Genomic DNA, 490,653 nt, shown 5'->3' with positions numbered 1-490,653 from the left:
GGGAAGGAGGGCAGGCTATAGGTCTCTGGCCTGCACAGAGCCACCCAAATGAGGCTGCCATTTTATTTGACAAGGCAGCATAATGAAGTAATTTGGCCATGCACTAGCAAACCAAACACAGCCGCCATTTTGTCCCGTCAGGGGATAAAATGGCAGCCGCCAGACAAATTGCTTTGTTTTGCTGCTTTAATTAGGTCTGCAAAGGACTGGGCAGACCTTGTTAAGGCAGCAAAATAAAGCAGTTTGTCTCCAGGCTGGTGAGGAAGAGGGTGATTGGCTTGGTGGGGTGGGAATTAGGCTTAAGGCCTGAGGGGACTGAAAAGGCTGGGAAGCAGAACACAAGGTGTTAGATCGGCGGCAGGAAAGGAAAGTCCGAGGACTTACGAGGCTATTACACAAGGCATCTCTGGGAGTGGGGGGAGGCCTTGGGAGGGCCGGGCAAGGTGGCCCTATGCCTGTGCTTGTGCTAGGTCTCCAAGGGCCTCTCCCATCCCTGTTGCACCCTGGGCTCCACTTAACAACTCAGCAGTTGTTTAACAATTCATTGGAGAGAGCAAGGATGTGTGTGTTTGTGTGTTAGGTGAGATGATTCACCTAACAACCATTATTATTAAGACATGTGACCCTAATGGGCAGGTTCCATTACAATCATATCTCAAGGACTACCTGTAGTTTCAGAGAAACAGATTGGGATGAACTTCTAGAAAGTCTAGAATTAGAGTGAAGCATTATCCCATTGATTCTAACATTAAAACAGGTGTGCATTAATCTCACTCTAATTGGGTTGAAACCTATAAACACATACACACAAAGTTAGAATCTTCCGCATGTTCCATACAAATCTGAAAATAATAATGCACAGTGATGTTTTTTTGGTATTTTCACTTTTTCTGTGCTTCCCTTCGGTAACTATTTTCTCTACAGAATAGTTAACATGTAAATATGGGGTGCTTTGAGTCTCCACCAACCACACAGCCCCTGCCTTCTGTTTCATCACACCAAAAACATATGAAGAGGAAGGGTGGAGGAGGGCATTCTGACCTTTATGTGTCAGCTGTAACATTGAACAAAGACTCTATTATTTCCAGAAACTGTGTAATAATCATCAGGAGATCAGATGATCAGGTAAGGATGCTGATTAGATGCTTCTGAAAGGAAGGAAAAAGCAATCCTTTCCTTTTTTAAAAATTGCTATTATATTAATTGAAAAATTATAGAGCATCTAACCAAAAGATAGAACGGAATGAACCAGAAAATAGCAATAGACAAAGTAGAACAATCCCATGTGGGTGGATTTCTGTATGACTGTTTTCACACTACTAAGAATATGTATTAGATAATTACATAGAAAGGAGTATTCTTCTTTCTTAGGGTCCATTCAAGAATTTGAGTGTCAGGAGTTCTAGTTAATGATTTTTTTAAAATCGTATGCTCCCCTCCCCTCCCCAACTCGCTTGCCTGGGATGATAATAATAATAATAAAATAAGTAAATCATATGAATAAAAAACAAAGACAGAAAAATAATAGGGAAATAAATATTTAAATTTTTAGTCATACTAACCATATATTTTACGCTACCTCTTAAGAATTTGCAGCCCAGGAATGAAATCATTTGAATTCATCTCAGTGCCAACCCTAAAGAGGATCTGCAGACTAACTGGATATTTTTCTGGTTAGATATGCTATCTGAGGATCAAAAATCCAAAACAAAATTTCACTTTACTGGAATAGAACTTTGCCTTGGGACTTAGTTGAGTATAAAAATTATGTAAGGCAGATTGATGTCCTTGATCTCAGGAAAACAGAATGTCTCAGGAAAACACAATGCATTATGCAAGGCAACCATTTTGCCTCTTAAAGTTTCCCATTTACAGAAGGACTGAAAATATTGCCCATGGCCACTCATCTCCCAGAAAAGGTGAGCACCAGATGTGATCTGTGGACTTCGATCTCTGTTCACTGTGCACAATTCATCATGCACACTGGTTCCTGGATTTTGGCACAATAGAATCATAATATGAGTGGAAAAAAATCTATTCACAGATTTATATTTGGCACCATATTGATCACAAAAAAATGAACATAGAGACTTTCTGAAAATAACAGTGTTGGAAGAAATATCCATCTGGTTCAGTTCCAAGCATGGAGAAACACATTGGAAGCATGGAGGCTTATTGGAAAGATGGTTTATTGATGAAAAGGCCATATGGGTTTTGTTCTGACCCTCTCCTCCATCCAGTAACGAAAGCCGAGACAAGAGTAAAATGGAATGTCTTTTAATAACAAGACCAGACTCTCGGTGGCTGAAAGCCAAATAATCAAACAGATAAGGACTTTGGCAGCAAGTGCAACAAACCTTGGCAGCAATGCAAACAAAGTCTGGCAGCAATCCAGCCTGCCAAGTTTTTTATAATCTGGAGAGGAGCTTAATGACCATCAGCTGAGCGTAATTACCTCCTGTAATTAGGTAGTTGTTCTTGACGCCGAGTAGCACTTCGACGGCGTGCATCCCGGAACAACTCACTGTTGATTTCTGGATCACTCTCTCTTGTCTCCTCCCCACTGATCCAAGGCTCAGGCGCCAACTGATGGCCAACCAGTCTCTCTGCGCCTGCTCGAACCCTGTCCAGGATCCTTCACATCCTCCAGGGCCGACTCATAGGGCCCCTCGCTGTTGGAGTCTGGTGGCAGCTCCAACGGCTCCTCCCGGGCCACAACAGGTTTGAAGTCCTGGGCAGCTGATCACGTGGAGTTAAGGATGGTGGTTATTTATACCTTCTCTCGGCCTTGCCTTTGAGCTTCCTGTTCCTGTGCAAGAACTGTATTCTATTGGCTGTAGTCGGACTCCCACGGGGCCATGTGGGGTCATGTTTGTCTGAATCAAGTTTAGTACATCCAGGATTTTTGAGGCCAAACTGAGTTTAGCCATTGTGCAACCCAGGCTATCAATATTTTTAAATTCCACACAATGAGCCCTGGAACATCTTCTAATAAGACCACCAGTATACCATACTCAGCCTTACTGGGCAACTGTGCAGTATCATTTGTGAGTCACGATCAGGATTTGGGGTTTGGAGAGCTCTTTTCTGCTACTTCTTCAGTGAGGGAATTGCCTGAGGGGGAATGCCACCTCTCCCATGGAATTGGCAGAGAGGTATGACTGCTTGGGCCTTAGTGTCACAGAGCAAAAAACCACCTAGGAGAATCTTTGTCCACACACCAGGTAGGTGAAGGGAATTGCCTCAGCCTGATTCTGAATGGTGTGTGTGTGTGTGTGTGTCTGTATGCATCTACTTTTACAAGACAGGCAATACAAACATGCTGGACAAATTTCCCTCCCACCAGACAGAAATCAAAGGTTTTCAGAACTTGCTGTGCCAACCACTCCTAAATTCAATTCCTCCATGAATCTATTTAACTGATTACAGCATAAATGAGACAAGAAAGAAAACCTTACAATGAATTTCCATCCTCCCCCATAGTCCTTCCAGCTGTCTTCTGGGAATTGAAAAGAGTCTTTTAGTTCATCTCATAGTTCTTTCTTTCATGTCTTCTGGATGGCATTAGGCTTGGCTTGGTGGTAAGGCTGGTCAGTCAGGTTTTGGGAAGGTCTGCTCCACTCTGGTTGCTGTGATGACTTTCTAGTGGATGGCTGGATCTAAATCCAATTCTCTGGCTCAAATGAATGGAAAGCCTCCTCTGGAGGCAGCATCTGGGTCAGTGTGATCTGCTTCCACAGGTTGCAGAGTTGTCTGTGCAGGGCTGAAAGACATGAGATCAAGCCCCCCTCCCCCCTTTGTGGGTGATCCTCCCAAGCAGTCTTTGAACTCAACACTCAAAACCTCTTTAAAACCCTAGTTCCAAATGACCAAGGTCTGGAAAAACTCACCCACAGACTCAATGGCTCTGCTGCCAGCAAGGGAGGTTTACCCGGGTCAGGTTAGCTTGGAGTCCCATCTTTGGGTGCCAAATTGTTGGAAGAAATATCCATCTGGTTCAGTTCCAAGTGGGGAGAAAGACACTAGAAACATGGAGGCTGATTGGAAAGATGGTATATTGATGAACAGGACAGCATGGGTTTGAGGTCCTGGGCAGCTAACCACATGGAGTTGAGAATGAGGGTTATTTATATCTTCTCTTGGGCTTGCCCTTGAGCTTCCTGTTCCTGTGCAAGGACTGTATTATATTGGCTGTAGTCAGACTCCCATGGGGCCATGTGGGGTCATGTTTGTCTGAATCAAGTTTGATTGAAGCCTAGGGGTGGTGATTCAATGTCCCCAGGTGATTGTGCCCATGGTGTGAGCTCTGCTAACAGACAATCCTATTATGTCCTGGAGGGTCAGGTCTTAATCCCATCACCCTAGAGCTGAAGGTTTGAAGGTTTGAAGGTTTATTGGGATTTATATGCCGCCCTTTTCCCTGAGGGGACTCAGGGCGGCTTACAACCACAGGAGAGGGGGGGTGCAAGGTCAGAAACAAAACAATATGTGAACAAACAAAAAGATGATAAAACACAACTTTCATTCAACAATCAAACACTCGGGCGGGTAATTGGAAGCCTATCCCCAGGCCTGCTGGGAGAGCCAGATCTTGAGGGCTGCGCGGAAGGCCTGGATAGTGGCGAGGGTACGGATCTCCATGGGGAGCTCGTTCCACAGGGTCGGGGCAGCAACAGAAAAGGCTCTCCTCCGTGTGGTCGCCAGTCGGCATTGACTGGCAGATGGGATTCGGAGGAGGCCCAGTCTGTGCGATCTGATTGGTCGATTTAGGGAGGTAATCGGCAGAAGGCGGTCTCTCAAGTACCCAGATCCACTACCATGGAGTGCTTTAAAGATGGTCATCAATATCCTGAAGCGCACCCGGAGACCAACAGGCAGCCAGTGCAGCTCGCGGAGGACAGATGTAACATGGGCGAACCGTGGTGCGCCCACTATCACTCGCGCAGCTGCATTTTGGACTAGCTGTAGTCGCCGGATGCACTTCAAGGGCAACCCCATGTAGAGCCCATTGCAGTATTCCAGTCTAGAGATCACAAGGGCTCGAGTGACTGTTGTGAGAGCCCCCCGGTCTAGGTAGGGCCGCAACTGGCGGATCAGGCGAACCTGGGCAAATGCCCCCCTGGTCACAGCTGACAACTGGTGATCAAAAGTCAGCTGTGGATCCAGGAGGACTCCTAAGTTGCGGACCCTATCTGAGGGGTATAAATTTTGACCCCCCAGCCTAAGCGTTGGTGTATTAGCCAAATTATTGGGGGGGAAGCACAACAGCCACTCGGTCTTATCCGGGTTGAGTACCAGTTTGTTAGCACTCATCCAGTTCTTAACGGCCTCCAGGCCCTGGTTCATCACGTCCACCGCTTCATTGAGTTGGCACGGGGCGGACAGATACAATTGTGTATCGTCCGCATATTGATGGTATTTTATCCCGTGCCTCCGAATGATCTCACCCAGCGGTTTCATGTATATGTTAAATAGTAGGGGGGATAGGACCGAACCCTGAGGTACCCCACATGTTAGGGGCCTCAGGGACGATCTCTGCCCCCCGACCAACACCGACTGCGACCTGTCCGAGAGGTAGGAGGAGAACCACCGCAGAACCGTGCCTCCCACTCCCACCTCCCGCAGTCGTCGCAGAAGGATACCATGGTCGATGGTATCGAAAGCCGCTGAGAGGTCAAGGAGAACCAGGATGGACGCATAGCCTCCATCTCTGGCCCTCCAGAGATCATCGGTCAATGCGACCAAAGCGGTTTCTGTGCTGTAACCAGGTCTGAAGCCGGACTGGAAGGGGTCAAGATAGCTAGCTTCCTCCAAGGCCCGTTGGAGCTGAAAGGCCACCACCTTCTCAACAACCTTCCCGATAAAGGGAAGGTTGGAGACAGGACGAAAGTTGTTTAAGATGGCTGGATCTAACGATGGCTTCTTCAGGAGGGGTCTCACCACCGCCGTTTTAAGTGCGGCGGGGAAGTGCCCCTCCCGAAGGGAGGCAGTGACAACCGCCTGGATCCAGCCATGTGTCACCTCCCTGCTGTTAGCCACCAGCCAGGAGGGACACGGGTCCAGAATACAAGTGGAGGCACTTACAGCTCGGATGGCCTTGTCCACATCCCCAGAGGCAACTTTTGATCTTTTGTATTGTAAATAGGCTGGCCCAGTCCTTCTAAATGGGCACCAAATATCTGCTGGGGGCAGGGAGCTGGGGCTGAGTTTCTTTCTCCCTTAAGATTTCCATTTTTCTTTTAGGGAAAATATAATATTCTGCCTTTTTAAATATTTCTCAAAATATTTCATTCTTCTAGGAGGGGTGGCTTCCCTCAGCAGTTTAACAGTACTTGGTCTTATAAATTGATAATGAAATTACAGAATTGCTAACAAAAATAAGAATATCTGTATGTCAGATATTATTCTGGATTCATGGAAAGTAGCCAATATGACACAACTGGGATAGTGAGGCATGGGCTACCTCATGCTCCACTTACATTTGTTTAATGAATGCATTGGGGAGAGAAGGTGGCATCATTAATGAGGCATTTAACTTAAAGTTTATCTCGACTTTCAGCAGTAGTGGGCAGACTCCAATAAGGTAATAATTTGAGGACTACCTGTTCTGACCCCCCTCTGTACGGTGAGTCACACCGACACAAAATTACTGCTAGACAATTTATTCACAGTAAATTAACACACTGACAAGACTTTGGCAGCAACCCAGACTTCCACAGATAAGAAATACACACAAGAGCTTCTTCAGCTTTAGTATAATAGTTGAGTCCTGCAAAAAGCCTCCTCCCAAAGTCTCTTCTTATATACTCTCTTGGGAGGAGCCTGGCCCCAATTATCTTCTATATCTCCGTAGTAGCTGTCGGTGCTTATCTGCCTGTCTTTGCCTGGCATCCGGGACCAACTCCCTTTGGCTTTCACCACTGCTCCATGCCTTAGGCGCCTCCTGGTGGCCAACCAGCCTCTCTGGTCCCTGCTTGGAGTCTGAACCCTGTCCAGGGTCCTCCAAATCTTCCAGAGCCAACTCATAGGGTCCCTTGCTATCTGAATCTGTTTGCAGCTCCAACAGCTCCTGCTGGGCCACAACACTACCTATATACAGTGGTCTTGGTTTTTTATACACTTCCTTTACATCTGGCTCGGGTTAGATTCTCTTCTGAAATGGAATTTATGATTCTTGGATAAACAGTCATCTAGCTTGTATACTCCTCTTTTAAAAACAAAGGTTTTTTAAAAAAAACTCTGGTATTTTCTCCTTGGTTACTTGCCAATTTTATGTGATGTTTATGCATTGATTTTATTAATGCTATTTTGAATGATTGCCGGGTAGTTTTGAAAAGCTTGATTAAATAACAAGTACTGTTTCATAAATGATTCTTACAGTTCAGCCTGACAACTACTTTCTTAACTGACAGTCTTTAGGGCACCATAACCTAGCCTTCCACTAGAAAAGAAATTACCATCAATCAAGTAATTATCACTTTTTCCAAAATGCTTTTAAATGCAAACAGGCCTATTAAAGGAGATGGAACTATCATTTAATTAATAGCTCCTGCAGTTTTCACATCTGTTTCTTTGGATTTTTCTTTTTGAGCATCAGTTCTCAAAACAGCCCATTTACCTCAGGGTAAGAAGGGAGGCACAAAGAGCTAACAAATGTTTATTTTTATGTGGATGAAAAGGCAGCGGCTCTGCCACATGTTAAATGGCACCCTTGTTTAATTGTCTTAGCATATTTGTAGTCCATGCCACCAATTTTTTATACAGAATTCCTGCAATTTAAGGTAGTCATTATTCACGGGCTCTGATTGAAATAATCCATGCTGTTGAATGCTACAGACTTTTTTGTGAATAGTATTTAAAAGGACCTTGAACACAATATTTGTCATGTTAATTAAATGTCACTAGTTTTAGGAAGAAAATTAATAACTTTTGGTTTTTTTAAGAGCTGGTGTAGATCAGTGGTAGTCAACCTGGTCCCTACCGCCCACTAGTGGGCGTTCCAGCTTTCGTGGTGGGCGGTAGGGGTTTGCTGTAACTCTGCTTTGTAAATTTTATAAAGTAAAGTTACTTCCCTACTTTATAAATCATCATTACTGTGGAACCGGTGGGCGGTTAGAAAATTTTTACCAGTAACAGAGATACAAAAGTGGGCGGTAGGTATAAAAAGGTTGACTACCCCTAATGTAGATACAGCACCTGAGTCTATGTAGTTTGCTCCTAAATCCAGCTCTATAGTAAGGTGTTTAAATGTAATAGAAATCATAAATGATTGTTAAAAGAATGTGCCACACTAAGCCTCAAGTATGTATTTTTTAATCATTCTCAGCAAAAATGACGGAAAAATGGGTAAAACTTTTATTTGTTTTACTTACAAATGTGGGAATTTGTTCAAACAATATTTAGGTAACAAGCCAGAATCTTCTATCTTGATTTGTTGCATCTACTTGTATTTTGTCAGCAAATAATAGCCTTTTGTGAGTCTTTTCTTGATGCATGAACTATAACGTGAATCCAGGACAGGAAGCAGAGGAATGGGTCCATCTCCAACATCTCCTTCCCATCCTTCAATTCCAAATTTTGCATTGATCAGGAAAGTCTGAAGGTGATTTCTACATAATGGCACTTGAATATGATTGCCTCTGGACTATTAGGAAATTGCATTATCAGGGTGAAGTAAAACAATAAAATAACCATCTCTTTCTGTCTCATAGGCATTATAGTATCAGATTCAGATTCAGATTCAGATTTAATTTATTTGTATGCCGCCCTTCTCCGGGAGGGACTCAGGGCGGCGAACAACTCAAAAGGGGAAAGGGGATACAAACACAATACATATAATTAAAATACACAAGAGTCATACAGCCATACAAGTCGAGAGGGGAGGGGAACTCATCAACCCCAGGCCTGCCGGCACAGCCAGGTTTTGATGGCTTTCCGGAAGGCCTGGAGAGGGGTGAGGGTCCGAATCTCCGCGGGGAGTTCATTCCAAAGGGCCGGAGCTGCAACAGAGAAGGCCCTCCCCCGGGTAGTAGCCAGATGGCATTGGCTGGTAGACGGAACCCGGAGGAGGCCGACCCTGTGCGATCTAACGGGTCTTTGGGAGGTAATTGGCAGAAGGCGGTCTCTCAAGTACCCAGGTCCAATATCAAATCAAATTGACAACATGTGTGGTATGGTAGTGTCATGAACATAACACAAATTACTTATGTCCTGCCTCTTCTGTCACACTTCAATTTTGTTACTTGCCACCTGCCCCCCATCATGGATGTTTCCACTGTCACAATCACACTAAATAAATTGAAACACAATTTTCAGAAGACATGGTAACCTAGTATACTATAAATTTAAAAGATTGACCCTCAAATATCTTCACAAACCCATGTGTATTTTTTGAATGGAGATTGGGCTTCTGTTTTAGCTTGTCCGCTTCAGCCGATCCAGTTATCTGCTGTCTAACTGTGTACGCTACGCCAAGTTTCTCCTGATGATATCATCCTAAGGACAGAAGAGACATTGTATATTCATAAGGATCCTGTTTCTTGGGAAAAGGTCAGTGGAAGCAAAGTGCAAGATGGTAAGAACAAAGCAGTAGGTAAGTAAAGGCAGCATTAAAGCACAGGGATTAACAATGTACATATCAATTTGTCCTTAAGGAGATTCCTTATTATCATATTTCATACCTTGCCAACCTTTCATTGCCCAATTGATTTAAAAAAAAAATTCTGAGTGATTTGAGATCTTTGTCTGCAGAAGATGGATACAACGTGCACAAAGATTTATTCATTTCTTCTAAATTTGTGTCTAGTTCTTGGTCCATGAAATGTAGCACAGGAATTAAAAGATTAATTTTAAATATTCTAACCAAGGTGGTCTTCTTTCTTTAATTTTTTGAATAGTAGGCTTCCCTTCAGTAGCACAATCAGGTAATAGTATTTTATATTTATAATTGTTTTTCAACAAATACATTTAACTGAATTGACTCTTTTCAGAAATATATAACATAATTTACAAGGTAGTAAAAAGGCTAATGAATGAGACTCTTCAATGATCCATCTTGTCTCCCATGTTCTTTAACATTTGCATGAAATTTTAGAAGAGACATTCATAGAGATGAAATAAAGTTTCATCAGTGTATTGATGACATACTGCTTGACCTCCTGCTTCCATTGTTTAAACCCAGGAAAGTCATAGAAGCTGCCAATTAGTGCTGAAAAGTATGCCTGAGAGTGAACGCCATCTAATTAAGATGCAATATTATTGACCAGAGATTCCAGTAATGAAGATACTCAGTCACTTTTAAACTACAAAGCGTTTATCCCTAAAATTATTTAATGCTGCTTGGAGTGCTCATTTAGACATCATTAAAGCTATAGCTGAAAGAAACGATGTTATCTAGTAATGGAATGGATAGGCAATACTGTAAGATTGTGAAGCAAAAAGGCTGCTTCATAATGCATCATTACCAGTGGTGGGTTTCAAAAATTGTTGGAACCTACTCTGTGGGTGTGGCCTCCTTTGTGGGAGTGGCTTGCCACCCATGTGACTGGATGGGGGTGGCTTGCCACCCATGTGACCGGATATGAAATTATGAATTAGTACTTAGGTCAGTCCAAGTAGCTATTCAGAAACTCTGGCATTGAAGCATGCAAGTCTTAAAGCTGTCAAGTTACAAGATCCTTGCCAGTGGTGGGTTTCAAAAATTTTTGGGACCTCTTCTGTAGGTGTGGCCTGCTTTCCGGTCCACTGGTGGAACCTCTTCTAACTGGTTTGGTAGGTTTGACGAACCGGTTCTACCGAATAGGTGCAAACTGGTAGGAACCCACCTCTGATCATTACGCAACAAACTATTTGCATATTAGTAATGCTGACACATACTTTACAAATGTAGTGCGTGAATGAGCGCAGGATGCTGCCACTTTTTTTATGCAGGATTTCAATATTCTTTTCCGTTCTGAATAATTTTTTTAAAAAATGAAATTGGTTGAATGTTAGCTTTGGGCTTTGCAGACATGCACACAATACGATAAAGAGCAAACAAATCAGTAATCTTTTTATTTTGTATGACTCAGTGATGATGCCTTCATCTTATCATCAGCCCATGAATGACAAGAGTTAAGTCATTCTTAGTTGTTCCATTTTGATATTGAAGCTTTCTGCTTACACTGGTAGCGACCCATGTAGAGGCATCACCTGTGCTTCATTGACTGTTCTATTGGTGGAAACAAGCTGGCATCTGTTGACAACTCCAGTTGGTATCCAGTTGGCATTCCTCTTCTGCTTCCATGCTTTCTTTTTCAGAGGAAAGAGAATGGGGTACAACTGCCAGCTGCCACTCTAGCAGTAGCTCTCTGCAGCCTTCTCCACAGCTGACCAGTGGTTGAGGAGCAAGACAATAAGGAGAGGTTAGCTCTCCTTCCAATAACCTAGAACAACTTTGCCTGGCAAAGGGGGAGAACCTCACCTGATTTACTGTGCAACCTCCACAATCAAATTAATCAGCACTCCAGCAGGCTTTCAATTGATCCATAAAGTGACGGAGACTGTCCAATAAAGCAGAAGAGCTCTCTAACTTTATCCCAGTTTGTTAAACTCAGCAGTTGTTCATAAGGTTCAACAAACAGCTGTTAAGTGTGCTTGTACCAAGTTTAGTCCTCACACACTAAAATCGCACTTGCAATTACTCTACTGGGCAACTGATCATTGAGTTGAGGAGCTGCCCACTTTAGCAAATAGGTTGGGGTGGTATGAATAATTGCTGACAGGTGATTTTCCACTGGCCGAAAATGTTCAGAAAGGTGGAGGCAGCAAAGCCAGAGGGTTTAATCTGTGGCTTTGCTTAATACTCCGTACACCTCTGGAATCACAACATCAACAGAGCAAGGGCTATGGGGGCTGATATAAAATGATATACCAGTTCAAGGAAATTTGGATAATGAGGCATGGAGGCAGGCTCATTGAATGAAAACCTTTTTTAAAATGAGCATATTTGAAAATTGTAGTAATGGGGTTTAAAGCTAACTAATGCATTTTATCATCTTTCATGACAATGCCAATTAATCATAACCAAGCAAAAAGTATTTGAGACATAAAAGCAATAAAAACACCAATAATCCTGCTTTTCAGCTTATTAGTCTCATTACAAATTGATGTAACATTAGAAATGTATCGGGTTTCTATTGATTCTGCTATATTTGTTACTACAAAGTTATAGAAAACAAGTATGTTTGATATTGGAACAGAAATATCTATAAGTATAGGAAATTGCTTTCATTGGAAAATGAAACAATAAAGAACTTTGAAAACTCTAAAAATAAATACCTTCCTGATCACTATTATTTAGCTATATCAATACTGTTCCCCCCCCCAAAAAATCTTCATCTCTATAAATGTTCTGGGTTCTCTCTCTCTCTCTCTCTCTCTCTCTCTCTCCCTCCCTCCCTCCCTCCCTCCCTCCCTCCCTCCCTCCCTCCCATCAAGCTATTTAGTTCTCAGAAAGGTATATATTTAAAGTCACAACCTCTGGTATGCCCAAATATTTCTTTCTCCCTGGCTCAGCTGATAAGGAGAAGAACTCTGTGACTTAATGGTTAACATCTGCCTAAGACACAATACAGCACAGGTTCTAATCCCAGTAAGGGTATGGCTAGCTGATGAGAGCTAAATAGCTTGAAATAGATCTATACTAGTCTCCCTTTATTTATTCATCAGCACAAATACAACACAAATGTAACAAAGGCAACAGTAAAAATATTGGGTTTCTGTCTGGATAGTCTCTTATGACGAGCCAATGGACAGAGAATGGAAGCAGTGAACTTCCTCCCATATTTGGGCATACCAGGGGTTGTGACTTTAAATATATACCTTTCTCCCTGGATCAGCTGATAAGGAGAAGAACTCTGTGGCTTAATGGTTAACACATCTGCCTAAGATGCAATACAGCACAGGTTCTAATCCCAGTAAGGGTATGGCTAGCTGATGAGAGCTAAATAGCTTGAAATAGATCTATACTAGTCTCCCTTTATTTATTTATCAGCACAAATACAACACACACACACACACACACACACACACACACATGATCAAATGTTAAAACAGACACATTTATACATTGATATTATAAACAGCAAAATACAGTGACTTTCTGTGGTGACGTCATTGTGCTGGGGTTGAGGAATGGCAGTTCCCATAACCTGAAACCCAAATTTCTTCATTTGGGCTCACTTTTGAGCAGTGCGAAACCCAAAGGGATCAGCAGATTCAGGGGAAAACACTGAAGACACTGGGGTAGTAAGGCAACCCACTTAACTGACAATCTATCCTGTCATTTGGACAGGACTGGAATGATGGCGGCTGCATAAGAGGGAAGCATATAGAGAAAGCAGTTGAAATTGAGGCAGTTGTTATCATCGACAACCCAAGAAAGGAAGACAATTTGAAATTGGCGGAGCGGGTGAGCTGGAAAGAAAAAGGCTCTGCAGTGAAGACTGTTTTTACAGTCTGGATTGTTGCTGAAAAGCAGTGAGAGCAGAGGCGGGGAGCGGAAAGTGGCAGCATGAATAACAGGAGTGATTGTAGAGGAAACCCTATAGGAGAGTGAAGAGAAAGCAGGAAAAGCCAATGTTTACAATGGGATACATTGGCTGTTGAAAAGACCTGATAGGCACACAAAGGATCATACAAGAGTTGGACTGGTTGTTGTTTTTTTGTTCCAAAGAATAGCTGAACTTGGAACAGAATTTCAATCATGAATAGTGCATCTAGGTAATGAAGAGCTTATGTTTTTTGCTTGGGGGGGTTATAAATATATAGTACTTCTTTTCCTCAGGAGTTGGAACTGGACAGGGGACAGTAGAAGAAGCATTGTTTTGGAACTATTGGAAAAATCTCTTCTTCTGTCTCCTCTTTAGTTCTGTCTTTGCCCCCGGGTCATGCTGTGATTACTGGGTGTGATTGATAGAGTGAACAGTGATACTGAGAAGAGGGCGACATCTAGTGGATTACAAATTTCAGCCATAAAAGCAGAAGGCAAACACGGTGGATAAAGACATAACTGAACATTAATATTAACTGATAAGGGAAATCCGGCTACTATTGATATTATAAAATTCAAATTACTGAAAGAAAATCATAGAGAGGCTGATTAATAAAACTGAGTATCTGTATAACTGATATAACTAGGAGATATTTATTTGCATAAGATAGTGTGATATATAATAATTACGGATTAAAAATAGAATAATATATAAGATAGCCTAGATACTGAAATGATATTAAGAATGGTTAATTATTGTTAATTATTGATATGTATATAATCACTGATATTTGCGATAAAATAGAAGAAAGTAGAACTTGTATGCAACTGTAGGTGAGGATAAACAGAGGGATAAAGATGGCAACTAGTACTATTTTAACAAAGACAGGGAAAAAACAACATCCAACCCTGCATCAGTAGCGTTCTCACTCTCAAACCAAATATCTATGGAGGGTGTATTGAGGCTGGAGAAAGGCAGATTGGTGGCAGGAACAACAGGACCAGCATAAACAATGCAAAGTGTGCAATTGATGTTCCAGATGATAAAAGTGGCAATGACAAAACCAAAAAAGTGATAGCTACAAATCACGAAGAGACAAGGAACCATGAGGAAATTAAGAATGAAATGGGAGAATTGAGAGGAGATATCAAAAACATGGATGACAAAATTGGAAAGATACAGAACGCCATGACAATCAATGAACAGAAAATCCAGAACATAGAAACAAAAATAGAACATTTGGAAAAAATGGAGTTGAAATATACACAAGTTAATAAAGAGTTAGAAGAATCAATAACCTTCCTTGAAATGGAAACAGCTTCATATTATCTAAGATTCCAAAACATAGTTGAAGAAAAAGAGGAAGACCTGAAAGGAAAAATGACTGAAATTTTTGCCGAAATTTTACAGAGAAAGGAACAAGAGATGAGAGGAGACATTGATGAGGTTTACTGTGTACACACCAATTATGCCAGAAGACATAAACTACCAAAAGAAGTGCATGTAAAATTTGCCAAAAGATTTCCAAAAGAACAACTAGAGATGAAGTGTACAAAATACACAGATAAGGGACAATAACATACAAGGGAAAAGAGTTGATTACTCTTAAACAGATACCACAGAGAGTTAGGGAACAATGTAGGCAGTATCAATTTTAAATTAACCTGTTAAATTAAAACAGAATAATGTACAGATGGTTGGTACCAGAAGGGATATTGGTCTCTTGGCAAGAAAAATATATATAAAATAGATAACATAGAAAAAGAGCAAGAATTCTACAAAAAATACTTCACAAGGGAAGAAGAACAAGGAAGTAAAGAGGACCTAGAAAATAGAAGTCAAGAAGAAGATAAGGAAAGAAACAGGGAAGAAGAACAGAAGAAAAAAGTGAGAGAGCAGAAAGGGAAGACATGAGAGGGAAAAGTCAGATACAAACCAGAAGTAATAAAAAACACCCCATCTAATGATGGACCAGGAAACAACAATTATCTTGGTAAACTTGAATGGATTGAACGCACGAAAGAAAAGAGCACAGATGTTTAATAAACTGAGGAAACTGAAGGAAGACATAACCTGTATACAAGAAATGCACATTAAAAGGGAACATTAATTTACTGGAAAACACAAAATTAGGAAAACTATATACAGCACTGGCAGATAAAAAAAAGAGAGGGATAGCAACCTTGAAAAAATAAACTCCGAAGCAGTCTACTCCAATGAAGAAGGCAGGATTCTAATGATTGAATTAGAGACAACAGAAAAACTGATTTATAGTGATATATGCACCAAATCAGAAACAAGAGGAATTCTACAGAAAATTACACAATAAAATAAATGAATTAGAGTATGAAAATATTTGCTTAATTAGGGATTATAATGCAATAGTAGATAAAAAGATGGAGCATGAAGGTAAAAAAAAAATGAGAAAAAAACGTTACCTAAATCCTTTTTCGAGATGGCAATGGAATATAAACTACATGATATTTGGAGAGAAAGACAGAAAACAAGAAAGCAGTATACCTTCTATTCAAACCCCCACGTCTTGGTCAAGAATTGATATGGCCTGGACATAATCTGGACTACGTAACCATTGAGAGGAAATTGAAATTGAAACAAATGAGTGGGTGGATCATAACCCAATAAAATTAAAATGGAAAGGCCAAAAAAGAAGAAAAAGATGGATGATGAACCCAAATATCATAAAAGAAACAGAATACACTCAAATGCTAGAGAAAGAATTAAAATTATTTCTTAGATTGAACAAAAAAGAAGACACCACAATACAAAATCTCTGGATAGCAATAGCAATAGCAGTTAGACTTATATACCGCTTCATAGGGCTTTCAGCCCTCTCTAAGCGGTTTAAAGAGTCAGCATATTGCCCCCAACAACAATCCGGGTCCTCATTTTACCCACCTTGGAAGGATGGAAGGCTGAGTCAACCCTGAGCAGGTGAGATTTGAACAGCCGAACTGCAGAACTGCAGTCAGCTGAAGTAGCCTGCAGTGCTGCATTTAACCACTGTGCCATACATAAGAGGCTTCATGATCGCCTCCATAGCAAGAAAAATCAGAAAACAAAAAGAGGAACAAGAACGTATGCAAAGAGAATTTAGGGAAGCCGAAGCTGAATTACAGAAAGAACCAAAGAATAAAATTAAAAAAGAAAATAGAGAGATGATAAAACATAAGATTAACTTAATAACCCAAAAAGAATTAGCACAGGAAATTAAAGTGGCCAAACAAAATTACTTTGAACAAGCCAACAAACCTGGACGATGGCTGGCATACAGATTGAAAAATGAAAGAGAAAAAAGAATGATGTATCAACTAAAAGATGACAAGGGAAATGTTCAACACAAATTGGAAGAAAAGAAGCAAATTATTCAAAAACATTTCACAAAATTTTACATGCAAGATAGTATGGAGGAAACTAAGATAAAACAATATTTAAACCCAGAAAAGATAATTCCAATCTCAAAAGAACAAAGGGAGTTGATAAACAGGCCGATAATGACAGTGGAAGTAGAATTAAGAAGTAGTCCTGAAAAATTAGAAGAAGAATAAAACCCCAGGACCGGACAGAATCCCGGTGGAGTTATACAAATATAATCAAATAATATTGGAAGAACTAGGAGTGGAAATGTTTAACGAAGTTTTAGGAAAAGCCAAGGTGCCTGAAACATGGACGGAAGCAATAATATTGCTAATCCCTAAAGAAGAAGCTAATTTACAAGAAATTCAAAACTACAGACCAATTTCACTATCGAATTCCGATTATAAATTATTTGCAGCAATTATGGCAGGAAGAATTTAAAAAGTGCTAAATGAACGAATACATCCAGATCAAAATGGATTTTTACCTTACAGATACATTAAAAATAATGCAAGAGTCATCCTAGATATATTAGAATATTATTAGGCGCATCTGGAAATGCAATTGGTACTGGTTTTCCTTGATGCACAAAAAGCATTCAACAACATAATTTGGAAGTTTATAACAACTCAATTAGATAGGATGAAATTCGGAGAAAAATTTACAAAAGTGATAGAAAAACTATATAACACCCAGACAACCAAAGTTCTGATGAATGGAGAACTAACAGAGAAGATTGAAATAAAAAAGGGAATTAGACAGGGATGCCCCCTCTCTCCTTTGCTGTTTATACTAACTCTGGAAATATTGTTAAATGAAATTAGGAAGGACCAGGGAATAAAAGGTTTTAAGACTTAAAAATGAAGAATATAAGACCCAAGCTTACGCCGATGGTTTAGTGTTTTAGAGGATCCGTTAGAATCTAGTCCGAAATTAATTCAAAAATTAGAAGAATATAGGGAAGTGACAGGATTAAAAATTAATAAAAGCAAAACAAAAATGATAACTAAGAATATGACCAAAAAGCAAGAAGAGGGGTTAGTGGCTAAAATGCAAACAATTAAGAAAGTGAAATACTTGGGGATTTGGGTGTCGGCAAAGTGTTCTACAATTAAAGACAATAATTATAATAAACTAGTGATACAAATAAAGAAAGATTTAGAAAGTTTGAAAAATATTCAGCTATCACTAATGGGGCGTATAACCACAGTTAAAATGAATATTTTACCAAGAATTGCAAGCCATACCTATAAATCCTGATAAAACTTTCTTCCAGGAATTAAACAAATTTACATCTAGGTTCATCTGGCAAGGACGAAAAGTGAGAATTAAACTAAAGTCAATGCCAGGTAGCAAGGAGAGAGGAGGCTTAGCATTACCAGATTGGGAGTTATATGCACAAGCAGTAAAACTAACATGGTTGAAGGACTGGATGGAGTTAAAAAATAAAAGAATCTTGATCTTATAAAGGCATGATCTGCAATGGGATGGTAAAAACAAAACACACGAATACTTTCAAAAACATCTAATTAGAAACTGGCTATTGCAAAACTGGCTCAAAATAAAAAAAAAAACACTATGTGAAAATCCCGAATTGGCTATCCCCAACAGAAAGGATGACACACCCAAATTTTACAGATATCAATAAAGTGATAAGATACAGAGACTTAATTAATTGACAGGGAAATTTAAAAACAATCAAAGAATTGGCAGAACAAAACATGAATCTAAGCTAAACACACTAGATTCATATAGATCAAGTCATGTTTTTTTTAATAGCATGGCATTCCTCCAGATATCATAGACAATCTGGACTATAGAAACCTTTACAGGACAGTTATCTTTGGAGGTAGTTGGTCAAACAGAGGTCTTCAAGGGGGATGGGGAAACTTCCATCAGAGCCAAATCAGTAGCTGTCTTTCATCACCATAGGCTACTATTTGAAAATGTAGGACATTCTTGACTTTGCTCAAATGAAACCAGGTGCACTGGGCTGGTGCACACCTCCCCCCCAATTTCCCTTCCACCTGCTGGAAAAGAATGATTGGCAGGCAGAAAGACAGATGTACTATTATGCTGCTTAGAGCCACATTTCAAATAGATTAATGAAAGGCTTGCTTGTGTCAGAAATGGGTATGTAAACAGTACTCTGGATTCTGTCCCCACCTCAGGAAGCACTTTTACACAGCCAAATCAATATTATTTTCACTTTTAGTGTGGGATGCATAAATACATGTCAGTTGTTATGATTGGTACATATTCTTCCCCGTAATCAGAAGCAATATTTTTCTGAACACAAATCCTGGGGAAAAACAGCAGGACAGGATGCTCTCATTTCTATTTTTGTCTTTCCTAACAAGCATTTGATTCTAATCCAGCATGGCTCTTCTTACAAACTTCTTCACAAGTCATATTTAGAACCTGCATATAAACAATAAATTGTAGGAGAAATAGACATGCTATACATTTAAAAATAACTTCACTTGGTACAGGTCAAAAGATAATAATACAATATGGAATCAGTGTTCCTGATCTTGGTGTAACCAATAGATTATATCACTTACGTTGAAAAGCAGTTGACTCTTAAAATATCATCTGTATCACATCTAAAGAATTCTGCTGTTATTTCTTTTTGTGGAGTTCTTGAACAAAAGCAGGTCAAGAACAGCTCAGAATAAAAGAGGGTGTCTCAGCCTTCATTCTTTTCAAATCTAGAACCATATAAATCCAATAAACAAACAAACAACCACCTTTTCTAAGCCATTCCTCCAACTATAGGTCAAAACATTTCATCATATATCCCATGTAGCAAAAAACAAATTTGAGGAATAAGGAAGGAGCTGGGCTACCTCTCCTCCTCTTTGCATGGGGGGCTGGAGATCAAAAATGAAAAAAGGAATGACTAGAGGTTCAAACTACATGAGCCAAACTGATGGAACTTCCAATGGTCCTACTTTGGGGTATTTTTTAAGGATTCCAGTTTTGATTAGGGCAGCAATTTGGGTAAAATGACTATTTCTTTAATCTTTCTCCTCATGCTGATGTCTTAATCCAGCTCCAATTTTGATACCATCAAGTATTCAACGAGAAAGGCAAATTTATAGCATCTGCACATCCCATTCTTCAACAGGCACACAATCAGTTTGTATCACCTAAGACTGGGTCCCCAACTTTGGGGCTAGTGCTTGAATTATGAGGACACTTTGGGGGAATTATGACTGCTGGAATCAATGGACGCTTGACATTCTGCAAGATAGCTGTCGTTGCAATGTGTCCATTTGTAAAAGAGAAATACCAGATAAAGATAGAAGCCCTGAAAGCAAGGAAGGACACTCTGGATGGAGGACTGCAGATGTCAGTTATATTTTGTTTTGGCTTTTCTTCTCTACACAAGCTACCAAATAAAGAAGAATTTAACAAGCTAAGCATTCCCAATCAGATCTGTCAGTACCGCAGGTTGTATGATTAAACACAATTATTATAAGTCTGGAAAGGGAGAATGGTTGCAGATTTCTCCATACTAAATGTCTATGAAGAAGGAAATAAGAATAATGGAAAGAAGAGTTTAGTTTAGTTTGGGAATCACAAACAATGGGTCCCCCCTCCCTTATCTAGGAGAAAAAAATAACGGAAAAAGGAAAAGAAGGAGGTCTGGTATCTTTACTTTGGAAGACTTTAATGGTGCAAACACAATGAACTTGAATCTGTAAATATTCTTTTTAGTTATTTATGCCATTTTTTCTGCCACTGATACCTGTTGAATTAAGTTTATACTGTAGGAGAAATAAAATGAGGGTACTTTATGAATCGGCATCAGACTTCCTTTTGGCCATCATTATGAAGCTCCTTTGCTTGAAGTGGCTAGCCCACCCTGGGGCTTTTAAAAATATTTGATTTTATTGCACAGCAAAATGCTTTTCAAAAGCTTTGCTTTTATCCTCCAACTTAAAAAAAAAATCAAGCTCCATCATAGGTCTTTGAAGTGAGCTACCTGAATGAAGCTGGTGACCTCAGAGAGATGGTAGATAGACAGCAGAACAAGCTTGCCTTTCACCTGACCACCAGCCTCTTCTCTACAGCCTTTACCTGCCACCAATATAAGTCTGAGATGAAAGACATTCTGGGCAGCTGGCCTGACCCCATTGCCTTCACTATCCCCACTTGATTGCACAGTGCTCACTCAGAACAATTCAGCACTGTCAGTCCCACACAGGTGAATCCATGCCTTGGCACAGGACAAGAAATACCATGCATAGTCCAAGGCCTTTGTCATGGACTCTTGCCTCCTGGCAACTCAGGCCGATTATGTCTCACATATTTTTGTAGCACATAAAGAAAGAGAGCTGGGAACCTTGTGAAAGAAACGTATAATGCTAGAAGGGAAGGCATAGTGAGAGAGACCCCAAACTAGAGCTAACTTTACCTAATAGATGGATTTATTATATACAACTACAGCAAGCAGCACTTGCAACTTAAAAGGTCTACTTCATTAGATAAGATTGCAGCTATAGGAAGGAAACGATACATTTTCCCCTTTATCACAAGTAAAAATAGTTCCATTCCTATCTAGAGTCGAATAAGGAAAGATCCCCATTTTTGAGTTTACCAATCCCATATAGCAATTTTTTTTCTGTAATTTTAATAAAAATAAAATAATTTAAAATTTAAACTATTTTTTTAGCAGAAGTCTATTGAAGAATAGATAGGAGCTACACTTACTTTCTAAAATATATAATATATATAATATATCTTTCTATCTTTAAAAAAAAACAAACTCTGAAAGGTATTTGGTTTATGGTTTTATTATTTATAGGCCGCCCTTTTCCCTGAGGGGACTCAGGGCGGCTTACAATATATAGGGAGGGGAGTACAAGACAATAAGACATAAAACAATACATAAGCAAAAATAGTACACAACATTCATCATTCGGGTGGGGACGGATTACGATCTTTATCCCCAGGCCCGACGGGATAGCCAGGTCTTGAGGGCTGTGCGGAAGGTCTGGACGGTGGTGAGGGTACGAATCTCCACGGGGAGATCGTTCCAGAGGGTCGGAGCTACTACTGAAAAGGCTCTCCTCCATGTATTTGAATGGTAGAGGTTTCTTTCCATAATCTACTTCTTGGTAAGCTCGAAAAATGTGGAATACACAACATCACCACCAGATGGATTTGTATCTGGCTGACAATCTGTACTCATCAAGCAGTTCTTAATGGTATTACATCCACATGAAAAGAAATAAGAGACCACCTGCTGCCAATTACCTCCAATAGACCGATTAGATCCCACAGATTAGGCCTCCTCCGAATTCCATCCGCCGGCCAATGCCGACTGGCGACTACCCGGAGGAGAGCCTTCTCTGTGGCTGCTCCGACCCTCTGGAACGAGCTCCCCGTGGAGATTCGAACCCTCACCACCCTCCAGGCCTTCCGCAAAGCCCTTAAAACCTGGCTGTTCCGACAGGCCTGGGGCTAAAGAGCTTTTGCCCCCCCCCCTGAATGGTATGGTTGTTGTGTGCTTTTAAATTGTGTATTGTTCTGTTCGTCTTTTTTATCCCTTATCTGTACCCCCTTCCCTGACTTGGATTGTGAGCCGCCCTGAGTCCCCTTCGGGGAAAAGGGCGGCATATAAATGCAATAAATTCAATTCAATTCAATTCAATAAAGCAATGGGGTACCACAAGGCTCTGTCTTAGGCCCAGTACTCTTTAATATCTTCATAAATTACTTAGATGATTGAATAGAAGGGGAACTCATCAAATTTGCAGATGACACCAAATTGGCAGGAATAGCCAATACCCCAGAAGACAAGCTCAGGATCCAAAAAGATCTTGACCAGTGGTGGGTTGCTAACTGGTTTACTACCGGTTTGCTTGTGCTTGCACACACGCTTGCGTGCAATGCTTCTGCGCATGCACAGAAGCATCTGGGAGGGTGGGGGGAGCCTCCCACTGCTGCCACTACTAGTCTGGCTGAACTGGACCGAACCGGGAGCAACCCACCTCTGATCTTGACAAACTTGAACAATGGGCCCTATAGAACAAAATGAATTTGAATATGGAGTTTTAAATTTAGGCAGGAAAAATCAAAGGTAGCTGTAGCTCAAAAACAGTAACCGAGATGGGGACCTCGGAGTCCTTAGTGGATGATGAGTTGAATATGAGCCAACTGTGTGCAGCAGCAGCCAAAAAAGCTAATGCAATCCTTGGTTGTATAAACAGAGGCATAGAATCAAGATCACACAAAGTATTAGTACCACTTTATAAAACCCTTTATAAGACGTCAGTAAGACCACACCTGGAATACTGCAACCAATTTTGGTAACCATACTACAAAAAAGATGTTGAGACTTTGGAAAAAGTTCAGAGAAGAGCAACTGAGATGATCAAAGGCCTGGAGACTAAAACATATGAAGAACAGCTGCAGGAATTGCATATGTCTAGTCTAATGAAAAGAAGGACTAGGGATGACATGATAGCAGTGTTCCAGTATCTGGGGGTCAACCTATTTTCCAAAGAACCAGAGGGTAGGACAAAAAAAAAACAAGGGTTGGAAAATAATCAAAGACAGAAGCAATCTGGAATTAAGGAGAAACTTCCTAACAGTGGGGACAATTAACCAGTGGAACAGCTTGCCTTCAGAAATCGTGGACACTCCATCACTGGAGATTTTTAAGAAGATACTAGACAGTCACATCTGAAATGGGATAGGTTGTCCTGGTTGAGCAGGTGGCTGGACTAGAAGACTTCCAACTCTGTTCTGTTCTGTTCTTGGTACTACCTGTTCTTTGTTCTGGCATTTGCTCTGCCATGACAAATTTGATCCCAACAGGATTCATGGGGATTCACTTGTAAGCTCTGATCATGTATTTCCTTTCACATAACTCTGAGATCCCATGACAGGAAAGCTATGTGTAGGGGGTCCTCTCCTAACTTAAGGAAGTGAAGACTCTTGAAATGGAGAATTTCAAAAGGAACCTTTTATTAAGAAGAATGGAATCCCCGTAGGCAATGCAAGTAGAATTAAAGCAGTAGAGACCCCTCCCATTTGTTAGAATGCAGATTTTAGCCAATACACAAGTGTGAAGATGTTTCCTTTATCAACTGCCCTGAGAGCCGAATAAACATACATTCCCATGGCTATCTTCCGTTAGACATTAAAGTGAAATGTCCCAGATGGCCATCATAAACATTCCCCCAAAAGGTGATGGGATCTCAGGCATTTTGCGCCAGGAAACCAGTTGTAAAATATCAGTGGTCACAGGCATTACTAATAAATTGACTCCAAGGCCCCTCTCCTCCCAATTGAATGGCAGTATCACTTTTAGGGATCTGACACCATGACTGTTCTGTAGTTTCAGATATAATGTTTTCCCCCTCTGACAGCATCTTCTATATGTTTTTACATGCCCACATCCTAAAGATCTTTCAATCCATGCAGCACTTCTTGGGCATCACCACACACCTTTTCCAATCTGTGCAGTGCCTCTTGTGCATTCCTTACACCCTTGTGCACCCTTCCCAATGTTCCCATCAATCCTTGCCTCTCCTCTACCTCAGGAGGTTGCAATCCCATCTTGAAGCAAAATTCAAAGAACAACAAAATTTCAGCAGTGTAACACTCCCCACTCCCCACTCCCACTTTAGGCCCACCATCATCAATACTACAACCATAAACTTTCAGTAGCCAGAAATATCTTGGTCCATTTGAACTGTCAGCCATAACTCACTTCCATTCTAATTGTCTCCCATTTCCAGTTTTGGGTCCAAGAGTTCCTCTGATAATTTTAAGATTCTGATGCCAATTCCTGTGGGAACTTCTCTAATCCCAGTTCTTTTATCAGCGAGCAGGCACAAAGGATTTGTTAGAGACTCTATGAGGACATATGAACAACTTTGAAGAAGCCATGGCTGAATGGAAGCTGGAACACGTATTTAAAAATGTATTAACTTTGTCAAGATTAGTGGAAGCATTATTTATTTATTATTTATTAAATTTATATGCTACTCGTCTCACTATCAAGCGACTCTGGATAGGTAACTACGTCATAAATAACAGTATAAAACAATTATGCTGGGACAAAATGTAAAGAAGTTGATGGACAAACCTAATAAAATAAATAAATAAGTTCCTGGAATACCCTCAGAAGAGCTGTACAAAGTGGTGAGTGATTGTACATATAAGTTATATGACAAGCACCTAACACATTAATTAGAGGATGTTTGGAATATTTTGTGATTAAGCAACATGAATGTAAAGCAGCATGTTACTTATTCTCATGGCCTGAGAATGAATTCCTCTTCTATGTCAATAGTCAGATATGAGTTGAGTACCTGTTATACTTTCCCCGCTACAAAGAAACTATAAATAGCGTTCCTCAAGAGAAAGATGGCTTAACAGAATCACTTTCCTTGCACATTAAGTAGATTGTGATATTAAAATTACAACTTTTTCTTTTTAATCTTGTTTGGCTTTTTAAGTTCATAGGTGCCAGGAATGATAGGAACTGCCAGTCAATCCATATAGAGGGTTCCACCACAAATGCGCGCACAACAAAAGTGCGCCTGACTAAACCGTGGTGTCTAAAGCGCGGTGACAAAACCGCGCGACGAATAAGCGACTAATTAGCCCTAAAGCGCGACGACAAAAGCGCGCTGACAGAAGCGCGCTGTAAAGTAACCCTAAACCTAACCCTAAACCTAACCCTAAACCTAACCCTAAACCTAACCCTAACCCTAACCCTAAACCTAACCCTAAACCTAACCCTAAACCTAACCCTAAACCTAAACCTAACCCTAACCCTAACCCTAACCCTAACCCTAACCCTAACCCTAACCCTAACCCTAACCCTAACCCTAACCCTAACCCTACCCTACCCCTAACCCTAACCCTAACCCTAACCCTAACCCTAACCCTAACCCTAACCCTAACCCTAAACCTAAACCTAACCCTAAACCTAACCCTAAACCTAACTGTAAATCTTACCTTAAATGAAATCGTGCTTCTGTCGGTGCGCTGTTGTTGGCGCGGTGTTGTTGGCGCGCTTTTGAAATCGCGGTTTTAGTGCCGCGGTGTTGTTGGCGTGCTTATGACGTTCGCGCTTTTGACGGGTCACGCATATAGAGGGCACCTGGTTGAGGAAAACTGAATTGGTTTATCTATGTTTAGTATTAAATGCAGTTTTGGTTCTGTTAGAAATTATTATACCCCCCAGTTCTTATTTTGCTGCCATATTTTGTCTTGTCAAGAAAAGTTTTGTCCTCTTTTCACATAGAACGAAGAGCTTGCTGTTTTCACAAAACCTGCCAACGAGACATTCTGGCTGGGTATATTTGGGGCCCATGAGCAGATGATGGGACGGTGGGCAGTCCAGCACTTCCAAGGGAATATGCTGAGAATGCCTTTAACACAATGTGACAACTAATATTTGACTGAGCAATTTTAATTGCAAGAGCTGAATACATACAACTAATTGGGGAGATGAGATTTGGAGAGGCTTTCTACTACGTTTAACAGAAATGTTGCTTTCAAGAAGCTGTCTCACAGGATTCTCAAACCGCTTGGTTCCTGGGTCAAAAAACAGCCATCGGCAGAAAATGGGGAGAAAATGTGTTTCAGGATTTTGGAGGAAAAATTGTTTCAGAAACCCTGCGGGATTTGAAACTCTGAGTTCAAGTCTCTCCTTTAGCCCAAAGCTAGCAGGATGATCTTGGCCAATCTCTCTCTCTCTCAGTTCTAGGAAGCAGGTAAGAGCAAAGCACTTCCAAAATCTTGCCAAGAGAACTGCAGAAACTTGTCCAGGCAGTCATCGGGTGTCAAAAATGGACTTGGAAGCACAAAAAACAAAAAAGTATACAGTAATTGAATGTCGAGGAAGCTGCTTTAGATGGGCTACACAGACAGAAGCTTAAGGTGCTCTTCTTGTTAGAAAATAAAAGAAGAAATTCTAAAGACCCTTATTCTGTGTTTGAAACTAAGAGTTCTTTCCACATATTTAGATTCCCCAGGATATGTATGTCCCTCCTTCCCAGATTCCAATTCTCCATTTCAAATCCTGCAGAGTTTCTGAAGATTTGTGAAAATGCAGGCTGGCACACAGGATGTTTGCAAGAGGAGGAAAGGGAGGAGCAAGGCATAGCAACTTTACTCTACTAACTTCTTACGACTGTTCTGAATTTGATTTGGTCAAAATCCTAAACCACATAAATGATTTCAGTTTCTCTTGATCTGAATCTTGACCCAACTGGAATTGTCTGGCTAAACGTCATTTTAAAAAAAGTAAAACATATTCTTTGCTTCATTTATGAGCCTAATGGGCATCCTAGGATTAAACGGGTTTACATCCTCTAATTGTAGATTTAAAAAAGAAAGAAAAATATTCAAAAGAAGACATTCAGACACTGAATGTTGTGCTAACAGAAGGAAAGAAAAAAGTGTGGACAACTGAAATTTTACATTAGAATAGCCATGTTCTTAGTCATTCAAAAAAGACTCAAGGTGATGGCCAAGAAAACGTCAAGCTATTCAGAGAGGTGAAATATCAATTGAATTACAAATTGCTTTCCAAGCTCTGTGGACAAGATGAATTGTCAAAGTTAACAAAAGTCAAAACTTTAAGTGGATCACTTCAGGGAACTTAAAGTAAAATAAATTGATGCATGTTAGGTTTAAAAAAATGCTAAATTTAGCTGTATTTAGCTGGACTACTGCAACGTGCTCTACATGGGGCAGCCCTTGAAGAGCATTCGGCGACTTCAGCTTGTCCAGAATGCAGCCGCGCGAGCAATCGTGGGTGCACCTCGGTTCACCCACGTAACACCTATCCTCCGCGAGCTGCACTGACTGCCTATTGGTCTCCGGATACGCTTCAAGGCGCTAGTCGTCACTTATAAAGCCCTTCATGGTATTGGACCTGGGTACTTGAGAGACCGCCTGCTGCCAATTACCTCCACCAGACTGCTTCCAACATCTGTCAATCGGCTCGTCACAAGAGTCCATCACGACAGAAACCCAATATTTTTACTGTTGCATTTTGTTATATTTGTGTTTTTTATTTGTGCTGATAAATAAATAAAGGGAGACTAGTATAGAAGAATATATGGAAGCAGTTAGCTTCCTCCCATAATTGGGGCTTACCAGGGGTTGTGACACTAATATATACCTTCTTCCCTGGCTTCAGCTGATAAGGAGGAGACCTGTGGCTTGATGGCTAAGACGTTTGCCTAAGATGCAATACAGCACAGGTTCGAATCCCAGTAAGGGTGTGGCTAGCTGATGAGAGCTAAATAGCTTGAAATAGACCTATACTAGTCTCCCTTTATTTATTTATCAGCACAAATAAAAAACACAAATATAACAAAAGGCAACAGTAAAAATATTGAGTTTCTGTCGTGATGGACTCTTGTGACGAGCCGATTGACAGATGTTGGAAGCAGTTAGCTTCCTCCCATAATTGGGGCTTACCAGGGGTTGTGACACACACACACACACACACACACACACACACACACACACACACACACACACACACACACACACACACATATATATATATATATATATATATATATATATATATATATATATATATATATATATATAAAGATGGGACAATAGTAACAATAATTGGCTAAGAGCAGGAAAAGTGAAGAGAGAGACAGAGGGCCTAATTATGGCTGCGCAGCCTTAAGAACAAATGCATACAAAACCAGAATTCAGAAGACAGCAACAGACAACAAATGCCATCTCTGCAAAGAAACAGATGCAGCAGTAGTCTACTTAGTTAACTGCTGCCACAAGATGACACAGACTGACTACAAACAACAGCATGACAAAGCACCCCCTGGTTCTTTCCATTTTCAATCTATAACCACTGTGGGACGTTATCATCTAGCCCTCCCCCAGAAAAATGAAATATCCTAAGAAATATTGAAAAGGCAGAATATTTCTCTGGATATGAAAAGAAAGAAACATGTTTTAAAAGACAGAATAGTTCCCTGTAGCTTCCTGCCCATCCCCACTGTTAATGGGCCATTAAGACGGCCAAGCTAGTCCACTTTACATAATAAAGACTTCTCCACCAGCTACAGGAAAGCATGATAATATTGGCCCTTTACTCAACTGACCACATGGCATCTGAGAACTCAACCAAACCTGGATTCAAAACGCAGCCTAGACAGTTGCCCCTGCATGGCCCCATGGGAGTCTGACAACCAATCAGAATACATTTATTACACAGGAACAAGAAACAGAGAGGTGGGACTGAACAGGTTATAACAAGCCTAGCAGCCCCTCCCTCAGGCCTTCTCTTCTTCTCCACCAACATTGAAGCATGTGATCACCTTTTCTGTTCAGGACTCAAGCCATGTGGTCCTGTCCACCAATAAACCATCTTTCCAAGCAGCCTCCATGTCTCCAGTGTCTTTCTCCCCACTTGGAGCTGAACCCAGAAGGACATTTCTTTCATCACCACAGAGGTAGGAATGATAGTAAACCTATTTCTTCTTCTTCTTCTTCTTCTTCTTCTTCTCCTTCTCCTTCTCCTTCTCCTTCTCCTTCTCCTTCTCCTTCTCCTTCTCCTTCTCCTTCTCCTTCTCCTTCTCCTTCTCCTTCTCCTTCTCCTTCTCCTTCTCCTTCTCCTTCTCCTTCTCCTTCTCCTTCTCCTTCTCCTTCTCCTTCTTCTTCTTCTTCTTCTTCTTCTTCTAGGGAAAAACAGTCCAGATGACTTTTGAAAAAGCCCCTTCGAGTCAGTTATGATCTGGATGAGTGAGAATCTCCACAGACTTTCACTTCAACAATTCAGTCCATGAGCAATAGTATAACAGCAAAATTAAACTTTGCCAGTGGGTTGAAGCTTCTTCCCGTATACCCACATGTAGAATGCATTACATTTGGCTCTGCTTCCAGAATTAACAAAACAAATTATTTTAGTGTTTGGCAACCTTGCAAATGGCATCCTGAGCGAAAAAGTATGCTTAACCTACTAACCACTGAGGAATAAAATTATATTGCAATATATGACTTATAAATTCCTGATAGCCAAGATTAATTGTTGTTTTTTATTTTTGTACCTCCTTCCCTTCTTATTGTTAGCCGCCCTGAGTCCCCCGGGAGTAGGGCGGCATACAAGCCAAATAAATCTAATCTAAATCTAATCTAACTGTTCTGTTCCTGTTTGTTTGTACCGCTGATAGGTTTTCCTCCTCTTTATCAGTTGCTGTTGGAATCTTTCTAGTCTCCTGACTTACAAGCTCAAAAGCAGAATTAAAGCTCAAAAGCAAATCCTACTCTCTAGTTTGTAATATGCAGCTACTTATCTGGAAACTCCCATTGGCACTAGCTGGTTTAGCAGAATAACAGTGGTTTTACAATAGCTGCTGTCAGGCCTTTTTAGGATCTTTGGCCTGCCACACTCTCTATTATTTCATTATGCTGTTTCATTAGTGTAATAATTGGGAGGGGGAATAGAAAGGGGTAGAATTGTGGAATGTGTTGTCATTCCTTTCTAGAAGTCCAGGGTCATCTTTTGCCTCCACACTGCTACACCTGACCGGGAACCAGGTGGGTGGAGATGCCAGTGTGGCCAAAGAAGATTGGACCATGTGATGGATTTATGGGTGTGGGGATAAGATCATGAACTTTCAACTGGGTGGAATCCCAGGAAGCTTTTAGATTTGGGATTCCACAGGTTGTGCCAACATGTCTGTCTTATTAAATTGGAACTTTAAGGATAGCTCTGCCTTGGACTCTGATTTAATTCTGCATGATATTTGGAATGCTGACAGCTGCACTGTTTCTGGCAAGTTTCTGGGTTTAATTCTAGGGGATGATTGTTACCTATAATGTTCTTTCTGGCTTCAGCCCTTGTTACATCTGGAGCCAACTTTTCCAAGTAGAATTGGGGTCTCCTACATTGGTCTAGTTGGGAGAGAACACTGTAAGTGGCCACACTTCAAAGGATCCAGAAGTTTGGGATCCAGAGAATGACATTCTCAATGCAACCCTTGGAACAAGTTGAAACGAATAAGAAAGTTCCACTTCTTATTCTCACACATTAAAAAAAAGTTAATTCAAAAATACCAAATGGGTACATTTTGCTTTTTATTTTGGATGACATGTGTCCATCTGGACATCCTCCCAAACTTATATACATACCAACAATATTCCAAACATACTTTCCTCATGAGTAAATTTAAATTTTGCCTTCTAAGTAAAGCAAATTATATTTGTACATGTTGCAAGATTGAATTTAGTATGTATTTATGTTATATTTCGGTTCTACCACAAAACCGCGGACGACAAAATCGCGGACGACGAAAGCGCGTATGTGACGTCATCACAGCGCAACGAAAAAGATCGAAAAAGATCGAAAAATGTAAAAATAAAGCTAAAACCTTCCCCTAACCCCCCCAAACCTAACCCTAAACCTAACCCTAAACCTAACCCTTAACGTAACGAAAAACCTAACACTAACCCTTAACCTAACGCTAAACGTAACACTAACGCTCTAACCCTAACCCTTAACCTAACCCTAACCCTAACCCTTAACCTAACCCTTACCTTTATGTGAATCGGCTTGCTGTAATTTAATTTTTATTTCAATTTTTCGATCTTTTTTGTCGCGTTGTGATGACGTCACATACGCAATTTTGTCGACCGCGCTTTTGTGGAATGCGCTTTTGACGGGTCACGTATATTTCAATAACTAAGATTCCAAGTATGAAGCACTGTATATTCACAGAATATGTTCCTGTATGTACCCTTTGAATGTTTTGGCCTTGCTGAAAGATGATTATATCTTATGTCCATATTTTGGCACGGCCCCATTCTCTCCTCTGTTTCAAGGACAGCAGAGGGGGATTGCCATTGTGAACAGCTGGTCTATGTGTCATAGCTGATTAAAGTGGTATGCAGGAGCAAGAAAAGGAATGACACTTCACATATTGAGCCTTGCTGCCATGGGGCAGATGTGGAATCCAGCACATGTTCCCCAATTCTACAGTGCCTCTAATTAATCGCTTCAGTCAAAAAGTCATGGCAATCTCTCATCCAAATTGAGAAGCAAAAACCAAGGCAGAGACCTGGACAGGAAAGGAGATCTGAGCTGGCTTTTGTCTCTCACAACATGGAGCATTGTCTCTCCATCTGCCTGTGAGTTGTAGCACTCTTAGCTTTTTCAGGTCACTGGTTCTTCATCAGTCTGTCTGCCTTCGTAACCAGCTAAGAGGAGGCAATAATCCAGCATGTCATTGAAATTGCTTGACCAATCTGGAAACACACACACACACACACACACACAAACAAACACACACACACACACACACACACACACACACACAGAGAGAGAGAGAGAGAGAGAGAGAGAGAGAGAGAGAGAGAGAGAGAGAGAGAGAGAGAGAGAGAGAGAAATAAATGGAAAACCCTTCATAGCAATAATATAATGTAGTGCCATGCAATGCTGAATCCTCTTCAGGAACAAGCTCCTATTTTCCAGCGAGACTTTCAAATGATTTATAAAAGCTCATTGGAGTAACTTTTAATAGGTGTACGCAGTCTTGGAAGCTTTCCTAGACTTATTGGTGGCTTTCACCCTGGTATCCTTAATTGCCTAGAAAAACAGGGCCTTGGGTTACTGTTTTACAGAAATTCTGTTCCTAACCACCTTCAGATATGTCCAGAATTGGTGCTGTTGGAGAATTATTTGCCACCTAAACCTTTATCCACACAGTTTAGCTCTTAAACAAATCATATTAATTAAATCAGTTAGAGTGTTGATGTGGGATATCAGTATGTTGATGCTTCCCAGTTCAATTGCTTATTAATCATTTCCAAGAAAGTAAATGATGTTGTTGAATGTTGAATGTTGATTTTATTTATATGCCGCCCTTTTCCCCCCGAAGGGGACTCAGGGCAGCTCACAACTCAACCAGGGAAGGGGGATACAAACAGAAAATTAAAAACAACACAAAAACAATACATAATTTAAAATACACAACAGTCATACCAATTCGAGACGGGGGCAATAGTTCTTCAGCCCCAGGCCTATCTGAACAGCCAGGTTTTAAGGGCTTTGCGGAAGGCCTGGAGGGTGGTGAGGGTTCGAATCTCCACGGGGAGTTTGTTCCAGAGGGTCGGAGCAGCCACAGAGAAGGCTCTCCTCTGGGTAGTCGCCAGTCGACACTGGCCGGCGGATGGAATTCGGAGGAGGCCTAATCTGTGGGATCTAATCGGTCTAGTGGAGGTAATTGGCAGCAGGCGGTCTCTCAAGTACCCAGGTCCAATACCATGAAGGGCTTTATAAGTGACGACTAGCGCCTTGAAGCGTATCCGGAGACCAATAGGCAGCCAGTGCAGCTCGCGGAGGATAGGTGTTACGTGGGTGAACCGAGGTGCACCCACGATCGCTCGCGCGGCTGCATTCTGGACAAGCTGAAGTCGCCGAATGCTCTTCAAGGGCTGCCCCATGATGTCCTTGAATACTGCCTAAAATTAATAATGGATTGGATGAGGGAGAACTAGTTGAAATTAAATCTAGACAAAATGAAGATGTTTTTGGTAAAGAAGGAAGGGTATTTGAACAGTGGAGCAGTTTTGGATAGGGTTCCATCCTCTGAAAGGTTGGCAATCTATGAATTCTCCCTGAATTCATATTATTAAATTCATAAGGGGTAATTTTGGGGAATAACATTTTTCCACAATTCCGACTACTCTGCCTACTCTGTTAACAATTATCGTTGTCTTTGTTACATCTTGTCATCACCACAAGATGAGACTATTATTTAAAAGTATCTGAAGTGATGCAAAGTGCAGTAGCTAGACTGTTACCCTGTATAAAGTAAAGGAATTATGTGATGCCTAAATTAAAATATTTGTTTGCATTGATTTCAAAGCCCTAAAATTATTTAGAGTCTGATTATTTGCTTGTCTGTCCTGGTACAAATATGTCTGAATGCTAATGTACCTGTAGAAGAGGAACTTAGTAATATAGGTAGGGAAGCAGACAGGAAAAACTAAAAAGTTATCATGGCATCTTCAGTGAAGGATATTGAAAACAGGTTTGCAGAGAAATGCTCACAGGGAAGATGTACAGAATGCAAGAATGCCAGGATATCCTTTTTGTGGCTCTGGAAGGAAAATTGCAATGTTAAGGTGTTGCAGAATTAAGTTCTGTCTTAATCAGAAATCCTGACTTAGATCAGGATTTAGATCAGGGATAAGATCAGGATTTGGGACTAGAGATAAATTATATTACATTTACAGAATTGGCCCTTGGATGGCTATTGCATGGACATGGAGTAATAGCACAAGTTCAGAAGCATGCTAAATCAATCAGTGATAACAGTAATCTATGCACTACATTAACCTGCTCATTTTCAACAGATTTGTTGAACTTTTTAATTAAATAATTTTATTATTATTACTTTTTAATGGCAGAAGACATGAGACTGTTTTGTCAATGGAAAGATACAGGTTGATGGAAGAGCATAATTTAAAACTAGTTAAACTTAGTGAAATTTAGTGATAATAGGTATAGTTAAATGAAAAATTGATAATGATAATAATTTATTTATTTATTGTTAAAATTTATATGCCACCCAATCCCGAAGGACTCCGGGCGGCTTACAAAAGAGAAAGAAAAAAAAGAAAAGGAAAATAAAAAAAGGATAGTTTAAAAATTCACAAGACACACATTTGTTCTAATCGGGGCTGGACCTTAAGAATGAAGTCAACAGCCCCAGGCTGTATACAATGTGTAGTGTTATGATAAGCAATAATTGGATATGAATATTGAATGATACCCATGAAGGGAAGATTAGAAAACCTTTTGGATTATATATTAAGGTCAATAAAAAAAGAACTAAATTAGATAGTGTCAAGTTTTGACTATTAGGGGGGAAAATGTTATGACATAGGATATAGTCAAATAAAGAAGGGATAATGATAAATAATTTATATATAGGTATGGCTACATTGTAAGGAAACTGGATGTAAATTGTAAACAGTGTTTTGAAAAGGAGGATTGGAAAATTTTGTTACTAAATATTATGGATGTTTAGGTAGAATAGGACATAAGGACTCAGTGTTATTGGAGGATTTTAGAAATAGCAAATGAAATGCCAGTATGTGTTATGTATTAAATTTTGGTATATTTTATGATGAAGGACGTCTAAACAATGATAGTCAAATAAAACTGGAGGTATGATGATGGTAACATATATAAACACTGAAATTAAAATACTTAATATGAACTATACTTGGAAGAGATGCACGAAAGTCTTTTGTAACCAACTGATACACTTTCTACAGTATGTAAAGAAAGAAGATTCTGTGTGTCATGTTTGTTTTGATTTGTTGAACTTTTGAATACTTGACTTAAACACTGAGTCCTATTTAACAAAATGAAAATCAATGTAGATAAAATCTACACTTAGGCAAAAATAACCAACTGTACATGTCAGGTCCCTGTCAGAACGCTGCCACACTGAGGGGGATGGGGAGACTTTGTGGGTTGAATATTTTGCATGCTTTCACTTTTGCTGTAATTGCTCGGGACTTTGAGGGGGGCAGAATTAGGCATCTGCACAGACTCCCTCTCAACCAGTTCCAGCCTGGCATTCAAGGTTGTGGCTTTCTCAGGATGGCCTTTTCTCCCCCTCCCACCTCGGAATTTCCAAAATACTTTTGCAGCATTTTATTGGCTACTGATGGACAAGGGGTGGGGGGTTGAAGGGGAAAGTTAGCCTAATGCTTTGTACATGATTTTCAGACTCCACTTGACTTCTCTGTAATCACTATCTTAGTAAAAGTTCCTTTTGAAATGCAAACCGCTTCAAGAGTTTTACTTTCTTGAGAAGGTAGCTGAGGCAGGTTCTTACAGTACAGGTACAGACAAGGTCAAATTTAGCTTAATGCCAGTAACTGTGATCCTGGAATCCAAGTGGGCAATCACTTAAATGTGACCCAATAATGTGTGGCAGCGCAGCAGTCAAAAAAGCCAATGCAATCCTTGGTGCATTACTAGAGGGATAGAATCATAATCACATGAAGTAACAGTGCCACTTTACAAAGCCTTAGTATGGCCACACTTGGAATATTGTATCCAGTTTTGGTCACCACAATATAAAAAAGATGTTGAGAGTCTGAAAGAGTGCAGAGAAGAGCAACAAAAAGGACCAGGGGCTGGAGACTAAAATATATGAAGATAGGCAGAGCTACACATTGCAGTGGTATGGTAACTTTTCCGGTATCTCCGGGATAGCCGTCGAATTCAGATCATCTGGATGGTCCAATCCAGACCTAACCATCCCAAAGAGATGGTGGAAGGTAGGGGCAGATCCTGTGGTACCAGAGACACCCACAAAGTCTCTGGTGACTCGGGAAAAGCCCCCTTTGCCAGCAATCGCAAGTCAGCTCCTAGGCTGCTGAAACTGCTGACAGCTCCTATATGCAAGCGCAGGAGAGAAGCATGTCATTTTGGAGAGAGTTTTTAAATCTTTTTTTCTATTGGAGAGAAAACACCCTAAATCTGGAAATTTAATTTAAAATAAAGGCTGACTAGAGAGAAAGCAGTGGATTTAAGATGGCCAATTGAAGATTTTCTTTTTTTATTTCTGGAAGCCAGGCTGGACTTCAATTGCACTTGAATGTGGATTGGCTTATTGCACTTTTCCTATACTTTTACTTTTGGACTTTGTGGGGACACTGAATATATCTAAGCTCTAATTGTTCTAAAGATTCCTTTTTCCTCTTTTTTTTGCTTTCCTTTTTGTATTTTCTATTCTCTGTTTTTTTTTTAAGGCAGAGTGGAAAAAGACAAGGATTGAGAGTTGATACAATTAACACTGCCGTCTAGTGGACTTGAAACATTGTTACTAAGTTTTACTATCGGAATTGTTTAGAGAGAAGCTGTTCCCTTGAAGGCTATTTGGTTAAGAACTGATAGGGGCAGGAACACAGTTGTTTATACAGCTATTTCCTGTGGAAACTTTCAGTATCTGGAAACCTACTTTGGGATAAACAGAAGCTCTAAGGGAAAGCTCAGAGTGACCTTGGAAAGACTTTCATCTTAAAAAAAAAACCCTTTGAATCTTTTTTTCTCTCTTGTTTTGGTGGCAGTGCTTATACTCTCTTGTTGGGGAGGTGGTGATTTTTTCCTTGGCTCCTTGGCTCCTTTTTTTCTGAAGCTTTGAAGTATTGATTCCTGTTTTTTCTGCTCTCTTTTCTTTTTGGAGATATTGGGGACATATGGATGGCTTGTTTTAAACTTTAAGTGAATTGGACTGAATAATTTTTTCTTTCTTTTTTTAAGTAAGAGATCTTTTTTCCCCTCTCTCTTCTTTTTTCTTTTTTCAATTTATTCATAATTCTGTATTTTTATAGTTGGCACAATTTTTGTGACACTCCAGTGGTTATTCGGGACTTTTACACTACTTGATATTAATTCGACTAAAATATAAAAAGAAAAAACTTAAAAGATGAGTAGAAAGATAACACCTGTTAGTTCCACAACAATAACCCCTGCCTCCTCACCTGCAGGAGGACAAAGATCAATACAGATGATGCTTCAACAGGAAAAAGAGAAGGGAATAACCCTAGAGGCAATTATGCAAGGGATACAGAAATTACAAGCAGGAGCTGATAGCAATGATGAGAAGTTAGACACCATTGAAAAGAAGACTGAGAGTATAGAAAAAAGAATTGAGACAATAGAGCAACGAACAGAAAACATAGAACAAAAGACAGCTAAAATGGAAGGAAAAATAGAAAACATGCAACAATGGATGGTGAAATAAGAGGACAGAATGGAAAAAACCCAAAGAAAAGGTTGAACAAGAGAAGAAGACTGAGGAGTTTGACAGCAGATTGAGTGATGTGGAAAAAGAGAGCAGTGGAATATTAAGATGGGAGATGGATCGGTCCAAATTTTTCTTAAGATTTCAAAATATAGAAGAGGAGAGAACCTAGTACAAATAATATCTGAAATTTTGAAAAACGTATTAGAGATATCCCAAGAGAGGATGATGGATGGCATAGGTGAAGAGTTCCGAGTACACACAAGATATGCAATGAAAAATGCCCTTCCAAGGGAAGTCCACGTAACATTTACTAAGAAAGCAACTAAGCTACAAATATTACAGAAAATGAGAGAAAGAAAACTGGAATATAAAAGCAAGGAGATTGTAGTTCTGAAACAAATTCCAAGAAGAGTGAGAGAGAAGGGAATAGAATATCAATTTTTCACTAAGATCCTGCTCAAAAAAGGTGTTAATTATAGATGGCTCATACCGGAAAAGTTTAATATTTGCATGGCAAGGACAAAAATACAGAATAGATACAATTGATATGGCAGAAGCCTTCTACGCAGAACACTTCAAAGGAATGCCTGAGAAAACTGGAAAAGAAGAACTATTGGTACAACTACTGGAGGCACCCATAATTGAGTTTGAAAAAATAGTTTGAGTTTATTTATTTGAGTTTATTTCATTTGTATGCTGCCCTTTTCCCTAAGGGGACTCAGAAATAGAAGGTGCTGTAGGCGGAATTGATATAGAAGAAGGCGCAGTGGGTGGCGTAAACCCCAGAGAACAACGAGAACCCAGATCAACTAGAGCCATAAATCCTAGATATAAAATATAAACATGGAGGAAAAAATGGTCACAATTAATATAAACGGACTTAATTCAGCAATTAAAAGAAGGAAAATATTCCACAAATTAGAAAAGTTAAAACTTGACATAATCTGCCTACAAGAAGTGCATATTCAAAAGAGACATGAACATCTACTAGTACAACCAAAGCTTGGAAAAATGTTTACTACATTGGCGAATTGTAAGAAAAGAGGAGTGATCTTCTACATTAAAGATAAAATTCCAGCGAAACTAATTTATGCAGATGAAGAGGGAAGAATCTTGATGTTGGAAATTATGGATAATATCAAAAAAATACTCTTAATCGCAATTTATGCACCCAATGAAAAACAAGATGAATTTTACAAAAAACTCCACAAAAAAATTTCTGACTTGGACTATGTTGATATTTATATGATGGGAGATTTCAATGGCATTGTAAACCAGAACATGGTCTACAAAACACACAAAACAACAAAGTTAAATAGAGAATTGCTTCTGAAATCCTTTTTCAGGACGATAGATGAAACAAATTTAAAAGATATTTGGAGAGAAAGAAACCCTACAAAAGAACAATATACTTTTTATTCAAATAGACATTCATCATTTTCCAGAATTGATATGGAATGGGCCTCAACGGAACTCATTTGTAACGTACAAGAAGTCGAGATTGAAACAAGCACCTGGGAGGATCATAATCCAATCACAATCAAATGGAAAGGCCAAAGGACAAGATCTAGATGGACACTAAACAATACTATATTTAAAGAAAAAGACTTTGTACAGAAAATTGAAAAGAGACGGCTTTTTTCTTTAAAGAAAATAGAAAAGAAGATACATCAATGTAGAATCTTTGGGATACAATGAAGGCCGTTACTAGAGGTCTGATAATAGACTACACAAGGAAGAGAAATTTAAAGAAAAGACAAACACATAAAGGTTTAGAGAATGATTCTAAGATACTTGAAAAAGAGCTACAGAGATTTCCACAAAAAAAGATGTTAAAATAAAAATGGACACAATTAAACACAAAATGGATCTACTGGAAAAGGAAGAATTGGCACAAAAAATCAGAGGTGCTAAACAGAACTGCTTTGAAAATGCAAACAAGCCAGGCAGATGGTTGGCATATAAACTGAAAAAAGAGAGAAGCAAAGAAAATATTGCAGCTAAGAGATGAGCAAGGAGAAATTCAGTATGGAAATGCTGAGAAGAAAATTATACAAGACTATTATGCTAAGCTGTATGAACAAGAGAAAATAGAAGAGGGAGGAGTTAAAAATATTTACATGCTAATCTTCCCCAGATACCAGACCAAACTAGAATAACATTGGAAGATAAAATAACGATGATGGAGCTAATGGAAGCACTTAAAAAACAAAATAATGGAAAGGCCCGGGACCGGATGGATTACCAGTGGAATTCTACAAAACACTTGAGGAATCCTTGTATCTCCCACTCTTAGAAGTTATGAATGAAGTGATGTCTGAGAGTAGAATTCCTAAATCATGGTCAGAAGCATACATTGCGTTGCTACCCAAAGAGGAGACTGATTTAACACAAACTAAGAACTATAGACCAATTTCTTTATTACATTCAGATTATAAGTTATTTGCATCTATACTGGCAGAGAGACATAAAAAAAATACTTAAATAGTTTTATCCACTCTGATCAAAATGTTTTTTTTTTACCAAAGAGACAAATCAAAGACAATATGAGAATGATTTTGGATACTTTGGAGTATTATGAGGCCCATCCCGAAAAACAAATGGCTTTGATGTTTCTTGATGCACAGAAGGCTTTCGATAATGTGAATTGGCAATTTATGTTCCTACAATTGGAACAGATGAATTTTGGTAAGAAATTTATTCAAGCTATACAAATGGTATATCATTAAACAAACAGCAAAGATAATGGTAAATGGAGAACTGACAGACTCTATTGAAATAAAGAGAGATACAAGACAAGGCTGCCCACTATCACCGTTACTTTTCATCTTAACATTAGAAGTTTTAAACAGAAAGATTAGAGAAGAAGAAGAAATAAAAGGAAAGAGATTTTAAAAAGAAGAATACAAGCTACAAGAGTTTGCAGATGATTTGGTTTTTATTCTTGAGGACCCATCAGAGACAGCACCCAAATTGTTAGAAAGAATAGAGGAGTACGGAAAAGTACCAGGCTTGAAAATAAATAAAGATAAAACAAAGATTTTGACAAAGAACATACCATTAAGACAAGAGGAAGAATTGGTGGAAATCTTGCAGATTCAAGTCACAAACAAGGTTAAATATTTGGGGATATACCTAATAGCTAGATGCAGCACTTTTAAGGAGGACAATTATATTAGGCTGAAGCAGCAAATTTCAACTGACTTGATGAAATGGGAAAACCTATAAATAGGAAGAATTTCTACAATTAAAATGAACATTTTACCCAGAATCTTATATCTGTTCCAGACAATCCCAATCAGATTGGGCAAGGACTTTTTTGAAGATCTAAACAAAATAGTTTTGAAGTTTATCTGGCAGGGAGGAAAAGCAAGAATAAAACTCAAATTGCTACAAGATGCTAGAATAAGAGGACTATTGGGCTTACCTGACTGGGAGCTATATTACCAGGCAAGAAACTTGATGTGGATTAAGGAGTGGATAACACTAAGAAACTCTAGATTATTGAATGTAGAGGGTCATGATTTACTGTTGGGATGGCATGTTTTTTATGGTATAAGGGAACTAAAGCACATGGTTATTTTAGAAGACATTATATAAGGGAGGCTTTGCTATTAAATTGGGAGAAGGTTAAAAGGTTACATTACTTAAAAACTCCAGTCTGGATATCAACCATTGAAGCATTTTCATATCCAATAATATATAAAAAGGAGCAAACAGTTAGATATGTTGAAATATTGAATGCAGAGGGTGAACTCAAATCTATGCAAGAGTTGAAACAAGAAGGAATAGAAATGAATTGGTATTCATATGTGCAGATACACTCTAGATATAATGAAGATAGAAAATCAGAAGGTCTTTACAACAAAATGACTGAGCTAGATAAAATTTTAACAGATACTGATGAAAAAGTAATTAAAAAATTATATGGATATTTATTAGAGGTTAAACTACAAGAGGAACAAGTCAAAGAAACTATGATAGCTTGGGGGGGGAATTTTGGACATGGGATTAAGTTAGAGAAATGGCAGAAATTGTCGTCTCAAAATTATAAAATGACAATGTCAACTGCATATAAAGAAAATTTGTATAAGATGTTTTACAGGTGGCATCTACCCCTAACGAGAATTGCAAGAATGTTCAAGAATAAGTCGGAAAAGTGTTGGAAATGTCATCAGACACCGGGCTCATATTACCACATGTGGTGGACTTGTATTGAAGCCAAAAGATACTGGACTAAAATTCACATGTGGTTGGAGAAAATGATATATAAACACACAGACTTTAAACCAGAGATTTTTTTATTGGGAATTATACCAGAAACTCACAATAAAGACTTGAAATATCTGATTGTAAACGTTTTAACAGCAGCTAGAATTTTATTTGCAAAAAACTGGAAAAATGAGAAAATACCAAAACAGGAGGAAGTTATTTGAAAAATAATGGAATGTGCTGAAATGAGTAAATTGACATTTGAAATTAGAGAGCAAGAGGATGAACAATTCTATAAGATATGGGACTTGTTTTATCAGTGGCTAGATAAAATACCTGGAAATGAAAAATGTTTTATTCATGTTTCAATTGAAGGTGATAATACAAATAATACAGATAATACATTTGTTGTCAAACACCCGTCTTTGTGACATTTCTGTTGATTGAGAGGCATGAAAGAGAAGACCTTCTCCGACATGCCAGGCAAAAGCTGGTGCAGACAACTGAAAGAAGTCCCTGTTCACTTGCTCTACAATTCCAGGCAAAACAAATTATTTGCAGCACTCGAAATATGAGAGCCAAAGATAGAAGAGTAAGAAATGTTAGCATTAGACCAGCTGGTGGCACACAGAGGACATTATGGTCTAATTGTATAGGATACTATGCCTTGAATACTACTATATTTAGGCAAAATGGTGTTACCCCACTGCATGAAAGAAACATATAAGAGAATGACTGTGGATAGTGGGCCACACAAAGACCACTGATGAATGAATTTTAGAACATAGACGTTTGGCCACTGGTAGGCACTTTTCTCTGCAGAAGAGATGGCTATATCCCACATTGCTTGTTAGTTTCTGCAGTCTATGGAAAGCATGTTAGAAGGAGGCTTGCAGGACATACAAGCTTTATGGTGACCAAGAGTAGTGACAACAAATTTGAAGTGATATGAAATACTCATTTTATGGTTATCTATTTAGCATCTGGCTTTCCAGGATGCCCTTTTGGGAGAAAGACTCCAAATAGAAAGCATATCTCTGCAGCAAAATATTGCTCCATGAAGTCGTGCTGCAAAATCTTAGACTCTTTTTATGACAGTGCAAGAAGGCAACAGGTTTCCGAGGGAGATGCAGATGTGATGGAGAAGCCAGAGGTAAAAACCACAAGCCGTGGTCACTTGATATCTTGCTTAATGGAAAATGACATATTTTCACTAGTGGCTGCAGTATTGAGTGATGGAGTTGCTGGCTTCAATTGTGGTCACTAAGTGAGGACCACGTGTATATGGTGCCCATAGGCCGCATTCATTGATGGCATCACCTTCCACTAATGCAAAAGTTTCAGTTTTAGAATGGCTCGGAAGGAGGGGCAGCATTAGCATATCTAAGTTTAAGAGGTATTTGGGGTCTTAGCCAACCCGCTGCTGTAAAACACTTGTTTCTTTTCATTGCACCCTCCAGTATGTCTTTCTTGCTATTCTGTATGGTTCACCAACAAATGTGTGATAGACACATGCGCGCCAACAAAACCGTGACGGACAAATGAGCGCTGTCAAAATCACTAATTGATTTTCAACAATAGCGCGCTGACAAATGCGCGCTGACAAAATCGCGTCATCAACAAACTATAGACAGCCCAGTGAGCGTGACGGGCCTTTAACATAGTGGGACACGTATACATATGTTATAGCGTACGTTATAATGCAGTCAGCACACACCAGTTGAATAATACGTTTTAGTTATACTGAAGCCATAGATATTATTAAGTCACAGAAAGGAAAACAACAACTGCTGTATGAAGGATTCCGATATCGACGTGTGATCTTACGGACTATCTGCGTGCCGTATGTCATAATATTGACATCTAAATTAATTCAAATTATTTAGTGACATAATAAATTTTTACTGCTGAGTTTTTAAATGGTGTGTGGTCACATTGAACTAATTAGCTAATCAAGCAGTAACAGTAATTCGCTAATCAAACTCGCTAATCAAACAGTGACAGTAATTTTTTCGATTTTATTGTGCTTGTCATTGCGCTTTTGTCGTCACGATTTTATCGTCATGAATTTGTCGGCACGATTTTGACGTCGCGTTTTAATCGGCGCTATTTTGTCGGCGCGCATATGTCTATCGCGCATTTGTCAGCTCACGATTCTGTGTAGGCTGCATATTAATTTGGAGCAGGCAGTACTACTTCCAAGAGCAGTTAAATTATTATTTCTTATGCAAAGCTACAGGAAAATGACCAGGAGATGGAATCAACTTTGAGAAAATTATGGCAACATTCCAATTGAATATATTACTCATGAAAGGGAGAGGAGCAGTGATTACTGTATGTTCCCGTCTTTTCCTACTGTTTTACTTCAGGAAACAGTGAATATCTGATGGAGAAGCCTCCATCTTGTGGCCAACCTATAAACAGCAGCTCTGGCAATTATAGGTATTCTATATCTGAAGGAAGGTTTAGCAATTTATAAATACATACTGTAGCTATCAAATAATTGGTCCTGATGAGGCACAATTAGAGTTTGTTACTTAAGCCATTTCAATAGTTTCCTTCAAAAAATACAGTAAATAAAATTACAGTAAATTCTCTCAAAACTATTAACTTCTACAAAAAAAAAATTAGAAATGGGAAATGGGAATATAGCCAGTGGTGGGATTCAAACAATTTAACAACCAGTTCTCTGCCCTAATGACCGACTGCATAGGCGTGGCTGGGTGGTCATATGACTGGATTGGCATGGCCAACTCAACGTCACTCGTGTGCCTCTCCTCTCCACGCCTGGCCCTGCCTCACCCTTCCCTTCTCCTCCCAGCAACTCCTTGTCATGCCTGGCCTCTCCTCTTCTCGACTTAACACAACTGAGTCCAAAATTTATGTTGCTAAGTTAGAAATTTATGAAGTGAATTTTGCCCCATTTCACAACTTTTCTTTCTTTGTTAAGTGAATCACTGAAGTTGTTAAGTTAGCAACATGGCTGTCGAGTGAATCTGGTCAGAAGGTTGCAAAAGGGGATCACATGACCCTGGGAGACTACAGCTGTCATAAATGTGAGACAGTTGTCAACCATCTGAATTTTGATCACGTGACCATGGAGATGCTGCAATGGTTATAAGTCACATTTTTTCAGTGCCATTGTAACTCTGAATGAACTTTGTAAGTCAAGGATTACCTGTAAGAGCCGAGGTGGCGCAGTGGTTAAATGCAGCACTGCAGGCTACTGCTAGATCAACAGTTCAGCGGTTCAAATCTCACCGGCTCAGGGTTGACTCAGCCTTCCATCCTTCCGAGGTGGGTAAAATGAGGACCCAGATTGTTGGGGGCAATATGCTGACTCTCTGTAAACCGCTTAGAGAGGGCTGAAAGCCCTATGAAGCGGTATATAAGTCTACTGCTATTGCTATTGCTACAAAAGTACAAAAAGCTTCTTTGCTTGCAAAATGCTGCCCTAAATACCAATCATTAGATTAGAAATACCTGCAACCCAGCGTTACAAATCAGGCAGGGTACTAGAGCACCTTGAGCAATTAAAATAGTTAAATGATAACTATCAGCAGCCAACTTCTGCTCATAAAGCGAAACCCTTTAGCAGAAATGTCATTTAAGCTCTCCAGAAAGTGGGTGAACATACTTGGGCTACAAAATGCTGAGCTAAAGAGGCAAATTAACGAACTATATAGGGGACCCAGGTTCAAGTCTCTGCTAGGGGTGGGTTTCTCGCCCCGTTCCAACCGGTTCAGTTGGAACGGGGCTGGTGGCGTCCTCGTGCACACGCGCAGTGCACGCATGCGTACTAGCATCTGTGCGATGCTCCAGCTGCTCCTGGAGGATCGCGCAGGCGCTGTATGCATCCTGCACATGTGTGGAAGTGCAGAACTCGTCAAAACCGGGTAAGAAACACGGGCGGGCGGGTGGACCCTTCGGCGTTCCCGGAAGTTACTTACTTCCGGGTTTGCCGACCAACCAGTTCGCGGGGACCACCGCGAACCGCCTGAAACCCACCCCTGGTCTCTGCCCTCCTAAGCTTGTCAGGATCACAATAAAATTAGTACATGCCACAGATACCTAAATAAACTTCAAGCCTGGTGCCATGTTACTATGCCTTATTATCATGGGAGAAAACTAAAACGAATTGGAGGGAGGATCCACACCCCTACCTCCTTTAAAAAAAAAATCTTACTAAAAGTGAACAATCACGTGCCTTAGCCACTCCAAAGCAATGCAAGAGACTCCTATCCCAAAGGTGTTTTTTCAAGAGGCAACTGGACTTTCTGGAAACTAAGAAAAAAAGCACCGTTGGGACAACCATGACCTGGAGAATCCACATAGACAAGAGGTTCCTGTGCTCAGTGAACTGACAAAGCAAACTTTTCCATCAAGGAGGAGCAATCCTTAAATCCATTTGCACCACTTAAAGATACCAGTTGGTCTCACTCATCTCACAAGATATCCTAAGACAGTGATGGCAAACCTTTTTCTTATGGTTGCCAATTTACACCAATTCAATCTCTCCCCCCCCTGTGCATACACGCACAATCCTCCCACACATGTGTGCATAACCCCCGAGGCTTTGGGAGGATTTCCTGAAGTCTGGGGAGGGTGAAAATAGCCTCCCCCGGAAGCCACCCGGAAGCCAGAAACAGATTGTTCCTGTACTACTGGTTGGCCTGTTGAGGCCGTTTTCTGGCCTCCCCAGGCTTCAGGAAAGCCTCTTTAGGCTACGGAGGGTGAAAAATGCTCCCAGAGGGCTTCTGGAGGGTGTGCCAGTAAATATGGTTCCATGTGCCACCTGTGGCATGCGTGCCATAGGTTTGCCATCATGGTCCTAAGGAAATCATCCAGATTTAAGGAAAGATTGTGTTGGAGGGAAGAGGGAAAGATGCAACTTGAGAAAGATTTTTTTCCTAGGCAGCATTGTTTAACTTGATGAGGCAGGCAGCGGCAGCCTGAAAATATTACCTCAACGCTTTCCCATCAGTGTATGTGGAAAGACGTCCCGAATGCCTTTCTTTGGCAACAAACAAACAAAGAAGCCAAAGACTAGCTAGATCACGCCATTTAGAGAAGATTATGGATCCAGGGAAGAAAGAGGCCTGCAATCACCCCCTCTCACCCTGAATTGGGGAACAGAGGAGGCAAGCAGCGGCTGGGAGGGGATTTATAGCAATAGCAGTTAGACTTATATACCGCTTCATAGGGCTTTCAGCCCTCTCTAAGCGGTTTACAGAATCAGCATATTGCCCCCAACAACAATCCGGGTCCTCATTTTACCCACCTCGGAAGGATGGAAGGCTGAGTCAACCCTGAGCCGGTGGGATTTGAACAGCCGAACTGCAGAACTGCAATCAGCTGAAGTAGCCTGCAGTGCTGCATTTAACCACTGGGCCACCTCGGCTCTCAGCCAGGTTGGAAGTACACCCCAAAAGGACAGTGCCAGGAACCGCTAAAGCAGTGTAAAAAGCTTAAAACAACCCTTCACTTTTTACAGGGGTGGGTTCTAGCTGGCGTTACTGCCGGTTTGCTCGTGTGCAAGCTTTGGGGGTGTGTGCACATGCACAGTTCAATGGAAATTGTTCGGCTCATGCGCAGAACTAAAGAAAAAATATGATGGCGGTGACCAGAAAACCGTTTCGGGGGCATAGCCAGCATGGGTTGCTGCTGGTTCTGCGACCCAGGTCAGCATACCACTACCAGTTCGGCTGAATTGGGTCGAACTGGTAGGAACCCACCTCTGCCCTTTTAATAAAGGCAAGCCCTGGAATAAAACTACCAGCAAAGCGGGGGGGGGGGACTCCAGAGAAGCTGCTCAGGCTGTAGAAAGTCTAGGCGTGCTGCCAAGAACCATTAACATTGGTTAATGGTCTCAAAATTACAAAATGACAATGTCAACAGCATATGAAGAAAATTTGTATAAGATGTTGTACAGGTGGCACTTATCCCCCAATGAGAATAGCTAGAATGTTCAAGAATAAATCCAAAAAGTGTTGGAAACATCAGCAGATACCGGGTTCATATTACCATACGTGGTGGATTTGCATAGAAGCTAAAAGATATTAGTTTAGTTTAGTTAGTTTAGTTTATTAGTTTTGTATGCTGCCCACTCCCGAAGGACTCCGGGCGGCTTACAATAAAAAGGGAAGGGGGATAAATAAGACAATACAAAATTTAAAATACAACAACATTCACAATTAAAGTGGGGCTGGATACTTCAACAACCCCAGGCCTGCCGGAACAGCCAGGACTTAGTAGCTTTACGGAAGGCCGGGAGGGTAGTAAGGGTCCGGATCTCAACGGGGAGGTCGTTCCAGAGGGCCGGAGCTGCAACAGAGAAGGCCCTCCCCCGGGGGGTCACCAGCCCGCATTGGACTAAAACCCACACCTGGTTGGAAAAAATGATACAAAAACATATGGACTTTAAACCAGAGATCTTTTTATTGGGAACTATACCAGAAACATATAATAGAGAACTGAAATATTTGATTGTAAATGTGTTAACAGCAGCTAGAATTGTATTTGCTAAAAATCGGAAAAATGAGAGAATGCCAACGCAGGAGGAAGTTATTCATAAAATAATGGAATGTGCTGAAATGAGTAAATTGACATTTGAAATTAGAGAACAAGAAGATAAACAATTTTATAAGTCATGGGATTTATTTTATCAAAGGTTAGATAAAAAAAACATGGAAATGAAATATACAAGAGAATGTTATTAATACAAGAATAATAGAATGATACTGAACATAACACAAAGATATACAGGTAAAACTCAAAAAATTAGAATATCGTGCAAAAGTTCATTTATTTCAGTAATGCAACTTAAAAGGTGAAAGTAATATATGAGATAGACTCATTACATGCAAAGCAAGATAGTTCAAGCCATGATTTGTCATAATTGTGATGACTATGGCTTACGGCTCATGAAAACCCCAAATCCACAATATCGGAAAATTAGAATATTGTGAAAAGGTGCAATATTCTAGGCTCAAAGTGTCCCACTCTAAGCAGATGATTAAGCCATAACACCTGCAAAGGGTTCCTGAGCCTTTAAATGGTCTCTCAGTCTGGTTCAGTAGGAATCACAATCATGGGAAAGACTGCTGACCTGACAGTTGTGCAGAAAATCACCATTGACACCCTCCATAAGGAGGGAAAGCCTCAAAAGGTAATTGCAAAAGAAGTTGGATGTTCTCAAAGTTCTGTGTCAAAGCACATTAATAGAAAGTTATGTGGAAGGGAAAAGTGTGGAAGAAAAAGGTGCACAAGCAGCAGGGATGACTGCAGCCTGGAGAGGATTGTCAGGAAAAGGCCATTCAAAAGTGTTGGGGACTTTCCCAAGGAGTGGACTGAGGCTGGAGTCAGTGCATCAAGAGCCACCACACACAGACGGATCCTGGACATGGGCTTCAAATGTCATATTCCTCTTGTCAAGTCGTTACTGAACAACAAACAATGTCAGAAGTGTCTTACCTGGGCTAAAGAAAAACAGACCTGGTCTGTTGCTCAGTGGTCCAAAGTCCTCTTTTCTGATGAGAGCAACTTTTGCATCTCATTTGGAAACCAAAGACCCGGAGTATGGAGGAAGAATGGAGAGGCACATACTACAAGATGCTTGAAGTCCAGTGTGAAGTTTCCACAGTCTGTGTTGATTTGGGGAGCCATGTCATCTGCTGGTATTGGTCCACTGTGCTTCATTAAGTCCAGGGTCAACGCAGCCGTCTACCAGGAGATTTTGGAACACTTCATGCTTCCTTCCACAGACGAGCTTTATGGGGATACTGACTTCATTTTCCAGCAGGACTTGGCACTTGCCCACACTGCCAAAAGCACCAAAACCTGGTTCAATGACCGTGGGATTACTGTACTTGAGTTGCTTGGTCATTTTAAAAGGGGAATCGGGTTAATGTCAGGGTTCCAAGTAACACACCCAACAGAATCAAAACTCTGAGGCAGGCATATTCCTCAAAGTATAGATTTATTAGGAATATCATATTGGCACATCTGGGGAAAACCCAATTCTGAAAGCCATGTGTTTTTCCTATCCAAAGTAAATTCAAAGTTCTTCCCCCACCCTTCAATCCACATGTCTGTCACATTATCCAATCCGGTCACTGCCCAACTCCTGTTGGTCTCCATCCATGCCTCCCCAGCACCGGGCGAGATGTCCTTGGTTCCCATGGGAAAGAATATTATTATGGTTACAAAACCCTCATTATCTCTACCTCTCTGTTCCTGTTCCCACAGCTTGCCCAGCCACCACTTGGCAACCCTGAGGACACCAAGAAAAATATGACCCCAAGGCTGGCAGCATGTCTATCTTACATATTCCTCTCTGACTCATATGTAGGTTGAACTCTTCATTGTATATGTTTGATGCTTCCCTTTATGAATTATATTTGGGAGTCAGCTGAGTTCCCTGGTCTCTGGATACGCTTCAAGGTGCTAGTCGTCACTTATAAAGCCCTTCATGGTATTGGACCTGGGTACTTGAGAGACCACCTGCTGACAATTACCTCCCAAAGACCCATTAGATCACACAGATTAGGCCTTCTCCGGGTTCCGTCTACTAGCCAATGTCATCTGGCCACTACCCGGGGGAGGGCCTTCTCTGTGGCGGCTCCGGCCCTTTGGAATGAGCTCCCCGCAGAGATTTGGACCCTCACCTCTCTCCAGGCCTTCCGAAAAGCCGTTAAAACCTGGCTGTGTCGGCAGGCCTGGGGTCGATGAGTTCCCTTCCCCTCTCGAATCGTGTGGCTGTTGGTTGTTTTAAATGCCCTGTATTGTTTTTGTTGTAGTTTTTGTATTTCCCTTCCCCTCCTTTGGGTTTGTGCGCCGCCCTGAGTCCCGCTGGGAATAGGGCGGCATATAAATAAAATGAACCTCGAACCCTCCAAGGTAATTATAACTACCAGACCTGAGCTACCAAAGTTATGACACCACCAGTTGGTAGATTATTAAGGAAACTTCAACATTTTGATTCCCTTTGAGTGGTCATTTTAAATGGACTTCTGCTTTTGTGCACCTGCTTTTGAAATGTGTGAGAAAAGGCAGGGACATAAGAGTATTGTGGTACAACCCAGACTATCTTAAGCTTTTCTTACTTGTGGGCTTGGGATAAAATGAAAGCAGTGTAACTCAGAAGAAAAAAAGCGTCACCAGGGTATGTAGGGTGTTCTGACCCCCCTCCTCTGTCCAGGAACGAAAGCCAAAAAACAAACGTAAATAAGAATACTTTTAATCAGTCCAGACTCTCGTTGGCTGCAAGCCCAAAATAAACAAAGAGATAAGCACTCTGGCAGCAAGTCCTACAAACCTAGGCTAATGCAAACTAGCTCTCACAGCAAACCAATTCTCCAAGTTGGCTTCTCCTAATAGTGAACATTGACTTCTGCAAAAGGGCGTGGCACAAGCAGTCTCATTTATAATCAAAGAGATGATCTTAATAAGCATCAGCTGAGTGTAATCATCTCGTATAATTACGGAGTTGTTCTTGCCGCCGAGTAGCCCTTCTGATCCAAGGCTCCGGCGCCACCTGGTGACCAACCAGTCTCTCTTCGCCCTGCTCGGAGTTGGCACCCTGTCCCGAGTCCTCCACCTCCTCCAGGGCCGACTCATAAGACCCCTCGCTGTCGGAGTCTGGTGGCAGCTCCAACGGCTCCTGCCGGGCCACAACAGTAGGGTATGTGCTGTTTTAGGTGCATGATATTTCATTCTAGCTGAGAGGTCATATTACTTTGACTATGATCTAGACTGCAGTAATTTCAAATGAAGATTTATTACTGTAGCTCTGATCAGGGATGTGCAGTCAGGGGAGGCAGTGGAGTCAGGGCCTCACCAGTGTCATGATGAAAAGAAAAATTAAAAGGAAAAAGGCTAAGGTAGTTGCTGCCAGAGTCACAGTGGATGACTCTGCTTAGTGCTAACTGCAGGGGGAGGTGAGAGAACTACGTGCCTCCTTTGCATAAGGAATTTTTTGCCTTTTAACCTTTGCTTAGCGTTAAGCAAGGGTTAAAAGGCAAAAAATTCCTTATGCAAAGGAGACACGTGGTTCTCTCGCCTCCTGCTCTGGCAGCAGAAACTCTTGCCTAAGTTGCCTTTTTCTTTTTACATTTTTATCATGTCGGACAAGAGGAGAGTTGAAATCCTCTGACACAGCTGGAAAAGGTATGTGGGTCCGAGGGAGGGGGCAGGGGGGAGGAATTCAGAATTATTTGTAAGTAATTGTAATTTGTTTTTTTATAAGTAATTTGTGTGTGTGTGTGTGTGTGTGTGTGTGTGTGTGTGTGTTTTACTCGCTGCTGCTGGCGTGCGGGTTTATTTTTTATTTTTTAAAGCCATGCCGCTGTGCCTCGCCATAGAGCGGGACACGCCAGCTTCCGGCCATACAGCGGATCCTGTTGAATGGCCGGGGCAGTGGCATGCACTTTAAAGTGCCAGCACGCCTCCCAGCCATAAAGCAGAACATGTTTCGCACTATGGCGTGGCATGGCAGCATACACTTTAAAGTGCCGGTGTGCCTTCCAGCCATAAAGCAGGTCCTGCTGTATGGCCGGGGTGATGGCATGGACTTTAAAGTGCCGTCCGCCGGGCTCGGCGAATCCTGGAAGACGGGCGGGAGATGGCGCAGGCGTCCGGAGCCCCTTCTGTCACCGTCCCTGAGGAGCCACCGCTGCTGCCTCACTCCTCCTCGTCTTCACTGCATGTCACTGCTGAAGACATAGATAAACCTCCAAGTGGTCTCAACAAATCTCTAAAATAATGCAAATGACCAGTTGTCTGCAAGGGATACAAATCGTTCCATTTCCCACCATCCAGTCGGAGCTGAAGAAGCTTCTTGGATGAGAAATGAAACATCTTCAAACAAAAACAAGAAAGTCCAGTTGCCTCTTGAAAAAGCACCTTTGGGACAACCATGACCTGGATGACTGAGAATCTGCATAGACACAACTAAGTAACCAAACAAAAAATATTTGGAAAGCGCTTTCAACAAATGTAGGCATATGAAATATTCATCATCAGATAATTTGGGACAAGGGGCATAAGAGTGTTATATTACAGAGGTGGCATTCAGATAGTTCTGACCGGTTCTGGCAAACCAGTAGCAGAAATTTTGAGTAGGTCAGAATACCTCTGGCTGGCTTCACCCCCATCTATTCAATGTCTCCTGAGTCCCAGCTGATCAGCATCCCAGATGATCGGCTGGGTCTTCTTCTGTTTCCCTGCACAGGAGAACAGAGCTGGAAAGCAGGTTAGTGGGGTGGGGGAGGAATGGAGATTTTACAGTATCCTTCCCCCAGGAGTGGGGAGGAAAATGGGATTTTGCAGTATCCTTTCCCCAGGAGTGGGGAGGGGAGGGGGATTTCGCAGTATTCTTCCCCTGCCATGCCCACCAAGCCACGTCCACAGAATTGGTAGTAAAAAATTTTTGAATTCCACCATAGATTAAAAGACTATAGAGCACATAGAAAGCTCTTTTTACCCTGGAGAGTTCCAAAAAAATGTGTTATATAAATTGAAAAAATGGCCACAAAAATAGGGTGAGATAAGTACAAATTCTAGTCAAATGGATTGGCTAGACTGAAAAGTTACAAAATTGGATTAAGGGGACTGAGGTACATAATTTTGATATGGTCAGTTTTACATCACATTGTTGTAATGTGATGTAAAATGATTTCATGTATTTTGTTTTTTTATAGAGTATTTCTCAACAATAATATATTGTACAATCTCAGTTAATTCCTGTTACAAACTTGTAGATACTATATTTCTGTTCAGGTAGTGTTCAACTTACCACTATAATTGGGATCAGAATTTTCATTGCTAAATAAAGTAGTTGTTAAGTGAATTGTGTTCGAGTTTACATTTTTTGCCATGGTTGTTAAGTGAATCACTGCAGCGGTTAAGTGAATGGCATGGCCATTAAGTGAATCCAGTTTTCCCCATTGACTTTGCTTGTCAGAAGCAGCTGGGCAAGTCACAAATGGCAATCACACAACTCTAAGACGTTGCAACAATTGCAAATAAAGCCAGTTGCCAAATGCCCAAATTTTAATCATGTGATCAGGAGATATTGCCGCATAAGTTTAAGGATCAGTCATAAGTCATTTTTTCAGTGCTGTTCAGAGGTGGGTTCCTACCAGTTCGCACCTATTCGGTAGAACCGGTTCGTCAAATCTACCAAACCGGTTAGAAGAGGTTCCACCAGTGGACCTGGAAAGCAGGCCACACCTACAGAAGAGGTTCCAAAATGTTTTGAAACCCACCACTGGTCCTTGGATATGATTATTCTACACTATCATGCTCATATTTATAAAACTCAGGGCCTCTGTGAAAGGTAAGGATGACTACTGTGTTTGTGGTGCAATCAGAACATTGCGTGTGTTGAAGTTGTTTTAACGCAAACCAAAGATGCCTTTTAAAAACAAGTTTACATCATATTCTTATGCATGCCAGTGCTGTGTGTGAGGTAATTTAAGGTGGTTCTGACAAGTGTCGTCGGCATCTTCATATCCGGTCACATGGGCGGCAAGCCACTCCCATCTGGTCACATGGGTGGCAAGCCACTCCCACAAAGGAGGCCACACCCATAGAGTAGGTTCAAACAATTTTTGAAACCCACCACTGACCCAAACAATATGGATAACAGAAGTTATCTGTGAACTCATAAACCTGACATTATAATTGTTCACTAGCTTAATCATCTCCTTTCTGTCTTTGTTGGCTATTGGGAGTATTAACAATCAAGCCAGAGATCAACTTATGGGTTGTAACCTTCTGGAAAAAAATTGGTTTGCTAATTCTGGACATTGGGGACAATAGTATACAATAGAATTGTGTCTTTTTGCCTCTTGGCCACTAGAGGGAGAAAGCATTACACCTAATGACACTCTGCTGCTCCTATCTTTGAAATTTTGTGTCCCCAAGTGTGAACCAATACCTTTCTATCATCCTGTCATTACAGAGAACCCTTCATTGAGAGAGGTTATTCATTCATACCTCAAACCCCCTTTATTTATTTACTTACTTTGCATTGTTGTAAGGGCATACACCCTGAATGCATTATATGAGGATTTGCTTCCTCTGCTCTAAGCTTAAGATAATTGTAGAAAGCAGCTTCCCCTCACCATAAATACATTGAGTTAAAAACAGAAATCAAGAGATCAGGCTCTGCATAGATGAGATGCCACAAAATCTAGGATTTTGGAGGTTGAAATCTGTTTCATGAATTCCATGTGATATAAATGTACATTGTGCATATTAATTCTAAGGGAACCTCAGGTATAAGACAGATTTGTGATGGTCTTCTACTGACAGGACTACTAAAACAGCTTTGATTTAGAGATCTCACTTGACGCAAAGATAAATAAATCACCCTGTTTTTAATATATGCCATTTCTGCACATTTTCACCCAGAAACCCATTTCATCCCAAAAAAAATCCAATAAACCTTATCCTATTTCTGCACTAATTTGTATTTCTCAAATTTGAGTATTAATTTACATTTAAATACTTCAGTATGCTATTTTCTACCTATTTTCTCTTTAATTATGTTTCAAGTGTAGTTTCACTGAATATGCCTACTTTAGAAGACATTTAGAAAACTTTGGACCAAGAACTGCATCACAGAATTTGGAGAAGTATAAAATCCCTCAAGTTAGGTTATGCTAAATGCCAGGAAGAAAAAAATAATCAGGCAAACCAGAATTATTGAATTCCAATATGTAATTCTTATAGCATACTATGTTTAGGCTGGGGTTTTGAATGTTTGTGTTGAATGTTTATTTTATTTATATGCTGCCCTTTTCCCCCGAAGGGGACTCAGGGCGGCTCACAACTCAACCAAGGGAGAGGGATGCAGACAAAAATTAAAACGACACGCAACAATACATAATTTAAAAGACACAAGAGTCATACCATTCGAGAAGGGGGTAGAAGCTTTTTAGCCTCAGGCCTGTCGGAATAGCCAGGTTTTAAGGGCTTTGCGGAAGGTCTGGAGGGTGGTGAGGGTTCGAAACTCCACGGGGAGTTCGTTCCAGAGGGTCGGAGTGGCCACAGAGAAGGCGCTCCTCCAGGTAGTCACCAGTCGACACTGGCCGGCGGATGGAATTCGGAGGAGGCCTAGTCTGTGGGATCTAATCGGTCTAGTGGAGGTAATTGGAGGTAATTGGTAATTTTTTTAGGGTATAACATGTAATACAGTTTCCCCAAACTTTTCATGATTGAGAGGTGTTGGAATAGAAAGGGGACTATAAATCAAATCAATAAATACAACGCTAGAGTTGGAACAGAACTGTGCTTGAAATAGTGTTACGAGCGTGTTAAGAGAGAGAGAGAGAGGGAGGGAGGGAGGGAGGGAGGGAGGGAGGGAGGGAGAGAGAGAGAGAGAGAGAGAGAGAGAGAGAGAGAGAGAGAGAGAGAGAGAGTGAGAGTGAGTGAGTCATATTATACCAGTGCAATAAACTCAGGTTGTGCAGTCTTGGAGGAGATGCTTCACTTTAATGAAGGCTCAGGTGATATGTCCCCACTTCATGAAGCAATACATCCTCTTCCCACCAAAGAGCAAAGCAGCTGTGTGGCTTCACCTTGTTCAACTTTGATACCATACTTCCTCTAGCATTTTCAGAAAGCCAAAATAGGCATTTGTGCATCGTCCAGCAAGTAGACAGAAGCCTCCTCTGGGCAAGGCTGCCTGGCAGTGCAAAATGATTCTTCATCAAGGCAAATCATGTCAGTTTGTTCCAGATTAAGGAGCCACTTCCATAGATATGTAATGGATCATTTTAGTCCAAGGACATTCCAACCACAGTCAATAATGTTGGTTGACTCCTACGGTTCAAAACCTGAACTGCAGATGTGAATAAAAAGTATATTTCATAGTTTTAGTCCCACTACTCTGAAATTATGAAAGCTGATGTAAGCTTTGGGGGTTGCAACATTTAATTAGAAGTGTATAATCCCTGACAATTGCCCTTTCTTCATGAGTTTATATGGGCATGATAGTCTGGGAAACTAATTGTTGGGCAGAGGAACTTCATACCTGTCTATTCTTTTACCATGATACTTGCTGATTCTGAGACTCCTTCTGATTACAACAACAACACTAGCAGAACTGCAAAAAACTGCACTACTTGGAACTTGTTATATTTTAAGAAGGTACTTGGTTGATAGAATTTGAATTTGATAGAATTTGAAAGTTTATTTATAGGCCACCCTTTTCCCTGGGGGGACTCAGGGCGGCTTACAACTCATGGGGAAGGGGATACAAACAATGACACATAAGAACAATACATAATTAAAAAGAACACAACATTCATACCATTCGGGTGGGGGTGGGTTAAATCTTTAGCCCCAGGCCTGACGGGATAGCCAGATTTTAAGGGCTGTGCGGAAGGTCTGGAGGGTGGTGAGGGTACGAAGCTCCACGGGGAGATCATTCCAAAGGGTCGGAGCTACTACCGAGAAGGCTCTCCTCCATGTAGTTGCCAGTCGACACTGACTGGCAGATGGGATTCGGAGGAGGCCTAATCTGTGTGATCTAATTGGTCGCGAGGAGGTAATTGGCAGGAGGCGGTCTCTCAAGTATCCAGATCCACTACCATGGAGGGCCTTATGGGTGGCAAGTAGCACCTTGAAGCGCACCCAGAGATCAACAGGTAGCCAGCGCAGCTCGCGGAGGATAGGTGTAATGTGGGTGAACCGAGGTGCACCCACTATCGCTCGCGCGGCCGCATTCTGGACTAGCTGAAGTCGCCGGATGCTCTTCAAGGGCAGCCCCATGTAGAGCACGTTGCAGTACTCCAGCCTAGAGGTCACAAGGACGCAACCCATATCAACCATTAACAGCAGTCAATGGCATTTGAAATGTTCAGTTGACTGAGTTTAGAATAGAATAGAATAGAATTTTTTATTGGCCAAGTGTGATTGGACACACAAGGAATTTGTCTTTGGTGCAGATGCTCTCAGCGTACATAAAAAGACATGAAAAGATACATTTGTCAAGAATCATAAGGTACAACACTTAATGATAGTCATGGGATACAATAAGTAATCAGGAAACAATCAATATCAATATAAATTGTAAGGATAAAAGCAACAAAGTTACAGTCATGCAGTCATAAATGGGAGGAGATGGGTGATAGGAATGATGAGAGGACTAATAGTAATAGTAATGCAGCCTTAGTGAATGGTTTGACAGTGGTAAGAGAATTATTTGTTTACCAGAGTGATGGCGTTCGTGAAAAAACTGTTCTTGTATCTAGGTGTCTTGGTGTGCCGTGCTCTACAGTGTCATTTTGAGGGTAGGAGTTGAAACAATTTATGTCCAGGATGCGAGGAATCTGTAAATATTTTCATGGTCCTCTTTTTGACTCGTATAGTGTACAGGTCCTCAATGGAAGGCAGGTTGGCAGTAATTGTTTTTTCTGCAGTTCTGATTAAGAAATTGATGCAGGAGGGGTTGCACAGGTAAACCCACCAGTGGCTGGCCAGGTTAGGTGGTCTTAATAGAATGGACCTTATAAATTCATATTAGCTTGGCTTTTCATTCTAGTGCCCTGGAGTTCCAAAGTTGACTTTTAGCTGGAGTGAATTTTCTCTCCAACTTCCTCATAAGTATTAAAAATAGGGCTGAACAGTGTGGCAAGACCCTGTAAAGGAGGGGCACAGGAAGCCAGGCGTGGGTGAGAGATAGAACAAATGCTGACAGCTTAAGACATTATAGGAACTTCTCTTTTTTGTATTTTTCCTATGTATTTCTCTGTAACATTCCAAATGAACTTCCCCTTTTCGAAATGTCATGTTTGTCTCGTGTATGGAAATGCCTTGAGAATGCACAGTGTGGAACACGGCATAAAAGTAGCCTCCTGGGCAGAGCCCAGGCAGTTCAGATTTTGGTGTGTGAACACACTGAACTCGATGCATCAAATAAACCTGTTTCTCTCACCTTTGTGGTCTCAAGTCCTGGTCTTTCGTAAGTAGATTACAAACCTCAATCTGCTGCAACAAAATAATATTGGAAGAGTCTGAAGCTTTCAGATGATGAGAGACCAAGATCAAGAAGGCATAAAAGGAGACTATGAAAGCTCCATTGGATTGGAGTAATCTGAATTTATCCTACTCAGGGAACAGAAGGGGAACTTATCAAATTTGCAGATGACACCAAGATGGCAGGAAGAGCCAACACTCCAGAAGATAGGCTCAAGATCCAGAAGGATTTTAACAGACTTGAACACTGGACCCTACCTAACAAAATGAAATTTGGTGGTGAGAAAAGTAAGGTTCTACATTTAGGCAATAAAAACCAAATCTATGGTACATATTAGGTGAAACTTGGCTCAATGGCAGTAATTGCGAGGGGGACCTGGGAGTTCTAGTGGACAATCACTTAAATATAAGCTGGCAGTGAGCAGCACCCACCAGAAAAAGCCAATGAAATTCTAGGCTGTATTAACAGGGGAATAGAATCAAAATCATGTGAAGTGTTAGTACTACTTTATAATGCCTTGGTAAGGCCACACTTGGAATACTGCAACCAGTTTTGGTCACCACAATATAAGAAAGATATTGAAAAAAGCAAGAGAGATTATTAGGTGGCTGGGGGCTAAAACACATGAAGAATGGTTGCAGGAATTGGCTATGTCTAATCTAGTGAAAAGAAGGACTCGGGGTGACATGAGAGCAGTGTTCCATTATTTGAGGGGCTGCCACAGAAATAGGTCAATCTATTTTCCAAAGCAACAGAAGGCAAGACAAGAAGCAATGGATGGAAACTGATCAAGGAGAGAAGCAACGCAGAACTAAGGAGAAATTTCATGAGAATAATTAACCACAGGAATGGCTTGCCTTCAGAAGTTGTGGGTGCTCGAGATGTCCGGTTGTACTTCCCGCGACATTGGAAGCCTGGTCTGCGAACTCCACGGCCAGCTCCGACCTCTCCTTATCGGAGGGTCTAAATTTGGACCATAGCCACTCTGGAGGAATGGCAAAGCAAAGGGGGACCACCTAGCAGGTAGAGGGGATCTGCTCTCCCCTCCTTGACTAGGAAAGCCCCTTCAGCTGACAATAGGGAGCAGCGGCAGCAAACATGTGTAGGAAGTTATCACCCAGCCCTCTCCCAGAAAAATGAAATATCCTAGGAAATATTGAAGAGGCAGAATATTTCTCTGGATGTGAAAAGAAAGAAACATGTTTTAAAAGACAGAATAGCTGCCTGTAGCTTCCAGCCCATCCCCACTTTGTCAATGGGCCATTAAGAAGGCCAAGCTAGTCCACTTTACATAATAAAGGCTTCTCCACTTCAGCTCCAGGGGGATGGGATTAAAGCATGATAATATTGGCCCCAACTGACCACATGGCATCTGAGAACTCAACCAAACCTGGATTCAAAACACAGCCTAGAGAGTTGCCTCTGCATGGCCCCGTGGGAGTCTGACAACCAATCAGAATACATTCCTTATGCAGGAACAGGAAACAGAGAGGTGGGATTGAACAGGTTATAAAAAGCCTAGCAAGCCCCTCCCTCAGCCCTTCTCTTCTTCTCTACCAAGCATGTGATCACCTTTTCTGTTCAGGACTCAAGCCATGTGATCCTGTCCACCAATAAACCATCTTTCCAAGCAGCCTCCATGTCTCCAGTGTCTTTTTCCCCATTTGGAGCTGAACCCAGAAGGACATTTCTTTCATCACGTGGCTGCCATGAAGCTGAAGACAGCCTGAAAACCCAAGAGTGCAAGAGTAGAGAAAGTGAGTGGCTTGTGAACTGGGTAAGAGAATATTTTTTTATTGAAAAGTGACCCCAATAAATTCAAGGGGGAAGCATATTGGAAATATTGGCTAGCAGCAGAATAAGCACGTTAAAAAATCAGAATAGTTAAAAAGAGAATTTTTTAAAAGAAAACTAAGGAAAAGAAAATTGAACTCTCAAAGTGAAAAGATGGTACTGAAAAGGTATTTTAAAAAAATACTGGAATTCGATCTGGAGCTTGTTTTTTATTATTATAAACATTGCCCACCTACTGGATTTATAATTTAAAATAATTAAAATCAGACTATCAGCATTATGCAGAGAGGCAGTACCAAGTTGAAGTTGGAGCGCCATCTACTGCTAAAAGAAGAGCTGTGTAGCTTTGGAAGCTTTTGCATTGCTGGATTAAAGGTATTTACTTTAAAAGTACTGGAGACTTATACAATAAACAAGACCTTTAGCCAAGTGATTCTGAATATCGTTGAGCAAGTTAAAGTGATTGAAAGAGGCATCGACAAACCCCTTTCTTTTCTTAAATTGGATTGACTGTAAAATGGAAGCAAGTGGAGACAATGAAATGGAGCTGATGTAACAAGACAGTAAGGATTTTATAAAATAACAACACAAGGATATGAAGGAAATATTTGGTTGTATAGATGAAAAAATGGAAAATATAATAAAAGTAAAGAACAGGACAATGAGGAAAGAATGGAATCACTAGAAAGAGTGGAGGAGGCAGCAGAGTCAGGAAATCAACAACAAGAAGACAACAAGAAGAAGATACTAGTACAATGGATAGTGAATAAGGGATTAGAACAGAAGGAAAATATTCTAAAAGATGTAAAAAGGAAATGGGAGAAGCAGGAAGGCAGCTGGAGAGAAAAAAAGAGTTAGAACAGGTAGCCATAGAATTAGACACTGGGGGAAAAGGGGCGAAGGGAGAGGAAACTAGAAGGCATAGTTATAACACAGATTCAAAAGTAGATGAAATAAAAGAATTAAAAGTAACGTATGGGAGACAACCCCCCCCCCAAAAAAATAGAGATTAAAAATTTGGATGAGTGTGAAAGATGGGGGATAAAGGGAAAGAAAAGGAATGTAAGAATTTTAACAATGTGTATGAATATTAGAACTATTTAAGTTGGATATCTGCTTTGCATGTGGTGTAAGAGATAAAAAATCATTTTTGAATATATATTACTAAGGTAGTAATGTAATGTATATTATTATTAGAATTATATAAGTTGAAAAAAGTTTGTAAACTAAACAGAATTTGTATATGGGTATTATTAAATATGTATAAAAATGTGATTAACAGTGAAAAGCTAGGACTAAGTAATTTGAGATTAGACAAACGAAGAACATATTTCAATGAAACATAAGAATATTAATAGCAGAATCATAAGGATTGAAGGGTTGGAAAATATTAAATATGTAAAAATGTAATTAACAATGAATATACATTAAATGCTTGAAAGATTACAATTGATGTTAGAAGTGCATATTGAAATATTGAATCATGAAAAAAGGAAGGATCACGTCTTTGAATATTAGAATGATAGTGGAAGGGGGAAAAGAACTAAAACAGAGGTAGAAATAAGAGGGGAAAATAGTAAAAACAGATGTTAAGATGATACAACATGTGGTAGAACTATGAGAAGATTTAGATTTGAAGGATGATAGTAAAAGTTATGTGTTTGTAAAAATGAAAATGAAATGTAATCATTCATAATACTTTTATGTTTATTTGTATTGAACTGAATGACACCCAAGAATCAAACCAGAGGTGGGTTCCTACCAGTTCGCACCTATTCGGTAGAACCGGTTCATCAAATCTACCGAACCGGTTAGAAGAGGTTCCACCAGTGGACCCGGAAAGCAGGCCACACCTACAGAAGAGCTTCCAAATTTTTTTGAAACCCACCACTGGTCCTTGGATATGATTATTCTACACTATCATGCTCATATTTATAAAACTCAGTGGCTCTGTGAAAGGTAAGGATGACTACTGTGTTTGTGGTGCAATCAGAACATTGCATGTGTCGAAGCTGTTTTAACGCAAACCAAAGATGCCTTTTAAAAAACAAGTTTACATCATATTCTTATGCAGGCCAGTGCTGTGTGTGAGGTAATTTAAGGTGGTTCTGACAAGTGTCATCGGCATCTCCATATCCGGTCACATGGGTGGCAAGCCACTCCCATCCGGTCACATGGGTGTGGCAAGCCACTCCCATAAAAGAGGCCACACCCACAGAGTAGGTTCCAACAATTTTTGAAACCCACCACTGAATCAAACCATTCATGCAATATATATGGTGAACCTATGGCACGTGTGCCTGAAGTGGCATACGGAGCCATGTGTCCTGGCACGCACAGTGTCACCCGTTCCTCTTCCTGGTTTCTGGCGCTCATGCACTTTGTTCATGCAGCAGTGCCAGAAACCAGAAGACCTGGTCTTTTGTTTTCTAGCATGAGCAAGCGTGCTGGTCAATTGATCGGCGTGGGCGCATACATGGCAGTAAGACTTGGAAGACTTGCTGGCCGGCGTGCATGCGCATGACGGAAACCAGAAGTTCATTTTCTGGTGCACGCATCCCCCCCCTGGGCAGCTCCTCTTCCTGGTTGTGGCCCAGATGAGCGTGAAGTGCTCCCTTTTTGGCACTCGGTGCCAAAAAGGTTTGCCATCACTGGTATAGGGCCTCCTGTTTGAGCAGGGGATTGGACTAGAAGACTTCCAAGCTCGCTTCTCACTCTATTATTCTGTTCTGTTCTACTCAGGCTGGTTTCTAAATCTGGAGAAATACACAACTCTCATGTCTATCTTCATTGAAACCTTGGAAGACTATTCACATTCATGATTCTCCTTTGAGGGATCAAGCAGTTGTCTTTTAATCTGTGCAGGGGTCCCGTCTCTTCGTTCTCTTGGAATTACTGTATTGGAGAAGGTTTCCTGCCAAGACTTGCACACACAAGGTAGCAGTGCTTGGGGGAGTGTGCATAGCATTTCAAGCTGAGATTATTACTTCCTATTAAGTGTTTGGCATGAGCAAAGGAGAAGGAAAAGAAGGAGAAAATATTTCCAACCATGAGGCTAGAAGGTTTTGTGTATCATCCAGCATCTGAGTGAGATGCAGCATGTCCTACTTGGAAAAAAAATAATATTGAACCGAAAATACCAACATACCAGTACAGAATGTTCAGCTATTGTGCATGAAGAGAAGGGCTAAGGGAATTTATCTATAAATGTGCCAGGAGTGCCTGAATCAATTGGTTTCCAGCCCATTTGTTTGTATCTTGTCAGAACGTAGACATTAAAACACACCTTTGACAGGCTTCATACTATGTTCTTGCCCACACTAAAAATGTCCTACTCAGACAACAGTAATCTCTTCAAAACAGACTCCTTAAGTAAAGTGGAAGATGCTTCTAGATCTAACTAAATGAGAGGAATAAAAGACTGTTCTCCCAGGGATGAAATGTTCAAGAATAAATATTTCAGGCCAAGCTAGACCAGCACTTATCATTGGGGATAAATGGAATCCCCATTCTATTTCTGTTTCCAAGTTTCTGCATTTGAAATAAAGCCACATTTAACACATTACTGTGTTTTAAAGGGGAAATAATGTCTTATATCCCCCAAAGCCTTTATGTTTCTTGATGTCAAGAACTGTCATTTATCAAAGCAAATCAAGGACTTTAAACGAGGCGGTCAATATAATCCTAAGGAGTGTTTGTGAGTTATTATTCTAGAAAAACTTTGGTCCAGTATTGACTACTAATAATATCCATATGTCACAACAAGAACAAAAATGTTGCAAATCGTTATCACCAAATAACTAATCAAATAAATGACCAGTAATGTGAAGAATGTGAGCATAGAAGAGCTTGTCAGAACAATAAGGAGAATGAGATGCTTTGACAATTTTTAATCTAAGATGTTTTGCTACCGTACTTAAGTTAATAAATTCACAGAGCCAGTGAAGCTGAACTACAAAGTTTTGAGAAATGTTTAACTATGTCATTGTCATCATTATCTTTTTCAAGAACAAACTAAAAATAATCCTTGTCAGCATTCTTCCACCTTGCAAATCAAAGTTTTACTATGCAGGTGCACATGAAGGATATCCACAGGACAAGAATTATGAAATCAACTCTGATGCTGAATTCTCATAGAGTATAAGAATAATACATTCAAAATAATTGCTGCTATCTGCTGCCTATATCTATCTCAATGCAGAAGGAGCCAGACAATCATATTTTTAGGTGCAGAAGACGGAGGCAAATGGAGGAACATTGTGGTGTAGTGCTTAAAGTGTTGAATTAGGAGCCAGGAAACCCAGTGTCAGGCATGCCTCCTTCAATATTTGGAATTTGCTTTATTTATATGCCGCCCTTTTCCCTGAGGGGACTCAGGGCGGCTCACAATTCAAGGGAAGGGGAAAACAAACAAACAAATTACAGAACAAAGACCATATACTATTAAAAACGCAACAATCATACCATTCGGAGTGGGGCTGAGAGTCTTTAGCCCCAGGCCTGCCGGAACAGCCAGGTTTTAAGGGCTGTGCGGAAGGCCTGGAGGGTCGTGAGGGTACGAATCTCCACGGGGAGTTCGTTCCACAGGGTCGGAGCAGCCACAGAGAAGGCCCTCCTCCGGGTAGTCGCCAGTCGGCACTGGGCGGCTGATGGAATTTGGAGGAGGCCTAGTCTGTGGGATCTTATTGGTCTAGTGGAGGTAATTGGCAGCAGGCGGTCTCTCAAGTATCCAGATCCAATACCATGAAGGGCTTTGTAGGTGACATCCAAGAAATATCCAAGAAAGAAAAACCTCAACTCCATTTGAATAAAGTACTTTTACTAGATATGAAATGAAAGCAGCTAAAAGGAAAGCAAGATCTGAGCCAGAAAGGCACAAGCAAGTACATATCAAACGTTTACCCAGCACCTTCCCCCCAATTCCCGAACCCAGTGTCCAATCTAAGGTGTCATGTGGGGTGCATCTTCAAACAGCCTCATCAAGTTGGTATGCGAGACGGTTGGCCTTGACCAAGTCCAAACATCAGCCACCAGCATGCACAGAAGATGGTGAGAACAAGACTCATCCAGTACAATGTAATTCCCTTCCCCAATACCATGTCCCCACCCTCCCTGTTTCTATGGCAGCCAATAGTAAGCAAGCGTAGCCGAGGCTGACACCCAGGTTCCACCAGCTTTGGCCATGGGACCTCCCTAGGTAACTTTGGGCCAGTCACACTTTCTCAGCCCAACTATCTCACAGGATTGCACAGAAAACAGGGGAGAACACTGAACACCCCACTTGGTGCTTCTGAATGGGAAACAAATCCCGTTCACAATGAGTATCCTCTGAAGGAAGTTTTGTCATTACGGCAAATAGTATGATTCTATTATACTTAATTGGCCAAGGGTACCATGATTCAGTGATACTAATGGATGCTGGTTTTTTTCCATAGCTGTACAACAAATACTTTCAGGCATTGTAGGAATTCTGATGGTTCTTTTTCCAAGCTGTAAAAGCAAATCTGTGCAACCTGTATGCAGCAGATTTGCAATGAACAATAAAAGCAGTGACTTACAGTAAATAGGGAATAGAGAAAAAAAGGTAGATAGTTTGGCATTTCATAGGAGACATTATGTGACTACTATCCACAGCAATCCCAACTTTGAAAAGGAGGTGTATCTGGATCATGCAATGTTGTTCATTTTGTTATGCTGCACTCTGATTTTACAGTTGTTGAAAATCATTTTTTTCTCATTGTCATTATCACACTCAGTGCCTCATAACAACAAAGTGAAAACAGAATTTTAGAAATGTCTGAATTTTAGAAAAATAACTGAAATATCACATTGGCATAAGTATTCAGACCCTTCATTCAGTACTGTGTTGAAGAACCTTTAGCAGCAATTGCAGTTTTTTGGACTAAGATGCAACAAGATTTGCACACCTGGATTGGAGGATTTTCTGCCATTTTTCCTTGCAAATTCTGTCAATGCTTAGTCAGGTTAAATGGTGACCATCAGTGGAGAGCCATTTTCAGGTCCCTGGCTGGGTCACTCTAGGACAGTGATCCCCAACCCCCGGTCCGTGGACCGGTGCCGGGCCGTGGAGTACCTGGCACCGGGCCGCGCAGCGACCGGGGGCCATGATCGCTGCAGCGGCCGGGGGCCATGATCGCTGCAGCGGCCGGGGGCCATAGTTTCTTTCTGTATGCAAATTAGGGCTAACTGGCACAAGGGGTGTTACTGGACCGCTGGTAGCACTCTGACGTCACCAGCGGGCCCCCCCGCCCCCCTGTGTCCAGCGCCGCCCTTCTCATTCCTTTTCAGCGCTTCAGCGCTGGCCGATTCCTGAAAAAAACCTAAGAGCGCCTGCGCAGCTACGTAGGGCTAGCGTAGACAGCGCTAGTAGCGTAGCCTTGCACTTTATATTTATGTAATTGTATTTTATTTTGTAAGGCATGTTTAAATACAATAAAATAAAAGTTGTTTAATCAAAACAATCTGATATATAAACAATCAATGTGTCATCGCGAACAACGCCCCCCCACCCCTGCGCGCGCTCAGCGGGCCACGGTAAAATTATCAAAGGCTGACTGGTCCACGGCGATAAAAAGGTTGGGGACCACTGCTCTAGGACATTCACATAGTTGTCCCTAAGCCATTACTGTGTTATCTTGGTTATGTGCTTAGTTCAATCTTGGTTTCATCAGACCAGAGAATCTTGTTCCTCACAGTCTGAGAGTCCTTCGGGTGCTTTTTTTCAAACTCCAGGCAGGCTTTCATGTGTTTTGCACTGAGGAGAGTCTTCCGTTTAGCCACTCTGCCATAAAGCCCAGATCGGTGGAGGGCTGCAGTGATGATTGTCCTTCTGGAACTCTGTCCCATCTCCACATAGGATCTCTGGAGCATCAGAGTGACCATTGGGTTCTTGATCTTACTAAGGCCCTTCTCCCCCAGTTGCTCAGTTTGACCGGGCAGCCAACTCTCAGAAGAGTCCTGGTTGTGCTAAACTTCTTCCATTTGAGAATTACAGAGGCCACTATGCTCTTAGCTTAGCAGAGATTTTATTGTAAAATCCCCAGATCTGTGCCTTGCAATAATCCTGTCTCTGAGCTGTTCCTTTGAGCTCATGGCTTTTGCGCTGCTACAGTATGCATGGTTAGCTGTGAGGCCTTCTATATAGAGAGGTGTAGGACCTCTCTATAGAACATGATTTCCAAATCATGTCCAGTAAATTTAATTTACCATAAGTCGACTCCAATCAAAGTGTAGAAACATGTCAGCAATGATCAAGAGAAATGGGAGGCACCTGAGCTAAATTTCAACTGTTGTTGCAAAGGGTTTGAATACTTAAGCCAATGTGATATTTCAGTTATTTTTCTTTTTAATACATTTACAGACATTTCTAAACTTTTGTTTTCACTTTGTCATTATGGGGTGCTAAGTGTAGATTAATGAGAACAAAATGAATTTCAACAACTATAGAATCAGGCTGCAGTAAAAGAGGGAGGGAGAGAGATAGAGAGAGATAGAGAGATAGAGATAGAGATAGAGATAGAGAGAGAGAGAGAGAGAGAGAGAGAGAGAGAGAGAGAGAGAGAGATAGAGATAGATAGATAGATAGATAGATAGAGAGAGAGAGAGAGAGAGAGAGAGAGAGAGAGAGAGAGAGAGAGATGCTTGCAGTTTATTTATCACGTTTCTGAATTGCCCATTTCTGGGAAAGAACGAAGTTTCAAAAACAGAAGAAATAAGAGATGACTTACTTTCCAGCTGTTGGAATACAGAAGGTAGGTAAATTATATTCAAGACACTTTGGATTATGGTGATGATCTTCCCTCCAAATTGAATAGCTAAAGAGGGGTAGTCTTTGATCAGAGGCATCATTCCTTGTCTTTTGGATTCTGGCTGCTGCTTGCCCTGGTTACATATTGTCTGTATGATTGTTCCCTGGCCATAATTCAATCCAACTAATCTTTTAAAATGTCACTCCTTCCAAAAGTGCACCAGGGCAAGGCTCTTCAGAAAACCATGTTGTGCCTGGAGGGACAGCATGATAATTCAGCTCCTTTTTGAAAGTCTCCTTAGAATTAAAAACAAAGCCCTCACATAGAATGTATCAGGAAGCAAATGCTTATAGGATAATCAGGAATTTAGTGGTTATATGATTGCAGATGAGAGACAAGTACTTTCTACTCATCAACTCCAACTTCTTAGCCTCCGTACTTCTTGCAGAGGATTCATTGACTTATTTGTTTGTTTTCAGGAAACGTACCCCCTCCATAACAAAAAAAATTGCAACCCATGCGTTCGACCTCATTTCCCTTCCTAAACAATTATTTTCCATCTGGAACTAATAAGGATTTTAGAACCTTCTCCCTAGTTCCCCACAACCCTTTGTGAACTGAGTGGAAAAAAAGATTTTATTTATAATCATTTAGCTGCTTCTCTTTACATAATTGAAATCATTAACCTTTTTTCATTTAATGAAAAACATGGCTTTGGGGCTTTGGCACAGAAAAGACGCCACAAGGGCATTGGAGAGGAAAACTGGTTGCAAAAGCTGCCAATACTATGGCCTTCTAGAATCCACAGCAAACATGCTTGGGCTTCCTGCAGTCTGATTAGAATATAGCCACTGGGGGGAAAGGGCTGAAAACTACTAGAACTATGGCTGAGTTTTATGCTTTTTGGATGAAGAGGGGTTTGGTTTCCTTCCCCTGGGGGAAGCAAAATGTGGGGGATAGTTGTGCCATTTCATCTTGATGGAGAAGTCAGCCACTGCGACCACCCAGAGAATTCTGCCCGCCAGCCCTATTTCTCTGACTATATTTAGGGCATTATGAATACATAATAGCATTGAAAATGATTCATAGAGACACGAGGATGTCCAGCTTTATAACATCAAAGGCAGTCAGGGAAATAGGAAAGTTCACTCTGACAGCAAGGCAGGATCTGCAAGCTTCTTCCCCCTCCCTGCCTGTCTTTATGAATAGCCTCAGCAGAAACCAGAGAGTGTGGCCAGGAGTCTCAGCAGCAGCTCCACATGCTTTCATGTAGCAGAGGCTGGATCTGTGAAGAATTGAGAACATTTCATGTGACTCAGTAATAAGCATGTGCCAAATGTTCACCTAGAAATCTTTCCATGGCAGGGGATGTGCTTTCCCAGGGCAGAAAATGCACCACTATTCAGTATGCTTCTTTCCCTGTTAGGATGAAGACTATCAAAAACACCACTATTCAGTATATAGCTAATGCTTGCTGATTTATTTATTTTTTGCTGAGTTTTATGCCATTTGACTGATTTTGCAGGCTGGTTTAATTCACTTTCTAGTGCACCTGCTTTGCTTTGGTTTGATTCCCTTGATTAGATACCTGGCTGATTCCTCTTCATATCTTATGTGGAATATAGCTTGAGAGAGGGACAAGATTGACAGCTATCCCTCTTCCTTTCTCCCGTGTTCTCATTTTCCAGAGCCTTGAAAGTTTACTTATGAACTTTGATCAATTAAAATTCTGCTAAAATTCTTCAGTAGAGACTATCTTGTCTGCTTTCAGGTACAATAGGGCCAGCCCTCCTGGTTAATAAACAGGAAACATGTCTAGATGAACTAACTCTACTTTACAACTTTACAACTGGCAGATGACCTGAATGTGTTTTACTGTAAGTTTGAGAGAAAACTACTGCCACCTATCTCTACAATCCCCATCTCAGACACACCAAAAACAGCCAAGCCTCCTACAACTGATCTCCATCCCATTGGGCCCACCTTCTCTGGTGATTACAGACAATGAGGTGCAAGGTCCATTTCAGAGGCAAAAGCCAGGAAAAGGATCAGGCCCAGACAAGATAACTCGGTCTTGTACTGACCAACTGGCGGCCATCTTCACTGGTTCCACCACAAATCCGCGAAGCGCTTATCCGCGGAGACATAAGTGCGAAGACTAATTCGTGCCGTTCGAAGCGCTAAGGAAAAACGCGACCCTACCGCGATGACATAATCGCGGAGGGCAAATCCACGCATTCCCAAGCACTCAGTACCCTAAACCTAACCCTAAACCTAACCCTAACCCTAACCCTAACCCTAAAACAAACCCCTAAACCTAATCCTAACCCTTACCTTAATAGAAATCGGCTTTCTGCCACGGCGCCATTTTAAAGCGCCCTTCTGTTGCCGCGCTGTTGTTGCGGCGGTGATGATGCGTGGTGATGTCGCGGCTTTAGCGACGCGATTTTATCACCGCTATTTTGACGAGCGCGGTTTTGTCGTGCCACGATCTTCACTCCCATCTTTAATAAATTACTAGAGATGTGCTATGTTCCTGCTTGATTCAAATGCTTTACTACCATCCCAGTGCCGAAGAAACCCTCCATCAAGGAACTGAATGACTTCAGACCGGTTGCTATAACATCTGTAAGTTATGAAAACTTTTGAAAGGCTAGTGCTGGCCCACCTGAAAACTATTATGGATCCACTGTTAGACCTCTTGCAATTTGCCTACCGAGCAAATAGATTGGTAGTTGCTGCCATTAATATGACTCTGCACTGCATCCTACAACATCTTGAATTTCCAAAAATCTATTCAAGGGTCCTCTTTGTAGACTTCAGCTCAGCATTCAATACCATCATTCCAGATATTGCAGCAGATTGAGGTTTGTAATCTACTTACGAAAGACCAGGACTTGAGACCATGAAGGTGAGAGAAACAGGTTTATTGGATGCATCAAGTTCAGCGTGTTCACACACCAAAATCTGAACTGCCTGGGCTCTGCCCAGGATGCTACTTTTATGCCAAGTTCCACACTGTGCATTCTCAAGGCGTTTCCATACACGAGACAAGCATGACATTTCGAAAAGCAGAAGTTCATTTGGAATGTTACAGCGAAGTACATAGGAGAAATACAAAAAAGAGAAGTTCCTATAATGTCTTAAGCTGTCAGCAGTTTTACCTCTGTTCTATCTGACACCACGCCTGGCTTCCTGTGCCCCTCCTTTACAGGGTCTTGCCACACTGTTCAGCCCTATTTTTAATACTTATGAGGAAGTTGGAGAGAAAGTTCACTCCAGCTAAAAGTCAACTTTGGAACTCCAGAGCACTAGAATGAAAAGCCAAGCTAATATGAATTTATAAGGTCCATTCTATTAAGACCACCTAACCTGGCCAGCCACTGGTGGGTTTACCTGTGCACCCCCTCCTGCATCACTTCTAACTAAACTAAATCAGCTAGCTGTTCCTGACCACATTTGTAAGTGGTTCACAAGCTTTTTAACAGACAGAAAGCAGCAGGTGAAGGTAGGCAAAATCACATCAGATACCTGTACATATATCTTGGGGTCCCCAGGGCTGTATGCTCTCTCTCCACTTCTCTCTCTATACCAATGACTGCACCTCAAAAGATCCCTCTGTTAAAGTACTGAAGTTTACAGACGATTCAACAGTGATTGGTCTCATTGAAGACAATGATGAATCTGCATAGAGATGAGAGGTTGTGGTGTGACCAGAACAATCTTGAACTAAACACACTCAATACTGTAGTGTGATTTTCGGAGAAACCCTCTTATACTACAGCCTCTTACAATACTAGGCAACACAGTATCAACAGTATACTCAAGTATACTTCAAGTTTCTAGATTCTATAATATCTCAAGATTTAAAATGGACACCTAACAACAAAAAGGTCACCAAAAAAGCACAACAAAGAATGTTCTTTCTGCACTAACTCAAAAAGCTCAGACTGCCCAAGGAGCTGCTGATACAATTCTACAGAGGAATTATTGAGTCTGTCATTTGCACCTCCCTAACTGTCTGGTTTGGCTCTGCAACCAAACAAGACAGACACAGACTTCAACGGATAATTAAAACTGCAGAAAAAACAGTTGCTACCAACCTGATTTCTATTGAGGACCGGAATACTGCATGAGTCAAAAAGAGGGCTGTGAAAATATCTACAGACTCCTCACACCCTGGATATAAATTGTTTCAACTTCTATCCTCAAAATGATGCTATAGGGCATTGTACACCAGAACATTTAGACACAAGGACATATTTTTCCCACATGGCATCACTCTGCAAAACAGCTAATTCCCACAACACTGTCAAACTATTTAGTAAGGCTGTATTACTATTCTTCTTCTCATCTTTCCTATTACCTATCTCCTTTTCTACTTATGACTATAGGTTTATTGCTTGTATTTTTACGATTTATATTGTTTTATTTAGTTTCCTAGTAAGATTTATGTTGGTTGTTTATTTAGTATCCTATGACTATCACTGTTGTATCTTATGATTTATGATGAATGTATTTTTATGATGACTATGATCATGATTTATCATTTATAGCATTATGTACGCTGAGAGCTTATGAATCATAGAAAAATTCCTTGTGTGTCCAATCACACTTGACCAATAAAGAATTCTATTCTATTATTGTAAGGTTACATACATACAAAACCTTTCACATCTGAAACTACAAGTTTCCTGCTACTATCTTTAAACATCTGATTAATGAGGGCTTCCTAAGTTTCTTCTACTTAGTTGCTAAGCCCTTGTGGGCTCCTCCTCTTGTCTGATTGTTTCAAGTAGCATGTTTTTCCCTCATCCCCCAAGGTCATCCACACATTCCATTATTGTATTGTATTTGTATTTGGTTTATTTGTATGCCGCCCTTCTCCAGGAGGGACTCAGGGCGGCGAACAACTCAGGGGGGGGGGGAAAGGGAACATAAACAACAGTACACATAATTAAAATACACGAAAATCACACAGCCATACCAGTCGAGAGGGGAGGGGAACTCATCAACCCCAGGCCTGCTGGCACAGCCAGGTTTTGAAGGCTTTCCGGAAGGCCTGGAGAGAGGTGAGGGTCCGGATCTCCGCGGGGAGTTCATTCCAAAGGGCCAGAGCTGCTACAGAGAAGGCCCTCCCCCGGGTGGTAGCCAGATGGCATTGGCTGGTGGACGGAACCCGGAGGAGGCGGACCCTGTGAGATCTGACGGGTCTTTGGGAGGTAATTGGCAGCAGGCGGTCTCTCAAGTACCCAGGTCATTATATCAGAAATATTTGCAGCAAAGTTCAAACAGATAGGTTGATATACTTCAATACAAATCAAAGGAATGATTGTTGGGGATGAGGAAGATGCCAGTTTGTATATGTGATAAAAGTGATTGGGGGATTGAGATAGACATATAGAAGATTGACTTACTGGCCACTCCCACAAAACCAGTGCTATTAAGTCCAAATAAATTCATTATTGAAATATTGTCACACAATTGCTTAGAATGAGAGGATGAGCAATAAGAAATTGGAGCAAATCATAAAATCAAATAATTTAAGGATTGGAACTAATCTTAGGAGGTTATCTCTTCCAACCCCCTGGCCAGTGCAGGGAACCACTGATACAGAATCCCTGAGAAAAGGCCATTTATCCTTCGTTTGAATATCCTTAATGAAGAAGAGTCCAGCACATCCCAAGGCAGTTTGTTCCATTGCTGATAGTCCTTACCAAAAAAATAAAATTCCAATCAAAATTATTGTTATTTAAATTCATTCTTTGTGAGCTATCTCCTGAAACAACATTGAATAATTCTGCTCACATCTTCTGCATGAAAAGCCTTCAGACATTTCAAGACAGTTATTGTATTGCTCTCCAGTGTTCTCTTCTCTAGGCTAAATCCAACATCTCCAACTATTTCTCAGAAGTTTTTTTTCCTTCCAGGCCCCTTATTACCTTGGTTGCTCTCCTTTAGAGATGCTTTAGTTTATCAAAGTTCTTTCTAAAATGTAGTGCCCTGCCCTTAACCTATTAGTCTGGATGCTCCCTGATCTGTGCAGAAGGAAGACGAACTGTAATCTTGACACTGTATAGCCTAGGAATATGTTTGCCAAAAAATATTTCTTCAAAGAAGAGAATTGGATGGCCAGTGTTCTTTCTAAGCAGAGGCAAGTGTCTTACTCATAGACTGAGATCCTAAACTTCTAGGGTTCTTCTTAGTCCAGGTCTGGACTTACATGCAGGAGTATGGCCCAGACATAATCACTGAAGGGGTGAAGCGGCGGCATGTGACCATGGCATTAGAGGGGACCACAGATGATGGTCACCCTTCACAATGATGATGACGGAGAGCTATAAAACTTCAATTGCTTCATTGGGGGGGGAGTATGTTTTGAAGATGCCCTGGAGGTCCCTACCCCCTAAGCCACTGAGGCAAAGTCAAGTAGGGAGGTGGGAGCTGCAATAAAAGAACTGTTGCTAGAGAAAGACATAGAGAGCTACGTACCTAGCTGTCCTATTTGTGCTTCTGCCAAAAGGCAACAAGGGAAAACACCAGGACTCCCCCAGCCAGTAGCAAAGCCTAAAACCCCATGTAAAGATATTTCAATTGACTATAAGAGAAACACCCAAAAGTTCAGGAAATATGGTGATAGGGGTGATAACTGACTTATTTTCCTAACAAGTGCACTTTGTGCCCTGCCAAAAAATCCCCTCCACCTGTTCTTGGGCCAAATTGTTTGTGCAACACATTTACAAGCTGCACGGAGCCCCAGAAAGAATAATCTCAGATTGTGGAGTCCAATTCACCGGGGTTTTGGCAAGATTTTTAAAAAACTTTTGGAGACCACCCAGGGACTTAGCTGCTCTCATCATCTGGAAACTAATGGAGTCTGTGAACGTACAAATGAGGTCCTGAAGCAGTATCTCAGGTGTTACATTAATTATCAACAAGACAATTGGATGGAACTTCTTCTTTTCACTGAGGTTGCTTACAACAATTGAGTGCACAGTGCCACTCATTTCACCCACTTTAAAGTGGCCACTTGGCAGCACTTTGTATCTATTCCTGAATTGCCCAAAGCCAACCCATTACCACCTCTTTAAAGGAGTGGGTAATTCAACTATAAAATACCTGGCTGGTAGTAAGGAAAACGTTGGAGGAAGTGAGGGAACTGTATAAACAACAAGCCAACAAATAGTGCATGAAACCAAAAGACTTTAAAGTTGGCAATAAGATCTATTTGTCCACCAAATACTTGACATTTAGACAACCTTCGAAAATACTGGGTCCAAAGTAAATTGGTCCTTTTCCCATAAAAAGAGTTATTAACCCATAACTTAAATTACCAAAAACCCTTAGCCATGTGCATCCAGTATTTCATTGCAGCCTTCTAAAACCAGAAATCTCATCCTCCCTATGCTTAGAATCGCAATGACCTCCTGATAGAGTAGAGCAGAATTTTGAAGTGAAAGACATATTGGACCCTCACATACATCAAGGGAAAACCCAATATTTAGTAGCATGGAAAGACTTCCCTCCCTCAGAGACTGAATGGGTTGATTCCAAACTTATTAAAGTATCCAGACTGCTTGAAAAGTTCCATGGATGATATCCAGATAAGTCTCAATGACCACCCAAGTAATTGTGAATTTTATGTGTGTCTCTCCCTCCCTTTTTATTTCCTCTTCAGCACGGGTGTCAAACTTGCCGTGTTGTTAGGTAAGCTCCCCGTTGGGAGAGCGAGTGCATTCAGAGAAGAATTATGAGAGTATTGTTGGAGAACACACAAACCAGCATACAGAGACACTGCAGTTTAAATAGGCTTTTACTTTCGTGGAAATAAGAGATATCAGAGTCCATCAAACAGTCCAAGTCATACACAGTTAAGACAATCAGTCATCAATGTCTTTCAGTTAAGGGATAATCCAAATAACATAGTCCATAATCATACAAACAGCCCAGTACACAAAGTTTGCTAGCAGTTGCAAAACTTATAATAGCTCATGCTGATCACAATACAGCACTTCTAACAGCCAGCTTCCAGATCAGATCAGATCAGCATCTAACAGTGATTCTGGCTCCATCTTATGGCCAATTGAGGAAACAGCAACCAATCACATTTTACAGCATGATTTAAAGAAACAGGTACAGCATTGTTACATGATTTATATATTGCCAACCCAACTGCTAGATTATATTCCTAACATGTGTCACGTTGCTGTCACATGACATTTTGCTATGTTTTTCCCATATGTGGAGCTGGGTTGGGTGTGACTTGCATGTGATACCCGTTTGACATCCTTGCTCTATAGGACTAATGTCTCTGTCAAGAAGGACAGTATGTCAGGTCTGCCATCTTCAACTTTATTCAAGGCATGAATGAATTATTGTTTGCCCTTTACCTCATATATAGGCAGGGATGGTGTTATCTTTGTGACCTTTGGATGTGATATATCCATATTTGTTCTTTCTTGGAAAATTAGGAGTCCTAATTTTGTTTTGCTTGTAGTCAGTCTCCAAAAACCTTTAATTTTTTTCCTTCCTTTTATGAAAGAAATTATAATATGTTTGCTCAACTTCCCCTCTACATCAGGATCAGCAACTGTAGCTGATTAGACCAATCCTGTTTCTATTTGGGAGCTCTTGATTCTTAGAGATGTCTATAGTTGTGCTGCCTACCTAGGAAATTTTAAAGATAAGCACTGAGGATTATTTGATTATTACTATAATTGTTGCAGCAAGGTGCAAAAAATAGAAAGATTATGAAATATCCATATTGGAGGACTGGTTGTTGAACATAACAAGACTAGTAGAGTTGGCAACATTACCTTGTCTGAAGGAATTTATGATGGGACTTTAAAGAGAGAATGTAAAATACAAATGTATTTCTAGCTGCTTTCAATAAGTGTAAAAGCCACCTTTTACAATCCTTTTCATTTCCAACCTATTTATTAATTTTATTTATCATTTTTATTTTATTTTATGGTTTTTACTTTGTTCAAAATGTCTTCAGTAAAAATTATATTTAAAGACAAAGGAAAAGTTTGTGAAGGGAAGAGGATCCAAACATGGGACCCAGACTTATGTAGAGCTAGACTGATCAAAAATGGGCTGCCAGATAGGGTTGTGTATTATCAAAGGTGCCATTCAAGCACTCATCCTAATTCTAGAGAGTCTGTTGCGTATTTCCACCTTCCATTTGCATAGTCTCCCCCTTTTGGTATTGTGCTTCTACTGACCATTAATCATGACTAATGGTTTCTCTTGAAGTAGTTTTCTTCTGCCACTGAACATTAACTTTTCCCTGGTTGCTTGCTTAATCACTCCTTTAGTGAAAAAAGCTCTTTAATTATTCACCTTTTTTTTGCAGCCAGAAAAACCTACCATTTGATCTGACTCAAGGGTTATTTTTATTAACACAAGCCTGATATCACTCTTAATGCAATTTGATAGGTGAGAAAGGATCGTGATACTGAATGTTGTGCCATCCGTAGTGCCAGGAAATAGGGCAAGCAATGTAGAAATGTCATAACCAGAAATGAATTAGATGAAGTGATTTTGAGCTGCCTTCAATGCTATTTGTCAAAGTATTCCAGCATTATTCAGCCTTCCCCACGACTCTGGAAAAAACTAGCAATTGATTTAAGAGTTGCATTTTGTTGAAGAGGAAGAGCAGGAGTAGGAGAAAGGTATGGGAAGAAGGAAGGGAAAGGAGAAGAGGAAGGAGGAAAGTAGAGAAGGGAGGGAGGGAGGGAGAAAGGAAAGGGAAAGGAAAGGATGATGGAAGGGAGAAAAGAGGAAGGAGAGAGGGTAGGAAGGGAAAGAGGAAGAGCAGTAGCAAAGGAGAGGTAAGGGAAGAAGGAAGGGGAAGGAGAGGAGGAAGGAAGAAAGTAGAGAAGGGAGAGAGGGTGGAAAGAAAGAGGTAAGGAGAGGAGGATGGAAAGGAGAGAAAGAGGAGGAAAGAGTGTAGGAAGGGGAAGAGGAAGAGCAGGAGTAGGAGAAAGGTACAGGAAGAAGGAAGGGAAAGGAGAGGAGGAAGGAAGAAAGTAGAGAAGGGAGGGAGGGAGAAAAGAAAGGGGAAATAAGGTGGTGTTATAATAGGAGGAAGGGATGGTAAACAAAGCAACCCAAACTGTATATTATAACCTATTAAATGAAATAATAAATGTACAAGAATGATAAATGTTAAAATACCTGTAATCAAATGACATGCTGTATGCGATGATGGGTTTTTTCCCCTTTTTTTGTGTGTATTCTTTTTTTCCTTTCTTGTTTTTGTTATTTTTATTGTTGTGTGTATGTGTTGTTTATGTAATAAAAATTAAAAATTAAAAAAAGAGTTGCATTTTGTTTAATGAAATGACTTGGGAAAGCAGAAAAAACTTTTCATGAGGCTTATGTAAATAAAAATAATGTGGGTGCTTTAAGGAAAGGCATAAAGATGTCCTGGTGCCAGGTCAGAATCACCCTTCTGATTCATTTCTGAACTAACTAGGCTTAACTTCAGAGGTGGTATTCAGCAGGTTCTGACCAGTTCTGGAGAACCAGTAGTGGAAATTTTGAGTAGTTCAGAGAACTGGTAAATACCACCTCTGACTGCCCCCGCCCCCATCTATTCTCTGCCTCCAGAGTCCCAGCTGATTGGGAGGAAATAGAGATTTTGCAGTAAACTTCCCCTGGAGTGGGGAGGGAATGGGGATTTTACAGTAGCCAACCCCTGCCACGCCCACCAAGCCATACCCACCAAGCCATGCCACTCCCATAGAATTGGTAAAATTTGAATCCCACCACTCCTTAACTTATATAAGTTTCAAAGATGAGGAACCAGCTTCATGTCACTAGAAAGAAAGATGATATAATATTTCAACTCAAAATACTGTATATTGCAATTCAAATTGAAAAATGTCTGAGTGACATCTAAGAGTTGTTGGATTTTTGCAACAGAGATCTGGTGCCCAGGTTTTGGTCAAGCAAATGATTCTTCTATTCCAGAGTAGCCAGGAATTTCCAGGGCTTTTGGGCCAGAGGTGGGTTTCTCCCGGTTCAGCCTGGATCAGGCGAACTGGTAGTGGCAGCGGCAGGAGGCTCCGCCCACCTGCCTGAGAGTGCACAAGCGGACCGGTAGTAAAATAAATTGAAACCCACCACTGCTTTGGACCCATAAAAAGTCTTCAAAGGTCATTCTTTGAGAGGGTAGGAAGTGGAGCTTAGGCTTGTTACATCCAAAGCATGGCCTCTTCAATGCACTTTAACACTTTTGGTTTAGACACTGCCTGCATGGCTTGCTTTGGTTTTTTTAACAAAAGAATTACAGTATTGTATTTAATGTTTAATTTAAGGATCACAATTTCTATATCCCTTCCCACCTCTGTTCTCTTAACCAGAGGTGGGATTCAGCCGGTTCCGACTGGTTCAAGTGAACCAGTTGTTAAAATTTGGCAGTTTGGCTGGCCCTGCCCATCACCACTCTGCCTGCCCCACCTCTTACAGCCACTTCTTTTCTTGACTCGTCTGCTCTGGCCACTCGCTTGTCTTGCTCGCCAGCCTTTGCAGCTCACCTAGTCCCTAGACCATGTGGTGGCTGCAGTCCAGCTGCTCTCCAGTTCCCTCGCCCACTTTCCTGGCTCCCCAGCCATCGCATCTCATCTATGCCCTAGGCTGGACCATGTGGTGTCCGTGGCCCAGCTGCTCTCCAGCTTCCTCGCTCCCAAGCCTTCGGTACTCCCTATTTTTATGTAAGTAAGTTGCTGTTTTACATAATGTGATTCACCCCCGGGGGCGTTGCATGCATTCCCCCTGGGAAATCCACGCTCACTGCCCATGCTCACCTAGAACCCCTGGCCTCAAATACGTCCCACTGGGCCAAAGCAATTTATCTAGCCTGCAGCCTGCCATGCTCGGCCAAAGGGCCATGCAGGGAGGACCACCTTTTGGGTCCATCCCAGATTCTGTGTGGCCTCCGGCCAGGAAGCCCAACACAAAGCACCTGGTGCGGCACTCCAGGAACCTCTTTTGGAGAGCAGCTCATGGTGGGGCTGGAAATCTCTGCCGTAGAAGGTGATGCAAGGAGTAGTGCAGCCCTTGCCGGCTGGAGCAAGGTAATGGCACTGTTGCAGCAAGGTGGGGTGAGGTGATGCGAGTGCAGGTGGGCCAAAGTGGTTTGGGTTCTTCTTAACTGTAAGAAGTCCCATCCAGAAAGCACTGCAATGGAGAGAAGCAGCCCGGTTGAATCGCTGGCATCTCAGATCTTGCAGCCACTTCTTCCGGCCCTTGTTGGTGCTGGCCATGCCTCAGGCACTCAGGGAGATGCTCCATGTGCTCTCCAAAAGACACTGGCCTGACTTGGTTGCTTCTCTCTGCCACTGCTCTTGCTGGTGGCCTGCCATGTGGTGTGTATGCTCCTGCTACCGAACCAGTAGTGAAGATAATAGGATACCATTACTGAAATAAAGCCTTGAAAGTGTGAAGGAAAGGGTACTCTTGAATAAATGTAGAGTGGCTTTTTCTAACTGCTGCTTAATGATAGCCAGCTTCCCAAAATTATGGAAGGATTTCTTTGCACAATTTTCAGGAGGTCAATAAAGCTTCCAGAGTTTTCTGTTAGAGAAATTAGACACTTAGTTGTTCTGACCCCCCTCTTCCCACACCAACACACTCCGAGTCAAATATACTTTCCGGAATTTATTAATAGACAGACAGGTCCTTGGCAGCAAACTGGCACAGATTAGCCATGGCAGCAATCCAACACAAATAAGTCTTGGCAGCAATGCAGCCTGCCAAGCTCACAATTCTGTTCTCCAACATTAGTTCCTGCGTTGACTTCTGCAAGAGGGGCGTGTGCACAAGCAGTCCTTTTATAGTCTGGAGAGGAGCCTAATGACCACCAGCTGAGTGCAATTATTTCCTGTACTTGCGCAACTGTTCCTGACACCTATTAGCTCTTCGGTGCCGGGCATCCAGAAACAACTCACTGCTGGTGTCCAGATCACTCTCCCTTGTCTCCTCCCCACTGGTCCAAGGCTCAGGTGCCTCCTGGTGGCCAACCAGGCTCTCTGCGCCCTGCTCAGAGTCGGAACCCTGTCCAGGGTCCTCCACATCCTCCAGAGCCGACTCATAGGGCCCCTCGCTGTCGGAGTCTGGTGGCAGCTCCAACGGCTCCTGCTGGGCCACAACACTTAGTGAATCCCTCTTCTCACTTTTATAAGTTCCTACAACCTATATTGATGTGCATGAAGAAGCAGAGTATCATCACAGATTCTATAAAACAAAACCCAAAAGGAAGCATCTTCCTGAAAAGCAAAGGGGCCTTTCTGAGGAGCAATTATAACTACTGAATAGGAAATTTAGTTTATCACCACACAAACCAATAATATCTTTTAGTTCAATATATTTTTCCTGTTGTATCTGAAATGATTTTATCAAACTTACCTAACAATAATTTTTTTAAAAAAAACAACTCAATAAGCTACTACTCTAGCAGTAGCAAAAAACATGCACAGGACATCTCCTTTTCCTGCTTTGCAGGATAATGCAATAATGTATTGGAATTAAAATCCAATCCATATCTCACTCCAAGTCGGGAGAAAGATGAAGGAGAAATGAATTGGAGGCAGGCTGCAGTTACAAAGGAGGTATCCATTTATTTAGGAATCAGAAGTGAAGTGACACAAGAATTGGTTCTGGGACAAAACAGTCTGGTGAGTGGATGGATTTTTATGTGGTTCTAAGGCTTTGTGGTTTAGATGCCCAGGTTTGTTGTGAAATGTGCTTTAATCTGTGCTTGAGGGTGCCCTTTTAGTATTCTAATTATTGTTGCCTGACTCTCATTGTGGTTTGGAGGTCATGCCCTATCCTTGGAGCTGGGTGGGGAATGTAAATTTTAGGAGTCTTTTTTTTTTTTTTTGCTTTTAATCCGATCAGCTTCAGCCTTCTGTGAAGGCTGCAGCTGACAGCACTTTGTTTATGAATGCAACTGCGGCTTTCTGTGAATGGATATCCATTCATTGAGGCTGGCTGCTTGAATGGAATACCCCAGTTTTCTCAGTAAATACAAAAGTATCTCATTCATAAAACCTAACTGTTAAAGAAACTGTCTGGAGTGTTTTCCCTGGTAGTGAAGCAAATGCTTTTAACCTAGGGGAGCTTTCTATTGTGGGGAGACTCTCCCTACAGATTAAAATGGGAACAAGCAATGGGGTAACTCATTAATCTTAGCTGAGAATTCTGGGAGTTGAAGTCCACAAATCTTCAAATTGCCATGCTTGAGAAACAATGCATTAATCCATACTAATGAAATGCATTGAATCTGGTCATTTTGTCTGAACCAAAATATTTGCTATTCAAAGTGAGCATGGCTTCTCCCAATGTAAATCTATTTCTAAAGGGCACCAACAGTCTTGTTGGGATTCATATACATTCTAAGGTACTTGTTGTATTAAACTAAAATTATAAAATTGGGAAGAATGATGATCCCTCAAAAATTATCTTAAAGGAGATAAAATTTATTACATTCATATAATCAAATGTGATTCTCAGTGGCATATAAAATTGACCAAACAATAGAAACAAAAAAATCCAAATCATTAAATTAGTTAACAAGATAATAAAACAAAACATAGGAGAATGCACCCTGAAACTTACCAACAGTATAACCATTTTGTAGACTCCATATTTTCATAGGATTCCAGGCCCTTTGACAAAACTGGGTTTTAAAGATTTTTTTGCAAGGGGCTAATCTCATATTGTTGAGATGATATTCCACAGGGCAGGGCAGGGACCATGGGAGAAAAGACGTTTCTTCTGGATCTCACCAGACAAAGCTCCATCACTAATGGGACCCACAACCTGGTACTCCTGCCAGACTTGATGAGAGATAGATGTAACTATATACTTAGGGAGAAAAACTAAGATTGATTTCAAATAATAGAGTAGAGTAGAGTAGAGTAGAGTAGAGTAGAGTAGAGTAGAGTAGAGTAGAGTAGAGTAGAGTAGAGTAGAGTAGATAGAGTACAGTAGAGTAGATAGAGTACAGTAGAGTAGAGTAGAGTAGAGTAGAATAGAATAGAATAGAATAGAATAGAATAGAATAGAATAGAATAGAATAGAATTTTTTATTGGCCAAGTGTGATTGTACACACAAGGAATTTGTCTTTGGTGCATATGCTCTCAATGTACATAAAGAAAAATAAAATAGAATACATTCATCAAGAATCATAAGATACAACACTCAGTGATAGTCATAGGTTACTAATAAGTAATCAAATCATACTAGGAAACAAATAAAACAATATAAATTGTAAAGTTACAAGCAACATGGTTATAGTCACAAGTGGGAAGAAATAGGTACTAGGAAGGATGAGAAGAATAATAGTGATACAGTCCTAGTAAATAATTTGACAGTATTGTGGGAATTAGGTGTTTAGCAGAGTGATGGCATTCAGGAAAAAACTCTCCTTGTGTCATGTTGTTCTGCTGTGCAGTGCCCTATAGCATAGTTTTGAGGGTAGAAATTGAAACAATTTATGTCCAGGATGTGAGCGGTCTGTAGATATTTTCACAGCCCCCCTTTTGACCCGTGCAATATATAAGTCCTCAATGGAAGGCAGGTTGGTAGCAATTGTTTTTTCTGCAATTATAATTATCTGTTGAAGTCTGAGTCTGTCTCGTTGGTTGCAGAGCCAAACCAGACAGTTATAGAGGTGCAGATGACAGACTCAATAATTCCTCTGCAGAACAGAATCAGCAGCTCTTTGGGCAGTTTCAGCTTTCTGAGTTGGCAATTGGTTTCCCAGGGCAGAAAACATTACAACAATAGTCTTTTTTTCGCTAGATGCCTATGGTTTGTATTTGTATTTGTATTTATTTGTCTTGTATGCCGCCCACTCCCGGAGGACTCCGGGCGGCTCACAATAGACAAGGGAAGGGGGGGGACTAGACAAAGACAACACTTTAAAAACAAAACCGCAACATTCACAATTTCCGCTGGGCTGGATGTTTCACAGGCCCCCCGGCCTGCTGGAGCAGCCAGAACTTGGTGGCTTTGCGGAAAGCCGGGAGGGTCGTAAGGGTCCGGATCTCGACAGGGAGATCATTCCAGAGGGCTGGAGCTGCAACAGAGAAGGCTCTCCCCCGGGGGGTTGCCAGCCGACATTGGCTGGCAGATGGAATCCAGAGGAGACCTAACCTGTGAGATCTGATCAGTCTATGGGAGGTAATCGGCAGAAGGCGGTCTCTCAGGTACCCAGGTCCGATGCCATGTAGGGCTTTATAGGTAGCGACCAGCACCTTGAAGTGGATTCGGAGACTAATGGGTAGCCAGTGCAGTTCACGGAGGATAGGTGTGACGTGGGTGTACCTGGGTGCACCCACAATCGCTCGCGCAGCTGCGTTCTGGACTAACTGAAGTCTTCGAACACTGTTCAAGGGCAGCCCCATGTAGAGCGCATCCAGTCTTGAGGTCACAAGGGCGTGAGTGACTGTCTGAAGGGCCTCCCGATCCAGGTAGGGTCGCAATTGGTGCACCAGGCGAACCTGGGCAAAGGTCCCCCTGGTCACAGCCGACAAATGGTGTTCTAAAGTCAGCTGGGGATCCAGGAGGACTCCCAAATTGCGAACCCTCTCTGAGGGGTGTATAATTTCACCCCCCAGCCTGAGAGATGGATTAGTTGGCCATAGTTGGTTTTATGGATAGTCATGCTACATCCTACCAGTTTGGTCTAATGGTTAAGGCATCAGGCTGTGACTGTGAGTTTTAGTCCCATTTTAGGCATGCAAGCTGACTGGATGAATTTTGACCAGTCACTCTCTCTCAACCCACCTCACAGGGCTGTTGTTGTGGGGAAAATAAGAGAAGGAAGGAAAATTATGTATGCCTGCTGCCTTGAGATAATAAGGAAACAAAGGCAAGATATAAATAACAAACAAACAAACATGGCCAGTCAATCATGTTACTTTGATCTACAGCACCAGTTGTTATAGGGATCCTTCCAATTGCCTGAAGAGTTTCTACACCAGACTGTATTAGAAAATTCATTTGCTAGATTATGTTACTTCATGACTCCACCACTCCATGGTGATGGGAATCAAGGAGAACTGGGATATATATAACTCTGTCTAGGAAAAAATATAATGTAACATATTTTTCGGAGTATAAGATGCACCAAGGTTTTGAAGAGGCATTTTTTTTAAAAAGTAGGTAGGTAGATAGAGGGATAGAGAGGGAGAGAAAGAGAAAAATACAGTACGTAGGTAGGGAGAGAGAGAGACAGACAGTAGTTATGTCGGTAGGTAGATAAAGTGATAGAGAGAGAGAGAGAGAGAGAGAGTGTGTGTGTAGGTAGGTAGAGGGATAGAGAGAGAGAAATAGAAAGAGATAGAGATAGAGAGAAATATAGTAGATAGGTAGGGAGAGAGAGTAGGTAGGTTGGTAGGTAGAGAAAGGAAGAGAGAGAGAGAGAGAGAGTAGGTAGGTAGGGAGAGAGATTGTATAGGTAGGTAGGTAGATAGAGGGATAGAGGGAGAGAAATATATATAGAGAGAAATACAGTAGATAGGTAGGTGTTTCTGCTGGCACAGCACTTGATCAATGTAATTCTCATCAATCAGTTAAAGAGCTTTCCAAAAGGGGAAAAAAAGTTTTTGCACTCTGCAAACCTCCCCAAAACAGCCCATTTTTTCATGAAAATTGGCCATTTTTCCAAAAAAAGAGAGGCATGAATAGCCTGGGGGGGGGGCTTGCAGAGTGCTCCTGGGGGTGCCCCCCAAAAAACGAGCCAAAAACAGCCCATTTTCCATGAAAACTGGCCCTTTTTTGTCAAAACAATTGCATGCATAGCCTTATGAAGGCTTATAGAGTGCTGTTGGGGGCTGGGGGGCAAAAAATGACCCATTTTCACTCATTTCTGACCTCCCCAGCCCCCAGGAACTCTCTGAAGGCTATGCACGGTCATTTTGGTGAAGGGACAAGGCTTCAGGAGGCAAAAAATGCTGTATTTGGTGTATATGACGCACTCAGTTTTTCAGCCTCTTTTTTGAGGAAAAAAGATGTGTCTTCTATTCCGAAAAATACGGTATATATAATCTCCCAGTGAGAATGTAATCTAAATTTAAATTCTATGTGAAGAATGTGGTGACACTTCATAGAGCCACTGGATTCGAACAGATCAAAACTAATGCCTGAAGCTTAATTTCCATGTGATCCGACCAAAATTGACATGTCTCTAGACTAGAAAAGACTTTGGGCATTTTTTTAAGCAGAAAAAGCACAGAATTAAGACATAAAGATCATTTTATATTTTGGGGAAATAAGACTGCCTGAAGCTGTGACAAGATACAAACAAAAGAATAAATATATGTGAAGGCACTGAAGTCAAAGACAAGGTGACTAAGACTGAACATCAAAATATCCTTGGCAGTAAATAGATAAAAGAACAGGGCATAAGCTCAAAACCTTTAATTCTCTTCCTTTCCAATCCATTGGAGGATGGATAAAGATACCAAAACATCACAGGAGATACCAAAACATTGTATATAAAAAAAATCCAGCAACAGAAATTAACAAGCCATTTATTTCCATTAGCAAAGGCTCTAAGGCGCTGTATTCAGATCTATTTCTGGCACCTTTTTCCAATATCTGACTCTCCCTTGGGTACTATTGGAATTATATATTGAATTATAATATTGACTTTACCATTCCTTAAGCCCTGAGAGAAGAGAAAGACAGGTGTTACCTTAGGAATATTCCCCTATATGAGGTTTTTACATGACTTCTAAGCCCTCTCTTGAAATGGGGAATTTTCTGTTTTTACCTTGTATATCCTGTGTAATCTTAGGTTAGGTTAGGTTAGGTTAGGTTAGGTTTAATTTATTTGTATGCTGCCCTTTTCCCAGAAGGGACTCAGGGCGGCTCACAACTCAAAAAGGGAGGGGAAATACAAACAGAGTTACAAAAACATAAAAACATACATAGTTAAAAGCACAACAATCATACCATTCGAAGTGGGGCAGCAAGTCTTTAGCCCCAGGCCTGTCAGAACAGCCAGGTTTTAAGGGCTATGCGGAAGGCCTGGAGGGTGGTGAGGGTTCGAATCTCCATGGGGAGTTCGTTCCAGAGGGTCGGAGCAGCCACAGAGAAGGCTCTCCTCCGGGTAGTCGCCAGTCGACACTGGCCGGCTGATGGAATTCGGAGGAGGCCTAGTCTGTGGGATCTAATTTCTTGGTGGAAAGATTGGATAAAATCTACAGGGGGAAATTGGTTGATAAAGTTGATGGAAGTGGCTGAGATAGCAAAACTGACACACCTGATTAGGGGGGAAATTGTCTAATACTAACTGGAAACCTCAACGAATAGAAACAATGAAATTATGATATATGGGTTTGGTGATTAGTAATATTAATAGGTTATTAAAAGTGGATGTTATGTTGTAACCGTAGAGCATTAGTTGAATGTAAATTTAATTTATATTTCTGTAAAAGAAGTTGGAAAACATTGATTTTTGTATTTCTTTTTTCTTTCTTTTGCTGCATTTCTGTTGGCTCACTCATTCTTTTCTCTTCTCTGATTGTTAGTTCTTGTTCATTTTTCTATTGTAAGATTTAATGAAGTTATTTGTTTTAAAGAAAAAAGTGCTAGATGCAGCTTCTGGCTTATTCTGCAAACGGTCTTACTTATTCTGTAATAAAATGAATGTGGTAATGTCCTTTTGCGATGCTTTGCATGTGGGCCTGAGAATTCTACTTGGCAGACTAACTCAAGAAACATAACTGAAAAGTCCTCTTGGAAGAGGCTATGGAGGCTCAGCCTAAAGAGGCTACAAAACTAGATGTAGGCAGAGTGAAGGCATGTGAACCAAGATGTGACTGGCTAAGGTGCACAAGTCCCCACTTGGAACTGAACCAGATGGATATTTCTTCCAACAATTTGGCACCCCAGATGGGATGCCAAACTAACCTGACCAATGGACCTGGCGTGGGTAAGCCTCTCTGCTGACCCATTGAGTCTCTGGGTGGATTTTTCCTGGACCTTGGCCATTTGGATTAGGGTTTTAAAGGGGTTTTGAGTGTTGAGCTCAAAGGCTGTTCAGAAAGAAGATAAGTACCTCTAAATTTTAATTTTGTAGCCCAGAAATTTGTGTATGTCTGTGTGTGAATGAGAGGACCCTTCTCCCAATCACAGCTAGATATTGCTTCCTCTGTGTATTTCCCAACCTCAGAAAGATCTGTTCTATCAAAAGAGTCTGGATATCCTTGAGGGATTTGCCAGAGCACAGGACCTTCTGTGAGGGAAAGGAGAGAGTGTGAAAATGAAATGGAAAAGTGAAGGAGAGAATTGAACTTGGGAAAAGTTGGCTTTGGTCTGGCCATAATGGCTGTCATTTCTGCTGCTGTTCAGGAGGATTTATTTGGATCAATCAAGGAAACTGCTGTTTCCTTGCGATCGACAAAGGGTTCCTACTATCTTCACCACCCCTTCAGGGTGGCTTTGGTGCCATAGGGTCTCCTGGCAAATAGATATCGGCTGGGCTTTGCGGAACCCCACTAACTCACTTCCATCCCACTGTGATGCCAATTGGCAAGTCCAAAATTAGAGGATTATTTTTTTTAATAAAAAGTTTTTTATTTTATTTTTGTTACATAATAAAAAATTCTTTTGTGAACAGAGTATTGTCCAGATTCCCCCTTTAACATTTCCACAAACACATAATTCATTCTACATTATTTCCAATTTTAGCGGTGTTACTTTTCTTCTTATATTTTCCAATTTCTAATTTTTAACATATATAAACAATATTATTTTTTTCTTTTCTCTTTAGAAATAAATCAACATCATTTCTTTTCCATCTATTTTCTATTAGCAACATATCTCTTCAAATTCAATTTTTATATGGTCAGCATTTAGCATAATTACTTTACACATTTAGAAGTATTAGTATAGCTCACACACATCCCAATTAAAACATACTATTATCTTGTTTACAATATTTCATTCCATTCTACTAAATCATTATAATTCTACTAATCTCCTATTCCTAAATCTTATTTTCTCTTTTTCTTCTTTTTATATGTCTTGTATCTTTTCTGAATTTTTTTCTATTGCTTTTTGATAGATTGTTTGGATATTTCTCTTTCCCATCTCCCCTTATTTCTCTCTTTATTTTTGGCTAAATTCTTTTTCGAATACCATTTTCCTTTTTTCCTTTCTACTCACTTTGTGCCTCTATGAATCTCTCTAGTATTGCCCCATTGAACTTTGTTTTCCATTTCTTTTTCTACCTTGTTAAGTTCTTGCTTTTTTGTGTTACTTGTCTGTTCCCCTCCGGTTTCAACAATTTTTCTGGTTCCTTTTCTATCTCTTTGTTACCTTTTAATGTTGCTCATGCATTTTTTAGCATTCCTAATAATTCCTGAAACATCCCACCCTCCAGGATCAATTTTAATACGCTTTTAGTATTTTTTTATTTCACCACAGTTGATTTAGTCCTTCTTCTTATTTCCACTCTTTAATATCAGGTCCCAAAATAGTCCAGTTCTTTTCAAAAGTTCTTTATTTTCTTCCAGTGTAGACAAAGTGAAGCCAAATAAAAAAGATGGACCGCACCCTCCTTCAACTTCTTTGTTTCAAAATGGTCTTGTGTTTCTTCTCTCCAGTAAGTGGCTTTTGTTGTTTCTCCGTACGATCAGGTCACTAATTTGTTGAAAATTACCAAAGTCAAACCAAAAGCTCAAAATCAGAACTCAAATTGTCCTAATCTTCCCTTTGATAGTTTTAGGTTTTTCCAGTTTCAGTTTTATCAGCCAGATTCTCCTTGGGCTTGGTATTTTATCACCGATAGCTTATCCCTCCTTTCTTTCCACCTTCTGTGTTCTTTTCTTTTTTTTTTAATAGAATTTTTTTTTATTTTTGTTACATAGACAACATAATCACATAACAATAGAAAAAGAAAGGCAAAGAAGAAAAAAGAAAAAACAAACAAAAAAAAGAAAAAACAAAGCCCATCATCCCTTGCAGTATGTCATTTGATTACAGGTGTTTTAACTTTTATCATTCTTATACATTCATTGTTTCATTTAATAGATTATAATTTAGTATCGTTTCTTATTCCCCTGCCTGTAGCAATCCATCCCTACTACGTTTCCCCCCCATACACACACCCCGTATCTCTCTGTTATATATTTAATAGACACCACAATAAACTAGGATTAAAAAAAAAAGGAAAAAGCACAAAGAAAAGAAAAGAAAAGAAAAACCATCATCACATGCAGCATGTCGTTTGGTTACAAGTGTTTTAACATCTACATCTTCAAATAATATTTATCGTCTCAAATGTTTCATCTAGTATAACTAAAAGCCTCATTTTCATTCTACAATATATATTCAGGTGTATATATATATATGTATGTATGTATGTATGTATGTATGTATGTATGTATGTATGTGTATATATATATATATATATATATATATATATATATATATATATATATATATATATATATATATATATATATATATATATATATATATATATATATATATATATATATATATATATATATATATATATATATATATATATATATATATATATATATCCACCCTCTGTGTTCTGAGTGATGTTTAGCCACTAGCTTAGCTCCAGAAAATTTTCAAACACCAAAAGTTAGTTTTTCTTAATCTTACATCAGCCAATTTTCCTCTGGATTTAACACTCCATCTTTTCTTCCGCTCCTGCACAAGTCTTGTTCTAGATGCCCCGGCTCCAGAGTGGTAATTTGAAGATGGCTGCCATCTCTGCTGCCGATCTTTAAAGAGCTTTGAAATGGACATGCTGGGGAGTTTGCCTTGCTCCCTGAAGTTGCTCAAAACATCTCTCCTTGTGCCCCGTCCCATCAGGATGGTTCCTGTTAGATTGGCGCGAATCCAGCAGGTGAGAGTCGCTAGTGATTTCAGCACTTTTTATTTCCAGCAAAATGTGACTGTTCTCTGCTGGCTGGGCTGCCAGAGCTCGCCCTTTAAGGAGATCTAGGCAGACCACCCAGCCAATGACAGCAGTTTAAATTCCCCATGGTTGGGACAGGCAATCCACGGCGAGCATGAAAACTGATGTTGATTTCTTTTTTAAAAATATTTTTTTTATTTTTTATTTAAAACAAACACAACATCCTTCTTTATATGCTGTAGAAAGTGTATCAAGACTTTCGTGCATCTCTTCCACAGTCAACAAACATACTGTATATACTCAAGTATAAGCCTAGTTTTTCAGCCCACTTTTTGAGCTGAAAAAAGCCGCCTCGGCTTATACTCGAGTCAGTGAAAAATTTGCCTGAAATGGAGGAGAAAAAGGGGCGGGGCCATGCCGCTGGGTGACGCTCGTGAATGGCCCAGCGCCCCTGAGTTTCCCCTCCCTCTGTGTCAGTTTGCCGCGCAGCGTGCACCACACCATCCCCCCTCCTCACGTTCTAATGTAATGCAGGGCTATTTTACGATTCCCCTTCCTCCCCCTCCTGCCGCTCTGCAACGATGTCCCACCTCCTCCTTGTTATGGCAAGCAGCCACATAGCAATGTCCCACCTCCTCTGGTACAGTGATCCAATGATAGGAATCACTATGCCGTGTGTCATAGGAGGCGGGACATCATCATCACAGCGGGACATCAGCATCAAGAGGTGAGTGAAGTATTTCATTGAATACACCGGTATTGTGTGATAATAATTTGTTATGCAGAGCAAATTTTTACAATGGCTACTGTATATTTAATGGGCACAGGCAGGCTGTATATGTTATTCAATGGGCAATGGCACTATTGGTATCTATTTTTATTTTTGAAATTTATCGGTAGCTGCTGCATTTCCCACCCTAGGCTTATACTCGAGTCAATAACTTTTCCAGTTTTTTGTGGTAAAATTAGGTGCCTCGGCTTATATTCGGGTCGGCCTATACTCGAGTATATACGGTAATTCATATTAACTCAAGCATTTTAACTCAAATATTTATACATGTCACCATCATCATATCTCCATTTTCATTTGACTATAATTGTTTAAGCGTCCTTCATCATAAAATATACCAAAATTTAATACATAACCACCTACTGGCCTTTCAATTACTATTTCTAAAATCCTCTGCTAACACTAAATCCTTATGTCCTATTCTAGCTAAACATTCATAATATTTAATAACAAAGTTTTCTAACCCTCCTTTCCAAATCACTGTTTAAAATTTACATCGAGTTTCCTTATGTTATAGCCATATCTATATCTATATCTATATCTATATCATCTATATCATCTATATCTATATCTATATCTATATCTATATCTATATCTATATCTATATCTATATCTATATCTATATCTATATCTATATCTATATCTATATCTATATCTATATCTATATCTATATCTATATCTATATCTATATCTATATCTATATCTATATCATCTCTATCTCTATCTCTATCTCTATCTCTATCTCTATCTCTATCTCTATCTCTCTCTCTCTCTCTCTATCTATCTATCTATCTATCTATCTATCTATCTATCTATCTCTGTATCTGTATCTGTATCTGTATCTGTATCTGTATCTGTATCTGTATCTGTATCTGTATCTGTATCTGTATCTGTATCTGTATCTATCTATCTATCTATCTATCTATCTATCTATCTATCTCTGTATCTGTATCTGTATCTGTATCTGTATCTGTATCTGTATCTGTATCTGTATCTGTATCTGTATCTGTATCTGTATGTATCTATCTATCTATCTATCTATCTATCTATCTATCATCTATCTATCTATCTATCTATCTATCTCTGTATCTGTATCTGTATCTGTATCTGTATCTGTATCTGTATCTGTATCTGTATCTGTATCTGTATCTGTATGTATCTATCTATCTATCTATCTATCTATCTATCTATCTATCTATCTATCTATCTATCATCTATCTATCTATGTGTGTTTTCTGAGGTTTTCACGGGTGTTAGTATGTAGGTCTCTAGTTATTCAAGTTTTCTCCCGCGTAAAATTGGAGATGTTTTGGCGACATTTCGACGAAGTCTCATTCGTCACCTTCAGGCTTGGTGCTTCCAGGAGCAATGTGAGATCTCGGCTGTTTCTTCCTTTTAACTGCCAGTGGAGGTTTGAACTGATTGGGTGGGAGCTTGGCTGTGTCCTGATTGGGTGGAGGTGTGTCCTGATTGGGTGGAGGGGTAGAGGTGTGTTCTGATTGGTTGGGGGTTTGTGTTTCATGTAAGGATAGGAGGGGTTAAAAGAGGCTAATTGTGCATTTGCAGTCTGGCTTCTGGTCCTTGGTCGTGCCTCCTCATCAGTGTGGGTTTTTGTCTGCTTTCTTTGTGGATGTTTGGTGGTGATATCCTGTGTGGCTCTTGTGAGTGTGGGCCTGGTGTCATTCATCATGTTAGGGACTCGTTTATCAATAAGGGCAGACTTCCAAATGGCTGACAGGCGGGAGGTATCGTCCCGCCTGTTCATGCTGTGTGGGCATTTTTCTATCTCAATGGCTTCTCTGATTATTCTGTTGTTAAAATGTTCAGCCTTGGCGATAGTTCTAGTCTTATTAAAATCAATTTTATGATTTAAAGGTGTTGGACCAGGGAAGAAGTTGGTTCCTCTTTTCTGATTGCGCTTTTGTGTTCTTCAATTATCACCAGGAGGAAGTTCACTGCTTCCACTCTCTGTCCATCGGCTCGTCACAAGAGACCATCCAGACAAAAACCCAATATTTTTACTGTTGCCTTTGTTACATATATATATGTATATAACATATATATATATATATATATATATATATATATATATATATATATATATATATATATATATATATATATATATATATATATATATATATATATATATATATATATATATATATATATATATAACATATATATATATATATATATATATATATATATATATATATATATATATATAACATATATATAACATATATATAACATATATATATATATATATATATATATATATATATATATATATATAACATATATATAACATATATATATATATATATATATATATATATATATATATATATATATATATATATATATATATATATATATATATATATATATATATATATATATGTTGTTATTCTTATTCCTCCTTTATATGACTATATATGCCATATTATAACATTTTCCCCCTAATAATCAAAACTTTAACTGTATCTAACTTGGTTCTTTTTTTATTAACCTTTATATATAATCCAAAGGGATTTCTAACCTTCCTTACATGGATACCATTCAATATTCATATCCAATTATACTCATCATAACACTACACATTGTATACATTAGTAACATTATCAATTATTTATTTAAACTATATCTATTGTCAAAAAATTTCATTAAGTTTAACTAGTTTTAAATTATATTCTTCCATCTATCAACCTGTATCTTTCCAATAGCAAAACAGTCTCATAACTTGTGCCATTTGTGGTGCCAGTCCTCTAATCATCTCCTTGATCAACTTTGTATGGACTCCTCTTAGCAACTCCTTGCTTATAAGATCTCTCATGTAATCTTGATGCCCCTTCTTCTGTTTCCTTAGTCAGCTTATATTTGATTGTCAGTAGTGTTATCAATGCTATTGCTAATAAAATTTCTCTCTTTTTTTGAGGGAAAAGGGTACGTCTTATACACCGAAAAATACGGTACTTCATAATTAAGTTGGAAGTTGTAGTGTCGAAATTAATTTCAATTTGATTGTTCCTTTAAAAATAGTTTTTATTAGAAAAATTATATGAATTAAAAACCGCAATAAAATATAAAACAGCATAAAATTAAAAATATAAAAGAAAAAAATCAAGAAAGAAAATAAAGATGTTAGAAAAATAGGGATTTTTAATCTTTACAACAAAATGAACCTATTTTCTCTTTTTCCCCTTTAAAATATCACACATCTTTCCCCTTTTTTCATATTCAACTCTTTTTAGTTAACAAAAACAAAAATCACCCAGGTGATTTTTAATTATTTTCAGCAAAAAGTCCATGAGTGGTTTTATTTTACACCTGATGAAGCAAGTGTGTTTTATATTCTTTCTTTGCATTCTTTCTTTCTTTAATAGATGTTTGGACAGAATTAACTTGGTGTTGATGTACAGTATTGTTGTATAACATGATCTCTTGTCATCTTATGGATAGAGTGCATAAATATACATTGAACATTTATCTTTAAATATTTTGTATTGGTTTGTTGCACACATTTTGCTTCTAAACACACATTTTCCTCTTTTCATTCCATAGATTCTGTTAGAGCTTCAGCAGCCCCCTCCTTAATACTTTTTCCAAATTACTCTCCGTATCGAATGAATTCCTTCCTCTGTTGGTTCCAATAATATAACATCTAGGTCACCATTTCTCTCATTATTATTTCCATCTTTTGGGGGATTTCAGGTTTTTTCCTTGAATTCTTTATCTTCTCCAATCTTTCAAGTCCAGAAATAGTCTGGATTTTCCCAGGCTCTCCCTATCCTTTCCCAGAAAGAATAGAAATAATGCCCCTGGATGTTTCACAGACTTATCTTTAAGTAATCTGATTCCCTCTAAAAGTCCAGCTTACCAGTAGATGGTTATAAAAACAGTCGGATTTCTCTAGATAACACCAGGTTAGAGACATCTGGGAGAAGGTTTGGCTTTTAAGAGGAGCACTTGTTCCAAGAAACAAGTACAGACAGTATAATCTATGACTGTGTTGTTAAAAATGTATAACCAATCTTTTTGCTGGTGTCTGACACACAAGAGGGCTAACAATTAAAAGAAAATGCCAGGTCTGTTGTACATAAAGCTCCTCTCGTCCGGGACTTAATTTTAGACGAGAGGGCAGACCTGGCATGTATTACTGAAACCTGGCTGGGCCCAGAGGGAGGAGTCCCCCTTGTAGAGCTGTGCCCAGAAGGATTTCAGGTGCTACACCAGCCGAGAGCCCAGGGAAGGGGTGGGGGTGTGGCCGCTGTTATCCGGGATTCGTTAGTTCCTCGTAGGGTCCCTGCTCCGGAGATTGTCGGGTGTGAGTCTTTGCTGTTAAAGTTGGACCTCAAGGGTCAAGTGGGTCTGCTGTTAACGTACCTGCCTCCCAACAGCGTTGCAGCAGCCCTCCCCTCGCTCCTCGAGTCGGTAGCCGAGCTGGCAATTGAGTTCCCTAGGTTGATGGTCCTGGGGGACTTTAATTTGCCGTCGCTCGGTGAAAACTCTGATGGGGCGCAGGAGTTCATGGCTTCCATGACAGCCATGGGCTTGACCCAAGTAATTCGAGGCCCAACCCATTCGGCGGGACACATGCTTGACCTCGTATTTCTCTCGGAGCAGTGGATTTGTGATCTTGGTCTGAGGGGGAACGACATCATACCCCTGTCGTGGTCAGACCACTGCCTACTGAGGCTCGACTTCCGGAGACCAAACCCCCACTGTAGGGAGGAGGAACCGACCAGGTGGTTCTGCCCCAGGCGCCTTATGGAACCGTCAAGGTTCCAGACAGAGCTTGGGGTTATTCCTGACACTTTCGCCCACAGTCCGGTAGAGACTCTGGCTGCTGCGTGGCACTCGGCAGCATCGGAAGCTCTCGACCGGATTGCGCCACTGCGGCCCCTCCGAGGCGGCGGATCCCGGAGACCTCCTTGGTTCACCGAGGAACTCCGGGAGATGAAGCGCCGGAGGAGATGCCTAGAGCACCGTTGGAGGTCCGATAAGTCCGAATCGAACCGAGCAATGGTAACCACCTGCACCAAGGAATACACCAGGGCACTTAGGGCAGCAAAAAGATCCCACATAGCCACCTTGGTTGCGTCCGCTGAGTCTCGTCCAGCCGCCCTGTTTAGGATAACCCGCTCCCTATTGAATAAAAGGGAGGCGGGGGAACCCTTGCAGGGCAGAGCTGAAGATTATGCCCAATTCTTAGCGGACAAAATTGCTCGGTTTCGGTCGGACTTGGACTCCACCCCCGCAGTTCCAGCCGAGGCACAGGAGGATCAAGTAGAACAGCTCTGGGTTGAGTTTCAGGACGTTACCCCCGGGGATGTGGACAAGGCCATGAGGGCTGTAAGTACCTCCACCTGTGTACTGGATCCGTGTCCCTCATGGCTGGTTACTAACTGCAGTGAGGTGACACGAGGCTGGATCCAGGCGGTTGTAACCGCCTCTCTTCGGGAGGGGAACTTCCCCGCCGCACTGAAAGCGGCGGTGGTGAGACCCCTCCTGAAGAAACCATCTTTGGATCCAGCTGTTCTTAATAACGATCGTCCAGTCTCCAACCTTCCCTTCCTGGGGAAGGTTGTTGAGAAGGTGGTGGCCTTCCAGCTCCAACGGTCCTTGGAGGAAGCAAACTACCTAGACCCCTTCCAGTCAGGCTTCAGACCCGGTTACAGCACAGAAACCGCTTTGGTCGCATTGATCGATGATCTCTGTAGAGCCAGAGATGGAGGACACTCCTCCATCCTGGTCCTCCTTGACCTCTCAGCGGCTTTCGATACCATCGACCATGGTATCCTTCTGCGACGACTGCGGGAGGTGGGAGTGGGAGGCACCGTGCTGCGGTGGTTCTCCTCCTACCTCTCGGACAGGTCGCAGTCGGTGTTAGTGGGGGGGCAGAGATCGTCCCCTAGGCCCCTAACTTATGGGGTGCCTCAGGGCTCGGTCTTATCCCCCCTACTATTCAACATCTACATGAAACCGCTGGGAGAGATCATTCGCAGGCACGGGATTAGATACCATCAATATGCGGACGATACTCAATTGTATCTGTCCGCCCCGTGCCAACTCAATGAAGCGGTAGACGTGATGAACCGAGGCCTTGAAGCCGTTATGGACTGGATGAGGGTTAACAAGCTTGTGCTCAACCCAGAAAAGACCGAGTGGCTGTTGTGTTTTCCTCCCAAAGATTCGATCAATATTCCATCACTCAGGCTGGGGGGTCAAATTCTATACCCCTCAGAGAGGGTTCGCAACTTGGGAGTCCTCCTGGACCCACAGCTATCGTTTGACCACCACTTAACGGCAGTGACCAGGGGGGCATTCGCCCAGGTTCGCCTGGTGCGCCAGTTGCGACCCTACCTGAATCGGGAGGCTCTCACAACAGTCACCCGGGCCCTTGTGACCTCTAGGCTGGAATACTGCAATGTGCTCTACATGGGGCTGCCCTTGAAGAGCATCCGGCGACTTCAGCTAGTACAGAACGCGGCCGCGCGAGTGATTGTGGGTGCACCTCGGTACACCCGCATAACACCTATCCTCCGCGAGCTGCGCTGGCTACCTGTCGATCTCCGGATGCGCTTCAAGGTGCTATTAGTCACCCATAAAGCCCTACATGGCAGTGGATCTGGATACTTGAGAGACCGCCTTCTGCCAATTACATCCCTGCGACCAATAAGATCACATAGATTAGGCCTCCTCCGTATTCCATCGGCCAGCCAGTGTCGGCTGGCAACTACAAGGAGGAGGGCCTTCTCAGTAGTAGCCCCGACCCTTTGGAACGAGCTCCCCGTGGAGATTCGCACCCTCTCCACCGTCCAGGCCTTCCGCATAGCCCTTAAGAACTGGCTCGCCCGTCAGGCCTGGGGACAATGATAGTTACCCCTCCCGAATGATGAATGCATGTTGTTTACTATTTTATTATATGTCTCTATCTTAGCGTCTGTATTCCCCCTCCCCGATTTTATGTGAGCCGCCCTGAGTCCCCTCAGGGAAAAGGGCGGCCTACAAATATTAATAAAATCTCTAAATCTCTAAAACCTGAAGCCTCATAAAATAATTAGAATTGCTACTCAACTAGTCTCATTCAAGTCAAGTTCAGTTACTAGGGTGTTTTTGACAGTAGTAACAAACTCATTTGACTGTGCTTCCTTCGAGACGTGGCTTCAGTTTTGCAGTCTAACCATCTCCCATGAACATCTCCCATCCAAATGCTAACCAGGCCCAATCCTCCTTAGCTACCAAGCCCAGATAAGGTCATCAAAGAACTGGCACCTCTGGGATGTTAGCTAAAATAAATGGACATCTGACTGAAGAGGAGTCTTGACTCATTAAACTAAATGTGGAGAAAACAGGGACTGTGTGCATACAAAAGTTAGCTGATCTGGAAATTCTCAAGAGACAACACAGAAAAGGCAGCTTTCATTTAAATGGTCAGTGAACTACTAACATTAATAAAAATCAAAGGAATTTTTGGGCTTCTCTGTGAAACCACCAAGTTGCAAGCCTGGCCCTCAGTCGGTTGCCAAACAGAAGCTTTGTATAGGTCAGTTAATAGCAATAGCAATAGCAGTTAGACTTATATACCGCTTCATAGGGCTTTCAGCCCTCTCTAAGCGGTTTACAGAGTCAGCATATTGCCCCCAACAACAATCCGGGTCCTCATTTTACCCACCTCGGAAGGATGGAAGGCTGAGTCAACCCTGAGCCAGTGAGATTTGAACCGCCGAACTGCAGATAGCAGTCAGCTGAAGTGGCCTGCAGTACCGAGCCGAGGTGGCGCAGTGGTTAGGGTGCAGTACTGCAGGCCACTTCAGCTGACTGTTATCTGCAGTTCAGCGGTTCAAATCTCACCGGCTCAAGGTTGACTCAGCCTTCCATCCTTCCGAGGTGGGTGAAATGAGGACACAGATTGTTGTTGGGGGCAATATGCTGACTCTGTAAACTGCTTAGAGAGGGCTGAAAGCCCTATGAAGCGGTATATAAGTCTAACTGCTATTGCTATTGCTATTGCTATTGCTACTGCACTCTAACCACTGCGCCACCTCGGCTCTATTAACTGTTAAGTATGTACCTGACCCCCCTCCACAGGCTCAGTTGTGTGAAAGTCATGAAAACCCCCTCTCTCAAAACACCAGAATGAATGTGTGTGAACTGAATTCTTGGGCAGCCTCCATGCATTTCAATGACGCTGATGGTGCTGATGATATCGCCAGTGGTTCATGTCCCACCAATAGCAAATCTTCTTCCATCTGCCAGAACAGATGTGCCTCCACAATAAGCAAACGTTAAATATTATAATAGATATTAGCTATACACCGAGAAAGAGATGAGCTCCTCTTTATCTTTTTTTTGTATGCAAATATGTAGGAAGCTCATTAGCAAGGTGAGAAGCTAGAGCTTAATTAGAAAAGAAGGGGAGGCCGGGACAGTTTGATTTAGCCACGTCAGCAAACTAATGAGCTAATTGGCTTTTGGCAGCATCAAAGGCCTTTATTAATTGAGCACCCTGTACTCGTTCATTACAGTCTTTACACTGATCATTCCTACTGTGGCCTCAGAAACGTTAATCAAATGTTAATCATTCTATTTTCTATTCAGTAACACTGATATGTCATGATCACAACACAACATAATATAAAACATAACAACATAATATAATTGTCTTATACTATATTATTGACAATTCAGATAACAATAAATATTTGGGCTGATGTTCTATATTGTATGTATATATGTATTTGCACGAATGGCAAGATTTAAATAACACCCACTTGGAAATATTGACTCCAAATATCTAAATAGAACAGAAGAGAATTATTATGCTCAGTGACAAGTGCAAATAGCTAAACATTCATTGCTATACTTGGGACAAAACAAGAATATTTTTTTAAAAAAACAGCTTCTTCTGTTTACTCCATTCCCTGGCTTCAGAGGTGGGCTCCTACCAGTTCGCACCTATTCGGTAGAACCGATTCGTCAAATCTACCAAACCGGTTAGAAGAGGTTCCACCAGTGGACCCGTAAAGCAGGCCACACCTACAGAAGAGGTTCCAAAAAATTTTGAAACCCACCACTGGTCCTTGGATATGATTATTCTACACTATCATGCTCATATTTATAAAACTCAGTGCCTCTGACTACTGCGTTTGTGGTGCAATCAGAACATTGTGTGTGTTGAAGTTGTTTTAATGCAAACCAAAGATGCCTTTTAAAAGTTTACATCATATTCTTATGCATGCCAGTGCTGTGTGTGAGGTAATTTAAGATGGTTCTGACAAGTGTCGTCGGCATCTTCATATCTGGTCATATGGGTGCAAGCCATTCCCATCCAGTCACATGGGCAGCAAGCCACTCCCACAAAGGAGGCCACACCCACAGAGTAGGTTCAAACAATTTTTGAAACCCACCACTGCCTGGCTTCTACTTTCTATAAAGCTATCACTATTTCAAAATACCTTTGAACAATGCATGTATGAGTAATCAGAAAATGTTTCCTTGCTTGCAGGTTTTTCTATACAGAGAGAATAATAACTTCCTTGGCTACTCACTAAAAAAGTGAGTAGTGAGTATGTCTTAAGTGAGACATAAGACCAAAAAAGCTGGCTGAACAATTTACCTTATTTCTCAGGCTCCCTAAGAGACTTTATATAGTGATTAGGTTTATCTGAAACCAGATGATAGGTGTTCTGACCCAGCCTTAGTAGAAGCAAGAAACAGACTTCTTGTCATGAAAAACCCCTCTTTATTTACCTCTTGTGAATTAATTGCATCACTTACTGAAAAGTCTAGGGAATAGTCCTTCAAGGAGTTAACTGCAGTACAGACCTTATCTGTTCCTTGTGATAATTACAAGGCCACTGTGAGCTCCCAGCTGAAAGGCTCAGTTGTGGATTTCCATTTTTTTTGCTACTGGTCTGCTAGTGTGCTCACACATGCTTCTACGCATGCGCAGAAGTGTCCTGGCAGTGGGTGGAGCCTCCCACTGCCACCACTACCAGTTCGCCCAATCTGGGCTGAACCAGAAGCAACCCACCTCTGGAAAGGCTGCTAGTTAAGTTCTGGCAAGCAGTGTTTGTGGCACGAAACACAATGAGCAAAATCTTCAGAAATACGAACTGTTGTCTCCTACGACAACCATTCCCCTTTCCTTCTATTTATTCCCCAGCTAGGGAGGGGTCATTCAGCATCCACATGTGCTTTGCTTCCGGAGTCAACTCCTTGTCGTCTGTTGCTCACCTCTCCTAACTGCTCTGAGCATGTGTGCATCTGGAACAAGACACAGTTGTTCTTCCTACTCACTCATATCAGCCTCCAAAGGCAGCTGCCTCTCCACTGGCTGGGAAATGTCAGACGGCCCTGGCTCTATCTCTGCATCTGACACAGAGCATCTATCAGAGCCTTCCCCAGACTCCAGCATTGGCCCAAGTTCCTCCCCAAACTTCTCATTGTCCGAGTCTGCCACCAAGTCCACTGGCAGCTAGTGGACCACAACAATAGGCAGGGGGAATAAAAGAATCTGGGTTCCTAGCCAGGTTGTTCCCCTAGGTTGGCCTCTAATTATTAATATGGTCTCCCTTTGTGAATCCCTTTTTATGTGTTTGTTTCTTGGTTTGGCGGTGGGGAGTGAAAGAAGAGAAAAAATACAAAAAATAAAAAATAAGAATATTTATGAACAAAATCTTCAGAAATACGAACTGTTGTCTCCTACAACAACCATTCCCCTTTCCTTCTATTTATTCCCCAGCCAGGGAGGGGCCATTCAGCATCCACATGTGCTTTGCTTCCGGAGTTAACTCCTTGTCCTCTGTTGCTCACCAGTTGCTTCCAACTAGTCATTATTAATACAGCACATGTATATTCACATAATGGACTCTGCAATTAATTCATTTACATTCAAACCAGTCTTTGCAACTTTAAGAGAAAAATACACAGACAATTAAACAAATGGAATGGTACAGGTAGCCCTCAAGAGATCACCAGGCACTTAACAAACATTCAAAGTTACAAAAGACACCCAAAACTCTCTGTCAAAGTTACAATGACTGCAGTGCCCCTACAGACATTCGCCACTTACAACCAACCACAGAGATGCTGCAATGCTCCCCCCACCATCTCTCTCCCCTTATCCCCCTGAGGGACCCTGCAGGGCTTGGACTTTTTTCCCACATGCCCATGACACTTATCTTTTAAAGCCCTATGCATATCATGTTGGAGAAGAAGCGCTGACTACATGGGTCAGGCAGAGACAATCCAAACATAGCCACCATTTTGTCCTCTCTGCTTGTGGGCTGGGACAAAATAGCAGCTTTTAGAAAGACGGCTTCATTTTGCTGCTTCAATGAGGCCTGCATAGCACTGCAGAAGCTTCTGTATGCGGCAGAAAGCTTCTGTGGCGCTGTGACGATTCTGTTAAACCAACAATTTTTGGTGTGTTTTTTCCTGGGCCACGTGCAGCAGCAATCTGAATATGGTTGCCATTTTTTTTTCGGGAGGACAAAATGGCGGTTGCCTCCATAACCATGCCATGCATTTGTTCAAAAAAACAAAAAATCAATCCATTCCAGTGGTCTGGAAGGCCTCAGAGTTCTTAAAAAGATAAGTGAGGAGGAGGATGTTTGACCTGGTGAGGTGGGAATTAAGGGTAAAGCCTGTGGGAAATCCGATGGGAGTGGGGGAAAGCCTGTGGGTAGGAAATGGAGTGTTGTGTACTACAGTTTCCTCTCTGGTCCGTTTGGCTGGGGGGGGGTGTCCTTGTTTCTGATTGGTTACCTGTTTGACAGCTGGAGTATATAAAGAGCTGTCAAACAGGGCTCAGCTGTTGCCAGTTAGCTAAAACGTGCGAAATGTGAAGTGTCGTGTTTGGCAACCTGTTAGAAATAAACTGTTAGCTGACTTGAAGTCCTGGCTCGTCTCCGTTTGTCTGACCACGTTCTCTCAATTAGGACACGGAGCATAGGGCATCTTAGGGTGTGGGGAAGGAAAGTGAGCTTGGGCCTGTGCTAGGCCTCCAAGTGCCTTTCCCACCCCGGAGGCACCTGGGCTCCACTTAACAACCTGGGCATTTGTTTAACAATTCATTGGGGATAATAGGGATGGAGGGGGATCATTAGGTGAGATTCTTCACCTAATGATCTTGCAACATGAGACTGTAATTGGCAGTCTCTATTATAGTCTCAAGGATTGCCCCTATGTGAAGTCCATATGTCTGAATATTCCTTCAGCTGAGACTCCCAGTGATGGAATTATAACTGCGGGATCAGTAGTGAGGCCATCTGTATGTGAACTCTTTACTGTCTACAGGAATTGACCTTAGAACAGGCAGCCACTCACCATGATCTTTCCTCTCTCCATAGCCATGAAGTCTTATTCTCCTCTGCCTAGAACCTGAGAATTGAATGCCTCATTATTCAGGTTATTATTTTAACAAGATGTCTTGCTCTCTCTGAGGCAGCAAGAGCCCATCAATTTTCATAGAAAGCCATTAAAGTTCTTTCTCATTAGCCATAATTAAAAGGTCCTGCTTGTATTCCCAATAGATCACATTGCATGGTAGGATTGCTGGAAAGATATATCCTACTTGGCAGTTACGTGTGAAACTGGGGAGCAAGACAAGTAGAGGGTCACATAATGTTCTGAATCTTGATGCAGAAGGAAAGGGCTGACTTGCTTCTTTAGGAATATATTCTTCAGACTAGCCAACATTGCCAGTTCCAAATCCAGATCCCTCCTGATACCAGGAGTACCTAATGAGTATCCAGCCTTGCTTTGTAGCTTAGTTTTAAACCTTGTCTTAGAAAGGGTCTTCTCAAGTAAGGGAGCTATGAAGCTACAGCAGTGTTTGCCCTCTTTTACCATTCCCTAGATGCTGTGCTTTTGTGACGCAGGAAATGGCATAGAAACACTTGCCTTAAAGGAGAAGCTTGGAATGCATTATGGTGGAGAGTCATTGCTGGAAGAGCTCTGGAGGATGCTATAACTCTGTCTTGTGTGGAGCCTTTGGGACATTTGGTAATGCAGGAACATCTCAGGCAAAGATATTATTCACAGCTCTGTTTCCAATCAATAAGATCAGGCAGAATAGTCTTATACACCAACTGCACCTATTCCTGGACTGCTCTTGTGCATTGTTGTTTATACCAAGTGGATTAGAGCAATGCAATCTAGAATCAAAAGCTGTGGCTGGTTTAGAATACAACATAGAATCATAGGGCTGAAAGCAGTGGTGGGTTTCAAAAATTGTTCAAACCTACTCTGTGGGTGTGGCCTCCTTTATGGGAGTGGCTTGCCGCCCATGTGACTGGATGGGAGTGGCTTGCCGCCCATGTGACCGGATATGAAGATGCTGACGACACTTGTCAGAACCACCTTAAATTACCTCACACACAGCACTGGCATGCATAAGAATATGATGTAAACTTGTTTTTTAAAAGGCATCTTTGGTTTGCGTTAAAACAACTTCAACACACACAGCCTGACCTCAGCAAGCCACTCCCACAAAGGAGGCCACACCCACAGAGTAGGTTCGAACAATTTTTGAAACCCACCACTGATCCAGATGCAAATTACACTTTATCACATATTTGGAGCCGGTTTATTGGAACATTGAAGATGTAGTCACTCCATCGGCAGAAGCAGAGACAGCATTGATTGAATGTGGTGAAATTTTTAATTATGAAATTGATTTGAACGACTACAGAGGTGTTTTGGAAAATGTGATCAAACCTCCAAAGACTTACAAAATTCCTGACAGCATCAAAAAAGCTAGAGATATTGTCAGGACAATTGCTGTTAGTTCAGCAGAGGCGGAAAGGGGATTCTCAAAAATGAATCTCATATGTTCAGAGCAAAGAACCCTCCTAATTGTTCCAAACATTAGTAATCTGATGATGATAAGCATTGTTGGCATGCCTGTTGAGAGATGGGACCCAATTCCTGCAGTGAAAAAGTGGCTCAGGGCACACCACCACACGGCTGATGATACACGAGTAAAGACCAAGAAAAGTGCAACTGAGGAGTCTGGAAGCTTAAGAACAGTGGTGCAAAATTATAACAGAAACGAAAAAAGAAAGAAAAAGAAAAAAAACTAGCATGTGCATGGAATGATTGTGGTTGTATTTAAGTCTCACAGCCCAAGAATAGAAACTATCTTTAAACCTGTTTGTTCGGCTGGCTCTACTTTGATGCCTTCTGCCTGATGGTAGAAGTGCAAAGAGGCACTGACCAGGGTGTGAATCATCTCTGAGTATCTTCCTTACTCTGCTAAAGCAGCGAGATCTGGCGATGTCATCCAGTGGTGTCAGAGGGCAACCAATGGTTTCTTGTGCCGAACTTATCACTCTCTGTAGTGCCTTCCTGTCCACAGCTGTTAAACCAGCATACCATACTGTAATACAATATGTGAAGACACTTTCTATGGTGGACCGATAGAAAGAGGTCATCAGCCGTTGTTCCACCTGATTTTTTGGCAGGACTCTAAGGAAATGAAGTCTCTGTTGGGCCTTTCCAATCACTAAAGAAATGTTGTTTTTCCAGGTGAGATCTTGACTAATAAGCACTCCCAAGAATTTAAAAGAGGAAACCCTCTCCACACAGCCCCCCTCGATATACAGTGGCTCAGGTTCCTCTCTGTGTTTCTGGAAATCTAGCACCATCTCCTTTGTCTTACTAGTATTTAGATGTAAGTTGTTTCTTGAGCACCATGCAGATACCTTCTGGACTTCTTCCCTATATGCTGATTCGTCCCTTCTAGTTATGAGACCCAGCACTGTTGTGTTGTCTGCAAATTTTATTATGATGTTGGATGGATCAGAGGATATGCAGTCGTATGTATACAGCGAGTACAGGTATGGGCTGAGCAGCCAGCCCTGAGGGGAGCCTGTGCTGAGTTTCAGCATGGAAGATATAAAGGACTCAACCCTTACTGTATGTGGACGATCCGTCAGGAAGTCTTTGATCCTTTGTGATTTTGACTCAAACATTAACCACTGTCCTAGATATTGACGATGGAATGTTCTATCTGCCTGATCATTTCTAGACTTTCTTCAAGTGATGTATTGAAGAATTTGGCAATACAAAATTCAGTGTATTCTGTAAATAGAAATCTCACATATTTCTTCAGTCACTTATTCAGGAGTAAGTACCAATGAGCACTTATATAGAATTTTCTCAAAGCTTTTCTTATTATTTCACATCATATAATTACCTTATACAAATTGTCCTCAACTTACATTAGTTTATTTAGTAACTGTTCGAAGTTACAATGGAACTGAAAAAAGTAACATGACCATTTTTCATATTTACGACCATTGCAGCATCCTCATGGTTTCATGATCAACATTCAGATGCTTGGCAAGTGGATATTTATGATGGTTGCAGTGTCCCGGAGTCATGCAATCAACTTTTGGGAACTTCTGACAAGCAAAGTCAAAGGGGAATCCAGATTCACTTAACAACCATGTTACTAACTTAACAAACGCAAAGATTCAAGATAACAACTATGGCAAGAAAAGTCATAAAATGTGGCAAACTCATTTAACAAATGTTTCACTGAGCAACATTTATGATTGTGATAATAAATCAAGGACTACCTGTATTTACTGTATCAATACAGCTGTAAACTAAGCTATTTAAAACCACATGTGGAGAAGTTGAGCCTTAATGGCTGGCTAGATTATAAGAATTCCTAGATTATAATTTCTTCTTTCAAGTATTATAACCAACTTATTTTCCTGGTGGTGGATCTACTTAACATCACTAAAGAAACCATGTAAAGTGGTCTAAGCAGTCATGAAAGGCAGACATACTCATCAACATATGAAAATACTTTTTTATTGTGGTTGGAAACATGGAGACAATACCCTATCACAGTGTTTCTCAACCTTGGCGACTTTAAGTCCTGTGGACTTCAACTCCCAGAATTCTGGGAGTTGAAGTCCACAGGACTTAAAGTCGCTAAGGTTGAGAAACACTGCCCTATCAGGTCATTTCTTGCCAGATAAATATTGTCATTAAATTTCAATTGCATTGGATTATCTCCAAATCCAAGTTTGATATCAGATTATTGTACAAGATTCTGTGTTTGACACATACTTGGCTAAATAAGGCCAGGACTGACCGACAAAACTTCTTATAGGGCCTGATAGCTTGTTATGCTGGATGGCAAGAGAGAGAATGAAGAGGCCAGCTAGAATTCCCTGTTCTTTGACCATTCTCTTTGACAATTTTTATGGCAGTGTGTCCATGGATGGCAAAGGGAAGATGTCATAACCTGAATACTGATTGTTTGGGATGCAAATAATCACTCAGCAATTCTAAAAGTGAATAGGTTTGAAAGGTCACATTGCGTAAAGAAATCCATGTGCACTACATGAATGCAGAGTTGCTCATCAAGTTGACAGTGAAGGAAGTAAGACTGCCAGCTCAACTCAGCTCAGCAAAGTTTTAAAAACTTTACCTATTATACCAAGATGCAGATAAAACTACTTGCTTCAGAAACTCTCCATGTATGTCCTATTGAAATGTAAGTGCGTTGCAAAATATTATCTGGTCTCCCTGATTACTGTGCTCTCTTGCCCAGAAGAAATGTTGGCATTCAATATTACTACGTTCTTAAACCAAATCAAATCCAACTTTCCGTGAAAATGAAGGAGATGAAAGAAACTTCCAAGATGATTTAGTCGAATAAGATCCTAAAAAATATATAATTAATAATTGTGTATAAATTCTTACAATTGAAACCTGTAAATATATTATTAATGATAAAGATAGATTTGAAGTAAGAAAGAAAGTAAGAAAGTAGGGAGATGTATGGATCTACTGTCGATCTCACCCCATTCCTAAGAGGTCTTTAAGGGCACCAGCGGGCCTACCATCCCTGCCCTAATATTCCCTTGTATTCGTATTCATTTCATGTATTCATAATCATGTTTTTACTTAAATCTGTTATCTAATTCATGTTTGATGAATAAAATAAAAATAAAATAAACAATTTATCTACTTGGATTTGCTTCCCATACTTTTGCATTTGCTTCCCGTGTGATAGTTTTAAGGAAATGGATGATATCTGATTGTAACTTATGCATAAAACATGTATAACACTCCAACACACGTGAGCGTATTCCTTGTTTAGAATTTCTGAATACAAGACAATACTAAATGGACACAAGACAAAATATAAAATCAAATATTATTGGAAAGAATGATATGAAAACAGCAACAATACTAAAACAGATTAAGTTTAAGTTTTAAGTTTTATTTTATTTATATGCCGCCCTATTCCCTAAAAGGGACTCAGGGCGGCGAACAACTTAAACGGGAAAGGGAAACATACAAGTACAAAATAGACATTTAAAATGACCAACAACCACACCTGTCGAGAGGGGAAGGCAGCTCATCAATCCCAGGCCTGCCGACACAGCCAGGTTTTAATGGCTTTTCGGAAAGCAGAGAGAGAGGTGAGGGTCCGAATCTCCACGGGGAGTTCGTTCCAAAGGGCCGGAGTTGCAACAGAGAAGGCCCTTCCCCGGGTCATAGCCAGATGGCATTGACTGGTGGATGGAACCCGGAGGAGGCTGACCCTGCACAAATGCAATTCATTGTCAATGGAATTTAACTCATACAAGAGAAAAAAGCCTGATCATAAAACTATGTATTTGAGGGATGAGGGATGAAAACACCATTTTTGATTAGCTGATGATTGGAAGGTTATGTTCTGTTTGTTTATTATAGATCAGGGGTGTCAAACTTGTGTGGTCATGGCAGGGTCACATGATGTATTGCAACTCCCCCCCCTTCGCTAAACCGGGTGTGGCCAGTGCATAAAGCAGGCTGCGAGTTTGACAGCTCTGTTATAGATGATTACATGCATAAATAGAGGTTAGAGGAAATGAATATAAAGTATAATATAAGATATTATGTGGAATAAGCAAACTGAGTGAGCAGGCAAGCAAGCAGAAATAACAGAAATGTGGCAGTGGATTTCATTGGGTGAATTAAAGAAAAATCCTTAACAAATTTATATTCTAATTAGATACTAATCTGAGAATCTGTGAATAGCAATAGCAATAGCAGTTAGACTTATATACCACTTCATAGGGCTTTCAGCCCTCTCTAAGCGGTTTACAGAGTCAGCATATTGCCCCCAACAACAATCCGGGTCCTCATTTTACCCACCTCGGAAGGATGGAAGGCTGAGTCAACCCTGAGCCGGTGAGATTTGAACAGCCAAACTGCAGAACTGCAGTCAGCTGAAGTAGCCTGCAGTGCTGCATTTAACCACTGCGCCACCTGTGAAGGGACCTTCTTCTGCCTTCTTCCTTAGTATTTGATGCCCCACTTGCTAGCTATGGCCACCATGGTCTTCCACCATCCACATGGATGAGGAGCAGAGGTGGGTTCCTACCAGTTCGCACCTATTCGGTAGAACCAGTTCGTCAAATCTACCGAACCGGTTAGAAGAGGTTCCATCAGTGGACCCGGAAAGCAGGCCACACCTACAGAAGAGGTTCCAAATTTTTTTGAAACCCACCACTGATGAGGAGGACCAAACAGTGGAAGGAAAACAAGAATTGAGCTGGAGAGAACAAGTTAACGGTGGCTTTGCTAGCAGAAGGCAATACCAAAGAGCCAAAACCTTTCTCAAAGAAATGAAAATACAGACCAGATGAGTATTTTGAGGCATATATCTTCCAGATTGGAAGGGCTGTCACAGAGAAGAGGGGGTCGACTTATTTTCCAAAGCACCTGATGGCAGGACAAAAAGCAACAAGTGGAAGTTCATTGAAAGAGACACAACCTGGAACTAAGGAGAAATTCCCTGACAGTCAGGACACTTAATTAGTGGAACATCTTTCTTTTGGAAGTTGTGGGTGCTCAATCACTGGAGGTTTTCAAGTAGAGATTGGACATCCAGTTGTTTAGAATGATGCTTTAACAGGAAGTTAGACTAGAAAACCTGTGAAGTCCCTATGAATCTATGATTCTACATAAAGCTCCCCTTGCTTTGAGCAAGGGGAGTAATCTTCTGAGCCGCGAGAGCCGGGCGGTGGTGAACAGGCACTCAGGCGGCTTGGCGATACCCCTAGGTCAGTGAATGGCCCTGTGCCCAGATGGAAAGGGGGTTTGCGGGTGGCTGCTCATGAGCATGGTCGCTTCATGGCTGCTGTGCTGCACTGCTGCGACAGAACAACACAGCTGTTCGCCCCTGAGGCTGTGCCCATCTCTTTGGGAGCCCGCTTGCAAGAGAGGTTGGTTTCATCACTTTTGAATGCTGATGGTACTTTCACTCTAGTGGCAGCATGAGACGGAGTCTACAACACACACAAGTGGCTCAGGTTGTGCAGCTCATCCAGGATGGCACATCAATGTGAGCTGTGGCAAGAAGGTTTGCTGTGTCTATCAGGGTAGTGTTCAGAGCATGGAGGCGCGACCAGGAGACAGGCCAGTACATCAGGAGATGTGGAGGAGGTCGTAGGAGGGCAACAACCCAGCATCAGGACTGCTACCTCTGCCTTTGTGCAAGGATGGACAGGAAGAGCACTGCCAGAGCCCTGCAAAATGACCTCCAGCGAGCCACAAATGTGCATGTGTCAGAAACAGACTCCATGAGGGTGGTATGAGAGCCTGATGTCCACAGGTGGGGGTTGTGTAATGTGACCAGCTGTCCCGGTTTTGGCGGGACAGTCATGATTTCTAACAATTTGTCCCGTGTCCCGCTGCGTTTTAAAAAAGTCCCGATTTTCTGGTTTCATGTTGAAAGCGCAGTGGATTTGCTTAAGAAATCCTAACTGGGGCAAGACAAAAGACACTCTGTCTAACCTCTTTCTCTGTCTCAGTACTTTCATTGAAGATATTAAAATATTAAAGCAAGAAAACGGACCCCCCACCCCTTTTACTTACTTTTATAAGAAAAGATGACCCAGTACCATAGAGCTCCAGGAAATACTTTGAGTAGTAGTGACTGTTCCTACCTGGATTTCCCGAATGGGAGGGGCATGGAGGTTGGAGGTCAGCTCGTGTGGGAATTGGGGGATGCTTTAGTCCAGGTGTGGGAGGAGATCCCTCAGGAGACCATCCGCCACCTCATCAAGAGCATGCCCAGGCGTTGTAGGGAGGTCATACAGGCACATGGAGGCCACACACACTACTGAGCCTCATGTTGACTTGTTTTAAGGACATTACATCAAAGTTGGATCAGCCTCCACTTTAATTTTGAGTGTAACTCTAAATCCAGACCTCCATGGGTTGCTAGATTTGATAATTTTTGTGTGATTTTGTTGTCAGCACATTCAACTATGTAATGAACCAAGTATTTCATAAGAATATTTCATTCATTCAGATCTAGGATGTCTTATTTTTATGTTCCCTTTATTTTTCTTGAGCGGTGTGTGCGTGTGTGTGTGTGTGTGTGTGTGTGTGTGTGTGTGTGTTGAGGACATTTGCATTAGTGAAATATGATTTTTAACATTTCAAATGTCAGAACATGGACAGAGCATTCATCCCATCTGGGTTAAAAGCAGATTTATTCAGTGAAAGCCACAACCAGCTTGCCTGTTGATTGTGAAATAAAATCCCTTTTGCATCATAGCCATTCACAATGCAGAAAGATCAAATATCTACAGTATCTTGCTCACCTCTAGCCTTTTGCCAAATTCTATTGTTCTGTCTGACTATATGCATATATGCCCTCCCCCCTGCCATGCCTCCAGTTTCCTCAAATGGGGATGAAGCTTTGATCCGCCGCTGACAGCAGCTGCCTTCCCTCTATTTCTCCCTTCTGCCTGCAGACTAGCTCAGGCCCCACCTGAGACCTAACATTTGTCTCTTTGGAGAATAGATGAGTATTTATTAGAATTAAACAGCTGGGAGCGCAGTGATATTTAGACGAACATTAGAAGGGCTGCAGAAGGAGGAGATAATTCCGAGAGCTGGTTAAAAAAGCTGGCTGAGCTCGGTTTCCTCCGGGATTTTGCAGGTCTCCTGTGAGCAGCTGATACAGTTAATTCTGCACTTGAGCTGCAGGCTGGCCCACATTGATATTGCCATGTTATTTAGAATCGAAAGGTCAAGCTGGAAATTGAATAATCATTGACAAGGAATCCATCAGAGATGCTCCCACTGCAGTGAATAGCAGCTCAGGCTTTCCTGAAGGCTGATGTGCAAGCTGGGAGTCAGGAAGCTGGGGCTTATGGGGCTGCTGGTCCCATTTTCTCAACTACTCAAACCTTTACTCAAGTTACACATAGAGCAAAATATTCAGCAAGAGCAGCGAAGCATTGAATCAGAAGCAACAAACCTGCTAAATCTTGAACCTGATTCTTCAGATCAAAATTGTGACACTTGGGAGGAATGCTTGTGAGGAATACCAAGTAGGTCATTGGAGTGGGTCATTGGGCCTGCAATACGAACCTCATGACACAAAAAATATAAAATGAGCAGGACATTTTCTAGTTTTCTTTTACTTCATTGTAAACACTTAGTGACTTAATTCAGATTGGGAGTACTGTGTGCAAGGAGGGATTCCTATTCCTTTCCACCAGTTTTTCAACTAATTAAAAATTGCCCACGGTTTTAAAAAATCCTAGGAACCGGGAGACTGATTTGTAGTCCTGCCTTAGGCACAAACTCAACAGGGTGACTTGGGATAGTCACTCTCTATTGCCAAGAAAACTGGAGGGAGTTGGCCAAGTAATTGCCAGGAGTCAATACTGGCATGTGCCTACATACCCACTGCAGGAGTGGGTTTTTCCCCCCCAAATCAAATCAGCACAGAATGGTGTTCCCCCTCCTAGGTAGTGCTCCTAATCTGAATGAGGTGGGTGTATAGTTGCACAGCAATAAAAGAATACGGTATGGAAGCAGGTGTTTTAACATCCATATTCTCGAATAATATTTACCATCTCAGACTTTTCATCTAGTATAACTAAATACCCCACTTTCATTCTACAATATATATTCAGTTACCATTAGTATTATTTTTCCCCAGAAAGTATACTTATGTTCGTTATTATCCTTGTACTTCATACTTTCAAACAGCTGTAACCAAACGACATGCTGTATGTGATGATGTTTTTTTCTTTTGGTGTTTTTTTTCTCTTTTTGTGTGTTTTTTTTAATTATTGTTGTGTGTATTAAATATACTTATAACAGAGAGATACAAAGTGTGTGTGTGGGGGGGGGAAATATAGTTAGGATAGATTAGCACAGGTAAGGGAATAAGAAATGATACTAAATTATAACCTATTAAATGAAATAATAAATGTATAAGAATGATAAATGTTAAAACACCTGTAACCAAACGACATGCTTTATGTGATGATGGTTTTTTTTCTTTTTTGTGTTTTTTTTTCTTTTTTCTTTTTGTTTTTTCATTGTTGTGTGTATGTGTTGTCTATGTAATAAAAATAAAAAAAATTATTAAAAAAAAGTATAGGGTGTGGAAGGACATCAGTGTGAAGCCCATTTGTAAACATTTTCAGCTGTGAATAGAATAGAATAGAATTCTTTATTGGCCAAATGTGATTGGACACAGAAGAAATTTGTCTTTGGTGTATATGCTCTCAGTGTAGATAAAAGGAAAAAAAGAAAAAATGAGAGGAAAAAATACATTCATCAAGAATCATAAGATACAACACTTAGTGATAGTCCTAGGTTACTAATAAGCAATCAAATCATACTAGGAAACAAACAGAACAAAATAATTTGTAAAAATGCAAGCAACATGGTTATAGTCATAAGTGGGAGGAGATAGTTAATAGGAAGGATGAGAAGAATAATAGCAATACAGTCTTAGTAAATAGTCTGGCAGTATTGCGGGAATTAGTTGTTAAGCAGAGTGATGGCATTCGGGGGGGGGGACTGTCCTTGTGTCTTGTTGTTCTGGTATGCAGTGCCCTATAGTGTTTTTTTGAGGGTAAAAGTTGAATAATTTATATCCAGGATGTGAGGAGTCTGTAGATATTTTCACAGCCTCTTTGACTCGTGCAGTATACAGATCCTCAATGGAAGGAAGGTTGGTAGCAATTGTTTTTTTTTTCTGTAGTTCTTATTATCCATTGAAGTCTGTCTCTGTCTTGTTTGATTGCAGAGCCAAACCAGACAGTTATAGAGGTGCAGATGACAGACTCAATAATTCCTCTGTAGAACTGAATCAGCAGCTCTTTGGGCAGTTTCAGCTTTCTGAATTGGCGCAGAAAGAACATTCTTTGTTATGCTTTTTTGATGACATTTTTGATGTTAGATGTCCATTTCAAGTCTTGAGGTATGATAGAACCTAGAAACCTGAAGGTCTCTACTGTTGATAATTACACTCATAAAATCTCATCGTATGAGTAGCCTCCTTTGACTACTGATTCTTAAGGCTGAATTTCCAAGTGAAAAACTAAAGGCTTCCTCAGCCCACCATTATCTTCCCTTTCCAACCTTGTTTCAGATAAGACTCAAAATCATGAAGCCATCACAACCAAACAATGTCTCTCATCATTCTCCCCACATTTAATCTTTTATTTGCTTACAGGGACCCATGTTTAAATTCTGGATCTAACTTTTCTAAATTATTCCCCACTGCTCTAATCCCTGTTAATTAGCTCTAGATACAAGTATCATCATAGTGTGAATCCTTTGCTTTGTTGCTTATTTATTTATACCCCATTGGAATCCTGAAGAATTCTTGTAGGAAATACAATACTGTAAGCCATTAAAATATCCATGTTTGACATGGTTGTGATGTGTTACTATCAGTTGCCTCACTATGGAGAAACTAGACCCACTGAGTGGTCTTGAAATGCCCCAATGTAGAGAACTTTATAGCAGGGGTGTCAAACTGGCGGCCGGTGGCCTAGATGTGTCATGCGTAGGCCATCCCCATCCCAGCTCCATGAAGGAAAAAATGGCAATGTGACATTGTGAGTTTAACACCTGTGCTTTATAGTAATCCAAACTGGTGCAGTGAGTCACTGCAGCAAAGTTCTCTTGCCCCCAGGACCAAGACTCTTGTGGCCACAACCATTATTTCCTGTTTCAATAGGAAGTGCAAAGTACTCTGAATCCCCTGATCCTTCAGGGTGTGTTTTCTGTTCAAGAGATGCTATTTTCTCATCAGGAGATACAGATGTGAACCTCAATGGATACATAAAGTTCTATTTTAGCTTGTTCTCTCCCGACCAGATTCTTACAGCTTCTAGTTATTACAATAAGACTTCAAGATTATAACAGTGTGGCCCAGAGGAGCACTGTAAACCCCAAACTGTTGCACACTTTCTTCCAGTGGCTTAATTAGGATATTAAATAGTAGAGGAGAGAGGACTGACTTCTATGGCACAGCACAAGCAAGTTGCCACCAAACCAATCTCTTCATCCTCCCTTCACTGACTAGAATTGTCCATTAATGAAGAAGCAGGACCAGTGCAAAATAGTGTCTCCATTCCCCAGAGCCAGCAGCTGATCCAGAAAATTATCATGATTGATGATGTCAGAGACCTTTGGAAGATCTAAAAAGATCAGGAGAGATGCACTCCCCTATCAAGATCCTGATAACTCTCATCCATTACAATAATTAAAGCCATCCCATAGCAACTTGAATCTTCCATTTCCTCTAGGCTGAAATTACTGTGTGCAATAAAGCATAGTTTCCAACTAGAAAAGGAAGGTTGTAGACTGGGCAGTAGTTGGTCTCCGGATATGCTTCAAGGCACTAGTCATCACTTATAAAGCCCTTCATGGTATTGGACCTGGGTACTTGAGAGACCGCCTGCTGCCAATTACCTCCACTAGACCGATTAGATCCCACAGATTAGGCCTCCTCCGAATTCCATCCACCGGCCAGTGTCGACTGGCAACTACCCGGAGGAGAGCCTTCTCTGTGGCTGCTCCGACCCTCTGGAACGAACTCCCCGTGGAGATTCGAACCCTCACCACCCTCCAGGCCTTCCACAAATCCCTTAAAACCTGGCTGTTCCGACAGGCCTGGGGCTAAAGAATTGTTGCCCCCGTCTCGAATGGTATGACTGTCGTGTGTTTTAAATTATGTATTGTTTTGTGTCGTTTTAATTTTTTGTTTGTATCCCCCTTCCCTGGCTTGAGTTGTGAGCCGCCCTGAGTCCCCTTCGGGGGGAAAGGGCGGCATATAAATAAAATAAACATTCAAACATTCAACATTCATTGTCTAACACTTCTACATCCAGGGAGGGCTTCTGGAAAACCTTTGGAAACTTCCTCTCCTGCAATGAGGTATGAAGAATCTCTGGGATCCAAACTACTCTACCCCACCCCTGGCTACTTGAAGCAACCCGGAGGGGGAGGAACCTTTTCTCTTTCTCTCCATTCCAGTGCACAATAGCAATAGCAGTAGACTTATATACCGCTTCATAGGGCTTTCAGCCCTCTCTAAGCAGTTTACAGAGTCAGCATATTGCCCCCAACAACAATCTGGGTCCTCATTTTACCCACCTCGGAAGGATGGAAGGCTGAGTCAACCCTGAGCCGGTGAGATTTGAACAGCCGAACTGCTGATCTAGCAGTAGCCTGCAGTGCTGCATTTAACCACTGCGCCACCTTGGCCCTTGGCACAGAAAGCAACTGCATAGAAAATGATTCCTACTGTATTTTTCTATTTGGATTTTGATAGTTTTCATGAATTCTGAGCAAGGTTAGACTCCAAATGTGAATGCCGAGATTCTAGCATGAAAAGGTTCAGGAGAATGAAATAATGCAACTACCTGTACTTGTTGATCTCCTGCAGCTGCTGTTTACTCTGATTGCATCTTATAGCAGAACAAAAAGTAAGAAACCTATATACAGTATTTCCATCTGGAACTACAGTATAGTCCTGTCGGCCTCCCTGAGTTCCAAGGCTATTAATCTCTTTTGAAACCTTCAGGGCTAAGAGGTACAGTCTTCTCCTGTACTTAGGATTGAAGCAGTTGCTTGGAAAAGCAGCTACTGGTAGCTTTGTTAGTGACTGCCCTTGAAGTCAAATGAGGTGAAGCTGACTATTGTTTTAAGAATAGCATGTTTTTTTCCAGGATCCAAGCCAAAGTAAGCAGAGACAGTGAAATTTTCAAGAGACTGGTATTGGAACATGATCATTCTAGTTTGAAATTTGAGAAAATTAATTCCAATTCTTTGACTTTTGCGGCATAACAACATATTTTTATTTGACCCCCCCCCCATGAGGTCAATTTGCCCCCCTATGATTCTCAAACATCCAGGTCATCGGTTGCCCTCCTATGATTGCTAGCCTTTTACATGGAAAGAGAATGAAGGCTAATTCTTGTATTCCTGAAACTTTCCCCCAAAAAATTTAGCTGCATGTTTTAATATTTAAATAATTATTTAGCCATGTTATATAACTAGGGAAAATTGGAGGCATTTAAAAAAAACAGAAAAGTTTTTAATCAAGTGATCAAACCTCATTGATTGTCTGTCACCCAAACTTAAAATCCAGGGCCAGTGTGACTTTATGTGCTCAAAGGCATTCCTGCAGATAAATATTCCTAATGGTCCACCTGAAACACGTTTTCTAATGGGTGTCCGTTTTGCATATATCCATTCAAATATTCAACATCAGGTTTGAAATGCTCAGTTTGATGAAGAATCATTGTTCAGAGGAAGAAAACAAATGGGTGATGGTTTGCAATCCTTACTAAAAGAATCCCAATAATTTAGAGCCCTTTCCAAGAGGGCCAGCTCAGCCAGAACTAGAGGACACTCAAGACAAAAGGCAACTTAAATCATACCAACTCTAAAAACTTGGGATAAAGCTGTTTGTTTATTTATAAAAAAAATTGTCATAAAAATGTATATGTTGAAAAAAAAGCCTGAAAAATTAAAGGGAGAGAAACAAAAGAAAATATCTACAATTGACATATACAAGAAAATAAATAAATTAGACCTAGCAAATAGAAATACATGAACACAAGGCAATTTATGAGTTCAGGTATATACCTTTCAATGTGTTTATTTCCTGAAGAAGCAAAGTTTTCACTGAATTAATATTCTTTTTTTAATATATTTTTTTATTTTCAAAAGAAACACAACACATAAAATCTTCCTTCTTTACATACTGTAGAAAGTGTATCAGTTGGTTACAAAAGGCTTTCGTGGATCTCATCCACAGTCATCAAGCATAATTCATATTAACTCAAGTATTTTAACTCAAATATTTATACATGTCACCATCATCACACCTCCATTTTCATTTGACTATAATTGTTTAAACCCCAAATTGGCTATCACCAACAGAAAGAATGACAAATCCAAATTTTACAGATTGGAACAAAATCCTAAGATACGGAGATCTAATTGACAGACAGGGAAATTTAAAAACAATTGAAGATTTGGCAGATCAGAATATGAAAGTTGATTGGCTAACTTACCTCCAAATTAAAACTAAATACAATAAAGACACTAAAATATATGGTATTGAAACAGAACCACATGAATTGGATAAAATTATTCAAAGTCCGGACAGAAAAATGATAGGGAAAATATACAAATTCCTCTTGAAGGATTGTTAGAAGTTAAATGAAGAAACATAAAGTTGATTTATTTGATCAAGGTTAAGACAGTTGTGTTGTTATCTCTGGTAATACTTCCTGGACTTTTTGCTGACAAGAGGACTGAAATAACAACATTTAAGGATTCATTCATAGATAAGAGCTGGGACAAGGGAAGAGATCATTTGTTTTAAGAGAAGGCGATAAGTTGCTAAAATTGCTTATATTTGTAATGAAGGAGGAATTAATTTCTTTATATATACATTTTCTTTTCTTTTCTTTTCTTACTATATTCTTATTTTTTTCCTGTGCCTTCCATTTTGTTCTATTTTTCTTTTATTCTTTTTTCATTTGTATTAATTTTTATTTTTGTAAATGTAATTTTTAATAAAATCATTATTTAAAAAAAAAGAGACTATGTGGGTCTGGAGGAATAGACTCAGGCTGATTCTTAACTAGACCAAGTACTGTATTTATTTGGTCTCTTTCCCTGGACAGGATGGAACAACTTGCCACGGCCAACTCATCAACTAACTGCCGAACAGCTCACTACAGCCAATTTGCCATGGGACAATTAACAATTCAATGTAATTATTTTTTAAAAAAAATATTTCCTATCATCCAATTTCATTCTGACTCTCCTTATGCATCCTTTGAGACCTTTGATGGAAGGAGAGGCCAGGCAAGGCGCCCCTTGATGTGAGTGATGTCAAGTTGGCCATGCCCACCCAGTCACATGACCAACCAGCTATGCCCACCCAGTCACATGACCAACCAGTCACTCCCATTATCACAGGACCAAAAAGCCACACCCACCAAAAGAGCCACACCCACAGAACCAGTAGTAAAAAAAATTGAAATCCATCCCTCTATCTATCTATCTATCTATCTATCTATCTATCTATCTATCTATCTATCTATCTATCTATCTATCTATCTATCTATCAGTTGTGGCCAGCAGGAGCCATTGGAGCTGCAAACAGACTCTGCCAGCGAGGGGCCTTATGAGTTGGCTCTGGAAGAGGTGGAGGACCCTGGACAGGGTTCAGACTCTGAGCAGGGCACAGAGAGGCTGGTTGGCCACCAGGAGGCGCCTGAGGCATGGAGCAGCGGTGAAAGCTGAAGGGAGTGTGCTCCTGACATCATGCCTTGGATTAGTGATGAGGAGACAAGGGAGGTGGTCCTGGATGCCCGGCAACGCCGAGCAGATCAACGGAGAGAACAGCTACACAGTTACAAAAGATAATTGGACACAGGTGATTGTAATTAGGTTCCTCTCAAGATTGTATTTAAGGAGAGACTGGGAGGAGTCTGGTTTTGCAGGATTCAACTTCATTCTTAATGCTGGAGAAGCTGTTATCTGTCTCTGTCGAAGTCTGAGTTGCTGCCAAGGTTCTTATCTGTTTGTTGTGCTTGGCTTTCAGCCACTGAGGTTTTGGTTTCCTGCTAATAAAGTGCTGTGGCATTTCCAGATAAGGTTGTCTCGGCATTCATTACTGGACAGAGGAGGGGGTCAGAACATCTATCTATCTATCTATCTATCTATCTATCTATCTATCTATCTATCTATCTATCTATCATCTATCTATCATCTATCTATCTATCTATCTATCTATCTATCTATCTATCTATCATCTATCTAGCTATCTAGCTATCTAGCTATCTAGCTATCTAGCTATCTAGCTATCTAGCTATCTATCATCCATCTACTCTCTTATTATCTGTCTATCTTTATTAGATTAAAAAAAGTAAAGGCTTCCCCTACCAGTCATGTCTGACTTTAGGGGGTGTTTATTTTCAAGACACAGCCAAAGGGCCAAGGTTGTGTAAAGATGTTTCTATGGTCATGTGCCCTGCTTGAATATATGGTGAAGGTGTACTGAATGCTGTTATCTTCCCACTGAAGGGGTACCTATTTATCTACTTGTATTTGCATGCTTTCACATTGCTAGGGTGACAGGAGCTCACTCTGTCTGTTATATTAAGCATCCCTAAAACATTCAATAGCCATCTCATATTTCAAGATAAAATCAGCCAAAAGGATTTATGTTTAAACAAGGCCTAAATGTAGATTGCTGGCACACAAACCTCATTTTGAAAACCTGATAAGGAATATTCTATTTAAATCTCTCCCCTTCCCCGGCAAATCTGGCTAAAACCTTTGAAATAGAAATGGTTCTTCAGAAAACAACCATTGTTAAATTTATGACTGAATTGACTGAAAACTGTTCTTTTTGAGGGGGAAGTCAGTGGTCCTGGTAGGCCAAGGCAGGGCATTTCTGTGGAGGGAGATCCAGCAAAGTGCTAACAAAGCAAAGAGAATTGAAGGAAGCTTTAGTTCCAAATGAAGATCATTTTGACAGAATTCAATGTCCCAAAGCCTTTTGCATTCCCTTGAACTAGCATTCAGGCACCCAAATTGCCTTGCAAAGTAAATTTCATATTAACAAGCAGAGAATCAATTTTAAATAACCATTAAAGTAATACAATTTCAAGCTTCAGGCCATGGGGTTTGATACTCTCTTGGCAGGCCTTCTAGTCCACAAAACCCAAGGGACTCTTAAAACTGCAAGGCTAGAAGCAGAGAACAAATAACCTTTTCCTCTCCGCATCTTTTTCTATTAAGGCATAACAAGAGCCTCAAAATGTGAAACAGAAACATTCCTGTGCTGGGACAACATTGCAGATTGTGCTGAAGGAACATCTCCTCCTTTTTTATGCAAAAGAAGAACATGTGTTGGATTAAAAACAACTGCCAATTACAAGCCACTATGGAAAGGAGAGGGGAAAAATCTCTCAGTAAAGAGAAACAGCAAGAACCTGCCATATCAGGCTCATGAATACAGAGTTGGTTTGCACCATGAGCCATGTAATTTTGATCTAGACTCTGATCTGGATTTGATCCGCCACTCCCCCATCTCTGCCTGGCCTAATCACATGGCTCTTCATAGATTTCAAGGGGCTGAAATTAGGGGATGATGGGTTCTATTGCTCCACCACACAGAAGCCATCACTTGCAGATCACATCCTGCCAGTTCAGGACTGCATGGGTCATGGAAATGTCCTCTTCAAGAGCTCCATCTCTACTGAAAAGCAGCATTTCCAAGAGTGGGTTTTTAGGGATGATGATCAAGAGAGCTTCCCTCCCTTGTGATTTTCTTGATCAAGCATAGTTCATTGTCAGGTCAGAAACTTTTACAACCTTCATCAGTAATATCCATTTAGATTGTACGGAAATATGGCCTATATACAATGTTTGTTATTTTAACTGAAGTTGTAAAAGAGGGGGGCATCCTACTCTTCCTCCTTCTTTCTACCATAACAAGTATTGGCCTATTATGGTCCTGACTAAACAATACATTAATCTCTGGATTGTATTTTGGTAAGTCAATTTCCCCTCTTCTCCATTCCTTCCATTTTGAAAGTTCTATCTAGAAGCCTTTTTCCTCTTCCTTTTTAAACACATTTAATATACTTTCAAAATTACTACCGGTAAATCATAGCACACTGACTATCTAAGGCAGTGGTGGGTTGCAGGCGGTATGCCCCAGTATGGGCGTACCGGAGCCAGCCTGGATACCGGTACGGTATGGTGCTCTGGAGGGCCCACCCAACCGCCTGAGCTCCTTACCTGTGTTTAAAGGCTTCTGCGCTTCCACGCACGTGCATGGCACGTACAACGCCTGCGCAATGCTGCATGGAGCAGCTGGAGTATCACAGAGCTTTGTAGAGGTGCTAAGATGCATGCGCGTGAATGAGGACACCGCCGGGCCCGTTCCAACCGTACTGGTTGGAATGGGATTTGAAACCCACCACTGATCTAAGGGTAACTTTGTGGTCCTTTTGAATAAACGTTGTAATTAGCAATAGCAATAGCAGTTAGACTTATATACCGCTTCATAGGGCTTTCAGCCCTCTCTAAGCGGTTTACAGAGTCAGCATATCGCCCCCACAGTCTGGGTCCTCATTTCACCCACCTTGGAAGGATGGAAGGCTGAGTCAACCTTGAGCCGGTGAGATTAGAATCGCTGAACTGCAGATAACAGTCAGCTGAAGTGGCCTGCAGTACTGCACCCTAACCACTGCGCCACTTCGGCTAGTATAGCTAGTAAAGCTAGTATAATAGCATTTAGTTAGCATGTGTTATGTGCTCCTGGCTACTTTCCTTCGTAATCGGAGGCAAGCTCACCTGACCAATAACCAGCCAAGACACAGTGAAGGCTTTTGGTTTCGTTTATTGCAACAAATGGTGAGAGAAGCTTATCAAATCTTGGTTCTCTCTAGAGTTCCAACACAAAATATCCCCTTCTTTATACAACTTTATCCCAGCTGCCACATCCCTCCTCATTCCCCATTTGCTGAGAGACTATAAGGTTACAGTCCTTCCGACCACCTCCTACATATTTCCCGTTACATACTAAATCATACATCACATGTACATTAACATTAGGAGTTAATTCATGCAAGGTATGTCAGTTAATATTAATCAGCTATTAGGCATGTTCAGTCTTGACTTCTGGGGATAGATTATGGCTCCTTAGAACAATAGGTTCTTTCCTTTTTTTTCAGTTCAGTTCGCCTTTCTTGTGGTCCCATTCAGTTATCCTTCCCTGGCTAGCCATTCAGTTATCTTTCCTCTTGCATTATTGCATTTTTTGACAAAGTGACAAAATTAGTGGACCAGAGCAGGGGTGGGTTTCAACCGGTTCGCAGCAGTCCCTGCGAACCGGTTGGTCAGCGAACACGGAAGTAAGTAACTTCCGGGAATGGCAAAGGGCGCACCCGCCCGCCCGTGCTCCTTACCCGGTTTTGACGAGTTCTGTGCTTCCACACATGCGCAGGATGCATACAGCGCTTGCGCGATCCTCCAGGAGCAGCTGTAGCATCGCACAGACGCTAGTACGCATGCATGCACTGCACGCGTGCACGAGGACACCGCCGGCCCCGTTTCAACCAAACCGGTTGGAACGGGGCGAGAAACCCACCCCTGGACCAGAGGAATACTGCCAATATAATTCACTTGGACTTCAGTAAGGCATTTGATAAATTAGACAGTGACCTACTACTGTATAAAATAGAAAGATGTGGGTTAGGTAGCATCACCACCAGATGGATTCATAACTGGCTGACCAACCACACTCAACGTGTAGTCCTCAATGGAACTGCATATACTAGGGAAGTAGGCAGTGGAGTACCACAAGGTTTTAGGCCCAGCCAGTAGTCTTTAACATCTTAATCAATGACTTGGATGAGGGGATAGATGGGGAACTCATCAAATTTGCAGATGACACCAAGCTGGCAGGTATAGCCAACACCCCAGAAGATAGGCTTAAGATACAAAAGGATCTTGACAGACTTGAACATTGGGCGCTATTTAACAAAACGACATTCAATGGTGAAAAAAGTAAGGTTCTACATTTAGGCAAGAAAAACAAAATGCACAGGTATAGTATATGTGGTACCTTCAGGGGTGGTATACACTTAACTTCCCTACAGGTTTTCAAATGTGAGCACGCTTTTTCCAACACAGTTTGACTTCTGAAACATGAAGATATCCACGTGCTATACTTTCCTAGGCAATATTACAGGAATGGTTTGTCACTGTCTTCTACCAAGACATTTTATTCTTTCCAATTCAGTACCAATTTAAATGAAATCATGTAAAGTACCTTGGAACTCTGTCATTCAGCAAGGCAAAATTGTACAGAACGGGGCCAAATTTACTCCAGCAAGTCATGGGAGTTCTGAGACTTAACGTTTACATATCTTCAAATGGCCAAGGTTGTGAAACACTGCTGTAATGCTGTAAGGGACATAGTCAAAGAGAATGCAGGCAAAATTTACAGAATCAACACACAATCATCACAGAGAGAGATAATGAGAGCAATAGCCTAAATGAAGTAAAATTAGGAGTATAAAAAGAAAGAGGTACAGACTGTGAAACCATTTTTGTTAGCAAATAAATGCTTAGTTAACCTTGGGTATGATTTTGAATTCAGAAAGAAAACAGATTTTTGCTGGTCAAGTCAATGTTTTTGTAATAAGGGATATATTTATAAACCTTGATGACTCTTACGAAGGAAAAAAAGAATATAGCAAACAGAACACCAATAGATATATGTAGAAAAGGTTCTGAAACAGAAATGGCTTATAAATGATAAATAATGAGAACAGGAACATTGTATTTCAAGAAGCATTTTGAGCCGAGGTGGCGCATTGGTTAGGGTTCAGTACTGCAGGCCACTTCAGCTGACTGTTATCTGCAGTTCAGCGGTTCTAATCTCACCGGCTCAAGGTTGACTCAGCCTTCCATCCTTCCGAGGTGGGTGAAATGAGGACCCAGACTGTGGGGGTGATATGCTGACTCTGTAAACTGCTTAGAGAGGGCTGGAAGCCCTATGAAGCGGTATATAAGTCTAACTGCTATCTGAATTGAATTAAAATAAGTCTATGTTATTTTATGTAATATTGCTGTAAAATAGTGCTTAAAATAAACTGTACTGCTACAAAGGAACAATAAAGTAATGTTCATGGAAAGCAAAATGGAGCAAATGTGCTGAAGCTTATGCTATCTAAAGAAGCAGAAAAAACAGGATGCATGTACGTTATAAATTCTGCAAAACAATATAGAAGATTTGGTCAGATAGATTAGTCTGCTTGCTATTAGGAAAATAAAGCTTGCAGACTTAGCAATTAGATTGAATATCTGTCTTTGCAAGAAACAAATGGAGTTAAAGTGTGATTGTTGCTTAAACTCAAAAGTGAAAAGGCAACAGGGTTCACAGGGTTGAGTTCAAATAAGCCAGCTAGCCACACATTTTAGACATTTGTAGTCTCATGCCAATCAAAATGAAGCAGGAGGAAAACTCCTATGAAAACTACATTCAAGGACTGTCATTGAAAATATCTCTTAACCATAAGAAATGTAAGCTTATACTATACTTACAGAGAAAACAATGTATATTTATATAGTGAATATTTTAAATACAATGTCTTGTAGATATTAGCCACTACTTGGAATTGATTTTTTAGAGATAATACACATGCTAAAAGTTTCTAAGTCTTAATGAGGCAAAGGAGTCAACTATGCCAAAGGCAGTTGGGTCTCTAAATTAAGGAGGAAACTGAAACTAGTTAACGAGTAATGAGCAGCATAGGACAGTTGTGGGAAAGCTACTAAATATCGGAACTGTGAGCGTACCTGACAGCCAATGTGTTAGACCAGGTGTCAAACTCAATTTCATTGAGGGCTGCATCAGGATTGTGGTTGATCTCATGGGGGCTGGGTGGGTGTGGCCCAGGTGGGTGTGGTCAGCTTCCCTGCCTCCCTCCTTCTCATTCCCATCTCCCTCCCTCCTTCCTTCCTGTTTCCCTCCCTTCTTCCTTCCCCGCCTCCCTCTTTCTCATTCCCATCTCCCTCCTTCCTTCCTGTTTCACTCCCTTCCTCTTCCCTGCCTCCCTCCCTCTCATTCCCATCTCCCTCCTTCCTTCCTTCCTGTTTCACTCCTTTCCTCTTCCCCACCTCCCTCTTTCTCATTTTCATCTCCCTCCTTCCTTCCTGTTTTACTCCCTTCCTCTTTCCCTGCCTCCCTCTTTCTCATTCCCATCTCCCTCCTTCCTTCCTGTTTCACTCCCTTCCTCCTTCCCCGCCTCCCTCTTTCTCATTTCCATCTCCCTCCTTCCTTCCTTCCTGTTTCCCTCCCTTCCTCCTTCCCTGCCTCCCTCTTTCTCATTCCCATCTCCCTCCTTCCTTCCTGTTTCACTCCCTTCCTCCTTCCCCGCCTCCCTCTTTCTCATTTCCATCTCCCTCCTTCCTTCCTTCCTTCCTTCCTTCCTTCCTTCCTTCCTTCCTTCCTTCCTGTTTCACTCCCTTCCTCCTTCCCCGCCTCCCTCCTTCTCATTCCCATCTCCCTCCTTCCTTCCTTCCTGTTTCCCTCCCTTCCTCCTTCCCTGCCTCCCTCTTTCTCATTCCCATCTCCCTCCTTCCCTCCTTCCTGTTTCCCTCCCTTCCTCCTTCCCTGCCTCCCTCTTTCTCATTCCCATCTCCTTCCTTCCTTCCTTCCTTCCTTCCTACCTACCTTCCTTCCTTCCTTCCTTCTCATTCCCATTCCCACACACGTTCTCTCTCCCTTTTCGGCACTTGGTGCCAAGAAGGTTTGCCATCACTGTTCTACGGGACTGTGCTCATCACCTACTGGGGTGAGAAACAGCACATAGCAGCCCTGCCAACTGCAGAATCTGATGACTAAATATGCAAGATTTTGCATGGCCGAACAAACTATTACTATACTTCATAACAGAAGAACCAGTTCCAGCCACAATATTTGAAGACAACGTGGAATGTATAAGAACTGCAGACACAAAACAGTCCAGAACCCTAAGAGCTGAGGTGGCGCAGTGGTTAGAGTGCAGCACTGCAGGCTACTTCAGCTGACTGCAGTTCAGCAGTTCGGCAGTTCAAATCTCACTGGCTCAGGATTGACTCAGCCTTCCACCCTTCCGAGGTGGGTGAAATGAGGACCCGGATTGTTGGGGGCAGTATGCTGACTCTGTAAACCGCTTAGAGAGGGATGAAAGCCCTATGAAGCGGTATATAAGTCTAACTGCTATTGCTATTGCTATTGCTAAGATGTTAATGTGGACTGTATGAAGATCAGGCTGGGAAAGAGGACAGTAAAACTTGCATACTATGATGATATGGTGGCAGATACACAGTGAGAATCAGTGAGGCATGCCATTTGAGTGGGAAATGCCTGGAACGCAATAAAGCCCACCCAATCACCTCCCGCTGGCAGGCTGACTAATGGGGTGAGAGGAGAGACGGAGAAGCCAGAGGGGAGCCAAGCAGATAGTAGCCTTCCAAAAGAAGGGGGCTGAGGGAAAGTGCATGTGCTACGGCATGCTGCAGATGCCCCTCGCTCACCCCTTTACCTGGCTTCCCTACTCCCACCGTCTCCTCGGGGCTTGCTCACCAGTGGTGGGTTTCAAAAATTGTTCGAACCTACTCTGTGGGTGTGGCCTCCTTTGTGGGAGTGGCTTGCCACCCATGTGACCGGATGGGAGTGGCTTGCCACCCATGTGACCGGATATGAAGATGCCGACGACACTTGTCAGAACCACCTTAAATTACCTCACACACAGCACTGGCATGCATAAGAATATGATGTCAACTTGTTTTTTAAAAGGCATTTTTGGTTTGCGTTAAAACAACTTCAACACACGCAATGTTCTGATTGCACCACAAACGCAGTAGTCATCCTTACCTTTCACAGAGGCACTGAGTTTTATAAATATGAGCATGATAGTGTAGAATAATCATATCCAAGGACCAGTGGTGGGTTTCAAAAAAATTTGAAATTTTCTTCTGTAGGTGTGGCCTGCTTTCTGGGTCCACTGGTGGAACCTCTTCTAACCGGTTTGGTAGATTTGACGAACCGGTTCTACCGAATAGGTGCGAACTGGTAGGAACCCACCTCTGTTGCTCACTCACTCACACTCTCCCTCTCCAATCTAGCTTGACTCACATGGCAGCTCACTTTGCAAGCCCACTGTCAGTGAAGCTGGGCGGCCAGGGACTGCGAAGCTGCACTGCCCGCATTGCCCCTGAATGGGTGGATGCTCAGCTCCTAAGGGCCTCCAAACTCCTCAAAAAGTTCCATAAATGATACCCGGACAAACTTCATTGAACACTGATTAATTTTGCATTTGCCTTTGCTTCTCTCTCCCCTCCTACTTTTTCTTTCCTATATAGAACTAACGTTTATGAAAAGGGGAGCAGAAAGTCAGATCTGCCATTATCAGCTTTAAGCTTTGCTGGCATCCTGTCATACCTTGTTAGGGAGGAGAGGAAGGGGGCAATTGGCATGTAGCGAGTAGAGATGAGCAAGGGGAAGGGTGACAGGTTTGACGGAAACTAGAAGTGTGACAACTGACCTATTCCAATCTTCAAGGACACCAAGCAGGAAAGGAATGTGAACTGCACCAAGTGGCACCAAAGCTGTTTCCAAAACAGCTACATGGCATGCCATTGGACAGAGATGGACTGGTCAAGGGGGGAGGGCTGGGGAGAAATTTGTAACAATTTGCGCAGGGACCTCAAAACTAGCCTTTTTTTCCTGCAACCACCTATCCTTAGTAAAAGAACCTATCACTTCAACCTAGTGGAGTCAAGGGTCTTTCTTTCCTAGGGCAAGGGACAGGGGCACGCCTGAGAGCCCATGCAGAATAGTGCTGCGTCTTAGTCCCTTGTGATGCCCCTGACTTCCTTGGCTTAAACTGGAGAGTTTGCAGTGGTTCTATTAAGTTTAGGGACAAACCTTAATGTACATTCAGGAACTATGATGAAATAAATGTAACTAGAAACTTCCTGAGGAAAGTCAGAGATGGAGAAATGGGTTCACCGACAAAACCGCGAAGCCCTTTTCCGCGCCGACATAACCGCGGAGGGCAAATCCGCGCCGTCTGAAGCGCTAAGGAAAAAGGCGACCCTAGCGCGCTGACATAACCGCGGAGGGCAAATCCGCGCCTTCCGAAGCGCTCAGCAAAATGCTTTTACTAGCATTCAAAAGCTAACCCTAACCCTAACCCTAACCTAACCCAATGCTAACCCTAACCCTAACCCTAAACCTAACCCTAACCCTAACCTAACCCTAACCCTAACCCTAACCCTAACCCTAACCCTAAACCTAAACCTAACCCTTACCTTAACTTAAATCGGCTTTTGGTCGCCACGCTGTTATAAAGCGCCCTTCTGTCACCGCGCTGTTGTCGCCGCGGTGATGACGTCACAGTGATGATGTCACGGTTGTAGCGACGTGGTTTTGTCGGCACACTTTTGTCATGCGTGCTTTTGTCGGGTCACGGGAGAAATGGGACCAGGGAGTGCAGCTGGTCTCATAGCCTATCCTATGAAGTATGCTATATGCATGGATTTATTTCATGCTTCCTGGAAAAGAAAATTCCTGAGATGGAAGGATAGAAAAAAGAGAAGAAAGGAATGTTTGCATTTCTGTAAGCAAATGAGTTGTGTAAGGTATTTGCCAAGAAAATGTTAAGAGAAGCAACTAGTATGACAAAAACGAGAATCTGCATAGCAGCAGTCCAAACACCGAGGAAACTTATAAAGAACAGGCATGGAATGGACAAGCAGGTAATCCTCAACTTTTGACTGCAGTTGAGATTGGAACTTCTGTTGCTAAGTGATGCAGTCATTAAATGAATCACACCTGATTTTATCAGCTTTTTTGCCATAGTTGTTAAGCAAATCACTATTTTAACAATTAACACTGCCATTAAGTGAATCATGTGGTTGCTTAGCGAGTCCAGCTTCCTCAATTGACTTTGCTTGTCGGAAGGCCCCAGGGAAGGTCATAAATGGTGATTAATGGTAAATACATGTTAGTTGCCGACTGATCAAATTTTGATCACGAGGATGCTGCAACAGTCATAAATGGGGGATCAGTCAGAAGTCACTTTTCAGTGCCAGCATAATTCTGAATGGCAGTTAAAAGTATGGCTATAAGTTACCTCCCAGAGACCTATAAGATTGCACAGATTAGGCCTCCTCCGGATTCCATCTGCCGGTCAATGTCGGCTGGCGATTCCCCGGGGGAGGGCCTTCTCTGTAGCTGCTCCGGCCCTATGGAATGATCTCCCTGTTGAGATCCGGACCCTTACTACCCTTCCAGCCTTCCGCAAAGCAACCAAGACCTGGCTGTTCCGGCAGGCCTGGGGCTGTTGATTTTGTCCAGCCCCATCCTAAGTTGTGAATGTTGTGGATCTTTTAATGTTGTTTTGTTTTTTGTATGTTCTCCCCCTCCCTTTTTTACCTGTAAGCCGCCCTGAGTCTTCCGAGAGTGGGCGGCATACAAACCAAATAAATACAAATACAAATATAAATGGAAGACTAATTGTGGGCTTTTGTAAAAACCTTTATTTTACTTATAGAGAAGCCGTGGCATAAGTATTTTCTCCATCTACTTCCCCCATCTACTTTTCACTGATTCCCTCATCCCATTATTCCTCTGCTATCAAATATAACCAACATCCTGCACAATAATGGTATCCTATTGGTCTCCGGATACGCTTCAGGGTGCTAATTATTACTTATAAAGCCCTACATGGTATTGGACCTGGGTACTTGAGAGACCGCCTTCTGCCGATTACCTCCCACAGACCCATTCGATCCCACAGATTAGGCCTCCTCCGTATTCCATCTGCCAGCCAATGTCGGCTGGCGACCACTCGGAGGAGGGCCTTTTCTGTGGCTGCCCCAGCCCTTTGGAACGAGCTCCCCGTGGAGATTCGGACCCTCTCCACCTTTCAGGCCTTCTGGACGGACGTGAAGACCTGAAGAATTTGCTGTGTCTGTTGTGCTTTTACACTGTTTGTATTGTCTGATTGTCTTTGTCTTACTTTTGGTAATTCCCCCCCCCCCCCCACTTGGCTTTGTTCAGCCGCCCTTCGGGGAATAGGGCGGCCTACAAATTGAATAAAATCCAAATCCAAATCCAAATCTATTATCTTCACTATTGGTTTGGTAGCTGGAGCGCGCCTCCCCCACTCCAGAAAAGTAAATAAAGTAAAAGTTAACCTGGTTTTAAGAATTATATCATTAAGTAATTGATTAGGTGTGGCTGTTGGAAATATAAAAGAAGATTGGCTGACAAAGTACCACTTTGGCTATCACTCCATAAAACTCTACATAGAAAGGAGATGCTATTGGAATGTAATGGATGCCCTATCAGGATTTATTGATATTTAAAGAAGATGAACTGAAGAATTGTGATTGGTTTAATTATTGCAGAAATTTTGAAAGATTTAAAAAAGTTTTGTTTTCACAGAAGCTAAATCTGAATTTATGTTCTGCAGATGACCATCTGACTGCCAAAATATATAAAATGTTACTTAAATGAATCTGGAAGATGAATACGTTAAAGATTGCATGGTAAAATCAGTGAAAGTTTGAGTACAACATAACCCTAGATCCGTGATTGGGAACCTATAGCACACGTGCCACAGGAGGCACACAGAGCCATATTTGCTGACACATGAGCTGTCAGTCCTGGTGAGCATGTGCATGCCGACCAGTTAATTTTTGGCCTTCCAGGGGGCCGGGAATATTCTTTTCGCCCTCCCCAGGCTTCAGGAAAGCCTCTGGAGCCTGGGGAGGGTGAAACAGCCCAACAGGTCCAATGGGCCCAACGGAAACAGATCATTTCCAAACTTCCAGTTGACCCATTGGGCCTGTTGACCCATTGGAACCCACCTCTGGAGGGGGGGATTTTCACCCTCCCCAAGCTCCGGAGGTTTTCATGAAGCCTGGGGAGGGCAAAAAACGGGCCTAACGGGCCAACCAGAAGTTTGGAAACAATTTGTTTTGGCTTCTGTAGGGCCTCCGGAAGGGCAGAGAAGGCTGTTTTCACCATCCCCAGGCTTCAGGAAAGCCGCCGGAGTCTGGGGAGGGTGAAAATTCCCCCCTCCAGAGGTGGGTTCCTATCGGTTAGGACAGGTTCGGCCAAGTAGGTAGTAATTCGGCCTGCCATGCCCCCGAACTGGTTCTTTCGATGCCGTCGTAGGTTCCGCCATCTTCTTTTTTAGTCCTGTGCATGCGTGCATCAAGTGCACACACGTGCACAGTGCATCCCTGAGTGAACCAGCAGTAGCAGCAGCCGCAGCCAGAACCCACCCCTGCTCCCCGTGCAGTGGTGTGTGTCATGCACACATGTGCAGGGGGGGGTGTCTCATGCGCATGTGGGTGGGATGCATTGAATTATGGGTGTGGGTATACACGCACCCACCACAAAAAGGTTTCCTATCACTGCCCTAGATAAATGGCAGAATATACGGACTAATGTTTTAAAATTTACTTTGAATTATAGTTTGAATTTATTTTTAAAAAATGGTGTATCATTGGTATTTGTCCCCAGATTAGCAAAAATGTATAGAGGGATTTCTAACAAGTATTGGAAATGTATCCAAAATCCAGGTATATTTTATCATATGTGGTGGTCTTGTAAATATGTTAAATCACATTAGATAAACATAATAATGATAATACAGAAAATATTTAAGACACAAATGTTAATGAAACCCAAAGTTTTTCTTTTAGGTATTATAAAATAGGACCAGTTGAAAAGCAGTTTAGGGGGTTCCACCACAAAACCGCGTTCGACTAAAGCGCGCTCGACGAAACCGCGTAGCTGACGTCATCACAGCGCGACGAAAAAAGCACACTGCGAACGCTAAAGCTAAAATTAACCCCTAAACCTAAACCTAACCCCCCTAAACCTAATCCTAAACCTAATCCTAAACCTAACCCTAAACCTAACCCTAAACCTAACCCTTAACCTAACGCTAAACCTAACGCTAACCCTTAACCTAACCCTAACCCTAACCCTAACGCTTAACCTAACCCTAACCCTAACCCTTAACCTAACCCTAACCCTAACCCTAACCCTAACCCTTACCTTAACGTGAATCGGCTTGCTTTCAAAGCGCTATTTAAAGCGCCCTTTTTTCTCCGCGGTCGCTGTTGTTGCCCTGCTGATGACGTCAGCGACGCGGTTTAATCGGGCGCGCTTTAGTGGAGCGCGGTTTTGTCGTGCCATGGTTTAGGGTCCTGTTCCTTCACATGATATCTGTGAGAATTGTACTTGCTAAGCATTGGAAAGAAAAAGAAATGATGACATTTGAAGAGTGGATTTAAAAACTGACTGAATTACTGTTGCACAGATGGCGAGATTAACTGCCTTGATTAGAGACAATAGACTGGACACGTTTATAAGAGTTTGGAAGCCATTTGTGGACTTTCTACACGTTAAAATACAATAACAGATGTTTAACAAAGGGATTTGAAGATTAATGTAATGTTTCTGTTAACCTGTTGACTTTTTAAAAAAATTTCTCACATATATATTATGATTAGATATTGGGCTGATTTGATTATTAGAGATTATTGAATACTGAGACTTTCCCATTTGGAATATTTATTTAATACAGTAATTTTTATTAAATAATGATGGAAAAGCTTATAACTGTTTATAGACCCATTATGTAAGGGGAAGAGAATCCATCAGAGATTTTTTTTAATTACCATATTTTTCAGAGTATAAGACACACATTTCCCCCCCTAAAAGTGAGTGAAAATTTAGGTGCATTTTATATACTGAATATGGGCGGGTTTTGCCGCACAACCCTCCACACATCATGTTTTTGCCCTCCTTTGTCCCCAGAAGCACTCTGCAGTGTTCCACAAATCCTGTTTTTTTCCCAAGCCCTCCGCATGTCGCATTTTTGCCCTCCCAGGCCCACAGAAGCACTCTGTAGTGCTCCGCATGACCCATTTTCACCAGGCCTCAAGAAGCACTCTGCAGGACAAAAACAAGCATGTTTTTGGTGAAAACTGGTGTGTTTGGTGCGAAAATGGGCTGTGCAGAGCACTGCTGGGTGTTTCTAGAGGCCTGGAAGATTGAAACATGACGCATGGAGGGCTTGGGAGCCCCAAAACAAACCTGTTTATGGCAAAAATGGCCCATGCGATGCACTGCAGAGTGCATCTTCCGGGACCAGGGAGGGCGAAAACACGATGCGTGGAGGCCAACACCTATTTTTTTCTTGTTTTCCTCTTGTAAATTTAGGTGCATCTTATAGTCCGGTGAATCTTATAGTCCGAAAAATACGGTATATTCTTTTTAGCATCTAGCCATGGTGGATTCTTTATATTTAATGTTACTTTTATTTGAAAATTGGGTCATTTTTTCCCCCTTTTTACACATTCTTTGTTGTTATTACTGTTGGATGTATGTTTTTCTGTTTTTTGTTTTGTATTTTACTCTTGTTGATAAAACAAAATAAATATATAGAAAGAAAGGGTGTATGGAGGGTCGAAGAGGTACATTGGGTTTCTATTTTGGGGGGTATTATTGACAAGAGAAATGGCTGTGTTTATTGTTTAATGTTATATGGCCCCGGTTCTGTACAGTATATGTGTGACTGTACGAAAATGAAAATGGAAAATAAAACACATTTACACAGGGAAAAAAAAACAAAAAACCCCCAAAATAAATATATATTAAAAAAGAATTTTGGATGAAGACAAGTTTTTTTCTGTACAAGACATACACCAGTTTTTGCAACAAAAGAAACAATTTATTTGGAATATGCAGTAGCAATACAAATCAGGAGACTGTAAAACCTACATCTTGTTAGTATTATTATAAACAGAAAAGTTTCAACGGAGATCCAAAAGACACAGGCCTTATTTTTAAGGGAGCAGAAAACTTGATGTAAATCAAAGCAAAACAAATATTTCTTAATATTGAGAAATTATTGGAAACATAAGAAAAGACAGAGCAATTGAAAATACAGCAGGGTATCTTTGCAAGAAACAAAAGGCATCCTGATTAAGAACAAACAATGTGATACATTTTGATAATAACAATGGTAATTATATGTTAAAAGCTTTATGCAAACAAGATTGCACGGGAAAAATAAGGGGCCAATGCAAAGAGTGATGTGAAAACTTCATCATACCTTGCAAATAAAGAAAAAAACAGTGTTGCCATCCATTGTTTTACAGATTCAGTTTTTGAAATATTGAATCATATATCAAATTTCATGCCCTAAATGAGTCCCGTCCTATAAATCCCTCCTACCAGACTGAGCCTTGGATTTTTCCTTGCTGCAGGGAGAAGTTTTGACTGATTCCTGTTATATCACTTTTGAAAGCACTATCACTTTGACTCCCTGATTCTTTCTGAGAAGCAATGGCTATCAGTCAAAAAGATAACATTTTGAACAAATGAGAATTTGGATTAGACACTGCTTTCTCCATGCAGTGTGAATTGCACAGCAATATACTTTTACCAGTTTGAGATTTCTCTCTGGTAAGGTATAGTAAAAACAGGAAACACTAAGGTGGACTGGGATTATCTTAAATCTACAAATAATTGGATTCAGGGTACTGTAGATCCAAAGAGCATACAATTTGTCTTTTAGACATGAGCCCGGGTCTGTAAATCTACTGACTCAGCATAATCAGAGATTTTTTCCTTGTAGTTAGAAGATGTTTGTTAGTGTCTGTCTAAACAACAGAGTGCAGGTATATCCAACTCAAATCAGATTATTATTATTTGTTTGCCTATAAAGGGAAGGGAGCAAAGAGATCTCTGTACCTTTGCATTTTCCATTTTTAAAAATACAGTTCCCATATTTATTTGTAGTTTGTGTGTGTGTGTGTGTGTGTTGTGGGTTGGGTTTGGTATTCCTTTCCTGTGTGACCCTAAATCTGAAATTAGAAAGGATGCTTTTTCAGGATTAAATACTATCAAGACTGTTATTTTAAAAGCCTAAGAAAGAACTGGATGTACTACAGATGCAATTTGTCTATCCTCCCCTTTTCTTTGAAAATAAAAAAACGGGAAGTCTCCAAAACTTCAGCAAAATGGGGGCAGTTAGAAACTGTTTTTCCCCATAGATGAAAAAAAATATCCTAAAATCCAAAACAAACCACCAAAACCAATACAAACATTGTTTTCAACATTGTATACAGAATGTAATTTTGCCCTACAACGTCTCGTTGGAAGTAAGTACATGTTGAATAAAGAAGTAGAGACAGAAGAGTTTTTGTTGGTTTGAAAAAGCAACATGCATTTCCCCCAGCAAAATCTCTGAACTCTGAAACTTTCCAGGAACCTTCCTCTTCTACTTTCATAGTCTGAAAAATGAGGCTATAGAAGAATGCATCTTTGGCTCAGCAAATCAGGAATCACATTACATGTGATGATGTCATATCACGAGGTAGCTAATCAGATTTAACCCATTATGGCAGTGAGGACAAATAATGCTAATTATTTTGCTCTCATTCTAAACTGAGAGATAAGGGAGCATATCCTTGATGCTAATGATGCAATTAGTTACCCTAGCCCTTCGCCCTGATCATGGGGCACTCTTTAGTAATATTTACACAATTGTCTTAGCATTCCAAAATCCACCAAACTGGAGTTGTGATGTCAAAGTGCTTTTTGAACAGCAAGGGCAATGAAATTTCATACTTTCTTTCATAATTGATTTTAGTTATTGCTTTGTTCCCCACTATGATAATTTCTTCATTAATGATTCTTTTAACAAAGGTACTGATAATTGACAGAAATGAGAGAAAATAGCAAGAGTTGTACTAGCAAACCAGGCTCAATTGTGGACCAAAGTTGTCCTTGAATTAAGATTGACGAGCATCTCCCAGAAAGTCATTTAGATAAGTATTTAAGAAGACAGGATGAAATAGTACTTTTCATCTACTGTTTAATCTTAAAAATATAGTACCAATAAAGAGATCTGACTAGATAGTATTTTAAACATATGACTGCATTTATGAGCATTCCCTCATTAGGCAGGTGGTACAGCCTGTAAGTGATGATTGGTGGCACAAGGGGACACCCTTCGCCTAGTGATTTCCAATATGCTTGCCCACCACTCTTGTTCTCCTTTCTAAATACAGGCATGACTGGGGAGCAGCTGGCAGATCAGCAGCTTTGGTTAGTACCCCAAGTGAGTCCTGGAACTTACTTTTGCACAGAAAATCAGGACATGGGGAAGGGAGGGAAATTACAAGCACTAGAGCAGAACGCTGGTTCACATTATGTGGTGGTGGCAAGGAAGATCGGCTGTGGCAAAAAGAATTAGCACTTTCACTTCATAAAGAACATAATTGTTGCAGAGATCAGGCAACTGTGGATGAGTACCTCTCCCCTCATCTGCCATCTTGGCAAGTAGCAAAGAGTAACCCTACACCCTTCTGGCAACAGTAATCCTACACCCTACTAATTATAATTTCCTGTGTAGCAATAGCAATAGCACTTAGACTTATATACTGCCCATAGCATTTTACAGCACTCTCTGGACAGTTTACAAAGTCAGCATATTGCCTCCAACAATCTGAATCCTCCTTTTACCCATCTCAGAAGGATGGTAGGCTAAGTCAGCCTTGAGCTGGTCAGAATTGAACTCCTGGCAGTGGGCAGAATTAGCCTGCAATACGGTATTCTACTGTGCCACCACAGTAGGTTAAATCATCTTTGCTTAAAAGGGCACAAATATCGCATCTTGCACTGCTCATCACCCGATGGTAACCTGATGGGCAGTAGAAGCAATGCTCTACATCCTCATATTCCATGGAGAAAGTTGATGTGGACCTTCTCTAGCCTTCTCAAAACTGTTCAGGAAAACCAAGCAGCCAGACATCCCAGGTGGGAGTCCTCAGAAAGTTTAGTTCATCATTACTGTCAAACAAGCCAGGTGACAATGAAGGTTAGATAAATTTCAGGAAGTTGAGTAGTTCAAGTACCATGCTCATCACTCCAGGTCTTATTTTCAGCCTTCAGCCAGAGGCAGTTTTCCACCTACCAACTATGCTACATGAGATGTTGGCTATTCTGGTTGCAAATTCTAGGATCTCTAGTCCCAACACATCTTATTGGCATCAGACTAATAAACAAGAGTGTTGACTTTATATAAACTAAGCACATTTGAGGGAAAATAATATCTTTTTTTCTGTTTGCTAAAGAAGCTTTTCACATCACTTTAAAGGCAATAAAAGATTTAAGAAGGGAATTGGAAAATATGTTTTCAAGGCCATAGTTTGACAAAGAGAGAGAGAGAGAGAGGGAGAGAGAGAGGGAGGGAGGGAGAGATAAAAGTAAAAGAGATGAATCTAGTATCCTGCATAAGCCTTGTTGAAAAAACTGAAGCTGCACAGCAAAAGCCCTTGTACAGCTTCCATTTGTTTCAGGGAAGGCTTATGCTGGAGAACCTACCAGTGGATTGGGCCTAAAATAAAAGCCCCTTTTAAAATTTATGCAGAAGATAATGAAAATGTCACTTCTGGCATTCAAAGTTAGTAAACAAAGTATTAAGTGTACCTATTATGCTCACTATTCCAACCATTGTTAAAAGTTTTACAAAATGAATTACTGTCACTTCTTTTAAAACATTGTGTAACAGGAAATGAATGTGCACAACTCTACACTTGTCTACCATTCTTGAACTAATTCACAAATGCATTAAAAATGGAAACCAAAGGAGAGCAAATGTAGGTAACTTGGTGTTAAAAACTATACAGGTATGAAGCTCTTTTTTGCCACAGGACAGGATGGGGGCTGCCTGTCCTTTGATGCGTGCTATTAAGGGTAACTTTTTATTTTTATAAACACTATTAAATTCAGACTGCTTTTTTGGTTTTGTTTTTCCTTTATCTGAATATACAAGAACATTCATTATCAAATGTTCATTATCATCAATACTACAAAGAACGAGACACAAATTGCAAGAAACAATGGAAAATGTTAATAAAGCTGAAAGAATTGAACGTTTTAATTTTTTTAAAAACCTTTTTTAGGATTCTTTTTTTTTTTAAAGTTTCTGCACTTTTTTTTTATTTTTTTTTGTTTTGTTTTTGGTATCGAAGTTGGGTTTTTTCTGGGCAGAAAATAAAGAACCAAATCCATGAGAAGGTAGCTGACAGTTAAGCAAAAATATCAGTATTACATAATCAACATAAAAATAGTAAATCTGGATATGCAAAGAATTACTACCAGTGCATGTACCATTAAGAAGTTCAGTACCATACCATGACAGACCATAATAGAAAGATATATTGTTACAGGCAGATAAATGCAGTCCCATCTCTTTTTACCCCCCTCCCAGACAATTGTAGTCTGCTACGCAAATTGCAGTCCAGGTAATAGTTTGAAATGAGGTTAATAAATAACACTGCACAACACTGTCTATAAATGGAAGTTGAATAAAACTTCCATTTAGGAGACTACGTCCTATTTTCATTTATCACAGCAATGTAAGTGGTCTTTATGAAAGTTACCAATAGACACTTTAGATAAAGATCACACAATTAATGTAATTAATTGCAATTAACCTAATTACGCTTAATTACATTAAACAAATATTCAAGTCCCTGCACACACTGGCCTTCGTCAAGGATAACTCATCTTGGCTGCATGAATTCACATGGTCACGAGATGGCAGCAGAGAAACCCGAAGCTTCAATTCTTTGTTGTGGTCTGGATTTGTGTGGCCAAGATCTGATGCACCTAACATTTGGCAAAAGTATATTTCATCTGCACACTAGGTCAGTGTTTCTCAACCTTGGCAACTTGAAGATTCGCTGGCTGGGGAATTCTGGGACTTGAAGTCCAGACATCTTCAAGTTGCCAAGGTTGAGAAACACTGCACTAGATAATCCTATCTATTATTTTACCCTCATGTACTAAAATTAAGTATCACCTTTGATGTGGTCAACTGTATTTTGCATGTATTTCTTTGTCCATAAGACACTGCCCACCAAATGCCATCTCTATCTACTTCTGCAATCTCTTTCCTCATTTCCATCTCATTACAGACTGTGTTAGATGCTAAGCCTTTAACCTCTTAGCAAGTATTTGCTTCTTGTTTTTGCCTTTTTCTTTAAAATAATCCTAGTTTAAAAGCCATGCTAGGCCTGTGGGAGGTGGCTGCATTTTGCCTTGAGTTGTTTCATGTCCCTTCTGGGACCCTTTCTAATGTGCTTAGTAACTAGAAGAGCTCCTTATGGCTATTGCATTTGCTAAGGAAGTCCCAAAACCCATATGAAATCATTCTGGCAGAGTCATTTGAAGGGTGGACAGGTTGCTTTGAAAAGTGAGTTCTTTGCTCAAATCAACCATCACAATAAAATTATGAAATGTTTGTTTCTCCACTAAATCTACTGCTTTTGTACAGTGCCTCTAATTTACTTGGATTTAATTCTGCAGGTTAATAATGCAGGCTATTAAGGACCAAGAGAACCATGGATTTCTAATAAGAAGCATCAGGGTCTCAACATCCCCTCCAGACAAAATTGCTTATGTTGTTCACAAAATTATTTGTAATTTTAACTAATCTGGATTATTTATGAGTTTGAATTCACAATGATCCTAAATAGAAAACCCTTTTTCTATTGACAGGATGGAATAATAACAATTGGAGCCAAGAAAGCTTAGTGTGCTGTAACTACACTGCAATATCAGCATCGTCCTGGACAGAGAATGTACCGTTCTTAAACATGGGTGCCTGAAATTTTATATGTAATTACTAAGCCCAGATCACCTTAGGTTATTTAATGCCTTTCACAGTCAATCCACTGGGATGTTCCCCTGAACATGCTTTGCTGAAAGGAGATCAGTCCTCAGGTTCAAGACTAGGAGGCAACCCAATTCATCTTATTCTGGAGAAATGTGTTGGAGCACAGGCAACTGTTTAAGGTCACCATGCAAACATGTATTTTCCAATATTCATTTCCATTTATCTTCTCCCCATTTTATCCCACCCACCAATTTTACTGTTTTTTCTAGCAGGAAAAGTTTTGTTTAGAAGTAAAGCGTCAATCCATATATATTTTTTCACAATTGGGGCAACACCACGATTTTAGCAAGGATGTATAATCAAATTATAATATGTAAAGCCACAAAGGTCCAAATATTTACTAGTGCAATTTGAATGTTCTAGCAGCTTGGAACTAATTTCCCAGTGATTTCTTTCTCTGTGTAACAGATATTGGTAAATTAGGAGTGTAATGAAAGCTGCAATTTCTGCAGCTTTATTGTGAACATAACGCCCTCCCTTTCTGAATACCTAAGCTTTACCTAGGCACATGATGCTTGGATAAAGCTGAGAAATCAGAGGATTTAAGAATGAAGACCAGAGTGCCATGCACAGGTCTTTATTGCTCTCTTCTTACATTTTCAAATGAAAATGTAAAAGTCTTTTTTTTTGCATCAGTAAAATGTGATTTGTAGAACCCAAATTAGGAAAAGATAATTTACTACCCAGATTTACTGTACTTGCATCATGTTATACTAAGCAACTACGCCAGTGTTTCTCAACCTTGGCAACTTGAAGACGTCTGGACTTCAATTCCCAGAATTCCCCAGCTGGCTGGGGAATTCTGGGAGTTGAAGTCCAGACGTCTTCAAGTTGCCAAGGTTGAGAAACACTGAACTATGCATTTCCTTCATGAAGAACGATGCACACAGCCCTAATTACAGTTCCACTGAAAATGTGGAACAACCAAATTGAGAAGTGGTAAGGTTCAAATCTAGGGTGGATAGGAGACATGAAGGGATGGCAAAGAGTAGCTTTGCTAACAGTTTCCTATCTTGTAACCATATGGCATGTTATGGCCATATCGTGCAGCACCTGGATTGCATTTATCCAACCTGTAACAGGGATTGTCCTGGAAGGCAACTCACCAAAGTTTCAGGATCTTAAAGGAACAGATCATTGTCTCGTATGGAGGAGGTATGGTGCCCAAAAGCCAAGGGGAAGAGTTTAGATGGCTCCTAAAAAGAGGTAGTGAAAACACCAGAGAAATGGGAGGAGGCAATCAGATGCCTTGGTAGGCTGGAGGGATTGACACTGGGATAAAAAAAACAACCACAACAACAACAACAGCAACAACATAAAAAGTACAAATGCTTTCAGATGCTTTTTTTTCCCCTTCTGATTATTTTGCTGTGAGAGGACAGGCAATGGTGATGGTAAAAGGAAAGGTGGCTTCTACCCAGAAAAGAAAGGGAAGAGAGTATAAAGAAGTGTCCAGACTGGTTGAAAAAGCATCCCCACAGAGAGAAGAGAAGGATACTCCTGTTGGGTGGGCCAGTCAGCTCTGAATCCAGCCTGCTGGTATCAACAGGAGAAAAAAACTCTCCCCTCTCTACCCCCACCTCTGCCTGGGACAGGGTGGGAGCAGCCGGGGATACTGGATTGCTGGGAGATCAGTTGGAGGTATCAGAGTGAACGCTGCCAGGGCCTTCTGTGGGGGAAGTCACCGACGAAGGAGTTGTAGCATCTTGCCAACCTCCATTAGCCTAAGAGAGAGAAAGAAATCCATCAGTGGCCATCACAATGAGGTGTTCCACACTACAAGGTTTCTCCGGATATGCTTCAAGGTGCTAGTCGTAACTTATAAAGCCCTTCATGGTATTGGATCTGGGTACTTGAGAGACCGCCTGCTGCCAATTACCTCCCACAGACCCATTAGATCTCACAGGGTTGGCCTCCTCCGGGTGCCATCTACCAGCCAATGCCACCTGGCTATTACCCGGGAGAGGGCCTTCTCTGTGGTAGCTCCGGCCCTCTGGAATGAACTCCCCGCAGGGATTCGGACCCTCACCTCTCTCCAGGCCTTCCGAAAAGCTGTCAAAACCTGGCTTTGCCAGCAGGCCTGGGGGTGATGAGTTCCCTCCCCTCTCGACATGTATGGTTGTGTGACTGTTGTTTACTTTTATTATTTGTATTTTGTTTTTTTATGGTCCCCTTTTTCCCCCTTGAATTGTTCGCCGCCCTGAGTCCTCCCGGAGAAGGGCGGCATACAAATAATAAAATTCTATTCTATTCTATTCTATAGCAGCAGCAGGGAGGACCTCTTCTTCCACTCCCTTATTTGGACTTGCTGCTCAGGACCACCAGGTCAGTGCTGGCCTGCCACATTCATCTTCAGGTGACAGAAATCTAAAAGGTGTCAGTCTATTGTTACCACAGCATCAGCCATTGGTAGCGTATTACAGGCTGTTCTTTCATGTATCAGACATGGAATTAGCCGTGACCCGACAAATGCACGCATGACAACAGCACGCTGATGAAACCGCGGCGAAAAAAACTGCAACATCATAAACGCGCCCACAACAACGCACCAACAAAACCACGCCCACAAAAGCGTGATTTAAGTTAAGGTAAGGGTTAGGTTCAGGGTTAGGTTTAGGGTTAGGTTTAGGGTTGGGTTTAGAGTTAGGGTTACTAGGTTGTTATTACTTGTTTGTTAAAGGCACGCTTTCGTCGGCACGCTGTTGTCGCCACGCTTCTGCGCTCGTTCATCAGTGCGATTTCAAACTTGCGGTTTTCTCGCCGCGGTTTCATCGCCGCGCTTTTGTCAAGCGCACATTTGTCGGTGAACCAGAATTAGCAAGCAATATAAGACATTAAGAAACTACGACTCTCAGTCACTCTTATTTATACATAAAGCAACAGAGGTGTGCAGTACAGATTGCAAATGACAGATGGAAGCACAGTAGAATCACTATTATGGGGTTATAATGAAACTTACACAAGTGTATTATTGTTGCATTAATGTTATTTTCACCATAGCTGTTTTATTCAAAGTTTATATAACTCTGGTTCACAGTTACTGAAGTATTTTCTTCTTTTGTAGAAAAAAAATATTACCAGAATATTACTTCTTATGATTAATATAAAATCAAGGTAAGATAAGAGCTAGCAGTCTTGGTTTCAGCTATAATCCCCACCACTATACCCTGTAGAATATCATAAAGGATTCCAGCAGAGCTGTGATTTAAATTCATAGATTCTTCAGGATCCAAAAGTGATAATGTCGCTAAATAATTCCAACAAATGCAGAACTACAGAATTCTCTAACTCTTAAAAATTCTACCAGGGATGGAAATGATCTTATCATCAAGCAGTTTCTGCTCTTTTTTTGCAACATACTACATACATTAGATCTAGGATTGCCTTATTCTACTTGATAGTCCTTAGGTATTACAACAGTATTGTCATTTCTCAATCAGAATCATGGGTGCCTGAAAAAAGGAAATAATAACATGCAGCGACATGACTTATGCACCTCATCAATTATTGTAAATGTAGGCTAAGTTGCAGTTCTTTGCATGAGATCATGAAACACCATGTACTCATTTTGATGTCAATATGCCACTGTTCATGTCTTTTTCTAGGCTAAGTACATACAGCTCTTCCACTCTCTTTCATTCATACAACTTGTTTCCAAATACCCATCTCTAAAATGTTTGCCTACCTCCTTAAACTGTGGTATCTAAATTGTATACAGAACTTCAGGTCTCTCTCTGAGGGAAAACCACTTAAGATTAAGATTAAGATTTAGTTTATTTGTATGCCGCCCTTCTGTGGGAGGGACTCAGGGCGGCAAACAACTCAAAAGGGGAAAAAGGGGATACAAACACAATACACAAAAAATTATTAGGAGCCGAGGTGGCGCAGTGGTTAAATGCAGCACTCCAGGCTACTGCTAGATCAGCAGATCAGCAGTTCAGCGGTTCAAATCTCACCGGCTCAGGGTTGACTCAGCCTTCCATCCTTCCGAGGTGGGTAAAATGAGGACCCGGATTGTTGGGGGCAATATGCTGACTCTCTGTAAACCGCTTAGAGAGGGCTGAAAGCCCTATGAAGCGGTATATAAGTCTACTGCTATTGCTATTGCTACACGTAATTAAAATACACAAGAGTCATACAGCCATACAAGTCGAGAGGGAAGGGGAACTCATCAACCCCAGGCCTGCCGGCACAGCCAGGTTTTGACGGCTTTCCGGAAGGCCTGGAGAGAGGTGAGGGTCCAAATCTCCGCAGGGAGTTCATTCCAAAGGGCCGGAGCTGCTACAGAGAAGGCCCTCCCCCGGGTGGTAGCCAGATGGCATTGGCTGGTAGACGGAACCTGGAGGAGGCCGACCCTGTGCAATCTAATGGGTCTATGGGAGGTAATTGGCAGCAGGCGGTCTCTCAAGTACCCAGGTCCAATACCATGAAGGGCTTTATAAGTTACGACTAGCACTTTGAAGCGTATCCGGAGACCAATCGGTAGCCAGTGCAGCTCGCGGAGGATAGGTGTAACGTGGGTGTACCGAGGTGCACCCACAATTGCTCGCGCGGCTGCATTCTGGACGAGTTGTAGTCTCCAAATACTCTTCAAAGGCTGCCCCATGTAGAGTGCATTGCAGTAGTCCAGTCTTGAAGTCTTCATTATTACTTCCAATTAATGGTACTTGGAAATGTTAAACATGAATGGATTATTCAAAAATGTTTTTTGGATATATTGATAGGTGGGCTTTATCATTTGGGTTAGTATAAACTATTCAAAATGAATATAAATCCCCAAATACTTAATATTTTGTGTCAATTCTTATTTAAAAAATTAGTAAACATATTCGAACATCCATTACACTCTTCTGTATTTTTATATGGGATATGTATTTATTTTCCACCCAATGGCAATATTTCTAATGCTAACTTTTATTAACATCTTGATTTGGGTTAATAGCTTTTTCAGCATCACAAAAACCTACATTATTAGATTTGGCCGTTAAATTTTGAGAAAAAAAAGGACACAGTCACAATTAATACTTGTTATCAATATAGTATAGTATAGTATGGCCTTTATTGTCGTTGTACATCATGTATACAACAAAATTTGTTTTACCCTCACCGGTGCAATCTATGACAAAAAATACAAACAACATAAATAGTATAAAGAATAATCCCTATGCAAGTAATTAGGAAAAAGAAAAAACTAGTCATACATTTCTGCTTGTGCATGGAGTGATTGTGGTTGTGTTTAAGAGTCTGACACAGTGGTGGGATTCAGCCAGTTTGCACCTATCCGGGAGAACCGGTTGTTAACTTTCTAAGCAGTTTGGAGAACTGGTTGTTGGAAGAAATCTCCTTTTGTTTTTTCCCACTTTACAGGGCTAATCCTGTAAGGAAGGCAGGAAGGAAACATTCTGTTGCTGTTTCTAGCCTAATCTTTATTGTCCTGCTTACAGAAGATGCCTCTCCAGTTAACCCTTATTACATTGTAACAGCTAAGGCGAAGCGCCCATCGACTTGAGGAACGTTGAGTTGGCCACGCCCACACAGTCACATGACTACCGAACCCCCATCTACCTAGCTGGTCATTAGGGAAGAGAACTGGTTGTTAAATTATTTGAATCCCACCACTGGTCTGACAGTCCAGGGATAGAAACTAACAAAACCTATTTGTTCAGGTGGCTATGCTTCGATGTCTTCTGTCCGATTGCAGAAATGCAAAGAGACACTGACCAGGGTGTGAATCATCTCTGAGTATCTTCCTTATGCTAGTAAAGTAGTGAGACCTGGTGATGTCATCCAGTGGTGTTAAGAGGGCAACCAATGGTTTCTTGTGCCGAATTGATCACTCTCTGTAGTGCCTTCCTGTCTGCAGCAGTTAAACCAGCATACCGTACTATAATGCAGTAATGTGAGGACACTTTCTATCATGGACAATATCAATTGTGCATACCAATGTCAAATTGGTATGCAAAATTTAAAGACAGAACAAAGAAACAGAGATTTTATGTTTTCTAAATAATGAAAACCTGTCTGAATGTCTTAATCAAAAGTTCCATTTTTAGACTTTAGATTTTTCAACAAAAAGCAAGATTTTGGATGCATTGGATCCAGGGGTGGGTTTCAATTTTTTTTTTACTACCAGTTCAGTGGGCGTGGCTAGGTGGGGGGCATGGCCAACTTGATGTCACTCACTCTTATGCCCACTCAGTCACATGCTCCCCCACCTAGCCATGCCCACCAAACCGGTGAAATTTTTTGTTTTGCCGGCGGGGAGGCTGGCAAAGAAGCCACTGCGGCTACTTCTACTTCAGCACCAAAAGGTCTGTGCCCCCCCCTTACGGACTGTCACCGGAGGGCAGGAAACAAGCCGGTCTTGGGAGAGACCTTCCCACACCCTCCAAATAGCTCTTACGGGGTGGCGGGCTGCTTTGAACGCAAGCGGGTGGTTTGTGGTCAGGGCCTCCTTTGCTTGTTGAGGCGAATGCAGCCAGACACATGTCATAGCAGCACCTGCACCGCCTGCCTGGGTGAAGATAGCATGCAGGCGGGTGAATTTTTCTTTCCTCTCTCTCTCTCTTTCTTTTCGCCCACCTGCCTCCTGCTGCTTTTCCTCCCGCTTCTCCCCTGCATTGCCTGGCGACAAGGACTGAAGAAACGGGGGGGGGGGTTTAAACAGAGACAAGAGGATGCCCGGAGGGGTGCTCCCCTTCACCTGTCGCAGCGGGGGCTGCTTTATCACTCATCTCCTTCCCTCGCTCGGCTGCTACCACCGGGGTGCCACCAGGGCAAACGAGGGAAGAAGAGGGGCCGGAGAAAGAAAGGAGGCACATAATAAAGCAGCCCCCACCACCAAGGGCGAAGGGGAGTGCCTTCGCTCTTTGCTGTCACGCACCTTCTTTCCCAATATTGGCAGGATGCCTCTCCCCACTCCACTCCCTACTGGGCTGCTACACCCCACAAGAGGTTTTCTAGCCTGGGATCCCAGGAGAAGCTCACCTGCCTAGAGTTGCCAATCCTTTCGCCAGCCCAAGAAGAAGCTTCTGCTTTATAGGCACTACAGAGGTGCAAAACTTTCTGTCTGCTTTTCCTTCGATGGCGGTGGATCTGGAGCCCTTAGAATGCCGCCATGCCCAGATTCCCTCTCTGCCTGCAAAGCACTGCAAACAACCAGGCAGCAGCCCGAGTAAGGCGAGGGCACATGGGGCAAAGAGTGCTTTCTCCTTCTCTTCTCTGGTGCAAAAAAAAAAGGTCTCCCTACCAGATGCTCCCAGCATTGTCAGCCTCTCGATGAGCCGGTAACTCTGCGACCATCTAGGGACGATTACACAGGGAACATCGCCGGCTGTTGCTCTAAGTCCACTTTGTGGAAGGTAAAGCAGCTGATCACTGCGAGGACTCAACTGCAACCACTTCCAGCCCTGGCAGAAAAAAAACCTATCCACTCCCAGCTGGGAAGAAACAACAGCAAAGGCAACAAGGCGAGGAAGAACCGGTGCTCTGAGCTGGCTGTGGGTCTCAACGGCACGTGGGTTGCCCTGCCTGGCATCTCTCAAGCCCAGGGGGGCTGCTTAGAGCACGTGAGGGAAGCATGTCCTTGCTGCTGGCACTGGCCTCAGGAGTGTCCTTTGATGCATTGTTTCACTGCCACTGCCGGGATTGTTCCTCAGGGTGATCCCAGGGCAGCTTGGCAAAGTGGCTGCCCGCAGGATCTGAGGGAACTGGGTGAGATGGGACAGAATCTGATGCGCTCTTTCTGGCTGCCTGCCCACCAGCCTCAGTGGTACTTCCCTCTGCAACTGAAGAGAGAGAGAGAGTCCGGCTCGGTTGAGCTGCCTCTCCCTGAGCCAGAAGAAGCAGTTAAGGGGAGAGACTGCAACACTCCCCGGGGCAAGAGAGAAAATAAAGCTCCTTTTCTCAGGCGGTGTGGGGTGGAGTTTAAGGCTAACTCGGAAGGCCTGGTACTTGCTGCTTCTTGTAGCTTGGGGAGGCAGCTCAGCCAAGTCTCTCTCTCTCTTTCTCTCCTTCCTTGGAAGGATCTGACACAGGGGTGGGTTCCTGCCAGTTCTAACCTCTTCTATAGAAGAGGTTCCACAAATCTACAGTGCCATTTAGAACCGGTTCCAGCTCCCTCCCCCCACCCACCCACACATCATCAAGATGAAGAACGAGAGGAGGAATTCTAGAAGTTGAAGTCCACAAGTCTTAAAGCTATCAAGTTTGAACACCCCTGGGTTTTTTTTCTAAAGGGTTAGGGGTGCAAGGGTCTTGTAACTTGACAGCTTTAAGACTTGCGTGCTTCAATGCCAGAGTTCCTGAGCCAACATGGCTGGAGGAGGAATTCTGGGAGTTGAAGTCCACAAGTCTTAAAGCTGTAAAATTTGAACATCCCTGGGTTTTTTTTCCCTAAAGGGTTAGGGGTGCAAAGGTCTTGTAATTTGATAGCTTTAAGACTTGCATGCTTCAAATGCCGGAGTTTCTGAGCCAACATTTTGGTTGCTAAGCAAGAGCGTTGTGAAGTGAGTTTCACCACATTTTACAAGTTGACCATGCCCACCCAGTCACATGTCTGGCAAGCCACTCCCACTCAATCACATGGCTGGCAAGCCTCTCCCACCCAATCACATGGCCAGCAAGCCACTCCTACCCAGTCACATGGCTGGCAAGCCACTCCCACAAAGCAGGCCACACCTACAGAAGAGGTTCTAAATTTTTTTTAAACCTACCACTGATCTACCACGGGAGGGTGGGAGGAGCAGACTTCCTTGCCAGGCTTGAGTGGGGAGGCAGAACTGTTGCCCGAGGGCGAGAGCAATCCCTGGCCGCCTCTGGGTTAGGGTGGAGAACCGCCTTGAGGCTCCTTCTCTCAGTCTCCTTGCACTGGGAGCATCCTTCTCCGGGCAGGGGTGAAGAAGAAGAGCTGCCACCCTTCTCCTCCTGTGGCTCCTGCTCCCCTTCACCTCCCCACACTTTTTACCTGTCCCAGAGAGCTCAGGCTATGCCTCCCTTCACTCTGGCCACCTTCCTCACTGGCATCGTTTCTGAGCGAACTCTTCCGTCCTTGATTGTTATGAAGAAGCGGCGGTTCTGTTTGCGCCAAGCCCACTTCATTCTCTCTGAGAGCCACATTGCACCTTGTTTGCAAAGTGGCTCTCAAAGAGAACAAAGCGAGCATGGCACACCCAGAGCCACCACTTCTTTGCAACAGCAGAAGACCTCTTCTGCTTGGAGCTCCAAGCGGTGGGGAGGGGGCTACAATGCTGGCAGCTTCAGGGGGCTCCTTTCCTCAGTGGTTCATTTTCTTACCTCTAGGCGGCAACACTAGCTTTGTCATTAAAGGCTGCTCTGCACCTTTTGATCTTTCTTGGGCTAGGAGAAAGGTCCCTCTGTGAAGGGACAGAGCCTGCTGCTGAACTTGGAAGCTGAGAGGCTTCTTTCCACTCAGCTGCTGGCTCAGAAAAGACCTCCGGTCACTGCTGCTATCTTTGCGCATGCACAACTTTCTTCTCAGCGGCTCGAGGACCTTTTGGCGCCCTGCAGAGTCTTAGCCTCCGATCCTCCAGCACTCAAAGAGGCAGCGCAGTGGTTAGGGTGCAGTACTGCAGGCCACTTCAGCTGACTGTTATCTGCAGTTCAGCGGTTCAAATCTCACCGGCTCAAGGTTGACTCAGCCTTCCATCCTTCTGAGGTGGGTGAAATGAGGACCCAGACTGTGGGGGCGATGTGCTGACTCTGTAAACCGCTTAGAGAGGGCTGAAAGCCCTATGAAGCGGTATATAAGTCTAACTGCTATTGCTATTGCTATTCTTTGTCGGGTGGGTGAGCAAGCAGCGACCAGGGGCTGGTTCAGGGGCATAGCCAGCCTGCCGTCCCTACCAGTTCAGCCACCCAGGCCCAGTTACCACTACTGGCTCGCCTGAACCGGTGCGAACCAGTAGGAACCCACCTCTGTTTGGATCCCATTGCATTTGCATACCAAAGGAATGACTAAATACTTGTGCTGATATAAGTGCAACTGAGAATAATGAACACTTCATTAAAACATTTTTGTGGTACCCTAAAATTATTATATTCGAAAAGGAAATGAAATCAAGAGAACTATTGTAAATTAGCAGATGTATAAAAAGGGGGAAATCAGACCCTCTCTCCCCCAAAAATCTTGAAAGGAACCAGAGGCAAAATACTTATTTCTGTCCTATTGCCAAGCAGATTACATGAAGTTACCAGGAGTCATATTTTTTATAAGTTTTATGTCATCTTAAAACTGTAAAAATCCCTTCCGCATCTTAATTAACTTCATTTGTGAAAACTACAAGTCTCGGGAGAAAATCCTATTTGAAATCTCCCTCTGTTTTGTCCTATGTGAAATCTCCCTCTGCTTTGACAAGGAACCCCAACTGAACATTCTCAGAATCTTTTTCTAGACAATAATGAAGCTGTGTATTATTATCTGTTCCACATTTAATGAGAATGCAGTTCAAAATATCGCATGGAATATAATCAAGTAGTTTGTTATTGTCGAAGTATTTCACTCCCATTTGAATGTCCATTATCCAGTTGAAAAGCAGAATCAAAGTTAGTCTGGGTAAGGAGTATATTATACGTAATACCTCCAGGTTAGATTCTACTGATGTAAATGACCTGGATATGGGGATAGAACAGTGGTGGGATTCAAATAATTTAACAACCGGTTCTCTGTCCTAATGACCAGGGGGGTAGGTGGGGCTTAGTGGTCATGTGATCGTGTGGGCATGGCCTACTCAATATTACTTAGGTCGATGGGCACTTTGCCTTAGCTGTTATAATGTAATAAGGATTAACTGGAGAGGCAGTTTCTGTAGGTAGGGCAATAAAGATTAAGCTAGAAACAACATCAGAATGTTTCCTTCTTGCTTTCCTTATTGGATTAGCCCTGTAAAGCAGAAAAAAAAACAAAAGAAGATTTCTTCCAACAACCGATTCTCTGAACCTCTTAGAAAGTTAACAACCGGTTCTCCCTGATAGGTACGGACTGGCTGAATCCCACCACTGGGATAGAAGGGGTATTCATCAAATTTGCAGATGACACCAAGGTGGGGGAAATTGCTAACACTTTGGAAGATAGAGTCAAGATTCAGAAGGATCTTGATAGACTTGAGCATTGGGCGCAAGATGAAAGTGGTTAGAAAAGTAAGGTCCTACACTTAGGCATGGAGGAGCTCTGAAATGCTGACACTCAAAGAATTTAGCATTTTCTCCTCCAGAATCCACCTATTTTGCTAGCGTCCTTCTCTCCAGAAGTGAAAACACTAAAGGCCCTGAGTCTTAGAACCTTTCAGAATGCTAGCTTTGCACGTTCATCTCTGTAGAAGAAAACCCTAGCAAGGCCATCGTTTTCATGATGGTTCTGAAGGCCCCCTTCTCCACATTGCATGATAGAAGCAGGCTTCTGAACCACCATGAGAATGTGGCTGATGTGTAGGATGACAGAAAGGTAAGTGGACCCAGGCCTGGTGAGGAGAGGTTCCATGTGCTGGAGGCTGCTGGCCTCCCACAGACTCTCCCACCCACTGAGGCAACCCTGTGTAGTTGCTTGCTAACCAGCACGGTCCCTAAAAATCTGCAACGAGGAGAGCTTGGATGACCACAATGATTTATGACTATAATTCCAGGGTCAATTATAGTTATACGTCTAGGACTACCTATAGTTAGTGGAATCAGTTTGCCAGAGAGATGAGGGATTTCCTTTTTCTGGAAGTGTCCAAGTGAAAACTTTTAAAACTTGAGCCTGAGGTGAATTCAACTGAACTTTATTGCAGGAACAACACAGCAAGAACAGAAACACGAACAAACAACACAGCCCGCCTGACAGCTATTTATACTTGACAGCTGTCAGGTGGGTAGCCAATCGGAGGTGTGTATTTTTTCCGCCGGCCGGCAGGCGCGCCAAAGCCAATCAGATACCTCGGGCTCTGGCCACGCCTGCCGGCTGCGTCGGGAGGACGCAACAAAAACTAGATAGTTATCTATCTAGGATGCTTTAATCTGAACTCTGAATGTGATATGGGGTTGCACTCAATGGCCTAAATGGTCACACCAAACTTTATGCCTCTATAACATACAAAGATGAAATATTTCAAAATAAAGTTATATTTCAGGCAGTTGTCAAAGCCTGCTAATGACTACAGTAACCAATTCAGCTCCTACTCCAAAATATTTTTGTAACTAAAGTATTTTGCATCTCTGTCCTTAAATGGTTGCATAATTTTAATAGTTTAGTTATTAGTTAACTAGACTCATGGTTTATTATATGTAAACATGTGCAGTTTCCAGAGTCCCAATCTAGCAATGTAAAAATGAGATTCCCAGAAACAGTACATTAGGTGCACTGAGGGCTCAACATGTATTCCTTATCACATTATGTGGTAAGATATAATAAATAAGCAGCTCTGCAGCTTTTCATTAATTCAAAAACATAATTACATTATGAAAAAAGACTGCACAGATTAGATTGGTGTTTTTCAGGTCTTGCAGTTTAGATTTCAAAGTCAGTTATGCATATATTTTTTTACTGTATTTGCTGTGTGCAATGTTAGGTGCTGGCTTTATATGGAAATGTAGAACTTAAAATAACACTGATGCCGGGCACAGTTAATTATCCATATGCATAGAGCCAAGGTGGCGCAGTGGTTAAATGCAGCACTGCAGGCTACTTCAGCTGACTGCAGTTCAGCAGTTCGGCTGTTCAAATCCCACCAGGCTCAAGGTTGACTCAGCCTTCCATCCTTCCGAGGTGGGTAAAATGAGGACCCGGATTGTTGTTGGGGGCAATATGCTGACTCTGTAAACCGCTTAGAGAGGGCTGAAAGCCCTATGAAGCGGTATATAAGTCGAACTATTGCTAATTGCTACTTTGTTCACATTTAAAGTGAAGAATAGCGTAGAGTTGAAACAGTGATCTGTTTCAACAGCCTTACTCTTCTTTCCTATTCTTTGTTGAATCACCTAGAGCTGCAGAAGCTGTAATGGTGATACACTGAGATCTTAGGAAGCTACAAGTTGCACGTTTTAGAGTGAGTAATTTGGGAGGTTTTTTTTGTGGGGGGGGGGAAGGAGTTTAGAGGCTCTTAAAATAGTATATTATGTTCACCTGATCATAAGCTTAATGCATTTTTTTTAAAAAAAATACAGCAAGTCCCCAGGTTAAGATTGGCTCTGTTTAAGCATGACCCATAGTGAGGAACAGAGTTTACTGCAGCAAAATTTGAGTTAATTTTACAATGATTCAAGTTAAATAAACAATAGCTGAAGATCATTACACAATGCTACTTGTATTATATTGTCAATAATGCTGTTCTGGCTTACGTACAAGGTTGACTTAAGGACAGACCTTGGGAATGAAACTCATTTTAAACTGGGAACTACCTGTACTACAAATTACACTTCTGATGCATGATGGTTTGCCGAACTGGGATCTGCAAAAAATGGGTGATGGGCTATTGCTATAGATTCAATTTTACTGAAAGGGGATGTGCTCATGTGGGTCAATAACATCTCCCCACCATCTTCTCATGCATCACCCCTTCTGCCTCTTTCTTCTTAACCCAGTGCGCTTCCTTTTCAGAGCTAGCTGATGAACAAGTCTGCAATGCACCTTTTGATCTCTCTATATAAACACCATCACTCTCCCTTGATACATAAATAAGGATGCCACATGTTTAAATATAGTTGTCCTTATTATACCAATCTTAGAGCTGAAGGCCAAATAACATGTGATATAAATTACAGATTAAACAATCATAGTTAACCTTGCTGTTATTATTTTGGAGAAATAACCTGGAGCATGATCTCATTTTGATTTGAGGCATAATCCTAGATTACTGAAGAGGGCTCTTATTTAACCTCAAAGAAGTTCTATGTGGTAAATACCTTTTCAGAAGGTAAAAAACAGCAAGAAAGAAATAATTTTAAACTTCAACAGAAATGTCAGATACAAGAGCAAGTAAAATTCTATATTAGAGCCATTTTTCTCCAAAATACACCAAGTTCATTCTTCTTTAAAGGTACGACTAATATTTAATTTAATCTTAAATCATTATAAATTGCACATTACACATACTGTAGAGTACTTCTATTATTTCATACCAATATTTTTCAACTAAGTATTCATCTAATAAATTGCAAATCATTAACTGATGAATGCTTGAGTGCTAAAATCCCAAAGGAGAAGAAAGCCTGTTTAAAGTTTTCATTCCAAGAGTTCCACAGAAGCACCTTTTAAAATCTGTTCTTGGAAGCTGAAATATGCTGTATACAGTGCAAATAATTTTTGATGCTTAATTGCAATCCCTGAAAATATAAGAAATTGTGATCAAATGCCTCCTGCATCAACCCCATTCTAAATAAAGCACGTATTTTCAAGGATCCTCTGATCAGCTCAGCTGTCATGTGGCTGAAAATTAGCATGGGCAAAAACAAACAAATAAGTAAACAAAAGGCCATATACCAGTGTCAAGTTTTCTAAACAAATAAATCTCAAGAATTATTAGTATTTTGACTAACTGAAGTACATCAAGAAGGGTCAGATACTAACTTTTGCTGAGAATGATCAAGTTCTACACACTGAAATGAAATACCTGTTCACATTCTGATGAAAAGGACAAGGGTTCCTTCCAATGAACAGCTAATCTGTGAACTCAGAACGCAGCCGCGCGAGCGATAGTGGGTGTACCTAGGTACACCCATGTCACACCTATCCTCCGCGAGCTGCACTGGCTTCCCATTGGTCTCCGGACACGCTTCAAAGTGCTAGTCGTTACTTTTAAAGCCCTACATGGTATCGGACCTAGCTACTTGAGAGACCGCCTCCTGCCAATTACCTCCCTGAGGCCTATAAGATCGTACAGACTAGGCCTCCTCCGGATTCCGGTCAATGTCGGCTGGTGACTCCCCGGGGGAGGGCCTTCTCTGTTGCTGCTCCGGCCCTATGGAACGATCTCCCTGTGGAGATCCGGACCCTTACTACCCTTCCGGCCTTCCGCAAAGCGACCAAGACCTGGCTGTTCCGGCAGGCCTGGGGCTGTTGATTTTGTCCAGCCCCATCCTAAGTTGTGAATGTTGTGGATCTTTTAATCTTGTCTTGTTTTTGTATGCCCTTCCCTTTCCCTTTTTTTACTTGTAAGCCGCCCTGAGTCTCCTTGAGAGTGAACGGCATACAAATTAATAAAATAAAATAAATAAATGTTGTGCTCCGACCTCTGATGGAATTCTCCTCACGTGATCACATTGCTCTATACATTTGATGCAAACCAGAAATAAAACCCGGTTTGAAGTTTTGTTTTCCCCACTTGTAATATTTGTCAATATCTAAGTGGTTTCCAGAACTGCAAACCCCTGCTCTGCTCTCAGTCTTCAGGAGTGCACCTTTTTAATACAAGATTGAGGCAATCACTTCCAAGAGGTTGACTGAAGTTCGACTAACCCATTTGCCTGGATGTCTGGTGTTTCTGGGTCTGGTGGCTTACAGATTTACCAAGCCTAAGAAGGACCACTCTCATTCCCGGATGAGATCCCAGCAAACCATATTGCTGGGACTGCACATCTGCCCAGCTTGCTCTGCTCCCACATTATTTATAGGAAGGCAGGCAGCTCATTGTTTATCATCTCCTGGAAGATGCAGCCAGCTCATGCTCTTCCACATTCTGACCATGGCAAGAGGCAGCAGCAATTACTGAAGATTATCAGCCCAACAATGACAAGCTGCATAAAGAGAGACACTGAGCCAACGCTGCCGCCCGGAGACTGGCATATTCAAGTACACTCAGGACATTAATAGCAATTTACGTGCCATCACTGAGAAAACACCACAATGGCCCTGTTGGCAGCCTCTTATTTTGAAGCCTGTTATTTGTGGGAGTTACAAGCTATAATCACAACAGAAACTTTCAAAACCCTTATCTTCAATGACACACCAAATCTATTTCAGAACTGTAATTGCTATGTCACTGGAGAGTTTGCTGCTTAATGCACTCAAATGACATTTAGTGTTTGCAGGGTCATTATAAGAATCAGAAAATGTGGAGAAGAAAAGAGAGAGGGAGGGGGGAGGGAAGAGTCTTCTATTGTGCACTGAAATTATTTTTAGAAAGGGCTTTATTGCAGTTGCCCAATTAAACAGGAGGGATAGATATAATCTTTGTACAACATAGACATTCTTATTATTTAAGGCTTTACCCCCATCCCAGGGTTTCTGAAGAGATGCTCTGAGAATGAAGAACATGCCCTTCCCCATTGCTGGAGACATGCTCACCCCCCCCGCCCCGGTGCTTTTGAAGGGCACAGAAGTTTTAGGGAATAAGTGAACTTATATATATATATATATATTTACCAGGGGTTGTGACACTAAATATATACCTTCTTCCCTGACTTCAGCTGATAAGGAGGAGAACTTGTGGCTTAATGGCTAAGACGTTGGCCTAAGATGTAATATAGCACAGGTTCGAATCCCAGTAAGGGTATGGCTAGCTGATGAGAGCTAAATAGCTTGAAATAGATCTATACTAGTCTCCCTTTATTTATTTATCAGCACAAATATAACACAAAATGTGTAACAAAGGCAACAGTAAAAATATACTATATAGTGTCACAACCCCTGGTAAGCCCCAATTATGGGAGGAAGCTAACAGCTTCCATTATCTGTCAATCGGCTCGTCACAAGAGTCCATCACGACAGAAACCCTATATAATATATATATATATATATATATATATATATATATATATATATATATATATATATATATATATATATATATATATATATATATATATATATATATATATATATATATATATATATAAAGTACAGTAGCTCCAGTTAATAGCAATTAATTATTACATTGTTTGCTGGACCTCACATGCTATTGTTTTTGTCCTCATTCCCACAGGCAGTTTCAGAGGTGACATAACATTGTTCTTTCAAGGGCAATTTCCTAGAGGTGTTGTTCAGGGACTAATTCTGAGTAACTTCAAGCATTGCTGGATCTCTCTTTACAATAGCTCTCTCCTTACAATAGAAAACTTATGGAAGACGAATCTAGAATTCACATGGAGACTGCTACATGCTGTGGAATATGGATATAGAAATAGCAAGTAGACTTATATACTACTACACAGTGCTTTACAGCACTCTCTGAGTGGTTTATAATATCAGCATATTGCCACCAACAATCTGGATCCCCATTTTACCGATCTCGGAAGGGATGGAAGGCTGAGTCAGAACTGAACTCCTTGCAGTGGACAGAGTTAGCTTGCAATACTGCATTCTAACCACTGTGCCACGGTTCCTACTTAAGTTCCTATCAGTGGTGGGTTCCTGCCGGTTCTAACCAGTTTGGTAGAAGAGCTTCCAGAAATCTACCATACCGGTTAGAAGAGGTTTGTCACGGAGTGCCTGCCCCGTCCCCTCGCTTGCTTGCTCCACCTGTTCCATCACCGCTCACGGGCGGTAGCTTGTGCGATGCGGCCGGCCTCCTAAGACCTTCCCAAATTTGCCTAAGAGACGTGGCCACCAGTAAAGCATGGAGCATTCCAGGCCATCCCTGCTCGCAACTGGTTCCCCACCTCCTTTCCCGGCGAAGTTTTCCAAGGTGTAGTTTTCCTCCTATCCCTTGTGCTCAGCTCCCGCTGAGCTCCGATAAGGAGGAGAAGAGCCTTTGGGAGTGAGGAGGGAGGAGGAGGAGCTGCACGCAGGGGACCATGCCACCTGGGCAACCGGCAAAGCAGGAAGATTCTCAGGAGCGCTGAGAACCTTCCTGCCTTCGCTGGACTTTGCACCCTTCTCCATGCGACTGCAATAGATGTCCAGAAGCAGCTTTTGTGGCTAATGGGGTTTGGGCTTCCAGCCCGACAGCCCCCGCTGCTTCTGGATGTCTATTGCAGTCGCGAGGAGTGTGCAAAGTCCAGCAGAGGCAGGAAGGTTCTCGGCGCTCTGGAAAGCCGTGAAAGTGACTGGAGAACCTGCCTGCCTCCACTGGGCTTCGCGCTCTTCTCTGCACTTCCCGGCGAGCGAGCGAGGGAGGATCAGACTGCCTGATCCTTGCTTGTTTGCTCGCCCACTGGGCTGCTTCAGCACGGCTTTGGCTACCTCCATCCTTCTGCGCCCGGCAGCTGCAGCGACGTCATCAAGACGAAGTTTGGGAGAGCCGAGAACATTTCTGCCTCTGCTGGACTTTGTCTTGATGAAATTGAAAAATAAATAAATAAACATTAGGTTTACATTCCTTTCTTTAATTGGACTCTTTTGGAGTTTCATGTTAAAAATGTCTGCCTTGTTCACAAATGTAACTCTAGGCTCCAGCCAGGTCTGATTTAAAGCAGGGGTGTCTAACTTTGGAAACTTTAAGATGTATGGACTTCAACTCCCTGGAATGCTGGCTGGGAAATTCTAGGAGTTGAAGTCCACCAGTTTTAAAATGCCAAGGTTGGACACCCCTGGTTTAAAGTGAAAAAAAAAGGGGGTTAGAGCACAGCAGTGCTTTCAAAGACACTTCCCTATGTTATCTGTGCACAATTTGAAGAAAATCTTTTTCCCAAGGGACATTTATAGCCTCCTGAGAAGCTGCTTGAAGTTCACCACACAGGAGAGGGTAAGCATTTCTCTTGAGACAGAGCTTTTCCTCACAATGTGGTGGGACAATAATAAATGGAACAGGATTTTTTTTAGCACCGCATTTTGATGGGCAGCTGTTTTTTCAACCTCCTCCTCTTGTTGTGAAAGGGAAGAAGTCGCCTTGTTTTTAATTTTGGACCGAGACTAAAACTGTGTGGATCCTGATTGGAATATAGGTAGAGTCCTTGACTTATGACCATTTGTTTAATGACTGTTTGCTTGCACTGAAAAAAAGGGGGTGTATCATTTTTCACACTTATGACCATTGCAGAATCCTTGTGGTTATCTGATAAAATTCAGACACTTGGCAAGCGGCATGTATTTATGATGGTCATGTTGTCCTGGGGCAGGGGTGGGTTTCAACCGGTTCGCGGCGGTCCCTGCGAACCGGTTGGTCACCGAACCCGGAAGTAAGTAACTTCTGGGAACGGCGAAGGGCGCGCCCGCCTGCCCGCGGTCCTTACCCGGTTTTGACGAGTTCTGTGCTTCCACGCATGCGCAGGATGCATACAGCGCCTGCGCGATCGTCCAGGAGCAGCTGGAGCATCGCGCAGATGCTAGTACGCATGCGTGCACTGCGCGCGTGCACGAGGACGCCGCCGGCCCCGTTCCAACCGAAGCGGTTGGAACGGGGCGAGAAACCCACCCCTGTCCTAGGGTCATGTGAAGACATTTTGCAAGCAAAGTCAATGGGGAAGCCAGATTCACTTAGCAACTTTGGCTAGAAAGGTTGTAAAATGGGGCTAAACCAGGGGTCCTCAAATTATGGCCCGCGGGCCAGATACGGCTTGCCGAAGCCATTAATCTGGCCCGCATGGGACCATGAGGCTGCCCCGTTCACATTGCCCAACCTATACCCCCCCACCCTCTGGAGGTTGAGGCGGCCAAAAACAGGATGCACACAGAGGCCCCCGCCACTTCTAAGCCTGCTGCCTGGTCGCCTGCCTGCTCCTTGCATCCATCGCATAGGAGAGCTGCTGATTCTGCCTGCTTTTTTTTCCTTTATGCTTTTAATGTTTTTTAAAAATTTTATTTATTGTGTCTAGAATATTTTTAATGGTTTTATTTGCATGTACTTTGGGAGATTTGTGTGTTTCTGTAGTGAATTCACTACAGAAATAAACACAAAATCTCGCAAAACTGCCTTGCACCAACCTGGCCTGCCTATAGAAAAGCAGCCACTTTGAGACACATAAAATTTATAACATTTTTTTGCTTTTCTATGGGCAGGCCAGGTTGGTGCAAGGAAGCTTTGCCAGATTTTGTGTGTTTCTGTGTGATACCTGGTCGTTTAGGTAAGCCGCGTGAGCGATAATGGGTGTACCTAGATACACCCATGCTACACCTATCCTCCGTGAGCTGCACTGGCTCCCCATTGGTCTCCGGACACGCTTCAAGGTGCTAGTCGTTACTTTTAAAGCCCTACATGATTTAGGACCTGGTTACCTGAGAGACCGCCTCCTGCCATTTACCTCCCAAAGACCGATAAGATCACACAGATTGGGCCTCCTCCGGGTGCCATCGGCGGGTCAATATTGGCTGGCGACCCCCCGGGGGAGGGCCTTCTCTGTTGCTGCCCCAGCCCTATGGAATGATCTCCCCGTAGAGATCCGGACCCTCACTTCTCTTCCGGCCTTCTGTAAAGGTACTAAGACCTGCCTGTTCCGGCAGGCCTGGGGCTGTTGATCAGCATCCAGCCCCATTTTAAGTGGTATATATGTTGTGTAATTTTAAATAACTGTATTTCTATTTTTAATTTTTATATTCCCTTGTTGTCTGTAAGCCGCCCAGAGTCCCCCTGGGAGTGGGCGGCATACAAATGCTAATAATAAACTAATTGTGGTTCCTGGTTCTTTGAGCTTCCTGGCACTGTCCTTTATAATTTCCCACAATGCCTTGATGGTTTTTATTCCAGTGGCTTTGTCTTTCCTGTCCTTAGGGTTAGGGAAAAAAACTGGTTCATCTACAGTCTTTTGGGGGGAAATTGTTTTCCTGGCACTGTCATAGTTTGGGTGTGTGTGTATGTGTAATGTCCCGCAGTTATCTACACATTAATAATGATCAAGTACTAATAATATTTCCTTATACATTTTAGTGACCTTTCCTTACATAATTGGTGTTTTCTTTCATACTTTTAGATTTCTAATTTCTATTTCTGCTAGTTAGCAATTGATAAAACAAATCTCACGTGAAAAAAGTATTCGAAGCCTTCTTGATTTTAATTGTCAATTTATTCATTCCTCCACATTCTAATATTTATTCATTTTCATATCTTTGTTTTTCCACTGTTGTGCAAACACAATTCCAGCAGCTGTTAACATGTATCAAATTAAATATGTATTGTATTCCTTTTGAAATGCCCAACCAAATATTACTGGTTTTAAATCCATATTTTGCTTTACCATTGCTTCTAACCATGACACCACTAACTCTTGAATAGCTACTTGGTCTGTCCTAAGTACTGAACCTAATTCATATATTCCTGTTTTTTGAACTGAGGAATAAATTTCAGAAAAAGAAATTTGTATTGCTCTGTGAATCTACCTATGATATTCATTCTTGATGTAACTTCTTAGATGAAAAACTATATCTTTCCTGTTTGTTGGGGGACATCCTTCCTGAAAAGACTGTACATTGTTGGGTGAAAACAGAGGTCCCTTCTGTTACCTGTAGTATAGTCCTCAGCGTACAACCACAATCGAGTCCAATATTGTTTTAGTTCTTCTGCAGTTCGTATTATTTAACAGGATGAAGAGGCAACAGAGTATGACCGCTAGGACAGTCATCTTTCCTATGTAAGTAGCTGTTTTATTGCTTTGTATGCTTGTTTCATCCTTAATATAGTAGTGCAAGCAATTAAAGTCTTCCTTTCTATATCTCTTTGTGCAGGCCATTCATTGGAGCAAGGTGGTCAATAGTTGACTTCAACACACAAAAGGACAGTATTCTTCCTTTTCTATTATTTTGTGTGCTGGTTTCATCCTAATCCAGTGCATGCAATGAAAGAGTTCATTTCTGTGTCTCTTCTTTGTGCAGGCCATTCATTGGAGTCAGTGATATTGAAGACTGGCAAGGACAGTCATCTTCCTTCTGTAAGTAGCTCTTTTATTGTTTTGTGTACTTATTTTAATCTTATTTAAGAAGTAAGTACACAAAATAATAAATTTCCTTTTTTATATCTTTCTGTAGATCATCCATTGGGGCAAAGAATTCAGTGACATCGTCTTGGCCACTCCCACCTGATCACATCATTGCCAAGCCACTCCCAAATGGTCACATGGCTGGCAAACCACTCCCACCTGGTCACATGGCTGGCAAGCCACTCCCACCCGGTCACATGGCTGGCAAGCCACTCCCACAAAGCAGGCTACACCTATAGAAGAGGTTCCAAAAAATTTTGAAACCCTCCACTGGTTCCTACATAAACCTGTGTCATACCAAGATGAGAGAAATCTTCATTCCCAGGAACATGCTCTCTCTTCCATCCCTCTCCCATTCTAAATTTTGCACAGAAAGGATTACTTCAACTGTGCATCAATTCCTATCATCAAATTACACATAGGGGAGAGAGAGAGAAAGAGAGCACACACATTGAGAGCCATTTTTAAAACACTATGCTCAAAGCCCTCTTCACCAATTTCAATCACAGTTAGAAGAGTTGAACCTATCGATCCTAGCTCTAGCTCATCTTCAAATTTTACCCAGTTTTACTAAAAGAAAGAAAGAAAGAAAGAAAGAAAGAAAGAAAGAAAGAAAGAAAGGCGATCAGAAAACCCTTAAAGTAATTCATATTTTCTCAGGGTAGACCATGGAATAACTAAAGCCCCATTTTCATAAAAACTACTCCAGACAGGCACTGAATTTGACTTTGCAAACTCCAGATAGGAGTTCTCCATGTCTTAAATTGAATGTCCTAATATTTCTTAGGTCTGAACAGTGCATTAGAAAATGTACTAAACTATTAAAACTGTAATGACCAAAACTTACCTTGCTTCATCAGAGAAAAAACAGAACCACTCCTTCCCCTTAGAAATATATAGGCATGTTCCTGTGAACACCTATTTACTGATTAGTGATCCTAGCATGTGACATTTTGGAAGCACACAAATTACTATATATAAACCAATATAAATCCTAGTCCTCAATATCTGATTCTAGCTTGTACATATCTATTGCCTAGCAAAATAATAAAAAAAGCAGTTGGATGAAAGTTAAAAAATAATAAAATGTTTTAAATTTCTGTTAATTACTTTTTGTGAAGCCAGGCATTAAATCTTTCCCATCATTGGATCATTTATGCACAAAAAGTCCAATTTCAATACCTTGTATAGGATTTCTTAATCAGATGTTTCAGGCAATCTATCTGGCTTCTGCCCAATTTGCATAAGAATATATTCCAAATCTACCCCTGTCTGCTGCATTTGTGCAATTTATTAGGAAACAAAATCTTTTCTGTTAAAGTAAGCCAGTCTAGTATATTAGGCAAAAGTAGGACACCAAGTCTTTGTATCTTGCAAAGTCCAATTTAGATAAGTAGCCATTCATGCTTACAGATTCCTGACCTTCTGTTTGAGAAAAGCAAATACACTTGATATCATCTTTTTTTTAAAGTACCGTATATACTCGAGTATAGGCCGGCCCGAATATAAGCCGAGGCACCTAATTTTACCACAAAAAACTGGAAAAGTTATTGACTCGAGTATAAGCCTAGGGTGGGAAATGCAGCAGCTACCGGTAAATTTCAAAAATAAAAATAGATACCAATAATGTTTTTGAATATTTATTTCAAAGAAAAACAGTAAACTAGCTCTGGGACATCGTTATGTGGCTGCTTGCCATAACAAGGAGGAGGTGGGACATCGTTGCAGAGCGGCAGGAGGGGGAGGAAGGGGAATCGTAAGACAGCCCTGCATTACATTAGAACGTGAGGAGGGGGGATGGTGCGGTGTGCGCTGCGCGGCAAACTGACACAGAGGGAGGGGAAACTCACAGGGGCGCTGGGCCATTCACGAGCGTCACCCAGCGGCATGGCCCCGCCCCTTTTTCTCCTCCATTTCGGGCAAATTTTTCACTGACTCGAGTATAAGCCGAGGCGGCTTTTTTCAGCCCAAAAAGTGGGCTGAAAAACTTGGCTTATACTTGAGTATATACGGTAATGTTTAGTTTGACCCTAATTCCAGATCCAGTTCTAGGGACACAAAGGAATCTGATTAAGGTATTTGCTGTAAAATATGAAATGGAAAAACTGTCTTTGGATTATGTGGCTAAAATGAGACTAGCAAACTAAAACTAAATCAAAGGTGAGACTAAGGAATTTAAAGAGCCAACAGCTTACTGTCATTGTAGATTGAAGTGGGAATTGCCCCAAAGGTTTGCTCATCAAAGATGACAACTGGAACAAGTTTTCCAATATTAAATCTAATAGTTGACGAGAATAGTAAAATGTTTCATTGAAATGGTGTTTCCAATTAATAGGACAGTAGTAAAAATATTACAATGTACTTACTTTACAAAAAATTAGAAATTAAATTAATCAGCTTCCTAAGGGAGCATTCCCCTTTTCTCATTTACAGACAGAAGATAATGCCTCTTCTAAAATGGGGCACGCTGTCATAATTTTTGACTGTCACTGAATAAATAGTCTGAGGACTACCTGTATTCAAATTGATGCCAGTGACTCAATTTGCTATTGTGATAGCAAATTCCATGATTTAAAATACTGTGTAAGTAATTTTTTTAATCTGATTTAAATGTTTCATCAGGCAGTTTTACTATTTTTGGTACTGTACATAGAAATAAAGATTTTTTTTCTACTTGTTTAGGACCATGTATAATACAATACATCCACCTATGCTTTCCATTCCATTTTCCTTTTCATATTTGGTTATTTTACAGGTGATCCTCCTATGTACATGATACCCAGTGCTTTGTGTAATGTGTGGGTGGTTGATACTCCCTGCTTCTGCAAGTCATGCTGTCTGTCCTTCTGTCTGTCTAGCAGTCTAAGCTAGTCTCTCTCTCTCTCTCTCTCTCTCTCTCTCTCTCTCTCTCTCTCTCTCTCTCTCTCTCTCTCTCTCTCTCTCTCTCTCCCTCCCTCCCTCCCTCCCTCCCTCCCTCCCTCCCTCTCCTCCTCCCTTTGTCTGGGGATCAGTTCTTGGGGGGGGGATTAGGATTTATTTGTAGATAAGTATCGTATCTTATCATGATCCATCACTGATTCATTTACTCTTCAGCATTAAAGAGCCAGAATGGAAATGAATTCAACTAACAACAGAGGTTAATATAAAATGATTGGCTCTTTCATGTGGCATTTTCAAGCCTAGTTTTCTGCAATGGGTTTATATAAGCAGACATAATTGTCTGCACATGTTCAGTTGCATTTGCTTCAGATTACTTTGCTGTTCTGCCTGGTGACATCAGACATGGCGCTAATATGAGAGGCATAGGATACATGTGCTGTATAACTCAGATGCACCCAGTTTGGTATTGAAAAATAATTCAAATAGCACAATAGTTCAATCTGAGAATGATTGCACTTTCTGCGTTTCCATTTTACCAACCTGTGTTTTCCCCAATTCTTAATGAGTAGTTAGTCCGTCCGTCCGTCCATCCATCCATCCATCCATCCATCCATCCATCCATCCATCCATCCATCCATCCATCCATCCATCCATCCATCCATCCATCCATCCACCCACCCACCCACCCACCCACCCATCCATCCATCCATCCATCCATCCATTCTTTCCTTCTGTTTTGTTCTGGAACACTGATATAAATATTCATGAAATATTGCAATATATAACCATTAGAGGACATTCACTACATCACAGGATGTTGGAGTGATAGGGAACAAAGTGAGATGCCCATGAAGCCATATTCTGTCTGACATAAAAGGATGCCCCTATTTGGCATTTTTTAAATCCTGAGAACTTTGAAAATACTCTAAGAAAAGGGCTGCCGTGAGATTTGCATAGTATAAAATGGCTGCCATAATAGACGTAACTAATTCCAAAATATCATTTATCAGAAAACATTGGTGAGAGCTCCCCGTCATCTCCTCTAACTTGCTCATTAAGTTTATCCTCTAGCCTGCCTTTCTCAAGATACATTGCAGCTTACAATGTCTGTATTTTGCTGGGCAGATGAGCATCTTTTTTTTTTTTTTTTTTAAACACTATAGGGTTGCAATAACTTTTTCTACTCTAAAAATGCCTACTGGGCCTATGTGGGGCCCATAGCATTTCTGAAAATAAAGATAATGCTGAGGGCAGGCTGTCTGTTCTGCAGCATGATGTCTTCTCATTTTTTAATTAATGAAATTGTAGTCTCTTCCTCCCCACCTTACCTCTTCCCACTAGGCCACCTGAAGTACTTTTACTCCATCCATCTAACTTCTGGTATCAGAATAAGGCTAGGAGAAAAGCCCCTGTAGGGACAGAGGTATAGGCTGATTTGACAGATTGAAGGCTATGCCAGGCATGTTTACATGTCTCCCTCACTCACATAAAGTGAGAGGGGAAAATCTAATTTTAACATGATAAAAGCCCCTGGTTGAAGGGAGTATCTTCCTCACTTTAGGTATTTTTCTTCAGGCTTAATCTTATCTTCCAAAATAAACCAATCTGGAATGAAAGTGCTTGGCAAAGAAACAAGTGAGAAGAGGGCCTCATTAAATCTCCCTCCTCCCATTTTTATGTGAATAAGGCTGCTGTGTGGGCAGCCTGTGTGACTGTCCTGTTTGTGTAAAACTCCCCCATGAATATTCAGTGTGTAGAATAGCTCCGAGTCAACTATGCCAGTGTTTCTCAACCTTGGCAACTTGAAGATGTCTGGACTTCAACTCCCAGAATTCCCCAGCCAGCGAATGCTGGCTGGGGAATTCTGGGAGTTGAAGTCCGGACATCTTCAAGTTGCCAAGGTTGAGAAACACTGAACTATGCTATAATGCTATCTTCAGCAATACCCCACCACCACAGCAAAAGCAAACATTCTCATGACTGAACAGTTGTTTGGAAACCTGCACAGGTGGACCTCTAAACCTGAGTATTTAAATACCTGGATTTTTCTGCTTACAAATTTGTAGAGGGGAAAACAAATGAAGAACACAATGCAAGATGTAGTCTTGGCAAGCGGTTGTCTTACCCCTGATGCTTTTGTTTGAAATTGATAAAAGCTCATAGAGAATGCCCACACTCAGTAATGGCATGGTGTACAGTCCCATTGGCAAAAGACTTATTTAGCTCAGCAAAGCTTTGAGCATTAAAGGCAACAGAACTCTTGAATTTTCTGGAGAAGATGGTTAGGAAACATGTAAATCTATTTCCTCCCTCCCTCCTCCCAAAGCTGGCATTTGCGTTGACCAAGGCATGCATGAAAACAAAGAAACAAAGCACATTTTACCCTTCTACTAGTTTCAGGTCACCCCTTGAGTAGCGCTCCCTCTTTGACCTTTGAAATTGGTAGAAAGAAGTCCCAACATTGTGTGTGGCAGCTTCCTTTTCCAGGCTGCCTTCTTGTCCCAGTTTTCTGTCATCACTATTGAGATGGTGGATGATTGATTTGAGAAATGAAGTTGGATTGCTGTCCCAAATCTACATTCGGTTCTCCTTGTGACTGTCTGATCAATTTCACTCCGTAAGACACAGCTTGTCGCTATGAATTTTCATGCTAGTCACAAGCAGGCAGCACAACTCAGAACAAGTAGAAGATGTCTCCATTCCACTCCAGCTTTCTTTTTATTTTCTTAGTTTTTGCATTATAACAATAATTATTTTTAGGATTATCAACCTGCTTATTAATCGGGTAGTCATCTGTTTTGTTCGACAGTGATTGGAGTGGGAGAGAGAGAGCTATCCTATTTTTTGATGGCATGTTCAGCTGAATTGGGCCTCAGCCTTTGGCCATCTTGCTGGAGATGTCTGGCTCCTGCTTTGTGGTGATATACCCTACTGCCATTGTACTAGGTGTCACCTGTTTAGCAGCCCCTCTCAGCAGAACACAAGTGGCCGCAGGTGCCATGTGAATGCTGATTCTGTTTGACAGCTGTAGACGCCAGCTGCCTGAATAAGGCCTGCCCACTTGCCACTTTTTGCAGCTAGAATTCTGCCATTGGCGGGACCGATACAAAAGCAATAAACTAGGTGACCGTAAAGCTAAGATAAGTCCTACTAAGTGGCATTTGAGCCCTATGGCTTTGAAATAATTGGGAGCAAAAGAACAAAAAGGAAAAGGGAAAGTAGAAGAAGAAACAGAAAAGGAAGCCTATTTTTCTTACACTGATGCCCTGCGGACTATACATCTGACTTGCTGTGAGCCCGTCACTGTATCCTCCTGTCTGGCTGATAACATGGCGAAGGGTATCCACCTAAACAGACCAACAACAAAGAAAGAATTAGGAACATGTATATTAGAGAAGAAAGATTTCTTTGGAGGTTCATTATAATATGAGTATTAGTTCACAGATTTCCCTATGATCTCTTTAAAGAGTAAAAAGTGAAGCTGCCTTCCACCCATATCCCCATGTATAACAGTCTATTGTGCTGGATTTTAAAATGATGAAGGAAAAAAATATACAAAAGGAGCAGGAAGTTGTTGGGATTTCTTTGGCAGCCTTACCAATTATGCGGAGGGAAGAAACTTTTCCCTAATCTGTTAAGTGTATTATTTATTCATCAATCACATAATCCAAGATTTCTCAATGCCACCTGGGCGACTGAAGGTATAAGTGAACCTATGTGAGTTTCAGTGTTATGTGAATCCCTCTGCATCTGAGGCTCATCCTCTTATGAGTTATTGCTGTAGGCGCTTTGCACTTTCAGTCGAACAGTACGGTCTGCACTGATTTTAACGGCGCTGTCAAAGGATGGACATTTTTGGATAGATGGCAATATTATTAAGAACCCCAGTGAGATGTGATAGGGAATTCCAAATGAGATGAGGCACAGGTAGAATGAGATTCCAGAAACAAATGTGAATTACTCATGAGGCTATAATGGCAATACCTTTTCTGTTCTAACTACTGCCTCAATAGTAAATCATTTGTTTCTGACTAAATTTTTTAACCCCCTTGCTTATCATACTGGTTTCTAAGAAAGGATGGCAGGATTTGGTATGATATTGAAATAGGACTAAGGCCCTTCAGCAATGTACCAACATTTCCTTATTATTAAGCTAGGTAGGAGATAAAAATATGGAAGACTGAATAATAAACTCAATGTATAAATGTATGAGCTCTTCTCCCAGAAAATCCACTAAACAAATTGGCACTCATTCAAAATATTGATTTTCCTCCTATGAAGCCAGAGCCAAATGCATTCACAAAATGTAGGCAAATTCCTTATTTTTTTCCCCTGCTGTTTTTTTCCCTTTTGTTTCATTTGATGGTTGTTGAGTTCAATTCCTCTCTTAGGACAGTAATGGGGGAAGCCAATAGGATCCAAGCCCTTCCTTCTGACCCTGATGCATTCACTGGCAGTACATCCGATGGATCCCTACCTGTGACTGCACGTTGGCTCCAACCTGGGCCCCTTGGTAAGAATCCCCATTGAGTGACTGCACGCTCATGAACAAATCTCCAGAGTTTGACATGTTAAAAGAACTGGAAGAACCTGGAAAGGAAAGAGCGAGGCACCTGAATCATAGAAAGGAAGAGAAGCAACCACTTGCCTCTCAGCCAAGAAAGAAAGAATGGCATGCAAAGCAACCCCAAACAGAAAACAATATGGTCAGGTTAGTAGCACAGAGAAAAGTGCAAGCAAACATAATTTTTTTTTAAAAAAAAATAGAGAGGGTATAAGAGCTACAAATTTTACATTAAAAAAGACTTCCCTCCCTCTCTTCTTAATGGTTTTCAGCCGTAGCACGACAAAACCGCGCTCGACTAAGCCGCGCCCGATTAAACAGCGTCGCTGACGTCATCAACAGGGCGACAACAGCGAGCGCGGAGAAAGAAGGGCGCTTTAAATAGCGCTTTGAAAGCAAGCCGATTCAACTTAAGGTAAGGGTTAGGTTTAGGGTTAGCTTTAGGGTTAGGGTTAGCTTTAGGGTTAGGTTAAGGGTTAGGGTTAGGTTAAGGGTTAGGATTAGGTTAAGGGTTAGGTTTAGGGTTAGGTTAAGGGTTAGGTTTAGGGTTAGGTTTAGGATTAGGTTTAGGGGTGTTAGGTTTAGGTTTAGGGGTTAATTTTAGGTTTAGCGTTTACAGCGTGCTTCTGTCTCCGCGCTGTTGTCGCGCTGTTGATAACATCAGCTACACAGTTTCGTCGAGCGCAGTTTAGTCGAACGCGGTTTTGTAGTGGAACTGTTTTCAGCAGGAGATAGTCTTCCAGATCTTGATTTGTGGGGTAGTTCCAGTTTGGGGGTGGGATGACGAGTTTGTTATGGATAACATTCTAATAGCTTAACAAGCATTGATATTTTCTGCAATGATGTCTGGAAGACAGAATCTTATTATTCTAAAGTAACTTCCATAAATGTAAATGTATAGCTAATGAGTACAACATGCCATGCTTAGACGCTGTCATTTTCAGAAGGGGTGCTGGTGACAACCCATAATGAAGCTGTTATGGCCAGTTTGGCAGGGTAGTGAAATGTGGCATGAAAAACAGACTCAATAGTTGCATTCTGTATTGTCTATCCAGAGATCCCACACATCTACATCCAGAGAGGAGCATGTGTCATTTGTTGGGCGGAGGAGAAAATGGGGCATAAGACTTTGGTCATGCTCTCTTTACCCTTTCCAAGTTATGTCAAGTCATACTTGAATCTAATTACATGCAGATATTATCTTGATTATCAGTTGAGTCTGAAAAGACAATTCTAAGCACAAAACATTTTCAACTTTCTCCCGTATCTCCTCTCCCAAATATGCCTTAAAAGTGGCAAACTAACTGAAGTGCATGAGACAGGCTGGAAGGGTTTATTTTTTGAAACTCTCGTGCAACTCAGTATGTTAAGTATGAGAAAGCTCAACGTGCAAGGTTTAGTGCTAAACATGACATTAGGCTTGAAGGGAGAGACTTCAGGGCCCAGGTCAGCGCCACTGCATTACTGCAGTGCCAAGCGTTCAGTGCTTCCCCTTGAAAGATACACAGTTGCTTGGCTCTTTGCTAAACTGCTCAACAGCAATACGCAGGCAGATGCTCTGTGTAACATCTACTCTGCTTTAGCTCTGCAAAGCCCTTTACTTAATCTTTAGTTCTCAAAGCAAAGTGAGAAGACACGTTTGGAAAAGAGTACGCTTATTATTTCTCTGCTCTGGCAAGTCTGTGCAAAGTCCTTTGCCTCTCAGAGGAGAAATTCTAGAATACAACAATAGTCACTAAGAGTGAAAAGCTCTTGCAAGTCTAAGAGACTCCTGTTGCCTTCGCCAGGTTTTGGAATAAATCCTGAAACTGTTACAAAATAATTCAGGAAAAGCAATTGATTTGCAATGGATAATCCAAGAAATCTGCTGGCGATCACCTTGAGTCATTTTCAATATCTCTCATTCCCTGCTTTGCACTTCTTTTTAGAGTGCAATGATATCAATGTTTTGTCTTGTGTGACACTATCTTCTGAGCATAAAGAAGCTTTCCCAACTTTTAATTACTTAATTCTCACAGGAATGTCTTAGGAATAAAAGTACACTGCCCCCTCCAAACAGATGGCCTCAATAATTAATCTAGATTTTGAAGGTCATGCTGTACCATCATGAAGAGCTTGTAGGAACTCTATGTACCATCCTGTTTAAGTCTCTTGAGCAGAATAACTACTTTCTTCTTGCTGTGGTATTTGTGCATGAACATGCTTTTGTTTTTCATGATATATTCTTCATAACATTTATGCACATCTCTAACTGGAAAATATATTGTGTTGCTTCCCTCGTAGATACAGAATAGGTAAACTTGGCTATTATGTATATTGTGCTAATGCATAGCAGTAATTGTTGAGATTGCCCTTTGTGTCATCTGTGGTGCTGCCTCAGCATTTTTGGCAGTAATATAAAATTATAGAAGGGGGAAACATCGAGTATACAGGTAGTCCTCAACTTACAACCACAACTGAGCCCAAAATTTATGTTGCTACCATCTGTGAGAATGGGTTTTGTCTTATTTTATGACTTTTCTTGTCACATTTGTTAACTGAATCAGTGCAGTTGTTAAATTAGTAATAGCAATAGCAATAGCAGTTAGACTTATATACCGCTTCATAGGGCTTTCAGCCCTCTCTAAGCGGTTTATAGAGTCAGCATATTGCCCCCAACAATCCAGATCCTCCTTTTACCCACCTCGGAAGGATGGAAGGCTGAGTCAACCCTGAGCCGGTGAGATTTGAACAGCCGAACTGCAGAACTGCAATCAGCTGAAGTAGCCTGCAGTGCTGCATTTAACCACTGCGCCACCTCGGCTCTTAGTAACATTGTTGTTAAGTGAATCTGGTTTCCCCATTGACCTTGCTTGTCACAAAAGGTGATCGCATGATCCCACAATACTGCAACTGTCATATATATGAGTCAGTTGTCAAGCATTTGAATATAAATCATGTGACCATGGAGATGCTGCAATGGTCATAAATCACTTTTTTTCAGTACCGTTGTAACTTTGAATGATTACTAAATGAAGCGTTGTAAGTCGAGGGCTACTTGTAGTAATGATTATACCGCAAAGGGAAAAAAAAAGACGTTGATATACGGTAGTGATTAAAATAAACAGACCACTCTTCCCTCCTGCTGAAAAAGAAAAAGAAAATATAAGAAAAGAAAATGTAAGAAAAGAATGTAACTGAATATTGGGTTTGGTGAACAAAAATGGTTTCTGGGCACTCCATTGTTTTATTAATGCTGCATTTCTTATAACCTGCAAAATAATTCTGTGAGCAGCATCATGCAATAGGTTGTTATCAGACAAGATGATCGATCAATAGAATATTTATAGCTCAGGATTGAAATCAGGGGTCCTTGGTGCTCTCAAAGTTTGGTTGTTTTCCTGCAGATGTTTCATTACCCAAACTAGTCCTGATGATATTTCCTAGTTTAGGCAATAAAACATCTGCAAGAAAACATCGAGAGCACCAAGGACCCCCTCAAGACGATCATTTTTATAAAGAAGTACACCTGAAAAATATTCCAGAGATATTCTGATTATCTACCCAAAAGCACTATTTGCTATAGTCCAAATGTGTCTGATGCTTCTGCTGAACAGAGTCGAAACAAATTTCATCTGAAAAAATTCACTGTCCATTCTAATTATAAATTTTATCAAATTTGTCCACTAGCTTTCTTTCCACCATGTCAAACTTTTAACAGAACACTGAGAGCTTAGAGGGGAAAAGCAACAGAGACAACGCAAGACATTTTAGTATTTGAAGCCAAATCTCTTCCTATTGTTGGTATCACAATAATAAACAATTTCCTGAGTGGATCAGTTTGACTTTCAGCATCCATTACTATGCCTAAGAATTTGATGCAAAATTTCCATCTGATCTATTATGCTGGTCAATTTCTGGGTTAGATAGTATGTCCCCTTGGGAAGAATTTTATCGACGTCTGTGTTTTAGTCCCCAGTTTTTACTTTCCTCAGATTTTTATTGTATTGGAAGTTGTCTTTAACTTACATACTTCCAGAGTTGTTATGAGTTGGATAGCTTATAAATGTGTGTGAGAGATAAGATTTATAAAGCTCCCCAACTCAACTGTGTGACTTTGAGTAGCATAAAAAACAAACAATAAACCAAAAGACACCCCCCCCTTAAACTATATAACATTAAACATTGACAATATATAAATATAAAATACAAAGAGAACAAAACAACCAAAATGGACTCTCACTCAACTGTCCCTAGCGTCTGGGGAAGAACCAGGCCTTAATGCTTTATTTTTAGATAGAACTAGACATCAAAACTAGACATGGTCCCAGTAGTGGACTGTTTTTTGCATAGCAAAATAATAATAATAATAATAATAATAATAATAATAATAATAATAATAATAATAATAATAATGCAAAAAGCTGCACTGCTTGGATCTGCACGCATATTACGAAAATATGTTACGACGTCCTAGGCCCCTGGGTGGGGCCCGACTAGTAACCAATGCCAAATCCGGCGAAACAACTGGCCGCTGTGATACAATTGTATAATAATAATAATAATAATAATAATAATAATAATAATAATAATAATAAAAATAAAAAAACCTACAGAACCCCCCCCCCCCTCTTTGGGAAAAGGAATTAGTATCTGCACAAATTGGCAGGAAGAAGAGAGAACATTCTGAAAAGGACATTTCTGGGTTTTTTTTAATCATTAGAATATCTGAGAAAATGTCTTAGGCTGTTCCTAAGAGGACACTTTTGAATTCAATTGGAATTACTTTGAATAGAACATAGGGTTATTACATTCAGTTCTTCTACCTGCTTGAAACTTTAGAAATCAATACCCTGATTGTAAACCAATAAAATACATTAATAAATAGCATACTTGTATTTAAATAAGGGGTTAATGAAAGGAAGGCAGAGTGTAAAAGAACATTACAAAAGCTTCTTTACACTTAAGAGTAGTTTGATGGTGGAACCAATTACCCAGAGAGATAGTGGACTCTCCTTCACTGGATGTATTCACAGAGTGCCTAGTTAATCTGGGATGAACTGAGCAGGAAGTTAAATAGCCCATTTCACAGTGTTAGGTAGCTGATTCCAAGGTTTGATTCCATGAAATGTGTTGATGGTTACTCTTCCTTTATTATTTAGTTTGTAATGAAATAAATTCCACACTGCATTTACTTTGTCCCTCTTTTGTTATATCCCCAGACTAAAGAGCTTTTGCCCCCCTCCTCGAATGGTATGGTTGTTGTGTGTTTTAAATTGTGTATTGTTATGTTCGTCTTTTTATCCCCTGTCTGTACCCCCTTCCCTGACTGAATTGTGAGCCGCCCTGAGTCCCCTTCGGGGAAAAGGGCGGCATATAAATGTAATAAATCCAATCCAATCCAATCCAGACTCTCTCAATATCTGTACTAGTAACAGAAGTTACAGGGGTTAGAAACTATGTCAAGTGGTGAAAAAATATATGAAATTTAAAGAGGAAAAATCCAGTTCAATTCAGAAAAGGTTAAAATAAGGAGGCCTGGTTTTTGTCTATCTCATTTAAATGATTAAGAAATTATTAATCTTAATCATTAAGAAATTAACAGTTTTTAGTTTTTCAGCTGGTAAAAAAGAGGCTGTTTTAAGTCCACCTGCACTAGGTGAAAGAAGCAGTTTGCAAAGAGTGATTGCTTTACACTATGGGAGAGAAGAAGGAGAACAGAAGAGTTCCACAGCAGTAAGAAGAGTGTCAGTGCTGGTATTCATCAAAACTGGAGAAAAAAAGAAGCTGTAATAGAAATGAGAAAGAGGAAACCAAAGAGGCAGAATTAAAAGAACAGGAAAAAAAGAGGAATTAAAGAAATAATAGAAAGGAGAAGACTCTGGCTGGACAGTTTTACTTTGGCTAAGTAGGGTAGCAGAGGGGAATATGGCCAGTTGGAGATCACATGCCTGGTTTATGCTGTTAAATGATATGATTCAAAAGAAAATTGAGGATGCAAAACCTCCAAGAAAACCAACAATAGCTTTGTAAAATGAGCAACCAAGAAATGAAGCAACTGCCTCTTCCCCAGCTGTACATAATTCCTGGTCAGCTAAGGGTTATGTGGCATGGGCATTTATAAGAGTCAACCAAACTCAATCACTTGGTTATCAGGCTGATCCCTGAAATATAAGGAGCATTTTTAACTAACATACCAAAATGAACAAAAATATTGTCAAGAAACTCTCCTGTGTAATTAATTTTTTGGACAATTATTATTTTTATATTTGTTTTCCTTTGTCCATATTTGTCTTTGCCTTAATTGGCAGTAAGAATACTTGCAAACTGAGATTTTATTAGGAATTGAAGACTTTCTCAAAACTTGTATTAAAAAAACCCATCTGAATTTGAGAGGCTACACCCACTGTCAAAAAGAAACCTCGCTAGATGTGAGTAGACTTGACAAACACACAAAGACAACTCTTCCTTGAAAAATTAAATTCATATAAAATACGTAACATGCATTTTAAAGTTATTTCTAAATGGTGTCGGCTACCTCTGAAATGTATGTAAAATTAGCCATTAGGCGCCACAGATATTTAATAAGTTTAAATTTTGTAATTATTTTGCTAATATAATATTTGCAGGTATTAATGCGCATTATGTTTTAGGCATATTTCATAATCTATAACCTCTAAATATTAAGCATTTATCCAGCCAGTATCCAGTCAACTATATTCATCCATAGCTCTTAAAATGGCTGCATAATAATAATGGAAACTCATTCCTTATGTAATATATAAGACTAATACTGAAAAATCAGTAACTCCATTTGTAGCAGCAATTTCCTGAATGCCGTTTGTTTAAGGATATCTCTGTTCCAGGATTTTTTTATATCACCAAAAAATAAAAATGCAGATAATGTTTTTCATCCATAAAGATCATTTCTTTCTTCATACCTTTTGTTTAATTTTCTGCAGAATTTCCTATGATTACCCTCAACTATCAGATAAAATACTGTTTAAAAAAATGATCCCCAAATCTAACTTCTCCCTTTTTGTGTTGTTACTGTTTTTAAGAATCTGACTGCCTTTTTTATTCATCTCCTGCATTTGCTGATAATCCTCTGATTTTCCTGGATTCTCCTTCTAGCCTGAGGGTGAAACACTGCAGAGCACCTCCATAAAGTATACATTACAGCACTTTATTGCCGATTCTCTTGCTAAGCTTTTTTTCCCTACATGGCTTAACAAAGTTTAAATTATTTTGATCAAAAGTCATGAACAAATAGTGCTGTTGGTCCAGAACAGATTGAATTAATAATGCATTTTACTTAACTTCTAAATAACTTCTTAACTTCTAATTAAGTCAGCATAGTTATAAATAATTACAAGCAGGATACAATTTAATATACAACTTCTGCTTAAAATAATATAATGTCATTCATTTTGCATATCATGGATCTACACTGTAGACACCTGCTCTATTCATACTTTGTATGTTTCAGTGTAGATAAAATATCTTATTTGTGTACAGTAAAGCAATAGATAAAGCTGCTCCAAATTTTTATTGTATTCTAGATAACTATGAATTTAGGCAAAAGACAAAAATGTTTTCCATTCTTCAGCATGCAAGTGATCTTGTCCTTTCTTCAACATACTTTTTTTAATCAAGTCATGAAATGTGATCTTGTAAAATTTTATGATTTTGCCAAGGCAAAAGCCATTTTTAAAACAATACTATCCATAAGGCAGAACTAATAAAACCATTCATCTCTAATACAACACCAGTAAATTACAGATTTTAACCCACAAATTAGAGGAGGCACTTATAAGGCAAACCATATTTGTTTTTTAAAGTAACTAGAAAATTCTTGTAATTTGTCTAGTAGGAAGTTTTGAGATTTTTCCATTTTTGCCTTTTACAGCAGGTAAGTGCCAGAAACAATGCAGCTGACCATTTGTCAGTTGTCACCAGTGGCCATGCCAGGCACAACTCCCTTCTTACATAAGGTAACTGCAAAGTAAGACTACCAAACAAATGTGATGTACCAACTCGCAGAATGCAAATATGCTAGCAGAATTTCTAACTTTATTCCCATATCACAGAAGGTGGCATCAGTTTTCCAGAGAAAGGGAATCATAGTTAAATGCTCAGAAGGTGGACCCAAAACTGTTCTCCCTCATCAAAAATGAAGTGTGAACAAGGACTCAATCTGCAGTGGTACTTCTAAATTCTCACTTAGTGATTTGGATTGGATTGGATTTATTCAATTTGTATGCCGCCCTATTCCCGAGAGACTCAGGGCGGCTAACAATTGAAGAGGGGAGGGAGTACAAAATGAAGATAAAAAGACAAACACATTTTAAAAAAACAACAGCAGTCATACCCTCGAGTGGGGCTGAGAGATTCAGCAGCCCCAGGCCTGCCGGAACAGCCAGATCTTAATGGCTTTGTGGAAACCCGGAAGGGTGGTGAGGGTCCGGATCTCAACGGGGAGATCGTTCCAGAGGGCCGGAGCAGCCACAGAGAAGGTCCTCCCCCGGGGAGTTGCCAGCCGACACTGGCCGGCAGATGGGATTTGGAGGAGGCCTAGTCTGTGGGATCTAATTGGTCTATGGGAGGTAATAGGCAGGAGGCCAATTGTCATTCAGGAGGAAGATGGCAGATCACTGATTTTTATTTGGTATGGGTTTATTGTCTAGCCATACTGACTTGGGGAAAATGATACTATGGACAAAGTTTCTGGTAGGAAAAAGATACTAAAATTCAAGTTTTGTTCACTTCAGATTTTAAATAATTCACAGCAGCCCCAATGTTACGTTTTCCCAATTGCGTGTATGCTGTAGTTTTTCATCTTTTAATATACAAAGTCAAAATGTATGGATCAATTCTCAGGTTTGCAAAGTAGTGTCCCAAGAGTATCAAGAACCAGCAGATTATTGATTATCTGATAGGAAACAAAGTGACACAAAATAAATAAATCTGAATGATAAAACTTCCCCTCTATTTACATACCAAAGTTGGAATCAGGTAATTGCTAATATTTCTATCCTGACTTCTTTCACTTTATTTAAGATCATGCAATTTAATTTATTCCTTGAATAACTAAAATGAAAAAAGACACATTGGAAAGGTTGAGGAACTAGGACATGTTTAGAGGAGATCCACAGGTAATAAAATCAACAAACAACATTTAAAGGGTAAGGCCCATTCCAATAAACCACTAGATCGACTGACTGAAAACATCCTGAGCCACAGCAGCCACAAGTATGTATTCTAACATGTTTTCTTCATTAATGTGGTTTTCACAGAAGAAACTTCTGTTTTTCATGCCCCCCACCCCCAAATAAAAATTCTGTGTTACCTCATCTCTCCACTATTGAAACATATAGAATACACACAGCCAACATTTTTTCTAACACCATCAGAAACTCAGAATGTTACCTAGGCAAAAAAATCCTCAACACATTGCATTATAAGTATGTCGTGAGACTATATTGCCTTTAGAAACAAAAAACGGACAAGAACAAAATTGCCTAATGAAAGAGGAACTCAAAGTGAAAAAACAAGAAACATACATTTATACTAAAAGAAAATAAAACCCCACTGGAAAAAAAAAGAACAATAACAACCCAAAAGAAAAAAAAAACTAACCAGCTGAATTGGGAGTTGAGGGTGAGTTAGCTTGGCTTCCATGGGCTGACACATTTGTGGCAGTCACAGCTGTTTTAGCAGCATAAATATTGGCTTCCTCTTGAAATTTACCTATGTTCTTCTTGTACCGGATTCGTTTATTTCCAAACCAGTTTGATACCTAGAGTGAATTTGAAAAAAAGACAAAAAACAACACAAAAAGGTACCTATTAATAAGACATCAAAGTTATGACCAGGATGGGAGGCTAAAGGGCATGCGAAAGTGAATGGAAAGGTGGTTTTACATGATGCTTTTTAATAGTTAAAAAATGTTCTGCCTCTAAACTTACAAGACGTGGGCATAGCTCACCAAATGTCAAGTTTCCGTATATAAATAAAAACTACTTGGAATCTTTTCTGAAGCTTTTTTACATGGCATACTAAACTTCTAATCATAAATCTGGAAACTTCTCAAGAAGCAAGAGAGCTTTCAAGAACAATCGCCTATCCTAAGGCATCATTTTTCCTATAAATCAGCTCCAACATCACAAGTAAACTTGCACATTTTGCTACAGAGAGCAAAAGCAAGCAAGATGTATTTTGACTTTAAACCTGCTGTAAAATGTAGCTGTTTAAAAGGCAAAATCAAACGTATTTTACATATAGCATCACCGAACATAGAATTGCAGGTTTGGAAGGGACCTTGGAGGTCTTCTAGTCCAATCTCTTATACAAGCAGAGACCCTATGGGTGTCAAACTTGCTGCGCCACATTGCTGTCACATGTTTTTTTGCAGAGGGTGAGGTGTGTGTGGCCTGTCCGTGATGCCTCTGGCCCGCCAGTTTGATACCCCTGCCCTATACCATTCTTGACAAATGACTCTCCAATCTTTTCTTCAAATTTTGAAAGACAGTTCATACTTTTAACTTTTTACAGAGAAAAAAAAGGCAGAAAAAGTGATGTTAATGTACATTTTGTTAGAATGAATTACTAGATTCTACAGAAGAAACTTCTGTTTCTCATGCCCCCCCCCCAATAAACCTTCTGAGTTACCTCATCTCTCCAAATGCTAATTTGCAGAGATTCTTAGCTCAAATATGAAACATGTCAAGATGAGTGCCCCAGGTAGCATAAAACCCTTATTTGCATAGATATGATCAGCTTAACATATTTCATGTGCTGGAGGATAGGGGATGGAATTGTTTGTTGTTCTCAACATGAGCTCATATATTACAGAATGTGTTTACCCACGTGATTTTAGGAATTTGAAGAATCAATTAAATGAAACCTCACAATGATCCAGAAAGAGAATATCTCCTGCTCTACACGTTTTTGTTGTATCATATAAAGCTGGATCTGCAATTCAGTGTGACCATTCTCAAACTGTCACTTTCATGCTGAGTAAGAAGTTGCCTACTTGTAAAAAACAAACCCCACAATTAGTACAGGTAATGGAGATGTCATTGACAGATTAAGAAAAGTCCTCTTGATTGAAACTATGTACTTGATTCAAATTAAGCTCTTCTGTCTAATACTGTTATCTGTCTGGTAATTATTCCCTAGTTCTGTACCTCTGGCAATCCAGAGAGGCACTTCCGGTGGTATCCTTTGGAACCTATGCGAACCACTGATGTTTGTTAATATTACAGAGACTCATAGTTCTAAAGATTACACTCAAAGTCATAAGGGATATGGTATGTAATCACGAAGAAGAGATATTTTTGTAATTATACTTATAATTACCTCAATCGAAATCAGAAACTTCTGGGTTGTTTTTATTCTCTTTACTTACACACACACACACACACACACACACACACACACAAACTTCTTTCTTTCTTTCCTTCCTTCCCTCCTTACATTCTCTGCAAAACATTTAATAAAAATTATTTTAAAAAATCATATGGCAATGTCATTAACAATCTTATATGACTATCATAGTAATTAATTTGAAAAAAATGCCATGCTATGCTTTCCTCTGGAATCTACCTGGATGACTGAGAATCTTCCTCAACTGTGTATCTTCACTGGCCTATTTTCTGTGGAAGTTGAAAATTCCAGATAAGCCTCCTTCTCATCACCAGAAGTATTATGTCACTTCAAACCAGTCTATATGTTTGAATATGAATATGCTTACCGGAATGAGATGCTACCTGGGAATTTTGAAGGAAGCTGGTTCCTGTGGTATATAGTTGTTGATTTGACTTACTATACCAAGATTGCCCCCAATTTCCTTTTGTTCACATAGCATATAGAAAAACCTTGGTTGAGACACAATGTTGATGAACTTCTAAGAATTCTATTGCCAAAACTGGAGACGCATGAGCTACAGAATGCTGTCATGTTTCTATAGAAGTAGAGATTGCCTTTTTATGTTGTCACTGTCACACTCTGCAGTGCCAAACACGAGGATATTGCCATCTTATAGTAGAAAATAGAATGGCCTTAGGTTATTTATTGGCCCCACAAAGGGAAGCATGCAAATTATTGAATTCTTCTTCTTGTGTTTGGATTAATCAATATAACTGTATTGAGACTGCACTGATCTACAGGGACATTCTCTGGAAGAAGTGGCTAAAGGCCAAGCCCAAAGAGAGAGCCTAGAACATAGATTACTATCATGTATATTCATCTATATGGGCATGGATAAATGTGATTTTATTCATTAAATTTCTCTTCCTCCTAATAAGGATGCACACATGTGTTTATACAATGTGTGGATGTCCTTGCTTTGGAACTTGTTGTGCTTTTTGTAAATCTTGTCAAAGGTATAAAACATTCTCAGTTGATCATTATATCCCAGCTCGGCTGCATATTAATTATTGCGTCACTCCCCTCTACTCAGAGGTGGGTTCCTACCAGTTCGCACCTATTCGGTAGAACCGGTTCGTCAAATCTACCGAACCGGTTAGAAGAGTTTCCACCAGTGGACCCGGAAAGCAGGCCACACCTACAGAAGAGGTTCCAAAGTTTTTTGAAACCCACCACTGGTCCTTGGATATGATTATTCTACACTATCATGCTCATATTTATAAAACTCAGTGCCTCTGTGAAAGGTGAGGATGACTACCGCGTTTGTGGTCCAATCAGAACATTCCGTGTGTTGAAGTTGTTTTAACGCAAACCAAAGATGCCTTTTAAAAAACAAGTTTACATCATATTCTTATGCATGCCAGTGCTGTGTGTGAGGTAATTTAAGGTGGTTCTGACAAGTGTCGTTGGCATCTTCATATCCGGTCACATGGGCGGCAAGCCACTCCCATCCGGTCACATACGGGCGATCCGCTGCAGGGCAGGGCTGAGGACTACGTCCAATGTCTCGCAGACAAGGTTGCTCGGCTCCGGGCGGACCTGGACTCCAATCCTGCAGTACCAGCCGAGGCACTTAGGGATGATCTGGTAAGTCATCGCTGGACTGAGTTTCAGGCTGTTGCCCCTGAGGATGTGGACAAGGCCATGAGAGCTGTAGGTGCCTCCACATGTGTGCTGGACCCGTGCCCTTCCTGGCTGGTTGTAAACAGCAGGGAGGTGACGCGAGGCTGGATCCAGGCGGTTGTTACCGCCTCACTTCGGGAGGGGATCTTTCCCCCCGCTCTAAAGACGGCGGTGGTGAGACCCCTCCTGAAGAAACCATCCTTGGATCCAGCTGTTTTAAATAACTATCATCCAGTCTCCAACCTCCCCTTTGTGGGGAAGGTTGTTGAGAAGGTGGTGGCCTTTCAGCTCCAGCGGTCCTTGGAGGAAGCCAACTATCTCGATCTGTTCCAGTCTGGCTTCAGACCTGGCTGCAGCACAGAAACCGCTTTGGTCGCGTTGACCGATGATCTCTGGAGAGCCAGGGATAGAGGCCACGCCTCCATCCTAGTGCTCCTTGACCTCTCGGCGGCTTTCGATACCATCGACCATGGTATCCTTCTGTGACGACTGCGGGAGGTGGGGGTGGGAGGCACTGTTTTACAGTGGTTCTCCTCTTACCTCTCGGACAGGTCGCAGTCGGTGTTAGTTGGGGAGCAGAGATCGACCCCTAGGCCCCTAACGTGTGGGCCAAGGTGGCGCAGTGGTTAAATGCAGCACTGCAGGCTACTGCTAGATCAGCAGTTCAGCGGTTCAAATCCCACCGGCTCAGGGTTGACTCAGCCTTCCATCCTTCCGAGGTGGGTAAAATGAGGACCCAGATTGTTGGGGGCAATATGCTGACTCTCTGTAAACCGCTTAGAGAGGGCTGAAAGCCCTATGAAGCGGTATATAAGTCTACTGCTATTGCTATTGCTATTCGGTCCTGTCCCCCCTTCTTTTCAACATCTACATGAAACCGCTGGGTGAGATCATTCGACGGCACGGGATAAAGTACCATCAATATGCGGACGATACTCAATTGTATCTGTCCGCCCCGTGCCAACTCAACGAAGCGATGGATGTGATGAGCCAGGGGCTGGATGCTGTTAAAGACTGGATGGGGGTCAACAAGCTTGTGCTCAATCCAGAAAAGACCGAGTGGCTGTTGTGTTTCCCTCCCAAGAATTGGCCAAGTACTCCATCTCTCAGGCTGGGGGGTCAAACTATACGCCCCTCAGACAGGGTTCGCAACTTGGGAGTCCTCCTGGACCCACAGCTGACCTTCGAACATCATTTGTCAGCTGTGACCAGGGGGGCATTTGCCCAGGTTCGCCTGGTACACCAGTTGCGTCCCTACCTGAACTGGGAGGCCCTCACAACAGTCACTCGTGCCCTTGTGACCTCTAGGCTGGAATATTGCAATGTGCTCTACATGGGGCTGCCCTTGAAGAGCATTCGGCGACTCCAGCTAGTCCAGAACGCGGCCGCGCGAGCGATAGTGGGTGCACCTCGGTTCACCCACGTAACACCTATCCTCCGCGAGCTGCGCTGGCTACCTGTTGATCTCCGGGTGCGCTTCAAGGTGCTACTTATCACCTATAAAGCCCTTCATGGTAGTGGGCCTGGGTACTTGAGAGACCGCCTACTGCCAATTACCTCCACCAGACCGATTTGATTGCATCGATTAGGCCTCCTCCGAATCCCATCGTCTAGCCAGTGCAAACTGGCAACTACCCGGAGGAGGGCCTTCTCGGTGGCTGCTCCGTCCCTTTGGAACGAACTCCCCGTGGAGATTCGGACCCTCACCACCCTCCAATCCTTCCGCGCTGCTGTAAAGATCTGGCTGTCCCGGCTGGCCTGGGGCTAAGATTATAGCCCCACTCGAATGGTATGATTGTTGCATTTTTTTTTCTCTTTTAATATGTTGTATCGTTTATTGTTTGTTGTTTCCCCCTCCCTTTTGAATTGTGAGCCGCCCTGAGTCCCCTTAGGGAAAAGGGCGGCATACAAATAAAGGCAAACTAAACTAAACTAAACATGGGCGGCAAGCCACTCCCACAAAGGAGGCCACACCCACAGAATAGGTTCGAACAATTTTTGAAACCCACCACTGCCTCTACTACATTATTCACCTGTACATGGGAAGAAATGGGGGAATTTGGGCAACAAGTACTACTATCCTTACAGACATTTGCTGTGAGGGATTTTGAACTGCAAATAGAAGGCAGGCAAACTGAAGCTGCTTGAGAACCCTGGAGGAAAAGGAGGCAGGTAACATCTGTGACCAATTAGTCTGATTCCTAATTTAAGTGGGCATTTCCCCCATAACAATCTAAAGTCCTGTGTCATGTCAGTGATCTCTTTCCAGAAATTATCAGTATTAATGACATGAAAAAGATTTTAACAACTCATATAAAGCAAACTTTTTCAGGACTTTAGCAATGTAAGTTTTCCACCAGTCAGCAACGTTGCTGTATTCTGAAAAGAAGGATGGGGAAAAATTCCATTCACATGTTTTATTTAAAGTTGGGTCAAGTGAGATAATTTCATGGTTATGAAATGCAGGGAGGTCTAAATACCTTGGCTAGCATAACCTAAGAGACTGCTGCTATAGTATCTCACCATGATAGACTCAACAAAGGACAATAACATTGAAGAAAACTGGTAAGTTTTGTTATTTCAAATAACTTTTGAAAGAGGTTGATGCTCAACTATGTATCCTCAGTTTATGCTATTGTGGTACAAAAATACTGATACTACCGTCAAATGTGAGAAAAATTATCCTCAGAAACCAAAATATAAGATACAGGAGATCCCCAGGAGCATGAGGCTTCTTTAAAACTAAGATACTGTATGTATGTGTGTGTGTGTGTGTGTGTGTGTGTGTATTTATGTATGTATGTATGTATGTATGTAGGTGTATATACACACAGTATGTATGTATGTATGTATGTATGTATGTATGTATGTGTGTGCGCGCATGTGTTTGTGTGTGTTGCATTTGTGCTGATAAATAAATGAAGGGAGACAAGTATAGATCTATTTCAAGCTTACTGGGATACAAACCTGGGCTGTTTTTACATATTTTACATATTAGGCAGTTACATTAACCTCTAAGCCACAAGCTCTCCTCCCATATCGGTTCCACCACAAAACCGGGGTAGACTAAAGCACGCTCGACAAAAGCGCGTACGTGACGTCATCACAGCGCGACGAAAACAGCACGCTGTGAGCGGTAAACTTAAAATTAACACGTAAATCTAAACCTAACCCCCCCAAACCTAACCCTAAACCTAACCCTAAGCCTAACCCTTAACCTAACCCTAAACCTAACCCTAAACCTAATCCTTAACCTAATGCTAAACCTAACGCTAACTCTTAACCTAACCCTAAACCTAACCCTAACGCTTAACGTAACCCTAACCCTAACCCTAACCCTTAACCTAACCCTAACCGTAACCCTAAACCTAACCCTTACCTTTACGTGAATCGGCTTGCTTTAATTTTACTTTAATTTTAATTTAATTTATTTTTAATTTTATTTGTCGCGCTGCTGATGACGTCACGTACGCACTTTGATCGGGCGCGCTTTAGTGGACCGCGGTTTTGACGGGTTACACCCTTATCAGTTGAGCCAAGAAAATGATTGTTATGTCAAAGCACCTGGTATGCCCAAATATGGGAGGAGGTTTACTGCTTCCATTCTCTGGCTATCTTAGTGGTTAACACATCTGCCTAAAATGCAATACAGCACAGGTTCTAATCCCAGTAAGGGTATGGCTAGCTGATGAGAGCTAAATAGCTTGAAATAGATCTATACTAGTCTCCCTTTATTTATTTATCAGCACAAATGCAACATATATTTATACATATGTATGTATGTATGTATGTTTGTATGTATGTATGTATGTATGTATATGTATGTATATGTATGTATATGTATGTATATGTATGTATATATCTATATCTATCTATCTATCTATCTCTATCTATCTATCTATCTATCTATCTATCTATCTATCTATCTATCTATCTATCTATCTATCTATCTATCTATCTATCTATCTATCTATCTATCTATCTATCTATCTATCTATCTATCTATCTATCTATATAGTCACAACCCCTGGTATGCCCAAATATGGGAGGAAGTTTACTGCTTCCATTCTCTGTCCATCGGCTCGTCATAAGAGACCATCCAGACAGAAACCCAATATTTTTATTGTTGCCTTTGTTACATTTGTGTGTATTTGTGCTGATAAATAAAGTCTCCCTTTATTTATTTATCAGCACAAATACACACACCCACACACACACATACATATATACATATACATATATATATATATTGTTTTGAATAAAGCACATACAAAAAAGTGAGGTACGTACATGGAAATCTGTTTCATACTATAACTAGTGTGAACTATTCAAGTGTTCATATAGTATCCTGATTACAACAGGACCTGACATGAAATAATAAAAGAATGATATAATCTGATTGCTAAAACCATTAATAAGTTCATGTAAAGCTTAAGAAGAGATCCAGATCTGAACATCTGGAAAGATCAGAAAACAAATGTCAACTCCACTCATAATTCTATGGTGAGATCAGAGTTCCTGGAGCTGCTAACTTAATCCTGGGTTAATAAAAGCAACTGATCCCTTTGTTTTGGTATCTTAAAAAAAAGAATGAATTTGATGGAGGATTGAAGAATGTTACTTGTAAAACATAATTAGATTCAAATTACAGTTGGATCTAAGTGAAATGATTAACAAACCACATCAAGAGAAAAGAGGATGAGAAAGAAGAGCAGCAAGAAACACAAGAAGTATGTAATTCTATTGAAAGAAAGTTTGTTTCAATTATTTTCAAATATCATAAATACATGAGTACAGAAATATTTAAGTCTATGTTCTTCTATTAATTAGATTACAGCGACTTTGATACGTTTAAATCCTATAATTGTAAAGGAATCACCAAATAGTTAAGTCATGACACTACCTATAAACTTGGCTAATCTAAACCTTGTAAGGAAAAAAAAGGTTTAATCATAAAGGATTAGTTAAACTATCACATGAGCTGGAACATTTTTTTTTAAAAAAAATATGGCAGTGAAGCATCTCCACTGTATTTTGGTTTTTTTTATGGGTAATCTCTCATTTAAACAATTTTAGTTACATGCCAAAAAATCTCTTTAAAGTTTCTTTTCACAATTTAGGATGAGGCTATTAATTATTTAATAATATGGAATTCTATCTACTGGACCTTGTGTTCTCTTTGAATTGTTTGAAATCTTATACTTGTGCATAGATTCTGGCACAGTAATCTTTTTGTGTATATTCTCCTGCTAGATCTAACAAGGTTGTGAATGTTGAACTCAAGATCAACCCATTACATCTTTAATTTCCAAGTTCTTCCTCATGATAATGTCTGAGTATTGTAGTCCTCAACTTACAATCATTAATTTAATGACCATTCAGAGTTACAATGGCACTGAAAAGAGTGACATATGACCAGTTCTTACACTTATGATTGTTGCAGCATCTCCACAGTCACAGGAACAACCTATGAGTATTTAGCAACTAGCATGCGTTTATGATGGTTGCAGCATCCTAGAATCCTGGGACTGTCATTTCCTAGGGAGCTTCTGACAAGCAAAGTCAATGGGGAAAACCAGATTCATTGAACAACTGCATGATTAACTTAAAAACTGTAGTGATTCACATAACAACTATTACAAAAATTGTAAAATGGGGCATGATTCATTTAAAAACTGCCTTGCTTAGCTCAAGTGTGGTCATAAGTCAAGAACTACCTGTATTACATTATTTACATAACCAGAATCCCATATTTATTTTTTTGAAACAATTTTTGTTGCCTTTTTTGTCTGAGAGGGTTTTGGGAAATAATTGTGCTAATTAAGGAAGAAACTCACAGATGTTTGAAAAGGTATGCAGAGTCTTGATCCAAATGCATTTATCTTTTTATTGAAATCTCTTTAATGCAAGCCATTAGGATTTATAATAATATCTGGTTATCCATTTAGCTTCCACACAATTACTACAACAGTTTCTTTTTATATTAGGACTTCTTGCTGTAATCTGAATGCTGGAAACATACATAAAGCCCTCTCTTGTAATACACATGCCTGCCTATGAGTGTATAATAAATACAGGTTTGTGTAGAATAGCAATAGCAATAGCAATAGCAGTTAGACTTATATACCGCTTCATAGGGCTTTCAGCCCTCTCTAAGCGGTTTACAGTGTCAGCATATCGCCTCCAACAACAATCCGGGTCCTCATTTTACCCACCTCGGAAGGATGGAAGGCTGAGTCAACCCTGAGCCAGTGAGATTTGAACCGCCGAACTGCAGAACTGCAGTCAGCTGAAGTAGCCTGCAGTGCTGCATTTAACCACTGTGCCACTTCGGCTCATACTAGAATGCTAGTAAGTAAACTTTCCCCACTTTGCTAAAGAACAGTGCATGAATATGCTGTGTTTACCCAGCAGTATTGGGGGGGGGAAAAACCCTCAGGAAGGCAGAATACTACAGAAAAGGCCTTGTCCATTTTCATAATGTTTCAATTCTTTGCTAAGGCACCATCTATAGCAGTTAGACTTATATACCGCTTCATAGGGCTTTCAGCCCTCTCTAAGCGGTTTACAGAGTCAGCTTATCGCCCACACAATCCGGGTCCTCTCTTGATTCCTTACAATAAAAGTGTACAACTAATTAGTTTGTACACTTTGGCTAGTTTCACTACAACTAGTCAAACCAACCAAATTCTGCTGACAAGACCCTAATTTTAATATTATCTTTTATAGTCATAAATATATCTAGTATAATAATAAAAGATAATATCACAAACCTGCCTTCTGTAAGCTTCAAACCATAATAAAGCAGTAATTTAATCAGAACCAGGTTCTCTTGTTGGACTTCTCTCAAAAGATATGACTGTATCTCCAAGGAAACTGTACTGGAAAACAATTCTAGGCATAATCAGGGTGCCATGCAAAGCCTTATCAAAAATCTTAGCCTACAGCATTAAAAGGCAGAAATTTACCCTCTGACGGTCATTTGAAAGGTATTAACAAATCAGAACAGGTCATTTTTGGCAGGTTTTAGTTCTGCAGGCTTCCCATTTGTGTCTGCATTAGCAAATTATATGATATTGGTAAAATAATTATAGTTTTTGCTTTGTAAATCTTCTCAGCATTTTTCATATCAAAATAAAGGCTTTGTTGCAAAGTTGGCAAAGTTGTGAATAGCGTTGATTTCAACAAAAAACGATGAACCATTCTTCATAGCCACTAGGAATGGTGGGGCAAACAGAAATTCTCACCAGAATGTGAGTAACAGCTGAGCTGGCTAGAGTGGTGCATCATACAGATGTCTAGATCAGTGTTTCTCAACCTTGGCGACTTTAAGTCCTGTGGACTTCAACTCCCAGAATTCCCCAGCCAGCACAGCTGTGCTGGCTGGGGAATTCTGGGAGTTGAAGTCCACAGGACTCAAGGTTGAGAAACACTGGTCTAGATAGTCCGTCAAACTGACTTTAATAAGCATAAGAATTTGGAAAGTCTGCGCAAGCTCAGAAATAATTGTTATACACTGAACAGTAACTGGAGACAAAGTACTCTGTGTATTGTTTGGAATAATAGAAATTATTTTGATAATCTAGCTCTGCTCTCAATACCCAATTGCTATGTGGCCTTAATAGTAATTGAAATACACTGTTTTTCAGATTTCCTACCATCAGCAGAGAGGTTTGCCTTAAAATTCCTCAAACACTGCTAACAAATTTTATTGGACAAATGTTCAATTCACATGCATCTGATTAATCTAATGTTTCCTATGCAGAAAGAATATTATCCAAGGATACTCCTCTCCCGTATGTTGAAGGTGAAAATACTTAGTAGTTGCAAACAAATGTTGTAAAGAATCATAGAATCATAAGGCTGGAAGGGACCTCAGAGGTCCAATCCCCTACCCACGACAAGAGACTTTATATCATCCCAGGCGAAACCTTCGGTAATGGAGCACCCTGAACTTTGGAAGGAAAACTGTTCCATTGGTTAAATGTTCCGTCAAGGAATTTCTCCTAAGTTCCAGGTAGGATATCTCTTTAATGAGCTTCCACCCATTGTTTCCTCTCCTGCCCTCCTTATTACTGAATAAGTCAACCCCTTCCTCCCTGTATGATTTTTCCTGCAGTCCCCTTATCATTTTAGTTGCTCTACTTTGCATTTTGGTTTGTCTATCATTACTGTAACGCACTCTACATGGGGCTGCCCTTGAAGAGTGTTCGAAGACTTCAGTTAGTCCAGAATGCAGCCGCCCGAGCGATTGTGGGTGCACCTAGGTACACCCACGTCACACCTATCCTCCGCGAGCTGCACTGGCTGCCTATTGGTCTCCGGACATGCTTCAAGGTGCTAGTCGTTACTTTTAAAGCCCTACATGGTATCGGACCTGGGTACTTGAGAGACCGCCTCCTGCCAATTACCTCCCAAAGACCTATTAGATCCCACAGACTAGGCCTCCTCCAAATTCCATCTGCCGGCCAATGTCGGCTGGCAACTCCTCGGGGGAGGGCCTTCTCTGTGGCTGCTCCGGCCCTCTGGAACGATCTCCCCGTGGAGATCCGGTCCCTTACTACCCTCCTGGCCTTCCGCAAAGCAGTTAAGACCTGGCTGTTCCGGCAGGCCTGGGGCTGTTGAATCATCCAGCCCCATTCGTGGTATGGCTGTTGTAGAATTTTAAACTGTTGCTTTATTTTTATTTTTTGTGTCCCCTCCCTTTTTATTGTGAGCCGCCCTGAGTCTCTCGGGAATAGGGCGACATACAATACAAATTTGTATTTGTATTTATTTGTAATAAATACAAATACAAATAAATACAATACTTATCTTTAGGAATTCCAGTTAAGCTTCCAAGAAATCAAAGGACAGCACAAAATGCAGTTGGAAAATAATGGCCTTGATGCAAACAATATGATCTCAGTTTCCATTTTAATATTATACAATCTACTCATGAAAATAAAATATTTGCATAGTCGCTACATGAACATTATTTTTTTTACAAGTGAATGAAAACAGTCCTGTAAAACTCTATTTCCAAATAAAATCAAACTTCTAAAAACATCTAGTTTCATGTTTTTAAGCAAACTATCTATTTTTGTCCCTGTCCACTGTTTTCCCTAAGTACTTTGCCCAGGATTCATTAATGAATTCATGCAAGCACCTTCTTGTAGCCTTTCTGCCTTAAGGAATGGAAAGGTAGATGGAAGGATGGATGATGGCCACCCTATAGAAGAGCATCCAGGTTTCTTACCTGTGAGACTGTGATGCCACATTTCTTGGCTAGTTCCTCTTTGGCTTCCTCACTGGGATAAGGGTTGCTGAGATGAGAATAGAAATACTCATTGAGAATTTCTGTAGCCTGCTTGTTGAAATTTCTTCTCTTCCGCCTGGGCACAAAACATGAAGGATAATCAGTATCAGTGATTACAGAGCATTATTTTTAAAAGGTAAGTTCAGAGCCATGAGATTCCTTCTTAGCTCCTACAAACAGACCGATGATCAGATATGTCATCTTCTTTTCTGGCTTTTACTTTCTGGGGCAAACACTAACATACTTGGTATCTTCTTGCTACTTATACCACAAACCTCATTAGCTGTTTTCTGATACTTTTTTTTCCTGGTAAAGCACTTTTTGTTTGTCCTTTCGGAGAGCAAAAGATGATACCAATAGATTACTCTTCAGATATCTAATTCTGCTCCTTGCATAGAGTTAAAATATGGTTTGTAAAGTTGTAACCCACCCTGTTTTATTTTTCCTCAGTTAAATTGGTTGACTTATTATTTAATGAAAAACTATAGTTGAATTCAGACAAAATCAATTTCTTAAATAATAAAAATATTAGGTTTGGGCTAAATCGGTTCATTGGGCCACCTCCCTCCCACCATGTATCCATTCTCTCCTTTGCCATCTTGTATTAATGATTCCCCATGGCCCAGACTTCTTGCCTATCTTCCCCGCTGCTGGCCCCATGGCCCAGCTCGCTTGCCCGTCTTCCCCGCTGCTGGCCCCGTGGCCCAGCCCGCTTGCCTGTCTTCCCCGCTGCTGGCCCCATGGCCCAGCCCGCTTGCCTGTCTTCCCCGCTGCTGGCCCCATGGCCCAGCCCGCTTGCCTGCCTTCCCCGCTGCTGGCCCTATGGCCCAGCTCGCTTGCCTGCCTTCCCCGCTGCTGGCCTCATGGCCCAGCTCGCTTGCCTGCCTTCCCCATGGTGCCCGTGACCCAGCCTGCTTGCCTGCCTCCACGGTGGCCTCCTCGTTGCCTGCTGCTGGCAAACAATGGATGCTGCAGAGACAGGGCAATTTCCTATGTACCATTCCAAGCCCCTTCCCTCCCCCACCTCTTGGGCTGACAAAATAAAAGCGACTAAAGATCGCGACTGCCTGCTGAGCCTGCCTGGCACATGCTGGCAAAAGGAGGCTGGGGGGGGGGAGGAAGAGAAGAGCTGATGGAAATGACCCGTTTTCCACCTCCATTGGGCTGTTTGCGCCATGCTGGATCAGGATGTGGAGGTGGAGGGGAAAAGCAAAAAACCCACTCAGTCTGTACTCACCAGCATGACAGAGAATCTCTCTTCCAGCTCGCCGGTTTGGGCATTGGGAGCTTGAGGGGTAGTTTGTGTGCCCAGAAATCCGTCTGCTGCTGCTCCAAGCTCTGGCTGCAGAGGCCACCAGTGGGCTTGTTAAGGCATGAAATATGATCTGCCCCAGCCATAAGTTTTCCAGCCCGGGCTGCTTGGAGTGAAAAGCATGCAATATGCTGCTGCTAAGCTCCTGGGTTCCTTGCTGTCACTTGAACCCAGGAGCTTAGCAGCAGCATATTTCATGCCTTAACAAGTCTGCTGGTGGCCTCTGCAGCCAGAGCTGGGCTTGGAGCAGCAGCAGATGGACTTCTGGGCGCACAATCTACCCCTCAAACTCCCAATGCCTGAACCGGAGAGGTGGAAGAGAGATTCTCCATCGTGCTGGTGAGTATAGACTGAGTGGGCTTTTTGCTTCCCCCCACCCCCACCTCCCCATCCCGATCCAGCACAGCACAGACAGTCCAATGGAGATGGAAAACAGGGCATTTCCATCAGTCCTTCTTTCCCTGCCTCCAGCCTCCTTTTGCCCGTGACCCGTCAAATCCGCGCTCAACTAAACCGCGCCCGACTAAACAGCGTCGCTGACATCATCAACAGGGCGACAACAGCCAGCGCGGAGAAAGAAGGGCGCTTTAAATAGCGCTTTGAAAGCAAGCCGATTCAACTTAAGGTAAGGGTTAGGTTTAGGGTTAGGTTTAGGGTTAGGTTTAGGGTTAGGTTAAGGGTTAGGGTTAGGTTTAGGGTTAGGTTAAGGGTTAGGGTTAGGGTTAGGGTTAGGTTTAGGATTAGGTTTAGGGGGTTAGGTTTAGGGGTTAATTTTAGGTTTAGGGTTTACAGCGTGCTTCTGTCTCCGTGCTGTTGTCGCCCTGTTGATGACGTCAGCAACGCGGTTTAGTCGGACGCGGTTTAGTCGAGCGCGGTTTTGTGGTGGAACCCCTTTTGCCAGCATGTGCTTGGCAGGCAGTCCCAATCTTTAGATGGGTTTTTATTTTGTCAGCCCAAGAGAGGGGAGGGAAGGGGTTTGGAATGGTACATAGCAAATCACCCTGTCTCTGCAGCATTGGCCCGCCTACGCCACCCCACCTTGCGATGAGTGACGTTGAGTTGGCCCTGCCCACTCAGTCACATGATCCACCCAGCCACATCCACCCAACCAGTCACCAGGAACAACCAGTTCGGTTGTTAAATTACTTGAATCCCACCACTGATCAGAACTCTGGAACCAGGTCATAAGTAGATTTTTTTGGGGGGGGGGGGGGCAGGGTTTATCATAACTTCAAACAGTTGCTAAGTGATCAGTTGTAGGTCGAGGACTGTTGGTGATTTATTCCCTGAAAAACTGCAAAGTAAAGATTTCCTCAGCAGTTCTACTCCGAAAACTATCAGGTAAAGTTTATATGCTTCCAACCTGTTTGTGTTGGAGGCACTGTTTAAGATGCTTCCAGACTGAAAGGATTAACTGATGAGATTACAAATGCCCAGTTTATGCCCAGGTGTGTGTGTGTGTGCTCCTTTCACGTCCCCATAAAGTAACTGGAGTGAATGAGCTCGCCCTGCCATGCAGCAGAACTCGGTTCTTGAACGTAGTCTTGCTAATCTCCAACCCAGCATCCTAACTTGAGAGACCGCCTGCTGCCAATTACCTCCCATAGACCCGTTAGATCGCACAGGGTCGGCCTCCTCCGGGTTGCGTCTACCAGCCAATGCCATCTGGCTACCACCCGGGGGAGGGCCTTCTCTGTAGCAGCTCCGGCCCTTTGGAATGAACTCCCTGCGGAGATTTGGACCCTCACCTCTCTCCAGGCCTTCCGGAAAGCCGTCAAAACCTGGCTGTGCTGGCAGGCCTGGGGTTGATGAGTTCCCCTCCCCTCTCGACTTGTATGGCTGTATGACTCTTGTGTATTTTAATTACGTGTATTGTGTTTGTATCCCCTTTTCCCCTTTTGAGTTGTTCGCCACCCTGAGTCCCTCCCGGAGAAGGGCGGCATACAAATAAACTAAATCTTAATCTTAACTACATGAGCCATTACACTCTTTAGCTCATAGGTTGAAGAAAAAGGATGGTTAATTGTTGTTCTGTAGGATCTATTTATTCTATAGGCAGTTACAAGTCTTCATAGAGCCAAGGTGGCGCAGTGGTTAAATGCAGCACTGCAGGCTACTGCTAGATCAGCAGGTCAGCGGTTCAAATCTCACCGGCTCAGGGTTGACTCAGCCTTCCATCCTTCCGAGGTGGGTAAAATGAGGACCCAGATTGTTGGGGGCAATATGCTGACTCTCTGTAAACCGCTTAGAGAGGCCTGAAAGGCCTATGAAGCGGTATATAAGTCTACTGCTATTCATAGCTTATATAATAGCAATAGCAATAGCAGTTAGACTTATATACCGCTTCATAGGGCTTTCAGCCCTCTCTAAGCGGTTTACAGAGTCAGCATATTGCCCCCAACAACAATCCGGGTCCTCATTTTACCCACCTCGGAAGGATGGAAGGCTGAGTCAACCCTGAGCCGGTGAGATTTGAACAGCCGAACTGCAGAACTGCAGTCAGCTGAAGTAGCCTGCAGTGCTGCATTTAACCACTGCGCCACCTCGGCTGTTGATGTGTAATAAACTAGAAATTTTTGATGCTATTCTACCAAAGTACTAATCAAAATTATTGTTATTGTTCTAAATTAAATAAATAATTTTAAAATTAAAAGTCTCTAGCCCAAGCAAGTGTTTACTAGATCATTCCCCCCTCCCCTCCCCATTAATTATTTTGACGCTAACATGCAGTCTATGAGGACAGTCAGTTCTCTATCTTGGAAATGATTCCTAATTGTCATAGACAAAGAGGCAAGGATATAGGTCTGGTTTAAAGCTCACCGTGCATCAAGAAACCGAGAGCGCAGGATCATGACAGCTTCACATGTGCTCTGTTTGAGTTGCATCTGGATTGAGCTGAACTTGCGGTGGATGATGCTGACCATCCTCTCTATCTCTTTGGGGGAGATAGGCCGAGTCCTGCTCTGTTCCCGCAGCAGATTCATCACGTGGGTCGTGAACTCATTACATGCCTGAGACACAGGAGAAAGAGCATGAAGAACCCTTGGGACTATGAAATCATGCTAAGGCGGCATGTTGCAGCTCTAAGGATGCAGGGCACATTTCTTTGCTCCCTCAAACCTTTCTACTCTTCTGCCCCACAGTCTCAAACAATTATTAACATTGTACGATATTAAAGACGGGGACAGGTAAAGTGAGAGGGGAACGAGGGAAGAAAACAGATATAAACATTGAACTAATTGCATACATGAATGTATATTAAACACACATTCTGATTTATCCATAATAAGCTTCCATGGGATCTTCAAGGGAAAAAAATGCATACAGTGTACTCTAATATATAATTTAGACTTTTGTTTTTCCCCCCTTAAATCTCAGTTTTAAGACCCATTCAATTATTGTGTAGCCAAGGATGCAATTGAATGCATAACAAAAGTTAGAAGCATTGCAAAACATCTGTAAAGTTCAATTTAGTATTTAGTATTTTTTAGTATTTTATTAGGATTTATAGGCCGCCCTTTTCCCTAAGGGGACTCAGGGCGGCTTACAATCATTAGGGAGGGGGTGAAATTCAAAATAAACAATATGTGAGCAAAATAAAATAATAAAAACACAACTTGCATTCAACATTCAACACTCGGGTGGGGCAAATTAGAGGCTTATCCCCAGGCCTGTTGGGATAGCCAGGTCTTGAGGGCTGCGCGGAAGGCCTGGACGGTAGTGAGGGTGCGTATCTCGACGGGGAGGTCGTTCCACAGGGTCGGAGCTGCAACAGAAAAGGCTCTCCTCCATGTAGTCGCCAGTCGACATTGACTGGCGGATGGAATTCGGAGGAGGCCCAGTCTGTGCGATCTTATCGGTCGGAGGGAGGTAATCGGCAGAAGGCGGTCTCTCAAGTACTCAAAGTTTTATGCAAAGTTCTTCCACAAGTTTTAAATTGCATATCATCTTAGATCATAGGCTTTTTTTAAGTGACCTGTTGCTAAAACTTTGCTGTCAAATGTCAGTGGAAAAGCTTTTGGATGCATACCGAAGTCTCAGGGACTGCATATAGACTAGGGTCTGTTTACCCAAGCCCTGGACAATGTTTCAAATATTGGGACATACAAATATAAATCAGATTTGCATATCTATCTGATGTGTGGCTTTGTTTGTGCCTAGGTGAAAGACCACCTAAAACCCTCCTTTAGGCCTCATGAATTCTATGACAGAAGAAAGAGATGGGACATGTGCATCTGAATTTATTTCATTCTCATACGTTCTCTCTCTCTCTCTCTCCCTCCCTCCCTCCCTCCCTCCCTCCCTCTCTCTCTCTCTCTCACACACACACACACACACACACACACACCTTCCAGATATATGATGGAAACATACAGAACAAGGCCTCAATATTGTCATATAATAATCCTAAGTTTGAGTAACAAAACACAGTTGTTGAAGAAAACAGAATCTACATTCAGGGCAAAATTCAGGTGTCTGAAAATTTATAAAATTTATAAGCTCTATATTGTTGAATACAGTAACAAACAGCACAGCTTTTTCTGAACTGCATCATTTGAACTGGGGGAGAGGATGGAGGCTTGCCTATTGGAATGTTTCCCATGAACACAATAATGTCTCATATATTAAATAATTAGCATCTCAGCAGATGGGTTCAGCCTATATGATTTTACTTGTGTGCTATTTTTCTACATGCACTAAAATAGCATGTGGCTATTTCATGTATTCACCCTTCAGCTGAAGCAGCAGATGCAATGAAAACACTTGCCAAGTCCTTTGGTCAAAAAAAAATGCTCCTTCCATCCCTGAGCCAAAGGAGAACAGAGGATTGTGCTATAGATAAGGCCAAACTAACACTATCGCTTGGCCCGTGTAACAGAGGAAGAAATGTCACCAATACCTGTTCATACTTCTCCAGCTCTGTGTGGTAGATCTGCCGAATCTGTGAGAGTTTTGCTCTGTAGTCAGAATGTTCTACGGAATTGTCTGAGCCGGCACCCCCTGAGGCTGCTGCTGCCGCCGCCGCCGCTGCTGAGCCCCCTCCTTTCTCAGGGCCAGCTACCCCTTCTGCTAAGAGCATGTTGTCCAGCCGCATTAGCTGTGGGTCTGTGGGTTCCTCCTCCTGAGCTCCTCGAATGCTCAATACTGTGAAGGAAAAGGCACTGATTTAAGTCACAGAGCAATGACAACACTTTCCTGGCAATGACCACGCTTACCTCCAGCTCTGTTTTTGCAGACAGTCTTTTCAGGAGCGTTTTACAAATAAAGCAAGATACTTGTATATAAGTGCTCCCAGGGATGGGTTCCTGCCAGTTCTAACCTCTTCTATAGAAGAGGTTCCACAAATCTAAAGTGCTGTTTAGAACCGGTTCCAGCTCCCTCCCCCCACCCATCCGCCCATCATCAAGATGAAGAGTGAGAGGAGGAATTCTGGGAGTTGAAGTCCACAAGTCTTAAAGCTGTCAAGTTTGAACACCCCTGGGGTCTTTTTTTTCTAAAGGGTTAGGGGTGCAAGTGTCTTGTAACTTGGCAGCTTTAAGACTTGCGTGCTTCAAATGCCAGAGTTCCTGAGCCAACATTTTGGTTGCTAAGCAAGAACGTTGTTAAGTGAGTTTCACCACATTTTACAAGTTGGCCACACCCACCCAGTCACATGGCTGGCAAGCCACTCCCATCTGGTCACATGGCTGGCAAGCCACTCCCACCTGGTCACATGGCCAGCAAGCCACTCCCACAAAGCAGGCCACACCTACAGAAGAGGTTCTAAAAATTATTGAAACCACTGAGTGCTCCTCAACTTAAAACCATTCATTTAGTGACCAATCCAAGTTACAACAGTGCAGAAAAAAGTGGCATGACCAGACCTCACACTTACAACTGTTGCATTGTCCCCAGAGTCACATGATCAAAATTTGGGCCCTTTGCAACTGGCATGGATTTATTTATGTATTTGATTTCTAGAGCCTCCAAACTCAGCCAAGTGATTCTTGGGAGGCTTGTGATTCTAAAATTATAAATCAATTCAAACATTTAAAAACTACATCAACAAAATAAGTATAAACAGCAGCGGTGATTTTCAATTAATAGTAAAGCCAAGTAATGGGGTACTTAACAAATTCTGAGTACCTGGGTACCTAAAGAGTTTAAAGCTTTGAAAGAGGCCAATGGGATTGGGGCCATTGGAATATTCTCCAAGGGGAGAATATTCCATAAGGCATGGGCTACAGTTTCTTCTAGTTCTACAGCTGACACTCATTATCATGCCCAATTTACTGGATTGAGTTGGATGGATAGAAACACTTGGGAATAGACAGTTCCTTAGCATACTGGCAACCAGTGCAGCTCATGGAGCAGTGGTGTTACATGTGCTGTGTAGGCAATGTCATTTATTACATCTGCAGCCACATTTTGCACCTGTTGAAGGTTCCAAATATTTTGTCAAGGGCAGCCTTATGTAGAGTGTGTTAAATAATCTAAGTGGGAGGTTACAAGGTCATTGATGATGATGAGTAGGGCGTCCTGGTCCAGGAATGGGTGCAATTAGATGAGGATGGTTTTAATATTCTGAGATCTTGTGATTGCTATTTGCAACCTTTCCAGCTGGCTCCCAACAAGCAAAATGATTGCGGGGAAGCCAGATTCACTTAATGACCACACACTTCATTTAACAACTGCAATATTTCACTTAAAGACAATGGCAAAAAGGTCAGGCACAATTCGCTTAACAACTGCCTAGCTTAGTAACAGAAGGACCAGTCCCAACTGAGGTTGTAAATCAAGGACTACCTGTACACAAAAAGAACTCCAGAAAGGCTAAGTCAGTCCCCCAGTTGGAAATGTATTTGCATTGCTTTATCGTATAATTTTCTTTCTTACAGTGTCTGCTAATGAAAGCTGTGTGTCATGCCAGACAACTGCCTTAGTATTCATGAAACTCTCAATATATGTGGAAGGCATTAAAGTTAAGATTGCAATAGAATATTAAACTTTTATAGACCAAGGGCCTAGGCTTATTTATTTTGTTTTAATTGTTTTTAAAGGTTTTATGATGTATACTGCCCAGAATCTCCTGATGAGCTGGGTCGCTATAGAGTTCAAGTAAATAAAACAGCTTTAAAATATTGTTATACATATTTTTATAATAATTGCTTTAAAAATGAAATCTTTCAAACAACTTCGATTTCTGGTGGCTTCTTATGGAAGTGGTTGACATTGCCATTGCCTTCTTCTAGGATGACTTCTCAGTGCAGATTATAGCTCTGCTATTCCTGGAGGTTTCCCATCCAAGCACTAATAAGGCTGGTCCTTGTTAGCTTAGGTCAGTGATGGCGAACCATTTCGGCACCAAGTGCCCAAACCGGAACATGCACATGTGCTGGAGCACCAGAAACCCGAAGAACAGCTGGCCTGTGGGCATGTGTGCACTGGCCACTTGGTCTTCTGGTTTCCAGCATGCTGGTCTTTGCGCTCACCAAAGCGCCGTAAACCTGAAGACCAGGTGGCCAGTGCGTGCATGCATACTGGCCAAATTTTCTTTGGGTTTCCTGTACTCCAGGGCATGCAATGACCAGTTGGCCAGTGCGCAAGCGCACGCCAGAAACCAGAAGAGCAGCTGGCAATAGCATGCATGCCCACAGAGAGGGCTCTGCGTGCTGCCTCTGGCACATGTGCTATAGTTTTGCCATCATGGGCTTAGATCAAATGAGTTAGATACTACCGCCACAATTATAAGAGCCCATCCATGCCTTGCTAGATGGGACTTGTGGCCCATCTAGTTCAGCAGTCTGTTCTCAGAATGAGCAACCAATTGCGCAAGACAGCTTACTGGTTTCTGAGCAGATGGCCTTTAGAAGCAGTCAAACTACCATCAAGCCTTATGGCTGTTGATCACCATGACTTCCAATAATATTAGTCCACCTCTTTTTTTGAAGAGAGCGGAATTTGGTAGCAAATTCCAAGTTTTATTCTTTTATTTTAGCCAACCCGAGGAGGCTCCTTTGCAGGCAATAGTTCCCATGCATTTGCATTGCTCACAGGATGCAACACCCATGAAGATGGCAAAAGTGTCAAATTACACTGCTCCCGCTTATCTTTCTTGATTATAAAGAACAGGCATTATTCCTGATGGACAGGCACCAGGATAATTCAGAGGAGCAACCACACCTATAACCATTAAGAGCCGAGGTAGCGCAGTGGTTAAATGCAGCACTGCAGGCTACTTCAGCTGACTGCAGTTCTGCAGTTCGGCTGTTCAAATCTCACTGGCTCAGGGTTGACTCAGCCTTCCATCCTTCCAAGGTGGGTAAAATGAGGACCCGGATTGTTGTTGGGGGCAATATGCTGACTCTGTAAACCGCTTAGAGAGGGCTGAAAGCCCTATGAAGCGGTATATAAGTCTAACTGCTATTGCTATTTATTTTCCAAAGGCAATAATTGTCTAGAGCTCTATCTAACAAAGGGGATGAGGATACCCCCGCTCATGATTTGCAAACACAACTTTATATCCGAAAAAGTCACTGGAACTTGAATCCCAACAAATCGGTCGATTTCTGTAAAGTAAAACAATTTTAGGCAACTCTAAAAATGTAACAAGTGCAGGCTGATTAAGTGAAGTGATCTAAAATCACAATGGTTCCAAGGTGAAATAATCATCTTTTATTCCCCCTTACAATAATGAAATTCAGTGTTGAGAAAAGTAAGGTTTTACATTTAGACAAGAAAAATGAAATGTTCAGGTAGTAGGGTGCCTCAATAGTGGTAACGCAAGAGGGATCTAGGAGTTCTAGTGGACAACCACTTAAATATGAGCCAACAGTGTATTGCAGCCATCATAAAAGCCAATGCACTCCTAAGCTGCATTAAAAGAGGGATAGAACCAATGTCATGTGAAGTGTTAGTACTGCCTTGGTAAGACCACACTTGGAATATTGCATTCTGGTTTGATTGCCATAGTATAAAAAAGATGTTAAGACTCTAGAAAGAATGCAGAGAAAAGCAACAAAGATGATGTGGGGACTGGAGGCAAAAACATACAAAGAACAGTTGCAGCAATTTTATATGTCTAGTCTAATGCAAAGAACTGGGGTGACATGATAACAGTCTTCCAATATTTAGGAGCTGCCATAAAGAAGACAGGGTCGACCTATTCTCCAAAGCATCTGAAGCAGTGGTGGGATTCAGCCAGTTCTCACCACTTCGGGAGAACCGGTTGGTAACTTTCTAAGCAGTTTGGTGAACTGGTTGTTGGAAAAAATCATTAGGGCAGAGAACTGGTTGTTAAATTATTTGAATCCCACCACTGAAGCACTGAAGGCAGGGCAAGAAGCAATGGATGGAAACTAATCAAGGAGAGAATCAACCTCTAACTAAGGAGACATTTCCTGACAGTCAGAACAATCAATCAGTGGAATTGCTTGCCTCTAGAAGTTATGGGTACTCCATCACTGGAGATTTTTAAGAAGAGTCTGGACAATCATTTCTCTGAAATGGTAGAGGTCTCCTGCTTGAGCAAGGGATTGTACTAGAAGTCTTCCAAGGTATCTTTCAACTCTAGAGCCAAGGTGGCGCAGTGGTTAAATGCAGCACTGCAGGCTACTTCAGCTGACTGCAGTTCTGCAGTTCGGCTGTTCAAATCTCACCGGCTCAGGGTTGACTCAGCCTTCCATCCTTCCGAGGTGGGTAAAATGAGGACCCGGATTGTTGTTGGGGGCAATATGCTGACTCTGTAAACCGCTTAGAGAGGGCTGAAAGCCCTATGAAGCGGTATATACTGTATATACTCAAGTATAAGCCTAGTTTTTCAGCCCACTTTTTGGGCTGAAAAAAGCCGCCTCGGCTTATACTCGAGTCAGTGAAAAATTTGCCCGAAATGGAGGAGAAAAAGGGGCAGGGCCATGCCGCTGGGTGACACTCGTGAATGGCCCGGTGCCCCTGTGAGTTTCCCCTCCCTCTGTGTCAGTTTGCCGCGCAGCGCGCACCGCACCATCCCCCCTCCTCACGTTCTAATGTAATCCAGGGCTGTCTTACGATTCCCCATCCTCCCCCTCCTGCCGCTCTGCAACGATGTCCCACCTCCTCCTTGTTATGGCAAGCAGCCACATAGCGATGTCCCACCTCCTCTGGTACAGTGATCCAATGATAGGAATCACTGTGCTGTGTGTCATAGGAGGCGGGACATCGCTCCCGCGGCTGCACGGGACATCATCATCACAGCGGGACATCAGCATCATGAGGTGAGTGAAGTATTTCATTGAATACACCGCTAGTTTACTGTTTTTCTTTGAAATAAATATTCAAAAACATTATTGGTATCTATTTTTATTTTTGAAATTTACCGGTAGCTGCTGCATTTCCCACCCTAGGCTTATACTCGAGTCAATAACTTTTCCAGTTTTTTGTGGTAAAATTAGGTGCCTCGGCTTATATTCGGGTCGGCCTATACTCGAGTATATACGGTAAGTCTAACTGCTATTGCTATTGCTATTGCTAACTCTGTTATTCTGCTAATTGTTAGTCCATTGCATTCCAATGTTTTCTATGTAGCATTTTCTTGTTCTGTGAAGATATTCTTTGATAAATAGCAATTGCAAGTTTTGGGATAAACTGCACAATATTGACAGGTGAAAGTATGATTTCACTGTCCTTATGCTGTATTCAATTTGTACTCTTACTTTCTCTTTGAAAATTCAGTCTGTTTCATTACTTCCATTTGATTACAGATGAATAGCCTTTCTAAATCAACCTGTCAGTTTCTTTTCCCACAATAACAAGTAGAAGGAGGGGTTTCAATAACGAATCCTCTTTCATTTTTCCATTTAAAAAAATGTACTGTAAAGTATCACTAGTTTTTTTTAAAAAAAGAAAACACTAATGGGAGTAAATAAATAATTAAAGCATTCCCCACTCTGTTGAAATACAAAAGGGCATGGACTCACAACTCATACCGACTGGGAGCAATGAAATGGAACAGAAATTCAAAGAGGAGAGTTAATATTAGAAAATTGATGACTGGAATACAGACATTAAAAAGGTGGACATTACAGAAAGGGCCATAGTACAGGGCTAAGTTACTTGAGAGACTTTCTGTCTCCCATAACATCTGCCTGACTGATTTGATCCTTCAGGGTTTGAAGATAATCGAAGATTCCTTCAATTAAATATTGCCATCTATGGAGACCCTGGAAGTGCACCTTCTCTGTAGTAGCATCTGCCCTCTGGAGCGAGGTTGACCCCCACCATGCTGTTAGAATACCCTTAAACACTTGGCTCTTCACCCAGGTCTTCAGGGATGAACAAAATAAGACTCTTCTTCACTTGCCATCTCTTACCTTTATTTTTTTATGTTTTATTGATTTTATTGCCATTTCATTGTTTGACTGTTGTGAGCCACCCAAAGAGTTGGGCAGCATGCAAATTTAATAAATGATTATTATTATCATAATCATCAACTTCCCACAGATGAGGATGTTCTTGGATAATGTTATAGCAATATTTTAATTTCTATGCAAACTCTTTATATCCATCACTCTTGCAAGTATTTGTAGAAAACCATTCCTTTATTTTGCAATAAACTGAAGCAATAGCAATAGCAGTTAGACTTATATACCGCTTCATAGGGCTTTCAGCCCTCTCTAAGCGGTTTACAGAGTCAGCATATTGCCCCCAACAACAATCCGGGTCCTCATTTTACCCACCTCGGAAGGATGGAAGGCTGAGTCAACCCTGAGCCGGTGAGATTTGAACAGCCGAACTGCAGAACTGCAGTCAGCTGAAGTAGCCTGCAGTGCTGCATTTAACCACTGCGCCACCTCGGCGCAGTTAGCAATTAGAAGGACACTTCTAGAAGGGAAGATAGGACAGATTACTCTTATAGTTATTTTTTGTTTCTCTTTGGTAAGTAATCTGTAGATTATTTACCAAATTTGATATATAAAAATCATATCAACATTAGGAAGAGTACTTGACCAGAAGCATCTATCTACATGAAATCTTGCTGAATATTTTTTATAGAAAAATTTAAAAATACAGTCTAAATGCCTATCTATTCATGTTCGGGAAGAGCCGAGGTGGCGCAGTGGTTAGAGTGCAGTACTTCAGCCACTTCAGCTGACTGCTAAGCTGCAGTTCGGCGGTTCAAATCTCACCGGCTCAGGGTTGACTCAGCCTTCCATCCTTCCGAGGTGGGTAAAATGAGGACCCAGATTGTTGGGGGCAATATGCTGACTCTGTAAACCGCTTAGAGAGGGCTGAAAGCCCTATGAAGTGGTATATAAGTCTAACTGCTATTGCTATGTGGTTTGCTACAAAATAGATAACCTTGAAATTAATTTTGAATTCCTTCCTTTCTATCAGAGTTCCCCAACCTTTCTGGCTTTGCTGACCGGCGGGGGGCAGAAACGATGGTTCTGTGCAAGCAGCTGATAAGCATGCACACATGCGCGGAGCTCCATTTTCATACGTGGCAGGCATGCGTGCCCGCTGCTCACACGAATGAAGCATGTGCACGTGTGCTCTCCTGCTGCTTGCACAAGTGGGCGTGCGCCCACTTCTGCAGCCCACTTCCGAAGGGTTCACGGCTTTATATGGATTTAAATAATGCATTCTCCATAATGAGAAAAAGTATGTTTCCTTAGTGTCCATGCTACGGTTACAGAATGGATAGATGGAAAATTGTACTTGTAAGAAAGATTAATAAAATAAAACTTACGGCATTCTGAAAAATCTTCTTGTGACTTTATGTTAAGGATGTGAAGTGAAGAGTGGCACAGAACCAAAGTATTAATAGTGTGCCTTTCTTAATCCTCAGAACCTAACCAATTCTGATGTGATTTCTAGTGCTCAGATTCTTTTTCCATGTTAAGAGAAATTAAACCTGAATCCAAAGAAAAGTACAAACTTTATCTCATGTGTTGCATTCCAGGATGCTCTTTCTAGTAGTTCGTTGTTATTGTTGTTGTTATTGTTATTATTTTAACTGGGGATAGCTGCACATTAGTATGCAATAAAAACCAGAGGCCCACTTTGCAATGACACTTAAAAAGGATGACTTGAAAGGGAATGGTTGGAATGAGGGCAAGAGTAGCAAAAAGATTTCTGCAGAACTGTGACACACTTCTCCCTCCAGAAACACCTTTCTGTGCAGAACCATTAACATTCTGGGTTTCCCTACTCAGAAAAATGAAGCCAAGCTAGAAGCTGGTGGAAAAAAAAGACAAGAACAATTAAGCATGCAGAAAACCGGTAGGAAGCTTATCCTATGAACATATTCTTAGATCAGTGTTTCTCAACCTTGGCAACTTGAAGATGTCCGGACTTCAACTCCCAGAATTCCCCAGCCAGCATTTGCTGGCTGGGGAATTCTGGGAGTTGAAGTCCGGACATCTTCAAGTTGCCAAGGTTGAGAAACACTGTCTTAGATCAAAAAGGATCTCTGACCTGGTTGCTGGTTTGTTTTTATGATAGAAGTGATTTACACAAGCAAAAGTCAGCCCAAGAGCCAACACTGTCTTCTGAACAAAGCCTCCTTAAAATAATTGTGGTCCTGATGGTCCATCAGGAGCAAATTACAAGCAGGTCAAGGCCACAGTCAACTCAACAGTTCATCTAAAATTGAAGGGTTTTTGGGAGGAAGTAGCAAGAAAGCCTTAAGATCTGCCCAAGAAGCAAAACAAGACTGGGGCTATTATTATAGTGAACAGACCAGAGGTGGGTTCCTACCAGTTCGCACCTATTCGGTAGAACCAGTTCGTCAAATCTACCGAACCGGTTAGAAGAGGTTCCACCAATGGACCCGGAAAGCAGGCCACACCTACAGAAGAGGTTCCAAATTTTTTTGAAACCCACCACTGGTCCTTGCATATGATTATTCTACACTATCATGTTCATATTTATAAAACTCAGTGCCTCTGTGAAAGGTAAGGATGACTACTGCGTTTGTGGTGCAATCAGAACATTCCGTGTGTTGAAGTTCTTTTAACGCAAACCAAAGATGCCCTTTAAAAAACAAGTTTACATCATATTCTTATGCATGCCAGTGCTGTGTGTGAGGTACTTTAAGGTGGTTCTGACAAGTGTCGTCGGCATCTTCATATCCAGTCACATGGGTGGCAAGCCACTCCCACAAAGGAGGCCACACCCACACAGTAGGTTCAAACAATTTTTGAAACCCACCACTGGAACAGACATGTGTTTTGTTTGTTTTTAGCTCACCATGTTTAGTGAATCCAAATGTTGTAGCTTCTAACCAACAGTGTATGGTTTATAAATCAGTATGAACCAGTTACTATGGCTTGTTCAACAAACTACAGTTAAATGATTCAACATAATATGCTGGTGTGTAAAAACAAAACAAAACAAGTGTAAGCAGAATTCCCCAAAGACAAATACCTTGCGTACAAGAGAGAAAGAGTCAAAGACTTAGCCAACTAGTCAGGTAGGACAATCTTAGTTCTCAGAGTCAAATGTTCTGAGTCAGAGTCAGATTTAAGCTTCAACAGTTCTCATGCCAACCATGGGCATCCATCAGGAGTGAGTGTGTGTGTGTGTGTGTGTGTGTGTGTGTGTGTAACAGTGATGAAACTAAAGTAGGGCGTAAAGTGAGGTTTGGACATTAAGTGTGAAACCTACTGGGTCAGGCTGGACAGCCTCTTAGAGCCCCTTTTCTTCTATATTAAAAGCCACATAGACAGAGTTGGAGCTTGCAAAAGAACAGGAAGCAAGTGCCTAACCACAAGATGTCCCTATGTCAAAAGTCCAAGGTTCAATTAAAGTTCGTTAATGACACGTACTCCATAAGAAAAGGAGAAGTAAGACCCCATCTCCTTATAAGGCTTTCTCCTCAAGTAACCACTAAGAAATGAGTTAAGTGTTACGCTGCCTTTGAGAATGTATAAGAACATGTGCTTCGATAATGAAGGTTGTTCAGAACTTGCAATGCTAGCCATGGGCTAGCTTTCTGAACCTGGATGCCAAATAAACTTTTCCTGTATCCTGAGAAGTCTAAAGCCTGTCATTTTCTGCAACAAAACATTTGTGACAACTGACATATCGTACTTATATCAGACATTACACCCCTCTATGTAAGTTTGCCACTTGTTTGATAATGTCCCCACAAGCTGTTATTTCATAAGCACTGCTGTTTGCTGTGGATGCTGTTGATTCTAACAGTTCAGATATTCTAATGTAACATTTTTGCAATTGTAAGTTCACTTCAAAGAACTGAATTCCCTGGTCCTTTAAACAGATCAGTTACTTTTGATAGTAAGCATAGAAGAGATTTATTTGGAATGAAACACTTACATACTTCCAATTACCTCAAAATGAATATAAACAAGCTGCAAATCTTTGTAGCACTTCAGGTTTTTTGCACTTAAAAATCCCTCATAAAAAGCCAAAACTTTGATACGAGATGCAAAAATTTGAAATTACAAAATTGCAAGAATTGCACCCATAAGATTAACATACTACATATTGGTCCAGTTAACTAGATATTGGCAAAGTTATGACTAAACATAGCTGCTGAAATCTGGAGTCCTGCTCATATCCTATTTTGATTCTTTATGCCAGATTCACTATAATCTAATGTAAGCCACTGTGTGTATCATGATTTACAAAACAAGAAGTGTATTAGATCTCAGCAGCAAAGAAAACAAAATGTATCTTGGAAGATGCAGAAATTAAATAGAAACACCATGGTCAAATACAGGAAGATGGTTTTTAATGAGATCACAGCAGCTAGGAATCCAAGAACTATAAAACAAATTCTACCTACCAAAGGAGGCTTTAGACTCGCTTTGCTTAAGCAATATGCCACATGCCCTCATTTTGAATAGCAAACTGCTTTTAAAGTTGAAGTGAGTTTGAAAATGTTACAGAAACAGCATTCAATATGCCTCTTGTATAAGGTGTCTCAAATCATTCCTTCAATTCTGATTTAAAAAAAATAAATAAAATTGGAAAATTAAGTTGTATTCCAATCTTGAGTCTAGAAAAGCAATCCCTGCAATTAAGTAAACAGGATGCCCATCTTGTCAAATCATCTCTGCTTATACAAGCCTCCTTTTTTTAATCCAATTGCCATCATAACAAGGGTGGGTTCTTACGCGAACCAGTACCGGTTGGCTCACACACGTGCTTTGTGTGCGCGCCAGTCATGCATTGCTTGCGCATGCACAGTTTGCTTTCAATAGTTGTGTGCATGCACAAAGTTAATAAACAAGATGCCAGGAATGCCAATGGAGACCGGGAACAGGTTCGGAGGCATGGCCAGCCTGGGTCGCTGCCGGTTCTACGACCCAGGCCAGATTATCATTACCGGTTTGACTGAACTGGGTCGAACCTGGGAGCAGTCCACCTCTGTATCATAACCAAAGCCAAACAACATAAAATACATTTCAAGAGCCGAGGTGGCGCAGTGGTTAGGGTGCAGTACTGCAGGCCACTTCAGCTGACTGTTATCTGCAGTTCAGCGGTTCTAATCTCACCGGCTCAAGGTTGACTCAGCCTTCCATCCTTCCGAGGTGGGTGAAATGAGGACCCAGACTGTGGGGGCGATATGCTGACTCTGTAAACCGCTTAGAGAGGGCTGAAAGCCCTATGAAGCGGTATATAAGTCTAACTGCTATTGCTATTGCTATTTTTGCACTTCCATTTAACACATATTTCTTCTTTTATTTTCTAATCTGGATCCATTCCCCAAAAAGAAAAGCATGACAGTAGCCCAGGAGCTGTTTCAATCTTTTTATCCATGGAGCTGAAATGTTACTGAGCTAGTTCACAACATTATGATTACACTAGTGAGCCAGGAGATCCTTGCTTTGAAGGGTAAAGTGTGAGCATTCATTACTCACATCTCTTACTCTAACAAGGGATGAGAAGGTGTAAACCAGAAATTTACTTTCATTTTAACAGATTCTTGGCAAACCTGAACTAAGAATAGTGATTTAAAATACAATCAAATCAATCACTTTACAAACTAGCTAAAACACTGAGTTATTCTTATGAACTCTTTAGAAAAGTTGAGGTTTTTTTTATTTACCGGTAAATCCAAAATGCTATTTTACATTGTCAAATGTCTACTATATTGTCAAATATCTACTATAATTATAATAAATTCCCATTTATTCCTTTTCCCAGCCATATAGGGAGAGACACAATCATTGCCATTAGAAGTCTTTAGAAAAAGGGATGAGAAAACAGAAAACCAAGATATGCAAGACTAACAGGTGAATTGAACATGTTATTGATGTAATATAATAGAAATGTGAATTTAACACATGTGAATGATTGACAAGAACCACTTGCTGAGATGGGCGGCTATAGAAATCAAATAAACAAATAAAAATGTGTTCACACTTGATAATATATAAAGAAGGGGGAAATGGTGGAAGTTGTCTTAAAAATATATGAAATTGCCCATATCAACTATCAGTCTTAAGCCATAATTATATATGTTCAAGTGCTGGACTAATTTATTTCTGAAGAATATTTCAGATGGGGCAAACTAACTTCTCAATACAAATTCTAATCAATATATCTTTCAATCCTGTAATATAAACACTTAATAGACATAACTGAGTTTTCACCTACACATTTGCTGTACAGAGATGAATGTATAGTTGTTGCATTCACTGAGTAATGACTTATACTGAATCATTCAAAGAGAATCCCTCCCCAAGAACAGAGAAAACAAGTTGGTTAGTCTGAAAATCTACGTCTGACACAATTGTTAGTTTAACAATTTTCTCCATCTCTACTCCTCCCCTCTCTCTGGTTTTCATTCTAAAATCAGCCTGATCCATGATCCCAGGCAGCCTCTCCAGATACAGAATGCCAGCCTGGGAGATTTGGGGAAGACAGGGCATATTGCACTGGGAATGACAGTGGAGACAAGAGCTGGAATCTTCCCACTTTTGCACAGAGAAAATGCTATTATGACATGTTATTAGGTACGCATTCAGATGGAACAGTATTATGATAATCTAGTTTGTGTTAATATATAGTTTCATACATATAGCACACATTTTATAGAAACAAGAGGCAATTTAGCAAAGCCCAGAATTGCTGAACTAATAATTTGGAGAACGTTTCAGTTGCAATAGCTGGATTTGCAGCCAGTACACAGAGTTCATTTAGCAAAATAGCATGATCCTATTAAAAGTATACTTTTAACTCACTGCCCTTGAACTGATTCCTCTTCATGATCAGAATGTATGCACAGTAATAATTTCTTAGTCTAAATATAAGAAATGTAAAAACATGATTCCTTTTCCATTGGTTTTTATTACCTACTTTTTATTTGAAGGCGTTAAGCATTCAGAAGAAAATATTGTAAACGCACAAGTAAATTACATCTTGTGTCACTACATTTAAAAGTGAAGATAAGTAAATTCTGCTCAAAGAAGCCTTCAACTCTGAGACCAGAGGCCCTGATGGCCTCTGATGAATGTCCAGATTGACTCCAAGGACAATATGACAGATTGGTTTTAAAGAGTTTGGCAATGCACTCGATGTACGTCTGTTTCTTACAGCGAGAATACGTGGGGAGTATTGATTCTCTTTCTGAAAAGTCCACCTATACTATTCTAGTTCAATCAAAAAAAAAATGCCAGGGATTAATTTAGCGTAAATGAGACATTACAAAAAGCAGGTGTGCCAAGATGAGGTCATTCTTTTCACAAAGAACTTGGCACCCTAGCCTGAAAAAGCTACCATTCCATCTGCCCATCCCCCAATGCCCAAAGTACAGTGGCTTATCCTAAGCCGGGTTCTCCTGGATGTGTTGTGATGGCCATCTTCCAGAATGCCAAGCCACATGGGGCTACTTTGATTCTGGTCAATTATTATCTGAGATAGGCTCAAGGCAGTGATTTGTAACAGCGAGGTTCCTAGATGAGTAGCTGTTTTCTTCTATCCAAGCCACTTGTAACTTCTTCCATGTCTGCCCCCATATTGTCAACATGGATATAGTATCAGCAAGAGTCAGTCTGGCAGGTCACAACAAATAAGAGATTTAAAGCAATGACATCTTTTTATTCATTTTCATATTATTAGCAATACTGCTTAAAACAGTGTTTCTCAACCTTGGCCACTTGAAGATGTCCGGACTTCAACTCCCAGAATTCCCCAGCCAGCATTCGCGAATGCTGGCTGGGGAATTCTGGGAGTTGAAGTCCAGACATCTTCAAGTAGCCAAGGTTGAGAAACACTGGCTTAAACATTTTACTCTCTTTTAGTTTTATAGCAATAGCAATAGCAGTTAGACTTATATACCGCTTCATAGGGCTTTCAGCCCTCTCTAAGCGGTTTACAGAGTCAGCATATTGCCCCCAACAACAATCCGGGTCCTCATTTTACCCACCTCAGGAGGATGGAAGGCTGAGTCAACCCTGAGCCGGTGAGATTTGAACAGCCGACCTGCAGAACTGCAGTCAGCTGAAGTAGCCTGCAGTGCTGCATTTAACCACTGCGCCACCTCGGCTCTGTTTTGACTGTACGAACACATGCGCATACCAACCTCAATTCATTAGCCAATATTTTAGAAGTGCATTGGGGGAGAGGCAGGAAAGCATACACATTAAAGAATAAGAAAGAGTTTTTAAATGTTCTGTTCTAAAATATGTTAGCCATTTAAATATCCACTAGAGGGTACTCTTTCTTCACAAAGGAGTGCCACTCATCAAAGAACAAATAATTGTAATAATAGTTTGGGGAAAAAAAACTAAACAGAAAAAAGGACACACCTTGTTCTCATTTACAAAATAGGCATCTCTCCTCTTCTGAGATAAGTCACAAAAAGAGGCAGGTTTCCTTGATGAGTATGAACGGAGGTCCAAATTGGTTGACTCAGTCTGACCATTAACTAGGAATTATCACATGGGATCATTTCCTTAAGGCTCATTTACAGAGGCCATTCTGCAATTTGTAGAGTATAAACTATGTTTGGATTACATATAAAGAACTGAGTATAGGAGAACAGAGATTCTGAAACTGATTATCAAGAGTTATATAGGACTATCAGATATGATCAGCAAAAATCTGGATGAGTGGTCATCTAAGCTTTTGCAAGGTAGATCTAGTTATTCCAGATACCCTTTAATAACCTATTTCAAGGATCCTACTAACCCATATTTTAAAAACAATATGAATGAGATGGGTATGAATGGATGAAGGAGCAACATTCAATAATGAACATAATCCATGCAGATTCTGAATATGTACTGAGAGGTACAGTATGCATGAACCCAAACTGTCAGCCTCTGCTTTGCTGCTGCTTCGGCTGCCATTGAAACAGGGAGGGGGGGCATGGTATTTGGGAGGGGATTACTAATTGTGCTGGAGGAAGATTCTGGAGTTTCTGCTGCCTGTCTTACTGCGCATGCGGAGGAGGTTTTCCGCCAAGGCCAACGGCGCCGACATTCCATCTTGGTGATGCCTTTCGAAGTTATCTCGCACCTGACACTTGGGAGAATTATGATTGGACTGTAACTGGGATGCCAAGGGGTGGGGAATGGGTTATTCTATGTATCATTTGCTTTCGCGCCTAAATAATCAGTCTTCACTTTGCTACGCTTCTGATCATTTATAATTAGTAAAAGTACACTTGATTTCTATCAATGGAGTCTCGTGGTTTTCTTTCCTAATTATTCAATGGAGGAGTGCTGACACAAACTCCTTCATGTATCAAGAATATGGTTATTTTCTGGCTTGGAGTTAAGAATGGTGATGGACTCACTGTTTTTGTTTTAATATGATGCAATTTTCATGACAATGATTTCATGGACTCATATTTGGACTTCAGAGGCAATGGACCAAAGTTGCTTTTGGGCTTCATCCTCCAGGAGGCAGGCAACTATATTATTTCCAAAGTGTGTCCAGATAACTCACATAATTTATAACACTTAGGACAATTTGCCTCATTTGCATAGTTACATAATTGACATTTTTCAAATAACATAAAGGAATGCAAGTTACATAAAATGTCAATGATGTGATTATGCAAATGACATCAATTATGTAAATTTGGATTTAACAGACGTTTGGAATTAACCAACATCTTTTCCTCCAAAAAGTCTGTTAAATCAAGATTTCCCTATAATTTAATTCCTTTTCTCCTCCTGCTCTACTTCAGTTTTCTATGGTTCTTGTGACAATGACAGAAGGAAGAGAGGGAAATTTCTCACCTACTAATATTTGATTTCTGCGCTAGAAGAATTTGGATATTGTTGCAGACCTTATTACATTGCTAGGACAGGTCAATACTATGGCAAGAAAAATATTTTTTTTTTTCAGATTTGGAAATGGTCAGTTTTCCAGTGCAGCTAAGGAGATCTTTTATTTAAAACTGGCATCTAAAACCTTAGAATTCTGAACTGATAACAATTCATGGGATTCCATCTGCTAATGGAAATAGTTACTATTAGTAAAAGCTTTCTATGTTTTATATTCATCATAAGCCCTTTTTTTTGCAATTGCATTCTTTCCTCCTCTAAAAAAACCCCAAACACTAGCTGGAACTTCTTAATGCTATGAAATTCTACTAATTTAATTGGTATTATAATCCATCGTTTCAAAGATTCATCTTTTATTATCAATATTGAATGTTAAATCTTGCAAGATCATTACAGAAGTCAATTATGAAGGGCGAAATTCCAGGCAAAGAAACGAGATGAATTTCTACTTGCTGACATATTCAAGAGAAAATTCAGTCCTGACCCAGTGAACTAGAATCCCTGATAGGAAGTCATGGGCAAGTCTCCAGAATGGATGGAGTCAGATACTAAATGCAATAGCATTCTGCCTGCCAGCTGGCTCTTAGCACTGTGTTTTAAGCCAGGAGAATGAGCCAGCAATAGATAATGTCCACCTGTCCCAAGACAGACCAGAAGAAGTGAACAGAGGTCAGAAAAAGCTGCTGGGACAGAGTAATGGAGCACATACACATCAAAGTAATGCAGAAGTGCAAAGTACTTTGTGCACACATAAGCGTTCCAGAAAAGGTGACAGTTAATTAAGGATCACATCGTTTTATAGACTAATTTTCCATACTTTATGAATTTGGTGAACTTCTTTACCTGAAATGTTTTGCCACTACGATGCTAAGAGAAAATAAGAGAACCCAATGGATCCTCCTCCAGTGATAATAGTAACAATGCTGTTTCCCTCTCTCTAAGGCCAACTAAAGGAATAGTTAAAAACTACAGTACTCTAGTAACAGAATTAAAAACATAAAGACCAATATTAATGTAAATAAATATATGCAGAATAACCAAATTGGAAGGCCATCTTGGAGGTCTTCTAGTCCAACCCCCTGCTCAAGCAGGAGACCCTTATAACAGTGTTGGCTAATCTTTTCGGCACTTGGTGCACACACACACACACACACACATGCCGCAAACCGGAAGAACAGCTGCCCCGTGCACATGCACGCTCCAGGATGATGATCTTCCAGTTTTCACCAGCTGGTCTTCTCAGGCGCATGCGGGCCAGAAACCGGAAGACCAAGTAGCCGGTGCACATGCATGTGCCGGAAACCAGAGCTCCCACGTGGGTGAACACCAGCTAGCCAGCACGCCGGAACCCGGAAGAGCAATGGGCGATGGCTCGAGTGCCCAGAAAGATGGCTCTGTGTGTCACTTCCGGCACATGTGCCATAGGTTTGTCATCACGGCCCTATACCACTCTGGACAAAGGGCTCTTCTTTTCTTAAAAACCTCCAGTGTTAGAGTACTCACAACTGAAGGCAAGCTGTTCCACAGATTTATTATTATAACTATCAGCTCCTGCCCACCTAGCAGTTCAAAAGCATGGAAATGTGAATAGATAAATAGATATCACTTCGATGGGAAGATAACAGCATTCTATGCACTTCAGAGTATAGCCATGGTGGTCGTATCACCATGGAAATATCTTCGGACAATGCTGGCTCCTTTGGCTAATAAATAAAGATGGCACTGTTCCCTAGAGGGTTCACCAACAAAAGGGCGCCTGACAAAAGCCCGCCCGACAAAACCGCGGTGACAAAACTGCGAGTTCTAAACCGCGCCAACGAATGAGCACTGAAGCGCGCCAACAACAGCATGCCGACAGAAGCGCGCTCTAACCCTAACCCTAAACCTAACCCTAAACCTGACCCTGACCCTAACCCTTACCTTAAATCGCGCCCTTACCTTAACTTAAAACCCGCTTCTGTCGGCGCGCTGTTGTCGGCGCGTTGATGACATCGCGGTTTTAGTGCCGCGGTTTTGTCAGCGCGCTTTTGTCATGCGCGCATTTGTCGGGTCACGTCCCTAGAGTTAGGCCCAATTGGACAAGGGAAACCTTTATCTTTATATAATTATAATTAATGTACCTAGACCTGGGGCCCCTAGTTTAAATGTCCCGTCTTTTGGTTGTGCTTGCAACCATTGATTCTGACATCCTCCTCGACTGCTGAGATGGGTAATCATACAAATAAAATAAATAAACTGCACAAAAAGGGAAATAACGTGTCATTTCATATTGATCTTTCTTCCATATAGATTCTCACCATTTAGTGGCATTTTGTTAGTAAACAATGGCACAGCTGCTATGCGAGACTTTGACACAAATGCATAAGAGAGTCTTGAGTTTTTATTAGTTGATACGTTATCTACTTGAAAGGAAAATTCCACCAGCCTCTCAAATAATTCATCTCTAAAATGTGAGAAGAAAGGCATGGAATTAAAGTAATACATTAGTTAAGCATATATAGTCAAAATGCAGTAAATCAGATCTTATGCATGATTCATTGTTCTCTTGTCATTTCACCATCCTAACATGCAATTGGATTTCTTGTTGATATTATCAATATCTGAGATTGCATTTCTGCTCTCAACCTATATTAGTTGTTGAGTTCTATTAGTTTGCTATTATTTATTAATTAATGTCTCAGCACCAATGAATCGTGGGGTTGTAAACCAATGGAGGAGTTGAAAATTCTCTTACAGAGTTGTTGTTGTTTTGTCTCAGAATAACAGGTTTTATCTCTTGTATTGTAACCTGCTCCTTCACCCACCATTCCCTAGGTAAATTCATTTATAATTGCCATTATTCATGTATATGCCAAACATTTATCACAGTTGTAAAATTCTGGAAATTAATCTTCAAACATAAACATGTCAGCCTTTGGAAACAATTTTCATGTGGTCCAAATTTGGATAGTGATATTTTTTTTTTACCATAAAAATATTGAACGAGTATACTCAGAAGCAAAGGAAATAAACTTTTTTTTAAAAAAATTATTACTTTGATTTTGGAATTCTCAATGGCAAATTTCAGGAATGTTCAAAACCTCTTTTCCTCAGCAGGTTCCCCCTTCCCCATTTCTAGTTCCTAGAACTTGAAAAGAACAAAAGGAGGACATAAAGAGAGATTTTAGATGGAATTTTGCTATTCCTCCTCCCTTTTAGTCAAATGAAATCATTTGCACCCAAAGTAAACATATCTGAGCTCTAATTACAATCTATGCTGAGGGTTCTATTTTCAGCCTGCTTATATGGATTAATTCTCTTTTTATTTTTTCCCAGGGAGATATTTAAACAGGTAGCAGTTTTTCAAGTAAATGATTGCAAGTTATTGAAAATAATGTGCTATTTAGTTTCCGAGGAGATGATCCTGGCAGGCAGCTCAAGAAGCAGCACGGGAGCAGATGGGAGTGATTAGTCCGTGATTTTCAAAAGGGCTTCCCCCCTCCCCTACCTCCTCTGTGCTTAAAATGGGCTGGGGAAAACATTCCCCCCACCCCCGCCTCCCAGAGGAAGAGATGCTACTAAGGCAACTCTAAGAGAATCATCTGACTTTCCCAGTGGTCTTCCAGATGGAACAGGAATATATCATGGGAAAAGACAATTAGCCAAAGAACCTACAGGACTGTGTGGGAACTAAGACTTACTGTCAGAACTGTTTACCAACAACAAATACAGGCAGCTTCCCTGTTGTGTAAGAAAAGTAGTGTGAATATTCTTGTTCTTCTGGGAAAGCTAATGACTAATAATGCCCTATGTATATTTAGACCCTGCCTATGGCTTTAAAAAGCAGGTATTTGCTTATTTTAAATATTTATATTTAGGCATCCAATGGACTTCAACAGTGAAAAGAGAATTATGTCCACTGTCTCTGCTCTTGATAAATTGGCATAGGAGAGCTGATGTCACGATGGCACAACGTGCAATCTTGGTGCTCCGAGATCGCAATCAAATTTCTGCTGCTGGACGGTCCATTTGGACCTAAACCGTCCTGCAGAGACCGTGATTGAGAAAGGCACCTCCTGCTGATCTCAGGGACACCGCAAAGTTCCTGAAAGATCAAAGAATAGCCCTTTTTTTCCCGGTGACAGAAATGTAGCTAATGAAGCTGCTGAAGTTGGGACAGCTCCGGAACGGGAAGAAAGTGGAAAGAGAAAGTGTGTCAAATTGGTGAGGAAATTTTATTATTAGAGGAAGAGAATACCCAAGAAAAAAAATTAAGTTAAGATTGAAGACAGAAGACTGTAGGCAGCGAGATTGATCTGCATTGAATTTAGTGTGTTATCCAGTTTCTAATTTTTTTTCACAGATAGAACTTTTGCAGGGGCTCCCTATTTTTTAAACTGAATGGATTAATTCTTTCTTCTTCTTTTTTCACTTTTGCTTATACATATGGATTAAAATTCTCCTTTTTTTATAATGCTTGATTTGATTGATTGGATTGTTTTTTATCTCCATTTAAGGGTTTTTTAAGCTTGGAATATAAAAAAGATAATAAGAAGGATTATAAAGAGGGTTGTAACAACAGGAGGAACAGCAATTACACTGCCACTAGAGGCTGGACGCTGGATACATTGCTTTTTCTTTTTTTCTCTTTGATCACTTGCGATTCAAGGTTCTTTCAGTTTGTTTACTGACAGTGATAATAGGAAGAGCACAAGTTGTTTATACAGGTGCCTTTTGGAAATTATATCACTAGCTTTTGGAGGGAAGACAACATTTTGACTTGAAAGATAATAAATGAACCTGTTTGAAGTTTATTAAAATAGCCTTGAACCCTATAGTGGCAGTGTCTGCAAAATTGAAAGAATGGCTCAGCAGGAAAAAGAAACTGTAACATTGCAAATGATTAGGTTTGAAATTCAAAATCTATTAGTTGTGACAGAGAAAATTGAAAAGAGATTGGAGAATATGAAATACAAAACAGAAAAATTGGATGGAGAAACTGAGGATGATTACCAAATGAAGAAAGTGGAGGACAGAGTTCAAAAGATGGAAGGAAAAAATGAGCAAAGAGATAAGAAAACTGTGGATACTGACAACAAAGTGAGCGTGGTTGGTAATGGCAAGAGTGGAATATGGAAAGGGTAGATAGATGGATTGGAACTCTACCCCAGACTTCAAAGCACAGAAGAGAGAAAAATTGAGATAAGGAGAGAAATCATGACAGAAGCACTAGTGATAACTAAAGATAAGCTGATGGAAAGAACAGATGTTGGGTTTCAAGCTTTTATGAGATACGAAAGGAATAACATGTCACCAAGAGAAGTTTATACAAGATTTATTAAGAAAGTAACTAGAACATTAATGCTACAAATGGCAAGAGGTATAAGACCGTACCATTACTGGAAAGATATAGGTTGATGCAATGAAAATGTATAATAAAAAATTAAGCTAAATTTAGTTTACTAGTAGTATGTATAAAATGAAGCAACAATAGCTATAGTTAAATAATGATTAATAATGATAACAATACATATAGATATATTAGTTTGATTATGAAATTTTATATAAGCAACACATGGAGATTATGATGGGTTTAAAAGTTTTATCTAGAATATGTTATAAAGATGTATTGTGATTGGATGGTTTTAGGATGATTTAATGGAATGCTATTATATAATCCTATTCTAGATTTTGAATATTATATATAAAAGGACGTAAAAACAATTATAGCCAAATTAAGGTTGAGATATAATAATTGTGATATACATGAATATAGGTGAATGTAAAATATGCGATTTGATATGAAAAGCCGGTGGTGACTATGGAAGAGATGCATTGAAATGCTGTGACCAACTGACACACTTTCTACAATTTGAAATGGAAGATGTTTTTTTTATTGTTATGTTTGTCCTTGTTCAAAAAAAAAAATTTGTTTAAAAAAAAACAGTGAAAAGAGAATTATGTCCACTGTCTCTGCTCTTAATAAATTGGCATTGAGGGCGCAACAGTATATTAGATAAGCTCTGTAGAAACACAAGATTTCCTTTTTGCCAGCTCTCAGATCAAGTGGGAAAGCTGGCGTGTATCTGCATGATTCTATTTAGACCAGGGGTGTCAAACTTGATTGTATTGCAGACCACATCGGCATTATGGTTGTCCTCGGGGGCCGGGGAGGGGAACGTGGCCAGGATGGTCATGGCCAACTGGGTGTGGCCAGAGGGGCATGGGGTGGCCACCTTGACATCACTCATGTGGGCAGGAGACTCATCCCATAGTAGGTGAAGGGAGGCAATGCAAGGGGTGGAAAAGAGGCACAGGAGGCTGCAACCTACTTCACTTGATGCCTTTTCCCAGTTACATAGAGCCAAGGTGGCGCAGTGGTTAAATGCAGCACTGCAGGCTACTTCAGCTGACTGCAGTTCAGCAGTTCAAATCCCACCAGGCTCAAGGTTGACTCAGCCTTCCATCCTTCCGAGGTGGGTAAAATGAGGATCCGGATTGTTGTTGGGGGCAATATGCTGACTCTGTAAACCGCTTAGAGAGGGCTGAAAGCCCTATGAAGCGGTATATAAGTCTAACTATTGCTATTGCTATTGCTAAATAAATATGCTGCTTTCTGGCCAGGAAATACTTGCATTTTCATTAACTACTGTCCACAAGCTTGCTCAAGGCAATTCTTTCTCTGTATTACAACAGAAGCTACAGAGGTTTTGTAGAAACATTTCCTCTTGTTAGTAACACACAACTTGGTGGACCGAGCCTATAGCGGAGCATTTTAGTTAGTGAGCAGCATCCATTATCAAGAAAGAAGATGTGAGATTTTCTTTTAGGCTCAGTGACCATCACAGAAGCAACACAAATGAGCTGAGTTACCTGATACAACAGCCAAAACCAAGCAGGTGCTTGCTCTGATAACATTTTTTTTCAAATGCCCATTGCAAGTACTGTATTTTTTTCTTTTCCAGCATCATACAATCATAGTATGTTCGAGTTGGAAGAGATCTTGGAAATAATTGAATCCAAGTTCCTGTTTAATATAGAATATGCCATGCAAAACCCAATTACAGCCTCCCTCACAGATGGGCATCCAGCCCCCAGCCAAGAAGAAGTCACTACTTTTTGAAGCAGTCTGTTCCATTGTCAAACAGTTCTTATTTTTAGGATGTTTCTTCTATTGCTTAGCCAAAGTCTGATTTTTTTTTTTTTTTACAATTTCAACCCATTCCACATTTTTGTGCCTTGCAACTACACTTAGGAAAAATGCTGTCTCTATAAAAGATGTGCAGAGTTGAGAAATTGTTTCAAATTCTTCATCTGCAGCCCTTTAGAAAAAGCAACAGCCGGGTAGGAAAGAAAAGCTATTCAGAGGGAACATGTACAAGGAGAAAAGGAGAAAGGGTTTTCCCATGCTGATTCTCAAAATAGGAAAAGAGGAAACAATCCTTGGAAAGCAAATGATCCCAATTACCTCCAATAGACCGATTAGATCCCACAGATTAGGTCTCCTCCAAATTCCATCCGCCGGCCAATGCCGACTGGCGACTACCCAGAGGAGAGCCTTCTCTGTGGCGGCTCCGACCCTCTGGAACGAGCTCCCCGTGGAGATTCGAACCCTCACCACCCTCCAGGCCTTCCGCAAAGCCCTTAAAACCTGGCTGTTCCGACAGGCCTGGGGCTAAAGAGCTGTTGTCCCCCGCCTCGAATGGTATGACTCCTGTGTGTTTTTTTAAATTATGTATTATTATGTTCCGTCTTTTTTATTCTTGTCTGTACCCCCCTCCCCTGATTTGAATTGTGAGCCGCCCTGAGTCCCCCTTGGGGAAAAGGGTGGCATATAAATGTAATAAAATCAAATCAATCAAATCAAATATTGACCCATAATGATCCAATGTAAGCTGTTGACCCATCTAGACTTCCAAACTCTCAGGAACCAGAAAGCTAAAATTGTCAGGATCTTATCATCTTGTCAAATTCTTCTAAAGAAATAAATAATCCAAAGCCTTCTAATGTGAATGCTGTGCCGGTTGTCCTTTAAGTCAAGGGTTCCCAACCCCCAGGAAATGACCCACTACTTGAGACGTTTGGAACCAGGATGCAAAGCTGGTGGGTGGGTGTGTATGCATATCTCCACTCGCATGAGCAGTGGGTGAATGCATGTGCTCCATTTGCACAAGCGGTGAGTGTGGGTGCTTACACAAATGGAGATGTTGTGTGAACTAGGTCAGGTCAGGCATAAGCAGGTTCACTAAAATGAGAGGGACTCATTTTAGTCATTATTAACTTAAATCCTCTTGAATTTTTAAAGCCTTCTCTAAGGAGGACTAAATCTGGATTCAGTTCAAATGCTTTGAGGACTACTTTTTAGTAGAAAGATGGAATACAACTCATGCAAAAACAATCCCTATATAAATATTAAAAGGCTATGTGACAGCATTTGCACATTGTGTAGAAAAATGTGGATGTGTGTACTGAAATAGTTTATAGTGTCCAGAAAACTCTAGGAGTAATGACATTTTGTTCTTAAACATACACAATAGTAAGGAAATTGTATAAGTTCTCTGTAAATATCTGCTACTTTTCCGTGTTTTATGATCATAATAAATAACTTACTTACTGGTGTCATTTATCAACGATGTTGCAAGCATACACAAATAAGAGCTTCTAACACTTATAAAACCCCAGTCTAACCCAAATCACACAATTTCAACGATCGGCAGATTTTATTTAGATGAAATAACGGCAAATCCCCCAATCTGGTTTGGAGCTGGGGTGGACCATAATGGGAGACAAGATTTGAAGCTTTATTATCTCTGTTGTTATATTTTCAACATCTGTGTAATAATCCATTTAGGATTCAAAAGTTAAGTCTCCAAAGAAAAGCATTTGGTTTGATAAGAGAGAACTCCAGAGAGTAATTCAGTGGGAAACAGTCTTGTGCAAGTCCCATTGAAACAATTCAAGAACAATCGATTTTCTTGGACTGTCTCCATTCACAGTATCAATCTGTGCCAAATATCATTTTGCTGATTGTGCTAGGACAATCAGAACTGGAATGCCAAAATCTGGATGTGAACAAAGAGATACAAAGAACTCTAATCCCCTGCTACCATCTATTGTTCTCCAATTTTTTTATAGATAGGAAAGGCCAAGAGTTCTCAAACTTTGTCTGCCATGCCATTCTAACCATAACAAATGAACTGGCGTAACCCAGTGAATAAAAGGTCTTATAATAAAAGACTAGATCAGATCAGATCTCTAGTAGGACTCCTGTTGTTAGATGGGGTCCCTCTGTCAGCTGTCCAGGCAGAGCAGGAGCAAAGCAAAAACCACACAAAACTGAACCTCTGTTAGAACACATGCCTAAGGGTGGGGTTGTCGCCACCAGGGGTTGCCAACCTTTCGGACCTCAGGGACTACTAAATTCATAATCTTAAATCCCGCAGACCACTAATACGATTTTTTAAAACAAAGATAAATAGTATTTAGTGCAATATTAAAAATGCAAATATTTTTTCTGCGGGATTTTGGTGACCACTGCTTTAACAGACTTTGTGCTTGGAACAACACCTTCCACTCCTCCTCCAATCTGACCCAGAAACAAACTGCTGAATGTCATTTTGCAAACCTCCTTCTGAGCAGCTTTTCCATTTAAAGCAGGTTTCAATTTAAAGTTTGCAGCCTTAAGACGTGAACTTCAACTCCCAGGATTCCACAGCCAGGCATGCTCAGTTCTGATTTGTTTTTTGTTTGTCTCATTTGTTTTTCTCCTTTGCTGAATCTCCCAGCTGAAAAGTAAGTTTTCTCCCTTTCTTTCTCCCTCCCCTTTCCCCCTCCCTCTCGCTCTTTTATTTTTAAAGCTTTTTTCCCCTTGCCTGAACTGGCAAGGGGGAAAAACTTTTTTTGAAAAAGCTTCTGTTGAAGTTTGGGGGCATGGCCAGGCCACCATTACTACTGGTCCTATCTGGTATGCCAGATGTTTACTACCTCTTCTGGTGTACCGTACCATACCGTGAGGAACCCACCTCTGGCTGGTTCCTCTGAGAGCATCCCTGCCCCAATAGGATGCCACTCCCATTAACTGGCCAACCAGTCACTTGCTGCCTTCTTACTTGCTCCACAGCTGGAATAATATGTTCTTGAACCTTTGGATCTGCTCTCTTCCAGGACCTGCCATAAACGTCATTTAAAAATGAGACTTTGATCAAGATCAGAGCCGAGGTGGCGCAGTGGTTAGAGTGCAGCACTGCAGGCTACTTCAGCTGACTGCAGTTCAGCAGTTCGGCGGTTCAAATCTCACCGGCTCAAGGTTGACTCAGCCTTCCATCCTTCCGAGGTGGGTAAAATGAGGACCCGGATTGTTGTTGGGGGCAATATGCTGACTCTGTAAACCACTTAGAGAGGGCTGAAAGTCCTATGAAGCGGTATATAAGTCTAACTGCTATTGCTATTGCTACTTTATCTCAACTTCCATTTCTTGCAAACAGAGTTTTTGTTTTTTTATTGAAGCTTCTAGTTATACTAGAAGCTTCAGTAGCAGGATAGGAGTGGTAGAGTCTGCTGCCCAAGTGCTGTGTTCTACTTTTTGCAGGAGGATAATGCTTCACAGTAGGAAAATGGCCCACCTGAGCATGATGGCAGATCCACTTTTGGAAGAGGGAAAATGTGGCATTAGGCAAAGCACTTCAATCTGCCTGGGTTACCTTGGATGGTGCTCAGGAATGTGTTTAGGCAACTGTAGTAACTCTTTCTGTGCAAAGGCTGTTAAAGAAGAGCCCCAAGCCTGGTTCTGAACACATTCAGTCTTGCCATTGGCATTCAGGCATAGTGGAACCAACCACAATTCCCCTGGGGCATTGCAATTCATCATTTGGGAAAATTGGTGATAGCCCTAATCACCCTTAAAAACAAAAAAAAATGTAGATGCTCATTACAGGAGCACATCAAATTAGGATATCTAAGAGTAGTAACTGGAAAATGCATCAAAATACTATGAAGGAAGCAAAAGCTGGAACATTTCTAATTATTTTTTCAGAAATTAAAAGTCTTAAACAAATTAAAGAAAAATACCCTTTCCCCCAATGAGGTTGTAATTATTTTGTGGATTAAGTAAACCTGACTGTGCTTTTAAAAATAATTAAGTGCACTAATGTAGAATAAGTTCAATGCTGGTCAGTAGCCAATGGATTCCAAAAATACAATCTCAAGTGTCAACTCTATTTAGAATAAGGCCTCTAAAACACATCCCTGCACATGTACTGTTTGAACTGGGCTTCTGAGGGAAAAAAGGTTTAACAACAAATCTGACCTTGGACCTATATGTACCTGCATAGCAGAGGTGGGTTCCTGACGGTTCTAACCAGTTCGATAGAAGAGGTTCGTCAAATCTACCATACCGGTTAGAAGAGGTTCCACCGGTGGACCCAGAAGAAAGTTCTAGAATGCCTCCCCTGGCCCTGTCGCTCGCTCGCCCCACCCATCTCGTCGCAGCTCGCTCGCTCCCCCGCCCGTCCACACTAAACTAGTCCAGCCCATCGCTCACTGATTGGCTGGAGTCCAGCCAATCAGTGAGCGGGCTGGAGTCAACCTGCCCGCCTCTAACACCCATTTAAAAGCGCGGCGTCAATGGCCAACATTCCTCTTTTGAAAAGAGTCTTTCTCGTTCCCAAGCAGCTGTTGCATGGTGCTTGCTGATTGGGTCCTCCCTTTGCTTCGCCTTCCAGCAGCTAGCTGCTTCCCTCAGGTAAGCAATTAAGCGCAAGGGGAGATGGCAGCGGCGGGAGACTAGAATATTTTTAAATGGTTTTAAAGGATTTTTTATCATTTATAGAATATCTTTTTTTAAAAAATTCGTTTTAGGGAATTTTTATTTATTTATTATTTATAGAACATTTTTATTACAAGTAATGTTATTTCTTTTTGCAAATGTTTTATTTGTGATGCAATATGTTGCTTTTAAGTGTGCAGGTTGGTGCATGGTTTATGTGTCCCAAAGTGGCTGCTTTTCTATGGGCAGGTTGGTGCAAGGCAGCTTTGCCAGATTTTGTGTGTTTCTGTGTGATACCTGGTTGTTTAGGTAATTGTGAGGTGATTGCTGGTTCTGTGAGCTTCCTGGCATTTCCCACAATGCCTTGATGGTTTTTATTCCAGTGGCTTTGTCTTTCCTGTGCTTAGGGGAAAATATTGGTTTCGTCTGCAGTCTTTTGGGGGGGTTGTTGCTATTTTTTGATGTTTTCCTGGCACTGTCATAGTTTGTGTGTGTGGGTGTGTAATGTCCCACAGTTATCTACATTAATAATGATCAAGTACTAATAATATTTCCTTATACATTGTAGTGACCTTTCCTTACATAATTGGTGTTTTCTTTCATACTTTTAGATTTCTAATTTCTGTTTCTGCTAGTTAGCCATTGATAAAACAAATCTCACGTGAAAAAGTATTCGAAGCCTTCTTGATTTTAATTGTCAATTTATTCATTCCTGCACATTCTAATATTTATTCATTTTCATATCTTTGTTTTTCCACTGTTGTGCAAACACAATTCCAGCAGCTGTTAACATGTGGAGCAAGGTGGTCAGTGGGTGACTTCAACACACAAAAGGACAGTAATCTTCCTTTTCTATTATTTTGTGTGCTGGGTTCATCCTAATGCAGTGCATGCATTGAAAGAGTTCATTTCTGTGTCTCTTTTTTGTGCAGGCCATTCATTGGAGTCAGTGATATTGAAGACTGGCAAGGACAGTCATCTTCCTTCTGTAAGTAGCTCTTTTATTGTTTTGTGTACTTATTTTAATCTTATTTAAGTAGTAAGTACGCAAAATAATAAATTTCCTTTTTTATATCTTTTTGTAGCTCATCCATTGGGGCAAAGAATTCAGTGGCATCGTCTTGGCCACTCCCACCTGATCACATGACTGCCAAGCCACTCCCATATAGCCACATGGCTGGCAAGCCACTCCCACCTGGTCACATGGCTGGCAAGCCACTCTCACCCGGTCACATGGCTTGCAAGCCACTCCCACAAAGCAGGCTACACCTATAGAAGAGGTTCCAAAATTTTTTGAAACCCTCCAATGGTTCCTACATAAACCTGTGTCATACCAAGATGAGAGAAATCTTCATTCCCAGGAACATGCTTTCTCTTCCATCCTTCTCCCATTCTAAATTTTGCACAGAAAGGATTACTTCAACTGTGCATCAATTCCTATCATCAAATTACACATAGGGGAGAGAGAGAGAAAGAGAGCACACACATTGAGAGCCATTTTTAAAACACTGTGCTCAAAGCCCTCTTCACCAATTTCAATCACAGTTAGAAGAGTTGAACCTATCGATCCTAGCTCTAGCTCATCTTCAAATTTTACCCAGTTTTACTAAAAGAAAGAAAGAAAGAAAGAAAGAAAGAAAGAAAGAAAGAAAGAAAGAAAGAAAGAAGGATCATCCATTGGGGCAAAGAATTCTGTGGCATCGTCTTGGCCACTCCCACCTGGTCACATGACTGCCAAGCCACCCCCACCTGGTCACATGGCCAGAAAGCCACTCCCACCCCCGGTCACATGGCTGGCAAGCCACTCCCACAAAGCAGGCCACACCTACAGAAGAGGTTCCAAAAAATTTTGAAACCCACCACTGTTGCATAGTCTCTTTAGTATTTGCTCTGCTTCTGTTTAAATGACCAGACCTAAAGAAATCTAAGCATTCTATTGTGTACCTCTTTTTGAGGGGAGGGTAGAATGCATATTGTATACTACTTTCTTTTCAACTGGGGGTCCACTTTTATTTAACCTCTAGTCTACATTCTAAAATGGAAAGAAGACTGGAAAAGGTTGATATCTAAGAAGACCTGATGCTGACCAGAATATGGTCATGGTTGGTAATAGTTCTTTACTCCTTGTGTTTATGATGACAACCATATGTTGAGTGAAGCAGGCGGGCACCTAAAAAAAGAAGCTGTAACTCCTGCTGGGAGCCAAATAAAAAACAACCCTAGCAAACCATCTGGTCTTCATAAACATAAAATAAGATTAAAAGTACACAAGAGTCTTGTCCTTCCTCCAGGTGAAAGTGTGCTTGCCTCTCAGTAGGAAGGGAATTGCAGTAATGCACATGCAATTTGTGTTGTGTTATATTTTAAATAAACACAATTTCTGCAATAATCAATACCGCCTCTTGCTTCATTTAAGAGGCCTTGTTTGTGTGACTCTCTTAATTGGGTTAAAGTGAGGATTGCTTAAATGACCCAGTCAGGTATCCTGAAAATTGAGCCAAAGAAGGTTAGTTTTAATTTGAAACAGCTCCAAAATTATTTGAGGTTAAAATAACTGGTTCACCGACAAAAGGGCGAACGACAAAACCACGCCCGACTAAACCGCGGTGACAAAACCGCGTGATCTAAAGCGCTCCAACGAATAAGCGCTGAATCGCGCCAACAACAGCGCGGCGACAGAAGCGCGCTGTAAAACTAACCCTAAACCTAACCCTAAACCTAACCCTAAACGTAACCCTAACCCTAAACCTAACCCTAAATGTAACGCTAAACCTAACCCTAAATGTAACGCTAAACCTAACCCTAAACCTAACCCTAGACCTAACCCTAAACCTAACCCTAAACCTAACCCTTACCTTAACTTAAATCGCCCCTCTGTCGACTGAAATCGCCCTTCTGTCTCCGTGCTGTTGTCGGCGCGTTGATGACGTCGCGGTTTTAGCGATGTGGTTTAGTCGGCGCGGTTTTGTCGTTCGCCCTTTTGTCGGGTCACGAAAATAACTCAGTCAAGTCAACAAAACTGTTAACCTTCTGCCTCTGATTTGAAAATAGACATTAAATGGTAAGGGACCCTGCAAACTTTTCCCAGAGGTTGGATCTTCCTCCACATTGTTTCCTTTTTAATCTTTATATCGATTTGCACTTGTTAAAATGCATGGAAAAGAGTGGAATATCTACACAATGCTGTAGAGCCACTGATCATGAATTGCATCCTCATTTCTATCAATTTTCCTTCAACATGGAGAAAGAATCTTGTTTGCAGTGGCTGGGAGGATTAAAAAATTAAAAAATTGGCCGCTTCCTTTTGAATGGATTATTGGAAAATGTTTTTTTTCCAGCACATGGAGTAGAAGCAATTGACCTGGTCAGAAATAACACTGACATATTACCACCTTCTTCACTGAGCACTCATAAAAGTTCAGGATGAGTTATTATAATTGTTCTATTTAATTATTATATTTTATAATATATAATAATCATAATTCAGTTTGCCTCTAGGACAGTGTTTCTCAACCTTGGCAACTTGAAGATGTCCGGACTTCAACTCCCAGAATTCCCCAGACAGCTTTGCTGTCTGACAGCTGACAGCTTTGCTGTCTGGGGAATTCTGGGAGTTGAAGTCCGGACATCTTCAAGTTGCCAAGGTTGAGAAACACTGCTCTAGGAAGACCAAGGTGGTGAAAACTGCATTATCATATGATTGTCCATCAAGCACAATCCAAGATAGATCACGTTGGTTCAGTGATAACACAATGCAGATGCAGTACTTTCAGGTTATGTGCCGAAGTGTTGCTCTTGTACAATTTCCCTTTAAAAAAAATGGGCCAATGAAATTATTTTCATTCTTAATTTACAGATGTGGGAATTGAACCTAAGACTGATTTGCTTAGATGATTCCTACTAAGTCTATGGCTGACATGGCAACTAAATTTAAAACCTTCCAGTCCCATGAGACATTCATAATAGCCTATCCAAAATACAGCAGTATAGGTTGAACAAGCAAGATAGTGGATGAATCATAGAATCAGAGTGTTGGAAGGGATTCTGGAGGTCTTCTGAGCTGAAATGAATGAAAGAAGTGATACCTGACATTTGCCATCATAAATATTCCACTGTCATATATTCTCATCAATCCTGATTTTTTGTAACTATACTGAAAACCCAATACCAAAACTAAAATTATCCTTAATTCTTGATGGTCAAACAAAAATCAGAATGTATATAAAGATAAAGGTCCAGTTTTTCTGATTCTGATGGTACTCCTCTCCATTTCTTAGCTGAGGGAGCCACCGTTGTCCAAAGAACCTTTCCTTGTTCATACACCGAGGCACATAGAACACCGTTACCTTCCCACTGAAGTGGTACCTATTTATCTACTTACATTTGCATGCTGTCAGCCGTGGATTTTCCAGCATGGGTTTCTGCAGCATGCTTGCTATTGGCTGCCATAGAAATAGGGAGGGGGGATTGTGCATTTGGGATGGGGAAACAAGCTGGTGTGCAGCAGTCCCATGAGAACTGGAAGGGAGGTTTGTACTCATGAATTATGGTGCTGCTGAGTGGAGTTGTTTATACTCTGTCAAGGCCAACCAACCGAAGATACCAGATGGGAGAAATACCCAATGATGAGCTTTCTCGCAACATCATACTGGACGTTGATTGGACTCTTAGTGCTGGACCCTGGGGGGAGGGATTTGGGGTGATTTTCAATGTGTAACTTTCACGCGTTTTGAATCAGATCTTGCTTTGCTTCTGTTGCTTTCATTTCAAACTTAGTAAAAGTATCGTTTCCCTAATTCAATGGAGTTTGGGGGGTGGGTTCTTTCTTGACTTTTGAATCGAGTCAGGCCTGACACATGCTTTTGAACTGCTAGATGGGCAGGTGAGCTTAGGCAAGTAATGGGAGCTCACCCCATTGTGCAGCCCTCATGTCACGGACCTGGGCTGCTAGCTTTCCAGCTGTCAAGCTCAGCATCTTTAACAGCTGAACTGTTTGCACCCTCTTCTGAATGTACATATAAATTAAAAACAGAAAAAAAATCATATACAATTAAGGCAGAGAAAACCCATTCAATGGACTGCCACCTTTATCACCCAGAAAATTCTGGAAATGTGGTATGGACCAGGGGTGGGTTCCTGCCAGTTCTAACCTCTTCTATAGAAGAGGTTCCACGAATCTACAGTGCCGTTTAGAACCGGTTCCAGCTCCCTCCCCCCACCCGTCCGCACATCAAGATGAAGAGTGAGAGGAGGAATTCTGGGAGTTGAAGTCCACAAGTCTTAAAGCTGTCAAGTTTGAACACCCCTGGGTTTTTTTTTTCTAAAGGGTTAGGGGTGCAAGGGTCTTGTAACTTGACAGCTTTAAGACTTGCACACTTCAATGCCAGAGTTCCTGAGCCAACATGACTGGAGGAGGAATTCTGGGAGTTGAAGTCCACAAGTCTTAAAGCTGTCAAGTTTGAACACCCTTGGGGTTTTTTTCTAAAGGGTTAGGGGTGCAAAGGTCTTGTAACTTGACAGCTTTAAGACTTGTGTGCTTCAAAACGCCAGAGTTTCTGAGCCAACATTTTGGTTGCTAAGCAAGAGCGTTGTTAAGTGAGTTTCACCACATTTTACAAGTTGGCCACGCCCACCCAGTCACATGGCTGGCAATCCACTCCCACCCAGTCACATGGCTGGCAAGCCACTCCCACAAAGCAGGCCACACCTACAGAAGAGGTTCTAAAAAATTTGAAACCCACCACTGATATGGACATATTCAACGAACAAATAGTTTGCAGTCTGGTGTCAATGCATAATCAGCCAAGGCTAAGTTGCCTGGAATTTCAGGAAAAGTTAGTGATCATTCTTGTATGTTTGCAACAAAGAATGTTAACAACACCAATGTAATTAACATGTTTTGTTAAATCACAGTTATTGCTATCAGCATTCCAACCGAAATAATTATGTTCATAGTGAATGCATGTTGAAATAATACAATGCTAGTAGTATTCAATTACCTTGGTATTATTTAATCACATGTATGGGACTTTTGATTTAGCAAAAATTGGTTGTAAATTTGTCACTATACATAGTTTATCCTTAATAGCCTGGATAAATTGTATTGTAAATGTGTTTGAACTGACCTTCTGGGACTTTGTATGAAATCTTTCAAATTCACCAAAACTAAATCTCCCCAGTTATAATCTCCTTTTATCTCTTTTGAATCTGATGCTGAACAGGAATCAGTAGACAGAAACCACTCTCAATGCTAATCCCATTGTCTCAGCACAATTCTTTGTTAGGATTTTGGTCACTGGGCCGCAGGATGCAGAGTAGGAATAATCCATCTTAAACAAGTCCCTGAACAAATCACAGAGCAACTTAAATAAGTATGGTACTATATACTCAGTAAATTATACCACTAACCATTTTTGAACTTATTGACTAAAGCAGGGGTGTTAAACTTGATTTCATTGAAGGCCACATCAGGATTGTGTTTGACCGGGGGGGGGGAGGGGGAGCACGGCTAGGGTGGGTGTGGCCAGCCTAACATCACTCTTGTCGGGGGCACCTGTGGTGCAAAAAATACAGTAATAAACATAAAACAGCTTTCAGCATTTGGAGTTGTCTTTCAAGAACATATGTCTGCAAAATTATTGCTGCACAGATAAATATATCTTTCTCTGGCAGGAGAGAGTTAAGTGGAAAAAGATCTTGGCAACAGCGGAGGGGGGGGGGCTGAGGAGTTTCTACCCATCAAGCTTTATTGTGTTATTCCAACTAAGCAGAGACAAAAAGACAAATCTAAGCTCCCCACTTTCATTTATAATTGAACCTAGTCCAGAAGGATGGAGAAAGCACCATCTGTAAGGCAGAGCGGGCTAGCAGCCGGTGGAATGAAATATTCAAATTACTGTAGGCTACCTCGCATTTTAATGACAGGGTTACAAAAAACTGACTCGTAAGTGTGGCTGCACTAGAAGAAAAGAAAGTTGTGTTTTCTAATGCCTGAATTAAGTGAAGAAGAAAAAAAGCACTTTGAAGGAAAAGGACATGGATATATGATTTTGCAACTCATCCACGAAGGTTTACATAACTGAAGAATTGTTCCACTTAGTTCTTTTAATTGATCGATAATCCTGGGAAATGTTTTAAGCAAGAGGAGCGTGTGCATGATAGACAGAAAGACAGACACTTATTCCTTTAAAGGAAGAATATGCACTCTCATTTAAATGTTGTGCCTTAGTTGAATATGGAGAAGATTAAGTGTTTTTTGCACTCACTCTTATTTTACCATATCAGGATAAAAAAGACTTTTATATGGAGTAAGTCCCAGTGAAATAGGAGGGCATGCACTTCTGATTAAGGATTATACTATAAACCCTATAATAAAGGCTTGCCAATTGTGAATATAATATCATTTTATTTATTAATAATTTATAACATATAAAATAATGCTAGAAAATAAACCGAGGGGGGGGGGAGAAGAAATGTGACAGTTATCTATAGAGAAATATTCAGCTTACAATCCACCACTCCTATCCTGATACTGAAGCTCTGGACTCTGGAGGACATAAAAACTGGAGGTCTGTTCACTTTTCTTTTTGATCAAATGGCCAGGTGCGGCTTTCTTTGATACCTTTTGACTCTTGATATGAAAAATACTTCTCTACCTCAATCAAACTATCTTGTTTAAAACCTAAGAGGATGCTTGCCCCATTTCCCCCCTGTTATCTGTATTGCTATTGTTTTTGGATTTCACCAGAGTTCAATCTGAGTTCTACATTCCTGCTGTATTCTGACTCCATCCCCACTTCTGTTTCCATGCTTCTCAATGCAGCACTGTAGGCTACTTCAGCTGACTGCAGTTCTGGAGCTCGGCTATTCAAATCTCACCGGCTCAGAGTTGACTCAGCCTTCCATCCTTCCGAGGTGGGTAAAATGAGGACCCGGATTGTTGTTGGGGGCAATATGCTGACTCTGTAAACCGCTTAGAGAGGGCTGAAAGCCCTATGAAGCAGTATATAAGTCTAACTGCTATTGCTATTGCTATTTATTTTAGTAGCCGACAATGCAAAGCAACAGATATGTCTGCAGGGCACCCACAGGGAGAAACCTACGGGGCCCCAGCAAGGCTGGTTTCACCTCCCTGAATCCTTCTTGAGCTTCTCATGAGACAGTGGTAAACTATAAAAATACGTAAATTTGGATGATAAATTAAAAAGGAAGTGATTCCATTCATTATGAAATAGTAACAGTGAAAGGCATTATTTGGATTCAACAAACTTTCAATAAATGGAATAAAAATGTTTCATATTTTTCTGTGGCATAGATTTTATATTCTCTTGCAATGATAAGCAATTATTAATTATTATTTTCTCCTAAGGTAAATTTAGAAGTCACATTTGATATATATATATATATATATATATATATATATATATATATATATATATATATATATATATATATATATATATATATATCAAATGTGACTTCTAAATATATAGTTCCTCCTTTTTTGTTCTTTTTTTGTTTTGTTTTTGTAGTAATTTCTTTTAATTTTTTTACTTTTCCATAAATCTTGTACTCAAAAACTAATAATTTGATTTTTAAAAACAAAACAGTATTTGACCATCTTAGACTATATATCAGCAGGGTGTGAACCAATAAACTCTGGCATTGTCAAATGCAAATTATATGCGAAATACAGAAGGTAAAACAGCTAGCATTTCATGCCACATTGGTTAGGGCTCAGGGAGACTCGTGACAGCTACTTTTTTCTATCAAACAAGAATCAAAGCCTAAGGAAGTTTGGATGTGTAGCATGATTGAATGAAAATAGATTTTTTTAACGTACAAATAGCACAGTTACCAGAGACTTGGGAATAGTCTCAGAAAACAGGAGACCTGCAGAATGCCTGGTGTAATTCTAAAGCCTGCTTTTCCTTGCTTACTGCATGAGGCTTGGTTGCTGGAAGCTGCATTAATGATGTCAGTTGCAGAGAGGGAAAGCGGCTGTGAGCCACAAGCACCAGGAAATCACCTTCCGTTGGTCGCTGGAAGACACCATTAGGCAATGACCCTTACTTCATATGCTCTCTAATACTCTCCACTCAGCAAAGTTCAGGTCAATCCGCAGCATCCGGCAGAGCATAAACCTGGCTCTTTGGGGAGTGCCTCTAGCCTTCGATGTTGCTTTTTACCAGCTCTGGTTGTATACAGTCACTCAGTGCGGGAGTTTCATTAGCCCTGAGCCATGTCACAGTACAATGATATATTTAAGCAATAATGAACAGCAAGCCAGCAGTGCCTGTGTTTAAAAGAATGTTGCAAAAAGGGGAAATGCAATGAAGAAGAATCCTCTGGAAATACAGAGCCAGCTTTACATCCACCCCCCCTCCACCCGCCCGCCCGCGCTCCAGCCACAGGCTCCAATTTAAGTGGGTGAAACTAAAAGTGGATTCCCCTCGGCAATTGACACAAGAGACACATGTGGAAATTTAACACGTACTCCAAATAATGCTAGAATGATTCGCATCATCACATTCATTTATGATTACTTCCATAGGGTTGCTTATATATACATACATGTCTGTTGTGACTCAGCAGATGTCTGCTGTGAGTCTTTTCGGAATGCAATGATTAACGATGCAGTTGGGGCTCGTTAGTGGGGTTTTGGAGATGAAAGGACGGATACTGCCACGCCCTAGTCGCAGGAGTCAACGCCGTTCCTTCATACGTTCCTTCGTGTGTTCCTGGGTTCGTACAACATTGCTTGTTACACTTGGATAAGTGCTCTGGTGTTTCATGTAAACCTGATTCGTGGAGCCTTTGGAAAAAGTGCATTGTTTGTAAGAGTTTTTGTTTTGCATTCTTGTCGGAGACTTGTATTTATGTTATTTTTGGGCTCGAAGCCAGTTTGAACTGAAAACTGATAAAGAAAGACTTCCTTTTAAGTTGCCTGCCTGCGTTTGTTAAGAGCCGTGAAGTGGGGGACAGAACACATGTCCATCATGCAATTTTCTTTCCAGGTATGCAAAGGACACAGAAAAGGAGGAAGAAACAATAGGCTACAGTAATTGAAGGCATGAGTTAAGAAAAAGGAGCTAAAACTAATTTACATGTACCTCTTTTGTTATGCTTTGCCTTTACTTTATATCCTTGCAAACCATCCTTGCTTCCTCGATATCCATACACTCCATTCTCATGTTTTACTTATACCACATACTACTCTTAAGCAATCATCAACCAACCTTGAATTATATATTTTCATAAGCATTCCATAATTCAAGCTATTTAATATGTGCTTCTCTAATTAAACAATATTAAAAAAAAATCTCACATTCATACATTTCTCAGTAACTTGTAAAAATTTGATCTGCACATCTCTGCCCAGCATAAAGATGTAGTGCATTTTCTAAATTTTGTTCATTGTCACTTATTTTATCTTTTCAGTCGGAATTCTGCCACACATCCTCCATAACACCCTTACTCAAATAATGCCCTTATACTTTTTGTATTGTTAATTAATGGATCAAATCTATATGGTCACCCATCTCACAAATACTATTACCATTACTATCTCTTTTTTTGGATGGGGGAGCAATGATGATATGCTTCCAATCCTCAGATGGAGTATTCACATATGTTCAAAAATTTGCCATGTTGCTCTATATCCATACATTAACATTTCTCCAATTAAAACAATCTAGATTTGCAGTCTTATCATTGTCAACTTTTTCATAGCACTTATGACTTCCTTTTCATAATTATTACCTTGGACAATAACAAATGTTAGCATTCTTATCAATTACACCCTTTGAGATATCACTGTTATCTCCATAAAAATCTATAAATGATTCCTTTCAGCAATCCCTCATTGAAATTTCACTCCAAATAATTTCATCAATTTTATTTTAAACCTCACTCGTTCTGCTGCAGACTCCTTGTTTGCCTACCTTCATGTACTTCCAAAACTATTTTTAATTTCCATCAAAATCAGTTTGCATTTTTTGTCTCTTTCTGTCTCCTCTACATTCTCCTCTACATCTACATTCACTGGAGCCTAATATGCAATTATTACCAGTTTAGGAACTAGTATTTTCATATGCCCCAATAAAACCTATATGATCCCATTTCATATTTCTGATATACATTTTAGTCCTCTCATGCCGATTTAAACCTACACTGTATCCTGCACACCTTCATCAAAATCAGATTGTCTTTATTTATTATAGTTGGAAGGAAAGTTCAGATATTCCTAATCAAGTTATATATTTTAATTAATAAGCAGAAGCTGACACAACATCTACATGGCACAAAGTGAAATAAAACGTTTTTCTGCAAATTTTGAATACATACATACTATTCATGTGCAGTTGTTACAGATTCAAAATAAAAAATAATAATGAAAATGGCAAGTGCAAAAGTCTGGACACTTTTAAAATTAGTATTTTGTAATAACTTCTTTTGTCAGAAACAATGGCTTCCGAGTGTTTTATGAAGACAACTAGCAGTCTTTCTATTCTTGTCTTTAGAATTCCCCCCCCCCCCATTTTCTTACAGAACTCTTCTAGCTCAGGAATATTCTGACATGCCTTACATGTATATGGACTAATAAGTAGCATGTCAGTTGTAATGATTATTTTTGTTATGTTAGCTATTATTTTAGCAGGAAGTACTGTATATACCAGGGGTGGGTTTCAACCGGTTCGCGGCGGTCCCTGCGAACCGGTTGGTCGCCAAACCCGGAAGTAAGTAATTTCCGGGAACGGCGAAGGGCGTGCCCGCCCGCGGTCCTTACCCGGTTTGACGAGTTCTACGCTTCCACGCATGCGCAGGACGCATACAGTGCCTGCGCGATCGTCCAGGAGCAGCTGGAGCGTCGCGCAGACACTAGTACGCATGCGTGCACCGCGCACGTGCACGAGGACGCTGCCGGCCCCGTTCCAACCAAACCGGTTGGAACGGGGCGAGAAACCCACCCCTGGTATATACATACATCAGCTTTTCATTTATAGGATGCTTTTGTTCCTCATAGCATATATCAAATAATTGTTTGTTTAGAACTACTGTAGTTAGGTTAATGCAAAAATATTTTTCTATTAAAGTTTGATTTATAAAATAGGCTTCAGTTTCTCTCAGCATAAAAAAGCCCACTATCGATTTGCAAGCAATATGGTAATTGAAGCAGGCTTTTTTTAATTTTGTAGCTCGTGTTCCTACTTACACATTGGACTCGCTTTCTTTCCAGTATAATCCTTGAATTAGGAAAACATCTCTGTAGCATGATACAGTGGCAACAAAGGGCCTAGCGTAACAGGTCTGATTAAGTGGTATCCAGGAAATAGCTTTCTGGTATTCTGATTTGATGCTGTAGTTCACAATAGACAGTCTTTGGACTTACAGGATTTATTTGATTTTCCAAGGTCCATTGATTAGAGCCAGATGTAATATAGTAGTTTAAATGGACACAGAATTGCAGAGCTTGATGCTTCTGAACATGGGGCTCATATATATGCTCTATCTTTCACAAATTTTCTCCAATTTTCTTTCAGGTTTTCTGATTTTAGCTGCCCAATTTAAGAGAAAAAGACTTTATGCAGTGGTGGGATTCAGCCAGTTCGCACCTATCCAGGAGAAGCGGTTGTTAACTTTTTAAGCAGTTCGGAGAACCGGTTGTTGGAAAAAATCTTTTGTTTCTTTCCACTTTACAGGGCTAATCCTGTAAGGAAGGCAGGAAGGAAACATTCTGGTTTTATTTCTAGCCTAATCTTTTTTGCCCTGCTTACAGAAACTGCCTCTCCTGTTAACCCTTATTACATTGTAACTGCTAAGGCGAAGCGCCCATTGACGTGAGTGACGTTGAGTTGGTCACGGCCACCCAGTCACATGACCACCGAGCCACGCCTACCCAGCCGTTCCTTAGGGCAGAGAACTGGTTGTTAAATTATTTGAATCTCACCACTGGCTTTATGAGCCAGTAAATGTCAAGCCAGCCTCCCTCAGCAACCAAGAAAGAAACCACTTAACTCCATTTCGCAGAATTAAGAGTACTTTTACTGGTTTTGAAAAGATAGCAGCTAAGCAAAGCAAGACCTGAGGCAAAAGCGCGCGAAATCATAGATATCAATATGTGACCCAACCCTCTCCCCCTGGTAACCCCATCCCACTGGTTGGTGATGACAGTTGGCCTTGGCGGCTCCCATCACTATCTCCAGCATGGCAGGAGATGGTGAGAACAAAACTCCCTTTACACAATCTCTCCTGTAATTAAAACTTCCCTTCCCAAATACCAGGCCTCCCCCTCCCCGTTTCAATGGCAGCCGAAAGCAAGTAGCGAAACAGAGGCTGACAAATCCATGCTGAAATACCGCAATCACCTGGAGACCTAACAGAAGATCTTGATCTAACTTCTGCCAGGCTCTGCTCTAGCTCATGGCTTGAAGCACAAAAGCAGGTATAATTTTTCCTTAGGGTCAGGCTTATAATGATTATAAGAAAAATGATACATCATTTGTAAAACCCATGTGGGTCCCACATTGCTGGCAGCAAGCAGCCAAATTGAAGCATTGCACATGCCTGGAGCAGAAAATGAAAGTTGCCTGGTTGAACCCCAATCACTTCCAAGGAATAGAAATTTTGTGCTCTCACCACCCTATGCTGGTGTTAATTCTTGTGAGAGGTAATGTTCACTACCAAGAATAGTGCTTTGCTCACACATTCAACTAGGAACATTGCGCCAATCGTAATGGAGCCTTCTCTTCCACCAAGACTGCAGGCTGACAGTGCGCTTGGTGTGAGCCTCCAATTACATAGAAGCCTGGCTTGTTACTGTTCCCGGAGGGCATAATTAGATGAACTCAGCCTTTGTATAATCAGCCACTTTGCCACAGGGCCTACCTATTCAGGCTACAGCTGAGTTCATAGGCAGCATCTACTTCCTTCAAATTTTCTTTTCCTGCTGTCAGCTGACTACAGCACACATTTTTTTTTCATCCCTATTTCCTCTTCGGTCCTTCGAAACTCCATCAATGTCAGTTGCCAAAACCAAGTCTTCGCTCAAGACACATTCTTCCTTCATTCCATATGTCCCTCCGGTCATATAAGTTGCATCCGTTCCTGGGCTTGAATTACCAAACTCAAAAAAAATCCTGCTGTAATATATGTCGTCTTTCCTGCCAATCTGTCAGGCCATTTTATTTTAAAATGCGTGTAGAAAGGTCCGAGGTATGGCTTTTTCCTAAAGCAGGAAAAGATTTCTCCCATGTGAAAAATCACAAAAGGAATCAGCTTAGGAAAAGAACCAAGTATAATGAGCAAAACATAAGGTTCCTGATAAGTTGCCCTAAAAATGTAATCTCTCTCTCCAATTTAGATATATTTCCTCTGCCCCATACATCTTTGAAATCAAGAGTGCTACTGGAGTTGGGGAAATAACTGGGATAGGACTTTGAAGAAGTAACACTGCTTGCAGTTTGTAATGTTTCAGATTTTGAAAAGGTTTTTGAAGCATGCAAGAGCATGAATACAGCATATACATGTGGCTCATTAAAGCAACATTGCCATTTTCCAGGTATACAATCTTGCCACGCTCAGTCACATCTGCTGTAAGGGATGGAGGAAAAAAGACCCTTGCATTCCAAACCTGAGAGCACACACAGATGTAGGGCTATAAATTTACAAATGCAGCAACTCATTTCATCTCTATACTTGATCAGTTGGGTGGCACAGCTTGTCCAGTTCTGTCTATACTAAATATGGAACCAGCTTTTCAAATCCCCCTTCCCAAGAAGTATTCGTGACCCGTCAAAAGCGCGGACGGCAAAAGCGCGATCGACAAAATCGCGCCTTTGACGTCATCACAGCGCGATGAAAAAGATCGAAAAATTCAAATAAAAATTAATAAAAATTAAATTAAAGCAAGCCGATTCACATAAAGGTAAGGGTTAGGGTTAGGGTTAGGGTTAGGGTTAGGTTAAGGGTTAGGGTTAGCTTTAGAGCGTTAGCGTTAGCGTTAGGGTTAGGATAAGGGTTAGCGTTACGTTTTTCGTTACTTTAACGGTTAGGTTTAGGGTTAGGTTTAGGGTTAGGTTAAGAGTTAGGTTTAGGGTTAGGTTTAGGGTTAGGTTTGGGGGGGTTAGGGAAAGGTTTTAGCTTTATTTTTACATTTTTTCGATCTTTTTCGTCGCGCTGTGATGACGTCACAGCGCGCTTTTGTCGAGCGCGATTTTGTCCTACGCGCTTTTGTGGTGGAACCGAAGTATTTACCTTGGCATGCAAAACATGTGCTCAAACAATGGGGTACTGCCTTTTCTCTAATATAGATCTCCCCCCTTTCTTATTCTTTTTGGCTAATAGCTTTTGGGGATGCAGCTTTGTTGGAGATGGACAGGTTCACTGAGATGTACACTTACCAGTAATCTATTCTATAGCATTTTAATGTAGATTATATTCAATTAAGATGAACATGAGTGAGCTGTCCCAAATACTGGGAAGCCTCCAGTATTCTCTTGAATATGCAGGCCATAATAATCACATGGGCCCAGTTTGTTTCACAATGTGCCAAACAAGGAATAATGAATGGAAACTGATCAAGAAGAGATTCAAACTAGAAATAAAGAGATTTTCTGACAATCAATCAGTGGAACAGAAGTTGCCTTCGGAAGTTGTGGGAGCTTCATCACTGGAGGCTTTCAAGAAGAAATTGGACTGCCATTTGTCAGAAATGGTATAGGGTCTCCTGCTTGGGTTGGGGGGTTGGACTAGATGACCTACAAGGTTCCTTCCAACTCAGTTAAGAACTTTTGGGGAGTTCTTCAATGGATGCCAAATCTATAGTAAAATATATTGTTTAGGAGTCTAGAGTACACGCCAGTAGGAATGAGCTGAAAGACACCCAATTTCCTTTCCTAAAAGAACAGAGATTTTAGCCTTTGATTTTATAAACCCTAATTCATTTTGCATCAAGCATTAATCTTAAATAAATAACTATACTTATACATATGTAAATTTAACCTCAGGAATAATTAGAAGTGATAACGTGTATGTTATTTCTGCTAAATTTCTTATACTGTAACATATAAAAATAAATAATTAAGGTGTGGAATTTTTCCTATTCTCCCTTTTGGTGCAGATGGGAGGGAGTCTGGAGTTGATGGAGAGATTTATGCAATTATCTATCCTACATCATCTTATCAATTATCTAATCAGGACTGGGACCATCAATGTCTTTGCTCCACTGTATATGACTAGTTTTAATTGAATTTCCTCAATTTCTAATGGCCTCCACTGGCACAGCACACACCATTGTAACAGCAATACATGTTGAAACAAACCAGTCACTCTTTCTCTTGCTAAGCCATTAAATTAGAGCGTATTCAATTAATAACAGCTGAATATTCTGTCACATTTAGGAAGATGCATGGTAAGACAAGGGAGTTGTGATGTCTCTGACAGAAATGATAAAAGTTCTCTCCACACAGCCTGGCAGATACTTGGCTCCTGCTTCAGCTCCCTTTTCGTGTTCTCAAACATCAGTACAGACACAAGATCCAGGCTTGGCTTCAAAGCAGGATGGCTCTAAAGAGAACAAGAGAACTTGCCAAAGAATCTGAAGGCAGCTCCCCTCCAGGAACTGTCTGAATACTCTGGCTCCATTGCAGATTCACACATAGATACTCCACTAAGCAATAACGCAAGTGCAGATACAGCTGAAGGCCTCTTTTCCAATTAGCCATCTTGAGGGAATTAATGATTGCAAACTTTCTACGGCCACTAGTTAGAATCCAGGAGTAGTCTTGTTCAAATCTCACTGAAATCAAGGAAAGCTAGGTTTGAGCACATCTGACCATAAGTAAAGCCCTTAAATATTTCAGTGGGGTTTCAATAACGGAGAATATTTGTAGCTCGGGGTTGAAATGTGGGGTCCTTGGTGCTCTCTGAGCTTGCTTGTTTTCTTGCAGACGTTTCATTACCCAAACTGGGCAACTAACATCATCAGTGCTAGAAAGCAATCTATGCTGATCTAGATTAATTCCAAGGTTAATGTCAGACCAACGATCAAGTAAACAATACCCCAATCAAGAAACTGCCAAAGAAGTCAATAGCAAACAGCCCAACCAGAGAGTGTCTAAGACAGTGTTTCTCAACCTTGGCAACTTGAAGATGTCTGGACTTCAACTCTCAGAATTCCCCAGCCAGCATTCGCTGGCTGGGGAATTCTGGGAGTTGAAGTCCAGACATCTTCAAGTTACTAAGGTTGAGAAACACTGGTCTAAGACCATCCTCATCAACATTGACAGGCAAGCCACCAGAATATGAACCAACAGCAAACAACCCTCCTTTCTAGCACTGATAACGTTATCTAGTTTGGATAATGAAACATCTGCAAGAAAACAAGCAAGCTCAGAGAGCACCAAGGACCCCTCATTTCAGTGTGGTTTGCCAGGAGCCCCTTCTGGTAAACTGGGATGACATTGGACCTTGAACTTAATGTAAATGCCAGGGCACCACAGAGCAAATTGCAAAGTAACATTAAATGAGAACCCACACTGCTATCAGCTTCAAATCTAATGGTGAGCACAATGTTTCTTCAAAAGCCAGAAGCTTCTAAGCAATTCATATTTCGCCATTTGAAGATGGGGGAAAGGGAATGTGCAGAAGACCAGAGTTGTTCTTGGCAATAAAAACTGAATGCCTCTGAGCATGCAGTGGTTTATTTCCTGAGACAATTATTCCGTATCTGGAGTTAGAGACCAAGGGCTTCTGGCTCACTTGAACTTGTTCAGATTTTTTTTTAAAAAAACTTAATATATACACAAACACTTGACTCTGAGATGACAGAATCCTTACTCAAGGAACAAAACTTGTAATTTCAGTATTATTATTATTTTTAAAATGTACATTTAGTTTTCTATTTACAACTATCTAGAATTACAATGGCATTGGAATGGTGCTTTGTGGCCTATAAAGCACTTCTGGTAATTGCAAAATGTTGCATCAGCTTCCCTATAGTTACACAATCACGATCTGGCTACTTGGTTACCTAGTCACACTTACGAATGGTTGCCAAACATCTTCAATCATGTGGTCGCCATTAGTAGTCTTCTCTACTGCCTTCTCCAAAGTCAGTGGAGAAGCCAGCAGGGAAGGTTGTGTGCTGATGCAATGGGCTGGGAGGATTCCCTCTTAGTTCTGGGATCTGGCTGAAAAGAACTGCCGCTGAGGGCAGCTGAACTCTTCTGGCGGGGTGGAGAAATGGCTTAGTGGAGCTGAAGATTTGAGTTCCATTCCTATATCAGATCTGAGCTCCATTCTCACACTCTGCCAAGGAGTTCCCTTCCATTCAAATATCGGAAAGGCAGCGGGGTAAGGTAAAGAGCACAGTGCCTTAGATCAGTGGTCTCCAACCTTGGCAACTTTAAGACTTGTGGACTTCAACTCCCAGAGTTCCTCAGCCTGACTGAGGAATTCTGCGAGTTGAAGTCCACAGGTCTTAAAGTTGCCAAGGTTGGAGACCACTGCCTTAGATAGATAGGGAGACTTGGTGCAGGCCATTCACAAATGTTTCTTCACTTAGTGGCTGAAAAACATGCTTGGATTTTTGCAGGGAATATTTTCAGCCCCTGAATGGAGCCTTCCAAGGCCTTGTTTTCCCCTCCTCCCCATATACACCAAGGCAGCCCTACGCTCCTTACCTGGGACTCTGTCCACTAAACAATATGCAAGGTCACTTAATGATTGTAATCAGGAATGCTGGGGTTGTGGTCACTGAGCAAAGCAATCATATGGCAATTTGCTTAATGACTGCTTCACTCAGTGACTGAGTTTTTGGTCCCAATAGTGGCTCACAGGTCAAAGACTACCTGTACTGTAATTTAAGATATTTTATTGTCTTCTGTTTCACACACAGACAATTCACTGGTCCTAATAAAATCATTTTAATTGAACTTCTAGATGTAGTAGAGAAATTATCCATCACTGAATACAAATGTTTCTTCACTTAGTGGCTGAAAAACATGCTTGAATTTTTGCAGGGAATATTTTCAGCCCCTGAATGGAGCCTTCGAATTTATCTTGTTACAAAACAGACATTTAAGCTCCTTTGAGTTTTCCCTCCCATTTTATTGGGAAAGGATAATACGGGGATACTTTCAATGCTGTCGTTAATCTTTCCTTAATAACAGAAATAAAAATTATATAAGTGTTTGGAGGCATTTGCTATATCTATTTATGACAGCTGGGTATCAAAATCATAGAATCAGATGGATCATGGAGTCATCACATGATGTATCGGGACTTTTTTTCCTTTCGCTAAACCGGGAATAAGCGTGTCCAGTGTGTGACACATCTGGCCCACGGGCCATGAATTTGACAGACCTGATCTAGACCATCCTCTGCTTCCAATAAACAAGTTATCCCTCCCTCCATCATACACACACACACACACACACACACACACACACACACACACACACACACAGACTTTGCGGGGTGGGGGGAACACTGCTGGCTTGCACCCTCCTTAAGTAGTCGCAGGTATCAGAAATGAGGGAGATTTTGAGAAATTGAAAAATTTTAATACAGTAAGCATCCACTTTTATTAATCCTTCTTTAAATTTTGGATTTTTTTTCTGTGTTTCTCAGCATTTTAAAGAGTTAATCTTTTGGAGGAAAATAACAGAAATATAGCAGGCTTTCCATGAATTGTATGGAACACAGGCTGATAATCAATATTTGGTACACTAGGTTAAAAGGTGAAGTTGCTTTCTGCCCCTACTGTATATTTGATAACAGCCACAAAGCAAATCTTGAACTTTTACCTCCACACCAGGAAAGTGCTTTACCAATTTCATTTTTATACTTCAACTGTTATTAAAACCATAAGTGCAGGTTTCTGTAAAAATGGTGTCAAACTTCTCAGTAGGTCATCAACAGTACCTGTAGTCAGGCTATAAAAATCAAACACACTTTTACAATTGCTCATGAATGTGCGGCTCTGCCCTGAAATTATAGAAACCAACAACACAGGTCAAGCACCCAATTTTTAGAATTTTTTCAGAGAACAGTGAACCTGGGAAACTAAATGCTACAAAAATTGCATTTGAGAATGTGGGAGTGCTTAAAAAAAAAAGTCAACAAAGAGACAACTTTACACAAAATGTACCACATAACATTGCTTCCGGGATAAAGGCTGCCATCTTTTCTATACCTACCTGGAAGTGAGGTCTGTTGGATTTAGCAGGATGAAGGATTAGTTGTATATCAGTTTTTTTTTATTAAATCAAGATAAGAGCCTCGTTCGGGTTTTAAGCACTGAGAATAATATTATATCAGGCTAATGAATTTAAGTATTGTAATTCGGTGGAGGGAAATATAATTTAGTCATCTTTTGTACTGAATATCCACCTGCATGTGCCCACTGAGGTTTTCAGCACCTAGATCAGGGGTGGGTTTCAACCGGTTCGTGGCGGTCCCTGCGAACCGGTTGGTCGGCAAACCCGGAAGTAAGTAACTTCCGGGAACGGCAAAGGGCCCACCTGCCCGCCCGCGCTCCTTACCGGTCTTTGAAGGTTCTGCGCTTCCACACAGGCGCATGGCACATACAGCGCCTGCGCGATTCTCCACGAGCAGCTGGATGGCACATACAGCGCCTGCACAAATCTCCGCGAGCAGCTGGAGCATCGCGCAGGCGCTAAGACGCATGCGTGAACTGCGCACATGCACGAGGACGCCGCTGGCCCCATTCCAACTGAACCGGTTGGAACGGGATTAGCAACCCACCACTGACCTAGATGCTAAGAATCTGCAAGGAGAGAAAGTCACAAGCCTCATGTTGTAGGAGACACACCTAGTCAATCCTGCAGGCTTTAATATCTGGCACGGATAGCATTGCCCACGTCCAAAATCAAAAGTCAACCCACTTAATTCTTCCCAGCTTCTTAAAGTGCATCTGAATTTCGATTTTTCTTCCATTTAATGGATGCAAGATTGGATGTAAAAGACTTGGTTCACTGCCATTTCTATCATGATCTTGTTGAGTGGCCTTGGGCAAGTCCCTGCCTCTTCACCTCTGTTCATCATTAATGAAATGAGAGCAGCAATGACCCAGCAGTCAGCATGTCGGTGAGAATGAATGAAAAGAAAAGGAAATGCTGCCAGGGCTACAGTGGGGTATTGCTCTAAACAACCTTTATGCTGCACAGGTAAGCAGATCTGCTGCAAACTGTTTGCTTCCAATGCTTTCTCCTAGACCCCCAAGGCTTGGCTGAACAAGAGTTAAATCATGCTTGTCTGCAAGGCTAATACTGCTCTCTCTCTCTCTCTCTCTCTCTCTCCCTCCCTCCCTTCCTCCCTCCCCTCTTTTCTCCCTCCCTCCATTCCAGCTTCTTAGGCTGTTGATGCCCTTTTTTTCCCTTCCAAAGGTTGTTCCATTGAAGACCTTGTTTGAGGAAACATTTTAGTTGCTAAGAAACTAGTTTCTCTTTGTAGACTCCAAGCACAGAGACAAAGAAACGTCAAAGTAACATGTTATTTTGACAATAGCCCCAACATAATCAAATGATACTATATTTCTGAATCTTCCTTTTAATATTTGCTAATATGATTTAAATGGAACACGACACACACTTTATATAAGCATATAATCACTCCTATTATACATATATATGCATAATAGTGACAAACTGTGGGATAACATACTACACATGAAGACATACCATTTCTAACCTTCTCTCTCCTTTATACATTCAAACGGGAAGAAAATTCCGAAAAAAGAAACACAAAGTGAAGCTTTCACTCATTCAATGATTCAAAACATACATTTTGTCATTTGCCACTGATAAAGGGAGAGAATTATTTCATTTCATTTCATTTTAATTTATTTGTATGCCGCCCTTTTCCCTAAAGGGACTCAGGGCGGCTCACAACTCAAAAGGGAGGGAAAAACAAACAAAGTTACAAAAAAAACATAAGACCATACATAGTTAAAAAAAGCACAACAATCATACCATTCGAAGTGGGGCAGCGAGTCTTTAGCCCCAGGCCTGTCGGAACAGCCAAGTTTTAAGGGCTGTGCGGAAGGCCTGGAGGGTGGTGAGGGTACGAATTTTTAATTGTAAGATTTAAAGTGGAGAATCTGTAACCAAGTTCTATCCACTTTCATGGAATAAATAAGTGGGCTCTGTCAACTGTAAACTAGTGCAAAATTAAAATTTTAAAGTACAAAACAATTATGCAGGTTAAACAAAACAACTCATTTATTATGTTCTATCCTTGTTTAGGACTCAGAATTAAGCTAGAGGAATAAAAGGGTGGCCCATCTTCATGTCTTTTCAAGCGCAGCCTCTCTTCCAAAGGATCCTATGTATAAGATGAGCAATGCACATCGAACTGATCCGGAGGAGGAGGAGGAGGGGGGGGGGAGGATTTGAGCTACCTGAGCGATCAGTTCGGCGCAACTGTGCACTGTACAAGCAGCGCCCTGACTGGAGTGTGGGTGTGCCTGGCGACCAATTGGGATTCACAATCTCAAAGGATAAAAGCCTCCAAGCAGCCACATCGCCTCCAGGCACTTCACCACCATTCTGGGCTCTTCCCCCTCAGCTGGTGAGCCGCCCAGCAAGGAGAGGCTGGGTGAGGTGAGGAGTGGCTGGGAGGGGATGGGCGAGGCACGTGATTCACCAAACTCCACAAAAAAACAGCTACCGGTTCTACTGAACCGGAGCGAACTGGCTGAATCCCACCACTGGTGCTGTGAGTAAAACTTCATTACATGTAAAGCTTTGCTTTCCTGAGAAATCTCTGGTTAGCAAAAACAAGGCCTTCAAAGCACCAAGCTCTTTGGAGCAATGGGGCAGAAAGGCCATGCTGTTTTAGGAACACTAATGCAAGAGTCATGCCTCTTTTTCTTCTGTATACCCTGATGCACTATGGCACATCTGTCCCTCTGTTTTATTTACTCACCAACCAGAAAATATAAATACAATTCTTTTGTAACCAACTAGGCAGACGGGGAGGCAGGCAGGCAGATAGGTACTGTAGTTCTTTCCAGATAATAAAGCTGAAAAAGGGTTGTCGTGATTAATGCTTCTTGAGAAGCCACTCCAGTACTATTGCAGGGCAATAACTTAAGCAAGCAGCAGAGCAGAGATAGTAGCAACACATCCTGGACTGACTCTTGCAAACAGCTGTTTTTGCCCTAGGAAGGTCCCCGAGTCTTCTGCTGAAAGGGATAACTTTCACTTGTTCTGCATTCCTAAACTGTTTAATGTTCAGGTAAGCTATTTTCAACAAAGAGGACCTGAACATAACCAGGCACAGGACTTTCTGCTTTTAAAACTGTATATGCCTTAAGTTAACTAATTTTTCCAGTAAGGATTTAGTCCTTTCCAAATCACTATACTCACAAATCGGGTTGGGTGGGTGTAAGACAAATCGAGTTGGGTGGGTTTCTTGGCCCGTTCCAACCGGTTCGGTTGGAATAGGGCCGGCGGCGTCCTCGTGCACATGCGCAGTGCACGCATGCGTACTAGCGTCTGTGCAATGCTCCAGCTGCTCCTGGAGGATCGCGCAGGCGCTGTATCTCACTTTACATCTGCTTTACAAGAGCCAAGGTGGCGCAGTGGTTAAATGCAGCACTGCAGGCTACTGCTAGATCAGCAGGTCAGCGGTTCAAATCTCACCGGCTCAGGGTTGACTCAGCCTTCCATCCTTCCGAGGTGGGTAAAATGAGGACCCAGATTGTTGGGGGCAAGAGGCTGACTCTCTGTAAACCGCTTAGAGAGGCCTGAAAGGCCTATGAAGCGGTATATAAGTCCACTGCTATTGTATGCGTCCTGCGCATGCGTGGAAGCGCAGAACTCATCAAAACCGGGTAAGAAACGCGGGCGGGCGGGCGGGTGGACCCTTCGGCATTCCCGGAAGTTACTTACTTCTGGGTTCGCCGACCAACCGGTTCGTGGGGACCGCCGCGAACCTCCTGAAACCCACCCCTGGTGTAAGAGTAGAAAGAACACAATGGGCTGAAACCCAGCTCATCTGTAAAACCCAATGGGGAAATTACAGGGTAGGCTTATGTTACTGCCCTTAGGTTGGCTGCTCACATCTGCAGGTAACATCCCAGTTTATGATATAGTATATACCCTTCAACCAAACTCAGTGCCGGATTTAGATGAAAAGAGGCCCTAGGCTATTCCACTTATACATCATTACTGTGATATATCAATATATATCAATATATATAGCTGGCCTCCCGACGGAGGGCGGCTCTGCTCTGCGGCAAAGGCAGCGAGGCCAGCCGCCTCCCCTGCTGCGCTCAGCTGCCCGGCTCAGCCCCCTCGCCCTCACCTGCCTGGCCGCTGGTGGGCTCCGCGTCGACAGGGCGGCTACTGGGAGCGGGCGCGCCTCTCACCCGACCGCCGGTGCCGGGAACGTGGGTGGGCTCCCCAACTGCCGTGGCTCTGGAACGATCTTAACCAATACACTTTTATGTTTGTTTATTAGTCATATGTGTAGAATTTCTCCTTATTTTCGGTTCAGTGTTTTAGTGTTCACTGTTTTTAGAATAGTGTAATTTTAATTTTGCTAACAATTTGAATGTAGGCCCCTCTTGATCTTGAGGCCCTAGGCTGAAGCCTAGTTAGCCTATAGGAAAATCCGGCCCTGACCAAACTGTTCAGTTTGAAGTAGAATTAATGATGATCATGAAGTTATTCCAACTATCCCTTATATTTCCTCAACTTATCATGAAAATTTTCTCCTTTTAGCTAAGATTCATTTATACAACATTGTGAATTACACAAAACAATCATGCAAGCAGAAAGAAGCTTGGCACGAAAGTGGGAAGTCAAGAAACACTTCCCCTCCTGCAAAGTAGTAAATTTAACATTATAAATTTATTTCAGAACCAAGCGAAAAGTCATAAATACAGTCAATTGCTTTTGGAAAGGAAAATAAAAACAGAGAATGAATTATCTAACAATTAAAAGAAGAGCATAAGAGAGCATTCAAGTTTCCAAAACAGCTCATTTATAGTTATGCACTGGGAACGTTTTCAGGGGAAAACTTTGTTCTAGAAAAAGAATGACTTTGCAAAATTTCACAAAGATATAAAAATGAAGAATGGAAATGTTCACAGAAGAGCTGGCAATTCAAATTAACCAATCAGAATCCAAGGTTGACTAAGTGGTTTCTAAGTAATTCCTGAATGTCCCTTATAAAAGGACAAAATCTGTCTCTATTACTAGTAATGAAGATACCTACTAAAATTTTAGAGTTAGTTGAATTATAAAAAGGTGGGCACTTGATTTTGCACAGTCGCCATCTACATATTGCTGTCAATCACCTAGAGTTTCTTTGTTTAAAAAGTAGCCAACAAGTAAAATAAACTCAATTGCATTTCTATGCCCATATTAAGAACTCTCTATAAAGCAGACGTAAAGTGAGATTTGGACATTAAGTGTGAAACCTACTGGGTCAGGCTGGACAGCCTCTTAGAGCACCTTTACTTCTACATTAAAAGCCACATAGACAGAGTTGGAGCTTGCAAAAGAAACAGGAAGCCAGTGCCTAATCACAAGATGTCCCTATGTCAAAAGCCTATGTCAAAAGTCCAAGGTTCAATTAAAGTTCGTTAATGACATGTACTCCATAAACAAAAGGAGAAGTAAGACCCCATCTCCTTATAAGGCTTTCTCCTCAAGGTAACCACTAAGAAATGTGTTAAGTATTTCCGTGTTGCAATGCTTTTGAGAATGTATAAGAATGCGTGCTTCGATAATGAAGGTGGTTGAGAACTTGCAATGCTAGCCATGGACTAAGTTTCTGAACCTGGCTGCCAAATAAACTTTTCCTGTATCCTGAGAAGTCTAAAGCCTGTCATTTTCTGCAACATCTATGAATTCATTTAGATATAAATGTTTGAAGTTCCCTCTCAGTCAAATTCAACCCCTGTTGACTCTATAGACATGGCTGTTCTAGTATTTTTAAGCAACAACAGGAAAGTGATTCACTATTGGTTTCTTCTAGGTTTTTTTCTACATCTTCTCAGCCTAGCCTATTGTTTCTGGTAGTTTGCCATCCAACTTCTGTATTAAGCCTGTCTAGTTTTTTTACTGCAGCCAATGGTATCTATGACTGGCCACTTACCCAGGCTTCCTCTTTTCAGTTTTCTAACTGAAAACTGTTGCAGGCAAGCAAGGCAAGGATAAGGGCATCAGCATTTGAAAAGCATTTGGAGACTTCAGCTCGTCCAGAATGCAGCCGCACGAGCGATTGTGGGTGCACCTCGGTACACCCACGTTACACCTATCCTCCGCGAGCTGCACTGGTTACTGATTGGTCTCCGGATACGCTTCAAGGTGCTAGTCGTCACTTATAAAGCCCTTCATGGTATTGGACCTGGGTACTTGAGAGACCGCCTTCTGCCAATTACCTCCCAAAGACCCATTAGATCACACAGGGCTGGCCTCCTCCGGGTCCCGTCTACCAGCCAATGCCATCTGGCTACTACCCGGGGGAGGGCCTTCTCTGTGGCAGCTCCGGCCCTTTGGAACGAACTCCCCGCGGAGATTCGGACCCTCACCTCTCTCCAGGCCTTCCGAAAACCGTTAAAACCTGGCTGTGTCGGCAGGCCTGGGGTTGATGAGTTCCCTTCCCCTCTCGATTGTGTGTCTGTTGGTTATTTTAAATGCTTGTATTTGTAGTTCTTGTGTTTCTCTTCCCCTCTTGGGTTTGTGAGCCGCCCTGAGTCCTGCTGGAAATAGGGCGGCATATAAATAAAACGAAACCTGAAACCTGAAACCCATTTGGTAAAGGAAAGGGTAGATATATATTTATCTTGTTTTGATTTATATGACTTTCACAGATTTCTTTCCATAGTTCTGTTTTAATTCCTCCATTACTCTAGAATTTTTTTTAAAAAAAGTACTTATGGGGCTGGTGGTAAAGGTTAGAATCTTATGGCCTTTATTATAATAAATGCACAAGTGCTAATTCATTTGAAAGTGCAATTCAAAATATTTCTAACTACCTTGAGATAATTGGCTTTCTTCCGATGTCAAGCTGCCCATTTTTAAAAATCAACTAATACAGTTCCAGCAAGTGTTGAATTCATTCTGAAGAATAATATTGGTGACATTATATGAAAAAAAACTTTCTCTGCCACAGTGCCTTGTATGATGAATTTCATGCTCCAGGAGTTTAAGCCATCATCCCCTTTATCTTTAATTGTACTGAAATTTGGAGTCTTTGATTCTGTTCAACTACCACTGCTAGGCCTTCTTTTCTTCATACTGCTTTTAATGCAAAATTCTTTATAGTATTTTTTTCCATGAGAGGAAACTATGAAACCATTATGTCTATCTGTGTGTTTGTTTTTATATGTCATCAGTTGCTTTGAGTTATTTCTTTGGGGAAGAAAACAGAGAACCAACAGTTTCTATAAATAATATAAACTAAGAGCAATGCATGAATGCCTAGCAGCATAGATGAACCAGCTGCTAGCAGCAGTCTCCTACCCAGACTGGCTAACACAAAGAAAAACGGTGCTAATCATGAAAGTCCTCCCACAAGGGATGAGCACTAGTCAATAACTGCTTCCGCGTAATATGGACACTATCAGGCATCATTGCCACCAAGCTACAGGACCGTTTGAGTCAATACATGAACACAGCTCAGAAGGAGCTTCTTGGAACAACAGCAGAAGCTCAAAATACCAGTTGCTCATAAATTCAGCAGTCACCCAAAATTCAAGGTATAGACCAAGGTTGTCAAACTCGTGGTCCATAGGCCAGATGTATCACGCACTGGCCACACCCATGCCCAGTTTAGCAAAGGGGGGGAAAGTCCAAATATGACACGTGACGCCACGGTGATGATGTATGTTTGACAGCCCTGGTGTAGACAGACTGATCTGAGCACAGCTTGGGCTGACTGTGGAAAATCTACAATTCAATGGCACACATATGGAACTGTGAATGCCTGGCGCTATACCAAATCAACAGGACACTAAGGATCTTCAATAGCTTAGTGGGATTGTAGAAGACAACATTGGAAGTTACGTTAACTCAAGACTGCTCACATGGCCATAAAGTGTGGCAGGTATCAAGGTGATGCACTGTCTCCACTGCTGTTCTGCATAGTCTTGAACCCCTCAGCTGGAAGTTTAAGAGTGGAACTACCATTGGCCAACTCGTCTACATGGATGATATAAAGTTATATGCTAAGAGCAAATAAGACATTGACTTGCAGATCTACTTGACATGTATCTACAGTGAAGACATTGGGAATGTCATTAGGCCTGGAGAAATGTGGCTTAATTGCAGTCAAGAGAGGAAAGGTAGTTAAGATTGAGGAGGATCACATAGCAGACATATACACCACCTGCAAGTAACTTGATATTCCATAGTCGCATGGGATCCATGATGAAGAAACAACATCCAGGTACCACCAAGGGATAAGACAGGTGCTGAACAGCCAGCTCAATGACAACAAGATCCAGCCCATCAACCCATACAGGATCTAGTGAGTGTCAAAGTGAGCAGGCAGGATCTAGTGAGTGTCAAGGCCACATATGCAACTGTTGCTCATTGCAACACTATTGAGCTATCAAAAGAGGAGCAGGAGACTTCTGCATACTTAACCGTCCCACATGTATTCTATGATTCTTTTCATGAAATATCATGAATCATCTCCATATACAGATGCAGCACAAGTAAATCAAGTGATTGTTCCTGAAAAATAATTCAAAAACTCCAAGTCTTGCCAAATTTTGAAGCGTCATCATCATTGAGTATCTAAAATAACCAATCGACGAAAGAACTGTGCCTATAGGGGGCATTCAAGACTCCATTAAACACTTAACCTTGTGCCTTTAGTGATTTCTGGGTATGATCTGCATTCTTTATTTTCAAAAGAGATGTCAGGTGTATCTACCTTTTTGTGCAAAGGAGGCTTTGGCTATGTGGAAATTAGAAATTACCCGCCCCAAATGTCACTCTCTTAACTCTTTTATGTTTGTAAACCAATCAGAGCTTCTGCTCAGGGGTTGCTACCCCCCCACCCCAAATAAATATAGACAGGCTGGAGCTTTTCAAAAACATCATGGGGCCTTTTGTTCAAATGCAATGCAACTCACAGAAGACAGTAATGGGTTAGAGCACACTGTGTAACAGCCTCCTTTCCAACACTGGCCAAGCCCCAGTAGGGATCACCTTGATCACATTTGCAGCCACTTTAAATATTTACAATCCCAGTGTTACAATATGTCAGAAATGCTTTACCATCCTGCGGAGAATATAATATTCCATATTATTATGCTCATTGAAAATTTTAGTAGTGGCAATTGAAACAAATTGCTGTATCAGCTTAAAGGTATTTGAGAGTAACGTAGAATGCTACCTTTTTTTGGGGGGGGGGGAAAGAGGTCGTGGCTGTGACAATTCTGTCAATAACCACTAACAAAAATCTAGTTTGGGAATAGCTGGGATTCTCTGACTCTCAGGGTAATTGGGCTGACTGCAAGCTGCAGTGGAAGTAATGTAGCATGGCATACTAGTTAACGCAGTTGAGGCTGAAAAGAAAATAAATAGTAAACTATTCCACGAGGACACCTGGTTGCCACCCAAAGTGGCAAAAATAAAATATCATCATCAGATTCCTAAAATGATCTTTGCTTGCCAACCACTTTGGTTCAGCCGAACACATTGAAACAAATTCTAAATCGAAATAGCTTTGATGGATTCTAGCAATAGCAATAGCAGTTAGACTCATATACCGCTTCATAGGGCTTTCAGCCCTCTCTAAGCGGTTTACAGAGTCAGCATATCGCCCCCGCAGTCCGGGTCCTCATTTCACCCACCTCGGAAGGATGGAAGGCTGAGTCAACCTTGAGCCGGTGAGATTAGAACCGCTGAACTGCAGATAACAGTCAGCTGCACCCTAACCACTGCGCCACCTTTTCAAACCCTCAGAACTGCTGTTAGACATCTAATGCAGGACTTTGCATCACTGTATTAGTTTTGCATCACTGTATTAGTTCACAAAGCAGAGGGTATGTTTCTTTTAAAGGGAGCTTTTTATTTCAGAAATACACTACTCATAGAAAAAAGTAAAGCTTTCCCCTCTCCACTCGGTTCTAACTCTAGGGGGCAGTACTCATCTCCATTTCTTAGCCAAGGGAGCCAGCGTTATCAGAAGACTTTTCCCTTGGTCATGTGGCCAGCATGACTGCCAAAGGCACACGGAATACTGTTACCTCCACACTGAAGTGATACTTCAGTGCCGAGGTGGCGCAGTGGTTAAATGCAGCACTGCAGGCTACTTCAGCTGACTGCAGTTCTGCAGTTCGGCGGTTCTAATCTCACTGGCTCAAGGTTGACTCAGCCTTCCATCCTTCCGAGGTGGGTAAAATGAGGACCTGGATTGTTGGGGGCAATATGCTGACTCTGTAAACCGCTTAGAGAGGGCTGAAAGCCCTATCAAGCGGTATATAAGTCTAACTGCTATTGCTACTTATTTATCTACTCACATTTGCATGCTTTCAAATTGCTGCGCAGGAGCAAGTACAGGAGCCTACCCTGTCACATGGCACTTGGGTCTCAAACCCAGACTTTCAGCTTTCCAGCTCAAAAGCTCAGTGCCTTCAACCACTGAGCCTCTACGCACCCTTATCTTACTCATAGATTTTGATTTTTTTAAAATATCACATATTCAAGCCCAGCAATTGGTGCATAGTAGTTTGGACTATAGCTACTAGAAGCCACAGCTGGTATGGTGCGTGGCTTTATGCAAACTGTAAGTGCTCTATTTTCAAGAAAAGAGCCGAGGTGGCGCAGTGGTTAGAGTGCAGTACTGCAGGCCACTTCAGCTGACTGCTATCTGCAGTTCGGCGGTTCAAATCTCACCGGCTCAAGGATGACTCAGCCTTCCATCCTTCTGAGGTGGGTGAAATGAGGACCCAGACTGTGGGGACGATATGCTGACTCTGTAAACCGCTTAGAGAGGGCTGAAAGCCCTATGAAGTGGTATATAAGTCTAATTGCTATTGCTAAAAGATTGGGCAACCATTCATCTGGGATGATGACAGGTCTCGTGCCATGAGCAGGGGGTTGGACTAGAGGACCTTCAAGATTCCTTTGATTCTGTGAGTTTATATTTTGACTCCAGCAGTAGTTCTAGCACAGGAAGTTGCAGCTATAAGATAAGTTCTACTACTAGCCACTAGTGCTTTGAGTTGATCTGAATCAAGCTTCAGTATGTTCACTTTTTTTCTATAACACTGGATAAGTGCAGTAGTAAAAAAAAAAAAAAAACCATTCTGGGTTTCACTCTTTCCACAACTATTCCATGTCTAAATTAGTTCTACAGCCAGGTATAACACAATCCTTGCGGGGAATCCTCGAAGAACTGCATAGCAAACATATCAGGGCTCGATCTTTTCCAAGGCTTTGCCCAATTCTTTTTCAAAGCCAGGGGTGCAGAGCAATAGCAATAGCAGTTAGACTTATATACTGCTTCATAGGGCTTTCAGCCCTCTCTAAGCGGTTTACAGAGTCAGCATATCGCCCCCAACAACAATCCGGGTCCTCATTTTACCCACCTCGGAAGGATGGAAGGCTGAGTCAACCCTGAGCCGGTGAGATTTGAACAGCCGAACTGCAGAACTGCATCTGTTAGTTCTTGCCTTTGTTGCTGTATTTTATTCTGCCAAGAACAATGGCTGCCCTTGCTTGAACCTTCAGAAGCATGGGTTCTCTAGTTAGTTCCTATTACTGAGCGTTTCTTTATCTGAGGGACCCGAGGACAGATTTGAGAGGGAAAGAAAAAGTGACTGAAAGCAAATGAGGCTAAGATAAGTATGAGCACTGAGCGCAAGAAGAAGGTGTCAATTAAAAAAATGAAGGCCATTGCATTTGGTGCTTGACAGATAGGGTGAGCTGAGCTGACAGCCAGTGCATCAACCAAGCTTTGGTGGCTCCCTCATCTCTCATGGTCCCCTGAGCTGGAAACCTGTGACATTGGCTCAAGCAGAGACTCACATCATGTTTTATTTGGTGTTACAATAATTCCCTTGCAGTTACTTTTAATCATGGTAATTATAACAATTGGAAGTTTAAGAAGTCCAAGCTAAGCCTGAAGGCAAACTGTAATGAAGCAGGCTGGGTGCCTGGAGAGACAACACTTTGCTCTGCTGAGACTATCAAGGGGACCAAAAACTTGTAAGAGGGGTTGCCTGTTTCAGAAAATCCCTTCTCCGTGAGATAGTTAGTATTACCATCAGTAGATACCTCTTTTTCAGCTGCTGCTGAATGGAGCAAGTGTCAGGACTCTTCTCTTGCAAGCAATCTCACTCCTGGATTTTAAAGCTGATTACTATAAGTATAGTTCAGTGGTGGGTTTCAAAAATTGTTCGAACCTACTCTGTGGGTGTGGCCTCCTTTGTGGGAGTGGCTTGCCGCCCATGTGACTGGATGGGAGTGGCTTGCCACCCATGTGACCGGATATGAAGATGCCGACAACACTTGTTAGAACCACCTTAAATTACCTCACACACAGCACTGCCATGCGTAAGAATATGATGTAAACTTGTTTTTTAAAAGGCATCTTTGGTTTGCGTTAAAACAACTTCAACACACGCAATGTTCTGATTGCACCACAAACGCAGTAGTCATCCTTACTTTTCACAGAGGCACTGAGTTTTATAAATATGAGCATGATAGTGTAGAATAATCATATCAAAGGACCAGTGGTGGGTTTCAAAAATTTTTGGAACCTCTTCTGTAGGTGTGGCCTGCTTTCCGGGTCCACTGGTGGAACCTCTTCTAACCGGTTCGGTAAATTTGACGAACCGGTTCTACCGACTAGGTGCGAACTGGTAGGAACCCACCTCTGGTATAGTTAGATGCAACATAACTTTATACTGCAACATCACTATAGCACCAGGGCTATAACACAGGAATTCTCAAAACTATGGGTTGGGACCTTTATGGGGATTGGGAGCAACTTTAGGTGATAGCAATTTGAAAAAATAAAAATAAAAAACCTGACCAAGCACGCACAAAGGAGGAAAACTTTCAGAACCTGTTTGATGGTTTGCTTGAACAAGCCAATAATGGACAGCGATTATGCCAGCGATAAACTCTGTAGATTAAAATGTAATTACTAAATTAAACAATATATTTAATTTCTTCCCAACCTTACCCCAGTGAAATCATTAATTTCATTCAAATGGATCGTTCCTTTATGTTAGAAGTCATGGTGCCACAAAATTTGAGAACTTTAATGGAACAATACAGCCTTACATAAATCTGAAGAAGTAATTCTGAATCAAAGAAGACCTCTGATAAGTAAGTAAATGAATTTAAGTATCAATTGTACTCTTAAAATATGCCAGAGTGATTTTTAAAATATATTTATGAGAAGTGTTTTCTCGTGATACATCATGTGATGGCAACGTGATGCTGTGAGTTTGACACCCATGCTATAATAGATTATTCATTTTCTTTTTTTTCTTTTTTTAAAAACTTTTTATTTTGTTTATGCAAACATCACATCTTTGCAACACATTACACTTCTTTTATATATCTATTGTGATTCTTTTATACATATAAGTCTTATATAACTATAACTATATATATGCATTTATTTTATTTCATACATTTTTTCTTCATTCTATATATAATATTTTATATATTCTATGTGTAACAACCAATTAGTTTATTTAAATATATGAAAAACCTTTTCCCTAGGCTAATCGTAATCACTTGAAATAAAAGTAAGATTTTTGGTAAGATATTCATTTTTACAATAGCGATTCTTCCCATTAATAATATTTGTAGTTTCCTCCAATTTTCAAAATCTTTCTCAATTTTCTGAATCATTTTATCATAATTGTCTTCCTTAATTGTTGAGCATTTCCCTGCCAGCCAAATTCCTAAATATTTTACCTTTTCTACTATCTGCATTTCCAGGTTTTCCTCTAATTCTTGCTCTTGTTTTTTGGTGAAATTCTTTGTAATTTCTTTTGCTCTTGTTAATTTTAAGTCCTGCTACCCTATTGAATTCCTCTATTTTTTTTGATTAATCTAATTCCCAATTTTAATGGTTCCTCTTTTTTATTTTTAATCCCTTTATTTCTTGATTGTTTCTAATTTCTATTAATAGAACTTTCAGTGTTAATATAAATAATAAAAGTGATAATGGACATCCTTGCCTCATTCCTTTCCATATTTTAAATTCTTCTGTAGTATCATCATTTATTATTAGTTTTGCTGTCTGGGCCTTATATATTGATTCTATCATCTTTATAAAGTTTTCTCCAAATCTCATCATTTTTAACTGTGTGATAATGAACTGCCAATTTAAATTGTCAAAGGCCTTTTGGGTGTCTAAAAAGACCGGTGTATTCCCTGTATTCTCTTCATAGTATTCTAGTGTGTTTATAATTATCCTCATATTATTTTTTAACTGGTGTTTTGGTAAGAAGACGTTTTGACCTGTGTGAATGATTTCATTTAATATTTTTTAAATTCGCTCTGCCATTATTGATGTAAAGATTTTATAGTCTGCGTTTAGTAAAAAAATTGGTCTGTAGTTTTTTATTTGTTGATGGTCTGAATCTTCTTTGGGTATCAATGTTATATATTCTTCCCTCCATGATTATTCATTTTCAAGTTTTCATTTTAGGATGCCACTATACAAAGAGTCTTTTTATCCGGACTCGGGATAAAATTCCTCCTTCTATCTCCCATGGAGAGCTATTTTCAATCATGAGGCACACACTTCCAATAATCCAGATATCTTGTAGATATTTTATTTGTATCTTATCTTGAATTCTATGAAAACCAAACCGCAGTCTTTAAAAAGTATCTTACAAATGAAAATTTCCTGTGCATAAGTATATATGGTTCAAAATGTAGCAGCATGAACAATATCAGGCATTTCTAGTTATATTCATATGCCCTTGCTCTACATGAGTTGCATTAGCTGCCAATCAGCTTCTGAGTACAGCTCAAGGTGCTGGTTCTTACCTATAAATCTGTTCATGGCATAGGGTCTCTGTAAATGTAGGACTGCTTGTCTATAATAATTTCTGCCTGCCCAATATATTCAAGCTAAGTGGTGCCCTCCAGGTTCCCTCAATTATTTGTTGTCATCTCAGAACCACTGAATATAATCTTTCAGAATTCCTATGGCACATGAGAACTACCAGAGGACTAGAAAAGAGCTGATGTGGTTCCAATGTACAAAAAGGGGAAAAATGGACCCAGGAAACTACAGACCAATCAACCTGACATCAATACCCGAGAAGACCCAGGAAAAGATAATCAAGCAGTGCACTTGTGAGCATCTAGAAATTAACATGATAATTAATGGTTTACCAAAAACAGATCATTGCAGACAAATCTTATTGCCTTCTTCAACAAAATCACTAAATTAGTGAATAAGGGAAACACCATGGATATAGTTTACTTAGACTTCAGTAAGTCTATTTGACAAAGTAAACCACAACCTACTTCTTGATAGACAGTACCATCACCAGATGGATTCACAACTGGCCGATCAATCATACTCAGCAAATTCTCAATGAAACTATATCTACATGGAGAAAAGCATGCAGTGGAGTTACCTCAAGGATTGGTCTCTGGCCCACTACTCTTCACTATCTTCACAAATGATTTAGATCAGGGGTGTCAAACTTGATTTCATTAAGGGGCGCATCAGCGTTGTGTTCGACCTCAGACGGCCAGAGTAGGCGTGGCCAGGATGCGCGTGGCCAGTTCGACGTCACTTGTATCGGGGGCACCTGCGGTGGCCAAATGCTAAGGCAGGACTTCCCAGAGACCCTCCCTCATTCTCATTATAACCTTCCTTCCTTCGCTTCTTTTTCCTTCCCTCTTCCTTCTCCTTCCTTCTTCCTTCTCCTCTTTCCTTATTTTTCCTTCCTTGCTCTTCCCATCTCTCTTTCTTTTACTTTGTCATTCCTCTTTCCCTTTCCCTTTTCTTGTCCCTTCTTGCATGCTCAAATGCAAAAGGGGAAATATTTTTTTATTTTGTTTTGTTTTTATTTTGTTTGTAAAACAAACAAATGGCTGCATACGGTCCCACCAGGCCATTTTTTGGGGGGCTGGGATAGCCTCCTGCCAGTGAAAATGGAAATCGGGGAGGGGGGCAAGCGTGACCCTCCAGTGCTCCATTTTTGCTGGCAGAGACACTACAGGCTGGTCCCTTGCTGTTTCAAGGGCAGCCCCCTAGACCAGATCTAAGCACTCCATGGGCTTTGGCCCATGGGCCTTGAGGGGAATTCATCAGATTTGCAGATGTCATCAAGTTAGGGGATAGTTAACAATCTGAATATGTGAATAGTTAACACTTTAGAATATAGACTCCAGATTCAGAAAGACCTTGACAGATTTGAACACTAGCAATAGCAGTTAGACTTAGACTTATATACCGCTTCATAGAGCTTTCAGCCCTCTCTAAGCGGTTTACAGAGTCAGCATATCGCCCCCAACAACAATCCGGGTCCTCATTTTACCCACCTCGGAAGGATGGAAGGCTGAGTCAACCTTGAGCCTGGTGGGATTTGAACAGCCGAACTGCTGAACTGCAGTCAGCTGAAGTAGCCTGCAGTGCTGCCTTTAACCACTGCGCCACCTCGGCTCATACTAGGTCCTATCCAATAAAATGGAATTCAGCGGTAAGCAAAGTTAAGGTCCTACAATTAGGCAAGAAAAAACAAATTCAGTAGGTACCTGGCTCAACAGTAACAACTGTGTGAAATATCTAGGTGTCCTGGTATACCACCCCTTAAATATGAGGCAGCAGTGTGCTGCAACTGCCAAACCAATGCAATCCTACATTTTATCATCAGAGGAACAGTTTCAATGATTGTGAAGTGATCGTACCACTTTATACTGCACTGCTGAGACCACACTTGCAATATTGCATCCAATTCTGGCCATCAAGATGCAAAAAGGATGTTGAGAGCTTAGAAAGAGTAAAGAGAAGAGCAACGAAGATGATAAGAGGTCTGGAGGCTAAAACATATGAAGAACAGTTGCAGGAATTGGGTATGTCTAATCTAAGAAGGACTACAGGTAATATGATAACAGCAGGGGTGGGTTTCTCGCTCCGTTCCAACCGAACCGGTTGGAACGGGGCCGGCGGCGTCCTCATGCACGCGCGCGGTGCATGCATGCATACTAGCGTCTGTGCGATGCTCCAGCTGCTCCTGGAGGATCGTGCAGGCGCTGTATGCGTCCTGCGCATGCGTGGAAGCGCAGAACTCGTCAAAACCGGGTAAGGAGCGCGGGCAGGCGGGTGGGCCCTTCGCCGTTCCCGGAAGTTACTTACTTCTGGGTTCACCGACCAACCGGTTCGCAGGGACCGCCGCGAACCGGTTGAAACCCACCCCTGGATAACAGTCTTCCAGTACTTTAGAGGTTGTCACAGAGAAGAGGTGTTGATCTATTCTCCAAAATCACCCAAGAACAGGACAAGAAGTAACAGATGGCAATTTACCAAGGAGCGATCCAATCTAGAATTAAAGAGAACTTTCTTGACAGTGAGAACAATTAATCAATGGAATGGCTTGTCTCTGGAAACTGGATGCTCCATCACTGAAGGTTTTCAGGAAGAAACTGGACAGCATTTGTCTGAAATGGTATAGGATTTTCTATTGGCTGAGGGTTGGACTAGAAGAGCTCCAAGGTCCCTTCCAACCATATTATTCTATGTTCTATATTTTATCTTGTTAGACCAAGGAAACATAACTTCCCCACTGTCTAGAAGAACACCCTCTAGCCTTAAGGAAGAAAGGAAGTGTCCACTCTCCTGGGGTTCTGGAAGGACTTTAAGACTTGGCTTTGTTCCCAGGCCTGGGAATAATGCCTCTGAGGAGAAACAGTTGTGCTTTTTACAAATGTGATTGTCATCTTGTCTGGACCCTTAGGTTTTGTTATGTTTTTTTATCTTTTTAATTGTATATTTGTCAGACATCAAATAAATAGCGCTACGTTTATACTATGGACTGCCATGTGGAAATTTATAGTTTAGTAAGTCAGTTGGTCACCCATAAAAAGTACATAGCCCTCTTTGTCTTCTTACATCATTTGATCCTAGGCACAATCTCATTACTATTGATAAACATCTATAGTTCCAAACCTGGCTGCAGGATAGGCAGACAATGTGCAAACCTGTTCTGCTCTCAGTGTGTTAATGCTTGTGCGGTCCATGTCACTGCTGGAATGGCCTTAGGGGAAGACTTGATGGTCTCCCAAGCCATCAGCGTCTTTCTTGCTCTTCCCTGCTTCCCCTTTCCTTCCCCAGCTCACTGCTCTTATTAAAGCTATTAATTCAGAAAGCTAAATTAGTGTGTTTCATCTTCAAATTGCTAGGGAACACTTACAAAGAAAGCCAAGCCTAATAGAACAATCCTAATTCAATCACTATTTTTTTTCTTCTTCTTCCCTTTCCCTCTGATGTATCTCATCAACTATGAATTAATTTAACTTATGGTAAAACAGCTTCATAAACCATGGCTTACAAATAGCTTGTTTCCACTGATTCAGATTAAGATAAATCCCAATTTTTCAGGATCCAGACAACATTATTCTATGGGAAATTTGGCCAGAAGAACAGAGAAATTTGTGAATTATGAAGATAAAAGAGATAAATTCATTTCTTGTAACACTAATCTAAGTTGAACATGACGTCTGAATAAGCTAATCTTCTTCAGGGACATATAATTTGAGGCCTCTGTATTGGTATATATGTACACACAAATAGTGTGTGTGTGTGTGTATTGATCACAATAATGACTTGCTAAAACATATATATATGTTTTCGTAGATTTTCACGGGTGTAGGTATGCTGGTCTTGTTGTATTCGGGTCTTTTCCCGTGTAAGATTGAGAAAAAACACCAAGTCCAAAATAAAAGCCTCTCCCATCAGTGAAGAGATCCAGCAAAGAATCATCTCCAGAGAGAAATCATCCAGATGCCCCAAGCTCTATGGCCTCCCCAAGATACACAAAGAAGGAACACCACTCAGACCCATAGTCAGCTCCATAGGCTCACCTCTACAGAATCTTGCCAAATTCCTCGCCAAACAACTCCAACCCAACACAGAATCCATCACCTCACACGTACAAAACTCACTCCACTTCATAGAAACAATAAAGAAACAAAACCTACAACTCAGCGACCTTCTCGTGAGCTTCAATGTCATATCCCTCTTCACCCAAGGGCCTATAAAAGAAGCTTTGCCAGCTATCCACAACCCCCCTAAACACATCTGGACCTGACCAACCACTGCCTAACCAACACATACTTCATCCACAATGGACAAAGATACAAACAGATAGAAGGAGCACCCATGGGATCACCCCTCTCACCCCTCATTGCAAACTTATACATGGAACATTTTGAAACTAACGCCTTAGATAAATCTGAACACAAACCCAAACTCTGGCTTAGATATGTTGATGACACTTTCGTGATTTGGCCACAAGGGAAAGAATAACTGGACAACTTCCTCACACATCTCAACAGCTGACACCCCAAAATAAAATTCACTATGGAAATAGAAGCAAACAAGCAACTTCCCTTTCTGGATGTCCTAATCTACAAAAAACCCAATGGCTCCCTAGAACACACCATCTACCAGAAAAACACACACACCAACCACTACTTAAATGCACAATCCCATCACCACCTTGCACAGATCGACTCTGTAGCCAAACATCTCCAGAACCAAACGCCTAGCCGACAAAGACCACCTGAAAACTGAATTACACACTCTCACAAATGTATCGTCGTTGGAATCTCCAACAGATTCCAAAGAAAAACAATTACCAACCTAATCCAAAGGGAGACTCCTCCCAAGAACTGAGACACAGAACAGGACAACGGCATCACCCTCCTCCCTTACATTAAAGGGACCACAGATAAAATCAGCAAAATTCTCCACAAGCACAATATCAAGACAGCCTTCAGCACTGACCAAAAAATAGCCAACATCTTAAGAAACCCCAAAGACAAGATCCAGCTAGAAAACCAAGGAATCTACGAAATACCATGCAAAATCTGCCCTGCCACATACATTGGACAAACTAATAGGAGAATAAATGCACACATCGCAGAACACAAGAACACCGTCAGAAAAAAAGAAAAAAAACTTCCTCCCTTTTCCAACACCTTAAAGCAACAGGACATGAAATTGATTTGGAAGGAACCAAATTAATCTGCAAAATAGAACACTTCAACAAGAGAATAATTATGGAAGCCATCGAAATAGAGAAACACCCCCACAACATGAATAAATGTGATGATACCTCCCACCTACCAGACATCTGGAAACCAGCCTTAGTCAACAAACGAACCCCACCCACCACCCAGGTCGTTACAACACAAAACAACAACGGACACACAGCCAGCACCAATCAGCACCAATCTACCAATCATGATACAACTACATAGCCAATCAATCCACTTACTGAAACAAAGCCAGCACTCCACACACCTCCACCAAGATTTATAGAAAGACGGCAGCTCTGACCACGCTTTACTCACACAAACACGAAGCTGAAAACACCAGCCTGAAGATGGCGAGTGAGACCTAGCCGAAACGTTGCCAAGACAATCTCAATCTTACAGGGGAAAAGACCCAAAGACAACAAGACCAGCATACCTACACCCATGAAAATCTATGAAAACACACACACAGACACACACACAGTATGTATGTATGTATGTATGTATGTATGTATGTATGTATGAATGTATGTATGTATGTATGTATGTATGTATGTATGTATGTAATTTCAAGGCATTTGTAGAAGCAGCCCATCAACCTTATGATTTAGGTTCAGACAACAGACAGCTGTATGAAAGTGTTATTACATCAGCAGAATTGAAGCCATTGCATCAAAAGCAAGAACCTTTTCTGGCATTACTTAAAGATCCTTTTCTGTTCCTTTAAAGCTATTAATAAGTGTCTGGGCTGTTCTGCTTTGCTTTTCTCACTTCTCCGACTGCCGTCATTCCAGGGGGAGGCAAAGAGAGGGAATAAAGAATAGCTTCGCCACATAACTCCCTCATTGTTTCACAGAGAGAAACAATGTGATGTTACAGAAATCAGCTACTAACACTGTTTCTGCAGCTCATACACTCCTGCTTATGGTTCATACATATTCATTACAGATGCTCTCCAATCTATTTTGATGAGGCGATTACCCCTAGGAAACAGGAAAGAAAGTATGTTCTGGGCTGTATTTGCATATTTAGGTTAAATTACTCTAGATTGAATTAAGGACCAGCTCCTCTTATACTGAAGAATAAAATCACAGCCCACATGTATCACTTTAAACTAGGAATATCTATTAATACTAATACCAACCAAAGAATAGGTTAAGGGTTTATTAATGGACACCAAATTAGGCCTACCCTCCCCCCCCATTAAAAAGTAGGACACATTGCACCTCCCTCTGCTGACTGTCTTTATGAGCAAAATGCACATTACAACTTAGATGCACATTGTCTATTCTGACGTCTTCCTGATATGCACAGATGCTTTGTTTTCAGAGTCTTATTTTGTTTTTCCTTTGTGAACGAAGTGCTCCTCAGACAATATAATGTGGGCTAGTGAGCCCACAGTAAAAAAATGATAATAAAGGTTATCTACCTATCAATTTTGAGGAGACGGAATATGTAGATAATCACCCAAGGCATCACCATTTAGCAGATTCCTGTTTCCCTCCCCCATAGCGTACTGTACAAGGGGAATCAATGGAAATGAGAAGAGAACATGAAAATGAGCAGACGCCCACAGAATGTTTAATTTGTCAAATTAAATTGCATCTTTGCAGTAGAAATATAAGCTTAGTAACCTCTTGACATGCAGTAAATAAAAATATGATAGGTGAATGTGAGAAAATCAACTTAAAACAGGGGATTTATTATAGGTCAGTGTTTCTCAACCTAGGCAACTTGAAGATGTCCGGACTTCAACTCCCAGAATTCCCCAGCCAGCATTCGCTGGCTGGGGAATTCTGGGAGTTGAAGTCCGGACATCTTCAAGTTGCCAAGGTTGAGAAACACTGTTATAGGTCCTATTAAATATACTTTTGCCTAGATATGTGGTTTTCAGATGAGGAAATGAATTACTCAAGATTTCTGGCAATGGGTTCCACCACAAAACCGCGGTAGACTAAAGCGCGTGTGACTAAAGCGCAGTGATAAAACCGCACCGTCAAAACCGTGCGACAACAGCGCACCGACAACAGCGCGCTGACAGAAGCGCGCTGTAACATAACCCTAAAAATAACCCTAACCCTAACCCTAACCCTAACGCTAAACCTACCCTAAACCTACCCTAAACCTAACCCAAAACCTAACCCTAAACCTTACCTTAAGTTAAATCGCGCTTCTGTCGGCGCGCTGTTGTGGGCACGCTGTAGTGGGCGCGCTTTTGACATCGCGGTTTTAGTACCGCGGTGTTGTCGGCGTGCTTTAGTCTACCGCGGTTATGTCGTGCCACGCTGGCAATGCACTTCAGAACCAACAGGGCCTGGCCAATACCCCCTTTCTAACCTGCTGAAGAAGAAAAACTCTCTGTCTGGAGTTCTACCTGGTGGCCATTCTGTTTTGACATTTGAATTTCTGGTCAGCTGAGGCTGCAAGAGCAGGATCTCCCTCCCTCCGTCTTGTAAGGATGGGAAGCAGGCACAGGCCCACTGCAGCCATCCAGAGAGACAAAGAGCAACCTGCAGGGCCCCCTAGCCCAGTGCGCTTGTGTTCACTTCTGTGGCAGACTTCATAAGGCTCAGCTCTTTGACTGGCGTTGAGTTTATGTGAAAGTAATTAACAGTAATTAATCCTTAATTACAGTAATTAGCCAAGTCGCAGTAAATTAAACCACATCTGGAGCAGATGAGGGCTTCCGAATGGGAGCCTAACAGAGGCGACAATCGGGGAGATGCTGAATTCATCTGACAGCATCTGATTAAGTCTACCTGTTGCTGGCAGCTTCATTTGCATATTGTTTTTGTTTGCTTTTCTTAGTAACCCTTAGAACCCTGTTCCTATCCCCAATCTCTCTGGCTGGACTAGAAAGAGAAAATGAAATTGCTCTTTAGGGGCAACGGAAAGGACGATAAAAGCCATTAAAAAAATAAATGTAAATAAAGAATAGGACTGGGAAAATGTGTGCCCCCCTCTGCTCCAGAAGAGTGGAAAGGGATTAAAGAGGTTCGTGCTTGGGTGATGCTCTTCCCAACAACTTTTTCATCTGGAATGCAAGTTTGGCAGTTGTAGACATGCAGTTGCTTGCTGTAGTTTCAGACATGCATAGAAGACATCTTTAAAAAGCTGCTGGGGAAAAAAGGCTAACCTTTTGTATATTAAATCTCAAACTTTTCCGATTTATCAGAATGAATGAAAATGGAAAATTCTAAGAAACCTTGCATGATTTATTGTCCAGGATCAGCATTTATAAAACATATTTCTGGGTGTATGGGAATACATTTCTGATTGACACTGCAACCTTCATTTTCTTGGGGACTGATTTTGAGGAATGTGCCTTAGGGTAGCATTTTTGTAGCCCAGTCTTTCAACAGGATTTAATGCTTCTAACTATTCAGTAGATTTTGGCCTTAATGGTTAAAACTGGCGAAATAACAAACATTTTGATGATCACTGACAAATATTAATTATGAAAGGATATATTTCATCATTTCTGATACTAACATGATTTTATTGTATTTCTAAAATAGTGCCTGAAAAAGGAAATATTAGCAATCATTATTTCTTCCAACCGGGCCAGCCTTACACGTTTTTTAAAATTTATCCTAATCTTTTTCTGTATTCTGTTTTAAAAGACAACTACCTTAAAGCTATGTGTAATATAACTTTTCATGGTTTGTACAAGGACAACATTTAAAAGCAAATCCCAGAAGAGGTGGCTAACTTGCAGTACATGGCTTTTAATGGAAGGTGGACTTAAAGGAGCAACAATTCTGCATTTCAATGAAAGGAGTTCAATGTACTACAGATAATTGCATTTCCATAGAACATCTTTAGATATCTAAATACATTCATTCAGGGAAGGAAGGAATGAATGTATGCACATTTCATAGAAAGCAATGCCATATGGACAAATTGTTATGGACATTTTTGGATATATTATTTGAGGTCTTAACTGCATATATTGAGATCCATTCCTTCTTCAACCCATCATCCATTAAGCTGCAAAACTGAAGTAGTTCCTCCTGCATTTTTACTTTAAACAGATTCTTGTCTGGATCTTGGAGTGTAACTGTGATGCTCTGTTTCTGTAATTTGAGGAACATGATTGGGAAGATGGTGTTCAGAAGTAGGTGTATGGGCCTCCAGTGCAATGCAATCTCCATGACAAATCTCAATCCCTTATGCGGTTCATTCAGAGCTAATAGAAAGCAGCTGAAAAGCTGTTCGTATCACTTAAACTTAAGCATCACACTGACTGGATATTCATGCCTGCTACAATTTTTCCTGGCATTTGGGAAATGTAATTGGATTTAATTTAACTTAATTATTTAGAACATTTATGTGTTGCCTGATCCATTAATGGCTGTGGACAGCTTACAAAGATATAATTTTAAAAATCCATAAAAAATATTAGAAGTTCAAGAGATATACAACAGAAATTTACAATAACTGAATTTAAATTTTTTTGATTCTTTAAAAGGAAACACAATAATTTTGCAAAAATGAAGAGGTTCCTCTTTCAACTCCAATGATAGTTTATTCCAAAATATGGGTCTAACCATGGAGAAAATGGAAGTGATTGTGATGTCATATCAATAATTGTGGCAAGATCCATCACAGATACTCCTCTGAGGATCTACCTGTGCAGAAAAGATAGGAAAAAGTACTCATTAAATGGCTTGGATATAAGCCACATAAGTCTTTATACATCATTGTGATTATCTTAATGCAGGGGTTCTCAACCCCCAGGCCATGTCCTATTCGGAACCAGGCTGTGCAAGTGGTGGGAATTCACGCTCTCGCATGCGCAACTCCACTTGTACAAGTGCCAGGTACTTGCGCTTTTACAAAACCATCCTCCTTCTCCTCCCCCACCGGTCTGCCAAGCCAGAAAGGTTGGGGACCTCTGCATTAAGGTGAATTCAGAAGGCAATCAGCAACCGATGAAACTTGTTCAACAGAGGCTAGGACCTCAAGGAGACACTATTCATTGTTCATATTATCACATGCTGGCACAATTTCCAACCAACTCGAAATGCCACCCCAGGAAGGCTGCACTGCAATAGTTACCAGCACTCCAGTCTGTTTCATCTAGATAAAAAGCCTTGATTTATCAGTCAAAATTGAAAAAAAAAAGGCTCTCCTTGCTACAGATGTTATATGGCTGTCATTCATCAGTCTGGCTCTAGAAGGATTCTGAGATTGCAAACAGATACTTCAGGAGAAATATATCCTTAATATCTCCTCCCCTCCCCATTTTCTTGCCTGAAGATGGCTTCTTTATATTGATGTTTAATTGTTTAAATGATGATCTGGTTAATCAAATATGCAACCTTTAGTATAAACTCTATTTATTATGTATACAAAGTGCTCAGCTATAGAATCTCTTCTGCATAAAGCTTTAGATAGTAGTACTAGTTTTCAAAAGTGTGCTGCTAATATGGTAATATGCCTTTTGCCTTTTGCAAAAAAATCCATTTAGGAACTTTCCACTGGATATGCTGACATAGAAGAATCAGCTTTGTGATGAATTATCTTATATCATCTCAGCATTTTCTCATTCGCATCATATTTTGCCTTGCTTAAGGAAGTTAATTTTATTTTTTTTATTTCACTTGGACATTACATAATAGAAGGATTATTATTTTAATCAATTCAAAAGTAGAAAGGCTCATTTGAGAGTTTATGCTGAAAACAATAATGTAGATATCTACCAAACTATAACATCATCTTATTTCCACAGAGTAGTTGAATAAAAAGGCTAAACCTCACAAAAGAGAAGTCAAGGAAGGGCACCAGGCAAAGCCAATATTTTAATTCCATCCATTTTTCTACACAATATGGGCAGATGATCCAGCTACCTTGTGAAGTATGCAGGATTGAGCTTATCACTGTCCATATGCTAGCTCCATGTATGCAAGGAATAAATGTCTCACATAAAATATGGGATGAACAAAATGGTACATTTGAAGTGAATCAACTGTATTGTACATACTGTATATAACCCTATATGAGCGCTTGCTATGGAAACTGACAACTGATGTTAATTAGGAGTATGTTATGTGCAAAATAAATGTATTCATCTTAGATGCAACATGCTGATCAACAAAATTTGTTAATGAATTGCAAGATGCATTTAAATTAGTTAGCAACCTGATTTAGAAATACATGTACATGCAAATTAAATTAAGTAATTTTACATATTATCAATTTGTAAAGATACTTTTCACCTGATATTGCAAATCAATTTAAATATCAGTTTCATAAATATGCAACGTTGTATGATATGAAGTGTGATATGGTCAGTTTGGCAAAAGCACAATCCAGATTTAAGAAGTACTGAATATTAGTTTTAATTGGCTTAAGTTTTTATTGCTTCAAAGAAAACCCCAGCAATTTCACTTTAAAAGGAAAGTTATCTGCTAGCTTTATATAGAAAAGGAGGGGAAAAAGCATTGTCAGATGGAAGAAACTGGCATGTGGCTGTATGGTTTAGATCAGTGGTGGGATTCAGGCAGTTTGCACCTATTCGGGAGAACCGGTTGTTAACTTTCTAAGCAGTTTGGAGAACTGGCTGTTGGAAGAAATCTCATTTTGTTTTTTCCCCACTTTACAGGGCTAATCCTGTAAGGAAGGCAGGAAGGAAACATTCTGGTGTTGTTTCTAGCCTAATCTTTATTGCCCTGCTAACAGAAACTGCCTCTCTGGTTAATCCTTATTACATTGTAACAGCTAAGGCAAAGCGTCCATCAACCTGAGTGACGTTGAGTTGGCCATACCCACTCAGTCACATCACCATCGAGCCCCGCCTGCCCAGCGGGTCATTAGAGCAGAGAACTAGTTGTTAAATTATTTGAATCCCACCACTGGTTTACACCCTCCATGGACTCTACCTAATTAATACATGACCAAATATCTTCTTTGCTCCAATTTCTGGTTTATGCTGAATTTACACTATAGCTTTTAAATAGATCTATTAGTGGATTTTAATACACCGGCTTCCCTCCTCTCCTACTGAAGTAAAAAAAAAAACTTCAAAAATTATAATATGCATAATTAAAGATTTAACAGAGAATATTTTTTAATGTGCAGCATTGAAAAATGCTTGCTATACTTAAAAAAAAATCCTTCCCTTCTTAGATTATGGCAAAATAAGAAATACCAGATCCTAATCACAGGGAAAAAAATTGTTAGCAGAGGCTAGTAATAAGAACATTTGTTTCACTTACAAAAGTTTCTTGGCATTAATAAAAAAAACTTATTTTAAAGATTATTCGCCTGCTGGGCATGACCAGGTATAACCTTTATGGAAGCAAGAGAAGGCCCTGTCTCCTCACAGGCAAGCCCAATATGGTCAAACTACAGCATCCCCTTAGTTCTTTTGTTTAGTCACTGAATTTAAAAGGGAAGACTTAGAAAAAATAACAGGATGTGAAATAGTTAAAAAGGTTAAATATCTAGGAGTTTACATCTCAACCTCAAACGGGAAACTATATAAGTATAATTATGAGCTACTATGGCATAGTATACAGGCAGAGATGAAAAATTGGGAAAAACTACAATTATCTTTGTTGGGAAGGATAGAAGCAGTGAAAATGAATGTCTTGCCTAAGTTCTTATTTCTTTTTCAAATGATACCAATACTTTAAAAAGACGCAAATTTGCTTGAATGGCAGAAGGGTATTAACAAATTTGTATGGGCAGGGAAAAAGCCGAGAACAAAACTTAAAATAATGCAAGATGTACGTGAGAGAGGAGGCTTGAAAATGCCAAATTTAAACCTATACTACGAAGCAGTAGTTTTATCAATAATCAGTGACTGGATCAATTCAACAGAGGATAGAATACTTAACATCGAAGGGCATGATTTGATATACGGTTGGCATGCTTATCTGATATATGACAAAAAGGTGGATAAGAATTTTAAAAGTCATATTTTAAGGAATGCTCTATTGCGTGTCTGGAAAAAATATCAACATAAACTAAACGATAAGATACCTATGTGGGCAATTCCCAGACATGCAATAGAGAACATAAGTATAGCACAAAAATAGGATGTAACTACATATAGACAGCTTCTTACTATAGAAAGAGGTGTATTACAGCTAAAACCCTTGAATGTACTAAAAGAGGAAAAGGCAATTCAAACATGGTTTCAGTATGGACAGTTACAGGCCAGATGGAAAAAAGATCAGAAAATTGGTATTGCGCAAAATGAGGACAATCTACTAAAACAAATTAGGGATCAAAGTCAAATGCATATAAAAAGGTTATATAATGTATTAATAGAAATGGATTATGAAACAGAATTAGTTAAAGACTGTATGATAATGTGGGCACAAAATTTTGAAGAACCAATAATGCTGGATACCTGGGAAAAGATATGGGTAAGAAATGTAAAATTCACGCAAGCCCAAAATCTGAGAGAGAATTTTTATAAGATGTTTTATAGATGGCATTTATATCCTAAAAAACTGGCTTGCATGTATCCGAATTTACAACCTGCTGGAGATGTGATTGTGTTGATGCTACATATTATGATATATGGTGGACTTGTAAAAAGGTTAAAGCATTCTGGATAAAAATATGGTGGATTATGCAAAATATTTTTAAAAAGAGGATAAAGTTTACCCCTCAGTTATTCCTGTTAGGTATAACTACTGATTGTACTGTTATAGAGACTAACTTGATTTTGTACTTAATAACGGCAGCAAGACTGTTGGTGGCGCAATACTGGAAGAAGGAAGATTTGCCTACTATTCAAGAATGGACATTAAAAGTAACAAACTTAGCAGAGATGGCTAAAATATCAGCATATCTTAAGGATCATTCAGATGAGAAATATAAACTGGAGTGGAGAAGATGGATTGACTATATTCAAAATAAATACGGGACTAAGAAATTCCAGTTAGTTTATGACTGAAAAAGCGAGGAATGATATAATCTGTTTAGAGTTAGCCTAACAAAAGAGAAGTTAAAGCACAAATGAAAGATGATACTAACTTTCTTTTAGTTTATTTTAGAATATGTTTATTAAAGATTTATACCCTGTATTTGCTCTGGGAAGTCGGGGGGGAGGGGTTGGGGGGGTTGGGTTCAGGTGGGGAGGGTCAGGGGGAGGTAAATATTTGTAAAAGCTTTTTTAAAATTTTCAATAAAAAGGGTGTTCCATTAAATTATCAAGAAAAAAAGATAAAAGCAGAATGGTTTTTTAAAAATCTATAATTAAAATCATACCTTAAAAGAAAACTGAAGGGACATCATTTTTTTAAACAAAACAGTGGACTGAGTAAGTGAAATCTTGCCCATCCAGAGCAACTTCAAACATGATTTTGTCTGTTTTCCATATGAAGTATAACCCTATTTCCATACGACACAAAAGTTTCAGTTGAACACTTTGATCTACCATCGCCATGGAAGAAACAGTGTGATGCACATAATGGACTTGTAAGTCACATCGCAATGGAAAAATGTATATTAAATGTATAATCAAATACTTAAACCCCTTTACTAAAATTTAATTTAAAATTTAAAAGGATCTAAAATCTTTTGCTAATCACATCCCTACTTTTTTCTGATTTTTTTTAATGACTCTATGCCAGTTGCAACCCAAGAAAGCTGATACATATGACTAATTTGCATAGATTAACTATCCTGGCACTTCATGTTTAGCATTTTTTTTTTTCATATTGCTACTCCCACCCCCTTCTCTCACATCAATTGCAAAACCTTTTTCGCAACAGAAGAAAACATTTGTAGCTGGGGCTGAATTGTGGCGTTCTTGTGCTCCCTGAGCTTGGTTGATTGTTTGCAGCTCTTTCATTACCCAATTAGGCAGTGTGAGCGAGTGTGGGCTTTTCTGCCTGTTTATATGCAGGTACACATATAAAAAGGCAGCAAACTCTGCACTCACTCATACTGATGGTCCTTGGGCGTGACCCGTCAAAAGCGCGGAGGACAAAATCGCGCTCGACAAAATCGCGCCTTTGACGTCATCACAGCGCGACGAAAAAGATCGAAAAATTCAAATAAAAATTAATAAAAATTAAATTAAAGCAAGCCGATTCACATAAAGGTAAGGATTAGGTTTAGGGTTAGGGTTAGGGTTAGGTTAAGGGTTAGGGTTAGCTTTAGAGCGTTAGCGTTAGCGTTAGGGTTAGGTTAAGGGTTAGCGTTAGGTTTTTCGTTACTTTAACGGTTAGGTTTAGGGTTAGATTTAGGGTTAGGTTAAGAGTTAGGTTTAGGGTTAGGTTTAGGGTTAGGTTTGGGGGGGTTAGGGGAAGGTTTTAGCTTTATTTTTACATTTTTTCAAACTTTTTCATCGCGCTGTGATGACGTCACAGCGCGCTTTTGTCGAGCACGATTTTGTCCTACGCGCTTTTGTGGTGGAACCGTCCTTGGGTAGTGAAACATCTGCAAGCAAACAGCCAAACTCAAAAAGAACTAAGACCTCCATATATTCGTCAGTATATTGCTAGCCAAAAGATAGAAGAGGAAGTGTATCAGTCTGCCCAACTTCAGACAGATCACTGTCTTGCAAGCACTGCTAGTAAATGAGGCTCAAAGATATGCAACTGAAGATCAGGGAGTACAATAAAAAATGCTTACAGCAGCTTAAGCGTCTACCCATAACAGCAGAAGCACCTGATATTAATACACACTCAAGAGTCTCCCTTTTGCTCTCTTTCTCACTACATAACATCAACTGTTTTCAAGCTGAAGGCTCAAGCCCTCTCCTCATCTGCACAGTTCGAATTAATTATACACTTTAATTTCATGAATTATTAATTTGATTCTGACTCGGCAGCTTAGCATTATCCAGAGCTACAGACTATACAATTCCAGCTTCATTAAAATATCACCAGCTGCCTGGCAGACAGGCATTAAAATGGAGAAGGAAATAAAAGTTGGTTTCCTCTGTATCGCAATGGAATTTCTCCATTTGCATTCTAGTCTCTCAGAAGACCAACTTAGTTAAATAGACTGCATTTCTCAGAACATAATTCCCTTCCCTCTGAAGGTATATTTTTGCTTGTTCCATAATTTTAGTTCTATGCTTTTCACCTTCAGAACCTCTATGACACAGTTTCAAAATGTGAAGCTATTGACTCAAGAATCAAACCCACAGATTAAGACATGGGGATGGTTGAGGGTGAAGAATTTACTGACTGGTAGCATCCCCTTGTAACTTAATCCTTTATAAAACCAACTGAGGTGATGTGAAGGATACAAGTACACAGTTGATGACATGATCTCTAGCCAGGGACCTTGCAATCTAAGGATATAATGTTCTCCTTACAATGTGGATGGGAAAGCAAGCTATAAGCAGTTGATATTAATTTCATGCTTATCTTTTTTGCTGTTCCACTGATTTAAAAGGCCACCTTTACCCACTCTGCTCCAGTCACATACTATTCTTTTAACCTGGCAAGAATAAATAGTCCAGTTCACCTTAACTTTCCAAATAAACAATGGTGAAGTGTTGCTTCCCAGAAACTCTCGAACCATGTACATTATAGAAAGAAGATGCAGGAATTTAGACATACTATTTAAGCTACTTCAGAAATCTGAAGACCCCAAACCTGGCAAGATTTGAAAATTAATGGAATTAACTAAGGGAGATGTTCACTAAGTAATCAGCAGGTACATCAGACCTGAAATTCTATGAAGAAAAGTGGCAAGAGATGACATTGAAGGAGATTGAAGGAGTGGGGATTAAAAATGAGCATCCAAGTGGTAAAGGCATATATCCATTGATCACTGCATTAGGGATTAAGGCTTCACCGAGCAGTCAGAAGATTCTGTAGCAAAAAGTGGTTACAGAGGATGAGCATGAGCACAGTGGAAATATATGACCTCGGACAACAGAGCACAGTTCAGACAGAGGACAGACAGAATTCTGCTGAACCTTGGAACAAAACGTTTGCATGTATGTACAAATGGATACATATCTGACCTTTCATGTATGTTGGATGTTTATTATACTTGTATGCTGCCCTATTCCCGAGGGACTCAGGGCAGCTAACAAACAAGTGGGGAAGGGGGAAATGCAAAAAAACAAACTAGACAGAAACAAGATACACAAAACAGATTAAAAACAACACAACGGTCACAGCAATTCAAGTGGGGCTGGGAACTCATCAGCCCCAGGCCTGCCGGAATAGCCAGGTCTTGACGGCTTTGCGGAAAGCCAGAAGGGTGGTGAGGGTCCGAATCTCCACGGGGAGATCCTTCCAGAGGGCCGGAGCAGCCACAGAGAAGGCCCTCCCCCGAGGGGTCGACAGTCGACATTGGCTAGCTGATGGTATTCGGAGGAGGCCTAATCTGTGGGATCTAATTGGTCATGTAGTAAAGAGTGTGTCTTTTCTTTATCTCTTTGCTTCCTTCTATCTGATGATCATCCAGAATTTTGCAGCCTAGATATGGCAGTTTTAGTGTGTATACTGGTATAACTACTAGGCTTAGGAACTGATTAGATTCTTTATTATTTCTATTCCCCATACAACCATGAACTAATTCCATTGTTTTATCTCTGTGCGATGGTTGTTGAAATGATTTTCATCCTTGGACCTCTTCTGTGAAAGCTTCATGCCTGTTCTCCTGAGACAATCCAAAAATCTATCATATGAAGGTAAATTATTTCAGATCTGCTGCCAGCCCAGTTATGAAATTATTTAATTTATAGGCCAACTGATTCCCAAATGACTTTGGGCAGCTTACAAGGTTTCAAGGTTTATTAAACTTGTATGCCGCCCTATTCCCGGAGGGACTCAGGGCGGCTAACAAACCAAAAGGGAAGGGAATAATACAGACAAAAAAGCAAAAAACGAATAAACAAAATATGGAAACAATTTAAAAGCAGTCAACAGCCACACAATTCGAGTGGGGATGGGAACTCATCAGCCCCAGGCCTGTCGGAACAGCCAGGTTTTGACGGCTTTGCGGAAAGCCTGAAGGGTGGTGAGGGTCCGGATCTCCACGGGGAGGTCATTCCAGAGGGCCAGAGCAACCACAGAGAAGGCCCTCCTCCGGGTGGTCGACAATCGGCATTGGCCGGCAGATGGAATACAGAACAGTATGTTTCTGTTTTTCTTCTGTTCAATCATGTCCAATAGAGGAGTGTGGTGGCTCATGCGGTTTGAACACTGAGTTGACAATTTGAGGGCCTGTGTTTGAGATCCGAGTGCTGCTGTGTGACTGGGTGAGCTCCCATCATTTGCTCCAGCTCCTGCCAACCAGAAGTTTGAAAGCGTGCAAATGTGAGTAGATAAATCAGTACCACTTTGATGGGTACATTAATGGAGGCATTAACATTAACGTTCCCTGAACAATGGTGATGTCACTGGCTAATCCTTTCAACCCAGAAGCATCTTGTTATTTCCAATCTGAGTGTGATGTGATTCAGTCTGATTCTCGGAGACTGCCTGGACAGGTCCCTGCAATTTTCTTGAGGTGGCAGGGCTGAGTGAGATGGATTGGTCCTAGATTACCCAACTGGTTTTGTGCCCAAGGCAGGACTAGAACTCATGGTCTTCTAGTTCTAATCCAATGCCTTAACCGCTATACCAAATTGGCTCTGACAATATATACATATGTGTATGGAGGGTTGTAAATGAAGTTTTTTTGGGAGAATAGGAAACAGGTTACGGATTACTATGACCATTTGTATACCTGTTCTGCTTTCATTAATTCTCCTCATTTTCTCATGGTTTGCTACAACCTAGTTTAGTGCTGGTTACAGTCCTTTTCAGTCGTTCAGAAAACAAATGTGTGCAGGATAGATTGAAACTTCCAAACTATTCTCTATGCACACATATTTCAATCCCTGTCATAGTTGGAGAACATCTGGAATAAAACTGTACCCGTGTTCTACTAGAGACACCTGTACAATCATGATTTGTATTTGTTCAAAACCGAACACAAATATAATTTCCCTGTAGATCTTCCTTATCAGTAGAGAGAGATTAGGGAATAAAAGCAGTGGATTTCTTGCTTAACATATGAAAAATGCCTAATCCTAACCAGAAATTAAGTCTATATATTTTTTAAAAGCCAACTAATAGGATCTGCCAATGAAGGTTGTCAAATAATATTTGGGGGGGAAAAGGGCCAGTTTTTAGGAGTATTTTGTTTGTTTGTTCCTTGAAATAATTTGGCTGTTTTCTTCTTATGCCCATAGAGAGATGATCAGGGCACTGCTGAGAATACAGGCTTAAAAAAAATCACTGATTTGACTAAATGTAAGAAGTTATCTCATACACTGATATGCAGTTGAAATTTACTTACATAAAAAAGTACATAGTAATTTTCAATATAAGCATGCTGCACAAATGTATTTTCCCTGACATTTAATTCATTTATTCTGCATGTATACCAAACCTGAACCAACCAATTATCAAGTGTGAAACTTCTTGCTTGTAGGTTTCCATTTTTAAAATAGTCAATAATTAGTTCACTACTATCCTCTACTTAAACTCCATGAAATCAGGCATTAAGCACAAGGATATAACAAAGCTGTAAGAATCAACTACATGGAATTCCCCACAATTTTTCTGATAGCAAATTCTAAATGTTTTACTAAGTTGTTATCAAAGCTCAAAAGAGCAACTTAAAACTAATATCACAAGGCAAGTTGTTAAATGCAATACAGATCAAATAATGGATTGGGTGGTTCCTTTTGTTGTCTAAAAACCTGGGAAAGATGCATTTTGCGGCAATTCTGCAAATGTAGGTTGTTGTTGTTGTTTGTATAAGGTACAGCTCTAACAAAAGAGCTTCTAAAGTTTGGGCCATGCTAGTTCATTTTTCCTTGCTGACCAAATAAAATAGCAGTGCTTGGATGTTTAAATGAAGTATTTGTTAGTTGTAAAGCAGACAGACAGATTCTGGCTCAGTCTTTCAGAAGGTCACAGGTTCAAGTCCAGTGAATCCCCAGTGAACAGTCTGTGTTTCATAAATATGCATGGTTTTAAGATAATGGCTTTTAAGACAATACATGCTCCTGAGCTAATGCTTGATACAAATCTGAGTGGATGATCACTTCATATGATGAAGGCAAAATTTCACTAGGCAGATGAATATTTTCTAGTTTAGTTTAGTTTAGTTTAGTTTATTGGTCTTGTATGCCGCCCACTCCCGAAGGACTCCAGGCGGCTTACAATAAACAAGGGAAGGGGATAAATAAACAAAACAACACTTTAAAAAAACACAACATTCACAATTTCCGTGGGGCTGGATATTTCACAAGCCCCCAGGGCTGTTGGAGCAGCCAGGACTTGGTGGCTTTGCGGAAGGCCGGGAGGGTAGTAAGGGTCCGGATCTCCACGGGGAGGTCATTCCAAAGGGCCGGAGCTGCAACAGAGAAGGCTCTCCCCCGGGGAGTCGCCAGCCGACATTGGCTGGCAGATGGAATCTGGAGGAGACCTAACCTGTGAGATCTAATCGGTCTATGGGAGGTAATCGGCAGGAGGTGGTCTCTCAGGTACCCAGGTCCGATGCCATGTAGGGCTTTATAGGTGACGACCAGCACCTTGAAGCGGGTCCGGAGACTAATGGGTAGCCATTGCAGCTTGCGGAGGATAGGTGTGAGATGGGTATACCTGGGTGCACCCACAATTGCTCGCACGGCTGCTTTCTGGACTAACTGAAGTCTTCGAACACTCTTCAAGGGCAGCCCCATGTAGAGCGCATACATTGTTTTCTTCACCTACCTCTCTTTTCCTAAGTAAATAATTACGAATGCATCCATAGCACTTTTCCAGAACATGGTTTCTATATTTCACAACCATGATCCTTGAAGAAATATCCCATAAAAAAAATAATTTCCAAGGAACATTATTACAGGCAGTGCAAGAAACATGGGCCAAAAGAACATTTAAGAACCCGGAATTAAAAAATTGGTGATGTATATGTCCTCGGCAGTTGTCTGAAATAGCAGGGACCAAATCCTACCCCTGTACTAACTGAAACTAAAAGGCTTACAATAGCAATAACAATAGCAGTTAGACTTATATACCGCTTCATAGGGATTTCAGCCCTCTCTAAGCTGTTTACAGAGTCAGCATATTGCCCCCAACAATCCGGGTCCTCATTTTACCCACCTCGGAAGGATGGAAGGCTGAGTCAACCCTGAGCCGGTGAGATTTGAACCGCTGAACTGCTGATCTAGCAGTAGCCTGCAGTGCTGCATTTAACCACTGCGCCACCTCGGCTCGGCTCTTACAGAGTCAACATATTGCCCCCAACAACAATCCGGGTCCTCATTTTACCCACCTCGGAAGGATGGAAGGCTGAATCAACCTTGAGCCGGTGAGATTTGAACAGCCGAACTGCAGAACTGCAATCAGCTGAAGTAGCCTGCAGTGCTGCATTTAACCACTGCGCCACCTCGGCTCTATAAAATAAAGCAACGGCTAAGTTGAACTCCTGGACTCGGAGCCAGATGTCTATGTGGACCATTGTGGAGGCTGTATGGTGGTGTTCTGCTTTAATTTATCTACCACCAAAACAGCATTCTATCATCAGTATGATAGAACAAATACCATAAAGGCTTTACTAGCATATGGTACTGATTAAGCTGTGTAGACTTTAACTTCCCGAATTTCCCAGCCAACTTGTGGAATCTTGACCTGATCTCCTATAAACTTCCCTAGGCAGTTAGAACAAGTCTCTTTTTTTCTCAGCAGGACCCACAGTATATTACAGCCCCCAACCACGGGCTGCGGCCCACTCAGAACCCGGTACCTGCACACTTCTGCCAATGGAGTTGTGCACGCTTGCGCACATGCCTATCACTTGCACAGAACCATCCCCTCTCCCCACTGCTGGGCTGCCAAGCTGAAAAGATTGGGGACCACTGTCTTACAGTGTTGTTTTACGGATCAAATAGGTTGGCCTAATTTTTGCCAGCTCAAATCTTTGTAGAAAGATGGTTGTTTAGTTGGGTAAAATATAAATATATGTGCATGTATATAATGTAATGAAGTTGAGTTTCTGATTTTTTAATTTATCATTTTTGGTCCACTTCCCCAATTCCAAGACTCTGCGTAATAATGGCTTTATTCCTTTGCACTGAGAATTGCCCAATTAAGCAATGTCTGTATTTTTTGTGCTTTGTAAAATATTCTAACTAAATCTAATAAAATTTAGTAGTTTCCGATCTCAACTCTGCATCTATAGATATAATATAAATTCATCTAACAAAAATAGTCTCAGGATATGTATCTTTCAGGGAGTTTCCATATTGTTGATTATGGTTTCCTTTGGAAACTATCCAAGTTACAGTGCATGCCTTAGGGCAGTGGTTCCCAAACTTGGCAACTTTAAGACTTGTGGACTTCAACTCCCAGAATTCTCCAGCCAGCAGAGCAGAGTTGGCTGGAGAATTCTGAGAGTTGAAGTCCACAAGTCTTAAAGTTGCCAAGTTTGGCTGGAGAATTCTGGGAGTTGAAGTCCACAAGTCTTAAAGTTGCCAAGTTTGGCTGGAGAATTCTGGGAGTTGAAGTCCACAAGTCTTAAAGTTGCCAAGTTTGGCTGGAGAATTCTGGGAGTTGAAGTCCACAAGTCTTAAAGTTGCCAAGTTTGGCTGGAGAATTCTGGGAGTTGAAGTCCACAAGTCTTAAAGTTGCCAAGTTTGGCTGGAGAATTCTGGGAGTTGAAGTCCACAAGTCTTAAAGTTGCCAAGTTTGGCTGGAGAATTCTGGGAGTTGAAGTCCACAAGTCTTAAAGTTGCCAAGTTTGGCTGGAGAATTCTGGGAGTTGAAGTCCACAAGTCTTAAAGTTGCCAAGTTTGGCTGGAGAATTCTGGGAGTTGAAGTCCACAAGTCTTAAAGTTGCCAAGTTTGGGAACCACTGCCCTAAGGCACGCCATTCTTTCAAGATTCAATCCATTCTTGCCCTTCCACAGGGCCCTAACAATTTAGCTCTTTCCCTGGACATTGGGGTTAGATATCTTTTGTGGCTACAGACCCCCAAAACTTAATATTTAAATCATAACATTTCTTCAAGCTTTCATGGACCTCCTGTGATGACACTGCGGCCCCCAGGGGTCTGTGTACCACAAATTGAGAACCACTGTTCTAGATGAGTATATTGTGATGTATTTTTACTTCAGTGCTTTATTTTTATATGTTTTCAGGTTGTGAGTCAACCAGTATCACTCTTGTGAAATGGGCATCCATGTAATTCAAATAAACGAAGAAACAGACTAAAATAGTAATCGTAATATCTTTCAAAAGTAGTTTATACATGCTTTATGGCAGCATTTTTTTCTAAGCCCCACAGAGGGAATATTGTGGCTTTGGGAGGACAAAATGCAGGGCCCTCTGTTGTAAATATTGAGGTGAGGAGCTAAACAAACACCTGTAGGAAGTACATTGAAAGAATAATTTTACTTCTTATTTCTAAAAAATACTGCCAAAAGCACTGGATTCCAGCATTTCATCAATGTATTTGCACTTGTATACTGTGGCTCTTTAATTCTAGTTTAAAAATAGGACAAGCTGAATATATTGATAGACAGTAGAAATACACCAAAGGGAGGAGTAGAGGGAAAGAAGAAAGAGGGGCAGAGAGGGTGGGAGAGAGGATTGGCGGGAGGAGGAGAAGGAAGGGAGGGATTGTATTGGGAGAGAGGAGTGATTGAGGGGGAGGGGAAGTAGGAGTAGAGGGGAATGTTGGAAGGAAGAACGAAAGTTGGAGGGGGGTGAAAGAAAGGGTGTATGGTGGGTCAAAGTGGTATATAGGGTTTGTATTTTGGGGGGTATTGTCAACAAGAGGGAGGGCTGTGTTTATTGTTCAATGTTATATGCCCCGGTTATGCACAGTATATATGTGACTGCACGAAATGAAATGGAAATAAAACATATTTACACACACACACACACACACAAAAAAGAAAACAGTGTTCTTACACAGATGGAACTAGCTGTGAACTAAAATCCAATTTATGACCCAAAAATACAAAAATATTGCGTCTTTAATTATACTCATTAAAGACAATATTTATAAAAAAAAAGAAAGAAAGAATAATTTTACTTCTTATTTCTAAAAAATACTGCCAAAAGCACTGGATTCCAGCATTTCATCAATGTATTTAATAGTGACTTATTGTAGGGGGGCTCCACAGCCCATAAAAAAGTATAAGGGCTACAGGCATCCAATATGTCATTCTGCCTTATTTATATATTATATAACTAGTATTAATTGGTTTCAGTTTCACAGACCAATAAGAGATTATGAAGCAATTACAGTTATTTGAAATCTTCCAGGTCCTAGAAGCCATTTCTGCCTTATGTATAGAAATGCTTTTTTCAAAAATAAGGGGAAACTAACTTGGCCTTAGCTACTGCGTGGACAAAGTGATTAACAATGAAGCTGAACCAACCTGGGAGGATCACAGGGGTAGTATTATATGGGAGGATAAACAAAGAGGTTTTGCTGGAAATAAACCCAGCTGCCATATTAGCAAAAATCTCTCAGAAGATACTGGCCTTGATCACATGAGGCTGAATTACACCTAGCCTCTCTTTTCTTGCCAGGAGAAAGTGCTTGTGCTTGTTCATGAAATGGTCACTTCACATTCAGCTCAAAGAGTGTCTCAGATATATGCAGTAATAATAACAGCAGTAATGATAATAAATAACATGGTGCATTTTCCCCAGGGGCAACATTAATAGTACAACTGGAAATGTTCAATTTGATTATAATGCTTTATGAAAAGGTCATTGAAAGACTGCAAAGTTTACCTTAGGGATGTTGATTCTCCTTGCTCGATGAAAATGAAAAAAAGTCAAACCACTCTGTGCAGCACCCACATTTCTCTCACATTTTCTTGGGCCAACAGCAGGGAGTATTGTTTATTTAAGATATACAAGGAGGATGGATGATATCCAAGAATGCGTGCATCTCAGAGCTAGGAAGCATTTGTTCTTGAACGAATGATAAAACAATTTTAAAAGCACACATTTAATATATTTTATAGTCCACTCAGAAAAGCTGTGCTGGAACAATCGTTTCTGGTGAACAGCCAGAAACACTAGTGATGGGGATTTGACTCCCATTTCTTAGCTATCCCAGCTAGCACTCCATCTAAATGTACTTGTTTAAAGTACCTACGCATCTGGAACTAGTTGTTTGTACCTGAAACAAACATGGCACATTCCTTAACATGGAGTTGATTAGAGGACTTCAGAAGATTATTTTTGTTAAGACTGTAAAACCTGTGATATTTGGTGACTCTCATGCATTTATCATACCTATCAAGGAATGTGTTTCATAATTTCCAGTTTTTTATTCTCAAAGCTTTGAGTTAATTTCCAATTGTACTAGATTACATGTAAACATAGCAATAGCAGTTAGACTTATATACCGCTTCATAGGGCTTTCAGCCCTCTCTAAGCGGTTTACAGAGTCAGCATATTGCCCCCAACAATCCGGGTCCTCATTTCACCCACCTCGGAAGGATGGAAGGCTGAGTCAACCCTGAGCCGGTGAGATTTGAACCGCAGAACTGCAGATAGCAGTCAGCTGAATAATATAAACTTACTTTCACTTTTTCACTTTTTAAAACCATATTACTCTACCACAAAAAGTTTAGGCATTCTCATTTTTAACATGTTCCAGGAACAAACTGCTATCCTTCTCACTAGTTCAACTAGCAATCATCCTGAGTGGATGATTTTTGTAGCTCTCCAGAAAGTTGGGAGGCTGAGTGAAGGCCTTTGACAGGTCAGAATTTGCCCAATGCCCATTCTTGCTGTAGATGTAAAAATACAAACTGCAGTAAATCATTTGTCCGTGCAAAATAAAAAGAATTTTTATGACAAATATTGCCAGTCAAGCAATAACAGAAATATAAAAACCAAATCTTGAATAAAATCCTCCTGATATGCTATTTGGTTAAAAGCCGCTGAACAACTTCTTAAACGAATATGCCTCTTGCCTTCTTTGCCAATACATAGGACCAAAATCAACCTTTAAAGAATGGGATGAAAACATTTTAAACGTGTAAAGACAAGAGTTTCATAATGGCATCTACATCTGACACCTCCGCAAAATGTGTATGGGAATTATATTGGTTCTAAAGAACAGGGCTGGTGGGAAAATATATTGAAAGTGACGCAAAATACTTATTCAAATTGGATAGTGTCAGAAAAACTATAACAATTATATAAGCCATTTAGACATTTCTTTGTAACCAGCAAAGAAATGTTCCAGGTCCAAAATCCATGGATGGGCAGGTGTCTGTCTTCCAGTGTGTATTATTTCCTGCCTCATTACAGCTAAAACCTGTATAGTTTGCATGGTGTGCCTAATTTGGAGAATAGTTGCGTATGCATTTGTATTATTATTAATTAATTGGTATGTCATATTTTCAATATTCAAGTGGGCACAGAGAGCAAGAACTGGCATTCAGAGCTTTCAGTGGAGTAGCAGAGGAACTGTTTTGGTGGTGGATGGAAAGATGGCAGACAGAGAAACCTCCAGGGCTTTCTTTCCTTTGATTCTGTTCTGCAGTTCCATCTCTCTCTCTCTCTCTCTCTTTTTAAATTCAAGCTATATGTGACTGAAATGCCCAAACATACATCTCCTTTGTTGATTAATCATCCCTTGTGTGCCTTCAACTCTCTCTGAAATCAGCCAGGGAAACGGCATCTCAAAGAAAGGCCGGGCCAGAGTGTGTGCTTCTAGGTTGGGCTCCTGTGCTCACAGATCTGCTTAATTTGGCCTATCTCTCCCTAGTGATAAGGCTGCTAACAGCCTGTTATCAGGCAGTCAGTGAAAATGTGCTCCAGCCTGATTAGGTCTCAGTCTTTGCCAAGGTTATAAACAGCCGTTATCGTTTTCCCGAACAGAATAATCCGGACAGTATCAGCTCAGAAACATATGGGCCACACAGCGAAGATAGCCGCTGACGGACACTTCATTTTAATTGTAACGAGTGGATAGCAGCAGCCGGCAGACAACAGACACAACTGCCCAGTTGGCAGCTGTTCATTCTCTCTCACTCACTCACTCTCCCTCCCTCCTCCTTCTCTCTCCCTCTCTCTCTCACTCTCATTCCCTCCCTCCCCATTGGATGTTAAAATATACATATTTGCTCTACTTAATACATCTCTCATAGCAAAGCATACCCATCTCCCAGTAGAGAAAGACAGCCCACCACTTCCACATTTCACTTCATTAAAGCGGAGTATGAAATCTGCTACAACCCCCCAAACTGCACAAAAGAAAACAAATGCTTGTATTTTATTACTCTATTTTTCTTATTACGGTGTTAAAAATGCTCTTTCTTGTTCCTGAATTTCAAGGGAATTAGGTCATATGAAGAAATTCTACACTGCAAAACCCAAAACTACTTCTGGCATCAGATCTTGGAATTCTCTTCCCATTAATCCACAGAATTCTAACAGCAGCACCTGGATGAGCAAAGCGTATCACACCAATAATCTACAGATCTAATGGCCTGAGATAACCCCAGCAAGTCATTGCAGCCACACCCTACAATGGACAATGTTCATACCCTTAGACCAGATCTTGCAACAATAAGGCTTGTTGGAAAAGTTAATGGCCTCCAAACAGGATAATCAGCAAACAAAGCCAATCTTCTATTGACTCTTTCTACTATTTAGTTACTACTGGTAGATATGTCAGCATCTCAAACTATTTTACCTCAAGAATAGCTGAGATTGCTGTTTCAGATTGTGATGAAAGCCAAGTTCCAAATGGCACAATCCAGCCAGAAAACAAAACAAAGCACAACAGAGTTGGCAGGAACTTTCGAAGTCTTCTAGTCCAAGCCTCTGTATTGTATTGTATTGTATTGTATTGTATTGTATTGTATTGTATTGTATTGTATTGTATTGTATTGTATTGTATTGTATTGTATTGTATTGTATTGTATTGTATTGTATTATTTGTATGCTGCCCTTCTCCGGGAGGGACTCAGGGCGGCGAACAATTCAAGAGGGGAAAAAAGGGGGAACATAAAAGACAAAATACAAATGATAAAAGTAGACAACAGTCGCACAACCATACATGTCGAGAGGGGAGGGAACTCATCACCCCCAGGCCTGCCAGCAAAGCCAGGTTTTGATGGCTTTTCGGAAGGCCTGGAGAGAGGTGAGGGTCCGAATCCCTGCGGGGAGTTCATTCCAGAGGGCCTGAGCTGCCACAGAGAAGGCCCTCCCCCAGGTAATAGCCAGGTGGCATTGGCTGGTAGATGGCACCCGGAGGAGGACAACCCTGTGAGATCTAATGGGTCTGTGGGAGGTAATTGGCAGCAGGCGGTCTCTCAAGTACCTCAAGTACCTCTGCTCAAGCAAGAGACCCTAAACCACTGGTGTCAAACTCGCAGTATCACATTGCCGTCACATGACATATCACAACACTTTCCCCCTTTGTAGAGCTGGGATAGGCATGGCCTGCAAGTGATGTATCCGGCCCGCAGGCTGCCAGTTTGACACCCCTGTTCTATACCATTTCAGACAAGTGGCTGCCCAGTTTCTTCTTAAAAGCGTTCGTGATGGAGCTCACACAGCTTCTGAAGACAAGCCATTCCACTGGTTTATTGTTTTCACTGTTTGCAAATTTCTCCTTCCTTCTAGGTTGTTTCTCTCCTTGGTTAGTTTCTCTCCACTGTTTCTTGTTTTGCCTTCTGGTGTTTTGGAAAATAAGTTGACCCCCTCTTCTTTGTGGCAGTGTTAGGTTTGCCATCTTCGGCTTGGCACCTTGCTGGCATCCTTCCATCAAAAGCTGAGGGGGGGGGGCACAGGGGAACAAATGGGCAATAAACATATATGGGGATGTGAAGGGAAATACGGAGGGGGGATGAGAGATTCATGAAGACCAGAGAAGCACAGAACCAGTTTGTGCCAGTGCTAAAAGCCATGTACCCTGTGAATGGAATGTGGATTACCCCATATTTCAGTGTTTCTCAAAACATCTATGTGGATCTTCATTGGCTGAAGATGGGGGAAGGCTAGGATGAGTGGAACAATTTGTATCTTTTCACATGGGAAACTTTCTAGCCTGATGTTACTGCAATTGGCTTTCTTTAGTAAAATAACTTATCACTTCAACCAAATGGAGTCGAGGGTCTTTTTTTCCCTAAAGTACCTGGGTAGCCTCTCAAATATTGGAATGCTGCTATCATGTCACCCCAGTCCTTCTTTCCATATGACTAAACAAACCCAATTCCTGTAACTGTTTTTCATATGTTTTAATCTCCAGCCCACTAATCATCTAAATTACTTATGAAGATGTTGAAGAGTATTGGCCAAAAATAGAAACTTGGGGTACCCCATTGCTTACTTTCCTCCATGTAGATGTAGTTCCATTAGTACACATTGAAAGTGATTTGTCAGGCAGTTACAAATCCCTTTGGTGATGATGCTGTCTAACCAACATTTTTTTAGCTTAGCAAGAAATATGCTGTAGTCTATTTTGTCAAGTGCCTTATTGAAATTCAAGAAGACTATGTCTTCTGCATTTGCTGGTCCACTAATTTAGTCACTTTGTCAAAGAATGAAATAAGATTTGTGTGGCATGATCTGTTTTTAACAAACTTGTGTTATGTTCTGGTTATAACTTTATTTGCTTCTAGATCAGGGGTGGGTTTCTCACCCCGTTCCAACCAGTTCGGTTGGAATGGGGCTGGTGGCGTCCTCGTGCGTGCGTGCGGCGCGTGCATGCACGCGTGCAGCGCACGCATGCATACTAGCGTCTGTGCGATGCTCCAGCTGCTCCTGGAGGATCGTGCAGGCGCTGTATGCGTCCTGCGCATGCGTGGAAGCGCAGAACTCGTCAAAACCGGGTAAGGAGCGCAGGCGGGCGAGTGGGCCCTTCGTCGTTCCCGGAAGTTACTTACTTCCGGGTTCGCCGACCAACCAGTTCGCAGGGACCACCGCGAACCGGTTGAAACCCACCCCTGTTCTAGATGTTCACAGATCTTTTGCTTCATTATCTTTTGATTATCTTTTGCAGGATCTTCTCAGGTATTGATGTGTGGCTTATTGGTTTTCCCTTTTTGAAGATGGGAACTACATCAGCTCTTTTCCAGTTCTCTGGTAGTTCCCCAGTGCTCTAGGTTCTTTGAAAGATATGGTTCAATGGTTCTGAGATCACATCTGCCAGTTCCTTTAGAATTCTAGGATGCAATTCATCAGGTCCTGTTGATTTGTACTTGTTCAGAGTGGTGTTCTCTTACCATTTTCTTGCTTATTTTGATGTGCATTCCTAGTCTGTCTTTTAAGCTTATGTTTTGGGTAGGTTGGGATGTATTATCTTTTTGCTGAAGACAGATGCAAAGAATGAATTAGGTGGCTCTGCTTTCTCTCTATCTCTGTTACTTCCCTGCCATCTTCTCCCAACATTTCTACACGACTTCACTTCATTTTTAAAAACACTTTCACAAAACTGATAACTTGGTAAGAGGCTATAGTTTAGGATTGTTTATGTACCTGCTCTCATGCTTCATGAGTTAAGATTGCAAGTAGGGGTTGTGGAAATAAATCAAAAGTGCAAGTCTGTTCCAGAAGTTGGCAAAAGGAAGGAACAGGCATACATACAACCCACCTTCCAAAGTCATTGAAATCTATTGAGACCATCAAATCTACTGAGATCCCCAAATCTTATAACACTAGTGTTTTCACATAGGATCTCCTTGGTACAGTTATTAAAAAACTAACAAGCTCTTAGCAAGTTTCAAAATGATTTAATTTGTGCGCTTATATGTGTCTATCCATGCTATGAGCATTGTTGTGGCCTAGTAATGAAGATGGTTGCCTCCCACTCGGAAAGTTGAGTTCAATCCTAGCTAGTGGCAGAAGTTTGTCTCCTAGGGCTCAAAAAAATCTACAGTGAACTCTACATGGTGTCCCTAGGGAGTCTCTACATACAAATCCTAATAAAGTCAAAGTCAAGTGTCAGAAAGGGCATCCAGCCAGTAAAACACTCAGCTTCGTTCTGTTACCCCAACTCTACCCCAGTAATTGATTACAGGTTTGTAATAAAGAAGGATTATTATGCTATAATCCAAACTTTATGATGCCATTGTCTGAAGAAGTTGCTGACCAATAGCTTGTTTATTTTTTTAAGATTGAATGTTGCTCAACAAAATTCATCAAATGTTGCCAGTGAAGTTCATATGTTAACTTCACCCTCTAATATGGATTATGAATAAATAATTCCTTATTGAAGCAACTTGAATCCCCTAACTCTAACATGATATCTGGGATAGAGAGACTACCTTTATTATTTTTTAAACAAGAATATTTTAGTTGTTACTACTATTTCTGGCCAAAGAAAGAAGGAATTTTATGAAATAGGTGTTTTGTCTGTTTTCTGTGATCTGATATTTAAGGATCCAGTCCAGTGTCTATCTTATAGTTAATTTCTTGGAAAAGTTCTTATCATACAAAATGTATATTTGATCTTTTTCATGGAGCAGAATATGTGGTATTTTAAGGTATTTCAGATTCAAACCCAGCCATTGCCTACAAGTTTCTTGAAATCTTTGTGGCTCCTACCATTTTCTGGAAGTCCCTAGAACAATTTCCAGATTTTACGGAGTGCCCATGATGGCTTACCCTGTATAAACACTTATTGCTATATTCTTTACTTTTTTATTATTCCAGGATAAACTTTGAGAAAAATGCAGCTTTAGCTTCTTTCGTAAGTATACTTTCATTTACATAAGCAACATATATCCAGAAGCTTGTAATTTGAGGATTCTAATAAATGTAACACCAAGTTTTTAGCCAAGGTGGCGCAGTGGGTAGAGTGCAGTACTGCAGGCCACTTCAGCTGACTGCTAGTTCAGCAGTTCAAATCTCACCGGCTCAGGGTTGACTCAGCCTTCCATCCTTCTGAGGTGGGTAAAATGAGGACCTAGATTGTGGGGATGATATGCTGACTCTGTAAACCGCTTAGAGAGGGCTGAAAGCCCTATGAAGCGGTATATAAGTCTAACTGCTATTGCTATAACTGCTATTATACCTTCAATTAGGATTAAACAATAAATAAATAAATCCTGTATATTATAAGCAAATTGTGATGCTGTCATTTTAAATGGAAAAGTGGCCCTATGACCAAGCTATTTTAGTAAATGATCATAGATGAAGCAGAATAAAATAAGAGTGTCTCATTGTCTTGAGTATCTTCTTTTCTTCAACTTACTCTGATATGTCAGTGATTGTGCAAGTTGATGAAAAGTGATGGCACGTCAACAATAGAACAGTTAAGTTGTATAAACAGCTATATCACACATATTGTCAAGAACCTAGAGCTGTGGGTCTCCTTTTCAGTATGCTGATAGGAAGGCATCTGCTCTCTCTCTCACAATCCATAAAGTCTCCTCCCATTTGGTGCTGCCCAGATCTGCTAGTTATCTCTGTGGGAGCACCAGTTCAGCTGTAATGAAGGATGGTTCATTGAGGTGTAAAGCTTCATTTGCATTCCCTCACTGTCCCTTTCTATATCAAACTCTCCTACCCTCTTTCTCCAAAGGGGAGGTTTAGTTGAGAGATACTTAACCGCATTTGCATTCTTGAGACAAGCACTTTGGCATTAATTCATCTCTGCACAAAAGTCTCCTTTCATCTTTTCCCCTCTGTTCAAGAGACCCAGAATGAATTCTGCAAGAGTAGTGTGCTCTTTTAATGCTGCAGTGCTGTGCCATGCAGGATTACAAGGGATTGGGAGGTTTTCCTTTTCTTTATTCCCAGCATTCAGCAGCTCTGCCTTGTTTTGCTATTAAAAATACAGCAAGATAATGTTCTTAGGTCCATTAGCTACAGTAATGGTGCTGCCACTTCTGTCTCCAAATGCACCCTGCTCCTGCAGATGCAACCACAGTCAGACCCACTTGCTCTCCACCCTGCAGTGAGAGTGCTTGATAAAACAGCAACCTAATATCCATACAGCAAAGAGAGCTTAGAAACCTTGGGAAGATTTAGGCCTGGGCTCTGATTCACAAATGCTCTCACCATAATCTGTATTCTGATCTCAGCACCAGCAAGGCTGTGAGTAGAATAACCATTAACCAAGGTCTCATAAAAAATTCAGCCTTCTTGACTTCCCTGCATTTACTGCTGTTTCACAGACATAAACACTGAGAAAATATAGATAGCTAGAAAAGAATTTCCATTGTCCAATATTCTGCATTGAAACTGGAGGATTGTTGCCTTTTGTTAGGGCAGCCAATGCTTCTCTAAGCAATAGGGAGTTTTATTAGGCAGAATATCTGAGTACTTCATTTAAATCTTAGATGAACTTTCACATCTAGATCCACAAAGGGGAAACCCAAGAGAGTATAAAACTTGGAGTTCTCCTTAGTCCATTCTGCACAGCCAGTTAAGAAAGAACATGATTACTGTGAAGAATGCTGTTCAGGAGACACTTGGGATACTAACACAACCACCATTCTCACTGCAAGGTACACATTTGAATAATATTGTGTTTGCAATGACAACAGCAATTATTTGAAAATTGAAGCAAGGGATTAACATGAATGAAAGGTGAATAAAGGAAGGCTGTGCAATTTCTTTCGGAAAACGGTGACATTCAGAAATGAGGTAGGTTACAATTCATTAAGGTGATATCTTTCATAGATGTTACTGAAAATTAAGGGCATACTTGTGTGGAGGGGAAGTCTTCTCTATCTTCTAGTCAAGGCAACTGCTACTTTGAAATCCATGAAAAACTAACAACTCAGGCCTCACCTAATAATCCATTTAGTATGTGTGATTCATCAATCCAATAGACGGTGTGTGACTGTGTGTGTTGTGTGTCTGTGTGTGGGTTTTGCTTTAAAGATATGTTTATAGATGTTAGAGATAAGATATGCAAAGAATAGAATATTTGTTGTATTTTAGGACAAGATAAGTTACTAAAATTGTTTAAACTTATGATGAAGGGGAATATCACTTCTTTATTTCTTTATGTTTATTTTGGATTTTTTTCTTTTTTTAGTTTGTACTGGTTTTAACTTTTTAATTGTAAAGTTTTATAAAATTACTATTAAAAAGTAAATGTGTTTTGACACACTTCATAAACTGTCTTGCATTTCTAATCAAAATTGATCTCATAATGTTTTCCCTACTATTGAAAAACCTGAATTGGTTGATGATATTGATCAAATATATTCATGGTGGGTCTTTGCAAATGTACCCAACTGATAATTTAAGAATTCAGGTAATCCTTGACTTATACCCATTACTGTTGAAGGTCGAGGTGTACGGCTGAATGAAACGCATAATTATAACAACTTCCCCATCCCTGATTTCCCCAATGCATTTGTTAAACGAATCCACGGGTCATTAGGTAGAGCATGGGATAACACACGGGTGGGGGGGGACTGTTGGAGGTCTTATGCGGGCACAGGCACAAGGAAGGACTCCCAAAGCCTTCCTCCACCCTCTGCTTCCTGCCCCCTGGATCCCCCAAAGCCCTATGGGCTTCTTCCATATCCAGCCACGTAACAGTCATATACTTAGCTTTTGAAGATAATCAGAGCTTAGGAAGTTGAAGCAGGAAAGGCTGCTCCATTGCTGGGCCAGTTTTGTTTCCCTTGTGATCCTCTTCCCCAGCTCAAGCCATGCTAGTTTCATGCTAGTGTTGGGGGAGAAGACATGCTGCCAATTTTGCTCTATTCACAATCCTTTCCTTCCCAGCACTAGCTATGTTAGCTTTATGTACAATCAAGGAGAAGAAATGCTACCGCTTTCGTTCCCCTGGCAATCCTTTGTGCACTTGGCTGGCACTAGGGAGGAAAAGATTGCAAGGGGAGGAAATCTGGTTTCTTCTGTTTGATTGTGTGTAAAACTACTGCAATTGATGCTGGAGTAAAGGGGAGCAAAGGGGACAAGATTTCGTCTTCTCAATTGTGCCATGTGGCCAGTAATGGCCCAGCAAGGGAGTCGCCTTCCCTATCCTGACCATTTGAGCTTTGGGTATCTTTGAAAGATTGTATTGTATTGTATTGTATTGTATTGTATTGTATTGTATTGTATTGTATTGTATTGTATTTATTTGTCTTGTATGCCGCCCACTCCCAAAGGACTCCGGGCGGCTCACAATAGACAAGGGAAGGGGGAAGACTAGACAAAGACAACACTTTTAAAAACAAAACCGTAACATTCACAATTTTTGCGGGGCTGGATGTTTCACAGGCCCCCCAGCCAGGACTTGGTGGCTTTGCGGAAAGCCGGGAGGGTCGTAAGGGTTCGGATCTCGACAGGGAGATCATTCCAGAGGGCTGGAGCTGCAGCAGAGAAGGCTCTCCCCCGGGGGGTCGCCAGCCAACAAGATAAGAGAGTGAATGGCAGTCAGGGATAGGAAGGAGTGAGTGGAACCCAGGGCGGTGACAAAGCAGGCCCAGAGCCTCTGGGAAGCTGATAGAGCACAAAGGTGAATGAATGTACTGCAGAATCTCTGTGGTTGATTGTAAGGGTGAATGACTGTTCAAAGGATTGTAACTTTGAAATGGGTTCATATGTAGCTTTTGGGAGAGGGGTGCCCTCTCAGCGGTGGAAAAATGCCATGTGTTTTATTGTTATACATGTAACAACAGCACAATTTTTATATATTCAGTGTTTGAAAGATCCTACGATACCTACAGTAGACGTATTGAATGGGCTAATCATGGCCACTTAACAGCCCTTGTCAGAGAAAAATCATTGACAATTTTTTTTCTATAATAGGAAGTTTTTGCGGGAGATGAAGAAAAATTGAATTTTGACATAGGGATTTGATGATTGTTAAATGTTTAAAAGGGGGAGAAGAATTTTTTATTTCCCCTTTTCTGGGGAGGGGGAATGGACATTTTATTATAGTCTTAAACTAAGACTCAAATATAATAATTCTTTATACACTTGGAAGCAGTCAGAAGTCATTCTATGTCAAGTAATTTTATTACATTTTACACATAAAAAACCGACATAAACTAGTTTGAGATCTCTGCTATACTGTAGACCATTGGGTGCCAAACTCACCGCATCGCATTGCTGTCACATGACGTTTCACAACATTTTCCCCATATGTGGAGCTGGGGTGGACGTGGCCTACGCGTGACGCATCTGGTCCATGGGCCGCCAGTTTGACACCCCTGCTGTAGATGGTTCACCGACAAAAACGTGCTCAACTGAACCGCGCCCGACTAAACCGCGTCGCTGACATCATCAAAAGGGCGACAATAGCGCGGAGACAGAAGCACGCTGTAAACCCTAAACCTAAAATTAACCCCTAAACCTAAACCTAACCCCCCTAAATCTAATCCTAAACCTAACCCTAAACCTAACCCTTAACCTAAACCTAACCCTTAACCTAACCCTAAACCTAATCCTAACCCTTAACCTAACCCTAACCCTAACCCTAACCCTAACCCTAACCCTAACCCTAACCCTAACCCTAAACCTAACCCTAAACCTAACTGTTACCTTAAGTTGAATCGGCTTGCTTTCAAAGTGCTATTTAAAGCGCCCTTCTTTCTCCGCGCTGGCTGTTGTCACCCTGTTGATGACGTCAGCGACGCGGTTTAGTCGAGCGCAGTTTAGTCGAGTGCGGTTTTGACAGGTCACGGCTGTAGACCATTTCTTCCATGTAATTGTAATGAAGAATGAACATGAGGAAGCGACCAGTGGTTACAATACAAAGCTAATACTAAATCAAAGGAAGTGTCAGCCTCTGTTTTGCTATTTGCTTTCGGCTGCCATTGAAACAGGGAGGGGGGTGGCTGGTATTTGGGAAGAGAAATTTTAAGTACAGGGGGAGATTGTAAAAAGGGAGTTTTGTTCTCACCATCTACTGTGCATGCTGGAGATAGTGCTTGGTGTTGGTCAAGGCCAACTGTCCTGCATACAAACCTGATGATGCTCCTTGAAGATGAAACTCACTTGACACCTAAGGGATTTGCAGATTAGACAGCGGGATGGAGTTACCAGGGGGAGGAGGTTTGGTCACTTATTGATATGTATGATTTCGCGCGCTTTTGCCTCAGATCTTGCTTTGCTTACCTGCTATCTTTTCATAACCAGTAAAAGTACTCTTAATTCTGCGAAATGGAGTTAAGTGGTTTCTTTCTTGGTTGCTGAAGGAGGCCGGCTTGACAGGAAGCCTCATTCACCATACATACTGAAGCATTCTGAGCAAATTGCAATTTCCAGCTATTCCAATTATAATTAAAAATATCAAAAAAAAATCTAGGAGTAACAATAGGGTCACCCTATACTGCCCCATCAGAGCAACCAAGACTGTTTCCATGCCAAATCTGTGCATAAAACCAGATTGAAAGGGCTAATGGCAATCCATTTCATTTAATAGCTTCTTGCAGCATCACTACTTTCTCCAGCAGCTTGGCTAGATATGAAACATTAGATACTAACCAGTTGTTATCAAAATGATCAGTGCCTAGTGACTGCATCACTTTTGGGAAGCTGAGGACCAGAGCAGGAAGAAAATGATGCAACGTACGTGGAGTGGTGTCATTTCCCTCTTCTTCTGGTGCTCTTAACACGGCAAATATCTCTCCAACTTGTGAAGAGGCTGACGAAAAGAAACTCAGTTTGCAATTGGCAAGACAAGTGGATCACTGTCAGCAGTCAGTATAGGGCTGTGAAAACATTTACAGACCCCTCGCATCCTGGACATAAATTGTTTCAATTCCTATCCACAAAACATGCTATAGAGCACTGCACATCACAAGTACAGTTTTTTCCCCAAATGCCGTCACTCTGCTAAACAAATAATTCCCTCACCACAGTCAAACCATTCAATAAGACTGCATTACTATTAGTATTAGTCTTCTCATCATTCCTATAACCCATCTCCTCCCATTTATGACTGCATGACTGTAACTTTGTTGCTTGTATCCTTACGATTTATATTGATATTGATTGTTTCCTGACTGCTTATTTGTACCCTATGACTATCATTAAGTGTTGTACTTTTTGATTCTTGATGAATGTGTCTTGTCTTTTTATGAACACTGGGAGCATATGTGATTGTGTGTCCAATCACACTTGACCAATAAAGAATTCTATTCTATTCTATTTCAGCTGAATTATTCATCACCCCTTCCTCCGAGTTCAGCCTGCAAAGGTGGGGTGGACCTTGGCATTCAATGGCAAAAAGCAATTTTGTTACCCAACCAAAATTAATCCTAACCTTCTGTTCTCATAATAAATACAGCGTGAGGATAAGGTCACCGAGAAACAAAAGGCTTGGGATGATGGTAATAGAAATATTGGCTTGACTACCAAGATTAAGGCTTGTTGACTAATCAAATATGTGTCTAATGCAACTACTGTCAAGTATTTCTCAACCCACTGGTTTCTGTATGCTTATTGTGAAGAGCAATAAGCAAAATAAAGATAACAGTGGTAACTCCAGCTCAAGTTAAGAAAACATTATGATGAAAGAAAATCAGTTTGTCACTAGAAATGGCAAGATTATGTCCATCTAGCCTTAGTGTACAAGTACTATGAGTGAAGCATCTATTTACATTTTCACAGTATGCTTAGTTTCCATATGTAGCTCAAGCAAAAACCTACTGTATTTTTCAGAGTATAAGATGCATCAGAGTATAAGACGCACCAAGATCTTGAAGAGGTAAATTTTAAAAGAAAGTTTTTGCCCTCCCCGGCTCCCAGGAGCACTCTGCAGGTGACCCAAACCATCTGCATGCCCTGTTTTTTGTGGAAAATGGGGCATGCAGAGATTTGGGAGGCCTGCAAAGTGCTTCTGGGGGCCAGGGAGGGAAAAATGTGAAGCTTGGGGGCTTGATCTTCTTAAAGAGTAAGGCTTTTATCGATCTTAAATCCACTTTTCTCTACCCCTCCCACGGCAGGGCAGGACTAAATATCTCTCTCGGTGCTTTATTTCACCCCCCCTTCCCTTGGACTGGCGGTGACAGTGAGCCGCTTGGCCCAAGGAGGGCCTTTGGCTTGCTTCTTCTCTCAGCGAGGAGGGAAAGATATGTGGGGGCTGATGAATGGCTGCTGCTGTGCTTGACTGGGAATAACCCATTGGATGAGAAGGGGTGGGGGATCCCTTCCATTTGGATTAATAATTCCTCGTGGCGGCGGCTGAGCAGCAAAAGGGAAGCATAAAGGAAACAAGGCTGCCTCGTCACACACACAGACAAATCCACCTGGATCTGTCATGCAGCAAAGAGATATGGTAGCTGGGCTCAATAGCAGCAGTAGGAATAAGCACTGCATGGCAGATCTGAAGGGATTGGGGTGGGGGAGTGGAACAAGGGAAGAGAACCAATCTCCTCTGCACGAAGACTTTTCTCAGAACCCTAGATCTCCACTTTGTCTCTGGAAAAAGCTATTGCCGTCATTGGGATTTTGGCTAGTGAAAGAAGCGCAGGATGGAAAGGAAACTTTGGAATGCCGCAGATGCCAGGGAGAGTCCCGACCCGGTGTTCCTGCATTCCAAAGTCTCCTTTCCATCCCGCGTTTCTTCCATTAGCCCAAATCCCAATGATGCCAATGGCTTTTTCCGGATACAAAGTGGAGACCTAGGGTCCTGAGAAAAGCGCAGAGGAGAATGGTCTCTTCCCTTGCTCCACTCCCCCACCCCAATCCCTCTGGATCTGTCATGTAGCAAAGAGATACGGTAGCTGAACGCAATAGCAGCAATAGCAATAAGCACTGCATGACAGATCCGGGGGATTGTGAGGATTGCAGCGCCCACTTCACCAGCCCCTTCTCGGGCGGTTCCAGGCAGCAGAGAGTGCAATGACAGCGTTTTCAGATGGCAACGCTGGATCTCGGCTGCCTGGAACCATCTGAGAAGGGACAGGTGAAGCGGGCGCTGCGTGAGAGGTGTAAGACAAGGTGGCTCGCTGCTCGGCCTCCCCCTTCTCCAGACAACCCAGTTAGAGGGCGTTTCAGGCAGCAGGTGGTCGCCCGGTGCCTGAAACACTCTTTTTCCTCCCCAATTGCAAAAATGGGGCTTATATTCCTCCTGGCCAGATCCATCTCTCGGGCCAGGAGCAGAAACCGATGACTGGGTTGTCTGGAGAAGCTGGAGTCCGAGTAGTGAGCCGCCTTGTCCTACGCCTCACCTCCCCCTTCTCCAGACGACCCAGACAGCTACATTTGGAGTATAAGACGCACCCAGATTTTCACCCTCTCTTTGGGGAGAAAAAGGTGCATCTTATACTCCAAAAAATATGATAGTTTAAAACAAGCTGAAATTCATTCCACTGACTACTGTCACTTTTCTGTAACTTAACTGTTCTATATACAAGGTAACTAGGTTGGAGCTTATTTGGCTCAACTGGTTCCTAGCTCAGACTGGGTGTCACACAGAAATTAGCCACTCTTTTATACTGTTCTCACACTACTGTGCTGTGACAGCTGTTCTATGACTTTCAGTAATGTAATAATATTATTTTTGAGATCAGTTAAGGTATAAAATGTGTGTACCTTCCATCTTTAATATTAATAAGTCTTGTAACTGGTGGTTTCTTTTACTTCCAAATTCTTGAACACAACTAGAAAGGGCACTTATCCTGAAAAATCTAATAAATTTACAGTTTTATATACTTCCTTCAATTGTAAAAGTCTTGTTCAATAAACTTTAAAATGCCACTATAGAGCAATAACACAGACGGTATAAAGCCAGCCCAGGGAAAGCTGTGCAACTAGAAATTGTTCCCCTTTCTGCTAGAGCAATAAAGTTTTATATGTTTGAACTGACTGTAAAAAGGTTTGAATGTTGGCAACTGGGGAATAATTTGTCTTCTTTATAGTTATTATCATATTTCCCACAAGACCCTTTGGTCTGTGTCAATCCTTCTTGTATATGACACCTTTGTACTGTCAGCGAAAGCTAGAATACTTTACTTGTTTGTTGTTGATGTTGTTGTTTTTTTAATCCTATAGATCTTGTATCTGTATTCCTTCAGATTACGGCTAGCAGGAATAAATTATTTGTGACAAGTTTCAATTGAATGTTTCACCAAATGACACTGCATCTGAAATGATTTTCCTGGAGAAAAAAATTAATAAATGATTATATTAACTTGTCACTTGATCTAAATTTGATTCAGGGACATTATGATGCAGGAGACACTCATAAAAAGTAATTTTTCAAGAATATTCGCAGAGGTTGCAAGAGAAACAGCTACCGCACTGGGGCAGCAAACACAACCTTGGAGGCAGACCCATTGTGTTACCATCTCCTGAATTACAGCCTGAATTGGAAAAAAAATATAAATGAAATATCTTGGGAATGCTAAATATTAGGTTCATTTACACAAAGTCAACAGCTGAACTGAGTTAGTGATTATAGTTGCTGCCCAGAAGTTAACAAGTTAATTAAACTATTTCTATGTCAAGTAAACTTTTAAAAACTGTAACTAGATCATCAAGGTGATGAAAGAACATAACAAACATTTTGCCCCATTTAAGGAAATGGGAAATCTTTACATTGTATAAAATAAATCAGAGCTCGCGTCCTTATAGAAGATGCGATGTCACAGAATATGGGCTATGAATCCAATGGCCCTTTTTTTCATGGGCAAAGTTTCAGCTCATAAAATCTGTTTTATATTTGCCCTTGAGAAGAGCTGTTGGGAACACATTATAACATGCTAGTGTTCTTTGGAGTTTAGGAATAGTTTTTTCAGTATCTTGTCAGCCTGAAAAAAGCATCTTGTCCATTCAAAAATAACTTTTCAGTTTAGGAAATCCAATTGGCCTTTCTATTCTTTATAGTGTTGCTTATGTGCAGCAAGCACACAATCATAACTCATTATCAAAATAACCACTTTGAGAGCCCATACTATTGCCATCTGGCAAGGATAGCAATAACAACAGCACTTAGACTTTTATACCACTTTACAGTGCTTTACAGCCCTCTCTGAGTGGTTTACCAAGTCAGCATATTTCCCCCAACAACCTGGGTCCTCATTTTACCCATCTCCGAAGGATGGAAGCCTCAGTCAACCTTAAGCCTGGTGAGATCTGAACTGCCAAATTGCAGGCAGCCGGAAGTCAGCAGAAATAGCCTGCAGTACTACACTCTAACCACTGCACCACTGTGGCTCAAGATGGTTTTTTCCATGCTGATTCACAATTATCTGTTATAATTTAAAAAAAACAACTATTTCTGGAGGAAAATAACACAAATCCATATGCTTGTCTGGTAATCATGTAATCACATTTTAGGTGCTCAGCAACTGGCCCACATTTACAGCCATTTACAGCCTCCCATGGTTACATGTGTGACCCAACAAATGCGCACTACACAAATGCGTGCTGACAAAACCGCGGCAACAAAACCGTGCACCGACAAAAGCATGATTAGGTATTAGGGTTAGAGTTAGGGTTAGGGTTATAATGTTGTTTTCGCGTCCCAATATGTTGTTTGTTGATGGCGCACTTTTGTCGGCACGCTTTTGTGGGTGCGCTTTTGATGTCGCCGTTTTGTCGGCACACATTTGTCTAGCGTGCATTTGTCAGTGAACCGGTTACATGAATGTCATTTACAGAGTTTTTTTTTACTGAAACTGGTGTTCCAATTTTGAGTGCTAACACCCATTGTGGACAATGGATTCACTTAATGACTGTGGTGTTCCCTTTACAACTAGGCATTCATTTAATAACTGAAATAACAAAGGTTGTAAAATCAGCATGGACACTTGGTGATCCAGCTAACAATTGGCATGACTTACAACAATAATATTGGACTTAATTACAACTGTAAGTCTCTAATTACAAGTAATCCTTGACTTATGACCACAATCGAGCCCAAAATTTCTGTTGCTACGTAAGCAAAATAGTTGTTAAGTAAGTTTTGCCCCATTTTACAGCCTTTCTTGCCACAATTGTTAAATAAATCACTGCAGTTGTTAATTTAGTAACATGGTTAAGAGAATCTGGCTTCCCCGTTACTTTGGTTTTTCAGGACACTGCAGCTGTCCTGAAAAATACATTCCTGTTGCCAATCATTTGAATTTTGATCACTTGACTACGGGAATTGTGCAACGTCATAAGTGTGAAAAATGCCCATAAGTCACTTTTTTCAGTGCCATTGTGACTTTCAATGGTCACTAAATAAACAGTTGTAAGTCCTAGGACTACCTATATATAGTTTTGGTGTATCCTTTGTTTAATGCAACTATGGGAAACAATGTCCAAGTATTGAAAAATTCAACTTGCTCCTCTATCTGCTTGTTTTATCTGCCAGCTGAAATTGTTCTGAACTCATAAATACATGTCCCAGATCATTCAAAAAGGAGAAACCTTTAACATATAGAGAATATATGCCAATAAAAAGCTGCTAATCTTCAGATACTCCTTTTGAATTTCCAGACATTGGAACTATTGAACAACAGAGTTGAGTATGACAACACACCTATCCTTTCGCTATAAACTAGTTTTCTACCTCAGGTGTGCTGGAGATCATTGCTCCATCATCGGTGTTGAATAGTATAAATTCAGATGCCAGAATCATTGTTTGTCACTTTGAGCAGTGCAGCAAAGGATCTTGGACTGGCCTTGGCTGATGCATGATAGCAATATTTGATCCAAGGTGTTTGATAGCAAGTATCAGAGTCAAAAGAATATAAAAAAACTGGTTTAAATTTATTATGCCTATTCATTGCATTATTCAAAAGCAATTTTAATTTACAAAACATTTAATTATCTCTGCAGCTACAGCTTTCCCTGAATGATAACAATTATTCTTATTTTACAGATGGAAACTTATATTATTATGTAGACAGGGTCACTTGATGAATTATTGGCTGTACAGAAAGCTCAAGCTCAGGGTTTCAATATCCAAATCCCACCGTCTATCCAAGGCGTGCCCATGACTTTCATGATGAAAGCCTAAAATTATGGGTACAGTTCATCAGAAACATCTCATGCACAGACTTTCTTAAAACTAACAAGAGCGAGTGACCTGAAAAATATTTACCAATAGCAAATATTTACCAATAGCAGATCTTCTGAGTTGTGTTTGTGATTTCAGATTCCATAAGTATCAAAACACAATAAGCCAATGGTGTTTCAAAATCCAGCTGTCAGGCCTGCAGCCAGTTCCTTTTGGGATCTTTGGCCTGCTACACTAATATTCTATTCTACTATGCTGTTTCATTAGAGGGGAGGGGGAATAGTAAGGAGTAGAATGTTGTCAAAATAAAATTTCTTTCTAGAATCCAAGGTCATTCTTTGACTTTACACCTCTGCACCTGACCGGAACTGGATGGGTGGAACTGCCAGCATGGCAGTGGAAGATTGGGCCATGTGATGGACTTGTGGGTGTGGGGGCAGGATCCTGAACTTTCAACTGGGTGGGGAAAACCAGGAAGCTTTCAGATTCGGGTTTTCCCAGACGTGCCAACATGACTCTCTTAATAAATTGGAACTTTGAGCAATACTTTGCCTTGGACTCTGATTTAATTTTGGGTGTTATTTGGAACTTTGACATTAACCCGAATCTCCCTTAAAATACTTCACCATCTACCCCTGCAGGGGGTGCTGGGAGGGGTGCTGACTCCCATCACTGACCCGACCCAATTCAGCGTAAAATATCAGTGAAGATGAAGATAGAGCCCATGGGAATGGTAGCAGATAATGGGTTGCTTCTCTGTGAGGACACAATCTGCAAACATTCCAAAGTTGGGAAGCTGTGGAGGAGGAAACCTGGAGATTTATAGCATCTGGAGAAATGCTGTCTGAGCTGGAGGGGGTTGAAAAGGCTGTTTCAACATATAGCTGGAGAAGACAAAAGCAATCACCCAGTAGCCAGCCAGATGATTGGAGCCTCCCTGACCAACTTATGCAGCTGAACGTTAGTGAAATGAACCCTTGTGCTCAGGACCACCTAAATGGCCTATGGCTCACCCCACATTCTCCTTCCCTAGCAGGATCTCTGCAATGCACTGGAGTGGAGATTTTTACTCCTTCCACACAGTGACAAGTAAAATGACCCATTACCCTGCAGCTGAGCTGTAGACAGATCCCCATCAACATGGGGAAATCAATCCAGCCAGCAGAAAGGGGCTTGGGCAATATCTCCCCCTAGCCAACCACCAATGTTTGGGCTGCAGCCTGTGAATCAAGTACCACGGGGTGGGCTTCCTTCCCAGGTCATGGATGAGAGTTACCAGTGGCTGACTGCTTGGCCACCAACCCAGCCACTGATGTTTGGGCTGCAGCCTGTGAATCAAGCACCACTGGGATGGGCTTTCTTCCCAGGTCATGGATGGGAGAGGTGCCAGTGGGCACTTGCCTTCCCTTAGCAGATGGCACCATGTCAGATAACTGGGCAGGGGCCAACCCAGGGATTGACCCTCCCACCGATTCCAGTCCCACCTGGATTGCCCCAACAGGTTCTTACCCCACCTCCCGACAGAGAAATAATCTCAACAATGGCAGTAGGGATAAATGAGGGGGAAGCTGCAGGATGGATAGCGGAGCATCATGATGAGGTGGCTCCTAAGTTTAGAGATGCAACTGGGTTCCTTCCCTGGGGGGGGGGGCAATAAAATGCCACTGTTGCTGTCAACCTGGCCACAGAGCATCAGAATGCCTGGCTCCAGCCCCAATCACACAAACACGCGCACCAGGGGTGGGTTTCAGCAGGTACGCCTCAGTACAGGTGAACCGGTTGGTGAAATTTAGCGTACCTTCCCGTACCTGATCTTCCAGAGGTCCCATAGCTGAACGCTCCCTGCCCTGGCCTGCCCCCCACTCTCTCACTCCACTCACCCAGTCACCGCTCACTCTCCCTGCCCACCCACACCATGCTTTCCCTGCCCGCCCACTTCCTTTGCCCACCCAACCAGGGCTCCAAGGCTGCAGGAGGCCGGGGAGGTGGGGGTGAATGCTTCCCATCTGCCTGCCTCCTCAAGAAGCAACTGGATGGGCCCTGGGATGGTCAGCAGCCCATGCGCCACTGCCATGTGACTGCTCTGGGGGCATACCACCTGCCCGGCAGTGGCTGCAGCTGGCAACAGGACGCAAAGGAGAGGCCGTCCAGCAGAGTGTTCTGAGGTCAGTGGGTTGGCAGGGAGTTTGCATGGGGCTGGAGACGGCAGGGAGGCAGGACATCCAAGCCACCCTGGGTGCCTGCAATGGGACGCGGCAGCTTCTGGGTGGCTGCTCCTTTGTGCCCCTTTACCGGGAGCAGTTGGCTTTCTCCTGTCGATCTTTCCTCTCTGGGTGTTCCTTTTGGGACCTTTGGCCTGCCACACTAATATTCTATTCTACTATGCTGTTTCATTAGAGGGGAGGGGGAATAGTAAGGAGTAGAATGTGATGTTGTCAAAATAAAATTTCTTTCTAGAATCCAAGGTCATCCTTTAACTTTACACCTCTGCACCTGACCGGAACTGGATGGGTGGAACTGCTAGCATGGCAGTGGAAGATTGGGCCACGTGATGGACTTGTGAATGTGGGAGCAGGATCTTGAACTTTCAACTGGGTGGGGAAAACCGGGAAGCTTTCAGATTCAGGTTTTCCCAGATGTGCCAACACGACTCTCTTAATAAATTGGAACTTTGAGCAATACTTTGCCTCGGACTCTGATTTAATTTTGGATGTTATTTGGAACTCTGACACCAGCATTGTAAGGCAGGGTCTGTTATAATCATGTGACTGCCAATCAGAATACAGTTCTGGATAAGGATCCACAAAATGGGGGAAGGAAAGGGGTTCATTTACAATGATAAATTTCAATTTATAGCAAAATTATATTTGATAAGTTTAATTTTTAAAACAGTGGTTTAAAATACTTCTATAACATCCTTTTATATTTATGCAAATTCTTAAATCTAACATTAAATCTTCTAGTGTTTCCAGTGATACCATTGCATTTCCAATGCATTTTTGGTTACTAAACCACACTTCCTCTACTTATCATAAATGAAGTAATTCCAAGGTTCACTCACTCTAAAACATTTCCTCCACTCCATCATATTATTACCATATTGCTTAAAACTGTATTGCAAATGCTCTATAATAATTATTCTACTTGCTTTAAAATTCAAGGTTTTTTTTGTCTGCTTTCTTGTTATGGGTTTCCCTTTGGCAAAATGTGTATTTGGACAATATGTTCTAAAATAATCTTGCTTATATATGAAATGATGTAGTGAATGAATTGTTCGTCAACATGCATCAACATTAAACAATTGTTTCAAGTGTTCAAGATATATTGAACAATATTGCAATGGTAAAAGGATGCTCCCTTATTTCAGATGGCTCACTATTACTCAAGTTACTAGCCTCCCATCTACAAGTTAGACATGTATTAAAGAATTATCACATTAGTATAATTATCATAACACTATCCAGACTCTGTTTCAGAAAGTTAAAGTAAGAATTAAAAACATATCGCTCACATTTGAGCACAGCTGCAGGGTTATCAGTTAATCCATGGGGTGAACCTCTAGATCACTCAGCTAGTCTCTATCAAATAAAATACTGAAACAACAAAATTTATTCAAAGGAGACATTACTCAAGAAAGTCAGTCAACGTATACTTTAACTGAAGTATAGAAAACATAAAATCCAACAAACGGCAACTTTCCTAAAATTGCCAAATGCATGTGTGGGGAAGACTTTTGCAGGTTGAAGGCCAAAATAATTTTGAAATTAATTTGGGAGCTGCATTCCAACAAAGAGAGTGGCCAAAAAAATGCAGTAAGTGAAATTATCAAATGTCCTTTTTATCTCTTCAGACTTTTGTAGAAATCTCCATCCAGGGGTGGGTTGCTAATCCCGTTCCAACCGGTTCGGTTGGAATGGGGCCGGCGGCGTCCTCATGCACGCGCGCAGTTCACGCATGCGTCTTAGCGCCTGCGCGATGCTCCAGCTGCTCGCGAAGACTCGCGCAGGCGCTGTATGTGCCATGCACCTGCGTGGAAGCGCAGAAGCCTTCAAAGACCGGTAAGGACCGCGGGCGGGCGGGTGGGCCCTTCGCCGTTCCCGGAAGTTACTTACTTCCAGGTTCGCCGACCAACCGGTTCATGGGGACCGCCGCGAACCGGTTGAAACCCACCCGTCTCCATCCCAAAATCATTCTACCATACAACCAGCATAAATATCAGTTTCCAATCTCCAAAGTCTCTCCATGAAGAAACAATCTACCAACTACCACCTATCAACTTTAGTTGATTATAGAGTTTTATCATGACAAAGCAGAGACTCAGGAGCTATTCGAATCTATGCAAGGAGTCACACTGAACAACAAAGGCATTCAAGGAATACCCTGGTTGCACCCCCAAACAAAAGAAAACAAAGAGAACTCTCACTAACATCTCAGCCATTATGATAATATCACAGAGCTATAAAGGCCAATGAAGATCTAGACATCTGGGAAGGTCAGGAAGAGAGCAAGAACACTTAGAAGAGCCAGTACATATGCTGGTACATATAGGCAGAATACATACTAGTAACAAAGATGAGAGATGATTAAGTGCAAATTAAGAGATTGAGGTGATCAAGAATAAAGATCAGCCAAGTCACTTGGCTTTGTGGCCCAACTTAGAAGACTTACAGAATTAAGATTATATCCGTAGACTGAAATTTCACCCCTCTGATCTAGAGAGACCATAATTAGGCTCACAGATTGTGAGGCACTAATGTTCCTGACATGAACTGAAAAGTTCCTGCAATTTGCCAAACTTAGTATATACATTATTAAACTGATAGCAAGTGGGGTGGAATAAATTTGAAGTAAGGATTATGGGGAAGGGAACACTTGTATCTTCCATCACACAGCCATGTGTTAACAATATATCTCTGATCATGTTGCAAGACATAGATGAAAGGAGAGGGGACTAATATCTTTTCCACTTCTGAGACTGGAATTAGCAGGAGCAAGGAAAATCTTTAGTTCTGGTAGTCATCAACTTAAGATCATTTGCTTAATGACTATTTGAGGTTATGTCAGAAAAAAAAGCTAGTTACAACTCATCCTCAAAGTTACGACTATGGTCACGTGATCACATTTTGGGAGCTTGGCAATGAGGTTGCATTTCCTTCAACTGCAGCATCCTTCAGTCATGTGATTTCAAGTTTTGATGTTTTTTTATCATTTTTCCAGCAGAAAATAGCAAAAAACACTGAATGGATATGCTGGATTCGGTTCCACCACAAAACCGCGGTAGACTAAAGCGCGCTCGACGAAAGCGCGTATGTGACGTCATCACAGTGCGACGAAAACAGCACGCTGTGAGCGGTAAACTTAAAATTAACGCGAAAACCTTACCCTAACCCCCCCAAACCTAACCCTAAACCTAACCCTAAGCCTAACCCTTAACCTAACCCTAAACCTAACCCTAAACCTAACCCTAAACCTAACGCTAACCCTTAACCTAACCCTAAACCTAACCCTAACGCTTAATGTAACCCTAACCCTAACCCTAACCCTAAACCTTACCTTTATGTGAATCGGCTTGCTTTAAAAGCGCTTTTTAAAGCACCCTTTTTTCTCTGCGGTCGTATTTGTCGCGCTGCTGATGACGTCACGTACGCGCTTTAATCGGGCGCGCTTTAGTGGACCGCAGTTTTGACGTGCCACGGCTGGATTCATGTAATGACCACATGATTCAATTAAAAAACTGCAGTGACTTATTTTATCACTGTTGTAAAAAAGGTTAGAAACTTGAGTCCAATCACATGGGGCTTACCACTACAATGAGCTACAACTAAAATTCAACAATTCCATTGTTGTCATAAATCAAGATTACCTGTACCTATTTTGCTGATGAGCTTACAAATAGTTTTTGACTTAAAAAAATTCATTTAGCAACTATTTGAACTTACAAAGGTGATCAAACTGATTTGCGGCGAGTTCTCACACCTACTGTATAACTGTCACAGAGTCCAGTTGCCTCTTGAAAAAGCACCTGTATGACTGAGAATCTCCATAGACAAAGTAAACTGTGTTGACAAAACAGAGAGACTTGCTGTTCGCCTACCTTCCCACCTTTATCTAACTGCATGGGCCCCCTCACACATCTTTTTCTTTGTTGCTCATCAGCACACACACACGTGATGGGCAGCATCACAATTCTGAACATTTTGCAAGTAACGACAATAAAATGAGAGAACTGACGAAGGCATACAAAAGTTCAGTTCCACCAAGCATGCCAAGGGAATGAGAAGCACAGCAAGAGTTAAGTCCACCCTGTAATAAGAATTTCTGTTCTGGCGCGTTGTGAGAGCCCATTACCTCCCGCCACATTACCTCATTCATTTCTTATATGCGGATGGTTTATTTTCCCATGAGCACCCTGGCGCTCAGACATGACTAGTATAACATCCCCTCCCTCTGCTCTATTTCTCTATCCATCACATTTAACACCCTGACAGTAACAGTCTATAATGTTTCTATTCTACAAAACCGCTCTGTCAACTCCAGGCTTCCAGAGCAGCAACTGAGGAAAATAAATAACATCAACACTGTGGACGACAGCCTCACAGCTTGCTTTCTGCTGGGGGTTTTCCACACACACACACGCACATACCGACACACACAAACAGAACTACATGCATATTACCCTCCCCCCCACACACACATACACATGCACAAAACATAAAGGAGAAAAAAGAAAGAAAAATGTATGCATGGAAGGAGGAGCAAGATCTTAAAACACTTGCCAAAAGCAAAAAAAAATTGAGATCTCTTCGATGGCATACAAAAGAAAGCACATTGTTTTACCCCCCCTCCCTTCCTTCATAATCAAAGGCCTTGCAGTGAATTCAACATCCAACATCCTTGTGAAACATCCAGTCCCATGGAAATTGTGAATATTGTGTTGTCTTTGTCTATTTATCCCCCTTCCCTTGTCTTTTGTGAGCCGCCCGGAGTCCTTCAGGAGTGGGCGGCATACAAGACAAATAAATACAAATACAAATACAAATTTCTCCTTACATGTTTTTTAATTTAGTTTAGTTTCCTTTATTTGTATGCCGCCCTTTTCCCTGGGGGGACTCAGGGCGGCTCACAATTCAAAAAGGGGGGGGGGGGGAAGACAAACAGTAGACAATGCAACATGTTAAAAAAAAAGAGCACAACAGTCACACAGTTCGGGTGGGGCTACAATCTTAACCCCAGGCCAGCCGGGACAGCCAGATCTTTAAAGCGGCGCGGAAGGACTGGAGGGTGGTGAGGGTCCGAATCTCCACGGGGAGTTCGTTCCAAAGGGTCGGAGCAGCCACCGAGAAGACTCTCCTCCGGGTAGTTGCCAGTCTGCACTGGCTGGAAGATGGAATTCGGAGGAGGCCTAATCGATGCGATCGTATCGGTCTAGTGGAGGTAATTGGCAGTAGGCGGTCTCTCAAGTTTCCAAGTACTAAGGTGGTGACTCCTCAACCAAGTATCATTGTCACGCTTTCTGTTCAAATGTGAGAGTCCCTCTGCAGTGTCACTGCTGTATCCTCAGAGGGATGGGAGGGACCGATCTTACCCAAATGCAGTCTTTTTCCAGGATATGAGTCTGCTGCTGGGGCCTCTTTCAACCTCACCATCATCACTAATACCACCACCCTCTCCATGTCAGCAAATAGCTGCATTAATATGCATTCTCTTAAGTTCCCAAACTGGCAGAAAAAATGTGGCAGCATACCGTGAGCTGTCCCTGACCAAGCCCTATTCTGTTTTAATGACTAGGCTGGACACTGGTCTTGTTCTTATAGTTTTCATGCAGGACAATTCAAAAACAGCAATTGGTCGATTGTCCTGGCTTCATTTCCACTGCAACCCAGGGTCAATTCCTGCTGGTGAAAAGAACCTCCATTGTTGACTTTACTGTGGGCTTTGGCAGAGGGGACAGAGGTTTCAGCAAGCTATTGTGCTGCGTGTGTGATAGCCTATGTTTCTGACATGTTCTTCAGGCTATTGCTAATTTGGATCTAGCTCTGTTATAAGCATGTTGGTTTAAACACGTTCCTTGAGTTCTTTTGGAAGAGAACTTGTATCCCTCCCCCCATACCCCAGTTGGTAAGTTTCAAATATAGCTGGAAGCATGAGGGAATTATCTGAGGAACTTTGAGGCCACACTCATAGAATCAAAGAGATGGTAGGGTCCTTGGAAATCTTCTAGTCCAACCCCCAGCCTAAGGCAGGAGACCTGATATCATCCCAGACAAATGGTTGTCCAATCTTTTCTTGAAAACCTTCAGCAGAGGTGCACCCACAACTCCAGAAGGCAAGCTGTTCCACTGGTTAATTGTTATCACTGTCATGAAATTCCTTTATAGCTCCAAATTGGATCTGTTTTTAACAGTTTCCACCCATTGCTTCTTGTCCTACCCTCAAGAACTTTGGAGAATAAATCAACCCTCACCTCTTTGTGATGGCCCCTCATGTACCAGAAGACAGCTATCATGTCAACCCTAACTTTTCTCTTCATTAAGTTAGACATACCTAGTTCCCTTAACTGTTGCTCATATGATTTATCCTGCAGATTCCTTCAGTTCAGTTCACTTTGTATGCCGCCCTTTTCCCTGGGGGGACTCAGGGCGGCTCACAGTTCAAAAGGGGTGGGGGAAGGACAAACAATTTACAACATAAAAGCATTACATCATTTAAGAATTCAACAGTCATACAATTCAAGTAGGGGTTAGAATTTTTAACCCCAGGCCAGCCGGGATAGCCAGATTTTAAGTGCGGCACGGAAGGTCTGGAGGGTGGTGAGGGTCCGGATCTCCACGGGGAGTTCGTTCCAGAGGGTCGGAGCAGCCACCGAGAAGGCTCTCCTCCAAGTAGTTGCCAGTCTACACTGGCTGGCTGATGGAATTCGGAGGAGGCCTAATCTATGCGATCTTATCGGTCTAGTGGAGGTGATCCTTATCATCTTTGTTGCTCTTCTCTGCACTCTTTCTAGGGTCTCAGCATCTTTTTTGTATCATGGTGACCAGAAGTGAACACATTTTTTTCAAGCATGGCCACACTAGTGCAGTATAAAGCGGTACTATTAATTGTCATGATTTTATGCTACCCCTCTGATATTATCCTATCCCCTTGCCTAGATCATTTATGAAGATGTTGAAGAGTACTAGGCACAAAACAGAACCTCGAGGTAGCCTACTGCATGTGTCCCTCCAAATAGATGTAGTTCCATTGAGGATTACATGCCAGTATTGTAAGAAACTCCTTGCAAACAAAGTAATCACTTGGTTCATTTCTAGACACTCACAAATCTCTTGCTTGATTACCCTTTTCCTTTGGTTAATGATGTCAAGCTTATTGTAGTTTCATGGATCCACTTTCCCCCTTTTTTTGTACATTGGAACCATATCAGCTTTTTCCAGTCCTCTGGCAGTTCCCCTGTGCTCCAGAAGCTATGAAAGATTTTACTCAATGGTTCTCATCTCTCAGTTCCTTCAAAACACTGGGATGTAAACCATCTGACCCTGGGGATCTGAACTCATCTAAGAATGGATAGGTGTTTTCTTACCAATTTCTTACATATTTTGGCTTGCATTCCTAGTCTGCCTCCCAAGCACTATTTTTTTTCCTTTATGAAGGCAGAATGAATTAAGCAATTCTGCTTTATTCCTTTTTGCTATCTTCTCCTTATTGATCCTTTAGAGCAGTGTTTCTCAACCTTGGCAACTTGAAGATGTCCGGACTTCAACTCCCAGAATTCCCCAGCCAGCGAATGCTGGCTGGGGAATTCTGGGAGTTGAAGTCCGGACATCTTCAAGTTGCCAAGGTTGAGAAACACTGCTTTAGAGAGCCAATAAATTCCTTGATTTTTTTTTCTTCTTCCTTACATATTGAAAGAAACTTTTTTTTGTTATTTTTGGCAGGTCACCAGCCACGTTATTTTGGGGGACCTGGATTTAGTGCTCTCCTGTGTTCAGAAATAGACTGATAGATAACAGATAAGAGGAAAAGATTGGAAGGAGAGTTCCCTTTTGCTTCAGCCCATCTGTCAGATGGCTGAGGAGTAAAGTAAGAGAAAGCAAATGTTGCAAGAGAGCATCAGGGGATGCAATAAATTGCCATTGCTGGTAGCTCCCTATTCAGCCCATGTCCCATCCCCACCCCAGCTAATCTGTGAGCTCTTATTTGGATAAAAAGGAGAAGCTAGCAGAATTAGTTTTATTGTTTTTATACGGGGCTTTATATTCTGTAAGCTGCCTTGAGTCGCCACGTGCTAATAGGCGGATAAATAAATAAATAAATACTTCTCAATTTCACTCCAGGTCCACATCTCCCAAGCAATAAAGGAAACTGCAGTTGCTGGCATTTCATAGCTATTGCCAGCACCCTACAGCAGTAGCCCATGAAGTAAGCAAAATAGTATTGGGATAAGCCAAATGGTGTCCTTCTAAAATATTAAAAGCAGAAGAAAGTATAAGCACACAAACCCTCTCGTCAGCGGAAGTAGAGAAAGAACAGTGATGCATTAATCTGGGACAGAAGTATCAACCAACAAAATTCACTTCTCTTTTCTGACTTAATATCTTGTTAAAACAAAACAGGCCCAGTGCTCCAGCAGAGTCCTAACCCTATCTATGTACAGACACTACCTAATGCCAGGTCATATCATCTGCAGAATAGAATAGAATATACTTTATTTGTATGCCGCCCTTTTCCCTGAGGGGACTCAGGGCGGCTCACAATTCAGGGGGGGGGGGAGGACAAGACAAGTACACACATGAAGACAATACATCGTTAAAATGCACAACAGTCATACTATTCGGGTGGGGTTGAAGTCTTTAGCCCCAGGCCTGTCGGGACAGCCAGGTTTTAAGGGCTATGCGGAAGGTCTGGAGGGTGGTGAGAGTACGAATCTCCACGGGGAGTTCGTTCCATAGGGTCGGAGCAGCCACCGAGAAGGCTCTCCTCCGAGTAGTTGCCAGTCGACATTGACCGGCTGATGGAATTCGGAGGAGGCCTAATCTATGGGATCTTATGGGCCTAGTGGAGGTAATTGGCAGTAGGCGGTCTCTCAAGTACCCAGATCCAATATCATGAAGGGCTTTGTAGGTGACAAGTAGCACCTTGAAGCGCACCCGGAGATCAACAGGCAGCCAGTGCAGCTCGCGGAGGATAGGTGTTACGTGGCTGAAACGAGGTGCACCCACGATCGCTCGCGCGGCTGCATTCTGGACCAGCTGAAGCCGCCGAATACTCTTCAAGGGCAGCCCCATGTAGAGCACATTGCAGTACTCCAGCCTAGAAAATTGGGGGCATCTGCAGGATCCAGATGCCCCCAATTTTCTCCAGCAGCCCAAACCACCATAGCATGGATGGCAGTGCTTGGTGGGAAAGAGTGTATTGCTCATAGCAGCCTAAAGTAACCAACTAGAAAGAGGCAACTCCCGATCTAATTACCAACTTTATCAGTGAGACATAGCAGGTCACCTTTGCTGAAAGAAGAAACAATACTAAATACAGCTTTAAGATGCCTCTTCATGGGCTACAGATAAGTTAAAAGTGACAACATGAAGATATACCCCCTAAAAACTGTTAATGAGCCACTGTCATGCTGTTAGTGGGATGTGAGACCTAGTCCTAGCAAGTATAATCACAATTTGAGTCTCACTCACAGGTAGTGAAAAAAAGGAGAGCCATCAGTGTTTGCATTACATGTCTATCTCATTTTACTTGGATGAACAAGGACTTAAACAGCCTAACTGATTAAGCAAAGGGCTGAAAAAAATTATTTTTAAAAGCAGTAATGGAAAAAGTAAAGAAAAAAAGGGTTGATTGTTAAATGTTTTTCATACTTTGACATACATCTGGTCATACGTTTAACTTATACCCAGGAATTGATTCTAAATATATTATTTACATGGAATGATAGGCAAAGTCTGTTGATATTGAAGTTTTGTAGCCCCACATTTGTTTAAGTGTCAAACCTTGATAGATAACTCCTTAAAACCTGGTTACCTACGCCTTTTAAAATTCTCTTTTGCACACTGATTTTCTACATATTCATATACTTTTAATATATTATTTGAATCAGAGGGTATACTAATTTACTATCAAGAAAAGGAAATATGTTACAATTTATTAAAGTGCACTTTGACAAACTATTCATACAGCCACACACAAATAAAATAATGGTAAATGTGAACTGAAATCACTGGAACTTGCTATGCTATTCAGAACTAAACATATATTATATTCATTCAGATTAGATTTCTATTTGTTTGCTCGTTTGTTTATTACATTTACATAGCCTCCCATCACACAGAAAGCAACTCTGGATGATATATACAGCAATCCAATAAACAGTAGAAATATATAAAGTGGTCATTATCTAAAACCACTATGTAATAATTTTAAAAGCATTTAAAACTATAAAATCAGAACTAAACAGAAAGCCAAACGAATATCATCAATAAGGGATCTACCTCACTAGTTCACAAATCTCTTGGAGTCCCTACGTCTGCTGCCATAACCAGGTCTTAGGGGACCTTCAAAACCTCAGGAGTGATGAAGGAATCTCATCTCTAATAGGAGAAGACTGTACGATGTAGGTACTCCAGTCAAACAACATAGGGCCCATCAAATGAAGCTCTCTAGACTATGGAATACATAATATGCCCAGTCTACTGGTTCTGTTAGGATGGGCAGATAAGCCCATCAAGCCATGTGGGACTTTAAAAGGTCAACACCAGCACTTTGACTTGGACCTGGAAACAAACTGATAACCAATGCACTTCACGTAGCAGAGGTGTACTGTATGCTCCATAACTGCTCGTACTGCCGTATTTTGCACCAGCTGAAGCTTCTGGATACTTCTCAATGGCAGGTGCATTGCAATCATCCAACCAGGAGGTGACCAGGACATGAGTAACTGTGAGTGTGTCCCCTTGATCCAGGAACAAGTGCAACTGGCATAAATATAAAGCAAAGCTCCTCCCAGCCATGCCAGTCACCTATTCCTCAAGTAGGGGTTGTGGTCCAAGCCGACCCCCTGATTGCACACAGGATCTGTTTGAGGCAGAGTGCCATCTTGCTGCACAATTTTAGACCAGAGGGCCTCTAAGAGCCGAGGTGGCGCAGTGGTTAAATGCAGCACTGCAGGCTACTTCAGCTGACTGCAGTTCAGCAGTTCGGCTGTTCAAATCTCACCGGCTCAGGGTTGACTCAGCCTTCCATCCTTCCGAGGTGGGTAAAATGAGGACCCGGATTGTTGTTGGGGGCAATATGCTGACTCTGTAAACCGCTTAGAGAGGGCTGAAAGCCCTATGAAGCGGTATATAAGTCTAACTGCTATTGCTATTAAACCCAAAACTATTACTTGCCAAAGTCCTGTTGAAGACTGTTCTTCCCCATCCCAGATCCTCACAGTTTCCAGACCTCAAGATAGGATATCCACAGGATCACTTGCCAAGGGAATATATGTACAGCTGGGTATCATATCTCATTCCATGGTGACAGATGAGGTCAGCCATGGGTCTCATGTGAATATTAAATAGGAGAGGGAGAGTGTCAACTCTTCTGTCATCCCAAGAATGTGATGTCTTCTCCTCACTCGCTTTCAACTGGAATCAACCCCAGAGAAAGAAGGTGAACCACCACAACAGCATGCAGTTCCCCCCTAATTCTCTGAGTCGATCCAGAAGGATATCATGGTTGATGGCATTGAAATCCTCCAAGAGGTTAAGTAAAGACAAGGGTGGAAACACCACCACCATCCTGCCCAATTCAGAAAACTTTTTTTTAAGAAAATGTTCTATAAACAGAACTTGCATAAAACTAAACCTTTCACCACTACTGATATTTTTCTATCCTTCTATTTGTACCCAAAATTTATTAGCTGGACATCGTATGGAGTGAGGATATATACAGGACTTAGTACTACTGTTTTGTTATAGATGGAAACTGATTGCATAAGGGTTTGCCCTTGCTCCTTGTCAACATGGCCTGGACATTGGCAGCAAAAAGTAGCTGTGGCCTTCTATTAATACATCAATTGATATCACAGCATAGTTTGGGAAGGATACAATCAAAAGGGTTATCTAATGGTAGCTTAATTCTAATTGCTTTGGTACCATATGTCACTCTGCAATAACACTGCAAGCAGTGTGCAACTGAATACATATTTAATTCACATAATGGGTACAACAGTGGAAGTAATCAAGGCAGTTTGCCATAAGCCATAAAGAAACGCAACTTGTTTTCTATCAAGAAACATTCACCATTGGAGGAGAGGAGGGAAAAGAAAAGCATCCTCAGAAAGAGGGGAAAACACGTCACCACAAAAATATCCAGCAGTAAAATTGCTGGGACGTGAATAAAAATCAATGGGAGAATATCGTTGATATGTCTTTTCCCTTCTCAATATAATTAAAGGTAATGGAGTTATTGGCGGGATCCTAAAGATTTTCATATTTAAGAGAAGCCTAGAATGTTCCTTGTCTAGTCAGCCTGTTGGATCATCCAGGGCTCGAATTGCTTCAATCTTTGCACAACCCAGACAGTTCTTGGCAATGCAGGGTTTGGAGTGGCACTTGACGGAAAGCCAGTGGCTCCTCCCATTCATTTCTTTCTGCAATGAGATGATTAATATGAATGTGGAACATTCATCAATATCTTTGGACAGATCAACTGGCACTTCCATTAAAGTCCTATTAATGTGCAAGAGACACAGCTGTGGACATGTTGGTATTAAAAAAAAAGTTCTGAATGGAAACTAACGGGCCACTCTCTGGGCCTGGGGGGGAAAAAAAACAGAAACCATGGTCCTTCCGCTCATTAAGCCTTTCTCACCCAACACATTTTGATGTATATTTCATGAGGATAAACAAACATTCATTTTACTTTAGTGAGCTGGTTTGCTGCAGCGTATTATCAGTCTAGCCAGCAAATAGGGGACATTAATTTCAATTCTGGTGTTTAAACACTTTGGCGAGGCCAATCAGTCATTTCTGGCTTAGCCCTCCAAAGCCCTCAGAAGGAACTGAGGCTGCCCGCTCCCTCCTCTTGCCCCCATCAGCCTACTCTAACATGGGAAGAGGGATCTGCCTTTCCGACCAGAGGATTTGAGCAGGATATTAAATGGGATATGAAGTGGCAGAGAGGTGATCTACGCCAAAAAGAAGAAATGATAACCGGATAGACAAAATGGTCCCAATTTCAATTGCAATCAATTTTATTTTGGTTTATATAGCAAAAAATTTAAAACTCATGCAAGTTAATCACAAAACTGCGAAGGATTATAATGTGAAACCTCCATTAAACATAATCTTAAACATTATTCAGATGTCAGATTGGTTTGCAAATATGTACTATATTTATATCTACTTTTATACTATACTTTGATCATTGCATGATTCACCTTATACTTGCTTACAGACAAAGACTTAAAACCATGAAACCAACAATTAGATCAGTGAGGACTTGGACTGGGGAGGCAAAGCTAAAGCTACAGGCTTGCCTTGACTGCATTGATTGGAATGTTTTTGAAGATACTTCCGCAGACCTAGATGAACTCACAGATACTGTAACTTCATATTACAGAGAGCCGAGGTGGCGCAGTGGTTAAATGCAGCACCGCAGGCTACTTCAGCTGACTGCAGTTCAGCAGTTCGGCTGTTCAAATCTCACCGGCTCAAGGTTGACTCAGCCTTCCATCCTTCCGAGGTGGGTGAAATGAGGACCCGGATTGTTGGGGCAATATGCTGACTCTGTAAACCGCTTAGAGAGGGCTGAAAGCCCTATGAAGCGGTATATAAGTCTAGCTGCTATTGCTATTGCTATATGTCAGTTTTTGTGAAGACCTGTGTGCTGACCAGAAACGTGCAAATATATAGTAACAATAAACCTTGGTTCACAGCTAAACTTAAGCAGCTATGTCGTACCAAAGAGGAAGCCCACAGAAAAGGCGATAGAATGCTGTACAATCAAGCCAGAAACACATTAACAAGGGAGATCAGAGCAGCAAAAATAAACTACTTTGAAAAGCTAAGGAATCAGTCCTCAACAATGAGGTGAGGTGGCGCAATGGTTAAACGCAGCACTGCAGGCTATTTCAGCTGACTGCAGTTCTGCAGTTCGGCTGTTCAAATCTCACCGGCTCAGGGTTGACTCAGCCTTCCATCCTTCCGAGGTGGGTAAAATGAGGACCCGGATTGTTGTTGGGGGCGATATGCTGACTCTGTTAACCGCTTAGAGAGGGCTGAAAGCCTTATGAAGCGGTATATAAGTCTAACTGCTATTGCTATTGCTAAATGAACCAGCAAACATGTGGAAAACTCTTAAAACATCACCGGTTACAGCAAACTGCCTTCCTATGCTGAAGGAAATCAACAACTGGCAGATGACCGGAATGTGTTTTGCTGGAGATTAGAGAGAAAACTACTGCCACCTATCTCCACAATCCCCATCTCAGACACACCAACAACAGCCAAGCCTCCTACAACTGACCCCCCATCCCATTGGGCCCACCATCTCTGGTGATTACAGAAAATGAGGTGCAAGGTCCATTTCACAGGAGAAAGCCAGGACAAGTACCAGGCTCAGACGAGATAACTCCTTCTTGCTTAAAAGCTTGTGCTGACCAACTCTCCCCCATCTTCACCCAAATCTTTAATAAATCACTAGAGATTTGCTATGTTCCTTCTTGTTTCAAACACTCTACTATCATGCCAGTGCCGAAGAAACCCTCCATCAAGGAACTGAATGACTTCATATTGCAACTCTACAGCAGCAGTATATTTAAGTGAAGTTAATCTAATATATATACAAAGATTAAAACACAGAATAGAAGCAAAAACATCTGGAGAATGGTCTGACCTTGACTTTATTGTGAGAAGAGGACTGGGAAAATCTGAGAACATTTAATGGTCTTTCTTTTTCCTTCAAAGAGTTATAAAAGGAATTAATTTGCAAACAGCGAACTTTACTAAAATTGACTATTGGACTAAGGATTGGAAAGATCGAAAGAACCTAGTGGATTAACGTGGACTAATTTGGATTTGGACAACTTAAAAGAATGAAGGGAAAATAAGATTTTAAAACTTGGATAATTGGGAGATAAATATTTGGAGAACTATAAGATGAAAATTTTTAAATACTGAAATATTGGAACAAAAGAAATATACTTTTTTTAATTGGAATTAAATCACTATAAAATGGATCCATAAGCGACATTGGAAATATTGTTGATGTTAAAAAATCTATGTGAACTTATAAGAGATGGTAAAGAGACAAAGAGATTGTTTAAAGATATAGAAGTGAATGTAGAAGCTACTCAACAATTGGGGGGGACGGGACATGATATGCAAGAAATAGATGAGAAATTTTAAAAAGCAGGTGAAGGGAAAAATAGAAATGAAAAGCAAGAAGTCCACCAACGTATAACAGTACAGAGAGAAATTTCAATTTCAATTTCAATTTTAATAGATTTGTATGCCGCCCAATCCCGAAGGACTCCGGGCGGCTTAAATAAAAGCAGTTTAAAAATATTAAAAAATATTAAAACACAAGACAGAACGACTTAAAAACAAAAACACAACATGCACTCAGTTTTAATGGGGCTGAAGTTCAGTCAAGATCAACAGCCCCAGGCCTGCCGGAACAGCCAGGTCTTAACAGACTTACGGAAGTCCAGGAGAAATAAAATGAAGTTTTGGAGATGGGTGTTCAAATAACGCAACAAAATGATATAAGAGACACTCAGGAGGGAAAGATTAGTAGATACAAATAAGAGATATAAGAGAGAGAGATAAAAGGTTGACCAAAAAATCAATAAATGATGGAATTCCAGAAAGATTAAGAAATAATGCATAATGAGAAAGCATGTTAATAAAATGGTAAAATTCCATAATCCCAATAAGAGCAGATTAGTAGATGGTAATCTAAGATTAGGTAATGTAAGTGTATTATTAATATTAATAGTGTGTTAAAATATATTGTAATCCAGTGATGGATTGAATATTGTTAATAATTGGTGGTATTGGTAATCCCACACATTTGGAACATTGAAGCTATGGTGGAATAATGAGTGATTTTCATAATATTGAAGGACAATACCTAGGAAGGGATAACAAATATAAGGCACAAAGAAATGTTCTTTATGTTTAAATGAATTAATGGTGAAATGTAAAAGAAATAATGAAATGAGACAAATATGGTCAAAGTTGGAAGATAAGACTTCACATACTATTTGTATCATTATTGTTAATGTTGTCCAAAAATGATTTGACCCAGTAAATGTCAAATGTGCAATGTCCACAAATTATGTATGTTTATTGCTGGAAAATAATAAAAAACTACTATATGAAAAAAGGAACTGAATGACTTCAGACCAGTTGCTTTAACATCTGTGGTTGTGGAAACCTTTGAAAAGCTAGTGCTGGCCCATCTGAAAATCATCATGGATCCACTATTAGACCAATTACCTACCGAGCAAATAGATCGACAGAGCCGAGGTGGTGCAGTGGTTAGGGTGCAGTACTGCAGGCCACTTCAGCTGACTGTTATCTGCAGTTCAGTGGTTCAAATCTCACCGGCTCAAGGTTGACTCAGCCTTTCATCCTTCCAAGGTGGGTGAAATGAGGACCCAGACTGTGGGGGCGATATGCTGACTCTGTAAACTGCTTAGAGAGGGCTGAAAGCCCTATGAAGCGGTATATAAGTCTAACTGCTAACTGCTACATGATGCTGTTAATATGACTCTGCACTATATCCTACAACATCTTGAATTTCCAAAAATCTATTCAAGGGTCTTCTTTGTAGGCTTCAGCTCAGCATGCAATGCCATCATTCCAGATATTCTTCTAACTAAACTAAATTGCCTAGCTGTACCTGACCACACTTGGATCATAAATGGCTCATAAACTTCCTAACAGAGAGGAAGCAGAAGGTGAAGCTAGGCAAAAATCACATCAGATACCAGTACACTTAGCACAGCCCTGTCCCCAGGGGTATGTGCTCTCTCCACTTCTCTATATATACCAAGGACTGAATCTCAAAAGATCCCCCTGTTAAAGTACTGAAGTTTGTAGATGATACAACAGTGATTGGTCTCATTTGAGACAATGACAAATCTGTATACAGACGGGAGGTTGAACAACTAGCTTTCTGGCGCAACTGGAACAATCTGGAACTAAACACACTCAAAACCATAGAAATGGTGGCAAATTTTAGGAGAAACCCTCTTATACTACCACGTCTTACAATACTAGACAACACAGTATCAACAGGAGAGACTTTCAAGTTTCTAGTTCTATCATATCTGAAAACTTAAAATGGACACTTAACATCAAAAAGGTCATAAAAAAGCACAACAAAGAATGTTTTTCTGCGCCAACTCAAAAAGCTCTCCAAGGAACTGCTGATTCAGTTCTACAGAGGAATTATTGTGTCTGTCATCTGCACCTCTATAACTGTCTGGTTTGGCTCTGCAATCAAACAAGACAGACAGAGACTTCAATGGATAATTAGAACTGTAGAAAAAAAACAATTGCTACCAATCTGCCTTCCATTGAGGACCTGTACACGTCACGAGTCAAAAAGAGGGCTGAGAAAATATCTACAGACCCCTCACATTCTGGACGGGTAGAAGTTTCAACTTCTATCCTCAAAACAACACTACACTGCACACCAGAACAATTAGACACAAGGACAGTTTTCTCCTAAATACCATCACTTTCCTAAACAACTAATTCCCACAACACTGTCAAATTATTTACTAAGACTGTATTGCTATTCTTCTTCTCATCCTTCCTATTACCTACCTCCTCCCACTTATGACACTGAGAGCATATGCACCAAAGACAAATTCCTTGTGTGCCCAACCACACTTGGCCAATAAAGAATTCTGCTCTGCTCTCTTCTGTTCTATTCTAATGCAGGTGCAATCATAGTGACACTGCAATTGTACAACTTACAGAGAAGGGCCAAACACATTTGAAAAACTGAAAGGAATACATTCCAGCGCCCTAAGGAAGCCAGAATAAAATCAGGCATAAAATGTGCCCTCATTTACTTTTAATTTGCTGTGTTTGCAAAGATATATAGTACTGTATATGATAAAGACTGGAAAGCTTATATCTATCAAACGAAACCTAAAGTATTATAGACCTTAAGCTTAACCCACAATGAATCCTTTGCTATTCTCTGTCTTAAACTCTGTGCACCTGGAAATGTTCGGAGGTCTATAGATTATTATATTTTATATGACTAAAAGGGGATCCTTATGTGCTCACTATGCATCCATCCATGCTGAATTAGTTTCATAAAAAGACCAATAAATTCATTGGTTTCATAAAAAGACCAATTAATTCATTACTTTCATAAAAAGACCAGGCAAAATAATAGCAATCTTCGATCCAACATTGAGACAGATTCTTTTAAAGTATCACTGGTCACTGATGGCTCTTATGTTCATAATTTGGAGAAGGGGAAAGGGTGCCAGGAGTTCATATTTCACAAACATATCCCAAAGCTGCAAGGCTCACTTCATCAAAAGGTCAGTCATTTAATAGTAACAGTGCTTCCATCATCAAAACAACTCCCACCTCTTTCTATCAGCCTACCAAGATACATTGCCTCCAAGGAAAGCTTCTATTATTTCTGCATAGTATGTAGGAACTAGATGGCAAAAATTCAAAGTATTATACACTTGATTGCCTTACCAAATAATTGTGCATTCTGAAAATCTCCCGTAGAAAGAATTTTTTAGGGAAAGTAGTCCAGATGACTCAAGTGGAGGTAGAATTTAATTTCCTCAATGTGGAGCTTAATGAGATAAAAAGCACCAAAAATCAGAAAATAATTTTGCTTCTCTCAAAATGTCAAACAGTACTTTTCAGGTGTGCCTTAAAATTTAATTTTGGCACACTTCAGTATCAGCTTGGGAGTTCGAATAACAGTCTAGGAATTTTTGTTAGTCTTTCCAGAATTCTTGGACTCTCTGGATTTAATCAAACAAGCATCTCCAACTCTTACTTGAAATTTTACTTTTTGCCTCATGCAACTTAATCTCCTTGCCTATATTATTCCTTATGTCCCAAAGGTGCTTTTTCAAGAGGCAACTGGACTTTCCATTTTTTTCGTTGAAGACATTTTGCTTCTCATCCAAGAGGTTTCTTCAGCTCTGACTAGATGGTGGGGAATGGAAGGATTTATACTTCTTGCAGACAGCTGGTCATTTGCATTATTTTAGAGAGCCATTAAGGCCACCTGGAGGTTTATCTGTGTCATCAGGGTCACATTAGTGGTGCAAATGGGTGTGGAGCCTTCTTAAAACAGTTGAAAGGACTGTGTTGTAGACTGGAGATAGACAATGTCATATCCCTCTCCCGTTGTTGAGAGGGCTGATGCAATTTTGACATAGATGGCCTCTTTGACCCCTCTTTTAAACCAGCGGTCCTCTCTATCCAAAATGAGGACTCTGCTATCTTCAAAAGACTGGCCTTTGTAATTTAAATGCAGATGGACTGTTGAATCTAGTCCTGATGGGTTTGTTCCCCTATGTTGTGCATTTATGAAGTGGTTGTTTTGCATCCCCGAAATACAGATCTGCACATGGCTCACTGCACTGTACTGCATAGGCCATGTTGCTCAATTTGTGTCTGGATGTTTTATCCTTGGAGTGAGCAAGCTTCTGTCTTAGCCTACTCTTGGGCTTGAAGTATGCACGTTTGTTGTGTTGGCTGAAGATCCTCCTAAGCTTTTCCAATATTCCTGCAATGTATGGAATGTCAAAGTTGCTTTGTTTATTGTTCTCTTCGTTGTCTGTTATGGAGGAGCTCCTGCAGGGTCTTGTCTGAGATTTGATGAAGGCCCACTTGGGATAGCCACATGTTCTGAGGGCTTTCTTGATGTGTTTTAGTTCTTTTTCTTTCCCGTCTTTGCTGGTAGGCAGGCCTTCAGCTCAGTGGTGTAGGGTTTTGATGACTCCCATTTTGTGCTCCAGTGGGTGGTGAGAATTAAAATGTAAATATTGATCTGTTTGGGGGGGGGGGGGTTCTGTAAAATTTCTGTGAACGTTATTCCTTATGCATGGCATTATATAGGAATTCTGTCCATTTTTACTTTCTTCTGGCTCAAAATTAATTGATGAAAACTGATTTCTACTGCCTCTCCCCTACCCCTCACATTCCAGTTTTTAGCAAACAAGCATAATGATGCCTTGTACTTCCCCTAGAGTTTGTCCTGGATAAGGAGGTACCTCCTTTCAGTGATAATGATGATTTGGAGTTCATCATAAAGACGTATCTTGAACTTGGTTATGGTCACTCACACCCCATGTTGTATATGAGATTACGGGTAATCTGACAAAGCTGATAGTGACAAGAGGTTTTTATAGACCAATTTGTGGATCTTCATCCACAAATATGTGTCAGGCTCCTTGATTTTCTCTCTTTTGAAAAATAAACGGGCTTATCATTTCCTTTCTGCATTGCTCTATAGTTTATAGAAGGGGTGTCAAACCCCTGGTCCAGGCTGCAGCATGCCAGCAACTGGGCTGCACAAACAAGGAAAACCCCATCCGTGGGATGCAGGCAGCATGTGAAACTATGCCCCCACTGGTCCATGGAAAAACCCTTCTCCATAGAACTGGTCCCTGATGCTTAAAAGGTTGGGGACCCTGGTCTATAGGATTGTGCTGCTAAAATTCTACAGGAAATTATCAATTTACCATATATTTCTATGGGGATTAAAGCAAATTATTCTGTGGGGAAATTGGGATTAAAACATGGGGTTGCCTTAGATTAAACATACTTATTTCCCATTTATTCCAAGGTCCTCCAAAGTATTAAAAAGGGTGGAATGTTTAGCCCTGGTCTTTCCATGAAGATACCTGTCAGACCTACCCCAATCCCACCCCTTAAGAAAGAAAAGCCTTCTACTCCATTTGGTTTTTATACTAAGAGTATTGGATGCCAGCTCTGAAAGTACCTCGCTTGCTGGATACAAAAATAAGGTGTAGGTTTGCCCCCAACCCATTTCTCCCCCCACCCCCATGACTGATCCATTTCCAGCCATCTGGAGCTCATCAATATGTTTTGAGAACTCTGAGATGTTTGGGGGTAATCCACATATTTCTCAGGGTGCCTGGCCGTGGGATGCTGGTACACACAGGATCAGGTTGCTCTGGGCCTTTTCACCTGTCATTTCCCTTCCCAATTTCCTATCATGTATACACAAAGTTTTATTGCTCTTTCATCTTTCCCTCTTTCATCTCTCCCCGCCCCAAAAAAACTTCTTATTTTTATGGCAGGATGTGAGCCAGGTAGATCTGACAATACCACTGTAGCATTACTATATGCAATGGCACTCTGTGTTTCAGAAAGTACTTAAAAAGTGTGGGGGGGGTCGGGGGGGGTTTCAACCGGTTTGTGGCGGTCCCTGCGAACTGGTTGGTCGGCGAACCCGGAAGTAAGTAACTTCCGGGAACGGCGAAGGGCCCACCCGCCCGCCCGCGGTCCTTACCCAGTTTTGACGAGTTCTGCACTTCCACGCATGCGCAGGACGCATACAGCGCTTGCGCGATCCTCCAGGAGCAGCTGGAGCATCGCGCAGACGCTAGTACGCATGCGTACACCGCGCCCGTGCACGAGGATGCCGCCGGCCCCATTCCAACCGAACTGGTTGGAACGGGGCGAGAAACTCACCCCTGGTGGGGGTGGGGTTTCAGTGTCTGTATGTATCTGTGCATGTTTTGTGATTTAGGAGATGCATTATTGAGGACCAAGCTGTAGCCTTCCCCAAATGGCACCATGGCTTCTACCACCCTTCCTAAAGCTATGATGCAGTTCATAGCCCATCCTATCACCACCCATCATCATCCATCACCCATCATAAACAATGTTATTGAGTTAGCACTCCATTACAGGTAATTCTCAAATTACGACAGTTCACTTAGCAACTATTCAAAGTTACAACGTAAATACTCACCCACCCCAAGTACTTACGACCCAGTCCTGAAGTTACTAATGTTGTAGCACCACGGCAGTCGTTCAACCTTATGAACGACTGCAGAGGCGCTGTAACATTTGGCCTCCCTATTTCCCCATTTCCCACCGGTCTCCACAGGCACTGGGCCTGTGGAGACTCCCTTACCTTGCGAAGATCTAGCGAGCTGTCTTCTCTCTGTCGCAGTTTCTTTGCCTGCTTTGGTGCTTCATACCTTTGATGCATTCGCAGACAACAGAGGCCTAAAGTACTGTGAGATCATACGAGATCAATAACATGAGATCTCACACTACTTTAGGCCTCTATTCTCTGTGAATTGAGGCTTGGATGAGATCTGTGGCAAAAGGCTTTGCAAACAGAGGGAGGGCTTCAAACTGTCATGCCTTCCTTCCAGGTGTGATATTCACTTACCTTCCCTACTGTTTCTCAAATGTGAGCACGTGTTCATTCAGCCTTCCGCACTGCACTTTGCCTTAAAAGGGGGCCTAAATGGGATGCCATAGAGCCAGGGTGGGCGGGCGGAGTCACATGATTTCCGCTACCGGTTTGCGCAAACTGGTCTGAACCGGCAGAATACCACCTCTGCTTCCCTCCATTTGCCATGTCCTTGCCTGCAGGGAGATTGCATCCCTGTAGGCTTTGGTAATCTTTGAATAAGTTCTTGCCACCAAAAACAGAGCTTGGGAAGGACGCGACTATTGTCTTTGCAAAATGGCATTGCGCCAAAAATGTTTTCAGGGGCAAGGGCTTTTTGCTGATGACCAGGGCAGAGATGGGTTCCTACCAGTTCGCACCTATTCGGTAGAACCGGTTTGTCAAATCAACCGAACCAGTTAGAAGAGGTTCCACCAGTGGACCTGGAAAGCAGGCCACACCTACAGAAGAGGTTCCAAAAAATTTTGAAACCCACCACTGGACCAGGGGCTAGAGAGAGATCGCAAGCTGAGCAGGGCATGCTCTTCCCTCTCTCCCTCTGTTCTCATTGCTCTGCTTTTGGAGCACTGGGAGCAGACAAAGAAATTACGGCAGAAAGGAGACATCTCGCTAGATCTTCACAAGTGAGACCTGGCATGGCAGGATGGGGGAGGAGCAATTTTGGAGAGCATGGGGTATCTCAGTGGGTTGGGAGAATCCTTGGGTGGCCTGTTCCATCACTACTCCCCCCTCCCCCCAATGGCCTTTCCTACCCTGTGCACTTAACGATTTGCACATTCAGTTAGTGAATGTGTGGGTGAAAGCAGGGAGTTTTCACATTCACTTTATGTGATTAACTCCAATGAATTGTTGGGTTATAGCAATAGCAGTTAGACATATATACCGCTTCATAAGGCTTTCAGCCCTCTCTAAGCGGTTTACAGAGTCAGCATATCGCCCCCACAGTCTGGGTCCTCATTTCACCCACCTCGGAAGGATGGAAGGCTGAGTCAACCTTTGAGCCGGTGAGATTAGAACCGCTGTACTGCAGATAACAGTCAGCTGAAGTGGCCTGCAGTACTGGACCTTAACCACTGCGCCACCTCGGCTTAAGGGTTATGAATGTAATTGGCAAGTTCCATTACATTCATAACTTGAGGACTATTTGTACTTCATGGCACTGCAGTTCCCTCTTTATTCTAAAAGACCAAGTACAATTGTACCTTCTATAGTTCATAGATCAAAGTTACCATAATCTTCCGAACTCTGGGATAATACAAAGTTTTAATCCAACACACACAATAGGCAGCAGATTGTGGAAGGCTGTTCTAGTCCCATTGGGAGTCATCTGCTACTAAAACTATCATGTATACAACTTTTAACTGGGAGAAAGGCAAAATGTTTTCAACCAAGTAATGCTGGGATCCTTTTTTTACTTTTGTGAAAATTAAAGTTTAACCTGCCTATTGGCCTTGAACTTGCGGTTCTACCACAAAACCGTGGAGTACAAAATCGCGCTCAACGAAAGCGCGCATTTGATGTCATCACAGCGCGACGAAAACATCGCGCTGTGATCGAAAAATGTAAAAATAAAGCGAAAACCTTACCCTACCCCCCCAAACTTACCCTAACCCCCCCAAACTTACCCTAAACCTAACCCTTAACCTAACCCTAAATCTAACCCTAAACCTAACCGTTAACGTAACGCTAAACCTAACGCTAACCCTTAACCTAACGCTAAACGTAACGCTAACGCTCTAACCCTAACCCTAACGCTTAACCTAACCCTAACCCTAACCCTAACCCTAACCCTAACCCTAACCCTAACCCTTACCTTTATGTGAATCGGCTTGCTTTAATTTTAATTTTATTTAAATTTTTAATGTTTTTCGTCACGCTGTGATGACGTCACATGCGCGCTTTCGTCGATCGCGATTTTGTCCTCCGCGGTTTTGACGGGTCATGGAACTTGCAACCTCCTGTTAGCTACCCCACTGACTTTCTCCCTGCAAACTCCCACAAGCGAAGCAAATGGGAAAGCTGGGAACTTTTGAGGGAGGGAGGGAGGGAGGGAGGAAGTGGCAGGGAGAGGAAGTGGCAGGGAGAGATGGAGGAAGGAACAATGAGGGAGTGAGGGAAGAAAGGGTGGAGGGGTTGGAGGGAAGGAAGGAAGATGCTCCTTGCCACTTCCCACAAGGAAACTGAATGGAAAAGCTTGCATGAAGATGCTCTCACTTCCACTATTTTTTTTGATCACTCATGGTCATTCGGTTTCTCTATTTAGGTAAGAAATATTTCTAAAACGATGACCCAATAGGGCATGAATTATATAATAGATATTACAATTATATTAAACTGTCCCAGCTTTATTGTGAAAATCTTGGAACTTTACAAAACTTGAAAATATTCAGCCAATGAACAAGGCTATTTCTGATATTTAAAACAACACAAAAAAAAAACAGCAACAAAAAGAGACAACTTCATTTACAAACAGAAAGAACAATTCCATTGTACTGTCTCCATATTCAGACATATTCCTGGATAGAAAAAGTAAGTAAATAATAAATAGTATTCATTCATGTGGTATGCACGTATAAGTGATATTTGACATTCCACTTGAAGAATAAAGGCAAAGCAGAGATATGTGTTTATACTTTACTTATTAACCAATAAAACTAGGTCATTTAAGGTATAGAGAGAGGATAGAGAGCTTGGCTCAATGTAATTTAAAATGTAAACTGGGAAAACCTAGAAAGCAAACACCGTTGCTTAAGTCACAGCAAAGAAAAGAGAAGGAAATTTAGAACATACAACATAGATAACACAGCAACGTAAGGTTTCTTCTAGAACTGGTAGCAGTAGCAGCAGCAGACAAAATATAGTAGAAGGTGTTAATACTTCAGGAATCTCCTCAAGAAAAGAGCCTGCTGCAGGCTCTTTAGCTCTCGGCGCTGCCATTAAAGTTGGAGCCTAAATTATTGATCCCTTTCCTTGATCAGCATAACAGTCACGTCCCAGGAATCAAGATCTAAGTACACTGCGGGCCCCTGTGCTGCAGCCACTGAAATAATTAGGAGAAATTCTCATTAAAGGAGAGTGAAAGGTTTGGCGATGGAAGCAGAATCAGGGGTCTGGGTGGGTGTTTAATGTGCTCTAACAGAGTAGAGGAATGGCTCTGATCAAATCCCTCTGCAGAGCTCTGAAGTGGGGGCGGATGTCAGTTTATCAAAACCGAAAGTATAAACAGCATTCTTCCCTCCAGTGTGTGCCTGCGTGTGTGTATGTGTGTGTGTGTGTGTACGTGTACATGTAGAAATGCACACACTCAGCTAGACAAACAAAAAGCTATTGCTGATTTCAGACCTAAATATAGTCACACGGAGTAATAGAGACAAGGGGGGGAGGGGAGGGAGGAGAGGAAAAATGAATACAAATAACTAAAGAGAAAATTAATAATGGAAAATCCATCATGTACTCCTTTGAGCCTAATTTATTCATCCTGTAGAACTATGAAGGATCTGGGGAAAGAGAGGAAGAAAGCATAAAACATATGGACTTAAATCTAAAAGCACTTGGGAATTCAGACCTCACAAACCATAGCGTAACACAAAATGTCAGGAATATATGAAAATCTACATATAAAATATTATTTGCCAACTAATAGGGCCAGTCTTTTTTCAGTGATACAGGAAGAATTCATAAAATTGTTCCCCTCTGGGAAACATGCCTGGTATCTGAGAGGATGTTAAGAAAACAGTGCTCTATCCACACACACAAACACACACACACACCACTGGAAATGAGGGGAAGGGAGAGGAAGGGCACGAAAGCTGCAAGAAAATGGTAAAGGAAAAGGAGCAAAAAGCACATATAATATGAAACCCAGCAGCTATTAGAATTTAAAGCAAATTACACCTCATACATCTAATCAGAATGGTTTGAGACTATATTAACACAAACCCCATTTGTTTTCTTGTTCATTTATTCAGAGTGCAATCATATGCTGGTTCAGGGGCTATTTCAAGGTCTAGTTCAGGGGTGGGTTTCAACCGGTTCGCGGCGGTTCCTGCGAACCGGTTGGTCGCTGAACCCGGAAGTAAGTAACTTCCGGGAACGGCGAGGGACGCACCCGCCCGCGGTCCTTACCCGGTTTTGACGAGTTCTGCACTTCCACGCATACGCAGGACGCATACAGCGCCTGCACGATCGTCCAGGAGCAGCTGGAGCGTCGCGCAGACGCTAGTACGCATGCGTGCATCGCACGCGTGCACGAGGACGCCGCTGGCCCCGTTCCAACCAAACCAGTTGGAATGGGGTGAGAAACCCACCCCTGGTCTAGTTACTAGTATTACCAGTGGAAAGCAGATAAACCTTTTGGCTGTCCCATGTCCCTTCGACATTGCTTTGCTCCTGGTTTCCATGCCTGGGTGTTCTTGGGGTCAAAGGGAAAAACACAGCCAAAAGCCATGCGACTGGTGTGATTTAAAATCCTATTATTTATCAAGCAAGCCCAGTATGCAAATAGTCTCTGATGTTTCTGTATCTGAGATGCCACTTGGGAGAACAATCAAGCAATTTCTTTCTGGTGCTTTTCCTGCAGATTCAACTCTTAGGAGTTGCAACCAGCCAGGCAAAAAGTGAGGGTGGGGTAGGGCTATCCTTTCCCACACACAGGGGTCCCCCAATTCATTTTTTTTACTACCAATTCTGTGGGCATGGCTTGGCTGGAACCAGATTCACTTAATAACCGGGTTACTAATTTAACAACTGCAGTGATTCACTTAACAACTGTGGCAAGAAGGGTTGTAAAATGCGGCACAACTCACTTAACAAATGTTCCACTTAGCAACAGAAATTTTAGACTCAATTGTGGTCGAAAATTGAGGACTACCTATATGAATCTTAGACTTATCTGACACCCTAAAACTACTTCCTGAGCCATATGCATCCTGCTATATATAGGGTTCCCAATTTTTTAAGGCCAGAATTGAAGTCAGAAACTAAAACAAGCAGATTAGGGGGGAAAAAACATTTTTTTTTAAAAAAAAGCCTTTTGAATTATGTTGCTTGGTGAAGAGAGATACTATATGATCAGGACTGATCTGGGCCAACTCTGCCTTATATAAATCTCCCACACTTTGGCTCCCCTCACTGCAGTCATATTCCCACCACACCAGTGGCGGATTTCAAAATTTTTACTAGCTATTCTGTGGGTGTGGCCTGTTTTGTGGGCGTGGCTTGGTGGTCATGTGACCGGGTGGGCGTGGCCACCTTGTAAAATGTGATGAAACTCATTTAACAATACTCTTGCTTAGACTCAATTGTGATTATAAGTTCTTTTTCTCTTTCTTTCGTTCTTTCTTTTTTCCTTTCTCTCTCTCTCTCTCTTTCTTTCCTTCCTTCCTTTCTTTTTCTTCCTTCCTTCCTTTCTTCCTTTCTTTCTTCCTTCTGTCTCTCTCTCCCTCTTTATTTTTTCTTTCTTTCTTTTCTTTTCCCTCCTTCCTTCTTTCTTGTGTCTCTCTCTCCAACTTTTTCTTTCTCTTTTCTTCTTTATCTTTCTCTCTCTATCTTTCTATCTTTGTCTCTCTCTTTTCTTCTCTCTCTCCTTTCCTTCTTCCTTTCTCTTTCTTTCTCTCTTACTCTTTTTCTTTCTCTCTCTCTCTCTCTCCCCCTCTCTCTCTCACACACATCCCTTCCAGTTGGCGAAAATTTCTGTTTCGCCAGCTGGGAGGCTGGCAAATAAGCCTCATTATCCATTTAAAACAAACCCTATCACCCTACACACATTTAACTGGAGTGAGTGGGGTGGGGGTGATTTTCATGGAGGCAAAAGGGGGACTCAGCACTTGGCACAGAAGGCTTCACTCCCGAGATGCCCCCGTCTTCCTACCTATAGCCATAGGCATTGAAAGCCTGAAAACACGACCCCCACGTTTTCATGAGGGCAAGCAGCTCCACAAATTGCATCGGGGAATCAGACCAATGGGAAGCGATGACTGAAAAGGAGAGACGTTTCGCTTTTGGGGCTCCTGCTCCACTCGGCTCCTGGGAGGGCTTAGATGGTGGCGGCGGCAGCTCCTGGGGAGTGAAGTCGTGGTGGCCATTGTCACCCCTGAGCTGCCCGCCGAGTCTCTGAGGCACCTGTCGCTTGCAGGAGGAGGAGGAGGAGGGGCAGCATAAAGCAGTCCCACCTTAAACCGAAGCCTCTGAGTAACTGGGAAAGAAAGCCATGCTTGGAACTTGCCGAAAACTGCCGCTCGAAAAGTACAGCTTTCTTTCCCAGTTACTCAGAGGGTTTGGTTTAAAGTGACACTCCTTTACACTGCCCCTCCTCCTCTTCCTGCACTAGATTTCTTTTCTTCCAGAATGGCAGGGGGGGAAACCCGCCTTACTTCCAAGCTCCACCACAGCAGCCCTGCCAGAAGGGTGAGGGGGACTCCTGCTTGACAGAGGGGATTACTGGGTCTTGACTGCCTAGTGCAAGTAGTGTAGGTGTGTCGTTCTTCTCTCCCCCCCCCCCTCACACACATACACCATTTTCCTCATGTCTGCCACTGACAGCTCTCAAAGAAAAGGAAGTGTAAGGACTCTTACCTTGGGAAGGGGTTGGATTAGATTAGAGATTGAGATTTGTTTTATTTATATGCCGCCCTATTCCCGGCGGGACTCAGGGCGGCGAACAACTCAAGGGGGGGGAAGGGAACACAAAAATACAAGACAAGCATTTAAAATAGCCAACAGCCACATAAATCGAGAGGGAAGGGAGCTCATCAACCCCAGGCCTGCCGACACAGCCAGGTTTTAACAGCTTTTCGGAAGGCCTGGAGAGAGGTGAGGGTCCGAATCTCTGCGGGGAGTTCGTTCCAAAGGGCCGGAGCTGCCACAGAGAAGGCCCTCCCCCAGGTCGTAGCCAGATGGCATTGGCTGGTAGACGGAACTCGGAGGAGGCCAACCCTGTGTGATCTAATGGGTCTTTTGGAGGTAATTGGCAGCAGGCGGTCTCTCAAGTACCCAGGTCCAATACCATGAAGGGCTTTATAAGTGACAACTAGCACCTTGAAGCGTATCCGGAGACCAATGGGCAGCCAGTGCAGCTCGTGGAGGATAGGTGTAACGTGGGTGTACCGAGGTGCACCCACAATCGCTCGCGCGGCTGCATTCTGGACGAGTTGAAGTCTCCGAATACTCTTCAAGGGCTGCCCCATGTAGAGCACATTGCAGTAGTCCAGTCTTGAGGTCCTCCATGTTCCTTTGCATCTCTCTGTGTTCTCTGTCCCATTTAGTCACAAACAGCCCCATTCAATTTGAAGTTGGTCGCAAACTCTCACGCCGTGCGGGCTTCTTCCAACAGCTCAATCCTGTGTTCCTGTTCCTTCTTCAGCTGTTGGAAGAAGCTTGCGTGGCATGCGCTTCCTTCTCTTTGACAGCAGCCTAGTTTCCAATGGGGGGGGAGGGAGTCCCTACCAGAAGCTCAGTCTTCTCTTCCCCTGTAATGCATGGATTTCTTCCCCCCCCCCCCCCCAAACTGGAAACCAGGCTGCTGTCAAAGAGAAGGAAGTGCGCAAGGGCTTCTTCCAACAGCCGTAGAAGGAACAGGAGCGGAGGATTCGGCTGTTGGAAGAAGCCCACGAGGCGCGCGCTTCCTTCTCTTTGACAACAGCTTGGTTTCCAATAAGGGGGGGGGGAGAGAAATCCATGCGTTGGAGAGGGAGGAAAGGGCGTCCTAGCAGAAGTTTGGCCTTCTCTTCCCCTTTAACACATGGATTTGTGTTACACGCCACGTGGGCTTCTTCCAACAGCCGAATCCTCCGCTCAAGCAAAGGAAGTGGGTGGGCAGGGCAAGCAAGGTGTGGACAAGAGAGAGTGGCAAGTGGGGGGGAGGCAGGGGGCGAGTGGGGGGGGCAGGGAATGGACGCAAAATTCTTCCAACAAATACGTGTGTACCAGACCGGACTGGCTGAAACCCACCTCTGCACCACACAGATTCTAAAAGTGTAGCATGCCCCACTCAAAAAGAAATTTCTGAAAACTAAGGTCAAAAATAGAACTTTGGAGGTTCTACGAGGATCCTTTTTTTTTCTGGAGGAAATGAAACATGTTACTCGACACTATCAACTTGTAAGCAAAGGGGGGAGTTGCAATAGCATAGTCTTGTGTTGCTTTGCTTTCTCAGGACTTGGCCAACATGAATTTTCCTTTGAATCACAAAATTCTGCAGGAGAATCTCAAGATCATTCGTCCATCAAAGCACAAGTAGGTCATGTAACAAGACCATGAGCCCAAACTTCCAAGCGAATGGAATGGGATGGTGAAGAAATTCAAAGTTTTGAAATGGGCATGTCAAAATCTGGACCTTACCTTCAAAGAAATGAAGGTGTGCAAGACTTGAAACAAGTAGCTTATGGCAGAAAATTCTCAAATGTTACTAGGTTGAATTAAGTTGCCACGGCGGAATGGGACAAAATTCCTACACAGCAATGTGCTGACGAATTACAGATCACATGAAGTGTTTGGTTGGACTTATTGAAGATTTAAAAAAAACACGATGCTACAGGTACTGAATCTAAGGATTCAGTAGATTTTTACGATGGCCCAGTTGTGTTAGATAACTTTCTTTATGAACTTAATAAAATAAGCACCAAACTATAATCTTATTTATTCACTCAGGTTTTCTTTATATTTAAATATCCACATGAAGCTTTGAAAGGAAATCAGTGCAATGATTTGCAAAGATTCAGAAAATCCAAAAGGGGCAAATGCTTCTTTTCGTAGAACCATGACTCTTAAAATAGGCTACAACAAATAATGCTTGTGAGGAACTACTCCCCCCCCCCCAAAGACCTCAAAATAACTGTAGCATCTGCTATTTGTGCAAAGTTACAGGAATGCTGCTGGAGATAATGAATTGGGCATCTTGGAGCTGAGGTGGGTTTCAGAGGACACACTTGGTCTCATACCAAATGGTTACTCCTTGACTGTTTGTTGACCCAGCACATGGGTCTCAGCAGAGCAGTTGAAGCGAGCCAGAGATGCGCCCCAAATTCTGGAGGTGAATGGGCAAGAGCCATAATGCCATGCAGAGTGGCTGACACTGAACATCTTTGCACTGTTTGGCCTCAGTAATGCCAGGCCAGTTGTCATGTGCCAGCATGGCAGCAGCCAAGGCCCTCAGCTTGTTAGACTGAAAGAATGTGCCGTTTTAATTAATGATATGTAAATATCCTTGAATGGGCTGCATTTGCATATTAAGAGAGATTTGCGGAATCTGCGGAGTAATATATTTTAATTAAGGATTAATTAAAAATAATGGGAATTTCATTTTGCCTGGCAGAATCCGTTTAGATCTGAGCACACGTCTGCTCGGGAGTCTGGTCCGACTGTTCAACATCCCACATCCTGCAGCTGAGCCTACCCCTCCCATGTTTATATGGCACCACCCGGGTTTCCAACAACAAATCAGCACCAAGAGGTGGGGGGGACGACATCCCAAGCATCCTTTCTGCGTACCTCCTTGGTGTGGTTTTGGGCTGGTTTGGGTGGTTTTTTTAAAAAAAATCGTAAAGTAAGTAAATGGCTCTGAGACACGGAACACTAGTTGTGTTGGCAATTATGTTAATGGGATGCTATTAGGCTATGATTCTATATGAGCAATTGGGGAGAAGAAATGCCTTACTGAGAGAGAATGATACAACAGACGTCTGTCTTATTGATATAGCTCCAGTGGAGCTCTCTACATAATTACACTAGGCCACTTTCCACGGGCGGGGGAAGGCCTTCGACGTGCAGATACGCAGGCAGAACTCAGAATGAAAGTCAATTTCTATCCCCGACAATAATATGTCAACTGCATGGTCAGTTGTTAAAAAGAGGTATTTATGGCTATAGCCAGCTAGAAATCTAGTAAGCAAATGCCACAGGGCTGTAGTTAGTCCAGGCTCTTCCCAAGCTCCGAGACACTTCCTAGGAGACTGTGGAGGAGTCTGGAATCAATATTAATTTCCTGGTTAACATGCTTCATTATTCTCAGCATTAAAATATTTGTTCAATGTGGTTTATAACCACAAAAAGCAAACAATGTAATGTCACAAAACACATCATTAAAAAACATTTTAACATTCCTAAAAAATCTAATGAAAAGGACCGCACCAAAGAGCAAATGGAATGTCAGCTCATACCAGTAATAAAGCATATAAACAAAGCAGAAGAAAACAACAACAACATACAATTGAAAAAAATATAACTGGATTCTGCAGAAGCTAAATATGGTCAGACAAAAATGTATTCTGGGCCAAATTTAAAGAAAACCATTTCAAAGAAAATGCAAAACACATTCCCCTAGAGAAGAAACAGAGAAGGAACCTGGCTTACAATCTTACTATCCTCAGAACACAATAAATTGGTCGATCAATTCTGGAACGATCTCCCCATGGAGATCCGGACCCACACTACCCTCCCGGCCTTCCGCAAAGCCGTTAAGTCCTGGCTGCTCCAGCAGGCCGGGGGGCTTTCGAAATATTCAGCCCCTCGGAAATTGTGACTGTTGTACATTTTAATATGTTGTGTATTATCCCCCTCCCTTGTTTTATTGTAAGCCACCCGGAGTCCTTCGGGAGGGGTGGCATACAAGCTCAATAAATGAAATGAAATGAAATGAAATGATCAATTATGAAAGGAATCTAAGGACCCAGACAAAGTACAGCTTCAGGAACCTGATCTCAAACCTAGTCAAATCCCCAGTGTTAAATTTCTGGTTGCATTCAAGCCCTAATAGTCATTCTCAAAAATTGGTGAAAATATTATATGCTTAGGTGCATCTTCTCGATTACATTGATTTAAATTTCTAGGGCATCATTTTTAGAAAGCTAGGATATTTAATAATCATTTTAAATGTTTAATCCATGTCAATAATGTCTCTTAAATCCAATTTCAGATCCTGGCATAGTGAAATACATAAAATTCTTTTTTCTTTACCTTTTATTGTGTTCTTCATTTCTGGCCACAGGTATTAAGTAAATCACTGCAGTTGTTAAGTAAATCTGGATTCCCTATTGACTGGTTGTCAAAAGGTTTCAAATGGTGATCACATGACCCTGGAACATTGCAAGCATCATAAATACATACCAGTTACCAAGCATTCAAATTTTGATCACCTGACCATGGGGATGCTGCAGTGGTCAGAAATGGTCATAAGTGTGAAAAATGATCATAAGTCATTTTTTTCCCCAATCCTGTAGTAATTTTGAATGGTGATTAAACTAATAATTCTACTACTTGTAACTTCTGTAAGAGTCAGAAACATGTTGGGCAGTTTTCCAAAGGGAACATAGTTTCCATGGAAGTTTTGGTTCTTAATACAGCAGTACCGTCTGGTCCTACATTTTTAGTGAGTTTTGTTGATAAGACTAATTGAAAAGAAACTGGAATTCTGGACAGTTGTACTGTTGTTCAAGGTTTTTGCTTGTTAATTGTTAATACAGATCCCCTACTAAAGTGTTTGAAATTCTCAAATGTCTGTTTCAGCATTTACAATTCTATTCTGGAATTTATAGTACATTGTGTGCGTGATTATTAGGCAAGTAAGTATTTTGTCCATATCATTTTTATGCATATCTTCCACCTCCAAATGGAAAAAAAATGAATGATTAGTGGATATAAGCATATCAGGTAATGTGTATTTGTGTAATGAAGGAGGGTGTGGCCTAAGGAGATCAATACCCTATGTCAGTGATGACTAAACCTTTTGGCACCGAGTGCCAAAACGGAAACGCACAAAAACATTTTTGGCACCGAGTACCAAAATGGGTGCACCCGCATGTGCCGAAAACCAGGTGATCTGGTTTTCGGTGTGTGTATGCACACTGGTCACCTGATCTGCCAGTTTCTGCATGCACACGTAAAAACCAGCTGTCCGGTGCACATGTGCTGGCTCCGCCTTGCCTTTCTAGTCCTAGTCGGGGTGGCGGGATTGATGACCCGATCCCACAGCTTTGGACAGGGAGAGAATGTTGGGTGGGGAAAGCCACCTCCCACCGCTGGAAAGCCGGAGCCCCTTCCCGGCTTCGGAATAAGCCAGTGCAGCACTCCCTCTTCTGCCACTTCTTCCAAGGAAACATGACCGCTTCCCGGCTGGCATGCCTCTTATTGCTTACCATGACAGTTTCCTGGCCAGCACATTTCCATGCATGAGGAGCTGCACACTCCTCCAGCCCTCTTGGGTCAGCTTGCCTCCCCACTGGTGGCTTCTCCTCCTCCTGGCTGCTCCAGCATCCAAGCCAGAAGCGGCAACACAAAAGCCGCCACCGGAGGCAAGGGGGCATCGGTGGCAAGAATGAGCAGGCCAGGGCTTCCCTCCCGCCCTGCCTGAGTGGGAAATTGCAGCAGTGGCAATTGCAGGAGTGCCTTGCTGGCTCAGGCACCACAGAAGAGCCAGCCAGCCCCTGTACAGACCCCCCCCCCCTTCTGCCAAGGAAACATGACTGCTTCCCGGCTGACACACCTCTTACTGCTTCCCAGCCGGCATGCTGTCCCCGGCATTCCTCCTGCGCCATGACACCACATAATTGTAATCCAGTCCAATCCAGTCCTGTTGCAGCACTCTGCCAGCCAAAAATGGGCTGCGCAGAGGCCACAGGGCAGGGGTGCAATGCTACCGGTTCTGCCCGGTTCTCTGGAACCGATGGAATAAATGCTTCTGCTTCCCCGAACCGGTAGTAACAAATGCTTTTAAAGGCTAAAAAAAAAGGTGTGTGACACAGCTGATTGTCACAGCTGATGAACTTTTAAAAAACTTTTTAAAAAACATATTTTACTACCTATTCGCCCAACTGGTAGTAAAAAAATGCTTTAAAAGTTAAAAAAAAAAGAGTTTCCGACTATCAGCTGTGCTGGGGGATGTCGGTCTTTACTTTTTTAAAGCATGTTTTACTACCTATTAGTCCTTACCCTGACTCTGTGAGGTTCCTACTTGTTGCAGGGGCCATTTTGTGTGAAGTCCAGCTGCTTTTGCATTGTGTGAGAGTCAGTTGTGTAGCTTTTGTGTTGTTTGTGTGTGAAGTGTGAAAATTGTTTTTTGAGCTAACCCGGTCACATGACCATGACCACCAAGCACACTCACCCAGTCACATGACCACCAAGCCACGCCCACCACGCCATGCCCACAGAACCGGTAGGGAAAATTTTCACATTTCACAACTATCATGTGGAGGCGCCATGGGGCCTGTTTTTGGTGGGCAGAGTGCTGCTGCAGGCTGGGGAGGCCAAAAACAGGCCACACGAGGCCTCCATGGGGCCCATTTTTGACCAGCAGAGTAGTGCAGGAGGCCGTGAAGGCCCGTTTTGGCCAGCACAAACACTGTAGGCTGGTCCTTTGATATTTCCAGGCCAGCCCCACAGGCCAGATTTAAGCACCCTGTAGCCCGCATGCGGCCCGTGGGCCTTGAGTTCGACACCCCTGATCTAGGGTGTTGGCTACTCCTGCCAGCTTAGCATCATCTGCAAATTTGATAAGTTCCCCTTCTATTCCCTCATCTTTTTATGAAGATATTGAAGAGTATTGGGCCTTAACTTAACTAGAATTTAACAATAGTTCCAGGAGCCATGGTGGTGCAGTGGTTAGAATGCAGTATTGCAGACTAATTCTGCTGACTGCCAGGGATTCGATCATCACCGGCTCAAAGTTGACTCAGCCTTCCATCCTTCTGAGGTCAGTAAAATGAGGACCCCAGATTGTTGGAGGCAAAACGCTGACTCTGTAAATGGCTTAGAGAAGGCTGTGAAGCTCTCTGAAGCAGTATATAAGTCTAAGAGGTTTTGCTATTTCTGAAATATCCTAAATGAACTTTTTTTACCCCAAGGATAGAGCATGGCTTTTCATCAGATTCGCCGAGGTGGCGCAGTGGTTAAACGCAGCACTGCAGGCGACTTCAGCTGACTGCAGTTCTGCAGTTCGGCTGTTTAAATCTCACCGGCTCAGGTTGACTCAGCCTTCCATCCTTCCGAGGTGGGTAAAATGAGGACCCGGATTGTTGTTGGGGCAATATGCTGACTCTGTAAACCGCTTAGAGAAGGCTGAAAGCCCTATGAAGCGGTATATAAGTCTAACTGCTATTGCTATACTTGAGAGACCGCCTGCTGCCAATTACCTCCCAAAGACCCATTAGATTGCACAGGGTTGGCCTCCTCCGGGTTCCATCCACCAGCCAATGCCATCTGGCTACGACCCGGGGGAGGGCCTTCTCTGTTGCAGCTCCGGCCCTTTGGAACGAACTCCCCATGGAGATTCGGACCCTCACCTCTTTCCTGGCCTTCCGAAAAGTCTGGCTGTGTCGGCAGGCCTGGGGTTGATGAGCTCCCTTCCCCTCTCGACAGGTGTGGTTGTTGGTTATTTTAAATGCCTGTTTTGTATTTGTATGTTCCCTTTCCCGTTTGAATTGTTCGCCGCCCTGAGTCCCTATAGGGAATAGGGCGGCATATAAGTAAAATAAAACTTCAAACTTCAAACTATACTATATGTATAAATCATTTTGTGTGCGTTCTTCCACTTGAGGATTATCAGTGGTGGATTTCCATGAAGCCAACATTTTCTTATCCCAGACTAATGATGGTAGGGCAATGCCAATCATGAAATGTGATCCAGTAATTGAAAAGGAATTGTGTTGACTAGCAATTTTTGGATTATGCTTATCTCAAGCTCATTTAATTAATGGAGCCACTTATTCTGCTCCTCAAATCCCATTTTACACTTGCATAAAATTCCATTTAGATTTAATGGACACCCCAGTTTAACAGGCATCTTTTTCTCTCTTAAATTGATGGTTTGCTGAAACTGAAATTCACAAAATTGAAACTATAAAAGCAGCACTCCAAACAAAATTCCCCATATGTTTAAAAACCAAGGTGCTAATCAATTAAAAAGTCTAGGAAATTAAATATGAAAACCAAAAAAGCATAATGCTCTGACTTTAATGGCATTCAAGGCATTCACTATCAGTGAAAAGTGCTACTCCTACTCATGGCATCTCTCAGGGCACCCAGTGCAAGGTCTTCAAAGATTATCTCAGGGCATAGGAAGGGACACAAAGGAACATACTTTCAACTGTTGTGAAGGCTGGGCCCATGATAGGCTTTAGGGGTTAGTGTTGTGGCCTGGCAGGAGCTGTTAGAGCTGTCGCCAGACTCCGACAGCGAGGGGGCTTATGAGTCGGCCTTGGAGGAGGTGGAGGACCCTGGACAGGGTGTCGACTCCGAGCAGGGCGAGGAGAGACTGGTTGGCCACCAGGTGGCGGCGGAGCCTTGGATCAGAGGGAGTGTTCAGGGAAACACTTGTGAGTTGTTGCAGGATGCACCCCGTCGAAGGGTTACTCGACGGAAGGAACTGAGAACTTACAGGAGATGATTGCGAGCAGCTGTTGCTCATCGGGATGCTCTCCTGAGCATAAAGGGAAATGTTTGTGCCACGCCCTGGTTGCAGGAGTCAACGTTCATGTTCTCATTCGTGTTCACAAACCAAGAGAAACCAACTTGGATAAGTGGCTTGATGAAAGAAGCCTGTTTGCAGTGCTGTGTGAGTGTTTTAGGACTTTCTGCCAGAGCTATTATTTTGTTTATTTGGGCTTGCAGCCAACAAGAGCCTGGACTGATTAAAACATTCTTTTGTACATCTTTGTTGGCTTTCGTTCCTGGATGGTGAAGGGGGGGCGGTCAGAACAGGTTAGTATAGTACTTTAAAAAAGGGACGCGGTTGCTCAGTGGCTAAGATGCTGAGCTTGTCAATCAAAAGGTCAGCAGATCAGCGGTTTCCCTAGCGCTGCGCAATGGAATGAGCTCCAATTACTTGTCCCAGCTTCTGCCAACCTAGCAGTTCAAAAGCACGTAAAAATGTAAGTAGAAAAATAGGAACCACCGTTGGTGGGAAGGTAACAGTGCTCAGTGCACCTTTGGCATTTAGTCATGCTGACCACATGGCCACGAAGACGTCTTCGGACAGCGCTGGCTCTTCGGCTTTGAAACAGAGATAAGCACCACCACCTAGAGTCGGGAACAACTACCACATATGTGCAAGGGGAAGCCTTGCCTTTATCTTTATAGTACTTTAAACATGGACTGGAAATGATCTGGGAATAGTGAAAACCAGTTAAGGTTGGCCTTAATCTGGTCAATTGACCAGTTAATCTGGTCAATTCTCTTACATTAGCATTTTATAATAGCTGAAGTTTCAGGACTGTTTTCAAGGTTACTCCCACCAGGACATTTGTTGCCATAGACAGACCATCTCTATACAATAAGGATCTTTCCTAGCTAACATCTTTGTGACCCTGATCCTGGTTGTATGTACCATGTGTCTGGGTTCAAGAACCAAGAATGACACATGCCGTTACTTCTGAGTAGTTTCTTTCTTTCTTTCTTTCTTTTTATTATAAATTTTATTTTTTATTTTCAAAACAAACACAACACATAAAATCTTCCTTCTTTACGTACTGTAGAAAGTGTATCAGTTGGTTACAAAAGGCTTTCATGCATCTCTTCCACAGTCATCAAGCATAATTCATATTAGCTCAAGTATTTTAACTCAGATATATTTACACATATTACCATCATCATACCTCTATTATCATTTGACTATAATTGTTTAAACATCCTTCATCATAAAATATACCAAGATTTTAATACATAACCACATACTGGCATTTCATTTAATATTTCTGAAATCCTCCAATAACACTGAATCCTTATGTCTTATTCTAGCTAAACATCCATAATATTTAATAACAAACATTTCTAATCCTCCTTTCCAAATCACGGTTTGCAATTTCATCCAGTTTCCTTATATTGTACCCATACATATATATAGGTTATCATCATTATCCCTCCTTTATTTAACTATATCCTGCATCATAACATTTTCCCCCTAATAATCAAAACTTAACTGTATCTAACTTAGTTCTTTTTTATTAACCTTTGTATATAATCCAAAAGGATTTCTAATCTTCCTTTCATGGGTACCATTCAATATTCATATCCAATTATTACTTGTCATAACACTATGCATTGTATACATTATTATCATTATCAATTATTTATTTAACTATATCTATTATCACTAAATTTCACTAAGTTTAACTAGTTTTAAGTTGTATTCTTCCATCTATCAACCTGTAGCTTTCCAATAACAAAACAATATGTTGTGGACCAGCAGGAGCCGTTGGAGCTCCGACCAGACTCCGACAGTGAGAGGCCCTATGAGTCGGCTCTGGAGGATGTGGAGGACCCTGGACAGGGTGCCGACTCTGAGCAGGGTGCAGAGAGGCTGGTTGGCTACCAGGAGGCACCTGAGCCTTGGACCAGTGGGGAGGAGACAAGGGAGTGTGATCCTGAAGTCCTGCATTGGAGCAGTGGAGAGGAGCCAAGGGAGTTGTTCCTGGATGCCCGGCAATGCCAGGCAGATCGACTTAGAGAGCAGCTATGCAGTTACCAAAGATAATTGGACCCAGGTGATTGTAATTAGGCTCCTCTCAAGATAGTATTTAAAGAGAGACTGGGAGGAGCCTGGTTTTGCAGGATTCAACGTCATTCCTAACACTGAAGAAGCTGTTATCTGTCGAAGTCTGAGTTGCTGCCAAGGTTCTTATCTGTTTGTTATGCTTGGCTTTCAGCCACCGAGGTTTTGGTTTCTTGCTAATAAAGTGCTGTGACATTCCAGTTAAGCTTGTCTCGGCATTCGTTACTGGACGGAGGAGGGGATCGGAACACAATCTTATATCTTCTGCCATGGTATTTTAACTCAGATATTTATACATGTTACCCTTATACCTCTATTTTTATTTGACTATAATTGTTTAAACGTCCATCATAAAATATACCAAGATTTAATACATAACCACATACTGGCATTTCATTTAATATTTCTAAAACAATCTCATATCTTCTGCCATTTGTGGTACCAATCCTCTAATCATCTTCTTGATCAACTTTGTATAGACTTCTCTTAGCAACTCCTTGCTTATAAGATGTCTCATATAATCTTGATGCCCTCTTTGTTTCCTTATTCAGATTGTCTTTGATTGTCAGTTGTGTTATCAATACTTTTGCCAATGGAATTTCTTTCTTTAAGTCCATAGATTCTTTAATTTTATCTTCTTCTATATCTTGACCTTTGGAATAGATTTCTTCTCCATTTAATTCCTCTTTCGGTATTCCATTCTTTCCATTTTCAGGAACAAACCAATTACCATAGATATCAGCAGGTTTAGTCTCTATATTCATTTTCCACTTCGTTTTTTTGAGTTTCAATCACCCCATTTTGCAGTTGATGAACATTTTTAATTTTTTCATTATATTTTCTTGTTATGTGCTCTAGGAATTCCAGTTTTTTGTCTATTATATTTGATAATTTCTGAAAATATATTTTGCAAAGTTAAGACCTCTATTTTTTCTTGATGCTGTGTAATTTTAACAAATACAGCTGCTCTAGCTTGGAAGATTAATAAAATTAAAGAGTAGATTCACAAAGAATGTCATTTTCACTTTCTCTGCTTGAAAATATACTTCAAAGGGACATCTGTGCGCTCTTATCAATGTAGCCAAACAGTAAAACCTTGTGACGCTAAGTCAAAGCAATCCGTACAAGAAAGAAAAAACGTTCCGTTTTGAATATACAGAACTCCGATCAACAAAACCTCCCAGCCTCCGGAGTAAGACACTGTTAAAGAGTTTCTTTTTGTATCTTTTTTTTGTATTTCAAATTAGAAAAAGAGGTCCAATCTTTAAATGAATTAGAAAAATACCCACAGCAATAAAAGAGGAAAATTTTAGTCTGTAAATTACAGAGAATCACAAGGTGAAGATAGAAGAAGAAAATTTAATCCATCCGTTTCAAAAGGTTTGCATAGATTCGATCAGCGAAAATAACATTTAAAAAGTAAGATAACCACTGTCCAAAACCATTCCAAATTTAATTCTGCTGCTTGATTCTTCTATTCTTCAATTTAAATTGATTTTTGAGTTTTTATAGGCAGTCTCTCTTTTAAAACAATAAAAATTCCTCCCCAGCTGGATACAACTTTCTTTTTCCATATCCTTCCATTTTGGAGCCGCCCCGACTTTGTCAGCCTTGGCTGGATTTTTTGTCGCTGGCTTGAAGAACTTCTCTTGCTTTTTTCAGGGATTTTGCAGTATCCCCGAGATCAGCAAGTCATATTCTTCCTGTTCACCGTCTCTTCGGGATGGTTTAGGTCCGTTTGGACTACCCAGTGGCAAAAGTGTTGGCTGTGGTCTCAGAGCATTGAGACTGCACAACCATATCGTCGCGACATTGGCTCCTCCTCCTTTGTAGTTTCTTTATTGTTGTTCACTTACAGAGGGAATCTTGCCAGACTAAATCAACTATCAACTGCATGACTATATAGATATATTCTGCTAGGGACGGGTTGGCTCAGCCCTCTTCCTGTCAACCATACATTCCAGGTTCTGCTGCCTCTTTGCCTTCTGGAAAGTAGCCCAGTAATGGTATCCTATTTTCTTCATTACCAATTTGGTAGTGGGAGCGTGCACGTGCGCAGAGGGTTCGTGATGATGTCTGGGTGGATGGGTGGAGTCTCACATCACCGTCACTGCCAGTTCGCCCGAAATAGTGCGAACCGGCAGAATACCATCTCTGAAGTAGCCCTTCTCTCCTGGGACTTCAGACTACATTCCACCACATCATGTCCCAAATGTTAGGATTTAGCATATGCAAAATCAATGAAAGATATTTATGTCACAGAGGACATAGGTGCTTTTAATTATTAAGATAAATCTAGAACAACAAAATACTGCAAATTTGATTCTTTTGGACACTGGAATACCATTCATAACAGTCATACTTTTCTGGTTCCACCACAAAACCGCGGTAGACTAAAGCGCGCTCGACGAAAGCGCGTACGTGACGTCATCACAGCGTGACGAAAACAGCACGCTGTGAGCGGTAAATTTAAAATTATCGCGTAAATCTAAACCTAACCCCCCCAAACCTAACCCTAAACCTAACCCTAAGCCTAAACCTTAACCTAACCCTAAACCTAAACCTAAACCTAACCCTTAACCTAACGCTAAACCTAACGCTAACCCTTAACCTAACCCTAACGCTTAACGTAACCCTAAACCTAAACCTAACCCTAACCCTAACCCTTAACCTAACCCTAACCCTAACCCTAACCCTAACCCTAACCCTTACCTTTATGTGAATCGGCTTGCTTTAATTTTATTTTAATTTAATTTATTTTAAATTTTATTTGTCGCGCTGCTGATGACGTCACGTAATCGGGCGCGCTTTAGTGGACCGCGGTTTTGACGGGTCACAACTTTTCTTCCTCCGCCTCAACTGAACAGATTAACTATTCAAAAAGAGACTTGCTCAGATTACATTTAATTTTTAGCCCTTATCCAGGCAATTATAATGGCCAGACAGCAGAGATTCAGAATGTTGACTGCCCTCATTGGATTTGATGTAAAGAGATAAAGTCATATGTCATTAGCAGACACTGATGTATGCTGTATTACTCTAAATCTCTGAATTCAACAGCTACATGTAGATTTAAAATATATAAAGGATAAAATGAGTACTTGAAGAACCCTATAATGTAAACACTGTACAGTTGAACTAATGCCATTTCATGTAGTATTTAAGTATTGACAGTTTCAGTATCAAAAACAAAAAACAAAAAACAGGCCTAAGGCTTATTTGAAAAAGATTTTAAAAATCCATTTTATTTTATCAGCCCAGGAATGGAATACTGGCCACAGATCTTTTCCCCCTTGAACTGATTTCACTACGGCCTTGTTTAATGATGCAGGAATATATAACCTGACCCTATTGGAGATCCCTGTCTTCCTCGACATAATAAGCCATGAAGAGCAAGGGTCAAGTGAACAGGTGGTTAGTTGAACTCAAACAGGGACCTTTGACTGAATGTCAAAACTAGAGGGACTGTGTGTTGACAAATATAATTATCTACTCTTTAATTGTCTAGCTAACATATCAAAGCAAGTTATCATAAGCTGAGTGGGATTTCATGCTAAGCTAGATCTCCAAAAGTTCCCAGCCACTTGAAAAAGCTCTGTTTGAGACCCCGAGAGGAGACAAGATTGCTTCTTTTATTGCCATATAATAAGTTTGATTATAAGCCGAAAGTATGAATAGTGGAAGAGGATTTCCAGTAGTATTGTATTAACTTTTGGGTCATCTTCCTGTTCTACAAGATGATTTATTAGTATATTTATTTATATTTTGTATTTCTGGACCACCTATCTCCCTCTAAGAGATCAAATTATCAAGGATTTGAGGGAGGTTTTTACCATACTAGCCAGAAAAACCCCCAGATCTAGGATCTCTTGGGATCCTCTAACTTCTGCAGATAGATCGTCCTAATGAATAATTGCCATACATCAAAATCTCAAGAGAAAGTAGTCTGATCATGATATGGGAGCAGATGCAAAATCCCCCCACCCCAGCTTCAGATTATGTCCTGCCAATATGTTGAGCTGTTAACAATTTAGGGGGGGGGGGGAGCATGATTGTCAGATTCCATGAAGTCCTGAGCTACTTCAACAGCCTAAAATCCACAGAAACATTCTTTTTTATTTATTTTTTATTTATTATTATTATTATTTTTTATTACACAATGGGAAAGGGAGAAAATGGAAAAAGGGGGGGGGAGGGGAAACCCATCTTCACATACAATATGTCGTTTGATCACAGATGCATCCCTACTAAGTTTATACATCCCGTATCTCTCTGTTGTATATTTAATGAGCACCACAATAAGCTAGGGTTTAAGAAACAAAAACAAAAACAAAATAAAACAAGAAAAAAAAGGGTGGGGGGAGGGGGGGAGGCCAAAAAGGACAAAAAAAAGTCCAAAAAGGGGGGGAAAAAAGGAAAAAAGAAAAAAGAAAAAGGAAAACCATCATCATATGCAGCATGTCGTTTGGTTACGGTTGTTTTAACATCTACATCTTCAAATAATATTTCCCACCATTTGAGACTACCACACTTAATTCAGAAAACACTGGAAAACACCTACCCTATGTCCAGTTTAAAGTGGACTTAACCCAGCTAAAAAAAAACCCAAATCAAATGTCTACATAAGCCAGTTTAACGCCAAGTTGGAAGATGGCTTTAAGCAAATTATTGCATTTGCCTCAGTTTTCTATGGGTAAAACCTTAGCATTAATTTGACCCAGTTGATTCAAAGGGGACGCTGACTTCAGAAGGGTCTGGAATGTTTGAAATAGAATCTTCATTAAAATTAATGTGTCAGCCAGGAATAAGAACAACATGGATCAATAATCATCTTAGTCCCCTTATTTGTAAAAAGAAAAAAGAAAGTAAATTGCTTAAAGAGAGATAAAACACATGGTTATGGAAAGTCCTATAAATTGCAATAAAGTGGTTTTATCTGACAAACATCTGACAAGTTTCTAAGTTGTTTGATTTACATCTAGGTAAGTAGTTAAATACTTAAGGAAGAAAAACTTTGATTTTTCATACTATGACTTTTCACCATCCAATTAATCTGATCATTGGTTTATTACTATCAACAGGTAATAACTACAGACATTTCTCTTGGGAGCTTTTATCCATTTCCCCAGACAGATTTAAAAGAAGGAAAAGAAAAAAAAAATACATAAGATAATTGAAAATCGTTGTAGAAAAAGGAATTTTATCACAACAGACAGAATGGAAATCTCTTAGAATAATTTCTTATAAACGTTTCTCTTGCATTTCTTTCTTACTATCTCTGGGGAATATTTTTAAAACTATATATGAAAAAATAAAATGGAAAATTAAACATATAATATAAAAAAATCCATATTTCTAACTAATTCTGCAGTCAGAAAACCTGACAAAATTGTGTTTTTATAGGATCAAACCACTTTATAACTTGATGGATAATGTGTTTTCTTCCCATTTGCAGCATTATTTTTTTTAATCACAAAAGCATGCAATTTCCATTTCCATTATCCTCAAATAAATCTCCAGATTGCTGCTTTATATCTCCAAATAATCTAGAAACCCAACAAGTCTTCCAAACAAATTTAATAACTGAAATAACTTTATACAAAAGGAATCAGTATAAAGCAAAACCATACAATATTAATTGATGTTGTATTTTTAACATTACATCTCCCACAATTAGTTTCTTTCTGAAAAGATTCGTAATGCCGAACAGACATGAAATGATGAAATAATAACTTTTGTTCAGTCAATTATCATTTTAAATCTATAGCTATATAATATATAGGTGTCCAAAAGTTAATTAATTGGCATTTATCCACTGACTCTGTGTTCTTGAGCATTTAATTTGCATATTCTAGCAAATATAAAAAGCTAATTATAAACTTGTTATTTTGTACATGAAAAGCATGTTAAGTCATCTGATACTGGAATAGATCTGAAGTACCTACGGTTGTTAATTCACATCTAAGCATGAAAAATATGTTGTAAATGAAATACTGAAAAAATACTTATGTTGTGAATTCTGTAAATATAAAAAAATTCTTCATCTGAATAAAATAACAGAGAGAGAGAGAGACAGAGAGAGACAGAGACAGAGAGAGATTTTCATACTTCCCATGGTAGTTGCATCCTGACATTTTCTAATTTATATGGTATTAAATATACAATTTCTGTGAAGGAAAACATCCACAAAATGAGTCATCCATTAACCCAAGAAAAAAGATACACCTTGGGGTATAAACTGAAATCTGGAAAATAAAAATCTCTTGTTTTAGCTGAAAAGTGAAACTTTCAGAATAACAAACAAGGGGGAGAATTTTCCAAGATTATTTTTCAAAGCAGTGCATGACTGAAAATATGCTTTAGGAATTATGTAGACTGTATAGGACATATGTGGAAATATTTTTTCAGCTTTTCACCTGAAAAATACAGTTTAAGAGAAGCTCATCTATACAAATCAATAGCTAGTTTAAATTTAAATATTTAAATTCAATTTAATAATCATTGAAATTGTCTGAAGAGAAAAGAGAAAAGTTTTAGTGATCCTTTAAACGTATCACTCAAGTCTAGATCAATCCATATTATCCCTAAAAAGATGTCACAATAACAATTTTATTAATCTGGTTTAGATTGTTCAGTACATGCCACCATAATACCTGCAACTAGAACACCTGTAGACTTCTTATATGTATATGGTATATTAATAGCAATAGCAATAGCAATAGCAGTAGACTTATATACCGCTTCATAGGCCTTTCAGGCCTCTCTAAGCGGTTTACAGAGAGTCAGCATATTGCCCCCAACAATCTGGGTCCTCATTTTACCCACCTCGGAAGGATGGAAGGCTGAGTCAACCCTGAGCCGGTGAGATTTGAACCGCTGAACTGCTGATCTAGCAGTAGCCTGCAGTGCTGCATTTAACCACTGCGCCACCTTAAATTATTATTCTGTGGTTAAATGGACATGTTAAAAGTTCTAAGCATAAATTCAGCAATAAAGAAGAGATAGAACAACCGTGCTTGACATTTTTCATTTGGACAAAACAACATTTAGACAAAATCCCATTAATCTCTCGAATGTTTGGAAAATAATTTTAACACCCCCCCCCCAAAGAAAACTGTAACGCGCTCTACATGGGGCTGCCCTTAAAGAGTGTTCGAAGACTTCAGTTAGTCCAGAATGCAGCCGCGCGAGCGATTGTGGGTGCACCTAGGTACACCCACATCACACCTATCCTCCGCGAGCTGCACTGGCTACCCATTAGTCTCTGGACCCGCTTCAAGTTGCTGGTCGTTAGCTATAAAGCCCTACATGGCATCGGACCTGGGTACCTGAGAGACCGCCTCCTGCCGATTACCTCCCTTAGACCGATTAGATCTCACAGGTTAGGTCTCCTCCGGATTCCATCTGCCAGCCAATGTCGGCTGGCGACTCCCCGGGGGAGAGCCTTCTCTGTTGCAGCTCCAGCCCTCTGGAATGACCTCCCCGTGGAGATCCGGACCCTTACTACCCTCCCGGCCTTCCGCAAAGCCACCAAGTCCTGGCTATTCCAGCAGGCTGGGGGCTTGTGAAACATCCAGCCCCACGGAAATTGTGAATGTTACGTTTTGAAAGTGTTGTCTTTGTCTATTTATCCCCCTTCCCTTGTCTATTGTGAGCCGCCCGGAGTCCTTCGGGAGTGGGCGGCATACAAGACAAATGAAATGAAATGAAATGAAAAACTGGGTGGGCGGGGGAGTGCCAATGAAATGTAAGAAATGACTTCTCTGCATTAGATGAAACAATTATAGCAATATCTACCCCAACATTTATTTGATTTTGCTTTAAGGCTAAGAGGCAACTCAAGAGTGTAAGAACATAGAGAACTAAGAGCTGTGCTAGAGACAAATTTGGAATCAGAATACAAATGTTTAACAGACATTATTAAAACAGACTTATAGAATGTGGTTGCATGGAATTCATGAAAGAAGATAACACCAGAAAACAATGAAGTCATAGTTACTAAAAGAAAAGAACGGGGGGTGGGGGTGGGGGTGGGGGGGCTGCAAAGATGCTAAGTTACCTAATATGCTCAGGAGATTTGCTTAACTTATTCTATACATTTTATAATAGATTATGTACAATTCAGTGTGCATCAAAACTGTGATTTATTAATATAAATTAAAAAAAAAACAAATTAAGCCTTGGTGGTCATAAGAAAAATTATTCTTATTTATACCGGGCAATACTACAATTAGGTTAACTAAAGACCATGAGAGGTGATCCCATCATGCTGCAGGAAGCTGCTACAGAGGTCATTAGGTCCTGATGGGAGAGTGACATACAAAAGTTTTTAATACTCTTAAAAATTGCCATTGAAGAATAGAATCCATTAACAGTATACTTGAATGACTGCCTGGAAAGTAAGTGCAATGTCTTATGTCTTTATTATTTGGGAGCATTCCAAGCATTATAGTTGCCATATCAGTATCTTTATAGTGGCTCTTCTTTTACTCCAATAATATTCCCCCATTTCAGATCCAAAGAAAGTTTTGCTTTTTGTTGATTCACTTCTCTCATGGTTCCAACCCTCTCTCCATCTCATCTTCAACGATCGGCAAATGCGTATATCCTATCAGCAGCACCAAAATCACTGGGGAGATTTTTGTAGGTGTTTTTTTGTTTTTTTTAATAAGCAAAGAGATTCTTTGACTATTTATTTTGTAATTGGTGTTTTAAGAGGAGAGAAGGCTTCAGCAGAGGAAAGCTGCACTTGCATTTGGCAGTTGAGGCGAGAGGAAGCCACAATGCCTAGGTATTAATTAGATGTTGCGTTTCAGCAAATAAGATAGTAGTGCTGAGAACAATGCTCAGCATTTAAATCACTGTTTAGAAGAGGCTCACCACAAAAACCACCACTTAGTCCCAGAAGGCATTGCCATGGAAAAATCATCCTTTTATCTTAGTCAGTAATCTACATCTTCAGGTAAGAGTTTTTGGGTCCTCTTGCCAGTGTTCAAACTATGGTGGGGTTTTTTTTTATGGGAAGAGGCAATAGCCGTGATTCACCCCAAAAGTACAAAGAACAATCCTGTTTATAAGATGTTTGCCTTTAATAGACTAATAGGCAGGATGGAACACAAAATATCATCTATATTCAGTTCTTCATCCCTGTGCTTGTATTAGGTTCCATGTCAGGCATAAGAGGAGGAATACTTTTTTGTTTTTAGTTGGGCAAAAATTTATTTCTTACAGTGGTTATGACAAATGTAACATTGCATCTTCTTTTTTAAGACTTGTGTTTTTATTTTCCATTTTTCATTTTCATACAGTCACATATATACTGTTGCATAGCCGGGGCCATACAACATTAAACAATAATCACAGCAATTCCTCTTGTCACCAATACCCCCCAAAATAGAAACCCAATATACCTCTTCCACTCTCCATACACCTCTTTCTTCCGCTCCCCTCCAACTTTCTATCTTCCCTCCATCATTCCCCTCTACCCTACTTCCCCTCCCCCTCTACCACTCCTCTCTCCCGAGCCACTCCCTCCCTTCCTTCTCACCCTCCCTCCCATCCTCTCTCCCGCCCTCTCTACCCATCTTTCTTCTATCCCACTCCTCAAGAGGAGGAATACTTTTGACAAGCTAGGGAAATTTTTGTATTTTGACTAACAGACAAAGAAGTTCAGTCATTTAAGTAAACAGTTTTGAAGGAAGGGATGCATCCTGACAGGTACCAATTTGGCTGGAAGAAATTATTTTCTGATTTTCACTAATCAATTTGTTAATTTGTCAATTTTAATAGATTTGTATGCCGCCCAATCCCGAAGGACTCCGGGCGGCTTACATAAAAACAGTTTAGAGATATTAAAAAAGATTAAAACACAAGATAGAAATGAATTAAAAGCAAGACACAACATGCACTCGATTTTAATGGGGCTGAAGTTCAGTCAAGATCAACAGCCCCAGGCCTGCCGGAACAGCCAGGTCTTAACAGACTTACGGAAGGCCAAGAGAGTGGGAAGGGTCCGATTCTCAGGGGGTAGATCGTTCCAAAGGGCCGGGGCAGCTACAGAGAAGGCTCTCTCCTGAGGAGCCGCCAGACGACACTGCGTAGCCGACGGTACTTGGAGAAGGCCCGCCCTGTGCGATCTTATAATATGAAATGGCATATTGCTGCATTATTAAAATGCAGGGGGAAAAGTTAATTGTCCACTGTCTTATTAGGAAAACAGGTATAACACTAAGACAACCTATAGGGAAAGTAAGATACCAGACAGATATGTTAGCAGAAGACAACTAGGGAAGAGTCCTTAAACATTAATAATGTAAGGGACCAGTAAGTATATTTATCCCCCAAATAAGGTTAGAAGAAATTATGCCATAACTTATCAAATCAATCTAGTTTTATCATTCCCACTATGTAAGTCTGTGGATTAACTTATTTTTTCAGGAAAATAATCCCCACAGCCTTGAATGCCTATGTAAGTGGATCATTAATTGTAAAATAGAAAACAATACTGAAGACAAAGACAACAAGATGCGTTCATCATTCAGTAAACAATTCCTGATGCACTTAGCTTAACCGTATCAGTGGAATTTATTCAGCTGTTGGTTAGTCATATTCAGCATCTCCTTTTGATAAGAGGAGTTGTATCTCCCAACCCGATCATAGCCAGAAACAATTCCCAAGATTGCGCTGCCATTTTTCAATCTGTTCTGATTATGAGAATCGCTGCCGGTGATATCTGTGATCATTTCGATAACATGTTTGATTTTTGTTCATGTGAAAGCATGTTTCTGATAGCAGTTCAGTTAGGGCTAAGGTTAGGGCTGGGACTCAAAAATGACTTGATGGAATATAATCAATAGATAAATTCATGCAACCTCAAGGAATTGAGGCAAATTCTAAGGAATATTTACTTTTTTATTTTATCATTTGAGAATTTGCAGTTCTCAGCTGAAAAGTAGGAAACAACATTAAAATGCAAACTATCCATTTTGTAAGTAAGTTTGTAAGTTTAATAACATTTGTATGCCGCCCAATCCCGTAGGACTCCAGCGTAAATCAAAAAAAAAAGAAAGGAAAAAAAGAAAAGATAGATTTAAAAAACATAGATTATAAATCTATTTACAGACAAAGCCAAATGTGCCTATGTCCTGTTCAGATCCAGGAGGTCTAAACATATTCATAAGCATTCTGAATGACAGATATTAGTGAATCTCCTAGTGAATATCCTGAAATGCAGAATGTCTAAGCATGCCAGTGAGAGTGCCCTGGATAGTAGAATTGTGAGGTGTTATGTCTATCTCTTTCTCCAGATAATCCCCGAGTTACGACAGTTCATTTAGCAACCATTTGAAATTACGACCTAGCCCCTTTCCAAGTATTTATGACCCAGTCCTGAAATTACAAATATGGCAGCACCAGGGCTGTCATTCACACTTACGAACAACGGCAGAGGCGCTGCAATATTCACCCTGCCTATTCCCCCACTCCATCAGAACCTATGTTGCAATGATGTAGTCTGCCTTCGGTTCCTTTGCCTGCTTCGGTGCATTTGCAGAAAACAGAGGCCTAAAGTAGTGAGAGATCACGTGAGATCAGCGAAATCTTGTGATACTGATCTCGTGTGATCTCACACTACAGTACTTTAGGCATGTATTCTCTACAAACCAAGGCCAAGATCTGGGACAAAACAGAGGGAAGGCGAGTTCTAAACCACATTGACGAATGAGCGCTGAAGCCCGCCGACAACAGCGCGCCGACAGAAGCGCGCTCTAACCCTAACCCTAACCCTAACCCTAACCCTTACCTTAACTTAAATCATTCTTCTTTCGGCACGCTGTTGTCGGCGCATTGATGACGTCGCGGTTTTAGCACTGCGGTTTTGTCGGCGCGCTTTTGTCAGGTCATGGAGCAGCTGCTCTGCGGTATATCTGTCATATCTGTTTGGTGTGCCAGACCACCACATGGCCTGTTCCTCAATCCTAGCAATAGGTGTGCAGGAGTGAACAGAAAACGGAGCCCAGATGCCCAGAGGATGCAGGCAGCCTTCCTGGCTACTTGGGGCTGGCGGTGTTGTGGTACCACCTCCAGGACCACTTCAGGCGGCAATACAACCTTTTTCTCCCTTCCTCAGCCAGAGACTGGAAGCTTCTTTTCTGCACCTATGGGAGGCTGCTTCAAAGAGCCCCCATAGACACTCAAATGAAACTTCTAGACTTGGCATGGAAAAGCATTTGCAAAGGAAGCTTTGGGAGGGTTCAAAAGGAGGTTTTGAGAGTGAAACCACGTTCCTTCAAGTCCCCCATTGGCGTGCAAACACAAACTGGATGCTTCTGGTGGCTATGACCTCATGTGACTTCATGCACCCATTTGCTTTTGCAGAGAATGGGTATCTGAGCTGCCTGAAGTCCTGCAAGATCAGGGCACCCAGAAGATTCCAGTTTGTGCTCTCCAGAAGTGCCAGGCAGCCTTGGTGAGTCAGAGAAGCCAAGCAGGTTCCACTCATCCTACTCTCCCTCTGCTCTCACCGCTCACTGGGAGCAAGCAAAGAAGCAGAGTGGCTGGAGAGGAGATAGCTCGCTAGATCCTTGAAAGTAAATGAGTATCCACAGGTCTGCCTGTGGAGACCCGGTGTAGTAGGATGGGGGAGAGAAGTAATTGCATGAAATATCTGTGGATAGGGGGAAGCCTTGGGTGGTCTGTTCCATCACTAGCCACCCCTGGTCTTCTCCACCCTGAGATACCTCATGTCACTTAATAACCTCCACATTTGATTAGTGAATGCATGGGCAAAAGCAGGGAATGATCGCAGTCAAGTCACTGTCAAGTGATAAGAATTGTCAGGTTATGAATGTAATTGGCAGGCTCCATTACATTCGTAATTCAAGGGCTACCTGTACATCAAAAACAAATATTCTTGACCTTGCTTAAGCCCAGCATAGACAGATATTGAGGGGAAAATCCACAGCCGACCAGATTCTTCTACAGGGAACTGTTGTGGGCTGGCAGGAGCCGTTAGAGCTGTCGCCAGACTACGACAGCGAGGGGGCTTATGAGTCGGCCTTGGAGGAGGTGGAGGACCCTGGACAGGGTGTTGACTCCGAGCAGGGCGAGGAGAGACTGGTTGGCCACCAGGTGGCGGCGGAGCCTTGGATCAGAGGGAGTGTTCAGGGAAACACTTGTGAGTTGTTGCAGGATGCACCCCGTCAAAGGGTTACTCGACGGAAGGAACAACTGAGGGCTTACAGGAGATGATTGCAAGCAGCTGTTGCTCATTGGGATCATCTCCTGAGTATAAAGGGAACTGTTTGTGCCACGCCCTGGTTGCAGGAATCAACATTCACGTTCTCGTTCTCGTTCACAAATCGAGAGAAGCCAACTTGGATAAGTGGCTTGATAAGAGAAGCCTGCTTGCATTGCTGTGTAAGTTATAGGACTTTTGCCAGAGCAATTGTCTTTGTTTCTTTTGGGCTCGCAGCCAGTACGTCTGTTTGGCTTTCATTCCTGAACGGAGAAGGAGGGGTCAGAACAGGGAACTATACAGGTCTATTAATATAAGCTGGACTAGGGACTTATCTCCATAGATTTGTTTGAACCAGTATTTTAACAGCAATGTCTCAGATGGGCCTTAACAGAGATGTATCCAAGTTTGACTCTTAGAAAGGAATTTGTGACTGAGTAAATAATTCAAAGTAGGGATCTCAGAAAGGTGTTCCTAGTGAAATGATAGCTGTATACAGACTGTGTGTGCACTGTATATTATACACTGTACATTATACAGCAAAAGACTTCGAACTCTAACTCTGAAATGTTTAATTGGTGGAAACGCACCATTGATTTCGATATAGCATATATATCCAATTGTATTAAAAGTTTTTTGTGCATAGACCATAAGGTTTGAAGACTGAAGTTTCCAGAAGGAAGACAACTGAAAAGAGATACCTATTTATTTATACCTGTTTATACCTGTTAATTTGGATGTTTTTGTTTGTCCAAATACAACAAAAAACAATATACTATTTAATAAATGCGGCCAACATGATTTTTGCAGACTTGAGTTCTATCATTTCAGTCTGCCAATATGATATGAAGCACATGGAGGCTTCATCACAGCCTTGTTTGGGATGCAGAAAGGATGGCAACATTAACAGTGTAAAATGGTATGGAGATTGAGTTACAAACTAAAAATGGGGATTATGTTCCAGTAAGAACTTGTACAATCTCATTAACATAGAAAGTAAATAATGTGGGGGGCAATATGCACCCCTACTTGACTCTCTTGCAGATTGGAATACTGTAGGCATACTCAAGTTTTTATGCTGTTCATGCATTTGAATTGTGGCATTTCCATGCAGCATCATTATGGGCTGTAGAAGGCATTAATCAATAGAAGACGCTGCAAATTTTCACCATAATCTCCAAAAGGGATTGATTCAACTTTGTCTTCAGATCTATGAAAGCGACATAGTATCTCATGGTAGATGTCTTACTTGTCTTACTTTGAAGACAAATTATATAAGGTGGTGCACAGTTCTGCTATTGAAAAGCTTGATTTAAATTTGGCTTGTTCCATGGCTAAGGTTCTTTCTTGGTGCTCCTGGCCAGTTAGTTTATAATACAAATGTTTCACATATAATTTACTAATTATACATATCTGGCGGAATTAGCAAGCGTGTTCTACCCCCTTAGAACTACACAGAGTTACTTCATTATTTGGGAATCAACATTATCACTATGGAAAGATAGGGCAGCCAAAATAGGCCAATAATTCATTTAATTTTAACATTTCTGGAGAAAATTGTCTTCTTAGCTGGGCAAATTCAATATTTTTGACTTTGAGAATTGGAGCCAGTCAGATAGAACTAGAAGTGTTGGGTATACATCTGAATACCTAACTATTATTTGAAACAGCACCATAATGGGCATCCAAGCTCCCACTGTATTGAGTTAATCCTGATATTGAGTTATCCACTCCATTTGGGCAAAACAAGGCACCATAATACAGTACTGCATTGGTCTGATCTTGAGCCAACTGGATCAGTCTGCTTATATAGCTAGTTGGCTCACCTGCTTTTTCCTTGTCAGAAGGACTTTGTAGTAATATTTTAAGGACCGAAATGTTTTCTGAGCATGAAGATTATTGGTGCCCTTCATGGCTTTATGCATAGCAATCATTAAGGCCTTGGCATGAATATATTCCTTGTGAAGCAAAGATCTGGACATTTCATTTTGTACTTTAGGATACAACAGTATGATTCTATATATTTTTACTCAAAAATAAGTACATTCCAACGGGATTTATGTTCTACTAGATCAGTGATGGCGAACCTATGACACGCGTGTCAGTGCTGACACGCGTAGCCATTTGGGGTGACACGCACAGGATTTCATGCGATTCATCCTTGGCTCCTGCACGGCCGCCGAGGATGAAAGAATCTGTGCTGGAGGAACGGGGGGGCGGGACGTGTGATCTCCCCCGCCCACACTCACTTACTGTATCGCCGCCGCCCCTTTCTGAGCGCAGGGGCTGCTGGTAAGGCGTGCGTGCCATGCGCACACACGTCATCAGCGCGGCGAGGGAGGACCCGCAGGAGAGGAGCGCGGGAACAGTGCGCGCCTCTCTCCAGTCAGGCCGGCACAGAGAGTCTACTCCTGGGACTGTCGGTTACGACCGCACCACAGCAGGGAACAGCGGGGTGCCAACGGGAACTGTGAGCGCCATTAGCAGCAACTATAAATTGCGCAAAATTATGTTTTTGTCGAAGTGACACACAACGCGAGTTATGCTCGATTTTTTGCCGATTTTTGACACACCACGCCAAAAAGGTTGCCCATCACTGTACTAGATGAAGACTGGACACTTTGCATTTAGCAGAATATATAGTAATCTGCATATTTACAGAACAAGGCATACAATTCTCAAAGAATTAGAATGAAGCCAGATAATACACCAAAGCAGAAAATATAAAAACATGCAAAGCTGATTTTAGTGCTTTTTTTAAAAAAAAGGAAAACTGATCTATATGCATCAAATAACATGTTTCATTAGTAGAAATCTGAACTTTTGATCAGTGCTTTAAAGTGAGCTCTGTTACAGGTTTACTAAGTGTTTTTGGACAAGCTCACATCTTAGCCTTATCCTAAATCCACTTTCTCAGAAATGACAATTAAGGAGGTCTGCCAAAAAAAAGAATGGGTGTTAATTTGATCTCCACCAATTTGTAGTTGTTTGCTGCCAGGTTCAGAGCAGCCCCAACATACTGCTAGAGGCTCTTTGGTTTTAATAGTAGGCCCCTTGCTCTGCTTTCTCCTCAGGGAGATCGTTTTTCAGACCATACATTGGCTGCCCAGATACTGTTGCTGCAAAACATAGGGAAAAAGTGACCTTATAGCTATTTTCCGCAGATAAAATGACAGATTGAAGACCAGTAAAAAATAAGATGAAAAACTGAGCGGATCTGTACAAGTAGTTCCAAGTATGATAATTTTAACTAAAACCTGTGTTCTATGCTGATCTTTGCATAGCACCACCAAAATATCCCACTCTTATCTGAAGGAATTTATTTTCAGGCAGGAGAGCAATAAGCAAGATATACTAAAAAGTTATGAGAGCAAAATTTTGAGAGACGCCATAATTGCACGGCCTTGGAGATGATGCAGAAATTGTACCAGCAATCAAGTCTTGACAATGTTTGGACCCAAAATCAACAGGAAATGAACTCCATATATCCCACATAAAATACTATAAGAAAAGGGAGGTTAGGTTTAAATTTCTAGCATTGCCTGCACATTTCCTCCAATGTCAGTTTCTGTACTGCCCAGACTTCAATGCACACGCTAGCGCTGAATCACAGGAAAGTAGCCACACAAGTGATCAAACGTAGCCATGCATGCAGAACATTTTGCACAGACCTTGATCATGAAAGAATAGAACAGCAGCAAGAACATCCTATGATTGGAGTAAATGTTGTCAGAAGTGATTGTTTTAATCGTGCTGTGTCAGGAAGCAGGAAGCCTGACAGTCTTGACATAATAGAGACTAGAGGCATTTTTTTTTTAATGATGCAAGAGCTCCAAAAGAAGGAATGAAGCAAGTTTATAATCTAGAAACCAGGTGGCAATGAAAACTGAAATTCTTTGAGGATAAGAAAAGCTGCAGCAATTGCAAAACAAAGGGAAGCTCATATTAAAGATGCAAATAAATGCAGGCCCAAAAATGGCCCATAGGAGTTAGGAGGAGAATAGCAATAGCAATAGCAGTTAGACTTATATACCGCTTCATAGGGCTTTCAGCCCTCTCTAAGCGGTTTAGAGAGTCAGCATATCGTCCCCACAGTCTGGGTCCTCATTTCACCCACCTTGGAAGGATGGAAGGCTGAGTCAACCTTGAGCCGGTGAGATTAGAACCGCTGAACTGCAGATAACAGTCAGCTGAAGTGGCCTGCAGTACTGCACCCTAACCACTGCGCCACCTCGGCTCTTTTTATGACCACGCTGACCCCATGGTTCAGAGACCCAGAGAGTGAGGGGGATGTGAAGAGAGCCCCACCTTGGGGAACAATTTCCCTCCCTTCCCCCACCGAGGTTTGGGGTGCACCTACAGTAATATCTTTTTTTTTAAAGGCCTTGAATACAGAATTCTTCCAAAGAGCATATGAATTATTAGCACAGTGCCATATTTTTCATAATTTTATAGCCATTTGTTGCTATAAGTCAGTGTGTCTAGCTCTGCCTGGCCAAAAAGTGGGGAAGAGTAGTTATCATACATCTCCTCTAGAAGCCTAGGCAGGGCAAAAATAATTACTCCAATTGCTCTCTTGTCTTGAAACAAAAAGCCTCTCCCATTTGTGGCAATAGAAAATAAGAGTTCCCCACTCAGGAACCCCATACCTTGGCTCTGCTTTGTTCTGTAGAATCCCATTTCCAATTGGCTTTCCGTGGGGAGCAGCCAATACGGTCACCCTTCATAATTTATCACAGCTACAGCCCTTTCTGCTCTGCACCCATCTTTTCCAAGAAAATCACCTCTGTGGGTCTAACTGTAATTAGCTGTCTAGCTTTTAACCATTGAAAAGGTTAAGCTAATTACTATCCTTGAATTATTAATTTAACAACGTAGATATTTGCATGGAAGTCTTGGGGATCCTGAAAGAAGTGGGCATTTTTACCTTTAGTTCCTATCGGAAATTAACGCAGCAGAATCTTAAATGACTTTAAAAAAGAACCTAGTAAAAGACCCATCCGTGTTGTGTAAAATCCAGATATAAAAGATATATTGACACTGATTTCATTTGAGCACTGTCAGCTTCAGTTGCCTGTGGGGGATCTCATAATGCTGAAGGAAGAGGCACAGCACTTCTGCCCTGAAAGGAAACTGTCACCTGATTTAGGACACAAACAGGAAGGAAAATAGATTTTTAGCTATATGGTCTGGAGCAGTGGTCAATCAGTGAGTAAGGCAGCAGCAGCAATTGATGCAAAGAAAGCTGGAAAGCTTTCTTAAAGAAGAGTTTTGTTTATTTTTTTAATTAGAATATACAATTCTGTCTACTGTGACATTGATTTTAAGAGCATGGAGCAGGGTCACTTCTGTTGTTAGGTGGGCACGGCAGAGGGGAAAGAAACTATTCAAGGCTTGTCAGAATAACAAAGAAAAATTAAATAGAGAAGAGGAATCTCTTTGGTAGGAAAAATCTGTACATTTTATTCCATTTTTTTCTCTTTTTTTACCATAAAATCTAGGTTTAAAAAAGTCACTTGAAAACACTTCAGTAAGAATGAAAATGCTATGGCTCCGCAGTGTATTTGGATTCAAACCTGCAAAGCATGTTTGAAGTGTGAAAGAGCATGAATGTATTGCCAGAATATAACTCCTTAAAACAGCCTCTTCTTTTCTTAGTATCATGTTGCAGCTGCTTTAAAATGCTACAATCCTGTGCTGCATTCATACTCCTGCACGTTCTGAATCACCTTTTGGATATTAAATCCTTGGATTTTGTAAATCCTTGTTTTCCCTAAGAAGTACATTTAAAGTGCTGCAGTACTGCAATTTGTGGAATAAGCAGCATTTAGTGATACTCAGAGGTGGGTTCCTACCAGTTCGCACCTATTCGGTAGAACCGGTTCGTCAAATCTACCGAACCGGTTAGAAGAGGCTCCACCAATGGACCCAGAAAGCAGGCCACACCTACAGAAGAGGTTCCAAAAATTTTTGAAACCCACCACTGGTCCTTGGATATGATTATTCTACACTATCATGCTCATATTTATAAAACTCGGTGCCTCTGTGAAAGGTAAGGATGACTACTGCGTTTGTGGTGCAATCACAACATTGCGTGTGTTGAAGTTGTTTTAACACAAACCAAAGATGCCTTTTAAAAAAGAAGTTTACATCATATTCTTATGCATGCCAGTGCTGTGTGTGAGGTAATTTAAGGTGGTTCGTACAAGTGTCGCCGGCATCTTCATATCCGGTCACATGGGCGGCAAGCCACTCCCATCCGGTCACATGGGTGGCAAGCCACTCCCACAAAGGTGGCCACACCCACAGAGTAGGTTTGAACAATTTTTGAAACCCACCACTGGTGACACTGACACGTAAGGTGGTATGTCATGATTTTTGAATTTTATACTATTGTCAGATAACTTTCCTAGGACACTTATGGTTACATTAAGTTTACTTGGAGCATTATCCGGCTCGTACGAGTAACTACGAGATGATCATTCATCCTATATAAGTATATAATTAGGATTAATATTTTCTTGTGATAAATATTATGGAGAAACCTAATCCAAATCAATGACCTAATAACTGAAATCACACTGTTCTGAGGAAGACAGTTTCAAAAGCTGCTGACAAATCATATTTGATAATACTTGCCAGTTGTCAAGCTGTTAAATATTTAATAGTATTTGACAGCCAAATTGTAATATCTTGTATCTATAGCATCTTGTAGTAGCTGATAGACAGTGTATACTATTTCATATTTGGAAACTGTCAAAATTAATGTAGTCAACAGGATTCTAACTGAGACAGGTATGAATTTGAAAAATTTACTAATTTAATTGGTACAATTAAAATATAAATTGAATTTAATATATTTCCAGATTTGCTTCAACTTTTATATTCAATCATTTTTGGAGGAGTGTATTGTATTATTGAGAGCCAGTTTGGTGTAGTGGTCATAAGGCAGAGGTGGGTTCCTACCAGTTCGCACCAGTTCGGTAGAACCGGTTCGTCAAATCTACCGAACTGGTTAGAAGAGGTTCCATCAGTGGACCCAGAAAGCAGGCCACACCTACAGAAGAGGTTCCAAAAAATTTTGAAACCTACCACTGACACACACACACACACACACACACACACACACACACACAGAGAGAGAGAGACTCACACAGAGAAAGAGAAAGAGAAAGAAAGGAAGAAAGGAAGAAAGAAAGAAAAAAAGAAAAAGTGAGAGAGAGATGAAAGAAAAGGAAGAAAGGAAGAAAGGAAGAAAGAAAAAAAGAAAAAGTGAAAGAGAGATGAAAGAAAAAAAGGAAAAAGGGACAGAGAGAGAGAGAGAGAGAGAGAGAGAGAGAGAGAGAGAGAGAGAGAGAGAGAGAGAGAGAGAACACATGGCCAGCAAGCCACTCCCACCAGGTCACATGGCCGGCAAGCCACTCCCACAAAGGAGGCCACACCCACAGAGTAGGTTCAAAAAATTTTTGAAAGCCACCACTGTCATAAGGCATCAGGCTAGTAATCCAGAAACTGAATTTTATCCTGCTTTAGGCACAAAGTTAGCTGGGTGACCTTCGGCCAGTCACAGTTTCTCAGCCATAGGAAAGAGGCAATGACAAACCATTTCTGAAAAGCCTTGCTAAAAGAAAACTCCATGGACTTATCCAGGTAGCCTCCGAGATCCGGACATGATTGAATGGAAGGAAAAAAGGCTGTATTATGCATTAAAAATTTGACTAGAAAAATGGAGCATCCGATCCTGATATCTGATTTTAAAAAAGTATTTATAAGCAAGGTTTCCAACTCACGCAGTAAGGTATATTATAATTGAATTATCAATAAACACAATTTATCATCACTTTACAATGCAGAACTAAAAGTTATTATGATACACTTAACTTCCAAAAATATATACGGTATCTATGAAGCAAGACAAGTTTCAATGTCAGACATATGTTGAAAAATAGAGTCAAAATGTAATTTATTGCAGCCAACATTAAAATACGTTGCAAACTTACTATGGTCTAGTCAGATAAAATCAATCAATTTATATTAAATGGCAGGTGTTCTAACATTGGTACAACTAGTTTGGATTTCTCACCTGCCATGTTTGATTTTCAGCTTGCATCGTATGGAATTTACAGTAACTTTCTCTTTTCTCTTGGAAAATACTTTTATAGGATGGAATGCTAAATGTTGAATACTAGAGGAACTAGAAGAAACTAAGAATATAATTAAAGAAGAACCATTTAATTTGCATAATAGAACGAAGAATCTCAACACTGGACATACTAAAAAATATTTTTGAATGGTAGACCCAGAAGTTAATTTTAAGAGCATCTGTCTTGATTGATAGACTTTTTAAAGGTTATGGACAAGGAATAAGTTTTATTAAGTAAGACTGAGATTGATTTGAAAGTGAATTTAAAAATCATACACTACAAGAATGATATGGAAAAGGATACTGTCATCATAGGGGGACAAGTACTTAATCAAGTGGAAGGACTATCCCTTGTCAGAGGCATCTTGGGTAAAGAGTAGAAATATCCAGGCTGATCACCTTATAGAAAGATTCCATGAAAAAAAATCCAAACAAGCCTGGCGGGAGGACGTATCCTTGAATCTTATACTTGTACTCAAATTGTTTTTGCTTTGCACATGTTATTTTTGGAAGGGAGCCAAATGTCAACTCTCAGTGTTGTCATGGGGACAGAATGAGGGGGAGTGCATTCCACGCATATTGTCGGCTGGAGTCGGATCTCAGATTACTGCAGCTGGTTTAGGAGGGTGCATCTATAGGGTAATGTGATTTATGACACAGACTGAGGGGAGGGAAGGAACAGGGGTAAAGTTCAGAAGTAAAGCAAACAAAGGCTTGACTGCAAACAGATATTGCCTAATGGCGCTCCTAATAAATCACTGGTTTTGTATTAAAAACTTGACTCAATACTTATGAATCAATTAGGGCATCTTTAGGAAATCTGACAAGAGGCCTGTTAAAGCTTTGAAGAATTTGGGGAGAATAGACAAAGAAGAAATGAAAAGAAATGTGAGTTCTAAGACCTAGTTTGAAAGGATATTAAAGATTAAGATTTTTAGAAATAAAAGGAAGCAATATAAACTGCTTTATTTAATCAGGGTTAAAATAGATATGTTATCTTTGATAAGTCTTAATGGATTTTTGCTGATCATGACTGAAATGATTATTTCCTTTCTTTTTATTTATTCTTACTTTTTCTTTCTTTCCTACTTCTTCCCTATTGTCTTTTTTCTATAATTTCTATTTTTTATTTTTATTCTATTATTATTTTTAGCTTGTGTTAGTTTTTTATTGTTGTAAGTGTAATTTTTAATAAAATCCTGCTTGACAAAACTGCAGGGATTGTTCTAGGTAGTCTCCAGGAATCAACATTGAATTGATGTGCAATGCGCAGAATTCATTATGTGGATCCAGTAAGAGAGCTACAACCCTGAGGCTGTCATAACTTTGTTTTATAAATCTGGAAGTACAGTTCTACATGTGATTATTAAAGAATAAATTTTAATAACTCAGTGGGATATTTCAATCTGTCACCAAATTAATAGCAAACACAATTCCAGCAGATAAATTCCAATAATAAACTGATGTACTGTCTTTCTCATATTCAATCTTTCTCCTTCTTATTTTTTATTTCAAATTATATTTCTCCAACGTGTTGTTTTATCTGGGATTGCCTTGATTTCCTGGAGAAAGTCTGACAACCATTGTCAGGAAGGGCAGACCAAGTCACTCAGGCTCAACGGTGCTAGCAACCACAGCTGAATTCCAAAGAAGCAGGCTTCCAAATCTACAAATATACTTCTGTATTTAGGTGCAATACCAGCCAAGCAATAAATATCAGTTGGAGGCAACCATGGGGTTTCTGCATCTGTTGCTTTGTTGTTTCTGAACTTTCCTCTTCAAAGGAAAGTTCCATCTTATTATGAATTAGTTCTGACTACTTCCCTAACTCTCATCTATTGAGTCTGCTCAAGCCATAACATATAATTCTGATTTTTTTTCTTTTTTCCCCTCCTACTGGAATAAGAGGAAAGGAAAGTTGTAAATCATTTTTTTTGTATGTATGTATGTAACAAGGATTGTTGATTCAGTGCTTACACACTAAAATTCAACAAATGTGTATGCAACTTCTGAATTTGAAGTGCATAGGGAGCAGGGGTGGGTTTCAACCGGTTCGCGGCGGTCCCCGCGAACCGGTTGGTCGGCGAACCCGGAAGTAAGTAACTTCCGGGAACAGCGAAGGGCCCACCCGCCCGCCCGTGTTCCTTACTCGGTTTTGACGAGTTCTGCGCTGCCACGCATGCGCAGGACGCATACAGTGCCTGCGCGATCCTCCAGGAGCAGCTGGAGCATCGCACAGACGCCAGTACGCATGCGTGTGCTGCGCGCTTGCACAAGGACGCCGCCGGCACGAGGACGCCGCCGGTTCGGTTGGAACGCGGCGAGAAACCCACCCCTGGTAGGGAGCTAGGAATTATTCAGAATAATTGCATGGGGAATAAGGAGTATTTTGCATATTCTCCAAGATACATCTCAGAACAGTACTGATATATGTACTGTTTTTTGTTTCCTAGATTTGTATCCTGGCTTTTCTCCAGAAGTAGAGGTGACCCATACAGCCACCTTCTTCCATTTTTCCCACAAATTTCACATTATGAGATAGATTGGACTGAGTCACTCAAAAAGTCACCCACAACTGAAGCTGCCTGTTGAGTAACATATCATCTCAGGCCAGGGCAGGGGGGGAAGCTCCTTTGTGGAGTATGCATAATCTTGGGGGGGAAATAATTACTGTGCCTTAAAGAAACTGACTGGGTCCTCACAGTTTTGATTGACTTGATTTTATGTCATTTTTATGCATGCATTTTAACTGTTGCATATTAAAACCTTAATGTTAACTTTAATTAAACATTTTAATTGTTGTGTTTATATGAGTGCCAGTTGATCTAACGGTTAAGGCACCAGGCTTGAAACTAGAGATCGTGACTTCAAGTCCTGTCTTGACTGGGTTATTTTGAGCCAGTCATACTCTCTCTGCCCACAATGTCAGACTGGCATGACAAAGTGGGTCAGTTAATTCATGTCACAACCAAATGGATCAGCACTCATTTGATCTGAAAAAAAGCAGACCCTGCCGCTGTAGAAAAATGATAATTGTTTAAATATTTTAAAATATATTGGGTGATAAATAGATAGATACATAAAGTTTTGATAATTTGTTTGCTTAAGAAATTTTTATGACTGCCCGACTCAAACAACTGTAACTCCCAGCAGCCTACAATCAACAAACGCGCTCTACATGGGGCTGTAATGCGCTCTACATGGGGCTGCCCTTGAAGAGTGTTCGAAGACTTCAGTTAGTCCAGAACGCAGCTGCGCGAGCGATTGTGGGTGCACCCAGGTACACCCATGTCACACCTATCCTCCACGAGCTGCACTGGCTACCCATTAGTCTCCAGACCCGCTTCAAAGTGCTGGTCGTCACCTATAAAGCCCTACATGGCATCGGACCTGGGTACCTGACAGACCGCCTCCTGCTGATTACCTCCCATAGACCGATCAGATCTCACAGGTTAAGTCTCCTCCGGATTCCATCTGCCAGCCAATGTCGGCTGGCGACTCCCCGGGGGAGAGCCTTCTCTGTTGCAGCCCCAGCCCTCTGGAATGATCTCCCCGTGGAGATCCGGACTCTTACTACCCTCCCGGCCTTCCGCAAAGCCACCAAGTCCTGGCTGCTCCGGCAGGCCGGGGGGCTTGTGAAATATCCAGCCCCACGGAAACTGTGAATGTTGCGTATTTTAAAGTGTTGTTTTGTTTATTTATCCCCTTCCCTTGTTTATTGTAAGCCGCCCGGAGTCCTTCGGGAGTGGGCGGCATACAAGACCAATAAACTCAAACTCAAACAAATGGAACCAAGTTTTCAGATCCTTTTCAAAAGCCAACCTGGTCAGGGCCAACTGTATATCAAGAGAAATAATGTGGGAAAGAAGAAGGGAAGGCAGTGGTGTGTGCAAACATCTGGGAAATGTTGATCTTTTCCCGAAATTGCTCATATCTAATTCAAAAAAATTGAGATTTATCTATCCTTAACTGCTTGTCATCAGAATTATCTGAGAATGGCTGACTCTTTCACCTGAATTTTACATGGGTGCCAACTGCTCTCTCTTCAGTGTTTCATGCTGTTTTCCTCTCATTAAAGCAGTCCCACAGGCAGTGACGGATTTTCCTATAGGCTAACTAGGCTTCAGCCTAGGGCCTCAAGATCAAGAGGGGCCTACATTCAAATTGTTAGCAAAATTAAAATTACACTATTCTAAAAACAGTGAACACTAAAACACTGAACCGAAAATAAGGAGAAATTCTACGCATATGACTAATAAACAAACATAAAAATGTATTGGTTAAGATCGTTCCAGCGCCGCGGCAGTTGGGGAGCCCGCCCACGTTCCCGGCACCAGCAGTCGGGCGAGAGGCACAGCCGCTCCCAGTAGCCGCCCCGTAGACGCGGAGCCCACCAGCGGCCAGGCAGGTGAGGGCGAGGGGGCCGAGCCGGGCAGCTGAGCGCAGCAGGGGAGGCGGCTGGCCTCGCTGCCTTTGCCGCAGAGCAGAGCCGCCCTCCGTCGGGAGGCCAGATATATATATATTGATATATATTGATATATATCACAGTAATGATGTATTTTATTGTCTCTCGTGTAATTTACAAACTTAAAAATGGGAGGTGAAAGGGCCTCATAAGTGGAATAGCCTAGGGCCTCTTTTCATCTAAATCCGGCCCTGCCCACAGACCTAGCAGTCTTGCATTGCAGCAGCAGGCATTAGCAACAGCTATCAGTTAGGTGCCACGAGTCTCAGACTCAGGGTAGCAGCCTACTCAGCCTCTGTGGTTCCAACCACCCTGGCCTCAAAGTAAGGATGTGCAGAGGCACGAGGTGGAGGAGGGACAAGGGAAGCTGGCTAACTCCATTCCCCAAGAGCCATGGTAGCAATCTCAATCTGACATTGGACCAGCTCCTTCTTTCCAGAGCTTAGAGCCCCCTCCCTTTCCCCTCTTTCTTTCCCAACCCATCTCCACCCCAAGTTTCCCTCGCTTTCTCTTTCCTTTCCCAGGCTGGGTTTAATTTGACACCTTGAGCCTCAGTAACGAGGTGAGGAGCAGAGCAGCCACAGTGGATTTCATTAGGCTCAGCATTGCAGGCCCCACTCTCTGTGCGTTAATGACATCGGAGGATAGGGAAACGAGACAGCCACTGCGCTAGATGAAATAAACATGAGGGCTGTCAGCAGTGACAGCTGAAGCAAAGGGGACAAAAATAAGTCAGGTAGAGACCTTTCCCATCCTACACAATGCAAAGCAACACCTTGCAAAGGCCCTTTACTACAATCCTCTTTTCTTGGGAGAAAAGGAGTGGGGGAGATGGGCGGAGGAGATGAAGGAAAGGAAAGGCTATTAAATTAGCAGCATTTTACCATACAAATTACATTTATCAGTTTAAATGTCAGCAGGAACCAGGCCCGCTCTCCTCCCTTAGAGAAACGTTGTGAAGGAACAGGAGTTCCTTTTGCAAATCATTGAGAAGCTACTTCCAGAGTTAACTTCACAAATCCAGAACTGTGGTCCATCTCATGATAGGAAAGAGCAAAGAAAACATTTTTCCTTCTCCCCAGGCCAGCCATAGCAAATGAACTGTAAGAGAGGAGGGCTACAGCAAGGAAGATAAAAGGATGCTCCATTTCCTCCCCTGGACTCTTCTTTGAAGGAAAGAAATCCGAACTTGGGCCTTTTGCAGAGAGTATATGTGTAACTATGGTTGGGGGAGGTGGATAAAGGCATGCCGGTGAAGAAACTCTTCATCTATGTAGCATAAAGCCATTTGAACAACTTCTCAAGCAGTGATATAATCAGTCCAAAGACAGAAAGATACAGTATGCAGATGAACAAGGTGGATAACCTTCTAATTCTGTATGCCTTTTTAATTTAGTGTGAGTCTAATTGGCATTCCTTTTTATGACTGGCAATCGCATTTCAAAATCTTGAGTTTTTTCCAGGCCTGCTAAATTGCTGTTTTCAGTTGAAGATGTCAAGAATTAAGGCTGTGATTTTTATGTGCACAAAAAAGGGAGGGAGAGAGAGAGAAAGAGAGAGAGAGAGGAGGGAGAGAGGGAGGGAGGGAGGGAGGTCAACCACTGAGTATTTAAGGTACATGTTTATTTATTTGTACTGTAAGCTGCCCACAACCTGAATGGCTCAAGGCAGCTAACAGGCAGTGGAGGAGGCTCTGGATGGCAAGGCTCTGTTTCTGAAATAGCCTTTTAGGTACTGTTTAAATAGATCTATCTCTGACAAAACCCTAGAATTATGACAGGTGGAATGTGGGGATTCCTCTTCCCCCCCCAGAAGTAACCCATTTGGGAACCCAGATTTTGATAGAAAGGTGGCAGTCTTAAGTGAAGCCATTATATAAACTGAGCAGAATTCGCCAACCCACAACTCCTCCTCCATGTTTAAAACTATTCCTCACCCATGAAAAGTAGGAAATGTATTAGGCCTGCCAAAGAGTACAGTTTTAATCAGGGGCTTTTCTCAGATAAGAAACCTAAGTTTTGAGAATGTAAACATTAGGCTGCTTAAGCAATCCTGTCAAATGAAAGTGTTTTTAAGCAGTCTTTCATAAACCAGCCTAATCATTACTAGAAGCAAGGTGCCTAAAAATAGCAAAGGCATTTTTGAAAAATCAGACATCCTGTCATGGCAAAATTCAGAGACCTTCTGAGTGTTTTTTTCTACAGAAAACCATTGTTGCAGCTTGTAGTCTCTCCCTCTACCCAAAAAAAGGAAGGAGAGGCTGTACTGATACTGTCTTCCTATCACGATTGACAGTGGTGGGTTTCAAATTTTTTTAGAACCTCTTCTGTAGGTGTGGCCTGCTGCCACGGCTCCTTCACTTAATAACCAAGAAAGAAACCACTCAACTCCATGTTTCAGAATTAAGTGTACTTTTACTGATTATAAACGATGAGAAGCGAAGCAAAGCTGGATCTGAGCAAAAGAGCGCGAAAGCAATAGATATCAATACATGATTGTATTGACCCTTGGTACCCCAGTCCACAGTCCAATCATATATCACCACAACTGTCAGGTGGGAAACATCTTCAAACATCATCATCAGGTTGGAATGTTGGACAGTTGGCTTTGGTGGGAAATTCCCCTCCTTCCACATGTGCAAACGAATGGTGAGAACAACTCCCAATTAACAGTCCTCCTGTACAGATTATTTCCCCCACCCAAATACCATGCCCTCCCTCCCCGTTTCAATGGCAGCCGAAAAGCAAGCAGCAAAACAGAGGCTGACACCTGCTTTGTGGGAGTGGCTTGCCAGCCATGTGACCGAGTGGGAGTGGCTTGGCAGTCATGTGACTGGGTGGGCATGGCCAACTTATAAAATGTGGTGAAACTCACTTAACAACGCTCTTGCTTAGCAACCAAAATGTTGGTTCAGAAACTCTGGCATTTGAAGCACGCAAGTCTTAAAGCTGTCAAGTTACAAGACCCTTGCACCCCTAACCCTTTAGGGGGAAAAAAACCAGGAGTGTTCAAACTTGACAGCTTTAAGATTTGTAGACTTCAACTCCCAGAATTCCTCCTCCAGTCATGTTGGCTCAGGAATTCTGGCATTGAAGTGTGCAAGTCTTAAAGCTGTCAAGTTACAAGACCCTTGCACCCCTAACCTTTTAGAAAAAAAACCCCAGGGATGTTCAAACTTGACAGCTTTAAGACTTTTAAGGTTCAGATAGGACTCTTAGAGGCGGGCGGGGCGATTGGTGAGCCAGCCAATCAGTGAGCGAGGGGCAAGCGTGGTGCGGACGGGCGGGGCGAGGGAGCTGGAACCGGTTCTAAACGGCACAGTAGATTTGTGGAACCTTATAGAAGAGGTTAGAACTGGCAGGAACCCACCCCTGCGATTGGCCCAAATAGGACTGCTAAATCATCGACTAGAACAGGGCAGACAATAATGTTTCAACTACTTAAAGCAGACCTAGTCAATCTGAAAGACAAATACTATCTGCCTAACTAAGAGGAACCACATTTTTTTAATTTTTCCATATGAAAATATATAACTATGGACCAAGGACAGAAAAGGGTGAATTTTGAGAAGCAGAAACTGTCTTGCAGGAATTACAGAATGATGCTGGGGTATGAATTGTTGCAAGAGAAAAGGAGAAAGATATTTGTAGTTGGCAGGTATTTTCAAATGCAGTGATAATATGCATAGTTTAAAAAAAAGTTCCCCTAATTCTTTTTTGCTATTTAGTGTGAAAACCTACATAGCAAAGACTATGAAACCTGATGGTGTGGTAACCTGGTTAGAACTAGGGCCTGTTTTATATTACAAAAATAAATGCAGGTCTCATCAGCAAAATGCTCAGTTTGGCCATTAAGCAGGGGAAGAGATTCATAACCCCAATGTCAACTGTCCAGTTGGTGAATCCAGAAAAAGAAAATCCTGGGACATTATTTTACCAAGAGTATAAACTTTACTGAATAAACCATATTGGCACGGAAGAAGTGAAACCAGCTCTGGCTTTCCCGCACAAAGCAAGCATAGTTAATTCCTTCTTTCCCTATGGGCCATCCACAATCCATTATGTCCACCAATCACTTCTGCTCATTTTGTTATGGGAACCAGCCAACCACGCTGGGACATCTGCTCAGTGTGTCCTTGAGATGGAAGCAATGTCTCACGAGAGCCAATGGATACTTGGATGCCACTCCCCCCATCCTTGCATTCCATTCCACCCCCTCCTTTTTATTGTCGAGCTGTGAGCAAAGGAAAATGTAGGTGGAAATGTGAGTCAGTCTTGACACACAATCTAGACTGGAGCTGCAAGCCATTCCTAGTTTGTCTGTGGAGGTGCATTGGTTAGAATGCAATATTACAGGCTAATTCTGCCAACTGCCAATAGTTCGATCCTAATCAGTTCAAGATTGACTCAGGCTTCCATTCTTCCAAAGTTGGTAAAATGACGATTGTTAGGGACAATACATGGACTCTGTAAACCGCTTAGAGGGGGCTATAAAGCACTGAGAAGCAGCATATAAGCCTAAGTGCAAGTGCTATTTTTACGTAGCTTTGATTGAGTTTTTAGGATTCCAGCAAAAAGTGGCAAAGAAATTTCTTTGTGTATGTGAAAGTAAATTAAAAAGTGTCTTTGGAAGTTCCAAATTTCAGTATGACACTGAAATATGCAAGCATACATACAGAAGAAAAGTAGCAGAGATAAATGAATGCTGACTATCGATCTATAAACACTGTATCTTGCTGGACATTAAACAATCTGGGAGATCCACAACAGTATCAGATCCATTAGGTTCAGCAAGGAAGAGTTGAAAACCCAAAATGCAAGCTATATAGAATCTCAAATTATCTTTGCTTAATCCCATTTGGTTTCTTAAAACCTTCACATACCTCATGTTTTTCACTTTATTTTTCATATTATGTGAAACATGGGTAGATATATGTGAAAAAAATCAAATGAAATGTGTATAAAATGCAGTAACCATTAGAAACAGTTAATTAAGCACCTATTCAAATCCACTAAAAGGAATTCGATTATAGAGTTTAAAGATGGCCTCGTCACTTCTGCTCAGCTCAGATTCCAGAGAAAAAAAGGAGCGGGTTGATTTAATAACATTTTCCAATGGTTATTTTTTTACACAGTAGTTTATTTTCTAAGTATTAAGATGCACTGGAATTTATTGTTAGATCTCAGGATCCCAATTCAGGGAGAAAACTTTCTTCTCTGACATCTCCTGTCCTAAACTCTTGTTAGTCTGGTTTGCATCCGAAAATAACAATTGAACATACTCTCATTTCCATACTAAATTGGAATAACACTTAGCAGCGCCCTATTATAGTGTACAGAGAATGGCTGCAATAGGTCATATAACAAAGCTGTTATCCTAGCTGTTGGTCTCATCATCATATTTCAACTATAGCATGATAAAGTTGGTGGGTGGGTAATCCTTGTGGAAAACACCATTTCATCAAGTTAAATCTAGAATAGAATAGGGATGGATGCAGTGGTGGGTTTCAAAAATTGTTCGAACCTCCTTTGTGGGTGTGGCCTCCTTTGTGGGAGTGGCTTGCCGCCCATGTGACCGGATATGAAGATGCCGACGACACTTGTCAGAACCACCTTAAATTACCTCACACACAGCACTGGCCTGCATAAGAATATGATGTCAACTTGTTTTTTAAAAGGCATCTTTGGTTTGCGTTAAAACAACTTCAACACACACAATGTTCTAATTGCACCACAAACGCAGTAGTCATCCTTACCTTTCACAGAGGCACTGAGTTTTATAAATATGAGCATGATAGTGTAGAATAATCATATCCAAGGACCAGTGGTGGATTTCAAAAAAATTTGGAACCTCTTCTGTAGGTGTGGCCTGCTTTCCGGGTCCACTGGTGGAACCTCTTCTATCCGGTTCGGTAGATTTGACGAACCAGTTCTACCGAATAGGTGCGAACTGGTAGGAACCCATCTCTGGCTGGATGGGACTTGAAGGTCTTCTAGTACAGCCTCCTGCTCAAGCAGGAGACCCTATACCAGTGATGGCAAATCTTTTTGGCACTGAGTGTTGAAAAGGGAACATGCGGGCGGCACAGAGTGCCACAAAGGGAGCACTCGCACATGCGTGATACATAGGGCCTCCATTAATATGGCTATAGTCAAAACACAGTTCTGATACCAGCTATCTCATTGTCTAGCTTTTGTTGACCCCAATAGCATTCAGAGTCTGTTATAGAATGGTTTGGAATGTTGAGTCAGGAGAAAACTCCCTGGATAGGGTGTTTCTCGTTAATGTTTCTCCATATCTTTTCCATCTGGATTATGATCCAGAAAATATTTTAGGGCTAAAGCATGCTTAAATATTGCATAGTGATGCTAAACAGAAACCTCAGAATACTGGGCCTACTACTTCTTTCTGTTTTTCTCCTTGTTCTAGGTGAAGATTGCTAATTGTTCAGCTAATGGTTCAAAAGAAAAGCACTGAAATGTTGTCTTAAATGCTGGTTTTGTCTCTTGCTCACATCACTCCACCATCCACAGAGATAATAGCTTCAGAGTGGATGAGGAAAGTTTGTATCAGGCACAGAACAGAGAATAAACCTAGTATATCCTCTTCTAGAGCATCAGAGCCAATTGTCTGAGCTGCACAAGGGTTAGGAAACAATTGCTCAAGATCTGTCCCTCTTGCTCCTCTATTATTTCTTTTTGCGGGATCTTCTTTTTTATATTTAATCATCAGGGATAAAACATCACTGATATGCAATTTAACAGAACTGACCCTAGCAACTACTGACCCAAGGAAAAGGTTGCTTATTAAATCCTGTTGGGACCAATGATATCATTCAGTCACCATAAGAAAACCACATCAGAAAGGAAGGAGAGAGGGAGAAAGAGAAACTTGCATCTCTGTGGCAATATATATATATATATATATATATATATATATATATATATATATATATATATATATATATATATATATATATATATATATATATATATATATATATATATATATATATATATATATATATATATATATATATATATATATATATATATATATATATATATATATATATATATATATATATATATATATATATATATATATATATATATATATATATATATATATATATATATATATATATATATATTTAACCAGAACAGTTTTCTATATCTGCTGTACTTACTGGTGTTTTTAATAATTTCTGGATTTGTATTTCCAATCGCAGTAGATCAGGCCACAGCCGCTTCAGAGCAAAGCACATAACCCATTCAATATTCTAGCTCTGATAAACTGCATCCAGAGAAGACAGGAAAAAACCCTGCAGTCCATGAGATACAGATGTTTTCCTCTAAGGCATGATTTTATTTCTACTTCTTCCCTTTTTTTCCAATTTCTAGTGCATTTCCAGCAGTAGAATCTTCCCTTGTTCCTACATGGTCTCTCTTAAAACATAATAAAAAGTAAACTAGTGATAAACCAAACATTTCTTCTATAGTATGTACAACAGCATTTTTCTTTTTGTCATATATTATTGGAACTTTAACAGATTAATAGAGATGGAAGGGACCTTGTAGATCATCTAGTCCAAACCCCTACTCAAGCAGGAGACCCTACACCAGTGATGGCAAATCTTTTTTGGCTCACGTGCCAAAAGCGGGGGGAGCGCGGGGGGGGGTCACGCACGGGCATGCCACACCCATAATGCTATGTATGCGACCCAGCGTGCATGCATGTGCTTCCCCCGTGTGCATGCACACGTGACCAGCGCTCCCCCTGCTTTTGGCATCCTTTTTCTGCCCTCCCCAGATTACAGAGGCTTTCTAGGAGCCTGAGGAGGTTGAAGGTTTAAGGTTTTAATGGAGTTGTATGCCGCCCAATCCCGAAGGACTCCGGGCGGCTTACCTAAAAACAATTTAAAAATATTAAAAGAATTTAAAATACAAGACAAAACGAATTAAAAGAACACAACATGCACTCAGTCTTAGTGGGGCTGAAGCTCAATCCAAGATCAGCAGCCCCAGGCCTGCCGGAACAGCCAGGTCTTAACAGACTTTCAGAAGGCCGAGAGAGTGGGGAGGATCCGGATCTCAGGGGGTAGATCGTTCCATAGGGCCAGGTCAGCTACAGAGAAGGCTCTCCCCCGAGGAGCCACCAGACGACATTGTGTAGTCAATGGCACCCGGAGAAGGCCCACCCTGTGAGCTCTTATTGGACGCTGGGAGGTATGTGGCAGGAGGCGGTCACGGAGATATCCAGGTCCTAGGCCATGTAGGGCTTTAAAGGTGATAACCAGCACCTTGAAGCAGGGGAGGGCGAAAATAGCCTCCCCCGCCCTCCGGAGGCCCTCTGGAGGCTTCAGGAGCTTCCCTGAAGCCTCCAGAGCGTGAAAAACTGTCCCTACAGGGCAATGCCTCGTGTGCCCTAACAAATGGCTCTGCGTGCCATAGGTTCATCATCAGTCTCATCTCTTCTTGAAAGCCTCCAGTATGAAGCCTACCATAACTTCTGAAGACAAGCTGTTTCATTGGTTGGTTGTTCTCACTGTCAGAAAAGTGCTCCTTATTGCTAGGTTGAATCTCTCCTTGATAAATTTCCATTCATTATTCCTTGTCTGGCCTTGGAAAATAGCTTGACCCACTCCTCTCTGTGGCAGCCCCTCAAATATTGGAATACTGCTATCATGTCTCCCCTGGTCCTTCTCTTCACTAGACTGGCCATGCCCAGTTCCTGTAACCGTTCTTTATATTTTTAGTCTCTAGTCCCCTAATCATCCTGGTTGTTCTTCTCTGAATTTTTCTACACCCTCAACACCTTTTTCATAGTGTGGTGACCAAAACTGGATGCAGTATTTTAGGTGTGGTCTTACTAAGGCTTTATAGAATGGTATTAGTACCACACTTAATCTTGATTGTATCTCTCTGTTAATTTAGGATTGCATTGACTTTTTTGGCTGCCGCCACACAAGACTACCTCATGTTTAACTGGTTGAGACTCCAAGATCCCTTTCACAGTTACTGCTATTAAGCCTGGTTTCACACAGTCTATATGGGTACTTTTGGTTTTTCTTGCCTAAGAGTTAAGACTTCGCTTTTCTCTACATTGAATTTCATTTTAGATAGGGCCCAGTGTTCAAGTCTGCCAAGATCCATCTGGATCTTGAGCCTATCATCTAGTGTGTTGGGTATTCCTCTCAGCTTAACATCATCCGCAAATTTGGTAAATTCCCCTCCCATTCCTTCATCTAAGTTGTTTATGAAGATATTGAAGAGTAGTGGGCCTAAGACAGAACCTTCCTTCCTTCCATATAGACGTAGACCCATTAACAACTACTTGTTGACTAAGGTTTGTTATCCAGTTACGGATCCATCTGGTGGTGATGCTATCTATCCCACTTTTTTCTAGCTACCAAGAAGTAGGTTGTGGTCTACTTTGTTGAATACCTTGCTGAAGTCCAAGTATATAATGTCTACAGTATTTCGCTGGTCTAGTAATTTAGTCACTATGTTGAAGAATGAAATAAGATTGGTTTGGTGTGATCTGTTTAACAAGCTAGCTGGCTACTAGTTATTACTTTACTCATTTCTAGATGTTGGCAGATCTGTTTTTTCATTATCTTTTCCAGTATCTTCCCAGGTACTGATGTTAGACTAATTGATCTGTAGTTTCCTGGGTCTGTTCCCCCCCACCATTTTTTTTCCTTTAACACCAAGAATTCCTACATCCAGATCTACATGCGATCCTATCTTGGTAGTAGCAAAATATACAGAAAGCATCAATTGGAAAGGTCTAACATATACACAAAGTCATAAACTATATTGTCACAATTTGAAAGGAGCACATCAAGAACAAAAATATATTTCTTCTTTTGAGAACCATAAAAGTCTAAATTTTGCCTAAATTCGTTTTTATGTAGTTTAACCACAATTCTTTCATTAACATTATTGTTGAATAATGTTGACCTCTGTGGTTAGAAGCACATACTACCAGATGAGGTATGTCATTCCTTGAGAAAGATAGTTTGGCCACATTATCCTTCACATCATCATTAGTATTACTATTAGACAAGCTGTCCTTTGGATGGATTTGGAAGCTACAGTTAGCGCAAAATATAGCACCGAGGTCACTGATTGAGGTGTTGTTCTGCAGACATGTTATACCATGTCCGATGGTGTACTCTGGCTGCTAGTATGCTACCAAGCTGGATTTAAGAGGCTGGGATTAATTTACAAAGCTGAGGTTTCTGATATGTTTCTGTGATTGAATTTCATTCCATTCCACTGAGACCAAGTATAAATTCACTTTTTTAATACATTAAAATTCATGCATGCTTTTTAAAGCATCCCCCCTACTATGTCCCTATTTTTCCCATTGCACTCTCTAATAAATAAAACTTAATTCAAGAATTCCAAACTTAAAAATATAATTGAAATCCGCATCCTGTTCTGATAACTGCATTCTGTTCTGAGAAACCTTGCCGTCAGCAAATTCACATTTAATAAACTTTAAACTTTATTTTAAAAATGAGATTAACAGATTAAGTCATTTTTCAATTTATTAAATAATAAAGAACAGTAAAGGATCTACTGTATTTTAGAATAACTGGCATTAGAAAGCTGTTCTGATATACAGCAATTCTAATACCTTCTTTAATTCAGCAGGAAATTTTTATGGTACATTATGATCTGCTGATTCCATTTCTCTAGCCAACGTCAAATTATGCCAATTGCACCACTTTAAAAAAAATTAAATCATCTTTTGGTGGCCATAAACCTGCTAGGCTTGCCTGTTTCTGCAATGGGCACAAAACATTCATAGATTTTATTAGCTATATTCATATTTGCATTCACTGGCACTTTTTTCTGCTTGATTCTCTTCTAAACATCAGGCTTATGAGACATATATGAGACTTTAATTGATGCTGCTGTTCTGCTTTTACACTCATTTTTACAGTTTCCCCATATTTTTAACAGTAATTGTATAAATTGCAGATTTGTTTCCACCTAGCAAGCAACAAACAGCACAGCTTGTCCAGCTCCTTATTTTTTTCTTTGAAGATCATCACAATAATCAATACTCTTTACAGATCTCTTCCTTTCTAACAAAAACTTGAGGGTCATCTTGATTCCAAGGGGGATCAGGCCATACAATTCTGAAAAGAAAAAACAACCTTGAGGATACCTGGATTTGGGGACTGCACAAGGCAAAATAATATAGGAAAATGTCCTATGGATGCCCAGTTTTGTATTGTGGCACGACATAACCGTGAACGTCAAAAGTGCAGCGCTAAAACCGCGGCGCTAAAACCGCGATGTCAAAAGCGCGCCCACAACAGCCCGCCCACAACAGCCCGCCCACAACAGCCCGCCGACAGAAGCGCGATTTAACTTAAGGTAAGGTTTAGGGTTAGGGTTAGGGTTAGGGTAGGGTTAAAGTAGGTTTAGGGTAGGTTTAGCGTTAGGTTTAGGGTTATTTTTAGGGTTATGTTACAGCGCGCTTCTGTCGGCGCGCTGTTGTCGGCGCACTGTTGTCGCACGGTTTTGACGGTGCGGTTTTGTCACCGCGCTTTAGTCTACCGCGGTTTTGTGGTGGAACCGTTTTGTATATAGTCAACTTATATATGTTGAGGGTTTATTGTATTAGTTCTTGAAGTATGAATAAATTCACAAGACAAACAAGTGTTCTCCATTCTTCCATATAGGACTACTTAAAAGCATATGGAAAATGCACAATATTCTCAAAGAAAGTCTGTCCTTTCAGACAATTTTCAAAAAAGCTTAAAACATTTTCTTTAAAAGTCAGAGTCTTCCATTAGCAACACAAATGTACAATGTTTAGTGTCTCCAAGCACATTCAGAGGCAGATGTCATATATGCATACTATTGTGACCTAAGCAGATGGCTGAGCAGATTCAGCTCCTATTCATCCAGCTGCAACCTTTTTTGTTTGTATAACTGCCCTTACTGGCTTCCTTTCATAAGGTCCAACAAGTAATCCTTTTACTGTATTTTACAACTCTAGTTCTAGTTGCTGGTCTACAGCAATTCATATTCAGTTATGAGAACTAGAAACATATCAAGATAAAGTAAATGTTCTCAGGGGATTGAGAATATTTCTGGTGTGGCTACCAGATTCTACTATTCTAAATTAGATTAAGTGGTTAATATTGTTCATTTTATTTGTATTTCAAAAAAAAAAAACCTCTTTCAGTCACTGCCAGCCTCTTTCAGTCCCTAACAAAAAATTAACACAGCTAATATATCAGAGGGACAGCAATCTCTACTAAATCAGATTTTCCCACTCTTACATTTTCTAATATCTATGCTGAAAGCAAAACTCTGCTCCCTATTACCAATTCATGTGGTAAAATCAGTTAATACACAAAGCATACATTTTGGGTGACGGAATCCAACTTGTACCAAGGATGCCTTTGTAATCACTAGATCTGCATTAAAGTGAATTGATTGAGCCAATTTGGCCCTGAACATTTTTTTAAAAAATGAAGAACTAATTCTTAGAGGGAGAGAATTCAATAAATCTTTCCCTTAATCTTGCAAAATAAGTAATGCATTTCTTGTGGAATCCAATTTGGCACATAAGGATGTTAGCATACCCACAGATACTTCCCTTGACATCTGTCACCATCAAGTGTTTTTCCCCCATTAAATATCTGTTTACATTTTTTAAAATGGAAGCTGGTGTGCCTACACAGCAAAGGCAGTTTTCTGTATCACTTTTATTTCCAAATGCCTCTAACTCCACCATAAATTTATTATTTATTTATTTATTTCCCTTTATTTGTATGCCGCCCTTTTCCCTGGGGGGACTCAGGGCGGCTCACAGTTCAAAAGGGGGGGGGAGGACAAACAGTTATCCAACATGAAGACAATACAACATATTAAAAAGAAAACACAACAGTCACACAATTCGGGTGGGGTTAGAATCTTAACCCCAGGCCAGCCGGGACAGCCAGATCTTTAAAGCGGAGCGGAAGGACTGGAGGGTGGTGAGGGTCCAAATCTCCACGGGGAGTTCGTTCCAGAGGGTCGGAGCAGCCACCGAGAAGGCTCTCCTCCGGGTAGTGGCCAGTCTACACTGGCTGGATGATGGAATTCGGAGGAGGCCTAATCGATGCGATTGTATCGGTCTAGTGGAGGTAATTGGCAGTAGGCGGTCTCTCAAGTATCATCTTAGAATGCAGCCCAAGGATTTCAAACTATGCCTAGCTCTTCAGAAACCTTCCTGGATTGAGAAGCCCTTCTTACAGTCACATCACCTTGGTCACCTCACAGATGGACGATTGCAATGAGCTCTACACAAGATGCTCTTAAAACCTTTATGAGGTACAGCTGGCACAGAATGCAGTGGCAAAAGCAGTGGTGCATGGCCCACCCTATGTCTTTGCAACACCACTGCTCTGTGAGCAGCACTGGATAAAAGTGGGCTTTTGCATACAATTTAAGATATCAGTGGTCACCTTGAAAGGTCTATGTAGCATAGTATCTTAGGGACTGTCCCAGTGGTGGATTCCTACTACCGGTTCACTGAGAGGGTGTTTTGCATGCACGCTGATGGCTTCGCTCGCTCACTCGCTCGCACACCGTGCATTGCTGTACATGCGCAGTTGACTGAAAACTGTTTTGTACATGCGCAGAAACATGCCGGTGATGGAAGAAGAGACTGAGGAACTGGTTCGGAGGTATTGTAGGACTGGGTCACTGCCAGTTCCAGCAACCCAGGCCGCCATACCACTACCGTTTCAGCCAAACCAGGCCGAACTGGTAGGAACCCACCACAGGACTGCCTGCCTGTAGCATAGATATTTGAGGGACTGCCCGCCTCTTCTGGTTATTGCCTACCCAATAAAATCTAGCAGGGTTGGCTCTCGGCTTGTCCTGCCAATTAGGCAATGCTGATTAGGAGGACCTGGGAGACAGTCCTATCACAGCAGCTCTGTCAAGCCAGCCTCCTTCAGCAACCAAGAAAGAATCCACTTAACTCCATTTTGCAGAATTAAGAGTACTTTTACTGGTTATGAAAAGATAGCAGCTAAGCAAAGCAAGGTTTGAAGCAAAAGCGTGCGAAATCATACATATCAATATTTGTCCAATCCCCTCCCCCCGGTAACTCCCATCCCATTGTCCAATCTGCAAGTCCCTCAGGTGTCATGTGGGTTGCATCTCCAAGAAGCATCATCAGGTTGGTATGCAGGACGGTTGGCCTTGACCAACTCCAAACATCAGCCATCAGCATGCGCAGAAGATGGTGAGAACAAAACTGCCTCTTAACAATCTCTCCTGTACCAAACATACCCCCCCCCCCAAATACCCTGCCCACCTCCACGTTTCAATGGCAGCCGAAAGCGAATAGCAAAACAGAGACTGACAATCTCTATCACAGCACCTGCCCTCTGGAACAGCATCACCCCACAATTTCACAATTTAAGTTGCTGTCTTCATGAATTACTTTTCTCAAATACCTTCCCAAAGTAGCCACTATTTCCCTGTTTATAATCCTTGACAGATTTGTGAGGAGGGGACACAAGGAGCCCCATTTTAGCCCAGTCTTTAACAGCATTTTCTCAAAATCATTTATTCAGCCTGCTACAGTTACTAGTGATTTCTTTTTTGCTGTTAAGATAAAATCCTTATTGTTTTACGAAACAATGTTTAGGTTAGGCAATTTTAGATTTATATTGTACCTTGAACAAATCTTAACATGACAATTTAAAAACAACGACAGAAAGATAAAAACTTCACAGTCTTAGACTGTAAAAAATAACCAGTTTCTACCAAACCTTATCTTCAACAAGGAAATGTTTTGAAAACTACTTTGATATCAATCTTTTTTTTAAAAAAAGTATACAACCACTTTTCTAGAAAATATGCTTAAATCAGCTTTCAATTTCAAACAAATATATGACAATAAAAAGAACAAAAGTACAGTGCAGTAAAACCATAAAAAAGTCTAAAGAAATTATAGATAGACTAAATGGCAACAAAAGCATAGAGATAATTAAGAATTGTTTATAGGTCTGCTGGAAAAAGTGTGTGTGCGCCAGTGGTGGGCTTCAAAATTGTTTGAACCTACTCTGTGGGTGTGGCCTCCTTTGTAGGAGTGCCTTGCCACCCATGTGACCAGATGGGAGTGGCTTGCCGCCCATGTGAACGGATGGGAGTGGCTTGCCGCCCATGTGACCGGATATGAAGATGCCGACGACACTTGTCAGAACCATCTTAAATTACCTCACACACAGCACTGGCATGCATAAGAATATGATGTAAACTTGTTTTTTAAAGGGCATCTTTGGTTTGCGTTAAAACAACTTCAACACACGCAATGTTCTGATTGCACCACAAACGCAGTAGTCATCCTTACCTTTCACAGAGGCACTGAGTTTTATAAATAGGAGCATGATAGTGTAGAATAATCATATCCAAGGACCAGTGGTGGGTTTCAAAAATTTTTGGAACCTCTTTTGTAGGTGTGGCCTGCTTTCCGGGTCCACTGGTGGAACCTCTTCTAACCGGTTCGGTAGATTTGACAAACTGGTTCTACCGAATAGGTGCGAACTGGTAGGAACCCACCTCTGGTGTGCGCGTGCAAAGCTAAGAAATGGTGGATCCAGCCTGATCTCCCTAACATAGCTAGTATAACTCTTGAGTGAAAAAATCTGTCACAATGTTTTCCCCTTCACAGTACTTCAGACAGGGGCAGCTAAAGTTAGGTCTTGTAGGGGAAGGATGCACTTCTTGAAATATGCTGCAATTTATGTAGTAACAACCAGTTGGTCAACTGACATCAGTAATTTAATCACAAACTACAGTTATTCATGTGTAAATTAAAAATAATAATAATAAGGGCACATAGGATAAAGTAATACAGTTATTAGAAAATGCCAGAATGACCTTGCCCTCTGGTGTGCATTTTAAAAATGTCTATGGGTTCATTTTGGGGGCTTTGCTTACCTATTCATGTATCAGAGCTATGCAGATCGGATCCTGTTTAGACCATCAGGAACTATCCATTCATCAGCAGTCAAAAATATGTTTTTTTATTTATTAAATTTATATGCCTTAAATATTCTAATTTGAGTCTGGAGGAAGGCTGTACTGGGAAGGAGAGTAAGGAACTAAAGAAGATAGAACAATTGGCTCACAATTTTTTTCCAATTATGAATTATGGCAAGTCCAGTAGTTTGAACCAGTCAACCCAGTTAAAAAAAGGCTACATTTTCTTGACTGGGCTATCAGTCTGACCCGAAGCTTCTCTTCTACAAATGTCTTTGAAATTAATTTGGCTGTAAATAGAGGCTGCTGAGCATCTCCCCAGATAATTATAAGGTAATGCCATCTTATAGCATTAGGTCCTACACACCAAGGAAGAAATCAAGGCACAGTGCCTCCTGCTTCTTCCATCAGGATCCTTAGTACAAAAGCTTGCTTTTCAAGAGGCAGTTTGGTGCAGTCCAAGCCCTCCTATGTAAGGATTTTCAGAGCATCATCGCTCACCCTGCAAACGGGGGACGAAAGAGAGGGAGAGAGAGAGCGAGTCTATTTGAAAGCACATTCTAACCAGACTTAATAAGTTAATGCAGAAATCTTCCCATTGAGGCTGTCTATTGGAGACACTAGTCTCCCCTGAATCAAGAACTGCTATGTTGTAATATAATAGATGTAAATTAAAACAGAAAATCTATCATGCCTCTAATGTTGTCTGATAGCTGAGAGTCTGGATCCGTAAAAGGAGAGGCATAGCAAGAAAGGGTGATATATGGCAAAGCTGGATGGAGGGTGAAAAGCGTGGCGAGACAAGCGGGAGAATGCCGCAGCCTGCTCTCGCTCCTCGGACCCAAGGGCAAGAGAGGAATAAATGTTGATTAGTGTTGATTTTGTCCGACACGTGCTTGCCGAGTGACAGTTGGACTAAGCAGCTCTGATAGAGAACCATTAATCTTGGTCTGGTTTAAGTAGAGTATATTAATTTGTGTCATTTTTACTAAGTCGTACAGAGAAAGGCTCTTACTGCTTTGCATTTGACTGCTTTGGTGGTTTAGCCTCCTTTCTCTCTCCCCATTTCACCCTTCCTTTTTTTCTCCCACCCCCACAAAAAAAAAAAAAAAACCCCAGATCCTGCATAGGCGGCAGCAGTAACACCACCACCATATTCAAATGACACAGCAGGAGGCCAGGAGACCTAGAGCTCCTCACTTGGATTAAGAAAATAAACTCCCAGGGTGTTGGCATAGCAACAGCATTTCAGATGAACTGCTATATAGGCAATGATTAATAAATTAACATTTTTATCCTGTTCTTTTCTTCCTCCTCCTCCTCTCCCTGGAATCATAGAAAACATTTGTTTAGAAGAGGGCAGGGAAGAAGGAAAAATTAAGAGAAACGGGTGCTGTTTGACCTATCTGGAGGGGCTTCCGTTTGATACTGCTGAAAAAACACATCTAGCAAAATTCCACTTTTCAAACTCTGTTGTTGAATTTTAACTGGTGCGTACTGTTGGTTACCCACTTACCAAGATTGGATGCTGCAGGATCAAAGGCTCTCTCCCACTAAAGTATTCTAAAAACTAATGGCACAATATGACTGCTTCTTATCCTCAGCCAAATCTAGGATAAATGTAAACGGTGATGGTGCTAGAGGTAGGAACCCAGGATAATTGCCAGTAATTTCTGAGCCATTTTTTAAGTATGCCTGCCTGCCTGCCTGCCTGCCTGCCTGCCTGCCTGCCTGCCTGCCTGCCTCTCTCTCTCTCTCTCTCTCTCTCTCTCTCTCTCTCTCTCTCTCTCTCTCTCTCTCTGTGTGTGTGTGTGTGTATGTGTGTATGTGTGTATGTGTGTGTGTATTTATTTATTTATTTATTTATTTATTTATTTATTTATTTATTTATTTATTTATTTATTTATTTATTTATTTAGTGTCACAACCCCTGGTATGCCCAAATATGGGAGGAGGCATACTGCTTCCTTTCTCTGTCTATCGGCTCATCACAAGAGACCATCCAGACGGAAAGCCAATATTTTTACTGTTGCCTTTGTTACATTTGTGTTGTATTTGTGCTGATAAATAAATAAAGGGAGACTAGTATAGATCTATTTCAAGCTATTTAGCTTTCATCAGCTAGCCATACTCTTTCTGGGATTTGAAACTGTACTGTATTATATTAACACAACTGCCTAATATGTAACACAGTACAGGTTCAAATCCCAGTAAGGGTATGGCTAGCTGATGAGAGCTAAATAGCTTGAAATAGATCTATAGTAGTCTCCCTTTACTTATTTATCAGCACAAATACAACATATGTGTGTATGCATGCATGCATGTATGTATGTATATATATGTATGTGTGTGTATATATGTATGTATGTATGTATATGTATGTGTGTGTATATATGTATGTATGTATGTATATGTATATATATATTTATCAGCACAAATACAACGTATGTATGTATGTATGTATGTATGTATGTATGTATGTATGTATGTATGTATGTATGTATGTATTTGCCAAGAGAATCTCAATCTTACATGGGAAAAGACCCGAATACAACAAGATCATATATAAATATATGGTCTTGTTGTATTATAAATAACACATAACATGTAGTTTAGATCACAGCCTCAGATTTGTTAACCTTATAGTTAATGCAAGTAAAAAAAAATGTCTCTGACATTGATGGTCTTGCAAATCTTAACTGTATCCTTATTTAAGCTGCTTCTTTTAAAAAAATGAATCAGATAGTATTATAAAATAAAGAATATAAAGTGTTCCTTTTTACTTTTATATATAAAATATATATATATTGTATTTTTACTAATAATGCAGGAGCTTGTAAATTTAAAAATAATTTGGTCTTTTGATTGGAAAACAATGACTATAATTATAAAGAAAGAAATGGTGCAGCTTAACAAAACAAGAGGCATAGCTGTGTATTCACAAGTATTAGTTGGAGTGGGAAGAGAAAATGAAGACTAGGGTGGACAGGTAAAAACCAAAAAAGTAACCTTCCATAGCTTAATTTATAAAGAATTTGGGAAATGTGTACCATGAGATTTAAAACACCTTTTCTGCACTATACAACATGTAGCAGAAATACATGAAGAATCTTTCTTCACATCAAAGGATTTGCACAGCCATATTCATCAGAGATGTTTCAAGAAGGAAAGGAAATCAGAATTTCATTTTTTCTTGAAGGCTGCCTTAAACTATCCAAATATTCTCACAGCATAGACCAGCAGAAAAGTATTCTCCTTTTTGACACCTTCTTATGAAACAGCTACAAAACAGTATTCTTGGGGGGGGTTATTCTACCAGGAAGTTAATGCCATATTCAAAAGTATTAGAAACTGTCACATCTGGACCACAGACACTGCTTCCCAAGAGTCTATATCCAAACGTAGGCCATCTGCAAACAAGGTCAAAGTAGACTCACTACCCTATCCTGAACAAAAACCATAATAATCTTATAAAATTCTCAATATAACAGAATAACAGAGTTGGAAGGGACCTTGGAAGTCTTCTAGTCCAACTCCCTGCTTAGGCAGGAAACCCTACACCATTTCAGACAAATAGTTATCCAATATCTTCTTAAAAACTTCCAGTGTTGGAGCATTCACAACTTCTGTATCTCTTGTAAGATACTTTGCAATTCATATGTCATTTGCCTTTCAAATAGTGAAGCAGGCTAAATTAATACTTAATTTCTTATTTTTCTACATAAGCCAACTCCAGCCATGTGCTCACCAGATGTAGTTGGGCTTACAAATCCCAGGATTTCCAGCCAATTATAGTACCAATGCATCTGGACTCTACTGATCACAGAAGGCTGAATTCCTTGGTAATTCTCGAATGGATCAAGATAGGAAAAGCAATGCCAAAATACAGATGTTATAGGATCCTTATTCTTTTAAAAGTATGTTTGGTAACCTGTTCTGTCCCCCTTTCTCCGCTCGTTAACAGACGACAGGCAGACAAACATAAAAGGAACTCACTTTATCAGTTCTCGGCTCAGACTGGCTGCGAGCCCAAAAATAAACATAAATAAAGTCTCTCACGAGATAACAGAATACCAAACAAAACTCTTACAAAGCAATGTACTTCTCCAAGTGTCTCCTTGAATCAGGGTTACAGAAAGCAAATCACTTCTCCAAGTGTCTTTCAAATAAACCACGACCGATGATCAATGAACGTTGAATGAACGTTGAATGAACGTTGAATGAATGTTGACTCCTGCAACCAGGGCATGGCACCATCCGTCCTTTTATCACCAGAAGATGCCCCAGCTACATTGTTAAGCTTGCATCCCAAAAAGACTCACAGGAGACTTCTGCTGAGTCACAACAGTAACCACTACAAAAAAGATGCTGAGACCCTGGAAAGAGTGCAGAGAAGAGCCACAAGGATGATTAGAGGTCTGGAGAGTAAAACGTATGAAGAACAGTTGCAGGAATTGGGTATGTCTAGTCTAGTGAAAAGAAGGACTAAGGGTGACATGATAGCAGTACAGATAGTCCTTGACTTATGACCACAGTTGAGACCAAAATTTCTGTTGTTAAATAATACATTTGTTAAGTGAGTTTTGCCCCATTTTATGACCTTTCTTCCCAGTTGTTAACTGAATCACTGCAGAATCACTGCAGTTGATAAGTTAGTAACTGTCAGGGTTCCAAATAGCATGCAAGAGCAGCCTGCCAGTAACCCAGTTGCTAAGTGAATCTGCTTCCCTATTTACTTTGCTTGTGAGAAGGTTGAAAAAGGGGATACCAATAGCAATAGCACTTAGACTTATATACTGCTTCATAGTGCTTTAAAAGCATCTCTAAGTGGTTTACAGAGTTTCCCCCAACAATCTGGATCCTCATTTTAGCGATCTCAGAAAGATGAAAGGCTAAATCAACCTTGAGTCTGTCAGGATCGAACTGCTGGCAGTGGGTGGAGTTAGCCTGTAATACTGTATTCTAACTCCTGCATGACCACAACTCTAGGTGACCATGGGCCACAGCAAAGGTCATAAATGTGAGCCAGCTGCCAAGCATTTGAATTTTGATCACATGATCATGGAGTTGCTGCAAAGGTCATAACTATGAAAAATGGTCATGTCATATTTTGCAGTGCTGTTGTGACTTCAGATGGTCACTAAATGAACTGTTAAGTCAAGGACTACCTATATTCCAACAATGATGTCCGGTGAGGTTTATGGTTGGTGAGGCACTGACACAGTGGTGGGTTTCAAATTTTTTTAGCCTTGTGGACTTCAACTCCCAGAATTCCACAGCCAGGCATGCTCAGTTCCGATTTAAAGCGACAGCATTTGTTCTTCTCCTTTGCGAAAAAGTTTCCTTCATTCTTTTTCTTCTCCCTCTCCCTCCTCCCTCCCTCTTTCCCTCCCTTCCCCTCTCTCAAACAGACACATGCACACAGAGAAGTTGGATTGGACTATCTCTCCTACCCCATCCCTCTCTCTCAAACAAACAGAAACACAGAAGTTGGATTGAAGCCGATCCGAGCCTTTGATTGCAGGCGAAGCCACGTTGCCTTTTCAAACTTGTAATCAGTGAAGCTGGGCTTATATAGTTTTACCCGTGTGTGTGTGTGTGTGTGTATGTGTGTGTGTGTGTGTGTGTGTTTGAAAAGGCAATGTGGCTCTGCCTGCAATCCAACTACACTTGGGGAGGGATCTACACTTGAGGATGAAGTTTGAATTCCTCCCCCTCCCTCCGACCCACAAGTACCTTTTCCAGCTGTTTCAGAAAGGATTTCAACTCTGCTCTTGCCTGTCATCATGAAAAGAAAAAAAATGTAAAAGGAAAAAGGCAAGAGCTGAGGTCAGGCTGAGCGAGTTGTCAGAGCCACTGTGGATGACTTTGCTTAACTGTTTAAAAAAAACCTCTAAAAAGTGCCCTCTACAGGAGGAGGCAGGAGAACAACGTGCCTCACCTACGTCAAGAATTTTTCAGCTTTTAACCCTTGCTTAACTCTGCTCGAGTGATCATAAAACGCCTAAAGTCAGACTAGATGAGGCATGTTGTTCTCCTGCCTCCTCCTTTTACATTTTTTTTCTTTTCATGATGACAGTGGTGAGGCTCTGCCTCCCCTGCCTCTCCTGATTGCACGTCCCTGTATTCCAATATTTGAGAGGCTGCAACAAAGAAGAGGAGGCCAACCTATTCACCAAAGCATAAGGCAGGTCATGAAGAAATTGATGGAAACTAATGATGACTCCCCCAGACACTTCCCTAGATACCTCTCCAAATGTCAGCTCATGAACCAGTTCTGGGCATGTCAGGAGGGAAGTTGGTCAATGGCTCCAAGCAGTTGTCTGAGAGTGATTTGACTGAAGCACAGCTGCAGCAGGACAGCCCTGAGACTTAAGATGGAGAAAACATGCAGCTGCAACTGATCAACAATGAGGAAGAGGAATGTCTTTTTCACCTGATCCAAGAACAGGGCAGAGAAAAGGCAGGAGCAACTAAGGTCAGCTTACTTATTACTTGTGAGGAGGCAGCTGCACTCCTCTTGTTGAGCTGCACCAGAAGCTGGCTATTTAGCACAGGAGACAGATGGAGACAACATGTTTGTTGTGTGTTCTTGCCTTGAACTTTGGATTGTGCCTTTTCAGGTGTTGGCCTTTGCCTGTAGACTGGCCTTTGTCTTGGAACTTCAAAAGATTTGAAACAAAAAATAGAAACATCAATTGTTGAAGTATAATTAATGTAGTAGCTCTTCATTTTTGTCTATGAAGGCGAAACAGGCAAAATATTACAGCTGAAAATTAGAGAACCTGTCACAGTTGTAGTAAACAAAGAACAATGTGTTTTGGGTTGTATAATGTATAAGGTCTACAGATGCAGAATGCAGTAATTAAAAAAATAATAACTGAAAACAATGGGAGCAACACCTAAAAACATATTTTGCGACATGGGAATAGGGCCTAATCAATCTCACTTTCAGAATCTGAATTATTCAAAATAGCTTACTGGCAGGTTCTATTTTTCATCCATTATCATTTTTATGAACTTCAAAAACTTGCCTTATTCACCTTTGCATATTCTTGCTTATATTCCGATTTGGTGTATTTCTTCCACCTCTTAGCATGTGGAATTTTAAATGTAAATATTAGAAAATTTCATTAAATATTGTTTGGTTTTTATATTTTTTTCCCCTTGGTTTTTCTTAGTTTCAACTGCCATTTTTATCTTCTGCCAATATCCACAAGATGTAGTGAGGCCAAGAGGCATTCTTGGAAATAAAAATTGTGCTAGAACTAACTTTTTTCTATCATGCCCGCTTCCCATTTAATTTAATTTAATTTAATTTAATTTGATTTTTAAAAGTCCTTTTAAAAAGTAGAGTTTGGACAGATTGACCAGCACCAAAGCCAATGTCAGGGGATACGTTTGAGTGCATAGGCACTGCACTGAGGATTCAAATACTATAAAGTTGGTAGCACTAGTAATAAAGGCTTAGCCATTATGAAAGCACATGCCAAGCTTCTTCAGAGTGTAAGTTAGGATAAAATAAACATTCTGTACTGATCTGTTTGCCCCCTTTTCCAAGCACCACCCTTGCCCTCCAGATGCATTTTTCTCCTTGAAAAACGTGGGCTTTTCTCCGTTTTACGAAACAGTGATGACTTTATAACTTGAACAACCCTTATTTATATACATCCTAGTAGAGAAAAACAAAGACGATTTTGTATGATATGCTCAGATATACAAGACTGAAGAATCAAGAATGAATGTGGACATCAAACATGAACAATCAAAAATATATCTTTACTTTGACACAAATAAGTGGTATTATAGTATTTACAAAAACACAAGCAGCTTGAGCAAATGTTGATTATCCATCAAGCTGCATTTCTGCACAAATAATTTCCATTACTTAATGGCATCTCAATAATACGACTATAGAAATGGATTGCAGCGAATAGAACAGAAGGGAAGCACTAAAAATATGCAGAGAAATGGGAAAGGAATGAAGAACATAAAATACAAATGGTGATAGAGGCTCAAATAATGGCGGAGGTATAGAAACAGAGGAAAGTGAAACAGAGGAAACTAGGAAGAAAGTGGGGGTTGGCAATCATTCATCCATTTACTTCAACTTTACAGCTATTCTTTAATTAGAGCTAGCCAATTTTCCTTAGAGGCAGAAAGATAATTTTATATCCATTGACTTGCCTCTTCAAATTCCAAGAAGCAATAAATAGATCCTAGTATAGTCAAATTCGAATGCACCCCTAGAATTGAAAGGGTTTTTTTTACTGGCAATTCCACATATATCTGAGTACAGCATGACATTAAAACTACTTAATAATATTTCAATATCCTGCCACCAATGAGACTGCTAAATTGGTTAATAATACTAGTAAAATAGTATAAAGCCAATATTTAGTAAATAGTCTCAGGAAGAAAAGATCAAAAAGTTTCTAGGAACTTTAATGCAATGCAAAGGAAAATCAATAGCAAAAAGTATACTAAACAATCTTTCATCAGCCTGAATTTTAAGATTGTCAATTGATCTGCCTTTTACCTAGCTATTATTGCAAATTGCAACCTACATTTTCTTTCAAAGCACTCATATCAATAAAAAAGTACACGTGATTGCAATATTTCTTTTTATTTTCTTTTTAATTTTTTTACTTCTTAAATAATGAAGTACAAAATTAAGGAAAACAATAATATGGAACAAAAAAATAACTAATAGTTTTTTTTAAGTAGAGAGATAAAATTTTCCATCCTTCCACCTGTGCTCCTAATGATTAGCCACAGTTAAAAATTTTCTGCTTTACACTGAACATGATGATCGTTGTTGGTTTTTCTCTATGTCCAAGAAATCATATTCCAAATGTCTAAATCTCCCTTGCTATGTGATGTGTTGTACATCAGGGAGCCATTCCTATTTGAGCATGGTTATGCTTCTACCCGCGGAGGGTTCCACCACAAAACCGCGTTCGACTAAAGCGCGCTCGACGAAACCGCGTAGCTGACATCATCACAGGGCGACAACAGCGCGGAGACAGAAGCACGCTGTAAACACTAAACCTAAAATTAACCCCTAAACCTAAACCTAACCCCCCTAAACCTAATCCTAAACCTAACCCTTAACCTAACCCTAAACCTAACCCTTAATCTAACCCTAAATCTAATCCTAACCCTTAACCTAACCCTAAACCTAACCCTTAATCTAACCCTAAATCTAATCCTAACCCTTAACCTAACCCTAAACCTAACCCTAACCCTTAACCTAACCCAAAACCTAACCCTAAACCTAACCCTAAACCTAACCCTAAACCTAACCCTAAACCTAACCCTAAACCTTACCTTAACTTGAATCGGCTTGCTTTCAAAGCGCTATTTAAAGCGCCCTTCTTTCTCCGCGCTCGCTGTTGTCGCCCTGTTGATGACGTCAGCGACGCGGTTTAATTGGGCGTGCTTTAGTCGAGCGCGGTTTTGTCGTCCCACGCCCGCGGAGATCCAGACCCTTCCCACTCTCTCGGCCTTCCAAAAAGCCACCAAAACCTGGCTGTTCCGGCAGGCCTGGGGCTGTTGACCCATGAATGAGGTCCAGCCCCTATCTAAGTCAAGTGTAAGGTGTGTTCCTTTTAAACCTGTTCTCGTCCTTCCCCTTATTTTTTATTTTTTTGTTTTATTCTTGTATTTGTAAGCCCTGGAGTCCTACGGGATTGGGCGGCATATAAATTTATTAAATTACAAATTACAAATTATTATTATGGAAATAGACTGTCAGTTTTGCTATTGCAGAATATTCTCTACTTTGGGTCAACTGTTCTGATATTTTTCGCATAGTTTCTTTTTTCAGAAATTGTGCCACATTTGTTGTTGTTGCTTTCAGAAACAGAGAATGCCACTCAAATTTTTGTGACATGCCTGTGCAGGGGCCATGATAATCTTCTCCATATCTTTCCAATTTTAATATACGTGCTGCCAAAGCAACATTTGATCTTCACTTATGATAACATTAGGTCTGACATGTCAAACACAAGGGCTGCCAGCCAGATCTGGCCCATAATTTGGTGGTTCCACCACAAAACCGCGTTCGACTAAAGGGCGCTCGACAAAACCGCGTAGCTGACGTCATCACAGCGTGACAACAGTGTGGAGAAAAAAGCACACTGTAAACGCTAAACCTAAAATTAACACCTAAACCTAAACCTAACCCCCCTAAACCTAAACCTAATCCTAAACCTAACCCTAAACCTAACCCTAACCCTAACCCTAACCCTAACCCTAACCCTAACCCTAACCCTAACCCTTACCTTAACTTGAATCGGCTTGCTTTCAAAGCGCTATTTAAAGCACCCTTCTTTCTCCGCGCTCGCTGTTGTCGTCCTGCTGATGATGTCAGCGACGCGGTTTAATTGGGTGCGCTTTAGTCGAGCGCGGTTTTGTCGTGCCACGAATTTGGTTAGATCTGGACCCGGTAACAGCAAAGGAGAGACCTGCGGTGCCTCAGCCTGACCCAGGTCGACTGGGCACTGATCTACAACTTGGTGGCGGCCATCCAGGCCAGAATTCAGTCAGCCTTAGATCCATGGGGCCGCCCTGTAGCCAGCAAGGGGTCACGCCAATCCGTTCCTGGAAGGAACGGGGGAATGAGAAGCAAGGGAGGGAGGGAAAGAGAAATGATGGGTGGGTGGGTGGGTGGGTGGGTGGGTGGGTGGAAGGAAGGAAGGAAGGAAGGAAGGAAGGAAGGAAGGAAGGAAGGAAGGAAGGAAGGAAGGAAGGAGAGAGACCAACTTGGTTGGAGATGCCCCAGTGCACTTTGTTCTGCATCAATCCTGGATCCACTGAGACTTGGGCTCAAAAGAGAAAGCTATTTTGTGTTCTATTTAGTCACAGGCAGGGCTTTGTTGGCAATCCAATTGTGAGCTCTTAGGAAAGTATCCCCTCCTTGTGTGTTGCAAACAGCTATTTCCAGTGGGGGGGGGGGGAAGGACGAAGCAGAATGGGGAAAAATATTTTCCTTTGCTAAATTTCCAGTCTGAATTAGACCATGCAGGGTGAGCCCTTTTAAGGATTATGTATTAATAGAAAAGCAAATAACTTACCTCTGTTCCTAAACGCTAAAGCTGTTGCACATAAAAAAAACCAGAAGAGCTCTAATCAACTACCACAGCCACCATCTTGACAGTTTTGTTGTACTGTTGTCTGTGGATGCCCCCACTAAATGCAAGCATGGGATAAGCTATGCCTGGTTTGCTCTCAGTCTTTTAAGTGGCCACAAACTACTAGTAAAATTGGCATTTGATTACTAGGCAAGGAGGCATTGAGAAATGTTTGCCCTTTTGCATTTGAGCATCCAAGAAAGGACAGGAAAGGAGGAAAGGAAAGAGGAAAGAAAAAGAAGGAAAGAGGAGAAGAGGGCAAGGAAGGAAAAAGAAGGAAGGAGGGGAAGGAAGAAGAAAGGAAGGAGAATAAAGAGGGAAGGTAAAAGAAGAAAAGGAAGAAGGAAGAAAAGAAGGAAGGAAGGAAGGAACGGAGGGAAGGAGGGAGGAAGGGAGGGAGGGAGAAAGGAAGGAAATATTGCCACCATGTGGGGGTCCTCCACATGGCCTGAGAGGGACTGCGAGGCTCCTCTGATGGACAAGGGTTTGGCGCTCACCCTAGTCTCACCTTCATCCTCTGGACAATGGATCACCCCAGTGCCCCCGGGGCCCCCACAGACACCCCCCACAATGAGCAATGTTGAGTTGGCCATGCCTATCCTGGCCACACCCATCCCAAGGTTGACTCAGCCTTCCATCCTTCCGAGGTGGGTAAAATGAGGACCCAGATTGTTGGGGGCGATATGCTGACTCTGTAAACCGCTTAGAGAGGGCTGAAAGCCCTATGAAGCGGTATATAAGTCTAACTGCTATTGCTATTGCTATTACTGACTTCCCAAAATCCAGATGCTGAAAGCACTTTTCCAGGTTTATTTAAAAACTGCATGGCTTCATTGTTTACGTCTAGGTAAAGGTAAAGATTTCCTCTTCCAGGTGTGTCCAACTCTAGATGGCAGTGCAAATCTCCATTTCTTAGCTGAAGGAGTTACCATCGTCTGAAGACATTTCCGTAGTCATGTGGCCAGCATGACTATACACCGAGGCTCAAGGAACGCTGTTATCATCCCACCAAAGGGGTACCTATTTATGCACTCGCATTTGCATGCTTTCAAACTGCTACATGGGCAGAAGCTGGGCCAGTAACTTTCCAGCTGACCAACTCAGTGTCTTTAACCACGGAGTGATTGAGTCCCCTACTTCTAGGTAGGAATGAAGTATTGCACAGTAGAAAGATGTGTAGGTCCCAATACTAATATTTTGTAAAATATTCCAGCTGATCTCCACATCTTCAATATAAATGAATAAAAACAATTAATTTCACATCTTTAAATGTTTTAGTGAATCTTTTCTTACTTTCTTTTTTATGTTAAATTATATCAACCACATTTCTGTTGTGCAATTTTGATACTTTTTTGTTTTATTCTGTTATGTATGGCTGCTACCTTGCAGCTAGGTGTCTATTATTTTCAAACAGATTTAAAAATGACATTAGAAACTTTGTAAAATCTATACCATACAGATACAAAAGAAATATTATGGTAATAGAAAGTATTGAGAAATTACACCGAACAACTGAGTAAATTTAAGTAAATTTTCTCTTCTATGGGTAAATTTTATTTCCCATACCAATACACAGATTTGGAATAAGAATGCCATAAATAGATATTAAATCTTTCCATCACATAAAAGCGCAAATAACACATTTCTTCCAAATTCAAACGTGATGCAGAATCAATAGCACAAAAATCAATTGTTTCCATTCTACAAAGCGTCATGCTGAGTTACAATTAAGCAAAATATGTAATGGTGAAACTATAAATTATGGGGGTTTTAACTTATTTTAACTATAAAACTGTACTTTCCCCTCTTTTTTTTCTCTCCCCCGTTTCAACTAAATGAATGCAAGGACAAATGATTCCTTTGCCTTTAGCTTTAAGATATGGGCTTCTGAAATCTTTGTCAAAGCATTTAGTAAAACAAGATTTAAGATGTCCAATTAATTTTTTTCTCCAACAGGCAGCCAAATGTAGATGCAGAAGGTTAAAAGCTAAGTGGTTTAATTAATATTAAATTTATTTGATACTTTACTACTGAAAGCATTGAAAAAATGAAAAAGCAATACTTTTTAGGGTCATTATTGTCTACTTTGACCTTTGATCCATGGAATAAAATCACACAGTTCTAAAGGTTCTTCTGCTTTACTGTACTTGTTCAATTCTGGGGTAGGGGTGTGTGGAGATATTTTGATATTAAAGTGGGGCACTGCCTATATTTTCTGGAATGCACTTCCAGAAGGTACAAAATTAGCAACCAGTTGCAATACTTCTGGTATTCTTCTGATGTCTTCTCAAAACACAGTTGGGTCTTTTTCAAGAAGTTCTTGAAATCTCCTGCATATTTTTCTTGTAAGTTTTCCTTACATTATATATGTGATGAATCCATGTCAGTTTTGCAGATTCTGGTTCACATTGGACACCTCAATATCATGCTGGTATGATGTCAGAAAACACAGTTGCAAGCAACACATCTATAGCACCAGTTATTTTTTCTGTTTGAACACATACACAATTTATAGCAACCGAACCCTAATGGTTTTTTCAAACATCAAGAAAATATTCTTTGATTCAACACAAACACTTAGCTTTGCAACAGCAAAAACAAAGTATGAGGAAACAGGGGAAGACAAATACAGATTGCAAAGAAAAAAAGGAAAGAATAGATTAAACATATTCCTTAAAAAACACAGGAGTTGCAATCCTAAAAACGTTTAGCAATGCTAAAACCTAGACTTAGCAATATTGTATCTAAATTTAATGCCATTTTTTCCTTTAAGTATTAAATCCCAAATCCCACTTCAACCCTGAATGCACGTGCCAATGTTCTTGATTTCCTGAACTCAGGGTTTCTTTCACTGCTTTCTCCATTTACTAGGAATGGCAAAGGTGGAAGTCCTAGTCAGATAATCCAGAGGTAGGAAATCTTAGCATGAATTGTGGTAATAAAAATATGCATAAACAAAGCATTCCAGTAGCTATTAAAATCTTTTTTTTAAAAAGATCATACATTGGAGCTAAATAGATCTTCATCCAAGATATCAATGCTTAAAGTAATCAAAGAAGTAGCCTATCTTGTTGGAGAGGAAATTCAGTCTTGGCATCATGTGAAATTCCTATTCCTTGACCCTGCCTAAAAATAGGACAGGATATCCAAAATTTATTCATTTACTTATTTATTTATTTATTTAATATATTTATATGCCGCCCAATCCTGAAGGACTCCGGGCGGCTTACAAAAAATATAAAAACACATAACAATAAAAGAAAACAGTTTAAAAACAGCAAATACCCTTATACATTCATTCTAATCTAGGCTGGATCTCAACAGTGAGGTCAACAGCCCCAGGTCTGCCGGAACAGCCAAGTTTTTACGGCTTTCCTGAAGGCCATGAGAGTGGGTATGGTCCGGATCTCCGGGGGTAGCTGGTTCCAGAGAGTCGGAGCAGCCACAGAGAAGGCTCTCCTCCGAGGGCCCGCCAGCCAACACTGTTTGGCTGACGGCATCTGAAGGAGGTCCAATCTATGGGATCTTACTGGCCGCTGGGAGGTATGTGGCAGCAGGTGGTCTCGAAGGTACCCTTGCCCTAAGCCATGTAGGGCTTTAAAGGTGATAACCAACACCTTGAATTGAGTCCGGAGACCAAATGGTAGCCAGTGCAGCTCACGGAGGACAGGTGTAACATGGGTGTATCTCAGCACACCCAATATCGCTCGCGCGGCTGCATTCTGAACTAAAATGTAAGAATTAATCACAAAAAAGGTCACAAGAAGGGGATGTGGAAAACTCATTGCAACTTCCCTGTTCCACCCAAATGTGCTTCTCCGCTGCCATTGGCTTGAAGACTTGCTCCCTTCTTTCCCAATGGTCAGAGTAAAGATCTAACCTGATTAATTGGCTATCTGGGTATCACCAGGAAGTTCTGCAGGTGGTGTCAAGAGTGGATGAAGGCTCCTTCTGGCCCATGAATATCATGAAGCAGTCTAGATTATATCTAAAACTGTTAGGAATGTATGTGGAAAAGGGAAAATGCATACCCTGTTTCCCCCAAAATAAGACCTCCCCAGATGATAAGCCCAATCGGGCTTTTGAGTGCATGAGCTAAAATAAGCCCTCCCCCAAAACTAAGCACTTCCTGAAAATATTGCAACACAGCAGCAGCCATGAGGAGACCATGTTCGCCCCCTCCTGCACCTTAAAAATAATAAGACCTCCCCGGAAATAAGACCAAGTGCTTATTTCAAAGGTCAAAAGAAAATAAGACCATGTTTATTTTTGGGGAAACACAGTATTATAATTTATGTGAAAGAAAATTCTACTGAAATAAATGTTTTCGATATGCATGCATGTACACACACACACCACAGATTTCTCTTCCCCACATCCCTGTCCAAACAGTTTCTGTTAATCCATTTTCAGCAAATGTTTATCTGAGGCCATATCCAACCAGATTTGTTAAGCCCCCTCCTAACAACTTGTTGTCACAGTCCATTACCAAATTACATATAGTTATATATTCCACTAATTAGGCTTCTAAAATATCATTAACATGTCTCTTGATCATTAGCATAACGTATGAGGCGTCCTCGTTAGGCACGACTCAAGTTTGTTAACGTGATAATGAAAAGGCACAGGGCTGGCATTATGGGAACTGAGCTGATAGGAGGCAGGGAACATCAAAAGCAATAAAGCTAAACAAAAATAGGGGAGGGGGGCAGGATAATTCTTCAGAATGAAAAGTAGAATTCAGCAATCTTTGAATTAGGGCCATGTTCCAGTTTGAAGAAGCAGAAGTTAAGGGATAATGCATAAGTATGTGAACCAGAGCACAGCTCTTCTTCTGTCAAAAGGATAGCTAGTTTTATAGAGCTCACAAGAACCATTGAAATGAATGAAACTATGCATTTCCCGCATAGTCACTATATTGAGGGGAGGGGGGAACAGGGGGACAAAATCTATAACCAACAAACAAAATATTTCTAGATTCTAGTAGGTGGAGAGTAACAGAAAAGGGGAAAGAACTATTGTTTTTTCTCAACCTTCAAGAAATCATAAAATCACAGAGGTGTGGATATCTCCTGGATTCCCTATTGAGGTGTAAACAGATCCCTCCCCTCCTTTTTTGGTTTGTTACCAGTGATGGGTTTCAAAAATTGTTGGAACTTACTCTGTGGGTGTGGCCTCCTTTGTGGGAGTGGCTTGCCACCCATGTGACCGGATGGGAGTGGATTGCTGCCCATGTGACCGGATGGGAGTGGTTTGTGGCCCATGTGACCAGATATGAAATTATGAATTAGTACTTAGGTCGGTCCAAGTAGCTATTCAGAAGTTAGTGGTTAGAAGCAATCATAAAGCAAGATATGGAATTAAAACCAGAAATATTTTGTTGGCTATTTGAAAGGGAGTATAATATATATTTAATTTTACACATGTTAGCAGCTGCTGGAATTGTGCACAACAGTGGAAAAACAGAGATATGTAAATGAATAAATATTACAATGTGCAGGAATAAATAAATTGACAATTAAAATCAAGAAGGCTTTGAATACTTTTTCACGTGGGATTGGTTTTAGCAATTGCCAACTAACAGAAACAGAAATTAGAAATCCAAAAGTATGAAAGAAAACATCCATTATGTAAGGAAAGGTCCCTAAAATGTATAAGGAAATATTACTAGATCATTATTAATGCGTAGATAACTGTGGGACATTAAACACCCACCAGTGATGGGTTTCAAAAAAAATTGGAACCTCTTCTGTAGGTGTGGCCTGCTTTCTGGGTCTACTGATGGAACCTCTTCTAACTGGTTCAGTAGATTTGACGAACCGGTTCTACTGAATAGGCGCGAACTGGTAGGAACCCACCTCTGTTTGTTACTGACCAGTCCATCAAGTCAAGCCCTTCCCCATGGCAGCCATGCCCATACAGGATGGTTTAAGTCCTCTGTTTAGTATAGGATAATGGGTGCTGAAGAGGATGAGCAACTATAGTTATTGTAGAAGTGAGAAGAATTAAATGAACATACATGAGACTTTTTTTTAAAAAAAAAAAGGAAAACCAAAGTCAAAGGGCCGGATTCCTTATACATAACAAGGAATCACAAACTCTCCTCCCTCACTTCCCCAAAAAAATTTAAATGAATTATTTTCCCTTTACAAAACAGACAAGGGAAAGAAACCTGTGTCAAAGACAATGGAGGATTTCACATAGGGATACTGTGTAAGCCATAGAGTTTTCATTTCATTAACTATTGGATGGGATATGGCAAAGGCAGCAGTTAATCAAAAGAGGCATATCAGGTGCAAGGTGGTTTCAAATTTCACCTAGGACAGAGCCGAGGTGGCGCAGTGGTTAAATGCAGCACTGCAGGCTACTTCAGCTGACTGCAGTTCTGCAGTTCGGCTGTTCAAATCTCACCGGCTCAAGGTTGACTCAGCCTTCCATCCTTCCGAGGTGGGTGAAATGAGAACCCGGATTGTTGTCGGGGGCAATATGCTGACTCTGTAAACCGCTTAGAGAGGGCTGAAAGCCCTATGAAGCGGTATATAAGTCCAACTGCTATTGCTACTGCTATTCTCAAAGGCTACAGGGAAGAACAATAATTTACCTTTATTTTTGCATCTGTATCAACTAGCTCATTTATTTATTTAATCATGCATTTATTAATAGCATTTTTAACCCTCAGAATCAACCACAGACTTCAAGAGTTGCTTTCTATCTGCCATATTGAGCTGTAACTAAATGTAGATTTGGTCACGTGAGCATTAACTCCTTTTTCCTTCTTCCCAACCCAGAAGAATGTCGGAAAGGGATTATGAAAAGGGGCTTGGAGACTCAGGTTCTGCACATGGCAGAGGAAAGTTTCCAAAAATAGAAGAAAATAGATTCAAATTTGCTAAAGGACAGAAATCAACAAAACACAGAGATTAAAAATGGGTCAAATCCATCTGAAGGCTAGTGGTCATCACTTCTGGTCCCATCTTCTGGCCATCAATACAAAAAGTAAGGTGAGACTATGGAAAGTATGCAGAGAAGAGCAACAAGGATGATAGATGATAAAGGGTCTGGAGGCTACATTGTATGATGAATAGTTGAAGGACCTAGGTATGACTAGTCCAAGTAAGAGAAGGACTAGGAGTGATAGGATAACTGTCTTCCAGTACTTGAGGGGTTGTCACAGAGAAGAGGTGATCATCTTATTTTCAAAGCACAAGAAGGCAGGAAAAGAAATAATGGGTGGAAGCTTGTTAAAAAGAGATCCAGTTTTGAACCAATGAAAAATTTCCTGACAGAATAATTAATCAATGGAATAGCTTGCCTCTCGGAGTTGTGGGGGTACTCCATCACTGGAGGTTTTCAAAGATAGATTGGGATGGTATAAGGCTCTGCCTTAAGCAGGACATTGGACTAAAAGATCTCTGAGGTCCTTTCCAGCCCTATGATTCTTATGTTCTATACCAGGAGTATCAAACTTGTTTTCATTGAGGACTGCATCAGGGTGGTGTTTGACCTTGTGGGGAGGGGAGACAGGGTAGGCGTGGCTAAGGTGGACATAGCCAGTTCAACCTCACTCATGTTGGGAGTCATATGTGGTGGGGAGTGCCCCTTGGCTTCCCCTCCAGGAGGACCACCGTGTATCCTCCACGGATGGGAGGTTGAAGGGGCGAACGCAGGTGAAGAGCACTGGGGTTTTTGGCAGCGCAAGAGAAAGACTCCAAAGTCAGTGGAGGTGGTGTATGGCGGGTGTGCCTTGTTCTGACTTTCCCCGGGTGCAAAATGCTCTAAAAAATAAAGTTTTAATTTTGGGGTTTTTTTCTCTAAAGGGTTAGGAGTGCAAGGGTCTTGTAATTTGACAGCTTTAAGACTTGTGTGCTTCAAATGCCAGAGTTTCTGAGCAAACATTTTGGTTGCTAAGTAAGAGCATTGTTAAGTGAGTTTCACCACATTTTATAAGTTGGTCATGCCTACCCGATCACATGACCACCAGGCCACTCCCATCCGGTCACATGACTGCCAAACCACTCTCATCTGGTCACATGCTCACCGAGCCACTCCCACAAAACAGGCCACACCTACAGAATAGATTCTAAAACATTTTGAAACCCACCACTGACCGTGAGGCCAACTGGAAACATAAAGGACCGACCCATGGTGCGTTTGCCAGCAAAAACGGAGTTCCAATTTTGTTGGCAGAGGGCTATCGAAACAAACTAAAAACAAAGCAAAAGGAGAAATATTTTCCCATTTGCATTTAAGCATGCAAGAAGGGACAGGAAAGGAGAAAGGGAAATAGCAAAGGCAAAGAAAAAGAAGGGAAGATGGGAAGAGAGCAAGGAAGGAAAAATAAGAAAAGAGGGGAAGAAAGAAGAAAGGAGAAGGAAGGAAGGAAGGAAGGAAGGAAGGAAGGAAGGAAGGAAGGAAGGAAGGAAGGAAGGATTATAATGAGAGTGAGTGAGGGTCTCACTCACTGGGGGGGGCTGGCCACCACAGCCCCCCCAGACATGATTGATGTTAACCTCGTCATGTCCACATGGCCACACACACACACACACACACACACACACGGCCCTCTGAGGTCAAACACAACCCTGATGCAGCCCTCAATGAAATTGAGTTTGACACCCCTGGCCTAAAGGCATATGATATATAACCACGTCCCAACAAAGAATTTTGGCCAAGCAATATGGATGATTTGGGTAGGATTGTAACCTGAGATTGTCTTATTTTATGGAAACTAAAATAAAAGCCACAAGGAGCAAGGGAGGAAGGAATGGACAAGGGAACAATGTATTGCCTCCAAGAGTATTAAACTCGTTCATTCTCTGTCTTGTCCAAATAGGCTTTCAATAGGAAACAGATGTGATGGCTGATTAACAAACATAGGATATAAAACGCATTTTCCCCAATTGAACACTGCAGAGACACTATTTCTAGTTCAGGCTATGGTGTGAAATCCCCAAAACCAAATTTTGTGGAGTACTAGCAGCCAGGGTTAAGTTAGGTTAGGTTATAATCAAGGTACCTGCCATTCCAAGAGTTTGTCCCCATATCCATACTCTGCCATCCCACAAGGTGCCTGGAGATTGCTTACCTTTATGCAGGAGGACTTCATTTCAGTGCTGAAAACACACACATCACAATGACCAGTGACTGTACCAGACTCTTTAAATGAACCCCTCCATGACACCAAAGCACAGCAGCGGGAGTGGGGGATGTAATATAAAACCATCAAAACACCAGGAACAGAGAAGAAAGGGAACCATTGTTGTGAGTTGTCAGCTCTGTTATGTTTCTTGCAGAGAGATTTCAAAGCAGGAGGGAAAGGTAAGGCTGAAGAGAGAAAAATTTGATATAAAACTATTCAGCCTAATTCCACAGTGCTGGTTCTAGAAGCCTTCCCCCAATTAATTCATACTTGGTTCTTTTCTGATATAAATGCTATCAACTTTGGAGTCTTCTATAATACAAAAATATTTTTTCTACAAAATTTCAGCAAGTTCAATGTTGTGTGAGGATAACACAGTAAAATAAAAGCAACTGACGAGTAAAAGTTCTGGGGAATGCATCATTTGTGCTTTTAGAAGCCAGATTTTTCTCGTTTATGAGCAATTATCTTAAAGTTACATAGGTTTTACAAAAATAACTTGTACTACACTTTTTCTTTTAATAAATTCCGACTTTCCAAAAACTTGCGAAGGAGAATATGAACAACGTATGGTAGGCATGAGAAAATAATTTGAATTTCCAGAATAGCTGGTGTATGAGTTTTCAGCATTTTTCTGCAACTGATCCTAATAGGAAGGTGCAAGCCAATAACTTCTAACAATATAAAGAGTTAATCATAAACAAAAGGCACAGAAAAAATGAAATCATATTTTCAAGTTTTGTAAAGACTGAATGTAGGAGAATGGAAATACCTGTATTTGGAAATACTACAGCAAAATAAAATAAAGCACAGAAATTGAGTTTTGGCAATACAAGAGAAAGAGAAGGAAAGACCCCCCAAATTTTATTGCTAGAGAAGTTTCAAAATAAAAACACACACAATTCCAGCAGTGATAGGCAGACTGCAGCTCTGAAAGTAACACCATCATCCTTTCTTTTTTTAATCCAAATGGCCCTGTTCCTATCCAGATAAAAACTGGAGCAATGCAGCACTAAAACAGTTCATGGGCCAAGTCCTTGGATAATACTCTAATGAATCCAGGAACATCCAGGCTGTCAAATAGCCTCAGAAGAAACAGTTCTATCATGAAGACTGTAATCAGAAAAAGTTCAGCATCACCAATAGTATGCCACAGGGTAATTTATGAATCTAAGCTGAATTCTCATTCTACTGTAGCATCTGCAATCATAAATGAAAGTAGCCAGATCATAATAACAGATCTCCTGACAAGAATCCTTCTAAAGGGAGATGCAAAGGCTTGAAGGTAAGGCTTTCCACATAATAATCAAGCATTCTTAACCATATTATCCATACTTTAAATTTGCAATGTTATTCCAATTGGCCAAACGTTCCCAAGACTGTTCGGAAATCCCTATTTTCAAATAAGAAAATGGGCTTTGACTGAAGGCGACTTTTATCTGAAGCTTAGCTTTGCCACTTAAAGTTATGAATTTCCAATTCACACAATACTCAAAGCTCTTGATTTGTTTCACTGTACTAAGATAAACTGCCCTGGTTTCCCACAACAAAGTAAGCTGTAAAATGCCTATTCAGCAGTTTGAGTGCCCTTTAGATGTTAACTTCCAGAATCCCTCGGCCAGCAGAACCATTGTTCAGAATGATGGAAGTTGAAGTACACACACTGAAAGAGCACCAAGCCTGGAAAAAACTGCCACTGGTCATTATTTACATGGCTAGATCATTTCATACATAGAAAACCATAGGAAAACAATACAATATATCCTATCACAACATGTGAATTCTATTATAATGGAAAATACATTGAATGTACTATATCTTATGGTAAAAATCAGACCTCCTCCACCTAGTTGTATATATGTGGGAGGGTACGTGTATGAGTACAGAAAAAATATTCAGCTAGTATCTCCTTCTCATCTAGACAAAATATTAAAATAGTACCCTTGGGGATACTTGGAGAACCACAGCTTACTTCTTGATAAGATAGAACAATGTGGCATAGACAGTACCATCATCAGGTGGATTCGCAATTGGCTGACCAATTGACCAGTCTGTCTGTAGTGCTCAATGGAACTACATCCACATGGAAGGAAGCATGGAGTGGGGCACTGCAAAGTTCTGTCTTGGGCCCAGTGCGCTTCAACATCTTCATAAATAACTTAAATGAGAGAATAGAAGGAGAACACATCAAATTTGCAGATGATTCTAAGCTGGGGGCATTGCCAATGGACAGACTCAAGCATAGACTGGAAGATAAGATTCGAAATTCAGAAGGAACTTGACAGATTTGAGCACTGCTCTATCCAACAAAATGCAGTTCGGTGATGAGAAAAGTAAGGTCGTGTACTTAGGCAACAAAAACTAAATGCACAAGTATAGAATAGGTGATACCTGGTGTAATAGTAGTAACTGTGAGATGGATCTAGGTGTCCTAGTGGACCATCACTTAAGTATGAGCCAGTTGTATGCTGCAGTAAGCAAACAGCCAATGCAGTCCTAAGCTATATTAACAAGTGATAGTACTGTTCTATACTGCACTAGTGAGGTCACACTTGGAACACTGTGTCCAGTCTGGTCTTTATAATAAAAAAAAAAGATGCTGAGGCCCTAGTTTGAGTACAGAAGAGCAACTAATATGATTAGAGGTCTGAAGACTTAACTGTACAATGAATAATTAAGAGAACAAGGAATGTTTAGCCTAATGAAGAGAAGGGTTAAGGATTACATGACAGCTGTCTACTAGTACTTCAGGGGCAGTCACAGGGAGGAGATGGTGGACTTATTTTCCAAAGCCCCTGAGAGTAGAACAAAAAGCATTGGGTTGAAGCTGGTAAAAGAGAGGTCCAGTCTGGAACTAAGAAGACATTTCCTGACAGCTTGATTGAACAGCTTGCCTCCTGGAGTTCTGGGTGCTCCATCACTGGATGTCTTCAAAGAAAAGATTGAACAGCCATTTGTCCAGGATGAAATAAGATATCTTGCCTTGGGTAGTGGGGGTTGTACTAGAAGTCCTCCAAGATCCGTTCCAGACCTACGATTCTATGAGATTTGCAACCACAAGGTAGCATCATTACATATTAGATCTGTAGATCTTGTGTTTTTCCTTGTAGCATTATCTGATCCTGTTTGTATGACAGCCACTCCTAACTAGATCTCTTCAAATGTTTTGGGTGTATAAGTCACACAGTTTCTAGTCTGAAGGATGCCATGCTGAGGCAAGCTGTTTCTGTGAAAAAGATTCCCATGAAGAAACAGACAACAGGAGGACCTCCATATATTTTCTTAAACCAGAAAGACCAAACATCTTCAAATATATTTATAATTGTGGAGCTGAACCCATTTTATTATTAAATCCATGTGATGGGAAAATGTAGCCATCTGTTCAGACATGTAAGTGGGTTCAACTGCAGCCACCTTTGGGAAGAAGGAGGACAGCTGTTAACTATGTACAACACTGTAAAAATGATCAAAGGGACCACCTAAAAACTTCAATGGGAACTTACTAGAGCAAAATAGGGAGAGGGACATTTAGCTAAGATCTCAGCCAGATTATTGCAGTAATGCAATCATTGAGGGTAACATCTTAGACTAGTCCAGAATGCAGCCGCGCGAGCGATATTGGGTGCACCTAGGTACACCCATGTTACACCTATCCTCCGCGAGCTGCACTGGTTACCCATTGGTCTCCGGACGCAATTCAAGGTGCTGGTTATTATCTTTAAAGCCCTTCATGGCTTAGGACCAGCATACCTGTGAGACCGCCTCCTGCCACACTCCTCCCAACGGCCAGTAAGATCCCACAGGGTGGGCCTCCTCCGGATGCGGTCAGCCAGACAATGTCGACTGGCGGCTCCCCGGAGGAGAGCCTTCTCTGTGGCTGCCCCGACCCTTTGGAACAAACTACCCCCAGAAATCCGGACCTCGCCCACTCTCATGGCCTTCAGAAAAGCTCTCAAGACTTGGCTATTCCGACAGGCCTGGGGCTGTTGACCTCATTGCTGAGGTCCAGCCCCGACTGAAGTGATTGTATTGGTGTTGTTTTTTAACTTGTTTGTTAAAAAACCAGTCAAGAGTGGTACAATTGGAGCAACAGTTCAAATAGCCTGCATCACCCTTCCAAAATGTGTGGGACAGTATGCTTTGATCTTCCTTCTATGGTAGGATAAGGGCTTGGGATTTTAACTGTGCATTAATAAACTCAATTTTAAAGATTACAATAATGCTTTCATGCGTTCCCTCAAAAATTATTTTGGAGCATGGAATCAGGTTGCTTTATGCTGCAGTAAAGCTGTTCTATTTGAAAGACTAGTCACTAATAATTCCTGTTTGTGCTGTGCTTATGCATATACAAGAGGGAGTTAGTAAACAGGAGCTGAACACAAGTGAGGCAGCCAAGCACTGCATCTTGAAAAATGAAACAGCTTGCTTTTGTCTGTCTTGCCAGGAGTAGAACCATGTGCCTGCTTTTAAACTCCACGTTGATTGAAAAGAAGGCTTTTATTAGAAGTATTCACCTTATTTTACATCAATCATAGTCCCTGACTTAGAGTTCTCTGGTTCTTAATGTCTTTTTCCTTGATCTGGCTCTGAAGTATTTTTTGTAGAATGCAGGTAGCAAAGGAAGTCAGACAAAAGTTTCCCAGTAACCCAGAGAAAGAAACCTGACACTCTTCAAATGTTGATAAACTACAATTCCCAGCATACCTCATGACTATTTAGGTGGACCCCATTACTGCAATTACTTTCTCTTTATTTAGAAATAATTATAGCCTTTTAGGATTTCAGAAACATGCAACATAAATGACTGCCATGCCAGCACATGTTCCTCATTGAAAACAAATCTGAAATTATTATAATGACTCCTTGTACTTCATTATATATTTTTATTTTGTTACTAAAAATGAGCAGGTTAATAACCAAATAAATCCTTTAACTACGCAGGGTATGAGAAAATCAATATTCCAATATTTGTTTGAAGACTTTTCACTTCTCCTTCAAGAAACCTCTTCAGTTCGTTTCAGCTTCTCAGAGGAGAAGTGAAACGTCTTCGAGCAAATATTGGGATATTGATTTTCTCTTATCTGATGTAGTCAAGGATTTATTTGGTTATTAAATCCAGTTGCCTTTTGAAAAAGCATCTTTGGGACAACAACGACTGAGAAGCTCTACAGACATAAAATCAATATATTGTTACTATTTTGCACAACTAATATAGATTCGATATTCTCAAAGGATTGAAAAACAGTCAAAAAGAAACAGGCTTAAATCAAAGATGGACAGACTAAAATAGAAGAATCACAAAACAAAACACTTGAGAAAAGGAAGCAGTAAATTCCTGAATCTTAGAAACCTTTAGATTATAATCTTTTTTCATATAATGTTAAGTTGCCATACCAATTTACTAAAAAAATAAGATATTTTGCCCTGACCCGTAGGGCACACAATTGAAATTTGTAACTGATACTAAACTTTCAATATACAGAAAATACATGGATAAAATACGGTAAATACCTCTCACAAGTACAGTAGCAAACAAGCTTTCAGAATGTCTCTTAAGATCCTTTGGCGGAGAGATCCCAATGCACTAAATGCTCCAAAGGACTAAGACAAGCTGAAGCCTAATATGCCTTCAATCGCATCTAAGCTGTCATGAGGAAACCTGAGAATTCTGCAGAGGACAGCAAATGAAAGTGAATGATGGCAAAGCACGGAATGGTCTGGCCTGCAGTTATGTTCAGTAGCTTGTGTAAAGTTTCAAACAATGGAACAGCCTTCAGGCATAATTTATCCCCAGCTTGAGTTTTGCTTCCTAGGAAATGGAGGTTTCCTAACTTGTGAAACCCTTCCCACTGGAAGGAGGAGCCAAACTGAGGTGATAAAGACACATGCAATATCATGCTTGCTTGAGTTTAATCAGCTAGAGCTTAGACTAATTCTAGTTTATTGTAGGATGTGAACACCTTCATTATCTTGGGGCAAGGACCTGGCATTCCTAGTGCATAAACCAGTACTGATGAGAAAAACAAAAATACAGCACTCCTGCTAATCAAGGTTGTAAATACTACTCTAAACAAGTACAGGCCAACTCATAGTTCATCTCTTCTCTTCAGCACATTTCAGAATGCAGTAAAGGTAGCTTTTTAGTACTGATGAGGCGTGGCACGACAAAACCGCGAAGCCCTTATCCGCACAGACATAAGCACGTCGCTAAAGCTGCGATGTCATCACTGCATGTCATCACCGCCGCAACAACAGCGTGGCAACAGAAGGGCGCTTTAAAACGGCGCCACGGCAGAAAGCAGATTTCAATTAAGGTAAGGGTTAGGATTAGGTTTAGGGGTTTGTTTTAGGGTTAGGTTTAGGGTTAGGTTTAGGGTACTGAGTGCTTGGGAATGCACGGATTTGCCCTCCGCGATTATGTCATCACGGTAGGGTCGCGTTTTTCCTTAGTGCTTCGAACGGCGCGAATTAGTCTTCGCACTTATGTCTCCGCGGATAAGGGCTTCGCGGATTTGTGGTGGAACCCTGATGAGGCATATCCCCCATCCCATAACCCACATTGAGACATAGTGAATATTGTGTCTTAATTCTAAGGGAGGGACACTGCATATGCTGAAGTTACTTCAGGAGGTAAGAGATATTGTCATGTTAGTATGAAAAATAAAGCATGAAAAGGAAGATAAGATTTCTTTAAGGTGACAAAAATCTAGCCCGACCATTGGAGGGGATACGAGACTAAAGTTAAAATTAAGAGAACTGAGATTGTCACTACTGTTTTTGCCTTTAGAACTTTTTAAATTGCTTTATGGTTTCAGGGACATTAATATGCATGCCTACTATTCATGCTTCATTTATTGTAACATGCTCTGTGAGCTATGTATATCAACGTTTTCACCTATTGCGCCCCAGCACTAAAACATTTGAAGATTTATTCTAATCAGTAAATATTAGACCAATAATAATGTCAGAAAGAGAAACCATAAATGTCCATAACAAGCCCTGGAAAATGAAAAAAACTATCCATTAATTACAGTAATTGAATTACTAATAATTTTTATGAGGTATTGGGAATATTTTGAATGAAGTATATTATTTTATATGTTTATTCAGTACATTAGTGACCATCTATTTTTCATCAACATTGGATTCAACAGCAGCACAAGGAGAAATAGTCCTGAATTCAGGAATCTCTTCTAGCCACAAAATCAAATTTCACATTGCTTCCTCTAAACATTTGAGAGTATTGCAAGCTTAGTTCTGGGTCCTACTGGAAATCCAGAACAAGCAAGCAAAAACTTGACACCTTGAAAGGCCAAACTCCAACTAGCTTCTTTTACCAAAGCAGCTAACCTATACATGCCATCCTGGGAACTCATAATGGTTCCACTCGCAGAACTTCATTAACTTTTTATACACTCAGCTACTCATTTATAATCATTAGTAGACAAGAGGCGACAATTACTTGAGCACTGAGCAAAGGAGGAACCATTTACAGGAGAAGGGCGAGAGCACAGCCCTCACCACAGAACCACAATGGCTCCTTCGTTATCTATTGAAATATTTCTTTAAAAGGCCCTGGAAACGTGGATTTGATGCCCAGGAAGAGGTGTTTATGAATTGATATTATATGCCGAAAAATATTTGGTGAGCACTAATTAATTCCAGGCAAGCAGCATGGCAAAAAATACCGCTGAGTCCAAAAACTGGGCATTGCACTCAAGGAACACTCTTAATGAGTAGATATAAAAAAAATGATTTGGTGATTCATTATGCATCTAATTATTGTTTTTTAAAAAAAGTGAAACAAAGCCACTAATGAAAATATATCAATGAAGATATTCCCTCAAGATCTTTTAAGAAGGAAAAGACAGATACACAGAGAGAAATGGTGAGAGAGCTGCCAAATAAATTATGCATCATTATTATTTTCCTACTTAGTATTGCATACACAGTTCTATGAAAAAGTAGTCATCACCTTTTCTACATTCTGAATTTTTGCTCTTTGCCACAATATTAAGGCATAACAAATAACAACATTTGATGCTTTTTATTTACTTTCTAAACAAAGTAATTTAATATGTGGTATGCCCGTGTGAAAAATAAAATTATTAATTCAGTAACATTTGATCATTTCCTACCGTGAGTTACTTATTTCAGATCCTGTCACAACTTTGAGATGGAACTTGACCATTCCAAAGCTCTGAATGTATTCTCCTTTATCTGTCCCTTGTTCAGGAGACTAACGTGTATGGTGGGATCACTGTTTTGCTGTACTACACCTGCTCTTTAGTGGGAACACAGATGGCCTAATTTTTCGATGTAGAATACTTAACTACACAACAGAATACATGGTCCTTTCAATGACGTCATCCTGCATAGCATATAGTTTCCAAAGAACAGCACCATCACTTCCATATTTGGATGGCACAAGAAACCTATTGTAGAATCCCATTTTGATTTCTCCCAGGTGTATCAACAGCATTAGAGCAGCTAAAATTTCATTTTCAAATCATAAGGCATTCCCCCAGAAATCTGGAAAATCATTTGTGTGATTTTTTGCCAAAATGAGACAAGTAACATAGTCTTCACAGTGAGCAATAGCTTCCATCTTGCTACTATCTTGTTTTATCTTTTTGTGATCATGGAGTCATGAATACTGACTTTAGTTAAAACAAGAGGGGGTGCAGATCCATAGATATTCTGGGATTCTTTGTAACTACCTAGATGATTTAATACTACACCCACAGAATTTTACAGAACAGACACAGTTGTAAAAATAAGACTATTATCCCAAATCTTTTTCATTTCAAGGCTGGCTGTTTCTGATCATTGGGATCCCTGCAGCTTTAGAAAAGGTTTTGTAAACCTTTGCAGATTAGTGGTCATCACTTTTTGCACATTATAAAATGTGACTCTAGAATGTGTGGTATGGTAAAAAAACGACAATGATGAGGAATGTTGAGATATAGAGCACAGCTGATCTCCAAATCTTCTCTGATGGTGTAAGGAAGTTTTCATACTAACCTGAGTTATGCCTTTAACTGAATTGAGTGAATTAAGAACCATATTTTTTTCCAGGCTGGTGCTTTGTTAATGAAATGAAATAAGCATCACACAAAACTCCAGTAATATTCACTGGCAATGATATAAAAAAAAAACCCTTTTAAAACTTTAAAACAGGGGTAAAATCTCAAAAAACTCTATTTGCTTAGAATTCCTTATAACATTTTTTTCCCCATAACATTTTAAAAATATACTTCTTGAACACTACTATAGTGGAAAAAATACTGTAGCTGAAGGGATACTAGCTGAGAAAAACTGCCACTCTAATGCTTCAGACCCATTTATTTTTCTTCAAGAGCTTTACACAACTTCACTTTTGTTCAGACTTGAACAATTGCTCTGAAGAAGGGAGCACTTTTAAGATGTGGCACCTGCCAACTAATCAGTGATGTGTACAGCTACTAGAAATGTGTAAAATGTGTTTATTTTGGAGATCCTGTAGTTGGGAAGCAAATACAGCAGATTAAAATTGGTCCATATAATTTCATAGCAATTTCCAATATTAGTTGTGTGTGTGTATGTATGTGTGTGTGTGTGTGTGTGTGTGTGTGTGTGTGTGTATATATATATGTGTGTGTGTGTGTGTGTGTGTGCATGAGTGTGTGTGTGTATGCGCATGCGCACACACACATTTTGAAGATGACAGGAATGTTTAATAATTCTCATGACTCCTCAAAACCGTGCTCGACTAAACTGCGCCTGATTAAACTGCGTCGCTGATGTCATAAACAGGGCGACAACAGCCAGCGCGGAGAAAGAAGGACGCTTTAAATAGCGCTTTGAAAGCAAGCCGATTCAACTTAAGGTAAGGGTTAGGTTTAGGGTTAGCTTTAGGGTTAGGTTAAGGGTTAGGGTTAGGTTTAGGGTTAGGTTAAGGGTTAGGATTAGGTTTAGGGTTAGGTTAAGGGTTAGGATTAGGTTTAGGGTTAGGTTTAGGGTTAGGTTTAGGGTTAGGTTTAGGGTTAGGTTTAGGGTTAGGTTAAGGGTTAGGTTTAGGATTAGGTTTAGGGGGTTAGGTTTAGGGGTTAATTTTAGGTTTAGGGTTTACAGCGTGCTTCTGTCTCCGCGCTGTTGTCGCCCTGTTGATGACGTCAGCGGCACGGTTTAGTCGGGCGCGGTTTTGTGGTGGAACCAATAATTCTTACTACATTTTAACCAGTTGCTTGATCACAAAATCCAGATAGCTAAAGAGAATGGAAAAAAGATTTTTCATAATTATGACTTATGAATATTCACAATCTCCATAAATCACACCCAGAAATGTCTTTATACACTTAGGACAAACACTTTTTTTCTAGTTTTTACAGTCAACAATTGATACCGGTTACTTACAATCACAATTAGGAGCAGAATTTCCATTGGTAATCATGTGGGTGGTAAGTGACTCCGGCTTCCCCCCCATTGACTTTGCTTGTCAGAAATCACCTGTGAAGGTCTCAAATAGTGATCACATGACCCTGGGACTCTGCAACCATCCTAAATATACATTGGTTGCCAATTGGTTGAATTTTGAGCACATGACTCTGGGGATGCTAGGACAGTCAGAAACGCAAGGACTTTTTTCAATGCTATTGTGACTTCTCATAGTCGTTAAACAAATGGTTGTAAGTCAATGACTACCTGTAATTATTTCACCACCAATATTAATAGGAGAATACTGATTTTTCCTAAAGCCTAAACATTTTTATATATTGGGTCCATTCAAATGTAATTGTTTGCTGCTAAGTATGCAAGCTTGAAGTTTATACATTTTCTTTTCCCCTTTACTTTTCCTCTTTCCCCCAAAGGATTGATAATAGTTACAATTATTCATAGCAACCTAATAATGATAGATTTTACAGTTATAGACAAACAGTTACAAACTAAAAGAAGCATTCATTTTAAAGCAGTCAAAAAATGATAAGTAAAATAGACATAAAATGTAAATCAGCCTAAGGGAAAACAAATTATCAAGAATGGTAGATAATTAAACATCTAAAAGCAATGGCAACCACAGCAAATTTAGCAGCCTTACTAGAGATACTGCGGATCTATCAGATAAGACAAATAATAATCTCCTTTTCTGATCTTGTACGTCTGGGTGTTAAGAAAACCATTATTAGTTCACTGTCATATAAAGGGAAAATTGCAACAGGAGATGTGAGACTGATTGCATTTCCTGCAACAGGTACGGACAAAGTCATTCTTGCAGAGAAATGTTTTGCAACTCTTCCTTCTAACAGGGAAATGGCAAAATGTTACATTAGATTAAGATAAAAATTCTCCTACAGAGTAGACAAAACATGTCTACTAAGTATCAAACAAGTCTACTCCATATACACACACAAGAGATTGAGAACAGACTTCTGATTCACAAAAGAAAGGATTTCGGATTGATTATTACGTAGTTTATATTATACAGACACAATAAAGCTGAATCCTGTAATATCCTTTTTTTGCATTTACTGGAAATAAGGAGTGAAGGAATAAACATGAACATTCAAGATACAGTATCTGGCTAGCCATGTAAATAAGCCAAAGTATAGCTTGTCATTAAGTCGCTACCCTGGCAGCGTATGCATTTCAAGGACAACATATTTTCAGAATAAGCCATCCTTTGCTACAATTGAAAACTATACCGTGTAAAACATAAAAAACAAAGATGCACAAGAATCACCAACTTGCTTATCAGCATAACCTTATCACTATGTCAGCTGAACACTTCATGAAGAGTGAAGACAGGCGTAACATAAAACGAGAGTTCCTACTGAATCCCTCTGCTACAATGTAAGCCCAGCTTCTTTCCAGTTTCATAACCAAAATGATTGGCAAGCATATAAGCATACTGAATTCTAATTCAACAAAGACATTTGCTCCTTGCTTTAGGCTGTTTTATTTTGCTAAATTTTGCATTACATTTTACATTACATTATATCTTGCCTCTCTTCCTCTTGCAGCCGCGTGTCCTCCAACTGGCATGGACGGCAACTACAGCCTCGACATATGTAGCCAGTGCTTCTGTTAGTACGCCGAGGACTTCGGCTTCATTAAGGTGAGAGGAGGGTGGTTGTGTAGGCCCCAGCCCAGGGGTGGGTTTCTCGCCCCGTTCCAAGCGGTTCGGGGCCGGCGGCGTCCTCGTGCACGCGCGCAGTGCACGCATGCGTACTAGCGTCTGTGCGATGCTCCAGCTGCTCCTGGAGGATCGCTGTATGCATCCTGCGCATGTGTGGAAGCGCAGAACTCGTCAAAACCGGGTAAGAAACGCGGGCGGGCGGGTGGACCCTTCGGCGTTCCCGGAAGTTACTTACTTCCGGGTTCACCAACCAACCGGTTCGCGGGGACCGCCGCAAACCGCCTGAAACCCACCCCTGACCCAGCCATGCATTTTTGGTTGCCCGCAGCCAACAAAGCTAATACAATCCTGGGTTGTATAAAGAGGCATAGAATCAAGATCACACGAAGATCATGAAGTATTATAAAACCCTAGTAAGAGCACACCTGGAATTCTGCAACCAATTTTGGTCACCATACTATAAAAAAGATGTTGAGACTGGAAAAAGTTCAGAGAAGAGCAACTAAGATGATCAAAGGCCTGGAGACTAAAACATATGAAGAACGGCTTCAGGATTTGGGTTTGGCTAGTCTAAAGAAAAGAAGAATTAGGGGCGACATGATAGCCGTATTCCAGTATTTGAGGGGCTGCCAAAAAAAGGGGTTCAAATTATTCTCACCAGAGAGCAGGACAAGAAACAATGGTTGGAAACTAATCAAGGAGAGAAGCAACCTGGAATTAAAGAGAAACGTCCTAACAGCGAGGACCATTAACCAATGGAACAGCTTGTCTCTAGAAATTGTGGATACTCCATCACTGGAGGTTTTCAAAAAGACTCTAGACCAGGGCTGTCAAACTCAATGGCCAGTTTAGCAAAGGGGGGGGGGGAATCCCGATATGTCACGTGATACTTTTGTGACATGATTTTGACACCCCTGGTCTAGACAGTCACTTATCTGAAATGTTATAGGTTCTCCTGCTTGAATAGGGGGCTGAACTAGAAGACCTCCAAGGTCCCTTCCAGCTCATTCTATTCCATTCCACTCCATTCATAAGATATCTCACACGATTTTGTCCAGAGCTATTAGCAGTTGTTAATGTCTTAGATTAGATTTAGATTTTTAGATTTTAATTTTATTTGTATGCCGCCCTTTTCCCCGAAGGGACTCAGGGCGGCTCACAACTCAAAGGGAGGGGAAAAAAAAAACAAAGTTACAAAAAACATAGAAGTCATACATAGTTAAAAAAACACAACAATCATACCATTCGAAGTGGGGCAGCGAGTCTTTAGCCCCAGGCCTGTCGGAACAGCCAGGTTTTAAGGGCTATGCGGAAGGCCTGGAGGGTGGTGAGGGTACGAATCTCCATGGGGAGTTCGTTCCAGAGGGTCGGAGCAGCCACCGAGAAGGCTCTCCCGTTCCACTCCATTCATAAGATATCTCACACGATTTTGTCCAGAGGTATTAGCAGTTGTTAATGTCTTCTCTTTTGATGCACTTAATATACACGTTATCTACAGTAGTAATGGAGAAGCTCCCTTTGTCGCAATTCAGGAGTTGATAAGTATTTGAGAAAAAACTTTTTCAACATGTTCAGTGCTGAACCTGCATGTATTATAATCTACAATTTGGTTTCATCGACCTAGCAATATAAATGAAAAGCTAGAAAACCATTATTAGTTCACTTTGTTCACGCGCTCTACATGGGGCTGCCCCTGAAGAGTGTTCGAAGACTACAATTGGTCCAGAATGCAGCCGCGCAAGCGATATGGGGTGTATCTAGATACACCCATGTTACACCTATCCTCCGCGAGCTGCACTGGCTCCCCATTGGTCTCCGGATGCGCTTCAAGGTGCTAGTCGTTACTTTTAAAGCCCTACATGGTTTAGGACCTGGCTACCTGAGAGACCGCCTCCTGCCATTTACCTCCCAACGACCAACAAAATCGCACAGGTTGGGCCTCCTCCGGGTGCCGTCAGCCGGACAATGCCGGCTGGCGGCCCCCCGGGGGAGGGCCTTCTCTGTTGTTGCGCCGGCCCTGTGGAACGATCTACCCGTAGAGATCCGGACCCTTACCACTCTCCCGGCCTTCCATAAAGCCATCAAGACCTGGCTGTTCCGGCAGGCCTGGGGCTGTTGATTGATATCCAGCCCCTCTTGGACAGAATGGATGATGTGGACTTTTAATTGTATTTTTTATTTTTAAATTTTAAATGTTTCTTTTGTCTTGTTGTGAGCCGCCCAGAGTCCCAATGGGAGTGGGCGGCATACAAATTTTATTAAACTTGAAACTCAAAACTAGATGAGAATCCAATATCTCCTGAACACATAGCTAGAAATGAGAGAGATGTGCAGATAAAGAGCAAGTACAGGTAATCTTCAACTATCAACAGTTCATTTAGTGATCGTTCAAAGTTACAACGGCACTGAATAAAGTTACTTATGACCATCTTTCACAGTTACAACTTTTGAAGCATCTCCATGATCATATGATCAAAATTCAGATGCTTGGCAAATTGACTCATATTTATGACCATTGCTGTGTCTCAAGATCAACTTTTGTGACCTTTTGGCAAGTAAAGTCAATGGGGTTGTTAAGATTCACTTAACAGCCAGGTTACTAACTTATCAACTGGAGTGATTCACTTAAATAACTGTGGCAAGCAAGGTCATAAGATGGGACAAAACTCACTTAACAAATGTCTCACTTAAGAACAGAAATTTTGGGCTCAATTGTGGTTGTACGTTGAGGACTACCTGTAAATAAAACATTTTGAAGACGCAAAATACTCATCAACCAGAGGTTGCAGTTCTTGGTGGTGTGCTTATATTCATTCATAGCAATTGATGAAAACGTTTATCAAGCTTAACTGGGTAACACTAAGATTTTCTGCAAGTGTGCCTAAAGAAAGCTTCAGATGCATGGTTGAAAGTTGAAAGATGTACAGTATATTTATCTCTAATATTCAAAGCTAAAAATAACTTTTTAGCTGGAACCCCCATTCCTATACACTGGATACATACTATCAAGCCACATAATTACAAATTCCAATCCTATCAATAGTCTGATACCCCTTTTTTTTTGGAAAGGCACCTTGATCATTATCTGCTTTTTACCACAGCTTGAAATTTATAGTCATGTTCGAAAGCCGGGATTCCTTGTCGCCTCCCAGAACTTCTGGCCCACCTGACATTTTACATTAATATATGTAATGTTTTTAAACTTAGGAAGCTGACATGCTGAAAACAAAATCCCAGTGTCTTATTATCTTTATTTACAATATTTTCTCTGACTCTTTAAACTGTCTTTAAATATAAGAATGATGGGAAGCTATATGCCAAATGGTTTGAAAATATGTCCTCCTGCCTCGTCCCACCCTCCCCAAAAAAGAACAAAAATAAGCAGATTGTTGCATTCTTTACCAAGGGTTAAATCAACCAACTATCATTCTAACATATGTCCTTCGTGACTGCCATTTTGTGGATGGCACACTCTTACCAAGCTGCCATTCCTATAAAATTCCAATGTTTTAAAATGAAATGCATATCTTGTAACTGGTTATTGAGTATAAACAAAACAACCAAAATATAATTAAAACTATCTCATGAACAGACTGAACAGAAAGAGGGGAGAGGTATCAATAAGACCGTTGGACCTGGATATCTGAGAGACCGTCTCCTGCTACACACACCCCAATGTCCGATAAGAACCCACAGGTTAGGCCTCCTCCGGGTGCCGTCGACCGGATAATGCCGGCTGGCGACCACTCGGGGGAGAGCCTTTTCTGTAGCTGCTCCGGCTCTGTGGAATGAGCTACCAGCAGAGATCCGGACCCCCTCCACTCTCGTGGCCTTCCAAAAAGCCACCAAAACCTGGCTGTTCCGACAGGCCCGGGGTTGCTGATTTTTATACCAGTTCCAACCCCCAGCTAAACCAAATGTATGTTGTGTTTTTAAACTGTTTTTGTTTCTTTCCCCTATGTGTTATTTTTATTTTATTTTCGTATTTGTAAGCTGCCCGGAGTCCTCCAGGATTGGGTGGCATATAAGCTCATTAAATTGCAAATTGCGAAGGCCATATTTTTATTGCAAATAAGAAGAAAAGTGGCTTTTGGCTTTTTAAGATATCAGCATGGAAGAGACTTTTTAACTTTTTGTAGAAACTAAAGTCCATAAAAGAGTACAAACTAAATAAACAAACAAATTTCAATTAAAAAATGTTTATTAATTGTGATCATCACACCGAAAAGGTAAATAAACAAGTAATTAAACTGTGGCTTTTATCTGGATGCTGCGTGGTTTTTCAAGGGCCAAAGCTTACGATACAGAAAAGGTATCAAACACAAACAGCAAGGTAACAAGTGTGAACCTGCAAAAATTGCCAACCCCACAACTATCTCCTAAATAAATCATGATTCTCTTAAATCACTTAACATAAAAAGGAAGATTGTGAATCTGTAATTATTCAGGGATTCCTTTCCTCAGTTCACAAAGCCTTTCTTTAACCTCAAATAGATGCATGCAGAAGCAAGTTGTAGTTTGTGTCCCTCCAAAATAAATATGTGTTATTTATTTTATTCATTCGATTATTTATGTTTTGCGCTCTGTCACTAGTCTGGGTGATTCCTCATAAATCAATCAACATGGTAACCAAAAGGGCTCCTATGTGGGCTTCAGTTTTTCTTTCAAAATTAACAAGTCCTTTCCATTTTATGGTTTTTTTAAAAACTAGCAATAGCAATAGCAACAGCAGTTAGACTTATATACCGCTTCATAGGGCTTTCAGCCCTCTCTAAGTGGTTTACAGAGTCAGCATATCGCCCCCAACAACAATCCAGGTCCTCATTTTACCCACCTCGGAAGGATGGAAGGCTGAGTCAACCCTGAGCCGGTGAGATTTGAACAGCCGAACTGCAGAACTGCAGTCGGCTGAAGTAGCCTGCAGTGCTGCATTTAACCACTGCGCCACCTCGGCTCTCTGAAGGTCATCTTACCTCCATTCCAAATGAAAATGGAGACTATAATATTTTGTCATGTTTTCCAATGCCCTTTTCCCTCTGGTCCTCAGCAGGAGTATTTTTAACCACCAGTCAGCTGTGCCCAGCCTGCCAACCATTGGTGGTGCTGGATTCCTGCCTTGCAAGGAGAGATGGGGACAAGGTGTGAGAAGGCAGAAAAAGAGCTGAGCCACTCCATGTGCTGGTTGGAGGTGAACTTTCAGTGAACTCTCTGTTGGGAAGGAAGAAGAGGGTGAAACTCACCAGGCATAGCTCTCAGCAAGGAGAGGGCAGGGAGGGAGGGGGGGAGGGAGCGGGAGGTCCTCATCCTCTTCAGCACAATTGCCTTTACAAGCAACACGACATCAGAGGGGTAGGCAAACTGCCTTCCCAGGGGGCACATTCAGTAACAGAGGATGCCAACACAGCTCTTTTCTCAAACAAATCCTTCAGCAGCAGAACTAGAGGCCCGTCTGATGGATTTGTAATCTGCGGGAAGGAACCAAGTAAGAAATTCCTTTTATTTTGAAAGTCGCCATGGAATTTGTAAAGAAAAAAAGAACTTTGGGGCGAGCACAATTGTGAACCATTCCCTAGAAATTCATACAAAAAGAATACCAAAGAAGTTGGTATAGAGATTTCTTTTTTTAAAAAAAAGAGAGAGAGAGAAGGGAATGCTTTGCAAGCATCACGCTTCTCCAAACTCCATGCATCCAATCTGCAGAAAGGAAAATTAGAGCTTTTCATTAAATGACCCTATGGAAACAGCAGAAGTTACCTAATTTAGATGAGGAGTAATAAGGATTTTTCACACTTATTTTTAGCCAACTTTCCCCACCATAAGTACCCTCAAATATAATGTATCAGTGTCTATCAGTAATTCAGCTTCCAGAATTACTGATAGACACAGTGATTGCAGAATTTTAAAAGTTGATGCACATATACCCAGATTTTCCATCATCATCAGATGGACATATCAATCTTGATCTTCTTGGTCTTCAAGAAGGAAATCAGACAATTCTACAGCAAGGATTCTCTATTTTCATATTCACTTCCACAGCAAACTTTACAGAGATCAACATCTGCAACCCATGCAGGAATCCCAATCCAAAATCTATCTTGTCACATGTATTAGACTAACAGGTCCACAAACATTACGCAGCTATGAAATCTCAGGCCACACATGACAAGGCAGTTTAGCATGCCTGTTGATTCCTTTCAGCTCATAAAACATTTAAGATCCTCAAATCTACACCCAAGATTTCTGTTACAAAAACAATCAAACCATATGTACTGTTCAGCTGGGTAACAGAAAGAAAATGAAATCCTTTTAGAATATAGTTAACTATTCTTAAAATAGGATTGGTGCTTCATGTGGTTAATCTGGTGGACATATCCCATGGAAATTAATCTTGTTTCCATTGTATCACCCAGATCAACATGCTTTTCCTGGGCAGAATCATGGCAAGCCCTACTTTTTAGCTAGTCCAGTATTTTCTATCAGTGTTATCTAAGCTTGTAGAGACTGCAGTGAAATAATTAGAATTATTGTGGCTGAACATTATGCAGAAAAGGAAATAATACATAAATGTTTCTTCGTATGATTTTTATTTGAATTGGTGCCTCTAACACTCCATGGCACTGGCATCATCCCTGGACTGGCCCTTCTATTTCCTTGTCTCTTGGCTCAAAGCCCAACAATCCTCTTACCGTCAATGGGCATACAGATGTATTCTATTTGCAAAGCCAACAATAAAAACTGAAAGGATCTCAAATTTCAGAATTGCTGAGACTAGTATGTAACAGCTTAATGACATTAAAAAGGACAAGGCCCACAAATCTATAACTGCTCCTCTTTTTCTGAAGAGCCTCCAGCAGATTTACAATATGGACCTGGCTCTTACTTAACCTCAAATAGCTTGCCACATTAGCCCCTAAGAAGTACCCTTCACCCCAGAAATATATCTTTAAATCAGAGGGGGACCTATCCAGAAGGAGATTCAATGGTCATACAAAGCTCTCTATTCCTTCTGGAGGGCTCCTGGAATGATCTGGTAATTCTTACATATGCTCAGAAAAATAAGGAATTTCATTTTTAAAGCAACTCAAAGATTTTTATAAGGCTTCAAATGGAGAGAAAGAAAAAAGGTCTTTGTTTAAGAACCAGACATTAGCTTATTTTTTCATCAATATCTGTTCCTCTTTGCTAACACACACACCAGGGGTGGGTTTCAACCGGTTCGCGGAGGTCCCTGCGAACCGGTTGGTCGGCGAACCCAGAAGTAACTAACTTCCGGGAACGGCGAAGGGCCCGCTCGCCCGCCCGCGGTCCTTACCCTGTTTTGACGAGTTCTGCGCTTCCACGCATGCGCAGGACGCATACAGCGCCTGCGTGATCCTCCAGGAGCAGCTGGAGCGTTGCACAGACGCTAGTACGCATGTGTGCACTGCGCGTGTGCACGAGGACGCCGCCGGCCCCGTTCCAACTGAACCGGTTGGAACGGGGCGAGAAACACACCCCTGACACACACACACACACACACACACAATCATAAACTCACCGACATACCGACCTCTACACAATGTATCCAGATAAAGTTTCTACTTCAAAGTAGGTTTATTCCATCTGATATTTTATAAGGTCTTCTAATTATAATGTAGGGGGTTTGATTCCTAAAATTCTCCCTCTCCCCCTCCCCCATCTCTCCTTGTCCAGGCAATGGCCAGGAGGTCAACAATAACTTGAAAGCACACAAAACATTGCTTTTGAAAAGGAAAGAGGTTGGGGAATGCACAAACACAAAACATTTGTGAAGAAGTTAGAAAAGAGGAGAAAACCTATTTTGAGAAAGACAAAATGTTCTCTGGCTCAGGTTACCTGATAAAAGTATGGGAAGTATGCAAATATATGTTAAGTTTCACAACTTAATCAAAACTACTTGAGCAAAGGGTATTGCAATTCTATGTGTGTCTTCAGCAGCTCTCATCATTATTCCGTTTAAGAATTCTCATCCATGAATTCAACCTTGAACTACTGTGAAGGTGCCTTCACAGTAAAACTCTTTGGTCAACAGGAGAATTCCTTTGCGATTTCTCCAAAGCAAGTCTCAAAGAAGAATCCCACGTCCCTTTTCCATCACAGACTGATTTATATCTCTACAATTTGAGGCTTTCAAGGGAAGTCTGAAAAGCAGAAATACTACATGGCCACTTTCTTGTTTCTCACTTACGTATAAAAATGAGAAACAGAATTTAGCGGCAAAGTTACATTTGTTCAAGAAACAGGAGGAGGAAAACAAGGAACAATCAAACCAGAAAGAAACAAAGCTGGGAAAAAAACAAGTTGCAAAGACAGAAATATCTACACCTGAAAATAAAGCTTGCAAGTTCCTGGATAAATGGGGTTTTTTTTTAAACAACTGTAAAAAAAAACAGAAGAAAATTGAGATTCCGCCCGATAAAAGTTCAAAAGCGTAACTCTATGAAATACTATTTAAACCAGTGTTTCTCAACCTTGGCAACTTGAAGATGTCCGGACTTCAACTCCCAGAATTCCCCAGCCAGCATTCGCTGGCTGGGGAATTCTGGGAGTTGAAGTCCGGACATCTTCAAGTTGCCAAGGTTGAGAAACACTGATTTAAACCATTATCTAGGCTGCTATAGCTTATTTCCCTTTCCAATGAGAGGTTCTCTAGCTCGTTTTCTGCAGCCAGATTTCCTTTGTCTTTATATGTTTCTCTCAATTTACCTTCATCACAATTCACAGGAGGAGAAGGCACATAGGGGGCAGCAAGCAAAGCTGTATAATTCTTAATTCTCTGGAATCTCCCATTTCTAAAAGAATTTGGCAAAACTTGCCTTATAGGATTCAATATAAAAGAAAGGACGTCTCCCGCACTTGTAATCCCATTTCCTTTTATTCTAAATTGCTAAACTGACTTTTTCTTTCAGGGAGGAAAAACTGATTCCTGCACAACAAGAATTGCAAGAGTGTTTGGGGAACTGGCAGCAGGATCTGATCATATCATTCAGAGAATGACCTCTAGAAGAAGAAGAAAAAATCAAAGAATTGCAGAGGTAGTTCTTTTACATATACTCGCTCTACCAGAGACAACAACAATGCTGAAAATATATCCAAGTTGTTTATTAACACTCCAAATTCAGAACTGAAATCTGATTTTACTGTGGAATACTAAGAGCCACGGTGGTGCAGTGGTTAGAATACAGTACTGCAGGCTACTTCTGCTGACTACTGGCTTCCAGCAGTTCGGCACTTCGATTCTTCCTAGGCTGAAGGTTGACTCAGCCTTCCATCCTTCCAAGGTCAGTAAAATGAGGAGCCAGATTGTTGGGGGCAATATGCTGACTCTGTAAACCGCTTAGAGAGGGCTGTAAAGCACTATGAAGTGATATACGTCTAAGTGCTATTGCTATTCTTAAACACTATATATAATCAACAAAAAATATAGTATCTGTTATTTACTATCTTTCCTACCCAGGAGATTACTTGTTCTCAAATTAAAATAGTTGAAATTCGTTAAAATATTGTAGGAAGGGTCCCCTCCCCAGAATAAAATATTGCACAGGATAAGAAAAGAAACAGATTATATAATATTTCCCCTAAAGAAAAAGAGGAGAAAAATCTTAACAATGGCAGAAAGTAGCCCCAGACATTCCTCCACTAAAACAGCCTGCAGGCAAAGCTTAAGGAAATGAAGTTTCATTCATAAAACAACTAGATATAGGGCTAAAATTGATTACGCAATCTAAGTGCTATAGCTGTCTTGATTATTTCCATGAATTGTAGGTTTGTAGAAATAGATTAAAGAGCCCCTTACAGAAATCTGGAGTAGATTAGGAGCAAGCAAGAACACCTCTCTCTCCCTCCCTCTCTCCCTCTCCCTCTCCCTCCCTCCCTCCCTCTCTCTCTCTCTCTCTCTCTCTCCCTCCCTTCCTCCCTCCCTATACACACACACACACACACACCAAGAGAGTGATTCACAAACTGTCATGATACACAAACTGCCTTGATGTTTTTTATGTTATTTCATATTACTATTACCATTAAATACCTGGTTCAAAATACAAAAAATAAACAGCATATTGTACATTTAGAATAAGGGAAAAAAATATTTTAGGTATCAAATCTACTGAACACCCTGTTTGCAACTTAGTTCCAACTGATAAACCTACAAAACAGTAACAAGCACCTCTACTTGTGATGAAAACTACAGAAATCAAGAAGGAAAAGGGCAAGCAAGTAAATCTGTCCACAGACTAAATATTCTTCCTGCGATTTTATGTCAAACAAAAAAGGAGAGCTTATAGTGTCCAATTGTCCAAAGCTCTAAAACTCCGTTCTTCCCATCGTGACCTCCAAACTAAGAAGAGGAAGAGATTGGGGGCGGGGGGGGCACTTCATTGCCTTGTGTGCAAAGATTAAGGTGCTCCAGATGTGCAAATGTTAGAGAATGGACCAAATAGGCAGAAAGCAAATTCCAGCCACCTCGGGAAATATTGAGCAACATATAAATGCAGGCTCTGCAAATAGCATGAGATTGTGGGAAGGAGGGGGGAAAGCTTTGGCAGATATATCCACCCTTAATCCTCCCAGGATACCTCAAGAGGGACATTTGCTCAAGAATGCAAAGCACATACACACGCAGAAAGAATGGGCTGGAAATTAGTGGAGCCAAATATCAATTCACAGCCGTATAGAGCATCCCATCCAATAGAAAAAAGAGGCTGCAGTCATTTGCTAGCAAATCATCCCATTCAGAATAACAGAATGGATTCCAGCATCTCTTTTTCCCTTGCTTTTAAATCCATTATTGAGATTCACTGAGTCCCAATAAAAGCTAAAGTAATTCCAATCAAATGCAGGCCAGAAGGAAATTACTTCTCATATATGCCCCGAACCCTAAAATGGTCATCAGTATGGCAATTGATTGTACCAATAATACACATTTTTCCATCAGTCCTGTGGCTGCTAATTAGCAAAATGTCATGTTGCCATAGACTCACTGAGGTTCTATCATATTCTGCCCAAAACTGCTCTTCATTTCAATTGGGTTTGTCAAGGTTTCCCATTCTGCTGTTACGAATAATTTTGAAGCCTATGCCATTTGTGATGGCCAAACCACCTTACTTCGTGACACGGCTATCCTTCAATGCTTCTTCTATGCTTGGCTTGCAAATGGCAACCAAGTGGAAACTGCTGAGAACTCCATTATTCCCAGGCCAGCTGTTTCACTTAACTTCTTAATCTACATGAGCAGACAACTCAACATGACACACTCAGACACATGTGCTCATAATTAAAAGGAGAAACAAACCCTTGAACTTGGTTTTTGTATGGTTTTCTACAACAAACCCTGGGGTTGGGGGGTGGTCCAGGAGCATTCTTCGAAACTGCCATAATCATGGTATTGATCTAGCTTTAATTGTGTTCAGCATGGTTCATTCTTCTGTTTCTCCGTGTGATTGCTCACTCATGAGACTAGGAACAGGATATTCACATGGAGAGGCAAATAAATGTGAGAACTGGGTATTGGTGTGTAATTCTTCTTGTCGTCTGTTCCCTTGGCAGTATCTGATTAGGGTCATATTTTAAAATCTGACTAATAATATAAAAGGCAGACCGTCTAACCAGGCCTTTTTCTTCACTGTGATTTTGTATCCAGTCTCGAACTGAATGCCTTACGGAGTTAAATAATTCGAGACAGCAGGGCAGTATAAAGTATAAATTACAGAAAGCAATGGAGTAAAGAGATTGTATGTTGAATAAATTAAAGCTTTCAGTTGCGAGAGCAGTAATGAGTGAGGAAGAATTAGGAGCCATGGAGGCAGTAGGACAATGGAGTCATTTTAAACTCTGGTGGGAAACTGAGAGCACCTTCGGTGTTGAACTGAATTTACAGTCTCAAACCAATAAAATTTTGGTGTTTATTTTCTGAGTTATTAGTTATTAACATTTAAACAGTATTATTAAAATGTGTTGACAAGCTTTTGCCCTGCCCCTGATTTTACATCTCAGTCCCATCCTTTTCAAGTCCAAAAAAACAAAACAATCAATAAAAAAAATAATGATAGGATCTTAAGCAACAGGTTAAAGGACTTAAAAAGCTTTTGTGACTATGCGGGGGCCCTTAACATTTGTAGGAGGGGTACTGCTACAATGACTGTGAAAATCCTACCAAATTGGTCGTATCATAAATGTGGACAGGATGGAAATTGTTTACCTTTTATTCATGGTTTAGAGGAGTTTAATTTTTAAAAAAAACTGTCCAATCAATTTTGCAACGGATATGAGTGCTCTTTCTTTCTCTCCTCAAAATGGTGAGGAATAATGTCATTGTTTTTCAATAGTCATGGCTGGAGAAGACTCTTTGCCCTACAAGCAAAAGGAAGGCTTGGGGGATTGGCGGAATGCAAGTTGCTCTTTATTGAGCAAACCAATATGCAAGGAGGCAAATGCTATGGCAATGCAGAGAAAGAAATTGTCAGGTTCCAACCAAGATATGGGACACATGTCTTAACATGTAGAGATTGGGCTTGCTCTTTAGTTGTCGCATGCTGATTTATTGAAGACACTTTGAAATGAGGGGGGAGGATTGCTACCCTCTCTGAAGACAAGCTCAACGTGCAAAGGGATCTTGATAGGTTTGAATTGTGGGTTAGCAAAATGCAGTTCAGCAGTCGGGGTTTTGCATTTAGGAAAAATTAGTGCATAGATACAAGTCTATAAGTAGTCTAAGAGCCGAGGTGGTGCAGTGGTTAGGGTGCAGTACTGCAGGCCACTTCAGCTGACTGTTATCTGCAGTTCAGCGGTTCTAATCTCATCGGCTCAAGGTTGACTCAGCCTTCCATCCTTCCGAGGTGGGTGAAATGAGGACCCAGATTGTTGGGGGCAATATGCTGACTCTGTAAACCGTTTAGAGAGGGCTGAAAGCCCTATGAAGCGGTATATAAGTCTAACTGCTATTGCTATTACTATTCCCAGCAGTCCTGCTTGTGAGAATGGACCACAGATTAAGCATAAGTCACTTGTGTGTTACAACTGCCAAAATAACTAATGCAGTCTAGCTGATATTAGGCCCAACCTGGCCCCTACCAAATTACAGCATATGAATGTGTCAAGTCATTTCTGCCTTTCGGCTGAAATTAAATAAAATCCAGCTCTTCTACCAAATCCTATGCCACAGAGGGAACATTCAAAAGAGGAGAGACGAGCAGAAAGCAGAAAGAAATACAGATACCGGTAGTTAGTAAACTGTAAGTGACCTTGGCTGATCCATAAAAGCTAAGCAGGGTGGGATTTTGTTTTGTACTTGGATAGGAAGACACCAGGAAATCCCTGGGCTGTGAAATGGTCTAGGAAGTCACAAAGCATTCAGGAAAATGGAAAAATTGTACTTATACTCTTGCCAATGAAATAATAGTCCAAGTAGTCAGCAGGAGTCAAACATGGTTCAAGTGAGACTTTATAATGACTTCTTTGACTCACAGAGGCCATGAATCATCATCACAGGATGCGTTTGTGTGTGCGATGGCAGTACTATCTTAAAAACACCTTCTATTGATTGCAAATTCCCATTTCTGTCTCTATACATTTAATAATCACTTAGCAGCTAGCATGCATTAAGGGAATGGTTCTACCACCACCAGCATCCATGCCTAGGCGGATGTGATGCCAATCTTGTCTAAGATATAAGAGGTGTGTGGGTGGGAATAGCTATTGTTCAAATGGAAGATTCATCACATTGAAATAGTTACAATACAGGAAAAGAGTCAGTCTCACACATTTCTTTTAAGGAATCAAGGAATGGGAGAAGGCAAGGCTTAGCCAAGGTAAGGATTCTGTATCTCTTGCTGTTCATTTCAAGTTTGCTCAGCATCACTATCAGATACAGGTCTGTAAAAATGAGGGTAATTCTCTTTCAAAGTCTTCTCTTTGGCATTTCAGAGTCAATGGCTAAAGCAGAATGGCTGGATGTTTCTGAACAAAAAAACAAGCATATGATCGTTTCAATCACTTTGCCTGTGATTGCAGGCTTGCCTGCCTATCCCTTCTTCCATCTCAAGTTCAGCTCCAAATAAAGTAGATTTATTTTTCCGAAGGAGAAAAGGGAGAGGGATCCTGATCTGAGGAAATCATTGGTATGTTCTGCCAATGATTTCCTTGGACCAGAGTTTCTCTTCCTTTTCTCCTTGGGAAAAGTAAATCTACTTACTTTATTTGGAGCTGAACTTTTTTTTTTTTTTTGCCATTGATTCAAACAAAACAAGAAAAGAAGGAATGTTGCAGTTTATGGTCAGAGCAGTCCCAAAACATGTATTTACTGTCCCAGGATCAGTAACAGTTAAGCTGTTTTATTAGCACCTCACTCTAAAGTAAACAAATGAATAAAAAATAAAGAACAAATAATGTACTGCATGACACCAAACATCTGTCTGCTCTGAGTATCGGTATCTATGCTAGAGACGTCTTTGTAACAAGACGATGTAGGTAATGCTAAAGTTCTTCTCTCAATGAATAATAAGTCGAGGAACACTTTTTCAACTACCCAAGCTGTTTCAAAGCTACATTTTCATAATACAAATTTAAATCTCAGTCATACTACCAGAGTGCATATGAATATTATTCTAGAGATTATGCGGAAGCTAAATTGTCAATTTGATCATTAGTGGCTGCTGTTGTCATTCACTAACACAGATTAAAACTTTAGTTTACTGCTTTTCCCATTTAAAAACACCTCTCACAAAAAAGCAGTCTCTAGTTCAGTCAATTTTCCAGTAACAACCCTTTTTAAATCACCTTTCATCCATTCGTATTCCAACATAATATAGAATATACACAATAAATTACAAAAAAACTAACACAATTCAATAAAACACTTTGCAATCTAATAACCTCTAGACAGATGAGGGGATGAAATCAATTAAAATGTCTGTACAAATGGATACAATTTAAAATAGCATCTAAAATATTGAAATGTAGACGGGCTTTCTTCTTCAGAAACCATTGTTGAAAAAACCTACTTTTGAAGAATGCTGGAAAATCCAGTTGGAGCAAAACTAACTCTAAATTAAATCCTGGGTATCAATTCTTTATTTTTATTTTCCAGCTTCATTTAAGATGTTGGTTTTAACCTTTAAAACTTAAATCCCAGCTACCTATGGGACGACTTCACTCCTTATGAATCAATCAAGTTATTAGACTTTGTATGGCAAGCTACTGTTATTTACAGCACTGGATAATTGCTTAATGTATATTTCACACTTTGTGATGTTACTGTTTCATATATTTAAAAAATGTTATTCTTGCAGGATGATTTTTTTTTTAAAATGTACATTTAAGGCAACTAAATTGTTTTTGGAATACAAAATGAAATATTCAAAAACATTCACAGGAAAGAATGAAAGATGCCATGCAATAAATCTAACAATCTATCACCAGCCTATTTTCTCTCTATGGTAGTCCTCAACGTACGACCAATGATATCAAAATTTCTGTTGCTAAACGAGACAATTAAGTGAGTAGTACCCCATTTTATGACCCCTTTTGCCACAGTTGTTAAATGAATTGCTGAAGTTAGGAAGGAAGGAAGGAGAGAAGAAAGAGAAGAAAGGGGGGTAGGAAGGAGGGAGAGAAGGAGGGAGGGAAGGAAGGAGGGAAGGAAGGAGGGAAGGAAGGAGAGAAGGAGGGAAGGAAGGAGGGAAGGAAGGAGAGAAGGAGAGAAGAAAGGAGGGAAGGAAAGAGGGAATGTAGAAGGAAGGGGGAAGGAAGGAGGAAAGGAAGGGGGAAAGGAAGGAGAGAAGGAGAGAAGAAAGGAGGGAAGGAAGGAAGGAGGGAAGGAGAGGAGAGAAGAAAGGAGGGAGGAAAGGGGGAAGGGGGGAAGGAAGGAAGGAGGGAAGGAAGGAGAGTAGGAGAGAAGAAACGAGGGAAGGAAAGAGGGAGGGAGGGAAGAAGAAGTAGGACCGTTGTAAGATAAGATGGATCTATGGGATGGTAAGAAAGCAATTTTCAAGTATATTGTCAACTATAGGGAAAAAAATTGTTATAAATACATATTATTAATAACAGTTATGAGATCATATATTTGTGAATGTGTATAGGAAATTGATAAAATAAAAAATTGTTTAAAAAAAAAGAATTGCTGAAGTTAAATGGATCATGTGGTTGTTAAGTGAATGTGGCTTCCCTCATTGTGAAAGATTCCTGGGAAAGTTACAAATGGTGATCACATGACCCCGGGACCGTGCAACCCTCATAAATACATGCCAGTTGCCCAAGTGTCTGAATTTTGATGATGTGCCCCCCCCCCCCCCCCCCCGGGGAGGCTACAACAGTTGTAAGTGAAAACTGGTGAAAAGATACTTTTTTTCAATGCTGTTGTAACTTCAAGCTGTCACTAAACAAATGGTTGTAAGTCAAGGACTACCTACATTCCAAAGGAAAGGCCGCTGTTGAAAGAGTGATGCCTTTTAATCCCCAATATTTCTAATTTGGGGGACATCAAACTCTCCTTTTAAAGCATTCTGATCCTGCAAGCAAGAACATCTACAGCTTTTTCCTTCTCACAAACTGTACAACTTATCATGCTTTCCATAACAACTCCTGTGTAATTGTGAAATCTATTACATTTATCTTACTCAATAGTAAAATATGAACCAATCAATTAATCAATCATAACTTTCTCTTTGCCCATGAAGTGCATGCCGAATCTAGACAAATAATATAGAGATGCAATATAATTCCCCTTGTGATACATCAATATTAAATCTTGTCTTTTATCATTTTTTGAAAAAAACCAAACATGTTAAGATTTCATACAACTCACAGCGTTATACATCAATGATTCATGACAACCAAGCTTATATAAAAAGTATCCATAACTCCTTTAAAATAAATTGAAATGACAGCAGGTAAGGGAAAATTTTGGCCAGTAAAGACAATCTGCTCTCTAAAAACTTTATAGACACTTTGAGTTTATTCTAGCAATGTTTAACACCATGAAATATTAGTTGCACTGTCACAAGGAATGGTGGTATAATTTTCGGCATACTCTAGAGTCATCTAAAAATAGTAATAGAGTGAATACCAATTCGGTATATTGGAACGCCAGGGTTGAAAAGAGATACAGAAAAAAATACTAGCTGAAAACCATATTAACAAAGTGATACTATCATCTGTTGTGATGAAAATAATAATATTTTTACGTGCTGGTTGCAGTATTCCCCAGTATTGGCCTATGTATTTATTCCTATTCTATCTTAAAAAAAATCAAATCTATTTCTTACACTCCCTGGGCAATTTAAATTGAACATCATAAATCTTAGCCAGAAATATTCTAATAGCACAGACATATTACATGAAGAAAATAAAATGGTGTGCTAAAAATAAATTTGCTAAAACTAAACAGGTTGGAAATGGCCAGGTGCTTATCACATAATTTTTGCTCGTGGCCAAAATACTGAAAGAAGATACATTTCCTATTACTATATGTAACTGGGTAGAAAGTATTTGTAAATAATGTATCTGCCTGAAATACTCCTGGGACCTGTAGTGCACCCCACAATCCCAGTTCCCCAGACCAGTCAAAAGTGCTCAGGAATATAGTCAATCCTACCTTAGAGTTCACCATTTTGAAAATCATGATTATGTCTGCATGTTAGCATACATATTGGTTGCAAAGGCAGAAGACAACGAAGTACACGAATAGGAATAGTAAGAAAAAAAACATGCATATATAAATAGGCGTTTGCTTTTGTATGTGCAGTCCCTCAGATTATCCCGTGACACATGGGTGGGCAATTCATAAACTTCCCATTAACATTTTTGTAGAGACAGGATTTTAATAATTGTTTATTACAATTCCCTCTCCCAAACTTCGTGTCTCCATATTTCAACAAGTAATACTTCTGAATGATAAAATAAGCAGAAAAACGTCACAAACCAACTGCTTTTTTTTTTTAACCAAAAGAGCTACCAAACTTTATATTTGTTTGCAGAATCAAAGGGTTCCATCTTTTGTCAGGTCATATAGAAGTTACAATATGAAAATAACATGCACAACTAGTTACGTTGCTCTTGGCAATAAAAGTTTCAGACTGATCCCTCAGTTCTCAATATTCACTCGGTGGTTAATAATGCAGCGGAATGAACCAGTGTTAGGATAATGCAAGTTTTCTCATCTCTCCCCAACTATTAAGCCTCAGAGAGAAGAGGAAGAAACTTAATGAAGTCACATTCTCACCAACCATCTGCTACAACTTTGAACCATGACAATTTCCATTCAGGACACAAATCAATTAAAGATTGTGACAAAGAAGAGATTTTTTTTTTTTAAAAAAAAAGAGTCCCGAAAAATGAATTATACTGGAGCTTAAAACCACAAACCCCAAAGTAGGTTTGTTCAGAAAAGATAGGAAAGACTAATAGTAAAACAAAATGCAATCTGGTAAGGATCAGCTGTTGTTGTTCCTAGACTTACATATTTATTCAAGCTGCATTACATCCCATTAAGAGACACTGTAGGGACCCCTTTACATTATATTATAGAAGACACATAATGAATGGCTCCTCAAGAAGGTCAGGCTTCAGCTCTGCAACCTTAAGGACTTCAGAGGCTTGAATGCCAATGTTAGGTGCTTTGTCTAGGTTACTAGCTGCACAAATAAGATTTAACAAAGGATTTCCTTAGTCATCGTATACAGATTGCTGGAGTCAAATAATCCTATTTCATTCAGCTTTTCAGAGGATGCAGAAAACACACACAGAGAGAATTTCAGAGGCACAGGAATTCAGTTTTCCAAAATGCGCTCTTTTCTTTTATGCATCACTTTTCAATGTATATCAAGTGAGTTTACAATCATATTTGTTGTCACTTTCATTCATGCCAGACCTTTCCCTTATTTGATTGAGATCTGAGTTACTGACTGTTGCATCCTTGTTGAAAAATGCGAAGAAAAGGGGAAAGGACAAGAGACAACACTCCACAACTGAGCATCTGACCCAAGAGCTGAAACTCAGCAACAGTTCACATTCTTGCTTTTTCCTCTGAGCTAAGGCAGAAGACAAATCTCTCTTTTCCATGAAGAAAAACATTTGGAATTTGAAATAAATAAGTACTGGATGTCACTGAACATTGTTCACTGAGCATCTGCTGTTTAAGATCACCCTTGATTGATGACAGCTATTTTTAATTGTTGCTTTTAAAATTTAAATGCCCCCCTGAGACATGTTATAAGTGTATTAGCGCATGGCAGGAGGCCTGCGAGGTGGGAAACACAGAAGGGGTATTTTCATGTCATTAACACTTGAATCCAAGAAATACAATGTAAAATAAAATAACCCTGAGAAATAATAGTCAAAAGGGCTAATCCCCAATAGATGTTTGTATGTTTGCCTTGACAAAGGTTTTTTTTCTGATCTTGGTATATGCCAAAATGAAACATTTGTAATTATTCGTGCATTTTTCAATGACTTTATAAAGCATTATAAAAGAAGAAAAATATTTCTGTTTGAGTAGATTATAAATTACAATCATGTAGCCACTTCTGGACTCTTAAATTAATGTAAATTGTAGAAAAGGTGTTAAGAGAAAAATGACACGAGAAATATTCCCCTCTTTGTTTTTCCTCTTACACATAGCACAACATCACAGAAATCACATTCTATTTGCACCATTTAAAAATATGCTTATTTTAACAGTTGCAATAGCAAAGGCGAAAATCTGTTCCTTTTCATTGAGATATATATATTTTGGAATGAAATAGGTATTGCAGAGATATGCTTTAAAAGGAGGGTAAAAGATGCAAGGAAATAAAATTAAATTTTTCCTTACCTGTTTTTTCTTTAATTTCACACAAAACATTAAAAAGTGCAGGTTTCATTCTGTGACAGTTCAGAGCATGTTTTCTGCAAGGAAATCAGAAGGGTTAGCTTTGAAGTGAGCCACAGAAATGTGAATAGCTTTAAAAATAGATTACAGGGGATTCCTTATGCAAAAAAAGTATTAAAGGTTATAGCTCAGTGAAAATTGTGCCCAAGTGAAAAACAGCAATTCAATTTTTTTTTACTGAATAGGATATCAGTTTGGTGATTGTAAATGCTACCAAATAGGCACCGCTATTCCAGCAGCATCCATAAACTATACTTGCTGGCTAGGCTATTAACTGATCAATGCCAGCAGCATGTAGAAGTCTTTTCAGTGTTTAATGATGATCTTATTCAACCACGTAGGGAACTTTTGTATCTTCCTCTTCCTTTTTTCCTACTCTATTCATCCATGTCTTACAATTCTTTGTGTTGAAGCAGCTCTACTGGAAAGGTTTGAAAGCTCTTTAAGGAAACCTGAAGTACAAAATAGCTATTTTTAAATACAATAGTCTCAGAATGCAGAGCTGTACTGCCAAAAAGAGAGAGAAATATCTAATAAGGCAGGTTGGAAGTGGAGAAAACAATTACTTTCATGTTCCTCATAACTTACTGGCTTCCTTAAAGGAGTAAAAACCATACAGTAATATCAAGATATTAATCAGGATAACAAATCATCCCCATCACCACTACCATCATGTTGCTATTCTAATATGCAAAAAGAGAGAATTTATATGGGTCATTTCCTGCCCCACTTCCTTCTGCCAAAATGGGCCAGTTGTTGTTTGTTTATTAGGTTGATTAGTTTCATGTCCCAGCAGATGCCCATCGAAGGAAAGAAACAATCCAACATTGCTGTAACAATTACTATTTCTTTGACAAGTAATCTCTTCTGAAGATATGCTGCTATAATATGCAAGAAGTCTAATCTCATTGGGCATCAAAGAATGGGTTTGAGAATCAAAATTACATGTCATCAGAACATGAACATTTTGGTGCCTCGGGCAGGAAAACTGAAGAACCTTCTCATTCCACTGATTAACATGGATTGCAATCCATTAGGCAGGATTCTTTCACCAGCAGCCCATCATTTCTAAGTGCAAGAGAGTATCCCACTGGTGAGTAGTACACAATGTGTTGGAACTGCTTTCTTTCCATTCCTAACAGTACCCCAAATCCATGACTCTGTGTCTCGCAACTGGCACACTAGCACACAGTATATTTTGATTTCCCAAATATCAGAATTATTAAAAAAAAAATAGTGCAAGTAAAACGAAAGTTTGCTAGCACATACTTTAAAAAATATCTTTGACATTTCCAATCAAAGCAGAAAAATAATGAAATATGCATTTCCTTTTAAAAAACCTTGGTCTGCTTTTTAAAAGTCTGTAAGCAGAGCTGCGTACACAGGTATGTAGAGTAACAGGCGACCAGAAGCATATGGTTGGTATTGATTTTCAATTAGATTAGCACATTTAATAGTGTCTATACACACTAAGTATTTAAACCAAACGTCAACTCTTGCAACTTTTAGAAACATCTTTCCTCTGCTTTGTTTTATAGCAATATTGGGAAGCATCATTCAGCAGAAGCTATTGTTCATCAAGTCCAAGGGTTCTAACAAAACAAGGTTATGAACCCTGCACTTCTTGGCCCGGTAATGCTTTAAAACGATGCTATGTGCCTTATAGTAACAAGATTCAGTAACAAGAGCTACTGAAATCTATGGAACTTGCTTGTAATCGCTTAAAGAATTCCACTGTTAGTTAGTGCTATGTATCAATACCCATCTCAGTGAATATTATGTGTTACAAACCACGTTAAGATATGCAATTTACCATTGACACGAAGTCTAACAGTCTATCCCAGGTAATTGAGTAAAGGATTAGACATGTACAAATAAAATGCTAACAGCTTTTCCTAGGTAATATTATTCTATTAAGTATTGTCCTTTATTTTCCAATTTTATTTCCCCTTTATTTTCCAATTATATTTGTTGAAATTGATTTTTATTCATTTTAACTTTAGATAAAGATTTGCAGAAATGTTCTTCTACGAACATATAGTTATATACACTGATGTGTGTTTTAAAAGCTCCATTTTTAAAATGCACAGAGGCACTAAAAGTGTAACACTATAGTACCAACACTGAAGTTTTACAAAATAATTCTAAAGGTTTTTTTTTTAAAGCCTGCTTCTTTTCCCCAACATTCAGTTTGAAGAGAAACAAATTAACATGGTGACTTGTGAAAACAATTGCAATGCTAAAAATAAAAGTATTGTGCAAATTGGCAAATGCTTCAATCTGCACATTAGTAACAGGCACATACAACGTGCCTTAGATTATGACCTGCTGTTTCATATAAATTCATGTGGTTTCATATGTGGAAACACATCCCGGAATGGGAAACTAGCAACATTTACAGGCTGCATTCTACTATCTTCTAGGCTTCTTAGAAGACTCAACTCCTTATGGTAGAAATATATATTTATCCTTTCGAGTATCAAACACAGAAAAAAACTGAGTTACCAATGCAACATCAATACTTGCTATCACAAGAGGAGAGGAGATTATTCTGTTTGTACAAAGGGGCCACCAAAGGGAACAAGTATTAAATGATATTAAGCTCACTGATTTTCAATGGGATTAAGTGTGATTAAGTTTTTTTAGACTGTACCTAAAGAGCTATGGGGAACAGCTTTCAACCATGGCCTTCAAAAGGTTTTACTTTTTTGCTGTTTCAAAAACAGGGGGGGGGGAAACACCAGCCTTTTTTATAGCCAGTCTATTTGCATTTTTCTTTTAAACAGTAAAAATCACTCAAAATATTTTTGGAATAATGTCTGCTACGATAATCTATTTGCCTCCTCTGTTAGATAGCAGATGCAGTTTGGATATTTATACCCAAAGTTCAATCTCTCAAATATTACATATTAAATATGACATGATTTAACTTCTTTTTCAGATCAAATACAAATTAAATTGGCTATTTAAGACTTTCAGCTCATGAACTACTACAAACAAAAGCACATGGGAAGCTGCAGCTCCCAACTCAAACAAACCATCCAGTCAAGTTAGCTGTTTAGCCTTGTCTAACTTAACTAAAGTCAGTCACAAGAATAACATCCATTCCTTGGAGCCTCTTTTTTCTCTGAAGACCTAGTAAAAACGTAATTTTAGGCTATTACGGCTGTCCAGTGAAAATCTGATATTTCTTCGGGGTTACTTTGTTTCCCGAAGGCTAACTGAGAGCACAGAAAGGCCAAGTATTTGTCTGGATCAGATCCTCGAGTTAAATACGTGTAAGTATCACCTTCGTCGTCGTCATCACCCAAGGACTCACCTGGCCTGCGCTTCATCCAAACTCTGATCGGTGATGGTCATGATCTGCTGTAAAATGTCCCCGATGTCTTGTTTTCGTCCCCCCTCGGTTTCAGTGCCGGCAGCTCCGTCCGGCATATGTTGGGACAGGCCCGGGTGGCCAGCCATCCCCACTCCGGCGTGGGAATGCATCAACCTGGGCTGATCATCCATCCCCAAGACTAGGCGCGGACGGGTCTCCCCTTCTTTTTCCCCCCTTCTCGAGCTTTTTCGGGAGCGCGCTTCTTGGAAGAGAGGAATCAACTGCTTGGACTCGCCTTCCTTCCTTGCCTTTTTCTTCTTTGGGTTTTCAAAAAAAAAAAGAATAATATGATCCCTTAACGAACCTCAAGGGAGGGAGGGGAGGAGGGGAGGAAGCAACACTCTCGGAATTCTTGCGAGGAGGCTGTCGGCTCCAGCAGGCAAGGAAGCGGCGCACTGGAGCAGGATCAAGACGAGAAAGCCGGATCGGGCTCGCTTTTTGCTCTTTCTTTTTCTCCCCGTCCCAGCCAGGTTCTCGCTTTTCGCTGTGGAGGTGGCCAACGGAGCAAGCGCTGGAGGCGGCCGGCGGGTCGGCTAAGCTACCTCTTAATCCTTCCTCGGGCCAAAAAAAACCCGCCTCGATCGGAAAGGCGAAGGAAAGAGCCGAGCAAACTTTCCCTGCCCGCCCGCCCCGCTCGGGAGCCAGATGCTCTCTCCGAAAAAAGAGCTTGGCGCTGCGCGGAGCTGACGGCGAAAGGCACAGCCCGACGCCTCGGCCAAGGTAGGGAGGAGTCTCCCCCGCCTCAGTTCGGCGTCTCGGCGAACTCTGGAGAGCCCTTTTCCCAGCCTCCCTGCTTTGTTTCAGGCTCAAGCTCAGGACTCCTGAAACTGACACAGAAAAGGCACAGCCAGGAAGGAAGGAGGGAGGGAGGGAGAGGAGGCGAGCAGATGGGTGGTGCTGATGAGAGAGTCGAGAGGGCGGCTCGCCCTCCTGATTGGCCGCCGCTCGCCGCCGATAACTCCTCCCCGCTTTCGCCATCACCGAGCCCCCTCCCCCCCCCGCGGGCGGCTGCCTGTCAGTCACCGGGTTCAGAGGTGCGCGGCGCTGGAAACTCCAGGCCTTAAAGAGGCAAGCTGGAGTTAGAAGGGAAAAGGGGCTCTCCTGCCTTCGACTTAGTGGGGCAAGCAGCTGCCGGTTGATGGTAGTGCGTGCAGAAGAGGCCGTCTTCGGTCAAACTGTTGTTTCTCACTCCAACCCGGGAGTCTCTTATATAAAAGAAATGCAACTGACTCATATTGAGCTTGGTAGTTGCTGTTGTAAGGAGCAGACTTAAATAGAGCAGGCAGATCCCGTGTACAATAATAAACTTACAGTTAGTCATCAGTATTATTTTGGCTGGGACAATCATTTGTTATTTCTTTTTTGTTAAAACAAAACGAAATTAAACTGGGAGCCACCCAGCCTTCCCGATCTGCTGCAGACCAGCCAGAGATCCACGGGTAGATCAGATTTCATTCCTGCCCAACCTTCCAATCATATAGGCAGCCCAAGTAATTCGGGGGTGGGGGGATAGTAAAATATCCTATCCAGGCCACCCAATTCTGACTGCACACATTTTAATTATCAGAGGCACAATATTAATGAGAAATAATATAAAGCCATTTGGAGATTAGAAGAGATAATAAAGATAACCAGCCTGGGTAGTGTAACACTCAAAAGTGGCATTAGAGCAGTGTTTCTCAACCTTGGCAACTTGAAGATGTCCGGACTTCAACTCCCAGAATTCCCCAGCCAGCTGGCTGGGGAATTCTGGGAGTTGAAGTCCGGACATCTTCAAGTTGCCAAGGTTGAGAAACACTGCACTAGAGAATAGTGCTCAGGTGTTTCTGTGCACAACCTTCAGAGAGCTTCTGTAGCTTTGGGATCCTGCCCCCCCTCCCAATAGTTGCTGTTAACTGGGAAAAGGATACTTTCTGGGGTTCTCTTGACTTCTGGTGATTGCCTGAACCCCTGCAGTTCTCTTGGCAAGATCTCTCATGTGGCTTGGCATTGCCTGCTTCCTAGGGAGGAGAAAGTGACTGGCCCTGGGTCACTCAGCTGGCTACATGCCCAGAGTAAGAGTTCTTCCAGTTTCTAATCTAGTGATTTAACCACTACATCAAACTGGCTTTTTTTTTCTAATGAGTTAAAATTCCATTTATTATAGATTTCTTTCATTAAGATATTTATTATAAATTGTGGTAATTTTCAGCATGTATGATGCTGAAATTAGTACAGATGAGATATGAGGTTTATGACTAATTGATCATTCAACTTTGCAATTAAGTCAATGGTTTGTGATGGAGAAAATGAGCCTTTATATTCATTTTATATTTATTTATTCAACTTATATGTCTGACCAATCAATGGGTGGCTTACAATTCAAAAATGTATTAGTTAAAATATTAAAAAAACATTTAAAGCAATAAAAGCATAAAAACACTAAAACATTAAATCAAATATACAAATTAAATACACTGTTGTTTACTGATGGTTATTTTGTATTGCTGTTTTGTGAGCTGTCAGCCACCCAAAGTTGTATTTGGTGAGATGAGTAGCCATATAAATTAAATAAATAAAATAAAGGAGGAAGTTCTAACTATTTCAAGCTCCTGGAGAAAAAAGAGAGACAAATACTGAATTAATATTATTTTGCCCGCTCCATGGGCTATTTCTAGATCCTGCCAGACACAGTCACTCCCTGCCAGCACTAGTTGAGATAGTGATATTATCAGTTGCTCTCTGATGCTTCATCTTGTATCTCATCTCCATGCCAGGGACCTATCAATAGGGCTATTTTTTAAAAAAATATTGGTTTAGCGCTTCTTCAGAAGAGCACATATCCATAGATCCATATTCAGAAATAATGAATGAATTAAATATTACATACAGTCACTATGCATTCCGTTGAGAATAAGCCTAGTTGAATTTAGTGGATGTATAAACCTGCAGTGGATCCAAGAACATCCAAGAAATGTGTATATAGATTATTATAGTTTTGATTCCAAAGTGATTATTAGGGATAAGAGAGGTCTCTGTTGGGATTATCCAGAGCTTTTCAGTCAAAAAGTCGTTTTCAAAGATTTGCACATTCTGGGAAAAACGTGTTCCAGATGTAGTTCAAAACAATTTAGGTGGTTAGTATAATCAATACTGCCTAGATTTTAAAAAAATGGGCATTAGTATACCAGCATGTTCCCTCCCTTAATTTCCCCCTTCCCACCATATTGCTGATTAAACCTGCAAAATGGTGGGATATAATAATTTATTATTATAATTCAATTAAACGATTGTTGCATTTGCCTTTAAAAATGAGTCATAATAACTACAGCAATTGATATTTCCTAAAGAAATGTGTATTGTGGCAATACAGTATTTATTTACTGAGAGCAGTAAGCATGGCTGAGCACAGAATTTGTTTCAAGTAAAATCTGCACAGCAACAACTGTGTGCAACTGTTGTGCAATTTCCACTGTACGGTAGGCCATGTTTTATTGTGATGACAGGCAAAATACAATTGATAATAAATCGGATTGCCCAAATGCTATTACTATTCTCATACGACTACAAGCAATGTGAAGGTACAGGGATACTGCACTTTCCACACTTCCCTGTTTGCAACCTTTTAAGATAAACAACCAACCTGTCCTCTATCATAGGTATACAGACTAGTAGTTCGTCCGTCCCTTCATCTGACTAATGTCTTTAGTTAATAATGTACACACACACCCCAAAAGCACTATTTCAGGTGGATTAATTCTCTCTGCTCCAGATCTTCCCTTAGTGCCCTAATTTTTCCTCACCATTATATAAAACTTTCCATGCAGAAGGAAGATAAGAGAACTGGCAACTCTGTCTAATGGGGTGGTAGGAGGTGGACAATATTAATTCTGCTTTATTTTCTCTTAAATGTGTTCTTTGTTTTGAAGCAGAGGTAAAGAATAAGAAAATAACAGGGTTACAAGAGTCTTTGGAGATCTTCTAGTCCAACAGTGCTATCTTATCACTCCTAGACTTTCTTTTCATTAGACTAGACATACCCAATTCCTGCAACCATTCTTTGTGTGTTTTTTTGAAGTCCTTTGTTGCTCTTTTCTGCACTTTTTCCAGAGTCTCTACATCTTTTGGTGACCAAAACTGGATGCAGTATTCTAAGTGTGATCTTACTAAGGTTTTATAAAGCGGTTGTCAAGTCTGTCCCAACTTAGTTATTTAAGAAAAATAGACCCTCAACTCCATTTCCTTGAAGTGAAAAGTTCTTTTATTAAAGTCAAGTGGTAACAGCGGAAAGTAAAGCCGGATCTGAGTATTTCCCACGCAAAGGTTGCACTTGTCCCCCGCCTTGACCAGCCCAACAGTATTCATTTTTGATGTTTTGAGAACAGCGTTGAGGTTTGGCACCTGTTGAGGTAGTTTTGCATTCTGTTCTCAGGCTGTATGTCTTTGGTGGCCAGTTTATTCTGGTCTGATACCTCTAGTTCTCATCAGCTTGTGTCTCTCCCCCTTGTCTTCCCCATGCCCAATCTTTATTTCCCCAATTTCCTCCCCACTCCCTTGCATTTTATGACAGGATGCCAGCAAAGTGAAGAAGCTGAAGCCCTTGAAGAGTATTCGGAGACTTCAACTCGTCCAGAATGCAGCCGCGCGAGCGATTGTGGGTGCACCTCAGTACACGCACGTTACACCTATCCTCCGCGAGCTGCACTGGTTACCGATCAGTCTCCAGATACGCTTCAAGGTGCTAGTCGTAACTTATAAAGCCCTTCATGGTATTGGATCTGGGTACTTGAGAGACCGCCTGCTGCCAATTACCTCCCACAGACCCATTAGATCTCACAGGGTTGGCTTCCTCCAGGTGCCATCTACCAGCCAATGCCATCTGGCTATTACCCGGGGGAAGGCCTTCTCTGTGGCAGCTCCGGCCCTCTGGAATGAATTCCCCGCAGGGATTCGGACCCTCACCTCTCTCCAGGCCTTCCGAAAAGCCGTCAAAACCTGGCTTTGCCGGCAGGCCTGGGGGTGATGAGTTCCCTCCCCTCTCGACATGTATGGTTGTGCAACTGTTGCCTATTTTTATTATTTGTATTTCGTTTTTATGTTCCCCTTTTCCCCCTTTTGAATTGTTCGCCGCCCTGAGTCCTCCCGGAGAAGGGCGGCATACAAATAATAAAATTCTATTCTATTCTATTCTATTCTAGATGCCAGGCCTGACAGCAGTACTAATACTTTACATGATCTTGATTCTATTCCCTCTGTTAATGGAATATAGGATTGCATTGTCTCTTTTGACTGTTGCCACATACTGCTGGCTCATATTAAAGTGATTGTCCACTCGGATTCCAAGGTCCCTCTTGCAGTTACTGCTGTGGAGCCAGGTTTCACCTAATCGGTACCTGTACATTTGATTGTTCTTGCCTAAGTGTAGAACCTTACTTTCCACTCCACTGAATTTCATTTAGTTAGATCAGGTCCAGTGTTCAAGTGGCACTTTGGACCCCAGGACATTTGCTGTAAAGGTTCAGTGCAACACTCAGAGTTTACAACATTGTTACCAATTGTCATTTTTAACGTGACAGAAAAGAATAATTAAGTCTTATTCTCACCTGCTGTATTTTGGAGTCCAGTCCTGACACCTGTTAAACAGCCAAGTGTGATTCTTAGCCTAGAAAAAGTTACATACCCCTGTTTCAAAATATTGTTGAGTCAGTGGAAATGGGGGAAAGTACATGGTCAAGTGTTCACTTTTATTCTTATAAGTCAATGTTGGAAAGAATAACTCCCCAAACCTGAACAGAACAGGACTGAATTTGGCGTGATAGGACAGGGGTATCGAACTCAATTTCATTGAGGGCTGCATGAGCATTAAGGTTGCCCTCAAACAGCCACTTGCATGTAAGACTATGAGGACTCAAAGCAGCCAGGAGGGCCTTCTCCCCAAGCCCAGGTATGATTGGCAGATTGCAAGCTGAGATGTTAGCTGAGATGTTCAATCAGTTAGCAACTCAGTTTTATTATCATATATAGGAGTAGACCACATATCTTTGTTTTGACATGTCCACCCTCTTCAATTTTCCCCAAGCCACTGTCAAACCCAGTGAAATCTTTTGTATTTCCCTTTGTTGGGGCATAAACCCCCTCTTCAGTTTTCCCTATGCCACTGTCAAATGTAGTGAGATCTTTTATCTGCTTTTTATTTCCTTTTGTTGGAACACATCCCCCCTTTTCAATTTTCCCTATACCACTGTCATACCCAATGAAGTTTTTTGTCTGCTTTTTATTTTTCACTGTTTCTACCCCTTCATTATCCCCCCTTCTTCCTTCATTTCTTCTTTCACTTCCTACTTCTCCTCAATATCTAACTTCAAAATTCTATTTAGACTTGATTTTAATGATTTATGCATATTTTTTATAATTTCACGTAGTTCTTCAAATTCCCACCTTTCCATAATGTCCGGTCCCAAAATTACCATTAGTTATACAGTTCTTTTTTAAAAGAGTTTTTATTTTTAGACAAACATAAACAGACAAAACAAAACAGAAACATAAAACCATCTTCCATTGTGAACAGTGTGTCAATTGATTACAAGGTTTTTGTGCGTTCTTTCTGTAGTCATCACTTATCATTTATATAAAATCACGTATTATCAAATCAAATATATTTATATATCTTATCGTTATTATGTTTTATTTGTTTATCACTATTATATCTTCATTTTAAACGAGATATAGTAGATATTGGGTTCATTTATATTATAACAATTCATAACATTATCCTAAATGTCTTCAATAATAAAATCTTTTTATATTATATTCTATATTATTCTATTATTTTTATATTTACAACATTTTCTGATATCTTTCATTTCCATGTTTTTTTATCTAACCACTGATAGAATAAGTCTCATATCCTATAAAATTGTTTATCTCCTTGTTCTCTAATTTCAAATGTCAATTTACTCATTTCAGCACATTCCATTATTTTGTGAATAACATCCTCCTGTGTTGGTATTTTCTCATTTTTCCAATTTTTGGCAAATACAATTCTATAACAATTCTATAATGCTGTTAACACATTTACAATCAAATATTTCAGTTCTCTATTGTATGTTTCTGGTATAATTCCCATTAAAAAAATATCTGGTTTAAAGTCTATATGTTTTTGTATCATTTTTTCTGCCAATTGTTGATTTTAGTCCAATATCTTTTAGCTTCTGTGCAAATCCACCACATATGGTAATGACATTTCCAACACTTTTCTGATTTATTCTTGAACATTCTTGCTATTCTCATTGGGGATAAATGCCACCTGTAAAACATCTTATACAAATTTTCTTTATATGCTGTTGACATTGTCATTTTATAATTTTGAGAGGGTTACAGTTCTTATTTCTGAGTTCTGGTCCACCTTAAATTTAGCTAATTCAGCTGATGTGGAAAGGAAGAGAGGTGAGAGCCATCTTGATCCTTTGTTCTCCCTTTGGCAAAAAGGAAAAAAAGACTTCGTATTTTCCCATCTCTTGATTTTTATTTCCCCCCCCTCTTGTTACCTTAATGTCCAGTTCCGAAATTAGAGTTAGTTATACAGTTCTTATTTCAGAGTTCTGGTCCATCTTAAATTTAGCTAATTCAGCTAATGTGAAGAGGAAGAGAAGCGGGAGCCATCTTGATCCTTTGTTCTCCCTTCAGAAAAAAAAACACCTTTGTATTTTTCCAGTTTTTGATTTTTTTTTTCTTCTTGTTACCTTCCACCTCTCGTTGGTTATAGTTGCTTAAAATATTTTAATTGGAATGAACTCAAACACAGCAAGTCTCCAGTATGTTTCTCTTTGCCTTCTGCTTTTTCCAAATTCTGATTTATGACAATTGGTTAATTAAAACTTCCTGCTCAGAGTTTCACATTTCATTCACAGCATAGGCAAAATTAGGTTATCAGTGAGCAAATAGTGCTTTTTTTCTTGATTTTTTCCCCCTTGTTACATTCCACCTCTCATTAATTGGAGTTGCTTAAGATATGTTAGTTAGAAGAAACTCAAATGAAGCAAATCTCCTCGGTATGTTTTGGTTTCCATTTCACCCTCCTAATCTCTTTTAAAGGCACAATCTTTTCAAATCCAAATTTAGAGTTTGTGTTGAATGGGTTTATCACTTCTCTGCTTTCTCCTTTCTGTCTCCAAGTTGTTTAAGCAAATGGCTTTTTTTGGGCTAGTGATTTAACTCTCCATTTTTCCCCTTCTTTCTTTCTTTCTTTCTTTCTTTCTTTCTTTCTTTCTTTCTTTCTTTCTTTCTTTCTTCCATCCTTCCTTCCTTCCTTCCTTCCTTCCTTCCTTCCTTTCTGCCAAAATCCCGATCTGTCCATCAATATTATTCATACTCTCAAGGTTCTTTGCCTTTTCCAAATTCTGATTTATGACTGTTGGTTAATTAGATCTTCTTACCAGGCTTTTCATCCTGTCTCCTGCACACTACTGCTCAGTTGCTTTGCCCTGAAGTCAGTTTCTTGTGCAGCCATGTTGCCATGCTGCCTCCCCGACGCTGATTCAGAGAACAAATCTCTGACCTACGAGGAACCAGTTGCACTCCCTCTGAGTCTGATGAGACGTTGCCCCTTCTTCACACACACCCCACACAGGGAGGTTCTGATCCAAAAAGGATCTCGCCATTGGTTTGTCAGACAGTTCATGTGGGGCTCTTCAGAGCTCACACCTCCCTTGTCTGTCTAGCTGAAAAACTTCCAGTCGAATCCAACTTCTGCCTTGACAGATCTCTGGACAGCAAGAGGAGGAGGCAGGGAGCAAGGGGCAAGCACCCAGCCTGGCTCTTGAGCTCCCAAGGCACCAGACCCCACAGATTTTTCCCTGGGCAGGTTGCTCATGGTGGGTGTGGGACGGCAAAGTGTATGGCTCAGAGGGAGGCCCACTCCCTCTCCATGTGAGGGGACCTGGCTTTATAAGCAAAGCATCCTCAATAATAGAATGGGAGACCACCAGGAGAGGCCAGGAGGAGGGGGCAAGGGGATGGTGAAAGGGCAGCAGGTCTGCTGGTGACCGTGCTAAGGCAGGACTTCCTTCAGACCCTCCCTCCCTCTCATTCCATTATCCCTTTCTTCCTCCCTCCCTCCCTCCACACCCAGGAAGGGATGAGGGGAGGGGGAGAGGGTGGCAGTGCTTCTAGTGGCCATGGCTTTCCCATATGTGGTGGGGCCTCCAGGTGAATGGTAAGCTCTTGCAGGCTGCAGGGCCAATGTGCAAGGCCAGGCTGGCAAGCGGCCCATGGAGGTGGGGAGATGCTGATGGTGAGCATGGCACTGCTCTACTGCACTCTGATCTACAACAGCTTTATGGTGGGCCAGAATGCAGTCAGCCTTAGGTTTGGCTTGCAGGGCTGCCCTGGAGACAGCAAGGAGCCAGCCTCTGCTGCCTTGGTCCCAGTCCATCCCAGCACAGACAGGAAGTCCCCCCTGGATGCGCACATGGGAGTGAGTGCGTGCAGAGGGGGCCTGACATCCCCAGTGACCATCTTGTCCCACAGGCTGACCACATTCCGAGTGCTTCCCTTTCACCCAGGACACCAGCCCCCATGCTCTTGCTGCCTCCTGTGTGCGCACCCAGGGGGACTGCCTGGCTATGGTGGGGTGGGATGGGGGTGAGGTGGCTGGGGCTTGCCCCTTGCACCCAAAGGGAGTGCCCAGCCAGGGTGAGGTGGGCTGGGGCCAAGGCAGTGGGCTTGTTGTCTCCCTTGTTGTCTCCAGGGCAGCCCTGAAGGCCAGATCTGACCACATTGTGGGCTGATGCTCACTTCCTACATTCTTAGCCCACCTCCAGCTTTTGAAAGCCTCAAGAGATGAAGCTCCCACAACTTCCAAAAGCAAGCTGTTCCATTGGTTGATAGAACAATGTTCTCAATGTCAGAAAATTTCTCCTTATTTCTAGGTTGAATCTCCTTGATCAGTTTCCATCAATTATTCCTGTCTGGCCTTTGAGTGGTCAAGCTATTTTTTTTAAAAAAAAATAGCTTGACCACTTCTTCTCTGTGGCAACCCCTCAAATATTGGAACATGTTATCATGTCTCCCCTGGTCCTTCTCTTCACTAGAACTGGTCATCGTATGTTTTAGCCTCCAGTTCCCTAATCATCCTGATTACTCTTCTCTGCATTTTTTCTAAAGTCACAACTTCTTTTTTATAGTGTGGTGACCAAAACTGGATTCAGTATTCTAGGTGTGGTCTTACTAAGGCTTTATAAAGTGGTATTAGTATCTCACTTGATTTTGATTGTATCCCTCTGTTAATGCAATTTAGGATTGTATTGGCTTTTTTGGCTGCTGCCACACACTGGTTGTCTACTAAGACTCCAAGATCCCTCTAAGAGTTACTGCTATTAAGCCTGGTTTCACTTAGTCTATATGTTTACTTTTGGTTTTTCTTGCCTAAAGTGTAGGACTTTATTTTTCTCTACATCAAATTTCATTTTGTTGGATAAGGCTCTGAAGATCCATCTGGATCTTGTGCCTATCATCTAGGATTTTGGCTATTCTTGCCAGCTTAGTATCATCTATTCCAGGGGTGGGTTTCTCGCCCCGTTCCAACCGTTTCAGTTGGAACAGGGCCGGCGGCGTCCTCGTGCATGCGCGTGGTGCACGCATGCGTACTAACGTCTGTGCGATGCTCCAGCTGCTCCTGGACGACCGCGCAGGCGCTGTATGCGTCCTGCGCATGCGTGGAAGCGCAGAACTCGTCAAAACCAGGTAAGGACCGCGGGCGGGCGGGCGCGCCCTTCGCCATTCCCGGAAGTTAATTACTTCTGGGTTCGGCGACCAACCGGTTCACAGGGACTGCCGCGAACCGGTTGAAACCCACCCCTGATCTATTCCCTCATCTAAGTCATTTATGAAGATATTGAAGAGTATTGACCCTAAGATGGAACCTTGTGGTATCCCACTGCTTACTTCCCCCCATGTGGATGTAGACACATTAAGGACTACTCATTGAATACAGTTTGTCAGCCAGTTATTAATCCATCTGGTGGTGATGCTATCTATCCCAAGTTCTTGGAAGTTAAGTCTATTTGAAATGAGATTGCAAGTACTGCGTGAAATTATATATATAATTCAGTTATCTTCTGATGAGTAATGTGATTTTGTACAGTATCCTTTGTATTCTGGGATTTTAACACAATGAATGTAACATCTAGCTTCATCTCTATTTCCATATAGGTCCCAAGTTTATTCTTAGAAACAGAAATAATGGTCATTTGGGTACGGTTTACTTATTCAGAACAGTGAAAAAAGATAAAGGTAATCAAATCTGGTTCAGCATCCTGGGCAGAGAGGGGAGCTGGATGAGATGATGAGGAACAATCTTGCCAATTTACACTCTGATAAATGGATGTTTTGTGATTAGCCTTGCAATGACAACCATTTTGTGAAGATTTCCATCCCATATCCTCAAAATTCCCAATGTGTCCATTGCTTAAGTTGTCTATTTATTTACATCAGTGCAACTTCATATTGTTCTTGAGTAAAAACGTATCAGTATGACGTAAATAACAATTAGCTACTTTAGATTTTTTTTAACAGCACATGGTTTTTGTTCTTATATAGCTTCTTCTGTGATCTCAACTAGTATAAGTCAAACGTTTGCTTACTTTCTCCCTATTGGATCCATGCTCTTTTCTCTGGAATGTTGATATTCCTCCCTGTCATTTGGTGTCTGCAAAGAGCAGGAGAGGAATTCTTTCACCAGATTTCCCCTGTCAGACCATACATTGTTCTGTATTCCAAACTCTCAACCTTGGCTGGTAGCCAATTTAAACCCTTCCTATAAGTCTGGGTGAAATTATTTGCATGAGTTGTCCGGATAGCAATAAAAAATAAATTTTCCTGTCCCATATCTAGACACAAATACAGCTCAGAGAATGATATGTTAATTATCATTCTACAGGTAGTCCTCAAGCTATAACAATTCATTCAGCAACTGTTGAAAATTACAAGGGTGCTGAACAAGGGGGATTTATGACAGGTCCTTATAGTTCTGGCCATCATAATGTACCTAAGGTCATGTGATTGCAATTTCTTATGTTTCCAGCTAGCTTCTCACAAGTAAAGTCAATGGAGAAACCAGCAGGAAGTCAAAAATTGCAATCAGATGAGATGACCTCACGTAATGATATGTTGGGTACTCACTTAATAATGGCAACTTGGATTGCCAAAAATGCCATCATGTCACATCACACTTTACAATAGTAGCCATGAACCATAAGTCATTATTCCAAGTCCATCCTTTGTGGGGAGGGGAGTCAATGCTGTTTCCTCTACTTCCATTTCAATTAATATAATTGTAATATAAATTTACATATTTACATGATATTCTGTATCAGGGAATTAATTCCAAAGCATAATCTATTTGGGTACTTTAAACATATCTGAAGCCTTCACAAATCAAAATTTGAAAAATTTTGGCACTAAGATGAGACATTGCCAGTGATTAAGGCCCAGAGGATTTATGGAAATCCTTCACCTTTTTGGAAATCCTTCACCTGGTTGCTTTTGTAGACTGGCATAATGGGCTGTAAGAGTAACTTTGAGAAAGAGCTTCAACTAAAACAATGGTCAGATTAAATAAATTTGACTCTTGAGGCAGAAATCTAATTTGAGCAATCATTTCAGAAATAACCCTTTCTTGCAAGATTGATATTATCCCTTTGAGGTAGTCCAGACTAGGAAACCAAAGTTATGAATGCTAATACGACTTTTATTATAAGGTTATAGTAACAGAATCTTGTGAATGTGCCTCCCTCCTCCCTCTCCTAAGATGTCATGCCCCCATTGGAGCCTGAATCTGCGGGGGAGGGGGAGACAAGCTGAAACCTGAGCCAACAGAGATTGGGGGCATGGCTTCACTGTCTTCAGAAGAAAATGGGGAAGGCCAGGGCCTTTCAGGATTAGGACAGCTTGTAGACAGGGAGGAACAGGGGCAGGATGAACATGAAAGACAGAGTTCAGGTGAGGAGCAAGGACCACCCCCTCCTGATCCAAGAGCTCGGAGAGTGGAGAGAAGGCATAAACAGTGCAGACTGAGCAGGCTACTCTGGAGAAGAGTGCCCCACCCATCCTTACAAGGTACACCTGGGGAATGAGACTTAAGGAGACGCTGTGAGGAGGGAGATTTGTCAGGAACAAACATTGAGTTCCTGAAGTGTTGAGTGCCAACGTTTGAACTTTCCAAGAGTCCTTGTATTCTTTCTGGCATTCTGGACTAATTACCTGGATCTTTTGCTTCCTGAACGCCTTGATTTGCCCTGCTGGATTTATTGCTGTGGACTAATCGCAGCCAGAGGCTTCTTGACATTTATGTGGGGGTTTATTATTACTTTGCTCTGGGACTTGCCAGAAACATGGGAGTGTTTGGGGAAATTCGGAGCAATAAAAGGGAGGTTTGAACTACCAGCTGTTTGTGTTATCTCTGTGCCATCACATAGGGAGGTTCAAATCTCAGACAGTTTTTCAAATTACATTTCTGTCTTAGACTCAGATTTATTTTATCTGACCATTGTCTTGATTGCAGCCCTTCTTCCTGTTCCTCAAGGTTACTCCTACATCCTATTACAGCTAATCATGGCAATATGGCTTCTGTGAGTACAACTGTGTCAAATGCCCACAGGACAGTTTCTTTTTTGTGGAATTAGTGTTAATTATTTTGTGTGTTCCAAAACTGAGAGACATAATGCATCCACCCCCATCTAATTTTGATTCTGTAAATCTTGGATAAATTAGTGTCCACGTGAGGTCTGAAGTTAGCAGCCTGATGGGGAAAGGAGCAGCCTCATGAATTATGGGTTTTGTTTAATTTTTGAAGGGAACTCAAGAAGAATCCCTGCTTCCACATGTAACTAGGGTCCATTATGATTTTACTAGACAACATCTCTGTATTGCTGTGCAGATTTTCTGAAATCAGAAAAACGTGATGGGATAGTGGGGTGATATAAACTGCAGAATCCATTAGATTTAACTCATTTTCCTGAAAAAGCTAGAAACCTATAATCACAAGTCAAATCCCAATACCCACAATCTTATTGGCAGGTTGGTAGAAACCATGTTGATTAATTTATTAGAGTTAGCAGAATTTGTAAAACACTAGAGAAAAGTAGGAGCACCACTAGGTACTTTCCTACAGTGACAATTTTTTTTAAAGTTATGGTAATGGCAGTAACTCAGATTAGAAGCCAGAGTGATTCTTAAGTGCCTGTGTAAGATTTCTGGAAAGCAATTTAAAGAAGCAAAATGCCAGCCACTATAAAAGTTGCACAATGTTTCCTATTGGGCATATGCAAAGAATTAATATTAATTTCCCTTTACCAAACCTGGAAAGAGTATGGAGTAAAAGGAGTTTCTTCTTAAGTACAAGAAAGAAAAGTTCCTGTGGGCTTCACATTTTCCCCACCAGAATCTAAGGATGGAATTTATTATTTGGACTCAATATAGGCCATGTTAACTGTTGAGGAATAGTTAAGAGAAATTCATACAAAATAGCCACTTCTCTAAATATACACTCATGGAGACTGTATCTGCACAGTGTGCTAAGAATATGGGCAACCATGGAAGGAAACACAGAGGCAGGATTCAATAAAGCATTTCTAATGGATTACCATCCAGACCAGAGGTGGGTTCCTACCAGTTCGCACCTATTCGGTAGAACCGGTTCGTCAAATCTACCAAACCGGTTAGAAGAGGTTCCACCAGTGGACCCGGAAAGCAGGCCACACCTACAGAAGAGGTTCCAACAATTTTTGAAACCCACCACTGATCCAGACGGTGTTTGAACATCTCGATACAGAAGAATTCATCATGTCATGTGAAAGTCTGTTCCACTGGCTGAGAACTCCTTTTACAAAGTTCTTTTCTGATATCTAACTTGGACCTCCTCTACAATAATTTTAATCGGTTTGGTTTTGGCCTTGCCTTCTAAGGAAATAGAAAGAAAATCCACTTTCTCTTCTGTGTGATTTTTGATAAAGCTTTTTGGTGCATCTTCAGCTCTTTAGCTGCTTGTCAATTTAAAGAGTGCATTAATCATTATATGTACCAATGGTTTGTTATAGATTAATTATAGTCTGTCATAAAATATATACTATGCTAAACTAATAACTAACTTATTATTAAGCAGCCATTTATCTTTTAGGGAAAAGGGCTGTGAAGAAGGAATGGCCACAAAGACTACTCATGTTTTTCACTCCCTGGAAATATTAAAAAGCTTTGTTATGAAACAAAAATGCAGCTTTCCCCCACCCTTCACCAACAGTTCTAACCCAACTGTACTTTTAAAATGGATGTTTGTGAAGAAAAACAAAGCAATCAAGAAATTCTGCTTTGTGCAAATATTGGGACAGTGATCATCATGGAGGAGAACTGACAAACCCATGTTTTTCTCTCCAAGGGCTTTGGAGGGTGAATGCTCTAAGCATAGTGAATCACAGAATCACAGATTTGTTTGTGTGTTTTACTTTCTTGTATCCAGTATCTGTATACAGCTATATTATCAAAAGTCAAGGTAGCATACAAACAAAATAAATTAAAGCAAGATTCAGAGTTCCCAAGTGAATAAATTAAAATCCTTAGAATCTGGTCACCTGTCTGCCTCTGCGAAGGATTCCCTAGGAAAAATATACATAATAAATACAAGAATGAATACATACAGGTAGTCCTCAATTTACGACCGCAATTGAGCCCAGAATTTATGTTGCTAAGTGAGAAATTTGCTAAGTGAGTTTTGTCCCATTTTACAACTTTTCTTGCCACAGTTGTTAAGTGAATCACTGCAGTTATTAAATTAGCTACACGATGGTTAAGTGAATTTGGCTTCCCCATTGACTTTGGGGAACACATGGGACACTGCAACCGTCATAAATGGGAGTCAGTTGTCAAGCATCCAAATGTAAATCACGTGACCATGGGGATGCTGCAATGGTCATAAATGTGAAAAATGGTCATAAGTCACTTTCTTCAGGGCCATCGCAACTTCAAGCAGTCACTAAATGAAGTGTTGTAAGTCAAGGATGGGCTTAGTTTATTTTACAAATACGACAGGTACTAAATAGATTTGTATGGAAGGAGAGACAAAAATAGAGATTCCAATCAAATCTTTGTTTTCTATACATTAAAGTAATTAGGCATAAACAGTATATATACAGCCATCCTCAACTGTCCAGTAAATAAACAAACAAACAAATGCAGAAATTATCTCCAAACTATAGCGGTACAGAAGCTGTTTTCTTGCAATTTAAAAAAAAGCAGCAATTTATTTCCTTTTTTAAATTCATCAATTTAAATTTTTTTATTGACCAGTATTAAGACTCAACTTTAATTACTACACAACCATTTCCCAAGTTTTTACAAAGCACATTTAAATAAATTCAGAAATTTTCTAGTGTTCTTAAAATTTCGATACCTGTTCTGATATTCATCTTTGAACATAGGATTTACAATTCTGGAGCTTTACAGGAAACTATCCTCGGTGGCTGTCAAGCTGGCCAATACCTGAGGAGTTTCTGAGCCTGCCTATAGGTCCTGCTCCCACACTCCAGTAAACTGGGTTATAAATGAACAACAACAACAACAACAACAACAACAAAAATCCTTTTCGAGCCCCTTATAAAAAGAAAAAGGAAGGTGTGATGATTGTTTCAAAAGCAAATGGAAAGTTTCCAAAGAGATATAAAATAGTAATGACGGAAGATTTTAATTATCCCACCATCTTCTCTGCTTGGTGTGCACCTTTCAGGAAATTTACAAGTTGTCTTATTGATAACAATTTATTCAGAGAGTATATGAAGATACAAGATGACTGCTATCCTTAATACTACAAGTTGGGAAGACTTAATTGAGGAAATTTGTTTTTCAGGAAACTCACTCTGCAGTGTTGGAGTTCTTGAATTTAAGAGAAATTAAACATGAGTGTGGAAAACATGGATATTGAGTTTCAGAAATTAGAGCTTTAATAAATGCAGAGCAACAATAAATGGGTTTTCACAGCAGTCTTAAGCTAATGAGAGAAGGAGATCTAGAATGCATGGTGGTTCTTCAAAAATGAGATATCAACCTCTAATTGCAAACTGCAATGGGGAAAAAATGAAAGAGAGAAAAAAGTGAACAAAAGGCTTACGGAAGAATTGAAAATAAACAAAAGAACACACTGAAGAAAAAATACAAGTAACCAGAAACTGATAGAGAGTTAGGATGATTAAAAACTCAGAATAATTTGAAAGTTGGAAAGGATGTTAAAAAGTTTAAATAGCTTCCTTAACTTACTTTTATCATGACAAACCGATAATACAGAAGCTTTTCTCGGCAATTTATTGGAGATGAGAATGAAGAAAGTTCACTTGTAAATAATACATGCACAGGGAAATTGAGCTCTGTGAGAAATATGTTACACCTATAAAGCTATGGGGAAAGAAACATTTATTGCAGTGTGTATGTATGCATGTACAGTATTTACAGGGCTCATAAGCCACCCCAGTCAGAATAGATTTTCAGCAATATACAATTCCTCCTCCATAAGTCAGGATAAAAACAAGATTGCTGTATCTACTGAAGTGACAGGTAACATTACATTGTGTTGTTTTGCCCAGGTGCAGAAAGTTGGAGATGTGGTGAGATATCCAGTGGTGGGTTGCAAATATTTTTACTACTGGTTCGGGCTCGCTCCCACGTGCCTTCATAGTATAGGGTTTACTGCTTGAGCAGACAGTTGGACAAGAAGACAGACACAGATACAGAGTAACAGAGTTGGAAAGGACCTCAAAGATCATCTAGTCCAACCCTCCACCCAAGCAGACCCTATACCATTTCTGACAGATGGCAGTCCAGTCTCTTCTTGAAAGCTTCCAGTAATGAAGCTCCTATAACCTCTGAAGGCAAACTGTTCCATTGGTTGATTGCTCTCACTGTCAGAAAATTTCTCCTTATTTCTAGGTTGAATCACTCCTTGTTCAGTTTCCATCCATTATTCCTTGTCTGGCCTTTAGGTGCTTTGGAAAATAGCTTGATCCCCTTCCTCTCTGTTGCAGCCCCTCAAATATTGGAACACTGCTGTCATGTCTCCACTGGTCCTTCTCTTCACTAGACTAGCCATGCCCAGTTACTGCAATTGGTCATCGTATGTTTTAGCCTCCAGTCCTCTAATTATCTTGGTTGCTCTTCTCTGTACTCTTTCTGGAGTCTCAACTTCTTTTTTATAGTCTAGTGACCAAAACTGGATTCAATATTCTAGGTGTGGTCTATAAAGCTAAGGCTTTATAGAGTGGTGTTAGTACCTCACTGGGATCTTGATTGTATCCCTCTGTTAATGCAATTTAGGATTGCATTGGCTTTTTGGGCTGCTACCACATACTGTTGACTCATATTTAATTGTTTGCCCACTAAAACTCCAAGATCCCTCTCACAGTTACTGTTATTAAGCCTAATTTCACCCAGTCTATATGTGTACTTTTGATTTTTCTTGCCTAACTGTAAGACTTTACTTTTCTCTACATTGAAAATAATTTTGTTAGATAGGGCCCAGTGTTCAAGTCTGTCAAGTAGATCCATCTGGATCTTGAGTCTATCATGTAGGGTGTTAGCTATTCCTGCCAGCTTAGTATTATCCACAAATTTGGTAAATTCCCCTTCTATTCACTTATCTAAGGGATTTATGAAGGTATTGAAGAGTACTGGGCCTAAGATAGAACCTTGTGGTATTCCACTGCTTACTTCCCTCCATGTAGATGTAGTACCATTAAGGACTACAGATAATCCCTGGGTTACGAGAATTCCCTTAGTGAACATTTGAAGTTACATGATAAGTGCCTCTAGTGTTTGTGAACAAGGTCCAAAGCAGCACCACAGCAGATGTTTGCCCTTACAAACAGCCACAGAGGGTCTGGAACATTTGTTCTGCACATTGTCTGCTGAAATAGAGTTTCTAAGGAGTGAATCCACCCCTCAGAGGCCCTGTTCAGGTGTCCAGAGGCGTCTCCCGGCCCATTGCAGGCCAAAATGGAGCTTCTGGAGGTTGGATCCAGCCCCTGAAGATTTCATTTCAGCCTACAATAAGCCAGTGGTGGGCCAAACGGAGCATTGGATGGCTGGATCCGGCCCCCAGCAGCTGGGATCTGACCCCAGAGTCACCATTTTGGCCTGCAATGGGCCAGGGGAGCTCGCAGAGGGCTGAACAGAGCCCTGGAGGGCTGGATTTTCTTCTCAGAAGATCCATTTCAGATGGGCAAGGCCAGCAGAAGCCCAAACAGAACTGCAGAGGTGCGCACAAGGCTGGAGAAGAAACTGCTTGCTAGAATTTCACCAGATAAGTGACCTGGCGTGGCAGGTTGTGTGGGGAAAGCATATATGGGAGCATGAGGTATTTCAGTGGGTTGGGAAGGCATTTGATGGTCTTAGGCAGGTGGCCTGTTCCATCAGTGGGTCCTCCATGACCTTCTCCAGCCTGAAATACCTCATGCATGCTTAACAAACCTCACATTCGATTAGTGAATTCTTGTGCAAAAGGCAGGAGTGATCCCGTTCAAGATATGAGCTTCATTCCCATCTATCCTCAGGTTGCGAATGAAATGGACAGACTCCATTACATTCGTGACCCGAGGACTACCTGTACTCATTGAGTATGGTTTGTCAGCTACTTACAAATTAATCTGGTGGTGATGCTATCTATCCAACTTTTTTCTAGCTTACCAAGAAGTAGGCTGTGGTCTACTTTGTTGAATGCCTTGCTGAATTCTAAGTATATTATATCCACAGTATTTTGGTGGTCTACTTATTTGGTCACTATGTTAAAGAATGAAATAAGATTGGTTTGGCATGATCTGTTTTTAACAAACCCATACTGACTTCTAGTTATTACTTTATTCGTTTCTAGATGTTGGTGGATCTGTTTTTTATTATATTTTCCAGTATCTTCCTGGGTATTGATGTTAGACTGATTGGTCTGTGGTTTCCTGGGTCTATTTTTTCCCCTTTTTTGAAGATGGGAACCACATCACCTTTTTTCCAGTCCTCTGATAGTTTCCCGGCGCTCTAGAATTTTTGAAAGATGTAGCACGGTGGTTCTGATATGACTTGTCCTTTTTGTCTTTCAATTTGTCAGAGAGATCTTTGTGCAGCCATGCTGGTTTCTTCTTGGATTTCTTGTTTTTCTCTTTCAGACCCCTCCAAGGTCCTTTCCAAATCTGTTATTCTGTTAATAAAAGGAAACAGAGGAGAACTCTTCAAATATGACAACACCAATAACATCACATATTTTACTGGGAAACCAGCTTTTCCTTGTTTGGAAAAAATGCAGAGGGAGGAAACTGCACATATAAAATTTATATTTACATATATAAAATTCCTGTATCGTAAAAGCTGCCATTAGTAGGAACAATTTGTTGGTGGGCTAAAAAGGTATCTGAAATGTTCCATATCTAATCTTTAATGTTCTGTATCTTTTGTTATAGATACAAGGGATGCGGTGGGCTCAGAGGCTAGGATGCTGAGCTTGTCAATCGAAAGGTCAGCAGTTCAGCGGTTTGAATCTCTAGTGCCACATAATGGGGCGAGCTCCTGTTACTTGTCCCATCTTCTGCCAATGTAGCAGTTCAAAAGCACATAAAGATGCAAGTAGAAAAATAGGGACCATCTTTGGTGGGAAGGTAATAGTGTTCCGTGTGCCTTCGGTGTTGAGTCATGACATCCACATGACCATGGAGATGTCTTTGGACAGCACTGGTTCTTCAGCTTTGAAACATAGATGAGCATCACCCCCTAGAGTCAGGAACGACTAGCACATATGTGCGAGGGGAACCTTTACCTTTTATCTTTTGTCACAGATAAAAGCTAAAAACTCTTACAGAATTCAAAATACTCTATCAACCTAATTATAGCGATTTATCCAAAATTCAAAAATAAATTTCAGTACCAAGAGAATATGTAACTTAACAAAAGAAATACAAATATCAAAACATTAGTTTTCAGTGCAAAAAGCTTATTCATTCCTAAAACTGTTTTGGCATTTGAGGAATTGGTTCCACCACAAAACCGCGGTAGACTAAAGCGCGCTCGACAAAAGCGCGTACCTGACGTCATCACAGCGCGACGAAAACATCACGCTGTGAGCGGTAAAGTTAAAATTAATGCGAAAACCTTACCCTAACCCCCCAAACCTAACCCTAAACCTAACCCTAAACGCTAACCCTTAACCTAACCCTAACCCTAACCCTAACGCTTAACGTAACCCTAAACCTAACCCTAACCCTTAACCTAACCCTAACCCTAACCCCAAACCTAACCCTTACCTTTACGTGAATCGGCTTGCTTTAAAAGCGCTTTTTAAAGCGCCCTTTTTTCTCCACGGTCGTATTTGTCACGCGGCTGATGACGTCAGGTACGCGCTTTAATCGGGCGCGCTTTAGTGGACCGCGGTTTTGTCGTGCCACGGAGGAATTATGGCAAATAAGTGTCATAAAAATAATTAAAACATAGCTCCAAAGGTAATGCTTTTAGAATAATTTTAACAGTGATAAATTATGTCCCTTTCACTATATAGGGTATGGGGTGGGGGTGGGGGGTTGCTTCATAAGTGAAAGTGCAACATATCCACGGAAACACAATGGCTTTGGATGAGCTGTGGGAAGCACTGTGTTTGCTTCACTTCCCTCAGTGGCATCATCTTATAGCCAGAAGTATGTACCATAACGTCAACATGTCTGCCAACTTTTTATTTCTGTGCCAAAGATATTTTCTATGTTTACATTAAATTCTTTACAACAGCTCATGGCACAATAAAAGCAACAATAGAGTGAGGAAGGCAATACTAAAATGGTTCCACCACAAAACCGCGGTAGACAAAAGCGCGCTCGACGAAAGCGCGTACGTGACGTCATCACAGCGGGACGAAAACATCGCTCTGTGAGCGGTAAATTTAAAATTAAAGCGAAAACCTTACCCTAACCCCCCCAAATCTAACCCTAAACCTAACCCTAAACCTAACCCTTAACCTAACCCTAAACCTAACCCTTAACCTAACCCTAAACCTAACCCTAAACCTAACCCTTAACCTAACGCTAACCCTTAACGTAATGCTAAACCTAACCCTAACGCTTAACGTAACCCTAAACCTAACCCTAACCCTTAACCTAACCCTAACCCTAAACCTAACCCTTACCTTTATGTGAATCGGCTTGCTTTAATTTAATTTTAATTTCAATTTAATTTATTTTTAATTTTTTTCATCGCGCTGCTGATGACGTCAGGTACGCGCTTTCGTCGAGCGCGCTTTTGTCTACCGCGGTTTTGACGGGTCACGTACTAAAATAGCATCACAACATGAAACAAAAATACAGCGAAGATAAAGGCCTTTGTATAGTGACAGCAAGATATAAATATAGGAGCTAGACAAGCCTTTTTGGGGAAGAAAATTCTACCAGTGGAGGAGCATGACTGGCTGAAGGAGTTCTAGGAGGAGTTCTAGGAGTTCTATTGGTTCTAATACCTAATAACTACATATTTTTAACAATGCAAGAGATGGTGTAAGGTTGCAATAGAAGAAAACAGGAGCAGAACTGAAGAAGCTGCATTTTAACAGGCTTTCTGAGAAATAATTCTATTTTAACAGAGTTCTAATTTTGACCTATAAATTACATGGTCAAACAGCTAGCAGGGCCTGTTAAGTCACTCTTTGATTTAGATTAATAACTGCATTAATAAGTCTTAGCTTTCTTATACATTAGCTTTTTTATACATGAGAGAGAAGGAAGTATCTGCTTTATTTAGCAGTGACCAAAAGGAAAAGCTATGGCAAAAAGCCTCTAGTCTAGAAGGAAGGCACACCATGAGCTACAAATACAGGTTGGCCAGGTCTCAGGTTTTGAAATCAGGCATTTAAGGATCACAAGGTGAAGTAGTAGATGGTTTTATTTGGTTTAAAATTCTGCCCCTAAAACAGCTAATTCACCCCACGATGGACACCATTTTGTGTCAAATTCAGATCATCTACTTCGGAAGTGTTAGCATTGAGCCTTTTAGGTGGAAAGTCATTCGTCTGATGGATGTACAAATTGCGGACAACATAATTTAACCATATGTACCATCAAAAAGGAGGCTGCAGAATCTAGAGCATGAGTAGGTGATAAATGCGAGGCAAAAGATATCAGATAAACCCAAGGATCAAACAGATCAAGGATCAAACTTGGATTAAGTACCCTTTCCTCAGATTTTCAAAGTTTTATGTTTTTATTGTTAGCCGCCTTGAGTGCCTAATGGACAAATATAAATCAAATCAGTAAAATAATTGCCGGAAAACATAGGGGACTCAATGTTTTATCATAGTTTTTTTCTGATTCAATTTTGTTGCTGCCAGGTGCCTAGAGGTTGTTTTTCAAAGAAACATTTGTGTATTGGTTAGTGTCATTGTGAGATGACCGTCTGGTATCAAACCCTCTGTTTTTGCACTTCCTGCTTGATTTCAAGGACAGATGGCTCCCTTCAACTACCCATCTGCAAAGCCCATTCATCAAGCTTTTAAGTGTGAAGGGCACTGAGCATCAAAAACAATTTTCCCTAAGCTCTGGGATCTCTTGCTGCATATACAGGGACAGAAAGGCATTTTCACAGTTCTCTGATTGGTCAGATTATCTGCCTTTGAAATATAGAGCATTGAAAGCACTCCAATAAGATGTTTTAGAACTGTTCCATGTACATGACGTGAAATGGACATAACTAGTGAGTTAGTAAAGGAACACTTGCAATAGAACTTCAGTGGGAAGACAAGAAATATGAGTTCAAGGAGAGCCTAAAAGATGAAAAGTGAGAAGAATAATGATGAAAATTGCAACACCAAGCCAGTTATCACAATTGCTATAAAAGATTTTACATGTAATTTAGAATTTATCCCAATAGGATTTATAGATATCAAACAGATCATCGTCTAAAAACTTTGTATTAAATAATGTATGTCTCACTTGCAAAGCTCACAAAAATCAAATACAATATCAGTATGTAATGGGTGTTGTTTTAACAAATAGAAACGTTTCATCAGATGAAATGGTCCCCTTGTTCAAGTACATCACAAATAGCAATTGATAGAGTCCATTTTGTCATGTCATTCAGTTGCTACCAATGGGAACCCAAAAGGCGATTCATTCATTTCCAAGCAAAATTACCTGGCTTAATATGATGTTGATATATTTGCCTATTTGTGTTGAAAACTTTATGAGCATTTTGAGCTGATGCCAAATTTTATTAGTGGATGTGGTACTTTACTGTATATTTACATTTTCCACTTGCAGCAATATCTAAACAAAACACTGAAATGGAGAAAAAGGGATTTTCTATCATAATAGGAGACACAAATATTTTCTACTGCTTTCACAAGTTAATGTTCTTTGTAATCTAAATATCATAATTCTGAAGGAGGTAGTATTACTTTGAATTTCACTGTTCTATATGGCCCACTGCTTCAAATTCTTCCTCTTGCAATCAGATTGAGCCCCTGAAAGAAGCACCTCTTCTTCTGCTTCCATTCACTGAATTATATGTATAATTGGCTACTGATCACATTGGATTCATGAAAAGGCACATTACTCTTTGAAAAAATGTGGCTATTTACATAGTCCTGCCCCATAGTCTTCAGAAACCATCACAGTCAATGTTAGGGGAAAGCTATGATTTCATTTCATTTCATTCATTTATTATATTTATATGCTGCCCTTTCCCCCCGAAGGGGACTCAGGGCGGCTAACAAATCAGGGAAGGGGGGGGGGGGTACAGACAAAAAATAAAAAATAAACGATACATAACAATAATTTAAAAACACACAACAGTCATACCATTCAAGACAGGGGCAACAGCTCTTTAGCCCCAGGCCTGTCGGAACAGCCAGGTTTTAACGGCTTTGCGGAAGGCCTGGAGGGTGGTGAGGGTTCGAATCTCCACGGGGAGTTCGTTCCAAAGGGTCGGAGCAGCCACAGAGAAGGCTCTCCTCCGGGTAGTCGCCAGTCGACACTGGCCGGCGGGTGGAATTCGGAGGAGGCCCAATCTGTGGGATCTAATCGGTCTAGCGGAGGTGATTGGCAGCAGGCGATCAAAACCTTTCAGAGAAGTTTCCCTCAAAATTCCTTGATGGACATGTTTAGGTTCCCTTGGACTTGCCCTATTAAGCCATAGGAATTATTCCCGCACTTCCCAAATCACTTTTCTTCCATCTTTATATGTTTTGCTTGGATTCATCCCTTATCTGCTTGTACCATCAAAATGTAATTCTTATAGGGGAAAAATAAATATCATAGTAAACATCTGGGATGGAATCAAGTCATGTTGCAAGTGTTGCTATTCTGCCTGATAAATCAGCATTTTATTCCTTTTCTTACCCAAAGGGGAAAGAAGCAAAGCCTTTAGGGGGAAAAAAAGATGCTATAGTGCTAGATTCAATCCTATGCAGCATCATGGAGAAAGTGAAATCAGTTGGGTGGTGTAACTTTAAAAGTCAGAGAAGAGCAGAGTGAAGCCGCAGCCCTTGCAGTCAATAGCAATTTCCACACACGGATCGATAGCCTGTGATGGCTGCATAGCTGGCTGCAAAGATCATTCCACATACATTCTGAAAGGAGAGGCTGGGGAAGAAGAGGGAGTCAGTTCAATGATTACAGGATTCAAAGGGCTTCATTCTTGCTGGCTTGCTTTAAGAAGAAGAAGCCAATCTTTATAAAGGCAATTTGCAAGTGTCATCATCATGAGGTCAGTTTCCCTGCAGAGGGAGGTCAGAAGAACAATTTGGAAAAGCAGTGAATGGCATCTCCATTGTAATAGTTACTCTAATGATCTAAAATTTCTGGATCAGCTTTAGAAAAATAATAATCATTTGAATATAAAAAATGGTTCATTATGACTGATTCCAGAGAAATATGCAAAGACCTAATCAAATTCACCAAATAGTTAAATATATAATGTGTGTGTTTGTGTGTGTGTGTGTGTGTGTGTATGTGTGTGTGTGTGTGTGTGTGTGTGTGTGTGTGTGTGTGTTGTATTCGTGCTGATAAATAAATAAAGGGAGACTAGTATAGATCTATTTCAAGCTATTTAGCTCTCATCAGCTAGCCATACCCTTACTGGGATTAGAACCTGTGCTGTATTACATCTTAGGCAGATGTGTTAACCACTAAGCCACAGGGTTCTCCTCCTTATCAGCTGAGCCAGGGAAATAGGTATGTATTTAGAGTCACAACCCCTGGTATGCCCAAATATGGGAGGAAGTCTACTGCTTCCATTCTCTGTTTATTGGCTTGTCACAAGAGACCAACACAAATGTAACAAAGGCAACAGTAAAAATATTGGGTTTCTGTCTGGATGGTCTCTTGTGACGAGCCGATAGACAGAGAATGGAAGCAGTAGACTTCATCCCATATTTGGGCATACCAGGGGTTGTGACTCTAAATACATACATACATACATGCATACATACATACACACACACACACACACACACACACAAACACACACACACACACCTATCTATAACTATCTGCAAGGAGACCTTGTCTTCCATTCCTATCTACCAAAGTTGCATGTTCTTTTGGCTACCATTAAAACCAGTGGGGGGATTCAAATAATTTAACAACCAGCTCTGCCCCAATGACCTGCTGGCTCCCCTGGATGTTCCAATGCAGATAGAATGTGAATGCAGAGGAGGAAACAGACGTTGGCTGCTCCCAACCACAGAAAAGGAGAGTGGCCACCCTGCTCCCTTCTCTGCCCCACTTCTTGCCCCTTCCATCTCCCCAATAAAGAGACTGTTATGACGGCCTCCCTCAGCAAGAAAGAAACCACTAAACTCCATTTTGCAGAATTAAGAGTACTTTTACTGGTTATGTAAAGATAGCAGCTAAGCAAAGCAAGGTCTGAGGCAAAAGCGCGCGGAATCATACATATTAATATTTGTCCAACCCCCTCCCCCCGGTAACCCCCATCCCATTGTCCAATCTGCAAATCCCTCTGGTGTCATGTGGGTTTCATTTCCAATGAGCATCATCAGGTTGGTATGCAGGACGGTTGGCCTTGACCAACTCTAAACACCAGCCATCAGCATGCGCAGTAGATGGTGAGAACAAAACTCCCTTTTAACAATCTCTCCTGTACCAAATCTTCCCCTCCCAAATACCAGACCCCCCCCTCCCCATTTCAATGGCAGCCAAAAGCACATAGTGAAGCAGAGGTTGACAGAGACGCTCCTGGGCCACCCCTGTTCCATTGCCAAATCACCTCCCCAGACCATGTGTTTTTGCTCAATGCTTCCGTGACATGCCCTATCCCAGCTGCGTCCCCTTGGCGAACGCCCAATGAGGGTGCAAAGTCCTCAACTTGCAACCAGTCTAAAGTCCTCGACCTACAACTGTATGCAAGTCCTCGACTTATGAATGATAGCCCAGCAACCAAAGGCTCATGCCTATTGGTTAAGTTGCACAGGGCTGGAAGGGAGCTTTTTGCTGTGTCCCTATTGGCTGCTCTGCTTGACAGCTCACTTATAAATAGCTGTCAAGCAGAGCGGGGTGCTGAAGTTGTTACCTTGCTGTTTCTTGTTGTGTTGTTCTAATAAAGTTGTTGTAAGTATTGCAACAAGTCCGACGCCTCTTTTTCCGCCCAGTCTTCAATACTGGTGATGAAGGTGGGATCTCGAGATGCTTAACAACTTCTACAAGGACTGTTTCATGGGACGTTTTACTCTCTAAGCTCCAGAATCACTATGGCCCAACTCCCTCCTGCATTGCCTGACACTACTACTTCAGGCGATGCGTGCAGCAAGAAGGGGAATCCGTCAGCCAATTCCTCGCTTCCTTGCGGACCGCAGCCATCCAATGTGAGTTTCCAGATTTGGATGACTCGCTGTTAGAACAATTCATCCGTGGGGTACGGGACATTCACTTGAAACATTGACTGCTGGCATGATCTGAAGTAACATTACAAGCAGCCGTGGATGAAGCAAGAGCAGCTGAAATGTGTGACAGGTCCATGGCTGAAATCCAACAGTGCCAGCAGTTCTCCTCTCTGCCCCCCAAAACATTCCTAATTGATGACCTCACTCCACTAGAAGAGGCCCCCGAGGATGACAACCAGGTGGACTGCCTGAAAACACAACAGACCAAGCGGCCCACAGTTCCAGGCAAAGCCACCTCAGGAGGTGGCCTGGGCTGCTGCAGAGCCCACTCCTACATGGCTTGGCCCTTCAAAAATGCTACGTGCCAGCAATGCAACAAAAATGGGCACTTGGCCCATTTCTGCAGGCCCAATCTGCTCTCACCCAACCAGCCACCATTCCATCCCCCCTGCTCACCCAGAGCATTGGTTTTTCACACTGCGGGAAGACTGATTTAGCATCGGGAAGCCCCAGCGCCACCAAGCCACTTCCATTATCAGCACCTCATCTCGCTTGGCGGATGGCCGGAAGATCCACATCTCCCTGCGCATTGAGTAGGCTCCATGCAGCATGGAGGTGGACTCTGGCTCCTCCAGGTCCATCCTTTCATGGAACGCCCTCACTCGCCTGATCCCGACCATCACCAGAGCTCACCTGAAGGAGCCCACCACAGCCTTACATGACTATCAGGGACGCTCAATCCCAACCCTAGGCTGCCTCCATGTGTTTGTTGATTATGCTAATTTCCACAGACACCTACTGGTGATCGTGGTGGCCAAACCCCTGCCTGCTCTCCTAGGGTTGGACTGGTTTCCTCACCTCGGTCTCTCCCTAACTGGGATTCATGCTAACTATCCTGCTGCTGCCTCCATTGAAGACATCATTAAGGGGTTTGCTGATGTCTTTGATGGCTCCCTAGGTAAATACAGGGGCTCCCCAATTAGCTTGAATCTAGATCCCCAGGTCACCTCCATCCGGCTAAAGGCTTGCAGGGTGTCCTTTGCCTTGAGGCCAAAGGTTGATGCTGAGCTGGACAAGCTCCTGGTGCAAGGGGTCTTGGAACCCATCAACCATTCAAAATGGGAGACTCCAATAGTCATTCCCATTAAGGCTGATGGATCCATCAGAATTTGCACCGACTATAAGTTGACTATCAACAAGGGCTTCCAGACAAACCCACATCCAGTTCCGGTTGTGCAGCACTTGCTCCACTCTTTGGGGCAGGGCACTCATGGCTGTCAAATCCATGTTGATGTCAGCGGCTATCCTTGTCCAGTACAATGACGGGTTACTGTTAACATTAGCATGTGACACCTTGCCCTATGGAGTGGGGGCTGTCGTTAGCCATGTCTTTCCAAATGGCTCAGAGGCCCCCATTGCCTTTTATTCCTGGACTCTGTCCGCAATGGAGAGAAACTACAGTCAGATAGACAAGGAGGCTCTGGCTGCAGTTTCTGAGATCAAAAGGTTCCACAAATATATCTATGGGCGCCATTTCACTTTAATCACTGACCATAAGCCACTCCTTGGGCTTCTGGCCAGTGACTGTCCCACCCCACCCCCATTCTGTCACCATGCATGTCACAATGGAGAGAATTTTTGGTTGCCTATAACTATACCTTACAATACCGCCCTGGGAAGCAGCTAGGGCATGCAGATGCCTTGAGCCGCTGCCCCCTCTCTACCATTGATAAAGACTCTGCCCCAGCTCTCTCTATCTGTTCCATAGAGGACATCATGACTCCTGACTTCCGCCTTTGATGTCGCCCACCTCTCAAGGACTGATCCAATAACCTCCCAAGTTTTTAACTGGGTGCATAGGGGGTGGCCCTTGGGCAAACTGCCCGAAGAGTTCAAGCCCTTTAAACTACACCAGCTGGAACCAGACCAGGTGCTTTCTCTCAGACATTGTGGAAGCCTAGAGCCAGGCCTGAAAGGCAATCAAGCCTTGCCATCCCTCCCCCAAGGCAGCCCGCCTTACTTTCCAACCCACGGGTCTCACACTGCAGCTGCCCACAAAGGTAATTCGTACAGCAACCTGCACCTGGAGTGTTGCCTCAGCCTAGGATGGAGTAAAAAAGCCCTGATCTTTATACTGGAGGAGGGTAAGGGAAGGTTTTTTGCCACAGGAGCATTTCTTGGGCACACCTTTCATCGCCTGTCTCCACCCGTTTGTGGCAGAGCAACTTCTCCCTCTCTGGGCATTAGCCAAGGGGAAGCAGCAGGAGTAGGGCATTGTGGGGAAGCCTTGTGCAAAAATGCATGAGCCAGGAGGGTGAGTTGGTGATGGAGGGATGGTGAGGCTGCTTTTGGGCCCAGCTCTCACACAGCCCTCTCTGGGGAGCAAAGCCTTAGATGACCTGAAGGACTTGAGGGGCTCCAGAGTTTCCATCTCTGCCAGCCCGAGCGTCCTGCCCTTCAGACCCCAACAGAGCCAGCGCTTGGGAGCGGTGCTCCTGTCTGGAAGGCGGCTGGATGTCTCTGGTCTGCCTGCTTGCAACTCATCACACTGCAGCAGACTCAGCCCCAGTATGGTGCTCTCACTGTGGGAACAGCTGGGCCTGCACTGTGTGGTCTGGATGAATAGCGATAGTTGGCAGGCAGGCAGGTAGGTGTGGAGTGAGAGACGGTGAGCCTGGGCTGCATGGTCCAGGCAAGCAGAGATTGCAGGCAAGCGGGTGCAGAGTGGGAGCAGCTGGGCCTGGGTCGTGGGCACCACATGGTCCAGACAAGCGGCGAAAGCAGGGAAGTAAGGGGGGCATCACATGATCCCTGTACTCAGGGCAATTTACCCCAAATTAGGAGGTCGATGGCAGGTAAACAGGCAAGGAGAAGGAGCAACTGGGTCAGGGCAAGTAGTGATGGCAGACAAGTGGGTAAGGAGTGGGAGTAGCTGGGCCTGGGCCATGTGGTCTGGGCGAGCGGTGATGGCAGTCAAGTGGGCGAGGAGCAGGAGCGGTTGAGGAACCAGAGAGGAGCTAGAAAGCAGCTGGCATGACTCTAGGTGAGCAAGGTGAGATAACGAGCAGTGGGGAGTGGTGGGGTGGGGCCAGCCAGTGGTGCAATCAGCTGGTTCTCCAAATTGTGCAAAAAGATAACAACCGGTTTGCCCAAATTGGTGTGAATTGGCTGAATTCCACCTCTGACCAAAATCACAAATCAGTGGTATAGAAAAATCCACCATATGCCTGGATAATTCCCACTGTTTCAGGGCATTAGGCTAGACCAGAAAGTTGAAAATCCATGCCAGAAGAAGACAGTGGTAAACCACATCGGTATTACTATTGCCAAGAAAACTATATAGACATGAATTGAACTTGACTTGAAAGAGATTTGATTTTACTGAGGAATATTATTTACCAGCAAAAAGAAGATTTTTCTATGCCATTACTAGTCTGTTCTTTCAGAAAGGAACTGCACTGAATTGAAACCAGAATATTGGCAAAGTCATATCTCATCAACTTTCCTTCATATTTTTCAGGTATGCTGTGCCTTAAATACAGCAGGCATAGTCAAAAGAAGTCAGGGGAAATGGTGAATTATGCTGCTTGGAAGAAACAGTCTGGGCAGCATTACATCTCCCACACACTGCAGATGAAGTCAGGTTTTGGACATATAGTTGATATTCTTCCTGTCTCCCCGTGAGTCACTTCATATGTTTCTCCATAATGCAGCTGTGAAGAACAGCCAAGCCTGGCTCCCGAGGAAGTATTTTCAATCCATGATTAATTACATTCATCCTATCCTATACCAGCCTAGATAAACACAAATGTACACAATTCCTACACATGCATACAGGCCCTATATACTAGCAGTCTGCCCTTTTCCTTCTGCCTTTACTTTTTTGTCGAAAGAAATGAAAGGGAGCAACTCTTTGAAGTCCGTTGATCATTTCCAGCAATACACTTTCCACTGTTTCCACATCCTTCCCATGGAAAGTGTGTCTCTGCGTGTGGGGTGCAGAGTAGAAAAGCAATTTGTTTCCATTTAAATTCATTTTGAGAGAAAAGGAGAAGGGAATAAAGTAATCAAGATTATTCACTACTGACATGGTTCCTAGAGACCAGAAATAGGACATGATATTACTGGCCAGGAAATTGAAATTTAAAGTAAACTATACTGTAGAGCAACTGCTATAGCTGAAGATCTGCAGCCTGGAAGAAAGTCAAACTGCTTAGTCTCAGCACAAGACTGAGAATGGGGCCCATGTTCCCCAGGGTCACATATTGAAATGAGTCCCCCCACCCCCCTTTAGCAGCTGTGAGCATCTTGACCTACATTCAGAAAAGCCATAATGCCAGCATTTCTGAGCTGGGCTGCTCCCGGTGATTCTCAAGTATACCTGCTGAATAAATGTCTGTGTCTCACAGGCTAGAAGATCTGGGTGTCTGTTCAACTGACACTCACAACACAGTTAGTATAGCTGAGCTCCTAAAAAGAGCCCATGATAATGTTTGCAAGCTGATGTCTTCCCATTTAAGCCAAGAGGAATACGTTCTTGGAGAAAACATGCACTGTGTTAGAGCTACTTATCCTTGCTCACAGTATGTGTGGTTGGGAAGAAATCTTTTCACACGTATCCCTTGCCTTCTTTAAGCTTTGCCCTGCACAATGTCAATGAAAAAACAATGAATACAGTGTGCTTCTCTATGGATTACCACAGTGATTAGTTTTCTGGGCTGCACATGGAAGGGACTCTTTCCTTTCTGTTATGATTGCCAATGAACTAGGAATAAACTGTCCCAGCACTAAGGCAGCAGGTAGTTGCCAAGATTGTATTGTGTAAAAGCAAGAAATTTGGCTGTTGACTCTGTTACTTCTCAGCAGAGCCATAATGCCTTTGAATAAAAGTCAGCAGCAGCATTTTCTTCACCATGCATGCTTGAGCGGAATTGCCTACTTGTGTTTTCCAAAGCCCAAATTAAAGAACCAGGCCATAGCAGGATCAATTCATGTGTGTGAGACTGAAGGATGCAAACCGGTGGTTTCCCCTGCAGCTTCTCTCTGTGGTCTCTGCTGAGCTGAGGGAAGCGGAGAAGCAGAAAACAGCAAGAAAAGGAGGTGGGGTAGCAACCCAAACAATACAGTAGCTGTGGCAGCAACCTTGGAGGTAAACTTTTAAAATTGCTTCCCTGTAGAGCTGCTCCATCTTCTTTGTTAAAATGCAAGGGTAGATTGGTCCTGGTGCTCCTCCACCAGCTGCAGATGCAGGCAGCATAGAATCAGGTTCACCCACAAAACCGTGCTCGACTAAACCGCGCCCGACTAAACCGCGTCGCTGACGTCATCAACAGGGCGACAACAGCGCGGAGACAGAAGCACACTGCAAACCCTAAACCTAAAATTAACCCCTAAACCTAAACCTAACCCCCCCTAAACCTAACCCTAAACCTAACCCTAAACCTAACCCTAAACCTAACCCTTAACCTAGCCCTAAACCTAGCCCTAAACCTAACCCTTAACCTAACCCTTAACCTAATCCTAACCCTTAACCTAACCCTAACCCTAACCCTAACCCTAACCCTAACCCTAACCCTAACCCTAACCCTAACCCTAACCCTTAACCTAACCCTAAACCTAACCCTTAACCTAACCCTAAACCTAACCCTAAACCTAATCCTAACCCTTAACCTAACCCTAAACCTAACCCTAACCCTTAACCTAACCCTAAACCTAACCCTAACCCTTAACCTAACCCTAACCCTAACCCTAACCCTTAACCTAACCCTAAAGCTAACCCTAAACCTAACCCTAAACCTAACCCTTACCTTAAGTTGAATCGGCTTGCTTTCAAAGCGCTATTTAAAGCGCCCTTCTTTCTCCGCACTGGCTGTTGTCGCCCTGTTGATGATGTCAGCGATGCGGTTTAATTGGGCGCGGTTTAGTCGAGCACAGTTTTGACGGGTCACGATAGAATCATAGGGCTGGAAGGGACCTTGGAAGTCTAGTCCAATCTAGTCCAATCCTCTGCAACGCTGTACCATCCTGGACAAATGGCTGTCCAATGTTTTCTAGAAAATCTCCACATATGCAGCTCCCAGAACTCCAGGACGCAAGCTGTTCCATGGATTGATTAATTCTCACTATCAGGATATTTCTCCTTAGTACTAAGTTGGATCTCTCTTTAATGATCCTGGTGGCTTCTTCTGATCCATCTCTGTTTGCTGGTTCTACCTAAGCAATAACTGAGCATCAGAACAGTGGAAATCCAACCATTGTTATACTTTTTTTTAATCCTTAAAAATGATGAGTGTCAGCCTCTGCTTTGCTGCTGCTTCAGCTGCCATTGAAACGGGGAGGGGGGCATGGTATTTGGGAGGGGAAGCATTGTGCGCTGGAGGAAGATTCTAGACGCTGGCCTGGCCATCTTACTGCGCATGTGGAGGAAGGGAGTTTCCCACCAAGGTTAACTGTCCAGCATTCCATCCTGGTGATGTTTTTTGAAGATATCTCCCACCTGACTGTTGGGTGAATTATAATTGGACTATGGACTGGGGTGCCAAGGGGAGGGGATTGAATTATACATGATATTCTTTGCTTTCGCGCCTAATTAACCAGATTCAGCTTAGCTTCGCAACTGTTCATTTGTAATTAGTAAAAGTACACTTAATTTCAAACAAATGGAGATGAGTGGTTTCTTTCCTGATTATTAAATGAAGTCGCACCTGACAGATGAGTATTCATCATTGGATTATGTCAAGATTTAAGATATACACAGAAACAACCAAAACAGCAACTCTATAGATGGACATAATCAGATGGCATATATACAAATCAAGAAGAGAAGGCTGCTGAGAATACAGTGGACAGTCAAGAAATAAACCAATGGATCATCAAACAAAGCAATCCAGAGTCTTGCTTGAGGCACAAATGGCCAGGCTCAAATTATCTCAGAAACATTATGCAAAGACCCAGCTCTGTGGAGAAGCTCATGCTAAAAGGAGTGAAAGAAAATAGAAGTGGATAACCAGCAACCAAGTGAATGGACTCAGTTACAGTGTGTCAAGCCGGCCTCCCCCAGCAACCAAGAAAGAAACCACTTAACTCCATTTCGCAGAATTAAGAGTACTTTTGCTGGTTATGAAAAGATAGCAGCTAAGCAAAGCAAGATCTGAGGCAAAAGCGTGCAAAATCATACATTTCAATATGTGACTGACTAACCCCCCTCCCCCTGGTAACCCTGTCCCTAACCCTAACCAAGCAGAAGAAATAAATAAAGGGAAGCTCCTGAAGCCTCCAGAGGCCCTCTGGGGAGGGCAGGGAGGCTGTTTTTGCCCGTGACCTGTCAAAACCGCGCTCGACTAAACCGTGCCCGATTAAACTGCGTCGCTGATGTCATCAACAGGGTGACAACAGCCAGTGCGGAGAAAGAAGGGTGCTTTAAATAGCACTTTGAAAGCAAGCTGATTCAACTTAAGGTAAGGGTTAGGTTTAGGGTTAGGTTTAGGGTTAGGTTTAGGGTTAGGTTAAGGGTTAGGATTAGGTTTAGGGTTAAGTTAAGGGTTAGGTTTAGGGTTAGGTTTAGGGTTAGGTTAAGGGTTAGGTTTAGGGTTAGGTTTAGGATTAGGTTTAGGGGGGTTAGGGTTAGGTTTAGGGGTTAATTTTAGGTTTAGGGTTTACAGCGTGCTTCTGTCTCCGCGCTGTTGTCGCCCTGTTGATGACGTCAGCAACGCGGTTTAGTCGGGCGCGGTTTAGTCAGGTGTGGTTTTTGGATTTTTGCCCTCCCCAGGCTCCTAGAAAGCCTTGGAGCCTGGTGAGGGCGAAAAAAGCATGCCAAAAGCGGGGGGGGGGGGGGTGGAGGGGGGGAGCGCTGTTCGCACATAGCATCTTCTTGGATTTCTTGGTTTTTGTTCCTTTTCAATCGTATTGAGCTGAATTAAGCTTTTATAATCACATTTTTCAGAGTGTCCCAAGCCGCTTGAGTTGTTTTCCCCTTTAAAATTCTCATCCATGAAATCCTTCCCAAGCTCGCTCTAAGTTTGTTTAAATCATCTCCATTAAGATGTAAGACACTGGTTTTATTATGCTCTATTGCTTGTGTTTGCATTATATTGAATTCCAATATGATGTCACACTCGCCCAAAGTTTCAACTCCCTCTATCACTTCTTCTCTATTAGTAAGAAGTAGGTCCAATATAGTTTTTCCTCTAGTTCCCTCATCTACCTTTTAGATGACAAAGTGGTCAGTTAGGTTGGTCAGGGACCTGTTCAATCTCCCACTTGCTGCAGATTCTTTGATAGAGTGATCAGCAAAATGCTGTGGACATAGTATATTTAGACTTCAGTAAGGCATGCGACAAAGTAGACAACAATCTACTTCTTGGTAAACTACAAAAATGTGGGATATACAACATCATCACCGGTTGGCTGACAAAGAATACTCCATGTTTAATCCTTAATGGTACTACATGTACATTAAGGGAAGTAAGCAGTGGGGTACCACAAGGCCCAATACTCTTCAAATGTTCATAAATGACTTAAAGAAAAGAATAGATGGGATTACAACTTCTCGTGAAAAAAAAGTAAGCTAAGTTGGAAGGTATGATTGATCTCTGTGTTGTTTTTTTTAGTCCCTCAAATCTCGTGGTTTCCCTGCATGTTTCTTCTGTTTGCTATGCAGCTTTTTTCATTTCTCCAGTGAAAGAAGAACATCTTGAGCTGTGGGGAGAAACACAAGAGAGCTGGAGAATAGTATTGTTTAGAAGCTCCTCTTGCAATTTGGAAAAGGAGTGTTTTTGGCAAGCAAGGGGATTAAGGTGGTGGTGTGTCAAGCTCTCCAGCTCCATGGTGGTGCAATTTGTGAGGCTGGGGCTTGGTGGGGAAGGGAAGATGCCAGCACAGTGCTTCACTGGCTGGCTGGACAAGGGTTCCGACACCAAAAGCTGTGCAAGAGGTGAGCCTGGAGAGTTGAGGGCTCTCAGGCGTGGCATCAAAATAGCATGTGGTAGCATTTCTACAGTTGTTCATAAATGCAAATGACTGCTATGATACATAACTTGGGAACATGGTCATAAGTACATAACAAAAGAACTGAGGTAATTCCCATCTTCAAAAAAGGAAAAAAAAAATAGATCCAGGAAACTACAGACCTATCAGCATGATCTCAATATCAGGGAAGATTCTGGAAAAGACAATCAAGCAACGAATCAACAAACAGCTAGAAGCAAACAAAGTAATAACCAAAAGCAAACATGGGTTTGTCAAAAACAGATCATGCCAGACTAATCTTATTGCATTCTTTGACAAAATGACAAAATTAGTGGACCAGAGGAATGCTGTCGATACAATTTACTTGGACTTCAGTAAGGCATTTGATAAAGTAGACCATAACCTACTACTAGATAATATAGAAAAATGTGGGATAGACAGCATCAACCACCAGATGGATTTATAACTTGCTGACCAACCACACTCAACGTGTAGTCCTCAAAGGAACTCCATCTACATGGAGGGAAGTATGCAATGGGGTACCCCAAGGCTCTGTTTCAGGCACAGTACTCTTCAACATCTTCATCAATGATTTGGACGAGGGGATAGATGGAGAATTCATCAAATTTGCAGATGACACACTCCGGAAGATAGGCTTAAGATACAGAAGGATCTTGACAGACTTGAACATTGGACGGTATCTAACAAAATGAAATTCAATGGTGAAAAAAGTAAGGTTCTATATTTAGGCAAAGAAAACAAAATGTACACGTACAGTATACAGTATTTGGTACCTTGCTCAATAGTAGTAACTGTGAGAGGGATCTTGGAGTCTTAGTGGACAACCATTTAAATATGAGTCAGCAGTATGTAGCAGCTGTCAAAAAAGTCAACACAGTTCTAGGCTGAATAAACAGAGGGATAAAATCAAGATCACGTGAAGTGTTATTACCACTTGATAATGCCTTGGTAAGACCACACATGAAATACTGCATTCAGTTTTGGTCACCACGATGTAAAAAAGATGTGGAGACTCTAGAAGAGCAGAGAAGAGCAAAAAAGATGATTAGGGGACTGGAGGCTAAAACATATGAAGAACGGTTGCAGGAACTGGGTATATCTAGTTTAATCAAAAGAAGGACCAGGGGTAACATGATAGCAGTGTTCCAATATCTCAGGGGCTGCCACAAAGAAGAGGGAGTCAAGCTATTCTCTGAAGCACTTGAGGGCAGGACAGGAAGCAATAGGTGGAAACTAATCAAGGAGAGAAGCAATCTAGAACTAAGGAGAAATTTCCTGACAATTAGAACAATTAATCAGTGGAACAACTTGCCTCCAGAAGTTGTGAATGTTCCAACACTGGTAGTTTTTAAGAAGATATTGGATAACTATTTGTCTGAAGTGGTGTAGGGTTTCCTGTCTAAGCAGGGGGTTGGACTAGAAGACCTCCAAGGTCCCTTCCAACTCTGTTATTCTGTTATGTTCTGTTACTTTTGGTGGGAGTGTCGTAACTTTGAACATTTGCTAAGTGAATGTTTGTAACTCAAGGATTACTTGTACTCTTCAACATCTTCATAAATGATTTAGATAAGGGAATAGAAGGGGAAACCATCAAATTTTCAGATGACACCAAACTGGCAGGTATAGCCATCTGCTCATAAGATAGGCTTGAAATTCAGATGGATCTCATCACACTTGAACACTGGCAATGTGTTCTAGCAAAATGAAATTCATTGTAGACAAAACTTAGGTTTTACGCTTAGGCAAGACAAATCAAATGTACAGGTACATATTAGATTTTGCAAGATCACATAGAACTAGAAATGAGAAGCACAAATTGAGCAAACTTTGGACATATTAAAGTGGAAATGAAGCATGTAAATGGAAGTTTTAGGAAAAAAAATGAGTTCAGAATGATAGGAAGATAGCAATGGGCTAAGCAAAATAATGCAGGGCATAGAATTGTTTTGCAAAAAAAAATATCTTTATTGACTGCCAATGCCTATTCTAAGCAACAAAAATTCAGACAGTCGTCTTGGACATTACAATATGCACAACATTGGAATCAAAGTGACTGTATAATAAGAGAAAATGGAGAAGTGCAATCCAGTTGGCCAGGATCTTTCCAGGTGCATATTGCAAAACAGACCATAAATCATAGGTATTATGTACATAGTGGTTAAATTTATAAAATAAAGTAGGTACACCAGCAGATTTTAATCTAGAAGACACAGCTGAAAGTAAGATCATTTCATTCATAGCCATGTTTGTTTCTTAATCTTGCCTATCTTAAAGAACTGACAATATAGTGACAGAAACATTTGCAGATGGAGAATATTCAATAATTAATTTCACATGAAAGAGAGATACAACAGGCAACAGACCAGCTGCTGAATAGGAAAGTATCAATTATCCCCATTAAACTGTTTAAATCTACAAGAACAGAAGCAGTTAAACTTTTAACAGCTCGCTCTATATATGTATATTCCAGGTTCTAATGATTGTGTCTTAAGTTTATTATTGCCTTTTTCTGTAGATTTAATCTGAGTTCAAGAATAGAAGATGGAAAATATATTAGAGAAGGAAAGAAACATATTAAATCTACACAAGAAGGCAGTGATAAACATAGACACACTCATTAGAACAATATAGAATCATAGAGCTGGATGAGTCCTTGGAGGTCTTTTAGTCTAGCACTTTAGTCAGGGCAGGAGTACTGGAAGTGCTGGGATCATTTTGAATAATGAATCAACCAGAGAAAAAAGAATTAAAAAACCACTTTCTTCAAACTGACTTCTGAGCCATTGCATGGATGCATTTCAGTAAATACAGAAAAATGTTGGAACAATATTTGGGTCTTATCTAGCTCTGTCATGGGCAAAATAAATCTTGAGTCAAGTCCTACTTTATTCATTTTCATCTGTGGTGGAGAAGCACAGTGGAAAGGACTGTATTTCTGGTTGTTCTGTAGTCACCATCAGGGGCAATGAATGATATTCTCAATAGGAGCAGTAATGGTTGCTTGGATGGCTGAACTGGACTATACTCAAGTGAGAACTGCTACAAAACTTTGTGGCCTGGCAAATGAATGCAGTGAACAGTCTGGTCAACCATAGTCATGTTTTATCAGCATTGTTAAAAATGAAAGCATATGTAAACACAACAACGGATAGAGTGGATGGAGGGAGGAGTAGAAGGAAAGATAGGAAGGAGAGGAGAAAGGAGAGGAATGGGAGGAAGGGAAGGCAGAGGAAGAATGGGAGGGAATGTAAGAGTAGGAAAGAGGGGAGGAATTGGAAGAAGAGGGGAAGGGTAAAGGGGAGGAAGGGGAAGGAGAGAAGGGAAAGGAGAGGAGGAAGGAAGGAAGGAGAGAAGAAAGAGAAGAAAGGGGGGTAGGAAGGAGGGAGGGAAGCAAGGAGGGAAGGAAGGAAGGAGAGAAGGAGAGAAGAAAGGAGGGAAGGAAGGAGGGAATGTAGGAGAGAAGGAAGGGGGGAAGGCAGGAGGAAAGGAAGGGGGAAAGGAAGGAGAGAAGGAGAAAAGAAAGGAGGGAAGGAAGGAAGGAGGGAAGGAAGGAGGGAAGGAGAGAAGGAGGGAAGGGGAAGGAGGGAGGGAAGGAAGGGGAGTAGGAGAGAAGAAACGAGGGAAGGAAAGAGGGAGGGAGGGAAGAAGAAGTAGGACCGTTGTAAGATAAGATGGATCTATGGGATGTTAAAAAAGCAATCTTCAAGTATATTGTCAACAGTAGGGAAAAATTGTTATAAATACATATTATTAATAACAGTTATGAGATCATATAATTGTGAATGTATATATGAAATTGATAAAATTAAAATAATTAAAAAAATAAAATAAAATAAAAATGAAAGCATAACTCACTTCCTTCCTGATAAACACCTGCTATTGGCATAAACCAAGTCCCACTTGAAGCCACTGAAAGGTGATGGTCACAGTCTTGTCAAAACTTGTAGCAGGTTATCATTTTCCCTGGTTGCAAGGGAATTTCTGGCAGTACAAAGTTCTCCTTCAGTCTTTTTTAGTGTTTCTGATTTTGTCCATTAATAAATTGGTATGTTGAGGCTATGTCATGGGAGAAATGAATACGTCTTAGGACCATTTCTGTCAAAGCACAGGAAAGCAGGAGTCCAGGCAGCTCAAATGAATATAGGTTTATTGTATGCAAATGCTCTCTACAAGAATCTGAACTACTAACGGTCAAAGCAAATTGGCACTAGATAAGGTTAAATGGGATTCAAGTTGGGCTGGACTTAGATTTCTAATGGGAATAAATGGACTCAAGACTCATTTGACAACTCTCATATTATGATTTTTAGGCATATTTCATACTTTTTGCATATTCCTAAAACATAATATGCAAGAAATACCCCAAAGCACCGATATCATACAGATACAGTGCCAGCGTTGGGACTGGCTGCAAACCAAATTTCTAGGCATATTGAAGGAGCCACATCACTTACACACACACACACACACACACACACACACACACACACACACACACACACACACAATCTTCTCAGAGTAAGCAGCATGGTTAAAATATTATGCAAATGAATTTTTTTTTATTCCAGCTAAGCTAAGACCTATGATCAATTGATGTTCCAGAGTAGCTATTTTATCAACATTTTCAAATATGTCAGAGAGTATGATTCCTCTTTCCAGATGGTGAAGTCTACTTCTGGTTGGCCATGTGATCAATGAGAGTTTGGGTTTATTAGCCAAATTACACATACAACATATGCATTTACTTACTAAAGTAATTCTGCTATGTTTTTATTATGAAAGGATCATATTTACTTTGGAGGAAGTATACGTATATACAACTTGAATGGCCTGTACTAATAGTGGAAGCTCATTGACAGAAACCAGCAAGCTGAAGGATAGGATAGCTGAAACTTTGAAGAAAAAAGAAAGCCAAAATCTATTTTGCTTTGAAATTGGTATTTGTCTTGGTTAGAAACCTAATCTTCAAGTCTGTTATTTAAAAGGATAATTGCACAGATGAATATAAAAAAACTGTTTGAATGGCAACATTGGAGCCTTAACATAATTGTTTACGTTATCTTGATCACCTTGAGCCCACAAGGCAACAGAAGGCTGTTTCTTCTGTGGTAGCAGCAGGTTGGGACCACTGGCAACTGCCAGGTTGATGCATCATCATTGGAATCCTACTTCATTAGAAGAGACATTTACTAGAAAAAAGGTTTGCAGACAAAAGAATCTTGTAAATTGGTACCTGAGAGAGAGAAAGCTAAGGGGGTTGCAAATACTTATTAAGCCTTCTCAAAGACATGGTAGGAAACTAGCAATAGCAATAGCAATAGCAGTTAGACTTATATACCGCTTCATAGGGCTTTCAGCCCTCTCTAAGCGGTTTACAGAGTCAGCATATCGCCCCCAACAACAATCCGGGTCCTCATTTTACCCACCTCGGAAGGATGGAAGGCTGAGTCAACCCTGAGCCGGTGAGATTTGAACAGCCGAACTGCAGAACTGCAGTCAGCTGAAGTAGCCTGCAGTGCTGCATTTAACCACTGCGCCACCTCAACTATCAACGAGGCAGAGTTCATTGGACTATGTTACTGCTGAGGCATAAACAATAAAGAACTGAAAGTAGTGTGGTGTGATAGGAAAAGAGTCCTATATTCCAGTGAGATTGAGTTAGGTAGAACAGGAACATGTAAATTGTCAAGGGAACAGAATCCTGGAGTGCAAATCCTGAGTGAAATGGAGAGGCTGAACAACCTGGAGGAATAAATATAGACTTGGGGGCAGAGCAGAATTGCAGTATTGCAATTCGTATCCTGTCCATTTCAAAAATATTTCAAAATTACTTCTGAGGTCCTTCCAGCCCTATCATTCCATGATTATCTTCCTTCATTTGCTTTTGCAACAGAAACAAAACAAGAGCCGAGGTGGCGCAGTGGTTAAATGCAGCACTGCAGGCTACTTCAGCTGACTGCAGTTCTGCAGTTCAGCTGTTCAAATCTCACCGGCTCAGCCTTCCATCCTTCCGAGGTGGGTAAAATGAGGACCCGGATTGTTGTTGGGGGCAATATGCTGACTCTGTAAACCGCTTAGAGAGTGCTGAAAGCCCTATGAAGCGGTATATAAGTCTAACTGTTATTGCTATTGCTATTTAAAAAAAAGGATTGTGAAAACACCTTTGGACTAAAGGGGTTTTATTACAAATGGCTTCTCAACATTATAATTCCGTATAAAGCTTTACTTTGGAAGGAGATGATTTCATTTAAGCTGTACAAGAAACGGAGGTGGATGGAGAGATGCAATAATCAACCCACCCACCCACCCCCCAATATCCTGGAAGAGGATATTAAGTGGGGTGTCCAAGGCTCCAGCTCAGTATTATTCAACATCTTTAAAAACTACTTAGAGAAAAGAATTGAATGACTTATGAGTGTTGGATGACCTCAAATAAAATAATAATAATGTATGGCTTAGAGGACAAACTCCTAATTCAAAATATGCTCACGAGGCTTGACATTGGACCAAATCCAATGCTGTTCAACTGTGAGAAGAATAAGGTAGAAGGGCACATAGCTATGGGACTGCAGAAACCTGGCTTGTTAGCAGTGAGTAGCTATGAGTACTAATGGACTATTATCTAACCCTGATCAATAATCACCAGCAACTGAAAAAGTCCAATGCAATCTTGGATGGCATTAACAGAAGCATTGCCTACAGTTTATAGAAGATAATCAAGTCAATGATATTTTGCTCCACTTGGACCACACTTGGAATATTGTGTCCAGTTCTGGGCATCACACTTTAAATGAGACTTGAAGAAATTGGAGCTGGTGAAAAGGAGAGACACCAGGAGATATGGAGTCTGGAAAAAATCCCTTCAAAGAATGGTTAAAGGAGCTGGTCATATAGCAATAGCAATAGCAGTTAGACTTATATACCGCTTCATAGGGCTTTCAGCCCTCTCTAAGCGGTTTACAGAGTCAGCATATCGCCCCCACAGTCTGGGTCCTCATTTCACCCACCTCGGAAGGATGGAAGGCTGAGTCAACCTTGAGCCGGTGAGATTAGAACAGCCAAACTGCAGATAACAGTCAGCTGAAGTGGCCTGCAGTACTGCACCCTAACCACTGCGCCACCTCGGTTCCTATATTTAAGAGGCAGTTTGGTATAGGGATTTGGAAATGGGACATGGTGAGTTCTACTTCTCCTTTACTTCTCACCGAGAGATTTAGGCCAGGCATCTTCTCACAAAAGATTGTTGTTTTGGAGAAAAGCTGTTAAGATTCATGCTGAACAACGGGAGAAATTTCCTGATGGTGTTAGTCACACCTTATTGGAGGTTTTCATATAACTATTTGTTGGGGATATATTAGTGGGTTTCTGCACTGAGTAAGATATTGCTTCAGGTATATTTAAGGTCTCTTTTAAATTCTATTTTCTGTGTGTCCATCTTTAGATGACATTGCAAAATGAATCTGTTTATATTTAATCTTGCATTGGTTTGATTTAGATAAGGGCATGACTGAAAACATTCAAGATCTTTTGCATGCTGTTGCTCATTCAGTAGCAAAGGTAGATATTTCTGGCTTCTGTTCAAACTTTGGACAGCATTCAGTATCA

At 41.1% G+C, this 490,653-nt stretch overlaps 1 protein-coding gene, 1 long non-coding RNA gene and 1 other non-coding gene across 5 annotated transcripts; 1 reads left to right on the top strand and 2 right to left on the bottom strand.

The window, feature by feature from the left end:
* Positions 1-142,679: 142,679 nt before the first annotated feature.
* Positions 142,680-447,029, bottom strand: PBX1 (PBX homeobox 1). Of its 3 annotated transcripts, none has more exons than XM_014075009.2 (9): positions 446,133-447,029; positions 442,757-442,830; positions 199,613-199,857; positions 197,533-197,723; positions 193,341-193,476; positions 180,689-180,848; positions 170,984-171,096; positions 169,764-169,853; positions 142,680-143,573 (listed from the first exon to the last, which is right to left on the bottom strand). In XM_014075009.2, exons 1-9 carry the CDS (start codon positions 446,321-446,323, stop codon positions 143,481-143,483), a joined length of 1,293 nt encoding a protein of 430 aa, XP_013930484.1. In that variant the 5' UTR covers positions 446,324-447,029; the 3' UTR covers positions 142,680-143,480. The 3 variants fall into 3 exon arrangements, with proteins under 3 accessions (XP_013930484.1, XP_013930485.1, XP_013930486.1); XM_014075010.2 differs by having other exon boundaries at positions 180,800-180,848; XM_014075011.2 differs by lacking the exon at positions 170,984-171,096.
* Positions 163,216-163,734, top strand: LOC148043349 (uncharacterized). The gene is made up of 3 exons (XR_015698193.1): positions 163,216-163,281; positions 163,523-163,578; positions 163,676-163,734. It is a non-coding gene; the product is annotated as an uncharacterized LOC148043349 (long non-coding RNA).
* Positions 400,403-400,505, bottom strand: LOC148043348 (U6 spliceosomal RNA). Its single transcript, XR_015698262.1, has one exon. It is a non-coding gene; the product is annotated as a U6 spliceosomal RNA (small nuclear RNA).
* Positions 447,030-490,653: the final 43,624 nt, after the last annotated feature.

The sequence above is a fragment of the Thamnophis sirtalis genome, unplaced genomic scaffold (assembly GCF_051295495.1).
Source record: "Thamnophis sirtalis isolate CommonGarterSnake01/CBP01778 unplaced genomic scaffold, rThaSir2_p1.2 scaffold_12, whole genome shotgun sequence".
NCBI classification, from domain to species: domain Eukaryota; kingdom Metazoa; phylum Chordata; class Lepidosauria; order Squamata; family Natricidae; genus Thamnophis; species Thamnophis sirtalis.
The sequence above is the reverse complement of the archived record's forward strand: the minus strand, read 5'-3'. Positions and strand labels throughout refer to the sequence as shown.

Excerpts from the sequence above, each read along its gene's own strand:
- PBX1 (XM_014075009.2), bottom strand. The coding sequence starts at position 446,323 with ATGGATGATCAGCCCAGGTTGATGCATTCCCACGCCGGAGTGGGGATG. Across the intron at positions 442,831-446,132 it reads TTGGATGAAGCGCAGGCCAG|AAAACATGCTCTGAACTGTC; the intron begins GTGAGTCCTTGG and ends ATTTCCTTGCAG. Across the intron at positions 169,854-170,983 it reads GAGCCAACGTGCAGTCACAG|GTGGATACCCTTCGCCATGT; the intron begins GTAGGGATCCAT and ends TGGTCTGTTTAG.